This window comes from Schistocerca americana, chromosome 5 (assembly GCF_021461395.2).
Source record: "Schistocerca americana isolate TAMUIC-IGC-003095 chromosome 5, iqSchAmer2.1, whole genome shotgun sequence".
NCBI classification, from domain to species: Eukaryota; Metazoa; Arthropoda; class Insecta; order Orthoptera; family Acrididae; genus Schistocerca; species Schistocerca americana.
This window is the reverse complement of record NC_060123.1, coordinates 681,890,694-682,467,409: the sequence shown is the minus strand read 5'-3', so window position 1 is coordinate 682,467,409 and position 576,716 is coordinate 681,890,694. Positions and strand designations below refer to the sequence as shown.

Here is a 576,716-nt window from a genome sequence, read left to right as displayed (position 1 = left end):
AAAGTGAAGTACCATGATTGTTTGTTTATTGTTACTCTTTCGCCTGGCCGATTGTTAAAAGTGTAACCATTGGAAATATCGCTGAAACTGTGGTAATGGTAGTACTATATTTGTCGTAACAATACAGCAAGATGTTAAACTCAGTGTTTCAATCCTGCTACAAACGGGAAAAATTGCAATGTGAAGCCTCACTTCCGAAATAACAGTTATTGGCTTTATTCCGACCGTCAAGTGACTTACAATTTCAGAAGTTAACATTGCAGAGGTAACGTGTGTATGGTATACGTGTATCTATGGTCAAAGATCCAGTTCCTTCTTTGTACTCATCTATGGAAAAATGCAGTATGCTGTCCGCGTCTGATTGCTGTATTTCGGTGAGTACACGCTGACGTATTCGAAGTCAGTTTCTACGCTCTTACTGAATCGTTTATAACGTCACAAATATTGTAGTAATTTTGTAGCTCTCCAACCATCCATAAGACGTCTTTGGTTTATATGAAATTAGCTATAGTGCCCAGCGTTGCCCAAGATATTTAATATTTGCCACACTGACTGTCGCAGTGGCCTGTTGATACTCGTAGCGAATGCTAGCCGCTTGGGAAACTGGAATCGCTCTAAATGTAACATCTATTCTTCCAGTTCAGTTTCTACTGTTTCAAGTAGGGCTGTGTTTGAGCACGATTCGAACTGTTGGAACAGTTTACGTCACAGTTGAGATATCTCGGCTTCTGTTTGCTCTTTCGATCGACCCGTGAATTACTGCCTGGCTATGTGAATTTTAATAACAAAAATCACTGTGTGAAACACGGACTGAAATATCTTCATCCGTAACTACGACAACTAATCGTTAAATAAGTTCGATTCTCGGTCCGGCACACAGTTTTAATCTGCCAGGAAGTTTATTTTGATAAATGTTTGGAATCACGCTTCTGTCAAATCATCGAGCTTTCGCTCGCCTTGCGATCTATTGACGTCTGGTGGTACTATCTACAGAACGCGTATTGCCGCTGAATTTATTCTCCCGATAGGAAATACAGTCAGTTCACCACGATATATTTCTTTTGATAGGCATTTAATTTTTCATAAATTTTCTTCATGTTTTCATCTGAATATAGAAATTTGAAGTAAATCGGCTAAGAACTTTGAAGTAAATCGGTCAGTACATTTGGGAACAACGTTTCTCCTTTTCATATTTTATATATTAAGAAAACATAAAGCCTCTGTCAGACCAAATGTACATTAGGAGATCGTGTAGAAATTTGAGATCAGTCGGTCAAGAACTTTTAGAGAATTTTGGTTAACAACCTTTCTATTTTATACAGACATACATGCGTCAAGCCAGATTACGAAATGTTATGCAGACAGTCATCTTCCTCTTGTCTTAAAGGCAGTGTCCAAAACTTCAAGATCGGAATAAAATTGTAGGTTTGTATTACAAACAAACGAACTATTCTAAGAACGTATGAGCATTCCAAAAATTTATAGTACTGACCACATGGGAGCTATCCCATAAAATGTATTGACGTCGTTTTGTTTGTGAAATACTTGAGTCTTTCTTGCTGTCTACATCATATTATTAGTCAATGTCTCCAAAATACGGGATGGTGGAGGCTCTTCTCACACGTTACTCGCAAGTTTGCATTAATTTTTGAAGTTTCTTATCTGCTCTGCAATGCGTTTCATTGAACTTAAAATTTAATTGTACCCTGTAGGGCACCTACTATCTGTTTCGGACCGCTAATATTCTGAATTTCTGCGATGTTACGATTTGGCCCCGTGATATTGTGCTTTGCTGATTGAATCTCCTCCCAATGTGTGAGTACCCGTTCCTTCAACGTTTGAAAGTAATTCACCGAATTTGTAGAACTGTGGCGTTGTAGATTTCAAGAAAACTTTCTTCATTGCAAATATCAGTGTATTAATTTGTGGTAACTGTTGTCTGTCTCTGCCACTCACTGCAATGCTTGAACCTGGACATGTAACACGCAATAAGTTTGGCTACAATACATTAAGCAATTTCCCCGCTTTTAACATGTATGGAGTTGCATATGTGTACATCAGTAGGACCCTCACGTTTTTTAAGCTATGTGAACATAGCACCAGTCGATCATTAATGAATTTAGCAACCAAACCTTTTGTTGCCGCCAAAGATTTGCACTAAATTGATTTAGATCAACTTTGCACATAGAACCGTTGTGTGAAGATAGCCGTTGTTTATTCCTAATGTAAGAAGCATAATTATTGTTCAGTTCGAAATTTCATCGTACATCATTTACGTTTATTACAAGTTCGGCAGAGGATTATTATATCATCAGTGGTTAATAGCATTGTCAGTAGAAATCCATGTTTTCAGCTTTGATGACAACGAAGTGCAAACGGTGCAAAAGTTAACTTAAATGTAACTGACTGTTCCACTGTGTGAAAAGTTTGGGAACAAGAATGAGAAGCGTTTAAAACGAGTCATTGTTGTCGACGTCGAACTTACGCAATTTAGCTTTGAGTGTAATGGGATTGATCAAAGTATGAGAAACAGAATAATACAACTTATTTTTTCTCTTCCTTGGTATGTAAGGAAAATGTATGGGATTAACGAAAATGTATAATAATTCGGCAGTAGTATTAAAATATGTAAAATTATGTAGTTTAGTCTGAAATATGATTAATACTTCAAAATATGTAATTTAAAACTTTGAAATGAGGGTCTTTCAGTGTAATTAGTCGACGTTTTGATTTGTCTTATAAGTACATATAAACGAACAAAATATACAATTACATAAAATTCGGTCCTAGTTAGCAGGTTTTATTCCATAGAGAAGCAGATGTGCCCAGTGACTGTATTTATTTTAAATAGTAAAGGGTAGAGCAATCAGTTGCAAATAATGGTAACTGCGTATCCAGATTTCGGTTACTGTGCTGCCATCTTCAGCGCAGAAAATGTAAGCTACAGCATTAAACTGGCACGTAGTCCAAAAGGGGCTATTAATGTCAAAGGTTGAGTCCACGCTAAGTTGATGTGTATCGATAGGCCTTACTGACTGCTACTTCGATCTTTTTTGTGCAGTTGGAATCACAACAGTTATTAATTATTTACAAAATCTCTGTTAAAGGAACCTTCTGCTCGAACCAGCTCAGAGGGATAGGACAGACGTCAAATGACATGATCCGAACCGACGTAACCACCTTCACCATAATTACCCCGTTGCATACTTACCTAACATACATAAACTCAGACGGCTATAGCACGGAAACGGTACGTTTCCTGACATGGATTCCGGTTCAAAATATTATGTGTGTATTGTGTATTTTATATTACACAGGGGACCTAGAAACGATGGAGAGGTTTCGTCCCGCCGAAGCCCTCAGTGGTTCACAACCCCATAACAGGCCACAGCAGTCCACCCTCCTCACCGCCTCCCTACACCGCAGGGTTATTGTGCGGTTCGGCGCACAGTGGACCCCCCCACCCCCCACCCCCTCACCCCTCCCCAGGAACGTCTCATATCAGACAAGTGTAGCCCCAAATGTTTGCACGGTAGAGTAATTATGGTGTACGCGTAAGTGGAGACAGTGTGTGCGCAGCAATCGCCGACATAGTGCAACTGAGGCAGAATGAGGGGAACCAGTCCGCATTTGCCGAGGTAGTTGGAAAACCGCCTTAGAAGCCATTCCCAGGCTGGCTGGCCCACCTGACCTCGACACGAATCTGCCGGGTGGATTCGTGCCGGGGCCGGCACGCCTTCCCGCTCAGAAGCGTCGCGTTAGACTGCGCGGCTAGCCGGGCGGGCAAATATTACGTACTCATTCCCCTTTACAAGTACTAAAAGTTTGCAACGGGTATTTCCGAACACCCTGTGTGTATTACTAGCTTATTAATTCATGTACAGAGTGTACGACTACAGAAATTTGTTTCTTCGTTACGATACCCGTTTCGTTTTATTTTGTTAAAACGTAGATAAATGTATGATTTTCTCGTTTCTTTCTTTCTTTTAAAGTGGATCAGAAAAATACGTACCTTGATCAGGTGTGGCGATACCTTATTGTCGCGGGGCAAGTAAGTACACTTAACGGAGACTATTCTTTCTCAGGGGGCAGAGGTGTATATCAGCAGTTTGCAGCCCTTCTCCCAATTTTACTGGGTATTACCTGGACATTATTTAATAACAGTGAAATGAAACTGTTCTGGCCTCTTCAGGAGACCAAAGCAAGGAGCATAGCATACAGTGCGTACATAAAGTTCGGGAACACTTTCAATTATTTATTGCACAAGAACCAAACATTGTACAGAAATCATACATATGTCATTTTGAAGAGAAACCCTGAAAGTTCTTTTTTTTTTTATTTTTTTCATGTATACCGCCGCAGCGTAGTTTGGTAATTTGCCGGTAGTCACGGCTAGTCGCAAACATCGCGAGTTCAGATTCGGAGCGAGCCGTGCTACAGAAGAGGACAGCTGTTTCATGAAATGGCCTCCCCGATCGCCAGATCCCACTCCGTCTGACTTATTTCTGTGGGGACAAATTAAAGATCTGGTGTATGTACTGCCTCTATCACGTGATGTTGCAGAGCTCCGGGAGAGAATATGGGAAGCGGCTGCCACAGTTGACGATGCTATGCTGGGACGGGTATGGCGAGAATTCGATTACCGTATTGACGTCTGCCGTGTCACTTATGGTTCGCATATCGAATGTTTGCAAAAAAAAAATTACTTTCAGAGTTTCTCTTCAAAATGCAATATGCATGACATTTGTATAATGTTTAGTTTTCGTGCAATAAATGATTGAAAGTATTGGGTTGGGTTGGTTGTTTGTGGGAAGAGACCAAACAGCGAGGTTATCGGTCTCATCGGATAAGGGAAGGATGGGGAAGGAAGTCGGCCGTGCCCTTTCAAAGGAACCATCCCAGCATTTGCCTGGAGCGATTTAGGGAAATCACGGAAAACCTAAATCAGGATGGCCGGACGCGGGATTGAACCGTCGTCCTCCCGAATGCGAGTCCAGTGCGCTACCACTGCGCCACCTCGCTCGGTAATTGAAAGTGTTACCGGACTTTATGTGCACCCTGTACAGGTTGTTTGAAGAGGAATGTCACATACGTGCGTATGCTGCGGCTGCGATACGATTTAGCAGGTCATCAGTCACACCACACCAGACGTTCACTGAGAAACTAACAAGGAATCTTCGTTCCCTAGCGTCATGTGCGTTCTCCATCCATGAGAATTGCGGATGTTCATCACACCATCGAGTAAATCTAGTCTCGTCTATGAATATAATGTATTGCACAACGTCTCTGTGTACAGCCAACCATTCACAAATTTGTGGTCTGCCTACTGAGTCATAAATGTTGCGCGACCTGCACATGGAATGTAACGTACGACATACTTGCGTTTGTGGAATATCGAGCTGACGGCTAATGCACTGTGTATTGGTTGTAGGGCTCCATTGCAAAAACGTTTTCCATTTCCTGAACTGACTGGACGGCCTCACGTTTCGATGTTATATGTACACTGGTTAGTGTTCCAGATTCATGTAATGTTTGAAAAATCCTAGGATATACCATGGCACAAGGAGTTCGTTGATCAGGGAAATATCCACATCCGCAGGGGCACTGCCATTACGGTACCCGTACGCAATCAACATGTGTGCATATTCCGCACGGGTGAACGTATGCGGCATGTTGATATTCACGGACTCGATGGACTTGTTCAATTAGACAACACTCAATCACGACAAGCACACGGCCTCAAGACTGTTCACTGATCCAACCCACGATTGTGCGTGCACTGGATGCACTTGCAGCTGTTGCCTCGGTGGGATGTCATGGTGCTGCCATCTGTTGTAGAACCTCCACACCTCTTGCAGAATGGATCAGTCATGTGTCCCACCGTCATTCTGTCCACCACAGAACCTACACAGCATTTCGGTGTAGTACTATTCACATTTGCCTTCTTATTCATTCATGGATTTGTGTCGTTTTCAGCCTGCTCCAAAATCAAGTTACATTCCTCCCGAATCACCCTATATCTTGACACCTCTAGTTCCTTCCTAGTTGTTTGGTGAGAACATGGAACTGCTTTCATCCAGCTGCAGTATTGATCCGTGTGGGTTCTGTCTCTTGCTTCCTTAGGTGTGTTAATGATCAGTTCTCTATTGTATCTGGTACTAGTCTGTCACTTCTTGCCGAGAGGATTTCAAAGGCACGCCGTTTCAGAATACTGAATAATAAACTTGAGAATTCATACTGAAAACAGTTTGGATTTGTCTTTTTTGCAAAGGTCAACATTTACATACCCATTTAAGACGTTACGTTAATGCTCTTTTTAAATTTCCTGTTTGTTATTGTTAAAAAAATTGCAGCTCAGAAATTGTCGTAATAGTTTGGTTAAAATACAAGTTTCAAGAAACAATATTGCAAAAAAATGGAAATTTCAAGGTAAAATTCACGTTGGATGGTTTTTTACGGTTTGCGTTAAAACATGACCCAACACTTCGTCGTTTGCTCATTGTTTATCACGACAATATCAGCTATCGCACAGTATGTCACTTACCTCATTATTTGACGGGAAAAACATTCAAAATCTCCTTGCCCGATTTCGCCGGATTTATCGCCCAACGACTTCTTTTTGTTTTGTTATGTCAAGGAGAAAAATGCCTGGAAAAAGATTTTCGTATCTTCGAAAAAGGCTTGAATCTTTCCAAAGCCATGGTTTCGTTCTAACATCACAGTGGAATAAGTGTTTCCAGAATATGTTATTACACATGGAGAAGTATTTAAATTTTAAAACCGAATGTTTTGAAAAAGAATAATTTGAACTAAAAATATTTTCGTTTTAGTATTTCGCAACAAAATTAAAAGTTGCCTTTGCACAAGCAATCAGTTGAATGTCATTTCATTTCGACAACAATATAGTGAACTAACAAGACGAAGCTTCTGACAGGCACGAAACTGGCTCGAAGTCCCAGCAGTTACGTTACATTTTCATGTCCCTTCCTAAACTACACATTGCATTGTAACTTGCGCAAGGAAACACTGGTTTTAATGTAATTCCCTCTGCTAGATATAAACCATAATAGTACTTCAAAAATATCGTTGTCTACACGTCATCATGTATCAAGAAAAGAAGTATGGTCCAGTACAATATTTCCATTAAAATTTACTAAATTGGCAAAAGTTAAATCCTTTAATGTCTATTTTTTTAGCTCGTAATTTTTGATAGTTTCCAGATCCCTTATCCATTTTCTAATAATTTCGCTGCAGAACGTAATAACGTTGGAAACTCTGACATGAAGAAAATAAACGTACAACATTCAGCATTCCTAAATTTTTGAAACAGTGTATTGACGAGTCATGTTTTCATCCTGAGAATTACAAATAATAAATTTTCCTTTTTGTTTGGTAATGCAGATTGGTGGCATCTTCGCGAAACGAATCAGTTGCGTACATTCCTAAACGTTTGTTGCTGACAGTAAATGCTTGATTACCTATATATGAAGACTAGTGAATGTAGAGAATTCCGGTTGCATCCAAGTCAAGGGCAAGGGGTCTGTGTAAGAACTGATTATTGTCTCTACATCACGTATATTATTTTTGTAAACTGTTCAAGTATAGCTAACAGTCAAACACAGCATCTGTTTAGGATGTTTAGGAACATCCCTCCCCCCCCCCCCCCCCCCCGTACGTATACCAACTCAGGAGAATTGTTAATGCCAGAAGGAATTTATGTGACTGTTCAGTGGGCCATTTGTTACTGTAGCGTTAGAGCTGTCAGCTGTATAGGCATTCTAATGACTTCTCATGCACTAACGAGTAAGCGTTCGTGGGTCACGCCACTCATTTGTGGGTAGAGACCTTTAACCAAGTTGCTGCTTTTCGAAAAGACGCGCAGCGTTCACAACAGTTAACTAGAGTCGACGGGAGGGTAGATATCACGAAGATATCCCAAACGGTTGATAGGAACTCTTGTCTGTTGCAGCGGCCACATGATGTTTGTCCATACGTTAGTGTGACAAGCGAAATGTGTACTAATTCCAAAATGTAGCTTTGTGAGTGGGCAATCAGACTGCTAACATGGTCAATGTTTTCTCCTGCTACCCCAGGAAAAGTTTTGGATGTGAAGCACATCGCCATTAACAATTACACAATATCCGCTTTTAGTATGCTGATTAAAACTATCATATAACGAGAGAATTTTATGACTTTCTAAATCAAAATGGTTTAAATGGCTCTGAGCACTATGGGACTCAACATCTGAGGTCATCAGTCCCCTAGAACTTAGAACTACTTAAACCTAACTAACCTAAGGACATCACACACATCCATGCCCGAAGCAGGATTCGAACCTGCGACCGTAGCAGTAACGCGGTTCCGGACTGAAGTGCCTAGAACCGCACGGCCACCGCGGCCGGCTTATGACTTTCTGAGAGATTTCTTTGGCAAGTGCTAAGAAAGCGGTATATAAAATATCTCTGGTGACGGACATGTGCGCCTTGTGCTGTTGCAGCAGTAAACAGTTAAAAATTTCTGTATTCGGCATCTTACGCCAATATAGGTATATGACATATTTATTCGAGCTGTTGACTTTCCATAGCTGTTTTATGAACTATTGTATCTGAATGTTTGATTCCTAAAATAGTTGTCATGAACTGGTACTAAAAAGCGATTGCATTTGGTTTAGAACCATGTTTCAAAAAATACGTTATCTTTTGCACTTAATAGAATAAAACTATGTCTGTGCGTGTGTGAGGGAGGGAGGGAGAGATAGAGAGAGAGAGAGAGAGAGAGAAATGTTGAGCCAAGAATTGTAACCGAAGCCTTGGCTTGGTGGATCTATTCAGGCAAGGTTTTGACTTTTAGTTCCAAATTCTACAGAAATTCTTCTCAACGCTTCCCTGAACTATCACTACTAAGACAAACGGAAGAGAGTTGAAGTGCATTATCCATAACGTTACAGTTGTTTAGAATGCGAATCTTTCACTCTGAAAGATGGTTCTGCGCTCCTATTAAACATCCTGACAGGTTAGAAAAGTGTAAACTGATTCAGTGCATGAACCCAGGAGCTACTCCCCTTTCGTTAGCTTTCATTGGGCTGCGATTATTTACCGTTCTCGGTGACAGAGGCGTGTGCTACAATCGATTGCTTTCGCCCTCTAATTCCTTTCTACAGCTTCTTCTTCGCTTTTGGCAGTGTATTAGACCATCATCGATTCAAAATTTCATTTCTGTGCTCATCGATGCTGCACAACCACCAGTATAAATGTCCGTTCTACGTGTGATAGATTCACTCGGCATTATAGCCGCATATGCAGCTACTTTTGTCGTTATCAGCAAGTGCGCTCATTTAAGAAGCTATCACGGACTTTTTGTTTCGGTTGTGATCGCTGCCAGCAGCTTTATGGGTTTCCATTTATCTTTCCCTGCTCACTGATTTATTATATGAGAAAATTGATCCAAATTTATTTGTGCGGCTGCATGCCCGAAATTAAATGGACTATTCATAACGGCGCGAAAAGTTGAAAATGAACAATTACTTCAAAGTTGATGAACGTTGTACGAGAGCTGTCTTTTAGCTTTTTTACATAACACAGCCAGTGGTGCTCTTCAGATGCGGCGTTGCAATTTACTATTCGCTTTTGTTACAAAAAGAGCAACTTTGAAATTGGTTGAATAGTTTATTAGCATGCCTGTTAAAAGAAACACTTTTCCAATAAAATGGAAATTTGATGTGATCCTTTTCGTTAGAAACATTTTTAAGATATTTGTTGAGGCGTAACTCACGATAAATGGCACGCATCAGAAAGACTGTCTATAACTGTTTTGCATAGTTTAGTCTTGGTCCTGGTTTCGTCTGCAGCGTATTTCGTGAATGTCGATCAAGATCAGATACTGTTCCAAAAAACTTCAATGTTATCCTGTCATGATTGAAGGAGGTCGACAAGAGACTTACTGCGATGTAACAAACACTCTTTGGCATACTGAAGACTATGCTGCATTCGATCGCTCGTGGAAACGTGATCTTTTCCCGGTGGATTCCCCACAAAAGAAGCTCAAAAATAGGCTCAATGGCAAAAGAGTCAGATTGCGGAAATGCAAAATATGTGTTCAGCTTCGTAATGGAAGGCAAAAACTCTGTATGAATGTACGAGACGGGGCCAAGAAGCAATTCACAATACGTATGACAATACATATAGTACCGGATTTGTGTTCCTCATAGTTGCAACATTTTAACAAAATATATACGTCAGTATCACATACAGCTGCTGCTGTACAAACTGTCTCGAAATATCAGCCGTACTGCAGGTGAAAGACAGCTACATGGACACCAGTACGTGCTATTAAGGTATTTTCTTTGTTGACATGTTACGAATGAAATGACCACAATTAAAGTGCTATGTGCAGCATCAAGCATTTATTTGTCGCTAGACTGAAAAATTGAGCGAACCCATTGATGATAGAGAAACGACATTGAAACAAGTCCGTGAAAAAAGTCAGAAACTAAACAAAGACACAACAACCTGGAAGCGTGTTACTGTGTCCGATTTTATGGTGACAGATACGCCCGCTCTCCATTATTCATAGGAAAAACTGTAGCTTGGTATATGTGACATCGGAATAGCTTGTGTGTCCGCCGTTTCCCTGTTGGTCACAAGCTACTGGGTTATTTATAATATTGCTTCTTAAAAAGTAAGTATTGGCTTACGCATACGTGGATTCATTTCTGAGTTACGAACAAAATTCTGCGATCTTTTGTGTGCCTCTTTCTGTGCATCGTTCAAGGGCTGCATCTTCGGATATATGTTCAGTACTGCTTGGCGGTAATGTAGGGCTTTTGGTTTAAGTGTAAAGTCCTGTCCAGAATGGTGATGAATCTCAGCTGCATAATTTGTTTGAAACCATTGTTTCAGCAGCTGCATGAATTGAGGATTGTTACAAGAATCTGAGCGATGCCTTCCGTCGTTACGAACCTTAATCACAAGCACAACTAGAACTGATGTCTCAAAATATACTTCTACTGACATCGTTTTTTATCTTTGAAAGTGACAACAAATTTAATTAATAAATAAGAACAGAAATGAACTATAGCTGTTGCGAACTGTAAAACGTGAGATATGGAGGCAACAATGCTGCCTTTCCACCGCTAAAACCTTTGCGATATGTGAAATATGTGTGGAAACAGTAATTAGTGAAATTTTATATTTAATGAGGTAAAACATACATCGGTCTACACCGACGCAAATATTAAGACAAATGTATTTTATTACCTTACAGTCTAATTAAATAAATACTGTACAATAACAATCACTTAGATTATTTAACAGAATAAAAACACTGGAATCTAGGCTGTTCAACACTGAGAGCATCCATCTTCTACTTACGTGATATTTGTGGAGATTGTTACTAATGTGGACATGGACTATGGAGGAGAGCTGAGCGTACCTGGAGGAGGAGGCACCTTTGGTAGCATCGATTCCGTCTTTCCATCTCTGAATTCTCACTCAACTTTGTTCATCGTAATTCAGATTTACTCACGTTTGTGAAACAGTGATCCGTCAGTTATAGACCCCTGTCATCGACTAACAAAACAGACAGATTTGCTTTCGATTGGTGATGACGTATACTCGCCAACATTCACTGGAGAAAATGCTCAAGTAGCTTCAGTTGACAACCGTGCGTGTAGTCTGTAATTACTGTTGGGGTGGATATGATTTTACAGTTGATTTCCAAGGGAGAGTTGCAGAAAGTAAGAGAAGGATTACGAAGCAGAACGCTTGCAGCCGACTACAGTGGTAAAAACACGGGGCGATCTCGGACCACGGGTCATTATAAGGCGTTCTCTCGATACAGGAAGTGGTGCTTCGGTGGACATGTACGAACATAACAGATGTCAGAGTGCACCGTTCGCTACCAAATTTGAATCTATGTGGTGTCATAATGGTAAGGGCCAATGTTTGGCGGTTTGGTAAGTGCAGTGCTCAGCGATCTTAATTCTACTCCGACCTCTGGACTGACTTGCCCAGACCTACAGTTTACGACTCCAAATAACGGCCAAGTCGGAATTCTCAACATTAACAACCATTTACAGAGTGTAAACAACAATAAGTAACAGATAAAAATCTTACCACCGACCGTGGGTCGAATCCCGGGCCATTGGATGTGTAACGTGACACTTCACCACAGAGAAAACCAAAGAGCTACACTAGAACACTGAAACCTTAACTGCCTGTTGTCGAACGTCACGAATTGGCATCATACCAATGCGACGCTAATAACTGGAAGGTGAACTGTTGTTGTGCCACACTTTCAGTAGGTCCAGATTCTACACGAAGCTACCAACGCTTCCTACACGTACTGCCATCTCGTGCGTGTGATTTTGTTTTCCTCCTTGAAGAAATTAATTGAAGTATAAAGGGGTTTTGTTTTTCCTACGTGGAAAGTAGATGATAAACAAGTGGTTGAAATGAAACGGAATGGTTCAAATGGTTCAAATGGCTCTGAGGACTATGGTACTCAACATCTTAGGTCATAAGTCCCCTAGAACTTAGAACTACTTAAACCTAACTAACCTAAGGACATCACACACACCCATGCCTGAGGCAGGATTCGAACCTGCGACCGTAGCGGTCGCGCGGTTCCAGACTGTAGTGCCTAGAACCACTCGGCCACTACGGCCGGCAACAAGAGAAAGACAGACACTTACGTATCTGTTCATACATCAAAGTCCTGCTTTGTATCAGCTAGCGCTGGCAAGATCGGGAAATAACTTATTTCAACACTGAGGAAGAGCAGACGGATAAGGAAATGCGAGCCACACGTTTCCGATACTACAGTGCGTGCAGGCAGTTTCATGTCACGGGACGTTTCAGCTGTAAACACGAAGAGCCGCCCGCAGAGACGGCTACAGCGCGCGCAAGTAGTGCAGTCTTGCCGATGTTTCCTTCTAGCTTTCACAGGCACACGAAAACTTTCAAAAGCTCCCTTCACCTTTCTCCATGTCAAGAAATTCAACTACTTTGCCATTTTTTTGGCACAGTAACACGACAAAAACAATTTTGCCCTTAGAACTGTGTGTGTCCCTCTATGCGCCATATACTTTCCTGAGTAATCAGTCAACTTGTGTAGTGGAACGTGTCGGAAACTGCTCTATAATAGTTAGTGGTAAGCAACTACCTACCAATTCATTAATGGCAGTTTAAAGATATTCCCCAATGAAAAATGCTTCTCAGTCTCCAGAAGCCAAGGACTAAGAGATTCCTACTACGAGCTAGTATTCAGCCAGGTATACAAACAGGACGTCACAGGTCGGGCAGCACTTTGGGGGACGGTGTCGGCCCAGTGCGAGGTCACTCAGGTCGCTCTGAACCTCCTCTCGATCCGCGACCTCTTGCGCTTCCTCTGACTGTGCGTGCACAGGCAGTTTTTGAGGAGGATCCAGGTGAGCGTGGTGGTGAGGCAGAAGGTGCAGGCGATGAAGGCGAGCACGTCGAGCAGCAGGTACTGGTACCAGCTGAGCCGCAGCGAGGCGGGCCGCATGTGGAGCGCGCCGCGGTGCCGCAGCACGTACTCCGTCCAGTACACCGCCTCCTCCAGGGGCGTCCGCGGCCGGTCGCGGAACTGCCACGACAGCTCTTTGGCGCGCAGCCGGTACCTGGGCAGGAGGCGGAAGGCACAGTCAGCTACAGAGTCATCTCGTCGGTCAGAGTGCATTGCACTAAATGCGGAGACGTGAAAATTACTCTGCGAAGTATGCTGACAAAATGCTCCACTTCAATGTGACGAACAGTTTGTGACTAGTGACCAGCAAACGAACCGGACTTCTCTTTCCATTTTGCGGTCAGTCGATCGAACTATTAGCCTATCCTCGCCTGTTCCACTCTCAAACTCGCACTATCACCAGTGTCTCCTCCTATTACAATCGCAAACACGGGTGGTTCTCCACCCAGGGAGAGACCCATCCGAGGAACACATATTACGAGGTGCATTCAAATTCTAAGGCCTCCGATTTTTTTTCTAATTAACTACTCACCCGAAATCGATGAAACTGGCGTTACTTCTCCACGTAACCGCCCTGCAGACGTACACATTTTTCACAACGCTGACGACGTGATTCCATGGCAGCGGCGAAGGCTTCTTTAGGAGTCTGTTTTGACCACTGGAAAATCGCTGAGGCAATAGCAGCACGGCTGGTGAATGTGCGGCCACGGAGAGTGTATTTCATTGTTGGCTTGGTTCAAATGGCTCTGAGCACTATGGGACTCAACTGCTGAGGTCATTAGTCCCCTAGAACTTAGAACTAGTTAAACCTAACTAACCTAAGGACATCACAAACATCCATGCCCGAGGCAGGATTCGAACCTGCGACCGTAGCGGTCTTGCGGTTCCAGACTGCAGTGCCTTTAACCGCACGGCCACTTCGGCCGGCTTTCATTGTTGGAAAAAGCCAAAAGTCACTAGGAGACAGGTCAGGTGAGTAGGGAGCATGAGGAATCACTTCAAAGTTGTTATCACGAAGAAACTGTTGCGTAAAGTTAGCTCGATGTGAGTGTGCACTGTCTTGGTGAAACAGCACACGCGCAGCCCTTCCTGGACATTTTTGTTGCAGTGCAGGAAGGAATTTGTTCTTCAAAACATTTTCGTAGGATGCACCTGTTACCGTAGTGCCCTTTGGAACACAATGGGTAAGGATTACGCCCTCGCTGTCCTAGAACATGGACACCATCATTTTTTCAGCACTGGTGGTTACCCGAAATTTTTTTGGTGGCGGTGAATCTGTGCGCTTCCATTGAGCTGACTGGGGCTTTGTTTATGGATTGAAAAATGGCATCCACGTCTCATCCATTGTCACAACCGACGAAAAGAAAGTCCCATTCATTTTGTCGTTGCGCGTCAACATTGCTCGGCAACATGCCACATGGGCAGCTGTGTGGTCATCCGTCAGCATTCGTGGCACCCACCTGGACGACACTTTTCGCATTTTCAGGTCGTCATGCAGGATTGTGTGCACAGAATCCACAGAAATGCCAACTCTGGAGGCGATCTGTTCAACAGTCATTCGGCGATCCCCCAAAACAATTCTCTACACTTTCTCGATCGTGTCGTCAAACCGGCTTGTGCGAACCCGAGGTTGTTTAGGTTTGTTGTCACACGATGTTCTGCCTTCATTAAACTGTCGCACTCACGAACACACTTTCGACATATCCGTAACTCCATCACCACATGTCTCCTTCAACTGCCGATGAATTTCAGTTGGTTTCACACCACGCAAATTCAGAAAACGAATGATTGCACACTGTTCGAGTAAGGAAAACGTCACCATTTTAAGTATTTAAAACAGTTCTCATTGTCGCTGCTGGCGGTAAAATTCCATCTGCCGTACGGTGCTGCCATCTCTGGGACTTATTGACAATGAACGCGGACTCATTTTAGAACAATGCGCATGTTTCTATCTCTTTCCAGTCCGGAGAAAAAAAGTCAGAGGCCTTAGAACTTGAATGCACCTCGTATAGCTCTATTCTTTTACTTTCCAATGGCACCAAATTCAGTAAAACTGATTCATAAATAAAAAAGTTATATTGGTTACAAACTTACAAGGCACTTCGTTTCACAACGCCAGTTGGTAGCAGGGCCCCACATTTCAAAATGGTCTCCTAATTACAATTTTGGTCAAAAAATTTCAGAAAAAATATTTTATCCCTAACTCATTATGTACATTCTTACACCAAATTTTCAGAAAAATCTGTGACGTAAGGGCAACGGCCACTGGATGATTTCACACGAAATTACCCAGCTGGACAATAGTTCCGTAGCTATCTCTGGGTCACCACTTCGCTGGAACATATTCTTTTCTGCATCCTCTTGGCATACACTTTTTAGCTGTTGCTGTTACTACACCAATGAAGCGTTGATACTTCTTATGTGATGGAGGTATCCAGCGAGTGGTGTCATCCAGTTCCGTTGGAAACTTCGTCCAGTCAGCTTTCTGGAATTTTCATCGAGCATGCGGGGTTGCAAATCTGAGTGTACAGTACAAACAAAGCTAGAGTTTGACATTTCTGGCGAATAAGCACCTTGTATCATAAGGTGCTTTTCTGTTCCCTATAGGGTTGATTGTGCTGAGTCCCCAGATCATCAGAATAATTGATTATAGTGGCAGGCTTGAGCTCACGATCAGGGTGACTGATTTCGGTGTATGTTTCCATTCAACCGCCGTAACTCTCGACGCGGCTACCCACGGTGTATAAACCACAAGCATTATAATAACGTAAAATGTCCGTGAAGTGATAGTGATGGGCGCACCTGCTACGGATGCTCACCGATATGAAGCACCGCAATGGTGAGAGGCAACCGGATTCACCAATATCAAGCACGCTGACGGGAACAGAAAACTATAATTTCCACGTGCTTGTTCCTAAAGCACGCTAAACGTAGTTTCCAACCAGACATTGAAACTGCTAATCATATTGTACCATACAGTCAAATTTACAACACTATAGTAAATTTCGAACATAAATGTCAACAGCTAGAACGCAAAGGTTTACATTTACATCGCATATCAAATGTACAATCAGATGAGTCGGTTCTTGCTTGGGAAAACAGGCACACTTGAAATTTATCGATTCCAACAGCATCTGCCACGAATTAGACACACTGAGATGAGTAAATCGTTCATATTTTTTTGGCGTAGAATCAGGGCATGCAATAAAAATGGAGGGTTCCTGTTTGAAAACGCAAAACTTACCCCCGCCCACCCAGAAGGTGTGGTTATGAGATGGTTAGTTGTAACACAGACAGGTGTGCGCTTTACAAATAATAACTTTTCATCTAGAAAATCTTTTTCGTACGAGACCTCGTTTTCCAGGTGTTTCCTTATCTCAACAAACAAACTGTATAGTAAAGGCGATGAGGGAAGCAAATGATCAAACTGATGTTGGAGTTGTTTGTCACAGACAGAATACAAGCATGATACGGTTTGCTGATGATGTACCACTTGTTGCCAGAAGCGCCGAGGGACTGAGTTAGGTCGTTAGTGAAATGCAATGTGTGGTAGCTGTCGGCTGTAATATAACGTTTGTGACGTAAAACAGTAAAAGGTTGTGACTAGAGACTAGACTTGTAAAAAACTGTGTTCAAAAGAGTTTTTTCTTAAGTATCCCATCTGTTTTATTAATTCCGCACACGTAACCCATTCCTATCGCGTATAACATTTTTCTAATTTTGTATTTGCATTTAAGCAGATTACATTTTTAATACAAACTAAACTCTCGTTCACTTTAATTTGATTCGTATGTGTGTGAGTGTTATGGATGCCTTTAGTCTTTGCTTATACAGCTACTTTATTTTTTCACCTTTAAGTAGGTACATTTCATATACCATTACTCATGTCTGAGGCAATAATCCACATGACGGTCGGATTTGGTATTTGTATCACTAGATTCACGCGTTTGATGAGTGAGATTTACACACTTCTTACTAACATAAATACAGTTTGTTATAGCTCCAAATATCGAAATATAGCTGTTTATACCCTCTTTCCTAAATAATTTGTTGGTCATGCGCACGTAGTTACGCCGAAGAAAATCTTAGTGTTGGTCATATTTTTCATTTTCATGTACAATTCCTTCACCAGCAATAGAGCTGTCTAGTGTTTCGCTCCCTACTCTTGCATTTGACTGTCCGCCCCAGTTTTTCTTCTTCGTCTCCTGGACGTTCACTACACGCAGTTCTCTCTGTTTAATAATGTATGTGATAAAAGTTTGCTTAATCGACAGTCCTCCTCTGTTATTTCATGTGAGTGCATTCAAGACTTCATTAATTTGTGTTCCTCTACCTTTCCGTGGCTAGTTCCGTCAGAAATGCTGAGGTGACTTACTTCATCCAGATCTCCTATTCTACAATTGTTGACTCTTAGTTATCTGAGAGGCTGTCCTGGCAGAAAACACTAGCCAACTAGCTACAGCACTGAAGAACAGCATTACACAGAGACTACGACGAGTCTGTGCGAGTATCATTTGCTACGAGAGATGCCGAGAAACAGGGGCAAGATATTTCTCGAAGCTTAACGTTCTGTGCATCAGCAAAGTCTCACGAATCCGTAACAGGTTAACGTGCAAGAAAGGTAGGTGGAACGTAATTGGGAGCATAAGCAGACAACAGCAATTCAAAGAAAGAAGAGAAACAGATATTGCTGTCCCGGGCTATGGAGACTCCACTGTATTAGAGGAAAGTGATCTCACTTTGACCCCGGCGCGGTGATCCTGCGCAGCGCGTAGACGAGCAGGTCGGTGTTGACGTAGTCCAGCTCGAACTGCATGGCGACGCCGTGGCGCACCATGTTGGGCACGTTGAGCTTCTGGTCGGCGAACAGCGGGATCCCCAGCACCGGCACTCCGCAGTGCACCGCCTCCAGCGTCCCCATGAGGCCGCCGTGGGAGATGAACGCCCGCATCTTGGGGTGGCCTGAAACACGTGCACATGAAATGGACTTTGATCGTCCAGACGAACGAAAATCTAGAATGAGATTTTCACTCTGCAGCGGAGTGTGCGCTGATATGAAACTTCCTGGCAGATTAAAACTGTGTGTACAAGATTAAAACACAGTTTTAATCTACCAGGAAGTTTCATATCAGCGCACACTTCGCTGCAGAGTGAAAATCTCATTCTGGAAACATCCCCAAGGCTGTGGCTAAGCCATGTCTCCGCAATATCCTTTCTTTCAGGAGTGCTATTTCTGCATGGTTCGCAGGATGTGATGTGATGTGACGTCCGCAACGACCAAACAGAATGAAAAAAAAAAAAATGGTAGAGCACTTGCCCGCAAAAGGCAAGGTCCCGAGTTCGGGTCTCGGTCCGGCACACAGTTTTAATCTGCCACGAATTTACTGAATTACTATGGTTTGCTAAGGTATGGGCAATGAATAACTGCGGATTTTTATGGATATCATAACATTTTTTATCAATTTATTGCCTCTGAGGGATGTTCACTAAACGTTACCACAAGCACTACGAAAATAATAACACACAATTGAAATAAAGTACTACACACTCTCACATTATGTACGTCTTTGTACATCTATGTACGTCTACGTACATTCAAACTCATACTGAACTGTTATTTCATATTTTTTTGTTTCTCTACTTCTGTCTGTGCAATCTGTTCCATTGCATTCTCTCCAAAGGATGTTTGCTAAAATACACTCCTTCGTGTCAGGCCGCCCAAGACACTCTCTTTCCGCAAACGCTAGCCAATAAAAGGACAGGCAAAGCAAGGCTTCCATAGAATGGCGTGATCTGGACAGCCAATGACAGACAAGAAAACGTATTTCTCAGTCGTTTCAAGTGATCGACCAGGAGCCGCGTGGGATTAGCCGTGCGGTCTTAGGCGCTGCAGTCATGGACTGTACGGCTGGTCCCGGCGGAGGTTCGAGTCCTCCCTCAGGCATGGGTGTGTGTGATTCTCCTTAGAATAATTTAGGTTAAGTAGTGTGTAAGCCTAGGGTCTCATGGCCTTAGCAGTTAAGTCCCGTAAGATTTTACACACATCTTTTGATCGATCAGGATCCCAGTGTATAATCACAGTGCAATATATGTCGTCCGCTAGCCTTTATCGCATCAGCGCACACTCCGATACAGAGTGAAAATCTGATTTTGGAAACATCCCCCAGGCTGTGGATAAGCCATGTCTCCGCAATATCCTTTCTTTCAGGAGTGCTAGTTCTGCATAGTTCGCAGGAGAGCTTCTGTAAAGTTTGGAAGATAGGAGACGAGTTACTGGCAGAAGTAAAGCTGTGAGGACGGGGCGTGAGTCGTGCTTGGGTAGCTCAGTTGGTAGAGCACTTGCCCGCGAAAGGCAAAGGTCCCGAGTTCGACCCTAGGTCCGGCGCACAGTTTTAATCTGCCAGGAAGTTTCGAACGAAAATCTGTTTTGCAATGGTAAGATCGCCAACGTGAATACCATACAGGTAGTTCGTGTCTCGTGGTTGAGATGTCTGTGGAAGCTATATTGACCGTCGGCAAGCAGGATGGGCGTAACGCGTGGCGTCAACGCCTTTTATCGCCCGTAGCTTGTTTGTGCGCTAGAAATGGCACACTCCGTATCAGAGGTCGTGCAGGAACTGATCTCTGATCGTGTACCGTGAGTAGCTAAATCCGAGAAACCACGCAGCGCGGCAACAGCTTGTCGACGGCAGCAGTTGCCGCCAGGTATGGCAGACTGCACACACTGTCGCTGTCAGGCAAACCATTCGCCCACTCTACCAGTAGCAGTAACCTCTATCCCCAACCTCCGCCTTACCCCCGCACGCAGCCCAGATTCTCTACGGAATAGAACTCCCGGGTACAAAACAGTGTCCTCATTATCGAAAGCTGACTGAGCATAGCCTGAGTAATTCACGCTAGGTTTTCACATGACCCACTTCTTTGCGCGTCTAGGTTTTACGACGTAATATCTCCGGAGTTTTGTGTCGTATAGTGATATAATTTTACTGGTAGGTTCAGTGGTGTGTATGGCTATTGTCTGCAACATATGTTGTCAGCAGAGTTAGCTGCAAAGCAGTGATAAATTAAAACGTCATGCCCGATCTGAAGATTTACTGCATGCACGTTGAAAATGTAGTAAGCGATAAATCACTCTCCTTTCATTATTTTGTGGGGATACGGGGTCGTCAGGGAGAAAAAGTTTTTAAATTATGTATCTTGCTTGCTAGAAATGGCTAAGTGCTCTCATTCTGTAATACCTGATAAAGACGGGTATAGTCTGGGTAATTTGCACTCCAAGAGCTACGTTGTGTTCGTGTTAACTTGGAACAAGTAAAAATATCTCGGAAGATACTCATCACACGAAAAAAATTCCTCTTTTTAAAAAATGTTTTTCTTGTTATTGCCAGTCTGCGTGTGATGTCCTGTGTACTTCGGCCACAATCAGTTATTTGTTGCCCATGCACTTGCAGTGTCTCGTTTCCGTAGCAGCTTGACTCAGCGCCGAGATACGAGGGTTGTTTTTTAAGTATGGGCCGTTCGCGCGTATAGTCCCGTAGTTCGCGCGAACGCCGCAACAAGCTACCGCGCCACTTGCCGGCATCCTTCGCGTTCACACTGATGCAAGTTGCAGCTCTGTAGCTGAAGTGTACGCATCGCTGTGCTACTTTATAATGTTTACGATTATTGAATCGCCCGCCGCGTGTGAGATACGGTCAGTGATACGTTTTTTGACCGCGAGAAGCCTATCAGCTGCAGAAATTCATCGTCAGTTAACAGAAGTTTATGGCTTGAATGCAATGAGTGAAGGTAAAGTGGGTCAATGGGTTACCGAGCTTAAAAATGGCCATCAAAACGTCCATGACGAAGAACGCTCAGGCCAGCCCTCGGTGATCACTGATGATTTGGTGGCTGCAGTCGAAACAAAGATTCGTGAGGACAGAAGATTCACAATTTCCAGTCTTTCTTTGGAATTTCCACAAGTTTCAAGATCGGTTTTGTACAAAATTGTGTCTGAAAACCTAAACTTTAAGAAACTGTGTTCTCGGTGGGTACCCAGACTCCTCACAGAGGACCACAAAGGGAAGAGATTTGCCACTTCATTGGACTTTTTGATTCGTTACGAGGAAGAAGGGGATGACATGTTGAGTCAAATTGTCACTGGAGATGAAACATGGGTATCCCATATCACTCCCGAAAGCAAGCGACAATCGATGGAATGGCGACACACAACCTCACCCGTCAAGGTCAAAGCCAAACAGACGCTGTCAAAGCGCAAGATTATGGCAACTGTGTTCAGGGATCGGCGCAGTGTTTTGCTAGTGGACTTTATGCCACGAGGAACGACAATCAACTCAGATGCCTACTGTGCAACTCTAAAGAAGCTCCGCAGAGCAATTCAAAACAAAAGGCGCGGCATGCTGACAAAAGGAGTTTGGCTCCTGCACGATAACGCTAGGCCTCACACCTCTCAAAAGACTCGGGATTTGATTGATTCTTTTGGCTGGGAAGTTTTGGACCATGCACCATACAGCCCCGACCTTGCTCCTAGCGATTTTCACCTTTTCCGGTACCTGAAACACCATCTTGGCGGGCAGCGCTTCAATGACGACGATGAAGTGAAAGCGGCCGTGAACTCTTGGCTGTCGGAGCAGGCGGCCGAATTCTTTGAAGAGGGACTTAAAAACTTAGTTGTACGGTATGACAAGTGCTTAAATAAACAAGGCAACTATGTAGAAAAATAGGTAAAAGTGTGTAGAATCAGAAAATAAAAGTTTTTTTTTACAAAAGTGTTTGTATCTTTTTTAAAAATAAAAACGGCCCTTACTTAAAAAACAACCCTCGTATTTCGTTCGACAACATTATAGTCAGTGCGTTTGGCGTTTGCTGATGTTCCTCTTATAACCTTTTTCGAGACAGTACTCATTCCGTTCAGCCGCTCCTCTAAGCCCTTTGTTGTCTCTGAGAGGATTACAGTGACACCGGCAAGTATCTGATGTTGATGAAGGAAGTTTCTTCGAATGGAGAAAATATTTTTGCATGGGTCGAGTTTTGAAATCACACCTGAACCATGAATTAGCTAATACGCAATTATGAGGCTCCGGTGGTCAATAAATTTAGCAGGCAAAGTAAGTATAAGTGGCAGTGAAAATTTCGTCAAGCTCTGATTTGGTGCGTATGAGCGCGTGTAACGTAGCAAATTATTACGAGTTGTCACGTTGCAATGGAGCCTGGCAGAGAGGAGATATTGGCTACCGGGCCGGACGAGAGGAGCGCTTGCTTAATACCACATGCAGTACGTTACGCCTACTGTGTATGAATCTTAAGAAGTACTATTAAATATTAATCGATTTTTTTCATACCACTGTACCAAATTCTATGGATAACACAACCATATTGCTAAAATGTCAATTCAATAACTTCAGTACTTTAGGAGACATAGACCTAAAAACGTAATAACCGTGCTGGTATTGTGAAACCGAGTTACTTGCTGTAATGTATTCATGTGCAGTACCAACTGAAATTAAAACCAAGAGGATACACACTTTTTTTTACTTTACATGTGGCAAGGGCCTTATCGACCATACGCCTGCTCTGTGAGCCTCTTACACTTCTGCCTGTACGATGCGTTGTTTGTGCAGTTTCTGTTGCTGTTCATCCCAGTTGTATCCTCCCAGATGTTATCCCGCCATCTGATTCTGGGTCTCCCTCTTCCTCTCGTTCCGTCTATTGTAATGCTGAATGCCATTCTAGGTAGTCTATTCTCTGTCATTGATGTTGTATGGCCTGCCCAATTCAACCTTCTCCTCTTGAGCACTTCGACGACGTTACGTTGTCTGTACAGCCCTCTTAAGTCTTCATTTCTTCTTATTCTCCATTCCATGTTATTTTCGTCGTATACAGGTCCAAAAATTTTCCTTAGTACTTTTCTTTCGAATATTAACAGTTTTTCTTCATCTTTCTTTCCAAATATTAATGTTTCACATCTACAGGGCTATTACAAATGATTGAAGCGATTTCATAAATTCACTGTAGCTCCATTCATTGACATATGGTCACGACACACTACAGATACGTAGAAAAACTCTTAAACTTTTGTTCGGCTGAAGCCGAGAAAGCGTATGTCGTGCTTGAAATGCACTCACATCAGTCAGTCATAACAGTGCAACGGCACTTCAGGACGCAGTTCAACAAAGGTACACCAACTGCTAACTCCATTCGGCGATGGTATGCGCAGTTTAAAGCTTCTGGATGCCTCTGTAAGGGGAAATCAACGGGTCGGCCTGCAGTGAGCGGAGAAACGGTTGAACGCGTGCGGGCAAGTTTCACGCGTAGCCAGCGGAAGTCGACGAATAAAGCAAGCAGGGAGCTAAACGTACCACAGCCGACGGTTTGGAAATCTTACGGAAAAGGCTAAAGCAGAAGCCTTACCGTTTACAATTGCTACAAGCCCAAACACCCGATGACAAAGTCAAACGCTTTGAATTTTCGGCGCGGTTGCAACAGCTCATGGAAGAGGATCCGTTCAGTGCGAAACTTGTTTTCAGTGATGAAGCAACATTTTTTCTTAATGGTGAAGTGAACAGACACAATGTGCGAATCTGGGCGGTAGAGAATCCTCACGCATTCGTGCAGCAAATTCGCAATTCACCAAAAGTTATCGTGTTTTGTGCAATCTCACGGTTTAAAGTTTACGGCCCCTTTTTCATCTGCGAAAAAAAAAAACGTTACAGGACACGTGTATCTGGACATGCTGGAAAATTGGCTCATGCCACAACTGGAGACCGACAGCGCCGACTTCATCTTTCAACAGGATGGTGCTCCACCGCACTTCCATCATGATGTTCGGCATTTCTTAAACAGGAGATTGGAAAACCGATGGATCGGTCGTGGTGGATATCATGATCAGCAATTCATGTCATGGCCTCTACGCTCTCCCGACTTAACCCCATGCGATTTCTTTCTGTGGGGTTATGTGAAAGATTCAGTGTTTAAACCTCCTCTACCAAGAAACGTGCCAGAACTGCGAGCTCGCACCAGCGATGCTTACGAACTCATCGACGGGGACATGCTGCGCTGAGTGTGGGAGGAACTTGATTATCGGCTTGATGTCTGCCGAATCACTAAAGGGGCACATATCGAACATTTGTGAATGCCTAAAAAAACTTTTTGAGTTTTTGTATGTGTGTGCAAGGCATTGTGAAAATATCTCAAATAATAAAGCTATTGTAGAGCTGTGAAATCGCTTCAATCATTTGTAATTACCCTGTATATAACATCACAGGTATAATGGTCGATTGATATAAGCGGATTCTGAAGTTACTGCTAAGTGATCTTTTTCTTAGAATCTTGATGAAACTAAAAAGTGTCTTGTTTTCTTTTGATAAGCGGGCATCTATTTCTATATCTGTTCTGTTGTTATTACTAAAAAGACTTTCTAGGTAGTTGAAGTGGTCACCAGTCTTGAAACTGAATCCATCTACAGTCAGAGGTGCGTCTTTTCTTGTTTTCTTAAGAGGATAGGCTCATATAATCTACTTTACTGGAATTTTCTTCGGTTTCATTGCCACAGATTTCTGACGTAATTAACAGTACATTGAAACATTATTATTTGATTGCGTTTTGGTTGTGTGAGTGTTTTGGAGAGACTGAGTGAGTGAATGGGGGACATACGTAAAGTGAGAATGTGATATTTTATTGAAAACTGTGTAAATGCAAGCGTGAGAAAGTTGTTGTGTAATAGGGGAATTTGAGATATATGTCCGAGTCAGCTTAATTTTGAAAGGGCAGCCCGAGGGGACGTTGAGTATTAAATTTGTTAGTAATTTATTTCGTGGATACGACATGTATTTTCTTTTCATTAAATTTTATCTAGTTTCTGAATAACAGATTTCTCGTCTAAATTGCGTGTGATAATCTCATTTGCTTACATTAGAAATACCGCGAGTATAGAAGTAGTCGAAACGATTTGATTGGGTGCTTAAGATACTAGCCAATAGAAGTTCAGCATTTCTCGCACGTTTGAGTAGGTCTTGGTGCCTCAGATCTATGACTCTAGATATAGTCGCTCTGGAGACGTCTTCTGGTAAACACCTACGTTAAATCTCGCTGATCAAATTTGTACCAAAATGAAGAAATTTCCACGTTTGATCCGTTCGGGTGTCGCAGTCGAAGAGCGACTACAGTGTTAAGTATTTTGAGAATGTTTGAGCTTTGTGAGTGTTTTATTTTGGGAAATTTCGCGTCTGAACGTTTCAAGTCGTACGTCAACTCCGCCGTGGCAGTTTTCGCGCAGGTAACGAGACGTTATGGCGAGCTCTTCTGTGTAAGAAGACTACCGAACGACTGGTTGTGGTAACTCACAAGTAGTCCTGGGTCACTGTCTCTTTAGGACGTTTGAAATATCTTCTGACTGCTTTTGCTGGTGAACCTGGAACAGAGACAACCAGTAACATTTCATAACTGCTGTCGGGACTTGATAGCCGTTTCCCTTGTTTTAAAGACAGTAAATCAACCAGAAAGGGAATTTCTGACAGTTTTTTCAAAGGACTCTTGCGCAAATACCGAACGCTCAACAGTTTAACCAACTTTCAGCTACTGCGTCATGGACTGGAGTTATGTGGCCTTTGTGTGGTAGGTATCAAGTGGAATTTTCATCACCGCTACTTTTGTCGGCTAAACCAGTATCTACCATCGCTGAGTGAAGGGGCAGACGACCTGAAGCCTATCCAGGTAAGTGGAATGATTGTTTAAAGGACAGTGATAGAGCCACCCGTCGCACCGCACGTAATCTGTTACATTCAATACTATTCAAAATTGGTTTCTAGTGTGATATGAAAATACCAAAAGCGTTATTAAGTGTACACTTGTAAGTAGGCTGTTTAGGTTTTTATGTTGGCAACGCCATATAGCGCTCTGTATGAAACTCACTGACTGTGCTGTATGCAGTCTGTGGCTGGTTTGCATTGTTGGAATTTGCTATTGTAGTGTTGGGCAGTTGGCTGTTAACAGCGCGTAGCGTTGCGCAGTTGGAGGTGAGCCGCCAGCAGCGGTGGATGTGGGGAGAGAGATGGCGGAGTTTTGAGAGCGGATGATCAGGACGTGTGTCCATCAGAGACAGTAAATTTGTAAGACTGGATGTCATGAACTGATATATATATATATATATATATATTATGACTTTTGAACACTAATAAGGTAAATACATTGTTTGTTCTTTATCAAAATCTTTCATTTGCTAACTATGCCTATCAGTAGTTAGTACCTTCAGTAGTTAGAATCTTTTATTTAGCTGGCGGTAGTGGCGCTCGCTGTATTGCAGTAGTTCGAGTAACGAAGATTTTTGTGAGGTAAGTGATTCATGAAAGGTATAGGTTATTGTTAGTCAGGGCCATTCTTTTGTAGGGATTTTTGAAAGTTAGATTGCGTTGCGCTAAAAATATTGTGTGTCAGTTTAGTGTTACGTTTTTCACACGCCATTATTGTCACAATATTTCACACGATAACACAGAAAAGCACAATTTGAAGAGCAAAATAAGAAAACACATTAACATACCACTGAAAATAATATCTAGTTAATTGCAAGCGCAGCTGCGAAACACTTGGTGCAAATCTACATGCATGCCACAACTGTTTTACTGTACAACAATGAAAAACTACAACTGCAAAGGAAATTCTCTCTATAGTTACGCGCTAGCAATAAACAATAGCTACACTAATTACACAAACTACAAGAAGAAATCAGAAGATTCCAGTGAGGTATCCTCGGCTAAGTGTCGACATATGAAACGTCCCCTTAGAAAAATTATCGATGACTGTGCTTAAACTGACACACAATATTTTTAGCGCAACGCAATCTGACTTTCAAAAAATCCCTACAAAAGAATGGCCCTGACTAACATTAACCTATACCTTTCACAAATCACTTACCTCACAAAAATCTTCGTTACTCGCTCTACTGCAATACAGCGAGCGCCACTACTGCCAGGGCTAAATAAAAGATTCTAACTACTGAAGGGACTAACTACTGATAGGCATAGTTAGCAAATGAAAGATTTTGATAGAGAACAAACAATGTATTTACCTTAATAGTGTTCAAAAGTCATTATATATATATATATATATATATATATATATATATATATATATATATATATCAGTTCATGACATCCAGTCCTACAAATTTACTGTCTCTGATGGACACACGTCCAGATCATCCGCTCTCAAAACTCCGCCATCTCTCTCCCCACATCCACCACTGCTGGCGGCTCACCTCCAACTGCGCAACGCTACGCGCTGTTAACAGCCAGCTGCCCAACACTACAACAGCAAATTTCAACAATGCAAACCAGCCACAGACTGCGCACAGCATAGTCAGTGATTTTCATATAGAGCGCTACATGGCGTTACCAACATAAAAACCTAAACAGCCTACTTACAGTACACACTATACTGCAGTTCTCAGCATAGTGTGAAGACTAGACTGTGGTACTCACTGAGCACGTCGAACTGCGGCACCCAGTTGGCCGTGTAAACGTTGTCGGAGACGGTGAGTCCCAGTTCGGCGAGGGCAGTCGCGTCCACCTTCCATATGAAGCGCTGCGGGGCCAGCTGCCTGAACGCGGCTACGAAGGCCACCAGCTTCTGCAGCGGCATCGTCTCCGTCCGCACCAGCGAGCCGAACGTAAACAGCACGGCGCCCACGTCTTCCGGGGCCCCGTCCAGGAACCGCTTCATATCCTGCACAAAGAATGCCGTCTGTTACCCGGCCGCGTGTGGCAGCACCTTCATGTTAACGTCCGGAAAGCCAGCGGGGTGGGGGTGGGGAGGGAACTCCAGCACTCTTGCCTCACACAGTAGACGTCTGTACGGTCCACTAAGCAAAGTGCCTATTAGTAGCGAGAAGACGAAAAGGGTGTACAGTACGTTCCAAATTGTCTGCCCACGACGTTTCGCTGGCAGTATCTGCAAAACTGCCTTGGCCCTGTCATATCGCTGTGTTTGCAGATGTGTAAGTTCATTCCTCCTCTGCTACATCCGTCGCTGAAGGTAACTCCTTGCTCTTTGTTCCAATCTATACCGACTGCTTTCGTTACATTATCAATTTCTTTGTCTGTCACAGTACCTCCGGGTAGCCTTCACTCTGCTTCCTCGGGTAATATATATATATATATATATATATATATATATATATATATATATATATATATATATATATAATCAAATGTGTGTGAAATCCTATGGGACTTAACAGCTAAGGTCATCAGTCCCTAAGCTTACACACTACTTAACCTAAATTATCCTAAGGACAAACACACACACCCGTGCCCGAGGGAGGACTCGAACCTCCGCCGTGATCAGCCCTCGGGTAACTCGTGGCATCTGTTTTCCTAGTGACAGATGAGCAAACTGAGCGTGTGGGCTAGTGTTAAGCGATTTTTGCTTGTACCCTCAAGGTCCCAAGTTCAAATCCCAGCGAGCACTTCTCTGGTGGGAAAGCCTGGAAGAAAGTCCACTCAGCCTTGTGAGGCCGACTGAGCAGCTGGTTGAATATAAAAGTAGCAAAAGTGACGCGGCCAGTCTCCGAAGTAGCGTTTTATGTCGACAGGCTCGGTGCCACATGGCGTTTATCCGTTAGCAGCAAGAACGTCAGCCGTTATTTTTTCGGTTTATAGAGTGAGCTGCTTGACGTATTACGACTACGGATCTCATTCTTTGCAGGACTGTCGGCTTCTTGTATAAGTCAAGATGGTATGCCGGAAGTAGGAAGCGTTCCATTTTCTTACAAAAATTTCTTCAGGGCAATAAACATGAGAAGGTTTTTACTCCTTAATTAATGCGAAAAGTTCGTCCTTCATTGCCTCTTAGGTGTTTTTCATTTTTTCTCTTGATTTCTGCTTGATAGTCTGACGTTTTCTGCTATAGGTATAGAGCAAAAGTAAACGTGAAACGAAACGTTGCATTCACAAGAATGAACCGTTGACCGGCATTGTTTGATAATACTCTTCACACTGTGTTATTTTGCAACATTTGTTCACTGTGTATATGTAAGAATCTCTGGTTCGTCTGAGCTCTAAATGAATTACTGTCTGCTTTAATACCGATACATCATTCTTTCGAAAAAACTATAATGTAGTAAGCTCTTTTTATAGCTATGATTTTCGTTCGCACGTTATGACGCTTTCACTCAGGCACGTTGTAAAATCAAACTCCGTAGACGAAGCAGTTTCTTCTCACAGTTTCTTTGCTATCCTTGAATTCCAATTCTGTGAGACAAAAGCTGTGAAGTCATCGCAAAGATGGTACTTCGGATTACTGTTCATGATATCTCATAAATTGCTGCCTTGTAACACGTTTATTTACACCACCAATTTCTTGTATGCATTGCAGTTTCTCTACTCTGGGGGACATACTTGCATCCTGCTCCACTCGGCATCGCTCCCCAGATTCTGTAATTTGCACACCACTGATTTACCTGCACTCTTCAACATTTCTTTGCACCGTCCGCCTCCTTCTCTGTCGGCACTGGTGCACCTTTGTCGTTCTCACTCTTAGTAAAATTAATGAAGCTATTACATGTTCCCACGAAGTTTTTTTCCATGATCACATTCTGCGCTCAGACTACGTGGTAACGATGCGCTCTACTTCGAATTGCAATGTGAGCATATTTAGTCACGTGATCAAGCTAGCTCCGACGACGGATGGGCAACCATTTCGCCTATACATACTGTGCTCTGCTAAAATTTGTCGTATGCTAAGATGCACTGTTCGTTAGCTCTCCCTACACCCTTGTCAAAGAAATGACATAACCTCGCTTCTGAGCAGCCATAAGCAGCGACACTTGAGCCGTACCATCAGTGTCGTCTGGTCATGACTGAGCAAAGGTCAATAACAAACGTTGTTGCATTGACCCGGTGCTTTACATAAATCCATATACGTTGGGTTATTGCAACTGTCACTTGAAGCCACTCATTTAAAATTCGTTACAAGCTACATTTACTGCTCGAAAAACGTGTTGCTCCACTGCATGTTTACTAAGAACACATGCATACATAAGGGTACAGGGAATGAAGGAACAGGCGCTGTGGAATTAAGAAACTTACCTGATGGTGGATAATAGTGCCTAGTTGTTCCACCCCATTCGTTGTAACACGCTTGTATCCTCCTCGACAGCAGTCACCCTGAGCCCACACAGAGCGTGGGGAGGGTTGCTGCGACTACGCAGCATGCATGCTGAACCGCCGCGCGGGATTAGCCGAGCGGTCTAAGGCGCTGCAGTCATGGTCTGTGCGGCTGGTCCCGGCGAAGGTTCGAGTCCTCCCTCGGGCATGGGTGTGTGTGTTTGTCCTTAGGATAATTTAGGTTAAGTAGTGTGTTAGCTTAGGGACGACCTTAGCAGTTAAGTCCCATAAGATTTCACACAAAACAAAATAACATGCTGAACCGGGTTCATCACAGCAGATACAGCAGGCTATTTCACTCGGTTGATTTCTGCCTCCTGAAAGTGGACTTCGCGAAGTGGCAACCACTTCGCGAAGTCCACTTTCAGGAGGCAGGTCATCGTCTTGAAAGATGAGCTCATTGCCGAAATGTTGATTTCAGGACAGAAAAGTAGCTTAGAGGATACTGTGCCGATACAGCAGAACCTGAAATTATCCACCATAGCGTCGAGGACACCATACATGCTATGAGACCAAATTATATCTGTTCGTTCCCCTCTTTTCATACTAATCTCCCGAGATTGCGTGGCTCAGACGCGCTTTAGTACTTGAGGCTTCCATTCACTTCGACGACGGTCATCAGACACCAGACAAATCTTTCGTGAAGAGGACAGGTTCCATTCCAGGTCTGCTCTTTTCCTTGCCTCCAAAAACAGGCATCTGTCACGTATGTTGCACTCCTCTCGGATTATACATAATGGTACGGAAATGGGCACCTCAGGCTAATGCTTATTGCCCTCAGCATGTAATAAGTGCATTGTATGCAAAAACTTTGCTCGTACTGATGCAGTTTCTCTTTATTCCATTAAACTTAGATGAAGCACGGAGGTGTCTGAGGCGGAATAATTATTTATTTCACGGAGCTCATACTGTATTTTTTAGCTGTTGAGTTCTCCTCTGTCTTAATAACCAAATACAGTTCTACACACAAGCTCTTTGTTGAAATCGTCGAATTCCGTAGATTTTAATCCTCATCTGTATGCCTTTCTAGAAGAATCGAAACATATTTTGACATCTGGTGATTCTGCTGATGTTCCTGATCTGGAAATATGGCCTCTTGCAACCATAGGAGCAGCGCTGCTGCTCTGCCCAGCAGCACCGAAGAATGGTTGCGGCGCTATGGTTCAAACGGCTCTGAGTACTATGGGACTTAACATCTGAGGTCATCAGTCCCCTACAACTTAGAACTACTTAAACCTAACTAACCTAAGGACATCACACACACCCATGCCCGAAGCAGGATTCGAACCTGCGACCGTAGCGGTCGCGCGGTTCCGGACTGAAGCGCCTAGAACCGCTCGGCCACGCAGGCCGGCGGTTGCGGCGCTATGTACGCGCTGGTTGATTGATTGACGTCCCTGAGGAATGCGGCTATTCGGCTGGTAACTGCACGTGCTGACACTCCTCCTTACCGTAGAGCGACAGTAAGCACTCATTCGCAGTCTGAAATGATTACTGAAACAGAATGCTTAAAACACGCCCGGGTGACGAAAATAGGGCAACATCAACTGCGTCTCTAGCGGCCTGAAACGGATCTTCCCCGGTGCACAACGCGATAAAGAGCCAGGAGCTACAGTTGGTAGTGGTGGCTGGAAATCCTCATTTTCAGAGATTACTTCCAGAACTGCGGATATTGCAGTATAGGCGATCGAGAATGCACCATGTACTCCACTTCTCTTGATAGCCAGGAGCGTGACTTTCAGAATGTTCAGGGCAATGAACATTAGTCACAACTTGCGTTTTCCACTTTGACAGCCTGAACTGCCTACACAAGCCGGATGTCTCTTTCACTACTGGAGGCACACTGAACTAAACAGAGAAGAGAGATTTTGCTTGAAGGGTTCTCTGGAGTCCAACCCGATACGATCGTCGAATACTCAATATATTTCGGCGAATAACTGTTCAGCCATCATCAAGTGGTGCTAAAGCAATGGTCTGTCCACTCTCTGCGTTTCTTGTGGTGGGGAAGGAGGAGGCTGCGGTAGGTTGCGGAGGTGGTAGGGGGTGGGGTGGGATGGAGTCGCAGTACCTCTTCGGCGGCCGTGGCGGAATCATCACGTGTGCGCTTGGACCGTTGCTCCTTGACAGAGCTTAGTATTTGTTCCCAGGCCTTACTGAGTTGGTAACAAGTATCCTTGTTAGCGAGGTTGTCTGTTACGCGAATTTCTACGGCATCTATGAAGATGCAGTCCTAGTAGTTATTTCTGGAGGCCAGTACTTTTGTCTCGTCATAATTCGCCTGTGTCCAGTGTTTATGCAATGTTCTGCTCGGGCAAATTGTCTTAGTTGGCCTAGGCGGGTGCAGCGTTGGTGTTCTTTGCATCGATCTTCCACCGCACGAATTATTAGCCAAAATATCGTGGACATTCGAAGATCGTATCCGGCTGGACACCAGAGGCGCCTTCAAAAGGCGTAAACGCCAGGAAAAGCTCAGATCACATAAGAGAGATTTTGTTTTATCTCAGTTACGCAGGTGGTTGTCCGTAGTGATAGCTCGTGATCGAAAAAGTACTGAGCAGGAGTTTCCCGAACGAAAACACAAGTTATTCTGGTGATGAAGATAATGCAATTTTTTCGCAGCAGTTTTTGTTTCGATGTCCTCTTCGCTACCCATAATCTCAAAATTCTTCACCTTGCTGCCTGTCTTCTTTTTTTCTCTCTCTTTTGAGCTGTTGTTCTCGTGGGATCTGCTGAAGTTGTAAAACTGAGCGAGCTCTGTTCAGTTCGAACTGTCTTCTATTTATTCCTCATGCAAAAGTCTTCTTTGAATCAAATTAATAAGACTTTTAACTATATAGGACACAGATACAGAACTTTATTCTGTTGATCGCTCTCGTTCATTCTATAATGCTCTTCAGAGCATGTTAGCCTTAGTTTTCCACCTGATTAATTTTACTAGCACGGCTGCTTTCCTCCATCTCTTTGTTCATCTTCTCCTCCTGCCCCATGTCACTATCCATCTCCTATCCCCCCCCCCCTTCCCCCAGGAAATCAAGTCAGTTGCAATGAATGCGTAAATTGGTTGGGATCATTAACATAAGGGGCTACAGCAGAGACTTATCCAGCTGCTGGATCTGAATATAGCCTATGTCCGTTCAACGTTTATTAGAATATCATGTAAAAAATTAAAGTAAATGTATCACGAACTTTCCGAAACTTTGGTAACGACGTTAAACTACGACTTCCTTTATGTATATTAACGTGTAGTCTGTATCCGTCAGAACATTTATTAGAATATCGTGTAAAAATTTGGAGTGAACAGGTCACAAACGTTTCGAGGTTTTTGGTATCAACGTTGAACTACGACTGGTCTTCCTATAAAATACATTAAAAAAGTATAGTTTATGTTTGCGAACGTATATTAGAATGACGTGTAAGAAATTGAAGTAAGTTGGTAACGAACTTTTCGAGATTCTTGGTAACAAAGTTAAACTAGATCTTGGCTTTGTATGGCAGTATAGATTAGTCGGGCGCTGTTTTCATGACCGCTGTGATAACGACTGTTTTGGTGAAAACCGGCGTAGAGATTTATCTGTCTGTGTTTACTTTTTATTGTTTGTTTAAAAGCTCTATCTGCCCTAATTCCATATCAGTAATCTTGTCAGATCATCGGCCAAAGCGTGCGATTAGATCTTGGCGCAATTCTCAGTACCTCGAATATGTACGAGTATTTGGTTCAGTTATCTTTTCTTGCAAAAATGCATTCTCGCACTCACGGATTACCTTCTCTGACACACACAGTGTATTACTTCTTGCAGTATTACGCTCTTCAGCTACACGTATTCACGTTGATCTTGTATGTTTTTCACGTGATTCTACAGACGCCACACTAGAAGTTCGTGTCACGCTGCCACAATTCAAAACAGTGGTTGTTAAGTATTCTTGTCGGGTACACCGGTAGCTTACTTTTGAAAATCCCACTTAGTTTACCAAAAGCACTGAAGACCATTTTTTACTGTTCTGTTTTTTTTTTTTTTTTCTTTTTCGTCCATCCGCAAAACCACTTTCAACTCTTGTCTGTAGTAGCTCTAGCTTTCAAATGAGATCGTAGGTGACTACATATTGTTGCATAGGTGTCTCAAAGACAAATTAATTTAATCTTTGAAGTTTTTTCCTTAACTTAGAGGGAACAATCTCAGTAGCAGCATAAGTAAGAAAAAGGGATAGCATTATCTGACAACAGACCTTTGAGCACGTACTTACATCTGGCAGTTTCTTAGGCTTGCTGGGGATGTGCATTCCGCCGACTTCCACTACGTTGGGGACGAAGGGCCGCGGGTGGTTGATGCTGAAGTGACTGTTCACCAGCATCAGATTCGTGTTTGTCACCAAGTCCGCCGTCCTGGGAATCCCCTTGCCGAAATATCGCCTGGTAAACAGAATACGTCCCGTTCGGTAAGAGTTCGTATACTGGGGAACTGAATGTAAATATCCTGAAACATTTAATATTCACTTTCATATAAACATTTTTACAGATTTTCAGCAGAATTTTGCTCAAATACTACACACGTAATAATATCATTAATAGCAATAATTCTGTCCACAATTTTTACAGTGTTACCAAGTTAATAGCTTCTACATGTTACTTGTGTCACTGTTATATTTGTATTAGTGTGTTTTTTCCCTCTGAAAAAGTCTTAACAGGCAAAGGATGAAAAAATCTAGGATCGATACAATTAAACAAAATTATTATGCTTCAAGTAATTCTAATTTTATGATTTTAGAAGCGACTGTTTAAGAGTTTTTTTTTAACTTTAAATGTCACTAGTCAAAAAGATTACGGAACTGGTTTGGTGGATGACACGCACGTAGGTAGCAGCAACGTGAAGCTGACATCAAAGTTTAGTTCAAATCTGACAGATTTTGGCAAGTGGTACCTCAGACTGGAAACTATGTAAATGGCAAAAAATCATCTACCGAAAAATATACAGAAATTCAAATTAGGTTTAAACTTACCCTCTGAAATATACCCTATCCACAGTTTTTCTTTACTGCCTTCTTCTTTTTCTGCTTAGTTTGCCTTCTTCCTTTCCGTCTAATGGCCTCCGCTCATTTATATGCACGTGCTTTTATTCGCGTAACCAGGCCTTGTAACCAAAATTCCGTTTTCATACTCAGTGAAAAATATGATTGTCGGCATTGAAAACAGAGTTGTAGCCAACACAGCAATATACATGGTGATTTTGTTTTATGCGGACAAACTGCAGGTCTCTCAGAGGAAAGGAGCAGAAGAGATTACATGGTCATACGGCCGGAAATGCGTTCCAAGGGATGTACACCCACGTGAAGGTGGAGGTAAAAGGTATTTGAGTGTGCTGGTTTCAATGATTGAAAGCACACATAGAAAACACGAGGCAAGTGGGACTTTTCTACTTGTACGGTATTTTAACTTCACAATAAAGAGGGCAATGAGTTGGAGCACCGTCACACTGTAACCACGTCACCCTTTCTGCCTGCAAAGCAGTGGAATCAGGGCCAGCCGCAGCAAGTGCTAATGTGCTTCGCTTTTGAGACGTTGTGGAAAGGTGACTGGTGCCGCGATGTGGTTGCCGGTATTCCTCTCCCACGCACAGAGGATGAACCGGTGGTGATGCATCGCTGCCATACCGTGGGGGTTCTCCGTAGGCCACAGGTAGGCGTTGTGAAGGTTGACGATACCGACCCTCGTAAAGGCAGCCTCATCTGCGATTAGGACGGATGAACGAAATCCCACCAAAGTGATGGCCTCTCCAACGAACCAGCGACAAAACCGTCGCAGTAGCGGTGAGTAATAAGGCCAGTACGCTTTCTAAAGCAATACGCGCACTGGCATTGTCGTGGAGAATGTTCGACACGGTCGCCTGGCTTACAGCACGCAGGCTGTTCAAATGGCTCCAAGCACTATGGGACTTAGCATCTGAGGTCATCAGTCACCTAGGAACTACTATAAACCTAACTAACCTAACGACATCACATACATCCATGCCCGAGGCAGGATTCGAACCTGCGACCGTAGCAGCAGCGCGGTTCCAGGCTGAAGCGCTTAGAACCGCTCGGCCACAGCGGCCGGCCATGCAGGCGGGCCATCTGGTAGTCCTGATGTTTGGGTCACTGTGGAAGATCTTTATATCCACCTCCCCTGGGCCGCATTTCCGGTCGTATGATCACATGACCGTTTCCTCTCCTTGTTCTCGCAGGGACCGTTTACTGCACTTTCACCCCATTTACCAAAATCACGCTGTGCGCAGAATCTTTAGGAAAAATAGTAACTTTAGGGGAATTTCCGATGTAGGACATAACTGCATTCAAAATGATGCTGTATATGGAATGTAGATCAGGAAACGTTAAGAGTTGGAGACATGCAGTTTGAAAAAGTGAACACATTGAAGTATCTAGACGTAGACATCACTTCGAGAAATGAGATTTAATCCGAATTGAAGAAGAGATTACGGGCCGGAAATACGTGCTACTTCTCACTGAATAGATTACTTTCATCACGGATATTGTCTAGGAATTTAAAGATTAGGATATACAAAACTATTATTCTACAAGTTATGCTGTATGGGTGTGAGACTTGGTCTCTCCCTGTGCAAAATGAAAACCCGTTTCGAGTATTTGAAAACAAAATTTTGAGGAAAATTTTCGGAGCAAAAAGGGATGACATTGGCGGAGAGTGGCGAAAACTGCATAACGAAGAGGTTCACGAACTCTGTTCAAGCCCTGACAAAATCAGTCTTATTAAATCACGTAGGCTGCGATGGGCGGGTCACGTAGCTCGAATGGATGAGGGCAGGGCAGCGCGCAGAGTACTGGTAGGGCACTTAGAGGGAAAACGTCCTGTGGGGAGACCGAGGCTTAGATGGGAGGACAATGTGAAGGCTGATTTGACGAGCCTAGGTATTGAAGGTGAATGGAAGGAAATAGCCCAAGACAGGGACAGATGGCGAAAATACGTTGCTGTGATAATGGACTCTCGAATCCGGTATGACCAGTGTGTGTGTGTGTGTGTGTGTGTGTGTGTGTGTATGGAATCTTCAGATAAAATAGTGACTTTAGGTCGATTTCCCATACAGGGCCTGTGTGCTTTACTTGTATTCTCAGTTGAATGTAATTCACATGTAAATCCAGAAATACATGGGGAGAATCGAAAATGTGACATTTAATCACTGAATTGAACGTTATTCACTATATGAAACCAGAGTAGGATGTGTAGTATGTCGCTGAGAAACGGCTGCTCAAATGTGAAAATGCCACACGTCATAATTGAAAACCATTAAAAGTTATTTGCTTGAAATAATTTTTCCACAGAGCCTCTGCTTTCCATAAAACAGACAAAATTTTTTTTTTCACAACAACATGCAGATTCGCTCTACTTAAAGCTGTGTTGGAGAAGTCAACGATATGAAGAGTGCGTTGATAAAGGCGTGGGTTCAAATAAGAGGGAAGCCACAGTGGGCCTTACCTGCTCACGTTACGCAGGGTGTGCCGTGGAAGTTATTCTAGGCTTCAGAGAGCGGATATAAATTCAATTAACTGGTGCGATATGACTTTGTGAGAAGTTCGGCTGGTGCAGGGGTTTGCGTGGGATGCATGACGTACAAGAACTTCCAGGGAGCCACCTAGCTTATACTGTTAGCGCGATTGGTGAAGGCCAGTGGCACCGCTGCGACTCAAAAACCAATGACAGTGCAGGGCAGTGGCAGAAAACTCCACTACATGCAGTAGCGCTGGAGTCATCGCGGAGATAACCGTTTCCCTATGCAGGCAGGCTACTGCTCCGAGATTCGCAACACGTCGCAGCAGCGCCGCGCCACCGCGCGGGCCAGCTCGCAATGTTTACAGATGAGCAAAGAAGTCGACGCCCAGCGACACGAAACCCAAGTTTCTAATTACGTTCCGCTTCTCCCGATGAAATTTCAAAGTACGTACAAACATGTCCACAGCGCTGGCTGGTACCCCCCGCCAAGCACTCGATAGTGGATTGGGTATTACTGTATATACTCTTGTGTACGTGTAGTCGTGTATAGTGGCTCCCTGGTCACTCTCAGGAGACTTCACAGTTCTGATATCCGCCTATGTCTCTGTTTAAGTTTCCACAAACCATTTCAGTTGGATGACGTATGGTATAGTATCGCAAAACGTCCGTAGTATGCAGCTCGGCGACCTCATAGGTGACGATCGATCTGGCTTTAGGAAGGATAAAGATAACAGACAAGCAATCCTGAAGTTGCTCTTGATAACGGAAGCAGAAATTAAATAAAGACACCATCATCGGATCTCTCGACCTAGAAAAAGCGTTCGACAGTGTAAAATGAAGCAAGATGATCGAAATCCCCGGGAAAATAGATGTAACCTATATGCGAAAGACGGATAATTTCAATATGGACGAGAACCAAAAGGGAACTACGCAACTGAAAGACAAGAACGACGTGCTTGGAGTAAAAGAGGGCGTAACACAGAGATGCAGTTTTTGGGCCGACCGATGTGGCCGAGCGGTTCTAGGTGCTTCAGTCTGGAACCGCGTCACCGCTACGGTCGCAGGTTCGAATCCTGCCTCGGACATGGATGTGTGTGATGTCCTTAGCTTGGTTAGGTTTAAGTAGTTCTAAGTTCTAGGGGACTATGACCTCAGATGTTAAGTCCCATAGTGCTCAGAGCCATTTTAACCATTTTTGAACCTAAGGACAAACACATAAGCCCATGCCCGCGGGAGGACTCGAACCTCCGCTGGGACCAGCCGCACAGTCCATGGCAGAATGTGGAAAACACTGATAAGAAGGAGGGACGAGGTGATAGGACGTGTGTTAAGACATCAAAGAATGACTTCCATGACACTTGAGATGGCTGTAGGGAGGAAAAACTGCAAGGGAACATAGAGATTGGAAAACATCCAACAAGTAATCGAGGACGCAGCATGTAAGCGCTACTCTTAGACGAAGAGGTTGGCACAGAAGAGAAAGTCGTGGTGAAGCGCATGAAAGCAGACAGACGAACGATGAACTCCCAGCCGGCCGAAATGGCCGAGCGGTTCTAGGCGCTACAGTCTGGAACCGCGCGACCGCTACGGTCGCAGGTTCGAATCCTGCCTCGGACATGGATGTGTGTGATGTCCTTAGCTTGGTTAGGTTTAAGTAGTTCTAAGTTCTAGGGGACTGATGACCTTCGAAGTGAAGTCCCATAGTGCTCAGAGCCATTTTAACGTTTGATGAACTCCCAATCCCCTTGCCCTCTCTCCCTCTACGATCAAAGGAAAGGTGTGCACTGTCAGAGGGGAAGTACCCTAGCTCGAACGACTGAAACCGAATCGAAATGATCATAGAGGTTTTCACGGGCGGAATTCGCTTAATTTTTGTTATTTTGGACTAGGCTGCGATCCAAGACATGTTCCTGTGTTTAAAGTTTCGCGTCCTTATTCTGGGGATACCATCAGAGGTTGCAACGATTCACACGACAATTTAAGACGTAAACAAGGCGAATTGTTTAGACGTATCCACACATCAGATTGTGACGTTATGAGACCATTCCTGCGGGACTCACACATGAGTGAAGCGCCACAGCTGTCCTTCACCAGGTTATGCGGTCTGTCCACTTACTGCACGTGTTCGGGGAAACCGCAAACTGCGATGGTTGATCGCTGATCACTCGTAACTTCCAGGCCACCTGATGAATCGCGTACCACGTGTCGCATTGCGACTGCTTGCCTGCGACTCTTTTCTCTGTTTAATAACGCTGATCGTGTACGTTTCCTTACTCTATGTCCGTGTGAAGTGGACGTTATAATTTATAGCTATTCAGGGAGCAAAAATCTCTCAATAAAGTAAACTTGAAGTCGAAGTTCTTGTTACGGCGTGAAGTCAAGCGCCGCCACACCAGTCGGAAACGATAGCGCATAGAGGTCTGTGAAGAAGACGTCAGTCAATTGCACGCTGACCGAACCCTCTCCAGGAAGACAACGCGACGACAGAGGCCTCTATACGCAGAGGACATACGCGCCGCGCCGACTCGTCGCGGCCCACTTCTGTAGCAGCATCAAGATTAGGTACTTCAAGACCAAAGACTTAGGAATTGTACACTACTGGCCATTAAAATTTCTACACCAAGAGGAAATGCAGATGATAAACAGGGATTCCTTGGACAAATATATTATACTAGAACTCACATGTGATTACATTTTCACGCAATTTGGATGCGTCGATCCTGAGAAATCAGTACCCAAAACAACCACTTTTGGCCGTAATAACGACCTTGATACGCCTGGCCATTGATTCAAACAGAGCTTGGATGGCGTGTACAGGTACAGCTGCCCGTGGAGCTTCAACACGATACCACAGTTCATCAACAGTAGTGACTAGCGTATTGTGACGAGCCAGTTGCTCGGCCACCATTGAACAGACGTTTTCAATTGGTGAGAGATCTGAAGAATGTGCTGGCCAGGGCAGCAGTCGAACATTTTCTGTATCCAGAAAGGCCCGTACAGGACCTGCAACATGCGGTCGTGCATTATGTAGGGTTTCGCAGGGATCGAATGAAGGGTAGGGCCACGGGTCGTAACACATCTGAAATGTAACGTCCACTGTTCAAAGTGCCGTCAACGCGAACAAGAAGTGACCGAGACGTGCAACCAATGGCACCCCATACCATCACGCCGGGTGAGACGCCAGTATGGCGATGATGAATATACGCTTCCAATGTGCGTTCACCGCAGCATCATGATGCTGTAAACAGAACGTGGATTCATCCGAAAAAATTACGTTTTGCCATAGTATTACGTCTTGACATAGTAACGATTAGACTTCGATAAAACTACAGTATCAAAGACACGTATTTGGTAGCTTCATTTTCCCAATACATGATGAGTACACTTGACCACATGTGCAACATATTTTGAATATTCCTGCTCTGGCAAGAGACATGCGGAGGTCAGTTGAAGTGTTTAGATATTCATACTAATATCTTGTTAGGTTTTAACACTGTGTCAACGACTTGTCTTCCAAGCACCGTGCCGATGCGGTCTGTAACTGTTTTCACTAACATGAGGATAACTTTACCTTCAGATGCTTCTTTTTCACTAGATCATACCGCCCTATTTTGCTCTGTGTCAGAGTAGGGATTCCTTCTGAAAGTAATACTTAAATAATAGTGCTCTTCCTCCTAGTTCTGCAGCTCACAGATTCTTTCAGCCATGTCCACCAGTATGTCAATCACCTCTTTTTTCCTGCTTGGAATGCTATTTGGAATTTTTGTGAAGGTCAGTGTGAGTGGGGTTTCTGCCAACTTTGTCCACTTAACTTTTGCCATGTTTTCTAAATACCTGTGCATCCAAAAATGAAATCTGACCTCCTTTCCCCTTGTCCCATAGTGAACTTTATATACTGGCGTTAATATGATTCAGAATTTCTAAATTTTGTGTACAATAGATGTATGAAGGCTATCAAGAGAAGTACGAGTTGTTGCAGAAGCAGTTCAGTCCAACACAGAATTATGACCTGTAGACTGACAGAAGTGTTAATGAAGTAAGGTATTATTTCTCAAAAAAATTAACTTTGCGTGAAACAATGAATACTAAAGAATGCAACACTTACAGAGTTGAGATGTTGTTGCACGTTCTTCCCTTGTTTGTCATCGAATTGTAGATGCGGAGATTCAAGGAAGTGACCAAAACGCAGCAGATTGGAAGATTATGTACAATTCACAGTGTATTCGCACAGCCACTGTATGCATGTTATCTAGATCTCTGGCACACGCTGTTCTAAAAGTATTTTTATTCGGTTTTATCTGTTAGCACTGGGGTACTCACTTTGTTAGTTGTTTCTCCAAATATACGTCAAATTGTTTGTGTACAACATCACATTCAGACTACATTAACGGACCGATAAAGTCAGATTATGAAGAGACACTTCAGAATGGAGTGCAAACCCAAATAACATACAAAGATATCATCGAACAATGAATTTCCTTTCGCACGTTGGAAGATTTGAAGTTCTGTATAAAGGAAATAAACTTGAAGATATTATTATGAAATTGAAGAGGAGTTAGATGGAGATAAGATGAGAGGTGTGATACTACAAAAAGAATTTTTCAGGATGTTGGCAGACGTAAGTAAAAATAAGCCACACAGAAAGGAATTCCCCAGAATTATTAACCTCTTTTGGGAAGATACTATTACAAAATTGAACAGCTCGATGTATTAGGGCAGGCGAAATAAGCTCCGAATTCATGAAGTATGTAATCATCTCTATTCAAAAGAACACAGGGACGGCGTATGCGAATATTATCGAACCAACAGATTACTAAGTCGACGTTGCAAAGTACTAACACGAATTACGCAGAGAAGTTTGGGAGTGCACCAGTAATATCCCATAATCAGAAGTTAATAACACTGTTGAATGTACTGGTGGTGGTGGTTAGTGTTTAACGTCCCGTCGACAACGAGGTCATTAGAGACGGAGCGCAAGCTCGGGTTGGGGAAGGATTGGAAAGGAAAGCGGCCGTGCCCTTTCAAAGGAACCATCCCGGCATTTGCCTGAAACGATTTAGGGAAATCACGGAAAACCTAAATCAGGATGGCCGGAGACGGGATTGAACAGTCGTCCTCCCGAATGCGAGTCCAGTGTGCTAACCACTGCGCCACCTCGCTCGGTGAATGTACTGCAACGCATACTTATCAGAAACTAGAAAGATGAACGGGTGAAATCGGACGCTGCTTCAAGAAAGGAAAGTTACTGATTAGTGCGATCTGATTTAGTGAGGTATATTCATTCAAAGTGAAAAGGCCAAAACTTATGATTCAGTTGCTTTTTATTTTCGACGGTTTTAAGAATTCTGCTTTCAATAGAATTCTGCACACTTTAATAGTTTTAATTGTTGTATTAACTTCTGATGACATACTACTCGAACCCTCCTAAATTTGTAGCCACTGGATAGCATGAGTCTATCACTTATGGCAAGAGCTTAATTGTTCATTTTCGTTTTGTTCTTTACAGGTCCCTTTAAGCTACCAGCTTTTTATTTTCTGGTTTTTATCACCTATTCGTTTTGGTTCCTCGTTTTAATGTGTTATTAATCTTTTAAAATTTGCCTTATTTTACGCCTTTCGCGTTGTTTACGCTACTTTACTGAAAGTATTTGTATGGAGTGTAGCCATGTATGGAAGTGAAACGTGGACGATAACTAGTTTGGACAAGAAGAGAATAGAAGCTTTCGAAATGTGGTGCTACAGAAGAATGCTGAAGATTAGATGGGTAGATCACATAACTAATTAGGAGGTACTGAATAGAATTGGACAGAAGGGGAATTTGTGGCACAACTTGACTAGAAGAAGTGATCGGTTGGTAGGGCATATTCTGAGGCATCAAGGGATCACGAGCTTAGTATTGGATAGCAGCGTGGAGGGTAAAAATCGTAGAGGGAGACGAGGAGTTGAATACACTAAGCAGTTTCAGAAGGATGTAGGTTGCAGTAGGTACTGGGAGATAGCCGCAATTGGAGCGATGGAAAAAAAACTGTTTATACGCTTCTGTAGGAGCTCTGATTTCTTTTATCTTCGGAGTCCTGAAGTGAGATGCACGTTAATGGCAGTAGGATCGTTCTGCAGTCTGTCGCAAATGCAAGTTCTCTAAATTTTCTCACCAGTATTTTGCGAAAGAACATCGTCTTCCCTTCGGTCATTCCCATTTTAGTTCAGGAAGCATTTTCTCAATACTCGAGTGTAAATCTTGCACCCATCCTCTGAATTGCTTCGATGTCTTCTTTTAATGCGACCTGGTGCGGATCCGAAACGTTAGAGCAGTGCTCAAGAATAGTTCGCAAGAGCGTCCTATATGCGGTCTTCTTCACAGATGAACCACTCTTTCTTAAAATTCTCCCAATGAACCGAATTCGACAATTTGCCGTTCCTACCACAATGCTCACTTGCTGATTCCATTTCATATCTCTTTGCAACGTTACGCCCAGGTATTTAAGCGACCTGAGTGTCTCAAACCGGACACTTATAATGCTTTGTCCAAACATTACGCGTTTCTTTTCCCCACTCATCTACATTAGCTTACATTTTTCTACGTTCTGAGTAATCTGCCATTCACTACACCAGATACCAATTCTGTGCAGTTCATCCTGCGTCCCCCTACAGTCACTCAACTATGACGCTTTCCCGCGCACTACAGCGTCATCAGCGAAGTGTCACAGATAGCTGTTCACCTTGTACGACAGATCTCTTCTATATGTAGTAAACAAGACCAGTTCTACCACAATTCCCTGGAATAGCGCTCAATCCTTTTGCAAAAATTGGTTCAAATGGCCCTGAGCACTAAGGGACTTAACTTCTGAGGTCATCAGTCCCGTAGAACTTAAAACTACTTAAACCTAACTAACCTAAGAACATCACACACATCCATGCCCGCGGCAGGATTCGAACCTGGGACCGTAGCGGTCGCGCGGTTCCAGACTGTAGCGCCTAGAAGCGCTCGGCCACTCAAACCGGCTCCTTTTGCATGCGCTGCTATTTAATTTACTATTCTCGGTCTCTATGGAAGTTACACACGTAGGCGGTTAAGAACATCTGTAGATTCTGCAGTGTCATCGAGTATCGTGAGCGGGGCAAGACGTGTCGACCATCGCAAAGCAGTATGTCGAGGCGCCAATGAGATGGTGGGAAGACACCGGGCGTCCCGTATTTCCGAGGCGCCTCCCCCCTGAAATAGCGTCGCCAGAGGCCAGGAGGGCAGTTCTGATGGAGGTCGGATCTTCTCCACTTCCGGGAAGTACCTGCAGGAATAATGTCGTTGTCCTGCCTACTCACCGTGGCACAGCCCGTGTCAGCCACGGGAGAGTGAACAGATCTCCTGTGAACTATGCCTACGCGCCAACACTACCAGATCTGTCAAACTTGTTTTTTCTAGTGACTGTAATGAAGCCACATTTCGGCTGTTCTGAACTTGTATCTGTTCGCCACTCAGTGTTAGTGGCTCATATAGTGTGTTCTGGAGCGCAAGTTCACGTCTGCAGTTTCATAGCTGCAGCCGAGGTTGGCGAGCAAAGATGTGTTTATTGTGATTAATAAAGTATTACTTATTCAGAGTGTTTTAATTGACTGTATGATTACTACACTACTGGCCATTAAAATTGCTACACCAAGAAGCAATGCAGATGATAAACGGGCATTCGTTGGACAAATATATTATACTAAAACTGACATGTGATTACATTTTCACGCAATTTGGTTGCATAGATCCTCAGAAATCCGTACCCAGAACAACCACTTCTGGCCGTAATAACGGCCTTGATACGCCTAGGTATTGACTCAAACAGAGCTTGCATGGCGTGTACAGGTACAGCTGCCCATGCAGCTTCAACACGATACCACAGTTCATCAAGAGTGGTGACTGGCGTATTGTGACGAGCCAGTTGCTCGGCCACCATTTCCAGACGTTTTCAAGTGGTGAGAAATCTGGGGAATGTGCTGGCCAGGGCAGCAGTCGATCATTTTCTGTATCCAGAAAGGCCCGTACAGGACCTGAAACATGCGGTCGTGCGTTATCCTACTGAAATGTAGGGTTTCGCAGGGATCGAATGAAGGGTAGAGTCACGGGTCGTAACACAACTGAAATGTAACGTCCAGTGTTCAGAGTGCCGTCAATAAGAACAAAAGGTGACCGAGACGTGTAACCAATGGCACCCCATACCATCACGCCGGGTGATACGCCAGTATGGCGTTGACGAATACACGCTTCCGCCGGCCGTTGTGGCCGTACGGTTCTAGGCACTTCAGTCCGGAACCGCGCTGCTGCGACGGTCGCAGGTTCGAATCCTACCTCGGGCGTGAATGTGTGTGATGTCCTTAGGTTAGTTAGGATTAAGTAGTTGTAAGTCTAGGGGACTGATGACCTTAGATGTTAACTCCCATAGTGCATAGAGCCATTTGAACCAATACACGCTTCCAACGTGCGTTCACCGCGATGTTGTCAAACACGGATGTGACCATCGTGATGCTGTAAACAGAACCTGGATTCATCCGAAAAAATGACGTTTTGCCATTCGTGCACCCCGGCTCATCGTTGAGTACACCACCGCAGTCGCTCCCGCCTGTGATGCATCGTCAAGGGTAACAGCAGCCATGGTCTCCGAGCTGATAGTCCATGCTGCTGCAAACGTCGTCGAATTGTTCGTGCAGATGGTTGTTGCCTTGCACACGTCCCCATCTGTTGACTCAGGGATCGAGACGTGGCTGCACGATCCGTTACAGTCGTGTGGATAAGATGCCTGTCATCTCGACTGCTAGTGATACGAGGCCGTTGGGATCCAGCACGGCGTTCCGTATTACCCTCCTGAACCCACCGATTCCATATTCTGCTAAAAGGCATTGGATCTCGACCGACGCGAACAGCAACGTCGCGATACGATAAACCGCAATCGCGATAGGCTACAATCCGACCTTTACCAAAGTCAGAAACGTGATGGTACGCATTCCTCCTCCTTACACGAGGCATCACAACAACGTTTCACCAGGCAATGCCGGTCAAGTGCTGTTTGTGTATGAGAAATCGGTTGGAAACTTTCCTCACGTCAGCACGTTGTAGGTGTCGCCACCGGCGCCAACCTTGTGTGAATGCTCTGAAAAGCTAGTCATTTGCATAGCACAGCATCTTCTTCCTGTCGGTTAAATTTCGCGTCTGTAGCACGTCATCCTCGTGGTGTGGCAATTTTAATGGCCAGTAGTGTAGCTACCTCAATGTCCGAGAAGTCGGACACAACAGAGTCTACCACGGAAACCACTGCTTGGAATTTCCCAATCACGTTCTCGGATACTTGCGGCCTCTGTTCGAGCGTTTGCCGTCCGAGATTTCTCAGAACTGGTGCTGCGGCTACCTGTTGAGGCGGTCCACCAGGCTGGCGGAGTAGTAGTCGAAGCCGACGTTGGTGGCGACCGTGGCGATTGTGTTGACGAGCCGCTCGGTGAAGCTCATTCGCGGGCCGTACGGCAGGTAGTAGTTGGGGATGTAGGCCGGGTGGTCCGGGTTGGCCATGCGAGTGTTGCTCCAGGGCAGCATCACGCTCGTCGTCAGGCTCACCACGGGCGTGCCCCGGAAGCGGTGCAGGAAGCCGGCGAAGCAGTCAGCCCCGAACACCTGCCGGCATTCAGCTAGCTCGTCACGTAATTCACAGCTGCGCGAGCATGCGGGGTTTAAAGATAGCTTTCGATATGGCTACCAGAGCGCACTCTTCGTCTACCCTTTAAGGGGAGTAGGACGTCAAACTGGCCGACTTCGAGAAAGAGAGGCACCACAGGACATTTTAATTTGCACTGTCCATACTTTTGCAAATAAATTCATAAAACTTTGTCAGCATGACCAGGAAGGATTCAGGATTCACACTCATGGCAGTGGAAGTTCAAAAACAAGAAAAAACAATATTTTTTAAATGTGAAATTTCATGATTTTCTTCACTTACTGTTGGCTGCATTTGTTGCTATAGATACACTTTTCTTCATAAGTAAGAGAGATTCTTCTATGAATTTTGCACAGCTTACAAACCATACGTACAGGTGTATGAAACACTAGAATTTATTTAATCTATGGAAAAATGAATGGGCTGTTACGTTTTACACTTCGTGTTCAGAGAAAACTCGAATTTTATACACTCCTGGAAATGGAAAAAAGAACACATTGACACCGGTGTGTCAGACCCACCATACTTGCTCCGGACACTGCGAGAGGGCTGTACAAGCAATGATCACACGCACTGCACAGCGGACACACCAGGAACCGCGGTGTTGGCCGTCGAATGGCGCTAGCTGCGCAGCATTTGTGCACCGCCGCCGTCAGTGTCAGCCAGTTTGCCGTGGCATACGGAGCTCCATCGCAGTCTTTAACACTGGTAGCATGCCGCGACAGCGTGGACGTGAACTGTATGTGCAGTTGACGGACTTTGAGCGAGGGCGTATAGTGGGCATGCGGGAGGCCGGGTGGACGTACCGCCGAATTGCTCAACACGTGGGGCGTGAGGTCTCCACAGTACATCGATGTCGTGGCCAGTGGTCGGCGGAAGGTGCACGTGCCCGTCGACCTGGGACCGGACCGCAGCGACGCACGGATGCACGCCAAGACCGTAGGATCCTACGCAGTGCCGTAGGGGACCGCACCGCCACTTCCCAGCAAATTAGGGACACTGTTGCTCCTGGGGTATCGGCGAGGACCATTCGCAACCGTCTCCATGAAGCTGGGCTACGGTCCCGCACACCGTTAGGCCGTCTTCCGCTCACGCCCCAACATCGTGCAGCCCGCCTCCAGTGGTGTCGCGACAGGCGTGAATGGAGGGACGAATGGAGACGTGTCGTCTTCAGCGATGAGAGTCGCTTCTGCCTTGGTGCCAATGATGGTCGTATGCGTGTTTGGCGCCGTGCAGGTGAGCGCCACAATCAGGACTGCATACGACCGAGGCACACAGGGCCAACACCCGGCATCATGGTGTGGGGAACGATCTCCTACACTGGCCGTACACCACTGGTGATCGTCGAGGGGACACTGAATAGTGCACGGTACATCCAAACCGTCATCGAACCCATCGTTCTACCATTCCTAGACCGGCAAGGGAACTTGCTGTTCCAACAGGACAATGCACGTCCGCATGTATCCCGTGCCACCCAACGTGCTCTAGAAGGTGTAAGTCAACTACCCTGGCCAGCAAGATCTCCGGATCTGTCCCCCATTGAGCATGTTTGGGACTGGATGAAGCGTCGTCTCACGCGGTCTGCACGTCCAGCACGAACGCTGGTCCAACTGAGGCGCCAGGTGGAAATGGCATGGCAAGCCGTTCCACAGGACTACATCCAACATCTCTACGATCGTCTCCATGGGAGAATAGCAGCCTGCATTGCTGCGAAAGGTGGATATACACTGTACTAGTGCCGACATTGTGCATGCTCTGTTGCCTCTGTCTATGTGCCTGTGGTTCTGTCAGTGTGATCATGTGATGTATCTGACCCCAGGAATGTGTCAATAAAGTTTCCCCTTCCTGGGACAATGAATTCACGGTGTTCTTATTTCAATTTCCAGGAGTGTAGTTAATTACCTCAATTTTTACCACAGTTATTAACAGATTTGGGAAATTCTAGAGTTTCATACACCTGTAAGTATGGTTATTATGATGTGCAAAATTCATCGAAGAAAAGTGTATCTACAGCAACAAATGCAGCCAATACCAAGCGAAAAAATTATGAAATTTCCCATGTAAAAAAAAAATTGTTTTGTTATGTTTTTGAACTTCCTCTGCCATGAGTGTGAATCCTGAATCCTTCCTGGTCATGCTAACAAAGTTTTATGAATTTATTTGCAGAAGTATAGACAGTGCAAATTAAAATGTCCTATGGTGCCTCTCCTGCTCCAAGTCGGCCCGTTTCGCGTCCTACCCCCCTTTAAGGGAATGCTCACAACCAGAAGGCTCAGCGTGGCGCAAAACGTGTGAAGCAAGCTTGCAACCGTGCCACGGAGACCCACTCGGGATTCCTACAGCCAGCTTAGTCTGAAATGGGTCAGATTGTGGCCTCCCGTGTGGCGTGATGGTCCTTTCGAGAAGCTGCCTCTCCAAGTTGGATGTTCTCTGTCAGATTTGCAACGATGCTGGTGTCAGTGGTCACGTGAAAATTATCACAACCATAGACGAGGTTCTGGACGACCAAGCAGCACAGAGGCACACTAGGATCAATGCATTGTCAGTGCAGCAGCGACCGCACAGCTACCACAGTTCAGAAAAGAGGGCTCGTGAACCCAGACGTGTGAATACCATCTGTTGCAAACCGGTTATTAGCAGTGGGAATACAGGCACGCAAACCTCTAACCCGACTTTCACTCACGCCACAGCATCGAAGGCCCCACTCCAGGCATCAAGGTCTGGGGTGCGGTAATCTGTAACTCTCGTTCACCTTTGGTGTTTCTGGAGGGGACGCTAAGCAGCACTTAGTACGTGCTGAATGTTTTCAGACCCATCCTTTTGCCATTCTCTAAACAGGAAGGACATTTGTTTTTTTAACAGGATAATGCTTTGCCACACTCTGCCCATGAGACTCAACATGCTCCGCAAGACGTGCAGCAACCTCTCTGGCCAGCACGATCTCCGGATATGTCTCCAATGGAGCATATGTGGGATATGATGGGACGAGAAGTATCTCGTGCGACTTGTCAGCCAATACTGCTTTAAGAACTACACGAGCTGGTCGATCAAGCGCGGCATAACGTATTCTAAGGCAGTATTCGACATCTGTAGGATCGACTGGGTGCCATTGTCAGCATTGCGGCCCGTGGAGTTACACCTCGTACTAATATAGTGTTTCAGCGAGGTTCGATGGCTGGTACCTCAGAATCGCTTGTATTGATCTGTAAATGTAATGTAATGAACTCCACATGCACTGTTGCAGCAATAAATCTTGAGTGAATTGGAAACCTCTAAAAAGTTGTACTAGTTTTTTCCCTGGCAGAATATTTGTACAGAATATCGGCAGGTACTTGGAGGAGCAAATACACATTAAAAACTGGAATACTCATTACTGATGTTCCACAATAATATTTATTTTACAGTTCGTTGTGAACCAGCTTTCGGCTTATTAGGAAATCCTTAGACAGCTTAAGACTCTAGACAGCCCACATTATATGAACAAGAATTTATAGCTGCACTGAGATTGTAATTCCAAAGACATATGTCCTAACATGTCTATAGATCTACACGAAAAACACAACCATATTGAAATACACAAAGAAGATATGAACACCAAGCGCATTGTCACTCTTTAGCAAGGGTGAATAGTGGTGTTTACTGATAGACAGAATTTGAAGTAATGTTAGTTTTCTGCCTTTATTTGATCTATGAAGAACGCCACATTGAAAGTCGTAAGGATGAAATTCATTCAGAGCGTGATCGGCAAAGGTGGAATTTTCCTCTTCCAGTCTCCAACTCCTTTCATGTTCACTCAATCTAGGAGTTATAGTTGTACCGTTTAACATTTTAAAGAACATAGTTCTTATATAGGAAAACAGTGATCTGTAATTATTATAAATAAACTGAAAGCAGTCTTGATCGCTTAACTTTTTTAATGGTGACCGGTTTCGATCTTTTTATCAGATCATCTTCGGACCATGAATGTCTGCAGGAGGCGGTGGCGCATGGCTACCCTCTTGTTGGTCGCTGGTGGTGTACTGTACTGTACTTGGCAACTAGACCCCTTGCGTGTCTTGGTACAAATGAGATCAGTGACACTGCATCTGCGGTGACACAGAGGAGGTATGAAGGAGAGAAATATTTTTCAGGGGAGAGGTTGATCATACACAACTCTTCTCTTTTTTAACTTGCCAAAGCAGGATTATTCTGTTACCTTGATGGATGGATGCATTACCGAAGCTTGGAGCTGAGTCGCAGCCCAAACCATCAAGGACTGTTTCCATCGTGTGGGAATCACAATTGATGGAATAGGTGCCGCCGAAACTGAACAGACGGTCGATGACGATGATGATCTGCCACTGTCTGCATTGCTGCCAGAAATCAACTGTGATAGTCTCAGTCGGTACGACATTGAAACGTATGCAACAGTAGATGATGACCTTGTTACAACCGATTCGCAAACTGAAGAGGATATCGCGAATGAAATGAAGAATTGGGGTCACAGCGACGATGAAGTGAGCAAGGGGGATGACGAATGAGATTTTCACTCTGCAGCGGAGTGCGCGCTGATATAACTTCCTGGCAGATTAAAACTGTTTGCGGGTCCGAGACTCGAACTCGGGACATTTGCCTTTCGCAGGAGAGCTTCATTAAAGTTTGTAAGGTAGGAGACGAGGTACTGGCAGAAGTAAAGCTGTGAGAACGGGGCGTGAGTCGTGCTTGGGTAGCTCAGTTGGTAGAGCACTTGTCCGCGAAAGGCAAATGTCCCGAGTTCGAGTCTCGGTCCGGCACACAGTTTTAATCTGCCAGGAAGTTTCAAGGGAGATGAAGATGAACAAGAGCCGGCCGAAGTGGCCGTGCGGTTAAAGGCGCTGCAGTCTGGAACCGCAAGACCGCTACGGTCGCAGGTTCGAATCCTGCCTCGGGCATGGATGTTTGTGATGTTCTTAGGTTAGTTAGGTTTAACTAGTTCTAAGTTCTAGGGGACTAATGACCTCAGCAGTTGAGTCCCATAGTGCTCAGAACCATTTGAACCAAGATGAACAAGAAGAAGAAGAAGAAATTAGAAGAAGAAAGAAATAAAGTGCACATCCCTACTATGGGTGACGCTTTAGAAGTCATTGGGATTTTGAAATGTTCAATGAAGCTAGAGGAGGGAGCAGTGAAATTGGAAATGAAACAATGAACGTAGAACGTAGTTTAGAAAGTGTGTTTTGGGTAATTGGACAGCGGAAAAAATGTCTAATTACTTCACTCCTAATTAAAGCAGTCTGGTAAGTACCCGACGTACTGCTGTATATACTGTATTCATGTAAACATAAGAGTGAATAGTGTATGTAAAATAAAACGAGGCTGAATAAATATGTTCTTTTCCATTGCCACCACAATAGACTGACAATACGAATCTCGGTTACAACGACACTCGTTTACGACAACATAATTTTCAAGGTCCGTTGGATGTTGTTATAGCCAAGTTGCACTGGATTTACATTGTCTGCACACTAATTCATAATATATGAGAGGGTTGTAGCTGCATACCTGCGTCATTATGAGATCGTACTTCTCGTTCGTCGTCAAGATTTCAGTCAGTCCGGGATGTTCGAAGATGTTCTCGCAGTAGTCGTAGGTGTTCTGCCACATGAAGAACACCACATTGAGGCTGCGCACGAAGTCGACGGTGAGGTTGTTGACGATGGTCGGCACCGAGCCGCGGATGCTGACGTCGCGGTAGTTGGGCGGCGGGCTCTTCTGCGGGAAGTGCGACACGACGGTGAGGTTGTGCCCCCTGGCGGCGAGCTGCTGCAGCAGCGGCTCCACCATGGCCCAGTGGCTGCGGCCCTGGAAGTGGAACAGGCCCAGGATGCGCGCAGCCCGGCAGCCGGGCACCGCCGCAGCCAGCAGCGCCGCCGAACACAGCAGCAGGCCCAACAGCCGCATCTGCAACGCAGCCCAGCTATTTGTTGTCCCACTCCTGTACGTCTTCAACACTACACACAGTACACAAACGAAAACGGCGAGCAGCAGGCAAATAATCCTAGCAAAAATATGTCCGCACACAGATGGTTTCCCCGATATGATGCACACTGATTAGTTCCTTTCCGAAGGTGGCTTCCGTCAACTCCCCCTCCCGGATGATACCCTCTCTTCCTCCATACATCCCTCCTATCAACTCTGAACCTCACCCCCCTCTCCTATCCTTGTCCTTTTACCGGGCTCCCTCTTCCCCTCCCCTCCCCCCTCCATCCTGCTTTTTCCTGCCTACCCTCTCTCTGCCTTCCTCCTCTCCCCCGAGTCCTTTTGCGTTTTCCTTCCTCTGCCTTTTCCCATTCCCTCTCGCGTCTACCCTGATCCCCCCTTCTGAGTCCTCTCCCTTCGTCATTCCCCCCTCTCCACACCTTTCGTCTTTTCCTCTCTCCCCCCTATTTTCTTCCCTCTCCTCTGTCCAGGCCCCCCTCCCATCTGCCCTTGCCTATGGAGTGTCATCTTCATGCCGACCTTTTAGTGCAGTGTTCTTAGTGATTGCTAAGTGTTGTGCATCTTTCCGAAGTGTTGCGAACGGACATCATGCTATCGCAGGGTGTGATTTTTTTTTTATATATGTCTCTTGCGAACAGAATCCAGACTGTCACCGTGTTTTTTAATTGTCTGTCTACTTTTTCCCTGTCTGCTTCCTTTGTATTTTATTATCATCGCCCACCATCAGTTTTATGTTTTAACTTTCCACAATTTTCCGCCGATTTACATTTTACATCACCATTTTATAGCCTGTTTTTATTGTTTTCTTATCTTCTTATGTTCAAAAAATTCTGTAGACTGAAGAGCGGCGTACCAAGCTGTTGCCAGCCCGCCCCCTTCGGGGGGAATCGAAATCCAGTAAAGGAAAAAAAAACTGATTAGTCAGAGCATTACGGCCACTGGCCTGCTATCGATATAAAGCCGTCCAGGCGATAGCAGGGTCACCTGGGGAGGGTAACTGCTAGTCAGGCACACGCACTGTGGATGTAGTATCAATGAGCGTGCTGTCCGTGTGTAGAATAGGGGATGCGCTCCATCTATCTGAGTTTGACAGAGGGCATATTGTGATGACCCGGAGGCTGAGCACAAACATTTCGGAAACTGCACGACTTGTCGGTTGTTCGAGGAGTGCTGTGGTGAGCGACTTCAACACGTGGTGAAACCACATCTAGACGTCGAGGGGTTGCTCGGCCGCGCCTCATTTAAGATATCGTAATGTGGGACAACGGATAAAACAGGACAGGCAGCGATGCGTGGCAGAACTAACATCAGACTTTGATACTGGGCAGAGTACATGTGTGTCCCAACACTGGCTCTCCGCAAGCGGACTACCCATGCATGTGGCAATGTTAACACCAGGCATCGGCAACTACGAGTGAAACGGGTGAATGACTATCGGCACTGGACATTGGCGCTGTGGCAGAGCGTTGCGTGCTCTGATGAATCCCGATATCTTCTTCATCAGGCCGATGGGAGGGCCCGAATCCGTCGTCTTCCACGGGAGTAGCTGCTTGATACCTATACTGCAGGACGGAGACAAGCTGGTAGAAGCTCCATTATGCTGTGGGGAAGATTCACGTGGGAAACAATGGATCGAGCGGAGCTCGTGCAAGGCACCGTGACGGCTAAGGAGTACCGCACACTGGTTGCAGACCGCGTACTGCCCTCCATGGGAATCATGTTTTCTGCCGCCAGTGGCATTTTTCAGCAAGATAATGTGCCATGTCGCAAGGCCAGGAGTGTGATGGAGTGGTTCGAGGAACGCAGTTGATGTACTGGCCTCGCAACTCGCCAGATATGAACCCGATCGAACACATCTGGGATGTGACTGAACATGGCGTCATTGCTCATGGCCCCCCTTCCCGGAACTTACGGGAATTAGGGGACTTGTGTGTGTAGATGTGGAGCCAACATTCTCCAGCGACCTACCGATGTTTCATTGCTTCTCTGCCACAAAATGCCGCCGCTGTTATCCGTGCCAGTGGTGAACATTTCGGCTATTAGGCACGTGACCATACTGTTCTGACTGATCAGTGTCCTACGTCTCAGTACGTGAACATCTTATAACAGAGTCTTCGAGGATTTACACATATGGCTGGCCGTTGTAGCCGAGCGGTTCTAGGCGCTTCCGTCGGGAACCGCGTGACCGCTACGGTCGCAGGTTCTAATCCTGCCTCGGGCATGGATGTGTGTGATGTCCTTAGATTAGTTAGGTTTAAGTGGTTTTAAGTTCTAGGGGACTGATGACCTCCCATGTTAAGTCCCATAGTACTCATGTTCCACATGGACACCGTTCACGTAAAGGCAGGCACATCTCCTTATAGACGCATGTACACGTTGAAAAATGCCGGGCGTGTCACGAATTCATTGATTATCATCCACAATGTGTTCATCGACACTATCAACAGGGGTGAAATACAGTGAAGCTTTTAAACATCGCCACAGGGAAAAATCCACGGAGTTTATGTCGGTGTCCTGCGTGGTGAACCACGAGCGATTCATTTGTTATTGACGATTCGTACTGTGCATTGCTGAATGGTCACATGAAAGTGTGCCAGTGCACCACTATGCATGTGCCACAAACACATCATCACCGTAAGGGAGATACTGTAAATAGCAGATTGGCTTGTGTTCCAGAAAATTTCTCACGATCAGTAAGTCTGCTCGGCAGGAATAAACTCCATATCAGGGTACCGCTTGGTTTATGGGCCTATGTTTGCTAAGATTTTTTACTTGTTTAACCGTCCTCTATTCACTGCTTTTCTTTGTGCGAGTAATGGACAAATATCCTGTATAATTACTCATTAGAAATCATTATGACCACCACCCAACGAAAGATCGAGTCACACTTCATGGCGCTGCGGATATGGGATGCGGTAAAGAAAGTATAGAAGTGGACCGGAGACGAATGGGGAGATCATTCTCACCACAATGCAGATCGCAAATAAGAAAATCAGCTGACATCTGCGACTTTGACAAAGGGCAGTTGTTGGCGTCCGACGGCTGCAAAAGAGCAGAGAACGGAGAAGCTAGTCGGCTGTTCACGTGCGACGGCCATGAGCATCAACGGGAAGTGGTCGAAGGACGTTTAAGCCCAGGGGTAGGCGACAAGGTGTTGGACATAGACGCCTCACCGCCAAACGTGCAGGTCTGAGGATTGTTCGCTCTGGGGGAAAAAGAAAGAAGGGCTCCGATCTGAGGCAGATATGGCGACAGAGTACAGTGTTGGTGCAGTTGCGAGAGTTTCGTGGCACGCCGTTCAGTGCACGAGGTTCTGTATGGATCTCCGCAGTAGGCGACTCCTACCTGTCTCCGGACTCCTACCCGTTTCCCTGCTGACCCAGTGACGTTGTCTATTAAGACTGCAGTCGACAACAGGTCATCGAGACCGGTCCTTGGATCAGAGGAAACGTGTCGTGTAGACAAGCGAATCACGTTTCTTGATGCACCAGGTCGATGTTCGTTTCCGAATACGCCGTCATCCAGGAGAATGGCTACTCTAAACAAGAACTGGCCACGGATGCAGATCGGTGGGGCAGTATAAACTGCAGGAAATGTTCGACCAGGCTTCAATAAGACTTGTGATAGTACGAAGGGCGTTTAATATGTAATGAAACGCTTTTTTTCTGTGCGATTTCGTCGAATATTCCGGCTTCAGCCTTCTATGTTGATTGGGACAATGTTGATTGGAACACTCTCTTTCAAATTCTGAAGGTGGCAGGGGTAAAATACAGAGAGGGAAAGGCTATTTACAATTTGTACAGAAAGCAGATGGCAGTTATAAGCGTCGAGGGGTATGAAAGGGAAGCGGTGGTTGGGAAGGGAGTGAGACAGGGTTGTAGCCTATCCCCGATGTTATTCAGTGTGTATATTGAGCAAGCAATAAAGGAAAAAAAACAAAAGTTCGAAGTAGGTATTAAAATCCATGGAGAAGAAATAAAAACTTTGAGGTTCGCAGATGACATTGTAATTCTGTCAGAGACAGAAAAGCAGTTGAACGGAATGGACAGTGTCTTGAAAGGAGGATATAAGATGAACATCAACAAAAGCGAAACGAGGATAATGGAATGTTGTCGAATTAAGTCGGGTGATGCTGAAGGAATTAAATTAGGAAATGAGATACTTCAAGTAGTAAAGGAGTTTTGCTATTTGGGGAGCAAAATAAGTGATGATGGCCGAAGTGGAGATGATATAAAATGTAGACTGCCAATGGCAAGGAAAGCGTTTCTGAAGAAGAAAAATTTGTTAACATCGAGTATAGATTTAAATGTCAGCAAGTCGTTTCTGAAAGTATTTGTATGGAGTGTATCCATTTATGGAAGTGAAACGTGGACGATAAATAGGTTAGACAAGAAGGGAATAGAAGCTTTCGAAATGTGGTGTTACAGAAGAGTGCTGAAGATTAGATGGGTACATCACATAACTAATGAGGAGGTATTGAATAGAATTGGGGAGAAGAGGAGTTTGTAGCACGACTTGACTAGAAGAAGGAATCGATTGGTAGGACATGTTCTGGGGCATCGAGGGATCACCAATTTAGTATTGAAGGACAGTGTGGAGGGTAAAAATCGTAGAGGGAGACCAAGAGATGAATATAATAATCAGATTCAGAAGGATGTAGGCTACAGTAGGTACTGGGAGATAAAGAAGCTTGCAGAGGACAGAGTAGCATGGAGAGCTGCATCAAAACAGTCTCAGGACTGAAGACCACAACAACAACAACAAACTTCTATAGTTTCTTGAAGTTGCAATAGGTGGCGGTGGTGTAGCATTCGAAATGTCGTCTGTAACGGAGGTGCCTTTCGACAGAGAACTGTCATTGAGTTTCTTTTGGCGGAAAACCAAAGCGTCGCAGATATTAATAGACGCTTGCAGAGTGTCTACGGAGACCTGGCAGTGAACGTAAGGACGGTGAATGGTTGGGCGAGGCGTCGGTCACCATCGCTACGAGGTCGCACAAACCTGTCCTATCACCCGCGTGCCGGCCAGGCGCACGCAATTGTGACGCCTGCAGTATTGCAACGTGTGAATGACGGATCATAATCAAACACATCACTCCTCAGTTGCACGTCTCTGTTTGTAGTGCTGACACACTCGTCCACCAGTAGTGTCACTCAAAAGGTGTGTGCCCTCTGAGTTCCTTGCCGCCCAACAGGAGACCAAAAAGATCAACGAAGGATGATACACTACTGGACATTAAAATTGCTACACCAAGAAGAAACGCAGATGGTAAACGGGTATTCATTGGACAAATATATTATACTAGAACAGACATGTGAATACATTTTCACCCAATTTGGGTGCATAGATCAGGAGGAATCAGTACCAAGAACAACCACCTCTGGCCGTAATAACGGCCTTGATACGCCTGGACATTGAGTCAAACAGAGCTTGGATGGCGTGTACAGGTACAGCTGCCCATGCAGCTTCAACACGATACCACAGTTCATCAATAGTGGTGACTGGCGTATTGTGACGAGCCAGTTGCTCGGCCACCATTTACCAGACGTTTTCAAGTGGTGAGAGATCTGGAGAATGTGCTGGCCAGGGCAGCAGTCGAACATTTTCTGTATCCAGTAAGTCGTAAGTCCCGTACAGGACCTGCAACATGCGGTCGTCCATTATCCTGCTGAAAAGTATGGTTTCGCAGGGATAGAATGAAGGCTAGAGCCACGGGTCGTAACACATCTGAAATATAACGTCCATTGTCCAAAGTGCCGTCAATGCGAGCAAGAGATGACCGAGACGTGTAACCAATGGCACCCCACACCATCACGCCGCGTGATACGCCAGTATGGCGATGACGAATACACGCTTCCAATGTGCGTTCAACGCAATGTCGCCAAACACGTCTGCGACCATCATGATGGTGTAAACAGAACCTCGATTCATACGAAAAAATGACGTTTTGCCATTCGTGCACCCACATTCGTCGTTCATGTCTGTGATGCAGCGTCAAGGGTAACTGCAGCCATGATCTCCGAGATGATAGTCCATGCTGCTGAAAACGAACTGTTCGTGCAGATGGTTGTTGTCTTGCATCTGTTGACTCAGGGATCGCGACATGGCTGCACGATCCGTTACAGCCATGCGGATAAGATGCCTATCATCTCGAGTACTAGTGTTACGAAGCCGTTGCGATCCAGCACGGCGTTCCGTATTACCCTCCTGAACCCACCGATTCCATATTCTGCTAACAGTCATTGGATCTAGACCAACTCGAGCAGTAATGTCGCGATACGATAAACCGCTATCGCGATGGGCTACAATCCGACCTTTATCAAAGTCGGAAACGTGATGGTATGCATTTCTCCTCCTCTCACGAGGCATCACAACAACGTTTCACCAGGCAGCGCCGGTCAACTGCTGTTTGTCTAAGGGAAATCGCTTGGAAACTTTCCTCATGTTAGCACGTTGTAGGTGTCGCCACCGGCGCCAACCTTGTGTGAATGCTCTGAAAAGGTAATCATTTGCATATCACAGCATCTTCTTCCTGTCTGTTAAATTTCGGGTCTGTAGCACGTCACCTTCGTGGTGCAACAATTTTAATGGCCAGTTGTGTATGTGCTGAATTGCTTGCGCGTTGCGAGGCTGATCGTGGCAGTGTTTTGTTGAACTTAGTCAAAGACGGTGAAACATGTGTTCATCAGTTCGCACTGGAAACAAAACGGCGATCCATGGAGTGGCTCCACATCACCTCTCCTTCGATGAAAAAGTTCAAAACCGCTCCCTCAATCGATAAAGTCGTGGAGACGGTCTTTTGGCACTCTGAATGGGTGATTGTGTTTTATGTTCCCCCTCAGGGTGCAACAACAACTCTTACGTATACTGTGCTACCCTCAGGATACTGTAGAATCGACTTCTGATTGTTCGTCGCCACAAAAATGCAAACGTCTCATTCTCCACGACAATGCAACGCCTCGCACGAGGCTGCTCACCCTGAAAGAAGCTCACAAAACTTCCTAGGACTGTTCTTCCTCATCCACCCCACAGCCCAGATCTCGCATCTTCCGACTTCTACCTGTGTGGCCCAGTGAAGGATGCACTCCGCTGGAAGCAGTACGTGGATGAAGGGAAGGTCACTGATGCAACCAACGTTGGCTCCGAAGTCGATCAGCAGAGTGGTACCATGCAGGGCGTCCCAGTAAGATGGCGTAAGGCTGTCGCATTGAGCGGAAATTATTTTGAAAAATGGAGTTTTGTAGCCAAAAGAGCGATGTAGTGGAATGCTGAATAAGCTCAACCTGCTCTCATAAAAAAAGTGCTGTATTGCATATTGAACGCATCTCGTAAATGTGAGCACCAGAGGCGTCTATTAATAACGTGAACGTTATTCCGAGCAACGTGCTCCCCTTCAATCCTGCAGTCTTTCCCAGTGGCGGTGGCATCTTCCATCAGAAAAACTGTTTGTGGTAAGGGGCCAAAATCGTACTACAGTTGTTTAGGAAGTGAAATCATGTTGATGGATTGACTATTAAATTTGTATGAGCTGAATCCGATGGAAGACATCTGCGGCACTACCAGGTGTCTTCCGTGCGCCCACACACAAACAGCCCGTACTTCGTGGGAACTGCCTCACCTGTGCGTTGATATCTCGTGCCAATACATCCAGAAACTTACCAAGAACTTCCCATGTCACCCGTAATCGCCTCTGTACTTCGTTCAAAGTTCGATCAATATGCGATTACGCAGGCAGTTATAATGTTTTGGCTCATCAGTTTATACACGAAGGAAAAATATTTACAGTAAGACTGACGCAGGATTGACCATTGTTACGGTTTATATTGCTACATAGCCAGTTTAGTGTCATTTTGCACACTAAGTGCAGGAGGTTTTGCCAAAACACTTCCAGTTTTAAACTCTTGCGCGAACAGTTCCACAAACGTTTCACGCGAATTGTGCTTTGCATAACACTCGACAGTGAATGCACGATGTATTATCGTAAGCGCTATTTTGTGTTGCACGCAGATGGTCGCTAGACCCATCTTCTCGTCCTACTCACTCAACCATAATGACTCAATACGGGTTACTCGGGACGAGCGCAGACGAATGGCAACCGGCTGGAAACAGAAATCTCGGTTTCCAGCATTTCCCGTGTTGGCAGTTCTCCTTTCCATTAACAGGAGTCAATTCAGCTCCAGTGTTTTAAATATTTCGCGGGCCAGTTATATTTCGCTCACTTATATATCGTGAGACAGTATTACGAGAAGTGTCCTCTCCCCACACCCTCACCCCCTTCTACCATATTAACGCCTTCGGATTTCTTGCGCTTTCCGAAAACTGAACACTAACCAGCCAATGGTTTTATTCCTAATTATTATCCCTCCTTTCCTGTCACCTTTATACAAACAGTCCCCCCAAACCTCATACCTACACACTCTCCATATTGCATCTCAACAAACTTTTATCCAGATTCCCTTACCTGACCGCAATCTCGGTCCTATCATTCCACTTTTAACAGAATACTCATTTTACTCTGGTTCTAACTAATTCTCTTCTCCCTATTGCCTGCTGTCATTTCCATTCCAACCTACGATTTTCGTTTGCTGTATAGTCTTAGAGAATACGGAAACTATCTACATTCACATTAGTGAAATACGACTAAGTATGAATTTATACGCACCCATTTTGCTACGAGTAAAAAATAATACGGCTTTTGTTTTATACTTTTTCATTTATGCAGCACTTACGACGTAATGTAAGATTAAACGAATGTAATAAACCATTCTATCAACAGTAGTGAATAATAAATAAGTACGTTATAACACTTGAGACGTTATTAGTCCAACTGAGTTTCGGATTACAAATTTCGTTTCTGTGTACGAAAACTGTCAGTTCAATTACCTGTTCCTAAGTATTTTATTTCCCGTGATGCGTTTTCTTTTTTTTTCTTTTTTTTTGCGAACATGTTATAATTATTTTATGAACGTTTTAGTATGTTCACTACATATCGTTAGTCAAACTGTCTCGAATAGTTTCTCCATTACCAGCAGGTTTCCTGATGCCGGAGGAAAAACACTACGTCTCGAAAATCCTCATAACCTACTGCTGACTGCTTTCTCGAAATCAACAAATCACGTTTCTTGTCCAGTTCTTATAGTTCCAAATCGTGCACCTCCATCACTACTAACTCTACCAGACACCAGTGAACACATCAGTTTTACTTGTTATCAAGACAAATTGCTTTTATCTTTTAAGGAAAAGTCAGAGAAATTGGATGATATTGCAACTGAGAAGCTATACAGAATTTAGCACGATTTTTATCATTTTTGTATCATTGTTACATATTTTAAAATCTACCTGGCGGGAGCGTGGCTGTTAAGAGTTACCGCTGCCCACACTTTGCTCATACGGAATGCGGTCGAAGTAACAGCAACAAAAAAACAATAGCAGAAGTGAATTCTTTTTGGAATCAGTCACTCAATTTATTATAACGCCGCATAATTTGGTAGCTGAATGGATTTGTAACTTCCCAGTTTTTACGCAAACTTTATGGGCAATGTGCCGACATCGGAAAATGACCAATGTAATACCTGTTCACGTATCAGCGCCCGTGCAAGTTTTGTTCGGTCGGCTGAGGCGCACATTCACGAACTGTATACACACAGTGTATATCAGACGTCATTGTCTTTGGTACAGCATAGGAGGATCACGTACTACTGTAAATGCCCGTTTCTGAAAACAGGTGCTGATGAAAAGGTACGAACTACACAAAAGTGTTGGTGTTTGCCTTCACAAGGAAATGTTTCGAGGCGTTACTCTCGTAACACCTAGCATCTATCATACAGTGACACTAGACTCAAGGTAGAAGCGATATTCGACTCAGTACTTACAATCGCTTTCGGTGCTAACCCCCACCGGTGGCTGCAGCGAGCACAAGCCGCTCGCACTCTGCGTGTCTCGGGAGATCGTTTTCCGCTGGCGGTCTGCGGACAGCCACGGCCTTGTAGATAAGCAAATTGAAGAGCAACGGCGGCAGCCTTCGAACCGCAGCCGCCTGCTGAGTCAGGCGGCGTCGAAATACGTGATGATGCAGATTTACATCATCGAGAACCATTGAGTCTTGAACAACTATTTGTATAGAGCTTTACCTAGATGCCATACGTTTTAATAAACAACGTGATGGCTGCAAAAGATGTCTCTACTGAGACCTCGAGGGAAAGCAGTTGTTTAAATCTAAGTATGGATTAAGTAAACCAATCAGGGCACGTCCCAATTTCCACTGCAGACGCTCGTACCCTACAGGTGTTAGTACCGACAAAGTGACCAGTTTGACGGATCGATTCGTGAGTTTTCCACCAGTTCACACTCCGGACAGCGTGGTGAATCAGTGTGCTACCTGCTAGATTTGGTGTGCTACTTGAGACAAAGAATGATTGACGGCCAATGGACGATACTGAGTGGCGATCTGCGGACCCTGCAAACTCGTGGTTAGTAGGTGAACTGGTCTTGTTCGTCCCACGCTCTGAGACTGGGAAGGAATCCGGTCTGAGATGAGTATTCAGAGCTCTGCTAAGATTTAACACAACTCCGGCTTTTCCTCTTCACGCCCACTCCGTCTAGTATCTCATGGGTAGCATTGCCGTCGGCCGTACTGCCACGAGGATTCTCCTAGAACGTTGTTATTCCCATCCCGATTAAAGAATTTTGTCGGGACGATGGCTTGAGCCGCTTCGGTCACAGATTCAAATAATGTCTCGGGCATGGATGTGTGTGATGTCCTTAGGTTAGTTATTTTCAAGTTGTTCTAAGTTCTAGGGGACTGATGACCTCAGATGTTAAGTCCCATAGTGCTCAGATCCATTTTTGATGACTTGAGGCCATGGAGCACGCCCAGCTACAGTTTGGCTGTAAAAACAATAAGTGGGGCTTAGGAGCACAGACGCTTCTATTACTTTTCAGGTGAGATCAATAATGTTGAGGGGTATATGAAGTGTGGCAGAGAAACAAGTGGCCGAGCGGTTCTAGGCGCTTCAGACCGGTACCGCGCTGCCTCTACGGTCGCAGGTTCGAATCCTGCCTCGGGCATGGATGTGTGTGATATCCTTAGGTTAGTTAGGTTTAAGTAGTTCTAAGTTCTAGGGGACTGATGACCTCAGATGTTTAGTCCCATAGTGCTTAGAGTCATTTGAACCATTTTTGAAAGAAACGAAAACTTATATGGAATCAGAATTATCAGGGAGGAAATTTTCATATTGGATTTATTGTAATCTACGGAACTGGAAACTTTATTACAGATACTGAAAGCTCTAGGCCAGAATAGCAAGATTGCTTCCAAAAATAAGCGGACAATAATGTACGGAAGTCATGCTAGTCTATAGGCTAAAGTGCCCACACTCTAAAAAGGAGGAAGACTTTACAAAGAATTGCAAAAACCAATAAATGGCAGAAAATACTAGAATAAACTGGTAAGAAACGATTTCCGAATAAATGTAGTACAAGAATTTTAGGTATATTCTTCAGAGGGAACTGTCGTATATAATATTAGAAATGACGCAAGTTTTTTTTAAGACCTTCACATATTTTTCCAGAAAGGTAAAAATCTGAATAGACACACAACGGACTAAATGGAAACAATAATTAACCTGTCTGCTGTGTAACAAACAATACAAACAGTAAATGGGGTGAGTTCATCCAAAACTACTAACCAGTTGCAATGTGATCATCGACTCGTAAGATTCGAAGTAAAATTAGACACAAAAGATGAAATAAATAGTGTAGTTCGACAGAAAGTAAAAAAAATAGTAGATTATGAGAATTTATGTAAGAATAGGGAAGTCCGCCAAATTAAATTAGGCAAGATGTTTAGAGCGTCAAAGAAAGGCGTTCATAGAGGCACAGATGATAGAGGTACTAATTTAACACAGGCATTTGACGGAAACTACAAAATAGTGGCAGAGGTGGGGCAATATACTTGTGACGACGGCTTCTCAAACGCCCCTCCATCATCCAGAACTAGGTTTTCCTTGGTTTCCCTAAAATGCTCAAGGAAAATCACGGAATGGTTCTTTCGATAAGGACGCGACCGATTTTCTTCTCTTTACTTTCCCTGCAGGAACCTGAGTTCCGTCTCTGCTGACCTCTTCATCAAAGAGATGTTGGTCCCTGAAAACTGCAAAAGGTGCCGGGTACGGCGTTATGCAACTGGATTCCGTCGGTTCAGCAGGTTCAAGCCGGTTCAGCAGAAGTGCCGCTGTGACAGATGTATGATACCTCTTATCGCTGTGAGTGTAAAGATTCGGTACAGCACCTCGACGGCGATAAGATTTGGAGTGCCACGCACAACGAGCATGTTTTTTGCGCAACCATTCAAAAATTCTCCGCGGATGGAAAATTTTACTGCGGCCTCTCATGCGCGTACCTTCACACTTTGGACATTTGTCACTAATCGCGATATAATGACATGAAGATAAATTACGTACTGTCGAGCACAGATTCATTTTCCTTACATAGTGATACAGTGTATATTAGAATCCCTTCATGCAGTATGCAGCGTTTATTCAAACCCCGCAAAACTGGAATACATTTACAAATATTTTTAAAAAATGCGAAAGTGATAAAAACGAGTGACACAAGAAATTAGCTTGTAAATGACAGATCACTAATATTTCGCCACCATAGAGTAAACGTTTTGAGAAGCAGCCAACAGCGGAAATCAGATTTCGTTCATCACGTAGCGAAATGGACACGTCGAATGTCCACGTGATGTCTCATTTGCCGTCCAGTCTATTCCTTGTCCACTGTGTACTTGCATCAGTCCATGGATAGAATGTATAGATCAGATGCCGTATGAGAAAATTCTACAAACCTTTTGCCGACACAACCTGTAAGCCGACAAGCTGGCGAAGAATTAATGTCTGCTTTACCTCAGGGAGTAGAAAATGGCAGCGTTTGCTTAATAAAAGTAGGTTGTCGCGTTGCCTTTGAAATGTAGAGCCATACGTGAAGCAAGACAGTTGATTTTCTAGTTTCAATGCGGTGCCGACAGCTGATCGCAAAGGCTCCACATCGATGTAGTGTAGGGCGTCGTCATCAGGGTCTGTACGGGCCATCGGAGTGAGTGTCAAGCTCAGGATAGGCCAACAGCACAGTTTTAGTGCATTTGATCGCTGCTAGGTCGCGGTAGACGCCATTTCGGAGTCTGTAGAAGGTTTTGACCTTTTCAGTGTCCAGGGCGCGTCGTGAGTATCTCTATGTGCGGAAAGTGGCTGCCAACGGAGACTGCTACCCACATGACCACGGCTGACGGTAAACTGCGGAAAAACTGGTCACAGAGAGGGAAAACCCTCGCTAATTCAGTGTTGGAAAAAGAACCATTTGAGTAGTAGTATCAAGAAGAATCTCACCTGTCAGTTCAACACATGTGGGACGCAACTGAGCAAAATACGACTTCTACCTGGTTTCGTGCGATCTTCTTAATTGGTGCACGGCAGCCGACCGGTCAAAATTAAAAATGGCTCCCCAACGTTTGTGAAATGTCCTCCATGACTCCAAGTCATGACACTTTCATGTTTGATTAAAAATATAGTTGACACTAGGTAGGTGTTTGTACTTATACTGCAAATGCATCCTCTACTAGACGAGAACATCGGTTGTAACAAGGACAGGTTGAGAATTTGCAAGGTTGATAGTTGTATGAAATTCTGTGATTATTATCGAACCATCATTTCAGAAAGCTATGGTTGTTACATAAAAACACAGGTTATTTACAGAAGAATGAACAACTGGTAGAGGCAGACCTAGGAGCAGGGTTTTGGAGAAATCTGGGAACAAGCGTGTTGATACTGGCACTAGGACTTATCTTAAAAGATAAAGAACGGCAAACTAACGTTTAGAGAATTTGTAGGTTTAATGGAAGCTTTTGATTATGTTGACTGGAATATCATCTCTGAGATTATTGATTAATTATCGCAATCTAAATAGCAAACAGCAACAAAGTTCCAAGACGAGATGCAACAACAGCTAAACTACTTACGAAGAAGCAGATACGATTGCGAAACAATCACACAAGCTCGTGACCAGAATTAGAGTGAAGAAGGAATACCATCTGCGTGGAAATAAGCGGTCATAGCACCAACTCATAAAAAGGGCGATGTGCAAGGACGAAGGAATTATAAACGCATCTCAATAAATAGCACAGCCTACTGAGTGTTCTCTAAGATTGTCCAGAAAAGATTAGAACCATGTTTAAAAGAGATAATAGATGAGAATCAAGAGGGAATTATGAAGAGTCCATCCACTACTGATCAGGTACTTGTACCGAAAGAAGCCACATCAAAATACTGAGAATACAATAAAACAATGGCATTAATACGATATGCAATATTGCAGTGTCTGTGTTGTTAAGAGGTAGGATGCAATTTTCCATCAGACCTGTATGCATGCATGTCGCAGTGCCTGTTCTTTCGCACATGCGCTACAATGTTCGACTTATCCGCCGATACCTGGCAGAGACTTTCAGTTAAAATGTCCTGGCCCTGTACGGGAATTACATAATATGTACGAATGCAGGTTGTTACGCATGAATGACGACATACGGAAGTTAAAGTGTGGGCGTAAGTCGTCCACGGGCAGTGAACCCGGTTAAAGCGACTGCTTGCGTAAATTGGGAAATACAGATTCCAGTCCCGGCCTGGCACAAATCTTCGCTGTTGTAATTCCATTAAACACCTGATGGTTGTTCGTATTCGCAGTTGCGAATACATTTCATGTGTAATGACAATACTGTTTGTTGGTTTTAAGAAAGCCTACGAGAGCATAAGCAGAGAAAAGTTGTGGGAGAAAATGGAGAAGTTTGGTGTACCAAAAAAGTTACAAATCTTGAAAAAGTTACAGTAAATGGCTCAAAAGGGATAGTGAAAATAAATGAAGAGTGCTCCATGGCTTTTGACGCAAAAACGGAGATAGAATATTACCACTCTTGTCCATTGTAATAATATAGGAAGCACTAGATGCAACAAGTGAAGTGGAGAAAGGAATTAGCCTAAGAATAAAACTGAGTGTACTGGTCTTTGCGGATGATGTAATATTAATCACTGAAAATTTTGACGACCTGAAAATACTGCAAGAAAGCTATTTCAAAAAGCAAAGGGAGCTGGATTAGAGGTAAATGATGAGAAAACATAATTCATGAGGCTAGAAAGAAATGACAAGAAAAAAGGCGAGTAACGACCATGTGTTTGAAGAAGAATGGAGTCTAAATATCTAGCGCTTGGAGTAAGTAACAGAAATTATGAGTAACAATGAACAGCGGCGAGGCTAAAAGCGACATGCAGAGAATTGTATTCATTCAGCATACTACTATGATCCAAATTTTTGTCAAGAGGAACCAGAATAAGGATATATAAAACTATAATCAGACCAGTATTACTACATGGGGCAGAAATGTGGACACTAGGTAAGACTACGGAGAGAAGAATGAAGGTTTTCGAGAATAAAATCCTACGGAAGATATTTGGGCCAGTTTGACGGAAAGGAGAATGGTGAAGAAGAAAAAGCTAGGGGAAGTGTATAAGGGAGGTGTATAATAAACCAGATTCTGTTGTGGAAGCCAAGAAGAGGAGGCTGAGATGGGCCGGCACGTCTATACAAGGAGGGATCAAGATTGAGAGAAGTGTCAGAGAAGGAATGCGACCGGTGAAGACCTATACGCACACCGAAAATAAGATAGAGAGACCAGATAGCCATGGGTCTTCAGACACATGGAGCAAGGGAAGAAGATGTCGGGACAAAATGCTGTCGAGGAGGCTACTGCGCGAGGCCAAAAACAGACTGCATTTTGTGGGGCCAGTAGAGCAAAAGTAAGAATGACGACTGTAGTTGTAGTACTCAGTCTGATAACTAGTTTGGTGCAGGCTCCACGTAATCTGTCATGTTGAAGACTCTTCTTGTCTCCATAACTACTGCTTTGCGTAGTTAAGTCTAGCGCTCCCTCTAGAATTTATATCCAGATACCGTCTCCATTAGAAAGTGACAATTGTCCGCAGCTCGTGGTCGTGCGGTAGCGTTCTCGCTTCCCGCACCCGGGTTCCCGGGTTCGATTCCCGGCGAGGGTCAGGGATTTTCTCTGCCTCGTGACCACTGGGTGTTGTGTGATGTCCTTAGGTTAGTTAGGTTTAAGAAGTTCTAAGTTCTAGGGGACTGATGACCATAGATGTTAGGTCCCATAGTGCTTAGAGCCATTTTTGAACAAAGTGACGATTCATCGATGCAGCAGGATCTGTCAATTCAACAGACGTCTTGTTTTAGTCAAGTTAAGGTATAAACTTCTTTTCTCCCCATTTAGATACTGTACGTCTTCATTACGTATCCGATATACCCTTTTAATCTGCACCATTAATCACAACCAGCTTCTATTCTCTTCTTGTGTCTGGATACTAGAATGGCGCTACAAGGCAACTGTAGTGTTTAACTGGAATTTCGGTGTAATTTCAGATCATCATTCTTAGTCGAATGGAACTAATATAATTCTACAAAACGTTTTGGATACTCTACATTCATTTATTTATGTATTGAACCTGATCTGATTAGTACCATTAGGCACACTCCTACATCATACTAGGGTTTCGCGCATAGAGTACCGTGTTTACGTCATAGTTACCTAAGAAATAACAATTTTAGTATGACAAATAGTATTAAAATGATTAAAGTGTTTATAGTGATAATGTGAGAAAGTAATACTGACTATGAACTAATAAAATCAACACTGCCAGTACTTGTACTACTGCTGCTACTGTCGCTAATAATAATAATGATAATAATAATAATAATAAGTGCAATAATAGCAGTAATGATAGTGTCAAACATAAAAAGAATTTATAGGTGTACAAAAATGTTCAAATGTGTGTGACATCTTATGGGACTTCACCGCTAAGGTCATCAGTCCCTAAGCTTACACACTACTTAACCTAAATTATCCTAAGGACGAACACACACACCCATGCCCGAGGGAGGACTCGAACCTCCGCCGGGACCAGCCCCAAAGTCCATGACTGCAGCGCCTAAGACCGCTCGGCTAATCCCGAGCGGCTTTAGGTGTACAAATTAAATGCATTCTGATATAATGGGTTCTGACGGAAGGAAATTTAAAGATGCTGCATCGGCTAAGAACACAGGTTAATGAGGAAAACCGGGTTGGGAAGACGGATGTACAGGATAACGAATGCGTACGGGGACGACGTTAATCGTTACTGTCACTTTTGCGGATATGTCATTAACTGTGTTCTGAAGCTGGATATGTTATTCAGTTCTCTAACATGCTACAGGAGATAATTCCAGAGTCGGGTCCCTGTTACTGAGGTGGACTTCGAAAAAAGTGGTTGGACGGTGGAGTGGGAAAGAAACGATGTTGCTCTCATGGGAACGAGTGTTTCTGTAATGTGTTCCAGACAAGAGCGTTAAGATCGAGAAGGGATATGGGGGACAGTACACATTGATAAGACGGTAGAGAAGAAACCTCTGCGCTTGTCTACATGCTGGTAGGAGAGCATATGATGGTGAAATATGATCAAAGGCTAGAACATCACAGATCTAACGAACAAAAGCCTTAATAACCAGCTTCTAGCGCCATGAGCCTTCCTGAGAAATGCTTTGCAGGATAACATCGCTGTAATCAATGATTGCATTGTTAAATGTTTGTACAGGTCTCTTCTCCAGGTGAAGAGAGATAAGGTTTTTACGTTTTTGTAGAACATGGAGAGATGCTGATTCTTTCTTACACACTGCAGTTACCTGCTCAGTCCAGTACAGATTTTCATCTGTTTTACTGCTACACTCTATGCTGAAGAAGAGGAGTTCATATTTTCCCCAATAACGGTTAAAGGTGATAGGGATTCCCGATAATTCGGGCTAATGAGCCTAGAATGACCGACGGGTACCGGCCAGGTTTTGGATGGGTTGAGCTTTAAGCCTGTATCGTGCACCCATATTCATGGTGCACACATGTCGGTATTAAGGTGATCGATAGGTATTTCAGGTACAGTAGAGGTCATCAGCGTGCATGTGGTACTTGCAATAGGACAAAACTGATGACAAACCGTTTGTAAACAATGGTATGAATATAGGACCTACTACTGAGCCTTGTGGGACGGGTGATATTACTATACAAAGTAACAGAACTCCATAGAACCAATAAACATACGATAACTCATTTTGATATCCCTGTATCTCCTTAGAAATATATCGTAATGAAGAGGTGTAGTTTTCTAGTTGATTTTTGGTTTCAAATGCAATATATATTTGATTTCTTTTTCCTTTCGAGGGAAGTTGGAATAAATAAGTAAACAAGCAACGTCTGGTAATCAGATATTTGTAGATAAAAGCACATGTTTTCTTCAGTATAAGTATGATTAATTCATGTATTTAAACTTCTCTTAAAGGTAGAAATTTATAGAATGTACTTCCTTCTAACATTCTAAAGAAGAAGCACTGGAAATGTTTGCCGTCGGCGGTTTTTCGTAATTCCTTTTTCCTGCACCCCTTGTCTTCTCTGAGAAACGTAAGATATTGTGATTACAGAATATATCAATGTATTGTGACGTCTATAATGATGTAACCGCCTTTTAGCGTGCAGTTACCATGTGTACAATAAAGGTTATGTTTCGCGCTAGACCCTGACAAAACCGCTAGATTTTTAAGGAAAACACGTACGAAGACGCGGATTACTGAGATTAAACGGACTTTAGTGGTAATAAAGAGACTTGCATGTGAATCCTGAGTGTATTTGGCGAGTGTACCACAGCTCAGATAACAGTTGGGAATGTGGTGGGATTTTGGTTTTGTTGTTATAAATTCCGCTTTACGACCGGAGTTCTCATTGCGGCACTGCAGTCTATCGCAAACTACAGTAGCGGCGTGCTGCTAAGCATCATCTTAAAATCATGTGCTCAGATTATTAACACTGAAATGTTATTGTGTCGTTATCCTACCCTAATTTGTCTATGACTTACGTATAAAGGTAAATGAATTCTCCAATGAACTTAAAAATATTTGTCGCCGCATTACAAGTGTCGTGGTTGTTAAAAGAGCCCAGGGACTGCAGTGCATGCTCTGAATCGTGCTCCCATGCTGACCACACGGTTAGTGAGGGGCTCACGTGGTACAGCGTTCCATTACTCCACCAGCGCCCTTGACAACAGCTAGATTGCCATCGGTGCATATTTCCGTGTGGCTGTACGTCTCCCCAAAGCATACCACACGCGCTCGTTCGGATTCAGGTCGCGGGAAACGAGCAGGCCAGTCCACTCACCAAACATCCTCTCGTTCCAAGAGATGCTCTCCTGCGCTGTTCGGTGCGATGGCTCATCGTCATCCATAAAAATTGAGACCGGGTTGAATGCACCCCTGAAAATAGACAAGTGGGGAAGGAGAATATAATATCACAATCACACTGAGCGCTGAGTGAGCCGTGTTCAAAAGATTTGGAAGTCAGTGCAAAAATGCTTCAAATGGCTCTGATCACTACGGGACTTAACATCTTAGGTCATCAGTCCCCTAGAACTTAGAAGTACTTAAACCTAACTAACCTAAGAACAGCACACACATCCATGCCGGAAGCAGGATTCGAACCTGCGACCGTAGCGGTCGTGGTTCCAGACTGAAGCGCTTAGAACCGCTCGTCCACTCTGGCCGGCGGAAGTCAGTGCACCCATGTAACATCGTCCCTAGCCACGCCATAACACTTGGATCATCAAAACGATGATGCTCGACAATGTTGCTGAGTGCATTACGCGCTCTCAAATCTCGCCACGTAAGGACACGTCCAGTAGGAGAACCACATTGGCATCGTTTGTCGCCTACCTAAGCATCTCCAGTTAGCTGTCTTTCCTGCTTCTCCTCTGTAACTATTGCGTTCCTAGGAATGTCTGCCTCTTTTCCACATCGATGCAGGACGCCATACTCGCTCTTCGTGGGATATTCTCTTACCGTCCATATGTGACATTCGACCATACCAATGTGGTTGTGTCCTTTCTAACCATTCTACAAATGTTGAATCGATTTTCATTGTTCGTTTGTCCATTCTTCAACCTTTCTGTTATGGAGTCTTCAATGTACTGACTGAGCAGTACGGGCGAAGGATTATATTCCTGTCGTATACCCTTTCTAATTGGAGCAATCCGTTTTCGGTCTTCAGTCCTTATTTTTCCTTCACGGTTCTTTTACATATTGTACATTATCCGTCCTCCCATATTGCTTACAAATCTTTTTGTGAGAAGTTCGACCACCTTAAGCCCTAAAGAGGAGGCACGATGAGGAGCACTAATAGATACACTGATTAGCCAAAACATTATGACCACTGCCCACAGTGAGGCTGGGTGCAGACTGATGACGTTGTCGGCACGTGGAGCGTAATGCAAAGTGTGTAATCGCAACAGTGACGGATGGGGATCACCCAAGCGAAGGTATGGTCTGCAAATGGGGAAATCCACGGAGATAACCTACTTTGTCAAACGACTGATTATTATTGCAGAAAGCCTATGAACGAGTATCTCGTAAACGGCGAAGCTGGTCGAATGTCCACGTGCTACTGTCGTGAGCATCCATGGAAGAAGGAAGAAGGACACTGAAACTATTGCTATGTGCTAAATGCTAGGGCGTTCACGACTCTGCACTGAACGTGGGGTTCGGAGGCTTGTCTGCTCTGTGAAGTATGATAGATCTCTGTGGCACCTCTGCCAAAAGAGCACATTGCTGGAGCACCCACAGGTGTTTAGGAGCACACCGTTCATCGTACATTGTTGAACATGGAGCTCCGCAGCAGACCACCCTTACGCGTTTACAAATTGATTCAACGATATCGTCAATAACGACTGCAGGGGCCACGGGACCATCGGGATTCTTCTTTCGATCAAAGGAAATGTGTTGGCACTTCGGGTGAATAACATTTTTGCTACACTAGGATAATATTTTTGTAACACTAGGTCGATGGTCGTCTCCACCAAAGCCGCCATCGAAATGAATGGCTGCTCGAAACGTGGAGCCCGCCACGGACGCAGCCTGGTGGCTACAGTATTATGCTATTGGAAACATTCTCCTGCGCTTGCATGAGACATGTGGTATTAATCAAAGATAAGCTAACAGTTGCGAATCACCTATAAGATCCATTCATGCTTGATGTTTTCCCCGACGGCGTTGTCATCTTTCAACAGTGTAACTAAAAATGGTTCAAATGGCTCAGAGCACTATGGGACTTAATATCTGAGGTCATCAGTCCCCTAGAACTTAGAACTACTTAAACCTAACTAACCTAAGGACATCACACACATCAATGACCGAGGCAGGATTCGAACCTGAGACCGTAGCTGTCGTGCGGTTGCGGACTGAAGCGCCTAGAACCGCTCGGCCACAACGGCCGGCAAACAGAAGAAAGACTCAGGGAACGTGGACAAGCAGAAATACGATTAGCGATAAAGTTGACACGAAAGTTGGGGACCACGAATGGTTTCTGGTGCCTGGAAGCGAAACACCATGTGACGGACGAAGCAAGCAGCACTTAAAAAATTTCACTAGACTGGTAAACAAAGAATTCACTGGGAGTTGTTTAAACAAGAAATATCTGAGAATATACATGCGGTGTAAGTACTATTTGGGAGAGAATCGCGGATTGTGTGATAACTAGAAAAAAATAGAAACGAATCGTTTGAGATGTAGTGCTACGGAAGATTGTTTATAATTAAGGGAACTATTAACATAAGAAATGAGGAGGTTCTACGCAGAACCGGTGTGGAGGAGTACGTCAAGGGAACATTGTCATCGACAGGATGATAGCACTGTCTCAGGACGTCGAGGAACAACCCCATGGTGCCTGAGGGAACTGTAGAGGATGAAAACTGTAGGGTAAGACAGAGGCTGTAAGATACACCCAGTAAACAGTTGAGGACGTAGGTGCAAGTGCTGCTCTGAGGTGAAGAGGTAAGCACAGGACTGACGAAAATAGCAACATAGAAAAAATGAACCTCTGACAGTCACTGCTTACGTAACTCAAATGAAGCCTCAGGGCTCCCAATCGGCAAGTCCGTGTGTACGCATAACACCACGCTCCGTAACATTCTGCCACACAAAAGGAGATTGCCAACTTTTTTTATTTTGAATTGACAATGAAATGTAATTTCATAACTAATATTCGTGGCTTATGAACTCCACACTGATTAATCTGTGAATATTTACCTTTTTCATAATTTCCCTAATCAAATTAAGCCAAATGCCTGGATGGTTCCTTTCAAAGGTCCTCGTTGATTTCCTTCCGTATCTTTCACTAAGCCGAGCTTGTGTTCCGTCTCTGATGGCCTCCTTGTCGATGGTACGCTTAACTGTAATCTTCATTCTTTCTTTTACACATTTTCCTTCACGCAGGACTTCTTTATGAAATGGTACCTAACATACTTAACACGAAACACGCACACACGAAAGCGCGCGCGCGCGCGCGCGGCACACACACACACACACACACACACACACACACACACACACACTTACAGAGAGCGAGAGAACAAAAGAGGGAGGGAGAGAGAGAGAGAGAGAGAGAGAGAGAGAGAGAGAGAGAGAGAGAGAGTTTTAAAGTTTAGTCAGAGTTTCGCTTCAAATTCGAGATCGTTCGAACTTCTCTGTTGATACATGAAGAGCTCGCTTGAACAAACATTACCGAATTTCAAAGATCACTGGTAATCTAGAAACAAAATGTGAACATATTTCCTTTTAGCGAGTTAGAATGTGTTCACTGTTTCTGAGGAAAAATTTCTGTCTGTAGCGCCGTTTACATGACGGCACCTAGCTCCTAAATATCGTTTGCTTCTCGTACATTTTCGCTACTTTAAACACAATAAACTTCCACGTACGGTGTGTATGAGCTACGATGATGGAAGTGCTGGACAACATGTGAGCGATGTTGAAAAATCGCTTCTATGGAATAAGGGAACTGGACAGAAGCAGCTAAAGGCTGATCTGACAATCAAATATTCAAGAAGCTAAAAAACTGTGAACTTTTGGGCATTTTTTTCGATAATTGTATTGCTTAATTGTAGAAATAAAAAACTTAAAATATCATTTATCGCTATCTACTTGTATAGGACGAGTTTGTGCTCTGTACAGAAATATAAAATTATACACTTCACAAAACGAAAAAAAACCTTGTGTTGTATGACTACAGCAGCAGTTATTCGACTACAGCAGCAGTTATTCCAAATTAGAATTACATCGTCATACAGACTCTAAGTCCCTCTGCACTGCAGAATATGTCTGTTGATGTAGATGCGGACTTACTAAATAGACTCGTTGTGATCCTAGCATATGATTATCAAGAATGAAACTCGATATTAACTTGTTGGTGAGATGCGACATCCCTGTACCCGGTAATTTTTTTAAAGTGAAGTGGAATATCGAGGTTCGCACTAAATTCTTTAAATTTGTGTTTGTTAAAAAACAACGTAATAGATGAAAATTAATTCAGTACTTTTTTTTATAAATTTGCTAAGAGATTTCAGATTGCCCTAGAAGCTCTTAGTCCCATTTCTGCCTCCTGCATACGAAGCTTCACGATTTGTGATGTGTGACATCATTACACTAAAAAAAAAAAAATGTTGTTGTAGACTACGTGCGGCACCAAAAATATTTAAAGTTTTCTTTTTAAGTGGTTTGTTAATTTCAAAATTCAATTAACGGCGTCTGCCGGCCTAAAAACTGATGTCATGCAACATATTTACGTAACTTACTGGAAGGTAGTATTGTCTTGTAACCAACCTTAAAAACTAGTAATATGAAACAAACTCTGCCGAATAAGCAGTAAAAAATTAAGAACAAGAAGAAATACGCACTTGCTGTGAGGCTTGCGCAAAAGGTAACAACGGGTGTCACTGGCAGGCAGTGAGCTAATGACCTCCTTTGGTAATCCCTAAATCGAAACTCCGAGAAAGATAAGGTGAGAATATGTCATAGAATGTGTACAAAAACAAACTTCGCTCATTGCATTTGGTTCAAGGCAGTGGAAACCAAGTTGGTAGCAACTTTTCCGGGCGGGTTTCACCTTCCTTTCCTCTACAATTCCGAGGGCACTTCTTCCCACACCCCAATCCATATGAGTTAATGTTTCGCCTCTAATGATTTTGATAAAGGCGAGGCAACTGACATCGTCCTTTCTGTGTAGTTCCCATTGACTACCTACCAGCATGTAGGCCTATTTTGACTCCCTCCAGCACATGAAAGATCTAGAACGTGGGCTCTTGTCCGTTTTCACGTTTACTTCTGCTCTTACTTTATATAATTTATCGGACATTCCACTGACGTAAAGCTCGTTTTTAGCACGCAGCGAGTACGCTTGTCGGATGCACGATTATCGCTGCAGATAAAGCAGATACAGAAACTAAAACGCGTCCCAAATACGTTTCCTTGAGAGCTAGAAAAATCTGGATTAAAGCAATCGTGCTGTGTGAGATACATGATGATGTTGCAAATCTGAGCAAAGCCGCCGTCACTTTGAATATTCGTTGCTATGTGACACGTACATTGATTGCAACATAAAAAATTAGTTTCCTTGATGATACTGTCAGTCGCAAAACATCCATACATTTACACAGAACATCCTTTTATAATGATTTGTGTTAATACTATAGCAATACTCACCCGATTATGAGGTGGCTCTTGAAACGCAGAACAATAAATTAAGTACTTAATGAAATGCAAATTGCTTATTTAGTGATTGATATCGTTACTGCAAAACTGATGTTGCTTGCCAAATTAGACGTAAATATTTATTTATGGTGTTTATTCTGTATTCAGAGCCTTACTACACATTATAATTTCTCAGTTCTCTTAAAAGTACAAGTGACCATAAATTAGCGCTGAAATTTCTTAGATACACTTTGAAATCATGTACTATGATCTTGAGATACATTTGATTGGATTGTAACTAACAGAATGCGTAGCCGACCGATCATAATCAACGATACAACGCCCCCAGTTGAGGGGCGTAACTGGTTAACCATGACAAGCAGTTCAAGGAGGACAGTATTTACATTTGGAACCACAATTATCAGAAACAATTACGAAAAATCTCTTAATTAGTTTTTGTAACAGTGAGACAACAACAAGGCACAATGTAAATATACTAACCGCTATTGAATTTACTGCGTCCACAAAGACGGTTCGACGTAATCTTAACTCGCTGTATGTGTAAAATTACTCATCAGCGGGTTCCGGTTGCAAAATGTTGTCGCGGACATGGGCACGGTAGCGCGAAAGCTTACCGTTCTAGATATATGTATGTTGTGTGCCTCCATTGTGTAGTGTGTGTCGGAGGGTACTTTGTTCCAGTATTATCGATTTTCTGTCCTATCCGATTCGATCCTTGAACGAGGAAAAAATGTCTGCCTCTGTTCGCGGAGGGATCTCGCGTTTCTTCTTATAATAATACCTGCGCGGAATAAATGATGACAGCAGAATACAGCTTCTCTAGATTTATCTAACAGGATTTATCGAGAAAATGTCGCCATTGTTCTAAGAATCTCCATTTAAGATCTCCTAGCATTTCTATTAAACCTTCGTACGGATTATACTGACCTGTTACAGATCCTAGTAACGCATCTGTGAATAGTTTGATCTCTGCTATCTTTCCTACTTGAATAGTATTCCAAACACTGAAGCAGTACCCCAGAATTGGTCACAGTAGCGTCTTGTAAGCGATTCTCTCTACAGGAGTCCTGGAATCAAATCTGTCTTCCAATTTGCCTTCTCTAACACAGCTTTTGTTTCTCCACTAAGTACATCCACTTACAGCAGGGTATTCAATCCACGGTCTCCCACTACAGTTTTTGTTTCACACACTGCCCTCCATTATGAAACTGACTGTTCCAAGATGTGTCAGGAGTCTCCTATAACCTGTTCGCATCATTTAGCCAAATTACGAAGTGAAGATCTGTTCTCCCTAATTGAGTCCAGTACTCTTCAACGGTTGTCTGACATACCCATCTGATTCTCAAAGTTCTTTATGTAGCGCCAATTTGAAAAGGTTTTATTCAATTCTTCTCTGAGTTGTTTATCGCCCGCTTAATTCCAGAGAAATACTTAGAGAGAAAGACTTCTTAACACTTTAATTTACACTGACGGAAAAATTGCAATACCAAAAAATAATTCATGTGGCTTAAGGAAATTTCTGGAATACATATGTCTAAGTAACGTATTTAAGTCGATTAACATTGCAAGATCATAGAATAATGTAAGTGTGAGATAAATGATTGCAAATGTGAAATTCTGGTACATTAAAAAGCAGTGCAACCACGAGAATGTTGAATGCAAGCAAGCAAACGAGCATGCATGGTGTTGTACAGGTGCTGGATGGAGTTCCATGCCTTTTGCACTTGGTCGGCCAATAGAGGGACGGTTAACACTGGTTGCGGGTGACGATGCAGTTGACGTCCGAAGATGATGCACTTGTGCTCGATTGGAGACAGGTCTGGTGACCGAGCAGGCCAGGGCATGTTGACACTCTGTAGAGCATGTTGGGTTACAACAGCTGTCTGCGATCGAGCTTTATCTTGTTGGAAAACACTCCCTGGAATGCTTTTCATGAATGGCAAACAACACGCCGAATCACCAGACTGACGCACAAATTTGCAATCAGCCGCGTGGCGTAACCACGAGAGACTCTTGCTCTTATACGAGATCGCACCCAAGACCGTGACTCCCGGTGTTGGTTCCATGGGTCTAGGCCACAGACAAATTGGTTGCAGGCGCTCACCTGGATCCTTGTAACCAACGCACGGACATCACTGGCACCGAGTCAGAACCACATTTGATCAGAAAACGCAACAGGCATCCAACCTTCCTGCAATGAGCTCTCGGTTGACACCGCTAAAACCTCAAATGGCGGTGGCTTGGGTCAGTTGAATGCATGTTACATGGCGTCTGGCTCGGAGTTGCCCTTGATGTAACCGATGTACAAAAGTTCGTTGTTTCACTGTGATGTCAACTGCTGCTTAGATTGATGATGCAGATGCAGTACGATACGCCAGAGCCATACGCCAAACACGATGATCTTCCCTCTCGGTAGTGCCACGCGGCCGTCCGAAGACCAGTCTTCTTGCGACCGTACCTTCCTGTGACCACCGCTGGCAGCACTCAGGTACAATGTCTCCATTCTGCCACTTTTTTCTGCAGTACCGCGAAGGAACATACAGCTTCTCGTAGCCCTATTACAGGACCTTCTTCGAACTCAGTGAGGTGTTGATAATGGCGTATTTGTCGTTTTGAAGGCATTTGACTAACATCAACTCTCCATAGCGATAAATATAAGAGAATGACATACTAACATACTAACTCCTTGACGTTCCAATGCTCATTAAACGTTTGTATTAGGTAGTAGAGTAGAAGATAAATTGGAGCCACAGCGGGCGTAAACTATATTTGTTGTCTTTCTGGAAGGATAAACGTTCACGAATAGTACGTATATTTTGCGCTCACAAATTGCCGATAAACAGCACCTGTTCAATAGTCTGGTAATGTTACGGCTTTAGGAGTCACTCGTCTGCAATTCCTGTCCTACTAAAGCAAACCTATTGCCTTGCTTCTGCAAACGCTTTAGAATTTGCATGTGCCCGCACTTGCTTACTAACGTAATTTATGAAACGTCCCCTTAGAAAAATTAATGAATGACTGTGCTGATAAACCTCTTACGTTATTTCATTTTCAAACAGCTGAGCAGAACTGAACGTACTCAGACATTTCTCTCTTTACTTATTCTGATCAACAGTAAACTGACACACAATATTTTTAGCGCAACGCAATCTGACTTTCAATTATCCCTACAAAAGAATGGCCCTGACTAACAATAACCTATAACTTTCACGAATCACTTACCTCACAAAAATCTTCGATACTCGAACTACTGCAATAGAGCGAGCGTCAATACTGCCATCTAAATGAAAAGATTCTAACTGCTGAAGACACTAACTACTGATAGGTATAGTTAGCAAATGAAAGATTTTAATAGAGAACAAACAATGTATTTACCTTAATAATGTTCAAAAGTTAACATATACATTAGTTCATGATATAAAGTACAACAAATTTACTCTTTCTAATGGAAACACGTCCAGATCGTCCGCTCTCAAAATTCTGCCATCTCTCTCCCCACATCCACCACTGCTGGCGGCTCACCTCCAACTGCGCAACGCTACGCGCTCTTGACATCCAACTGCCCAACACTACAATAGCGAATATTCCAACAATGCAAACCAGCCCCAGACTTGACACAGCACAGTCAGTGAGTTTCATATAGAGCGCTACGTGGCGTTACCAACATAAAAACCTAAACAGTCTACTTACATTTATTATGCTACTGTCTGCAAAACCTATCCTATTCAAAGAACTGCGGATTTTCAGCATACTGTCAACAGTCCACTGGCAAAACTGAAATCCAGCACGGTAGTCTTGTGTCCTGAGAGTTCGTAAATACTGTAAATTACAGGAATTGAGTAAAACAGTGGGGCGCTAATGGGATGATGATGCAAATATACAGAGAGTCGACAAAAGTGATGGGACACTTACTAATAACATGTCGGGCCTCCTATTCCCCGGCGTAGGGCAGCAGATCGACGTGGCATGAACTCAGCAAGTCGTTGGAAGTCCCCTGTAGAAATACTGAGCCGTGTTGGCTCTATAGCCGTCCATAATTCCGAAAGTATTACCGGTACAGGATGCTGTACACGAACTGACATCTCGATTATGTCGCATAAATGTTCGAGGAATGCGCATTGACGATGTGGGTGGCCAAATCATTCGCTCGAATTGTCCAGAACGTTCTTCAAAGGAATCGCGAACAGTTGTGGCCCGGTGACATACGCCTTTGTTTGGGAACATGACATCTATGAATGGTGCAAATGGTCTTCAAGTAGCCGAACATACATCTTTTCCAGTCAAAGTTCGGTTAATTTGACCAGAGAAGCCAGTCAATTCCACCCAAACACGGCCTAAATCATTATGGAGGCACCACCAGCTTGCATATTGCCTTGTTGACAACGTGGGTTCGTGGGTTCTGCACCACACTCGAACTCTACCATCCGCTCTCACCACTTGGAAACGGAACTCATCTGACCACGCCAAGTTTTCCCAGTCGTCTAGGGTCCAACCGATGTGGTCACGAGCATAGAAGAGGCGCTGCAGTCGACTCGTGCTGTTAGCAAAGGCGTTTGCGCCTTTCGTCTGCTGCCGTAGCCTATCACTGTCAGACTTCGCGCACTGTCCTGACGGATGCGTCCGTCGTACGTCGAACATTGATTTCTGCGATTATTTGATGCAGCGTTGCTTGTCTCTTAGTACTAAAAACTCTACCCAAATGCCGCTGCTCATGGTCATTGCGTGAAGGCCTTTGGGCGCTGCGTTGTCTGTGGTGAGAGGCAATGCCTGAAGTCTGGTATTCTCGGAAAGTTTGGTATTCTCGGCACGCTCTTCAGACTGTGGATCTCGGAATACTGATTTCCCTAACGATTTCCGAAATAGTGTGTCCCATGTTTGCCGGCAGCGGTGGCCGATCGGTTATAGGTGCTTCATTCCGGAATCGCGCGACTGGTACGGTCGCAGGTTCGATTCCCGCCTCGGGCGTGCATGTGTGTGATGTCCTTAGGTTAGTTAGGTTTAAGTAGTTCTAAGTTCTGGGGGACTGATGACCTCAGCAGTTAAGTCCCATAGTGCTCAGAGCCATTTGAGCCATTTGTTAACCGAAGCCAGCCACGGTGGCCGAGCGGTTCTAGGCGCTTCAGTCCGGAACCACGCGACTGCTACGGTCGCAGGTTCGAATCCTGTCTCGGGCATGGATGTGTGTGATGTCCTTAGGTTAGTTAGGTTTAAGTAGTTCTAACGTAATGACCAGAGACATTCTTGAATACAGATCTAGACAATGTATCACACGAGCTATGAATTACGTGTGCACCCAAAGAATAGATATGACATCGTTAAATATGACACAGGACGAAAAAAGCCATCGCTCAGAAATAGACGTTATTGCTGCAAACGCTGGGAACATGACAGTGACCGTGCAGTGGGTACGCTGGTGCTTGAGACACAAAGGATCATAGTGTGTAGGGCTCCCGGTACAGAGTATGGTCTGAATGTAGCACGGACCATTGTTGAAAGAGAGCAAGTGTCAGTGGTTGTTGACGAGACTCGGCACCTCGCCTACAGCCCCTTATATCAATGCCGGCAGCTCAGACAGCTCAGACACAGACAACACTGAAGGCGGACGTGAATGCATGTGTTAACCGCTCGATTATTTCTTCTCCAAACTACATTCCACACGCCTGGACTGCGAAAGCGAACCTAAGATGAGCACGTGTGTATAAAATGTAATTCTGAACGGGGGCAAGGACCTGCTCAACAGGACACCATTCGCTCAATGCAAATGGCGCTTGACACACATACTTCCCCTTTTCACTCCACGACGTGTCAAGATATGCGCTAAAAGCGAGGAAATCCACTGAGATGAGCGACTTTGAGAAAGGGCAGATTATTATTACGCAGAGCCTGTGAACGAGTATCTCGAAACGTACTACTGTCGTGAACATCTTCGGTAAGTGATAGAAGGGCAGTAAAACTACCATTAGGCGCTGAGTGGTCGGACGTCCACGACTCTTCACACAACGTGGGGTATGGAGACTTGTCTGCTCTGTAAAGTAGGATAAATGGCTATCGGTGACACTTCTGGCACACACTGTTCAAAAAGTGGCTCCGCAGCAGACGGCCCAGTGTGTTCATATGTTGGCCCACCGACATCGTCAATTGTCGTTGTAGTAGGCTCGTGATCATTGAGACTGGAGTGTGTACCACTCTAAACGTATATGAAGATAGTAACTGTTCTCGAAAGAACAGATACCATTGATGACGGTGCAGCTTCTCTAGAATAAATGATAATTAATTGAAACCCTCAGCTGCCGAGAGGTGTTGTTGTTATACCTCGACGGGGACAGCTGAAAATGTGTGCCCCGACCGGGACTCGAACCCAGGACCTCCTGCTTGCATGGCAGAATGTGGGTCTCACGGGAAGCGTGCAAGGGATAAGTCCCAGCAGTTGCACTATTGATCTGTGTCTTCGGTGGCTCAGATGGATAGAGCGTCTGCCATGTAAGTAGGAGATCCCGGGTTCGAGTCCCGGTCGGGGCACACATTTTCAGCTGTCCCAATCGAGGTATATCAACGGCACCTGTCGGTAGCTGAGGGTTTCAATTAAATATCATTCACTCTAAACGTGCCGATTTGTCGGCTGAATCACAGATAAATGCCATTATCCAGGCTAACGTGTGCTCGAAACGTGCACCGCAGGCTGGTGGGAGCAGTCTTGTGCTATGACAGACATTCTCCTGCACATGCATAGGGCCTGTGGTAGTAACTGAAGGCACCTGGTCAGTTGCGGACCACCTGCATCCCTTCGTGCTTGATGTCTTCCCTGACGACGATGTCATCATTGAGCAGTATAATTGCCGGCGTCTCGAAGCTGGAATCGTGCTGCTGTGGTGCGAGTAGCATGATGGTGAGATCACGTTAATGTCATGGCCAAATTCGCCTAATGTGAATCCAATCTTGTCAACTGGGTCGCTATTCAGCGCCATCACTGCGTACACAAACCGGCGGCCAGTTATTTGTGGGAGTTATGCGACTTGTGCCTAGACCCCTGGTGCCACGCAGATCCACGAAACTTCCAACGAACTGTAGAATCGATGGTACACAGAATCGGTGATATATTGTGTTACAAAGATGGCCCAACTAGTTATTAAGTAGGTGGTCATACTGTCTGGCTCATCAGTTTATTTGTGTTTAAACAGTGACACATCTTGCGCTTCAAATAGTAGATGCACTATGGTAGGAAGGTGTTGTCCACGTAACACCAAGTACCGCAGTAATTCGTAATGGACAGTCGAAAATGATGTGGTAGAAGTCATCCTTCGCTCCACGATCACATAGAGGTGAATCAATCACGTGTAGCCGAAAGGGGTGCAGTCGGAACCGTCCGTAGTTAAAGCGGAGGTAATTTCCTACGGTACATACCAAGTGAGTACTACGGTACTACGGTCGTGCAAGGATACTTGGTAGTTTAGCTGCATAATATCTTTCCCTTTATTAGTAAGGTAGGCGCCACTTATTGCCCCCCAATGTTCTGATGGACAGCCCCCTGTTTCGCAGAGTATCTGCGTATGGATGATTTTCGTACGTCTTTGACTCGTGGCGGATAGAACTCATAGCGAGGCCGTAGACAATTTCGTTGGCTGACAGCACATGAAATGAGTGAGCGTCAGTGTGTACGCGCAGCAATGCTAAACCAAACAATGTAAGAAACAATGTACTGGATGAATTTGTTCAGCACCTTCTTTCGAAAGTATCGAATAAGTATTTGACCTGCGCAAATAATTCGCACTGTATCCTGATCAGTCGCCAATAGGTAATACGCTGTTGGATAAATAAGTAAATGCAAGTTTTTATTAATGAAATAATTGTATTTTGAACAGTAGAACAAATATTAGTATACCGTAAAAACTCGCCTTCATAATGTACAATATGGTTAAGTGCAAAACATAAAAAAGTAGATATTGTCTTTGTCAGATTAATCTTGTTTTTTAAACTTTTTTATTTCACGAAACTTCTTTGAAAAGAATGTTTGTAGTTATAATGTGATCGTCGTTTACTTTTTGGCTGTATATGTCTTCAGCACAAATATAAATATCACTGAATGAGCGTACTCATGAAAAAGCCGTGTAAAACTGCCCGTGTGTAAAAAAACAGGTTCTGTTAAAATACAGTCTTGCCCAATAAAGCGTTTGACCTTATCCTTTGTTAATGGTCGTAGCGAAGGCTATTTTTATTGAGAACTGTTGTCTCTCAAAGAGAGAGCTTAATACGTGGTATGAGCATCGTTTAATAGGTTTCAATGGATTTAGCAGAAATTCTCCAAAGTGAGTTACCACGAATGTTACAACATTAATTAATGCTAGATTAGCGTTAAGATATCAAATTGACAATAATAGCATTTTTTAAAAGCTACTGACGAGATGGATTTAAAGAGTTAAAAAGTCCTGCGAGGTGCAATTGAACGTTGTTTCTTTCTTAATGTTGGACAGAAACAGAACTGAGGTTAACCATTACCATTCAAGGCAAAAAAATGGAAATAACGTATTCATTAACTGTTGTAAAATCATCGTTTTTGACATAAAATTGGAGCCGAATAGAACTGCGAAACATTTTGTTCATTGATTGGTGTGGCATTGAATTTGATGGTATATAAAACCATCGTAATACTGTAAAGCAAGCACGTTATATAGAAAAATGTAGATTTATGGTTCTGAAGGTAACAGAAGTGCAACATAAAGTTGGAATCGTCATATGTAATGATGAATTAAAAGTTTAATATATTAAATTATAAAAGTAAATGGTATTTACCGTTGACGATCAACACAGATTTAATTCAGTTTGTTTGCACAGTACACAACACTTGCTTAAAGAAAGTAAACAGTTTCAATCATATTTTGTGCATAATAGTAAAATTAGATTGTCAGTAAATGGCGGCTTATAAACTCTTAGCATTGATGTTTATGACAGAAATCACAAGATAGACAATGCTTGTGTAAAGAAACTAAAAAACTGTACCAGCTGTATATGTTACTTAAACAGACTTTCAATAGGTGTCTCTTTGTTCATTGACTATTAAAAAATGTCCTCAAAAAAAGGTTTTTTAATGAAGGCAATAACTTTAAATTAATAGCGGTGAACAAACTCTACAAAATGATGACTGTTATTAATTTTATTTCAGAAAGATGGGAGATATGGCATACTGAAAAAATAATATATATTATAGTCCATATAATACATATTGTAATTCGAAATACCTATACTGCTGTATAAAGAAAAGTCAATTTTTAGAGGTGTTACAAAATTAGTTGAGCTATTTACTTCAAATTTTTCCATTATATTCTAATTATCATTTAGATGGACATAGGCTACTTTTTAAAATATATATATATGTATATAAATAAATCTTCAGACATATATAGGCTACATATTATTCACTATATATGGTACAGAAATATATATTTAAAATCAAGCTATTATATAAAGACAAATCAGCTTTAACATTGGTACCAAATATCTCGAAGAGCTCGTCACAGATTACTTCAAATTTTTATACCTTATTCTGATAACTGTTTGGACTGACATAGGTTACTTATTTTCGATATATAAGGTATATAAATATAAATACAAAGGAAATCTCGAAAAGTACATGACAGATTCACTTGCGATTTTAATAACAACATATTCTAATAAACATTCTGACTGACATCAGGAACATATTCCTTTATATACATGGATATATGACCAATTTTTCAAATTTTTACATATATCTATATAAACATGAGGCTGGAAATATTTTTAATGCACAGTTTCACAGAACAGCATTTTCTTTCTCATAGTCGGTTTTAACAGTAAACCTGTACATTGTGTTTTAAGAAATATATAGTTTACATCTGTCAGATTGTTTATTAGAGTATAATAGGGAAACGTTTTTAGCTAAAATCTCGAAAACTTTCTGACCAACATGCTACAAAATCTTATGACTGTGAAAAAGAAAATTCTGCGCTGTCAAAATGTGCAGTTTCTTTTTCTTTCTAACTGTCAGGTTTATACATGATAGCAAGGTCTTTAAATCATTAGACAATTTTTTTTCTTTCGTATATATCCGATATCCTCATATATAATTTTAAATATGTGTTGATAACTATGGAATGTTTTGCTTTCTTCCTCTCAGTCGGTTTCAATAGAAACCAGGAGAGTTATATTTACGGCTCATCGGCTTATGATTTGAATACTGCTTTGGCATCTGAATCGTGCACAACTTCGTATTTCTACCTGTTTGCAAAATACTGTCTTTGAAGCTACTGTCCTCACACATCCAGCAACAGGAGAGGTCTCTCTCGTACCCTGTGTGTAAATGTTCCCAACGGATTAACCTATTTCTTTTAAGCGACTTCAATTTCCAATCAAGGTTTCATTGGCTATATCAATACACGAGCGGAAGGGGAGAAAAGGACAGAGGGAGGGAGATATGGACATAGAGAGGGGAACCTGCAGAAGGACAGACAAAAGAGTTAGGAGGAGGTGGAAAGAGATAGGACGAGGAACAGATACTCATAGAGAAATGGGTAAGCTGATGGACAAAGAGAGGGGAGAGGAGGAGGATATAAGCAAAGACAGGGCAGAGGAGGAGATTGAAAGAGAGAGAGGGAAGAAGATCATCATGATGTATGTCCAATTCCCATGTAGAGGTAACAGTTGCGAAGAATTTCTCGTTTCGCTAGTTTCCTTATAAGTGTTGTGGTTTATACTTGAGTTTAGCACATGAAACCAGGATTCCTATCAGAATGGTACTAGAATGAATTACAATGTGGATATCTTAAATTATTTATTCTAAAAAATGCAAAGTGTAAAAATTCTATAAACGTGCAGTACACAATGCCGCATTCTGCACCACATGTAGTTTCGAGACTGGCAGAACACGTTTGACATTATTTAGACCGCACCCCCTGTTAATAGGCGAACACAAAGCTGGCTGACTTGCACCTTCGGAAAATGCAGGACAAGCGAACTGAACTCAACAAATTTTTTCTGAGTGTTTATTAATCCGCCGAACTGGAGTGCGCATGCCACGTGTTGAAGTATGGGAAGCAGTTGTATCGCGCCGATGATCTGCTCGGTGGGACGTTTGCCTCTGCGCAGATGACGTATACGATGTACCTGCAATTCTCTGCCTGTGCAGTGATCGCAATATTCGGTCCGCAAGCTCCTTTGGCTGAAAATACCTCAGTACAAGACAGAACACAGGTCATGATTTCTGTTTGCTCACTAGCCAGGAACAGACATTCGATTCCAGTATTCCCCTGTAAAGGAACACTTCAGTGTGAGGCAGACTCTGCAGAGAGATAAATAATCATCACCCGAATACACAAAATGATGAGCTTGTAATGGAGAAACTCCCTGTGTCGAAGCAACATTTCTCAAAATCTAACTGCTAGATTCTACACTGTGCTTCTCGGACAGTGAAGTCTCTAGCTCGGTCGCCAGAGGGAACTGTTTTCAGTCAGTCCGGACAGGGATCTGTTCTCAGTCCATCGCCGTAGGGGAGTGTTCTCGATCGGTCTCCGGAGGGAAGTCCTTGCTCACGTCATACTCTGCCCCTCCTGGACATGCAGCCTCTACTTTTACACTCAGGCAACGAATCACAGTTGCCGTTAGAAACTCATTATCTGCCACTACATAGGTCTTGAAAACGCCAGTTAATCAGCCGAAGCTCGTATACCTTTCACATGATTTTCTGCAATGTTCCATTTTCGCCTACATTACTTAGCACTCCGCTAATCAAAAACATGTCTTTGCTTTTTTGGTGGGACGTGTAGCCCAGCAATCCCTGAGAGAAGATTCATCAGAGGTTAGCTTGCGACCATTGTTAGTGACCCTGCAGATTCCTTCGCTAAGATGATGTCCTTTCACCTTCTGTTGCCCCAGACTCTACTTTTGTTCGTCCAACGGAGGAGCAACCTCGTGCAGTCGCAAATTTTTGTACGGTGATAGGGGTGTGTAGTGAATAGCACACCAAAAATCCTGTCCGTTGTGGCTGTGAGCGGTGGAGGGCCTCAAAAGATCACAGTATTCTGTCTTTCTTACATAATTCGAAACACATGTTGGTGGAAAGGCGTGGCTGGAGTGTGGAAGCATGAGGGGAGGTAGGTCGCCGGATTGTGGTCAAGCACTTCCCTCCTTCATAGGTACCGAGCGAGGTGGCGCAGTGGTTAGCATACTGGACTCGCATTCGGGAGGACGACGGTTCAATCCCGTCTCCGGCCATCCTGATTTAGGTTTTCCGTGATTTCCCTAAATCGTTTCAGGCAAATGCCGGGATGGTACCTTTGAAAGGGCACGGCCGATTTCCTTCCCAATCCTTCCCTAACCCGAGATTGCGCTCCGTCTCTAATGACCCCGTTGTCGACGAAACGTTAAACAGTAACAACCACCACCACCACCTCCGCTAAATGAAGAGCGATCAAGCATTCTGCCTACTGTGCTACACCATAAAAAACAACAGGGTGATTTGCAAAGTTATATCAATCCTTCTACAGTTTGCCTTATGAGTCACTGCAGTGTCCATACATGCCCGGGGGTGCTTATTTTTTACAGTGTGCATTAACAATATGTGTAATACAGTATATGATTTACTACTAACGGTAGAAGCGCGTATAGACAGAATGTATGTAAATCTGGACACATCGTTCTACAAATTGATTTTTAGTCATCCTGTACGGCGGTTACGGTGTTCTTCCGGGAAAGATGACTTCCCCATCACTAACGCTGGTCACTTTTCATGCTGCAGACAGACTATACCTCCACTACGTTTCCTCTCCAGCTCTCTTACGTCAGCATACAAAATAACTTCAGTGAACACGTTTGTATACTGGAGTTATTTTCAGTTTATTGGTTGAGTGCCGGTACTTACGTGCAGTTTTTAAGTGAGCTCTTATGTAAAGAATTTCAACGACTGGAACCGGCCGCTGTGACCGAGCGGTTCTAGGCACTTCAGTCCGGAACCGCGCTGCTGCTACTGTCGCAGGTTCGAATCCTGCCTCGGGCATGGATGTGTCTGATATCTTTAGGTTAGTTAGGTTTAAGTAGTTCTAAGTCTAGGGGACTGATGACCTCAGATGTTAAGTCCCATAGTGCTCAGAGCCTTTCAACGACGAGTTTTCAGCTGTCTACCACGCTGAATTCAGTACGTATTGACAGCCTGCTGGAATACTTTTTGTAGCTTCAGGATATCAAATGCATCATCCAAGCTTCAATTCTGCTGACATCCGAAGGGGCCCTGAGGCTTCAATTGACTCCCTTTGTATCAGAAGTAGGTCACCGAGGTGTTATAAAACTTCACCCATATCAAAACTATTCAAGAAATGTATTACAGGACACCACGGCTCTAGATTTAAACATGATCAGTCCTACTCTATCAAACATATTGACACCCAACTTGCCAGATGTATTGTGGATGTGTTGTAAATGGCCTGACTGAGTGCAGCCATCAATCACTCTAAGAGTGACAGCAATTCCTCAGTGGAAGAGATTTATCCTGTCTATAAGTTACTGTTCCAGAATTGAACATGATCAGACCTATTCCATCGGACATATTGACACCCACCTTGCAAGGTGATTGCATAAGTTTCACAATCAATGGTGAGACAGGCGCAGCACCTTTCTGGTCCTTGTAACAGGTAACAAGCCGACGCTTTCCATCGACACCGGACTTCGCATGATTGACGTGATAAGCAGTATTTGTTTGGGCCGATTCTAACTAGACGTTGCAAAACAAAATGGCAAATATCTGTCAAAAGACCAGAGAAAATTCGCCTGATGACTCTTAGGAGAAAAACTCTGTATAGTGGAGTTATTTTCATTTTATTAAGTGGGTATTTATTTGCATTAGCTGTTATGTAAAGAAGCTCAGCAGGTGAAGCTGTGAAGTAACTCCCACGCTGAAGAGCCTGTCCAATTGTAACATACTGCCCATATGTATTCTGAAATGTCGATTTCATTGTCTCCATTATCAGTGACTGTAACACTTTTTGCAGCTTGAGGAGTATCAAACATATCACACCAGCCTCAGTTCTCCCAACATCTGAAGAGACCCAGAGGCTTAAATTGCCTCTCTGTGAAAGAAGATTACTGTTCCAGAATTAAACATGACCAGACCTATTCCATCGGACATATTGACATCCACCTTGCAAGGTGGCTTTGGAAGTGTGGTGACTGGCTCCACTCAGTGCAACCCACTCTACAAGTGTCAGCAATGCCTGAGTGCAACAGATTTATGCAGTTCACCAGTAACACCATTAATGATAAGGGAAGTGCATTAACTTTCTGGTCATTTATTAATTCACCACTAAGTAACTACAACACAGTTATACCGCTTTACAATATGCTGTCAACGACAGACAGAAGTAAGATGCCACATTTATCAGTCCAGTTCCTTTCCCACCTACGCTACATAGATTACCAACATCACACTTACAAATTAAGGATTTCTCAGCCATTGTTTATGAGCGAAACTTTAACAAATCGTAAATTGTGCTCTGGAGAAGTACGTTCCGAGTAATGTGGCTTAAGGGGGGAAGAGGCACACCGTTGTTTAACACAGAAATTTGGAAAACGCTGACGAAACAAAAGCTGTTGCACTATGTGTTCGAAAGAGAACGCGCAAATAACGGCAGGAAAACGTTATTAGAGATTCTTGCATCCGTAAAAAGATGGATGCTCGAAGCATACAACAGTTACCACCGTCATACCTTAAAAAAACTCTGTTCGAGAACGCGAGAAAATTCCGGTGCTTTGTAAAATCGCTAAACTGGTATAAGGCTTCCATCCAGTCATTCGTTGACCAGTCCAGTGTGGCAGCGGAAGGTAGCAAACCGATAGCCGAAGGTTCAGATTTGCGTTTAAGAAATCGTCCGTGCAGGAGAGTCGTATAAATCTATACCGAGTCCCTTATGGACGACATAGTAATAAGTGTCCATAGCTTAGAGAAACAACTCAAGTAAAAAACAAATGTCTCCAGTTCGGTTTTACATATTGTACTCTACGGCATTGGCTTCTTACTTAGCTTGCATGTATTGCGATCCTTTCGCCCAGCGAAGTCCCAAGGGAATGGAAAGTAAAAGAACGGATCCGTAAAATTACAGACCGATATCCTTAACATCAGTTTCTTTCAGAATTCGTGGAGATATTCTGAATTTGAATATAGCAGATTTCCTTCAGTCGGAAGCTTATGTCGAGGAGTCAATATAGTTTTAGAAAGAATCGCCCGTGCGAAACTCATCCTTCTCTCACATGATATCCTGCGAACTGTCGATGAAAGTCAATGGGCAGAGCCCATATTTCTAGGTTTCTGAAAAGTATTTGACACAGTGCCCCACCGCAGAGTGTTAACGAAGGCATGAGCGTATGGAATAGCTTAGCAAATATGTGGCTCGAAGACTTGTTATGTAACAGAATCTAGTACGTTCTCCTCGACGGCGAGTGTTGTTCACAGACACGGTTATCGTGAGGAGTCCTCCAGACAAGTGTAACAGGACCGCTGTTATTTTCAACATACATAAATGATCTTGCGTACAGGATGAGCAGGAATCTGCAGTGTTTGCTGATGATACCATGGTGTGCGGGAAAGTGTTGTCGTTGACTGACTGTAGAAGGATACAAGATGACCTACACAAAGTTTCTAGCCGTGTGATGAATGCAGCTAACTCTAAATGTAGAAAAGTGGAAGTCAGTACACATGAATAAGGAAAACAATCCCGTGATGTACGAATACACTATTAGTAATGTGCTGCTTGAAACAGTCACGTCGATTAAATATATTGGCGTAACGTTGCAAAGCGATATGAAATGTAAGAGTATGTAAAGATTGTAATAGGGAAAGTGAATAGTCGACTTCTATTTATTGAGAGAATTTTAGGAAAGTGCGGTTCATATGTAGAGGAAACTGCATATAGGACGCTGGTGCGACCTGTTCGTGAGTGCTGATGGAGTGTTTGAGATCCTTACCAGGCCAGATTGCAGGAACACATCGAAACAATTCAGCGGCGGACTGCTAGGTTCGATTAACACGCAATTGTTACGGAAATGGTTCGTAACTCAAATGGAAGTCCATGGAGGGAAGACGACGTTCTTTTCGCGAAAAATTAATGAAAAAATTTAGACAATCAGCATTTGAAGCTGACTGCAGAACGACTGTATTGCCCCTTCGTAGCGGGAGGTAGAGGTGAAGTGATCTTGGGGGTGGGGAGGCAGAAAGATAGACAGACAGACAAATAAGGGGGAGCTTTTTTGTAAGGTGAAATCATTTTGTATAATATCTGGGCTCCAGAAATTTATCTACACGAACTTAGTAAAAACACACATTTTCTCACTTTTAGTAAAAGCTGCTATATACACAAAGCTCTAACACAAAATAAACAGTTGTTTAATGATACTGGAAACCTGATAGTACAGAGTCATTGTACACATGACCTAAAAAGGAGGAAAAAACTAAGAGACTAGTAGAAAACAAAACACAAACGAAACACGTAGACGTTCGTCGACCCAGCAGAACATACGTATACACCTACGGTGCAACTTTTTATCGTCTTTGACGTAAAGAAACCGTGTAGGAACTAAGCCAAACACTGGAAAATGTGCAGTAGACGTCACTTCCAGATGTGAGCGGAAATCAGACTATACTGCATTACGTCTATTTTTAGATCTAGAAGCGCTGAATCATCGTAAATATATTTAATTAGAGACCACTGGCAATGATTTAAATGAATTCAACGAAACGTGTCTGGTGAAATAAATACGCATTTTTAACAGTTGGAAAGTCCTATTTCTAATGCATTTAATACTTTTAACTGAAATAGGAGGAATATTGTTCCAGGAGATTCGGTCAAATTACTGCGTTTTGTGCGTTAGGTGCAGGAAGTCTAAATTGCCTTGCGAAACTCTCGTTGAATGCCTTATTACAGTAAAAAAATACGTAAAGGGAAAAAGTGAAACTAAGTAGCGTTGTAAGAAATTATATGAAATATTAACTTCGATACTGAATTATCTTTCCCCTAATAATTAAATTTACGACGTTCCTTAAGGAATTTAATTTCGGTTTTCTCTGGAAGTTATTTTTGGCTAAAACAAACTTTACCCAGCAAACAGATTTTATTTAGTGTCATCTCAAATACGTTCGTTTGACAGAGCTCGACATTGTGGAAACCAATCCAGCAAATTTGACTCAAGGCTTATGTTATCATGTTGACACAGAAATTTTGAAGGTCTAAAACTGAGGACTTCTGGTCAAAATTTAAACATATTTATTGCCAATTAGCCATCCTTGGAGCCCTTTTCCTTGCGATGCTATGCCACACAGTGTTTTTCATTTGATTTCTTTTTTCAGTACTCTTTTTGAGACTCTTCTTCATCATCATCAAGTACGGCCAACATCAAAATTTATTTTCAAGTTACCATTTTCTGCAGCCGATTTTATCTTAAGAAACGCCTTCTCCGTCTCTGGCGATGATCACTTCGTGTCATCGTCATCAGTAATTTTATGTATTACAGTCTGCTGCTAGACGCACCTGCGACCATCCTCATTGTTTTCTATTTTTTCTTGAAAATTCATTTAATCACATTGCTATGAATCTTTTATTATCTATTATAACTCAGTAATAGAAACATACATTCGTCTGACTACACGATAAAGAAAAATTCATGTAGCAGTTAATGTATAATGAAACGACACTAAAGTTGACACATACGAGTAGCAGCATAAACAGTTAAATTTTAATGAAATTCTATGTGAACGGCACTTGATGATGAGATGGTTCCCTGAAAGCGCGATGTGGAATCAAAATAGCCAAAGGAATAACACTAGATAATTTCCAGTCGTCGTCATTCAATAAATTATGAAACTTGACGAAAATTTTACAGTCACAGTTATGCGAATATTTAACCTTTACAAAGTTCACGGCGACTGCGGAAAACAGCCTGAATATCATCATGCACGTGTTCTTGCAGGAGAGCTGTTGATAATTTGCAGGCGGGGTGTAAAATTATACGAGAAATGTGATGTCGGACAAGTGCAGGCCCACATCGTTCTGCGACCTTAACAATTAGCAATTTCCTATGGATGCCGGGTAATTAATTGCGGAATAGAACGCTTCTCAGAAGAAGACTTACTTGTTTCAGCGATCGATTACGTGATGGAATAATTTTGTACTTAAGCAGTGGCTCTGAAAGAGTAATGCTGTTGACAGTTTCAATGATACACAACAAACTGAATCACACTGCACAATCTTCCAGTCACTCGTTAGACATAATATTAGCCAGCATATGTAAACTGCACAAATATCTTGGAAAGTAACATAGGTTTTTCTAAGAATGAAACTAGATGTCCGGTTTACTCATCTTCAGATTTTGAATTTAAGAAAGATTTGCGAGTTTTTAAAAAACTTAATGGACTCTGTGCGAAACATTTTTGTGTACCGTGATACTACGTATTCATTGAGAGTGATGTAAGTATTTCATGAAACTTTCTTGCAAATTTTATTGTCTCAGATCAATAGGTAGACATAGAGGTAATGCAAAGAAATTGTAACACTGTGGTATGACGTCAGCGCGAAAGAACGCATAACAAATGAAAATTACGGCTGCCAACACTCCTCACCACATTTCGCTAACAGATGGCTCAGTGCATGATAGTTAGTAGCTTCAAGGATGCAGATTGTTCGAATGTGAACTGGTGAGGACAGTTCCAAATGTGTAAATGCTATAGTACGAAACTTTTTATTAATCGCATGAAGACAACTGACGTTTGTTATAACAAGTGGAAACACCCATTGTGATTCGTACGTACAGAATGTTAGAAAACGGTTTATTTGGTTCAATATTTTGTATTTTACATTTTGACTAATGGTTAATGTAGGTACGAAATAAACAAATGCATTCGAAAGTAATCACCTTAACTCAAACGTGAACGTGACTAAGAAAGAAAATTTAAAAAAAAAATAGTAAAGTTTGTTTCCCATTACTACAACATCACGACACAACTCACTAAATGTTGTGTGTCTTCCGAAGTATTAAGTGTACAAATATGATAGATGCAAGAATATAACCATAAACGCATTTAGTTTGCATTGTGGCCGCCGGTTGGTGTTACGAGTGCAGTGTCTTGACAAAATGGCGGCAAAGCAAGAAAAGAGTTTTTGTGTGGTGGAACATGCGAGATGTTTATCCGCTACAACAGTGCAGTGCGCGTTCAGAAGAAGCTACGCCAGAGAACGGACATGTAAACGGAGCACTATGCGTTCGTATCAACTATTTAGGGACAGTCATTGTCTCAGTAAACAGAAAAGTACTGGTCGACCAAGTATGCCAGATACGTCCGTGAAGACCGTGACGGAACGTTTACTACGGAGTCAAAACAAAAAAAAAACTATATATATATATATATATATATATATATATATATATATATATATATATATATATATATATATATATATATATAGCCGGTCCCACCAAACCAGGACCTTGGAATACCGCGGCAAACTGTGGCAAAGATGTAGCGACGGCGGTTACATTTCAGGCCGTAGCGTCTGCAGCATTGCAACAATTAAAACCGGAAGATTACTGGCGGCGTCTAAAAATGCAGGAACCATTTGAGGATGATCATTTTGGTGCCAAGTTGATATTCATCGTCGAAGTAACTTTCCATTTGTCTGCAGAAACTTAATCACCACAAGGTGAGAGTATGGGGCACTTAAAATTCTCTTGTAAATTTGGCACATGAGTAACATTCGCCGAAGGTTAATGCCTTCTGAGCAGTGTTACAGACGAAGCTGTATGTATGTATTCTTCTGTGAGAAGCTTTTTGAGGGTTAGCTCTTACCTTGGTGTGGTGCAGCTGTGGTTGTTTCCAAAATCGACTGCTGATTCCGGGAATTTCTTCTATAAAAATTGGGCCCTCCCTCATTGGAGCACCGATGGTCGTCGCTAGCTAAACAACTGACAACCACATCGTTGGATTGGGCATAATGGTGTCGAAGATGTGGGTGTGTTCTCATCCTACCCCCCTCCCCAAGGTCATATAACGTAACGCCTTGTGACTCATTTCTTTGGGAATTCGTTAAGGACTGTGCCTACGTACTCCCTCTATCATTAACGCTGAATGAGATCAGAGATTGCATGAATGCTGCTGTGATGGCCATTGACATACTACATGCTACATAAAGCACTGAACGAAATTGAGTACAGCTTGGACGTTTATTGTTGACCAGAGGGGCACTCATAGAACTTTGTAGAGTGCTAAATGCAAATTTGGTGAGTTTACTGTCCTATTCCTGCAACTTTGGGAAATTTAGATGTCTGAAAACGAATGAATCGTTTATAGTACCCCTGTAATTTGATCGATGAGCTCTATGAAACTGGGAAGGCGCTAATGATGTCTCTGTACGTTCCGCCTGTTATCAACGTGAAATGTTGAGTGCCTAATGAGCTTCACGTATCTCATTATATGGTAACGCGAACTGGCTTGTTATCTTTGATGTTGTAAAGTAGTCGGAAAACGGCTTCGTAGGAAAGTGGCAGCTGCGAATGTTTACATATTATATAATAGATTGTACTAGAGGGACATGACTCCTTGTGTCCAGTGTCTTACATTTGACATTGACAAGTTCAGCCAGTTCTGGGATGTCGTCTGCTCTCGTTGTATGGCTTCCTTATTCCATTTTTGTATAGGTACTATGAACCACACGACCGTGCCAATATGATGCATGCATCTTTTTCTTTGACATTCGCAAATAATACTATAGTTACTACCTTCTGAAAGGCGCTAAGTGCCTCAAACCGGTTAAGGAAATAAAATTTCTTTTGTCGAGCTAATTGCTGATTATTTCAATTAATACAACTACAGTTGTTTTGTATACCTTTTTTTTTGTTTATTTTCGAGGATCGCACAGCAACGTTTGATTAAGCGATATCTGATCCTTTAACGTTTCAGAACTTGATAGGTCTTACCTGATATAAATGATTTAAGTTAATGTTGGGTACAATGGCGACTGTAGACCATTTTCGTCTGCTTCTCTCTCTCTCTCTCTCTCTCTCTAAAACTGAATATTCGTTCTCTTCCTCTGCGGAAGAAATAAAATGTAAGAAGTACATTCGGTGACTGATTTGTGACTTTGCGTTATGTGGAGGGCGGAAAACATGTGAGATACTACAGTGTGTTTCCAGTGGCAGGTCAGCTAGTCTAGCAAACACAGGCCGCAGCCCCTCTATATGCTGCTGCCCACATCGATATGTTTCAAGTTCGCATCGAGATATAACACCACCTCTTAGATAGCTAAACATACAAATTTTTCTAGTTGTTTCAGTTGCCCTTAGTAGTTTAGTAACGATTGTTACTCCAACAGCCTGAACGTAAGTGACACCAGTTTCAACGTGAACCTTTCGAAACAGTTGAAGGTAATGTCAGAAGCTTCGCCAGTCAGTGAGAAATGTGCGTCGAGTATATTTCTCTGTCTACTGTGAAGGTGAACTTTTCATTACATGTTCGATGATGGAGTGAGCTGCTTGTATAAGTTAACACACAGTGCATTACATTGCGTAACAGGGTTGTGAACCAGACATGCGTGGAATTCACGAGCCCATATAACAATCACTGATCCGAACCACCAGCTCATGGTTGGTAGGCTTTGCTTCATTAGCAGATCATTTCACGCGTGGAAATCGTAAAAGAAAATTGGAAGAATACTTACATAGATTATCCTCGACCAATAAATGGTTGGTTATCTAAGTCTACATCTGCATAGGTACTCTGCAAGCCACCTACGGTGCCTGGCGGAGGGTACCCTGTACAACTAGTAGTCATTTCCTTTCCTGTTACATTTGCAAATAGAGGGAGGGAAAAATGAATGTCTCTATGCCTCCATATGAGCCGTAATTTCTAGAATCTTATTTTGGTGGTCCTTACGCTCAATATATGTTGGCGACAGTAGAATCGGTCGCCAGTCAGCTCCAAATCTCGGTTCTCTGCATCTTTTCAACACTGTTTCTCGAAAGAACGTCGCTTTCCATCCAGGGATTCAGATTTCAGTTCCCAAAGCATCTCCGTCATACTTACATATTACTCGAGCCAAGAAGTAACAAATGTAGTATCCGGCCTCTGAACTGCTTCGATGTCTTCCTTCAATCCGACCTGGTACGGGTACCGAACACTCGAGCAGTACTCAAGAATAGGTCGCACCAGCGTCCTGTATGCAGTCTCTTCTGCAGGTGAACCACTCTTTCCTAAAATTCTCCCAATAAACCGAAGTCGACAATTCGCCTTCCCTACCACAATTCTCACATACTCGCTCCATTTCATATCGCTTTGCAATGCTACAGCCAGTTATTTAAACAACCTGACTGTGTCAGGCAGGACACCAGTAACACTGTATGCGAACATTACAGGTTTGATCTTCCTACTCATCCTCACTAACTTACATTTTTCCGTATTTAGAGCTAGCTGCCATTCATCACACCAACTGAAAATTTTGTCTAAGTCGTCTTGTATCCTCCTACAGTCACTCAACTGTGACAGCTTACCGTACACCACGGCATAATAAGCAAAAAAGCGCAGATTGCTGCCCACCTTACCTACCAAATGATTTATGTATATAGAGAACAATAGCGGTCCTGTCACACTTCCCTGGGGCACTCTTGACAATACCCTTGTGTCTGATGAACACTCGCTGTCGAGGACAACATGCTGCGTTCTATTACTTAAGAAGTCTTCGAACTTATACCATATGCTCGTACCTTCGTTAACAGCCTGCAATGGGGCGCCGTGTCGAGTGCTTTCCCGAAATCTACACTCCTGGAAATTGAAATAAGAACACCGTGAATTCGTTGTCCCAGGAAGGGGAAACTTTATTGACACATTCCTGGGGTCAGATACATCACATGATCACACTGACAGAACCACAGGCACATAGACACAGGCAACAGAGCATGCACAATGTCGGCACTAGTACAGTGTATATCCACCTTTCGCAGCAATGCAGGCTGCTATTCTCCCATGGAGACGATCGTAGAGATGCTGGATGTAGTCCTGTGGAACGGCTTGCCATGCCATTTCCACCTGGCGCCTCAGTTGGACCAGCGTTCGTGCTGGACGTGCAGACCGCGTGAGACGACGCTTCATCCAGTCCCAAACATGCTCAATGGGGGACAGATCCGGAGATCTTGCTGGCCAGGGTAGTTGACTTACACCTTCTAGAGCACGTTGGGTGGCACGGGATACATGCGGACGTGCATTGTCCTGTTGGAACAGCAAGTTCCCTTGCCGGTCTAGGAATGGTAGAACGATGGGTTCGATGACGGTTTGGATGTACCGTGCACTATTCAGTGTCCCCACGACGATCACCAGTGGTGTACGGCCAGTGTAGGAGATCGTTCCCCACACCATGATGCCGGGTGTTGGCCCTGTGTGCCTCGGTCGTATGCAGTCCTGATTGTGGCGCTCACCTGCACGGCGCCAAACACGCATAAGACCATCATTGGCACCAAGGCAGAAGCGACTCTCATCGCTGAAGACGACACGTCTCCATTCGTCCCTCCATTCACGCCTGTCGCGACACCACTGGAGGCGGGCTGCACGATGTTGGGGCGTGAGCGGAAGACGGCCTAACGGTGTGCGGGACCGTAGCCCAGCTTCATGGAGACGGTTGCGAATGGTCCTCGCCGATACCCCAGGAGCAACAGTGTCCCTAATTTGCTGGGAAGTGGCGGTGCGGTCCCCTACGGCACTGCGTAGGATCCTACGGTCTTGGCGTGCATCCGTGCGTCGCTGCGGTCCGGTCCCAGGTCGACGGGCACGTGCACCTTCCGCCGACCACTGGCGACAACATCGATGTACTGTGGAGACCTCACGCCCCACGTGTTGAGCAATTCGGCGGTACGTCCACTCGGCCTCCCGCATGCCCACTATACGCCCTCGCTCAAAGTCCGTCAACTGCACATACGGTTCACGTCCACGCTGTCGCGGCATGCTACCAGTGTTAAAGACTGCGATGGAGCTCCGTATGCCACGGCAAACTGGCTGACACTGACGGCGGCGGTGCACAAATGCTGCGCAGCTAGCGCCATTCGACGGCCAACACCGCGGTTCCTGGTGTGTCCGCTGTGCCGTGCGTGTGATCATTGCTTGTACAGCCCTCTCGCAGTGTCCGGAGCAAGTATGGTGGGTCTGACACACCGGTGTCAATGTGTTCTTTTTTCCATTTCCAGGAGTGTAGAAATACGGAATCCGCCTGTTGCCCTCAGTGTATCAAGTGCGAAAAGGGCAAGCTGAGCTCATGAGCGGTGCTTTCTCAAACCATGCTGATCCGCGGACATTAACTTATTAGCCTGAAGAATGTTTATTATATACAAATTGAGAATATGTTAAAGGGTTCTGCAGCAAACGGGGTTATTGGTCTGTAATTTTGCGGGTCCGTTCTTTTGCCCTTCTATATACTGGAGTAACCTGTGCTTTTTTTTCCAGTCGCTTGGGACTCTGTGCTGGGCGAGACATTCACGATAAACGCAAGCTAGCTTTGTTAGCTAAAGTACAAAATTTTGGAACACAACGTGTATCGTGGCAAATAAATCCATAGCATGTGCAATCATATCTTTCTGAAATGATACCGCCTTTGCTTTTTCTAAGGCTTGAGGAATTTCAGCGCACTATCATTTTGCTGCTGACGTGTAAGGAATTTTTTTTTAAATTAAAAATATAGCATGAGAAGGATTTCGTTGCCTTGTTGAAATGACAGGAGTGGCGAATTTTTAAATGCATAGTGAAGGTTTAAAGTCAAAACATTCACAACTTCGGATAAGATACAACAAGAAAGAGTTATGTATTTCTCATTGGAAAAAGATAATAGTTTTTTTCGGTTAGAAATCTAAAAAAAACTTCTGGGTTAATACACGTCAGTCCATTACTGAACTGGCACAGCTCATATAGCATTTAAAATTGAGTTAAATTCATTATAATCTTCGTTCTATTCCTCTCAGAAAATAAATATTTGTTGCTGGGCAAAAGTAGCCTTTATGACTGGAAGGACTAAGCCATACACTCCATTAATTTCTTATCTTTACTTGTGTCAGTATTGCATGTGATGTTTTCTGTAGTTTAGCTGGCGCCATGAAGAGCCAGGGAGTAAACGGAGCCGCACGTCAGTGACACAGAGTGCAGTTGAACTCACCTGAGGGTTTCGGCTCTCCTTTCAGAAGCGAAAGGAAGGGCACGTGGTTAGTCTCCACTCACAGCGGGTATTACACTACGGCCCCGGTACTGTGTAGCTCAGATACCTGTGAGTCGCCTTCCACCAGTTTTTCTCATTATGTGCCTCCATCCAAAGGACCCATATAACGTGTCGTGCCGGGCCCCAGGGCGTATGCAGAATCTTGGCATTTACAAGCTGAGGCCTCCAGTCAAAACACATTTCCAGAGAACATTGCTTTTACGATTCCGTGCCACAAAGTGAAAACGGAACCCTTATAACATCGCTTTGCTATCCGTCAGTCTACTTGTCTACCTTTCTGTATGACTGCTAACAACCATTTTTCTCATGAACGGGTGGAGGCATCAAGTTAAAATGTATCACACGCAATAAGGTCTATGGTCCCTTGGCGGCATAAGAATTTTATCCTTCAGTCTAAAAATACGGCCGTTTATGTCAGATATATTGAAACTCGAAAACTTGTTCATTAAAACTTGTAGCGTACTTTCCATTGACCCAGCGTCGGGAAATACGGCAAGAAGCAAGGATTCAAAGCAGAAGTACAGTAAAAAAATCTGAAACTTGTTAAACTATAATGAAATCAGACAAAACATGTTTTACCATTTGAATATACATTGCATTCATCATCGGTAAGAAGCATAATAAACGTACATTACTGCATGAAAACATAAAATGTAAGTTGTAGCCACGTTTTAGTAGCTTAATAAAAATGTTTTACTAAATCTTCTCGCTCTACGTGTATAAAATGAAGTTCCCTGCTCGCTTCTTTTTGTACGTCCCAATTAGTCTTGCGGTAGCGTTCTCGCTTCCCGCGCACGGCAACTCGGGATCGATTCCCGGCGTGATCAGGGATTTTCCGTGCCTCGAGATGACTGAGTGTTGTGTCGTCTTCATCATTATCATCATCATTCATCCCCATTACGGTCGGAGGAAGGCAATGACAAACCACCTCCACTAGGACCTTGCCTAGTCAGCGGTGCGGGTCTCCCGCATCGTCCCCTACTCTCCTCGGAGTATGGGACCTCATCGTCATCAGTTAGTCCGGGGGGACTGCTGTGCCGATTTTGATTCGGTTTTCACTAATACCGATTCACGAGGGAGATATGTATATATCAGCACATATGATATGTTAAAGTTCCTGTCGCATTTTCTGCCCGTATGTGAAGGCTAATTCTCAGGAGCTACTGGAGGAATTTTGATTGGATTTCCACAAACAGGCAGATTCGCTTGGAAGACTTCTGTATATCACTACAGGAAATAAACAAGTGTGGCTGTAGGTACTTAATGCTACCTGGGTGAAGCTGGGCATGTCCCCAGTTCAGTATAAAATTGTGTAATCGTATTGTATTATCGCCAGCTGCTGTGAACATTTATATTGTCAATACCAGTTTCTATTAGTGCAAATCCTTATCAAGCACAAGAAGTTTTTCAATTACATTATCGGTATGGATACATATATCGCTTTCCGTGCCACACTACATCACGTCATGAACACGTACAACAGAACTAAAAAAATAAGATTTAACCATTATCTGGGAGACCCAATATGTCAGTAATAGAATTTTCCTGTGTATGTCAATAACACAATTTCAGAAGCCTTGTAGACTATTTCGGGGTGCACTCAGCCTCGTGATGCCAATTGAGGAGCTACTCGACCGAATAGTAGCGGCTTCGGTCAAGAATGCCATCATAACGGCCGGGAGAGGGTTGTGCTGACCCCACACCCCTCCTATCTACATCCAACACTGAGGATGACACGGCGGTCGGATGGGCCCCGGTAGGCCACTCGTGGCCTGAAGACGGAGTGCTTGTAAACTATTTGAACCATATCACAACTGGACGTGTGAAATTTAAGTCACAGCGATAATTTGTAATTGTAGCCGTAATGGAAAGAAAAATTGATGTGGGAAACACATACGGCCACTAAATCTACGCTAGTAAGTTACCAAACAGATGAATGCCTTTTCCTTGAAATTACATGTACTTAAGTAGGTCAGAATTTCGGCGGGTAAGGATTTGACGTTTCTCTCATTACGATTACAGCTTTAAACTTAAAGCAAGCAGCATTGCGCCAAGGTGATTACTTACTGAGTCATGCTATGCCTGTATGACAGCTACTTTAAATCCTCATTCACACCGAACAAGTCCCAGGTTGCTGTTTAGCGTAGAAGAGATACACCACCGCCTCGAGCACAGAGAGTCACCGCAGTTTTGAAGAGCTGTTCGTGTGCGTACACCTCACATCTGTGTTTGACATTCAGTGTTAAGCCTGCATGTGAGTGTTATCAGATTGAAATGAGCGTCATTGTGGGTCTCCATTCTGTCGGCTGGTCGAAAGGTGCAGCATCCATCTTTGTGAGACAGTCGTGTGTAACAGCGGCACGATGTAGGACTGCATAGAAACGTGTGAGGTCAGGCATACTCTAGCAAGTTTCGGCCGGCGACGTCTGGATAACGGACGGGAGGATTAAGCCCCAGCACATCTTGACTCCTCCACATCTGCGCCTATCAGTTGAGAAATAACAAGTAATGGACTGCCTGCGACATTCTATGCCATAATGCTGCACTGATAGGGTATGAAATGGCGTAGGCTGCTGTTAACACCACAACGGCTGCCTCTGGAGCGCTGTCTTGAGATGAAAGCGTGTACTGCTGATGAATGGCGTCACACTGCGTTCATCGACGAATCAGTTTCTGCACTACACCGAGTGACCATCGTCGGCTAGCATAACGGCTATCAGGAGCGATGTCTCATTTTTCCAGTGTTTTGGAAACATACTACTCTTAATCGTGGCGGCATGATGTATGTAGCCATCGCGTACTACTTCTGGTCATTGCTGGTAATGATTCAGTGAACTCCGATGACACAACAGTACATCACAGGCATACTGCACCCTCATGTATTGCCGCTCAGACGATAGTATCGGTATTTTTCAGTAATACAACGCTCGTTTACACATGGCACCAGTTTCTGTGAACAGTCTACGTGATGGTGAGGTACTCATGTGGCCATTGAGGTCTTTTGATCTGTCCCTGGTAGGAGGTGTCCTAGCCCCAGAGCCAGTATGCAGAACACCAAGAGCTTGCTACAGAAGTTGCACATCAACTTGCCTCAGCAGAGGATGCAACGACTTTATAATACCCTTCCCATCGAGTTAGTGCATGTATTCAGGTCGGAGAGGGTGGAACGTCACGCACGATAGTGGGCTGATATTTCCAAGACATTAGTAAATTTGTAAGCACTGAAATAGCGATACATACCTTCTCAACCCATGAAGTCTTGCGAGTGCTTCTATTCTGTCAGCCAGTGTGTTTTAAGTATCTTCACTAACCACCTACAATACCACACTGAAGAACTTCCACATCTGTTTCGACTATATACTACATGGTGTATCAAAAAGAATCATCCGATTTGGCACGTCTGTATTTCTTAAACTAATAACCATACACAATGAGTTTTGTTTTTTGATTAACGGGAAACTCAAAAAGTTTTTTGTTCATACCTCTTCATAGGTGTTCAAATATGCGCCCCTTTAGATGCACGGGACATGTCAATGTGGTGTTTAAATTGTTCCCGCACTATAGCGAGCGTGTCTTGAGTTTCTGCTTCCACTGCTGCTGTTTTGCGATGTCTCTGTTCATGCATTGTCGTTGGTAACGGAGGCACATTAACAGAGTCTTATATAAACCCCCGCAAGAAACGATCATAAACACTCAGGGCCGGTGACCTTGGAGGCGAGCAATGTAAGGCTGAATCATTTGATCCAGTGCGAGCGATCCATCGTTCAGTAATACTTCGATTTAAAAATTCCCGCTCTTCCAGATGCCAGTGTGTAGTGTCCCATCCTGTCGGAAAATGAAGTCATTTGAATCAATCTCAACTGTGGGAATAGGAGGTTCTCAAGCATATCGAGATATGTGTTTCCTGTAACAGTGTTCTCAGCAAAGAAAAATGAACCATAGACTTTTTTCCAGTGAAACTGCACATAACACATTAAATTTTGGAAAGTCTCTCTCATGTACTACTTCATGTGGTTGTTCCGTAACCCATATTCTCAAATTATGACGGTTCACCTTTCCATTTAAATGGAATGTTGCCTTGTCACTAAATGCCAAGGGTGGAAAAAACTCTTGTCCTTCATCTTGTTAAAAACGAAATTACAGAACTCCACAAGTTGTTGCTTGTGACCCGCACGAAGAGCTTGCAGTAGCCAAATTTTTTATGGTTTCATGTGTAAACGTCGTTGCAACACCCGCCAGACGGACATCGGGGGCATGTTGAGCTGTCGAGCTGCACGGCGAACAGATTCCTGCGAGCTCCTTGTGAAAAAATGTCGGATGCGTTCAACGTCGGCGCCAACTCGGGGACGGCCCAGCGGTTTGCCTTTACACAGACAACCTGTTTCTCGGAATTGTTCACGCCATTGTCTAATGCTCTGGGCTGTAGGAGGATCCACACCATACCAGGTACTTAAGTCACGCTGAACAGTTATTACTTACCCGTACTGCACAAAACGTAGAACACAAAACGCCAAAAATGTACAGACGCCATTTTTATTAGAAATGAAGTGGGCGCACACCGCGGCTACCTAGCGGGTACTCGAGAGTATGCTCTTTCCAGCAGTATGTTGTTCACCCTAGTATCTCAAATAACATAACAATTATGATTTTTTAAAAATTGGATGACTGTTTTTGATACACCCTGTATGATCTACAGGTCCATAATTATGAACGAGGAATTTTATGATTTTGACGGAATGTGAACGGAGCTGACACAGTTGGTGGCGTGTTACATATTGTTGTGTACATAGTTCCGCGTAGTCAGCGCGTACACAACTTTCTCACTAGTGCGCGCCCCGCTAAGCACAACAGCGCAGGCGCAGCGCTCGTCCGACTCCGCACTACGAGATGGCGCTGTGTTAGAGACGGACCAAATTCTGCATCCGCCGAACCGCGTATTAATATGTAACGCAGCCAATGAGATTGCTGCTAATGTAGAACCTTTTCTCCTCGCAGCTCACACTCGCGCAGTGATAACTGAATGCGCGAGGTATTATAACGAGTGTACAGGCCTCCGATTAGTCAGTCTGCATTTGTCTGCACCAGTCTGTACCAGTCCGCATTAGTCGGTACCAGTCTATAGTCAAGCTTCAGTCTGCGCCTAATAAGATTATCATATTCCTGTACATAGCCATGAAGAGAAATGTATAGACCCTTTGTCAAGTATCAGAGATATGTGAGAATAAGATTAACGTACCAAGACCAAAGGAACTTCAGATTGTCAGTTGTAAACAGCATCCAGAATCAAGTTACGTAATTTCTACGCTTTTTATTATTTTAATAAATGTGTTTGAAAATTAATCAAGTTCTGTTTAAAGTTGGTCACCGTCAATCTGCTACTCTAAGCGTGCAAGTGGCATTTCTATCGTCTGACCTAACGGCAGAAGATAAACACGCCACGATAAGACCACGAGACATATTGCTGACACTCGCCTACTTCGTTAGAGCGACAAGTCAAATAATCTGATGGTGTGTGTACCGAGGGTCTTACAGTACGCACACCACACATATTTAACTCATAAAATTGTAGATTTAAGAATGGCTGAACGTTACAGATGGTGGTAGTTATTTCTTACGATTTTATTATATGAACAGCTAACAATAAGAGAATTAGCGTTCACGCAGCTTTTAACTTCTCCAGTTTTGATCCCACGTAGAGGTCCACTTTCCTGAAACTCACGTAGAGCAACGTGGCCGTCAAGACGGCAGCGAGTCCCACGACTGCTGCGACATCTAGCAGCAGGTACCGGTACCAGGAGAGGTCGAGCGCGGCAGACCTGAGGTGCGGCGCCCCCTGGTGTCTGAGAACGTACTCCACCCAGTACACCGCCTCCTCCAGCGGCGGCCGGGGACGGTCCCGGAACAGTGCAGACAGACGCCTGGCGCGGTCGCGGTACCTGCACATTGGGTTACAGCTGTCATTCATTTTGCAAACCTCTGTGGCGTTATCTCACTTCACAGGTGATTAATTAAGGGAAAGGCTACCACAACAGTCGTACACAATGTGTCTAAAACGTTTGCTGAATAGTTTCGAAAAAAAAGAAAGAAAAATAGAAGATACGAGCGAAGGAGCACAATATGGAACGTTGTATGGTTGGGGGATAAGCTTAACAATGGTTCACTTCATAAGTGGAAGGTAAGAAGCAGAATGTTGTCGCACATTGTCAACAAACAAGGAAGAGGTCTGAAACTGACCGTCCGTGTGCAGACCTCTGTTTGGGTCTGCTGTTTTTCTTGATTTATATCAGGAACGGGCCACTACATATGAGATATGAAACCATAAATTTTCGCTTTGAAGATGTACACATGTTACTGTCAAAAAGACGTCGAATGTACCGTGGAAGAACTGCTTTATGGAATACTTCACACAAACTTGTCTGTATGTGCTTTATCCTACATCTATTTCTACAAGCATACTCCGCAAGCCACCGTACGGTGCGTGGTGGAGGATACGTTGTCCCACTACCAGTCACTTCCCTTCTTGATCCACCCGCAAATAGATGGAGGGGAAAACGACTGTCGATAAACCTGCTCACGAATCCTAATTTTTCCTATTTGATGCTCGTTCTCCTAACGCGAACTGTATGTTGGCGCCAATAGGATCGTTCTGCAGTCAGCTTCAGAAGCGGATTCTCTAAATATTCTCAATAGAGTTTCGCGAAAAGAATGTCGTCTTCCCTCCATGGAATTTCCATTTGAGTTCACGAAACATTTCAGTAATATTCACATATGTAATCGAACCTACTGGTAACAAATGTAGCAGCTTGCCTGTGAAAGGCTTGGATGTCTTCTTTAATCTGATCTGACAGCGATACCAAACACTCGAGCAGTACTCCTGATTGGATCGCACAAGTGTTCTGTACGCGGTCTACCTCATAGATGAACTACACTTTCCTCAAATTCTCCAAATAAACCGAAGTAGACAATTCGCCCTCCCTGCTACAGCCTTTACGTGCTCGTTCCATTACGTGTCGCTTTGCAAAAAAAAATGTTCAGATGTGTGTGAAATCTTATGGGACTTAACTGCTAAGGTCATCAGTCCCTAAGCTTACACACTCCTTATTGTCCTAAGGACAAACACACTCACCATGCCCGAGGGAGGACTCGAACCTCCGCCGGGACCAGCCGCACAGTCCATGATTGCAGCGCCTGAGACCGCTCGGCCAATCCCGCGCGGCTCGCTTTGCAACGTTTGTTGTTGTTGCAGTCTTCAGTCCAAAGACTTGTTTGATGCAGCTCTCCGTGCTACTCTATCCTGTGCAAGCCTCTTCATCTCTGAGTAACTGCTGCAACCCACATCCTTCTGAATCTGCTTACTGTATTCCTCCCTTGGTCTCCAAGTACGATTTTTACCCTCCACGCTTCCCTCCAGTACTAAAATCGTGATCCCTTGATGCCTCAGAAGGTGTTCTACCAGTCGATCCCTTCTTCTGGCCAAGTTCTGCCACGAATTCCTCTTCTGTCCAATTCTATTCAGAATCTCTTCATTAGTTACGTGATCCAGCCATCTAATCTTGCATTCTTCTGTAGCACCACGTTTCAAAAGCTTCTCTTCTCTTCCTGTATAAACTGATTATCGTCCATTTTTCCCTTCCGTACATGGGTACACTCCATACAAATACTTTCAAAAAAGACTTTCTGACACTTACTCGATGTTAACAAAATTCACTTCTCCAGGAACGCTTTCCTTGCCACCACCAGTCTACATTTGATATCCTCTCTCCTTCGACCAACGTAAGTTGTTTTCCTGCCCAAACAGCAAAACTCATCTACTACATTAAGTGTCTCATTTCCTAATCTAACTCCCTCAGCACATCCTGATTTAATTCGATTATATTGCATTATCCTCGTTTTGCTTTTGTTGACGTTCATCTTATATTCTCTTTTAAAGACACTGTTCACACCGTTCAACTGCTTTTCTAAGTCCTTTGCTGTCTCTGACATAATTACAGTGTCATCGGCGAACGTCATGGTTTTTAATTCTTCTCCCTGGATTTTAATTCCTACTCCAAATTTGTCTTTTGTTTCCTTTACTGCATACTCAGTATACAGATTGAATAACATCGGGGACAGGCTACAACCCTGTCTCACTCCCTTCCCAACCATGCTTCCCTTTCATGTCCCTCGACTCTTATAACTGCCACCTGGTTTCTGTAAAGATTGTAAATAGTCTTCGCTCCCTGTATTTTACCCCTGTCACCTTTAGAATTTGATAGAGAGTATTCCACTCAGCATTGTCAAAAGCTTTCTCTAAGTCTACAAATGCTATTAACGTAGGTTTGCTTTTCCTTAACCTATCTTCTAGGTTGAGTCGTAGGAACAGTATTGCCTCGCGTGTTCCTACATTTCTACAGAATCCAAACTGAACTTCCCCGAAGGCGTCTTCTACCAGTTTTTCCGTTCTCCTGTAACGAATTCGTGTTAATATTTTGCAACCTTGACTTATTAATCTCATAGATCGGTAATTTTCACATCTGTAATCCTCTTGTTTCCTTGGAATTGGAATCATTATATTCTAAAAATCTGAGGGAATTTCGCCTATCCTGTACATCTTGCTCACCAGATGGAGCAGTTTTGTCATGACTGGCTCTTCCAAACCAATTAGTAGTTCCAACGGAATGTTGTCTGCTCCCGGGGCCTTGTTTCGACTTAGATCTTCCAGAGCTAAGTTACATTCCTATACTATCGTATCTCCTACCTCATCTACATATACGCCCTCTTACATTTCCATAGTATTGCCCTCAAGTATACTGCCCTTGTATAGACCCTCTATATACTCCTTCCACCCTTCTGCTTTCCCTTCTTTCCTCACGACTGGTTTTCCATCTGAGCTCTTAGAATGAGATTTTCACTCTGCAGCGGAGTGTGCGCTAATATGAAACTGTGTTTGATTTTGTGTTTATAACCGTATATTCACCTGACCAGAAGTCTTGTCCTCCTACCACCGAATTTAACTAACTCCCACAGTATCTCACTTAAACCTATCCATTTCCCTTTTTAAATTTGCTAATTTACTTGCCCGATTAAGGGATCTGACATTCCGCTTTCCGATCCGCAGAACGACAGTTTTGTCTCTCTTGATAACGACGTACTCCTGAGTAGTCCCCGCCCGGAGATCTGAATGGGAGACTATTTTACCTATGGAATATTTTACCCAAGAGGAGGCCGTCATCATTTAACAACACAGTAAAGCTGCATGCCCTCGGGAAAAATTACGGCTGTACCGCGCCCGTATAGGAGCACACGTCGAACAAATGCTTTCATGATCCGTTTCTTTACCTCCAGACTGATGTTCTTGGTGGTGAGTAAGTTCTTCATCAAATTAAATGCCATTTTAACCTGGTGTATTTTGGTTACTATTTATTTCTGGCTTCTCCCATCCCATATTAGCCTGCTTCCCAAATAGATATGTTCCTCGGTCTCTTTTAGTTCTTCTATTTCAATTCTTGTTCTTAATATTTGATGCTCTTTTTCCGATCTGGACACAATTATTTCAGTTTTTCTCTTGTTTTTTTCTCGTACAATACTGACTGCAGGAAAGCCTTTCCATTGCGCAGAGGACCTTCTCTTAATCTTGTTTCGTCTCCGTGATGACAGCAGTATCATTTGCGTAGAGTAGCATGTCTATCTTCTGCTTTTATCCCCACCTTATCAGTTCCATGAACACGACCTATAGCTTCTTGGATGCAAGAACTGAATATAAGGGGAGAAACAGCATATTCGTGTCTAATTTTTGCTTATTTTTCATGATGAAAATTCCAAATCACGGCCACTTCGGAAGCTGTGTATCACCAGCACGTCTTTGCTTCTTAGACCTGCTTTCTTCTGCACTCTGAACATCTCTTGTTGGATAACATTATGAGGTGCTTTTTCTAGCTTTAAGTTGTTTTATTTTTCTGTATTTGCTTTTCGATAAGAAGCCTCAATGCCAGTATCGTCACTTCTCTTCCTAAGCCCCTCCTGTATTCAAACGGATTCTCGCTCAACATTTACTCCACATTCTTTTAAATTTCCTTAGAATTTTCTTCTTGAGAATATTTTATGGATGTGATATTAGGCTTAAAGGTTAGTACTGTTTACATTTTGTAGCTGCCGCATTCTTCGGTATAGGGTTGGGTTGGGTTGTAGAATGAAGGCTTTCACGACCGTGTGACATGGCTGTTGATATACTTTCCGGGATGTTGATATACTTTCCGGGATGTGAGGTCGTGGTCCAATAACTTTTCTGCTCCTTATGTTTCGTCCAGGAGTCCGCTGAGTCTTGCCAACTCGGCAAGACTCAGCGGAGCAGCGCCTCTGAGGAAGTCCAGCGCAGTCCTGGACGAAACGTAAGGAGCAGAAAAGTTCTTGGACCACGACCTCACATCCCGCAAAGTATATTAACAGCCTTGGGTTGGGTTATTTGGGGAAGGAGACCAGACAGCGAGGTCAGCGGTCTCATCGCATTAGGGAAGGATGGGGAAGGAAGTCGGCCGTGCTCTTTCAAAGGAACCATCCCGGCATTTGCCTGGAGCGATTTAGAGAAATCACGGAAAACCTAAATCAGGATGGCCGGACGCGGGATTGAACCGTCGCCCTCCCGAATCCTTCGGTATAGGAACCATGATGCTTTCAGGAAGTCGGATGGTATTTCTCCTGTTCTTTCGATGGACATAATCGGTTTCATCAGCATCATTTTTCATGTTGTTACCAACATTCTTGGTTAGCTCTTAGAAGTGTAGATCATTAAGACCATTCTTAAACTTTTCTTGCCGAATGACGTTTCCTTTGTCATCTTCGTCTATATCTCCTTTTCCTATTACGTCCTGTGATAAAGATGTTTCCTCGCACAATTCACCAATGTATTCTTTCCATCTGTTCACCTAATTTTCATGCCGGCCTGTGTGGCCGTGCGGTTGAAGGCACTTCAGTCTGGAACCGCGTGACCGTTACGGTCGCAGGTTCGAATCCTGCCTCGGGCATGGATGTGTGTGATGTCCTTAGGTTAGTTAGGTTTAATTAGTTCTAAGTTCTAGGCGACTGATGACCTCAGAAGTTAAGTCGCATAGTGCTCAGAGCCATTTGAACCATTTGCACCTAATTTTCTACTGTACCGGAGTTTGTTATTTTGCGTTTCTTAAAAAATTTATTCGCTGTTCTGTAGGCTACATCAGTTCTTCCATTTCGCATATATTCTTCCACCTCTCTGCACATTTCTACGAGAAAGCTTCCTTTTTCTTTCGTAGCTTCTCTGTTGACAAAATTCCTTCATTCTCTGTGTTAAGATATTCCTTTTTCATCAGATGCATTTTTGTGTAGTCTTCTGCTCTAATCCACTTCCTCTTGTTTTTGGTTTAGTATTCCCAAATATCTTTTCTGCTGCTTTATGTATACCAGATTTAATTTGTTCCCAATTTTCTTTTACTCCTGCATGCTGGAAAGTTTTAGCTCGGTAGTCAGTCCCTCAGGGGACCAGGTTGTGGTCACTGTCCATATATACAGATAGGTAATTCCTACAATCTTTTACTTGGTTTGTAAAATGTGATTTCACTGAACTGTAATTGACCTGCCGGCTCCTAGGGCCAAGTCTCCTGGGGCCTTCGAGGTGTACCTTCTTCGCTTGTGATGTTGAAAAAGGGAATTTACAACGGAGCAGAACTCAGTTAGTCAGGCTTCTCTTTAATTTGTTCTTTCAAGTCCACAGTTCCCCACAATCACCTCTTCCGGTTCTCCACCCACTCTTGCATTCCAATCCCCAATGACACTAAGGTTTTCGTCTCCCTTAGCATGTCCTTTGTTACTTATGTCTTCCTAGATATTTCGTGAACTACCACGTCCCCTTCTTTGGACGTTGGCATGTAAACTTGAACTACCACAGTGTCCTATGGTGGGTTTCAGGTTTGACTAGCGTTGTTCTAGAACTGTATCGCACATACCCTTTGACACATGAGCCCTTACGGCTTTCATTTTCCTGCTCATCTGCATTAACTTACATTTTTCTGCATTTGGAGCTAGCTGACTTTCATCACACAAACTTGAAGTTTTGTCTTAGTCATCCTGTATGCTCCTACAGACACAACGACGACACCTTCCCGTACGCGCCGGCATCACCAACAAACATCTGCACATTGGTGGTCACTCTGTCCGTCAGATAATTTACGTACGTAGAGAAAAACAGAGGTCCTCTCACGCCTTGGTTCAAATGGTTCAAATGGCTCTGAGCACTATGGGACTTAACATCTGAGGTCATCAGTCCCCTAGAACTGAGAACTACTTAAACCTAACTAGCCTAAGGCCATCACACACATCGATGCCCGAGGCAGGATTCGAACCTGCGACCGTAGCACTCACGCGGTTCCGGACTGAGCACCTAGAACCGCTAGACTACCGCGGCCGGCCTCTCACGCCTTCCTGTGGCACTCTGCCACTAGAGGTTTTACTTAATAACTACTTTCGCAGTGCCTGCGTACAACAACAAAAATAAAACAATAAGGAATTCATGGAGTACAGTCAGTTAAAGAAGAGGTGATATTAAATATTACTTAAAAATTGCATATATTACTTCTGTATGATGCCATGTCATATACGCATGGCAATGTTGTTAATATAGCCCCGTCAAGAGTGCTGAACATCAAAAGAACATACAGGTACCTGTACTCAAGGTGTGATGTGTCAGATGTAAATGCACAGTTACAACTTACCACCAGCTGATTTTTTACAAGTCAAACAGTAAACTGAGATGTTACCTAGTCTTGTCTTTTTTATTACACTGTTATACAACTGATTGTAATTTTGTAGTGTATATTTGTCCAATCATTATGTATAGTGTCTACATCTACATATACATGACTACTCTACAAGTCACAATTAGATACTTAGTGAAGGGTTCATCGAACCACCTTGAGGCTGTTTTTCGACCGTTCCACTCTCGAACAGCGCATGGGAAAAATGAACATTTAAATCTTTCCGCAAGATCTTTGATTTATCCTATTTTGGTACAATGATAATTTCTTCGTATAAAGGCTAGCGTCAGTAAAATATTTTCGCATTCAGAAGAGAAAAACGGTGATTGAAATTTTGTGATAAGATCCCGCAGCAACTACAAACGCCTTTGCTTTAATGATTGACACCCCAAATCGCTTATCGTATCCGTGACACTCTCTCCCGTATTTCGTGACAATCCAAAACGAGCTACCCTTCTTTGGACTTTTTCGATGACCTCCATCAGTCCTCTGTGGTAAGGACGCCATACTCCGCAGCAGTACTCTAGCAGAAGATGGACGAACGTAGTAGTAGTGTAGGCAGCTTCTTTTCTAGATCTGCTGCATTTTATAGCCGAAATGTGGCGGGTTCCTATTAATACTCATGTGGAAGACGTCGCACTTTTCATTACATAGATTCAGTTGCCACTTTTTACGCCGTACAGATAAGCTACGTTGTCCAAATCATTTTTGAGCTGATTTTGATCTTCTGAGGACTTTACTTGATGGTCAATGACAACATCGTCTCCAAACAATCTAAGAGGGCTTGCACGGACTCGCCTCCTGAATCGCTTATAAAAATTAGGAAGAGCAGAGGGAGTGTAATACGTCGTAATGTACAGTCGTGGATCCCTCGCCTTTTCGTTATGCTGATCCGCACAGCTTTAAAGTCTGCTACACAGCATACAAGGCAAGGATACGAAGTGCTACCAACATACTACGCACAGGAGTGAAACTGAAAAACTGTCCGAACTTTCTCAGACAGTTTTCAGTCACGTGTAAGACTATATTAATGCTGGTTAGTGTGTTAAACAACACGTAAATATAAGGTATAAATGATAGAAGAAACGCTAATTAGTATGAACTGTACTAATAAAAATGAATTTTTTACACCACCAAGGGACCGTATAACGCAGGAAGTGCGTTACATTTCCGCTAATTAGGTCTACCTGTACTCGAGGTAAACGGGTTTTAAGATTTGGGTAGACAGGTAATATTATTGGTATTTCCGTCCTATGAAAGCTTTGAGTACCCTTTGAAAGACATTTGTTTTGTATAATTTACATAACTGTAAAGATGCGCATCTAGCGCGGACGCTAATACATCGGTTGCGCAGTCAAAGAAACATTTTAACAGAAGCTGAACTGTCGTTCCGCTTCGATCTAAATAAAAGATGACAGTAAAAAACGTTTGTAGATCTTCAGATTTTAATATGTGTTTCTGCTTGTTATGTGAAAACGTAAAGGAGGTCGACTTTAAGTTAAAAAAGTGAGCGGTCTTGCCAGCGTGTAGACAACATTATTAATTAATAAAATTAAAGTAATTTATGTTCGAAAGTGTAAATCAGCAAGTTATTGTTATCGGAGGTGTTGAACAGTGCAAGAATTGTCTTTAACTAAAGGAGAAAAGTAGTGACTATAATTTGTGAAAAAAAAAAAGTGAACCAAGGAGACAGCACAGGACAGGCTGAAATCAGATCGCACCATACTGTTAGAAAAGTAATTATGTAAGTTGTATTGTTTATAAATAAGCCCTAATTTTGCTAGTGAGAATTGTTTGAATATATTTAGTGTTTACCAGACTTCTTATTCTGTTCTTTTCCTTTATACATTTTTGTCCTCCGTGCCATATTATTTTTATAAATGTCAAACAGCCTTTACTACAGCAGAGAATACTGCGGCATCCTGGTCGTAGACAGAAGGCCGCCCCTTATCTTCTATACAACTCATAGCAGCCCCATTTATGAATGATTTCATTTGCAAATGCATTTATTTTTCACTGTTCATTGGTAAAGGTCCCTTAGGTAATTATAAAATTCATACTGATTACGTAAAGCAATCCGGGTTGTTGTTTTCCAAGTAATAGAGGTCTTTGCGTAATCAAAAACTAGCCTCCTTCTGACAACGATCAGGAGCCGACCAGAAGACGGACGTCTTCGACCGCTTTCGTGTCTCCTGTGGCAAAGCTGTGCCAAACTGGGAACAAGGCATTCTAGTATGAAATACAGATTTAAATTGATAGAATCGAAATATATTTAACGTAATAATAACAATAATTTTTTTTATCATACTAGAATTTCCGCTAATTAGGTCTACCTGTACTCGAGGTAAACGGGTTTTAAGATTTGGGTAGACAGACAGACTGTCAAGAAAGTGAGACTAGTAGGGCTCCATTTTTACCGATTTAGGTGACGAAATCCTAACGACGAAAATAGCTACAGCAGTTAATGAAGATGAGGGCCGCATAAATAATTCCCCCTACTATTCATTCGAAATGTTCTAGTTGCAGTCGATACATCAGCATATTAACAGTAGCTACGCTTTCGATCGAAATCACGTTTACAGAAATGCAAATAAAATCCATTTGATGTGGTAATTTAGATCCCAGTACTAATGCCACCGCGTTTCAGAGGTGCGAGCATTCCCATAGCTAGCTTAAGAAACACTTCGGGTAATGAACGTTTTCTGCCTGTGGCGAATCTAATGGAGAATTCGAAACATTGAAGAATACGTTTGGCAGCTATGTAGCCGTTTATTTCCTGGGGTGGTGCAGAATTATCCTACTAAATTTACTCGCTAATAACAGTATTTTGTTATTTCGACAAACAGCCCGAATGATTGTCACATAAGCGGTGACATAAAGGTAGAAAATTCATGTTTTTGAGTACAGAAAGCTATATGCAACAGAAGCTGCGGATCATTTTGCCATTTTCAGTGCGAAATTGCCTGCTTATTCATGTGTGGGGTAAGAATAGGGGGCTGCTTTCCTGGGTTGTCTGCTAGCGTAGTGAATGGTGTTTCCTACTGCAAGGGAGGTCTGGTTTGTTTTCGGTTCTAATCTCAATGGAGGCAGAGAGACTATCAGTAAAGCAATTGTAAGGAATTCTCGTCCCCATAATGCGTTTTATTGTTACCATTATTATGTACCGGCGCCCTGTGGATGTAAATATGGAAATCTTTTAGAATTTCAGAGTTGTTACTGCTTACTTTTTCCGCTTCTGTCAATAAATGACTTGACTTAAGTGTGGAACTGAATGATTTTTAACTGAATTTTTTCACTAAATCTGCACACTTTCATGGTAGGTCAGCAACGGTAATCCGGTATGACTGGTCTGAACTTTGACACAGACCGTTTTGCGGCTGAATGCGCATAATATTTTGCTAATTCGTAACCATCTGGGGTACTTTGTCTTACTAAAACAGTTGTGTTATCTCGATAAGCTGAAATTCACTTTTATTAGTACAGTTCATACTAATTAGCGTTTCTTCTTTCATTTATGTCTTTTATTTACCTGTTGTTTAACACAGTAACCAGCATTAATATAGTCTTACACGTGACTGAAAACTATCTGACAAAGTTCGGATAGTTTTTCAATTTCACTCCTGTGCATAGTATGTTGGTAGCACTTCGTCTCCTTGCCTTGTATGCTGTGTAGCAGACTTTAAAGCTGTGCGGATCAGCATAACGTAAAGGTGAGGGGTCTCGCTAGTTTAGTCCACGACTGTACATCGGTCGTTATAGCCTCTTTGATAAGTCTAAAATCACCTGATGATCAGTTACAATTGAGCTTTTACATCTGGCACATCATCTTTTACTACACATACCTTTATTGATGTACAGCTTTTTTGACGGGGCTTTATTAATGACATTGCCATAAATATTGATCAGTCAGGACATACCCATTGGCCGGTATGTTCACCTTTGACACGGATAACAGCGGTGACGCTTCGTGACGTGGAAGCAGTGAGGCCTCGGCAGATCGCTGTAGGGAGTTGGCACGACGTATGCACTCACAAGTCACCTAATTCCCGTAAATTCCGGGGAGGAGGGCGATGAGCTCAATCGCATACAAGATGCTTTCGATCGAGTTCAGGTCTGGCGAGCTAGACGGGCCAGCACATCATTGGAACTCGCCACTGTGTTCCTCGAACCACTCCGTGATACTCCTGGCACTATTACATGGCGCATTACCAAGATGAAAAATGCCACTGCCGCCGGGAAACAATACTCTTTGGTCGTCATGATGCCTTGATCGAGCTCTACTGGACCCATGGATTCCACGTCAATGCTCCCAGACTATAAAGGAGCTGCGGCCAGTTTGTCTCCGTCCAGAGGTACAGGGGTCCAGGAGCTGATCCCCTGGAAGAAGAAGGATTCGCGCCTTCCCCTCGGCATGATGATGAAGCTATCGTGATTCATCAGGCCATGCAAAGCTCTACCACTGCACCAATGTCCAGTGCTGAAGGTCAGGCGCGCATCTGAGTCGTAGATGCCGACATCGTGGTGTTAAAATTGGCAAATATTGCGTCGTCGCATGCGCAGGCCCATAGTTAGCAATGTTCGGTGCACTGTGTGTTCAGACACAGTTTTACTGTGCCCAGTATTAAAGCCTGATGTTAGTTCCTCCACAGTTTACCGTCCGTCCTGTTTTAGCAGTCTGCCGTGCCTACAACTTTCGACATCTGTAATGAGGGGTGGCCGCTCAACCTCACAACGTCTGGAGGTGGTTTCATCTTGGTTTCGTCACGTGTTGAAGACACTTACCACAGCATTCCTCGAACACCCGACAAGTCGCGTAGTTTCTGGTAAGCTTGTGCGGCGCCCCTGGGCCACCACAACCTGTCTTCGGCCAAACTCGGATATATCGTACGCCTTCTCCGTTCTGCATACGGACCTCACACTCACTGACACTAAATGCACCGTGCGTGTTTGTGACTAGCAGTCATTCCTCGCCAGGGGACCCTGGACGGGTTTGTATCGATAGTAGCCCGATGATCATAATTGGCTGATCAATGTAGTTATGGCATGGAATAATGTGTAAATAATACGTGAATTTTTGTAAGCATTGTGCTATGCCACATCTACAATGGACTGTGCCCTATACATTTCTGATTGTTTCATATTCTTTTACTGTATAAAGATACAGTGATGACTGTTTGTGACCGAAACCGACGGTGACATTAAGGACGTGTAGACAAGTGTGAGTCGTGCGTCTCATGAAATACGTAACAAATGTTTTGTAAAAAAATGTTTAATGTTCTGTACATGATCTATACAGTAGGATAATGAGTAGCGACAGAGCATAACTTTCAGAGAACAGATCAACGCTTAAGTGCAACAAAAAGCAATGCGATCAGATTCTGATGCAGAACTTCCAAAGTTTTAACGTCCGTAAGTGAACAAACAGTCAGTGGATCGACAATTTTAAATTCATAGGATTGAGGGGTGTTGAAAACCTTTCTTGTAAATATCGCTGTCTTGTTTGGAAACTGAATGCTCATATCTTCACTATAAGAATGATCTCCACCGTGTCTGGCACAGAACTGGCTATTTTCACCCTCTAATCCTCCAGAGAGTCATCTTTCGGATTAGCTTTGTGCAGATAAGAACAGGGGCGAGTCTAGAAGTCGGTCAAGGGCCGGAGCTAATGGGGGTGGGAGGGGGGGGGGGGGAGTTGGGGGAATGGAATATCGATTAACAAAAGGAGAGTTGGGGTGCTCCACCGACAAACTGGTAAAATTTGGTGTTGCTTAAAGTAAGTTTTGGAAACTGTTTTGGAGTTCAGGGTAATAACGTGTCTACAGAATGTGTGTGTCCGAGAAAATAATACGATTTGACCCAGATTTCCGGCGATTTCGAGGTTTTTGTCTGGGGTCAGCAGTTTGATTGTTGGTAGGTATACCTGGCATATTTAGCTTTCTTGATTGTTGTAAGTGGTACTCGTACATTAAATGTCACACACTGAGACATGCAGAGAGGAGTCGGCAGACGTTGACTGCGCCTCACCTGGTGCCGTTGACGAGGGAGCGCAGCGCCGCCCTAAGCGACTGCGCCGTCATGTGGAGGTAGTCCTGCTGGATGGCGACCCCCAGAGTCTGCATGCGGCTCATGGTGAGCCTCTGGTCGGCGAAGAGCGGGACGCCCAGCAGCGGCACCCCGTGGTGGGCGGCCTCCAGCACGCTGTGCATACCGCCGTGCGTGACGAAGGCGCGCACGCTGCGGTGCGCTGTCGCGTTACACAACCAGTTTTCTCAGTTAGACGCATCACCAGCAGGCAGCTCTGTCTACCAGTAGCATCACACACACGGACACTGACGAATCAAAACGTTATGACCACCTGCTCCACTGCGAGTTGGGCCACATTTGGAATGCAGTACAGCAGTGAATCTGCAACACACGGATTCGCCAAGTTTGTCGTAGGTTTCGGGAGGTATGTGACGCTAGATGCTTACGAAGACGTCTCGCAACTTGGCGAAAGTCACGAGTCGATGGTTTGTCGGCGTCGAGCTGGCAGCCAAAAGCCTTGGAGATCATGTCAAGATAATGTGGCGCCAAAATGTTCACTATAACACTACTGAAACTGCTGTAGCACAGTTCTGGCCTTGGGACATGGAGAGTTATCTTGGTGGAATATGCCATCGCCATAGGTGGGGAGGGGGGTGACATCCAGAATGAAGGAGCGTAGGTGGTCCACAATATTGTTCAAGTAAACTATAGCTGTCATTGTGTTGTCGAATACTATCACAAAGGGCATAGAGACCCAGGTGAATGTCCCCCACAGGCCTGCGGATGTGCCACGGTGAGTGTTTCGAGAGGCCGTTCGTCTGAATTACGGCGTATCCAGAGAAGAGCACAGACATGGTGTGAAAGAAACCTGTTTCATCCGACTGGGCGACACCTTTTCACTGATCCACATTTCAATGTCGGAAAATCTCGTCTGCAGTTCAACAGTAATTGACGATGGCGTTGGGTGTTCATTGGAACACGTAGGGAACCCCGTGGTCGACTGTGGACCTGCACTGTGTTGTCAGATGTGCCACATATCACCATCTCAGTGAACGGCAAGTTTCTTATTTCCGCTTATTTCCGTCCAGCATGTTGTCGCCTACTCGTTGCTTCGGTGTCCTTCATCCACTTCTCACAGATGCTCACGACAGTAGCAAGCGAACGGCAGACCAGCTTCGTCGTCTCCGAGACACCCGTTCCCATGCCCTTGGCAATGTGTCCTTTCTCACGGTCACTTATAGCAGCGGATATCCCCATTTTCGGGTTCTATCGTCGCTAAATGAATTTCCGTTCGTCTCTGCTCATTTGATATGTTTTTTCTGCTGCGGCACCAGGTTGTATACAATCTCGCAGTGCACAGTGGTCATAATGTTTTATATCATCAGTGTACGACGGTCATTCAATAATTAAAGAGACAAATTGGTCTAGGAAAAAACTGTTAGTAGGGCAATTTTGGAACCTTTATGGCTTTAAGTTGGCATCACTGGGACGAGCCCTGATCAGCTGAGGTATCAAAATTGTTTTGTTTATAACTTCAAAAATACATTTCAAGATGGCGAGTCCGCTTGAAACGTCCTCATTAGATGAACAACGCTCAGTTATTCGTTATTCGTTTTTTACTTGCTGAAAGGGAGAAACCAGTGAATATATACTGTAGAATGTCTAACGTTTATGGTGAAGGTTCTATGAAGTGCGCAAATTTTTACAAGTTGGTAGAGCAGCTGAGAAATGGTCTCGACTCAGTGACTGACGAACACCGTTCTGGCCGACCAGTTTCAAAGCCATCACTTGAAAACTGAATTGATGACATTATTCTAGCTGACCGCGGTGTGACTGTGGAAATGATAGTTGATAAGGTTCACATTAGTAGTGCTACAGTTCATAACATTACCCGTAACAAGCTGAAGTACCGTAAAACATGTGTAAGATGGGTCCCAAAGGAATTGACGCGGCTACGTAAGGAAACAAGGTTGAGTGTTTGCACTGAGCTAAAGGAACGTTATGAAAGAGAAGGCGAGCACTTCCTCAACAAAATTTTAACTTTTGATTAAACTTGGGATCACTGTTATGAATCAGAATCAAAAAGACAAAGCATGAAGTGGGAGCACACCATCCCACCTCCCAAGAAAAAATTCAAAACACAAGCATCAGTAGGAAAAGTCATATTGATGTTGACGGTGCTTTGGGATGCTGAAAGTCCAGTTTTTTGTGATTATCTCGAAAAGCAGCGTACAGTGAACAGCCAATACTTGTCGGATTTGCTTTTAAACAAGGTGAAGCCAGCCATGAGAGGGAGACGTAGTGGATCTCAGAGGAGATGTATGATTCTCCAGCAAGACAACGCACGTCGTCATATCGCTCAAGTAACCATTGGAATCATTGACAAAATGGGCTGGGACGTACTGTCTCATCCCCCTTACAGTTCTCATTTAGGACCTAGTGATTTAAATTTTTCTGGTGCATTGTAGGAAGCATTACGTGGACAGAGGTTCCAGGTCACCAAGGACGTGAAAAACTTTGTGGGAAATTGGTTCGATCATCAAAATAAAGAGTTCCTCGCAGTCGGAATAAATAAGCTTGTAGCCCGCTGGAACAAGTACATAAATGTTCAAGGGAGTTATGTTGAAAAGCAGAAAAAGTATTGTTCTGTAAAAATAAGCTCCTTTTGCTCCAGACCAGTTTGTTTCTTTAATTATTGAATGACCCTCGTACGTGCCCATAAATTGAGAGTTCGTGATTCATAAACAAAAGATTACGTAACATTCCATGGTCGAATTTAGTGTGATCGGACAACATGCACATAGCATGGCTGTACGGTACCTCCTCATGTTTCTGTAGTAGTCAGTGTGGAACAAGGACTGTACTTCTCAGAGTGATTTGTGCATTTGTTAAGCGCTATTCTAGCTTCAACGAACGCTGAAAGGAGTTAGTGGTTAGTGTACACTATGCATGGCCTGTTCGCCGGAGGACAGCAGCAGTTGAGTCACTACTTGACAGCTGTGGAGGATACTGACAGGGGGACGAGAGAGTCGTAATTGGGTTATCAACGGATCTCTTCTTCGAATCTCTTTAAACTCTTATTTTTCGATTCATTTTTTCTGTTCAGTTCGAATACCAACATCATTTAAATGTAAAATGTGGTAAATACATACCAATTAACACCAATATAATTATTTTTATTAAATAATGCATGTGTTCTTGTTCCTGATTACATATCACTTACAAACTGCAGTTTTTATTGCAAATATTATGTCTTAATTATCCATATTTTATAGAAAATAGTTAATAAATTTGTAATTTAAATGATCTCTGTTAACAATCTTTTATGAACTAGCGGTAATTAAGATTTGCACTTCATGTGTGATATAACTATAAACAAGAAGACATGCATTTTTCATAAGAAATGATTATTAGATATGTGTTACCTACTTACATTCAATGAATTTTGTATTTAAGTGATGCATATATTCGAACTGAAAGAAAAAATACCATAGCGAGATTCGAATCAACGATTCATTGACTACGCCGTACGAGCCACACAGCCCGTCGCGAAAAATTGCCTAAAGTAGCGAATTAAAGTTCCTCGGAAATATTTAAAGTCGATTTGTTCGGGAAATTTTGAGAGCTCCATCGTACTCTTTTGGGTGGGTGATACCTCAGTTTCGAACTTAACGTACCAAAAATATAAAAAAACTACAAAATCCCGATAGTCAGGTGGTCTCCTTGTGAGATGAATGTTGCAGCCTGAAACCAACACCACGCACTGCCGCTCCTACTGGTCATTCGACACACACTATGGTGGATAACGTTGTCACATGTCGCGCTGAATGGCCTGAAACACGCTGTGGTAAGCTGGTGTGTATCGTGTGATGTCAGCTGAGTGCATCACGCCGTGTATTGCTATTCTGTATGCCTCTGACATAGGGTAACGCCGCCCAGTACATGCCATGGACGTTTTGCCGAAATACTTTGCTCCAGTATCACTGTGCAGTCGGACAGCAAGATTCCGGAAAGGACCTGTGTTATTTCGTTTATCTTGAAGATACCTCAACTTGTTTTCGGATGGAATACTGTTGGCTGGGTAAGAGAGCTGACGGTGTTACAATCGTACTGCCCTGATGTACAACATTTTTTGTTCATAATGTTCAACTGTTACGACATACCTTAGAAATGATATTACGTAACACCATAAGGTACTGTTCATATATTTTTTTTAATGTTCGACGGGTTTGGATCAGAGACCACTTCCCACCTTCTGTTGTACAATCTGTATGAATCATCATCATCATCATTTATTGCATTAGCCGACCTTTAAGGCCTGTAACAGAAAATCAAAAGAAATAATCACAATACTGCATGAATAAACGAAAACGTCGCGACGTAAGAAATTATAAAACAAATTACAAAAAGTTCAATAAAAATATTGGTTAGTGAGTCACAACAGAGGGGATGTCTACACTGCCCGTCTCTGGCTTCCTCTTCCAAGACTGTCGTCTCCACTTGCTTAAGGACTATCAACACTCGGTTCTTCCATAGCGTCCTTGGACGTCCTCTTGGGCGTTTCCAGGAGGCTGAGAATGGAGGACTCGCTATGGGAGGAATCTGTGAGCTCGAAGGATGTGGCCAAACCACTGTAGCCATTTGTACTCTAGTATTCGGCCAGTGTATAACCATATAAAAAACCGTCTGTACAACTGTCATGTTCCTCCCTCGGGCATGGGTGTATGCGTTATTTTTAGCATAAGTTAGATTAAGTAGTGTTTAAGTGATCTCAGCAGTTTGGTCCCTTAGGTATTAACACACAGTTGAACATTTTTTACTGCCATGTACACCTGAATCTTTATGTACTGTGAAAGAACATGCTATTAGCGTTTATTCTTAGTTGATGATCCTTGTCGTTACTTCACTTTTATTAGTCAGTATGGATCCCGGGTACTCGAGTTCTTGAAATCGCTCAATGGTACGCTTGTCAGCAACAGTGGAAGGAAGGAGAGCTTGACGGCATGGTAAGAGGAGATATTTGATCTTTCACCACCAGTACAGATATCTTCGCTTCGTGGGGCAATCGTGAAGTATTGACACCTACTTCCTCCACGATGTCACCAAGAATCACAACATCGTCAGCAAACGCCAGGATTATGTCTGCCCCGCCATCTCTGATCCTCTGAATTGATCAGTGTCACGCCTTTCTTTTTATCCAAGACAGTGCCGAATAGTATTATATTAAAAATGGAACCGATATTTACAGCTTGAGATAGCAACAAGCGTTACATATTTACGAAAAAGGGAAAGTGTGAAAAATGTAATACTGGCGAATGGTGTTTTGCAATGCAGAGCTAGGTGGATGTAGTATTATTTGTAGATAACCATCCAAGTTATACAAAGCATTTAGCGGCAAAAAATCATGAACAGCTGTTAGCGTAAAACATTGTTAACCTATAAATGCCGTAGTCGTAGTTGAAAGCAAGCTAATGATTATCTGTACCTATACAGCATGTACTACATATTTTCGATTTATTTTCTAGTTTTTCAGATCGATTCGTTCAAGTAGGAGTCTGTTGTTTTTACTGTAATGCCAATAAATTAAAAGGTCTTTCGTGAGGTCCACTTATGTACAACACTAAAACAATTTTGCACTTCATGCTTCTCATCCCTCGAACGTGTAGCGAGGGTAGACGGATTGCTTTTGTTAGTGTTACAATGTTCTTTGCACCGTGTACATATTTTTCTACCTTTTTGTTCAGGGTAACACGAATGTCATAACAGTTGGTAGTGGGGTACTGGCTCATATTTGTACCCTATATTGGAGTCAACTGTGTTTTCAGTCCGAAAACCCATTTTAATCCAGTTTTACGAAATATGTAGCTAATTTATGAGGCATTTGCTTGATATATGGTAATGCGGAAAATAAATAAGAAAAATTGAGAGAATAATATAAGTAGGAGGAAAAGTACATTAATTAATAAAGAAGGGGGAAAAGAAAACAAAATATTCCATCTCATCACATATCACGCACGATCATCTGTAGCTAGACTCTGCAACAAAAATAAAGGATCACTTTTTCGAAACCCGTAATTGTGTCCAGTTCTGACACATAGGTTCAGAATTAGGCGTAAAGATGTCTACAACTTTCCTCTGTAATGGTGCAAAAGCGCGGCGTTTTGCAATGTTACCCTCGGGTTCGGCGGTGCTTCAAAGAGCAAGGTGTTTGAAACATCCGAAGTGAAGGCCACACCTCAGAAGTTAGTGTAAGCTGTACAGTGGGTTAATCATGTCGTATCCCCTCTTCCCCACTTTTCACCCCGTTTTATGACGCCTCCTGTTGCTCAGCAGACTGCGAAGTGTCGATTTCTACAGTAAAATGTGTGGGAATCAAAGCCGCAGGGGAAAAGGTCGCCCTTTGAACCCCCCGCCCCCTCCGCGAGGCGTCTCCATGTCTCTTCTGAGCGAAGGTGTGACTGAAATGTTTCCCACAGGCGCCCATCAGAACCGCGTGATTTCGTTGCTGGGTGTCGCGATTCTGTTCTCGATCGCAGAGGCGTTAAAAGAAGCGGTAAAATATGGGTAAGAGGGTGATGTGACCACCTTCCCACAGTATGACACGCCCGCAGTGGCGACAGGCAGAATTGTGGTGAAACGTGGTCCCAATGCGACATCACTAACCCACCTTGCAACTCACAGGAACGTCTGAGCTGCGGCCTTTTTATTGGGCTGTCTGAAGTGTCGCCGAGCGTGACGTGGCAGGGCGTCACGCTTTTGCATTACTCAGGAGGTTTGTAAGCACATTAGGTCTAATATCGAACGTTTTCATCTGCATGGGAGACAATTACGGCCCTTCGAAAAAGTGATTCTCTAATTTTGTGACGTAGTGTACCTCTGCGGCAAGACCAAACAGAACAGTGAAACATGTTAGTGCATAGAGCATTTCTCCAGTTTATGATTTGCAAGACACACCATGGTGTATGTAGAGTGTTTTTCTAGGGAATGGTCATGTCAGAATATACAAAACTCATCTGCTCCCTGATACTGCATCGAATTAGTCCGTGCCTGCAAATAGGCAACCCAATGAGCACATTTCCAGAGAGGGCTGATGCCGCGCCAGTATTACATAATGTTTTTTCTCAACTGCAACTGAATCGTTTACGAAATTATCGTAACCAGCAGAGCGCGTAGTGAGCGACTGACCCAGTATGTCGACCTGCGGCAGCCACTTGCTGGCCCACACGTTGCCAGGCAGCCGCACGCCGGCCGGCAGCTGGGAGACGTCGCAGCGCAGCAGGACGCCCTGCTCGAGGCTGGACAGCGCCTCCAGGACGGCGCGCATCTTGTCCAGCGGCAGCGTGTGGAACGGGATCAGGCTGCCGAACGACACGTACACCGCGCCCTCTCTAGACCCAGACAGGAACTGCTCCATGTCCTGGGAACAGACAACGGCTCATATGAGACTTCCTGGTAGATTAAAACTGTGTGCCGGGCCGAGACTAGAACTCGGGACCTTTGCCTTTCGTGGGTAAGTGCTCTACCATCTGAGTTACCCAAGCACGATTCACGCCCCGTACTCACGGCTGCAGAGTGAAAATCTCATTCTGGAAACATCCCCCAGGCTGTGGCTAAGCCATGTCTCCGCAATATACTTTCTTTCAGGAGTGCTAGTTCTGCAAGGTTCACAGGAGAGCTTCTGTAAAGTTTGGAAGGTAGGAGACGAGTTACTGGCAGAAGTAAAGCTGTGAGTACGGGGCTTGTGTCGTGCTTGGGTAGCTCAGTTGGTAGAGCACTTGCCCGCGAAAGGCTAAGATCCCGAGTTCGAATCTCGGTCCGGCACACAGTTTTAATCTGCCAGGAAGTTTCATATTAGCGCACACTCTGCTGCAGAGTGAAAATCTCATTCTAGACAACGGCTGTCCATACACACCCCACATTGCGGCCACACAGCTGACGATTTCAGACCCCGTGTCTAGACTCCTTCCTTTGCCTTACGAGCAGACGACGTGTGGAGCGAAGTAAAAGGCCCTGTCCGTTACATGCAGAATGTGTCAAAGATGTTGGGTCAAAATTATAGAAACAGTAGACAAGCAGACGAGTAGTTCTTCACTGGATCGCGGCGTATTTTATCTTCTCCTTACTTAGTCTCAGCCTGTTCCTCTCGAATAGTACAGAGGCGGTCTCCGAGTTTAACGTCCGATGGTCGGATCGCTATAAAATGTGTCACATGTCTTCAGTCATTGAGACACTAAGGAGAATTTTGGAACTCAATACAGTGTGTTGGTGCAAAGTCTGGTGATCAGGAACTTTACACCAAAATGTCGCCTCCAATCGCCCGGCAAATTCTAGTGATGAATATCTCTTACATCACCAGGATTCCAACGACGTACCTCGGAGCCAAGCGCCACAGCATAGTTGGGCATCAGCAATCTCATCTGCCGGGGAGGATTGCCGGATATACGTAAAGACCGCCGCGGCTGGATCAGCGACGGTATGTTTCCCTCTAACGCACGAATGCCACCGTAGCATGTGCATTTTGCTGTTCGCGGAACATGTGAATGCTGAAATAAAATGTTTCGTGTGATGGGGAGTAGCTCTTAGCGTTATACTCTATATTGATACTGTTAGGTACATATTATGTACCATATCTAAAACATGGCTAGTCCAATGCTTCTACACACGCTGTTGTCTCGCAGATTTCGTGACAATACTGCAAGGGAGCAGTTTAATACTTCTGTTCATTCCGTTCTCTCCCCCGTACAGCTTTTTTCTTTCAGTATTTATTATACAGTTGATTTCGGGATACTTAAATCACAACCGTAAGCACTTTGTAGGCTCTGCCAATAACCTGACTCGAAAGCAGAGTGCCTAATCTACATCTATATTTATACTCTGCAAACCATTATGGAGTTTATGGTAGTGAGTTCTTCCATAGCCTTCTCTACACAAGACGGAGCTTTCTACACGACAACACCGAGCAGCTATCAAATAAATAGCCAGCCTGGCAGTATGGACGCCTCGTTGTACATAAAATACAGAACTGTTTCATTCTCTATTATATGCAATTGCACGTTTAATACATGCACACGAGACAAATGTAATGTTAACAAGTGTCGAAAATTATGGTGCGCGAAAGTTAAACATTCTGTAGCTGTCAAGTATAGCGCAGAATGTATGGTATAAATAATTTTTTCACGGCAACAAAGACGATGTGAAATTGCTATCATGTATTAAATGTATGTCGCACAAAATCGTTTGTAAGGTTATTATACTATCGCTTAATTCAAGGGAATTTCATTATTTCCTCGCTCTAAACAGTAACATGTAATGTAAGGTGTCCTAAAACAAATGCAGTCAAAACTTTCCAAAAATTAATTACGTCCAGTCTTTTTATGAGAAAATCTTACATATCACCTATGTTTCAGCTATCAGTTATGCTGCCATTATTTGGAACAGTTAGCCACAAATTGTTTTTCCATTAGAAACTTTCTTCGGAGGTACAAAATAATTATGACAAACAGCACCTTCAAACTGAAAATAAATGTGCGCGCAGTACTAGAACATTTGCCACATTTAGCAAAATATTTACTACACGTACGAAATTTATGTTACGTACACAGGAAGTTGTGTTCTAGCTGCTGAGACAGTTGTTGTCGGAGATAAACATTGTGCTGTCAATATAATCCTCAAATGTGATGCGCTCCATTCCTAAAAGTGACACACCGTCGCCTGCGGCCAAGCCACCTGCCACACAGCGGAGTACTGCGGGTTGCCAGTCTCTGTAAGACAACAACACAACTGCAGGGGAACCCCTGTCCAGTAGTAAACTCATTGCTGGAGCAGCAAAAAAGAAGAAGTAGGCCAAAAGGCAGGATAGCCAGAAACGTATGGCTATAACAAAAAAGAAAGGAAACAGAGGAGATTGATTCTGATTCTGACATCTCAATGAAGAGTAATGACAGCATGGATACGTCGGACCCGCGTGTCGCCACTATCAGTGATTGCAGACCGAGCGCCGCCACACGGCAGGTCTAGAGAGACTTCCTAGCACTTGCCCCAGTTGCACAGCCGACTTTGTTAGCGATGGTTCACTGACAAATTACACTCATTTGGCGAGACGATAGTTAGCATATCCTTCAGCTACGTCATTTGCTACGACGTAGCAAGGCGCCCTTATCATTTGCTATTTATCTTGTGATGCATGTACCGTCAGACCGATGTTTACCAATTGTGGATTAAAGTTAAGTATTCCAGAAGCTACGTACTTTTTTTACTAGAAACTCCTTTATCTGTTCCAGACCTCACGCCAGCCTGCGTGGCCTTAAACGCGTGCCATTCGGCTATCTCATAGTGGCTTGGCTGTCTTGCCAAGTCACAACAAGAACGTCCTACGTATATGTCATTTGTGTTCAGACTCGTATGCGTGACTGATACGTGTCCTTGAAGTGTGATTTTCTGTTTGCGTTGTTATAGAATAAAAGGTAGATGGAGTCACTGGGAAAGGATGTAAGTCGGTTCCAGAGGTTAAAATAGAATAAAAATTATTTTATGATACGGAGCAGTGTCTGTTGTATCACTCTGCAGTGTTACGTCTCCGTAAATCCGTGCTTAAGTGCACAGTCGATGTCTGAAGGTTAAAGAATCGAAAAGACTACAGAAGGAGAAGTCGCCGAGGAACCAGTACTGTGCAAAAGATGGTAATTTTTTGCATAGCACAAACTCTGCGCTTAACGTCTTGCTGATTTTATATACTTGCAAAACGAGAAACAGCAGGTCGTGTTAGATCAGTTCAGCTTTTTGCTTGGTTCTTCCATCACCTCTACAACAATTCGTCTTGATGTGGAACGTATCATTAGAGTTATTAATTAAATACATTTTTTCTGCGAAAACATGACTAAATGCTCACAATTTTCAAAACTGCATTTGTTGTTATCATCTTAATCCATAACGAAATTTTTGGAACCATGGCTCTTGATATTCGGCTGCTGAAGTTCAGAGACACCAAAAATAATGTAATGTGTCAACATTTCACTTTTGTATACTGTTACATTGTGCTGTTTTTAATCATTTCATAGAATTATCTTGAAGAGGACTCCACTTTTCCAGTGAAAATGTTGTATCTGAGAAGTCACATTTAAAGAAAATGAGCTGAGTTTGGGCTTATACATATTCATGATTAAAAACAGCCTGATGCATACGTTTTTTCATCTGCCTCCAGTGTGTCCTCCAACTTTCTTTTCCAACATCTAGCTAACTGACTTGTATTTTTGCCATTACTGTCACAGATCTTTCAGCATCTTGCACTCTGCAGTTGTCACAATGGCGAAGACCTGAGACCATGTTCTCCCCAGAAATAATTCCTAATTTTTATAACACCTAACGCTTGGCAATATTTACACAGTTTTAAGTGGGAACAGCGTCATGGACATAACAATGATGAATCCTAGAGCTCCAAAGCTACAGGCCTAACCAAAAATCCATAAATCCTAAGCCCCCGTCAGAACGATTTTGCTATGAAATATCCAGGCTACGAAGTTGAGAGAAATGTACATTAAATTTTAAAAAAGTGATACAAAATTCATTACTCTTTTTTCAATGAATGGTTACCAACAAATACAAGGCATCAAAAAACTCCAGATTCCACTAAGTGCAAAGTTTATTTCCCTAGATATATTAAAGCTACACAGCACATACCCCATCAAAGAATCCATAGATATAAATCAATATAACGGAATAGTATTTCCATAGTACAACTACAGTATACAGAAGAAGACCCTCACCCGACTCTGCAGGTCAAGAAACAATTTCACATTCGATGGCAAAATGTTCAAACAGGACGTAGGCCTAGCAATCGTACTGTCACATCATATCGGGGCATGACAGGAAAACACGATTTAAAATAAAAGTCCTGAAATCAGTTTTTCAGGAAATGTTTTAAAGAGTATATGAACAAATGACAAACATTTAAATTTTCACAAAAAAAATTCCATTTTTTGAACCATTGCCTCACATAGGTCCCCTAAACTATTTCAAGCAAGTGTTCATCTTACTGTTAAATAAAATCCCATGTATGATTCTCGTGAATCTGCTGGCTATGATCGTCTATTGGACGGTACTGTTCTTCTAGCTAGTTGTCCTTCTGCAGTCTTAAAAGGTTCGTTAACCTTCGGACACCGATTGTAGACAAAAACAGATTTTAACACATGACGCTGATGGGATGCTGAGCAGACACTACATAGTTTGTAATCATTTTTATCCTGCTTCCACCGTCCGAACCTCCATTCATCTTACTCACTTCTAAAACCACCGACGATTCAAGATGCTGCAGTGGCTAACGCAAAATTTGTGAGTGAATGGTGACTCAATCACTGGCAGAATGGCAAGTAACGTCATGCTTAACACCAAGTTTGGAGACGACACGGTAGTGATAAAAAGTGAAAGATTTCCGATACTGCGGATGTGTGATTACACAGGACGGCTATCCGAAGGATAGTGTCATAAGTTGATTTGTACACACGAAGAAACGTTGATCACATGTATCAGATACTGACATGGATACCAGGAAGACGTTGGTGAGAGTGTAACTATGTAGCGTATGGGATTAAGATGAAAGAAATTTTTAGATAAGGAAAATCTCGTCTATAAAAATCAACATATATTCCTCAAAAATTGATCTTACGATACTCAGCTCACTTTGTTCCAAAGCGAGAACTAGGGTGCCGTATATAAAGGCACCCAGATTGATAGCGTGTTCCTCGCATTGCGGATGTTATTCGGTACAGTTCCGCGTAGTCGTTTACTGAAAAAAATACGAGCTTATCGAGTATCAGACACAATTTGTGACTGGATTCTGGACTTCTTAACTTAACACGTCGTTTATAAGGGAACAAAATCGAGAGACGTAAAGGTAATATCGAGAACACGACAAGGGAGTGTTACAGGACCGCTACTATTTACGATTTATTCTTAGTAATGATGTATTAGACAACGTTGGAGGCTCCGTCAGGCTATTCGTACGATCTTGTTGTCTGTGGAAAGATTACAACGCCAGAAGACTGTAGCGAAATTCTGCAAGGACCTGGAGAGGATCGATGATTCGTGCAGTGATTGTCAGTTGAAGGATAACGTAAAACAGTGTATTGTACATAAATAGGCGAATAGATACATTACTGTTCGTACATACCTGGAGACAAATCAGAGGAAGCAGAAACTGCCATGAGATACCTATTAATAACCGCACCGAACGACCTAAAGTGGAATGACCAAATAAACCAAATTCGAGGGAAAAACTCATATCAGGTGAGAGTATCTTAAATGTAAGACTCATTCGACTGATCCTTCTCATTCTTGAGTATTATTCACCGGTCTGAGACTTGTACCAGATAGGATTAATAGAAGAGACAAAGAAGATCCAACGAAGAGTGGCGTGTATGGTCGCGGGATTGTTACACAGATACTCAACAAAATATCTATGGACCGTATGTTCCAAGAAGACTTGTGTAACACTACTTCCTCCCACAAATGTGTTGCAAAATGACCTCAGTGTGAAAGTCAGATAAATTAGACCTCGCACGGAGTGTGCTCACCAGTGATTCTTCCATTGCGCCATTCGTGGATGGAACAGAAAGGGGGAAAACAGCGGTGCTAGAACTGTTCTCCATCACACATCGTAAGGAGGCAAAATGTGGATGTACAGGAGGGGCAGAGTAAAACAGGACCGAAAAAACATTTCGTGCACCTCAACATAGGCAGCCTGGGTGTAGTGACGTAAATTGTGTTGCTTATACCAGCCGCGCAACAAAATGAAAGGATCACTTTTCGAAGCCCCGTAACTGTCTGCCATTGCGACGCATAACTTTGAAATTTGACTCAATGACGTTTACAATCTTCCTCTGTAACGATGTAAAAGCGTGGCAATCTGCAACTTCAGCCTCCGGCTTGGCAATGCTTCAAACACCAATTCAGCCGTGCGGCTGCTCTAGCCCCCTTCAAGAAGTCAAACTTCAACTAACAGCGTCAAAGGGGTTGGCGAACCCTCAGGTGCTGCAGCAGCCTCGCGGCTCAATTGCTGCCGCAGTTTCTGACAGGTACATTTTTAACTTGCTCAAGAAAGTTGCCTGGGTCCTTAACCTGCTCAAGAAAAGTGCATGGGTCCCACCGGAGCTGCTGCCGAACTGAGTGTTCTTAGAAGAACACTTTTCCATTTCATTCACACATATGACACTGTCGAACCCCTTCGTGATCACGCAGCAGAAGGGCCCGAAAAAGGAGGCATGTAAAAGCATAAAAACACTTTATTGCTTCGGATCACGTTCGAATTTAAGTGAATTGTTCTGAAGTGCCTCCTGACGTTCCAGACTGTATCGTACAGCGAAGAATCCCGTACTCTCCAAAGGGGTGAGAACGCTGTTGATGGTGTTCCAGTCCTGCAACGTCCTTAGAGTAGGGTTAGAATGTCCAGGGCGTGGGAACAGTGGCTGAATTTTTAATCGCGAAATGTATGGAAATCAACGTGCCAAGGGAAGGAGTGCTTTCATTGATGCCTCTTATACCGCCCTCTGTGGCCTCTTCGTGTCAGTTCTTAGCGGCGGTGTATCTGATATATTTTCCTCGAGCACCCATAAGAAAACCGCGTGATTTCAACTCTGGGTGTCGTAGGCTTGTCCTCCACCGCAGAAGCGTCAAATAAACAAAGCGGGAATTATATCAAAATGTTAGAAGCATTCACAATCAAGCTACAGTAGCCCATTACAAACAGTATTGTAAGATGCTTGCAAATGTTATTAGCAAGGCAAAAAGTATGTGGTATGCAAATAGAATAGCTACTTCACAGGACAAAATTAAAGCCATATGGTCAGTTGTGAAGGAAGTGTCTGGTCAGCAGCAGAAGGTCGACGATATAAAGTCAGTTCGCAGTAATAATATTTCTGTTACTGATAAATCAGATATATGAACAGTATTTAACAATCATTTTCTGAGCATTGCTGGTGAATTAAATAAAAATTTAGTTTCTAGAGGAAATCATATAAATTTCTTAGCAAATGCCTTTCCGAGATTGACGTCTGAAATACTCCTCTGTGATACAGACAAAAGGGAAATCGAGTCAATAATTAAATCACTGAAGACTAAGGACTCTCATGGTTATGATGGAGTGTCTAGCAGAATATTAAAGTACTGTGCTGCACATGTTAGCCCTGTATTTAGCCATATTTGTAATTTTTCCTTTAGGAATGGTCAGTTTCCTGAGGGATTAAAGTACTAAGTAGTAAAGCCACTTTATAAAAAGGGAGAAAGGGATAATGTAGATAATTTTATACCTATTTCTATGCCATGAGGTTTTGCAAAAGTTATCAAAAAGGCTGTGTATGTAAGGTTAATTGATCATTTTATATCACACGATTTGCTATCAAATGTACAGTACGGCTTTGGAAGTCGTTTGACAACTGAAAATGCTATATTCTCTTTTCTCTGTGAGGTACTGGATGGGCTAAACAAAAAGTCTCGAATGCTTGGCGTATTTTTTTATTTAACAAAGTCATTTGATTGTGATGATCTCACAATATTGCTCCAGAAGTTGGACCATTACAGAATAAGGGGAGTAGCTCACAATTGGTTCACCTCTTACTTTAGCAACAGGCAGCAAAAGGTCATTATTCACAATGTTGATAACGGCTGTGATGTGGGATCTGAGTGGGGTACTGTCAAGTGGGGGGTGCCCCAGGGATCAGTGTTGGGGCCGCTCCTGTTCCTTATATATATAAATGGTATGCCCTCTAGCATTATGGGTAACTCTAAAATATTTCTGTTTGCTGATGACACTAGCTTGGTAGTAAAGGATGTTGAGTGCAACATTGACTCGGTTTCAAGTAGTGCAGTACATGACCTTAGTTCATGGCTTGTAGAAAATAAACTAACGTTAAATCACAGTAAGACTCAGTTTTTAGAGTTTCTAACACACAATTCAACAAAACCTGACGTTTTAATCTCACAGAATGGACATATGATTAGTGAAACTGAACAGCTCACATTTCTAGGTGGTCAGACAGATAGTAAGCTGTCGTGGAAAGCCCACGTTCAGGATCTTGTTCAAAGACAATACAGCCATTTTCACTATTCGAGCGGTATCAAAAGTGAGTGATACTTCGACACGTAAATTAGTCTACTTTGCTTATTTTCATTCACTTATGTCGTATGGTATTATGTTTTGGGGTAACTGTTCCCATTCTAGAAGGATATTTTTGGATCAGAAATGGGCGGTTCGGGCAATAAGTGGTGTGAGTTCACGAAACTTTTATCGACCTCTGTTCATGAGTCTAGGTACTTTGGCATTGGCCTCTCAATATGTATATTCCTTATTGTCGTTTCTTGTTACCGATATTAGTTTATTTCCAAGAATAAGCAGCTTTCACGCGGTTAATACTCGGCAGAAATGAAACCTCCATTTGGATCGGACGTCCTTAACTCGGGTGTGGAAAAAGGTGTGCAATATACTGCTGCATCCGTTTTCAATAAGCTGCCACTCGAATTCAAAAATGTTAGCAGTAATCCACGCGCTCTCAAATCGAAACTGAAGAGTTTCCTCATGGGTCACTCCTTCTATTCTGTCGAGGAGTTCCTTGAAAAATTAAGCGGATTCTTTTGTAATGCTGATAGCGTTTACTTAAACTTATGGACAGACTTTTTTTCAGGTTCATGAACATTTATTTTTATGTGTTATTACTTTTATGTTGTAAGTTCATGTACTGTCACGTTCCATAACCTTGGAGATTTGCTCCTCAATTTGGTCCTACGGAACTTGACGTGTAAATAAATAAATAAATAAAAAAGGGTTGAAATGTGCGTACGAGGGGATGGGACGACTCCCCTCGTGTGAAAATTCCAAGGCGGCGTTGGGCAGAATTTTGGTAAAATTTGATGTAAGTGTAGCATCAATTAATCCACCTTTCAGCTCGCTTGAACTTCTGAGCTATCGCCTTTTTTTCGGCATGCGTGGAAACCTTGCTGTCTGAAGCGTCGCCAAGCCTGGTGAGTCACAGTGTTCCCCTTTTGCACAATTGCAGAAGACGGTTGTAGGCACCCTTGAGACAAAATTCAAACTTATACGATACAATGGGAGACAATTACAGGGTTTCTTGCGCAGTGCATTTTTCGGAACAGCTTCGTTTTGCTCACCCTGTATATATAAAAACGTGGACCACCGGAAATGAAGAACACGAAGCGTTGAGTAGTGGTAATACTGATAAAAATGAACTGGAAACATTTGGTATGTATTGCTTTGACAGAATGTTAAAATTATATCGACAAATAAAGCGCAAAATTAAAAAATGCCGGAAATAACTGGTAAGTCTGTGGAGTACCTGCTATGGTATCCAGAAGTGGAGACTTGACGGTGGAAGTAGCTGTAGAAGGGGAAAGTAGAAAGAGCAGACCAAGACTACACCATAGAAAAAATATTATAGAAGATCTGCGGGTGATGTAATATGAAAGGCGTATCTTAAGAAGCAGAAAATACAGTCTAAGACATATAAAAAACAGAAGCACCCCGAATAAATCATCCAAACTGCACGGAAATTCGTAGATGTTCTGTACATCAACAGAGAAAAAAATGCTTGCAATTTCACAAAAACTGCATGCTTTATGCAAGAGAAAGAGCTTCACTAATGGAGCATGTCAGTAATGCGTTGAGCCGGTCGTAGTGGCCGATCGGTTCTAGGCGCTTCAGTCTGGTACCGCGCGACCGCTACGGTCGCAGGTTCGAATCCTGCTTCGGGCATGGGTGTGTGTGATGTCCTTAGGTTAGTTAGGTTTAAGTAGTTCTAAGTTCTAGGGGACTGATGACCTCAGATGTTAAGTCCCATAGTGCTCAGAGCCATTTTGAGCCAGTAATACGTTGATCCATCCCTAACCCCTATGTAAGCAGTTATTCTGCTTGGCATTGACTGATATAGTTCTTGGATGTCCTCCTGAGGATTTTCATGGCAAATTCTGTCCCAATGGTGCGTTATATCGTCAAATTCCAACACTAGTTGGAGAGACCAGCCCATAATGCTCCAACATTCCGAACTGGGGAGAGATCCGGAAAACGTGAGGGCCAAGTTAGGATTTGGTAAGCACGAAGACAAGCAAACACCGTTCAGTTCGAAACGAGACACATAACTGAAGACAATTCTACTCCAGTCGATGAGATTTCAGGCCGAAGACGTGTTTGGAGACGCAGTGGGATACCAGCCTTTCGGCCGATGTAATGGCCGACCCATTTGATTGTCATCTGCGGCATTCTTACAGTACAGCGGTACGTCGACGATATTCTCCTCCCAGTTTTGTTGCCCTTCATCTTAAGCCATCCAGGGCTTAAATATCAGCAAGATAGTGTCCGCCCCCACACGGAAAGAGTTTCTACTACGTCCTTGTCAAACCCTACCCTGCCGAGCAAAGTCGCCGGATCTCTCCCAAGTTGAGAACGTTTTGGGCATTACAGACAGAGCCCTCCTATAATCTCAAGACCTTGGCGATCTAACGAACCAGTTGGACAATATTTGGCACATTATCTCTCAGGAGGACCTTGTAATGGTTCTTTATTTGCGTGACCATTACGGCACTCCAACCGCCAGTTCTCGATACCAGTATTATCGAACTACTTTTCTGTGAAGTAACAGACATATTTTTGTGACAATATTCACATTTGGTTTTATTTAATGTATAGTTACTCCGATGTATCGATATATTACAGTCATATGGTTCTTGTGTGTATGCATTTCTGTGAGACTGTCATAATCTTTGACTTACTTGTAATCGTTTTGGCGTGAATGCGCTCAGAGCAGTCTTAGTTTGACTTTGCAGAAGTTATGTTGTTATTTCGCTTTGAAAAAGAACAGTCAAGTCTTGTGTTTAGTTAAAGTGGAAATTAAATATGTGAAGATTGATACAAAACTGTTTTTTTGATGATGTGACATTTAAGAAGAAGTATATGTGAATTTACAAGAAGTCTATTAAAAATGTGGATCGTGAACACCAAGTCAAAAATTATTTTTACCATGCCATTCTTCTGATCATTAAGAATTTCATGAAAAACGCATGTGTTAGGTCTTCAACTATTGCTAAAATGCAGATCCGAACCTTCTAGCAGCCAAAGTGGAATCACCCTAGAATCAACAAGATGAGCCATAACGACTTCGACGAAATCTACGTGGGAATACATTCAAGATAAGTGCCAAATTAATGACTTATTTACAGTGACCTCATTATTTCGATTCTGACGATACCACCCACAGTCAATAGTTTTGTTCTTGCCCGTTAAAACGAACATACGCTGCGTGAGCAATATTATTAATCTGCTTTCTAATCTACTTTGGAAGTGGTGGTATTGTTAGAACATCTAGGAACTATACAATCAATGCCAAGCTGAATAACTGGTTGCGTGAGGGCCAGAAGTTGACTAACGCACTATTGGCTTGCTCTATATGTGAAGCTCTTTCTCTTGAATAAATCACGCAGTTTTCTTAAAACGTAATCATTTGTTTATCAGTAGATGTGCAGCATATCTACGAATTTCCGTCCCATACGGATAATTACTTGCCGGCCGCGGTGGCCGTGTGGTTCTAGGCGCTATAGTCTGGAACCACGTGACCGCTACGGACGCAGGTTCGCATCCTGCCTCGGGCATGGATGTGTGTGATGTCCTTAGGTTAGTTAGGTTTAAGTAGTTCTAAGTTCTAGCGGACTGATGACCTTAGAAGTTAAGTCCCATAGAGCTCAGAGCCATTTGAACCTTTTTTTTGATAGTTTCTTCGTGGTGCGTCGTGTTCTTTTGTGTGTGTGTGTCTTTTTTGATCACAAAGATTGTTGTTGTTGTGGTCTTCAGTCCTGAGACTGGTTTGATGCAGCTCTCCATGCTACTCTACCCCGTGCAAGCTTCATCATCTCCCAGTACCTACTGCAACATACATCCTTCTGAATCTGTTTAGTGTATTCATCTCTTGGTCTCCCTCTACGATTTTTACCATCCACGCTGCCCTCCAATACTAAATTGGTGATCCCTTGATGCCTCAGAACATATCCTGCCAACCGATCCCTTCTTCTAGTTAAGTTGTGCCACAAACTTCTCCTCTCCCCAATCCTATTCAGTACCTCCTCATTAGTTATATGATCTACCCATCTAATCTTCAGCGTTCTTCTGTAGCACCACATTTCGAAAGATTCTATTCTCTTCTTGTCCAGACTAGTTATCGTCCATGTTTCACTTCCATAAATGGCTACGCTCCATACAAATACTTTCAGAAACGACTTCCTGACACTTAAATCAATACTCGATGTTAACAAATTTCTCTTCTACAGAAACGCTTACCTTGCCATTGCCAGTCTACACTTGATATCCTCTCTACTTCGACCATCATCAGTTATTTTGCTCCCCAAATAGCAAAACTCCTTTACTACTTTCAGTGTCTCATTTCCTAATCTAATTCCCTCAGCATCACCCGACTTAGTTAGACTACATTCCATTATCCTCGTTTTGCTTTTGTTGATGTTCATCTTATACCCTCCTTTCATGACACTGTCCATTCCGTTCAACTGCTCTTCCAAGTCCTTTGCTGTCTCTGACAGAATTACAATGTCATCGGCGAACCTCAAAGTTTTTATTTCTTCTCCATGGATTTTAATACCTACTCCGAATTTTTCTTTTGTTTCCTTCACTGCTTGCTCAATATACAGATTGAATAACATCGGGGATACGCTACAACCCTGTCTCACTCCCTTCCCAACCACTGCTTCCCTTTCGTGCCCCTCGACTCTTATAAATGCCATCTGATTTCTGTACAAATTGTAAATAGCCTTTCAAAAAAAATGGTTCAAATGGCTCTGAGCACTATAGGACTCAACTGCTGTGGTCATAAGTCCCCTAGGACTTAGAACCACTTAAACCTAACTAACCTAAGGACATCACACACATCCATGCCTGAGGCAGGATTCGAACCTGCGACCGTAGCAGTCGCACGGTTCCGGACTGCGCGCCTAGAACCGCGAGACCACCGCGGCCGGTGTAAATAGCCTTTCGCTCCCTGTATTTTAACCCTGCCACCTTCAGAATTTGAAAGAGAGTATTGCAGTCAACATTGTCAAAAGCTTTCTCTAAGTCTACAAATGCTAGAAACGTAGGTTTGCCTTTCCTTAATCTAGCTTCTAAGATAAGTCGTAGGGTCAGTATTGCCTCACGTGTTCCAGTATTTCTACGGAATCCAAACTGATCTTCCCCGAGGTCGGCTTCTACCAGTTTTTCCATTCGTCTGTAGAGAATACGCGTTAGTATTTTGCATCCGTGACTTATTAAGCTGATTGTTCGGTAATTTTCACATGTGTCAGCACCTGCTTTCTTTGGGATCGGAATTATTATATTCTTCTTGAAGTCTGAGTGTATTTCGCCTGTCTCATAAATCTTGCTCATCAGATGGTAGAGTTTTGTCAGGACTGGATTTCCCAAGGCCGTCAGTAGTTCTAATGGAATGTTGTCTACTCCCGGGGCCTTGTTTCGACTGAGGTCTTTCAGTGCTCTAACAAACTCTTCACGCAGTATCGTATCTCCCATTTCATCTTCATCTACATCCTCTTCCATTTCCATAATATTGTCCTCAAGTAGATTGCCCTTGTATAGGCCCTCTATATACTCCCTCCACCTTTCTGCTTTCCCTTCTTTGCTTGGAACTGTGTTTCCATCTGAGCTCTTGATATTCATACAAGTGGTTCTCTTTTCTCCAAAGGTCTCTTTAATTTTCCTGTAGGTAGTATCTATCTTACCGCTAGTGTGATAACCCTCTACATCCTTACATTTGTCCTGTAGCCATCCCTGCTTAGTCACACTAAGATTAGCGTGACCTAAAAAGATGGAGCGCAGTATCGAGTAACTTGATATGCAAATGAATTTTTGAAATAAGTACAGTGACGGTACCTGCGGCAGGGGCTGCGGCTGCTCGATGTGGAGTCCGCCGACCTCTACGACGTTGGGCAGCAGCGGCACTGCGCCGCCGATGGTCCAGTGCGTGTTGAGCAGCACGAGGCTCGTGGCCGACAGCGACTGCCACAGAGGCGGCAGCTGCGTGCCCAGGTGGCGGCTGTGTAGTTCCTCTGTGCCCGCGTAGAGGGCGCGGTGGCGCTCCTGCCAACGGTCGAGAGGTCTTGACGCGGCAGCAGAGACACACGCCCGACGACAGCTGCGCGCTCAGCAACACTGTGGTGGTGCCACCTCACAAATTAAGGCTAGCTCTGCGTACAGCAACACGATGGGCATATCCGCGTGTGGAGGGTCCGACGACAACGAAAGTTCCCAGATCCGTCGTCGTCATACGGACCATGGTATAGGATTCCACAGGGGCCACAACGTGATCACAACTGCTTCACGTAGCTGACAGTTTTAACAGCAGATGTTACATTACTGACCTGTCAAGGACGGTAGATGTGCCCTGTATTGAAGGTCTCTGTGACGTTATCTTTCAACAAGATGCAAGACTGCATCTGATAATGGGTTACTGACAAATGGGCAGTGTACCACTCGTCAGCCACTGCGGTTCATGAACTCCTTAATTGGGTTGAAGTAGGACTGAATGAAGCACATGGATGATCAAAGCTCGGTTTCATTTGATGCCCACACTGGTTGTTGTTGTCAGACTTGGCAGAACTTTGTACTAAATTACGTCCCTTCTGTAGACCACATCGCCTACATATTTAGTCACGTATTGTCGCTGTAGCGTATACATATATAGTATCTCCTGTGGTGTTCCAGTTTCAGTGGCCAGCAGCATATTCACAAGATGTTCAAAAATAGTGTAAGTTTTATTTATGGGCCTCCATGTTAAGGAGCTTTAGAAAGGCGAACATTATGAAGCGGACTAAAATGCAAAAGAAATCACAGCACAATTATGTTTAACAGTTAACAAAAAACTGTCATGGAAGAAAAGAAAGTACCAACTAATAACCGAGGGTGAATTACTTTACCGAAGCATATCAAGACGTTCAGTACAACATGTCTCTGAAGAGATATGTGACGGAGTACCTGTACTCTTTTGTAGGGCACTGCAGGGATACGTCGGGCAAACGTGGAGCCTGAGTCCAAAAAACACAGTTCTGTTATTGAAAGGTAGTGCCTACTCTCACTGTCCGTTAATATTATAGGGCTTTGATAAGAGAGAAAGGTGACAACCAGAACTAGAAAAATAACATGTTGTAGTACTTTATGCCAGTTCGTTTCCCGTTAGTTTCCTTTATACTTCGTTTGGAATAAACTTTAGAAAAAATGGTTCAAATGGCTCTGAACAGTATGGGACTTAATATATGTGGTCATCAGTCCCCTAGAACTTAGAACTACTTAAACCAAACTAACCTAAGGACATCACACACACCAATGCCCAGACAGGATTCGAACCTGCGACTGTAGCGGTCACGCGGTTCCAGACTGAAGCGCCTAGAACCACGCGGCCACACGGGCCGGCTAGAAAAAGAATAAGATTAAAATAATGTCACTGTCGGAATACCGCGCCATACGTTAGTTTCCAATGTCCCTTGATGCCACAGATTCAGTAACATCGCAAAAAACTCATAATTTTGTCGAATTGCGGGCAGAATCTTGAAATATTTGAGAAATATAATGACGAATCGAAATTTTAGTTAGTTTTAAATTATGCCAGATGGAACGAGGAACATTCAGCAATCTAAATACAGGAAGCAGCACAATGTTATGTATCAAAAATAGAAGTAAAAAAAATATTTTTGTAGATCAGAGATATTTAAAAAAATTATACATATTTGAGAGTGTCAAAGAACACTTTGATGACAGAATACGTAGCTCACGCACTGCTTTCGCCCACACACACAACGGTTGCACATTCCTGATGAAGAAATCTGTTATCTGTATGTCTGATATTTAGGGACTTAAACCCGCCCATTTTCGTTTGTTGTTATCCTGCCTACACTTTCCAGCTGCCACCGAAGTGGTGTGTGGTCGCCAACACGCATTGCTGTGAAGACTCTCGACGTGCTAATTGACGGTTCGATTACAAGTGGTAGAGATCTTAATCATGGTGACGACATTGTTAAATCACTAGACGCGCATTCAACTAGAGGAGAGCTACAAATTACCCACCGGCCATGCATATTTAAGTTTCACATAGTGTAACCCGAATTACTGTGTCTTTGAAAAATTTGATGAATAGTAGACCAACAGCATTTACACACGGGTTTTTGAAAGGACGTGACGCGCTATTGCAGAGGATAGTACTGATCCAATGTAGAAAAATGTGCCCTGAACATACTCCCAGAAAAAATACTTCTTGAGATATGAGCCTTTTCCTTGTGTCGAAAAAGGTCAGTACTCAATGATATGAGGTGTCTTTCTCTGACATTCATAACCCATTTCTTATTAGTTGTGTTTCCCTCTGTAGTTAGCCCAGTTTTGTGCACTCCTTAGAGATACCATACACAACCGTCTCCTACATCACCTATATAGTACGCATCGTTTTGAGTTTGTTGTGACATCAGATCAATATTTGTGATTTGGAGGAAAGTTCTCAGCGTGAACAGTGAAATAGAATGCTATTGTTCTACGCAGTAAATTGCAGACATGATGCTCTGATATGGTTTTGGTAACTGCGTTAGTTAACAGGCCTGTGTCACGTAGACTGAACAAAACCTTGAACGCTTCTTTTATCTGAAAAATAAATTTTCGCTGGTTGCTCCAGCCACATACAAAAAAGGATGATTTTTAACAAGGACAAGAGATGACGGCAGACCTCGCCGGATGTGGAGGAGCGCGTGATGCGACGAGTCGACTATGATCCTCATCACACAGTTATGGTCGAGCCGGGACGTTATTCTCGTCACATACATCGTGTACAGTACCTCAGGCGGCGAGACTACCCTGCCAGATTCCATTTCTGACAATTCGTTCTCAGACGGAGAGGTGGCAAACCGTAGTTCACAGCTTAGAGGTTACTTAGAGTTGAGGCAGGATTCATACAGAGTGGGATAATAAATTACCAGAACAAACACATGTGAGAATATGCAATATTATCTGGTGAACAGGGTAGGAATAATAGATGTCATACTTATAGGGCCGGACGCAATACCACGCAATGAACTGGATCTGTCTGTCACCGTTATCTTCATGGCAAATCTCTTTTGCTATTCGAGAGCTGCACTCTTCTAGAAACACAGCGGATGTTGTAATTGCTTGGGCTTCCGCAGCCAAAGCCAGTTGACATAAAAGTTTTCTCAGTACCGCACAGCGTCGTAATGTAAAAGCTATACTGGAGAAACCACCGTTTTGGCCACTGGTACAGGGGCCTTCTGAAGAACGCTGCTGTAACCGTCGCTGAAACGTCGGGTTATCCGGATGAGTTTTCACTTTATCACGCGGTACGATACTAAGAAAACTCTTATGTCAACAGCGGATGGGAATTATGTAGGGCGGGGCACCCTCGGTTTTCCACGGCTCGTAGGACCTTACGTAACACAAGATTTAATGAGCCGTGGATTGTCCGAGGATGTCCAGTAGCATGACATCCATGTTCACGTCAACTTAATGTCCTACATTTTGCGCTATGAGGATATTCAAACTCAAAGGTGTATGCCACACCCATCTAAAAGATGCACAAGCTACAGCCACAGGTGTGTTCCAATGTGCTTCATCATACACGAGGAAAGCCAAGTGTGTATGCCAACTGTGGCTGCGTGAACAGTGTATTCTCCAGGTGTATGTTTCCAAATCTCAGTCGAGTTCTTTCTTATCCTCTATTACGTCAGTAGCCGTACGCGTAGGTGTCCTAGCTATTATACTTATCTTGACACTGTAAAATAGTCTTAAATGATTGTTCAAACCACTTATATTGTCATTTTCGTTTATAAAGAGTAGTTCACCTGCCCCTGCCAATGTCGTTTTACGCAAAAAGCAATGTTATATCTGTTTTTCATAAATCACGCGAGACATTTACAATTTATGGCTTATGAAGACCAGATATAATTGTGGGTGTCATAAAACGACGTCGGTAAGTGCAGCTGAAACACAATGTATATGATTTATATATTCGTGTCATGCTGTCGGCAGAGAAAAAAATGGAGAAGAGTGATAACTTCACTGAGCGCCTCCCAGCTACGATAGGAGAGAATGGATTATATATCGACAAGTATTTGTTTCTGGACATACGTTTACAATTCTTTTCTCGTTATGACTTGTACTGTATCTTTTAGAATATGAGACTCCTGTGCAAATTTTGAACATCGTCATTTGCACATATGATTGTCAACAAAATGTATTTCTTTCAATTACAGTTTCGACCAAATGTCACTATCAAATTTTCAGGGTCATTCCAAAGTACCTCCAGTGTTGCAGAAAGCGGATGCGCGAATATGAGACGTATAACAAAATAACATCTCCGCGGACAGAGCGTATCTGCAAGTTTTTAAATAACATTACGCCGAATGTCTGTAATTGCGTGCAGTTAATTGTCGTCGTTGACAAACTGCATGGGTGGACGCAACAGCAGCCCAGTTTATAAATCTGTTCAATGGGTTGCCTATCCGCAGGTGCTAACGGATGCGATGCTTCAGTGTAAGTGTTTTAAGCTAAGATAAATTAGTCTCCTGTTAGTCGCCCCCCCCCCCCCCCCCCTTCACAGTTTGTCTGCGTACTGAGTAAATTCCTTGTGCAAATGTGAGAAAGTATGTTCTAACTGTTTGCGTGGCGTGTATCTGAGGCAGCTCGGTATTAACGTAGAGGCATGTGGGTAAATTTCCTAAAAACCACATGCAGACTGGCCAGCACACCGACCTGCCGGGTGGATTTGATGTGGGGTCGCCAGACACCCGGGTCCCAGAAGCGGTCGCGTTAACAGGCCCCGATGACCGGTCGGTGGTCTACATGTTCTGACATGCCTGGCTACTTAGTGTTGCAAACTGCTGCTATGTCACAACGCGTACTACGATGCTCTGCCCACTGATGTGTGACATTTTCCTCTGTGTTTCGTAATTTTCACGCAGACGTTTTCTTTAACAGTGGAGGGACTTAAGAGTGCAAAAGTCGGTGCAAACGAACGTACTGATGATATAAACAATATACACTACGTTTGATCAGTAAATACAATTAGTTGAAATTGCACGTGCAACAAATCATATTTGTCGATAGTCATTTTTTGGAGTCATCGATTTTCTGACGAGCTCGATGGGGCTCAACAAAAATTCTTCTCTTATTCCACCACCATCTCAGAGTAGCATCTGCACCCTACGTGCTCAATTATTAATGGGGTTTACACCACTCTCTACTTGCCCATACAATTTTTACACTGCAGAACTTCCTCTAGTGGAATACAAGTTATTCCATAAGATCTTAACAGAAGTCCTATCATTCTGACCCGTCTGTTCCACTCCTCACCGACTCTGCAGAGAACTTCCCCATTCCTTATCCTACCACTCTATCTAATTTTCAGCATCCTTCTGTAACACATCTCGAACACTTTGATTCTCTTCCAGTTTCCCCACACTCTTTTATTCATTAGCAAACTGTGCAGTGTTCCTAACGTTCTTCTTACTGAGCCTGATGTTTGATATTAGCAGACTTCTCTGGGCCAGGAATCCCGTCTTTGTCAGTGTTAGTGTTTATATTGTATTTCCCTTGCTTTGTCTTTTATTTGTCATTTTGCTTTCAAGGAAACAGAATTTCTTCACTTCTTCTAGTTCCAGTTTTGATGTTGCATTTATTGTTGATCTCATTTCTGTTACTCATCATTACATTCATCTTTATTTGAAAGCTTTTTGTTAGTTGTTTTAGATATGTTCTTTCAGATATGTGTAAATTGTTGAATTTATGGAACTCCGTCAGCTAACCCTGAGTTACAATTACTTCACTTTTAACGGCAACATATATAAACAACCAGGTGGCCTAGCAAAGGGATCATGTATATCTGGTACCATACCTGACATATACATAAATCGATTAGAACAAAAATTATTTAACAGCCAAGAACCTTGCCTAAAGAAAATTGAATTTTGTGGGAGATATGTAGGTGACACACTACTGTTAGTGAAAGGGAACACCAAAGACATTACAGACATTCTAAATTACATCAGTAATCTACATGATGAATTCCAATTTACAGTGGAAAACGAGCAAAATAAAAGCATCAATTCTCTGGGCCTAAATGCACAGTCAAAATTCATAGGAAAAACACAACGACTGACACCACAATCCCTGCAACCTCGTGTCACCCAAATATCCATAAACAGGCAGCATACAGGTCAATGTTACATAGGGCAACTAAAATACCATTGAACCAAGAAAACATGCAACAAGAAATAAACACAGTGAAAAAGATTGCAGTTGCCAATGGGTACAATGCTTCCATAGTTGACACAACCCTAGACACAGCGAAGAAAGTCCTAGGTACAAGCTGCAAATGTATATCTAATATCCCATACATTGACAATGTATCACAGAAGACTGCAAATAATTTCAAAAATCACAAAGTAAAAATTGGGTTTTCTACTCAAATAAACTACAACAAAAACTAATACACAATATAAAGTGTAAGCATGATCCATACTCAGACTCTGGAATATACGAGATCACACGCCAGAAATGCTCCATGTTTACCTAGGACAAACAGGCCGACATTTCAACACCAGGTACACAGAGCACATAAAAGCCTACACACACAACAGACACACTACATCAGCCATAACATGTACATAATACAGGACACCCATTTGGAAAAATAGAGCAATCTGTCAAAGTACTCCACGGACTAAATAAAGGTCATAAAATGTATTCGCTAGAAGAACTGGAGATATAATCACATTACAGAAAATATGAATGTAAAATATTACACTAAAAACTTGAAAGTGGATCAGTGAATTCCTTCAGACGTTTCGATAGTTTCTTAAATAAAAATAGTAACACATAGAAGTAGGCACAATTGTAAAATAGACATAAGTAAATTATGATACAAATTTTTAAGGTAAATATCCTTTGTACAAAAGCATATTATACTCTGTGGACAGCCAATAATGTCATCTCTGTTGACTACTTGTAGGAACATCAATGGAACTGTTTTTTAATGTAAAATGTTTTCGATGTTTAAAAGTGTGCAACAAGTTGTGTGTGATGTTTAGTGTGTGTCAGACTCTGCACAAATGGACCACAGGGAAACTGTAAGTACAAATTCTTCTAAATTTCGCCACTAACTTCACAAAAAGATCTTTAACCAACCAAAAATCGCGTGTTTTCTTAAATATTGTAGTAAAGTCAACGAAATGAAGCAGAACTGACACATCGACAACATCACATAGGAATGACATAACAAACACAAAAAACGCACTTGAAAATGGGAATCATTTCCCGAAACGCGTCGTGTAAAAAATAAAATAAAGTAAATCGTGACTGGTGGCAGATGAGTTATTCATAAACAAACCTATTGTTTTCACAGTCGCAGGCTTTCAGAACCATTTATAATGGATCAAATCAGATCAAGAGTGAAAAATATGAATTGGAGACTTAGAATGAAATGATCTGATTAGAAAATCCGGTCTGAGATGTAAAATTATTTTACTGTTATTTCAATTTCACATAAGTAAACTGCCCAAATTTTAGTCCCATAATGCTCAGAGCCATTTGAACCATTTCATGACAAATTGCTGGAAACAGTATATACCGTAAAATATATATACATATATAAGTATCTATTTAGAGGGGCCTTAAGCGGAATGGCCACTTATAGAAAATAGCACGAAAAGTTGTTCCCAGACTGAGATTTATCTTACGGAAATCTAACCCACTCACGAAAGAAGTGTCTTACGACGCACTTGTTCGACCGATTCTTGACTATTGTTCATTATCTGGGATCCCTACCAGGTAGGACTGACAGAAGAGAGAGAGAAGATCCAACGAAGAGCGACGCGTTTCGTCACGGGATTGCTTGGTCGGGGCGAGAGCGTTACAGAGGTGCTCGGCATGTTCCAGTGGCAGGCGCTACAACAGGCATCATGGAGAGGTTTACTATTGAAACTTCGAGAGAGTACTTCACGGGAAGAGCTGGACAACATATTACTTCCACCCACACATCTCGTAAAATGACCACGACATGATAATTCGAGAAATTGAACCTAATGCTGAGGCTTACCGACAGTCATTCATCCCACACGCCATTCGCGAGTGAAACAGTGAAGAGGGGATCAGATAGTGGTGCCAGAAGTACTCTCCGCCACATACCGTCATTGGCCTACGGCGTATTGATGTAGATGCAGATGTAAACAGTGATATCCAGAGATTGATGGATACAACGAAATGCTCTAGAAGAACATTAATTTCGTAATTTAAACCTGGGGTAAACGTCATTGTAACACACATGAAGACAAGGTAAACTCATGGAAACTGCTTGTCGAATGGATCTCAGGCGGATTATTCGATATACACCTATAATATTATAACTGAATATAATATTCCTCATGTGAGGTGGAACAGCCGTATATTCGTTGAGAGACATTGTAACGTTCCACTTCAGGTCTTCTGTACCCTTATTTATTTAATTGCTTACCATTTACCAGTTTCGTCCTTACAGCCATACTCAAGTGCCAACATATTGTAATATATCCAGTTATTTCACAGGGGACATCGCAGTTCTGAAAACTATACATATGCTGGTCAAAGATTATCATGATCCCAGAACCAAACTAATTGATCTTTCAGCCTGAAGATTAGGTGGACAAAAAGCTGCGACATAAATATAGCAACTTCAGAGTAACGTTCAGCCCTAGAAGTATCGATGCACATTGAAATCCCTCTCTCACTGTCCTCTGTTTCTATGGGCCCCTGGTCATTCCCAACTTAACATGCGGGCTTCGTCTCGTTGTTCGGTTTAACGAATTTTAGAAAAAAATGCAGGTGAACAATTCTTAATACCTCTTAACAACAATGAGAAACAACAAAAAATTAACCAAGTGAATCAGCCTTGCGGAAAATACTCTGTCACCTTGGAGCTGGAATGTGAATGCGGACCGGTTCCAGAAGTTCAGCGAGGAGGAACGATGCGACCAAAGAGAGGTAAAGTTTATACTGTCGTGACTCACACATCAAGGAAGGCAGTACACCCATGCAACCAAAGACGTATTAGCAACTTCGAGGGGAGAAAAGCGGATGAAGTATGAACAGATGAGATACAGTAAACATGTGCGAGTCAATGGCAGGAGTTAAAAGGTACTAGATACCGTTTAAAGTTTCTGTTCATGCAAATGGGTGGTAGTAACCTACGCTACGTACGAAACGTTGTATCACGGAAGGAGGGCACGCGACGTTTTTGATGCTGATCCGCCCACTATAAAAAGACGTTGAATTCTAGTGTCAGTTCGATGCTACTCGAAGGACTAAAGAAATTTAAGATTTTACATATAGTTGACAAAGATCTCATTAGGGATGTGTTGTGTACATAGTTCCGCGTAGTCAGCGCGTACACAACTTTCCCAATAGAGCGTGTCCCGCTAAGCACAACAGCGCAGGCGCAGCGCTCGTCCATCTCCGCACTACGAGATGGCGCTGTCTTAGAGACGGACCAAATTCTGCTTCCGCCGATCCGCGTATTAATATGTAACGCAGCCAATGACATTGATGTTAACGTAGAACCTTTTCTCCTCGCGGATCACATTCGCGCAGCGATACCTGAACGCGCGAGGTATTATAACGAGTGTACAGACCTCCGGTTAGTCAGTCTGCCTTAGTCTGCACTAGTGTGCATTTGTCTGTACCAGTCTATAGTCAAGTTTCAGTCTGCGCCTAATAAGATTACCATATTCCTGTACATAGCCATGAAGATAAATGAATAGACACTTTGTCAAGTATCAGAGATATGTGAGAATAAGATTAATGTACCAAGACCAAAGGAACTTCAGATTGTCAATTGTAAACAGCATCCAGAATCAAGTTACGTAATATCTATGCTTTTTATTATTTTAATAAATGTGTGTGAAAATTAATCAAGTTGGTCACCGTCAATCTGCTACTCTAAGCGTACAAGTGGCATTTCTATCGTCTGACCTAACGGCAGAAGATACTCGCCACGATAAGACCACGAGACATATTTCTGACACTCACCTACTTTGTTAGAGCGACAAGTCAAATAATCTGAAGGTCTTACAGTACGCACACCACAGGATGATATTGTAACTAACATTTTGCAATAATTGTAAATCAGTGCAGTCTTATTACATTAAAGTGTCTGATCATTCGCCTGAAGTGATTTAGGGAAGTATCAGAAAATTTACATCCTGTAGGAATACACTGTACAAAATTGGCACAGAAATGTGCAAGTTCTAACATGCCCATACTTACAAGTTTCATAAAAAGATGATAAAAGGTGTTGAGAAAGCGTTCGTAGAAACCCATGTTGCCAGTTTCGTAGGAGAGGAAGTAGGTGCCGACGTAGGCAGGATTGTGAGGGTTGGCAACCCTGTCGCTGCACCAAGGCGTCATCAAACTAGTTGACACAGCAACGAGTGGCACCCCACCGAGGAGGTGCGCAATAGGGTCGAAGCAGTTGACCAACAAAGCGTGCACTATCACCATGTCGAACTGCTTCTCGCCACACCTGTCGAAGATCAATTTCATTATACATAGACGAAGTTTGTAGTAAGACAATTATTTTGGTAAAGAACAGGGAGAGGTCGGAACTATAGGCTCATTGGTACCTGCGTCAAATGGTTACTCCTTGTGAACCAGAAATGGAATTTGAAACACAGTCCGATTCACGAACGATCTCGGTTCACACAGCTCGAGGCACAGGTGGGGGTTGCATTGTTGTCAGATCCAAGCGACGGTTGTGGTATCCCTATTAGAGGTGGCAAAAATGAAGTAACTGATAGAAATAACCGGCTATTGAGAAGTAGCAGTTACTGTGATAAACGCTCGTCTGGCACTAGCAGTTATTTCAATAACTGCCAACAGTGCCTCGCGCCATCTGTTTACCGAAGATCGCACTACGCTTCCGCATCAACTCATCTGAGATCTGCCTACGATGGAGAGGGATAGACTATTTGGAAGCTGTTCTATACTTCATGGAAATAGATGCGCGCCATCTGTTGATAGAACTGTGTACTATTTCGTGCGCTCTCACTACTCTCAGCACAAACAATTAAATAAAGTGAATAATGTCAGAGCGGTGTCTGATAGGAGAGACCTAAAAGGCAATGCACATGTACCGTCGTTCCCTTGAGTCACTGCTGTGTGTGTCAATTTAGTTTGGGCGGATAGCAGAAATAGTTACCATAAGGAATTCGAGCGACTATGGGAATAACTGACAGAGGTCGGCATATTTCTCTGGCATTTATTTTATTGACTCGCAGTTCTTGTTCTCTGGCAGTCTGAGGGCTACCACTACAGTTAACCTGGGAGTCAGCAACTGTGTCCCTGACTCCAGTTAAAGGTCGTAGAACTAGTCATATTTCCAAGGAGGATTGTTAGCGGAGTGAACAAAGTAGTCGTATTGCTACGGAGATAACCGCATAACATCTGGGATTCCAGAGAGATGACAAATAACGGGATTCCATTCTCTTCATTTCTTGTAGTTCTGGAACAGGTGTCACTTTCTTTCCGGCCTCTGGTTGCGTTATAGAGTACTGGTTTTCGTTTCTTGTTTTTCTCTGTGTTGTTGCCACTAGGCTAGTGGTACTAGCAATAGTCTTAAACATGGAAAGCTACGAAATTTTGTAAAGAGTATCCAACATGTTAATATTTTTTAGGATTTTACACTGAAATATTTGAATATTGTAGGCGACCTAAAATTGGAAAATAGTTGAGTATACTCTCAAAGTGTACCATATCCCTAATGCTTAATTACCCCATTATGATGAAAAAGTACCGGTGCTGTATCTAATCAATCTAATTAAAGTGTATCTTATCAACTTTAGTACAAAAAACTTGTGCAGTTTGGCGGAACATAGATTTGTGCTTTACTAAGAGGAAAATGAGTTTTCTCAATTTTTACACATCCATTACAAAAGAACTTTTATTAGTTTAATTTTTGGCCAATGACTTTGAAAGATTTTCTGCGTAATATTGAGTACATCAAATTCATGCAAGAAAATTTTAGAATTGAATATTTACTCTTCAGACACATGTATGGTAAATTAACCATTTGATGGAGGCATATTTGGAAATTTGTGGTGATTTCTATGGGACCAAATATCGGTCCCTATGCTTACACACTACTTAATCTAACTTAAACTAATTTACGCCAAGGACAACGCATACACCCATGCCCAAGGAAGGACTCGAACCTCCGACAGGGGCAACTGCGCGAACCGTGGCAAGGCGCCCTAGACCGCACGGCTACCCAGCGCGGCGGTCATATTCGGAATTAATACAGGTATGCTTACAACATTCAGGTCAGATACTTTGGCAGTGGTATTTAAATAAAAGTATAGATTTATTTATATTAGGCCTACTAGTACTTGTGTATACTGCGTTTTTGAATATGTATTTCTTTCGTTTTCAAAGAGCTCAGTTCATTTTCTTTTATGTGAAGCAACAATAAAACTCTGTGTCAGGTGCACTCATTGCTGTGTCGAACTTCCGTTTTATGCAAAACTTAGCCCTTCTTTTATAAGTGCTCACCTGTCTCCTTCATGAATTAGTCCTGTACATATTCAGACAGTTAACTATCACAATATTAAAATTAAAAAAAAATAAAAAAACAGAGCCAAATCAGGCAGTTGGCTTTGACAGATGACGTGTTTATTATTGCCTCATATGTATGACAGTAGGAATAAAAAACCAAAACATGGAATAGGCAGGAAAAGTATTCCTCAGGACAGGAAATTTTGTTATTGCGAAATTTCTGAAAGCTTAATGCAAATCTGTATTCCCAGCATCAATGTTATTAATTCAGACTCTTACAGTCTGAATACCCAAACCCGAATTAGATCAACACAGTAAAAAGGGTATCGTAATGGCGTCTGAGACGTTTAAATCTGTTACCCTTACGAGGTCAACGCTACCAATCATCCAGTGGAATTCTGCGTACAACGTAAGAGATACACAACAAACTGAAGGCTTGGACAAATGCAATTTAGTCATTCTCCCATGAAAAAATTAGGATCCTCACGGTGACTGAAGAAATCGAGCAGTTTTTCAAATCTCACATAAAACCTAAATTAGCGTACTCACACGTCACGTGACGTATATATTTGTGTTACAATACTATGCCGTACACTTGTTCTATTAAGTGAACAGCACAAGAAATTAAGCTTCGAATTTTACGAACAGTTTCAGCTTACGTGTTAGTTCATACTTAAAAAAGTACGTTTTTAACATTTCACCTAAACAGCGCTGTGATGAAGTTCCGTGTACTTTCTGCTGCAGCTGCGATGATAATAACAGCGACCGATAACCTACGTACACTACCTACAAACGCCAATAACCATCCAAACATCAACTCAAGTGTACTGGACGGTTAACTAGCTAAGATCATGGCACGATTCATGTGACATTCCTGACACTTTGCACAGCACGCAGTTATAACTATACTGATAGCTAAACTGATGGTTTCCGTACTTCATAATTTTACTGTAACACTGTCTGGAGCATTCGGTAGTCAATAATAACTGGCAGTTATTTACAACCGTTAAAAATAACGGTTATTAAAAAAACTGTAACCGTTATAACGGTTACTCCAAAATAACTATTTGGCCCACCTCTAACGCCCATTTTGGTGCTTCACTCCAATGATATGCAATTATATTGCCACAGAATAGCACCTCGACAGAAGTTATATCGATCGTGTAAATTGTGTCTCGCGCTTGCTGGTGTAGAATTTTTCGCTTTCCACCATTATCAGCGATGACAATTCCCAAAAAATGGAATAAAAATTAAGTAAATAACTAGCTACGATAGCGTTTAATGCCCGCTGTGGCTGCGACATTCACAGCAAAGATCTCAGAACAGTACTGAGGGCCAGTTGGGTTTGGAGCATGCGTGTCGTGGATGCGCAGAATTGACCTAAACTTGACCACCTTCGTTCTTGACTCCTACTAAGCGACGTCTTAAAGTGACTCTCCTCAAATCTTCAGTGATTTTAAATTGTGACAAATCAAAGCAATGTAATTTAAGTGTGAAATATAGCTATCGTCATTAGGCATCAGTTATCGCCTCTAAACGTACGGTTATGTGTCTGCAGTCATGGTAAACAATGAATCCCTCCCACCACTGTAACGTATCACGCTTTCGAAGAAATACGACGCGGGCATTGGCTAATTGGAAATACCGCGGGGCTTCCCATTTCCTGCGTTTGAGGAGGAGTTACTGCACAACAATGATCCATCAAAGGTCACAGTGGTTAGGTGGAGCAGCTTTTCAAGTGTGGTCAGAATTTCGAGAAACATCGAAAGATAAATATTAATATTCGATGTAACACTGTAAAGCGTACGTAACATCGATATCGATTATTAATCGAATGAAATATATCGAAATGTGGGTGAAAAAAATTTTGTTTTTAAATCCAAATCATTACGTATGTTTGCTGTGCTATTTTAAACTGTAAAGGAGTGGGCTATACAAATTATTGAAATTATGGAAAACCAAATTTCTTTGGGCATTATTTTACGTATAAAAAATCGCAAGAAAAAATTGACAAAGAAAGTAGATAATCAAAATCATCCAAAACATAGATAACATAAATGGAAAAATTATCATTTCCAATAATTATATTCTAAATAACTTAAAAACAATTAAATTGTTGACGTTTCTACCTTTAATTCACCTCTGTGAGTAGAAGTGATTTGGTGTGAAATGCTTCTTCACATCACTTTTGAGAACCATTTACTTCCTTTTTTGTTTTCAGACTGCAGAATCACTAATACAATCACACAACGGACAACGCGAACAGAAGAGGTTTCGAGAATTACAATTCAAACATTTCTACCATCCTCATTTTCAATTGTAAAAAGGTTACAAAAATATACAACTGACCGCAGTCAAAATTTCTCCAAAAACTACAAAGCAAAAAACCTGTAGGTACCGTTCTTACGTTGAAAATACGTCACTATTTCCCGATTATATTAAAAAATGGTGCAAATGGCTCTGAGCACTATGGGACTTAACGTCTATGGTCATCAGTCCCCTAAAACTTAGAACTACTTAAACATAACTAACCTAAGGACATCACACACATCCATGCCCGAGGCAGGATTCGAACCTGCGACCGTAGCAGTCGCGCGGCTCCGGACTGAGCGCCTAGAACCGCTAGACCACCGCGGCCGGCCCCGATTATATTAATAATAATAATAATAATAATACGGAATTATATTTCCACAAAATATCACCTCGATATAAATTATATAAATTAAAAATGTCTTGTAACAGATTTCGATATACTGATACATCGATCTGCTGCTATCCGGGCCGGCCGAAGTGGCCGTGCGGTTCTAGGCGCTTCAGTCTGGAACAGCGAGACCTGCCTCGGGAATGGATGTGTGTGATGTCCTTAGGTTTGTTAGGTTTAACTAGTTCTAAGTTCTAGGGGACTAATGACCTCAGAAGTTGAGTCCCATAGTGCTCAGAGCCATTTGAACCATATTTTTGCTATCTGGTATCCCGACCCTAGGTCAATAAGTTTGAATGATGAAGAAAGAAATGAATATAGTATCTCTCTTTAAGCAATCGGGAATCTCAAGAGAGATATAGGCCATGGTTCTCGAAGACCAGAGTATCACAATCGAGGCGATAGTGGAAATAATGAGAGGCAGTCATGGATCAGTTTTCAGCATGGGACACGGTCACACATGTTGCTCCTTTGGGTTATCCAATTTGCATCCCTCCCTCCCCATCTTATTGTTCTAGCGTGGCATTCAGTGACTAATTCCTTTTTCTCGGATCGATGACATGCAATTTCAGAACGACAACAAGGCGATTTTCGAGGTGGAACTTTCTTGAACATCTAAAATCGCTTAGAAAAATAAGTTGCATTAAGATATGAATCTGTAGAGCAGGCTGTTCCAACCGAGCTCCAGGACGCCGGAGCGCTCCGGAGCGCTCACTGCGGCAGCTCGGAGCCCGCGTGGAGGGGGAAAGCGAACTCACTGCCGCCTGGCCGCATGCAGCCGCAACTGACGCAATAATCCGTGCTCAATGACAGCTATGACTAGCCGCAGGAGCCCTGTACCTCTATTGGAGGATACCTTTCTATTCATTGAGAGGCATGGCCGACCGCAATGTCTTGTATGTCATAAAGTATTTAATTTTGCGAAAGGTACAGTATACAACGACATTATACACGTCTTCAAGTAGCGCATTACTATCAGGTAGAAGGCGTTGCACGCAGAGAACTGGTAGCCAGGCTTAAGAACGACATACCAGGAGACGTAAGTTCAAACACGATTTCGTAATACGGAGGGTATCAAAACATGCAACATAGTTCGTGTTCTGTAATGCGTTTATGGTTTTCAGGTGAATGAAAGCGGAGAAAACACTACTGAATCTGCAATTCGAGCAAGCTACAGGGTCGCTCACATCATTGCGACAAGTGGCAAGCCATTTTCGGTGGGACCACTCGTAAAATCGTGCATGGTAGCAGTAGCAGAATGTTTAATTCCAATGGAGGTGCAGGCAATTGAAGGGGTTTGCCTGTCGAAGCAAACAATGTCTCGTCGAATGCTGGACACGGCAGCGGATTTGGAGACACAGCTCAGGAAAAAAGCGGAGAGCTTCGTTGCATTTTCGCTAGCACTTGACGAAAGCACCGACATATCGGACTGTGCTCAACTTGCACTCTTTGTGCGAGGTGTCGACGTGGAGCTGCAAATAACTGAAGAACTCTTGGATGTGCTACCACCGCAACAGGACGTGACATTTTTGAAGCTGTTTGTGAATCAGTGGACAATATGAATTTGCCGTGCAATAAGCTCCATTCTGTAGCGACAGACGGTGCACCACAAATGATCGGGCGTCACCAAGGTTTTGCCTCTCGTATGAAACATAAACTCAGGGACGAATTCGGGAAAGACATTTTGACTCTTCATTATTTTATTCACCGAGAGGCACTGTGTGCTGAAACAGTAGAGCTAGGTAGCATAATGAAAGATGTCGTGAAGTGTGTGAATTTTGTGCGGCGTCACGGTATGTATCATCGCCAATTCAAAGGATTCCTGAAAGTTATGGAAGCGGAGTATGGGGATATACCTTGCCAAAGTACAGTTCGTTGGCTGAGTCGGGGAAAAGTTCTTGATGTTTTTTTTGCCATTCGTGAGGAAATATCCCTTTTTCTCGAAATGAAAGGGGAAGAAACGCGTTGTCTGAAAGACATAAAATGGATATCAGACCTGGCGTTCCTAGCTGATATAACTATGCATCTGATTAATTTTAATGTTTCACTGCAGGGCAAAGGGCAGCTAATCGTTGACAAGCACGACCAGATCAAAGCGTTCATGGAAAAGTTACTTTTATTTGAGAGGCAGATGAGTAATGGACATTTAACGTTCTTCAATCGTCTTGCTTCTTTAAAACTACCTGAAGGTACTACTTTCGGCGATTACCAAGCAAAGTTAAAGGAGCTCATCACGTCGTTTGAAACACGATTCCGAGACCTCACTGGTATGGAAATGGAACTTAAGGTGTTCAACACTCCTTTTGTCAGTTTCCCCCACTGACTTGTCACCATCACTTCAATTGGAGACAACGGATTTGCAAAATTCAACTTTGTTGAAAGAGAGGTACTACAACACACTGGATTTGTCACGATGGTATCGTTCATTACAGCAAAAAACATTTCCCAAGCTTCACAACAATGCCGTTCAGATCATGTGCATGTCTGGGTCTACGTATTGTTGTGAGCAGCTTTTCTCAGCAATGAAAAGAGTAAAAAGTAATGAACGATCGTTTCTTCAGCATGCAACAATGAAGGCCATCCTCCGCATTAACGCTGGGTACACTTTTACGCCTGATATTTCCGCTCTTCTAATGAAAAGAAAATGTCAAGCTACAGAGGCCCAATAAAATTAGTATGCAATTTCTTGTAAAAGAGTTGTTTCTTATTTATTTCCTGGTGTAGCATGTCACCACGCCTTAGCAGCTAAGAGTATGAGGTTGTCGATCTTGTAAGACGCAGCTGGCACATCAAAACGCTTGCCTTGCCGCCTGCCTCAGCCAGCCGTGCCACGTGCCGGCGTGCCGGCCCACTTGAATGTTCACAGCGAGCGACACGGCTCCCTGGAGCAGGGAGCGCTCCGCGGCTCACAGCGGAGCCGACGAGCTGGAACAACCTGCTGTAGAGGAAGGCTAACACAATCACCGAACATCAAGCTTACAATTTGCCTTTTTGTAGGCGATAATTAAAGCTTTCTGACTGCCGCTCATGCAATCATTTCTAGGGTTTTGAATCTGCATTTTTCATTCAGAAGACCTGGTATATGCGTATTACGTTAACTATGAATACCACAAAGTAAGCAATCAATTATTGATAGGTACCTTATGCTTCTAATAAGGTCTTTAACGGCGGGATGTTCATATACGGCGTCACAATTTTTAAGATATTTGCTGTATAAGGGTGAAACAAATTCTTTTATGACACCCACATCGAGTAGACCAATGTCTTTCTTGATTGAGGAGGAAAGCTGCTCGAAACTGAACATGTCTGTGTTAAGTGCAGCGGACCCCCTGATGTTGACGTTGGTGTAGTTGGTCAGCGCGACCTCCAGTGGGGTGTGGCTCACGACGGTCAGGTGGTGGCCCCTGGCGGCCAACTCTCGCACCAGCCGGCCCAGCGTGTTGAAGTGACTGCCGCCTGGGAAGTGGAACGGCGCCAGGATGCGGGCTGCGCGGCTGGTATCCACCGCCAAGCACGCCATGACTGCGACAAGCTGTACATGTACCTGCAACGAGGAGGATTCTGGATAGATGATAGCAGCTGAAGGTACTCTGGTACTCTACTGGCACCTGGGAGGGGAGGCCTCATATATCAGTACAGTATTTATCTTATTTGATAATCATTTACTATGTGACCCTAATAAAGTGATTGCTAGATATATTACACAGTTGCACAATTGCACTTTTGAGAAATTTGTTTGGATTTAAGTGTATGTTCTGTTGCACATAGCCAAATATTCTGTTATACAACAAAACTTTTTGCAGCAGTAGCCAAAAACAACAAAAGACTTCATAACACTTCTTACAATTCAGTAAATATTCATATTCTTTTACTCACATTCTTTTCAGTCATACAACATATAAATGGCTAGATAAAGCTGCTTTATAACTAAATAAATCGTAAATAAATACTTTTTTTACCCTATAGCTATGAAATAAACAGAAGTTTTTTCCCAGTTCTATGACGTTCATCTGAGGCTCTTCACACTCGCTATGATTCATGATATGCTCAGCCTGGAATCTTGAAACAACCACCTTGAGAAAAGGACAATAAATGCTCCTTAAGCATTTAAGATTTTCCTTTTCATTAAATAATACACTTCTTACTAGTAACTACAGTGCCTCTTCGTAATACAAACGCCTGATACATCACGACGTTTGCTGCTGACAAACTTCCCTCTCTCCACAGACAGTATCTAATATGATAACCTATGTAACATGTATTCATAACTTAAAATTTCCGTCATATACTCGATAATTCTCCTATGCTTACTACAGTTCTGTTGAAAATCAGTACATAATTTAATATCTCCACTAACAGTCAAACTTCCTTGACACCTATAGTGTTCAAAGCTCAAATCTTCATCTGAGTATTCATTATAGATTATATGTTTATGAAAGTTACGTTTACAATCATCATACATGCTTGTTGGCTCAGTACTTACTTACTATGTTGGCCACACAAACCATAGTCGGGTTTAATCTTCATCATTCAGACTCCTTCATCTTCTTTGGTCCATGTATTCTTCTTCAGCTTGTCCCATTGAGGTCATATACTCACTGGTCCTGTTAACCCATCTCAAATGCATCTCTGACTGCCACTCATGCAATCATTTCTAGGGTTTTGAGTATGCATTCTTCATTCAGAAGACCGTGGATATGTGTATTATGTTAACTATGAATACCACAAAGTAAGCAATCAATTATTGGTTTGTTGGCTCTGTTGTCTTCGTTGCCTTCAAACACCTGCCTGGTGTCTGCCTGCTTAGCTGGGTGGTAACGTGCTCGCATCCCATGCAAGTGTGCCCGGGTTCGATTCCCAGCCGGGTTGGAGATTTTCTTCGGTCGTGGACTGGATGTTGCGTTGTCCTCATCATCCTTTCATCCTCATCACTGGCCTGCAAGTCGTCCAATGTGGCGTCGAATGAAATAAGACTTGCACTTTGAGACCGAACTTCCCTGTGTAGGGGAATTTCAGCCGACGATGCCATACGCTCATTTCCATTTATTTACCTAACTGCTGATCTGGATTTCTCCATGCATTATGTGTCCATATTAATTCAGTCCAATATACTCACTAGGACTCAAATCTTAATTTTAAGTGATATTGGGAACTTATATAAGATTTCAAAATTATTTTTGTATTTAAAATCTCATTCAGCAGGTTGAACTCTTAGTAATAATTCTGATTTTCTTTACTTCAGTCCTCTGTGTAGGAAACCTTCCTTCAAATTACTTTAAAAAAGCAGCAATATGTCTTTCGCCCACTGTGTCATATGTAATCAACTTACGTAATGTTAAACCACTTTTTATCATCATATCTCTCTTACCCATAGGTTATTTTGTTTAAATACATTAGGTTCTAATTAACGTGACTCATCAGATATATGTTCCCCTTGTTCAATCAGTAAGACATTTATTTAATGAATTTATAGGTTGTAATGGATAATGACTTAGACAGTAACCTCATATACAGTGGACTGTCGTATAACAATTCCTTTTGACTTTAGCTAATCAATGTTCACTGAATTGACACTCTTTATAAGGTAGATGTATGGGTAAATGAAGAAGTTCACAAGGGGTCAGGTATGGGATCATGAAAATAGCAGGTGTAGATGTCTAAGATATTCTGTGTAGGATTTCTTAAGCAGTGATAGAATGGGGCACATCAAACACAAACCATATATGTTAGGAGCTCTGTTCATTTATAATACTGTTGGATCATGTGCTGTAAAGGACATGTGGATGGACATGGCCAAACTGATATACAATATTAATTTCCAGTATCAGAACTAAATAAAAACTGACTGTGCATTTGTATATTAGATAGACTCAAAAATTTGAGTTATATTCATTTAGCAACAGTATTGAGGCCTACATGCAGTTTGGAGGATATGTGCTGTGATCACAATATGTTGTTCAAACGCAGCCTCCATGCTGCCAACATTACCAAGAAGGCTGCCCCACTCCCCCCCCCTCCCCCCCAACCGCAGATATCCATGTAGATATGCGATACTGTCTTTGCTAGATGCGCCAACCATAACAACAGAAGTTGTAAGGGATGAGCTGAACCACACCACATCCCAGGCCAAGATGAATGGAGCAGCACCCACAGCTTCGCAAGTGCAAGTAGAGGTTGAAATCGCCACGCCTCCATTAACCCACAAACATTCTAAAGTCTCCCTAAAATCAGTCAACTGACAGTGAGGACCTGACAGGAAAGTCGCCAGTGTGGCACACTGCTGATCCTGAGTCCTTCTGACAACTATTGAAGTCTTTGGCTCTGGTGAGAATAGGGGCCTAGTGTTAAATACCTTAAAGGCACAATTGTCTACAAATGATATGAATCTGTTTTAATGTTCTTCCCAGTATGTGGCACCTAAATTTCTAAATGTCTAAGAGATTCTATCACTTCTAAAGCGTATATATTATGCACAGTTGATAATTATTTGTCCCACAACAAAGTAAAATTGGCACACTGTAAATTAAACTCCTTATTGTCATCAGCTGATTAGAAGCTGTGAGTGATGAGGAGGGTAAACGCTGTAACCTAGTGCCTATATATTCTTCCACCAAAACACACAATGCGTCATATTTTTCCCGCCCATCTTTAATCTTTTTTAATGACTTCAACTCACTCTTAACTGGAGGAAGAGTTTGGTCTGGAGCAATACAAATAATTTATTTCAGTCGATCAGGAATATGAGTGCATGACTGATGGTACTTAACGTAATTACATATTTTTTGCATGGTGTCATACAAAGTATCTTTCTAGATCACATTTTTACAGACATCAACACATAACAGATACCCCACTTGTAGCTTCAGCTGGTCGCTCAGCAGTATTCTTTTATGAACTTTCTTATCGTTAGTTATTTAAATGAGGAGTAATATTACGTACTAATGTTAGTCTTAGGTGAACCGTTACAACGTGCAAAATGGTTTACAGAATACCTTCTGAGGGCAATTCTCAACAAATATTAAACCCTGGAACTGTTGTTACGTCACAAGAAATCGGCTACGCAGGGCACTGAAATGATCCAAACTTATGAACATTCTGATGATATTCACAAAAAATAACAGCAACCATGCAGTAAAGATACTTCAGTTTAATTTAATCAAAGAAAACCATTTAATGTGCAGAAAAAAATACAAGAAACAAAATTGTCCATAGCGCTTTCAGTTGTCTTATTGGAGTTTACAAACTGAAAATTTTAATGCATCTCAAACGGAAAATTTTTTATGAGCGAGTCTTGCCTGTTTTGCCTTCCAGCAGTGATACACAGAAATTTTGGGGTTTAAACCCTTAAAAACTAATGGTTTTTAACAAAGCGGTGGTGATTTCCCGTTGAACTAGTAGAAGCATGAAAATAAATGTACAGATCACATACGAGATTGAAGGGCAGGATGACGTAGTTACTATAATGAGAAGGAAAATTTATGTCGGAGGACACGTCGCCAGGCGCAGTTGCTCAAGAATCTGTCTACTGACTAAAATCATACATCTTACTGGCTCTTTGTCTTTGAATGCCGCGATTCAAATCGTTTCTGTAGCTACGTTCGTGTTGTATTTCGTAGACAGGCCCTCTAAAATAAACATTGACTTCAACAGTGTATCTTCAACATCCTTTATACCGATATACACACATAAAAAAAGTTTTGCATGACCCCAGTTCCCAGAACTGAAGATAGACGTTGCCTGTGGATATTGTATCACAGACGCAGTACGTTTGACTATTCAGATATGTCACTAAACCCGCTCAGAGTTGCAAACAACCATGCATGAGCAGCGCCTATTAGACGGAGGGGGTTTGACAGTCAATCAGTTTCAGTCATTCCACCAGGAAGGATGTACACCGCTCGTATTGTAGGTAGTTCAACAATGCCTAGACGGCCAATACCGCGGCTCGATCGCGTCCGCATTGTTACTTTGTGCCAGGAAGGGCTCTCATCAAGAGAAGTATTCAGGTATTTGCGAGTGAACCAAAGCGATGTTTTTCGGACATAGAGGAGGTACAGAGAGACTGGAGCTGTCGATGACATGCATCACTCAAGCCATCCAAGGGCTACTGCAGTGGATAACAACTACCTACGGATTATGGCTCGGAGGAACCCTGACAACAACGCCACCATGTCGAATAATGCTCTTTTTGCAGCCACAGAACGTCGTGTTAGGACTCAGACTGTGCGCAATAGGTTGCATGATGCGCAGCTTCACTCCCGACGTCCATGGCGAGGTCTATCTTTGCAACCACGACACCATGAAGCGCGGTATAGATGGGCCCAACACATGCCGAATGGAGTGCTAAGGGTTGGCATCACGTTCTCTTCACCGATGAGTGTAGCATATGCCTTCCACGAGACAATTGTCGGAGACGTGTTTGGAGGCGACCCGACCAGGCTGAACACCTTATACAAACTGTCCAGCGATTGCAGCAAGGTGGATGTTCTCTGCTGTTTTAGGGTGGCATTATGTGGGGCCGACGTACGCCGCTAGTGGTCAGGGAAGGCGCCGTAACGGTTGTACGATACGTGAATGGCATCCTCTGACCGATAGTGCAACCATAACGGCAGCATATTGGCGAGGCATTCGTCTTCATGGACGACAATTCGCGCCCCCATCGTGCACAACTTGTGAATGACTTCCTTCAGGATAACGACATCACTCGACTAGAGTGGCCAGCACGTACTCCAGACATGAACCCTATCGAACATGTCTGTGATAGATTGAAAATGGCTGTTTATGAACGAGATGACCCACGAAGCACTCTGAGGGATCTACGATGAATCGAAGTTGAGGAGTGGGACATTCTGGACCAACAGTGCCTTGATGAACTTGTGGATAGTATGCCACGTCGAATACAGGCATGCATCAATGCAAGAGGACGTGCTACTTGGTATTAGAGGTACCAGTGTGTACAGCAATCTGGACCACCACCACCTCTGTAGTTCTCGATGTATGGTAGTACAAAATGCAATGTGTTGTTTTCATGAGCAATTAAAAGGGCGGAAATGATGCTTATGTTGATCTCTATTCAAATTTTCTGTACAGGTTCCGGTACTAGAGAGAGCCATGGAGGCCAAAGTCTGTATGGGGAGACACAAATTGGAATATATACAACAAATAAACGAGGACTATTGTGTACCAATATTACTTCTAGAGGAAGAGGTTGGCACAGGAGAAGAAGTCATCAAAACAGTCAGTAGACTGATGACCCAGAAACAAAAACATTGGGTTTCGAGTTTTTAAGGTTTCCTGATCGTTTTGTCAGGTTATTTGTTTCAAAACAGGTAGCACTTATATCTAGTTAAATGTCTGTTCGACTAAGAGTGTTCGTCCACGACTGTTTTGTAAGAAAATGCACGACTTGCAAGTTTCGATGTAAGTTGTAGGTAGAGGACCCCTGCCTCTCAGATATTTTGGAGATTCGTATCTAGGGTCCTGCAGAATACTTCCTTGAGTTACTGAGATACGAGGGTTGTCCAGAACGTGAGTCCCGATCGGTCGCGAAATGGAAACCACAGTGAAAACCAGAAACGTTTTATTTGCAACAGTTAGGTATACCTTCCACCTACTTCTCCACATAGTTGCCGCTTCAACTTCGAGTGTTGTCGTAGTGTTGTATCAACTTTCCAGTACCCTCGTCATAGAAAGCAGCCGCCTGTGCTTTCGGCCAGTTACCTGCACTTGTCTGCAGCTCGTTGTCTGTGGAAGAATTTTGTCTTCATAGCCAGCCGTTCTTGTGAGCAGAGATGTGACTCAGGGGTAGCCAATTACGGACTGTATTGTGGATGATCAAGCACTTCTCATCGGGAACGCTGCAAGAGCGTCTTCATTGCCCCTGCAGTGTGCGGCCGAGGATTGGCATGAAGAAGGAACTGCTCGACAGTTGTGTTATGTGGGCTGCATGACACAGGCGAAATCTCAAACCAGGCCCTCATACTTGGCGGGAGACGCTATTCCAAAAATGGTTCAAATGGCTCTGAGCACTATGGGACTTCACATCTATGGTCATCAGTCCCCTAGAACTTATAACTACTTAAACCTAACTAACCTAAGGACAGCACACAACACCCAGCCATCACGAGGCAGAGAAAATCCCTGACCCCGCCGGGAATCGAACCCGGGAACCCGGGCGTGGGAAGCGAGAACGCTACCGCACGACCACAAGATGCGGGCGACGCTATTCCCTGCGCTTCTTTACGTGCTCACTGTTGACTCAAAACTGAAAAGAGCGTCGCGAACCGATCGACGGGGATACTAGAGACACTGCCCAACACATCTGCGCAAAGCTTTAGCGAATTTTCCATTTCGCGACCGATCGAACCTTACTTTCCGGAAGTAATTTGTATCCGTCATCTGTCACCCTGTACACCTATCTATGTTGTCAGGACTTACCACAGCTAATGCTGAGAGAACTGTTCGTAAACTACCCCGTGTTCAATAAAAGTATGTTGCAAATGAATTACACCAGTCAAAACGTAAGTGTTCCTGAATTTCTGCAAACAAATTTAAAGAATTATCTCAGAGTCCGACAGCATCACTATATTGTCTATATTATGTGTTTTGTGATTTCTGATATATATGTGCGTTTTTGTGTGGCGAAACGACTAAATAAATACCTTAAAACTGGGAAATTGTGTGACATTTTTGGCAGTTTTTGCACTATAACCTTATAGAAATACATACCGTGACATTCAGTTTCCATATATATCGAATTTTATAACGTTTGTTATATAATTTTGATAGCAATAAAATTTCTGCGTGCAGTGGGGTATTCGGAATATAAGATGGTAATAGTCACGAAGCTATCTCCCCAGTTGGGAACAATGTTGTCTCATGAAATCTAATGCTGGGAAACTAGATTTAAATTTATCTCTCGCAAAGATGTAACTGACCTAGTGTTTCTTAATGACGCACAGCTGTACCATTTTACTGATTTACCCAGTTTTAGGAATTTTGTTTCACATGTACACAGAAGAACATCTGTCACAAAGTTTGTTCCGTGATTTTTTGTTTTCAAACTTTCTTAAAATACAAAGAACTGGGTTATTGTTCTTATTGAAGCAAAATAAGAATGAAAAAAAATTAAACTTCATTAAGCAATACAATTACACAAAACTGTCACACACTTATTTAAGTATCTCTTCAGTTGACTCAACTGACAGTGTAACACAATATGCTCTAAGTAAGATAATTAAATCAGATTATTAGATCTCTACTTAGAAGTTTAGAGGTACGTGAAAAAAAGAGTGGTGACATTCAATACTGTATTCTGAACAACTGGTTGTTATATGTAGAAACAAAGTTATAGGATGAAACAATACTTTCTCTTTCTTACAAAACGTTCCAAAAACCTACGAAATAAACTGATACTCTTCCCAGTGGCCGAAGAAGATTTTAGGAAAAGTTATCTCTTATACAGAATGATCTGAACGTATAACTTCATTCAGTCAGCTCTCAAGGTTACTGGAAGCAGAAGAAAATTTCTAAGAAATTCATCCAAAGTTTTCCACCTAAAAACAAAAGGGCTTTCTGGCTATCTCAAGTAACTTCCATCATTAATGGTGAAACTATGCAATAACGCACTGCAGCTGAGTTATCGGTTGCATGTTAACCCGAGTTACATAGTTTAAGAATCAAAAACCTGCAGCACACTGTTTTCACAAACTATAATACCTCAGTCACAAAGTTGACCAGCTGTACGACATATTAGAATAGTGCAATGATGGTCATGAATGATGTGTCTATTCCAGGGTACTTTATACAGAATAACATGCTTCAGACTTTCAGGAATGGCACTACGCATAAATAGTGCATTCGATTCGCCTGGAGACAACTGTAAGGAAAATCATGTAAATACCGAAGCGGAATATAAACATCACTGGGATTGATTTCAGTCTGCCACTATAACTGGTGAGATTTTAAATACTCATAGGCCAAAAGCAAATAAACTGTTTGTAAGAGTTACCTTCATGCTTGTAGCGCAGTATTTTCCGCCTGCTGAAGTTGAATGTGATGCGTCAGTCCATTACTGGCCACGAATGCGTTTGTGGACGAGTTTTTACTTAACAGGTTCTCTATCTCTCACAGTTTACCAACACTCCCGTGCCCATATCACTTGCTCGACTCAAGTAGGCTATATGTTTTTGCCTCTATAGTGCAAAACGTCCTTCGGGTGAAGACTGCTGTGGTGAAGGGGGCATCCATTCCCCTTTCCTGATAGTAAGCTTATTGGAACAGCACATGTGAGTGTTCCCACGTACCCGCCAAGTTGTCTAACCTCAAGCAATAACGTTATGCGCATCACTGAAACTTCAATTTTCCATGACTACGAAAGCCTGTTCTACTGTTCTTTGTCATTTTACTTGACTACAAGACACATCGTGCATTTAAGACCTTCCGCGGGTGTCCGCGATGTGAATGTGTGTCAAAAAGCACTTGTCAGAAAGTACTGCCTTCTAGCTATATCGAACGCTTTTTAAAAACCATTGTGTGCAACGTGTATTTTCAAATTCTATTCTCGGTGCTTTTTCATTACGTGTTGCATCTGTTATACGGCGACTAAACTTGAGCGGCATTTGTGGAATAAATTTTGCATTCATCAAAGAGAGCACGGGATTAGCCGAGCGGTTTAAGGCGCTGCGGTCATGGACTGTGAGGTTGGTCCCGTCGGAGGTTCGAGTTCACCCTCGGGCATGGGTGTGTGTGTTTGTCCTTAGGATAATTTAGCTGTAAGCCTAGGGACTGATGACCTTAACAGTTAAGTCCCATAAGATTTCACACACATTTGAACATTATTTTCATTAAAGAGATCTCCTACCTTCTTCTATTCGCGCTGCAATTTTACGAGGTGTATCATAATCAACAGCGAATCTACATCTATATATATATTCCACGAACCACCATACGGTACATGGCGGAGGGTATCTTGCACCAGTGCTATTCATTTCCTTAACCTGTTCCACTCGCAAGTGGAGCGACTGAAAAACGACCCTCTATATGCTTCCGTACGACCTCCGGTCTAAACTCTCTCAATAGCGTTTAGTAAAAAGAACGTTTTCTTCTTCTCTCTGAGGATTCCAGTTTGACTTCACGAAGCTTTTCCTTAACACTCGTGTTTATCGAACCCACCGGTAATCCGTCTAGCTTCTCACTCTTCCTTTAAACCAACCTGTAGGGGATTCCAAGAACTCCAGCACTACTCAAGGACGGGTCGCATATATGCTTTGTGCGCTGTCTCATTTGGATATGACCCACAAGTGACCTTCTTCAGGGTGTTTTTGTTTACTGACTGTGACAATGGCCGCGGAAACCTACGTTTATTGCGAACCATATCTTCAATAAACCGAAATCGACTGTTCGCCTTCCGTATGCGTTAGATCCATTTCGTCCCGGTTCGCAACGTTACGCCTAATATTTAATTGATGTACTGTACCAAGCAGCACACCCATGACACTGTAAACGAACTTCACAGGATTGGTTTTCTTTCTCGCCTGCATTTACTTACATTTTTATAATTTAGAACAAGCTGCCATTCATCACACCAAACAGAAATTCTGTGCAAGTTATCATGTATGCTCCGACAGCTACTTCAAGACCACCTTGTTCCGTACACCACAGCATCATCAGCAAACAGTCGCTTACTGCTGCTCGACCCGTCTGTCAGATCGTTTATGTGTGAAGGGAAGGAGAGTGGTCCTATCACACTTCACTGAGTCACTCTTGGGTTAGCTTTGTCTCCGATGAACACTCGGATTCCAGGACAATGTAATACATTCTGGTGCCTAAAAGTGTTCCAGATATACAGTATATGTGACAATCTATTCCGTACGCTCGGACTTTCCTTAAGTCTGCAGTTTGCCACTTCGTCAAACTTTTTGGGAAATCTAGGAATATGGAATCTGCTTGTTGCCCATAATATATGGTTCGGAGGACATCGTGCGAGTAAACAGCAAGCTGAGTTCTGCGTGAGCGGTGATTTCTACAGCCGATCCCATTTATAGACAGAAGCTTTTGTGTCTCAAGAAAATTTAATACATTCAAACCTAGAATATACACAAGAATTCTGCAGCAAGTCGATCTTAAAATTATTAGTTTGCAATTTGATGATTCTGTTGTGTTACTGCGAAAGTATACTTAATACTAGCGAACGCTTACCCGTGGATGTGGCCGCATTAACATGCTGTTTGCGAAACAGTTACAAAAGTATGGCTACAGGCCCGAGTGCCTTAAGTGTTAATTTTTGTCCTTCTTACTATAAACGTAATTGAACTGTAAACTTCTGAGTTAATCCATATCCAAGTGGACTCAGTTTAGGCGTAAACCTCAAGCTGCACATGAGTCATCGTGTCAACAAATTTCTCACTGAATGTTTCGTTAGAAGTAGAAGGTGATCGTCTTTTGGAACATATATTCTTACAATAAAACTTCACGGACGACCTTCGGTTTCTTGTAGCAGGATGTTCTGGTTACGGAGTGTTGGGGAATGCGGTAGCTGTGTGACAGGGCATCATCGGCGTATTCATCTACGACTTCAGTATGGTGTAAGACGCATAGGTCGAGCAGGGCCTGTATCTTGGCTTCCAAGGTCACCTGGACTCAACCTATTGGTTTCTTTTTTCTGGGATCATCTTGAAAGTGAAATGTACAGCAATACAGTTGATACAGTTCAAGAACTACAGAAGAGAATCGTGCAGTCTAGTCGAGGTTGACGAGAGTTGTTTGAAACAATTCGTAGGAAGGAAGGAAGGGAGCAAGGAAGATTCGATTTAACGTCCCGTCGATGTTGAGGTCATTAGAGACAGAGCACAATGTCGAATTGTGTCAAGGATGTGGAGGAAATCGGCCATGTCCTATCAAAGGAACTATCCCGGCATTTGACTTGAACGATTTAGGAAAATCACGAAAAACCGAAATCAGGATGGCCGGACGCGGGTTTGAACCGTCGCCCTCCAGATGCGAGTCCAGTGTCCTAACGACTGCGCAACGTCGCACAGTTCCTCTTACAAATGTGGAGCAAATCATAACGTGTAACGTCGTGGAATAATAGTGTATTTCTTGTTATGGGCATAATCGGAACTTGAACCCAGTGAGCTGGGACTTAATTGGAAAACATTTGTGTAAAGTGAGGTAGTATGTGATATGAAACTCAGCGGTCCGCCGTTACCCTGCAAACGGTTTGTATGCTGATGTTTGTCTACTAGAACACTTTCCTTCCATTATCGCGTACTTACACTTCTGTGAATTCCATTGTTAATTATGATACCCACCGTACAGCTGTACGTTATTGTTAGTACTCTCAGTCAGTATAACATTTTGCCCTTGTTCATGGTTTAATACCCAGTTATTTGCCTGCGTCATCCACCAAGCAGATACCGTTGCAGCCACAAAGTTAAGACGGCTGAAACGTACATCAGTGTCTGCAGGGCGTGTTGCTCAGGCATATCTTGATGCCTCACTCACGGTGTTTCTTATGTTTCTCTAATTTTGTGAACTTTCGAGATAGTGTCACACCTGACATCAACTGTCACCAAAGTAGTATCTGTGATTAGTACCTACACTGCTATACTGATGCATTTGTTGTCAAAATGTACTAAATGACAGAGAAATAACTTTTCCTTCTTCTACAAAGAACTTGGAGGTAATTCTGAACCATCCCTTGGAGTGGACCGAAAATGTAATACAGTCTGCAAGAAGGTGACAGCATCGCTTCAGTCACAACAAAAATATGACAAAACATTTCGCACTTAAAAAGAAGCTAGTAGAGACACTGTTACTCCCCATACTTGACTATGGCCTTGCTGTTCTCCAAGAACTTTCATATGACAGCTAACGGAGGCTGTAATATCCGATGAATGCTTCTGAACGATACATTTGCGACGTACTCTTTTACGACCGTATCTCTCCAGTCGAAGAACAACTGCCGTAACTATATGCGAATAAGCGTAGAGACTATCACATTCGCCGGCCGCGGTGGCCGAGCGGTTCTAGGCATTTCAGTCCGGAACCGCGCGACTGCTGCGGTCGCAGGTTCGAATCCTGCCTCGGGCATGGGTGTGTATGGTGTCCTTAGGTTAGTTAGGTATTTAAACTTAACTAACCTAAGGAGTGATGACCTCAGGTGTTAAGTCCCATAGTGCTCAGAGCCATTTGTACCATTTGAACTATCACATTCCATTTTTGCGCTATCGTCCTCACAATCATTATATTCCCTTATTTACCTTTAGTTCTTACACTACTATCTGAACAGCGGGAAAAATACTATTTCGGAACAAAGTAAAATACTCTCTCTACCATCACATATTCGCCAAATCACTGTCTGTGTCAGGAACTCGACAGTGAGACAATCTTCCTCAAAATATCAAAGAAATTAATTTTTTTCCAAATTTTAAGACACAGCTGTAGGTCCACCTTCTATCACAATAGGCATATCTCCTAAACCCCTTGCAGCTTATTTTCCCTACCCCTTGTCGCAGATTTCCCTATTTACATTATTTTCTAAAAGGTATTCTCACTGTCATTTCAATCTTCTCCACTTCCTTTATCTCTTCCGTTTCGGATAGTACTAAATATGGGTTGAAATGTGCTAATCTGATCTATTATTATTACTGTCAGTTAGTAGTATGCGCTGCCCTAGTCAGAGGGACTTAAAGTCCTGATCTGGTCAGGCATACGCGGCATTAGTGACAGTACGTGTGTCGTATGATAGGAATCTCTTTTCGACTCGCCTAATCTGCACGCCTGGTAACTGAGTCACTATTCACCACATTTACTTGCGACGGTAATGTATATTTACCACATGACTCATTTGTCATTGTATAGTATATCAACTGCCGAGACTCGAGAAAGAGAACAAATATTTCGATGACCAGACGTACAGTTCATAATGTTGCGAAAGAAGTAAGTAAATAAAAGGAATAGGCAGGATAGAGTGTCGAAGATGGCTCGCAATCCAATACCGTGACCACTTTAAAACAACGCCGTGGGTGTTATCTTTCGCTCGATTTTGCACTTGTTAAGCTTCGACCGTTCAAGGTTTTTATTTTACTCTTTTTCACAGTTCAGTAAACCTTCTTCCTTTTTTGATGCTTGATCTGCGTTCAGATTTTGACGGGTTATCCACTGGGCTATCTTACCAGCAAATCTGAGAGGGGTGCGATGGGGAGTTTCCCTTGTAAGTAGTCAGCCAGGCCTCCATCTTGGGGAACAGATGAAGGTCGCCATGTCCGGCCTATAAGGAGGAGGCAGAAAAATCTCTTTTTTTGGAGGCAAAATTCTGATGAAAATTCGTTCCGACTTTACTACTAGAAAACAACTCGTCGAGAACTACTACACTAACATACGTTAGAAACCACCTTCTAACATTGTCTCGACAGCATTTATTACTTTATATCATCCATGCGCTTGTACAGATTTAGTATTTATGTTCTTAACTGTTCTTCAGGAACATAGCAAGATATACAAAGTTAGATTATGAAAGAAGTACAGATATTAGGAAGGCACTGAAAATATTTCGTGTAAATTAAACGGTTGAAGAACTTAAGCAAGAATAGATATCCCTTGTGTTGCGAACGGAGGAATCACAATTACCACAACATTTTGGCAATACAGTCCGCAAGGTTAAAGGTGCACTGGAAGACCACTAAAAAGATGGGAGGACTAAATGTAGCTGCAGCAGTAGTACGAGTAGTAGTAGCAGCAGTAGTGAAGTAAAAGAAGAAGAAGCTCCTTAAGCGTCTGTTATCCATATGAACAAAAATTCCACGCTTGTGAATATAGATGGCATGTTCGTGCTGTTTTCACGTTTTGATACCATTTGAAAAATTGTCACCTCGTCGATAAAAAGGATTCAAGACTGAAACTGAGATGACACTTCTTAATGAACCTCAGACCTCACCACACACCGCAAGTATTTGTCATCATTTTCTGTCGTTATGTTGGACACCAGGTGATGTTGATATGCGCAATCGAAACTCGTAGGAACTGAAATAAGAACAGCTCGCTATCGACATTCCCACTGTTTGTTTCATCATTTTCGTTAAATACTTGAGTACCACCGCGATGCGTCAAGAAAATTACGGGAACTCATGAGCAGGATGAACTTACTACAAGTCTTAACGATTCACCGTGAAGAGATAATGGTACAGAGGTCGTCAGAAATATTTTATTATTGAAATAACATGCAAAACTCTGGCGTCAGTGCTTACTTACTCTACTAGCAATCAGCAGAGGAACTTCTCGACGGTTCTGATGTCTGTGCTGGTCACAGCACTTAGAAACTGTAGCTGCCAGCTTATTAAACCTACAGAAATTTAAATTTTACACTGTTGCTACATCGTTATAATCAATGTAAATAGCAAACAAGGGCTCTTGCTGATAAGGTATTCATTTTTGAAAAAAAAAAGTTGCATTCTATATGCTCATTTAAGGGAAACCAACAAGTTAAAGACTTGTTTCCGGATTGACAGAGAGTCTCAGTGTAGTGGACACCACTCATTCAACTCCGTTAGAAACTTTGAAACGTAGCCCAGCAAAGTCACTGCATCTCCTTTTCTATCTTCTTCGCGTGCTTTCATCTCGTTACAAACATCAGGACCCTCAGCACGCTGCACACCACCAAGTACTTTAAGACAATAACAGCCGAAGCAGCCGCTATCACGAAGGCAGCGACATCTATGAGCAGGTACTGGTACCAAGTGCGGCGCTCCCAGGTGCCTGATGACGTACTCCAGCGAGTAGACGTCCTCCTCCAGCGGCGGCCGGGGGCGGTCCCGGAAAAGCTGCGACAGGTGTTTGGAGCGCTCGCGGTACCTGTCAAGAAATTCTGCATTGTTGTTTTCAGGGATTATGGTGCTAGGAAGACTCCATAAATTTCACAAAGGACGTCTTTTTCCAAAGAGGCAATATTTCACCCACATTTAAAAATTCACCCACCCCCCTCCCCACCATCCCGAATTTTCATAATGTTTAGAAGCACTCCTATGATCCAGAGCTGGTGCAACTACGTGCTTACTCACACAAGTAGCAAAAATATTGTTGCACCACATTGCAATAGCTTTCACGAAACGTGAATTATCTTCATGCGCTTCTCTTCGCGTTATAATTGTTCCTTTTGTAGTCTACAGTGACAGTTTATTCTCACTGTATTGATACATACGTTTTAATTCACCTGACGCACAGACCATGAATTTCGCCATGTTAACATCCATCGAGATACTGATTCCTAATGAACCAGCAAGACATGCACATTTATCATAGTTACTGTACTACGACTTCCTGCATTATGTCTTCAAAATTCACTCTCTTTCAGAAAAAAAAACCCAACAGAACTAACATCAGGCAATGGAATATCGAAAGTTATGCTTGATGTCGTTTGACGATAAATGTATTCTCCAACGTAATTATAATTTAATCATTATTTAAGAACAATAGGCGTTTATTGTGTCTAAAGGTTCGCTTGCTCCTAGTCTATAACGTAATGCGTATGTAGGCTAGCGATTCAGCCACGTAGAACTGGTACAAGGTAAGGTGCATTCGTGACTCGGTTGAACACAGTGGGTCCAGGGCTCAGGACGCCCCGTGTCCAGCCTAGCTAGTGGACCGTTCCCCGCCAGCCAGGTGCAGGGGTAAGAAGACATCCTTTTCGCAAGACCATACCGAGAAAGACGATGTATTTCACCGGGAGCGGCTGCACGTACACTACTGGCCATTAAAATTGCTACACCAAGAAGAAATACAGATGATAAACGGGTATTTATTAGACAAATATATTATACTAGAACTGACATGTGGTTACATTTTCACGCAATTTGGGTGCATAGATCCTGAGAAATCAGTACCCAGAACAACCACCTGCGGCCGTAATAACGGCCTCGATACACCTGGGCATTGAGTCAAACAGAGCTTGGATGGCGTGTACAGGTACAGCTGCCCATGCAACTTCAGCACGATACCACAGTTCATCAAGAGTAGTGACTGGCGTATTGTTACGAGCCAGTTGCTCGGCCACCATTGACCAGACGTTTTCAATTGGTGAGAGATCTGGAGAATGTGATTGCCAGGGCAGCAGTCGAACATTTTCTGTGTCCAGAAAGGCCCGTACAGGACCTGCAACATGCGGTCGTGCATTATCCTGCTGCAATGTAGGTTTTCGCAGGGATCGAATGAAGGGTAGAGCCACAAGTCGTAACACATCTGAAAAGTAACGTCCACTGTTCAAAGTGCCGTCAATGCGAGCAAGAGGTGACCGAGACGTGTAACCAATGGCACCCCATACCATCACGCCGGTGATACGCCAGTATGGCGATGACGAATACACGCTTCCAATGTGCGTTCACCGCGATGTCTCCAAACACGGATGCGACCATCATGATGCTGTAAGCAGAACCTGGATTCATCCGAAGAAAAGACGTTTTGCCTTTCGTGCACCCAGGTTCGTCGTTGAGTACACCATCGCAGGCGCTCCAGTCTGTGATGCAGTGTCAAGGGTAACCGCAGCCATGGTCTCCGAGCTGATAGTCCATACTGCTGCAAACATCGTCGAAGTGTTCGTGTAGATGGTTGTTGTCTTGCAAACGTCCCCATCTGTTGACTCAGGGATCGAGACGTGGCTGCAGGATCCGTTACAGCCATGCTGATAAGATGGCTCTCATCTCGACTGCTAGTGATACAAGGCCGTTGGCATCCAGCACGGCTTTCCGTATTACCCTCCTGAACCCATCGATTCCATATTCTGCTAACTGTCATTGGATCTCGACCAACGCGAGCAGCAATGTCGCGGTACGATAAACCGCAATCGCAATAGGCAACGCCGGTCAACTGCTGTTTGTGTATGAGAAATCAGTTGGAAACTTTCCTCATGTCAGCATGTTGTATGTGTCGCCACTGGCGCCAACCTTGTGTGAATGCTCTGAAAAGCTAATCATATGCATGTCACAGCATCTTCTTCCTGTCGGTAAAATTTCGCGTCTGTAGCATGCCATGTTCGTGGTGTAGCAATTTTAATGGCCAGTAGTGTAAGTGTCCAAAGGGCACAATATTTCAGCAAACAACCATGTTGCTATTATAGCGTACGCTGATAAGCGAACCACTTGGAGGCTGGCGTGGCGCTTTTATTCCCCCTTCCCCCCCCCCTTCCCCCCCCCCCCCCGTCATTCCCCCCCCCCCTCCCCCCCGTCAGCCGTTCTACCCACCGTCTGCGCACCTCTTCTGTTCCTCTGCCTGCACGCGAAGTCATTTCGTTGTGGGATATCTCCCTGTTGTTACTGAGGACGGAGCTGTACGTCCTCGGGAGGTGCTGGGACGAGCTACTGGGAGCGGACGGCGGACAGAACGGCAGATGGGAGAGAGTCTACACGTAGTGAGTCCACCAGCGAACCTAATGATGGCTACGCGGTCGTTTCACGAAATATTGTGCCCGTCGGACGCTGACATCCGACTGTTCATCCGTGAACAGTTTCGTCATGAAACATGCTGGGCGAATCTGAAGAATCACACTGTTCAGAACTTTAGAGAATCGGCATTTGTGACAGACTGCGGAAAGTATCTTCAGCCACCAAAGGCTCGCGATGACACGATAAGAGGAATGAGGGATCTTACGGAGCTATAGACACAGACCCTTTTTCATCGCTCCATTTGTGACTGCAACAGGAAAGGGAATGACTAACAGTGGTAAGGTACCCTCCGCCACGCACCATACGGATGCTTACAGAGTATGTATGTAGTTGTAAACGAAGAGGTATTTTGATTAACACCTCTCTGGCTCTCTCACTCGGACTAAACTATTAACTGTCGCTGCCCTATCCAGACATATTACGCTGGACGTACAGATCCCCTGTGGGGTCACATTTTGCGGATCCTGTGTTGTCGTTCGAGAGCAGTAGATTCAGCACTGGTGTTTCAAATGTTGCCGGTCAAAGGAAACCGCGTACTTTAATGATAACACGAGAACCGTCTTTTCAGATATACCTGCCACATCTATCAGTGAAGTGCGAGTGCCACTTTCCGCACATAACGACCCCGCGACAGAATTTTTATTATTTTTAATTTTTAAATTATTTTTTGGTGGGTCAGGGGCATTGGTTTACAACAGCGCCATCAGAAGCCAAGACTCTATTCACTGACAGTAAGGGGAAATTAGCAAACGCTCCCACTGGATTTTTTTTTTCATGTACATGTGAGAGCTATGTATACTTAAACCATTAATATCACCAACAAACATCTGGTCGTGGATATCTACCTACATCTACATTTATACTCCGCAGGCCACCCAACGGTGTGTGGCGGAGGGCACTTTACGTGCCACTGTCATTACCTCCCTTTTCTGTTCCAGTCGCGTATGGTTCGCGGGAAGAACGACTGTCTGAAAGCCTCCGTGCGCGCTCTAATCTCTCTAATTTTACATTCGTGATCTCCTCGGGAGGTATAAGTAGGGGGAAGCAATATATTCGATACCTCATCCAGAAACGCACCCTCTCGAAACCTGGCGAGCAAGCTACACCGCGATGCAGAGCGCCTCTCTTGCAGAGTCTGCCACTTGAGTTTATTAAACATCTCCGTAACGCTATCACGGTTACCAAATAATCCTGTGACGAAACGCGCCGCTCTTCTTTGGATCTTCTCTATCTCCTCCGTCAAACCGATCTGGTACGGGTCCCACACTGATGAGCAATACTCAAGTATAGGTCGAACGAGTGTTTTGTAAGCCACCTCCTTTGTTGATGGGCTACATTTTCTAAGCACTCTCCCAATGAATCTCAACCTGGTACCCGCCTTACCAACAATTAATTTTATATGATCACTCCACTTCAAATCGTTCCGCACGCATACTCCCAGATATTTTACAGAAGTAACTGCTACCAGTGTTTGTTCCGCTATCATATAATCATACAATAAAGGATCCTTCTTTCTATGTATTCGCAACACATTACATTTGTCTATGTTAAGGGACAGTTGCCACTCCCTGCACCTAGTGCCTATCCGCTGCAGATCTTCCTGCATTTCGCTACAATTTTCTAATGCTGCAACTTCTCTGTATACTACAGCATCATCCGCGAAAAGCCGCATGGAACTTCCGACACTATCTACTAGGTCATTTATGTATATTGTGAAAAGCAATGGTCCCATAACACTCCCCTGTGGCACGCCAGAGGTTACTTTAACGTCTGTAGACATCTCTCCATTGATAACAACATGCTGTGTTCTGTTTGCTAAAAACCCTTCAATACAGCCACACAGCTGGTCTGATATTCCATAGGCTCTTAATTTGTTTATCAGGCGACAGTGCGGAACTGTATCGAACGCCTTCCGGAAGTCAAGAAAAATAGCATCTACCTCGGAGCCTGTATCTAATATTTTCTGGGTCTCATGAACAAATAAAGCGAGTTGGATCTCACACGATCGCTGTTTCCGGAATCCATGTTGATTCCTACATAGTAGATTCTGGGTTTCCAAAAACGACATGATACTCGAGCAAAAAACATGTTCTAAAATTCTACAACAGATCGACGTCAGAGATATAGGTCTATAGTTTTGCGCATCTGCTCGACGACCCTTCTTGAAGACTGGGACTACCTGTGCTCTTTTCCAATCATTTGGAACCGTCCGTTCCTCTAGAGACTTGCGGTACACGGCTGTTAGAAGGGGGGCAAGTTCTTTCGCGTACTCTGTGTAGAATCGAATTGGTATCCCGTCAGGTCCAGTGGACTTTCCTCTATTGAGTGATTCCAGTTACTTTTCTATTCTTTGGACACTTATTTCGATGTCAGCCATTTTTCCGTTTGTGCGAGGATTTAGAGAAGGAACTGCAGTGCGGTCTTCCTCTGTGAAACAGCTTTGGAAAAAGGTGTTTAGTATTTCAGCTTTACGCGTGTCATCCTCTGTTTCAATGCCATCATCATCCCGGTGTGTCTGGATATGCTGTTTCGAGCCACTTACTGATTTAACGTAAGACCAGAACTTCCTAGGATTTTCTGTCAAGTCGGTACATAGAATTTTACTTTCGACTTCACTGAACGCTTCACGCATAGCCCTCCTTACGCTAAATTTGACATCGTTTAGCTCCTGTTTGTCTGAGAGGTTGTGGCTGCGTTTAAACTTGGAGTGAAGCTCTCTTTGCTTTCGCAGTAGTTTCCTAACTTTGTTGTTGTACCACGGTGGGTTTTTCGCGTCCCTCACAGCTTTACTCGGCACGTACCTGTCTAAAACGCATTTTGCGATTGCCTTGAACTTTTTCCATAAACACTCAACATTGTCAGTGTCGGAACAGAAATTTTCGTTTTGATCTGTTAGGTAGTCTGAAATCTGCCTTCTATTACTCTTGCTAAGCAGATAAACCTTCCTCCCTTTTTTATATTCCTATTAACTTCCATATTCAGGGATGCTGCAACGGCCTTATAATCACTGATTCCCTGTTCTGCACTTAAAGAGTCGAAAAGTTCGGGTCTGTTTGTTATCAGTAGGTCCAAGATGTTATCTCCACGAGTCGGTTCTCTGTTTAATTGCTCGAGGTAATTTTCGGATAGTGCACTCAGTATAATGTCACTCGATGCTCTGTCCCTACCACCCGTCCTAAACATCTGAGTGTCCCAGTCTATATCTGGTAAATTGAAATCTCCACCTAAGACTATAACATGCTGAGAAAACTTATGTGAAATGTATTCCAAATTTTCTCTCAGTTGTTCTGCCACTAATGCTGCTGAGTCGGGAGGTCGGTGAAAGGAGCCAATTATTCACCTAGCTCGGTTATTGAGTGTAACCTCCACCCATAATAATTCTCAGGAACTATCCACTTCTACTTCACTACGGGATAAACTACTACTAACAGCGGCGAACACTCCACCACCGGTTGCATGCAATCTATCCTTTCTAAACACCGTCTGTACCTTTGTAAAAATTTCGGCAGAATTTATCTCTGGCTTAAGCCAGCTTTCTGTACCTATAACGATTTCAGCTTCGGTGCTTTCTATCAGCGCTTGAAGTTCTGGTACTTTACCAACGCAGCTTCGACAGTTGACAATTACAATACCGATTGCTGCTTGGTCCCCGCATGTCCTGACTTTGCCCCGCACCCGTTGAGGCTGTTGCCCTTTCTGTACTTGCCCAAGGCCATCTAACCTAAAAAACCGCCCAGCCCACGCCACACAACCCCTGCTACCCGCGTAGCCGCTTGTTGCGTGTAGTGGACTCCTGACCTATCCAGCGGAACCCGAAACCCCACCACCCTATGGCGCAAGTCGAGGAATCTGCAGCCCACACGGTCGCAGAACCGTCTCAGCCTCTGATTCAGACCCTCCACTCGGCTCTGTACCAAAGGTCCGCAGTCAGTCCTGTCGACGATGCTGCAGATGGTGAGCTCTGCTTTCATCCCGCTAGCGAGACTGGCAGTCTGCACCAAATCAGATAGCCGCCGGAAGCCAGAGAGGATTTCCTCCGATCCATAGCGACACACATCATTGGTGCCGACATGAGCGACCACCTGCAGATGGGTGCACCCTGTACCCTTCTTGGCATCCGGAAGGACCCTTTCCACATCTGGAATGACTCCCCCCGGTATGCACACGGAGTGCACATTGGTTTTCTTCCCCTCTCTTGCTGCCATTTCCCTAAGGGGCCCCATTACGCGCCTGACGTTGGAGCTCCCAACTACCAGTAAGCCCACCCTCTGCGACCGCCCGGATCTTGCAGACTGAAGGGCAACCTCTGGAACAGGACAAGCAGCCATGTCAGGCCGAAGATCAGTATCAGCCTGAGACAGAGCCTGAAACCGGTTCGTCAGACAAACTGGAGAGGCCTTCCGTTCAGCCCTCCGGAATGTCTTTACAGTGATGATTCTTACCAAAGGGGTTATTTTAAAGCCCACTTCAAAAAATGTTACCATTAGCAGATTACATGAGCTCCATGGGGCATGTAGCAGCTTCATCCCCACCGAATGCAACAGAAGGGGTCTGCCGTGGAACCAGTAGAGCACATGCCAAGATGTCAGTATGCAAAATCTCCAACAAGAAACGAGTAGCTCTGAGAACATTTGTGGGAGGGGGGGAGGGACGACGACAAAATAAACTCTAACTTTGCTAGCAGATAAGGGCAGTCGTACGATAAAATTGAGAGAAAGATGAGTCATCCTTGCTACACAACGTCATTAAAGGTCCTGTAACACAAGCAGCAGTGCCATCATGACGAATGGATTTGCTAAAGCACACAATAAAGACCCATGTGTAGTAATACTGACACACTTACATACCGTGGTGTGTACTGCTGTTTATAGTTCTGACACTCCAGTTAAATCAGTTCATTTCTCTCAGATCTCGATTAAAAAATATGTGCTAGGGTTGGAAATGGAGAAGCTTTAGGGCTGCCATAGTGTTATCGATTACTATCACACGTACCATAGCGACTCTGGTGAATATCCCCCATAGTATAATACTCCCGCAAAGGCCAGCATATGATCCACGGTGCGTGTTTTGAGGAGCCGTTAGTCTGTATTACGGCGTTTCCAGAGAGGACCATCGAGATGGTGTGGAGAGAAACGTATTTGATCCGACACCTTTTCATTGATCCACATTTCAGTCTCGAAAATCTCGTCCGCACTTCAACCGTAATTGACGATGGCGTTGGGTGTTCATTGGAACACGTAGGGAACCCCGTGGTCGACTGTGGACCTGCACTTGTTGTCAGATGTGCCACAAGTCACATCCTGAAAGAACGGCAAGTCTCCTATTTCCGCTTCCTGTGATGAGGCGTAAACGTCCAGCGTGTTTTCGCCTACTCGTGAATTCGGTGTCCTTCATCCTCGATCGTCGCTGGAATGATTCCTCATTCGTCTCTTCTCATTTCGTATGTTTTTCTTGCTGAGGCACCAGGTTGCATACAATCTCGCAGTACAAGGTAACGTTGACCACGTCACTGTATGGAGAGTGCTACGGGAGAACCAGTTGTTTCCGTACCATGTACAGCGTGTGCAGGCACTATCAGCAGCTGATTGGCCACCACGGGTACACTTCTGCGAATGGTTCATCCAACAATGTGTCAATCCTCATTTCAGTGCAAATGTTCTCTTTACGGATGAGGCTTCATTCCAACGTGATCAAATTGTAATTTTTCACACTCAACATGTGTGGGCTGACGAGCATCCGCACGCATTTGTGCAATCACATCATCAACACAGATTTTCTGTGAAGGGTTGGGCAGGCATTTTTGGTGATGTCTTGATTGGGCCCCATGTTCTTCCACCTACGCTCAATGGAGCACGTTATCATGATTTCATACGGGATACTCTACCTGTGCTGCTAGAACATGTACCTTTACAAGTACGACACAACAGATGGTTCACGCACGATGGAGCTCCTGCACATTTCAGTCGAAGTGTTCGTACGCTTCTCAACAACAGATTCGGTGGCCGATGGATTGGTAGAGGCGGACCAATTCCATGGCCTCCACGCTCTCCTGACCTCAACCCTCTTGTCTTTCATTTATGGGGACATTTGAAAGCTCTTGTCTACGCAACCCCGGTACCAAATGTAGAGACCCTTCGTGCTCGTATTGTGGACGGCTGTGATACAATACGCCATTCTCCAGGGCTGCATCAGCGCATCAGGGATTCCATGCGACGGAGGGTGGATGCATGTATCCTCGCTAACGGAGGACATTTTGAACATTTCCTGTAACAAGGTGTTTGAAGTCACGCTGGTACGTTCTGTTTCTATGTGTTTCCATTCCATGATTAATGTGATTTGAAGAGAAGTAATAAAATGAGCTCTAACTTGGAAAGTAAGCGTTTCCGGACACATATCCACATAACATATTTTCTTTCTTTGTGTGTGAGGAATGTTTCCTGTAAGTTTGGCCGTACCTTTTTGTAACACCCTGTATACAAGACATACAGAACAATGAAAGACATTTGTGTATAGAGAATTTGTCCCATTTTTTATTCGTAATACACATCATTCTGTAGTGAAGAGTGTTCCTCAAGGCGGTGGTAATGTTAGAATATATAAAACTCATCTGCTCCGTGTGTCTGCAGATGGGCAACCCAGTGGACAGATTCTCAGAGCGGGCTGCTCGCGCCAGTACCACATAACGTCTTTTCTAAACTGCAACTGAATTGTTTGTGAAATAATCGTAACCAGCAGAGCGCGTAGTGAGCGACTGACCCAGTATGGCGGTCTGCGGCAGCCACCTGCTGGCCCACACGTTGCCAGGCAGCCGCACGCCGGCCGGCAGCTGGGAGGCGTCGCAGCGCAGCAGAACTCACTGCTCCAGGCTGGACAGCGCCTCCAGGACGGCGCGCATCTTCTCCAGCGGCAGCGTGTGCAACGGAATCAGGCTGCCGAACGACACGTACACCGCGCCCTCTCTAGACCCAGACAGGAACTGCTCCATGTCCTGCGAACAAACAACGGCTCATATGAAACTTCCTGGTAGATTAAAACTGTATGCCGGACCGAGACTCGAACTCGGGACCTTTGCCTTTCGTGGGTAAGTGCTCTACGAACTGAGTTACCCAAGCACGATTCACGCCCCTTACTCACGGCTGCAGAGTGAAAATCTCATTCTGGAAACATCCCCCAGGCTGTGGCTAAGCCATGTCTCCGCAATATCCTTTCTTACAGGAGTGCTAGTTCTGCAAGGTTCACAGGAGAGCTTCTGTAAAGTTTGGAAGGTAGGAGACGAGTTACTGGCAGAAGTAAAGCTGTGAGTACGGGGCTTGAGTCGTGCTTGGGTAGCTCAGTTGGTAGAGCACTTGCCCGCGAAATGCTAAGATCCCGAGTTCGAATCTCGGTCCGGCACACAGTTTTAATCTGCCAGGAAATTTCATATTAGCGCACACTCTGCTGCAGAGTGAAAATCTCATTCTAGACAACGGCTGTCCATACACACCCCACACTGCGGCCACACAGCTAACGATTTCATACCCCGTGTCTAGACTCCTTCCTTTGCCTTACGAGAAGACGACGTGTGGAGCGAAGTAAAAGGCCCTGTCCGTTACATGCAGAATGTGTCAAAGATGTTGGGTCAAAATTATAGACACGGTGGTCAAGTAGACGAGTAATTCTTCGCACGATCGAGGCGTATTTTATCTTCTTCTCATTCGTCTCAGCCTATTCCTCTCGAATAGTACGGAGGCTGTCTCCGTGCTTAACGTACGATGGACGGATCGCCATAAAATGTCACATCTTCACTCACTGAGACACTAACAAGGGAACTTCCCCATCGCACCAGCCTCAGATTTGGTTATAAGTTGGCACAGTGGATAGACCTTGAAAAACTGAACACAGATCACTCAAGAAAACAGGAAGAAGTTGTGTGGAACTATGAAAAAACAAGCAAAATATACAAACTGAGTAGTCCATTCGCAAGATAGGCAATATCAAGGATTGTCTGGTGTCTAGAGCGCTCTGGTCTCGTGGTTAGCGTAAGCAGCTGCGGGGCGAGAGGTCCTTGGTTCAAGTCTTTTCTCGACCGAAAAGTTTAATTTTTTGTTTTCAGACAATTATTTTGCGAAGCTGCACAGGTACACAGAGCAGTTTTGTTTACGTGATCGTGTTCAATTATCAAAGTTCGGGCACTCACACATAATCAACTTCGCTCTCCAAAATTCAAGGACATGTTCAGATTTGCTTCGACATTTGCAGGATTTCACAGTCTACGCACGGAAATATTTGAAAACGTTAAAAACATATGTATTGACAGAGCACAGGGAAAACTGTGAGACTGTTGCATTCATTTGTTGCAGTTTATGTGACAAACTCTTATGTTTTCATCACTTTTTTGGGAGTGATTATCACATCAACAAGAAAGCGTAAATCTGGTAAGGTAGAAGAATCTTTTTACCCATTCGCCAAGTGCACAAGTTAGGTGGGTCGACAACATATTCCTGCCATGTGACGTATATGCCGTCACCAGTGTCGTATAGAATATATCAGACGTAATTTCCTGTGGAGGAATCGGTTGACCTATGACCTTGCGATCAAATGTTTTCGGTTCCCATTGGAGAGGCACGTCCTTTCGTCTACTAATCGCACGGTTTTGCGGTGCGGTCGCAAAACACAGACACTAAACTTATTACAGTGAACAGAGAAGTCAATGAACGAACGGACGGACTTTGCGAAAATAAAGAAAGTAAACTTTTCACTCGAGGGAAGACTTGAACCAAGGACGGCTCGTTCGATAGCTGCTCACGCTAACCACGGGACCACGTTGCTCGTGAGCTCACACTCTCCTTGATGTTGCCTATCCTGCGCATGGGCTACTCAGTTTGTATATTTTGCTTATTTTTTCGTAGTTCCATACAATATCTTCCCGTTTTCTCGATTGATTCTGTGTTCAGTTTTTCAAGGCCTATCCACTGTGGCAACTTATAACTAAATCTGAGGGGGGGTGCGATGGGAAAGTTCCCTTGGGAGAGGTTTGGAACTCGGTACAGTTTGTTGGTGCAAAGCATGGTGATCAGGAACTTTACACGAACATATCGCCTCACCTCGCCGGTTAAATTCCAGTGATGAATATCTCTTCCCCCACCAGGATTCCAACGGCGTACCTCCGAAACGAGTGCTACAGCACAGGCATGCATCAGACAAATGCCGGGATGGTGTCTTTGAAAGGGCACTGCCGATTTCCCATCGTTGACACAGCCCGAGGTTGTGCTCCGTCTCTAAAGACCTCGATGTCGACACGCGACCTCTTCCTTCCTTTTCGTAGAGATTTGAGACATCGTACTCTCTACCGCGGCTAGAGTAGTGATGCTGTGTTCCACCCAGACGCACCCATGCCACCATAGGCTTCGCATTTTGCTGTTCGCGGAACATCTGAGTGCTGAAATGTTTCGTCTGATCGGAACTGTAAGTGGTTTTAGCGGTACACTCAATATTGATACTGTTAGGTACATGTTATGTACCGTATGTAAAACATGATTAGTCAACTGCTTCTACACATGCGTTCTCTTGGAAATTCCCTGACAGAACTAAAAGGGAACAGCTTAGCTATAATACTTCTGTTTATTCAATTCCATAACTGTGGATCTGAATATTTATAATACAGTTGTTTTCGGGATACAACCTCAGACGCTGCCAGTAACCTGACTCGCAAGCAGAGTGCCTATCTACATCTACATTTACACTCTTCAAAGCATTATGAAGTGCATGACAATGGATACTTCCATAGTCTACACAGATGAAGCCTTCAGTTCGACAACACCACGCAGCTTTGGAATGGATCGCCAGACTGACCGTATGAACGTCTCGTTGTACACAAAACACAAAGCTGTTTTACTCTCTATTACATGCAGCTGCGCACTGATATCTTCGTGTTTAAATACAGACAAATGTAATTTTGGCAGGTGTCGAAAATTATGCTACACGAAAGCTAAAAATTATGCAAGTGTCAAGTATAGAACACATACATGTTAAAGAACAATTTTTTAGCAGCAGCAAATGTAAAAGATGATGTTGAATTGATATCATGTTTAAATATAAGATGCACAAAGTCTTTTGTAAGGTTATTATACTATGGCGTAAGTCGACGAAATTTCATTGTTTTGGAGTCCTAAAACTCATATAGCCCAAACTCAGTCTTCTTATCAGAAAACCATACCTGTCACCAATGTTCCAACTGTTAGTCGTGCTGCCATTGTTTGGAATAGTTAGTGATAATTTGTTTTTCCATTATAAACTTTACTTTGCAGGTATAAGAAAAGTTTTACAAACAGCAGTTTGAGGCTGCAAATAAATGTGCGCACAGTTCCAGAACACTTGCCACATTTACGCAAATATTGTATATACACGTACGAAATTTACGTTACATGCGCAGGAAATTGTGTTCTAGCCGCTAAATTATTTGTTAATGATACAGTTGTTACATGGAGATAAGTATTACGCTCTCAATATAATCCTTTAATGTGTTGCGCTCCATTCCTAAAACTCATCTGCGGCCCAGCCACCTGCCACACAGCGGAGTATTGCGGGTTGCGGCTCTTTCCGTATGACAGCAACACAACTGCTGGAGTCCATATGTACGGTAGTAAACTCATTGCTGGAAGAAAGGAGTAGGCCAAAAGCCAGAAATATATGCTTGTGACAAGTAACAAAAAAGAAAGGGAACCGAGAAATTGATTCTGATTGTGGCATCTCTTTGAAGAGTGATGACAGCATGGATGATGTCGATCTCTTTGGAGGAATCACACCAGATCCTGTTGTAATGACTAATCCAGCAGACGTAGGTGGAGGGAACTTTATCTTGGCTACATTTCGAGCAATTCATGTTGCTGCATGTATGTCAGCACCACACAGGAAGTACTGGAAAATGACTAGAATCTATGGCTACAGAATCTGTAGACAGCGGTAAAATAGTTTTAAAATTAAACTTAAAAGACATTGCTCTTATTAATTAGACTGATATGATAGAGGAATCCCCAATTCCTCATGTTGATGTTCACGAAAAAGAGAGAGAGAGGGATTCACAAAACAGAATCATTATCTTTCACCTTTCTATTAGTGTCAACATATTAAGTATAACTGTAAACAAGTTCTACTTGTTGCTGGTTGACCTTATACTGTTAAAATGCGAAAAAAAATGAAGAAATTTCTGTAGTTCACTCTGACATTCGTTTCATGCCTTAACTATCCTACAAATATCCCTCACAGAGAACTTCCAGTTACATATATGCATCTTTTGTGCGTTTTCCACCTCATTTTTTAGACCTCAGTATTCTGTCTTCAGCCCACATAGCAACATAACGTGTGCATCATATTCTGGGCGAACTGCATCAATCTAAGAATTTCTGTACAAAAGATAGTAAACTGTTTTTATTTTTGCTAGTCTAAAATTGTAACTTCAAAGAATTAAACAAAGTGTCATTGTAAAGCATCCTCTACTTTCTTAATATTTACACTTTTTTCCTAACAGTTACTCGTTTTCTTTAAAAACTACAGACAGATTTTGTGATTTTTGTGTCATATCTGTGTCATCTTATGCTAATGAGTTGTATTGTTTGATAAACAACATTCTGTTGATGTGCTATTTTGCTACATCAATTCCAGATGTTTGTACATGCAGAAACAGTTACTCAAAGATAAATCTAAAAAATTTTTGAAATCCGGAAAACTTGCGCTGTGAGAACACAATTTCTTTTTCCGTAACTTTTTTAAACTTTTTGTGGTAGGATAAGGTTGTAGGTGATGTTGTTTGAAGTTGGTACGTAATTTCCTTCATACTGTTTTAACGACGCACTTTCTTAATCAGAAAAAGAAACATGTAAAAATTAGAATCACTTATATGAGAATAAGGTATGAGATTGCTTGGATGTATGTTTACATGATTTGTTTTCAGCTGCGCTATGTAAGAAAGTACTAATTTTAAAATTGTCAGCCTTTACGGTACCTTGAATTTTTGAAATTACTTCCTGTGATAATATGTGGAAACATAATGAATCGTTTATTACACTGTGATACAACTTGTTACTTTATACAATCTTACGTACATTAAGACACGTGTCTGTAAAGCTGTTAATCACATTTTTAGCCACTCATTTCTCTAACGAATTTCTTGCTGTCTCTTCTGTATTCTTTCGTTACGTTCTTTTCCAGACCCAGACTTTGAGACAGACCTGCGATCTTTGAATGTCTAGGGAAAACATTTTACCAGACATTGGACATCTTAGAGAAACTTAAGTCAAAACGATCACAGTTCGTATTCCGCTGAATACAGTACTGCGTCGGTAGCTAGCCGTTTTCACATTGGTGCACTTATTATGTGTCCGGCTTGTGGTATTTTCCATTGTGCCACTTATTATGGGTTGTTCATTCTCCATTCTCGTACTAGGTGAGGGAAAAATGATTATTTAAACGCCCATGTGCGTGCTGTAGTTAGTCGACTCTTTGAACTCATGATCCCTACTGGAGCGATGCGTAGTGGGTGTAGTGTATTCCTAGAGTCATTACATAAAATTGGTTTTTGATACAAGAAGACGATCATGTGATAGTTAGCATCTACATTAAAGCTCTTCGCCTGCCTGTTTAGTTTTTCCAGCGTTTCTGCGACTCTCCCCCATGTGTCAAATAAACATGCTCCCCTTATACGTATACACCCAATGTCTCCCGTTGCTCCTATTTGGTTTGGGTCGCATGCACTTGAGCAGTACTCGAGGATGGGTCGTATGTGTTATTTGTAAGCAGTCTCCGTTGTATACTGACTGCATTTTCCTAGTATCCTACCAGCGAACAAAAGACAGCCTCATGGTTTACCTGCGACTGGGCATATCTTATCGTTCGGTTTCATATCGATAGAGTTGTTACACACAGGTATTTACATAAGTTCACTGATTCATTGAGAATGTAGGCATATAATACTATGTTGTTTAATTCTGGGTAGTGCTAAATATCACATTTATGAATATTTAAACCATACCGGCAGTCTTTGGACTGCTGTGAAATCTTGTCAAGATCTGGCTGCATGTTTGTGCAGCCAGGTTCAGACATCCCTCGGCTCAAGATTCCTCACAAACACTAGTCAACAAGCTGCCCAGCAAATGTCAGGACAGCTCTGATTTCATTAAGGGTCATTGGACTAAAATTATTTGTATACAGTACTGAAATGCCTTCAGTAATTGTAAAGCAATTGCGGACAATATGGCCACACAAATGAAGAATTTATTTATATTCAAGACGAGCAGTCAGAAAAAAAGAGTAAACATTGTCTCTTAAAAGTCATGTTCTACGGTCGACCGACATATATCAGAAAGTCCCACGTATGTTTGTCATTTGTGTTAACTCTCGCATGTATGACTGTGATACGTGTTCTTGCAGTGTGATTTACTGTTTGTCATGTTGTAGAATGAAAGGTAGATGAAGTCCCTGGGAAAGGAAGTAAGTCGGTTCCAATGGTTGAAATAGAATAAAAATGATTTTAAGATACGGAGCAGTGTCTGTTGTATCACTCTTCAGTATTATTTTTCCGTTAGATCCTGCATATGTGTACAGTTGATGTCTGAAGGTTAACGAATCTAAAACAGTATAGAATCAGAAGTCGCTGTAGAACCAGTACTGTGCAACAGATGGTCATTTTTTATACATACCGTAAACTCTATGCTTAACGTCTTGGTGATTTTGTCTGCTTGCAAACTGAGAATCAGCAGGTCAAATTAGTTCAGTTGAGTGCAGTTTTTCGCATGGTGCTTCAATTACATTTACAACAATTTGTCATGATGTAGAACCTGTCCTTAGAGTCATAAATAGTGTACATTTTTCTGTGAAAACATTACTAAATGCTGGTCATTTTCCAAACTGGTTTTTGTATTATTATCTTAATCTACAACAAAAGTTTTGGAACCATGACTCTTGATATTAGACTACTGAAGTACAGACACCAAAAATGATGTAGAGCGTGCTTCTTTCAATCATTTCACTTAAGCTCTACAGCTGAACTTTGATGACGAATAAAGGAAAAGCGAACAACACACCGTCTTCCGCTTTGAAAAATATACTCTACAAGTACCGTATATAAAGGTGATCAGTACCTGAAGCGTATTTCGTATTGTGTCCATGTTAATTTTACACCAAACGTTTGTCCTGTGTGAAAGGCTATTGAACATAGAGCAATCAAATATCCACCACAATTAAGTGCCCACTGAGATTTATCTGAACCTAAAACACGTTCTTTAAGCGCTATTTTCCACATTTTTTAGAAAATGAAAAATCCAAAATTTCGCACATTTTTCTTCATCTACATTTTTATTTCGAAGGAAATATCACAAACTTTCACATTACTTGAGGTTCCACTGTTGAAGATGGTTGTTATCTACATGAATACGCAATGTCATTTAATTATCTTGAATAGTACTTCAGAAAAAATTGCTTTTAGTAAAAGAAGTTGTGTCTGGGAAACCACCTTTGAAGGAAATGACATCAGTTTCTACATGTACATGTTCATGATCAAAAACAGTCTGATGGATATATTTTGTTTTCTTCTGTCTCTGGCGTGTCCTCCAGCTTCCTTTTGCAATATATAGCTAACCGTCTTGCATTTTTGCCATTACTGTCACAGGTCTTTCAGCATCTTGCACTCTACAGTTGTCACAATGGCAAAGACCTGAGACCATGTTCTCCCCAGAAATAATTCCTAATTTTTGTAACACCTAACTCTTGGCTATATTTACACAATTTTAAATGGAAACAGCATCATGGACATAACAATAATAAATCATAGAACTCCAAAGTTACAGGCCCAACCAAAAATCCATAAATCTTAAGGCCCTTTCAGGACGATTTTGCTATGAAGTATCCAGGCTACGAAGCTAAGAGAAATGTACATTAAATTTTAAAAAACCAATACAAAATTCATACCTCTTTTTTCAGTGAAACGTTACCAGCAAATACAAGGCATTAAAAAACTCCAGATTACACTCAGTGCAAAATTTTATTTCCCTAGACATAGTAAAGCTACACAGCACATACCCCGTCAAAGGATCCATAGATATAAATAAATATAACGGAATAGTATTTCCATCGTACAACTACAGTACACAGAAGTAGACTCTCACCCAACTCTGCAGGACAAGAAACAATTTCACATTCAATGACAAAATGTTCAAACAGGATGTAGGCCTAGCAATCGTACTTTCAATCATATCGGGGCATGACAGAAAAACACATGATTTTAAATAAAAGTTTTTCAGGAATATATTTTAAAGAGTATATGAACAAATGACAAACATTTAAATTTCCTCAAAAAATTCCATTTTTTGAACCATTGCCTCATATTGGTCACCTAAATTGTTTCAGGCAAATGTTCATCTTATTGTTAAATAACATCCCATATATCACTCTCGTGAATCTGCTGGCTATGATCGTCTGTTGCACGGTATTGTTCTTCCAGCTACTTGTCCTTCTGCAGTTTTAGAAGATTCGTTAACCTTCGGACACCGATTGTAGACAAAAACAGAATTTAACACATGACGTTCATGGGATGCTGAGCAGACACTACATAATTTTTAATCACTTACATCCCGCTTCCAACATACGAACCTCCATTCAGCTTACTCATTTCTAAAATTACCGACGATTCAAAATGCTGCAGTGGCTAACGCAAAATTTGTAATGAATGGTGACTGAATCAGTGGCAGAAAGGGGAGTAACGTCATGCTTAACATCAGGTTTGGAGACGACACGGTAGTGATAAAAGTGAAAGAATTCCGATACTGCTGATGTGTGATTACACAGGACGGCTATCCGAAGGATAGTGTCATAAGTTGATTTGTACACACGAAGAAACGTTGATCACATGTATCAGATACTGACATGGATACCAGGAAGACGTTGGTGAGAGTGTAACTATGTAGCGTATGGGATTAAGATGAAAGAAATTTTTAGATAAGGAAAATCTGGTCTATAAAAATCAACATATATTCCTCAAAAATTGATATTACGATACTCAGCTCACTTTGTTCCAAAGTGAGAACCAGGGCGCCGTATATAAAGGCACCCAGCTTGATAGCGTGTTCCTCGCATTGCGGAAGTTATTCGGTACAGTTACGCGTAGTCGTTTACTGAAAAAAATATGAGCTTATCGAGTATCAGACCCGATTTGAGACTGGATTCAGGACTTCTTAACGCAACACGTGGTTCATAACGAAACAAAATCGAGAGACGTAAAGGTAACATCGGGAACATGACAAGAGAGTGTTACAGGACCGCCATTATTTACAGTTCGTTCGTAGTAATGATGTATTAGACGACGTTGGAGGCTCCTTCAGGCTATTAGTACGACTCTGTTGTGTGTGGTAAGGTTACAACGCCAGAGGACTGTAGCGAAATTCTGCAAGGACCTGCAGAGGATCCATGATTAGTGCAGTGACTGTCAGTTGGCGGTGAACGTAAAAGAGTGTATCGTACATAAATAGACGAACAGATACAGTACTGTTCGATTACACAACTGGAGACAAATCAGGGGAAGCAGTAACTACCATGAGTTACCTATTAATAACCGTGACGAATGACCTGAAGTGGAATGACCAAATAAAACAAATTCGAGGAAAAGCAGTTGTGGCTCATATCAGGTGAGAGTATCTCAAATGTAATTCATTTACGAAAGTAGTGCCTCACATAAGACTCATTCGACTGATGCTTCCGATTCTTGAGTATTATTCATCGGTTTGAGACATGTACCAGGTAGGATTAATATAAGAGACAACGAAGAGCTGGGTGTATGGTCACGGGATCGTCACACAGATGCTCAAAAAAATATCTATAGAGCGTATGTTCCAAGAAGACTTGTTGGTTATGCGGGTACCAGGTTGAGATTCATTGGGAGAGTGCTTAGAAAATGTAGTCCATCAACAAAGGAGGTGGCTTACAAAACACTCGTTCGACCTATACTCGAGTATTGCTCATCAGTGTGGGATCCGTACCAGATCGGTCTGACGGAGGAGATAGAGAAGATCCAAAGAAGAGCGGCGCGTTTCGTCACAGGGTTATTTGGTAACCGTGATAGCGTTACGGAGATGTTTAATAAACTCAAGTGGCAGACTCTGCAAGAGAGGCGCTCTGCATCGCGGTGTAGCTTGCTCGCCAGGTTTCGAGAGGGTGCGTTTCTGGATGAGGTATCGAATATATTGCTTCCCCCTACTTATACCTCCCGAGGAGATCACGAATGTAAAATTAGAGAGATTAGAGCGCGCACGGAGGCTTTCAGACAGTCGTTCTTCCCGCGAACCATACGCGACTGGAACAGGAAAGGGAGGTAATGACAGTGGCACGTAAAGTGCCCTCCGCCACACACCGTTGGGTGGCTTGCGGAGTATAAATGTAGATGTAGATGTAGACATGTTACTTCCTCCCACAAATGTGTTGCAAAATGATCTGAGTGTGAAAATCAGATAAATTAAACCTCGCACGGCGTGTGATCACCAGTCATTCTCCCGCTACTCCATTCGTGGATGGAACAGGAAGGGGGGAAAATAGTGGTACCAGAACTGTACTCCATCACACATCGTAAGGAGGCAAAATGTGGATGTACAGGAGGGGCAGAGTAAAACAGGACCGAAAAGACATTTCGTGCACCTCAACATAGGCAGCCTGGGTGTAGTGATGTAAACCGTGTTGCCTATACCAAGTGAGAGGATCACTTTTTCGAAACCCCGTAACTGTCTGCCATTGCGACCCATAACTTTGAAATTTGGCTCAATGGCGTCTACAATCTTCCTCTGTGATGATACAGAATTTTGGCGATCTACAACTTGAGCCTCCGGCTTGGCGATGCTTGAAACACAAATTCAACCGTGCAGCTGCTGTAGCGCCTGCAAGTAGACAAACTTCAACTAACAGCGTCAAAGGGGTTTGGGAACCCTCAGGTGCTGCAGCAGCTTGGCGGCTGAATTGATGTCGGGGCGTGGGTCTCACCGAGGCTATTGTCAGACTGAGCGTTCTTAGAGGAATACTTTGCCATTTCATTCAGACACTGTCGAACCCTCTCGTGGTCACGCCACAGAAGTACATGAGGGATGATAAAACATAAAAACAGGTTACTGCTTCGGATGACGTTCGAATTGCATCGAATGGTTTTGAACGGTCCCTTCTGGTTCCAACCTGCGTGGTACAGCTAAAATGGTGTCACTCTGCACTCCAAAGGGGTGAGATCACGGTTAATTGGGCTGGACCCGGCAATGTCCTTACAGTAAGGTTAGAACGTCCAGGACGTGGCAGCAGAGAACAAATTTGTTGTGTTGCTCAGCGCACTGTGAACTGTCCTTTCCGCCCGCGAAATCTGTGGGAATAAGCGCTGAAGGGAAGGGTGGCTTCATTGACCCCCTTTATGACGCTCCCTGAGGCCTTTTCGTATCGATTCCAAGCGAAGCTGTATCTCAAATGTTTTTCTCGGCCAGCTGTAAGAAAACCGCGTGATTTCAACGATGGTTGCCGCAAGTTTGACTCGGCACGAATAATGGCATCCGCACGATTCAGCATGTCTGGGGCAGTGGCTGTGACAGGACTTCCAAGCATGGCTGATGACGGAGTTCTGTTTCTGCATTTCCCTACCCCCCCCCCCCCCCCCCCAACTGTACTCCTGTCAACTGCAGCTTCGCCATTCACTGCACACAAAAGTTTATGGATGTTCACAACGGTTTCTTTTTCTGCACACAGGAATTCAATAACAGCACGCTGCTTCTAACTTCAGTAGTATGAAGACGCCATTTTAACGCTGTACTTCGGCTCTGCCTTCTGCCAGTACGGTTCACCGGCGCGCAGAACAAACATCAAATGTGAAGCACCAGCAAGGGCGTTTGGCTGTATATATTAATGGCTTTTTTAACAAAATGTGGGACATTACTTATTGAATGACTCTCGTATATTGCCAAACAATATCACCTGGACAAAACCAATATCGATAAAAATGTCGTGTAGCAGATTTCTATATATCGATACTTCGATATATTTTGTCCAGTAACCAAACCATATGATGGAGAACGAAGTGGTTGTACTGTCTCTCTTTAAAAAACAGGGAATCTCAAGAGACATAGAGGTCATGGTTCTCGAAGATCAGCGCATCGCAATCAAGGCGAGAGTGAGAGCCAGTCATGGATCAGTCTTCAGCATGTCTTACAACGCTTTGAACTTGACAAACGCCGCTGCCCTCTAACTGTTCACACCCATTGAAAAAGACCGTCGAAAAGAGGTGGTAGCGGGAATACTGCAGCTGCGTGAGGCTGAACCTGGTGATTTGTTTAGCCGCCTAACCACCATGAACGAGTGCTGGGAGTCCGAGAGATGAAGCGGAAAACCAAGCAGCGGAAGCACGTCCATTCACCATCGTAGACAAAGGCGAAGACCCAACCATCACCAGGCAAGGAGATGTGGAGTGTTTTTTGGGACTCCCATGGTGCTGTGCAAACAGATTCTAATCGTCAAGGACGTACTACCGAGATATCGTGACGAGGCCGAGCTGTCTAGAGGAGGAGACGCTGGAAGCTACGCAAGGGAGTGTAATTTCTGCACGCCAGGAGGCCAGTGCATTCTGCACAGGACACAGTCTCACATGCTGCTCTTTTGAGCTATCCAATTTGCCTCCATCCCTCCGCATCGTATTGTTCTGGCGTGGCTTCAGCGACTAATTTCTCTTTTCTCGAATGGATGACACGCAATTTCAGAACGATGAAGGCGATTTTCGAGATGGAACATTTCTTGAACATCCATAATCGTTTGGAAAAGTATGTCCTATGAAGGGATGAATCTGTAGAGGAAGAATAACATAGTCACCAAATATCATGCTCACAAATTGCTGTTTTGGAGGCGCTAATTAAGGCTTTCTGACAACCATTTTTCATTCAAAACACCCTTGTATATGAGTGTTACGTTAACTATGAAGACCAAAAAATAAGCAAGCAATTGTCGGTAGGTACCTTATGCTTCTAGTGAGGTCTTGAATGGCTGGTTGTTCATATGCAACTTTACAATTTTTAAAATCTTTGCTATATAAGGATGAAGCAAATTCTTTTGTGATTCCCATATCGAGCAGACCAATGTCGTTCTTGATTGAAGAGGAAAGCTCCTTGAAACTGAACATGTCTTGACGAGCGCAGCGGACCCACTAATGCTGATGTCAGAGTAGTTGATCAGCGCGACTTCCAGTGGGGCATGGCTCACGACGGTCAGGTGGTGGCCTCTGGCGGACATCTCGCGCACCAATCGGCCCAGCGTGTTGAAGTTGCTGCCCCCAGGGAAGTGGAACGGTGCTAGGATGCGAGCTGATCAGCCAGCACCCACCGCCAAGCACGCTGTGAGTGCGACAAGTTGTACATGTACCTGTAACGAGTAGGATTCCGAAAATATAATAGCAACAATGAAATAAAAACTTTCTGATATTTACTTAGATCGTGACCAAAGGTACTCTGGTACTCTACTGGAAACTGGGAGTGGAGACCTCAGCAACAATGTTTTCACAATGTTTTGGCAGGCTTTATTGAAGGAGGGGGTGTGCAGATAGCAGAGGAAGAAAGATCAACCTACTAAAGCACAGCACATACTCATCTATATGGAGAGTGCTGATGTGAGGACGCTAAAAATGTTCTTACTTGTTTGGTATATCATGACACGAAAATCACTTTGTAGTAGCTGTGGTACTCAAACGACCTGTTTTGATAACTGCCAACATTGGCAGCAGCCAGACAGAAAATACTCGTTGCCTGAAGTCGACCAACTCACGCCGGCTTTAGCCGAATGATAATTAGGGATTCCTCTTTCAAGGCATTGTGAACAATCTTTAGATCTTACTGAGAAATAATGTAAGTCGAAGGGAATTATTGTGGGCATTGTCTACAGCAGGCAACTGTCAGTACTCTTAAAGCAACGATCAGTTTATGTATATGGAAATGACTTGACATGTAAGCTACCTACACTGTAGACAGCATGATGATACAAGTGGTGAAGAGTGGGGAAAGGTCTGTGCACTTCCTTCCCAGATAATAAACTTGTTAGAAAAGCATATGTGAGTGTTCCCACATACCCGCTACTTAAGCTGTGTATCGCCACGCAATGACATGTTAACCGCAGCTCTGAAACGCAAATTTTCCGTGATTGTGAAAGTCTGCCCTGCTGTTCTTTCTCGTTTTGCGTCTCTACAAGGCACATCACACACGTAAGACCTTCAGTGGGTATCCGCGATGTGAATGTGTATCGGAAAGCACTTGTCAGATAGTATTGCCCACATCTTTAGCCTTATAGCTCTATCGGACGCTTTTTCAAAATCATTCTGTGCAACATATTTTCAAATTCTATTCTCAACGCTTCTTCATGATGCGTTACATTCCTTATATAGCGACGATACTTGAGGGATTTTTGTGAAGTGAATTTTGCACTCATCGAAAAGATCTTCTACCTTTTTTTATTCGCGCTACAATTATACAGGGGGTGTCATAATAAAAAGCGAATCCACATCTACTTAGCTACTCCGCGAGCGACCATACGGTGCGTAACGGAGTGTATCTTCCACCACTGCTTTTCATTCGCTCACCTGTTCCACTCGCAAGTGGAGCGACTGAAAAACGATCCGTAAGAGCTCTGATCTAAACTTTCTCAATAGCGTTTCGCAAAAAGAATGTCTTCTTCTACCCTCCGGGTGTTCCCGTTTGAGTCCACGAAGCATTTCCTTAATACTCGTGCTTATCGAACCAACCGGTAACAAACGCAGCTTCCAAGCCTTCCTTTAAACCGACATGGTGGGGATTCCAAAAACTCCAGCCATACTCAAGACTGGGTCGCACACGTGTTCCGCTCGCTATTTCTTTTGGAGATGAACCACAATCTCAATAAACATAAATCGACCGTTCGCCTTCCCGACTACCGTCCTTATGCGCTCGATCCATTTCGTGCCGCCTTGCAATGTTATGCCTGAATATTTAATCAATGTGGCTGCACCAAGCACCGCGTCAGTAACGCTGTAATCGAACATGATACGTTTATTTTCCTTCCTCATCTGCATTAACTTGTATTTTTCTAATTTAGAGCAAGCTGCCGTTCATCACACCCAATTGAAGTTCTGTGCAAGTTATCGTACCACAGCTACTTCAAGACGACCCTGTTCCGTACACCACAGCGTCGCCGGATGACCTGTCAGTCAGATCGTTTTTGTGCGAAGGGAAAAACAGCGGTCCTCTCACGCTTCCCTGAGCCACTCCTCATATAGCTTTGCCTCCGATGAACTCTGGCTTTTCGTTACGATGTAATGCATTCTATTGGAGACACATATCTGACAATCTATGCCGTATGCTCGGACCTTCGTTAAGCCTGAAGTTTGGCACTGTGTCAAACATTTTTCGAAAATCTAGGAATATGAAATCTGCCTGTTTCCCTTCAGACACGATTCGCAGGATATCGTGCTAGAAAACAGAAAGCTGAGTTCCTCGCGAAGAGTGTTTTCTAAACCTGTTCCGTTTTATGTGTCTAAAGAAAATTTAACGTATTCGAACCTAGAATACACACAATAATTCTGCATCAAACTGATGTTAAGGATATTAGCTCACAGTGTGGTGGTTCTGTGTGTTACTAGGAAAATATATACTAATACTAGCGAACACGTTCTCCTGGATGTGAACCCGTTAACGTGCCGTTTGGTAAGAGGTGAAACGTGATCGCCTTTTTGGAACACATATTCTTCCAATAAAACCTGAGGGATTACCTTCGGTTTCCTCTAGAACTGATTAAGTCCTCGTTATGCAACTTTGGGGAATGTGGTACCTTTATGATTGGGCATCATCGGCGCATTCATCTGCGACTTTAGTATGGTTCAAGACGCATAGGCCGAGGAAGGCCTATGCCTCGGCTTCAAAGGTTACCTGACCTCAATCCACTAGATTTTTCTATCTGGGATCGTCTTGAAAGTGAAATGTACAGCACTATCATTGATACAGTTGAACAACAACAGAAGATAATTAATGTTAAGTCCTCGTCGCCAATAGTGGGGAACTGCCCACTCGTCTCGTATAGGATGCCCTAGGGATGCTGCGTTCTCGGAATGCTATGCAAGAATTCAAGCAAATAACGCTTGTAGTTTTATTTCAATACAGCATATTGGCAATACTTAACTTTCTACATCTACATCTACGTGGATACTCTGCAAACACATTTAAGTGCCTCGCAGAGGGTTCATCGAACCACCTTCATAATCCTCTATTATTCCAATCTCGTATAGCGCGCGGCAAGAATGAACACCTATATCTTACCGTACCAGTTCTGATTTCCCTTATTTTATCTTTTTGATCGTTCCTCCCTATGTAAGTCGGAGTCAACTAAATATTTTCGCATTCGGAGGATAAAGTTGGTGATTGAAATTTCGTGGGAAGATTCCGTGCCGACCAGAGTGGCCGTACGGTTCTAGACGCTTCAGTCTGGAACCGGGCGACCTCTATGGTCGCGGGCTCGAATCCTGCTTCGGGCATGGATGTGTTTGATGTCCTTAGGTTAATTAGTTCTAAGTTCTAGGCGACTGATGCCCTCAGAAGTTAAGTCGCATAGTTCTCAGAGCCATTTGAACCATTTGAAGATTTCGTCGCAACGAAAAACGCCTTTCTTTTAATGATGTCCATCCCAAATCCTGTATCATTTCTGTGACACTCTCTCCCATATTTCGCGATAATACAAAACGTGTTGCCTTGATTTGAACTTTTTCGATGTACTCAGTCCTAACTGGTAAGGATCCCACATCGCGCAGCAGTATTCTAAAAGAGGACGGACAAGCGTAGTGTAGGCAGTCTCCTTAGTAGGTCTGTTACACTTGGTAAGTGTCCGCCCAATAAATCGCAGTCTCTGGTTAGCCTTCCCCACAACATTTTCTATGTGTTCCTTCCAATTTAAATTATTCGTAATTGTAATTCCTAGGTATTTGGTTGAATTTACCGCTTTACAATTAGACTGATTTATCCTGTAACCGAAGTTTAACGCCTTCTTTTTAGCACTCATGTGGATGACCTCACACTTTTCGTTATTTAAGATCAACTGCCACTTTTCGCACCATTCCGATATTTCTTCTAAATCGTTTTGCAATTTGTTTTGATCTTCTGATGGCTTTATTAGTCGGTAAACGACAGCGTCATCTGCAAACAACCGAAGACGGCTTTTCAGATTGTCTCCCAAATCGTTTATATAGATAATGAACAGCAAAGGGCCTGTAACACTACCTTGGGGAACGCCAGAAATCACTTCTGTTTTGCTCGATGACTTTCCGTCAATTACAACGAACTGTGACCTCTCTGACAGGAAATCACAGATCAAGTCACATAACTGAGACGATATTCCATAAGCACGCAATTTCATTGCGAGCCGCTTGTCTGGTACAGTGTCAAAACACTTCCGGAAATCCAGAAATACGGAATCGATCTGAAATACCTTGTCAATAGCACTCAGCACTTCATGTGAATAAAGAGTTATTTGTGTTTCACAAGAACGATGTTTTCTAAACCAATGTAGACTGTGTGTCAATAGACCGTTTTCTTCGAGGTACTTCATTACGTTCGAACACAATAATCCTGCTGCATATCGACGTTAACGATATGGGCTTGTAATTTAGTAGATTACTCCTACTACATTTCTTGAATATTGGTGTGACCTGTGCAACGTTCCAGTCTTTGGGTACGGATCTTTCGTCGAGCGAACGGTTGTATATGATTGTTAACTATGGAGCTTCGTATTTAGAACACGTGTTGCAAGCGATGGGTGACAGGCAATATAAATCAGAGTGCTGAGATACATGCAATGGTAAGACAAGTCTGTCACACAGTTTGTGGATCCCTACTTACTGTTCTCGTAGCACTCTCTGCTAGGCGGTGCTAATGCTCCGCGAATACTTTCTAGTAATGTCCGGTCGAGGCTGGCAGGAGCGGCGCTTACATTCACTTTTTGCAGAGGTCGCTCCTGGCGGGACGCGGTCCTTGTCAGCTGGCTAATGCCTGATGTATCTTCACCGCCTTCTCTGTCTTGCGTTCTTCCTCTTCGTTCCGGCGCTGGTGGTTACGCCAGAACAGTAATTGTGCACTATAGTCGAGCTTTACGAAGTGATGCAGCGTTGCTTGAAATAATTCGAAGGGAGGAGGGAAGATTGGATGTAATGCCCCGCCGACGTCGAGGTCATTAGAGACGGAGCACGATCTTGGTTGGAGAGATTTAGGGAACTCACGGAATATCTAAATCAGGATGTCCGGACGCGGGTTTGAATCGTCATTCTCCTGAATGCGAGTCCAATGTGCTAACCACTGCGCCACCTCGCTCGGCTCAAATAATTCGAAGCTAGCTCCAGAGGTAAACTCCGTATTACATCCAAATCCGAGAACGGCACTTGGTACAGCTCCTTTGACAAGTGGCAACAAATCCTAACAAATAACGCTCTGGAATATTATTGTATTTCTTCTTATGGACATACTTGAAACTTGAGCCCAGTGAGCTGGAACTTAACTGAAAAACATTTTTGTCAGCTAGGACATTATATGATATGAAAGTTACTGGCGACTAGTAAGGGCACATACACCTGTAAGACGCCCGGGGGTTCGAATGGGTGGGGAGCCCTTCAACTGGTTGTCGTTTCGGGCTGTGCGCCCTGTCCACACCACGTACCTGATAATCACACGGCGGTCGTATTGTTCTGCTCCACACTGCTGCTGGCTTTCCTGAAATTATCCATCGAAATAGGCAAGCGGGTTTAGGGGAGCCACTCAACGTTAAAACACAACACTGTTCTACGTCTGGTGTGAACAATTATATCCTGAGACATAAAACAAAATCGCAAGTGGCACTGGTTTCCATTCTAATTCGTAAGTGTTTATCCCAATTAATGGATGATTACCAGTCCACAATATCATTCAGACGAGCGTACGCGTAACCGACACGACGCGAGTGATTGTTGATGATGCGAAAGCCGAATGATCGCACGAAAGTTCTTACGCTCGTCACGCATACACAGATATTTTGTACCAGTCCTCCTTGACACTAGTAATGACATTTTAACACTGTTCACAAAGTTAAATTTAGAGTTCACAGGTCTCAATTGTACTAGAGTGCGCGTAACCGTCGTGGCGCGGTTGATTGTTGATGATGCGGAACGCAATGACCGAACGCAGGTTCTCACGCTCGCTACAAGACACTGGCACTTAAATACTCACTTGTGTGGTAAATAGTATTACTGATTCACATTAGTTCATTCTGGGAGACCGAACATAGCGACAATGATAGATGAACGGCGCGACACGCAACGAGAGGATATACAAATACGTTATTGGCGGCACAGCTCACTTTCAATTACATCATTACGCACTTTCCTCTGAATCACTTCCATATTCCATCACGTTACTGTAATAGCACTTGCAGCAACACTTGAACTTCCATAATTATCAATGCTTTTTACATGCAGAGCTACCCACAACACAACATAACAGTTCCATGTCTCGTGCTCGACTCTGCAAACGCGCTGCCCGCATAGATACTCCGCAACCTAGCCAGCGATATGACGATACGCTTACACACCGTTGCCTCGGAAACGGTTTGTTTGCGCATGGAGGTCTACTAGAACACGTTCCTTCCATTATCGCGTACTTTCAGTTGTGTGAAATTCCGTTATTAGTTACGATACGCACCGTACGTCTGTACATTATGGTTAGTACTGTCACTCAGTCTAGCGTTTTGCCCTCGGTCAGGGGTAATACCCAGTTATTTGCCTGCGTCATCCACCAAGCAGTTAACGTTGCAGCCACACAGTTGAGATAGCTGGAAGGTACGTAACGTCCATAAAACATGTTTCTCAGGCTTATGTTGTTGCCTCGCTCACGCTGTGGTTTATCTTTACCTAATTTTGTGAGCTCTAGAGATAGTGTCATCAAATAAGAGTTCTTGTTTAGTATCTGCATTGCTATAATGATGTATTTGTTGTCAAAATGTACTAAATTCTGCAAAGAACTTGGAGATAATTCTGAACCATCCCTTCGAGTGGTCTGAAAATGTAACTACAGTCTGCAAGAACGCGTGAGCGTCGTATCACTCACAACAAAAATGCAAGAAAAAGTATTTCCTTTCGAACTTAAAAAGAAGCTGGTACAGACACTAATACTCGCCATACTTGACTATGGTGATGTTACTCTCCAAGGACTTCCATACCACAGCTGACGCAGGCTGGAACTCTCGATGAGCGCTTCTGAGCGATACGTTTGTGACGTACACTTTTACGGCCGTGTCTCTCCAAGCTACGAACTACCGTGGCTACGTGCCAATAAGCGTAGAGGCTCTCACATTCCATGTCTGCGCTACCGTCCTCACAATCACTGTACTCTCTCTTACACTACTACTGAACAGCAGCAAAAATACAATTTCTAAACAATTCATTGTCTGTATCAGGGACTCGACAATGGGACAATCTTCCTCAAAATATCAAATAAATTATATTATTCCCAAATATCAAGAGACAGCTGTAGGTCCACCTTCTACCACAATAGGCGTCTCTCTTGCACTCCGTGCAGCTTATTCTCGATAGTCCCTCTCCCCCACAACTTCTCCCTACCCCTTGTTGCAGATTTCTCTATTTATTTTATTTTCTAAAAGCCATTCTCACTGTCATTTCAATCTTCTCCACTTCCCTTATCTCTTCCGTTTCTGATAGTGCTAAATATGGGTTGAAATGTGCTAATCTGATCTATTATTATTATTATTATTATTATTATTGTCAGTTAGTAGTATGCGCTGACCTTAGTCAGAGGGAGTTAAAGTCCTGATCTGGTCAGGCTAAATAAACAGTAAATAAATATATATGCAAGGTTTATTCATGATTAACCTCCAACTGGGTATTAAAAAAGAGATTTTTTTAGGTCCATCCCGTACATTCTTTCTGACAATACTTCACAAAGATGCCACTCATTTTCAGACATTTGTCTTACGCTGACAATAGTATGTTCATCCTTTCGTCAAAGAGTGGTTCCATCGGGGGCTCGTCGTCGGTCAGTCGTGAACTGGTAACAAACAAAAGCTCCCATGCCCCCCACCGCCCCCTCAGATATTGTGGTAAGAGGGCGCAGTGGACAGCACGTCAAAAACTGAACACTGATGCACGAAAACAGGAAGAAGGTTCGTTGAACTGTGGAAAAAAGAAAAATACAAACAGTGAACGGTGTAAGCGCAAGACGTGCACACAACATAGAGCAGGCAGGGAGAGCAACAGCGTCGGTCAGAGTCTTTGTAATAAAAAACTGAATGAAGAGATCAACAACGAATTTCAACGGATGTCATGTGACGTCCACTACGAGGCAAACACAATGAATAATAACGAACAGAATGAAAAAAAGAAAGAAGTGATCACGGTGATGGACAGCCAAACAGGTGTTCAAAGCTCCCTCCTGCAAATTGTTTTTTTTTTTTTTTTTTTTTTTTTTTTTTTTTTTTTTTTTTTTTTCGTTGCATTCAAATTTGTGTCTGTTTAGTGGTGTAACGTCCGTTTGCAACTGCACAGAGTAAGGAAGGGACCTATAACGACAGTTGATTCTGCACAACTACTCTGCTAGTAGCCGATAGGAAGTGGCTTTCGAATAGGAACCGCAAATATTTGATGACAAGACGACAAGTCAACCGATTCCTTCACTGTAAAACACGTCTGTGTCATACACAGCATTAGTGGCAGTACGTGTGTCATATGATGGGAATCTCTTATCGACTCACCTATTTTGTACGCGTGGTAAGGGAGTGACTATTCACCACATTTACTTGCGACGGTAATGTATATTTACCATATGACTCATACGCCATTTTATAGTATATCAACTGCCGAGACTACAGAAAGAGAACAGACATTCTAATGACCGGACGAAGAGTTCATAAGTAAATAAAAATAATAGGCAGGGTAGAGTGTTAAACACGGCTCGTCTACTTCGCAATCCAGTGCCGGGACCACTTAAAAACGGCGCCGTGGTTGTTCTCTTTCGCTCGATTTTGCACATGTTGAGCTTCGACCGTTCATTGTTTTTATTTTGCTCTTTTTCACAGTTCAGTAAACCTTCTTGTTTATTTGATGCTTGATCTGCGTTCAGTTTTTGACTGGCTATCCACTGGGCTCTCTTACCAATAAATCGGTGATGAGTGCGATGGGGAGTTTCCGCTGTAAGTAGTCAGCCAGGACTTCATCTTGGGGAACAGATGAAGTTCGCCATGTCCGGGCTATAAGGAGGAGGCAGAGAAATCTCCTAGCCAAAAACTTTGAGTCTTATCTTCGTTCCATTTGCGGCACGGGATCTTTCATTGTAGTGAAAACAAAACATGATTCCTTAGGGAATCATTCCGCGCCTTTTGTTTTGGGTTGGCCTTCGGAGTTTTGTAAAAGTTCCGCAAAAAGCCTGTGTTGTCACAGAATTATCACCCGTTACTCTCGTGAATCTGTTGTCAAAATTCCATTGCAATACTAAAAAACTGTAACGATCATTTCATGGTGTGATATCGCCTGCTTGAATAATTTGGGATTACTGGCAGACTGCAAGATGCCACAACTGCAAATTGTAAACAGAGCCCCTGTGGTCTGTCTCGAATCAGCCCTCTACATATACAGATCACCTTCCGCCGCCTCTGATGCGAATTAGCAAACTGTGTTCAGTCGAACGATTTCGAAATTGATGGTCTATCAAATGAGTCGAAGGTGTAGTCCTGGCAACATCCATTGTTATAAATCAAAGAGAGGTCTACTATGAGTGTAGTTTTGTTGTTATAAAAATGCAAAAGGCTAAGGTGTAGTAAAACACGCAGCATTGACTATAGTGCGGGTGTCCGAGTCTATTCACAAGGAAACCATAGCTATCACAAATGTTCCTACTGTTAATTATGCTGTTGTTTTTCGTCACTTCGGACTAAGCAACAATTTTAACAAACATCATTTTCAGACTCTAAATAAGTGTGCACACAGTTATAGAACATTTGCCAAATTTACGCAGATATTGACTATATACCTACCAAATTTTTGTGACTACACAGAAAATTTGTGACATATTTATTAGCAGGAGATAATTATTAAGCAGTCAATATAGTCCTTGAATATGATACCCTACATTCCAGAATAGAAAGGACGTTTAAAAAATTTCCATTCGATGGCCGTAAAGTGAAGAATCGGTATGCAAGTGAGGAAATCATCTCAATGCCGCACCAGGTTGAAGATATCTCTTTGGCGATACACCGTGTCCTGCTGCATGAAAAAGTCCGTAAATGCCTGCTACACTTCCTCGTCGGCAACAATTGTCGACCATGAAGCCTGTTTTAAGGGACCGAATGCATGATAATCACCTGCGGAGAGGTCAACACTATAGTGCGGGTGTCAGAGTCTCTCCCACTTCAGTTAGCGTAACTTCTGCTAATTCCCAGGCCGCGCACACCGGACCACAGCTGTGGTTTTCGACAGACGTGCTGTCCCATACACATTCTTCATTCTCCGACGTACGTCGTCCAGTGTTTTATCATCGGTAGCCAAAAAAACAGTAACAATAAGTTGTTTTTGTTTGCACGCATTTGGTAATAGTTTACGTCTCCGCATTTACCACACGCTCGTCGTAAAGGTACGAGTGCCGCGCCAGTCCCTCGGCCACAAGTCGGTGCTTACGTGTTTGCATCACAGTCGCGCTGCGTTGCAAATGAGCTGCAGCAAGGTCCTCAAACGGAAACGTTATTGCCCAGCCATCGGCCATACCGCAATGTGCCGCGGTTTGCCACTCTACCCATTCGCCAGCAACAAAATTGTGAGAGACCACACCTCCAACAGTAACTAACAGCTGAAAAAGACAAGCCTGAAAACAAGAAAGGAGTACGCCAAAAGCAGGAGAAAAAGCTATGATGTAAAGAAAGCTGTGGCAAATACACGAGAAGAAAAAAAACGAAACTGAGGCGACTGTTTCCGATTCCGACATCTGCTGGAAGAGAGGCGACAGCATTTATAATGTCAATCACTTTAACAATCCACGTTTTATTTTGTGAATAATAGTAATCAGAAAATGAAATGACGAAATACCTCCAGCCTGACGTGTTTCAAAATGAGTGTGCAGCCTCTGTTTCGACTGGTCCGTATTTTCAGCCTTGACATACTGCACCCATGTCTCTTTTCCAGTCATGATGATTCCTCCCCCTCTTCATGGTAGTGCTGAAGGAATGTTAAGGCAAAAGCAAAACCGTTTTTTTTTTTCAGTTCTGTCAACATCGGTTACACACTTTGATTTGTACTGTGCACAAATCTTATGGTAACCAAATCTGTCTTTGAGAATGTTCAAAATGGTAGTCCTTTAAATGTGAGGCACATCTGCAGAAAGTTCGAAAACTGTGAGCTGGCATCTTGCAAGCTCTATTTCCTCAACGTGTTGCACAGTCGTTCACATCTAAATTGGCGACACTGCCAGTAAACTATCAGACCGGGATATCAAAAACAGCGATCGACACACAGAAATGATGACTGGGTGTTATGTGGTGTCCTTAGGTTAGTTAGGTTTAAGTAGTTCTAAGTTCTATGGGACTGATGACCATAGATGTTAAGTCCCATAGTGCTCAGAGCCATTTGAACCAACACACAGAAAACGAATCTATTTTCAATTCTTTAGTATTGCTCATAAGTCTGGGAGCCTTACGAAGTACGATTATTAGAGGGGATAGCGAAGACGGTCACTAGTTCGCTTAGTGAGACCGGATTACGGAAATTGTATCCAAACTCTAGCGTCAGGCACTGCAAGAGTGTCTCTGTGCATCGCACAGAGAATTCCGAGAGTTCTCGAACAAAAAGGGACACGTAACAGTTTACTTCCTCCTCCACACACCCTGCGAAATTGATGGCAGACATAGTAGAAATTGAAGCTTATACGGAGGCTTTCCGACAGCCTTTATTCCCAAGCAACATTCGCGATAGGAACACGATAGCAGTGCTCGTTAGCACCTTTCAGAGCGCAGCTTGTTGAGTGTAGCTGTAGATATAATCTACTAGTGTAGCTCTCGACCGCTAGTGTCCAGCACTAACGAAAAGTTCACATACCGAAGCAGTCGTCCCTCGGCGGTTTATCTCTCGGCACTGTGGCCGCCAGTTGTCACTGCGCTAAAACGCGGAGGAGAAGGTTAAGGCTTAGGGCACCACAGGCGCCGAAGTAATCTGAAGCTGCGAAAAAGTTCGGATGGTATGAGAATAACACATGAAGCTTGTGCAGACATTTTCTAATGAACCATCGAAATATTCGTTTAAGGGAACTAGCTATAAATTCAATACGGGTTGCGGCAATGTGTACTGAAGGTTCCTGAATACCAGTGCAATATCTTAGCCGCTCTATCACCCCGACCTATAGTTGGGAACGGAGAAAACTGTCCAAAATTAAAGCAACAAACGGAAATTTTGCAAGGTTGCGTTCATTATGCCGCAAAACAGATAAACAGGTAACAGTACAGTTAAAACAATATAAAGAATACAGAACGCAATAATCTCCAACGTGCACAACGGTAGACAAGAATGTTCTCCGTTTTTTTCCAATGTAACGGATTTGCACACACATTCTTTAATGAGCTCAGTATGCGGTGTGACCACCTCTGGCGCCAATACTCGCCTGACAACGACGAAACATGCTGTGAATGATGTCATCAGTCTCATGTTGAGGCCATAATGCCCATTCTTCCTGCATAGCTGTTCACAAACCTTGCAGAGTGGTTGGGCGATGCACCCGTCTCCCTAGTGCATCCCAGACATACTCTATGGGCTTCAAATCGGGAGAGCGATAAGGCAACGCTATGCGTGCAATATCTTACGTTTCCAGAGAAAACATCAACCACCCGTGATGTATGAGGTCGAGGATTATCGTCCATCAATACGAAGTCTGGGCCCACAGCACCTGGCAACAACCACGTATGATATCCAAGATCCCCTCACGATACCTGAAAACAGTTGAATCTTGTTGATTCTCCCGTACAATTTCATTAAGAGGTGTCCTCGATATCGGTCTCTATCCACAATGTCTGGGTCCTAAATCGTGCTCCACGTGCCCTCCGGATGCGAGTCCGTCTAGGATCAGTCCCCAGAGCAAATCTGGACTCATCTACTGTTGTGGTTGGCAGGGGAGCCAACACCGTTTTACTAAAGGAGGCCGAAAGGCACGCGTCTTAGCTCACGCAGGCTGGCGGGAGGTCTGGAACATGACAAGGAAATTAGAATTTAGAAAAACGGACGTAGCTGGTGGAATAATTAACTTTAATCCGTTAATGAAGAACGTCCGTCTGGACGGTACATGATTCACAATATCAATAGTAACTGATAATGGCGCCTTGCTAGGTCGTAGCAAATGACGTAGCTGAAGGCTATGTTAAACTATCGTCTCGGCAAATGAGAGCGTATTTTGTCAGTGAACCATCGCTAGCAAAGTCGGTTGTACAACTGGGCAAGTGCTAGGAAGTCTCTCTAGACCTGCCGTGTGGCGGCGTTCGGTCTGCAATCACTGATAGTGGCGACACGCGGGTCCGACGTATACTAACGGACCGCGGCCGATTTAAAGGCTACCACCTAGCAAGTGTGGTGTCTGGCGGTGACACCACATATGCGAAAAGAACATTGGCCTACCGTTCGATCGTCCAAATGGCATGTTGACGTCTCCACTCTAGACGCACCCCTCTGTGAAGACAAGCCTGAGATAAACAGACAACAGGTCTCCAACAATAAAGGCCACTCTGCTGAAGCCTTCTATACACCGTTTGCCTCGATATAACACGTCGAGGGGATGCTGCGAGGTCAGGTCAGATGCCAGTTAGTAAGGCTGTACCGTCGAGTCCTTCCAGCCAAATAACGGACCAATCTTTCTGATGTCTCTCGTGGTCGACCCTGTCCTCGTCTCCTGGATAATGTTTCCGTGTCTGTCTTAAGGTACATGAAATATTTCCTGGGCCACTTGTCTTTTGCCCGTCCTGTATACGGATGGGTCCAGTAAAACAGGAACTAACCTAGAAAATATACTTTTCTTTAATAGGGTTTTACGGCACGAAGAAGATGCTGTAGTTTTGAAAACCACTTCCATGGTCCATGCTGGGTATAATAATACTACGGAAATCATGAACTTTTTCACAGTGCGGCCAGACTGATAGTGATATGACATGGCCTTTTTCAGTCGTTTTATGAAGGAGCAACTGAATTATATTTCAAGATTTATTCGTTTTTTGGGGGACAAAATTCTGATGAAAATTTCTTCCGTCGTTAATATTACAAAACAATACGTCGGGAACTACTACACTAGCATACGTCAGAAACCACGACTGGCACTGTCTCGACACCAGTTTTAATTTTTATCATCCATGTGCTTGTACAGATTTAGCATTTACATTCCTTAACTTCCATTCTTCAGGAATATAGCAAGGTACACAAAGTTAGGTTATGAAAGAGATATAGACAATAGGAGCGCATTGAAAATAAATCATGTAAACTAAAAGACTGAAGAACGTAAGCAAATATGGACACCCCATCTGTTGCGAACGGAGGAATCAATGTTACCAGTACATTTTGGCAATAAAGTCCACAAGGTTAAAGATTACTGGAAGAGCAGCAAAAATATGTGAGGACTAAATATTGCCGCAAGAGAAGTAGTAGTAGCAGTAGTAGTAGTAGTAGTAGTAGTAAAAGAAGAAGAAAGAGAAGAAGAAGCTCCTTAAGCGTCTGTTAACCATATGAACATAAATTCCATGCATGTGAATACAGATGACATGTTTTTTGGTTTTTTCGCTATCTTTGACATCATTAGAAAAAATATCTCCTCGTCGAAATGTTTCTGCATATAGAATATTCGTAGTCCATGCTTCAGCTGCAGCACTGCGGAAAGAATATACAGAAGATAATGATAGAATTCAAGACTGAAACTGGAACGACATATCGTAATGAACCTCAGAACTCGTCACACAACACAAATATTTGGCGTCCTTTTCTGTCGTTATATTGGACACCAGGTCCTGTTGATATATGCAATTGAAACTCGTAGGAACTAAAATAAAAACAGCTCGTTATCCGTAACGCCCACTGTTTGTTCCATCAGTTTCGCTTAATACTCTCGTTTCGCTGCGATGCGTTTAACATCCACAAGATAAATTTTAGCTACAGAGAGACGAAAGGAAATTATGCCTATAACAGTTATAAACATTATCTCACCGACATACAGAAAAACAGTGAAATAAAACAAAACGATGATAAATATTAATTATTTATATAATATTTTATGAAGTAATTGGACATATCGATGTGTATCATACAAAGACAATGATAGTTGCAAATTCCTTTTATGATCTGCGTACATCTACCTTTGTTTTTATCTGTTTTTGGTTGGCTTTTGTAGGTTGCGAACGGAAGACGGATATCGAACTGAGGTCTGTTAAGAAATTTTAATTATTTGTTAATTATTACTTGAGAATAGAAAATGCCTCTGAGCACTATGGGACTTAACATCTGAGGTCATCAGTCCCCTAGAACGTAGGACAACTTAAACCTAACTGACCTAAGGACATCACTCACATCCATGCCCGAGGCAGGATTCGAACCTGCGACCGTAGCGGTCGCGCGGTTCCAAACTGAAGCGCGTAGAACCGCTCGGCCACAACGGCCGGCTTGCGAATAGAGTTCATTATTATTATAAATATGAGTGAATAATTATTTGTAACTTTAATTCCTCTCTCAATAAGCATTATCTGTGTTAATTATTTCTTTCCGCTGCAAGGAGCGCAGCCATTGGTGATAGCGATTTGTATCGCATTTTTATCTGTTTCTTACGAAAGTATCAAAGGCTTGCTTGATGAAAATTAATCTAAATATGCACAATATAAAGGTAAAGTTCAATGAGCATTAATTCAAATACTTATCCTGTTAAAAAGAAAATTTGCTCTAACAATAGAAAGTCTCTGTCAATTGTCTGCCGCCATCTTAACAAGTATCTCAGCGACAAATTCAAAATTACGCAACTCTGCAGACATAAATGCCGAAGGTAATAAAAATGTGTAAAAATAAATGTGCACTTGTGGTCCCGAACTCATTTTAATGAAAATAATTCGGATCAGATTGGTTCGTTAAAAACAGTGCAAATAGTACAATCCATATAACAAACTTTTCTTGCTGATGTCTGGAGCCGAAATTACTTACGCATGAGTTGCGAAGAATATTGTTTCAGGTAACATACGTCAGTGTTGTGTGCGGCTGATATTCTGCGGTTTTAATTATCATTTTGTTGAAGATAACTGTTTCCATCATAATCAATAGTTGTACAGAATATGTTGTATGAACTGTGATTTAGTGACACTTACACAACGTACAGACAACACTTCAACACAATGTAAACTTGGATTTCTTTAGCAAGTTGACCAAATCTTTAGCCGGGAGAAAAAATTATTTTGTAATAACTCACTATAATGAAATAACATTATCATTTTCATTTACAAATTAGTTAAATACCAAACCACTGAATAACACAGCGAGCGCCACATGCGTCAGGAAAATTGTGGGAACTCATGGGAACGATGGACTTAATGGAAGTCATATCGATACAGTGTGAAGAGATAATGGTATTGAGGTGGTCATAAACATTTTATTATTGAAATAAGATGCAAAACTCGGAAATAAGTGCTCTCGTACTCCACTAGTAAGCAGCAGAGGTACTTTTCGATGATCCACCTGTCCGTGCTGGCCACAGCACTTTGATACTGTAGCTGCCAGTTCATTAAACCTACAGAAATTGAATTGTTACAGTGTTGCATTCAATGTAAATAACAAACAAGGGCTCTTGTTGATACGGTATTCATTTTTGTAAAAATAAGTTACATTTTATAAGCTCATTTAAGGGAATCCAACAAGTTAAAGTCTTGTTTCTGTAATGACGGTCTCAGTGTAGTCCATATCACTTAGTCAACTCAGTTAGAAGCTTTGAAACGTAGCCCAGCGAACTCACTTCATCTTCTTTTCCATCTTCTTGGCGTGCTTTGAGCTCTTTTCGATTTTGAAGAGCCTCAGGATCCTGCACACCACCAAGTACGTTAAGACGGTAACGGCCGACGCAGCTGCTATCACGAAGGCAGCGACGTCTAGCAGCAGGTACTGGTACCAGGCCAGGTCCAGCGCGGCGGACCTCAGGTGTGGCGCCCCCTGGTGCCTGATGACGTACTCCACCCAGTACACCGCCTCCTCCAGCGGCGGCCGGGGGCGGTCCCGGAACAGCCGAGACAGCTGCTTGGCGCGCTCGCGGTACCTGTCAACAAATGCTGCATTGTTGCTAACACTCAGGAATGCTTGGTGCTAAGAAGACTGCATAAATTTCTTAAATGTCTTTTTCCAAAGAGGCAATATGACACCTGCATTTAAAAATCCGCCCCTCTCCCCACTATCCCGAATTTTTCTAGTATTTGGAAGCGTTCCTTTGACCAGAGCTGGTACAACTACACGTTTACTCATACAGGTAGCAAAAAGCTTGTCGAACCACATTCCGATAGTTTTCACGTAATGTGAATTACCAGCATGTGCTTCTCAAGATCTCTTTGCAACATAATTATTGCTTTTGTGGTGTACAGTGACAGTTCGCGGTCAGTGGATTGAAACAGACGTTTTAATGTATCTGACTACGTACTCTTTGACGCAGAGAGCATGAACTTTCGTCATTTTAACATACGTAGAGATACCGATTTCCGGTGTACCAACAAACTATGCACATTTATCGCAATTATTGTACTACGACTACTTGCACTACGTGTTCAAAATTCACTCTCTTTCAGAAAAAAACCAAGAGTACTAATATCAGGCAATGGAGAATCGAAAGTTATGCTTCATGTCACTTGACAATAAAGGTATTCTCCAACGTAATTCAGTGTTTTGCAGTGTTTTAAGGAATATAGCCGTTTACGCTGTCTAAAGGTTCGTTTGCTCCGAAGTCTATAACGTTATGCGTGTGTAAGCTAGCAATTTAGCCACGTTGAACTGGTGCAAGGTTAGGTAAATTCGTGTCACGGCTGAACACCATTGGGCTGGGTGCGCGCCGCGACCAGTGTGACGCTTCTGGCACGGACGAGCAGTGTGGCCGTAAATGCGGAACATCCCCGTACGGGGACGGCTGAAGCTCGCGTGGCGTATATGCAAGAGACGCTCCAACAAATGAAAGTGTGCCAGACAAGCTTAAAGACGGCTTCTTATAACTCGGTGAGAATCTATAGTACATTGAAAAGAAACTGGTGCACGTGCCTAATATCGTGTGGAGCCTCCGTGATCATGCAGAAGTGCCGAAACACAACGTGGCATGGACTCGACTAATGTCTGAAGTCGTGATGAAGGGAACTGACACCATGAATCCTGCAGAACTGCCCATAAATCCGTAACAGTACGAGGGGGGTGGAGATCTCTTCTGAATAGCACGTTGCAAGACATTCCAGATATGCTCAATAATATTCATGTCTGGGGAGTTTGGTGGTCAACGGAAGTGTTTAAACTCAGAATAGTGTTCCTGGAGCAACACTGTAGTAATTCTGGAAGTGTGGGGTGTCGCATTGTCCTGTTAGAATTGCCCAAGTCCGTCGTAATGCACAGTGGACATGAATGAATGCAGGTGACCAGACAGGATGCTTACGTACGTGCCACCTGTCAGAGTCGTATCTAGACGTACCACGGGTCCCATATCATTCCAACTGCACACCGCCTACACCACTGCAGTCTCCACCAGCTTGAACAGTCCCCTGCTGACAGGCAGGGTCTATGGATACATGTGGTTTTCTCCATACCCGTACACATCCATCCTCTCGAAACGATTTGAAACGCGACTTGTCCGACCAGGCAGCTTTTTACCAGTCATCAACAGTTCCAATTTCAGTGTTGACGCGCCCATGCGAGGCGTAAGGCTTTGTGTTGTGCAGCCACCAAGCGTACACGAGTGGGCCTTCTGTTCCGAAAGCCCATATCGATGATGATTCGTTGAATGGTTTTCAAGCTGACACTTGTGGATGGCCAAGTATTGAAATCTGCAGTAATTTGCAGAAGGGTTGATCTTCTGTCACGTTGAACGAGTCTATTCAGTCGTCGTTGGTTCCGTTCTTCCAGAATCTTATTCATGCCGCAGCGATGATGGAGACTGATGTTTTACCGGATACCTGATATCCACGGTACACTTGTGAAATAGTGATACGGGAAAATCCCGAGTTCATCGCTACCTCGGAGATTCTGTATCCCATCGCTGTTGCGCCGATTATAATACCATGTTCAAACTCAGTTAAATCTGGATAAACTGCCATTCTAGCAGCTGTAACGGATCTAACAACTGCGCCAGACACTTGTTGTCTTACATAGGCGTTGCCGACCGCAGCACCGTTTTCTGCTTGTTTACAAATCTCCGTATTTGAATACGCATGGCTATACCAGTGTTTTTGGCGCTTCAGTGTGATTCACAGTAAGTATTAAAGCAAATTTGAATACATTTGCGATCTCAGAAAAGAGAGGTGCACCCAGTGGCACATCAGTTTTTCAGTATCTTTAGAATTACAGAAGTTACTTTTTCACAGCGAATAAAGATTTTCACAATGAACCTTTGAATTAAGAATTTTTAAATGTTCCATGAGATTTCAACATACGATATCTCAGATGATAGCATTACACTACGGGTATGATCTCTGCAAGATACGTATCTTTAGCTGTTTTATTTTTTGATTTATTACGTTTTTATATCTTTTCATTATGCTAATGTCTCTCAGAACATCACATCCTCCTACACCTACATAGCAACTGAATACAGCATGAATACCTCAGGTTTTGTAATACCGTTGGTGTACATATTTAACGAAGAGTTTACTATTTTTCCAGTAACTTTATTTATATATTTATAACAAGTGATATACGAAATCATGGTAATTTAAGAAGTGGTCACTCGCATATATTAACTGACACCACCTTTGAAAAAGAGTCCCAAAAGGCGCTTCTGACAAGCAGGCCTAATAATTTTTCAACCAATTTTTAATGACAATCTTTTGTCATTTACTGGGAGTGCACTTGCGCCAGAATACTAGCCCATTTGCTTATAGGCAAACCTTTATTTATGTTTATTCTGAACTATCTGAGTGTGAACGGATGTTTATAAGATTTCTTCATTTAAATATAGTTGTAATACATTAGTTTAGTCTGGGGAGTTGCCGAGTCGAGTTAGATGAAATATGTAGAATTTATGAACGATGTATTTTCGGTTATACTGCCTTCAGCCAATGGAACAGCAGATGAAAGTCACATGGAAACTTCAACTTTTCGAATGAAGAGCTCAAGGTAGCAACTCTGGACACGATGTTCGGTCTGGAAGAGAGCAGACCTGCCTGTGGTATCGTGTGGTTTCTGATAGAGAGGCTGATAGACTGTTCGCAGTGAACGGCCCCTACCATACTTCAGTTTCACAAGGAATTTATATTTTGAGATATCTATATGTGTTCTAGACCAGGATTCATTTGTTTGGTTGTTTACAGAATTAATGATAGGGTGTAAGTTTCTACTCATCATCTCACATGTGTTAATTTGGTTAATCCTCATGTTGCACTCTGAACTGCTTAGAGCTGGTGAATATTTCGTACATTGTGACCACGAAATGAACTTGATTTCCGCGTATCTTTGATGACTGTTTAGTTTGGGAATTTCACTACCATTGTCGTAACGCTCTCAATGTAACTTTACTGCATTTGATAAGGGTCTTTTCTGTCTGTATTTTAACTGAATATCGTAGGATCACTTCCAGTTCATTTGAGATGTCCTTTCTCGAATAAACATTATTCACAGACTTTGAAATAGAGCCGTTGTTATTAAATTATTCATAAATTACTTTGTATTTCCGTGTATTTTATTAACTCGCAATTCTAGTCGATGCATAGACTATTTGGCTGCAGTATCACTACTACAGGTTATTCTTTACAGAGAATCAGCTGCGGGGCGTGAAAGCCAACGTGCGCGGCTTGACCCTTTGACTACATCGAGCTATTCTTTTTAAACAGAGCCGTGCATAGCCCAGGTACGTAAAGTAAGAGTAACCACAGGTAAAGAGGCAACCGGTTTGTTCGTTTGGGATGCTGTTTAGAAGAGCTACTCAGCTTACTGTTTGCTTCTGACAATACTGCAGCAGACAGAGAGGGCAAACACGGGAACAGTGATAGCATTGGGTCTGGTTTGGCGAATACTGAGAATTGTTGATCAGAAGAAGAACTCGTGAACATGGAGACAACTGTTAAGATCAAGGGACTGCTGGGCACAGCCGATACATCAGAATCAGTATTCCATGCTCTTAACAAAATTAAATCGACCGCGCAAAGATTTCATAAAATATTTAAAAAATTGACGTAATGAGGTAGTATTATGCTACTAAATGACGACAGATTACAAGCAAATTAAAAAGTTTTTTATTCTAGTTATACATAAATACAATATCGTTAAACCTTCGATCACTGCGAACACACCTCTCTGCTGACGGAATCTAACAACAATGGGGTTCATTATACTATGACAATGTCGAACGAAACCTCCGAAGCTCTGGTGAATTTCAGTGACCACTGTGTGTCTGAAAAGGAGAAAAGTAGGTGTGCCGTTCCGTATAATTGTGGTAAAACGATAAGCAACTAATTTTTCAGTCTAGGCTCTACAGTTTGAATTACGACATTGTTTCTGTAAAAATTGTGTACGTACTGTCTGACTTGTAGATAATGTCGCCCTTCAATAAACAACGATAAGCAGTAATTTACGATGTTAGTTTACGAAGTACTTCTTACAAGGAGATTGCTAGAAACGTAGACCTAGTGTAGAGGTTCGTAGAAGAAACAGGTTCGTAGAAGAAACAAGTTGTTGATAGGCAACAGAAGTGACTATATGCATGGGAAGTATAACGATCACAGTTTTGGTGATATACCACAAAACAATACTTATCATTATTTCGAATTACTAGTACCATAGTCACTCAGGATGCACAAGAAACAAACCAGTTTGAAAATTTCAGCATTTTTGTATGTAGAGGAAAATAAACGCAAAAATTAAACAACGTTCTACACGGCTCACGACGCTAACATATTACTTGTCGTAAACTGTTACTAGGCAGCTCTATGTTGATATCAACAGGTTTCTTATTGCTGTTTTGTCAAATAATGACAGCTTTGGAAACTCGTGGCTTTTTTATGGTACAGAAAGGTGATAGTACACACATAGTTATTCGTAAGTATCTCTGGGGTTGGTTTCAGAAGAAGGCTGCGTGGAAAGTACGAGACATGGAGAAAACAGACACATGTCAGTGCACAGAGCATGTCCCCAAGTTTTTGGTTCAAATGGTTCAAATGGCTCTGAGCACTATGGGACTCAACTGCTGAGGTCATTAGTCCCCTAGAACTTAGAACTAGTTAAACCTAACTAACCTAAGGACATCACAAACATCCATGCCCGAGGCAGGATTCGAACCTGCGACCGTAGCGGCCTTGCGGTTCCAGACTGCAGCGCCTTTAACCGCACGGCCACTTCGGCCGGCCCAAGTTTTTAACTCACGTTGCAGGTGCTTAACATGAACATTAGTTGTGTCGTGGCAGACGGCAGCATATGTGAGCAGTTAATTGAAGTTGCTGAAAGGATGCGTGGGAAGGCGTAACAAATCAAATGGCTCTGAGCACTATGGGACTTAACATCTGAGGTCATCAGTCCCCTAGAACTTAGAACTACTTAAACCTAACTAACCTAAGGACATCACACACATCCATGCCCGAGGCAGGATTCGAACCTGCGCCGTAGCGGTCGCGCGGTTCCAGACTGAAGCGCCTAGAACCGCTCGGCCACAACCGCCGGCGAAGGCGTAACAGCAGACTAGTTTGGATTTCTGCTCGTAGGGTTGCCTATCTGCAGGCAAGAAGCAATACGATTAGATTTTATTTAGCGGGTGTTTTCTCTACACGTTATGACGTTATTGCCCCTTGGTTATGCGCCCTGCAGCCATGGCAACGCGCGTGGTACAACTCAGTAATGCTATACGTCATTTTCTCCATATCCTGCAGTTTTCCGACCATCGTCTTTGCATCTCCGTAGGTGCTTATGAATACGCTGTGCTTTTTTGGCAGCGTGGTCAACAGACAATGTAAGTTTTCTGTTCGACAATAATTCTCCGCACTAACTGTCGTGATTGCGATTAAAATATCCTCTTATTTTGCAGTCCTCGCTACAGTACAGTCGTACATCGCCACACCGTGGCTTTTTTAAAATCTGTGACTAACCTATATTTTGACTGTAACCAAAAAGATACGTTCCATGGGTTGCAGCATACACCTGGAAATGGATACACAATCAAAACTATGCAGTAACGAAGGATATAATAGAAAACGTAATTTTAGTCGAAATATCCACAGCGAGATAATAGTTATTCACGAAACAATGCATTACCGCTTTAAAACACTCTGGACAATAGGTTGCAGCCTGCATCCTCCACCATTCCTGGGTGAGTTCCTCACCTCGGATCGTTGAGGAGGGCGTCCATGGCGCTGGTCAGCGACTGGTGCGTGATGTCCTTGTACTCGAGCTTGATGCCGGCTCCCAGAGACTCCAACTTGAGGGCGTTGAGGAACTGGTCGCCAAACATAGGCATGCACAGCATGGGCACGCCTGCCCACAGCGCCTCCTGGGTCCCCATCAGGCCAGAGTGCGTTATGAACAGCCGCACGTTTGGGTGATCTGCGCAGCAAAAACCGGTTGAGGACACTCACTTTACTTCCTGATCGAAATCCGTGAGCATATTGCCACGTCAGCCAGTGGGGGAATACGGGGTACGTGGAGTTTAAATGCAGATATTCGTAGTGGTAACTGAGTATGGTGTGCCGAACTACATTACGTCAGCATTTACGTCATTTACAGACTGATAATTATAGCTACAAGGCGTGTTTTTTAAGTAATTACCGTTTTGAAATTTAAAAAAATATCGTGCTAAGATATCTCAATAATTTTATTTTTACGTGGAAGCCTGTACCTTAATCTACTTTTCTACATAATTTCCGTCAATATTGAGGCACTTGTCATAACGGTGAACCGGTTTTTGAATACCCTCCTCATACATGTCTGCCGCTTGACTTGTTAACCACTGCATCACCACTGTTTTCACTTCGTCATCGTCTTGAAGACGCTGACCGCCCAGACGTTTCTTCAAGTGGAGGGACAGATGGTCACTGGGCGCAAGATCGGGTCTGTACGGAGGATGATCTAGAGTTTCCCATCAAAAAGATGTGATGAGATCTTTGGTCTGATTCGCCACATGCGGACGGGCATTGTCTTGCAGCAAAACGATGCCCTTGCACAAATTCCGTGGACTGTAGCTTTGATTCTGGTGTGACGTAGGTCACCCATATTTCATCGCCCGTAACAATTTGGCTTAAGAAATCACCACCGTCGTTGTGGTACCGCTCAAGGAAAGTCAATGCACTGTCGAAACGTTTGGTTTTGTGCACATCCGTCAACATTTTCGGTACCCAACGTGCGCACAATTTTCGGTAATTCAAGTGCTCAGTCACAGTGCCATGAAGAAAACTACGAGAAACATTAGGAAAGTCATCCCGCAAGGAGGAAATCGTAAAGCGTCTGTTTTCTCTCACCTTATTGTCCACTTTCTGCACCAAACTTTCATTAAAGACCGAAGGTCGCTAATCCGTTGTTCATCATGCACATTTGTGGGACCATCTGTAAATGCTCCCACCCATATTCTTACCATTCCATCACTCATAATGTTTTCTCCGTAAACTGCACAGATCTCACGATGAATATCGATCGCTTTTAGGCCTTTGGCACTAAGAAATCTTATAACAGCCCGTACTTCACAGTCGGTGGGACTCACGATTATCGGAGGCATCTTAAACACTCAGTACACAACGTAAAAAAGGAAGAATCAGACTGTAATGGCGTCAGTGCGTAGATCAAGTTACAGGCTTTCATGTAAAAATAAAATTATTGAGATATCTTAGCACGTCTTTTTTTTTAATTTCAAAAACACACCTCGTATTACAACTCGTAAGCGTTTTGGTTGGTCAGTACCTCCAATTACGCGTGGCAAGAGCAAGTCATTAAAGCTAATTTTTCTCTGGGCAGCAAGTCGGTTGTTGAAGTGCTAATGTGTGGACGAAGACGTTCAGTCTGTACTGACAGGCATAGTCGACTTAGAGGTGCAGTTAATGCCATGCAGAAAAAAAATTAGCTCCTAAAGATTGTGGCGTGTTTGTCGGAAGACTGTTCAAGGCACAGAAAAAACGACCAACACACCGATGCGTGTACCCATTAAGGTACCACATATAAAAATATCTGCAATTATACATGTTACACCATGTACAGGGGTTGGACAAAAATGCGGAAACAAAGCGAGAAATGCGTGCTTGAACATAAATACAGGTACTAGTCAAGCCTGCAGGTTGCGCTGTTGTGCACTACTGGCCATTAAAATTACTGCACCACGAAGATGGCGTGCTACAGATGCGAAATTTAACCGACAGGAAGAAGATGCTGTGATATGCAAATGATTAGCTTTTCAGAGCATTCACACAAGATTCGAGCCGGTGGCGACACCTACAACGTGCTGACATGAGGAAAGATTCCAACCGATTTCTCATACACAAAGAGCAGTTCACCGGCGTTGCCTGGTGAATTGTTGTTGTGATGCCTCGTGTGAGGAGGAGAAATGCGTACCATCACGTTTCCGCCTTTGATAAAGGTCGGATTGTAGCCTATCGCGATTTCGGTTTATCGTTTCGCGACATTGCTGCTCGCGTTGGTCGATATCCAATGACTGTTAGCAGAATATGGAATCAGTGGGTTCAGGAGGGTAATACGGAACGCCGTGCTGGATCCCAACGACCGCGTATCACTAGCAGTCGAGATGACAGGCACCTTATCCGCATGGCTGTAACGGATCCTGCAACCACGTCTCGATCCCTGAGTCAACAGATGGGGACGTTTGCAAGACAACAACCATCTGCACGAATAGTTGAACGACGTTTGCAGTAGCATGGACTGTCAGCTCGGAGACCATGGCTGCGGTTACCCTTGATGCTGCATCATAGACAGGAGCGCCTGCGATGGTGTACTCGACGACGAACCTGGGTGCACGAATGGCAAAACGTCATGTTTCGGATGAATCCAGGTTCTGTTTACAACAGCATGATGGTCGCATCCGTGTTTGGCAACATTGCGGTGAACTCACATTGGAAGCGCGTATTCGTTATCACCATACTGGCGTATCACCCGGCGTGATGGTATGGGGTGCCATTGGTTACACGTCTCGGTCACCTCTTGTCCGCATTGACGGCACTTTGAACAGTGGACGTTACATTTCAGATGTGTTACGACCCGTGGCTCTACCCTTCATTCGATCCCTGCAAAACCATACATTTCAGCAGGATAATGCACGACCGCATGTTGCAGGTCCTGTACGGGCCTTTCTGGATACAGAAAATGTTCGACTGCTTCCCTGCCCAGCACATTCTTCAAATCTCTCACCAATTGAAAAGGGGTGATCAATGGTGGCCGAGCAACTGGCTCGTCACAATACGCCAGTCACTACTCTTGATGATCTGTGGTATCGTGTTGAAGCTGCATGGGCAGCTGTACCTGTACACGCCATCCAAGCTCTGTTTGACTCAATGCCCAGGCGTATCAAGGTCGTTATTAGGGCCAGAGGTGGTTGTTCTGGGTACTGATTTCTCAGGATCTATGCACCCAAATTGCGTGAAAATGTAATCACATGTCAGTTCTAGTATAATAGATTTGTCCAATGAATACCGTTTATCATCAGAATTTCCTCTTGGTGTAGCAATTTTAATGGCCAGTAGTGTATTTCATCATAAATTGTACCTCTGCAATGTCCTCAATACGTTGCAAGGGTCAGTCGTGGTTGGAACAGTGCTCTCTGTATTTGTGAGAGCATCATGTCAGAGATAAGTGAATTCGAGTGTGGGCAACTTCTTGGTGCTCGTATGCTGGATGCTTCCGTAACCAAGGGATCCGAGTTGTTTGGTGTTTGAAGAGGCACCGAAGATTTATACCGCATACCGCATATAGGCAAGGCGGAAAACATAGGCTAAGTCTCAGTGCCAACGCTGATGAGAGTGTCTTTCAAGTAATCGCGATGGACGGTCATTGAAGAGGATTGTGACGAAAAATAAGAGGCAACAGCTGCTAACGTCTTTGCAGAAGTGAGTATCGCATTCACGAACACAACACCAAAACAACACGCAGGAAGCTCCATAATCCGGGAACTGGAGGACGAACTGGAATTCCAAAACCGCTCATCGGTGATGTAAATGCCCGTACGTCAAAGCGTAGTGCTGACGCCATAAAACCTGGTCTATGGAGCAATGGAACAAAGTTATTTTGTCGGGTGTGTCTTGTTTCACACTCTTTCTTACTTGTGGTCAGTTTAAGGCGTAAGTGTGAAACACAGCTGGGGTTTGATGATAATTTGGGCAGCCGGATTGTGGTGCTCCATGGGCCCCTTGGTTGCTCTGTAAAGTGGCACTACTACCACATGCTATATGACCATTTTGGCTCAGCATTTCCATCCCATAGTTCACCGTATGTTCCTCAGTGATGATACTGTATTACAAGGCTACAGGGCCCCTGTTCAGGACTGGTTTTGTGAGCACGAGGATGAATTATCGCGTCTCCCCTTGACACCACAGTCACCAGGTCTCAATATTACTGACCCTTCGTGGCGTGCTTAGGAGAGATGGGTATGTAACCACTATCCAACTCTGTCATCGTTAGCTGAACTTGCCACAATGTTGCAGGAAGAATGGTGTAAGATTGTCCACTCCTAGACGACTGGAAGCTGTTTTGAACTCCAACAGGTTTCCTACACCGTACTAGGCACGGTAATGTGTTGTATTCCTGTTGTTTCCATATTTCTCCACCACTTGTGTATTTGCGTTATTGCGGTGGGTCATTATATTGGACACGGTAATGTGTTACGCTTTTGGCGGTTCCATTTCTCTGTCCAACCACTGTAAGTCGGCCTTAGATTCCCAAGTGGTCAGTTCGTCAGCGCACCTGACGATAGTGACCAGTCTGACTCCGAAAAATTGTGCCCACTGAAATCTATGAACTGGCAATATATCCGTGGATCGTTCGATCAAGAAATCGGTCTGGAGAAACTGTAGAATGAGCTTTATTTCTTAACCCCTTACACTTTACCCTCCCACGTGGTCACCACAAACCCTTGTTGGACACATCACACAGTTACAGCTTATAACCGCCCCCCGCCCCCCCTCCCTTCCCCGGTGTACTTTTGCATATTAATGTTCACTCAAGTTTGCGGGACTTCGACGAGTAAAAGGGGTTTGGTACATCAGATATACCAAGATGGCTTTTGAACTGAAGTGTGAGCCTAAGCCAGCCTATACGTTGGACAGTATACTTATAAGGGAACTCATCAGTCACTTTCCGTCAAAAGTCATCCTACTTAGCCCAAAAAGTCATTTTCTTTCATCTAGTTCACATTAAGAACAACATTTCAGCGATTTAGTTACTTCCCAATATTGTTCGAAACTACTTCTGATATCCAACTTTTGCACGCTGTCGTCTAAGAAATTAGGTTCCCCATGTTCTTCTAAAGGCTGTCATGCTCATATCATTCCGCGATCTTCAAACAGTTCATAACTCATGATTCTTCACAATGGGCTTCACAAAATTATTTTCCTGTATTTTCATTTACTGTAACAACTCATATATTTGTTCTTATCTTTTTCAAACACTGAAATATTTAGAATTAAACTTTTTTCCTGCTCTACCGGGCACACTTGCCACAAGAGACCTACTGACACACTCAAACGACTCGAAAGAGTGCGGTGTACCTGGCGTTCTCCGATAGTTGGCTCAAAACTGTAACGTCCAGAACCTCCTGGGTCGTCACTGATGTCGGAGGCCCGGAAATTAGCTGCCGGTATCAATGTTTAGTAACTATCGACAGAGGTACCTCTAAAAGCTTTCTGAATTATGTCGGGCTATACTGGTATAAAATTTTCTTGATATTTTGCTCGCATGTATTTGTGTTAAAACTCGAAGATATTCATCATCTTCTTTGCTAGGAGGGGAATGACTTCCAGGGCGAATGTGTATCAGTTGTATGGACTAGTAAGCTACACTGAATACGTTCCTTAAAGCGTACAAGAACGCGCACACTCAAGCGACCGGGGGAATTCCCACGTGTTATGTGCTTAGACGCGGCACAAACGCGCGTATTTGGCCCTTCTAGCGATACACAGAGTAACCAGACACGGTATGGAGTGATATACGGAGATCAACAGTTCTCACTTTCCCTGTGTCCAATGCATTATATGCTGTGGCAATGGACAATACGCACATAAAACTTTAATTATGGTTGAAAAGTGGATGAGCGGACGGGAAGAGACAGGACTTTCGACATTTATTCGGAGATATATTCTTTCAGAAGACGAGTACACACTCATTCCGAAGTTAACTGTGGAAGAGCGAGGATAATTATAGGCTTCTACTGGATGGTGTGCAACAGAAGTTAGCAAAGGAGGATAACGTGATGAGAAAAAGAATTACTTTTTCGGAGAAGTTATCAACGACTATCAAGATTCTATATTATTGGGGAATCGAGATCTGTTAGTAGACTACACTTTCAGCACGTAAACAAAATTAGTTCAGCACCACACCTCTTCGAGGCCTGAACGACATGTCTTTCTCGGCAGTGATGTGAACGCAGAACTTATATTTCGTTTTTATTCCTCTCCTGTTCACTGCTGTCTACAGTCTTTTATTGTACCTCATATTTCACTTGATGCTGTATCACGTTTGCTCCTTACGTCAAAAAGGCACGGCTTCAGTTCATATTGTTAGTGAAATCACCACTGTGTTCTCTACACAAAAGTGCTATATTCTGCCTTATTTTTCCTCGAAATCACTTCGTTATAGCACTGTGAGAGCAGTGCAGTGCACGGCGGCAGACGTCTTCATCGCTGGACAAGTATGATTCAATGTTTCGACTTCTGTCAGCAGCGTAAAATGAGTTTATATAGCGGATATATTTCAAATCTGCTGCTTTACGGTACGGTCCGTAATGGTAGAGCTGCAAAGCGCGTGTGTCAAGAAATGTTTGGGATGGCTCAAATCCATCACATATTGGGTGCTTATAATTAACGTGCGACTACTCAGTGAGGTCCAGGGTTGGATGTAGCTATTACATGGCAGCGAAAGTTGATAAATGTGTTACTGCTTTAATGCGGAACCGATTTACGCTTGAATAAAATTTACTTCCAAGTGAGTGTAGGCCTGGCGGTGTACACAGTTTGTATGTCAGTATGAGAAATACAAGTCGCTGAGGAGTGAAATAATTACGAAGTGCAGGGAAGCTAAGACGAAATGGCTGCAGGAAAAATGTGAAGACATCGAAAAAAATATGTTTGTCGGAAGGACAGACTCAGCATACAGGAAAGTCAAAACAACCTTTGGTGACATTAAAAGCAACGGTGGTAACATTAAGAGTGCAACGGGAATTCCACTGTTAAATGCAGAGGAGAGAGCAGATAGGTGGAAAGAAAACATTGAAAGCCTCTATGAGGGTGAAGATTTGTCTGATGTGATAGAAGAAGAAACAGGAGTCCATTTAGAAGAGATAGGGGATCCAGTATTAGAATCGGAATTTAAAAGAGATTTGGAAGACTTACGGTCAAATAAGGCAGAAGGGATAGATAACATTCCATCAGAATTTCTAAAATCATTGGGGGAAGTGGCAACAAAACGACTATTCACGTTGGTGTGTAGAATATAGGAGTCTGGCGACATACCATCTGACTTTCGGAAAAGCATCACCCACACAAATCCGAAGACGGCAAGAGCTGACAAGTGCGAGAATTATCGCATAATCAGCTTAACAGCTCATGCATCGAAGCTGCTTACAAGAATAATATACAGAAGAATGGAAAAGAAAATTGAGAATGCGTTAGGTGACGATCAGTTTGGGTTTAGGAAAAGTAAAGGGACGAGAGAGGCAATTCTGACGTTACGGCTAATAATGGAAGCAAGGCTAAAGAAAAATCAAGACACTTTCATAGGATTTGTCACCTGGAAAAAGCGTTCGACAATATAAAATGGTGCAAGCTGTTCGAGATTCTGAAAAAAAGTAGGGGTAAGCTATAGGGAGAGACGGGTCATATACAATATATACAACAACCAAGAGGGAATAATAAGAGTGGACGATCAAGAATGAAGTGCTCTTATTAAGAAGGGTGTAAGACAAATCTGTACATCTGTACATCGAGGAAGCAATGATGGAAATAAAAGAAAGGTTCAGGAGTGGAATTAAAATACATGGTGAAAGGATATCAATGATACGATTCGCTGATGACATTGCTATCCTGAGTGAAAGTGAAGAAGAATTAAATGATCTGCTGAACGGAATGAAGAGTCTAATGAGTACACAGTATGGTTTGAGAGTAAATCGGAGAAAGTCGAAAGTAATGAGAAGTAGTAGAAATGAGAACAGCGAGAAACTTAACATCAGGATTGATGGTCACGAAGTCAATGAAGTTAAGGAATTCTGCTACCTAGGCAGTAAAATAACCAATGACGGACGGAGCAAGGAGGACATCAAAGGCAGACTCGCTATGGCAAAAAAGGCATTTATGGCCAAGAGAAGTCCACTAATATCAAATACCGGCCTTAATTTGACGAAGAAATTTCTGAGGATGTACGTCTGGAGTACAGCATTGTATGGTAGTGAAACATGGACTGTGGGAAAACCGGAACAGAAGAGAATCGAAACATTTGAGATGTGGTGCTATAGACGAATGTTGAAAATTAGGTGGACTGATTAGGTAAGGTATGAGGAGGTTCTATGCAGAATCGGAGAGGAAAGGAATATGTGGAAAACACTAATAAGGAGAAGGGACAGGATGATAGGACATCTGCTAAGACATGAGGGAATGACTTCCATGGTACTAGAGGCAGCTGTAGAGGGCAAAAACTGTAGAGGAAGACAGAGATTGGAATACGTCAAACAAATAATTGAGGACGCAGGTTGCAAGTGCTACTCTGAGATGAAGAGGTTAGCACAGGAAAGGAATTCGTGGCGGGCCGCATGAAACCAGTCAGTAGACTGATGACCAAAAAAAAAAAATTACATCCGCGCTGTCATTTGACATGCCATAAAGTGAGTAAAAAGTATGGCTATCGAAAAGGTAGACCTTGCACTGTAAGTGAAAATGTTCTGTGTGAACGGCAGCAATTACCCAGTGCTTCATTGAGAGAATACTCCGACAGAAACGGCTCAGGAAAGGCCCGATGTCATTAAATGTTAAAGAGGATGATAATGAAATTCGGAAACATGGGTTAGATTGATGTGTCACCTGGAAGAAGAAGGCGTCCTACCACCGTAGAAGTTACTAATGAGGTTGCTCTTGCTGTACCTGACCGTACAGCGCCTGCCCGGAGTAGTACCAGTGCTGGCCGGCCGTTGTGGCCGAGTGGTTCTAGGCGCTTCAGTCTGGAACCGAGCGACCGCTACGGTAGCAGGTCCGAATCCTGCCACGGGCATGGATGTGTGTGCTGTCCTTAGCTTAGTTAGGTTTAAGTAGTTTCAAGTCTAGGGGACTGATGACCTAAGATGTTAAGTCCCATAGTGGTCAGAGCCATCTGAGTACCGGTGCTCGTGGAGCGTCACCAGAATTGCCTATCCCACTACGGACGTTTTGCGGTCTATTTTACAATGCTACCCGTACAAGATCCAGATGGTACAGTAGCCGAAACCTAATGACCCGCAGCAACGTTCTGAATTTTCTTAACACGGATCTAAGTTGATGATGTGTGGCCGGCCAATATTGTATGGAAGGACGTGGCATTTTTACACTGCAGGATTCAGTCAATACACAAAACGGCTAATTTTGGGGTGCTATTAAACAGAATGTTGTCCACAAATAGCCACTGCACACGCCGTTTATGACTCTGTGTTGTGGGTTCACAAATAGCTTTACTCTCCGTCCGTTCTTCATTGAAGAGAATACACCCAGACGGCCAGTCAGGTGTATGGGATTCCTGCTTTGGAAGAGCGCAACTGTGTGGAAATCACAGTTTTCATTCAAGATAGGGGAGCACCTCATGTCGTTCACCCACTGAAAGATCTGTTTCATGCAGCCTTCCGTGAACGTACTATCCCCAGATGGCTTCCTGATACATGATCTGCAAGATCATTTGATCTGCAGCGACGGGACTTCTGGCTCTGTGGATGTCTAAAACAACGCGTTACCGGGGACGCGTTTAGTCTCTACCCGACCTGAGAGCCAGGAAGACGTTGCTCGGATTCTATCGGAACTGCGGCAAGCAGCTGTTGATCACGTCGTTTTACGGATGTAACATCTGGTCGACGTTTCCAGTGCTCATATTGAGCAAACTGTCCAAGCGGTGGTTAATAATAAAATCGACGCTTTCCTTTCTCTCTTATTGGGCCTTATCTGCCCACATCCGGTTCGTAATCTATTACATACAGAATCATCTCTATGCGTCTTCTTCACAAAATGGTTTAAATGGCTCTGAGCACTATGGGACTTAACTGCTATGGTCATCAGTCCCCTAGAAAGTAGAACTACTTAAACCTAACTAACCTAAGGACATGACACACACCCATGCCCGAGGCAGGATTCGAACCAGCGACCGTAGCGGTCGCGCGGTTCCAGACTGTAGCGCCTAGAACCGCTCGGCCATAACGGCCAGCTTCTATACGTCTTCCTCGCAGTCACAGCACCAGATTTGCACCTGGTGGTCAAAGTAAGAACTATTTTTTTCCAGCGTAAATCGGTTCCGCATTACCATATTAGCGTACCTACCACGTTTCGCTGCCGTACGATAATTACAACCCACACTTCGTGAATAGTTGCAATTAATTTTAACCACCCGCTACGTGATGGACTAAGGTGTTCCTGGAAACGTTTTCGAGAACTGCACTTTGTCGCTCTACCATTACCTACTGTATTATGAAATCGGACATTTGGAAACGATCCGATCTTCTGACTTATTTTACGTCCAGTCGGTGTACCAGAACTTTATTTACTACGTCCCCTCTACATCCCCTACACGCCTATAATAGGTAGGGTGAGACACCATGTTCACATCCACTTTTCATTCGTGCAGCGTTCAGAGATGGGCTGGGAATAGGGAGGTAAGCAGTCTCCGCAAGTCCGTTGACTCTTCTTGCGCGCCAAAAGCAACGTGTAAATTAGGCAGTGAAACACAACACTCGTACACCAAGTGGAACCACTGTACCCGTGGCAAGGGCTCCTTCCAGGTCCTCCCAGAGTACAGTGTTACTACTCACTGAGCACGTCGTTCTGCGGCATCCACTTGCGCGCGAGCACGTTGGCCGGGAGCGGCGGCAGCTTGGCCGGGTCGACCCTCCACAGCACGCGCTGCGGCAGCGCCGAGAACACGGCCAGCAGCGCGGCCATCTTGTCCGGCGAGAACGTGTCGCAGCGCACCATGGTGCCCAGGCTGAAGAACACCACCCCCTGCGGGCTGCCGTCCAGGAACCGCTGCAGCTCCTGCAGAGAAGCACCAGCCGCTGAGTTGCTAGGGGTTGTCTCGTGTTGCGTCAGGGGCAAGAAAACCTGTGTGATAGACTTTGACTTTGATTGAGCATGCAGGTTGCGGGTCCCATCTTTTTTCAGTGAGCCCTTTCCCAGAATTACTGTCTCTGACAAACTTCCTGTAGGCTTCTGTCTCAGGTTCTTCCGCCGACATTCGTCTGATGATTTTTCTGACGTTTCGCCAGCACGAGTCGCTGGCGTTCTCAAAGTTTCATCCTCCATTGCTGGTGATAGACTGGATCCGAGTTCGCGGCCGCAGACTATATGTACGAGAGTCACTCCAAAAGAAATACACACTATTTTTGTAAAAATACAGTTTTCATTCTGCATGTGTGAAAGTTTTACACTGTGTAGATACATCCTTCCCGCTTGTTTTCAAACTTAGTTCAGCCTGTTCCCGTGAGTGGCACCGTCACAGTATGTCTTCAAGATGGCTGCTACACTTGACGTTCGTCAGAAGCAACGTGCTGTCATAGAATTCCTGTGCTGTGAAACGAGACAGTGGGAAACTTCCAGAAGAGATTGAAAAAGGTGTATGGAATGCTGCTGTCGATCGCAGTACAGTTAGTCGGTGGGCAAGCAGGTTACGTGATGAAAGCTGGCACGGCAATCTTGAGGATTGTCCTCGCAGCGGCAGGCCTCGTGCTGCACACACTCCAGACACTGTGAAGAGAGTTTACAAATTGGTGACTGCTGAAAGATGCATCACAGTGAACGAATTGTCACGCTACGTTGGGATAGGGGAAGGAAGTGTTTGCAGAATACTGAAAGTGTTGGCGTTAAATAAGGGTTGTGACAGGTGGGTCCCAGGATGTTGACAGTGTCTCACAAAGAAACAAGAAAAACGGTATGCAGTGAACTTTTGGGACAGTACGAGAATGGTGGAGATTAATTTCTTGGAAGAATTGTGACAGGTGATGAAACATGGCTCCACCATTTTTCACCATAGACGAAGAGGCAATCAATGGAGTGTAATCATGCAAATTCACCCAATAAATAAAATAATTCAAAACCACACCTTCTGCTGGAAAAGTTATGGCTACGGTGTTTTTCGATTCCGAAGGACTCTTGCTTGTGGACATCATGCCAATTGGAACCACCATAAATTCTGATGCTCATGTGACGACAATGAAGAAACTTCAAGCTCGACTGAGTCGTGTTCGACCACATCGGCAAAAGCAGGGTGTTTTGCTGTTACACGACAATGCACGGCCACATGTCAGTCAATAAAACCATGGAAGCGATAGCAAAACTCGGATGAACAACACTAAAACATCCGCCTTACAGTCCTGACCTGGCTCCATGTGACTATCATCTCTTTGGGATACGGAAAGACTCTCTTCGTGGAACATGGTTTGAAGATGATGACTCCCTTGTGCACGCTGCCAAACAGTGGCTCCAACAGATTGGTCCAGAATTTTGCCGTGCGGGTATACAGGCGCTAGTTCCAAGATGGCGTAAGGCAGTTGAGAGGGATGGAAATTATGTGGAGAAGTGAAAATATTGTTCCTAAAGGTTGTATCTACACACTATAAAACTTTCAAACATGTAGAATAAAAGATGGATTTAAAAAAAATAGTATGCATTTCTTTTGGAGTGACTCTCGTACTTGGCACGCCAACGTCCGAGGGCTTTTCCGCGGTCATTTCCGGTGCGGTTCCCATGCTACCTCCGACGATTGTTGACTGCAGCTCGGGGAGCGAGGATCCGTTTACCTTGAGGCTTTCCTCTTTCTTGTTGAAGCTCTTCTCGTGTTTGTTTATTTCTACAGCTTCTCTGATCAAGCTGGTGTGACAGTTCTTCTCTACGGCCAGAACTTCCGTGTCGGCGAATTTTACTACGTGGTCGGTCTCACACAGCGAGTGCTCTTTTACAGCCGATTGCTACTGCCTGTCGATAAGGGAAATGCAACCATCGTATTGAAGATCGAAGATTATGAGTAGAAGATTTGGGGCCTATTAGATCCGTCGACGCACCTAAAACCGACACAGCGTATCACATGGAATACGAGTCGGTTAATCAAGACGTCTTCTCTGTCGACGGATTTACAGAGGAATCTGCGCGACACAGAAGTCCTACCACCTCGGCTGTATGGATTAAAATTTTTCAAATGTGTGTGAAATTTTATGGGACTTAACTGCTAAGGTCATCAGTCCCTAAGCTTACACACTAGTTAACATAAATTATCCTAAGGACAAACACACAGATCCATGCCCGAGGGAGGACTCGAACCTCCGCCGGGACCAGCCGCTGTATGGATTACCTAAGATCCATAAGAAAAACGTTCCACTAAGACCGATTGTCAGTGCTCCTGGCACACCTGGCCTGCTCCATCCGCACGTGGAGAAGATTGACGCATACATCAAGGACTCATGACATTTCTTTGAGAAGCTGAAGAAACTAAAACTTTCGCCAAACGACGTCCTGGTCAGCTTTGATGTTGTTTCTTTGTTTATAAAAGTGCCACCCAGTGACTTTTTGGAGCACATCGGTTCCATCTTCCTTCAAGACATCACAAAGCTCTTTCATGCACGTCTCACCACGAGCTCTTTCACGTGGAATGGCAATTTTACGAACAGCCGGGAGGCGTCGCCATGGGTAGTCCTCTTGGTCCAGTGGTGGCCAACTTCTTCATGGAACACTTCGAAGTACAGGCACTGGACTTGGCGACTTGCAGACCTACGGTGTGATACAGATACGTCGATGATACTTTCGTGGTGTGGAGCCATGGTGAAGAATAGCTCGTGACTCCCTAAGACACTTGATCAGTCTCCATGACGACATATAATTTACTATGGAAGTAGAGAAGGACAAAATACTACCATTTCTTGATCTGCTGCTCACGAGGGATGGTGAAAACCTGGAACACTGCGTGTATCGAAAACCTACACACGCGGACTGATACCTGCACAGACTATCAAATCACCACCCGAGCCAGCAAAGAGGCAGGATTAAGACGCTCGTAACCCGGGAAAGACGAATAAGTGAGCCACAGCACCTCAGATGCGGAATACAACGCGTCGAGAGTGTTCTGAGGAGTAACGGGTACTCCACAAGTGATATTAGAAGCATAACAGAGCCAAAGTCTCGGCGAAGTGAGAAATCAGAAAATGTAATGTCGGATACGGCCTTTCTGCCATACTTTCCCAGAGTGACGGATAGAATCGGCCGTATATTGCGCAAACACGGCGTAAAGGCTATTTACAAACCGACAAAGAAAATCAAGAAGTATTTCAGATCGACAAAGGAGAAAAGGGACCAACTTGCAATGCCAGGAATATACCGCATACCATGCACATGCGGAAAAGTTCACGTTGTAATGACTGTACGATCGATCAACACCAGGATTACAGAACACAAACGACATTTCAGGTTGGGGCAGGTGTGGAGAAATCGGTTGTGGCAGAACACTCGCTGTGAGAGACCGACCACGTAGTAAAATTTGCCGACACGGAAATTCTGGCTGTATAGAAGAGCTAGCACAGCCGCTTGTTCAGAAAAGCTGTAGAAATTCACAAACACGACAAAAGCTTGAATAAGAAAGAGAAAACCTCAAGGTAAACGGATCCTGGCTTCCTGTGCTGCAGCGAACAATCGTTGCAGGTAGGAAGATAAGCGCACCGGAAATGTCCGCGGAGAAGCCCTCGGACGTTGGCACGCCAGGTACATGTAGTTTGCGGCCGCGAAATCGGCTCCAGTCCACCACCAGCAATGGAGAGTGAAACCTTGGCCAGTGACTCGTGCTAGACAAAAGTCAGAAAAATCATCAGACGAACGTCGCCCGGAGAACCCGAGACAGAAGCCAACAGACAGTTCGTCAAGAAATGGCCACGAAAGCCTTGACAATTTTGTATTACTGTCTCTGTTGTGGTCTTCAGTCCGAAGACTGTTTTGAAGCAGCGTTCCACACTTTGTTCTAAAATGGTTCAAATTGCTCTAAGCACTATGGGACTTAACATCTGATGTCATCATTCCCCTAGACTAAGAACTTCTTAAACGTAGCTAAAGGACATCACAAACATCCATGTCTGAGGCAGGATTCGAGCCTGCGACCGTAGCAGCAGCAGCGCGGTTCTCGACTGAAGCGCCTAGAACCGCTCGGTCACAACGGCCCGAGCCCACACTTTTGTAGTCAGTCCTACGCATCCCTCTCCTTGTCTGCTAAATATTCCACTTGAACCAACTTAACAGTAGTTAAATAGTGCTCTCCTTTGGCAAAATTTACTCTCTATCCTTCTTCTAGAGTTTTAGTATCATGTTCATAACCGAGATTTATGTCGCAGAAACTACCAGGTACATAATAAGTGTGGAATCACCCTTTTAAAATAAAAACGGGTGTGTAAACAAAAATTTGAAGTGATATGAGATGGGAAGAAGGGGGGGAGGGGAGGGAGGGAGAGAGACACCTGTGAGATTGTGTTATCAACATGGCGGTCATTTTGGAAGCAGCCTTTTTGATAGAACTAGCAATTTTCAAGTGGAGAAATAGTAAATAGATAGCAAATTACAATGAGTGATGCTGTTCGTTTCAGAAAGTCATCCTCCAGGTATGACTGATGTTTCTTCCTTGCAGGTAACATCAAAGCTGGTGGCCTTAACACAAATGAGATCGTCCCGATATCAGGAGAGGGCAGCACCTGTGTTACGACACTACATTTCAACCTGATTAGTGCGGTGGAGAAAATTACCGCAGAACTCTGTGAAACTGAGCATCGCGGGCAAACCGAAAACTGGGCGATCAGAAACGGCTACGGATGATGCAACAGCAACCGCATTTCCGAAATCGCTCAGTGGAAATTCAGAGTGCAGTTTTCGCTGCATCTCGCTGCAAAATGGGTTCAATCGAATAGATTTCTGTTTGTCTGCGGCACATACACCTTCACGGAATTTCGTGTGAAGTTTCCTCATTGCACTCTAGGTAATGGGTGGTCTGCTAGTGTGGCGTTGGTTGGGAGCCTCTGCGTCGACACGAGTTCTCCTCTGTCCTGATGTCAGGACGATTTCAACGCATGCGGAGTGTGTTCACACTATCAGCTTTCGTGTCACCTGCAAGGTAGAAACATCAGTCGTAAACAGAGAGTGATTAAACATATGCTCAAAAATATAACCATCATTTTTTTCTAGAATAAATCGCTGTCTACTTAATATCTAGATTACCCCTTTCCAATGGAAAACTGTCAGTCACGTTAAAAATGGGGACCTTCAAAATGGCCATCATGCTGGTAACATACCCTACACGTTTCCCACCGCCCCTTTCCCATCTCATACTCAGGAGTGGACAGAAGAAAGTGGGTTGAAGAAAATTTCATGCACCTTAAGATAGGCAATTCGCGTAATCCGCTCCAAATGTGGAAGATGTATGTCAGGTTGCCTATCCAAAGGTCCATGCAATATTTTCGACAACAGTTCTATGTAGCCATCCTCGTTATTTGACTTTGCATGCAAGGCACAGCGTCGTTCTGCTACCGTAACACTGCAGTGGGGACTGGTCATCACGATGTCGTCATACTCACGATGCTTAATAAAGTTAATGAGTGAGTCAAGAAGGGTAGGACAGATTTTTTGCCAGAGAGGGCAATTAAGCAGTTGTTAGCATCCCACTTAAACAATGAATGAACGACATTTAATTTCAGTGTGATGGACGTAGAAGAATTGTGGGTAAAGCTTGATTGTAGCACAAAATTAGGAGAAAGCTAAGAAAATAGGGACTTGCATTCTCGGTTCAAAATAGAATTCCGATATGTCGACAGGCAAAACGCAATAGAAATTCGTGCGTTTCTAAAAGACTGATGCATGAAGCAGTTAGAAACTGCGGATATACGTTAGCGAAACATCTTGTCGAGAACAAGGGAACATTTTGATCGAACGTGAAATCGCTAAGCGCGTCGAAGGCTTCTTCTGTCCAGTCATCCGCAGACCATTCTTGTGCCTGTAATTTAAATTTCACGTTTAAAACAACATTTACATAAGAGGATTGCACAGATATACCATCGTTTGACAGTCTGAAAGACATGTAAACAGGCTTCTATGGCGTTGAAAAGCAGCTGTAATGGTAGAACATGGGTAAGTCGACAGGTCCAGAAGGAAACACAATTTTTTGGAAATTTGTGGTAAGTTCATATGGGACCAAACTGCTGAGATCATCGGTCCCTAAGCTTACTCACTATTTAATCTAACTTAACTAAAGACACTATTGTCCGCAGCTCGTGGTCATGCGGTAGCGTTCTCGCTTCCCGCGCCCGGGTTCCCGGTTTCGATTCCCGGCGTGGTCAGGTATTTTCTCTGCCTCGTGATAACTGGGTGTTGTGTTATGTCCTTAGGTTAGTTAGGTTTAAGTAGTTCTAAGTTCTAGGGGACTGATGACCACAGCTGTTAAGTCCCATAGTGCTCAGAGCCATTTGAACCATTTGAACTAAAGACGACACACAAACCCATTCCCGAGGGAGGACTCGAACCTCCAACGGGGGGAGCCCCACGAATCGTGGCAAGGCGACCCAAACCGCACGGCTACCCCGCGCGGGTATGGAAACCCAATTCGCTTTTACAAAGAGTAATCATCGGCATAAGCCGCGTAATTATCTTCTATTTGTATCGAATCTCTTGCTCCAAGAGAGTTCCCAAAAGCGCACGTGACTCCCGTCTGTATCAATATTACAAACCAGCATCCTGAACGTCCGTTTGCTGCACAGTTCTTCAGCTTGTTCCAAGTTTGAATATATTTCCTTGAAGGGGAATAGCTTAAATCCACCAATAAAAAGGGATGTAGCAAGTATGGCTCGTCCGAAACTTGGAGTTCGCCTTACCTCGCATCATGTCCGGGGAACCATAGATTAGGGTAATAGGCTGATTCCATATTTCTAGATTTCAGGAAATCTTTTGTTACATGTCACACTACAGACTGTTAACGAAGGTCTGAGCATATGAATTAGGTTCTCACATATGCGACTGTCTATCACAAACAAGGGTATTGTCAGTAGTGCCCCAGGGACTTTGATAGGACCTCTTTTGTTTTCCATGTACACAAAGGATCCAGATAGGGTAAGCAGCAATCTCGGACTGTCTGCTGATGAAGCTGTAGCGTACGGAAGGGTGTCCTCTATGAGTAACTGCAGGAGAATATTAGATGAATTAAACTGAATTTAGATTTGGTGTGACGAATGGCAGCTTGCTCTCTTACGCTGGCTAAACTATTAATTGCGTTGGCCTCCTGCGAACATTTGTCCAGAGACAGCATTCAAACCAGATCCCCTGTGGTGTTTAATTTTGCGGATCCTGTGTTGTCTTTCGAGAGCAGTAGAATCATAACTGGTGTTCCAAATGGTGCCGGTGGAACGACGCCGCACGCTTTAAGAATAAGAGGAGGACCGCTATCAGTGAAACGAGGGTGCCACTTTCTGCACATATCGTCCCGTCGACAGAAAAAGTCAGACACTATTCACTTACAGTAAATGGAAATTACCAAACGCCCCCACTAGATTTTTTTCTTGTAAATGTAAGAGCTATGTCTACTTAAACCACTAGCTGTTGTCGCTGGTACAAATACGGTGCATGTTTCATTTTATTGCCACGTCCCACCTACGCGTACAGGGAACGCTTTCACATTTTCAGCTGTTCGCGACCCTGTATCAGCAGACAGCGTGAAGTGGTGTAGAGCTGAGTTAATGTGGTTGTGCTGGGCAGCAGAACCGTTTACGCGTCTTCGTGGTTTAGACTCCCCGCCGATTGAGTGAGAGGAAACTTGGCCAAGACGCCTTTCCTTCCCTATCCTCTCCAGTGAGATCGCGTTCTCCATTTCTAACCATCTACAGTTCGGCTGGAAGCTAAACTAGTGGCTTCTTTTTTTTTTGTGAAATTATTTCAGTAACGAGACATTGCATCAGGCCGACATCAATAGCAATCAGTTATGAGAAAGTGGTGCACACAGACACCTGGGAGATATGTAAAAAAGCTTTTGTTATGGCCTCGTTTCAACCGATTAAACTATCGCAGAAGTGCACAGTAATTATCTCACTGTTAAAGGTGGAAGTGTGCTGTTAAAGTTCCCGCAGATACGCTAAGTAGTATTTATCGTCTTTAGTCGTGATATGTTTGCGGTAAAAACACCCTTTTGCATGTTCTGTCTTATTTTCCTTTTCGTCCTCGGCATCAATTCCGGGAAGAGATGTCGACTTCTGCCTGTACACAGTGGAGGGTTGGTACACGATGTTGTAAGTTATACAGATAGTAGAGGAGCCTAAAATGAGTATTATGAGATGGGTGTCTGACGGTATGAATAGTTAGGTTCTTTTTGCGTAAACAACATACGACGGACGCACTTAAAAATGTTACAGAATTAATGATTGAAAAAGTTTTTTTTGATATGTAAACTGTTGTATTTTTTCTCAAAGCGTTTGCCTTAAAAATTGGGTTCGGGCTAGTTGTTGAAAAATTTTGTTTACTCTGATATTCCCACCTCACGTAGGCACATTGTTTTAGAAGCATTCAGCAACTGCTTTTAGGTGGTGAAAGTCGCTATTCACAACTGTTTTCAGTCACATAAGGCAACAGAATAAGCCACCAGGCGGTAGATAGGGTGAATAGGGCAACGAGACGATAATTCCATTTCTTCCTTCGCCTCTTGGTGAACGACCTATTTCTGTTGTTTGCAGTTCATCTTCGAGCTACCAAATACACTCCTGGAAATGGAAAAAAGAACACATTGACACCGGTGTGTCAGACCCACCATACTTGCTCCGGACACTGCGAGAGGGCTGTACAAGCAATGATCACACGCACGGCACAGCGGACACACCTGGAACCGCGGTGTTGGCCGTCGAATGGCGCTAGCTGCGCAGCATTTGTGCACCGCCGCCGTCAGTGTCAGCCAGTTTGCCGTGGCATGCGGAGCTCCATCGCAGTCTTTAACACTGGTAGCATGCCGCGACAGCGTGGACGTGAACCGTATGTGCAGTTGACGGACTTTGAGCGAGGGCGTATAGTGGGCATGCGGGAGGCCGGATGGACGTACCGCCGAATTGCTCAACACGTGGGGCGTGAGGTCTCCACAGTACATCGATGTTGTCGCCAGTGGTCGGCGGAAGGTGCACGTGCCCGTCGACCTGGGACCGGACCGCAGCGACGCACGGATGCACTCCAAGACCGTAGGATCCTACGCAGTGCCGTAGGGGACCGCACCGCCACTTCCCAGCAAATTAGGGACACTGTTGCTCCTGGGGTATCGGCGAGGACCATTCGCAACCGTCTCCATGAAGCTGGGCTACGGTCCCGCACACCGTTAGGCCGTCTTCCGCTCACGCCCCAACATCGTGCAGCCCGCCACCAGTGGTGTCGCGACAGGCGTGAATGGAGGGACGAATGGAGACGTGTCGTCTTCAGCGATGAGAGTCGCTTCTGCCTTGGTGCCAATGATGGTCGTATGCGTGTTTGGCGCCGTGCAGGTGAGCGCCACAATCAGGACTGCATACGACCGAGGCCCACAGGGCCAACACCCGGCATCATGGTGTGGGGAGCGATCTCCTACACTGGCCGTACACCACTGGTGATCGTCGAGGGGACACTGAATAGTGCACGGTACATCCAAACCGTCATCGAACCCATCGTTCTACCATTCCTAGACCGGCAAGGGAACTTGCTGTTCCAACAGGACAATGCACGTCAGCATGTATCCCGTGCCACCCAACGTGCTCTAGAAGGTGTAAGTCAACTACCCTGGCCAGCAAGATCTCCGGATCTGTCCCCCATTGAGCATGTTTGGGACTGGAGGAAGCGTCGTCTCACGCGGTCTGCACGTCCAGCACGAACGCTGGTCCAACTGAGGCGCCAGGTGGAAATGGCATGGCAAGCCGTTCCACAGGACTACATCCAGCATCTCTACGATCGTCTCCATGGGAGAATAGCAGCCTGCATTGCTGCGAAAGGTGGATATACACTGTACTAGTGCCGACATTGTGCATGCTCTGTTGCCTGCGTCTATGTGCCTGTGGTTCTGTCAGTGTGATCATGTGATGTATCTGACCCCAGGAATGTGTCAATAAAGTTTCCCCTTCCTGGGACAATGAATTCACGGTGTTCTTATTTCAATTTCCAGGAGTGTAGTTGAGTACTTCTTAGTTTCCGGCTCTTCCGAATACACCCACATTCACTTACGATGTTGTTTTCGGATTTTGCATTATCTTGGTATAAGTTATGAGGATTTTCTTGTAGCAGTTGACATGAGCCTGTTTCTAACTTTGATGGAATATCCAGAGTCCAACGGGAACTGATTATTTTCCCAGTTAAATTACTGCAAAACCGATACTACCTATGGCAGTGTTCGATATGCCTAAGTATCCCTGCATGTCATAGTACGTCACCTGCCGACAATGTTCCGCTCAGCATAGATTGTATTTGAAACACCACCGGAATTTGGTCAGCTCTCACGGATTTCGTCGCTGACGGAAACGCTACCGCAACGAAAATCTACAAACCAACTGTAAAAAGTCTTTCCTGAAGGTGAATTATTACCAAAAGATGAAGGAGCGATTTGTGGCATTATTGTTGCGTTAGGCCTTCACGATTTTCATCCAACGAAAAATTTTACGCAAAATTTTGATTTCTTTCAAAACATTGTTTCTTTAAACTCTTGTTGTAAACAAGACAGTCGCCCAGTTTCTGAGGTGCCATTGTTTTAACAGTAGCAAATGACGTAATTTTGAACAACAGTGATGCAACATCTCATTAAGTCTAATGGCCGTTTATGCCAAATTAAAAGACAGGCCCCAAACACCGCATAGCAACGACTGAAACTCATGGCAATTGTTCAAAGTGCCAGGTCATCGTCACACGATGAATACATTCAGCGTCACATAAAAATCGCTCTTCCCGTAAGTGCACGTGTGTTTGGAGCTCTTCATTCATACAGAAAACATCATAGCATCAGTTAAAATTACATATCATGTGCAGTCTACATCAAACAGCTTTCAGCGACTACATTAGTAACATTAAATTTGTTGGAAAAGAGGACCTGGTCTCTCCTTGAATTGGTTTTAACTTGAAACTGTATTTTGTTAATTCTTCTTCTTAATTTGGTTTCACTTACAGATTTTTTGTATGCTAGGGTAAAAATGTAACACATAAACTCTTAAATACAGTATCGATAAGATTTTCTAGATTACAACACTTTTGAGTTTGAGTAGCATATTTGTTCCTAGGTACATGGCCACTTTGTGCCTTGGTTTTAGAGAAACCTTAATTTGTGAATTTTTTAGGTAAAGACTGCAGCACGCATGAGATGAATACTATCGTTTCCGAGCGGAATAATAGGAAATTGGTTTGGAAATTTGTGGTAAGATCTTATGGGACCAAACTGCTGCGGTCATCGGTCCCTAAGCTTACACACTGTTTAATCTAACTTTAACTTAGGCTAAGGACAACACTCACACCCATTCCCGAGGAAGGACTCGAACCTCCGACAGGGGGAGCCGCGCGAACCGTGACAAGGCGCCTGAGACCACGCGGGTGCCCTGCGCGGCAATTAGAAGAGATATTAATGTTCTATCAGAAGGCTGCCTGGAGGCAGAAGTCTGCCAAGTGTTCCAAGTTTCATCACTCTCCCATACCTCACATTAGGCCTTTGAATTCTAAGTGAATAATGTCGTCTTAAAGGAAAGTTTGTAATGAAGCATCGCAAAAACCGCTCGAATGGGAATGGAATATATTTTGTTTTCGGTTCGAATATTTCGCATTTATTGCTCGCGTTTTTCACTTCATTTTATACTCGAATTGAATCATGAAATCGTGTCATAATTTACATATTTCCCATTTGTGTTCTAAATAGTTTGATTTACAGAGTAGTTGAAAAATATATAATCAGTCCTGATCTTGACGAAATATCGATACATTTTCATGTAATGATGCGATTAAACGCGTTCAGCCGAGTTGTTTTTTCTATTTTATGTCCAATGTTTTCACGACCGACCCGGTCGTTTGTTCAGGTGCTCCGAGCTATGCTCGCTGTAGAGTCCAGGCAGCGAAAACAAGTAACCGCACAACTCGCTGCAGCTGAAGATGACGACAAGATCGACGGACGAAGTAGTGTGTGTAAAATGGAAACAACAACTCGGCTGAATACGCTGAGGCATGCTATCAATCAACCGCGCCGAGAAAACCTGAGAGTTCGCATCACTTCTCTCTACGGGGAGGCTATCTTCCACAACCTACGGATGTAGGCTAACTGCCGGCCGGAGTGGCCGTGCCGCTCTAGGCGCTACAGTCTGGAACCGAGCGACCGCTACGGTCGCAGGTTCGAATCCTGCCTCGGGCATGGATGTGTGTGATGTCCTTAGGTTAGTTAGGTTTCATTAGTTCTAAGTTCTAGGCGACTGATGACCTCAGAAGTTAAGTCGCATAGTGCTCAGAGCCATTTGAACCATTTTTGTAGGCTAACTTTCCTAACAAGATGTCGAGGTGAACAAGTTGCACCTTCGTTAGCCAAAATTGAACATACGACAGCACCGATCGGTATTATGCACCGTGCAATCCTGACAAATACTAAACTTTAAACGATGTTCCATTTTCACATGGCGGCTATACTGTCTGCGGATTCTTCGGTATGGGTTGACATACGGCAGAATGATTGCAGTTGTAAGCGACTGCACACCAGAAAGCAAAATTTGTTCATTTATACAATAAGGCAAGATAAGATGGAGGGAACTGTACACTAACCAATATCACTGACGAACATCTGGACGTGGATACAGTGATGATTCTTATCAATGGGCTTATTTTCAAGCCAACTCCAAAAAATGTTACCACTAGCAGGTTACATGAGCTCTATGGAGCTTGATGCAGCTTCACCCCCACAGGAAACAGCAAGAGAGGTCTGCCATGAAACCTGTAGAGCACATGCCAAGAACGAGTAGTACTGACAACTTTTGAGGAAGACATAGAAACTCTAATTCTGCTAGCAGACAAGGCCAATGCTACAATCCTAACGTGACGTGTGGACTATAGTAAGATGATTTTCGGTCTTTTGGTTGAAGGTGTCTACACTCAGATAGATTTCGATCGTACGATAACATTGACAGAAGAATGATGACCCGTCTCAGTGAGTCAGCCTTGGTACATAAAGTCGTTAAAGGTATTATAACACGAGCAGCTGTTCCACCGTGACCAATGGATTTGCTACTGTACACAAGAAAGACACGTGGGTAGTAATATTGACACACTTACATACCGTCGGTGCGCGCTGCTGCTTATAGATCGGACGCTCCAGTTAAATCAGTTCATTTCTGACAGGCCTCGATTAAAAAATATGTGCTAGGCTTGAAAATGCAGACGAATTATGGCTAGCATCAATAAAAATACGCAAATTTACCTTCCAAAATTGTGACCAGAAAAATCTATGACTATTAAATGATACAGCGTTCTAATTAGTCTGACTTATTACAATAAAAACGATTACTAAACAAGTGGCAACCTCTGGCAACATTATCATGATATAATCATACATAAATAAATGACAACATCTGGCAACATTAAATCCTTGGCATATGTGACATGTTACTAACAGTCGCGCAACAACATTACTGATAATCGCCAAATGCCTAATAATCATCGTAAGGTTAATGGAAATAAGCAATACTACAGGAGGGAATATGCCTCTCCTGTGAGCGAATTGAAAGCATACTGTTCATTGCTGAAAAAAAAAAGCCAGTCTTTAGAATGGAACTTGAAGTAATCGGATTAAGAATAGGTAACCCTAAATTCCTTACATCTCGTGTCGCGGCTGCTGCGCGATCTCACGATAATACTGCAGGTGGTGGCAGAAGTGGCTGTATTGGTGGAGCCAACGACCCTCGCCAGTGGCCAAGTCCTAACGTTTCCAAGTCTCCAGTACATCAGCTTAGGCGACTCCGCAGTGGCTCTCAGCGTCGATGCCTGGCGATGGAGACTTCGGATCTTGATCTCAATTTGACTTCCAATCGTAATGTCGATTACAAGTAAGCCTCATAGTACCATGTTTTTTGTTTCTCACTGAATTTTGATTTGCTCGATTCCAGATCTTGTGAGCACCGTCTGATCCAACTGATACTTGCAAAATACTTATCTCCTTTCCCTGACTGATTAACCAATGACTTGTGTCCTACCATCTACCATCGTGTGCCGAATTTGGCTCTTTCGCTAGGCAATGAGGAGTTGTCAATGTCTGGTGTCTCTTTCTAACTTAGAATTTATGTATATTGGCAGTAGCTGTCACTGGCCAGTGGCCAGTGACAGTCGAAACTCCTCCCTCCCACGGGCCTTTCAAGAATCTGGCGCTAAGGACGGCTCTCTCTTACGGCTTCTAGCATGCCCGTATCCATTTCAACCTCACAGGGTGCTTCTAACATTTTCCAAAAACTTCACTGCATGTTAATATGAATTAAGAGTAAGACAATAGAAAGGCTGCATTAGCTGCTTACCGACAATGGCTTGCAGTGTGACGCATTATTTTTATTGACGTGAATTAAGTATTCCGATCAAGTGGGGTTTTGATTACTGATTTGCACATTTTACGAGACTGTTTCCAGAAAAACTGTTCCGTAATAGTACCAGCTGGTAAAATACCCGAAAAGCATTCTCGGTGAATAGTGGGAAATTGTGAACACTACGTACGGAAATCCGCTCATTTTGTACACTACCCCAGTAGATTACGGCTATAAGATACGGACATTGTGGTAAGTTTCAAATGGTTCAAATGGCTCTGAGCATTATGGGACTTAGCACCTGAGGTCATCAGACCCCTAGACTTAGAAAAACTTAAAACTAACTAACCTAAGTACATCACAAATTCCCGAGACAGGATTCGAACCTGCGACAGTAGCAGCAGCGCGGTTCCAGACTGAAGCGCCTATAACCGATCGGCCTCAACGGCCGGCTGGTAAGTTTCGATACATTCTCCCTCCTTACAACAGTCCCATATTGTAAACCCTTCGAACTTACCGTAGGAAAGTTATACGAATGTTTGAGTGACATTTTAAGTCTGTTCCGATGTTGACTTTTTTCCTGTTTGATGAAAAATATTATGAATTATTCGATGGCATGTCGCCTGTTGTGGTTAACTTACATATGGGATAGTTTGAAGAAAAGGGACTACACTCCACGAAATTTAAACCAACTTGTTTCTATCTACACTCAGATGTATTATTGAGAGGAAAAACTGCAATAGTTCCAGGAACATCTAAACTATGTCCATTTTAATATATAATTCATGATGAACCTTGAGAAAGAGCACCAACTACCTTTTCCAGAAGTCTTACAAGAAAAAAAGAACGGAGGATTTCTGGGTTATAGTACATATAGGAAACCTACGCACGCTGACCTCTGTCTTTACGGCTCCAGCCATCACCTGTCACAAAAATTTCGTTGTTAAGGAGAGTGTTCTATGTAGCGCTAACAGTTTCAGACACGGAGAGCGTCGCTGAAGAATTGCAACACCTAAGAATAGTGTTCTGATGGAATGTGTACTCAAATAATAAAACTGGGGCGCGCAGGAGTCAAAACCAGTTTCGCCCGAGAAACACGCCTAGACTGGGACAGAGAAAGAGCACCCAGGTATCGCTTGACTACCTTTTACTGGCCCATTATCAGGAATGACATGTAGACTTCCAAGGAAACATTATTTCGTTTCCGTCTTCAAAGACAGGATTTTTTTTTTGTAATGTTAAAGACTATCTAGATCTCCGCAAGCAGAGTATGTACCACATACCGAGCGCCTATGGCAGGTCTTGCGAGGGGCAGGCTATTAAAACAATCGAGGAAAGATGCAAGGAACATCAGCGACACACCAGCTGAAACAAAGATGCAAATTTGCCGTTGTCGATCACTGCCTCGAATAAAGGCGTGAAACGAAACATAGTGAGGCCAGTATCGTGTTACGAACGGCAAGTTTCAGCGACAGTGTGAATAAGAAGTCTATCAAATAAAATTGGGAAACGTAATAAACAAGGGCGGAAGTAACAGTTTAAGCAAGTCTTGGGATCCGGCATTCAATTTATTTACATCTCACTGGCCATCACGTCCACCACGGATGGGACATGCTGACAGAATGTGCGTTTCAGGGAACATCAGTGCAGACCTTGAGGGGAAAAAAAGTCAAAGTGCGTAGCGAACCTCGGGAGTGCAACTCGGCCATAAACAGCGGCTGTACAGTTCACAGTTTGATTAAAGTCCCGGCTGCGAGGATACGTAACAGCAGTACTCGTAAGAGCTGAAGAGGATGGCTGTGTCGGCCATCGAAACGTACTACGGAAACAACAACACGGCTGAACATTCAGAAGAACACCGTTAATCAGTCAAGACCAGAAAATCTGAGACATTACAGTTTTAAATATTTTATTGTGGGGAATAAAAACTATGTATTTTCTTTCACTGCTTACTTTTATGTCTAACTAACTGCAATTGATACCGAAACAGAAATAACTTCATTCCCAGATGCTTAGGGTGGCACTCGATGCAAATTATGTACCCGCAAGTGTATCAGGTAACCATTAGGCAGCATCTGTATATTATCAGCAGGTATACATCACGGCAACATCGACTACCGCATTATGTCTGGGGATGAAATCGATTGTAACTAGAGACCTGACAAAACGTTAAATAAAAATATACCATCTTTCTGCTCCATAACAAGATATTTAATAGCCCACGTCCTCATCACCTCTTGTCCTATAGAAAACGTAACTCTGTGATCAGTTCGGGAACGGCAAATACTCATCGGCTACTGTGTCATCCTCTGTGTCATAATTTGGATCCTTTCGGAGGGACTCGGGGCCAGCACGTAGGGCATGGATGTGTTTGATGTCCTTAGGTTAGTTAGCTTTAAGTAGTTCTAAGTCTATGGGACTGACGACTGCTGATGTTAAGTCCCATAGTGCTTAGAGCCATTTAAACCATTTGAATCAGCACGTAGGTCTCGCAGCCATTGGTAGCTTGCAGTCGCTAGTTCTCATTGAAGAAGTTCCTCAGCTGGACTCATGACCCCGAGGGAAGTCCCAGGGAGAAGGTCCTCCGTTTGGCAGTCAGACGTTCTGACTGCTCAAGTACAGAGCTGGACTCAACGGTATCGGTGGTAGCAATGTTTTATGTCTTGGTATCAGTGAGAAATAACGTAACCAGTGTGGCATTGTAATAATGTTGAGTGAACTGTGTAGTGCGACATGTCGATACTCAGGTAAGGCGCCTTGGAGGAGACTGAATGTCGTTGGCTGCCCATCCTCTTTCCCTTTGTCAAATGGTTCAAATGGCTCTGAGCACTATGGGACTTAAATTCTGAGGTCATCAGTCCCCTAGACCTAGAACTACTTAAACCTAACTAACCTAAGGACATCACACACATCCATGCCCGAGGCAGGAATCGAACCTGCGACCGTAGCGGTCGCGCGGTTCCAGACTGAAGCGCCTAGAACCGCTTGGCCACTCCGGCCGGCCTTTCTCTGGGTACGGACCTAGTATATCTGTGGATATGGAGGCGTAATGTCTTTGGCTGTTCATCCTCCCCACCCCAACAATTTCTCTGCATAATAGAGTATTGTATGCCTGGATATGCAGCTGCAAAACACATTGACTGGTTTCGCCCCAACAGTTCCTACGGATGCGGAAGTAATATATCCAAACTGGACATGGAGCAGCGAATGTCTGGCTGTTCGTCTTCTCCACCCCATATACTTCCTCTGCATAGTGAGGTTATTTATGCGTGGATGCATCGGTGCAAAACTTACTACTGCTCATCATCTCCCCTTCTCCACTTCCTGTGGATATGAAGCTAGTGTATCTGTGGATATCGGGGGAGGCGCCAATCGCCTTATCTGTTCATCCTCTCTCGCACAACACTTCATCTATGCACTTAGGTAATATATCAGTGGATGGCCAGGCGCATTTTTTCCCTGGTGCTTCGGCAGATATTTCAAATCTAGTTTCTGCAGTGTGTAGCTGGAGTTGCCCAGGCGAGTACTGCTCACTAAGGCCGGTATTGCACTATCAAATATCTTTGTCAAAGATTTGACCAAATATGTGATCAAATATTCCGTCAAATATATTTGACAAAGATATTTGATGTAGCGCTAGAAGGGGTGTTACATGTCATCATATTTTTCGTCAAAGCTCAAGATGGCTGACAACAACAACTTGTTATTAACCGCAGCAGTTGCATGTACCACAATTGCACTGTGTGCACATGTGGAGGAGAATCAAGGGAAAAAAAGGAAACATACCTGGGTGAAGCCGTGGGTTTTACGACGGCACGATAAAAGCATTCAACAAAACTTGTTACGTGAGCTTATAGTGGCGGACGCCAAGTCGTACATCAATTACTTAAGAATGGATGGGTATACATTTCTGTACGTGCTCAATGAAATGTATCCTCATATCACAAAGCACAATATTCACTTAAGAACTGCTACATCTGCAGAAGACAGGCTCACTGTAACACTCCGATTCCTTGCTACAGGAGAGGGATAGGTTAGGTTAGGTCAGGTCAGGTCTCCAATCTTCTTAATCTATTTTTGTATCCAGCGTGCCTCACGTTGTAAAGCGTCTCATCAGCTTCAGACATCTCTATTAATTTTGTAGTTGTCGGCACACACCAAATGTATTTATCAGCAAAGTTTATAAAAACACTACACACGACAGAATACTGCAGCGATGCTAGCGCTCCACGTGGCAACACATCACATTGCAGTGAACAGAAGACAAGCGACTTCTTTGATCAAATCTACAGTGAGGCCGTAGATTTGATCAAATATTGGACGACATTTGACAAAGTTCCCTATTACACCATCAAATATCTTTGACAAAGTTATTGGCCAGGATATTTCACAAAGAAATTTGATAGTGTAATACCGGCCTAAGTCATGCAGGCGACGCCCAGCGTCATGGGAAAGCGTCGGTTTGTTTCGATTTGCAAATGAAATCATTTTTGAAGCTGAATTTTACGTGCTCATTCGGTAGAGCGGTCCCAAATGAGTTTACTGCGATATTTGTTTATCGCTATTAATTAACAGGGACAGTAAAACACCAAGAATAATCAGTACTCCAGTAGCAACTGAGCAGCGGCGTTGCTGCATGGCGATGGCAGTCATCGCGGGCCAGGGCGGGGCTGTCCGTGCTGGAGTACCTGTTATCCTTTGAGTTCTACTGCCCCAGTTCATTCATATATAGGAAGCAAATGTCTCATTAGACTAATGCAGCTTTAAAAATTTTATTTGTAACGGGAAACAAACCGACGCTTTCCGTCGACACTGTGCGTCGTATAAAAGACGTGATGAGCTGTTTCTTTTTGGTCTGATTCCAGCTGCACATTACGAAAACGAAATTGCAAATATCTTGGGAAATACGAGAGAAAATGCACCTGACGACTTTTAGAAGAGACACCTGTTATAAGTACAAAACTTCTTGGCTACTCGTCCTCTGCCGTCTTACAATACAACGGGTACGATGCTAACATATGTGTGAATGTGGGGGTGGCAGTATCTTTGGCTGTTCACCTTCTCCGCCGAACACTTTCGCCACTTAGTGACGTAATTTATCCGTGAATATAGGGGTGCAAAACTTACACTACTAGCCATTAAAATTGCTACACCACGAAGATGACGTGTTACAGACGCGAAATTTAACCGTCAGGAAGAAGATGCTGTGCTATACAAATGATTAGCTTTTCAGAGCATTTACACAAAGTTGGCGCCGGTGGTGACACCTACAACGATCCTACACGAGTTTCCAACCGAATTCTCATACACAAACACCAGTTGACCGGCGTTGCCTAGTGAAACGTTGTTGTGATGCCTCGTGTAAGAAGGAGAAATGCGTACCACGTTTCCGATTTTGATAAATGTTGGATTGTAGCCTATCGCGATTGCGGTTTATCGTATCGCGACATTGCTGCTCGCGTTGGTCGTGATCCAATGACTGTTAGCAGAATATGGAATCGGTGGGTTCAGGAGGGTAATACGAAAAGCCGAGCTGGATCCCAACGGCCTCGTATCACTACCAGTCGAGATCTACGTCTACACCCATACTCCGCAAGCCACCTGACAGTGTGTGGCGGAGGGTACCTTGAGTACCTCTATCGGTTCTCCCTTCTATTCCAGTCTCGTATTGTTCGAGAAAAGAAGGATTGTCGGTATGCCTCTGTGTGGGCTCTAATCTCCCTGATTATATCCTCATGGTCTCTTCGCGAGATATACGTAGGAGGGAGCAATATACTGCTTGACTCCTCGGTGAAGGTACGTTCTCGAAACTTCAACAAAAGCCCGTACCAAGCTACTGAGCGTCTCTCGTGCAGAGTCTTCCACTGGATTTTATCTCTCATCTCCGTAACGATTTCGCGATTACTAAATCATCCTGTAACGAAGCGCGCTGCTCTGCGTTGGATCTTCTCTATCTCTTCTATCAACCCTATCTGGTACGGATCCCACACTGGTGAGCAGTATTCAAGAAGGCATCTTATCCGCATGGCTGTAACGGGTCGTGCAGCCACATTTCGATCCCTGAGTCACCAGATGGGGACGTTTCCAAGACAATAACCATCTGCACGAACAGTTCGACGACGTTTGCAGCAGCATGGACTATCACCTCAGAGACTATGGCTGCGGTTACCCTTGACGCTGCATCACAGACAGGAGCGCCTGCGATGGTGTATTCAACGACGAACCTGAGTGCACGAATGGCAAAACGTCATTTTTTCGGATGAATGCAGGTTCTGTTTACAGCATCATGATGGTAGCATTCCGTGTTTGGCGACATCGCGGTGAACGCACATTGGAACCGTGTATTCGTCATGGCCATACTGGCGCATCACCCGGCGTGATGGTATGGGGTGCCATTGATTACACGTCTCGGTCACCTCTTGTTCGCATTGACGGCACTTTGAACAGTGGACGTTACATTCCAGATGTGTTACGACCCGTGGCTCTACCCTTCATTTCATCGCTGCGAAACCCTACATTTCAGCAGGCTAATGCACGACCGCATGTTGCAGGTCCTGTACGGGCCTTTGTGGATACAGAAAATGTTCGACTGCTGCCTTGGCCAGCATATTCTCCAGACCTCTCACCAATTGAAAACGTCTGGTCAATGGTGGGCGAGCAACTGGCTCGTCACAATACGCCAGTCACTATTCCTGATGAACTGTGGTGTCGTGTTGAAGCTGCATAGGCAGCTTACGCACCTCATCCTCTGCCCTCCTACACTTCCTATGCATACGAAGATAATGAAACAGTGAATACGAAGGTGCCCATCTCTTTCGCTGTTCATCCTCGCATGTTCTCCGTGAAGCTAACTGCTGTACCTTTGGATACGGTAGCGGCACGTACCTCCGGCAGAGGCTGCACCTCCTTGATGTGGAGGCCGCCCACCTCGACGATGGCGGGCACGGTGGGCCGCGGCTCGTTCACGCTGTGGTGGCTGTTGACCAGCACCAGGCTGGAGCTGCGCGCCACACTGCTGGCGGCCGGGGCGTCCGGCCCGAAGAAGTCGCGCGCCAGGGCGTCGATGGGCCGCTGCGAGAACCACCAGTCGCCGAGGCGCAGCGCCAAGTGCCACGCCGCGTTCTCCAGCCGCTCCAGGAACGAGAAGGGCGCCGTCATCGCCGCGTAGTAGCACTCGCTGTACGCCGGGTGGTCGGGGTTCCCCACCTGCTCTGCAGAAACCGCGGCACGTCTCAGCGCGGGCGCATAGTGAGCTTCACGCACTTACATCTTATTACAACTGCCTACCACTTAAACCACCATCCACTGACCTAAGGACATCACACATATCCATGCCCGAGGCAGGATTCGAACCTGCGACCGTAGCGGTCGAGCGGTTCCAGACTGTAACGCCTAGAACCGCTCGGCAACTCAGGCCGGCAGTCGTACTCAGACTGGCAGCTAGCACGTGGGCAGACAGAGTGAAACTGGAGATCAACAAAGCATCAGCCAGACGTGGGCAGAGAAGTGTCCTGCTTAGGATATCTGGAGCCTTAGCACCACCTCAGTGGTTGCACTGAGTGTGGTGCTCGGTATATGCCGCATAGATATCGCAATCAAATACAGATCAGCGGTGTACTGGTTAAAGACGGAAAGATTAGACAAGGTACACACAATAACTGGTGTACCGATAAGGACTATACAGCACCTTAAAAGATGGGGTTTGGATACAAGGTGAGTGGGATGTAAATGATAATGGACGTAGGCTGCACGATTTCCTTCCTGACATGCAGGGGCGGTTGACAATGAAATATATTGATCACAGTCGCTGTGTGGTACTTTTCTTAACCAGACACGGATCTTATCCCACGCACTTACACCGCGTGATTCCACGACAGACACTTAGTTGCACATGCAGTGAAGAAAGTTCCCCAGAAACCGATATCTTCTTCTGCGGACAATACGCGAACAACAGACATACACTAGACTTAGACGACACAGAAACAGACATACATGTATACACCGCAATGGAAATGGAAATGCCGTGTCGCTAGGGCCTCCTGTCGGGTAGACCGTTCGGCTGGTGAAAGTCTTTCGAGTTGAAGCCAGTTCGGCGACTTGCGTGTGGATGGGGATCAAATGACGACGATGAGCATAACACCCAGTCCCTGAGCGGAGGAAATCTCCAACCCAGCCGGGAATCGAACCCGGGCTGTTAGGCATGACATTCCGTCACGCTGACCATTCAGCTACCAGGGCCGGAATACACAACAGTAAGAGACAAGGAACAAAGTTCACAACCAAATTCGATGACAAACAGTATTTCAAAACAAGACATGAAGAGTATCTGCAGACACGACATGACAGATCTATCTACACGCAACGTAACATCAATCTCCAGAGGGTGGACAGCTGCACTCACAGTGACAGCGGAAAGACTGACACTGAAGACGATCAGGAGGAGAAAGACGAGATGTAACAGTAAATAAGTGTAAGGTGCCTTCAATCTAGCCACGAAAGCACCAAATGCTGTAACGGATGAGCACCTAAAGTTAATCCATAGCAGTAGCAATGTTGTTTCTCTTCTACTAACCAAAATTTTTTGTTGTGACTGGCGGTCAACAGCTCGAAGAAACCATTCCGAGGTATTCACCGTCAGTCACAATCGGTGACGGCACTAACAAATGTCTCCTCTATCCCATCATCTTTTTATATTCTTGTTGTTGTTGTTGTTGTTGTTGTGGTCTTCGCTCCTGAGACTGGTTTGAGGCAGCTCTCCATGCTACTCTATCCTGTGCAAGCTTCTTCATCTTCCAGTACCTGCTGCAACCTACATCCTGCTGCATCTGCTTAGTGTATTCATCTTTTGCTGTCCCTCTACGATTTTATCCTCCACGCTGCCCTCCAATACTAAATTGGTGATCCCTCTATGTCTCAGAACATGTCCTACCAACCGATCCCTTCTTCTAGTCAAGTTGTGCCACAAGCTCCTCTTCTCCCCATTTGTATTCAATACCTCCTCGTTAGTTATGTGATGTACCCATCTAATCTTCAGCATTCTTCTGTAGCACCGAAAGCTTCTATTCTCTTCTTGTCTAAACTATTTACCGTCCACGTTTCACTTCCATACATGGCTACACTCCATACAAATACTTTCAGAAACGACTTCCTGACCTTTAAATCTATACTCGATGTTAACAAATTTTTCTTCATCAGAAACGCTTTCCTTGCCATTTTATATCCTCTCTACTTCGACCATCATCAGTTATTTTGCTCTCCAAATAGCAAAACTCGTTTACTACTTTTAAGTGTCTCATTTCCTAATCTAATTGCCTCAGCATCACTCGCCTTAATTCGACTACATTCCATTATCCTCGTTTTGCTTTTGTTGATGTTCATCTTATATCCTCCTTTCAAGACACTGTCCATTCCGTTCAACTGCTCTTCCAAGTCCTTTGCTGTCTCTGGGAGAATTACAATGTCATCAGCGAACCGCAGAGTTTTTATTTCTTCTCCATGGATTTTAATACCTACTCCGAACTTTTCTTTTGTTTCCTTTACTGCTTGCTCAATATACAGATTGAATAACATTGGGGATAGGCTACAACCCTGTCTCACTCCCTTCTCAACCACTGCTTCCCTTTCATACCCCTCGACTCTTATAACTGCCATCTGGTTTCTGTACAAATTGTATTTAGCCTTTCGCTCCCTGTATTTTACCCCTGCCACCTTTAGAATTTGAAAGAGAATATTCCAATCAACATTGTCAAAATAATTACCGTCCTTGAATAAAAGGGTCATTTCTGTTGAGGATTCCTTTCAGTTACCTTCTGTATTATGCTCTTGACGTTCTTGCTATGTATGGTCCAATTTTCATCGCATTACGTTGCTTGGCAGTGACACATCATGCGAAAGCTACTTTCGTCCTTAAGTTCTGCACACCAGTGTATTTCAGCACACAGGGAGTGCAGTCTGCAGATGTCATCTGTAGCACTTAAGAGGCCCATCAGTCAAACAGATCAGTGCGTGCCTGAGCATTGTCCTGAAAAATGATGGTCAGGTCCAGCAGAAAGTGTCATCACTTCTGGTCGTAGGTTGTGTTTCAAAAATGAACAGCATAGGGAAATAAGTAATGACACTTTCTGCGGGACATGACCATCATTTTGCAGGACAATGCTCAAGCACGTACTGATTTGTTTGACTGATGGGGCTGCTAAGTGCTATACCATCTACTTTATTTATCGTATGGCAATACAGGCACATAAGAAAGAAACAGACAAATACCTAATATAACAAACGTTAATAATTGCAAACAAACATGACTAATATAACAAAGTTTAAGGATTACAAATAAACATCAAGTCTATTAATATAATCTATCGACTCTGGAGTTGCGAGCAGGAAGTCATCGGGGCTCCCATTATAGGCTCATCTGGAACACTCTTCAACAATGTGGCTGATGGTCATGCATTCTGGGTAACGCTAAATGAACTAGCACATACTGGCAGCCAGATAATCTGAGGATCTCCTGACTATAAGACACTTTCAGTAAGAGTTATGTCACCAGACAGACGACACGGCCCTTCTCAGGCCCCTCTGACCAGGAAACTCGGACCCGTGGTTCGAATTTGTCACATAAACATGCCATCTACTGCACTCCCCTTACTGAAGCCCTCGTAAGTTCAACTCGATTTCTAAACTGAGGGAAGCACTTCACGGCATTCGCTTCAGAGCTGCTGCGAATTCGTCGGGCAATAGGCCGCGCCGCTCGAACTGTGAACACAACTGTCACTGCTAAAAGTATCCTACGACTTCCACATTGATGGCAACACGTATCTATTTTGTACGAGCTGTAAGTAAATAGTTGCCTCGTATTTGCGATAAGTACCGGAAATAACAGCTAAACCTGAAATATGGAAGTTCGAAGAATTTCAGTTCATGTCCTTCACTACATGTGCCACAAAAACCATTATAGATTCATTTCTTGCATCGCTATTGCTATACTCCTCGCATGACGTGACTCACGAACATCTTCAGTCTTTGAATTTCTTTGGAACCTCTGTCAAAGTTTCGTCTGACTCGCACTATGTTAAGGAGCACTGAATCCTGCGCGCTGTCTCACAAGGGAACATCCACATCGCACCCCCCTCAGATTTAGTCATAACTTGGCACAGCGGATAGGCCTTGAAAAACTGAACACAGATCAATCGAGAAAACAGGAAGAAGTTGTGTGGAACTATGAAAAAAATAAGCAAAATATACAAACTGAGTAGTCCATACGCAAGATAGGCAATATCAAGGAGAGTGTGAGCTCAGGAGCGCCGTGGTCCTGTGGTTACGGTGAGCAGCTGGGGAACGAGAGGTCCTTGCTTCAAGTCTTCCCTCCAGTGAAAAGTTTACTTTCTTTATCTTCGCAAAATTATGGTCTGTCCGTTCGTTCATTGACGTCTCTGTTCACTGTAATCAGTTTAGTGCCTGTGTTCTGCGGCCGCACCGCAACACCGTGCGATTAGTAGACGAAAGGACGTGCTTCTCCAATGAGAACCGAAAACATTTGATCGCAAGGTCATAGGTCAACCGATTCCTCCATAGGAAAACACGTCTGATATATTCTATACGGCATGTGCGTCACATGGCAGGAATATGTTGTCGACCCACCTAACTTGTACACTTGGCGAATGGGTAAAAACATTCTTCTGCCTTGCCCGATTTAGGTTTTCTTGTGGATGTGATAATCACTCCCAAAAAAGTGATGAAAACATAAGAGTTTATCACATAAACTGCAACAAATGAATTGTCTGAAAATAAAAAATTAAACATTTCGCTCGAGGGAAGACTTGAACCAAAGACTACTCCTTCCACAGCTGCTCGTGCTAACCACGGGACCACAGCGCTCCTCCGCTCGCGCTCTCCTTGATGTAGCATATCTTGCACATGGACTACTCAGTTTGTATATTTTGCTTATTTTTTCATAGTTCCACACAAGTTCTTCCTGTTTTCTCGACTGATCTGTGTTCAGTTTTTCAAGGCCTATCCACTGTGCCAACTTATAACTAAATCTGAGGGGGGTGCGATGGGGGAGGTTCCCTTGTCAGAAGACTAACCTTATTTGGGAGATTGGCACGACAGCACTACACGCGGCGCGATTTGTTGGGTGAAGTGCTGGTAGGGGGAGGGGTGGGGGGGGTAGGGGGAAGCTACCTACCCCCGACATCCTGACAAGGAAAGCTCGTCGGTCGGTCGGTCAAAACTCCTAGACACGTCCAGTTTGTCGGTCGGTAGGTCGGTCGGTTGGTGCGTGTGTCTTGTGTAGGGCCTTTAAGATAGCTTCCCTGACACCAGGAAACGATGTAAACCGATGACGTGAATCCACACTCGGCAGTCAGCAGGCGACGCAGCGACTCACCCTGTCGTAGACCCAGGGGAAGGCGACGCTGGAGACGATGCCGACGAGCGGCGCGCGGAACACGTGGGCGAAGGGCACGAGGCAGTCGCCGTGGAAGATCTCGGCGATGACCAGGTCGTAGTGAGCGGGTGTGTCCCGCAGGGCGCGCAGCTGCGGCAGCGAAAGCACGCGCGAGCAGAAGTTGCTGTTCTCCTGCCAGTTGAGGACGGCCAGCGAGAGAGACTGGTACTCGCCCACCAGGTCCATCGTCACCTGCCGTAACGGGACGCACGCAAACAACTGTCACTTCTACCTGGCACACCGTCTACCAACGTTTGGTCGCGAAATTAAAGCTACCGTGAAAATGTGATGAAGTTTGGGGCAGATGTGTTGGGCAATATGTTTAGCATGCCCGTCGATTGTGTCACGTCACACTTTCCACTTCCGAGTACACTGTGAGCGCTTAAATATGCTTTGAGCAGTATTGTCGCCTGGCGACCGTGACATGCCTGCTGAGGGGTTTCGCCTGATTTCAGGCAGCCAACATAACGTAACTGTCACACATTTCCTCTTCTGTGACAGTGATCGGACGCTCAGTGCAGGGGCAACAACGAAGGTTCTGCAGCGTTTTCGATGGGAAGTGTTTGATCACCCACCACACGGCCCGGACTTTGCTCCCTCTGATTTTCATCTCTTGCTCACACAAGGTGCTGGCCATGACGGCATTTTGGCACAGCTCCAGATCAGCATAAGGATTTGGCAGAAACTGCAGGTGACTGCTCTCTATGATAAGCGAACAGGAAAGTTGGTACCAAGCTACAACAAATGTCTAAGTCGCAGTGGCAAATATGTAGATAAGTAGCTGGAAAGGGTAGCTAAATGCTGTAAATAAAACTTTTTTTATATTTTCTCTGTGGTTTCTATTTCACGACCGGTAAAATCGGCCTAGGACGTTTGTAGCAGGCAATTAGTCTCGCTGGGCTGCTGCAGACTGCACCACACATGACACGACAGGTGCATCAAGTTTTTCTTGGGAACTGACACCGGGCAGGCTGGCTCTGATCGCCGGTAATGCTGAGGCCCATTCCCCAGACTATGACATGGGGGCATCGGTTTTAGGTGAACCGAGGGCTGAGGAATCGACTTGGAAGGAAGTAAATATCTCTTTGCGATTCAGCACTTCATACTGGTGTGCCAGTAGCACCTGCTCATACAACTGTTCATCGTCCCAAAGCCTATCATAGAAAAACCTCGTAATAATGTCAGAGACACATTGGCATTGGTTGACCTTTCTTTGTCCTCCGCTAACTAAGCATCAGGTAATATAATATCACTTCTTCGTTGGTTTTTTATTGCACAAATGTAACGATTTTATACGATTAGCAAAGGCATCTTGAGAATCTCTCACATTAAAAGCCACAAATGACAAGTTACGAGGGCTGTTCAGGAAGTAATGTCCAATCGGTCGCGAATTGGAAATCACAGTGGAAATCAAAAGGTTTTATTTGTAAGATTTAGTTACACCTTCCAACTACTTTTCCACATAGTCACCGCTCTGACTGAGACATTTGTCGTAGCATTGTACCAACTTACCAAAAATTTCGTCAAAGAAGACAGCCTCTGCTCGCTACCAATTCTCTGCGTTGAACCGCAGCTTGTTTTCTTTGGCAAAATGTTGTCTCCATATCCATCGCTTCATGTGAGCTGAGAGGTACCTCCGAGGGAGCCAAGTCCTGGCTGTAAGGTGGGTGACGAAACACTTCCCATCAAAAACGCTGCAGGAGCCACCTCATTGCTCCTACAGTACGCGGACGAGGATTGTCATGAAGACGGAAACGCATGACAGCTACCTTGTGTGGGCTGCATGAATTCCGGTGAAATATCTCACAGGCACTCATACTTGGCGGTACATACCGTTTCCCAGGCTTCTTTAGGGGCTCACTGTGCGATCAGAATTGAAAAGAGCGACGTGATGCTACTGATGGCCACACTAGAGACACTGTCCAACACATCTACGAGAAGCTTCCTTGGATTTTTACTGTGGTTTCTATTTCGCGATCGATCGGGCCTTGCGTTCTGAATAGCCCTTGTGTCTTACATTTATCTTGTATTACTGTATCTTATGTTGAAGCTGTTTCACTACTATACTAGCTTATTACTACGTGTTATTGAGTTTATGGAGTTTATTTATTTTATAAACGATGACTGTATGGTCAGATCTATAACTTTTAGCTATTATTTCGAAAGATTATCTGCACTAACGCCAAGTAACGAATGCAGCTTCTTTTATTTGAAGCAGCGTGGGTCACAATTTCGTGCTTCTCTTTTATACTGGAATATATGACAAGATACAGTGCACTATGTCTTCTAAATATGAAATGTCTCACTTTTCTATACATGCATATATATGTCCTGTGAGATACTTCTCGTCTGTGTTTTTTTATCCGACAGATTTTCAAGATATCTTACACCCGAAAAGCGTTCAAATTGTTAAATTAATATAAAGGAAAACAAATCAAGTTACAGCATTACATTGTCTAGTGCAATTATGATAATTATTCTGCGTCATCCATTGATAAAATTGCTTGGGCGTTACCGTTAGTTGTTAGCTATCTCAAAAAAGACTGCATTCCATTGTTCACACACGTTTCAGGAAACGATCGGTGCAATAATTTGTGTTACACCAATTCCACACTCCTGTTTTCATCATATGCAGATGCAGAGGCTTTTGTTGTAAGTGGAGAAAGTTTTTAAAACTACACTTGATTGTTCTCTAGTTCATCTACCCCATTGTATCCACCACAAAAATAGGCATGTGCTGATAGTCTAGTGGTAAAGCCCGTGCCTGGAAATCTAAAGGCTGTGAGATCGAAACCCAGTCTTCCTTTAATCCAGCCTTAAACTCCCAATGATGTGACTATTCACCAGGAACGACATGTAGTTCGGTTTCCACCGTAAGCTGCCCCAGTAGGATTTCTGGGGTAGGTTAGAGACGCGCAAGTAGTCGAAGTGGAATCCAAGTGAAAGATTGGCAACAGCCAGCCTGTTACACTGACTTATTAATATTAATAGAAAAATAATAACATTTCAGGATGACTTTCTTTATCATGTATGGGGTGTCGGTTGCGCTGTTTAGTGTATCCCTACATGCTGTAGTTCCACTTCTGGTGAGCGAGAGAGAAGGCAAACAACCGATGTGCTCAAGCATATTAATTAATGGAAATGATAGTGCTGCCGCGAGGGGATTAGCCAAGCGGTCTAGGGCGCTGCAGTCATGGACTGTGAGGCTGGTCCCAGCGGAGGTTCGAGTCCTCCCTCGGGCATGGGTGTGTGTGTTTGTCCTTAGGATAATTTAGGTTAAGTAGTGTGTAAGCTTAGGGACTGATGACCTTAGCAGTTAAGTCCCATAAGATATCACACACATATGAACATAAATGATAGTGCTGCACAACGTAAACGTGTTACTGAATGACACTTAAAAGGAGTGGCACAGTCAATATGGTTACCACATCACGCACATGTATATATTAGTAAAAGGACGCCTCATCTAACACAAGCAAACTGTCGCTATTACAGTCAAGTTTATTATCAAAATGCAAAACACATGAGTTGTTAACCGAACATTTAATACTGGCAAAACACATGAGTTACCAACTACACATTTAATTCGTGGAGATATGTACCCTGTATGCATCTATGCAACTACTTGAAGGCAGATTGTTTATTGCCATACTCGTTTCGCTCCTTTTATTTGGGAATCATCATCAGTGGCGATTTCCATTGCTGTTAACTCATTCGTGAGGTCCTCGAGATGCATTCCTTAGTTTCCATACTCCAGCTGGCCGATTTAGGGCGTTTTTTTCACCCACATTTGCCACATCGAATATATAACTTGTACTTCTTGCAATGAACATATATGTTGACAAATGTGGTTGAAAGAACGCCAGAAATCGGCCAGCTGGAGTATGGAAACTAACGAATGCATCTCGAGGACCACACGGATGAGTTAACAGGGCTGGAAATCGCCACTGACGATGCTTCCCAAATAAAAGTAGCGAAACGCATATGGCAAAAACAAATTTCCTGCAGTTAGTTACATAGATGGTACATAACTCGACGACTATGAAGCAACTAAGGGAAAAACGGGAATCAGAAAACTGACGCGAACATTTAACACGTGCACAAGGGGTTCTAATGGTGAACTCTAACCTTGGTACAGGTGGGTGAGGACGATTAATGCAAAGCTACGCAAATAACACACGACGTGACTGTAAGCATGGTTAATAAATTACGGGCTGCACCCGCAAAAAATAGTTCTGAACATGAGTAAGGTTGCTAAAGTGCATATTGGAAGCAACTAACTGGGTGCGAAGCATTAAAGGTCAGCAACTGCAGTTTGAATACCGTGTCGCTACAGAATCGGTGACCGCAATGGTGATTCATCATACCAAACTCGTGGCATAAATTAGGAAAGCGGCGGCAGTTGCAGCTGGACATCCTGGGATCATTATTCAAATGGAGACATCTGTATGTACGAGAACAGGGCTCCCCATGTTAGTCGACCGATAACAAGTCTTCACACAGTTATCTCCCACCGGCAAGTGTTAATTTCAGGAACTCCTAGCAGCCAATGATTTCAGTGTAAGTGTCCTCAAACTTCACTTTTTCTGTCGGATCAGGGAACTCGCCGTCCAACAGAAGCAGACATTGCGAGTTCCGTCCAGTTAAACTTAAGCAAAAAATTAAATATCCTCATATTGTTTCGGATTTATGCTGTATCTCACCAACAGCGCTCTGGTGCTGGAAGGAAGGCAGAAAATCTGTGCCACTCCATGGTACAATTTCGAAACAGACCTATGACATGCTCGGCATCGGCGTATGGATGCAGATGAGGCAGTGAGATCCAATCAGATCGCTGGGTTCTGAAATTTCAAACAGAACATTGGTTTGTAGCATGGTTCATGAGGCAAGTGGCTTTTCACACCGTGGCTTCTGGAAAAGGGCACCTGGCTAGAAATTCCTTATCTACCTAAAACGCTCCTTTGATGCTGTGCTCTCCTCTGAGAGACGGCTGTCCCGTCCACCACCCGGATTGCGCAGTTGAGGGCGACAGAATGCTGTATCGGCTACTTGTGCTGAGATCCAGCGTTGGACTATGAACATTTTTGTGGTTTAGCCTGTTCCTTTTAAGAACACGCTTATCTTTTGCTAGGCAGCTCGCAGGGTCTCGATTCAGCAGACTCTTAACAGTATTAAAAAGAGAAGTGATAAGAAAGCAATGAATGTGACAGTTGCTGGATGTGATGAATCTGGCTTGCAATTATTATGCGGCGTCAGAGATCGACTACATTGATCAAGGGAATGAGAATAACACATTATGAAATATGTTGCGTGACATGCACGCAACAAATGCCAGCGCTGTTGGTGACGCAGTGCACTAGGGTTTCAGTTACGGTTTCTATGGAGCTGTGTGACCAGGCGCTACTGACACAGCTGTCTCAAAAGTTGACTGCGCGTATCAGTTCAGTCAGACCTCCTCCAAAGGCCACGTCTAGCACGGCTATGACCGTAACACAAACTGCCTGAGTCCGAGGGAAGTCCCAGACTGTATGTAACAGTCGAAACCTTCTACCCTCCACCGAAGGTAGGACTCGGGCTTCTGAAACACGCGAAACTCCCGATATTTCGTACAGTAAATAGGTTTGTTGTTATGCTTAACTTTATGGAACTAGTTTGTATCATGATGGATTTCTTATGTTATTAAGCATGAGAAACTACTTTACAATAAACATATTTATTAATCACGAACACTCGGTTTATGGTTGGCGGTTTCAAAGTACAGAATAAAGCTACAGGAAACAAAGTACATGATAATTGTTCAGATTTCCATAAAGCCGATCTGTTTTCGATTAGAGCTTAATTTATTACCTTTCATAAAGTTACGCTCAAAATAATTACCATCTTTGCATAAGAGTCCAAAGAATAGAATGCTATGGCCGTTATGTTAATTGAAGCGCCAAGGTCATTTTTGTGAGTGTTATTTACTAGATTGAAAGAAATATAAAAGTGACAGGCAGACATTTACCAGACTACTTTAGTGGTAGTGGTAAGTTCCTATGGGACAAAACTGCTGAGGTCATCGGTTGGCTTACACACTACTTAATCTGACTTGAACTAACTTATGCTAAGGACAACATACACATCCATTCCCGAGGAAGAACTCGAACCTCCGACGGGGACGAGCCGCGCGAACCCTTGCAAGGCACCAAGACAGCGCGGTTGCCCCGCGCGGCTTACTTTAGTGCATACAATTACCAGGCAAAGTATAACTGATGAGTGGCCATCACGAGACCCATGCAAACACGTGTTGGCATTATTTTTGAGGACAACGATTTGCTGTCATGTAGGTCGTGTGTGCTTTAGTGGCTGTGGAGTTTTGAATACGGGTGTGTATGGACAAATATAGAGATTTATTGGTGATAAATCTGTATGTATTATGAAGTACTGTGCCACAGTTTCTGTCTGTATGTATTGGCTAATTTCAGGAACTACTGTATGGATATTGATACGGTTTTAACTAATAGGATAGGCTGATTCACGAGGAAGGTTTCCTGTCTCTGCACAAATTATAAACGAGTAGTCCGGTCGTAGATACTTAGTGTGACGTATACAAAGCCAGGGCGAGTGGCTAGGAGTGTATGAAGAGGAGTGGAAGGAAGAAGTGCTACTATATTATTGAGAGGTATCGTTTACAGGTGTGCTGGCAGAGGGGTACGTGTTATCAATGTCGCTATGGAAAAAGCATTTGGTAGCGTAAAACGGCATACGATATAGCTATTGATTGAAAAAGAACTGGATTGGGAAAAAAATAAATAAAAATCGAGAAGAGCACTGGGTTTTATGTTTCAATGAATTATTCTGGTAAGGTGTCGGTTGCGGATATTATGGCTCAAATGGCTCTGAGCACTATGGGACTCAACTGCTGTGGTCATCAGTCCCCTATAACTTAGAACTACGTAAATCTAACTAACCTAAGGACATCACACACATCCATGCCCGAGGCAGGATTCGAACCTGCGACCGTAGCAAAAAAATGGTTCAAATGGCTCTGAGCACTATGGGACTTAACTTCTGAGGTCATCAGTCCCCTAGAACTTCGAACTACTTAAACCTAACTAACCTAAGGACATCACACACATCCATGCCCGAGGCAGGATTCGAACCTGCGACCGTAGCAGTCGCGCGGTTACGGACTGCGCGCCTAGAACCGCTAGACCACCGCGGACGGCTGCGGATATTAGTTTTCGCCTATTCTATTCAGCGTATACTCGGAGAGGCTCGGGTGGCCGAGTGGTTCTAGGCGCTTCAGTCTGGAACCGCGTGACCACTCCGGTTGCACGTTCGAATCCTGCCTCGGGCATGGATGTGTGTGATGTCCTTAGGTTAGTTAGGTTTAAGTAGTTCTAAGTTCTAGGGGACTGATGACCTCATATGTTAAGTCCCATAGTGCTCAGAACCATTGGAACCACTTATACTCGAAGAAGACTATGAAAATGAGACTTATTTGTTGGTGTGAAAAGATTACAACTATCGCATCATGTGTTGAAGTGAACGAAATAAGACTGCTACAAAACAACAACAATGACAGTTTGTCTGTGAAAAGCAGAATGTATATTCGACACCTACTCACCTCGTCTGCGAAGAAGGGAATACTTCCGAGGATGCTGATGTCGGTGTAGTTGGCGACGGGCGTCTTCTGCGGGAAGTGGCTGACGACGGTCACGTTGTGGCCCCGCGCCGCCAGAGCTTTGAACAGCCGCTCGAACATGACGAAGTGGCTGGGCGCCACGAAGTAGACCAGGCACAGGATGTTGGCCGCCTCGGACGCGCCGGCGGCGCTCAACAGGGCCACCAGCAGCAGCGGGCGAGTGCGCATCTTCCCAGGGACGGGCGAGGGCTGCTCGGACAGGCTCACCTGCTGCGAGAAAGCGGCCAGCTGTCATACATCACCGAGGTAAATAAAGGCAAGGCAACCACATCCTGCGCCTCCATTCAGGAAAGATGATTGTCTCCATCACTTGGCAGAGAAGAGACCATCGTAATGCATTGGTGGCAAGGGGATAACGACGAACTTGCCTGGGCGGTTGTTCAGGAGCCTAATCGAAAGGGTTTTCTTCTTCCGCTAACAATAACCACTTTGCGCTCAACGTATAACAGTAGCGTCTTACGTATAGGGTAACTGAACGTACAAACGCCGCACAGGTTTAACGCCATGCACAGCTTAGTGGCTATTTTGGAAATATTCCGATGATGGCACCAACATGTAAGAAACGCAGAAAAGTATATCTAAGCCCCCTCAAAATCGTGCAGAGGCTTCAAAGACAGTTAACATTCCATGAAGACTGCATTGAGGCAGTCATGGCGAACGTCGCAGACGCGAAAGGCGGAAAAGCCGTGTACCCAGCGTATTTATACCTACTTCAGTGGGTCGTGCGCACCACAGGTGTTTTCATTTACGTATTATGACACATACAGTGCCATTTATTGATCAATTTTCACACTTTTTTTTTCTTCTGCCATACGTTTTCCCCCTTCTCTGATAATATTCCGTTGCAATTTGACGTCATCCTGACCAGTGATGTTATTTCTACAGCGTTTTGGAAGTGTAACTTTAATTATAATTACCCTGTACTGATTGTACTTGACGGAAAAAACGAAAATGTTTCTTGGAACCCAATACATTTAGAATGGCTTATCGACTTACTGGTTGCACATGACAGTCAAATTCTTTCTAAAAGTTTCTGGAGTTCTTTTGAGTCTCGAGTTAAATAATACATTTTCATCTGAGAAAATAAGCTGTCAACATCTACAGAGGAAATTAGAGCAATGAACTATTTTAGGGTCCATTTCTACTGCTATAGGACTACCACCTTGTACAGTTTTTGAAATGATTCTAAGTTTCTCAACATCAGGACTTTTCTAAATCACCAGTTTATATTTTCCCCTAACTAATAAACCATATTTCCGTGGCACACTCTCCAATCTATCCACTGCATGGTCCATAATTTCTACTGACTCCGTCAAAGGCTACCCTGTTTCTTGAAGCTGAAAGATCACTTATGGCAAGAAACAGGCCATAACGTAAATTAAGTCATTTCTCACTTCCCAGAATTCTATGAATTTCTTTGTTGGTGTACTTGAAGATGATAGATACATCCTTCAGAGCGAAAACCACCTTAGGTGTTCTCTAGAAATTTGAGGCGCAGTAAACTGCTGCTGAAATCCACCATTTCGTTATGATAGGTTCAGGGGGCAGAGGTATGTCTGGTCTTCCAAGGTCTGAATTTTTGACGGGGCATTCTCAAAAATCTTATTTCTACTGGACAATGGTATTACACCATAAATAAAAACGTTACGTTAGTCGAATGTAAATTTTCATTTTAGAATCGACGATGCAGTTGCCTTTGGAAGCAAAGAAATATTCTTCCTAATAACCTTGGAAAGCGCGTTTTTGTGTTTAGGTTGTACTGATATGCTGCGAAGTCAAATATTTCTTTTCATATTTTCCAGACTGCTCGGATATATTGCACAGAAATATTTTAACATCAGAAAAAAATACGTCGCATCCGAAAGTATTTATGTAAGATAGAAATTTGCTGTGTATTTAGTAATACTACAAGCTACCTTGCGCGACAACGTCGTAATCCGAACTAACAATAAAAGAAATTTAGAACAACAGAGAACCACGTTTTAGCTCCGGAGCTCACAGTTGCTTTTGAAGGAGATATGGTCTGATAGAAAGCCAAGTTAAGCGATAGTTAGTAGCGTTAGCTCCTGTTACCTCTTTTTACAGCGAAATTTATTGTACTTTTTAATAATGAAGGAATAATAAACAAAAAGGCATCCAAAAGCATTCGTTTCGGTGTTTAAGCATCTATCTAAAAACGCAGAAAAAGGCAACATAAAATTGCGGCGTTTCAACCACAAAGAAGTAAATAGTACATATTCATGTTCCGGTAGAAGATATATTTAATACATTTAAAAAGGCTTTCCGCCAGATTTCCGGTGTTTGTTCGTAAAACTCCGCGCTACAATCCGTCGATCAGAAAGTGTTTTAATTGGAGCTATAGTTATCTCCAACCTCCGTCCAGCATTCATCGGCAGCTTGCCCATCACGAGGTGTCGAACAAAAGTTTGTAGAACGACGACACTCAGAGCAGTCGAACAACGTTACAGAATCCCTTTCTCCAAGCTTACACGTCACTTCCGCTTGCGCTTGGTGTCCAGCTTTTAACCTCTTCTAGCAATTGCCATATGCACCACAATAAAACTGTGTGTTTGTGTCGCGTACAAAAAAGTGAAATTTTCAGCCGTAATATACCGTCAAAATTTGTATTACAATTGGAAGATTTATGACGGGCTTATGAAGAATAATCATAGAACACAAGTTTATGGAGGGCTAAGAAGGAGTATACGGTGGAATTCTCTATGGCAAGCATTCAACAAAACGTGGAACGATCATTGGCGTTCACAAAATTTTTTGAAGGAAGGGATAAGATTAAAAAAACTGTCATTTTTTACGTAGCATATCGCGTGAGGTTGAAGATGTGTCGTGCCCTGAAGAATTAGGTTTTACAGGGCATACATATAATTAATTGTTTCTGAAAATAGGAGATGTGGCTGCTGTCAATAGCTTTTAAGGTAAAAAACTTTAATACGAAAATTGTAAGCACATTTCATTGGAGCGCTGCTACGCAAACTAAATCTTTTCGTGTTATTAATTAATTCTACAGGGGTATGAATAGTTAACGCAACTGCCTGGCGGGCAGTGTTTTGCCCCGTTGGCAGCCAGCCAGCGGGCTCGCTGGCCGAGGGTATTCAGTATTTCGACCTCGTGTTTGTTAGGTGACAGAGTACAGTGTATTGAGTGAAAGCATTTCAAGTGAAACTGAGAAATACAAGTATTCTCTTCGCCAAAGAGTGAGTATTTATGTATGATTCATACGTGCGTACAGAATACCGTAAGAGGAATTTTCTGGTGTTTGAGTTCCTAATTGGAGTATGATTGATTGAGTGATGAACAAATTTCATGAAACAGACGCCCACCTATAGTAGTGACAGGAGAAACTCTTGATAACATAGGCCATGCTGTGGAAAGGTCTCCCAGAAAATTAATCTGCAAATAGGAATTTCGTGTGGCTCAGTTCAAATAGCTACAAATATATCATAAAATAACTGCGGTGCAAGGATTTAGACCATGTGACCCTACAAAAAGGTTACAGTTTTCTGAAAGGATATTGAATAGGGCGCATGACCCTCACCTCACTTTCTTTTCAGACGAATAATATTTTGACCTGAGTGTATACGTTAATGCGCAGAAAAACATTACTGGAGTTCTGAAAAGCGTAAGCAATACACCAGGCACTCACCATGACCAAAAAATTGGCTTATAGTACGCTGTTAACGGTATGAGACTAATTAGCCCTATTTTTGCCAGGAAATAAATAAGAATGAGAATAAGAGGAACAGCAGGACTCGGCGTCAGCACATACAGCCAACTTCCCATTACGGGAGGTTCATAACGTGTTTCAAGATAATCACTGAGAACATACGGCGCTCTGTTCCCCCGACATAACCCCTGCGATTTTTATCTCTGTGGGACAATAAAAGATAAAGTGTACAAATCAGATCCACGCACTTTATGTGAACTTAAAACTAACAGTCATCAAGTAATTTCTGCCAGTTCTCAGAGGAAACTGCAGAGTGTAATGAGCAGTTTCCTAAGTAGGTGTCGGAAATGCTTGAACAATGAATGGAATGAGATCCAGCATCTCTTTGCTCAATACACGTGAGAAATTTATTTTTTTAAAGCGTTTCTGTTATGTGTGTTTGGAATAACTGACCCTACAAACCGTACTACAGTTACTGCGTACCTCCTGTCACCATCGCCGCGGGCAAAGCAGCCGCCCTTGCCAGATGGCCGCACGCTGAGGAAGTGGTTGCGTTAACGACTGATCACATTGTATTATGAACGACGCCTTTCTTGAGTTAATAATCCTATAGGATATCTTCATATGCATCCAGTTAGAAAAAAAAGCTTGAACTTGTCAAAGCAAGAAATTTTTATGGACTTTCCCATAATGTCGGGACAAAAATATAATTTAAGGAAATGAAGTACAACAAAATCGGAACAAATATAGAAATCTTGTTGCATATGGATTAAAACAACTAGCAATAAATAACGCGAAATAATCTTTGTAAAATACTTCACCAGCTTTTTCAACTTTGCTCACGAAGTTCCACAACTGATCAGTTTAATGAATTTATTTCGTTATTTTCATTTCTTCTGGTTTTTACATATCGATTGGTATGATAATGCTTTTTAAAATAATTTGCTTTAGAGGCTACATTTTGTAGTTTGTGTGCATCTAAATTCCCAACACTTGGTTAGATGAATGTGGTTCATCTCCCAAATCACCCGTTAATTTGCTCTGGAGAACCGACATTCAATACCCAAGGACTGAACAAAGACTGTCTTCGCCTTCCCCGTTTGACACATTATGTAACCATGTTAACTGGGTTATGAAATTGTGATTGCATGTTGCGGTATGTTGCTCGAGAAATCGAGAAGGTGTCGACTTGTGGGGAGGACGTCATTTCAACCTTGACATTTCATTCTTTTGTGTTTGTCAGTGCAGAAAATCAGATTTTTTTCGTTCCAACAGTAGGATTTCGGTCTACGAATGAAGCATAGATGATCAAACCTCGAGCATAACATGGCAATTTTCTGCAGGATGTACGAAAATCGTTGTGTCACGCAAAACTAAATATAGTCATTGCAAGCCATGACAAATTTTGCTCGTCCACGGACGAAAAGAAAACTGCTACTGTGATCCAGTGGCAGGGAAAGTGTGTGTCCTTGAGGAATCAGTGGTGGACGTCGGTCAGGTGCAGTAAGACGACCTCGAGTGTCTGTCAGTTCTGAGACAGGAGAAGCTGTCCTGACAACCAACTGGCTTCAGGCACAACGTTGGGTGTCGAACCGATTCTTTCCGGCAACTCGCTGTCGATTTCTTGGTATGATTCTATTAAATTTTCCGTTAGATTCCTAAATAAAAGTTCGATTATGAACCTTCAATCTATTCCCAATCGATTGCTTTAGAAGGGAGTTCTTTCGTACATACTTGTTGCTGTGGTCTTCAGTGAGAAGACTGGTTTGATGCAGCTCTGTGCTGTGCCAGCCTCTTCATCTTCGAGCAACTACTGCCCGTTACATCAATTTCAAGCTGCTTGCTGTACTCGAACCTTGGACTCCCTCTACAATTTGTACCCCCGCTTTCCTCCCCTAGAAAATTGATGATTTCTTGATGCCTTAATATGTGTCCAATTAACCGATTCCATTTTTTGGTCTATTTGCGCCATAAATTCTTTTTTTCATAATTTTGATTGATTACCTCATTTTTCTTTTTTGAAATGCCTTTCTTGCTGTTGCTATGGTGCATTTTCTCTCTCTAGTTCGGTCATCATCAGTTATTTTACTGTTCCTATAGCAAAATCGGTCTACTGCTTCCAGTGTCTCATTTCCTTAAAAAATGGTTCAAATGGCTCTGAGCACTATGGGACTTAACATCTGAGGTCATCAGTCCCCTACAACTTAGAACTACTTAAACCTAACTAACCTAAGGACATCACACACGTCCATGCTCGAGGCAGGATTCGAACCTGCGACCATAGCGGTCACGCAGTTCCAGACTGTAGCCCCTACAACCGCACGGCCACTCCGGCCGGCCTCATTTCCTAGTCGCCTGATTTAATTCACCTACATTCCATTTCCTTTGTTTACTTTTGTTTTCGTCTCATAACTTCTTTTCAAGGCACTAACCATTGCGTTGAGTTTCTCTGACAGAACTGTAATGTCATAGGCAAACCTCAAAGCTTTTATCTTCTCTCCCTGTATTTTAATCCTCTTTCCAAATTTCTCTTGGGTTTCCTTTACTACTTGCTCAGTGTACAGACTGAATAATATCTGGGGCAGGTACACCGTGCTCAACCATCTGCTTCCCATTCATGTCCTTCGACTCTTATAATTGCAGTCTGGTTTCTGTATAATTTGTGAATGATCTTTCGTTGGTTGTATTTTATAGCTTCTAACATCTTAATTTTAGTGACTGTATTCCAGTCTACATTAGCAGAAACTTTCTCTTACTGCACTGTCCGTCATAAGCTATATTTCCATGGAATAAGAGTTGGTTCTGGTCTTAACATGACGAACACTTTTAGCTACCGGACAAACTTACTTGAAATATTATGTCTTTCTCCACACTGATCTTTTGACTTTTATTTAGTTTATTTAGATTTCGTAATTATGTTAGGTCCTGTTTTAACAGTTACCTCAGAGTTACTAACACGTGTTAATTCACAGTGATGTGACAGGTGGGGGGCGACTTCCACAACCTATCCCACAAAGCCTGATGTGAGAGTGCTGGTCAACTTACTCCTCGACAGTTATTTGATTAGCATTGTAAAGTAGATGGAATACCACAGACGATGTGCAAAGTCAAAATACCTCCATAAACACTATTTGTTTCATCCAAACAACAGCGTTCTACTTAATATCAATTAATAATTAATTGGCATCGCCAAGTTATCAGATACTTTTACCTCGATTTGTAATCTATTATTAGAGTGCAGTCGTTTGAGATATATATGAATAAATTTTATTTCTTGAATGTTTCTAGCTCACTTATCCGTATCTGATATATTATAAACATGATTTGCAGGCAAACATAAATGATAGTTTATGAGTATCCCTGAACACTAATTTAGTCTACCAAATCATAGTGATAATTGGCCTTATCATTGGAAATTACAAGGAAATTCATTTGATTCATAAGACACTTTTTAATAATTCTAATGTGTGGCATGTTTGACATCAGAGGAATGATGTTACAATTGACCATAATAAAAGCAACGGCCTCAGTTGTGAAGGCGTTCAGTTGCAAAACTCTGTGCACATTTAATTTGTTTACCCTGACCTAGGAAGTAAATCGCAGCTGGAGACATCTTTAAGACGCAAGCTGAAATTATTATGCACAACGGAATGACTAATGCGAAGAATTTATGAGCCTGACTATGGATCCTAAAGCCAGTCGCTGACTGAGAACACGCATCCAGCCTATGGTGTGATTCCTTCTTGCACAAAAATCTCACCAAGAAAAAGCATCACATTAAAATGGCAACAACTTTCCGATTCACCGTTCTTTCTCTAAATAGTAACTGCTACCGCTCTGAAACTGCATCCGAGGCTACGCCTTGTTTTTAAGCAAGTCATTTCTATTTAGGAAACTGCAAAATTGTTGTCTACTGAAGACTTTCTTCTGATCACGGGGAAGCAGAAATTTAATGCCTTCAAAATGGTTTTAATACCTCCTCTCAGCCAAAAGATAATGTATAACAACTTCCTTCGATCACCAGCGAAATTCTAAACATAGAAATAATCACCGATTTAAGTTTTTCATGAGTCTGTAAATCTGTTAAAATAGGAGTTCTCATTTCAGTTACGTAGTTTAGAGTTTTATTTCCGTGTTCGAAGTAGTCTCTTTAAGCATAAAAGATAATGATGATACTTTCCGATTTTTTTTTTGGGTTGAGTCTGAGAGCTGGTAAACAAAATTCAAGAATTAGCAACGGAATACGAGAAACGTGTTCCACAACAACTAATATTCTCTGCATTGAGCGTTAGTTTATTGGACTAGAAACCCAACATTTGAATTGGAGCAAACCTTTATCAGCATAAAAAGTGCAAAAGTTTGGATGTTGTTATTTGTAGTCTCAGTTGCTGACCACCCGCACAATTCTCACGAGCACCTAGCCATTGGCATGACTGCAGTTAAGAACCAGTATTCTGACTTAAGCTTTTGCTAGACATTTGCCGCTGAGGTAAAGTGCGAAAATGTTTTTTCAAACCACTTTTAATACCACTGTCTCCTGCTGAAATCCAATAACGCAAAATTCTGTGACACATTCAGAATGGTGATGGCGTACTTTATTTTGATATCAGTTTTTTATCACTTATCGTCAGTGGCTTAGATAACGTCACTTTATCATTAGTAGCCTTTATCACCCACCGTGAGCGGGAATGCCAGACTGATATAAATAAAATGTGATACTGTGAACACATAGTATCAACAGAAAAATCCCCTTCAAATTCACATTTATTAATCCTCAGCTCGCATGATGCCCCCTGGCAAGACCATAATGAACGGTATTTAAAATTGCGTGCCTGCGTGGACTCAGATCTGAGACTACAAACATGCTTTCAGGTTCCGAATACGGTACTGATGGCTTCTTTTAGATATATGGGTATTTGTATGGAGTGTACCTGCTGTTGCGTATCCGTGGATCACTTATTAGTGTCGACATTAAAGAAGAAACTACAAGTGCAAGAAATGAACTGTGAGTCATTCATCATGCGTAACAGTTGTGCAAGTGTTAGAGCACAGTGCTGTGATTTATCAAGGCTGAGCGTATTTAAACAAAGTGCCCCATATTCTTATAGGGGATTTTGTTGGTCCAAAATTGAAACTGATTTTCCACTATTTCACTTGTAGTTATTAGTGGCTCATGGTGTATTATTTCCGGCCAACAGTGGCGTAATCATCCGAAAAATTGGTTGTAAAAATAGCAAATATCAATGAAGCAGTGGAGAAAATTGTGTTTTTTCGCAGTAACCATGTTTCACCACGTAACTACCCTTAAGTCAAGAGACAACTAACACTTTCGTAAACTCCACAGTGATAGCCTAAAATATAAAGTTCAGTTTCTGGTGACATTAAACTAGAAGAAATGAGACAAAGTTAGATATATATGACGCAACTTACACATCTACCAATTTATCTAAGTGTTCCTACGGTGCTTTGCATTGTAGAAATATTGATGCACGTTTTAAAAGAGCTACTGTGCGCTTCTCGCTCGGTGTTTTATGGGTACAGAGACTACTGATTCTCCAGTTTGTTGGTTCGTACACTTCCTGTAGCAACCGTATGAATTTCGTTAGTAAATTAAATTTATATTTTTAGCAAGTCATGACAAATTGTGCGCTTGCTGTTTGTTGTCTATTGTCAACAGACGCAAAGTAAACAAACATTTTTCCAGAAAAAATCATCATATATCTCGTGTTATCGACGTTTAATTGCCAGAGCTGCCACATGGTCACGCAAAACAAAATATCGAAATGAAGGCATCCGAAAATCTCGACGCGAACGTGTGTCAGATTTTCATAAGTGAAATGCAAATTCGTGTTTCAATATGTAACCACCAAAATTCCCATGACAGGAAAAAGTTATTAAAAGTCCACTGTGGAAGCCATTCATGTGAAAATCGTACGGTGTCTGGAAAATTAAATGTACTACCACAAACGGTTGTTTTTCCGACGTCCTAGTTCACTAACGTAACTGAAATGCTACGAATGCAGTATTTTGGCGAGATGGATTATTCGTCTATCGCAGCTTCGTTGCGTAGACCAGCCGTTGCGCGTTGACCACTGTGAGAAGAACGCGTAGCTGCGGAATAGTGCCCATCAACTTGTTATCAAGTTAAGGTCCATTCACACCTGTTCCAGTCGATTTCGTCAACTGCTGATAGCTGCGGATCTCATATCAACGACGTTGTCTGACTTGACATTTAATTTATCGTCTCGTGTTAGATAAGGGGGACAGCCAGCAAAACTTGCCACAACAGTAAACTAAATTTTGATATATTTTTGGTTTTGTGTGTGTGTGTTTCTCTCTCTCTCTCTCTCTCTCTCTCTGTGTGTGTGTGTGTGTGTGTGTGTGTGTGTGCGTGTGCGTGTGTGTGTGGGTGGGTGTGGGTGGGTTTGGGGACTCAACACCGACTTTATTATCTCCCAACACATTTAGTTTTGCAACAGAATAAAACGCCTTCCTTCATATGTTCGGTATGCAGGCACAATCGGTTTGTAATTCATATAAGGAACAAGTAAAGAAGACTGGTTTGCCAGACCCGTAGTCGATAAGGTCATCGGGTACAGAGCACAATCTCAGATTAAGTGTGTTGGGAAGGAAATCGACCGATTTATTTTGAAAGGAACCATACCAGCATATGAAGTGCTCGGTCAGGGAAGTCACGGTGAACGTGGAGGGCCAGATGAGGATATGTAGTCGGTCCTTCAGGACGCGCGGCCAAAGTGTTAGCCGCTGCACCATGACACTCTGCGAATGGATTACAGCGCAGCGACTGTGTTTATGGGAATGTAATTAAGTGCAGTAAACGCATCTCTTTCTACATACGACAAACTATAATCCCCAAAATTAGATACATCTCAATGCGCAAAAAGCACATCGAATAAATGTCTCACTCATTTAGAACGTGAATCATCGTCGAATTATCTTTCTTTGTCCTACGGAATGCTTGTATCATTGTTTTCATGACTTGAAGAAGCTATTTAAACATCCCAGAACATGTACTCTAGATACCACCATCAGAGAGGAAAACGCATTTCGAGAACCACATAGAGACCAGGTAAAAGAGGATGTAAAACTTTAAGGCGAATATTTTAAGAAATAAAAAAAAACAGTTTCCATCCAAAAAATTGGATTTTATCGTTTTTGTGGCAACGTCTGGCTGCCGCATAAATCTCTAAAAGGGCATATATAGGGGAAAGAGTTGTACCTAGAGGATAGTGTACTTAGGAACACACGATGCTTTTTGCTTCAGTCTAGCGATTGACTTCAGAATCACGTCAGTGAATGCGCGCTAGAGACCGCCACGAGCAGTTTCTTTCATTCCCTACAGTTATTGTTGTTATTGACCATAAGGTTGTTTTTCGCGTAGCATTTGTAAATATTTCGCATTGTACACAGTTACATGCTGTATAATATCGGACGCGATCGAACGACGGTATCGACCGTCTAGGCATGGTTGAACTACAGGAAACACGAACCGTGTGGCTCCTTCCTGGTGGAATGACTGGAGCGGATCGGCTGTCGGACCCCCAGTTTAACAGGTGCTGCTCATGCATGGTTGTTCACATCTTTGGGCGTGTTTAGTGACATCTCTGAACAGTCAGAGGAATTGTGTCTGTGATACAATAACCACAGTCAAAGTCTACCTTCAGGATGGGGTGATGCAAAATATTTTTGATGTGTATATATTACATGTGGACAGTTAGGTTGTCGTTAGTCGGTCGAGCGCCATCTTGTATCTTGCAACAACGTGGAACATGAGTTACTTGCAAATGAACTGAGATTCTTTAATGTTCTTTTACCTGTCTAAAAAATGGAAATATGTGATAGTTTTCATTAGCTTCTGTCTGAAAAGGCATATAACCTGTAACTGGTGATGACAATATTTCTTTTCACTTGCTGATTATTGGTGTGTAGCAGAGTAATCATGTACCAGACAAACTAATAAATACAGTACTGACAATATTTTCTCGACTGAAACGCTGTTAAATTTCAATACGATATTTGTTGCAATATATATTGTTGTGGACTGACAAGACAGCCAGTCCACAGTGACGGGTAACCGAAAGGCACGCGCTTAAACTCAGGCAGGCTGGCTTGAGGTCTGAAACAGGATACGTAATGAATGCTATAAAGAAAAGTACGTAGCTGCTGGAATACTTAACTTTAATCCACAATTGGTGTACATCGCTCGTGACGGTACAGGTTATACTCTTTAGATAAATGCAATATACTGTTAATGGCGCCTTCCTAGGTCGTAGCCATTGACTTAGCTGAAGGCTGTGCTAACTATCTTCTCGGCAAATGAGAGAGGCTTCGTCAGTGTAGTCGCTAGCAAAGTCGTCTGTACAACTGGGGCGAGTGCTAGTACGTATCTCGAGACCTGCCGTGTGGTGACGCTCGGTCTGCGACCACTGACAGTGGCGACACGCGGGTCCGACATGTACTAATGGACCGCGGCCGATTTAAAGCTACCACCTAGCAAGTGTGGTGTCTGGCGGTGACACCACATATATGATAATGTTGCACCTCAGAGAATGTTCTTACACTTGGAAAAAATCTTAATTTTCGGGGTTAATTTTAAGAAAAGACTGCAGCGCACAAAATGTGAATTTTGTCTTTTAAAAACAGAATAAGAAAATATATTAAACTTCTATACAGAGCTCGCTAGTGACGGCATTATGAAAACTGTTTCTAAGTACAACTCTCTCCCTTTATAGAGTATTAACGAAGATATGCAAATATCTCAGTATGTTATTCTATAAGTAAAACGAGAGAAAAAAGTTCATATAAACATAGGTCCGCAAATGTTTAGTTACGGAGTTATGACTAATAAAACATTTTGCCACTCAGGATTAGCCGAGCGGTCAATGGCGCTGCAGTCATGGACTGTGCGGCTGGTCCCGGCGGAGGTTCGAGTCCTCCCTCTTTTTTTTTTTTTTTTTCGTTGTATTTGGTCATTCCGGATGTCGCAAGACATCCTGTTCAAGTTCGGTGGTTGATCCTTCCACTCAGTTTTTTATTACAGAGGCCAACCGGCCCTCTGACCGAACACGCTGAGCTACCGTGCCGGCTATCCCTCGGGCATGGGGTGTGTGTGTGTTTGTCCGTAGGGACTGATGACCTTAGCAGTGAAGTCCCGTAAGATTTCACACAATAAAACATTTTGCCTGAAATTTAGCAACTTCCCTAATATGAAGACATCGAAAAACTGTATTAGGTTAAAGTAAAGCACGACTTGCATTTATTTTATTGTTATTGGCCTAATAAAACTTGTCCCAGACGTGCATCTGCAGTAAGTTTCCAGAACATCCATAGAAACAAATTTGTTTACTTTCTATTAAGAATGTAGAAACACTTATGTCATTGGTGGCAACCGTTAATGAGTTGTTTCAGTTGTTTCCTAATCTTGAAACCAGTTAGTCTTCTGTATTGTCGAGTTAAAAAACTTTTGTTTTTGTTTAACATGAATTCACGTGTGATGGCATTAATAAAAGCAGATTATCTGACAATTACATACAGTTTCAGTTAACGTTATTATCATCATTTCTCCTAGATTAAATTCTCTACCACTTCTGTTGAAAACGCTGTGCAGGTGTCTGGAATTTAAAAACAAATTGGGCCAAGTAGTTAATAAATTAAAAATTTAACGAAATTACTTCTTTGCGTTTCTGGATGTTCTGGAAAACTGCTGCAGCTACACGTCTGGGACATGTTTTATTAAGATTCACCAGACCAATAACAACAAAATAAATGGAAATTGTGCTTCACTTTAACCTCGTACAGTTTTGCGATAGCTTCATATTAGCGAAGTTGCTAAATTTCAGGCAAAATCTTTTTTAGCCCTAACTCCGCAACTTAACATTTGCGGACCTATGTTTATATGATTTTTATCTTTAGTTCTGCTTGTAGAATAAGATATTAAAATATTTGCGTAACTTCGTGAATCACCCTGTATAGAGCCGGGGCTTCAATAATTACTGAGAATGTTATATAGGTATAGGTCGATCCTGTGTTTGATGCTCGTTTTCTTCTGATGAGGAAACACGACTGTTTAGAAGCTACGTCGTCACTACACTGGACGTTATTCAGTTTGGACAGTACAAGTAGCGTTCCAGCCACTTCCTGTCACAGCAAGCTGGCTGCTCACTCAGTTGACCACACTGCCAGCTCATATACGCGTTACTTGACCAGCTCGATTTTGCCACGAGTTGTTGTGTTGTCAGTAACAGTGATGCCACCTTACAGGAATTCCTACGCCACATTAAAATTTCTTATCTGAACTGGACAGAGGCTCTCTTAACCGGCGAGTGAGTCACACTTTCCGAGTAGTGTGCTCCTTCTGGCTATGTCCGATACTACCGCAGCCGGAGACTAAGCAGCACGGAAACAGGCGGTAGCAGAGTGAGCAGACAGTCGTTTAACCGGAGCTGCGCTGTCCAGGGGGTGCGGAGGTACTCATTGGTGAGCGCCTCACCAGTGTATCCCGTACTGTCGTAGCGGGGGAAGACGAAACGAAGGAGTAACAACTGCGAGGTGACTGCGATTTTAAATGAAGTGTGTGCGTGATTTGCGACGCAGAAACAGTGGGGGCCCTCCACGATAGTTACTGACGTACGTACGACTGCTGAGTGAGACGCGATTCGCAATTACTTTGATTTATTCCGATAACATAATTCACAAAATTAACGACAAACAAGAGCAACGTTGACGTAATAAGAGCTTGCTCTGGTCATACATAAAGCACAGCAGTGGCAAGACGTAATCAATACCTTCACTGCGCGATAACAACGGTGAAGTCAGTGGTGACAGTGCCACTAAAGAAGAATTATTAAACATGATTTTCCGAAACTCCTTCACCAAAGAAGACGAAGTAAATATTCCTGAATTCCAATTAGGAACAACTGCCAAGACGAGGAACATAGAAGTAGATATCCTCGGTGTAGCAAAGCAGCTTAAATCACTTAATAAAGGCAAGACCTCCGGTCCAGACTGTATACTAGTTAGATTCCTTACAGAGTATGCTGATGCAGTAGCTCCATATTTAGCAATCATATGCAACCGCTCGCTCATAGAAAGATCCGTACCTAAAGACTGGAAAATTGCTCAAGTCACACCAATATCCAAAAAGGGAAACAGGAGTAATCCGCTGAATTACAGGTCCATATCACTAACGTCGATTTGCAGTAGGGTATTGGAACATATACTGTGTTCGAACGTTATAAATTACCTCGAAGAAAACGATTTATTGACACATATTCCGCACCGATTCAGGAAGTATCGTTCTTGCGAAACACAACTAGCTCTTTACACTCATGAAGTAATGACTGCTATCGACACGGGATGTCAAATTGATTGCATATTTATAGATTTCCAGAAGGCTCTCGACACCGTTTCTCACGAGCGCCTTTTTAACCAAACTGCATGCCTATGGAATATCGCCTCAGTTGTGCGACTGGATTCCTGATTTCCTGTCAAAAAGATCGTAGTAATAGACGTAAAGCCATGGAGTAAAACAGAAGTAATATCCGTCGTTATAGGCCCTCTATTGTTCCTGGTCTGTATTAACGACATAATCTGAGTAGCCCTCTTAGATTGTTTTCAGATGATGCTCTCATTTACCGTCTTGTAAAGTCATCAGTTGACCAAATGATTTAGATAAGATATCTGTATGGTGCTAAAAGTGACAATAGACCCTGAATATAGAAAAGTGTGAAGTTATTAACATGAATACTAAAATAGATCTGCTAAATTTCGATTACGCAATAAGTCTCATGAATCTGAAGGCTATCGATTCAACTAAATGCTTGAGGGTTACAATTGCAAATAACGTAAATTGGAACGATCACATAGATAATGTTGTGGGTACAGCAAACCAAAGACTGCGATTCATTGGCAGAACACTCAGAAGGTGCAACAGGTCTACTAAAGAGACTGCTTACACCACGCTTGTCCGACCTTTTCTGGAGTTTTACTGTGCCGTGTGGGACCAGCACCAGGTGTGACTCACGGATGACATCGAAAAAGTTCAAAGAAGTGCAACTCGTTTTGTATTGTCGCGAAATATGGTAGATAGCGCCGCAGACATGTTACGTGAATTGGAGTGGCAATCATTTAAACAAACACATTTTTCGTTGCGACGGGGTCTTCTCATGAAATTTCAATCACAAGTTTTCTCCTCCGATTTCAAAAACATTTTGTTGGCACCCACCTACACAGGGAGAAATGATCGTCACGATTAAATAAGAGAAATCAGGGCTCGCACAGAAAAAGTTAAGTGCTTGTTTATCCCGCGCGCCGTGCAAGAGTGGAACCGAAGAGAGACAGCTCAAAGGTGGTTCCTTGAAACCTCTGCTAGGCACTTTATAGTGAATAGCAGAGGAATCACGTAAATGTAGATGTATTTCTGAAATACGGATCGTGGGAAAGTTACTAATAATCGTGTATGTCATATACTGTAATCGTCAAGTGCCCAGTGCTTGTCGTGATGTTACTTGAAGACACGTAGCACTACAGGGGGTGGGGGCTGGGGGAGGGGAGTACATCAGACCTGTGGCTGGGGTTGAAAGCAGACTGGTCAATGCTGCGAAATACAAGTCTTCAAGGTTTTCCTACACCTTGTCTCGTGGTTGCGGCCCCACCTCACCAGAACGTTCTTGATAGAAGCTGAAGTCACTCGAAAATCAGCCACTGGTGGCACGAACGACTTCATAATCGGCCAAACAGAAATCTCTAAGTCTCTTGTTATATCAGCTCGGACTGCGGGACACCAGCGGTAGCACAATGTAACGATGTAGTTGAAGATCATGTTGGCGATGGATTCGAAGATGAAGTGATTTTTGCTCGAATGTTTACTACAGTGAAACCTCACAGTCCCGCATTTTGCGTTTCTTATTGAATTCAGAGTGACTGTGCTCTTGATCTTCCAAGTGCTGAAAGAAGAAACACTGCATAGAACACGCTAGTCCGCTACCCTGGTTGGTTCAAATGGCTCTGAGCACTATGCGACTTAACTTCTGAGGTCATCAGTCGCCTAGAACTTAGAACTAATTAAACCTAACTAACCTAAGGACATCACACACATCCATGCGCGAGGCAGGATTCGAACCTGCGACCGTAGCGGTCGCTCGGCTCCAGACTGTAGCGCTAGAACCGCACGGCCACTCCGGCCGGCCCGCTACCCCGGGCTCTAGTTTATTTGGTTAACGAATAATGTGCATGCTACAGTCTTACACAGCAAAAAGTCGCCTCACTCTCTCTTCGTCACCAATGAGGTGGTCTTTTTTGGCACAGCCCAACTTCTCTGTGAAAGCTGTAGTTTATTTATGTGAGCCAGTCACCGTGATTCTTATGTCATGTAAGCATTTGGGATTTTTTTTTCCAGAATTAGCACGTCCAGCAGTGTCTCATGTTTCGAAAGGCCCAAAGCTGCGGGTCCGTATTCCATTTTCGAGATGTTTATATCCAGCGTCCGGTGCTCTATGGAGAAAACACTGCTCTCTGGTTTTGTGCACAATTGTGCTTTCTCTAAAAACATTTCTCTCTTCTTAAGTTTTTAAATGTTGGCTGCGGCGGCTCGCGTCACAGAAGGTCCTATCCGTGTCTCCACACAGCTTTTGGCTTCCCGGGGTGGCGTCGCAAAGAACTGTTTGACTGTGGGCTATTGACCCTCGGCTCTCCATCAGGCGGCCTTCTGGGAAATAACCGTATGGTTGGCGGCCGTCCCAACACTGTCCAGACTTCTGTAAGGCAGGGAAATCCGAATCAGGAGTAAATGACGAATAAGTTACATTGGTCAATTACCAATAATCACTAGTAGTGCTCTTTATCACAGTCCTCAGCATCATTTAAATATACTGATCAAATGGGTATTTCACAATGAATCTCCGTACGCTACATGACTGTTTCCAGGAAACCATCCTGTAGCACAAGAGTGAACAGACTTAAACACTTTGTGATTTGGGGCACTTAAATGGCACAAGCATTTCTTCTCAAAGAAGTCTATTACATATGTAATTACGATGCACAGTATGTTTGGACAGATGTAGATTAGTTGGTTCTGTTCAGGTGCAGAGTGACAGGTGAAATAACACTTCGAATTGATTTTGTTACATTGTCAGCCTGCGAGATGCATTACAGAACAAAAGTACAGGGTTATTACAAATGATTGAAGCGATTTCACAGCTCTACAATAACTTTATTATTTGAGATATTTTCACAATGCTTTGCACACACATACAAAAACTCAAAACTTTTTTTAGGCATTCACAAATGTTCGATATGTGCCCCTTTAGTGATTCGGCAGACATCAAGCCAATAATCAAGTTCCTCCCACACTCGGCGCAGCATGTCCCCATCAATGAGTTGGAAAGCATCGTTGATGCGAGCTCGCAGTTCTGGCACGTTTCTTGGTAGAGGAGGTTTAAACACTGAATCTTTCACATAACCCCACAGAAAGAAATCGCATGGGGTTAAGTCGGGAGAGCGTGGAGGCCATGACATGAATTGCTGATCATGATCTCCACCGCGCCGAAAATTCAAAGCGTTTGGCTTTGTCATCGGGTGTCAGCGCTTGTAGCAATTGTAAACGGGAAGGCTTCTGCTTTAGCCTTTTCCGTAAGATTTTCCAAACCGTCGGCTGTGGTACGTTTAGCTCCCTGCTTGCTTTATTCGTCGACTTCCGCGGGCTACGCGTGAAACTTGCCCGCACGGGTTCAACCGTTTCTTCGCTCACTGCAGGCCGACCCGTTGATTTCCCCTTACAGAGGCATCCAGATGCTTTAAACTGCGCATACCATCGCCGAATGGAGTTAGCAGTTGGTGGATCTTTGTTGAACTTCGTCCTGAAGTGTCGTTGCACTGTTATGACTGACTGATGTGAGTGCATTTCAAGCACGACATACGCTTTCTCGGCTCCTGTTCCCATTTTGCCTCACTGCGCTCTCGAGCGCTCTGGCGGCAGAAACCTGAAGTGCGGCTTCAGCCGAACAAAACTTTATGAGTTTTTCTGCGTATCTGTAGTGTGTCGTGACCATATGTCAATGAATGGAGCTACAGTGAATTTATGAATTCGCTTCAATCATTTGTAATAGCCCTGTATTCATCAACATTTCACTGATACAGGGTGCTTACAGTGCGATGGTATGAACGTCCCAAGCGTATGCTGCTGCAGTCTGTCTGTCTTTCTGTGACCTGCATAAACTCGACGCTGACGCCACTACGGGTGGGTATGTAGTTGAGAGATATGGCTCTATGTGAATATTGCTCATTAAACGGTTTCCTAATAACTTCGGCTGCCCACATTATTTTGCAAGGGCTTATATGGACTTTGAACTAAGGTAGAGAAACTCATACCAATTTCGCGGAAGCCGAAGGGGTGTAGCAGCAAAATAATACTCGAAACCGTGGAAAACTTCATCAGTAACCAAATCTACTAATGCACGGTGGCGCACGAAAATCCGGCCCCCAGTACAGACAGCTCGCGAGTTACACACGAGTTGTTGCCCGCCACGAGCAGATACAACAACAAGTAGATAAACGTGTAATAATTAGATAATAAATAAATAACAAATAAGCTAATGCAAAGGTCTGGATTTACTGTATTTGGCAATTGGCGGGCGAAAATAAGCAGTCCAGCAGTCGGGGCAGGTTTCATGCGCCAGCCTGTGCCACCACAAACATCAGTTACCTACTAACTACAGTGTACATATAAAATTGTATAGCTAGTATGAGAGTTAAACATATTATTTTGCTGTCAGACGACTAACGTTCTGATAAATTCGAATAATTCCCATATTCACATTTTTTAGATTCTACAGTGATCCATGTTGCTAAATAGAATTTTAGCCTTCAGCAATATTTGTTAATTATGTAGAGTTTGTTTGACATATTCGAATGAGCTGTCTTTATTTGGGTTCATTAAATTTGCAATATGTTGTTGATTCCAGGATTCTCAGAATTAGCCATCAACATACATGCCACCTCAGTTATTATGGAATATAGCGAATAAATCAGATAACTAGCATATAAACAAACAGAGTCATGAAGCACGCAGATGGAAGCTACGGGTATACTGTAGCCTACATACGTATGCCTGTGTGTCGTAAACAATTTCTATTGGTTATGAGTATCTTAAGCTAGACGCACGTGATGTGCCCTTGTGCACTACTAGTTCCATGGATACGCTCGCTGTATTCGATTTTTGACAAATTGGACAGTCTTATGGATGTGTGGATATCGTGTTATGTAACTCAGAAACCGACGTACAAAGAGCAAAATTAAAGACATCAGATTGAAATATGCCACACATATTTTATAAAATGGTTTTACTAGTTTCTTACATTTACTGGTACCACAAGGAACAAACAGCGTCATCTGAAGGTACAAAATTGTTAAGGCTTTCTTGGCCACTCGTTGGCAAACTACCTGTTTGTTTCTGTCTCGGGTTCTTCGGCCAACGTTTGTCTGATGATTTTTCCGACTTTTTGCCAGTACGAGTGGCTGGCTTTATTAAAGCTTCACCCTCCACTACAGACCACCACCAGCAATGGGGGATGAAGCTTTGACAATGCCAGCCACTCGTGCTGGTGAAACGTTAGAAAAATTAGGAGACAAACGTCGGTCGAAGAACCCGAGACAGAAGCCAACAGGTAGTTTGTCAAGGTAGAATGCTAGTTTCAGACGCATCTAAAGTTTCAGCTGCAAGGAGAGTAGCAGCGACGGAGAAATAGTTCTTAGATTTCATGACTTAAGATGACATGTACACTTACAAGAAGGCAATATCCACTCCAAGTTCTGGCTTTATTCAAACTGATGCTGAATTCACACGTGTGTGCGCGCTGCGATTTGTGAAGATGATAATTTGTGGTGGAGGGGTGGGGGTAGGGGACTCCTTGGCTACGCCCCCGTTTTGCTGCGGCTTATAAACTAGAACACGACAACGTGGCCTAACACAGATTTACGGGACAACACGTTTATTTTTATGCGAACGAGGTGATGCGAGTACTCACAGACAATGGTCAGCTGCGTCGAGCACACCCAATACTTGGCGACGGCCGTACTGCTACGCTGGGTGTGTGTGTGTGTGTGCTTGCGCGCTGCGGATAGCGATCTCGGACGGCTGCGAGCGCTGATACGGACCTCTGTATTATCTAATAGCCGTGAAGGCCGTCGCCAAAGACGAGCCACCTCCGGCTACCTGCGCGGCTGGTTCACGACGCGATAATGAAACGCAGCAGGCTGGCGCATGGCAGAAGAGTGTGGCCGCAGTATCAGCCGTGACGTGAGGTGCTAAGCGCCGGCCGCCTTACGTGACTTGTGCCCGTCAAAACAATTAGGCCAGCAGGCAGCATCCCGCCAAACAGTCTGCAGAGCACGCTGCGTCGAGGATTTCATTTTTAAGCCAGCAGTCTTTCGCCTCGGGTGTTGGCGGCTATACTGAGCTAATCTTTTCATTTCTGTGTGGCTATTACCCCTACCATCTTCTATAATTGCCCCATTACTGTTCCATGAGGCACTATGTTGACAATTCCCTTATGCCGTAGCAAATAACTCTTCTTCTGTCAAGGTTCCACATCTACATACATTCGCCGCAAGTCACGGTACGGTGCGTGGCGGAGGGTAACCTGTACGAGAACTATCTGTTTGCTTTTCCGCTCCACTCGGAGATAGAGCAAGGAAAATCGACTATCTGTGTGCCTCCACTATCTACCAGGTGTACCGGTATGAAATGAGCGTTAAGATACAATTATGTCGATAGGGAACATTTGTTGTGAACGAGCGTTAATTTTTTTTTGTTTGGTTTGTATGAGATCTGTCAGAGATTTTAGTATACATCAAGTCATGGAGCAAACAACATCATATGTTTTCATCGTGTTAACAATGTCGAATTTTGTACCAGAAAGTGATGATTTGCAGAAAGCACTAACTTTTTGTTTTCATTTGAAAAAAAGTGATGCAGAGTTGCATCGAATGCTTGTCGAGGCATATGGTGATCATGCTCTATCAGAAGCAACATGCAAAAGGTGGTTTCAACGGTTCAGAAATAATGATTTTGATGTAAGAAAAGAAGAACGTGGGAGACCACCAAAAAAGTTCGAAGACGCCGAATTGCAAGCAATATTCGATGAAGATGATACTTTGAGTCAGAAGCAAATGGTAGCAATGCTAAATGTTGCACAACAAACAATTTCTGACCGTTTGAAAGCTATGGGAAAGATCCAAAAGTGTGGAAAATGGGTGCCACATGAATTGAATGAAAGACAGATGGAAAACCGAAAAACCATTTGTCAAATTTTGCTTCAAAGACATGAAAGAAAACCAATTTTGCATCGAATTGTTACTGGAGATGAAAAATGGATTTATTTTAAGAATCTTAAACGGGAAAAATCATGGTTTAATCCGGGACAACCATCAACATCGACTGCAAAACCAGATCGATTCGGCAAGAACACAATGCTCTGTGTTTGGTAGGATCAGAAAGGTGTGGTGTATCATGAGCTTCTAAAACCCGGTGAAACAGTGAATACTAATCGCTACAGACAACAACAAATGATCAATCTGGACTATGCATTGATCGAAAAAAGACCAGAATGGGCCAGAAGACATGGCAAAGTAATTTTTTTACATGACAATTCACCTGCACACAAAGCAAAAGTGGTTCAGGATTCAATCAAAACACTTGGCTGGGAGCTGCTACCCCACCCGCCGTGTTCACCAGACTTGGCCCCTTCCGACTACTATTTGTTTTCATCAATGGGACACGCATTGGCTGAGGAACACTTCGATTCCTACGAAGAAGTCGAAAATTGGGTGTCTGATTGGTTTGCTTCAAAAGACGAACACTTCTATTGGCGTGGTATCCACAAATTGCCATAAAGGTGGTCAAAATGTATAGAAAGCAATGTTCAGTACTTTGAATAAAATGTTTTTACTTTTCAATTCAAAATTAGGTTTCATTTTCACAAAAAAAACGCTCATTTCATACCGGTACACCTGGTATACGCCTCCGTATGAGCCCTATTATCCTCGTGGTCCTTACGCGCTATGTATGTTGACGGCAGTAGGATCGTTCTGCAGTCAGCTTCAAATGTCTGTTGTATAAAATATTCTCGGTATTCTTGCCACGTCAGTTCTGGATAAAATCTCGAGCTTTCGACGATTACCTCCATCGTCATCGTCAGGAGCTGACTGTCTCTACTGCTGCTATGGTAGCCTCTATATAGCCCGAAGACGGCTTCTGATTGGTCGGATTCTGATTGGTCGGCGATTACGTGCTGCTGTCTCAGACGGTGTCACTGTGTGCGCCGGTGGCGCCACCGCTTCCGTTTAAACGTAAACCTTGGAAGGAACGTCTCTGCTGCTTCTCTGCATCAAGCGCTCGTTTCCACGCACAGCTCAGATGGTATCCGCTATCGCGGTTAAAGTTCTTTTGGCTCATTCTGATTTCAACAGCCTCCTTAATAACAGAATCCCAGTACGTGGAGGCATGGGACAGAATTTTAGTTTCATCGAACAATATTTTGTGTTTGTTCGTGAGGCTGTGCTCCGCAATTGCCGATTTCTCAAGCTCTCTATTTTTAATGTGGCGTTGGTGTTCTGCACAGCGGTCGGAAACGGTACGAATAGTCTGACCTATATAATTGCTTCCACACTCACAGGGTATATTATAAACACCGGGGACCCTGAGGTCGAGATTATCCTTAACAGGGCGCATCATCTCCTTAATTTTCTTAGGAGGACGAAAAATCGGTCTAATACCACGTCTACGCAGGACTCTTCCTATTTTGCTGGAAATTGCGCCACAAAAAGGAAGAACCGCAATCGGTGTTTCATCCTGTGAGGTTGCAGCATTATCACGTTTCCTTCTTTTGGAGAACGCTGCCTTTATATCGCGTACCGAGAATATTTTATACATAAGTGCCGCCGCGAAAAACTTCGTTCTCAAATGTCTGTTCTCTAAACTTTCTCAGTAGTGTTCTTCGAAATGTATGTCTTCTTCCGTCAACAATTCCCAATTGAGGTCCCTAAGAATACCAGTAACACTTGCATGCTGATCGAACCTACCGCTAGCAAATATAGCTGCTCGCCTCCGAATTGCTTCGATGCCTTCCTTTCGTGATGACTGGGTGTTGTGTGCTGTCCTTAGGTTAGCTAGGTTTAAGTAGTTCTAAGTTCTCGGGGACTGATGACCATAGATGTTAAGTCCCATAGTGCTCAGAGCCATTTGAACCATTTTTGATGCCTTCCTTCAATCTGACCCGGTGTGGATCACTAACACTCTAGCAGTACTGAAGAATAGGTCGCACAAGCGTCCTACGAGCGGTATCCTTCAGAGATGAACAACACTTTCCTAAAATTCTCCCAGTGAACTGAAGTCGACCATTTGCCTTCCCTGCCACAATCCTCACATGTTCGTTCCATTTCATATCGCCCAGATATTTAAAAAACACGTTACTGAGTCAAGCAGGGCACTACTACTGCTGTATCCAGACATTACAGGTTTGTTCTTACTACCCATCTGTATTAACTTACAAATGGTTCAAATGGCTCTGAGCACTACGGGACTTAACTTCTGAGGTCATCAGTCCCCTAGAACTTAGAACTACTTAAACCTAAGTAACCTGAGGACATCACACACATCCATGCCCGAGGCAGGATTCGAGCCTGTGACCGTAGCGGTCGCGCGGTTCCAGACTGTAACGCCTAGAACAGCTCGGCCATCCCGGCCGGCTTATTAAATTACATTTTTCTACGTTAAGAGCCAGCTGCCATTCATCATACCAATCAGAAATTTTGTCTAGGTCATCTTGTATCACCTTCCTATACATCACAGCGTCGTCAGTGAACAACCGCAGATTGCTGCACACCGTGTCTGCCAGGTCATTTATGTGTATAGAAAATAGCAACAGTCCTATCACACTTCCCTGGAGCACTCCTGATGTTACCCCTGTCTCCGATGAACACTCGCCATCGAGGACAACATGCTGGGTTCTGTAAATTAAGGACTCTTCGAGCCATTCACATATCTGGGAGCCTAATCCGTATTCATGTACCTTCGTTATCAGTCCGCTGTTGGATACTGTGTCGAATGCTTTCCGGAAATCTACAAATATACACTCCTGGAAATGGAAAAAAGAACACATTGACACCTGTGTGTCAGACCCACCATACTTGCTCCGGACACTGCGAGAGGGCTGTACAAGCAATGATCACACGCACGGCACAGCGGACACACCAGGAACCGCGGTGTTGGCCGTCGAATGGCGCTAGCTGCGCAGCATTTGTGCACCGCCGCCGTCAGTGTTAGCCAGTTTGCCGTGGCATACGGAGCTCCATCGCAGTTTTTAACACTGGTAGCATGCCGCGACAGCGTGGACGTGAACCGTATGTGCAGTTGACGGACTTTGAGCGAGGGCGTATAGTGGGCATGCGGGAGGCCGGGTGGACGTACCACCGAATTGCTCAACACGTGGGGCGTGAGGTCTCCACAGTACATCGATGTTGTCGCCAGTGGTCGGCGGAAGGTGCACGTGCCCGTCGACCTGGGACCGGACCGCAGCGACGCACGGATGCACGCCAAGACCGTAGGATCCTACGCAGTGCCGTAGGGGACCGCACCGCCACTTCCCAGCAAATTAGGGACACTGTTGCTCCTGGGGTATCGGCGAGGACCATTCGCAACCGTCTCCATGAAGCTGGGCTACGGTCCCGCACACCGTTAGGCCGTCTTCCGCTCACGCCCCAACATCGTGCAGCCCGCCTCCAGTGGTGTCGCGACAGGCGTGAATGGAGGGACGAATGGAGACGTGTCGTCTTCAGCGATGAGAGTCGCTTCTGCCTTGGTGCCAATGATGGTCGTATGCGTGTTTGGCGCCGTGCAGGTGAGCGCCACAATCAGGACTGCATACGACCGAGGCACACAGGGCCAACACCCGGCATCATGGTGTGGGGAGCGATCTCCTACACTGGCCGTACACCACTGGTGATCGTCGAGGGGACACTGAATAGTGCACGGTACATCCAAACCGTCATCGAACCCATCGTTCTACCATTCCTAGACCGGCAAGGGAACTTGCTGTTCCAACAGGACAATGCACGTCCGCATGTATCCCGTGCCACCCAACGTGCTCTAGAAGGTGTAAGTCAACTACCCTGGCCAGCAAGATCTCCGGATCTGTCCCCCATTGAGCATGTTTGGGACTGGATGAAGCGTCGTCTCACGCGGTCTGCACGTCCAGCACGAACGCTGGTCCAACTGAGGCGCCAGGTGGAAATGGCATGGCAAGCCGTTCCACAGGACTACATCCAGCATCTCTACGATCGTCTCCATGGGAGAATAGCAGCCTGCATTGCTGCGAAAGGTGGATATACACCGTACTAGTGCCGACATTGTGCATGCTCTGTTGCCTGTGTCTATGTGCCTGTGGTTCTGTCAGTGTGATCATGTGATGTATCTGACCCCAGGAATGTGTCAATAAAGTTTCCCCTTCCTGGGACAATGAATTCACGGTGTTCTCATTTCAATTTCCAGAAGTGTAGATTTGCCTGTTGCCCTTCATCCATAGTTCGTAGTAGATCACATGAGAAAATTGCAGACTGGGTTTCTCACGAGCGATGCTTCCTAAAGCCGTGCTGATCTGTGGACATGAGCTTTTCGGCCTCTAGGAAATTTGTTGTATTCGAACTGGGAATATCCTCTAGAATTCTGCAGCAAACCGATGTTAATTACGTTGGTCAGTAATTTTGCGAGTCCGTTCTTTATCCTTCTTATACACTTGAGTCACCTGCGCTTTTTCCCAGTCGCTTGGCACTTTGCGCTGGTCGAGAGATTCCCCGTAAATGGAAACTAAGCAAGAGGCCAATGACGTAGAGTATTCTTTGCAAAACCAAACTGGGATTCCAGCTTGAACTGGCGACTTATTTGTTTTCATCTCTTTCAATTTTGTCTCTACGCAATGGATACTTAGTACTATGTCATCCGAACGGGACTCTGTGCAGTAGTCAAATGACGGTACGTCTGTACGATTCCTCTGTGTGAAAGATTTCTTAAACGTGGAATTTAAAATTTTGGCCTCCCTTTTGCTATCTTCCACTGCGAAACTAGACTCCTCAACGAGTGAGCCTTAGACCCGCTTAGAGATTTTATATAGGACCACACTCCGTTCCTCGTTTATTCTTTTCAATAGTTCTTCATTTGCTACTTCCGTACTTATCCATTTAATTTTCATCATCGTTCTTTAGCATCACATTTCAAACGATCTCATTTCATTCATCTCCTAATTCCACAAAGTCGACATTTCGGTTCTGCACAATGCATACCTCCAGATGAAAACTTTGATTAACTTCTTGACGGAACAACTTCACACTGACGAACGAAAAATTCAGACTGTGAATTTGTACAGTATTAATTTATACACTTATCGTTTTGGGCTTTCGAGACCATTTTAAGGCAATAACTGACTACTCTTATGAATGACAACTGGTGAAAATTTGAGAAAATAGTTAATACATAGTTCCTCGTAAAGAAAAGAGTAAACGTCATATTTTTACATATTTGAAAATTTATGAGCGAAACTGTAAATAAACGTCAAGGGAACATACGAGAAGATGTTAAAACTAAATACCAAAAGTATTTTCTGAGTGTGAGGATGAGACTTATTTGGATGATGGGTGGTTTCTATGGACCGGTGGAGCGGCGGGGTGGGGAGGATGGGGGCGGGAAGAGAACAATAAAAGCAAAACAGATGATATACTACACCACTGTTTCTTTTATCCATCGGTCTTCTGACTGGTTTGACGTGGCCGGAGACGAAATCCTCTCCTGTGCCAACCGCTTCATCTCAGAGTAGCACTTGCAACCTACGTCCTCGATTACTTGCTGGATGTATTCCAATCTCTGTCTTCCTCTACAGTTTTTACTGTCTACAGCTCTCTCTAGTGCCATGAAAGTTATTCCCTGATGTCTAAACAGATGTCGTATCATCGTGCCACTTCTCCTTATCAATGTTTTCCTTTCCTCTTCGATTCTGCGCAGAACTTCTTCATTCCACACCTTATCCGTCCACTTAATTTTCAACATCCGTCCATAGCACCACATCTTAAATACTTCCATTCTCTTCTGTTCCGGTTTTCCACAGTCCGTGTTTTACTACCATACAGTGCAATGCTCCGAACGTACATTGTCAGTAATTTCTTTCTCAAATTAAGAACTACACTCCTGGAAATTGAAATAAGAACACCGTGAATTCATTGTCCCAGGAAGGGGAAACTTTATTGACACATTCCTGTGGTCAGATGCATCACATGATCACACTGGCAGAACCACAGGCACATAGACACAGGCAACAGAGCATGCACAATGTCGGCACTAGTACAGTGTATATCCACCTTTCGCAGCAATGCAGGCTGCTATTCTCCCATGGAGACGATCGTAGAGATGCTGGATGTAGTCCTGTGGAACGGCTTGCCATGCCATTTCCACCTGGCGCCTCAGTTGGACCAGCGTTCATGCTGGACGTGCAGACCGCGTGAGACGACGCTTCATCCAGTCCCAAACATGCTCAATGGGGGACAGATCCGGAGATCTTGCTGGCCAGGGTAGTTGACTTACACCTTCTAGAGCACGTTGGGTGGCACGGGATACATGCGGACGTGCATTGTCCTGTTGGAACAGCAAGTTCCCTTGCCGGTCTAGGAATGGTAGAACGATGGGTTCGATGACGGTTTGGATGTACCGTGCACTATTCAGTGTCCCCTCGACGATCACCAGTGGTGTACGGCCAGTGTAGGAGATCGCTCCCCACACCATGATGCCGGGTGTTGGCCCTGTGTGCCTCGGTCGTATGCAGTCCTGATTGTGGCGCTCACCTGCACGGCGCCAAACACGCATACGACCATCATTGGCACCAAGGCAGAAGCGACTCTCATCGCTGAAGACGACACGTCTCCATTCGTCCCTCCATTCACGCCTGTCGCGACACCACTGGAGGCGGCCTGCACGATGTTGGGGCGTGAGCGGAAGACGGCCTAACGGTGTGCGGGACCGTAGCCCAGCTTCATGGAGACGGTTGCGAATGGTCCTCGCCGATACCCCAGGAGCAACAGTGTCCCTAATTTGCTGGGAAGTGGCGGTGCGGTCCCCTACGGCACTGCGTAGGATCCTACGGTCTTGGCGTGCATCCGTGCGTCGCTGCGGTCCGGTCCCAGGTCGACGGGTACGTGCACCTTCCGCCGACCACTGGCGACAACATCGATGTACTGTGGAGACCTCACGCCCCACGTGTTGAGCAATTCGGCGGTACGTCCACCCGGCCTCCCGCATGCCCACTATACGCCCTCGCTCAAAGTCCGTCAACTGCACATACGGTTCACGTCCACGCTGTCGCGGCATGCTACCAGTGTTAAAGACTGCGATGGAGCTCCGTATGCCACGGCAAACTGGCTGACACTGACGGCGGCGGTGCACAAATGCTGCGCAGCTAGCGCCATTCGACGGCCAACACCGCGGTTCCTGGTGTGTCCGCTGTGCCGTGCGTGTGATCATTGCTTGTACAGCCCTCTCGCAGTGTCCGGAGCAAGTATGGTGGGTCTGACACACCGGTGTCAATGTGTTCTTTTTTCCATTTCCAGGAGTGTATGTTTGATGCCAGTAGACTTCTCTCGGCCAGCAATGCCCTTTATGCCAGTGCTAGTCTGCTTTTGATGTCCTCCTTTTTCTGCCATAGTTAATATTAGCTGCACCATACGCTCATTCGCTAATTGTACAGATATAGACCGCAGTCTATATCTGCACAAGTATCGAAAAAATGTATGGTACAACTAATAATACCTACGACAGAAAAAGTGCTCCGTAAGAAAATTAAAATAAAGCCCTGCAACACCGTTACGAAACCAGAATAACTGTGTGCTACCGATTGTATGATATGAAATTATAAGTTTGAAAAGTTAGAAATATTAAAAAGGTGAATTACATGGAAAACATTAGGAAATTTAGAAGTAACGATGAAATTTACCAGAACATAGAACACATATCGGAAACGATTAGCAAGACCACGTTGCTATCTTTGTATAGATTTACAGAGAGTGTGACAGTAAATTCATGAAGCATATCTTGAAATGTCATTTGGAAAAGTAACTGAAAATCGATTGAATTCAAGAGGTAGGTAAAACTTTGAAAAGAATAACATAAGACAAGAAGAGTTCTGGAAAGAGAGAGTTATAGCGAAACGTAATTGCAAACAAAACCACCAACAACGACTAACTTGCCCTCCTAGATCTGTACAGAAATCAATGAAGTAACGATGCAAACTGATAAGGCGACAACCGGGGTGTAGTGGCCGGAAAGTAGGTGTGCGTCTGATGCTACCAGCTACAACAGGCGTGGTGTGGCTAAGATGTGTGTCAACATGCCTTTTGTGAACATTGCCGGCCGGAGTGGCCGAGCGGTTCTAGGCGCTGCAGTCTGGAGCCGCGCGACCACTACGGTCGCAGGTTCGAATCCTGCCTCGGGCATAGATGTGTGTGATGTCCTTAGGTTAGTTAGGTTTAAGTAGTTCTAAGTTCTAAGGGGCTGATGACCTCAGCAGTTAAGTCCCATAGTGCTCAGAGCCATTTGAACCATTTATTTGTGAACACTATTCGCCCAAGCTGCGCGGCAACATTCCGCAACAGAGTAAATAAATCCCAGAGATGAATTACGGAGTGCTGATACAGTTCATCCTCACAATGTGCGCCGGCCGTTGTGGCCGTGCGGTTCTAGGCGCTTCAGTCAGGAACCGCGTGACCGCTACGGTCGCAGGTTCGAATCCTGCCTCGGGCATGGATGTGTGTGATGTCCTAAGGTTAGTTAGGTTTAAGTAGTTCTAAGTTCTAGGGGACTGATGACCTCAGAGGTTAAGGTCCATAGTGCTCAGAGCCATTTGAGCCATTATTTCTAGGAACTTGTGCAGCATACTAACTAAAGGTATGTGCTGCTAATTTTCTGGCTTGTCATTTAGTTTATCTAGTTCAGGTAAGTCTATGACTTTTGCTCGTTTCCTTTCATGCAGTATGTTTCCTCTTTGCAGAATGTTTGTGATGAACTCAGGCAGAAACTTTTCACATGCTTGCCACAGTTCAAAAGGAATTCTACGTGAATGCCACCATCAGAATGATCAATAAGAACAAAATGCAAAACGAATAATCCTGAATTTGTGAACTGTAAACATCAAATAAGTGTGTTATAGTGTTAGAGGGCACTAAACCAATGGTTCAGAGCACTGTGCTGTGGTCGGGACACATATCAAAAACTGGGCGTGAAATCTGTATAACAGCTCTATCTGAATTTGTAAGAGTGTTGCCTCTTATTTCGAGCATACTGTATTAGTGAATATTGCGCACATCCGGGGGTGAATCTAGGTATGGTGGGGGTCAGTGAAGTGAAACAGAAACAAGACAAAGATTTCCAGTCAGACGACTACACGATAATACAGTACCAACAGTAGCATAATATGGTATAACGTAGGTAGGATTCGGTATGAATGAATAGGGTGAAGAATGAGTTACTGTGAACAGTTCGGTGATAGGGCTCATTAGAATCGACAGCAAACCAGCATCGACAGCAATAGCTCAGATATACAGGCCGACGTAGCAAGCAGAGGATGGAGAGACAGAGAAAGTATATGAATGCAAGAGGCCATTATTGGCGAGGCATAAGCAGAGTTGGTTCTGTGTCAGGTGGTGCTCTCCCAATAGGTTCCTTGTCAGTTTTTTTCGGAGGTATGGTAGTGGCGTGAAGACAGCGGTAGGTGCAGTGAAAGAAGATTCGTAATTAATTATTTCCATAAAAATTCAAGTAGCGTCTTGACTCGTGGTTGGCACCGTCTGTCAACGCCTTTCGTTCCAGCCGTCTGCTGCACCGGCGGTTTGCCGATTGCTATGGCTCAGGCACGTGCTGTACCGCGACGCCGTTGCAGTGAGCGACGGCGGCGCGTGTATCGTGAACTCACACACGCCGACTTGGGAGGCGCTCTGACCCTTCCCGCTCACAATCCTTCTTCGTCATCCGTCGAACTACGATGACAGTTGCAGTTTAGCCGTGAAGCTTGACGATACTGGCCTCCCGTCCAGGTAGGCCCTACTTAGTACGCTGCAATCTCAGGAACGCTTGTGTCCTGATCCTGGTGGGAAGGAAAGAGCTCCAGGTCCTCCCACCTGCGTCAGATGCAAACTGTGGTGTTGAACTCTGCAGCTAGTGATTATGGCGCAGTAACCACCACTCCCAGTAGCGGTGCTGCTGTCTGTAGCGTGCAGCAAATCTCCAACAGACTTATGCCAGACCTCACTTTGCTGCAATCAGGAATCGAGCGCGAACGTCATATACGCCACTGATCCTTCTGACCGCCTCCCTTGCGATCTAAACTGCTGCGTTATTTATGGAGTCGAGTAGTGGCTAATGTCTACCTGACATGAAACTTCCTGGCAGATTAAAACTGTGTGCTGGACCGAGACTCGAACTCGGGACCTTTGCCTTTCGCGGGCAAGTGCTCTACCAACTGAGCTACCCAAGCACGACTCACGCCCCGTCCTCACAGATTTACTTCTGCCAGTACCTCGTCTCCTACTTTCTAAACTTTACAGTAGCTCTCCTGCGAACCTTGCAGAACTAGCACTCCTGAAAGAAAGGATATTGCGGAGACAGTTTGGAAAGTAGGAGACGAGGTACTGGCAGAACTAAAGCTGTGAGGACGGGGCGTGAGTCGTGCTTGGGTAGCTCAGTTGGTAGAGCACTTACCCGCGAAAGGCAAAGGTCCCGAGTTCGAGTCTCGGTCCGGCACACAGTTTTAATCTGCCAGGAAGTTTCATATCAGCGCACACTCCGCTGCAGAGTGAAACTCTCTTTCTGTTTACCTGATATATTTGATTAGGACCGCATAGGGCTTGCTGTTACTAAAGCACCAGCGGTTTCCCTTCAGCCGTGCTTGCTTCACGACTTCGTCATCGTATAGAACTGGTTCGTAAAAGCTCTTGGTTCCGTTTGTTGCATTCACCTTAGACTTTCTTTCTTCGTTAGAAGGTGACGTGACCCTCTTTAGTTGGTCTGACCCCCTCGATTCTGCTGAGTTCTGCTGCCTATTCGCCTGAAACGCCGATGTTGTGTTTTGCCCTAGCCAAGTCTCGATGGCGAAATGTTTTCATTGCGGCCGCCTCGCGTCGACATTGCCCTAATGCAGCGAAAGTTTTACGTGTTTCACTGCCCTATGTAACGTTGGCGTGAAACATGAGGATACTAAGCGGATAATTCAGTACGTGAAGGGAGATAAGAATACTGGTGACGGGGAATTGGAACGCGAATGTGGGATACGGTTATGCGAAGGAATGAAGAGAGACGCTTGAAGTTCTCTAAGGCTATAGATACTGCTATAATGAAAAGCTCACTAGGTAATTCAGTTGAAGAGGAATAGACATCTCTATAAAGGGCAATCATAGAAGTTAGAAAGAAAAACGTAGGTAACTGCAAAGAAACCATGGGTAGCAGAAAAAAGTATCTCAGTTGTTCGAAAAACGGAAGTACAAAAATGTTCAGGGAAATTACCAATACAGAAATACGAGTCACTTCGGAACGAAATAAATAGAAAGTGTAGGTCGGCTGAGGTGAAATGACTGCATGAAAAATGCAAAGAAATTGAAATAGAGATCATTGTCAGAGAGACTGACTGAGCATACAGAAAAGTCAAACATTCTCATCCTTGGTCTGGCAGAGTAAGCTTTATGACAGGCGGTAATAGGTAAGCGCAAGGTTTCCAAGATTCAACTAAGGAATCAGACATCCTGCACTGGGTTGTGCGGTTGACTTGGGCTCTGCGTCGATGGATAACGGAGGCTCACGGCACAGCCGCTGGCCTACAGTCGGCACTCGCGTGTGTAGCTGCGGGCGCGGCGAACCACAGCTCTGCACCAGCGGTGGTGAGGTTGCAGTGCCATGCTGGAAATTGACGCAGTAATGTGGAGTAGTTTGGCTGGGTGTTCCAGTCGTGGCACATTGTGCGGATGAGCTGTATCAGCACTCTGTAATTCATCTCTTGGATTTATTTAGCCTGTTGCGGAATGTTGCCGCGCAGCCTGGGTGAATAGGGTCCACAAGTAGGCATGCAGACACACATCTCAGCCATTCCACGCCTGCTGTAGCTGGCAGCATCAGATGCACATCTACTTTTCGGATACTACTTCCCGGTTGTCGCCTTATCGGTTTGCGTCATTACTTCATGGATCTCTGTGCAAATCTAGAAGGACCAGTTAGTCGTTGTTGATGGTTCTGTTAGCAATTCCGTTTCCTTATAACTCTTTCTTTCCAGTAGTCTTCTTGTCTTACGTTATTCTTTTCAATTCAGGCGGTTTTCAGTGAGCTAAATTCACGGGTATTCAAGTATTTATACAGTGTGCAAAGTTTGGAGACTCAACAGGATTTTTTTTTCTCCATTTTCCGTCCTTCTTGGTAGCTGTTTCAGGTTATCACTCATGTTATTAACTGATATCGAACATAGCCGTGAAGTTTAATGACGCGAAATGCAGGAGTTTTTTTTCTGTTCCCAACCGTTTTCATAGCGGATTTGTCCTGTGCTATTGAAGTGAGTTTTCATTGGTAAATCAGTGACGGTTAGTGTAGCGTCATTCCTTCATTTTTCGAAGTTTCGATTATAATTTTACAGTGACTTCCGCTGGTAGCGACCATGTTTCATTTTATTATTACACTTTTATTATTTCATTTTACAGTGGATTCGTTAATTTTAATTGTGTTTTAACAGAATAAATTGTGAATTCTGCCAGATCCATGAATTTCATTTGGTAGTCAGGTTGGAAATTTTTGATATCGATTCTAACACGTTCTTCCACCATAAGCTGGTGCTTACAGCCAAGAGCCAAACTTATATCCAGTAGGCCAACTGGCGTTCCTTTACGTGCAACAGTTTCAGTTTCAAAGTAATTGCTTGTGTCACAGGAGCACTCTGTTGCGTTTGAACCAGGTATAAGCACAAGTTTACCATTTTCAGCCCAGGAATCACTCATAGAGTCGTTTTTTTGTTTTTACACAAGGCTCCCCTTGCACTGTTTACGTGAATGACGTAGCATTTAACATTGTCAAGCAGAATTAGTAGTTTTGGGAGTCGATACTGCTGTTACAATAAATTCCATTAAAGAGAAAACCCAAGAAATTATTATTGTTTTTAACAAAGTTCTTTGAAAATAGCCACTCCTTAATTATGAGGAAACACTTTATATTTAGGTCTGTTCAACAAAACGAGTCTTACCAAAAACTAATGTACTGCATGAACAAGAGTCAGTGAACAGTGTGAAATGCTCAACACTTTTGGGTCGACATATTGATGGAAACTTGTGTAAGAAGCGTATTATCGACCTGCTCGAACAATTACGTTCCAATTTGCTTTTCGTGTAATTGCTACTCTCGGAAACAAACAAATCAGTCTCCTAACAAATTTCGCGTACTTCCACTCATTAATGCCTTACGGAATAATTTTGTGGGGCAAGTGATCATATCGACATAAAAGCGAACTCTAAGAATAATATGTGATGTTCACCTGCAGCTATCTTCTACATATCTTTTCAGCGAACTATACATTTTACCTGCATGAGCTCCGAGCGAGCTAGCAAGCGAGAGAAAGAGAGAGAGAAGGAAAGAGAGAGAGACTATTCTAGTATTATGAAATACCTTTCACTTTTGTAGTTGTATCTCCGAACTGAACTCGTTCTTAGCTCTCAGAGACACTAAATCATAGACTTCCACTATTTGGCGATACGTATTAGTGTTTCTATTAATAAAGATAAAAAGACTTACCACCTAAACTTATTTGAAAAAACAGTTGCACTTGGAGGATGATGGAAGCTAGCCGAAAAATACGGAACACGGTTATTAAAATACAAATAATGATGTAAATTTGGAAATAACATTTTTTATGTACACAAAATACAATTCTGCAATTGCTGTTTAAACTGTTAAAAGAAGACAGAATACAGAAGAAAAACAATTTGATTCGACAGGAAATCTGTTAAGTTTATTAACTTCGAAAGAAAGAAGTGAAACAATTATTTGTTTATGTAGGAGAGGTGATTCGTTTTACATTCATCTGCATTCAAAAGTTACAAATAAATTATTCGTTGTTGCTCAACACACCATTATGCACTTCACAAGATACCAACAGAGCCAACTACATCCATAACCAAAAATCTAGAAACACTTAACGATCTACTATTCTTTTAATAAATTGCATATTTTAATCGTTAGTATACGTTTGCAATAAGTCACTGAATGTTTTTCAGAACTTACGTCTAAAAATGTTGTGAAAGTATGAAAACAATCTTTCTGCGTTGTGACTCACACGATCACTGGGTACGAACTGGATTGGATGCGGAGCATCACGGAAACATTTTGAAGGCGTTGATGCGTTGCCCGTTTAGTAGCATCACTCGACTGATGAGAAATCACAGTATTCCACATTTCCCGAATGTTCCATAACACCCAAATTCATATATATATATATATATATATATATATATATATATATATATATATTAATTAATAAATCGCAATTGTAGAATAATACTGATATCCATACTTACAACACTAGTAGAAAAAATTACCTTTGTTACGCATTGCTACAGTCGTCAGCGTGTCAGAAAGGAGTTCAGTATGCATCATCAAAAATTTGCCCAAAATATAAAACATCTGGCAGGTACCAAAGTAGGTTTTAATCTTAACCTAAAATTATTTCATCTGGCCAACTCTGTCTCTTCCATAGTCAAATTGAAATTAAAAATCGTGTAACCTGTAAGAAACTATTTTGAAGTGTAATTACTTGAGTAGGTTTGATGAATAATACGTTAATTAATATTAAAACTAGTTATGTGCACATAACCTGCAAGCTGTTTCCACATCATTGCTATAAAATGTCGTTCAATTGATCTATGGAATATGTATCTAACTAATATTAGAATACGGCATACAGGAAAGAGATAATGAAAGAGTCGTGTGGCATTGTGGGCTAGGATACGCTGATGCACACAGGTTGAGTCCCCTAACTGAAATGCCGGCCGCGGTGGTCTAGCGGTTCTGGGCGCTCAGTCCGGACCGCGCGACTGCTACGGCCGCAGGTTCGAATCCTGCCTCGGGCATGGATGTGTGTGATGTCCTTAGGTTAGTTAGGTTTAAGTAGTTCTAAGTTCTAGGGGACTGATGACCACAGATGTTAAGTCCCATAGTGCTCAGAGCCAATTGAACCCTAACTGAAATGGGTTTCCTTCCTCAGCGCTTACCGTGCTTTGCGTGAGAGTCTTAAATGCGTCTGTGATGCAGCTGTGATGGGAGAGTGTTTGATGTTGTGTGATGATGAGAGCAGGGAGACGGGAAGACCCGCTGCCGGCAAATAGCCCACTCCTCTCGAACAACATCAAGGGAAGTAAGGGAGCGACCGAACTTACCGTCGCCATGCTATGAATGGGTCGCTGTCGACGCTGTCACGTGATCTCACTCCACGAGACATTGATCAGAGGTTTTGCATCCAAGCCGGGCCACTGGCGCAACGTCTGCTGATGAGGAACTTCATGCTGCCTTCTCTACTCCCCTTGTCGGCCAAATATTGGCAGTGAAATTTTCTTCCACCTCCAGGATTCGATCCGGTTACCTCCCAATTCGGATATGACTTTACGGAATATTACTGGCAATGCAGACGAGACCAGACGTCGGTCCATCATGCCCCACAAACGCTTCTCCTCAACAGCGCTGTCGACTGTGCCAGAGCTTCTTTTAGGAAGCGTTTATTTCTGTCAGTATGGGAAAGGATGGCAGTATGTGGGAGCATCGAGTTGTCCTTATCTGTGAATAGGGCTGCAGTACAGCTTATGGAAGTTACTTTTGTGTGAGACAATTTATCCACAGTTTTTTGAATCTAGAGAGAGGACAGTATGACGTGTACTGCCTGTATAACATGTAAATAAACATTTATGTTGGGTATTAGCTCAGAATGTTCGTTTTGACGTTGCAGTAGTGTATACACACAGGACAACACTAAATATTCTGCATCTTTTCATTTTATTAGTATTATTTGTTACCAACAAAGACATTTCAGGCTTTGCTGTGGTCATTTTAATATGCGACTTTTCTGACTGGGAGACGTTGCGCGTTCTATGGAGGAAAAATTTATTTTCTTGAAGTCCACAGAATACTCAAGTCAAACCAATTCACATCAAAGTTGGAAGAGTATATTTCCGTCCTTACACCCACATTTGATACTTGCATAACATACGTAGACGACACACAGCTCACGCTCTATGAGGTTAGGAATTCTATAATAAATTATTTTCTTTAGCTTTCTAGAGCGAAGGGACCAGGGTGGGGGGAGGGGGGGGAGGGGGGGGGGAGCGGCGTGAGAGAGGGAAACATGTGAAGCACGATGCTGCAAAGAAAAATTTTGCCTAATATACTCGTATCTTACGATCTGGACTACCCAGTTTCGTTTAACCGTCGTGAAATTTACTGTCTGTATTACATGTTGTTACCCACCAAAGGTAGCTATCCGAAAGCATAAATTTTCTTCACGCATGCTGTTGAAAACGCCTCCCATCCGAGGGTTGCCCAGAAAATAATGTACCGCAATTTTTTTTTCTCATCCGAAAACAGTGTTACGACTGCGAAACGTTACGTGTGCATTAGCTGAAGTCTTCTGAGTGAGCGCGTCAAGTTTCCGTCATTTCCGACAGATAGCGTAGCCGCAGGACAGTTTCAGATGGTGTCTGTAGATGACGTACGTTAAAAGCAGCGTGCCATCATTGAATTTCTTACTGCAGAGAAAGAAACTATCAGGAATATTCATAAACGCTTGTGCAAAGTCTATGGCGCATCTGCTGTCGACAGAAGTACAGTTAGTCGCTGGGCACGGCGGATGAGTTCATCAGAAGGCGGTTTGGCGGACCTCCACAATTTGTAGCGATCGGGGAGACCATCCACGGCTGTCACACCTGACATACCTTGAAACGTCCCCTTAGAAAAATTAATGAATTACTGTGCTGATAAACCTCTTACATTATTTGATTTTCAAACAGCTGAGCAGAACTGAACGTACTCAGACATTTCCCATTTCGCTCTTTACCTATTCTGATCGACACTAAACTGACACACAATATTTTTAGGCAACGCAATCTGACTTTCAAAAATCCCTACAAAAGAATGGCCCTGACTAATAATAACCTATACCTTTCACAAATCACTTACCTCACAAAAATCTTCGTAACTCGAACTACTGCAATACAGCGAGCGCCAATACTGCCAGTAAATAAAAGATTCTAACTACTGAAGGTACTAACTACTGATAGGCATAGTTAGCAAATGAAAGATTTTGATAGAGAACAAACAATGTATTTACCTTAATAGTGTTCAAAAGTCATAATATATATAGCAGTTCATGACATCCAGTCTTACAAATTTACTGTCTCTGATGGACACACGTCCAGATCATCCGTTCTCAAAACTCCGCCATTTCTCTCCCCACATCCACCACTGCTGGCGGCTCACCTCCAACTGCGCAACGCTACGCGCTTTTAACATCCGACTGCCCACTACAATAGCGAATATTACAACAATGCTAACCAGCCACAGACTGCACACAGCACAGCCAGTGACTTTCATACAGAGCGCTACGTGGCGTTACCAATATAAAAACATAAACAGCCTACTTACAACCTGACATAGCCTCCTCGGACTTTCACTTGTTTAGGCTATTGAAGGATGACATTCCTGGAAGACATTTTGAGGACGATGAGGAGATGATTCACATAGTGAAGCACTGGCTGCACCACCAGGACAATGACTGGTACCGACAGGACATACACGTCCTTGTCTCGAGCTGGAGGAAGGTCATAGAATGGAATGGAGATTACGTGGAAAAACAGGGTGTATGGAAAAAAACCATTCCTTCATGTGTGTTGGTTGGCTCTGAGCACTATGGGACTTAACAACTGAGGTCATCAGTCCCCTAGAACTTAGAACTACTTAAACCTATGTAACCTAAGGACATCACACACATTCATGCCCGAGGCAGGATTCGAACCTGCGACCGTAGCGGTCGCTTGGTCCCAGACTGTAGCGCCTAGAACCGCTCGGCCACTCCGGCCGGCCCTTCATGTGTGTATTTCTCTGTATGTTCAATAAAGGACTGTTGAAGAAAAAAATGCGGTGCATTGCTTTCTGGCCAACCCTCATAAAAACAATGCAAAAAGCATAATTTCAGCACTGTACGGCAACACGTATAACCAGCAAGTAACATTCCACTCAAAGTGTACGGCTTCACCTGACATCTCTCACGATATTTTATCGGGCCGTGCACAAGCACTGCTGACTGTTGCTCAGTTACTCTTGATTTTCTTCCGCTGCGCTCGGTTGCCGGCTAAGAAAGGCCCGAGTATCCAGCGCAGACCGGCGTAGACGGACGCCAGTGCGAGCAGTACTGTCGTCAGAATGAGAGCGGCGACATCTATGAGCAGGTACTGGTACCAGGCCAGGTCCAGCGCGGCGGACCTCAGGTGCGGCGCCCCCTGGTGCCTGATGACGTACTCCACCCAGTACACCGCCTCCTCCAGCGGCGGCCGGGGGCGGTCCCGGAACAGTGCAGACAGCTGCTTCATGCGCTTCCTGTAGCTGAAACAATGGAGATGGCGGCAAAGTGGTCACTGTGTGCTCTGCGTAAGACCTGAGGAAAGCAACTAATGCGAATTGCGGCGTTGTACTGTCTCTTTATACAGGGTGTTACAGAAAAGTTACGGCTAAACTTTCAGGAAACATTCCTCACACACAAAGAAAGAAAATATGTTATGTGGGCATGTGTCCGGAAACGCTTACTTTCCATGTTAGAGCTCATTTTATTACTTCTCTTCAAATCACATTAATCATGGAATGGAAACACAGCAACAGAACGTACCAGCGTGACTTCATACACTTTGTTACAGAAAATGTTCAAAATGTCCTCCGTTAGCGAGGATACAAGCATCCACTCTCCGTCGCATGGAATCCCTGATGCCCCGATGCAGCCCTCGAGAATGGCGTATTGTATCACAGCCGTCCACAATACGAGCACGAAGAGTCTCTACATTTGGCACCGGGATTGGGTAGACAAGAGCTTTCAAACGCCACCATAAAGGAAAGTCAAGAGGGTTGAGGTCAGGAGAGCGTGGAGGCCATGGAATTGGTCCGCCTCTACCAATCCATCGGTCACCGAATCTGTTGTTGAGAAGCGTACGAACACTTCGACTGAAATGTGCAGGAGCTCCATCGTGCATGAACCACATGTTGTGTCGTACTTGTAAAGGCACATGTTCTAGCAGCACAGGTAGAGTATCCGGTATGAAATCAGGATAACGTGCTCCATTGAGCGTGGGTGGAAGAACATGGGGCCCAATCAAGACATCACCAACAATGCCTGCCAAAACGTTCACAGAAAATCTGTGTTGATGACGTGATTGCACAATTGCGTGCGGATTCTCGTCAGCCCACACATGTTGATTGTGAAAATTTACAATTTGATCACGTTGGAATGAAGCCTCATCCGTAAAGAGAACATTTGCACTGAAACAAGGATTGACACATTGTTGGATGAACCATTCGCACAAGTGTACCCGTGGAGGCCAATCAGCTGCTGATAGCTCCTCGCACACGTTGTACATGGTACGGAAACAACTGGTTCTCCCGTAGCACTCTCCATACAGTGACGTGGTCAACGTTACCTTGTACTGCAGCAACTTCTCTGACGCTGACATTAGGGTTATTGTCAACTGCACGAAGAATTGCCTCGTCCATTGCAGGTGTCCTCGTCGTTCTAGGTCTTCCCCAGTCGCGAGTCATAGGCTGGGATGTTCCGTGCTCCCTAAGACGCCGATCAATTGCTTCGAACATCTTCCTGTCGGGACACCTTCGTTCTGGAAATCTGTCTCGATACAAACGTACCGCGCCACGGCCATTGCCCCGTGCTAATCCATACATCAAATGGGCATCTGCCAACTGTGCATTTGTAAACATTTCACTGACTGCAAAACCAGGTTCGTGAAGAACACTAACCTGTTGATGCTACGTACTGATGTCTTGATGCTAGTACTGTAGAGCAATGAGTCGCATGTCAACACAAGCACCGAAGTGAGCATTACATTCCTTCAATTGGGCCAACTGGCGGTGAATCGAGGAAGTACAGTACATACGGACGAAACTAAAATGAGCTCTAACATGGAAATTAAGCGTTTCCGGACACATGTCCACATAACATCTTTTCTTTATTTGTGTGTGAGGAATGTTTCCTGAAAGTTTGGCCGTACCTTTTTGTAACACCCTGTATTCAGTTACCTACCGTTCTACACAAACTCGCAGTTTCTGCTAATACGATGGATCCCACAGTCTCTGAGAGTACGAAGGACTCCACGGAACTCGTAGTACGTTGACAAACAAAGTCTTCTTCTAATATGATGGAATCCACAATTTCTGTTAGTATGTTGTACCATACTGCTTCTTCAGGTACATTGGAAAGTGTAGTTTCTGCTAGTACGGTTTAACATGCCGATTTTTATGCTGGGACACTGGAATCCGCACTTTCTACTAATATGGTGGAATCTATAGTTTCTGCTAGTATGTTCAACCCCACAGCTTCAACTAGTACACTGTAAACTGCACATTCTGGTAGTACCGTGGGACGTAAATTTCTGTTGGGATATTGGAACCCATAGTTTCGACTAACATATTTGATCACGCCTTTTCTGCTAACATACTGGAATCCTCAGTTTCTCCTAGCGCAATGGAACCTGTACTTTCTGCCAGTGCATTATAAACTGCAACTTCTCTTAGAACAATGGACCCCACAACCTCCACTAGTATGATGCAACACGCAGGTTCTGCTAGTATTTTGGAATACGCAGTGTTGATAAGACTATGAAACCCATAGTTCGTGATAGTATACTGAAACCTGTAGATTCTGCCTGCGCGTTGGAAATTGTAGTTGCCACCAATAGAATGTAACTCGCGATTTCTGTTATTATCTTGGAAACCAAAGTCTCTGCTCGTATGTCGCAAACCACAGTTTCTGCTGGTGTGTTGGAACCCACATTTTAAGTTAGTGTGTTGGGATCCGCTGTTTTGGCAACAGTATGGATCCCATATTTTCTGCTGGTATGTCCAATCCTCCAGTTTCTGCTACTACATTGAAAACTGCAGTTTCTGCTAGGAGGATGGAACATGGCCTTTCCCTTTCTGCTCTTTTAGAATTTTGGAACCTACAGTTTCTAGACGTCGTACTGGCGGAAGTAAAGCTGTGAGGACGTGGCGTGAGCCGTGCTTGGGTAGCTCAGATGGATGCCGGCACGGTAGCTCAGCGTGTTCGGTCAGAGGGTTAGCTGCCCGCTGTAATAAAAAAACTGAGTTAATGGATCAGCGTCGAACTGAAACTGGTGTCTTGCCACGTCCGGCCCGAACAGATACAACGAACAAATAAAAAACGAAGAAAATGAGATTAAAAAAAAAAAATAAAAAAGATGATAGAGCACTTGCCCTCGAAAGGCAAAGGTCACGAGTTCGAGTCTCGGTCCGGCACACAGTTTTAATCTGCCAGGAAGTTTCACCTATAGTTTCTCTTAGTACATTGGACTCCACAGTTTTCCTAGTAAAATGAAATCCACAGCTTCTGCTGGCATGTTGAACCCTGCTGTTTTTGCTACTTATGTTGGAACCGCTGTTTTTGCTACTTCTATGGAACCTACAGGTTGTATTCTCCTAGTATGTTCAAATCCACGATTTGTATTGGTTTACTGGAACTCACGATTTTGTTAATACGATGACACCCATAGTTTCTGCTCGTGTGTTGAAACCTACAGTTTCTGATAATACGTTCGACATCGAGCGTTTAACACCGGAATGATGATATTTGTCCCATTGATACATACTAAAAATTCAATTTTCTCGATATCTTTATCCGTTTCCACGATACAGAGATTGAAAGTTACCCGACATGTACACGTAATATACAAGATTATAATGTGGCATGAGCTCAAAACGTAGTTTATAAACTAACTTAGAACGGAGAAAATATGCTATAAAGTGTATCCGTTATCATCACAACAGTTCTGGGAACCCCAAGCTGTTTGTGCGTTATTTTAGTTTCACGCAATTAGACTATCAAAATTTCACTGACCCATAAAGTGCTTTTCATATGACTGACATGCCCTGCTGTTGGAAGGAAATGAAGGGAACCAGCGGAAAGATTCTCCTATCGGAGCAAAAAACAAAGCGAATATGCTTCTGTTTAAAAGGATCTCTGAGTGAAGAGTGGGGTACCAGCTTCCTCATCCTACCTTTCTCAGCACTTTTAAAAATTTCACGAATATTTTGGCATGCGAACATATTAGTGCTTTTTTACGTTGGAGGAGAAGGAGAGAGTTGCTGTGGTGAAAAAAAGGGAAAAGTAATAAGCGGGCAGTGGTTGTGGTATGGAAGGAGCGAGGGAGACAAGGGCAGTGTGAAAGAAAGAGAGACCCAGTGGCAGTGACAGAACGGTGCTAGGAAAAGAGCGAAGGAGACAGCGCCAATGGGAGAGGAAAAAGAGAAGGAAGTGGGAGAGAGGCAGTGATAACGAGAGATGGCGTCTACGACAATGAGAACGAGGAAGAGGGAGATAGTGACAGCGAGAAGAGGCAGCAGTAGTGAGAAGGAAGGAATGAGATAGTAGCAGTACGAGCGACGAAGAGGGAGGGAGTGATAGCGAGAGGACAGTGCCAGAAAGAGAACAAGGGAAACCGTGGCTGTGAGGCAGGAGACAGTGAGAGTTTGAGAGACACAAAGAAATAATGACAATGAGTAGGGCTAGTTGATCGATTGAGAATGGGCAAGCACGTTTGGATGGGTTGAAAGACTTACAGCGATGGGCTAGCGTCTGTGAGTCAGCTGCAGGCTTTGAGAGAGAGAGAGGCGAGCTGCACGTTGAATATAGCGCGAACGTGTCCGCATTAAACAATTTTTAAAGGCGCTGACGAAGACAGAACTAGGCAGCAGGTACTCCCTTCGCATTTACAGTATTTTAATTAAATAGGAGCACACACGCCGTTTTTGTGCTCCGAAAGGGGCATATTTCCGCTGCTAGCAATATCAACTTGAGCAACTGCGCTATAAAAGTTATTTAAGAGAGATAGATAATGCATTGCTGTCTCCAGGATTCGAACGCGGACTCTGTAGGCCATCTCAACATCCTTTGGCTGCCTTACCATCGTTGCCGACAAAAATTCAGTTCAACACCACGAAAACGCACGAAAATTACATCGTCTGGGACTCGACTGCAGGACCTACAAGTTACACTGACGGAGATTACAACCTGATACCTTGGGTGCAAAATTACAGACATGAAGACACTTGATCTTTAGGGGAGGGAGAGCACATGGGGCTTGTTGCGTCCCAGTCCCAGGACGTTCAGGGAATAATTACAGATGTATGACCTTGAATTTCAACAGAAAAGGGGGTCGAGTCAGAGGTTGCTGCATCAACGTGACCCTATTTTAGTATTCCCATTCCCACACTACTCAGTTTCCGGTATCTCATAACATACCGTTTTGAGATGTTTCATCGTACAACCTGTATAGGTTTTCTTTTTATTCCTATTTAAACTGAAGCATTTATTTATTTTTTTTTAAAAAAAAAGAAACTTAGATACGCGCAGCATAGTCGTAACTTGCTGCCGCAATGATATGTTATCCGAATGGGCGGAAAAGACAAACTAACTTGAATTCCACCGATCATACGGGTATAGTTGGTGGCGACTTCAACCTTCCCTCGATATGTTGGCAAAAATACTTGTTCAAAACAGTTGGTAGGCAGAAAACATCTTCCGAGATTGTCCTAAATGCTTTCTCCGATAATTATTTCGAGCAGTTAGTCCACGAACCCACGCGAATTGTAAATGGTTGCGAAAACACACTTGACCTCTTAGCCACAAACAATCCAGAGCTAATAGAGAGCATCATGACTGATACAGGGATTAGTGATCACAAGGTCGTTATAGCTAGGCTCAATACCGTTTCTTCCAAATCCACCAGAAACAAACGCAAAATAATTTTATTTAAAAAAGCGGATAAAGTGTCACTAGAAGCCTTCCTAAGAGTCAATCTCCATTCCTTCCGAACTCACTATGCAAGTGTAGACGAGATGTGGCCCAAACTCAAAGATATAGTAGCAACAGCAATTGAGAGATTCATACCTCATACATTGGTAAGAGATGGAACTGATCCCCCATGGTACACAAAACAGGTCCCAACGCTGCTACAGAGGCAACGGAAGTTCAGAAGAACGCGAAATCCCGAAGATTGGCTAAAATTTACAGACGCCCGAAATTTGGCACGGACTTCAATGCGAGATGCCTTTAATAGGTTCCACAACGAAACATTGTCTCGAAATTTGGTAGAAAATCCGAAGAAATTCTGGTCGTATGTAAAGTACACAAGCGGCAAGACGTAGTCAATACCTTCGCTGCGCAGTGCCGATGGTACTGTTACCGACGACTGTGCCGCTAAAGCGGAGTTACTGAACGCAGTTTTCCGAAATTCCTTCACCTGGGAAGACGAATGGAATATTCCAGAATTTGAAACACGAGCAGCTGCTAGCATGAGTTTCTTAGAAGTAGGTACCTTGGGGGTTGCGAAGTAACTCAAATCGCTTGATACAGGCAAGTCTTCAGGTCCAGATTGTATACCGATTAGGTTCCTTTTAGATCACGCTCATAAAATAGCTCCCTACTTAGCAGTCATATACAACCGCTCGCTCACCGATAGATCTGTACCTACAGATTGGAAAATTGCTCAGGTCGCGCCAGTGTTTAAGAAGGGTAGTAGGAGTAATCCATCGAGCTACAGACCTATATCATCGACGTCGGTTTGCAATAGGGTTTTGGAGCATATACTGCATTCAAACATTATGAATCACCTTGAAGGGAACGATCTATTGATAATCTGATTTGATCCATTATAAATGGTTTTTGAAAGCCTGCGACAGTAGATACAATAGGTTTGTTTATAAATAAATAAATCTTCTGCTACCAGACACGATTTTTCTTTATTTTACTATTCGCACGACGCGTTTCGAGAAATAATTCCCTTTTTCAAGTGCGTTTTTTTGATGTGTGTTAAGCCATTTCTTTTGATGTGAGTCTGCTTCATTTTGTTGACTTTTACTGTAATATATAAGAAACGCGATTTTTAGTTGGGTATCAATTCTTTCTGTGAGGTTAGTGGCTAAAGTTTGAGAACAATTTGTACTTACAGTTTCGTAATGGTCCATTTGTGTAGAGTCTCACACACACTTAACATCACACACAACTTGTACATTTTACACATCGAAAATATCTTATATAAACAAAACAGTTACAAAGATCTTCTTACAGGTAGTTCACAGAGATAACATTATAGGTCTTCCACAGATTAAGATATGCTTTTGTACAGAGGTTATTTATCTTTACAATTTGGCTCATGAATTACTTATATTGATTTTACAATTGTGCTTATTTCTATGTTTTACTATTTTGATTTAAGTATATTATCGAAACATCTGAAGAAATTCACTGATTCACTTTCAAGTTTTTCATTTAATATTTTATCTTCATATTTTCTGTAATGTGAATATATCTCCAGTTCTTCAAGCAAATCCATTTTATGTCCTTTATTTAGTCGGTGGAGTACTTCGACATTTTGCTCTATTTTTCCAAATGGGTGTCCTGTATTATGTATGTGTGTTGCTATTGCTGATGTAGTGTGTTTGTTGTATGTGTATGCTCTAATGTGCTCTGTGTACCTGGTGTTGATATTTCGGCCTGTTTGTCCTACATAGAACTTGGCGCATTCCTGGCATGTTACTTTGTATATTCCAGAGTCTGAATATGGATCATCATTACACTTTATATTATGTATTGGTTTCTGGTGTAGTTGATTGGATGTAGAAAACCCAATTTTTACTCTGTGATTTTTGGAAATATTTGAAATCTTCTGTGATTCATTGCCTATGTATGGAATGCTAGATATATATTTGTTTTTCTCTTTTTCTTCTGTGGTGCAGTTTGTACCTGGGTTTCTCTTCACTTTGTCTAAGATTGTGTCAACCATGGAAGCATTGTAACCATTGGCAACTGCAATCTTCTTCACTGTGTTTATTTCTTGTTGCATATTTTCCTGGTTCAATGGTATTTTTGTTGCCCTATGCAGCATTGACCTGTATGCTGCCTGTTTATGGATATTTGGGTGACCTGAGGTTGCAGGGATTGTGGTGTCAGTCATTGTGCTTTTCCTATAAATTTTGAATGTGCATGTGTTGTTGTGTCTTGTAATATTTAGGTCCAGAAAGTTGATACTTTTATTTTGCTCATGTTCCACTGTAAATTTGATTTTCTCATTTAGATTATTGAATTATCAGTTGCAAAGCGATTTAGAAAAGATTGCTGTATGGTGTGGCAGGTGGCAGTTAACGCTAAATAACGAAAAGTGTGAGGTGATCCACATGAGTTCCAAATAAAATCCGTTGGAATTCGATTACTCGATAAATAGTACAATTCTCAAGGCTGTCAATTCAACTAAGCGCCTGGGTGTAAAAATTACGAATAACTTCGGTTGGAGAGACCACATAGATAATATTGTGGGGAAGGCGAGCCAAAGGTTGCGTTTCATTGGCAGGACACTTAGAAGATGCAACAAGTCCACTAAAGAGATAGCTTACACTACACTCGTTCGTCCTCTGTTAGAATATTGCTGCGCGGTGTGGGATCCTTACCAGGTGGGATTGACGGAGGACATCGAAAGGGTGCAGAAAAGGGCAGATCGTTTTGTATTATCACGTAATAGGAGAGAGAGTGTGACAGACATGATACGCGAGTTGGGATGGAAGTCATTAAAGCAATGACGTTTTTCGTCGCAGCGAGATCTATTTACGAAATTTCAGTCACCAACTTCCTCTTCCGAATGCGAAAATATTTTGTTGAGCCCAACCTACATAGGTAGGAATGATCATCAAAATAAAATAAGAGAAATCAGAGCTCGAACAGAAAGGCGTAGGTGTTCGTTTTTCCCGCGCGCTGTTCGGGAGTGGAATGGTAGGGAGATAGTATGATTTTGGTTCGATGAACCCTCTGCCAAGCGCTTAAATGTGAATTGCAGAGTAATCATGTAGATGTAGACCGTACCAAGTAGAAAATGTTGGCTTAGAAACTTGGTTACACTCAGGCTACAACATGCTAAGTGTGCATCTACATCTCACACGGACGCCATGGTGTGGCTGAGGGTACTTCTCTACTTTCCTCCCTCCTCTCTTCCGTTTCTGAGTGGTCCGTGGGAAGAACGACCTTCGATAAGGAACCGTGCGAGCTAGCTCTAATTTCCCTAGTTTTCTCGCTGTAGTTGCTGTGCAAGATGCATGTGCGAGGAAGTAGTAAGTTTCGGGAACCTTTGTGGAAGCATGTTTTCGGAATTTCAAGAGTTAACTTCTCTGTGATATGCAGTGCCTCTTGAGTAGCATCTGCCACTGGAGTATGTTGAACGTCTCCGTAACGCTCTTGTGCTTCGTCTACTAAATGAACCTCTGGATCTGCTCTATGTCTCCTATAATTCCAGAGTGGTGAGCGTCCGAGACCAATTACCAGCAGACAAGAATCGGTCGACCTAGTGCAGTAAGAGCCACTTATTTCCTGTATGAAATGCATTTCCTTACAATTATTTCCAGAAATGGCAGCGTGGCATGTGCTCTTCCTACAAATAGTTTTGTGTTTTCATTCCGTCATAGGCTACTCCAGTATTTTAGACATTTTACTATTGTTATTGTTTCCAGTGACTTATCGGTAGTAGTGTAATCGGACCGTAACAGATCTACTCGCCTATTTACGGTGAATTCATTACACTCATTTACGTTCAGTATCAACTGCCACTCCCAGTACCAGTCGAACGAAGACCGTCAGCAGTCTCCCTGCATTTCGCTACACTCTTCTAGCGTTGCATCCTGTATACGAGTACAACAGTATCTTCATGGGGCTTCTGGCGTTATTCACGAGATTATTTACGAAGGCATTTCAAAAGTTAATCTGCGTTTTGTTAACTTTTACTGAATGCCGTAGTACACCGCAAAGCATTGCAGTATTTATAAGGCAGTATTTTGAATTTTCAACATAGTCACCAGGGCACTGTAAAAAACGGCCAGAAACGTTCTAGTAATCTTTCAATTTCTCGACGATAGAAATGCAATCACTGGTCATTAGAGAACTGCTGTGTGAACGTCCTGATGGGTCGAAAATTTGCGATTGTTGCAGGCCAGTTCCGTGATTGCCTGAATATCGCCCACGGTCGATGTCAACAGCCTTCCTTCCCGATCAGCGTCACCCACGTCAGTGCAGCCTTCCTCACGTTGATGGCACTAGTTCACAACTGCTGGACACGACACACCATTTGGTCCATACGCCGCCAGGGTTTCACTATATAGATGTTTTGCACACAAGAATTATATTGTGTTGCGCTTATTGTCTGCAGCGCAGCAAGTCTGTGTCTGTTGGAAGCTCAGAGCATTTACTCTCTTCTGACAATGTTCTGCTCTTGTTGTGCAGTGGTCATGGCGTCACACGACATGTGTAACTCACGTTTTTAAGTTCGATTGTATACACACGGTGTTTCACAATTCATGTTACACACGTCTAAAGGTTGTAGAGGGGACTTAATAGATCAAGTTTTACAAGGGAACCCGTGTTCGGGAACGTCATCCAACAACGCTACAGTGTGTCAAAGTTATACTCGGCAGCGCCTGTGGATGTTCGTATACAGGGTTTTACAAAAAGGTACGGCCAAAGTTTCAGGAAACATTCCTCACTCACAAAAAAAGAAAAGATATTATGTGGACATGTGCCCGGAAACGCTTAATTTCCATGTTAGAGCTCATTTTAGTTTCTTCCACCTACGCTCAATGGAGCACGTTATCATGATTTCATACGGGATACTCTACCTGTGCTGCTAGAACATGTGCCTTTACAAGTACGACACAACATGTGGTTCATGCACGATGGGGCTCCTGCACATTTCAGTCGAAGTGTTCGTACGCTTCTCAACAACAGATTCGGTGACCGATGGATTGGTAGAGGCGGATCAGTTCCATGGCCTCCACGCTCTCCTGACCTCAACCCTCTTGACTTTCATTTATGGGGGCATTTGAAAGCTCTTGTCTACGCAACCCCGGTACCAAATGTAGAAACTCGTGTTGTGGACGGCTGTGATACAATACGCCATTCTCCAGGGCTGCATCAGCGCATCAGGGATTCCATACGACGGAGGGAGGATGCATGTATCCTCGCTAACGGAGAACATTTTGAACATTTCCTGTAACAAAGTGTTTGAAGTCACGCCGGTACGTTCTGTTGCCGTGTGTTTCCATTCCATGATTAATGTGATTCGAAGAGAAGTAATAAAATGAGCTCTGACATGTAAAGTAAGCGTTCCCGGACACATGTCCACAACATATTTTCTTTCTTTGTGTGTGAGGAATGTTTCCTGAAAGTTTGGCCGTACCTTATTGTAACACCCTGTATACAGAATGATTCCGTGATGGTGTTACAAACTTTCTAGGATGATGGAGAAGGATAAATACAACAATTTGAGATAAGGTTCCCTGTACCGGAAACGAACGAGTCTAAAGTTGTAATCGAAAACCGTTCTGATATCCATGACAGTGGAATACATGTTGTAGCGTAAATTTTAGGGTAGTCAACTTTCAGAGGTGCTAGTATGGACCAAAACGAGAAAAAATGTCCAGTTAACATCGGCTCTAAAATGCATTCCTGAAGAGATATGTGCACGTGTTCAATAAAGAAGTGTTTCACAGTAACGAAGATGAATAGGTGCTCATAGTTCCCCAAGTATGAATTTTAGAGTCAATGTTTACTGGACTTTTTACCTTGTTTTGGTGCCTACTACAACCTCTCGAAGTTGCCTATCAAACAATCTTACCAAGAACAGTACCAGTTTATGTAGTCCATTGTTGTCAGAGGTATCAGAAAGGTTTTCACTTATAACTATCGACTCTTTCGTTTCCTGTACAGCGACCATTACCTGAAACTGTTGCATTTATCCTTCTCCATCATCCTAGAAAGTTTGTAACGTCATCACGGAATCATCATGTGTACATACACTACTGGTCATTAATATTGCTACACCACGAAGACGACGTGCTCCAGACGCGAAATTTAACCGACAGGAAGAAGATGCTGTGATATGCAAATGATTAGCTTTTCAGAGCATTTACACAAGGTTGGCGCCGGTGGCGACACCTACAACGTGCTGACATGAGAAAAGTTTCCAACCGATTTCTCATACACAAACAGCAGTTGACCGGCGTTGCCTGGTGAAACGTTGTGATGCCTCGTGTAAGGAGGAGAAATGCGTACCATCACATTTCCGACTTTGATAAAGGTCGGATTGTAGTCTATCGCTATTGCTGTTTATCGTATCGCGACACAGTTGCTCGCGTTGGTCGAGATCCAATGACTGTTAGAAGAGTACGGAATCGGTGGGTTCAGGAGGGTAATACAGAACGCCGCGCTGGATCCCAATGGCCTCGTATCACTAGCAGTGGGGATGACAGGCTTCTTATCCGCATGGCTGTAACTGATCGTGCAGCCACGTCTCGATCCCTGAGTCAAAAGATGGGGACTTTTGCAAGACAACAACCATCTGCACGAACAATTCGAAGACGTTTGGAGCAGCATGGAGTATCAGCTCGAAGACCAGGGCTTCGGTTACCCTTGACGCTGCATCACAGACAGGGGCTCCTGCGATGGTGTACTCAATGACGAACCTGGGTGCACGAATGGCAAAACGTCATTTTTTCGGATGAATCCAGGTTTGGTTTACAGAATCATGATGGTCGCATCCGTGTTTGGCGACATCGTGGTGAACGCACATTGGAAGCGTGTATTCGTCGTCGCCATACTGGCGTATCACCAGGCGTGATGGTATGAGGTGCCATTGGTTACACGTCTCGCTCACCTCTTGTTCACATTGACGGCACTTTGAACAGTGGACGTTACATTTTAGATGTGTTACGATCCGTGGCTCTACCCTTCATTCGATCCCTGCGAAACCTACATTTCAGCAGGATAATGCACGACCGCATGTTGCAGGTTTTGTGCGGGCCTTTCTGGATACAGAAAATGTTCGACTGCTGCTCTGGCCAGCACATTCTCCAGATCTCTCACCAACTGAAAACGTCTGGTCAATGGTGGGCGAGCAACTGGCTCGTCACAAAACGCTAGTCACTACTCGTGATGAACTGTGGTATCGTGTTGAAGCTGCATGGGCAGCTGTACCTGTACACGCCATCCAAGCTCTGTTTGACTCAACGCCCAGGCGTATCAAGGCCGTTGTTACGGCCGGAGGTGGTTATTCTGGGTACTGATTTCTCAGGATCTATGCACCCAAATTGCGTGAAAATGTAATCACATGTCAGTTCTAGTATAATATATTTGTCCAATGAATATCTGTTCATCATCTGCATTTCTTCTTGGTGTAGCAATTTTAATGGCCAGTAGTGTACATACATTTACTGGCGCCGTCGCCTAAAACTTTGATTCTTTGTAACGTCGTTGGATGGCGGTTGAAGACATTGATTCCTCCTAGAAGTGTGTAACATGAATTGTGCTACCGCGTAAACTCAAGCGCCAGGACGCCAGTCGGGAGCGAAAGAGAAGAGAGTGTGTGAGAAGAAGCCAGCCAATCGCACGCTGACTGATCTCCCTGCCAGGACCACAACGCGAGAGCATCGGCTCCTATGCGAAGAAGATATAAGCGCCACGCCCGACTGGTGAAGCAGCTTCACGATTAGAGACTTGGATATCAGCGTCAACGTTAGGCACTTCGATAGCAGTTTAGGAAAGACATTTGTCTGTTAGAGATCAGTAGTCACTGCGAAGACTGGTTATTTCATATGTCGCCCTTTGCTTGCGGCACATCTTCGTAATTGCCGAAGTTAAGTATTGTATTTGGTCAGGTGTGATATAACTCATTAATACGAGTGGTTTGATTGTTAGTCCAGTGAACCGAGTAGGCAGGATTCCTGGACAGAATAAATTGTGGTTCAAATGGCTCTGAGCACTATGCAACTTAACTTCTGAGGTCATCAGTCGCCTAGAACTTAGAACTAATGAAACCTAACTAACCTAAGGACATCACACACATCCATGCCCGAGGCAGGATTCGAACCTGTGACCGTAGCGGGCGCTCGGCTCCAGACTGTAGCGCCTAGAACCGCACGGCCACTCCGGCCGGCAATAAATCGTGAAACACAACGTATACTATAATGAGTATTGTTCCCATTCCGAACATTAGGGTTGTCACGAAGTGTCTTTAACATTTGTCGATTTCATCCCCTTAAGAATCACACTTTGAATTATTATGAAACCCTGATTTCAGTCATAAATCTTGTGCGTACTCTTCTGTTGTGTACATAGTTCTGCATAGTTCTTTCCCACTAGAGCACGCCCTGCTAAGCACAACAGCGCAAGCGCAGCACTCGTCCGTTCCGCACTATGAGATGGCGCTGCCTTAGAGACGGACCAAATTCTGCTTCCGCCGATCCGCGTATTAATATATAACGCAGCCAATGAGATTGCTGCTAACGTAGGACCTTTTCTCCTCGCAGATCACACTCGCGCAGTGATACCTGAACGCTCGAGGTATTATAACGAGTGTACGGACCTCCGATTAGTCAGTCCGCATTAGTCTGCATTTGTCTGTACCAGTCTATAGTCAAGTTTCAGTCTGCGCCTAATAAGATTATCATATTCCTGTACATAGCCATGAAGAGAAATGAATAGACACTTTGTCAAGTATCACAGATATGTGAGAATAAGATTAACGTACCAAGACCAAAGGAACTTCAGATTGTCAGTTGTAAATAGGATCGAGAATCAAGTTAAGTAAGGTTTATGCTTGTTATTATTTTAATAAATGTGTGTGAAAATTAATCAAGTTCTGTTTAAAGTTGGTCAGCGTCAATCTGCTGCTCTAAGCGTGCAAGTGGCATTTCTATCGTCTGACCTAACGGCAGAAGATAAACACGCCACGATAAGACCACGAGACATATTGCTGACACTCGCCTACTTCGTTAGAGTGACAAGTCAAATAATCTGATGGTGTGTGTACCGAAGGTCTTACAGTACGCACACCACATCTTCATGTATCAAATTTCGTTCACAAACAAATGTCAAGGTGGCGCCACAGGTGCTCGTCGTGATTTCACTGTGTGTCATCGACGGGCATCTCAAGGGCATTGTGCGCATTTGAGCATGGTCAGCTGGAACACAGCGAGAGTCGGAGCTACACTACAGTTGCTTGTGGCGCATTCGCCTGGTCTCATTTGTGAGCCTGTCAAGGCATTCATGCACAATGTGCTCGCTATGGCGTTGCACGGTTAGGATCATGACAACATCATGGCTACTCATACTGTGCTAAATTGGTGTCACTAACAAGCTTGTCTGGAGTGTGACTATCACTCTGTTTGGTCTGCTGTTGCAACATTAGTGCAAGGCGACACTGCAACTGCTTGTGGCGTGCTCACCAGGTGTCATTGACGAGTCCTTCATGAGTGTCACATTCACTCTGCTAAGTCAGCTGTCACCAGGTCAGGGCAAGGCGATACCATGGCTGCCCATGGCAGTGCTCACCAGGTGTCAGTTACGAGCCCGTCAAGGGCGTCATGTTCATTCTGCTCAGTCAGCCGTCACACCGCAGGGCAAGGCGATGCCGCGACTGCTCTTGGCGTGCTCACCTGGTGTCGTTGACGAGCCTGTCCAGGGCGTCGCGCACGTTGTGCTCAGTCAGCTGACGCACCGTCAAAGTCAGGGCGGCGCCGCGGCTGCTCAGGGATGCGGCGTTGTGCAGCTGGTCGCCTAGGACGGGCACCACCAGCATGGGCACCCCTGCCGCAACCGCCTCCTGCAGGCCCAGCATCCCGCCGTGTGTGATGAACGCCACGGTCTTGGGGTGGTCTGCCACAAACACAACATCGCACTCCGTCAGCACTCACTCCTGACACAACGGTGTCGAATGCCTCTAATACGGACAGCAATGTTCCAACACCACATTCTAATCTATAGTAGGTACAGATACCTCTGTCGTAATGGACATAGCAAGTAGGAATAAAGACAGAGAGTAGTTCAGAGTTTGCGTCACGTACAATTATTTGTCCTTATGTTTTATCACGTGCTGTAATTTTAACACTGCTATTCTCAGCTCAAATTTTACGTTTTCTGTACCATTATACGAGGGCAGTTCAATAAGTAAGGCAACATATTTTTTTTCTGAAACAGGGGTTGTTTTATTCAGCATTGAAACTCACCAGGTTATTCCCCAATCTTTTAGCTACGCAACACTATTTTTCAACGTGATCTCCATTCAATGCTACGGCCTTACGCCACCTTGAAATGAGGGCCTGTATGCCTGCACAGTACCATTCCACTGGTCGATGTCGGAGCCAACTTCGTACTGCATCAATAGCTTCTTCATCATCCGCGTAGTGCCTCCCACGGATTGCGTCCTTCATTGGGCCAAACATATGGAAATCCGACGGTGCGAGATCGGGGCTGTAGGGTGCATGAGGAAGAACAGTCCACTGAAGTTTTGTGAGCTCCTCTCGGGTGTGAAGACTTGTGTGAGGTCTTGCGTTGTCATGAAGAAGGAGAAGTTCGTTCAGATTTTTGTGCCTACGAACACGCTGAAGTCGTTTCTTCAATTTCTGAAGAGTAGCACAATACACTTCAGAGTTAATCGTTTGACCATGGGGAAGGACATCGAACAGAATAACCCCTTCAGCGTCCCAGAAGACTGTAACCATGACTTTACCGGCTGAGGGTATGGCTTTAAACTTTTTCTTGGTAGGGGAGTGGGTGTGGCGCCACTCCATTGATTGCCGTTTTGTTTCAGGTTCGAAGTGATGAACCCATGTTTCATCGCCTGTAACAATCTTTGACAAGAAATTGTCACCCTCAGCCACATGACGAGCAAGCAATTCCGCACAGATGGTTCTCCTTTGCTCTTTATGGTGTTCGGTTAGACAACGAGGGACCCAGCGGGAACAAACCTTTGAATATCCCAACTGGTGAACAATTGTGACAGCACTACCAACAGAGATGTCAAGTTGAGCACTGTGTTGTTTGATGGTGATCCGTCGATCATCTCGAACAAGTGTGTTCGCACGCTCCGCCACTGCAGGAGTCACAGCTGTGCACGGCCGGCCCGCACGCGGGAGATCAGACAGTCTTGCTTGACCTTGCGGCGATGATGACACACGCTTTGCCCAACGACTCACCGTGCTTTTGTCCACTGCCAGATCACCGTAGACATTCTGCAAGCGCCTATGAATATCTGAGATGCCCTGGTTTTCCGCCAAAAGAAACTCGATCACTGCCCGTTGTTTGCAACGCACATCCGTTACAGACGCCATTTTAACAGCTCCGTACAGCGCTGCCACCTGTCGGAAGTCAATGAAACTATACGAGACGAAGCGGGAATGATTGAAAATATTCCACAAGAAATTTCCGGTTTTTTCAACCAAAATTGGCCGAGAAAAAAAATGTGTTGCATTACTTATTGAACTGCCCTCATATTAACAAAGACCGATCTTAAAATTATTATTAATTATCGAAACGAGGGCTCAAATAAAATATAAAAAATATTTGCGATCGAAGTATGATACAAATTATACAATTTTATGCATATGGGTTACTGTACGTGCTTGTGACCATGCCAGATTGCAAAAGGGCTTACGACAATATCACGAATATTTTTTAAAATATTTTACTCTTCTGCTCTCTTCATCAGCTGTAGTTTCAGGGTTTCTACTGCAATTTTGAGACAGATTTTGTTAGTATGGCTCAGAAGAAAATCAATGGCAAATTTTGGGTATTCTGTATTTTGGTTTCTTCAATACGCCTCGGAATTTTTTGTGTGAAATGTCTTAAACCTTTTTAAATAAAACGCATGCTATTGAAATTCTGCACCTTAATCTATCTTATACATGTCTACATACTTATTTCTCAACAGTGTCACCGTGGTGATGAACGCACTTCTCTCAACGAGCGACTACTCTGTTGATAACTTCATTGTAGAATGCTTGTCATTTCTGATGGAGCCACAACCTCACCTCTGCTTGCACCGCTTCCTCACTGTCAAACTGATGTCCTCGAAGATGTTATTTAAGTTTTGGAAACAGATGAAATTCGGATGGGGCCAAGTCAGGAATTCACGGAGGATAGTCAAAGATCGTGAACCTGAGGCGTCGAATTGTTGCATGTCATACCACTCGTGTGTGCTCTGGCATTCTCATGCTGAAGCAGAGGGTACTCCATGTGTAGAGGAATTCTTCGAATTCGAAACTCGATTACAGCTCACTGTTTCTCACACACCGACAAAATTACGTTACACACCGTCATGTTACACGCTACAATTTTGAGCCCGGTAGCGGCAGAGATTTGTAAATATGTAGACATGAAGAATAAATAAACAGAAATTAATAATGGTTGATTCATTTGAAAAGCATTAAGAATTTTTACGTAAAAAATTCGGGGGCGTTACTATTCAGCAAATCCTCACTCTTCGAAAGAGAAAAATACGATAGCACTGAAATTCTGTCATCTTTTCGACGTGGCTGATATCAGCATTACCACTGTAATAAGAGTCATACAAACATAAAGGCAGTACAATTGGTATGACGTGTCACACACGTTGCGTTTCTTCCTATCCCTCTCACACACTGCACACCTTTCTCTAAGCATCGTCTGATGTGTGCCTCTTCTTCTTCTTCTTGTTTCACTAAATCTGCCCTCAGGAAGGTATCAGTTGGACGCCCTGCATATCTCTCTGTCCTTAGCATCCTCCTTAATTTCGTTGCAACTTCTTCCTCTCTTTACATCTCTCAGCATTCCAAACTTTCTGCTTCGTCTCCCTCTTTTTCGTTTTCCTTTTCCCTCCATGATTCTCTGTAGCAGACAATTCCTATGTAACATGCGTCCCAGCCAATGTATTTTCCTCCTCTATATCATCAAAATGAAGCTCCGCTCCTTCCTTCGTTGATCGGTACCTCCTGATTTCTCATTCTATCCAACCATTTCACTTTCTCCATTCTTCTCCATAATCACATTTCAAAACTTTTGAAATACTTTTGTTCTTTTTGTCTGACTGTCTACGTTTCAGTATCGTAAGATACCACACTCCACACAAAACATTTGGTGAATCTCTTCCTCAGTATTATGGGAATGATTCTGTCTGTTAGCAAACCTATCGGGCCCCAAAAGCTCTCTTTCTCATAGAGATTCTGCGCCTCACTTCCTCTGTACAACTTCCACTGGACGTCATCAAGCTTCCTAAGAACTGGAACGACTGAATCTGTTATAATACCATTCAATCTAGTGAGATTTTAATTGTCATGCTTATTTTCAGTTTCATTCCAAACTGTTTACCCAAACTGAAAATATTCTCCACCATTAGCTGGAGATCGTCCTCCGTTTTTTCCAGTACAGTCACATCATCAGCGTACTTGATGGTTTTTATTCATTCTCCTCCAACAACAATTCCTTCTGATTTTTCTAAGGCCTTATTGACTAGCTTAACAGCACACATAAATTGAAAAGTGCTGTTGACATACAGAAACCCTGTCTCACTCACCTTCCAGTACTGACCTCTCCAGTTTCATCCTCTTCTGCTCGATGGCTCTGAGCACTATGGGACTCAACTGCTGAGGTCATTAGTCCCCTAGAACTTAGAACTAGTTAAACCTAACCAACCTAAGGACATCACAAACATCCATGCCCGAGGCAGGATTCGAACCTGCGACCGTAGCGCTCTTGCGGTTCCAGACTGCAGCGCCTTTAACCGCACGGCCACTTCGGCCGGCTCTTCTGCTCAAACCACTGCTTTCTGCCCCATATAGAGTTACTTTATTAACCTTCTATCCTTCTAGTCTATACAAGTATCTTTGAGAATCTTCAACAGCATATACCGGTAAATTCTGCCAAACGATTTTTCCCAGCTGACAAAAACAAACACATTTTCTCTGTTCACTTTCAAAATCCTTTCTCCCATCATCCTTATACACCAAATTGCATCTCTGGCCCCTCTTCGTTTTCTAAATCCTAACCCCTGTTCTCCGTTATTCTCCTCTAAATTCCTTTCTGTGCTCCTCAGCACTGTTCTGGTCACAGCCTTATTGACATGGCATATAAAACCAACTGTCTTATAATCTTTTCGTTGACTGGCATTGCGCTTCTTTGGTAAAGGAACCATTATGGTCTTAAGGAGATCTTCAGGCCAGATACCTGTGCCACATACACTGATCAGCTAAAACATTATGGCCAGTGCCCACCGCGACGTTGGATGCAGCCTGGTAGCGTATCGGGCACGTGAGGTGGTAACAAAAGTATGTACGCGGAGCAGACACTGACGGGAGATCACCCTAGCGAAGTTATTGGCTGGAAATGGGAAAATCCACTGAGATAAGCGACTTTGACAAAGGGCAGATTATTGTTACGCAGAGCCTGTGAACGAGTATCTCTAAAACGCCGAACCTGGTCGAATGTTCACGTGCTACTGTCGTGAGCATCTACGGGAAGAGGTAGAAGGGCAGTGAAGCTACCACTAGTTGCTAAATGGTTGGTTGGACGCCCACGAATCTTCACAGAACATGGGGCTCGCAGGCTTGTCTTCTCTGTAAAGTAGGACAGATGGTGATCTGTGGCATCTCTGCCTAAAGTGCACAATGCTGGTGCACGCACAAGTATGGACCAAACTGTTCACAGTACATTGTTGAACATGGTGCAGCAGACCACCCTTACGTTTGCATATATTGATGCAACGACATCGTCAATTACGATTGCAGTGGGCACGGGTTCATCGGGATTCAACCGTAGGTCAATGGAAACGTATCGCCTTTCGTGCGAATCACATTAATGCTACACTAAGTTAATGGTCGTCTCCACAAAGGCCGTCATCGAGGTGAACGGCGGCTCTAAGCCCGTAGCGCGGCACAGTCGCAGGCTGGTGGGACAATATTATGCTGTGGGAGATATCCTCCTGCGTTTGAATAGGACCTGCGGGAGCTGTGGAAGACACTCTAACAGCTGCGAACCACCTGCTTACCTTCATGCTTGATGTCTTCCCCGACGGCTGTGTCATCTTTCAGCAATATAATTGTCGGTGTCTCGGAGACGGAATCGTACTACAGTGGTTTGAACAGCATTATAGTGAGCTCACGTTGATGTCTCGGCGACCAAATTTGCCTGATGTAGACTATATCGAACTCATCTGCGTCGCTATCGGGCGCTATCATCACCTACGGAAATCAGTGGCCCGTAATTAACGCGAATTCCATGACCTGTTTGTTGACATCTAATGCCACATACCTCCACAAACCCACAAACGAACTGTCGGATCCCTGATAGGCAGAGTCAGCCATGTATTTCATTCCAAAAAACGGACTATTACCAAATGTGATATGATAATGATTACATGATCCGTAACCAGATTGCTAGTTAAGACGGTCGTAATTTAGACTGAAGGATGATTTTCTGTACAATTCAGTGAAGTGTAATGTAAATGGGCGTCCACCACAGACTGAAATTTATTTGGGCATGCAAATTAAGTATATAGATCATTCATCTGACTGAAATGACAGAACGATGGTGGCGTTTGGAAAATCAGTAAAATTTGACTTGAATGAGATGATACTGTTGATCCTACGCAACAATAGCATTCGATATATGGAATATGGTCTAGATTCAGATTATATCTCGGAAATTTCTAATTTAATTAATTCGAATTCTTTAAAGTGCTCTTTAACGTTTCCAAATCGCATGTTCTGCTCATTGGTGAGGGTCCACCAGAGAGATGTATCACTCCTGTAAGCGTGGCCACCACCGCCCGCTGCTTGGACATCGATTTTACGAATGATCTTCGTCGTTCGGCGAAAACAAACAGCAGACGTCTCCTCCATATGATCAGGGCTGGCTTAGACTCGTTGACATTGTACACCGTGGGTGATAACTGAATTTCAACCGCGCCCCTGTATCCCTCACGTAGCACAAGTATTTCCGGTCCCGAATACCCTCAATCGTCGTATGTTGATGGCAGTGGGTTCTTTTGCATGTACCAGGATGTTGTTAAGAGTTCAGCATGCCTCCCTTGCTCTCCCATGGGAGCGTGGTGGGGTTGGCTTATTGCACATGTCGGACAGAGTTACTGCACTTTTTGTTACATACCAACTGAAGGTCCGGCGTTGTTGCCCGACGAGACTCACTGGGCTGCTTTTCCATGAATATGTGCCAGTCTTCATGTCAGTCCCAGTCACGTTATCAGATATTCCACCCCTCATTTATCACTTTCCACTCCTTACCGCTTTCACGGATACTCTGGACAAAGACTGTGCACGACGCATTAAAAATGCATCGCCACCTCCCCCCACCCCACCCCCTTCCGACGCATCGAACACATTTTTCTCCCTATCATACGGCGTCGTGTGTGGAAAACGGTGCAGGTAATCTCGACAGCAGAGTCCATTTCGCCTGGTATATCACCGTCAATGATAACAAGGTCAACCAGTTTCGTTTGCACCTCATCTGCCTCGCTGAGAGACCCCTATGTGTTCACTGTGGAGTAGACGACACTTACCCCTTCCGACTCTCATGTGGTCCACTGTCTGACGCCTGGAGGCGCGCGCAGCGTCTCTTGGCTTTCCTTCCTCGAGAGACACCTGCTCAAATCGCTTTCCAGACGCTTTTATACTCGGACGTGATTCATTAGCCTGCAACGAAAACTAACAGCTGAGGCGGTGCAAACGATGGACGCTACTTTCGAGAAAGCCTAAACTGCTTTCCACACACGACGCCATATGATGGGGAAAATTTGTGTTCGATGGGACAGGGGGGCCGATGCATCGTGTACAGTGTCTATCCGGAATATCTGTGGAACTGCTAAGGAGTGGAGGATGTGACTTAATTCCAGAAAGAAATTCCGAAGGTGATAAAAGAGGGGTAGAATGTCTGATAACGTGACTGGGGCTGACATGGTGACTGGCGCGTATTCATGCAAAAGCAGTCCGGTCAGGCTCTTTGGGAAGCGACGCCCGACTTTCAGTTGGGGTGTCCACCACATGGACAAACCCAACCCCACCATGCTCCCGTGGGACAGCAAGGGAGCCATACTGAACTCTGAATATCATCCCTGTACAGGCAAAGGAACCCGTCGCCATCAACATACTACGATCGAAAGTAATCCGGACCGGAAACACTTTTGCCATGTGAAGGATACGAGAAGGGTGGTTGATATTCATGTATCGCGCACGCTGTACAGTGTCAAGGAGTCTAAACCAGTGGTCAACGAAGCCAGCCAGCCCTGATCGTTTGGAGAAGACGTTCAGTGGTCAACGAAGCCAGCCAGCCCTGATCGTTTGGAGGAGACGTCCGCTGTGAATTGGATACGCAGCCACAGGGTGCGCTACCGTTTTGGCCCCAACGAGAAACTGGAATTGGGTCATTGGACGTATCTTAATGATCGGCATTGTGCACTTGTTCGCAGGTTTTCAAATTTCTATGGAGCACCTTTCTTGACCCGCCTTCCAGATGGATCGTCCAAGACTCGTGATTCTGATGCTTATTGTGCTGAAATGATGCTCTCAACGAACTACAGATGTACATAAAAATTTCTAGAAGACACATTTGGATGTTCCACCAACGGAAGGTGGAGTTCTGGTACATAAAAAGAAACCCTACACAACTTCTTTCATTTTCATCACTCCCCTGTGTGTTCTCTTCCCCTACTTTCTTCCTTTCCTACCCACTTTTAGTTCAAAATGTTCAAATGTGTGTGAAATCTTACGGGACTTAATTGCTAAGGTCATCAGTCGCTAAGCTTGCACACTACCACTACGTGACCTAAATTATCCTAACGACCAAACGACCAACACACGCACCCAGGTTAGTTGTTTTAGGATAGGCATAGATAGGTGCTAACGCCTGAAGAGCTGCAATTCTGTTTTTTTCCATAGAACACAAGTGGCGGTGGCAAGTAGATTTTTTTTTTTTTTTTACTTTTCCTTTCCTGTCCAGGGAAGGTAAAAAATATACTCAAAATCTATTTGTATTACAATATGCTGGTTTCCGAAAATCTACACTTTTTATCAACGCACGATGTCCGAGGTATCAAGCGAGATTGTTTGATGTTCGAGTGGATCCAGGACTTTTTTTTCTACTTTTTTGTAGGGAGAGCACGGCATGTTATCTTGAGTGGAGAGTCATCGACAGATGTAGAACTATCTTCGAGTGTACACCAGGGAAGTACGTTGGGTCCCTTGCTATCCATGTTTAAAAATTAATGACCTTGTTGACAATTTTAGTAGTGACCTCGGACTTAATGTAGATGAAACAGCAATCTGCATTGAAGTACAGTCTGAAAGAAACTGGACGAATATTCAATAAAATATTGATAAGATTTCAAAGTGGTGCAAAGAAAGGAAATTGCTTTATATGTTCCGATAAGTAAAAGTAGTCACTTCACATAATGAGCAGCCGTTGTATTCTGTGACTATAATGTAAATAGATCGTCGCTGGAATCGGTCAACTCATACAAATACCTGGATGTAACACTTAGTAAGGTCATGAAAAGGATCGATCACATAGACGCAGTCGTGGCTAAAGCAGATAGCAGACTTCGGTTTATTGCCAGAATACTGGGGAAATGCAATCAGCCTACAAGGAAGATTGGTTATAAATCACTCGTGCAACGCATCTTAGAATACTGCTCAAGGATGTGGGACCTGTACTACATAGGATTAAGATGGGATATTGAACGTATACGAGTGGTTAGCACGGTGGACTAGCCTTAGAGAGGACACCAGTTGAAACTCTAGTCCGGCCATCCAGTCTTAGGTTCTCCATATGGTTGTCGGGACGATTCCTTTGAAAGGGCACGACGGATTTCCTTCCCCATTCTTGATACAATCCGAGCTTGTGCTCCGTCTGTAGTGAACTAGATTCCAACGGGACGTTAAACACATTCTTCCTTTTCCTAAATGTATACAGGGAGGGCAGTACAAATGGCCACATATTTGTTTGGCCTTTGGGAGAGTGTACAGAAATGCTGAAGAAACTGAACAGACGCTTGGAGACTGTCGTAAACTATCTCAAGAAAGTCTGCTAACTAAGTTTCACGAAACAGTTTTAAAAGATGACTCTAGGAATATACTTCAGTCCGTTACGTATGGCTTCCATTAGGATCGTGAGGACAAGATTAGATTACTTACAGCACGCACAGAGGCATTCAGCCACTCATTGTTTCCACGCTCTATACGTGAATGGAACGAGAAGATACCCTAAGAATTGGTGAAGTGGAATGTATCCTCTGCCATGCACTTCAGAGTGGTTTGCAGAGTATGGATACGTATCAAAGGCTTTCAAAGAACTACTATCTTGACATGAACATATTGCATCTTATATGCCTGTATTGCTTCGCTTTCTCCTCTTGGTCGAAGGTATGTGACACCAGCTGACTGGCATTACCCTGTTACTTATTTGCACGAATCTTCTGTTACACAAGAATAGTAATGATACCTGTCTATCTATAGTTAGTTTCTTCACATGATTTTAATATCATAAATATCCTTGACAATGACCATCATATTCTCTCTTGTTTAAAGTAGAACTGTGAATTGTTTTACTATGGAACTTCGTCTCGCCAAAACTTTGCAATTGTACATTAGTACATGTAAATAACATGAAAGAAAGGTAGTAGATCATACTGTAATATCATTCCTTTTTGCCTACTTTTAGCAGTTACCCCTTCACATCATTACCACAACTGCATAGGTGCTCGTGGTGAGTTACGACTAAAGCATTTTTTTGTTTTTTTTTTTCATATAGTAAGATCTAATTTTGGATGAAAATTTTCCACGTTCTTTTAGAGCAGTGCTCTACGTTTCACCTGTTACTATCATAACTAATGAGCCTATAAATCTAGGTAACTATGGGTTCCACATTTACGTGCATACTTCGCACGTCACTTACGGCGTTTGACAGACCACCACTGTCACAGTCACAAACGATGCGCGGTATGAAAACCTGTTAACAAAACTCGCTACGAGTTTTAATCTCTCAGATTTACCCTAAACGATTTTTCACGAGACATACATAGGAGGAAGCAATAAACTGCTAGGAATCTAGGCTCTCGAAATTTTAATAGTTAGCATCCCGTGACGCTCAATGCCACCCTTGAAGCGTCTGCCACAGAAGTTCCATGAGAATCTTCGAGGCGCTTTTGTGTTTACTGATATGAATCCGTTACGAATGCCGAACTGTTCTTCTTATCTTCTCTACTTCGTCTGTCAATTCCCAATTCCCTCCCCCCCCCCCCCCCCCCCCCCCCACTCTTACAGTGTCCCATACTTGAGACTAGTAATGTCACGCTAATACTATTTGTTTTCTATGAATTGTACATGTCACTTGGAAGAGCAGTTGAACGGAATGGATAGCGTCTTGAAAGGAGGATATAAGATGAACATCAACAAAAGCAAAACGAGGATAATGGAATGTAGTCGAATTAAGTCGGGTGATGCTGAGGGAATTAGATTAGGAAATGAGACACTTAAAGTAGTAAAGGAGTTTTGCTATTTGGGGAGCAAAATAACTGATGATGGTCGAAGTAGAGAGGATATAAAATGTAGACTGGCAATGGCGAGGAAAGCGTTTCTGAAGAAGAGAAATTTGTTAACATCGAGTATAGGTTTAAGTGTCAGAAGTCATTTCTGAAAGTATTTGTATGGAGTGTAGCCACGTATGGAAGTGAAACATGGACGGTAAATAGTTTAGACAATAAGAGAATAGAAGCTTTCGAAATGTGGTGCTACAGAAGAATGCTGAAGATTAGATGGGTAGATCACATAACTAATGAGGAAGTATTGAATAGGATTGGGGAGAAGAGAAGTGTGTGGCACAACTTGACTAGAAGAAGGGATCGGTTGGTAGGACATGTTCTGAGGCATCAAGGGATCACCAATTTAGTATTGGAGGGCAGAGTGGAGGGTAAAAATCGTAGAGGGAGACCAAGAGATGAATACACTAAACAGATTCAGAAGGATGTAGGTTGCAGTAAGTACTGGGAGATGAAGAAGCTTGCGCAGGATAGAGTAGCATGGAGAGCTGCATCAAACCAGTCTCAGGACTGAAGACCACAACAACAACAACAACAACATGTCACTTTCACCACACCTCTGAGAATGCTAGGCGTGTGTTACCCCAACATCACGTTTTTCAGTTTCTAAACCGTATACGCACCAAATACTCTTTTCTACATTTCCGCTGATGTTCTAGAGCTATGCCAGAAAACATAAGCACTGATCAACCAGAACATTATGGCCACTGACCTACAATCGACATAAACACATCCAGGCTATATCAGCGTGGCGAGGAATGACTGCTAGTCAGACACACTCACTGTGCATGTAGTATCAGTGAGCGCGCAATCCGTGTTCAGGATGGGGAAGACACTCCATCTATCTGAGTTTGACCGAGTTTGACCGAGGGCATATTGCGATCCGGACGCTCGGCACGAGCATTTCGGAAACTGCATGACCTGTCGGGAGTTCGAGGAGTGCTGTGGTGAGCGTTTTCAACACGTGCCGAAACCGAGATGAAGCCACGTCCAGACGTCGTGGTGTTGGGCGGTCAGCCTCATTACAAGAGTCGGACGTCATAGGATGGGCGGAACGGTAAAACAAAACAGGTGACGAGATGTGGCAGAACTAACATCAGGCTGTAATGGTGGGCAGAGCACAAGTGTGTCCGAACCCACAGTGAACCGAAGACTCGTAACGATGGTCCTGTATGGCTGACGACCCATGCATATGCCAATGTTAATACAACGACATCGGCAACTACGAGATGGGCATGTGACCATCGCTCTGGGAGTTGGTGCAGTGGAAGAGCGTTGCATGGCCTGATGTATCGCGATACCTTCTTCATTATGCCGATGGGAGGGGGCGAATTCGTCGTCTTCCAGGGGAACAGCTACTTGACATCCGTACTGCAGGACTGAGACAAGCTGGCAGCAGCTCCATTATGCTGTGGAGAGCGTTCAAGTGGGCATCCATTTGTATGAATGGTCTACTGAAGCTAGTGCAAGGCACCGTGGTGGGCAAGGAGTATCATATACTGGTTGCAGACCACGTTCACTTCTTCTACATCTACATCTACATCTACATTTATACTCCGCAAGCCACCCAACGGTGTGTGGGGGAGGGCACTTTACGTGCCACTGTCATTACCTCCCTTTCCTGTTCCAGTCGCGAATGGTTCGCGGGAAGAACGACTGTCTGAAAGCCTCCGTGCGCGCTCTAATCTCTCTAATTTTACATTCGCGATCTCCTCGGGAGGTATAAGTAGGGGGAAGCAATATATTCGATACCTCATCCAGAAACGCACCCTCTCGAAACCTGGCGAGCAAGCTACACCGCGATGCAGAGCGCCTCTCTTGCAGATCTGCCACTTGAGTTTGTTAAACATCTCCGTAACGCTATCACGGTTACCAGATAACCCTGTGACGAAACGCGTCGCCCTTCTTTGGATCTTCTCTATCTCCTCCGTCAACCCGATCTGGTACGGATCCCACACTGATGAGCAATACTCAAGTATAGGTCGAACGAGTGTTTTGTAAGCCACCACCTTTGTTGATGGACTACATTTTCTAAGAACTCTCCCAATGAATCTCAACCTGGTACCCGCCTTACGAACAATTAATTTTATATGATCATTCCACTTCAAATCGTTCCGTACGCATACTCCCAGATATTTTACAGAAGTAACTGCTACCAGTGTTTGTTCCACTATCATGTAATCATACAATAAAGGATCCTTCTTTCTATGTATTCGCAATACGTTACATTTGTCTATGTTAAGGGTCAGTTGCCACTCCCTGCACCAAGTGCCTATCCGCTGCAGATCTTCCTGCATTTCGCTACAATTTTCTAATGCTGCAACTTCTCTGTATACTACAGCACCATCCGCGAAAAGCCGCATGGAACTTCCGACACTATCTACTAGGTCATTTATATATATTGTGAAAAGCAATGGTCCCATAACACTCCCCTGTGGCACGCCAGAGGTTACTGTAACGTCTTCATGACGATCATGTTCTTGGCGGCAGTGGAATTTATCAACAAGGTAAAGCGCCATGTCACAGGGTCGGGAGTGTGATGGATTGGTTCAGGGAACACAGAGGCGAGTTCCAGTTGATGTGCTCGCCTCTCAACTCAGTAGATGTGAGCCTGATCGAACACATCTGGGATGTGATTAAGGTTGGCGTTAGAGCGCATCAACCCCCTCCCCGGAATTTACGGGAATTAGGTGACTTGCTCATGTGGTGGCAACTCCGTCCAGCAACCTACCAAGGCCTCATTGTTTCCATCCCACGACGCGCCGCTGCAGCTTTCATTGTCAATGGTGGACATGCCGGCTGTTAGGTAGGTGGTCATAATTTTCTGGCTGATTGGTGTACACATACATCCGTTTTATATACACCCTATAGACGAGTATGCTCCAGCTACAGTGCATGCTTACAGTTCCTAGACATCTTTGGGTATGGGAGAAGACGGTGGGCGAACGACAGATGTTCAGGTAGTCGGGCAGGCAGGCCGCTGCCTACGTGATAGTACAGCTCCGACCCATGCTAGTGGGCAGAAGTCGTCAGGTGGCTCGCGCATTTGCAGAAAGTGTGCAGTATGACTGCTTCGCGCGTAGCCTGTACTACCTGCATCTGCCTGGGTCCTGGTTGACGGGCGCGTGGAGACACCGGTGTGCCCCAGGTTAGCGTCTAACAGACTGTAGGCAGACCGTCAGTCTGAAAAGCGGTATAGCGGTGCCGACTCACTGAGGACGTCGTTTTGCGGCACCCAGTCGGAAGTGTGGACGTTGGGGGGCAGCGGCGGCAGCAGCGTGTGGTCGGCCTTCCAGAGCACCTTCTGCGGCAGCGACGCGAACGCCCGCAGTATTCCGCGCAGCTGCTCCTGGGGCAGGGCGTCGACGCGCAGCAGCGTGCCCATGCTGAAGTACACCACGCCCTGCTCGCTCGAGTCGAAAAACTCCTGCAGCTCCTGTCACCAGTACCAACAATAGTCTCAACACTGTGAGGAACTGTCCGCACTAATTAAATCATCACATAATGAGGATACAAGGATATTTCAGCAAGTAGTGTTTCTCTCAATAGTAATAATAATTAAAGGTAAAACTTTCAGTTTATCTGGGACTGAGGCGCCGAAAATTTCGGGAATCCGTTACGTGTCAGTGACACATTACACTGCAGACAGCCATTCTAAGAGTCAAGGGACAGATTCTGCTTAGGGAGTAAGACTGGAAGGCAGCCCATGTAATTGAATCTGTACCTTCAGCAAGCAGTAACGGAAAATTTGTAAATTTGGAAATGGAAAAGGAAAGAAATTGAAACCTCCAGTTTTCCGAATGATACTGTAATTTTGTCAGGGGTAGAAAAAGACTTGTAAGATCAGTGTAAGGGATGGATCGGGTCTTCAAAAATGTTGTATTACGTTATTAAATTAGTTGGTGCAGAGGAAATTAGATTAGGAAATGGGACACTGAAAGTAATAGTAGAGTTTTGGCATTTTGTTAGGTAGCTGACGATGGCAGAAGTAGAGAGATTATAAGAACTGATTTTCTGGAAACAACAGCTATGTTGTGAGTGAGGACGTGTGAGGAAGTGTTCTATGGAAGTATTTTTGTGGATTTTATCTTGCATGAAAGTGAAACGTGGACAGTAAACAGTGCAGACAAGAATACAGCAGAAGTTTCTCAAATTAACTGTCACACGTAATGCTAGATCGCATAAAGAATGAAGAAATACTGAATAGAAATGGGGAAAAAACGTATTTATGGCACAACGTCACTAAAAGTATGTACTGGGTGACAGGACACATCTAAAGATGTCGAGGAGTCGTCAGTTTGGTCGCGGAGGAGAGAACGAGACATAAAAATTAACAGCCAGACGAAGGGACGGATAAAGTAAGCGGGTCCAAACAGAGATAGGTTGCATTAGTTATGCATGTATAAAGAGGTTCGCACTCAACTGTATCAAATCACTTTTTGAATTGAAGATCACAGTAATATGCCACATTCTATTACAACACCCGTCGCCAAATGCAAAATTCTCATCCGAAGAAGTAGGAGAGTAGGTGTGATGTGTATATCAGGAATTGGTGCAAATTTGACAAACATAAAATATTAATGGTTAAAGCTAGATGACTTGATTCAGCGAGTTCTACATAAATACTTACTTTTAATGCAATAAAATATGAAAAATATGTAAAAAAAAAAAAATCAGCCAACGAGTTGCATAGGTTTTCTGTATACCTTGACGAGGTTTCGTCACCTCTAAGGGTGACTTCATCAGAAGGTAAGGTAATTACCTAAAATGAATATGTCAGATTAAATTCTTATCTAATAGAAGTTATATTAATATAAACGAGTGAAAAACAAATAGTACTTACATGAAGAACATATCGTCAAAGATGTACAATGATTAAAGAGCTGAGTTGCTCAAGTCAGACATTAAAATATAAAACATGATGTTCTTCAAAAGGTCAAACATTAAAACAGAAGTAGCACCGCTGTGGTGTGAGGAGACTGACTGTGTGGCAACTAGTCACGCTGCCAAGTAAACGCAATGTGGGGCGCGCCGCAAGCTGCCACTAGTAGCGTGAGCAAAACAATTTTGTATATTACACATTTCCTGAAGTAAATCACACGTATAGCCAATATAGCTTTGAACAAAATTAATTTTATAAATTGAGTAACATTTATAAATGAGCTTCAAACGGGATAAAATAGTACAAAGTTCGCTATGTTTTACGTAGCACAGGCAGAACCAGAGTTAAATACGACTGGAATTACATACGTAATGAAGAATAACAGTTCATTATATGACACAAAATTTGAAAAGAAAGCTTGCATAACTAGGGTACAGAGGTCATCTGGTAATGAGCGTAACTTAACAGAGGTAAAATAATGTTTCTGAAAAGGAAGAGAGAACCTAGACTATAAGTATCATACAACTGAGAGCACTGGTTTAAAAGCATTAAAGAAATTTCTATTTTTCAACTGTACTTGTTCATTCAACATGTCATCTTTATTTGGTGTGTGCCTGAAAATTTCAAGTTTTTCCAAAACATCAAGTTTTCTCCCTTTCTTTTCTCTATGCAGAATTGTCATTTCGTTTAATTATTTAGGGTTATGCCCTGTTATGAAAAGATGTTCTGCAAATGTTGAATTGTGCACATTAGTGCCTTTTTTGCCTAAAAGAATTTCTTTGTATCTTACGTTGAAAGCTCTGCCTGTCTGTCCAATATAAAATGCTGGACATGTATTACAGGAAATTTTTTATACCGCTGAGCCACGTAAAGGTTCGTTTGAAGCTTTTAGATTATGAATTAATTTTTTTGGAAATTATTGTGTGTGGAGAAAGCAACCTTTCAGCCGTATTTTGTAGTTAACAGACGCTGAATCCTATACGATATGTTACCTAAAAAGGGTATTGAGATGTACTTTTTATCATTATTATTACTTTGACCAGTACCTAAAGTGGTGACTCCTTCTTTAGTTTTTTCTTTAAGGATGTTTTCCACTACTGAGGGTTCATAGCCGTTATTAAATGCTGTTGTCTTAATTACATCAATTTCTTTCTGCAGTTTTTCTGGTGATAAGGGAGTAACCACGGCACGGTGAACTGCTGAATGAAAGAAAGCTTTCTTATGAGATTGAGGGTGTGTCGAGTCTGCAGGTACGGTATGATCAGTACTCGTGGGTTTTCTAAAAATGTCAAAAATTATTTTATTCTCTACTATCGCCAACTTCAGATCTAGGAAATTTAATTCGCGGCGTTCATTTTGAAACTCACACGTGGAACTAATTTTTTTATGGAGGTTATTGAACAAATTGAACAGTTGATCTACGCTTTCATTAATGCCATTGTATAGAATCAGAACGTCATCTACGTATCGCGAATAGGATAAAATACCGTATTCTGTGGAGTCGTACCTACTGAAGAATTTGTCTTGATGAAAATGTTAGCTAAAATTCCCGCTAGCGGATTACCCATTACTATGCCGTCAAGTTGTTTATACAGTTTGCCATTAAACTCGAAGTAGTTATATTTTACTACCAGTGACAACAAACGTATGAGATCAGTAATCTGTTCGTCTGTTATATCTTTTTTATAGGTACGAAGGTTATTCTCCACAATTTCAACTGTATACAGGACCGGTACATTAGCGTAAAGGTTAGTAATGTCGAACGATATTAACTTTGTCTCCTGATTACATTCCATTTTTTTATTTTATTAATCAGTGATTGCCTATTCGTTATTGAATAATTATTCTGAAATACGTATGATTTTTTAATCTTGTCGTGAAGGAACCTGGCTAAATCGTGATATCCGCTACTAATACTGTTTACTATTGGACGGATAGGGTGGTTTATTTTATGTACTTTGAATTGAGAGCGAAATTTGGGTGTCTGGGGGTTCATGTTTATCAGCTGTTTCTTTTGAAAGGGCTTTAGCAAATGTTTAGCCTCATTTACAGCACATCTAATTTCTTTTTTTAGGGTCCTCCTCTATTTCAGATACATTATTAGCCTCGAAAAATTCTAAGATTTTACAGATATATTCATTCTTACTAGAGACAATTATAGCACTGCCTTTGTCAGATTTAGTAACTAAGGCGTCATTGTGCTTTAACTTTACATTGATACTTTTCATTAATTTAACATCTGAATTTTTAGAGATCCGACAAGAAAAATTGTTTTTACTGATAATATTAAAAACATCGTGAGCTGCTCTGACTTGTTGAGCACTATCGATTTTTACACTATCTAGTCCAATCTTAAGATCTATAACTAGGTTATCAATTACATCTGGCTCTGAGACATTAGGCATTACATTATATTTAAGCCCTTCTCCAGGAGAGTACTTTCTTCTCTGGTAAATTGTATTTCCGTTTTGTTTATCAATCTAGTAAAAAATTTATGGTCGTATTACATTTTTACAATCGTTCAGCCATTCAGTCATAAAGATCCACAATTCATCTATTTGAAAATTAAATTGTAAACGGAACACTTTAGTTAGCTCTGAAAACAGATATTTTTCTTCATTTAAACTTTCTTTCTTTTTATGTAAAGCATTAATTCTGTCTGAAATGATTTTCTGCACTAAAGTTTTGAACATCTTGGGTTCCTTCGCACATTGCTTGATGTTGAGAAAGGATTTTATGTAGCTCGGTAGCAGTCCCATTTCCTCACACTTTTTATTAAACGATATGGCCATACCTGTGTTTAGGATCTTCTTTCTGATGTCTTTGTACTTTTTGAGACAGCCTTTGATACATATTTTTCAAACTCGTGTATACGGTTGCTGCGAACGTCAGCCATGTTAAAAGTTGTATGCAATAAAGTATGGGAAGGGCCCACCTTCGTTTAATGGCACTTGTCGGCGAATGTTACGGAAACTGAGATTGTTACACTCTATCTATCAAGGAGAATTGAAGGAAATTCAAAAATTAATATTAACGGCAGCTCTTGCATCAGTAAGAAAAGAAATGAACAGAGTCCGCAGACAGTTCCACAGTTATACCTTGTAACAAGTTCATGTTCTTTCGTCAGTCTTTCTGAATTCCAGTTCATCCATCCTGTTTTTTCAATTGTTTGCTAAATATGAATATTTCTATCATTTAGCTACGTCGCCCAAAAGTGTTCCAGAGTAATTGCGGTATTCAAGTTCTGTTCACGATCACCTAGTAAATTAGTTTATCCCCTGCTACTAGAAACTATCATACATGTATCGCTCCACAATCTTCAAACTGCTCAAAATTCAGGATCGTACAAACTTTTGCTTCACAAATTTACTTCCCATCAATTTCACGACCACGATTTTAATGCATCTCATTATCACTTACAAATTCATTACGCTTCATAATTAATCTTTTGTCGTCGCTACTGTAGCACACTCCAACTGTCACCCTCGACCTCCAGCCGCTGACCGCCTCGCTCCAACGCGTTAAAAGCATACACCGTCTACCCGGAACTCTCAGACCGTTGGCGCGAGGCTTTCAGAAACTTCTAGAGCATCAGCGATATAGCACCTACCACAAACCAGCTGCTAATATCTGCACTTCTTAAAGGTATCGATAATGAAACGCTTAAACATTGAAGCACTGGTGCTACAAAAAAAAAATAATCAATATTTCTCAAAGTGAGAAAGATAAAACACACTAACGGAATCCTTACTACATTTTAGATTCGTTTCTGACCTAACTCACATTTATTAGGAATATCTCAGATATCCAATAAAGCGGTATGACCGGAAAGGAGCACAGGTGATTTCCGCGTACAATAAGGTAAAACAACACTCGCACAGAAATACAGTTCAGTATTGAAAACAACATACTGTTGTAGAATTTTAGACTATATTCCAGGCTTGATTTTATTGTTTACCTGGAGGGAAAAATATTTCTCGCAGAGAATCATCGATGGATCGAGAAAAATCACTCTGCGGATAAGACTTGGCGTTTTTTTTTTCTTTTTAATATTCGTCCGCAGACGACTGCTTGGAAGCAGTATATGCAGGTGAACATGTAGATTCCGCCTTTCTAGTTTTCCGAAACGCGTTCAAAACTGCACAAATTCTTGAACTTTTCCAAAAAATACCACAATGTTGAGTATCTTTAAAGATGTGTGATTTGCTCAAAAGATTTACGATTGATACCAGGTAGTGCACTACGTTGGATGGTGGACGAAAAAAATGAAATGATCGTATGGCATTGTTGGCCGTGAGACTCCATGCGGGGTTGTTCGGGCGCCGTCCTTTTAAGCTGACGCCACTTCGGCCACTTGCGAATCAATGGTGATCGAATGATGATGAGAGACACACGACAGTCATCTCCAGGCAGAGAAAATCCCTGACCCTGCCGGGAATCGAACCCGGGACCTCGCGCGCGGGAAGCGAGAACGCTACCGCAAGACCGCGAGCTGCGGACTGGACGGTGAATGTTCATAAGAAACGAAAGAAAATTTATGTTTTCTACAAGGAAGAGTCTCAAAATCGCAGATGTTCTGAACATAAATAACTGATTTATCAGAGAGGACCGGCAGTCGTAACAGACCCTGGCAGTGCTGTCGTGGGCAGGAAATTATCACCATTGTATAGTTGTAACGAAGTGCAGAGCGACATTGACAGCATTCCCGCTTCTTCTGCTGAACGCCAGCTCCGTGTCCACAACAAAGAGAAAGATAAATGACTATAACCAGTACGAAGGATGGTACAGTTAGTTTTGTTGCAAAGTTTCTGCAAAGAGGCAGTGCATCTGTTAAAAGAACCACTTGCGAGACGCTAGTGGTGTAATTTGTGAGGAATGATTCAAAGTTTAGAGAATGTTCATCAAGTTAGCGTGATAGGAGACATCGAGTGAATTAAGAGAATCGTTGTTACTATCGTAACACGGCAGTGCAGATCGCAAAAAAATATAAAGCAGAGGAGCTCAGGAAACTTAAACTGTGGGAAGAAAGAAACAGTTGTTGTCGTGAACGGCGGTGAGACAGTTTAGTTGGGCGTGTACGCTGACGTGAACCTCCTGTTGTCGTGTGATCTTCAGTTCGAAGATTTATTCGATGTAGTTCTGATAAGATCACTGTACTGACGCCTTCGTCTCACCCTACAACTTTTATAACCCAGATTTCCTTTCATTACGAAATTGACGATTTCTTGATGGGCGAGAATATCAACGAAGTCCTTTTTTTAGTCAAACTTTGCCACAAATTACTTTTTTTCCAGTATAATTCAGTACCTTCTTATTCGCTCTTTCCTCTACCCGTCTAGTCTTCCACACTCATCTGTGGCATCACATTTCAAAAGCTTATGTCTGCTTTTCTTTCTTCGTGCACATTTCACTTCTGTATAGTGCTACAACATACCAATACCTGAAGAAAAGACTACCTAGCGTTTGAATTATTATACAATGTTATAAATTTCCCTTTTTCAGAAACCATGTTGTTAGTATTGATGCTGATGAAGCCCCATACTCCGTAACAGAGCGTAGGGAACGATGCAGGAGAACCGCACTGCCGTACTAGGCAAGGTCCTAGTGTAGGTAGTTTGCCATTGCCTTCCTCCGACCGTAATGGGGATGAATGATGATGAAGACGACACAACAACACCCAGTCATCTCGTGGCACCGAGCGAGGTGGCGCAGTGGTTAGCACACTGGACTCGCATTCGGGAGGACGACGGTTCAATCCCGTCTCCGGCCATCCTGATTTAGGTTTTCCGTGATTTCCCTAAATCGTTTCAGGCAAATGCCGGGATGGTTCCTTTGAAAGGGCACGGCCGATTTCCTTCCCAATCCTTCCCTAACCCGAGCTTGCGCTCCGTCTCTAATGACCTCGTTGTCGACGGGACGTTAAACACTAACCACCACCACCACCATCTCGTGGCAGGTGAAGATCCCTGACCACGCCGGGAATCGAACCCGAGACCCCGTCCTCGGGAAACAAGAACGCTACCGCGAGACCACGAGCTTCGGACTTTGTTAGTATTGGCAGTCTGTATTTCATATCCTCTGTACTTCGGCAATCGGGAATTTTTTGCTCCTGAAACGCCTATAACCATTGATTAGCTGTAGTGTCTCACTGTCCTATCTAATTCTATCAGCACATCTGATTTAATTCGATGACATCCCATTCCTCTCATTTTACTTTTGTTGGTGTTCATATTACAACCTCTTTTCAAGACGTTATTCAATCCACTGAACTGCTCTTCCAACTCCTCATACGGAATTACAGTGTGATCGACAAACCTCAAGGTTTTTACTTCTTATCCTGAAATTTCATTTTGATTTCCTTCACAGATTGTTCATTGTACAGACTGGATAAGACAGAAGATAGTCTGAAACCGTGTCTCACTGCCTTCTCAACTGCTGCTTGCCTTTCATATGCTTCGACTCTTATAACTGGAGACTCTTTTCTGTACAGGTTGAAGATGACGTTTCGCTGCCTGTAGTTTTTCCCTGTTTTCTTAAGAATTTCGAAGTGTGTTCCAGTTAGAAGTTTTCCGTAAATGTACGAATGTTACATATCTAGGACTGCCTTTTTTCACCTTATCTTCTACTGTAAGAGGCTGCTAAAACTGTAATGAGTTGGATAGTTGAAAGAAAGAACTGCAGCGCCAGACCTAGATATGAGTTCGGAAGTCATCATTTGATGGTAATGGATGTACCAGTTGTGCTGAAATAAAGATAATGATTGGGAAGCTATACCGAAAAATGTATCAAAACAATGTTGAGGCTCATGACTGGCACAACAGCCAGTTACTTTAGAGGTGGGGCAGCGGTACACACCTTTGGCAGAGGCTTGGGCTGTTGTATGTGGAGGCCCCCGACCTCGATCATAGCAGGCACGAGTGGTATGGGCTGGTTGAGGCTGAAGTGGCTGTTGAGGAGCATGAGGCTGGTGTTGTAGACCAGACGGCTGGTGGGGGGCCCGGCGCTGCCCAGCGCGGCCCGCTCCACCTCGTCGATCACTCGCTCCGAAAGCCACCAGTTGGCCAGTCTCATCAGCAGGTAGAATGCACTGTTGGCCGTCCTCTCCCAGAATCCCAGCGGCGCCACCATCGACAGGAAGAAGTTCTCCATGTAGGCCGGGTGGTCGGGGTTCCCCATCTGCAGAATTATGAAACAGTTACACAATGAAGCTAATCAGACGTTATGTTTGGAGTCATGAACGACGACGGTCGAGTTTAGACTCATACTAAGCAACTACGTCACGCATTCTCCGACCAACGAGGACCGTTCAGCACTGTACTCAGCTCTGTTCTGTGAACCTTGTAGTCCATGCGAGGATTATGCTCGATGGTAGCGAGTTACTTGGCGAATTTTAGTTCCATTTGTTGCTATTTGTCATGGATGATGTTTCTGGTAAGCGACAAATTCTATGTAAGCAAGCGTCAGATTTAATTTCAAACACACACTTTCTTCAAGTGGAAGACATGTTTATCGAACTGGAAACGCCGGCCGGTATGGCCGAGCGGTTCCAGGTGCTTCAGTCCGCTACAGTGCAGGTTCGAATCCTGCCTCGGGCATGGATGTGTGTGATGTCCTTAGGTTAGTTAGGTTTAAGTAGTTCTAAGTTCTAGGGGACTGATGACCTCAGATGTTAAGTCCCATAGTGCTCAGAGCCATTTTTGAACTGGAAACAGTGCAATCCCCATCGCTGACTCGACCGGCGTGGACCGCCATCATTCGTGTTTCGACCTATATAGTCAGCCGGCAAATATATTTCAATAACAATAATTTTAGTACAAGTAGGATAGGCGTTTCACATGTGAATATCAACTGAAAGCTACATATGATTCTATCCCTTAGAGGTACCCATGGATGTTGACTGCTGCATTCCATCCGCTGCTCCAAAGAGTACAAGACGTTTCCTGTGTGATTAAGATCAGCTGATGAAGTTGCCAGTAGGCGAGCGATGGGTTGCGTGAGTGTTAGTGAAAACAGGCTCATAAGAATGAACATGCTTTTGTCGTCCTGGAAGACGACAGTGTCCACAGCATTGGCAAAGTGAAAGTGAAGCAGGAAGGCCAACGCTTCACCACTGAAAGCACTGAAATAAGTGCATTGGTAACCTGAATAAGTGGGATCAGTCGTGGTGCGAAATATATTTGCAAAACATCTCGTAACTGATTCCAACCCTAGCTTCACTCTGGGTGAGACGCCTCATTCGGCTGTGGATATAGTCAGTGCCTTTCAACATTTGTATAGAGCCAAACTCGCGATTCGTCGAACCGCAGTACACGCCCCCAGGCAACTACTGCAGAGTAACTGTGTTGTTTTGCCCATTGCGGGCGTACACCTCGTGTGTTGCTGAGATACGCGACTCCAAATGTCCTTCATATTAATTTCGCTTTACAACGATCGCTCAGAGACTGGTTGAGATGGGACTCCCTTAGCTAGCAACAGCTGCAATTCTGTCTGGTATTGAAACCTAGTGTCTCCGGTCTCTGTCGGTTACCGTTTCATTACGACTATTGTTATTACGCCGTGTTTCTTCCTGCAAGTGGTACAACTCTCCTTAGAGACCCATTGCACAGCCCACGTTGTAACGTCAAAAGACTTGGGTAGCTTCATTCACTGTGTGGTCACTGACACGTACAAATACTACAGATCCTTCTTCCCATTCTGTCACGTCTGTGTATATCAACCCAACTTACTTGGCTATTTCATCCAACCGATTGGCACTCAGACACCACTCCACCGCTCTTCCTGACGTCAGCAGTGGGCGGTCAAATGACGGCCTTGTGCCAGTTTTACATCATCTACAGCGCCCCAAAGTGACCTGTGTCACCAATCTTCCGACTGGATAGCTCACTCCACCCCTCTCTTTCTCTAAAATGTTTTAATGTAAATAGGATTTGTAAAAGCAGCCAGTGAAGAGTAAACTGTATTTGTTTTGGTGCCCACCTGAACCTAAGGCTGAGGGTTTACCTAAAATGACTCTAGCCCAACTACTATGGTTACTATTTAAGATGTTCGCTCAATTGAATCTATAACTTTTAAATTCTTTATATTTATTGTGCAAGCTCACAGTTTTGTTGTTCAGAGTCAACTACCTCTTTTCGTACGATGCAAACCTTCTTTTTCTTGTACCTATGTCCCGCATCGGCGCAGGGACAGCGTGGTTATTTCACGGATTTGGAGTGGTTGGTATAAGGGGTGGCCGGATGCTATTGCCACCGCGCTGCTGCTACGGTCACAGGTTCGAATCCTGCCTCGGGCATGGATGTGTGTGATGTCCTTAAGTTAGTTAGGTTTAAGTAGTTCTAAGTCTAGGGGACTGATGACCTCAGAAGTCCCATAGTGCTTAGAGCCATTTGAACCATGCCTTTACTGCAAGGTAAACGACAGCATCATCTGCAAACAATGTAAGAGGATTGTTCAAGTAATTTCTTAAATCATTTGGATATACATTAAGAACAGCTGAGGACATTTAACGCATCCTTGGGAACCCCAGATAACCATAATCTTTCTTCCTTACTTTCGTAACTCGATGAAGCGAAATCCAGGAATGAAAGGCAACGGCCTAGTTCCTTTCTTTTCACAATGCTTTTTTCTATCTGAAATTATGTTCGTCAGACTCTGATTATGTAATCGCCGAGGGTTTCCTTCCTTTCTTTTAGGATGTAGTTTATGCTGCGACCAAAGTCATTACATAAGAATAAAATATTTAGCCTTCAGTGCAACCGTTGTACAATACATTTAATACTAAATAATGAGACCAGAGATTACACATTGTTAATATCCTCTTGTACAAAGACAGTACTGTACTGGCGGGAGTGATGGTCACCTTTAAAAGGGTAAAACAGATGTATGCAACAGGAACGATGCTCCTGCGGAAGGTGAGAAGGTTCAGTATACTAGACAGGTAGAGGAACGAATATATTAAACAAAGGCTGCACATATAGACCTCAGTGATAAAAATGCTGCAATGATGGAAAAATATTGAAATCTTCATATGAGCGAGTGGGGATGCATCGTCCTGACATGCAAGATGGAAGGCTCAGAAAAATCGCCTTGCAGAGGAACTAGACTATTTCTCGAACCCTTGTGTACTAACGGTTTGTTTTATTTCAGTTTACTGAGTGCATTTGCTATTTCCAAACAAACAAATGTCATCCAGACTCTATTCAGCGAGAATGTTAGTCAGGATTTGAGACAATAATTTTTGTCATATAGCTCACATCGGAACTAGATAAAGTCGAAAATCAATAAAAGTCTTGACGAAAATATTATAAGCACTTTCACGTTGTGTGGAATGCAAAAAAATGAGAAATTTGTTTCTGTCGGATAGCAGCAAAATGAAACTTTTCCAGGACAGGTTAATTACAAGTTAAACACGATCTGATTTAGGTATAAAACATTTGTCAGGTACGGTACGGGGAATGTATGTGTGTGTGTGTGTGTGTGTGTGTGTGTGTGTGTGTGTGTTTGTGTGCGTGTGTGTTTTGTTTGGGGGATGGAGGGGACGCGTAACTGCAAACTGCTCATCAACACCAAAACAGCTGGCGGTTACAACCTGAGTAATGCAATAATCACTGAGCTCAAAAACTGCACGGAGCGGAAATGAAGACGGTGTGCAGGAATCATTATGGGGAAAAATACAGCGCTAAAAATGAGTACGTGCTTCGGTGTAACCAACTGACAGAATTCTTAAAAAAAGTAGCTATAGCTGTTGAAATGCATTGTGAGGGCCGTGTGACGGGAACCAGCCGCGCGCTAACTATGTGAAGGTCGTTGCCATGAGGCATGGCTATGTACAGGCTAGTAACCGACAGGCACAAAACAAATAAAGTGTAACAGTTATAGTTATTCAGCGCATAACGTTGTGTGGGACAGCAGCCAACTCCATTGGCAGTGTTATCGGCTATATTTCTCAGCGCCAAGCGTGTTACACATGTGCATAAATTCACTTCGGCGTTTCTTTGGAGTCATCAGTTGCATCTAAGGCATTTTTCTTTTTAAAATACACGGGAATGCGCCACGACTCGTTAGTGTTTATTGTGGTGATCGTTACTTCTGACATTATAAAAATACTACTCCACGTTCACGGTGTCTACACTACTGGAAATTGAAATAAGAACACCGTGAATTCATTGTCCCAGGAAGGGGAAACTTTATTGACACATTCCTGGGGTCAGATACATCACATGATCACACTGACAGAACCACAGGCACATAGACACAGGCAACAGAGCATGCACAATGTCGGCACTAGTACAGTGTATATCCACCTTTCGCAGCAATGCAGGCTGCTATTCTCCCATGGAGACGATCGTAGAGATGCTGGATGTAGTCCTGTGGAACGGCTTGCCATGCCATTTCCACCTGGCGCCTCAGTTGGACCAGCGTTCGTGCTGGACGTGCAGACCGCGTGAGACGACGCTTCATCCAGTCCCAAACATGCTCAATGGGGGACAGATCCGGAGATCTTGCTGGCCAGGGTAGTTGACTTACACCTTCTAGAGCACGTTGGGTGGCACGGGATACATGCGGACGTGCATTGTCCTGTTGGAACAGCAAGTTCCCTTGCCGGTCTAGGAATGGTAGAACGATGGGTTCGATGACGGTTTGGATGTACCGTGCACTATACAGTGTCCCCTCGACGATCACCAGTGGTATACTGCCAGTGTAGGAGATCGCTCCCCACACCATGATGCCGGGTGTTGGCACTTTGTGCCTCGGTCGTATGCAGTCCTGATTGTGGCGCTCACCTGCACGGCGCCAAACACGCATACGACCATCATTGGCACCAAGGCAGAAGCGACTCTCATCGCTGAAGACGACACGTCTCCATTCGTCCCTCCATTCACGCCTGTCGCGACACCACTGGAGGCGGGCTGCACGATGTTGGGGCGTGAGCGGAAGACGGCCTAACGGTGTGCGGGACCGTAGCCCAGCTTCATGGAGACGGTTGCGAATGGTCCTCGCCGATACCCCAGGAGCAACAGTGTCCCTAATTTGCTGGGAAGTGGCGGTGCGGTCCCCTACGGCACTGCGTGGGATCCTACGGTCTTGGCGTGCATCCGTGCGTCGCTGCGGTCCGGTCCCAGGTCGACGGGCACGTGCACCTTCCGCCGACCATTGGCGACAACATCGATGTACTGTGGAGACCTCACGCCCCACGTGTTGAGCAATTCGGCGGTACGTCCACCCGGCCTCCCGCATGCCCACTATACGCCCTCGCTCAAAGTCCGTCAACTGCACATACGGTTCACGTCCACGCTGTCGCGGCATGCTACCAGTGTTAAAGACTGCGATGGAGCTCCGTATGCCACGGCAAACTGGCTGACACTGACGGCGGCGGTGCACAAATGCTGCGCAGCTAGCGCCATTCGACGGCCAACACCGCGGTTCCTGGTGTGTCCGCTGTGCCGTGCGTGTGATCATTGCTTGTACAGCCCTCTCGCAGTGTCCGGAGCAAGTATGGTGGGTCTGACACACCGGTGTCAATGTGTTCTTTTTTCCATTTCCAGGAGTGTATTAAGACGCAAATTTGCTCCCTTCTCCATGTGGCTGACGTGTTGTGCAGTCCATAGCAAACAGTTTACTGCTTTGCTAGCAAATCAGCCAGTGACATACACGTCAGTCTTGTAAATTGGAGGCCTATGTACGATGGGAAGTCCACAAATTTGAACGAACTCAGTCCGGAAAGGGGAGCGCGCTTGTTTATACTTCACAATGTATTTCTATTAAATTACTAAGAAAGCCGTAGAATATTATAGGAAACATGAAGTAGATTTAACTAAGGCGTTTAATTGTGCTGATCACGAAATATTGCTCCAAAAGTTGGACTATTACGGAATACGGGGAGCAGCTCACAATTGGTTCACTTCTTACTTTCACAACAGACAACAAAAGGTCGTTATTCACAGTGTTAAGAATGGTTGTGATGTGGGGTCTCAGTGGGGTACGGTCAGTTGGGGGGGGGGGGGGGGTGTCCCAGGGATCAGTGTTGGGGCCACTCCTGTTCCTTATTTATATAAATGAAATGTCCTTTAGTATTACGAGTAATTCTAAACTACTTCTGTTTGCTAATCACACTAGCTTGGTAGTAAAGGATTTTGTGTGCAACATCGGCTCGGTTTCAAATAGTGCAGTTCATGACATAAGTTCGTGCCTTGTAGAAAATAAACTAACGCTAAATCACAGTAAGACTCAGTTTTTACAGTTTCTAACACCCAATTCAACAAAACCCGACGTTCTAATTTCACAGAATGGGCATATGATTAGTGAAACTGAACAGTTCAAATTTCTAGGTCTTTAGATAGATAGTAAACCGTTGTGGAAATCCCACGCTCAGACTTAATGCTGCCATTTTTACTATTCGAACGGTATCTGAAGTAAATGATCGTTCGACGCGAAAATTTGTCTAGTTTGCTTATTTTCATTCGCTTCTGTCGTATGGTATTACATATTGGCGTAACTCTTCCCATTCTAAAAGGATATTTTTGGTTCAGAAACGGGCAGTTCGGGCAATAAGTGGTGTAAGATCGCGAGCCTCCTGTCGACCCCTCTTCACTAGTCTGGGTATTCTGAAATTGGCCTCTCAATACATATATTCCTTACTGTCGTTTCTTGTTAACAGTATCAGCTTATTCCCAACAATTAGCAGCTTTCACTCAGTTAATAGTCGACAGAAATCCAATCTGCATTTCGATCGCACTCCCCTAACTCTTGTGCACATAGGTGTACAGTATACTGCTGCATCCATTTTCAATAAACTACCACAAGAATTGAAAAATCGTAGCAGTAGACCGCGCGCTTTCAAATCGAAACTGAAGAGTTTCCTCATGGGTCACTCCTATTGGGCTGAAGAGTTCCTTGAAAAATTAAGCTGATTATTATGTTATATTGTTGATTGCGCTTACTTGAAATTATGGCTTGACTTTTTTCGGGTTCATGAGTATTTTATTTTTGTCTGTTATTACTTTTATTTGGTAATTTCATCTACTGACACGTTCCATGACCTTGGAGATTTCCTCCTCAATTTGGTCCTATGGAACTAGCTCTGTAAAGAAAAATAAAATAAATAAAAAAATATACACATAAAGCAATCTTTGCATTCAGAAGCCGCGTCTCCAAGCATTATACTACAGTTGACGAAACGATATTCCAGTCCATAACGTCATATTTACGATGATTGCAGCCTTTAACGTTATTGTCCTACATTTAATTATAACAAACTGAGCGTATAAAGGGCCTTTTTTAATAAATCTTCAATGATCTGGTACTCCGAAAGGTCGTATTTTCATAGGAAGCAAGCTGTAACACGAATACCAGGAAATTCGAAAATCCCTCGGCGACCAATATGTCGTTTTTCGTCATTTTAAGATCGCACCAAAAAGACGAGTTTTTGAGACAGTGTGCTAGTGCTTCGAAGTAGCGTGCAGGGGGTGATTCACAATTCCTGTTACAGTGGACTTCGTAAGAAAGTTTTGGTAAGAAACCCATTCCAGATATGAAACTTTTGGATATAAAATGAGTCGGAAGGTCGAATCACTTCCGAATATCCCTCTTCACGGAGGGTACACAAACTGAGAAGAGGGCGCCGTCGTCGGTTCCTCCTATGAATATGACGTCACATAGCACAACGAGCGCGAGAAACTGGTACGCCGCACTTTCGACTTTGAAGCGAGCGCCCTTCGCCGCGTGGAAGAGAACAGGACGACGAGTACTGGAAAAATCATTCGTGCCGTGGGCTCCTGTAGCCCTCGAACAGCTTGCCACCTAATATAAGGGGAACCATGTCAAACCCAACCCAGGGAAAACCCAAACCTGCGCCTTCCACCTAAAGAACAGACTATCTGCATTAAGACTACAACTTAACTGGGAAGGAGTGCCCCTGGAACATTGCGGAACACCAAAATACTTAGGCGTCACCTTGGATAGAGCACTCACCTATAAAAAGCACTGCATGAACACTCAACACAAGGCAGCCGCGAGAAACAACATTGCGCGCAAACTAACGGGACACCAGCCAGCCCGTCGTCGACTAAAATCTAAAAAAAGCTTCCTGCACACAGCAGAAAACATAGTCGGGCACCGCAGAAAGTGAGGCTGGCAATGTGGCGGGAAGAAAACGCGCACCTTGGGGAATGGTTAGTCCCAAACGAAGAACTCTCTCCCGGCCATATGGGAGGATGGACGACATGGAAATCTCTTAATAGGCTGCTCTCTGGTGTCACACGATCCAAAGAGAATATGCGCAAATGGGGCCTCTCAAATGAACCGGCGCTGTGTGACTGTGGACACACTCAAACCACCATCCACCTCACGCAGTGTGTGCTGTACCCAAGCACAGGATTTGACGAATGCCACCCCGGAAGCGCTGGACGTTGCCAGGTTCTGGTCAGAGACTTCATAAAATAAGAAGCTATTTGCCCTGCTTATACAGGGTGTTACAAAAAGGTACGGCCAAACTTTCAGGAAACATTCCTCACACACAAAGAAAGAAAATATGTTATTTGGACATGTGTCCGGAAACGCTTACTTTCCATGTTAGAGCTCATTATATTACTTCTCTTCAAATCACATTAATCATGGAATGGAAACACACAGAAACAGAACGTACCAGCGTGACTTCAAACACTTTGTTACAGGAAATGTTCAAAATGTCCTCCGTTAGCGAGGATACACGCATCCACCCTCCGTCGTATGGAATCCCTGATGCGCTGATGCAGCCCTCGAGAATGGCGTATTGTATCACAGCCGTCCACAATACGAGCACGAACAGTCTCTTCATTTGGTACCGGGGTTGCGTAGACAAGAGCTTTCAAATGCCCCCATAAATGAAAGTCAAGAGGGTTGAGGTCAGGAGAGCGTGGAGGCCATGGAATTGGTCCGTCTTTACCAATCCATCGGTCACCGAATCTGTTGTTGAGAAGCGTACGAACACTTTGACTGAAATGTGTAGGAGCTCCATCGTGCATAAACCAGATGTTGCGTCGTACTTGTAAAGGCACATGTTCTAGCAGCACAGGTAGAGTATCCCGTATGAAATCATGATAACGTGCTACATTGAGCGTAGGTGGAAGAACATGGAGCCCAATCAAGACATCACCAACAATGCCTGCCCAAACGTTCACAGAAAATCCTTGTTGATGACGTGATTGCACAATTGCGTGCTGATTCTCGTCAGCGCACACATGTTGGCTGTGAAAATTTACAATTTGATCGCGTTGGAATGAAGCCTCATCCGTAAAGAGAAGATCTGCTCTGAAATGAGGATTGCCACATTGTTGGATGAACCATTCGTAAAAGTGTACCCGTGGAGGCCAATCAGCTGCTGATAGTGCCTGCACACGCTGTACATGGAACGGAAACAACTGGTTCTCCCGTAGCACTCTCCATACAGTGACGTGGTCAACGTTACCTTGTACAGCAGAAACTTCTCTGACCCTGACATTAAGGTTATCGTCAACTGCACGAAGAATTGCCTCGTCCATTGCAGGTGTCCTCGTCGTCCTAGGTCTTCCCCAGTCGCGAGTCGTAGGCTGGAATGTTCCGTGCTCCCTAAGCCGCCGATCAATTGCTTCGAACGTCTTCCTGTTGGGACACCTTCCTTCTGGAAATCTGTCTCGATACAAACGTACCGCGCCATTGCTATTGTCCCGTGCTAATCCATACATCCAATGGGCATGTGCCAACTCCGCATTTGTTAACATTGCACTGACTGCAAAACCACGTTCGTGATGAACACTAACCTGTTGATGCTACGTGTCAACACAAGCACCGAAGTCAGCATTACATTCCTTCAATTCGGCCAACTGGCGGTGAATCGAGGAAGTATAGTACATACTGACGAAATTAAAATGAGCTCTAACATGGAAATTAAGCGTTTCCGGACGCATGTACACATAACATCTTTTCTTTATTCGTGTGTGAGGAATGTTTCCTGAAAGTCTGGCCGTACCTTTCTGTAACACCCTGTATATCTGTATACTTTTATACTCTTTTTGCATTTGTTATATACTTGATATGTATGTGTTAATCATTCTGATTTTACGTACGATGCTTCTGACACGATTAAATAAACTGCAACTGACGTAATCCAGTATGGCGTCTCGTAAGTTCGGTGCGCGGCGTAAAGCTTATTTAGCATGTCAGTGGCCACGCTCCTGGCACGCTGCAGGAAACCTGACACGACTGATTGTGTCTCTTGCACTCGGGAATGCAGTGCAACGCGGAGCCTCGCGTTCTGACGTCACGAACCTCGCCCGGCTCCGCGGCCGCGCTCGCTTTAGCGCCCCGCCGCCTCTACGCCGGCCCAGACTGCTACTGACCCGGTCGTGGACCCAGGGCAGCGCGACGCTGGAGACGACGCCGACCAGTGGGGCGTGGAAGCGGTGCGCCAGCCCGGCCATGCAGTCGCCGGCGAACGCCTCGGCCAGCACGAGGTCGAAGCGCGCGTCCGAGGCCAGCAGGCGGCGCACGGCGGGGGCCTCGTAGGCTTCCCGGCAGAAGGCGCCCGCCTTGGCGCACAGCTGAGCCCACTGCCACATCGCCCGCAGCAAGCTGCCCTCCTTCATCGGCAGCTGCGCACAAAACACTGTGCGTCACTGCGGTGCATTCGATGAACAGCACTCTCCTGAAAGACGTCAAAAGTCACACCAACATATAATTCTTATAATTAAACTCTCCTCGAGAAATTCCAGTCTCATCTTTATCTACGATAATGGTGGAAACTGAATAAATGAATTAAATTTTGTGACATAGACATCACTTGAACCCAGGTCTCGCTTTCGAGGCAACAGTGCTAACTACACTACTGGTCATTAAAATTGCTACACCAAGAAGAAATGCAGATGATAAACGGGTACTCACTGGACAAATATATAACACTAGAACTGACATGTGATTACATTTTCACGCAATTTGGGTGCACAGATCCTGAGAAATCAGTACCCAGAACAACCACCTCTGGCCGTAACAACGGCCTTGATACGCCTGGCCATTGAGTCAAACAGAGCTTGGATGGCGTGTACAGCTACAGCTGCCCCTGCAACTTCAACACGATACCACAGTTCATCAAGAGTAGTGACTGTCGTATTGTGACGAGCCAGTTGCTCGGCCACCATTGACCAGACGTTTCCAATTGGTGAGAGATCTGGAGCATGTGCTGGCCAGGGCAGCAGTCGAACATTTTCCGTATCCAGGACCTGCAACATGCGGTAGTGCATTATCCTGCTGAAATCTAGGGTTTCGCTGGGATCGAATGAAGGGTAGAGCCACAAGTTTTAACACATATGAAATGTAACGTCCTAAGTGCCGTCAGTGCGAATAAGAGGTGACCGAGACGTGTAACCAATGACACCACATACCATCACGCCGGGTGATACGCCAGTATGGCGATGACGAATACACGCTTCCAATGTGCGTTCATCGCGATGTCGCCAAACACGGATGCGCGTGTTATGATGCTGTAAACAGAACCTCGATTCATCCGAAAAATGACGTTTTGCTATTCGTGGACCCAGGTAAGTCGTTGAGCACACCATCGCACGCGCTCCTGTCTGTGATGCATCGTCAAGGGTAACCGCAGCCGTGGTATCCGAGCTGATAGTCCGTGCTGCTGCAAACGTCGTCGAACTGTTCGTGCAGATGGCTGTTGTCTTGCAAACGTCCCCATCTGTTGACTCAGGGATCGAGACGTGGCTGCACGATCCGTTACAGCCATGCGGATAAGATGCCTGTCATCTCGACTACTAGTGATACGAGGCTGTAGGGATCCAGCACGGCGTTCCGTATTACCCTCCTGAACCCACCGATTCCATATTCTGCTAACAGTCATTGGATCTAGACGAACGCGAGCAGCAATGTCGCGATACGATAACCCGCAATCGCGATAGGCTACAATCCGTCCTTTATCAAAGTTGGAAACGTGATGGTACGCATTTCTCCTCCTTACACGAGGCATCACAACAACGTTTCACCAGGCAACGCTGGTCAACTGCTGTTTGTGTATGAGAAATCGGTTGGAAACTTTCCTCATGTGAGTAGGTTGTAGGTGTCGCCACCGGCGCCAACCTAGTGTGAATGCTCTGAAAAGCTAATCATTTGCATATCACAGCATCTTCTTACTGTCAGTTAAATTTCGCGTCTGTAGCACGTCATGTTCATGGTGTAGCAATTTTAGTGGCCAATAGTGTATTACACCACCGCAGCACTTCAACTAACACTCCTGCACGGACTACGGAAGTCCAATGCCCTCAGCAACACAATCTCCCAATTCATATCGTCAGCTTAATTTCCCTTTAAATCGTCGCTATTGCCATTGCCATTGGACATTATGTCCAACGCTTAGGTACTATTTCAATGCTGGAGCGCCCTGGCAATAGTGACGATTTAGGGGGAAAATAAGCGGAAGATTTGAATCAAAGTTTGCGTTGCCGAGGGCACCTTAGGCAGTCTGTGCAGCTGTGCTGCTGCATTGGTGTAATTGTCAGCATTCCTTCCTTGAAAGCACGGAGACCAAGGTTCGAATATTAGCTGTGGCACAAATTTTAATTCAATTATTCAGTTTGTCAGCCGCTGTGGGCGAGTGGTTCTAGGCACTTCAGTCAGGAACTGCGCTGCTGCTACGGTCGTAGGTTCGAATCCCGCTTCGGGTATGGATGTGTGTGATGTCCTTAGGTTAGTTAGGTTTAAGTCTAGGGGACTAATGACCTCAGATGTTCAGTCCCATAGTGCTTAGAGCCAATTATTCAGTTTCCATCATTATCGAGACATAATTGTTTAACATTCTTCGCTCTTTTAGTAAATCAAATATCGAATGTGGCCATTCAGTCTGTTCCTAACACACTGTTTCAGAAGGAAAGCCCTTTGCCCGTCGCAACTTAGATTTTCCCCTGTAGTCGACGTTATCGATTTGAGAGATAGAGCAACTGTTTACATACTTAAGGTAAATATTTATTGTTCCGTGTCAGTTGCACATTTTCAATTAGATAACAGTCTCTATCATCATCAGAGCCAAGCAGTCTCGTCAGCCATCCGTCTTTTCTACTCGGAACCACTGCAGTTGCAAAACGCAGTGATCTGAAGTTATGTGGTTCCGAGTAAACAAGACGGGTTGCTGACGCAGTTACTCCTATCTGAGAATAATACAGAGTGATCGAAACATGCATCCTAACCAAAAATGTACATCTGAGACGGTAAAATAAATGAGAATTACCGTAAAAAAAATTTTTCCATTGTAAAATGCTTCTCATGCAACATAACACGTACTTTCAGTTATTACATAAAACTGCTTGAAGCTATCCGTATCTTTCCATATCAGTCTTTTCACTTGCACGGCGTGGGCAAGTTTCAAGTGCCCATAATACATGCACGTAAGACAGGCAATCCAACTTACACAGTCCACACCCAGGTTCGATGCAGTATTGCCTATGTCAAGGTGCATCAAATGTTTTCCAAGCGTGTTTTATTTTCCCCGGCCTGTATGCACTTTATCAGCGTTCATCGCGTGATACAAGTTTTTCTTTCAGGAATTATGCCTTACATCACAACCATGTATTGGAAGTCAGAACCACCTCTCATTCACATTGAAGATTAGCTTCCATTAAGTACTACTGCGAAGCCGATTCAGTTTACATTCCGGCAGTTCTTTTTAGGAAAGCAATATGAAGTAACTGAAGTGCACAAATCCATACCTATATCTACATACATATTCCACAAGGCGTGGTGGAGGGTACCCCGTACGACTATTATTCATTTCCTTTCTTGTTCCACTCGCGAACACAGTGAAGCAAAAAGTGCTGTCTCTGTGCCTCCGTACAAGCACTATTTCCTCTTATTCTATCCTCTTCATCCGTACCCGAAGTGTACGTTGATGGCTGTACGATCGTACTGCAGTCAGCTTCAAATGGCGGTTCACTAAATTTCCTCGATACTCTTCCTTTCATCCTTTTGAGTCCCAATCCAGTACAAGTTTTTCACTTGTCGCCACTGAATTTAATTCAGTGCTTCATTTCGGCTGAGATTTGTATTTCTCTTTAATTAAAATATGTCAGTACGATCAGTAACTTGATTTATACAGACGTTCCAAGTCAGTAGTATTGCGAAAGAAATAGATCCATAAGGGGAGGATAACTAAACCGAAACAAAATCTACCAATCACTGCCAGATGGAAATTTCATAAAACAAAAGAGAGGTAGAGGTTGTCACTATGATATGGAGATTGAAAAAGAAGAAAAATATGCCACATGAAAATTGTGTGCTAGTTCCCTGACACTATGTTCAGTAATATTACATAATAATTTAATTTTCTTCCCTATCTTCCACGTCTTTACGAAGTAGCGAATCCTTTGGACGGCTTTTTAGCTGTGTTTTTTCCCTATTTCTTTATTCTGTTTATATGATAGTTAGCAGTTGCTCCAGTCCTCACAAGCACAGTTTTTAACAACATTTTGGCTTTCTCATTTATCACTCTCAACCAAAATTTAATGGCTTGGCATATAATCACACGTGTATCATTATGAAGAAGTTCCTTAGGATCTAAAAACTAAGCTCTGCCTGAACAGGTCATGAAAGCCCAACGGTACCGACCGGCCGCCGTGTCATCCTCAGCTCACAGGCGTCACTGGATGAAAATATGGAGGGGCAAGTGGTCAGCACATGGCTCTCCCGGCTGTATGTCAGTTTACGAGACCGGAGCTGCTACTTCTCAATGAAGTAGCTCCTCAGTTTGCCTCATAGGGACTGAGTGGACCATGCTTGCCAACAGCGCGCGGCAGATCGGATGGTCACCCATCCTAGTGCTAGCCAAGCCTAACAGTGCTTCACGTCGGTGATCTGACGGGAACCGGTGTTACCACTGCAGCAAGGCCGTTGGCCCTATGATCTACACTGTCGAAAGATTATGATGCTGTGCTGTGTGGTAAAGAGAGAGCAACGAGAATCCTCGAAGTGTGTAGGTCGGCAGGTGGCAGTCACTGTAGGAGGGGCAACCTGGTGGACTCGGCCGGGATACATCGTAGGTAACGCGTTATCGTGCGCGAGCTCTGCGAATAAAATCAGTGTGGGCCTGTCCACTGTGTGCCTCCGTTAGAGAAAGCGTGTAGACAACTCACGTAAGGCGAGGGGGGGCCGCCCTGCGTGGCAGCGCTGTTGAGGCTGATGTCTGTGTAGTTGGGCGGCGGCGGCTGCTGGGGGAAGTGCGAGATGACGGTGAGGTGGTGGCCGCGGTCGGCGAGCGCGCGCAGCAGCGGCTGCAGCACGCGGAAGTGGCTGGCGGAGCGCAGGGGCACCGCCGCCAGGATGCGGGCGCCGGACGCGTGCACGGCCGCGGGACTCAGGAGGGGCGCCAGCGCCAGAGGCAGCCACAGCCACAGCCAGGGCAGGCGGGCCCGCGACATCTGCAACACCCACACCTGCTGTCTCTCCCACCTGCTGCTAGGAGCTCGCTCCTATACTACAAAACCCCTTTTCCTACCTCATCAAACCATTCCCGTCCATCCTTTTCTAACAGCTTTTTCACAGTCCTCCACCTTCTTCATCTCACATTCTTTTCCAAACTACTCCCCCACAACAATTTTCATCTTCTTTTCGCTTCCAATGACTTAGTGCTATGAAGTGTTTCGAGCGTTTGTGTAATATCTACTTCCAATTTTCGTCGTGCTTTTAAAACAACAATAATTTACCTAAAGTCTATACAACAAATGTCTGTTTAAGGGGGGTAGGACGTCAAACGGGCTGGCTTGGAGCAGGAGAGGCACCAGAGGACATTTTAATTTCCACTGCCTATACTTTTACAAGTAAATTCATAAAACTTTGTCAGCATGACCACAAATGATTCAGGATTCACACTTGTAGCAGCGGAAGTTCAAAAACATAACAAAATATTTTATTTTTTTTTACATGTGAAATTTCATCATTTTTTCACTTAGTATTGGCTGCATTTGTTGCTATAGGTACACTTTTCTTCAGAAATAAGAGAGACTGTTCGACGAATATTGCCCAGCATACAAACCATACTTACAGTTGTCTGAAACTCTGTTATCCATTTAATTTATGAAAAAATGAATGAGCTGTTACGTTTTAAACTTTATATTTTGAAAAAAATTAAAATTTGTAGTTAATTATCTCAATTTTTACCACAGTTTTTAATAGATTTGGAAAATTCTAGAGTTTCGTACACCTGTAAGTATGGTTTGTGTGCTGTGCAAAATTCATCAAAGAATCTCTCTTACTTGTGAAGAAAAATGTACCTATAGCAACAAATGCAGCCAACAGTAAGTGAAAAAATGGTGAAATTTCATATCTAAAAAAAAATTAATTTGTTATGTTTTTGTACTTCCACTGCTATGAGTGTGAATCCTGAATCCTTCCTGGTCATTCTGACAAAGTTTTATGAATTTATTTGTGAAAGTATAGACAGTGGAAATTAAAATGTCCTGTGGTACCTCTCCTGCACCAAGTCGGCCCGTTTGACGTCCTACCCCCCTTAAATAACTTTAGAAACATATTCTAAAATTTCATTTGAGTAAGCTATGCTTGTATGTTTTAAAAATGCAGAAGAGTGACAGCACACCACTGATGAATCAGGTTCATCCTCCTGGGTGAGGGAATTAACAATGATGAACGTAAACAGAACACATTTGCCACACAAAAATAGCTCTGACTAGCACTCAGTCATAAACTAACAATGGATGCCCATCTCCTAACCACACACGAGGAGCTCACTGGAGTGTACAACTAGTAATCAGTCTAGCATGGCGTTTGAATCCTTCCACGTTGCTCCACGTTCCACCAGTCAGGAGGCATGGCAGACGGGCCATGTGACAGCCTCCGGCGACTGCCCGCGGAAAGAATTACACTGTCTCGAGTTTTAGCTCTCCTACAGGGCAGGTGGCCCAGGCCATCTGCCGCACTCTACTAATTTTTAGGCCGTCAATCTCTGTCTTTGTTGTAACAAATGTCTGGCACTCTCTTTACCGTTCAGCTTCCGCACCTGTAATACCGCCGTTTCTTTAAAACCTTTTAACTTTCTGTCACCCAATCCCGTTGACTATGCAACTGGCGAATGTAATAAGTACATCCATCCAGAAGGGTGCGACTGTAGGCCACTCCTGCAATAAACGCAGAAATTTTCTGTCAATGTGTAGCATTTTATCGCCCCTGACATACCACATCTTCCATTCCATTTACATCCTAATCGTGCTATCCTATACAATACCATCACATGCCCTCAAGCCTAAACCTACACACTCATCACGCGCTGCCCCAACGAAACTGTAATCACGTTCCCCTACCAGAACATCAAGTCCGTCTATATCTCTACCTATTTTTATAGTTTTTCTTCAGTCGTCATTGGTCCCGTTCTTTCTAGATCTGTTTCGAGCCGCAGCGATGGGGGATATTTGTTGTTTTGCTGGATTCCTGATATTCATGCTACAGTCGTGAAATGGTCGTACGGGATAATCCCCACTTCATCGGTACCTCGGAGATGCAGTGTCCCATCGCTCGTGCGCCGACTGTAACACCACGTTCGAACTCACTCAAATCTTGATAACCTGCCATTGTAGCAGCAGTAACCGATCTAAGACCTGCGCCAGATGCTTGTTGTCTTATATAGGCGTTGGCCACTGCAGCGCCGTTTTCTGCCTGTTTTCTTACCTCTGTATTTCAGTACGCATGCCCATACCAGTTTCTGTGGCGCTACACTGTATTTCACCTATGCGCTCTTCCAAGCCATTTGCTAGCTACAACTGAAATTGGAATGTGATCAGCTTGCTTGTTTCATCCTGATATTTGATACCGTTTCTAAATTTATTCTTGGTTTACATTACTACTTGATCAGTGTACAGACTGAATAACATCACGGTTGGCCACAACCCTGTCTTGCCCGCTCATGAACGATGGTTGCATTTCATGTTCTTCATCTCTTACAACTGCAGTCTGGCGCCTGTAGAATCTGTGCCGGCCGGGGTGGCCGAGCGGTTCTAGGCGCTACAGTCCTCGTGGCATACTATCCACAATTTCATCAAGGCACTGTTGGTCCAGATTGTCCCACTCCTCAACGGCGATTCGGTGTAGATCCTTCAAAGTGGTTGGTTGGTCACGCCGTCCATAAACAGCCCTTTGCAATCCATCCCAGGCATGTTCGATAGGGTTCATGTCTGGAGAACAATCTGGCAACTCTAGCCGAGCGATGTCGTTATCCTGAAGGAGGTCATTCACTAGATGTGCACGATGGGGGCGCGAATTGTCATCCATCAAGACGAATGCCTCGCCATTATACTGCCGATATGTTTATAGTATCGGTCGGAGAACGGCATTCACATATCGTACAGCCGTTACGGCGCCTTCCATGACCACTAGCGGCCAACGTCAAATGGTTCAAATGGCTCTGAGCACTATGGGACTTAACTTCTATGGTCATCAGTCTCCTAGAACTTAGAGCTATGTAAACCTATCTAACCTAAGGACATCACTGCCCGAGGCAGGATTCGAACCTGCGACTGTAGCATTCGCGCGGTTCCGGACTGAGCGCCTAGAACCGCTCGCTGCGGCTGGATGCGGCCAACGTCGGCCCCACATAATGGCACCCCGATACAGCAGGGAACCTACACCTTGCTGCACTCGCTGTACAGTGTGTCTAAGGCGTTAAGCGTGACCGGGTTGCCTCCAACAATGTCTCCGATGATTGCCTGGTTGAAGGCATATGCGACACTCATCGGTGGGGAGAACGTGATGCCAGTCATATCCCCTATGTTTTCTCATGTATCTAGTTGGCGATACAAAGTTCACTTTATTCACGTGTAACCTTCTTCGTGGTGTAATTTTCACAGACATTAGTGTATAGGACTGATAGCAGTGTCACAGTGTATACTGTGTGACGTTCAATGATGTGGGAGTTCGTTTCTAGAGATGGCTACAAAGGTAAACCACCCTCTAATTCGCTAAAGAAGGACTGTCGTGTTCAAATATTCTTTCAGATGCGGAATACTGTACTTTATATTTCGTATACTGACTCGCATAGATGCTTATAAGGGAAATGAGATTAAATTCGTAATTTGTAAAGAATTTTGCATGATAACTAATATTCCACCAATCTCCACCATTGTCAATCCCACAAAATAAATATTCTAATTAGGTATTTTAACGTAAGATAGTTACGTTATTTATTTGTTTATTTCATCACAAAAATAGGGAAATTCTGAGCAGCGGAGGTAGGAGAAAGTGTCGTAGGTATGAAAACGTCGTACGTAATGACTGCATGTCTACTTGCTATCTCAAAACTGAGGTCACTTCGACGCGAAGTGATTGTTCATTATTATCGCACATGCCGGCCTGCAGTGATATATGTGACCGTAAATAGTAAGAGGGCTAAGTACGTTAACATCCTGAAAGGAGGACTTTGCATGCGCATGCGATACGGTCAGCGAGAGGATAACTTTGATAAAGCAAGCCATGTGTAACGATAGTTTCTCAGATAAATGCACAACAAAATTTTGTGCTGTCAATGGGAGTTTAAGGGGTAGAGCAGAACAAATATTTTTTATTTTTTTATTGCCTTAAAATGTGCCTTAGACAGTATATATTTAAGACCATTCGTATAAAGTGTGCCATAAATGCTAAAATACGTTAAAACCGCGATTTAATGCGTAGAGGTCTGGTGCACCAGTATGCTCGAATGCAACCGATGTATTACTATAATACACCGAAGCGCCAGAAAATCTGGTACAGGTATGCGTATTCAAATACAGAGATATGTAAACAGGCAGAATACGGCGCTGCGGCCGGTTCAAAATGGTTCAAATGGCTCTGAGCACTATGGGACTTAACATCTGAGGTCATCAATCCCCAAGACTTACAACTACTTAAACCTAACTAATCTAGGGACATCACACACATCCATGCTCCAGGCACGATTCGAACCTGCGACCGTAGCGGGCGCGCGGTTCCGGACTGAAGCGCCTAGAACTGCTCGGTCACACCGGCCGGCGCTGCGGCCGGTAACGCCTATATATATGAGTCGGGCTCAGTTGTTAGATCGGTTACTGCTGCTACTATGGTAGGTTATCAAGATTTAAGTGAGTATGAACGTAGTGTTATAGTCGGCGCACAAGCCATGGGACACAGCATCTCCGAGGTAGTGGTGAAGTTGGGGTTTTCCCATACGACCATTTCACGTGTGTACCATGAAAAATCAGGAATTCGGTAAAACATCAAATCTCCGACATCACTGCGGCCGGAAAAAGGTCCTACAAGAACGAGACCAATGACTGAAGGGAATCGTTCAACGTGACAGAAGTGCAACCCTTCCGCAAATTGCTGCAGATTTCAATGCTGGGCCATCAACAGATGTCATCGTGCGAACCGTTTAACGAAACATCGTTGATATGGGCCCTCTCGTGTACCCTTGATGACTGCGCGGTACAAAGCTTTACGCCTCGCCTACGCCCGTCAACACCGACATTGGACTGTTGCTGACTGGAAACATGTTGCCTGGTCGGACGAGTCTCGTTTCAAATTGTATCGAACGGATGGACGTGTACGGGTATGGAGACAGTCTCATGAATCCATGGACCCTGCACATCAGCAGGGAACTCTTCAAGCTAGTGAAGGCTCTATAATGATGTGGGGCGTGTGCAATTTGAGTGGTATGGAACCCCTGATACCTCTAGATGCGACTCGACAGGTGACACGTACGTAAGCATGCAGTCTATTCACCTGCATCCATTGTGCATTCCGACGGATTTGAACAACGCCAGTAGGACAGTGAGAAACCCCACACGTCCAGAATTGCTACAGAGTGGCTCCAGGAACACTGTCCTGAGTTTAAACACTTCCGCTGGCCACCAAACTCCCCAGACATGAACATTATTGAGCTTATCTGAGATGCCTTGCAACGTGCTGTTCAGAAGAGATCTGCACCCAGTCGTACTCTTACTAATTTATGGATAGCCCTCCAAGATTCATGGTGTCAGTTTCCTCCAGCACTACTTCAGACATTAGTCGATTCCATGCCTCTGCGTGCTCGCGGGGGCCCTACATGATATTAAGTGGCTATAACAGTTTTTTTGGCTCTTCAGTGTACAAGCCAATGCAGTAACTCGGCTTGTAAATTAAGCTATCATTTTTCCATTGTTCGCCGGCCGCGGTGGTCTAGCGGTTCTAGGCGCGCAGTCCGGAACCGCGCGACTGCTACGGTCGCAGGTTCGAATCCTGCCTTGGGCATGGATGTGTGTGATGTCCTTAGGTTAGTTAGGTTTAAATAGTTCTAAGTTCTAGGGGACTGATGACCACAGATGTTAAGTCCCATAGTGCTCAGTGGCATTTGAACCATTAACCATTATTTCCATTGTTCGCAGAGCCTGCGAGAATATACACTGCTAAAACAACATGAGCGTAGCCCACCACGCAGCTGAATTCCGTTCACGACGTTGCGAGCACGTGATGTGGTGATGAAAGTACGCAAGCGGAACAGAGGAGAGTGGCGAATCATTCTAGCGACATTACGAATCGGAAATGAGGGCGTCCGCAGACTTAGACGACCGGGACTAACGGTGTGTAATTACGGTCCCGTGCCTGGAATCGACACTTTCGACGAATTTGGTCGGTTGTTCGCGCTCTACTGTCGTGAGCATCTGTGAAAAGTGGCTGAAGAACGGTGAAACCACGAATAGGCGAAAAGATTTGTGTTCGTCCACGTCTCATGACAGAACGCGCTGTAAAGCAGGAGACGCGATTATGACGACATCGTTCAGAGCTGGTGCAGGTACAGATGTTTCTGGGCACACCGTCTCTGGCGTACATTGCCGAACATGGGGCTCCGTATTAGGCGACACAGGAGATGAGGCATAATCGCGAATTGACCGTCTCGTCAGATGAATCACGTTTCTAATAACACCAGGTCGACGATCGAGTCTCGGTACGCCACAGGTGAACGGCTGCCCCAAGTGTGCACCGCGCCGCGGACACAGGTCGCTGGGGGACATTCAGCTGGGTTTTCATGTAACCTGTGGTAGCAAACGAGGACACCGTGACAGCTGTGCACTATATATTATTGCGGACCACCTGCGTCCGGTCCTGCTTGAAGTCTTCCCCAACCACAAAGTAATCTTGCCACAAGGTAAATATTCATGTCAAAAGCTCAGAATCGTGCTAAAAGGTATTGAGGAGCATGGCAATGAACTCGCACCCACGTCTTGGTCACCTAATTCCTCTGATGGGAAGCCGACGGAACACACGAGGCACGCTGTCGGATCCCAGCTACGCGCCCGCAAATCACCGACCCCTGATCTCCGGGAACATCTGGTTCCACGTACCTCCTCAAACTTGCCTAGTGCTCGTCGAATCCACACCACGCGGGATAGGTGCTGTATTGCGTTCCAAAGGCCGACTAATACGCTATCAAGCACGCAGTCATAGTTTTTATGGCCGACAGTTATGTTTCAAACTGATTTCGGTATTGCTCAGGAAAAGTGAGATCTAGACCATGCGCTGGTAGATACCGTAAGTACACTATTTAACGCTGCTACCTATACGCTGCAACGCAATTACCGCTAGTAAAAAGACATTAACCGCGCATCTGAGCAATTCAGTGCGACTTCAAATGGACTGTGTGGAACAGTGTGAAAGTCTCTGTAGTCTGTAGCAGTCACATAACAGGTCCAACAATGACAGGAGGTGGAAGAGACTGGAAGCAGTACTTACCGTGCTGAGGCGATGTGTCGACAGTGGAAGCTACGTCGTGGGCGGCGAACGCCTAGCGAGTGAGGCGCTATCTGCTTAGAGCCTGCACTCGACAGCGACAGGACTGTTATCTAGACAATACAATGCTGTCCCAGCTAGACGGTGTAGGTGCTTGTTACGGCCGAAATGGATCACACCGCCTGCGCAATTACAGTAGTGATGGAGAGTGCGTGCACCCAAACGAGGAAAAGGTGGCGTATTCAGCCTGGTGTGCTTTCGTACATTTTAGGGAAGCATATGCCCGTAGCACATAACCGTCTGAGGTGAGTGCCAAATTCAACGGCTGAAGTTATCTGGAATAAAATAACTTATACAGAAAGCAGTCTTCTGTTTTTAAGAGTCGAAGAACATGAAAACAAAGCTTTAGTAGAGAAGGAAATCAGATATAGTTGCACAATATCCCCCCACGTTATTTAATCTGTACATAGAGCAAGTAGTAAAGAAAATAAGGAGAAATTTGGGACAGAAGAGTCCACGGTGCAGAAATATAAACTTCGAGATTTGCTGATGATACTGTAATTCTGTCAGAGACGGTAAAAAACTTGGAAGATCAGTTTAACAGAATGGACAGTGTTTTGAAAAGAGCGTCTAAGATGAACATCAACAAAAGTGTAATGAGTATCAGAATGTAGCCGAAATTAGATCAGGAAATGAAACACAGCAACGGGTGAATGTTTCCTTTTTGGTATTCGACAGCAAAGTAACTGACACTGGCTGAAAGAAAGAGGATGTAAAATACAGAGAGGTAGTATCAATAAATATTTAACTGACATACAGAAACTGTTAATTATTAATGTAAATTTGATACGAGGTCTTTTCTGCGAGAAATTGTCTGCATCGTTGTCCTGTTTGAAACTGAAAGGTAGACAACAAACAACTCAGACAAGTTGAGATTACAGTGTTATGAATTGTGGTTTTACGGAAGAAAGTTGAAGACTGGATGGGTAGATCGACTAACTAGCGTAAAGATACAAGTCGAATTGAAGGGAAGGTAGCTTATTGACTGAGTGCGACTAAAAGATGGAATAACCTGTATAGACGCATCATGAGGAATCAAGAAATAGATAATAATGGAGTGTTCTGTGGAGGGAGAGTGTGGGGCGGTAAATAATGTCAAAGTCATATTCGGCTTTCTTGGTTCTGGGCCTGTCTTCTCTGCATGTCTCAGAATTTAAATGTACACCATCGGTGCGCCAAATTCTCATTGAAACTACTCAGATTCCAGTCGCTCTACTCCAGCTTTCTGGTCTCAAAACAGAATTCTCTTGTTGTGTTCGCCGGCCGGAGTGGCCGTACGGTTCTAGGCGCTACAGTCTGGAACCGCGTGACCGCTACGGTCGCAGGTTTGAATCCTGCCTCGGGCATGGATGTGTGTGATGTCCTTAGGTTAGTTAGGTTTAAGTAGTTCTAAGTTCTAGGGGACTGATGACCACAGCAGTTGAGTCCCATAGTACTCAGAGTACTGACCTTGCAGTAAACTCGAAACCTTTCTGTTCAAATAACTTAACCGGGAATGAAGGCGGGTGACGTCGTCAAGAACCACCGATATTTCGACAGGTGACCCCCTGTAGAATTGCAGCAGGAAAGCGCTGTGCTAGTGGATTTAGAACCTCGGTTTGGAGAGAAATTCCGGAAAGATAACACACACACACACACACACACACACACACACACACACACACACACACCCTGTAAACAATAGCGCAACCACACAACCAAAAACAACCGACGCCAGAAGTTACTAAATTCTGCGTGGAATTCTGTTCTCTCTCTTGTGAAAAACCAGAGGGACAGGGTTAATGCTACCTGAGCCATTGTTTAGAAATTTTCTCTCACTTTTTTAGCGTCGGTTGAATTTGGCCGGAAAAATATCAGAAATCACTCCTCATTTTCATCTTTGTCTCTTCCAAGATAGCCGAGGAATTGGTTCTCGTAAGTTATGGTTATCACCTCTTACATGTTTATATCCCATATTTACATAAACACTTTAAGCAGCAGACTGATAGAGTGTCCCATATCAATTGTACGTTTCTAACATGAACTGCGAGGAATTCTGGAATACAAAGTAGGTTTCCAAGCCAGGGAAACCAGTGTAGTTGGTTGAAATGTTTGAAAATCCTTCTCTCCCCCATCTCTCTCCATTGAGCAGCAATTTCCCTTGATTGAAGGACAGTGCGAGCTTAACTCCTTGGCGGATATCGAAATCACATTTGCGCTTGGATGCTTGCTCATTTGAAGGAAGGAAGGAAGGAAGGAAAGATATACCTTAACGTAACGTCGATAACGAGGTCATTAGAGACGGAGTATAAACTCGGATTGGGGAAGAATGGGGTAGGAAATAAACAGTGCCCTTTAGAGGAACCACTCCAGCATTTGCCCGGAGCGATTTAGGGACATTACGGAAAACCTAAATCTGTCGATCTCCATAATGCGAGTTCAGTGTCCTGGCCTCTGTACTACAAGGGTGTGGGGTGAAAATCGGTCAATTGATTTAACAAACCCAACATGCATTATGGCTAATGGAAGAGAGAAACTGCATCAGGACGGTCGCTTGGAAATTTGAACCCATTTTTTCCTGTGGTGCACGTGTTTTAAACTATGAGCATCCTCATTCACTGCCACTCATTGAGACCTTGGTAATTACCCCTCTTGTAACGGACTAGTGGCACTCACAGAGAGCTAGATAGCGTGTCTCGAGTGGTATCATATCATCCGGACGCCCGCCAATCGTTTCTCTTGGGTAATCCATGAATACTCGTTTGCACGTGGAAATCATGCCATTGTCCGATGTTGCATGGAAGTCGGGAAGCCTTTTTTTATTTTAGAGTAGTTCTTGCAGGCACTCAAAAGGCACAGTATGTCTCCTGGTACAATTAAATGTTCAAAAAATTCTATAGTCAAGCATATTATTCTGTTCGTAAGGATGTTTCAGGTGTCAAAGCCAGCCTTCCTTGTTTCGATGATCCAGTGAAATCCTAGAGACGGTTCATGAAAATGAGAATCCCCTGACATAATCCATCCCTCCATTAATTACTTCATTCGGCAGATATTGTATACTGTCATTATGATGTATGCGATACAGGAGTTCTCACAGCATGCAGTGGTTATCTCATCTATATACAGGATAATGAGGTGAAACAATTTTTGCTACACAACTTTGCATCATCACGTATGTCCATAATTTGTTCTGAGTACGCCCGAGCTCGTTAAAACTTGAAGACGAAAAAGTGAACATGGTGTTAGGTTCATAGCACTAGGCAAGTGAATAGATTTATAGAACTGTTCATTATCTCTGAGTACTCAGTACGGTGTGAAGCCTTCCTACTATGTAAGAAGTGCCTCTAAACATCGTGGTACACAGTCAAAACGGAGCTCGACGTTATCGTACTAATTCAGTGAGATGCAAAGGTAAATGCAGAAAAAGAAAAATTGTAAGAAACTGTTATTACTGTTAACAGAAAACTAAGTATTCTTTTTGGCAATAGCTGTAATACTAAAAGATAATTTTTTATGACCTACTCTATATAATAACGTAAGAAGATCACGCCACTGAAGGTGATTTAGTAATTAAGACGAAAAAACTTATACCATTTCATTCTGTACTTTCTGTTATTTAATGCTGCGAAGATGCGTTCTATACTCTCGTTCATTGAAGCAATGAAAGCTTTTTTCCATTATCCTAATTTTGATTTATCCGTCGCAACTTATTTGAGTTCGACAGTTTAAGTAAGAACGTTAATAGAGAAAAAATATACCGTGAGTCCCAGAAATATTGCGACAAACGACAAAGGGTTGTAGAGCGTGTCTTGAGGAACAAATCAAGGATAGGAACGTCTGTCCGGAAACGTCATCCAACGAAGCTATCGAGCATTACTAGGCTACCCCTTCGGCAGCACTCGTGACTTCTTACGATGACGGATCGTAGGCGGAAAGTCTCGCAAAGTTGTTCGCTGTTCAGTGATCGCGACTGATTGCCACGATCACCAGTGGAGAAGGTGAAGCTAGCTACTGCGTAGAAAGGCCTTGTCCCCTATAAATGCGATTCTCTGTTACCTCAGTGAAGACGGTTTCGGACAAAGGTTTCCATGGAAGAGCTTCAATGTTTTTCGGTATACAATAGAAAAGTAAATGGAACCCAATGTCCACAACCGTCATCCTCCTAGGCAACGGACCATCGCTTTCATAGAAGACGAGGCGTGTGCACGCAGCAGCTAGAGCTCCACTGGCTATTTTTTCCAATCATTCGCGATCACTGAATAACAAACGACACTGCGAGACGTTCCCCCTAAGGTCCGCCAGCCTACGAAGTCACGTTCGCGGCCGAAGGGATTGCCTTGCGTCAGGCGCTGGTGCCTGTAACTTCAGTGATCTGTAGCGTCGTTGGATGACGTTTCCGGTTACGGGTTCCCATCCTCGATTTGTTCCTCAAGACACCCTCTACAATCCCTCGAAGTTCGTCGCTACATTTCTGGGTCATTCTATATACATGTTGATTTTTTACACAGTGTACAATCTCTAGGGGCTGATCGATGAGAGGCTACGGAACAAAAAGTGTCGAATAAAAGTATGTCTTGAAATGCATGGTTTCCTTGCAAGAAACCATTTATTCATTACACATTATTAGAGAGACTGCGGTCTAATGTGCGCTGTACCATGCAGCCATAGTTGCAATAAGTGTCGAAGGCAACATGAATGCACGGCTCCAGTGTCTCAACATCTGGAAAGGGCTCTGCATACACGATACTTTTGAGATAGCCCCATAACCACAAATCGCACCAGTTGAGATCCGGTGAACGTGTAGGCCATGCAACTGGACCCCCTCGTCAGTTCAATCGACCACGGAAGACACGACTGAGATGCGTCCGTATGTTAATGGCGAAGTGTGCTGGGGCACCATCATGTAGCAATCACATAACCCTTCGAGTCGTCAAACGCACTTCTTCCAGCAGGGGAGGCAAAGTCACCCGGAAGAAACGCTGATAGTTCCGGCCTGTAAGGTGACGTGGAAGGAAGCCTGGTCCCAAAATACGGTTGCCAGTTATTCCGGCCCACCCATTCCGGCTGCTCCGATGCTGGTGATTCGCTGTCATCATAATGTGCGGCGTCAGCCTACTATCACACACATGACTTTTATGAAATTTGAAGATACCACCCCCGACGTGGAAAGTCTATAGGTAGTAAGCCGTGCACACACTGAAAGTGATAAGGGTAGTAACAGTTGTCATGGAGAATGTTCCATACGATCGCTGGCTTACCCTGTACTTGCGGGCCACTGCTTGGTACTGACACAGTGGTCGCCTTCCAGAGTGTTAATCACATTTTCATACAAGTCTGGTGTCCGAAACATTCGTGTACGTCCTTCATGACGTCCTGCTTCCTGAAACGACAGTGTCTCAGACAAACACACCGTTGCAAACATTGAATGCTGTGGTTGTTGTCGGCCGGCGGGGATAGGTCTCCTGATGCAAAATGATTCAAATGGCTCTGAGCACTATGGGACTTAGCATCTGAGGTCACCAGTCCCCTAAAACATAGAATTACTTAAACGTAACTAACCTAAGGATATAAAACACATCCATGCCCGAGGCAGAATTTGAACCTGCGACCGTGGCAGTCGCGTGGTTCCGGAATGAAGCACTTGGAACCGCTCGGCCACCGCGGCCGGCTCTCCTGATATAAACTTACTGCCCGCCGCCCGTTGGCAATTGCCCTTCCATAAGTAAACACGGCAAACTCTCGATTCCAACACGGAATAATTGTGTGCAATGCTGTATCGCATCCACTACAAAGTGAGTCAGCAGGAGAAGTGAATCGGACGCAAGATTACCAATTACTGTGGCAGGAGAAGGCGCTAGGACATGTCGTATGAGGAACAGTACCGTCCTCTAGGAGGAAACCACGCATATTGTAACTGTGGCTGCGTGGTACAAAGCGTATTAGACCGCAGTCTCTGCACCAAAGTATTACTGAATAAATGGTCTCTAGCGTGGAAACCATGCATTTCCGGACATAAGTTCAGTAGATCTTTTTTGTTGTGTCCACTCATCAATCACTAGAGTTTGTACACGGTGGAAAAAATCATCCTATATGTTAATCGATAGAACAGTTGCCCATAAAAAACGAAATTACCAGATACGGCAGGTATTTTCGTTTTACAGGTAGTTTTAGGTAGCGATACTGCACTGTGATGAAAACAATTTTTTATTGTACACTAAATTTCATCAAATACAAAATACAGTACTTGCCATTAAAATTGCTATACCACGAAGATGACGTGCTACAGGCGCGAAATTTAACCGACAGGAAGAAGAAGGTGTGATATGCAAATGATTAGCTTTTCAAAGCATTCACACAAGGTTGGCTCCGGTGGCGACACCTACAACTTGCTGACATGAGGGAAGTTTCCAACCGATTTCTCATACACAAGCAGCAGTTGACCGGCGTTGCCTGGTGAAACGTTGTGTGATGCCTCGTGTAAGGAGGAGAAATTCGTACCATCACGTTTCCGACTTTGATAAAGGTCGGATTGTAGCCTGTCGCTAGTGCGATTTATCGTATCGCGGCATTGATGCTCGCGTTGGTCGAGGTCCAATGACTGTTAGCAGAATATGGAATCAGTGGGTTCAGGAGGGTAATACGGAACGCCGTGCTGGATCCCAACGGCCTCGTATCACTAGCAGTCGAGATGACAGCCATCTTATTCGCATGGCTGTAACGGATCGTGCAGCAACGTCTCGATTCCTGAGTCAACAGACGGGGACGTTTGCAAGACAACAACCATCTGCACGAACAGTTCGACGACGTTTGCAGCAGCATGGGCTATCAGCTCGGAGACCATGGCTGCTGTTACCCTCGACGCTGCATCACAGACAAGAGCGCCTGCGCTGGTGTACTCAACGACGAACCTGGTTGCAAGAAAGGCAAAACGTAATTTTTTAGGACGAATGCAGGTTCTGTTTACAGCATCATGATGGTCGCATCCGTGATTGGCGACATCGCGGTGAACGCTCATTGGAAGCGCGTATTCGTCACCATCATACTGGCGTATCGCCCAGCTTGATGGTATGGGGTGCCATTGGTTACACGTCTCGGTCACCTCGTTTTCGCATTGACGGCGCTTTGAACAGTGGACGTTACATTTCATATGTGTTACGACCCGTGGCTCTACGCTTCATTCGATCCCTGCGAAACCCTACATTTCAGCAGGATAATGCATGACCGCATGTTGCAGGTCCTGTACGGGACTTTCTGGATACAGAAAATGTTCGACTGCTGCCCTGGCCAGCACATTCTCCAGATCTCTCACCAACTGAAAACGTCTGATCAATAGTGGCCGAGCAATTGTCTCGTCACAACACGCCAGTCACTACTCTTGATGAACTGTGGTATCGTGTTGAAGCTGAATGGACAGCTGTACCTGTAAACAGCATCCAAGCTCTGTTTGACTCAATGCCCAGGCTTATCAAGGCTGTTATTACAGCCCGAGGTGATTGTTGTGGTTACTGATTTCTCAGGATCTATGCACCCAGATTGCTTGAAAATGTAATCACACGTTAGTTCTTGTACAATATATTTGTCCAATGTATACCCGTTTATCATCTGCAATTCTTCTTGGTGTACCAATTTTAATGGTTAGCAGTGTATTAAGTAATTGTGGACTTTCTCATAGCACAGATGTCCCATATGTCGACAATACTCTAGGAACACAAATCGTTAACTATACGTCGACTGAAATTAGTTTGTCATTGACAGGTAGCATTTTTCTGGGGTGCGACCAGACAGGCTAGACAAGGCACTGCGTTATCCTGTACAAACAGGAAACATAGCGTAGAGCATGTGGCGCCAGATACAACACGCCTCGCTGCAACGTAAAGTAATTTTAGTTTTTCAACATGTCGACGCCGCCCTCTCCACAATTAAGAAACAAAAATTACACAAATGACCTAAACTGGTGGAATACTCCCTACAGCCTAGGTCTGTCCCATTACATCACAGTTATCTGTAAAAGGGAGAGATCTCCACATCCAATAAGCTGAATGACACGACAGCATACAGACACAAAGGAAAGCAATGACGTGAGAAGATTTTTATACTATCTCATCAGATGGTTAGTAAAATTTAGGCAATAAATCGTTTAAAAGTTATTTCTCTTACTATCCATCTAATTACATTTGAATCAATTTCCTCTCAACACATAAGGGGAAAAATAGCAGATCTATTGAAAGCGTTAGACATTAGACAACAAAAATGCACAAATTTACTTGGTCCTTCATTCTAGATGTTAAATCAAGCAAAGAACGAAACGTTTTCATGTCACAGTGAACCACTTAACAATTTAAAGTTCTGTTATAATTTTGCACATCAGTACCTTTATTTGCAGCACGTCTTTTTTGTATATTTATTTCTCGTTTCATTTCATTACATGATTACTTACATAATGCTATTCATCAGCAAATATAAGTGGCTTACCTTACTGATTTTCGTGTGTAAATGGGCTACAAACTTAATAAATTCGGTAAATCGTCGTCTTTCACGATCTGTTTATCAATTCCTGGAAGTTGCATGCAGCTGTCTTTTACAAAATGATCGTTTCAAAAGACGCCATAATTCAATGGTGTCCAGTCTCCCTTGTGTGGAACGTGCACACCTTTCTCCAGAAATTCCGGATATAGAGCGTTCGTATCTTGAAGGCACTTCCAGGTTTGCATCGATTACTGCATCCACGTGCAATGCAATCTCGGCCTTTTTGGTTTGTAATATAAGAGAAAAAAATCTTTGGAAGTCGCAACCACACGCATTGCACACAGCTCTGATTGGCCGTCGTCAATATGGCGGCTACTCCAAACACTTCCGCGAGTCTGCACAAAACGACGCTCTGTCGAATTTAGTATTGAGCTTATTAGCGTACACTGCCTCGGCTGTATGCGAAAAAATTAAAATATTTTTGTGTTCAGAGTTATTTTGTATTGAAAACGTACAAACGTTGACGTGAAACTTGAGCTTGAATCTGCTGTGAAGTTATTGCTAATTGGCTTATACCTTCAGACAAGACAGATACTGACTGTCACATGTGCATGGTATCATAGAGTGTTTAGGCTAGTCCTGTGTCCCTCGGAACTCTTGCTGACAGCAGCAGCAGTCCCAGGTTGCAGGTTGGTGGGCGGCGGTCGCAGAGCAGACGTCGCTGGTCCAGTCCGTTGACAGGGCGGACGAGTGTGGCGCTCGACTACGGTAGCCGCGGTGTGGTACCTGTTGCAGGTGGCGTGGATCAAGGCCGACACCAAGGCCATCCTGGCCATCCACGAGCACGTCATCACCAACAACCAGCGGCTTTCCGTCACGCACAACGACTTCAACACGTGGACCCTCAACCTGCGTGGCGTGAAGCGCGAGGACCGCGGCCAGTACATGTGCCAGGTCAACACGGACCCCATGAAGAGCCAGGTAGGTCCTCCCGGCGGTACACGCACCAAGTCAGCAAAGACCCCGTGAAGAGCCAGGTAGGTCCTGCCAACGGCACATTAATCAAGTCAAGAGAGACCCCATGAAGAGCCAGGTAGGTCCTACCAACAGCAAATCTACCATGTAAACACTGACACTATTAAGAGCCAGGTAGATCCTTCCAACAGCACAAGTCATCACAGACCCCACGGAGAGTCCGATGCGTCCTCCGAGTAGTGCATGGAAAATCAAGTACGTCCTCCTAACAGCAAATATGCCAGGTCAACACTGACACATCCTCCCTACTCCCTCACTGGGGACTTCTTTATTCATTGTCGCACCGAGCGAGGTGGCGCAGTGGTTAGCACACTCGACTCGGATTCGGGAGGACGACGGTTCAATCCCGTCTCCGGCCATCCTGATTTAGGTTTTCCGTGATTTCCCTAAATCGTTTCAGGAGAATGCCGAGATGGTTCCTTTGAAAGGGCACGGCCGATTTCCTTCCCAATCCTTCCCTAACCCGAGCTTGCGCTCCGTCTCTAATGACCTCGTTGTCGACGGGACGTTAAACACTAACCACCACCACTACCACCATTCATTGTCGCACTACCTGATGCTTATGGGAAACACGGCCAAGAGGAGAACGTTCCCCAAGAGAGCGACGAGCATTATTCGCTGAATCGTGAGCGCAGAATTCTGAAACTAAATCAGTTTTTGGGTATGGGGCTCAGTTTTCTTGTGACATTCTGTCCTTTATCTCTCGAAATCCTTGAAATACTGCATATTGGTTGTTCCTCTGTATATAAACTTGAATATTCTGCAGATTTAAGCGTTGAAAAGTATTCGAAATATGTACAAGGAAACATAACCATAAGTTCGTAAAAAAATCTCCTTCTACGAAATGTACTTGGTTTGGCAGCACTTGTTGGAAGTGACTGCTCGTTGTTCTGAGTTCATGGAAATTTGAGGTTGGCTTTTTGTGTTCATTCAGAAGAACAAATTTCTCCTCCTTCGGCAAATAGCCGAAATTCTTTTTACTGTATATGCGCAGGGTTAATTCTGAAACCGCAAAACACGAGACTCTAACCCACCTGTAAAGAAGTGCTACAAACGCTATAAAGTCTGTAGACCACGATAGTACTTGAGCACCCCACATATGCTTCTTGCCTTGTGTTACACTCCTGAGGCTGGTTAAAAATACTGCGTTATGTGTTCATTGTTGTTCCCATGTTTAGCGTGAACCAATGCACAGCTATTTTTGTCTGATGAAAATATATGGGATCACTTCAAAAAAAGGACAGTGTGTAATACTCTACTTTGTCACCTGTTATAAGGCCTGTATGTCACACCGGAGAATTGCCCATATCAGTGTCTCCTTAGAATGTGACTTCCTTCCGGATAGCCCCTTGTCACGGAGAATCATTGATGCAAGATATTTCTCTACATTTTTCAAATGTAAAAGCGTTCTAAAGGCAAATAGCGTATCGAATTGTTGACCGACTACTGCTTAGGCTTACGAAGCGATGCTCTGGAGGCAAAATGTTCCAGTTTAATCGTTAAGGAAATAATTTAGATAAGATGCTTCACGTTTCTTTCGAATTATACTCATTTCTTTGATTCATGTGCGTACTGGCTCATCCTTTATGTGTATATATATATATGTATATATATATACACTCCTGGAAATGGAAAAAAGAACACATTGACACCGGTGTGTCAGACCCACCATACTAGCTCCGGACACTGCGAGAGGGCTGTACAAGCAATGATCACACGCACGGCACAGCGGACACACCAGGAACCGCGGTGTTGGCCGTCGAATGGCGCTAGCTGCGCAGCATTTGTGCACCGCCACCGTCAGTGTCAGCCAGTAGCATGCCGAGAGAGCGTGGACGTGAACCGTATGTGCAGTTGACGGACTTTGAGCGAGGGCGTATTGTGGGCATGCGGGAGGCCGAGTGGACGTACCGCCGAATTGCTCAACACGTGGGGCGTGAGGTCTCCACAGTACATCGATGTTGTCGCCAGTGGTCGGCGGAAGGTGCACGTGCCCGTCGACCTGGGACCGGACCGCAGCGACGCACGGATGCACGCCAAGACCGTAGGATCCTACGCAGTGCCGTAGGGGACCGCACCGCCACTTCCCAGCAAATTAGGGACACTGTTGCTCCTGGGGTATCTGCGAGGACCATTCGCAACCGTCTCCATGAAGCTGGGCTACGGTCCCGCACACTGTTAGGCCGTCTTCCGCTCACGCCCCAACATCGTGCAGCCCGCCTCCAGTGGTGTCGCGACAGGCGTGAATGGAGGGACGAATGGAGACGTGTCGTCTTCAGCGATGAGAGTCGCTTCTGCCTTGGTGCCAATGATGGTCGTATGCGTGTTTGGCGCCGTGCAGGTGAGCGCCACAATCAGGACTGCATACGACCGAGGCACACAGGGCCAACACCCGGCATCATGGTGTGGGGAGCGATCTCCTACACTGGCCGTACACCACTGGTGATCGTCGAGGGGACACTGAATAGTGCACGGTACATCCAAACCGTCATCGAACCCATCGTTCTACCATTCCTAGACCGGCAAGGGAACTTGCTGTTCCAACAGGACAATGCACGTCTGCATGTATCCCGTGCCACCCAACGTGCTCTAGAAGGTGTAAGTCAACTACCCTGGCCAGCAAGATCTCCGGATCTGTCCCCATTGAGCATGTTTGGGACTGGATGAAGCGTCGTCTCACGCAGTCTGCACGTCCAGCACGAACGCTGGTCCAACTAAGGCGCCAGGTGGAAATGGCATGGCAAGCCGTTCCACAGGACTACATCCAGCATCTCTACGATCGTCGCCATGGGAGAATAGCAGCCTGCATTGCTGCGAAAGGTGGATATACACTGTACTAGTGCCGACATTGTGCATGCTCTGTTGCCTGTGTCTATGTGCCTGTGGTTCTGTCAGTGTGATCATGTGATGTATCTGACCCCAGGAATGTGTCAATAAAGTTTCCCCTTCCTGGGACAATGAATTCACGGTGTTCTTATTTCAATTTCCAGGAGTATATATATATATATATATATATATATATATATATATATATATATATATATATATATATATATATATATATATATTGGAAGACTTGTTGCGAGAGTCACTTTGTGAGATGTATTTAATACATAGTTATCGTAAGAATTTACGAAAATCATTGTTACATGAAAACAGAGGCCGCTACAGAAATTTTGAAATTAAATCTGGATCAAATCAACAGCTGAATTATCTTCATTGTTTTCTGTTCTTTTAACTGACTTTTTCCTTATGTAATTAAGACACTTTGATAATGTTGACGGAAATTCTGAAGGATCAGTTGAATAGAACAGATAGAACAGCATCTGGAATAAAAGTTCTAAAATGACTATCAACAACAGTAAAACATGGGTACTCGTGTGTTGTCGGAATAAGCATAGTGATGCTGAGGGGATTGTTTTGAGTAATGCGACCCAAGAGGAAAAAGACAAGTTTGGTACTACTGCAGCAAAATAACTGGTAAAGGCAGAAGTAAAGCGGATTTAAAATGGAGAAGGTTTTCTGATTATTAATTGAAATCCTCTGTAAATTTATATGTTATGGAATATTTTCTGAAAGTATTTGTCTGGAGAGTGGCGTTATATGGAAGTGAAACCCTTGTGGAAGGAAAGAACGCTGAAGAATAATGGCTGGGGGAGGGGGTGGGGGCGGGGGAGTGTAGGGTGTTAAAATTGCAGAGGGAAAGCAAGGCTTGAACACAGCAAGCAGGTTCAATGCGGATGGGATGACGACACCCGCACAGATATCAATTTCTAGAGAGCTTCGTCAAACCAGGCTTCAGGCTGAAGACTGCAGCATTGTTTATTTACATTTGCCCAGGGATATGGGAGAAAAGGAGAGATGGTAGTAGCTAATTTATTTATTTTTATGTATCTAGACCATCTCAGTGTGGGTAGTAACTAGTACCATTGTTCAATTATCTGGCAAGAAACTGAAATAACGACATACTCGTACATCTTATGGTAGACAGTAGAGAAGACTTATTAGTACAGATTTTAGTTACAGTTAAAGAAATAAGAAAGTACGAACAATAGTAAAACCAAATTATTTTCTCGGTCTATGGTTAAGACAATTAAAATATGATGGTTGTTCCGAAACTAATATTTCCATTTTGTTTTTATTTTGTTTTTGTTGACTTTGAGCATCGGAAGCAGAGTATGTGTAGTACTAAATTTTGAATCTTCCCGTTAATGTGCTATTGATTTTATTGTAGTGTGACAGATAGCATTAGCAGAAGAGCTTTCCAATACGGCGTCTGACATCTTGGTGCCAGAACGGGCAAAATAAAACTGGCTCAAGAAAAACTTAAAGTAACTTAAGACAGGCAAATCATCATCCGCTCCAGGTAAGAGAGGTTGCCTGTCTTAAGGTACACGAGATGTGAGAGCTACTTTTTCTTTTAACCTCCGATCGCTCACAAATGGAAACTACAGTGAAAGTAAAAAAATGTTTTATTTCTGACTTTCTGTACGTGTGCAGGGGAGAGGAGAAGATTTTTGCATCCGGCTTACGACGACAATGTATAGGAGGTAGAGTGGTCAGAACTAATGAGTGGGCATCCCGGGCTGGAGTTACATGACAAAACAGAAAATTAGGTAAAATAAAGGGAATATATTTCAATGTACGGTATACAGGGGACACGGCTAGGGAGGAAGTTAGTCAGTTGAGGCTAGCCTAGGAGGCCGAACAACTAAACAAGTGGACAACGGAAGGGAAGGCGGTTCATGTTGTGTTGGAGGACGATCAACAGGGCGCAGAGCCAGAGACCCTGCCTCCCAAGAAAGACGCCTGTTCTGCTCAAAATCTGGATCACAAGAGAGAGAGACAACTGTGTTCTGTGCTGCAGAATCCTACAGCGTCCACACAGGTGACCTGTATCCCACGCACGCGATTGGCAGAAACCGATGGCGTGAATTCGCTACCGGGTTCAGCAGAGGGCTCAAGGCGTCTCTTGTCAGGAGCTTTAAACGGACTGAACTGTCTCGATTCTTCCAGGCAAGCAACTTGTGTCACATAGACGTAGCCGAAGTTGCTCTGGGAGAAAACTTGTAAAGATTTGACTGGGTCTCTGAAAGAAATTTTTTAAACCAATTCGCTAAAATATTCCTTGGCTCGCTGCCGCCCTGTACAATTTAGCTACACCTTTCAGCTACTTCTAAACACGGTCGCCACTCCGACTTAGATATATGTCATAGTGTGGTACCAAGTCTTCAATGCCCTCGTCATTTTCGCCTTGATTTCCGCCAATTCCCTACCGGTTTTCATATCGCCATTTGTGCCAAAATGCTGTCCTCATAGCCAGCTGTTCGTGTGAGCGAAGAGATGAAAATCAGAGGGAGCCAACTCCAGGCTCTATGGTGAGTAATCAAACACTTCCCACCGAAAACGCCGCAGTAGTGTCTGCAGTGTCCAGCCGAGAATTGTCGTGAAGAATGAAAAGCATGAGAAGTACGTTTTGCGGGGTTCCACGAAATCAGTTGAAACCCCTCATGAGCATTTCACGTTTGGCGGGAGACACTACTGTCTAGACTCCGTTGCGTGCTCATTGTGCACTGGAACTGAAAAGTGCAACGTGATGCGATGGTCGGCCATACTAGAGACACTGACCGACACACCTGCTTAGAGCTTAAACGAGTTTCAGTGTGGTTTTAATTTTACGACTGATCGGAGGTCGAAAAGAGAATAAGCCCTAGTATTTTCTGGGCCACTTTTATTTTTCCCATCCTGTGGACGTCCCAACTTCTGACGTTCTCACTTCTGAATTAACAGCACCAATTGAAATCTATCGATGCTTGCTAGGATTATATGGAGACGATAGAGTAGAAGTTAGTAATGTGAGACGATAGGTTCTGCGTTTCAGTAGAGGTGAAAAGAACGTGCATGACACACGCCCCAATCGATCATGGTCACGTGCCATCTCTCATAATGAACAACATCTCGATCAACCCATCCGTTCTGATCGGCGGATATCGACCGAAGAATTGTATTCACAGCTAATTGTCGCCTGTAGTGACTCAGACAAGACCAGTAACTCTCCCCTCCTGTCCGCCTTTCAACCCATGCATAAAGCAGCTTCCAGCGTTTGGTTACTTTACAAATCAGTTTACTGAATGTCACTAACTGCTCTCATTATCAAACACTGGATGACTGTAATCTGGGCAATTTGGACTCCGCATTTAGAAAAACTACATTATGAAGCATCTCAGTGTTAACGACCTCATGTGGTCTGAACTATGTCTCGTACAGTGGATATAATTTTGCAGGTACATTCAGTGTTATATGCAAAAATATGTCGTGAAATGAGTTGATAGTAAAGAAGTAATAAATTAAAACTTCATGTCTGATGCTGTAGTTTTACGTAACGAACAGGGAAAACGTGTTAGCCGAAACACTTTTTTTCTTTCTTTACCTTATTAAGGAGGCTGTCAAGGAGAAAAAGTTTCGAAAAGTTTTGAAATCATGGGTACAGTTGAAACGTCCCCCTAGAAAAATTAATGAATTACTGTGCTGGTAAACCCCTTACGTTATCTGATTTTCAAACAGCTGAGCAGAACTAAACGTACTCAGACATTTCGCTGTTTACTTATTCTGATCAACACTAAACTGACACACAATATTTTTAGCGCAACGCAATCTGACTTTCAATAATGGCCCTGACTAACAATAACCTATACCTTTCATGAATTACTTACCTCAAAAAAATCTTCGTTACTCGAACTACTGCAGTACAGCAAGCGCCAATGCTGCCAGCTAAATAAAAGATTCTAACTACTGAAGGCACTTAACTACTGATAGGCATAGTTAGCAAATGAAAGATTTTGATAGAGAACAAACAATGTATTTACCTTAATAATGTTCAAAAGGCATCATTATATATATATATCAGTTCATGATATCCAGCATTACAAATTTACTCTTTCTGATGGACACACGTCCCGATCGTCTGCTCTCAAAATTCTGCCATCTCTCTCCCCACATCCACCACTGCTGGCGGCTCACCTCCAACTGCGCAACGCTACGCGCTGTTCACATCCAACTGCCCAGCACTACAATAGCAAATATTCCAACAATGCAAACCAGCCACAGACTTCACACAGCACAGTCAGTGATTTTCATATAGAGCGCTACGTGGACCAACATAAAAACCTAAACAGCCTACTTACACAGTTTGTTGGAAATTGCTAAGCGCTTTTATTCTCAAGTGTTGAGTGAATATCGTCTGGGTAAACCGCGCGCCGCTAGCTACAATGCCTCAATATACGTAGAAAGTTTCTACAAGTCTTATACAAGACCAAAAACTTCATGGGAAAGAAGTTTGTAGGGACCTGCTGGACCAATAAGAGGTTGAAGGAGACTGTTCTTCTTAACACCATCATCACCAGAGATGAAACATGGCCTTACCACTACAAGCCGAAGTGACGACATGCGAATTCAACAGAGAAGTCCAACGCAACCATCAGCATGCAACGTGATGTGCTCCGTCTCCTCGTCTTCTGGGACAGACGAGGTATGATTGTTTTTAATGTCTTTGTGCTTAGAGCTACTGTCAATTTTGACAGTTACAAAACGACACTAGTTGGGGTGCATGCTCAAATTTCCAGATTTAGGATAGAGAAGAAGACAAAATTCTGCTTGCAACACAGTAAAACAACAGTTTGTGACCATAAAACTCCTTGCCAAAGATGGCTGGACTGTCCTGCAATAATCAGACTTTCATCTCTTTGGATCTATGAAAAATACACAACTCGTATGATGCCAACATTTTCCAGATTTAGATTCTGTCGACAAAGTTGGAAGAGAGTGGCCAGTTTGAGGTTATGGCCGAACCTTCGATATGCCCCTGTGGGTGTCAGAATGATCAGCATCGGTTGTCGTGGCCTATAGTTAGATCTCTCGCCATGGACTGACCTGCATTTAATGATAAAGTTTTCACAACATTGCTAGTTAATGAGACAGGAATGGCTCTAGAAAACATGAAGCCTGAGTGCCTTAATTCACACAAGACATCATGTAAGTACGACATGAAACATTGGCCTACATTTATTCCTGTTTATTAGAAGATTCTCTCCTGACGTATATGAGTATGAAATGATTACCATACCAGTTTACCAGTTCCGTCAGAAGCAAAGCAGAGAATGAGGAAACTGTTCACTGTCGACATGGGTCCTATAAATTTAACACGTGAATATCTCGGTAAAGACTGGGTAATTCAGGTGGATGGAACAAAACTTGGATATACACACGATTTATGTATAGTTAATTCCACGATGACTTCCTGGGCCCGCCAGAAAGAATTTCATATGAAACTCACATTTCAAACTGATTTGTCACCAACCTCCAGATGCTTCTGAAATTATTTGATTCTGAAATGTGCCTAGATCTAACACCGTGCAGATAACCGCGCGTACTCTCAACCACCTTGTTTGCCAATGCTGCAGTCTCCCACCAGAGCTTTCTGATGTGTGAAGCAAAGCATCCGCCGTGCTCTGCCGCATGCTGTGTGACACGTCAACTGAAGTACGAGAACCGAAGCGAAGTCTTTCGTCTATCGAGAACCAACAGTGTGGTCTCTCCCAAGCTACGCACTGGAGTCTGTCCTGTACCGAGAGCCGATGTGAAGTGTCCTTCCTGTCCCTATCGACATCTGAGTTCGTTCTCTTCTTCAAATCTGCTCAATTCTAGGACGCCAATGGCAATAGCTCTGAAAAAGTACTGGCCAATTGTGTTTTTGTTACCAAGTCAACAATCTGCCGTCCATGCTAAACTTTAATGACGTCAACCAATCGTTACACACCTGGGCTTGGGGATCCTGAATAATTCTGAATTTATCTCACACTCTCCAACTTGTTCGAGGTTTCAGCCAGTTTGGTTTTCTGTACGTATGCACACCTTAAAAACTGTCGTCTTAGTTTCTCTCACTCTACAAATTAGGAGGACTCGTACAACTTTGTAGTCCAGGTGTCATCCACTTCGCACAAGGTGGCGCCAGAGAGGCGTTCTAAGGAGACAAGAAATTCTGTCCACACGGCAGGCCAGTTATTTCTCACAGCATGGCTAGATGTTTGTCTGTCTCTGACTGCCCCATTCATAGCGCTTCTGGAAAGCGACTCCTCAACGAAAAACTTTTTTTTTTTTTAATTTGTCGTGCCCAGACACCACCGCTCTTAAAAATTGCGTCTTTATACCGAATGCAAGCGTTCGTCACGCCACGGGCAGCGTTACTATGACTGTAGATTTTGACCAAAGTCGCGGAGTGAGCAAACCATTATGCGAAATCGGCAGGAAGGTGCCTGGCCGTCAGCAGACCTAACAATAGCGAGATCGGGTGTTCGGTACCTGCTTCCTCGCGGTCGTGATGGCTTACACAGTCCTACAAACAGGCAACCCTTAGTCGTGATGGGGCAGTCTAAGATTAGGTCACTGACCTAGTCTGTCCAGCTTGGCTAATCACACACAACTGTACGGCAGAAAAATCATCTAAGGCCTACACCAGGAAAGGTGATAAATCTAGAGTTACATGGCTTTATGTATCGATCACTGACGTTATTCATTACAGCTGTTAATTTCACCCATCAAAAAGAGTTGAACATGTAATTGGTCCTCCTATCTTTTAGGTCTTATACTGTATGTTTTGATAATACATAATATTACGCATAAGAAAACTATGCTATATGTTCTCTTTGAACCGATTATGAAATGAAAAAGGAACATTATATTTTCAAAAAATCAAAGAAAGTTGCAATGTCCCACAACATCAAAAAACATTAAATAGACTGATCATTGCACTGCTCAGTGATATGTAGGTCCTCGAAAAACCCTCAGGCACTCTTGAATGCGACAGAGCATGCTCAGTATGCTCAGTACCAACTTATTGTCGGCCTCTTGAGACATATCGTCCTACTCCTCAATGGCAGCATTCGTGAGAGTTTCAATCGTTATTGGAGGATGTTGACGACTAGAAATCGCTCTTTTGAGCAAACTCCATGCATGCTGTATGCAGTTCATATCCAGTGAGGATGCTGGTAAATCCATTCCTCTGATCCCACGCCGTATCAAATGATACTGACACACACTGCGAGGAAGATGAGGTCGGGAGTTATCATCCCGTAGAGTGAAGGCTTCCCTTACAATCTCTACAGAACCACTGACTATGGGTCTACGTCTACATCTACATCTACATCCATACTCCGCAAGCCACCTGACGGTGTGTGGCGGACGGTACCTTGAGTACCTCTATCGGTTCTCACTTCAATTCCAGTCTCGTATTGTTCATAAAAAGAAAGATTGTCGGTATGCCTCTGTGTGGGCTCTAATCTCTCTGATTTTATCCTCATGGTCTCTACGTAGGAGGGAGCAATATACTGCTTGACTCCTCGGTGAAGGTATGTTCTCGAAACTTCAACAAAAGCCCGTACCGAGCTACTGAGCGTCTCTTGCAGAGTCTTCCACTGGAGATTATCTATCATCTCCGTAACGCTTTCGCGATTACTAAATGATCCCGTAACTAAGCGCGCTGCTCTCCGTTGGATCTTTTCTATCTCTTCTATGAACCCTATATGGTACGCATCCCAGTCCGGTAAGCAGTATTCAAGCAGTGGGCGAACAAGTGTACTGTAACCTATTTCCTTTGTTTTCGGACTGCATTTCCTTAGGATTCTTCCAATGAATCTCAGTCTGGCATCTGCTTTACCGATGATTAATTTTATATGGTCATTCCATTTTAAATCACTCCTAATGCCTAATCCCAGATAATTTATGGAATTAACTGCTTCCAGTTGCTGACCTGCTAATTGTAGCTAAATGATAAAGGATCTTTCTTTCTATGTATTCACAGCACATTACACTGGTCTACATTGAGATTCAGTTGCCATTCCCTGCATCATGCGTCAATTCGTCGCAGATGCTCCTGCATTTCAGTACAATTTTCCATTGTTACAACCTCTCGATATACTACAGCAACATGCGCAAAAAGCCTCAGTGAACTTCCGATATTATTCACAAGGTCATGTATATATATTGTGAATGGCAACGGTCCTACGACACTCCCCTGCGGCACACCTGAATCAGAGAATGTTGTTTTCACTACACGTTGACTTCAATTGGAACGAGTGGTGCTGCGCGGCTGCCATAGTCGATACCTGCCCAAAATACGATTCACCCATCGGATTGTTATTGACGTTCCATAGTCATCGAGGGATAAGTGCGTTCCCCTGATCGCCTCCATTGGTCTCGTGTCCAATGTTCATGTGCTCTAGCCCGTATTACACGAACACCCCCGTGATGTGGATGGGTGGTGGAGCCTTGAGAGGTCTTCGTCTGTACAACCTTCCATCATGAAGTCTGTTGCGCGCAGTTTGGGTACCTACATTAACCCCTGTGGCTTCTCGAAGTTTTGACACAGAGTAGACGCTAGTAGGGTGCTTCTGGTTAGATATCGTTACATACCGGTCCTGTCTTAGTGTAATTTTGCACGGACGGCGTTCACAATGTCGATCCGCTATTGAATATGTTTCCTCTAACTTTTCCAGTCAGGAGACTACACTTTGATTAACGTGATCAATATTCGCAACGTCAACTAGTCTCATGATTCCTCCCATCAATCAGGTGATTTTGATACGACCTGCCATGGAGAGCCTGTTCCGAGGCATTGTGATGGAGTACAAGGCATACGGCCAACTGTGCATTCACATGAAATCAGCTCTGGTGTGCTGCGTTTGTTTACAAGCCGTGATTGCACCGCTGCTCATGAGGCGCAGTAGCAACGACGGACGGGTTCACATTGTGTACGCGACCACATAAACACAAAAGGAACGTCCGTAGTCACAACTGGTAGGTAATTTGGAAATGTGATTAACTTTTTTTGATGAGTGTATTATTTTTATTAGAAGATGTGAGCTAAATTTAGGTAGTACTGATTGTCAATCTAATTGTGATTGGTATATGACATGCGAAAGTCTGGCAATAGACTGTCACGTATCTTCAGAAGTATCTCTGGGGGAAAGTTTGTGCAGATGTAGCTGCTGTGAGACTCCTCATAGTGTGACTACATCAGGAAAATTTTATCACTGGCATTTTCTACTTTCACTGAAAGGATTCGTTGGGATGATTCAAGAAAGGTTCAGTGCGCGGTAATCACCTTAATATTCACCACATCCACACGTTCTACATGCTCGCTCAAAAGGGTTGAAAGATTTATTTTCCGGGCAAACAGTGGGAGAACCCGGTCACAAATTTCATTCATCCTTTTTATGAAACTTTGCACTTGTTATTCTTTAGATATTGTCACGTTCGTACTTAGATATTCTTGCAAATGGGCATTGCTGCATGATACTGATTCATTAGTCCACCTCTTAAACGAGTGGTCAGCGCATCTGACTGCCATGCAGTGGGCCCAGTTTCGATTCCCCACTGGGTCTGAGTTTTTCTCTGACCGGGAACTCGATACTGTGTTGTCTTCATCGTCATTTCATTATCATCGATACGCTAGTCGCCCAGTTGCAACCCGGAAGACAAACCACCTCAGGTGGGGACTACCAGCCATCCCTTCCATACGATCAATCCATTCATTCTTTTCAGATTTATTCTCAGTCTTATCCAAATGATGGCTTACGTGGTCATCCAAATACACTCTTTATTAGAACAATTCTTAGCAAACTATATTCACTCCTTATTTGAATAGTTTGTAACATTAAAAAACAAGAACGGCGACAGTGAAATATTGTTATAATGTTCGCATTCCTAGACGATGGATTTAATAAAATGCCTTAGCTACCTTGCAGAAATGACAGGTTCTACCAACACTACAGTTTATAAGGGTGGGTTTTTTGACTTTATTAGCTTGTGTGACTTTGGTTTCTTTGCCTTACGGCTTCTGAAGTTGTCTCATAGCTCTTGTCCTAATAGGCTTCTTGTCCATATAGGCACAGGGTTCAACGAGCAAACAACAAACTGTGCAAAATTGAAGTGACAGTGTGGGAGAAAATACAATTATACATAATAAACGTATCAATATGTACGACGTCACTTGATTTTTATTCGTTAATTGAATTTTATTCAACAGTAATTAAGAAATGTAAGTACAAAACTGATTATTGCCGGTCATTAAACGAAATACCGTGAAAGCTAACTATGTTCAGGGCACTGCAACAAGACATAATCTAATGATTCACAGAATTACAAGACGTTCAGAACTACACACGACGTTCACCAAGTCACTGTTCAACAGGACGACTTTTTCGATAACTCGTCCAAAGCGCGTGTTGCACTTGTTCATACCTGTTACACACTGAAGAGCAAAAGAAACTAGTTCATCTGCCTAACATCGTGCAGGGCCCCTGCGAGCACGCAGAAGTGCGGCAGCATGACGGGCACGAACTCGACTAATATCTGAAGTAGTGCTGGAGGGAGTTGACACCATGAATCCTGCAGGGCTGTCCATAAACCCGTAAGAGTACGAGGGGGTGGAGATCTCTTCTGAACAGCACGTTGCAAGGCATCCCAGATATGCTCAATAAAGGCCATGTCTGGTGAGTCTGGTGGCCAGCGGAAGTGTTTAAACTCAGAAAAGTGTTCCTGGAGCCACTCTGTAGCTATTCTGGACGTGTGAGGTGTTGCTTTGTCCTGCTGGAATTGCTCAAGTCCGTCGGAATACACAACGGACATGAATGGATGCAGGTGATGAGAAAGGACACTTACGTACGTGTCACCTGTCAGAGTCGTTTCTAGACGCATCAGGGGTTCCATATCGTTCCAACTACACACGCTCCACACCATTACATAGCCTCCGCCGACTTGAACAGTCCCCTGCTGACATGGAGTGTCCATGGATTCATGAGGTTGTCTCCACATCCGTACACGTTCATCCGCTCTATACAAGTTGAAACGAGACTTGTCCGACCAGGCAACATGCTGACTTTGTGATCTTTCAGTGATGTTTAATTCCAACATACGTTTAATTTCTTTGTCTATTGCTTCCTGTTTTGTTAAAGGGCTAATATATGGTCTCAGTTTAAATGGACTATGCTATTTTACATCGAACTGGAAGACATAGTCCCCCCTTGGACAAGGACTATCTGAAAATAATTTGATATACTATTTCCTCCTCTCATCAAACCCTATATTTTGCACTTGTTCTACATTGTCAATAATTATGCCGTTCATAATTACTTGAGATGTTAAGTTTAACATCAGTCTCCAAGTATTTTGTCCAGTAATCTCATCTACATTATTTTGGAACAGCTCGCTCTTACTAAATGTGGTACAAGTCACTGACTCCCCATCTGCTTCATTTTTGCTTCCTACATCTTCTATTATTCTATTCCCGATTTCGTCAGGGTAATCATTAACTTTTCCGTCAGTACTTTAACATGATCCTCACTCTGTTTATCCCTCAGGATCATACATCCCGTAAATAACAGCTCATATTTCTCTTAACAACTCCTTGACGAATCTTTCACAGCAAAATTCTCTGTTAATAAATGCATCTCCAAAATTAATTTGACACACAGTCCGGATATGACGATTAAATTCACGTTAAACCTCATATCTTTAATCTCAGTTAACAACAGCACCCCCTTGGATCTTCGTTATGTTACTTTCAGCACCAATGGCTTCAATAATTCTCACCCCTTGTACTGGCAATTCTGGAATATAATTTCCCTTATTTAATTCAAATACATCTCATTTTTCACACAAACGTCACTCCCAGAATCTAGAATAGGTAATACTTCTGTATGATATAATTTTACCTCTAATGTGGGCTGATAATTTTTGTTGAATCCTTCTCCTTTGAATGTTAAATCTTCCTTAATGGCATCTATCTCCCCATATTCCAAATTAATCCCATTGGCTGGCCCTTGTTCAGAATCAATTGTTGACCAGACCTCATCAGAACTCCTAATTAGTTTTCCTTTCTTCACCTGTTTATTTCTCTTCTATCACTTGAATTTTCTAGCCTCATCTTTACTATCACATCAGCCACCCCTCTTTGATACTGTCCATTATTATTGTGGAAATTTCCACAGTTCCATCTACCTCTACCTCTAGCATGTGGTCCCCTATTATTTTTCCTATGATAGTCTCTTTGTCTACTACTGATTCTTCCATCTACATCCATTATCCCCCCATATTTCTCTGTGTTAACATATTCCAGACAATGCACCCAGCTGCCAACTAAATTTCTTACCATGAAAATGTCAATGTTTACAGTATTTTCTGCAGTGTGTGACGAATATTGTATAAAGAAAGCACTTATAAAGTCATCATATGTTCTACAGGAACCCATTCACGCTCCCCACGACAATGTTTCGCCTTCCAACTTGCTGAAAACACATCCAATTTTCAGTCATCCTGTGCTATAGGTAATGTAGTCTCAAATTGTTTTACAAATGCAACAGGATGAATTATACCACCAGCTGAAAAGTTCTGCAACTTACATACCCACAAAAAATGTGGTCAGTTGCATCACAGCGTCCTATTCCAATCGGATTTCTTTCTTGCAAATACCAACCCTATAACCTTTCTGTAAAGCCATTTTCAGGTTGAGCACCATATTGATTTAATTTCTGCTTATTAACATCAATATTTTTAGTTACGAATTTTTTTTAATTTTTCTGCCTTTCCAATAATTTCGCCTACTCTGTTATGACACTGACATTTGACATTACTTAATTCATGGGTGTTGTAATCTACTTTTATTTATTTTTTTGGGTAATTAGAGCATCGAAATACGTAATGCTGCTATGACAGTAGTGAGGAGTGCTATCTAATTTTTTCCTTATTAGCGCAACTCTAGATGTTAGTTCACGAATTTGGTCATCATTTTATTTCCATTGAAGCTAATGCTTTTGAAGAATTCCCATTCTGTTGTCTCCAACGAACTGTTGAGCTGAACAGTTCTGGTGTTTGTCTTTCGAGTTTCTGTGCTTTTCATTTCGGGTTTAAATTACGACATTTAAATCCTAAGGTTAATTTTTAATTCCTTACAAGATTTGGACACCTGATCAGCTCGTTCATAAAGACTGTTTGATACATCATATCTAATTTTCCCTAATGCATTATTAATTTGCTCAATTTTCCTACCCAAAATTTTATTAAACTCATCAAATTTAGTAATTTTCCTAGTCAACCTTATATTATTCCTATGACTTGCTTTTCACATCTGGCAGTGTGGGAGAATATCCAGCGCTATGAAATATAGTTCTCACAACGTAGAATGATAAATATTCATTAACCCGTTCAGAAACGTAGGTAAGGTCCTGAATACGGTCATTCATTAAATCAAATTCCGTGAAAGCCAACTATGTTCAGAGCGCCGTTACAACACATAATCTAAAAATTCACAGCGTCACTTGAATGTTCATGAATGCACTGTTGAACACGATAGACGGTTTTCGATAGCGCGTTGCACTATACCGTCCAACTTATTCATTACTGATATAAAATTTCTAATCAGTTGTTTCACACAACATTTGACGAGGAACTGTTAACTGCGACGAACAATTATCCGCGTAGTATTTCACTTGACCGCTCCGACGCGTATTGCCTCGCTCAAACCCGAGGTTCGTAGTGAGTTACGGTAGCAGTTTGGCATCTTCTTACTCAGTGCACGCATCTGATTAGTCCATCGTCTTCCATAAATAATGACTAAGTTAAAATGTCCTTCTCATTTACGTTCATATTTTAGTGGATAGCTTTATGTAATTATTATCAACCTTCTATCTGTGCAACTAACGCTGACGGTATGGCTGAACGAGCATTCTGGTCTTCAAGTAACAAATATTAACTAACTACTTCCTCGCTGTGCTCAATACGTGATTCCCAGCTGTTTGAAGGGTCAGTCACCGGTAGCAGGCGCATTCCCACTCTCTGAAACCATCTGCCGCACAAACCAATGCACGGTACTCTCTCCCTACCTTGCTGCTACTGAATGTTGTTGCCCAACTGATAGCAAGAAGCAGTAGAATAAAAATGTAACGTGAGAGAAAACTATGGGAGAAACACGATGAATTTTATAACTAAGTTTCACACAAATACCATAAATATCTGTTTAAACTCAAAACACTGAAATACATAGAAAAATATCATCAAAATCTGAGAAATCGTAACATTCAGAGTTAATTAAGTTTGCTCGCGAAGTATGTTCATGAAATCAAGCTACTGAGCTATGTGCTTGATGTTAAAAAAAAGTACATAGTTGTAAATTATTAACGTGAATGGAAGTGTGTAAGAATTAACGTAAAACATTAGAGACATGATTTCTGTTCTCTGCACAGTGAAACTAAGCGCTTCATAACACACAGAATAAAGAGATTTAGTATACTGACTGTTACCTACTGACTATTACCAATACATTTTCCTAAATAGCAAAACGGTTAGCTTTCAACACAAGACTATATAACTCCATTAAGAATCAATGTCTCAGAAACACAAACATGGCAATTTACATCTCCAATAGTCGAGTTATGTTGTCAGCTGTTTCTCAGTAACAATTCGTTAACCATCAATTCTGCGTGTGAGCAGTAAAATAAAATTCTCATTTATCGATACAGACCGCGAACATTGTGGCGCAAATTCCTTCAACTGCATTAACTCACTAACTAAAGTATTTACGAGGGCGTGCTCAAAAATAATGCCTCTGAATTTTTATGTGGAACCTCTTAAAGCTTTTCAAGTAAAACAAACTTCATTAACATTCTACATTTCATAGTCACTCTGCAAAGCACGCATTTCTCCCAAGAAGGGACCAGTTGTTTGATACCGTCACTGTAGAATGTTTTACATTGCTGACTGAACCACAGTTCCACCTCTGCTTGTACCGCTTCACCACTATCAAAGTGAAGTCCTCGGAGATTTTCTTTAATTTTTCGAAACAAATGAAAATCGTATGGGACGAATTCGAGATGTACGGAGGATGATCGATGACAGTGAAGCCAAGGCATCGAATTGGTGCAGATGTCGCTGCCGAAGAAGGGGTGTTCCGTGTGTGGACGAACTCTTCGAATTCGAAACTCGATTACAGCACGCTGTCTTCCATACACCGACATAGTTACACTCCCGGAAATTGAAATAAGAACACCATGAATTCATTGTCCCAGGAAGGGGAAACTTTATTGACACATTCCTGGGGTCAGATACATCACATGATCACACTGACAGAACCACAGACACATAGACACAGGCAACAGAGCATGCACAATGTCGTCACTAGTACAGTGTATATCCACCTTTCGCAGCAATGCAGGCTGCTATTCTCCCATGGAGACGATCGTAGAGATGCTGGATGTAGTCCTGTGGAACGGCTTGCCATGCCATTTCCACCTGGCGCCTCAGTTGGACCAGCGTTCGTGCTGGACGTGCAGACCGCGTGAGACGACGCTTCATCCAGTCCCAAACATGCTCAATGGGGGCCAGATCCGGAGATCTTGCTGGCCAGCGTAGTTGACTTACACCTTCTAGAGCACGTTGGGTGGCACGGGATACATGCGGACGTGCATTGTCCTGTTGGAACAGCAAGTTCCCTTGCCGGTCTAGGAATGGTAGAACGATGGGTTCGATGACGGTTTGGATGTACCGTGCACTATTCAGTGTCCCCTCGACGATCACCAGTGGTGTACGGCCAGTGTAGGAGATCGCTCCCCACACCATGATGCCGGGTGTTGGCCCTGTGTGCCTCGGTCGTATGCAGTCCTGATTGTGGCGCTCACCTGCACGGCGCCAAACACGCATACGACCATCATTGGCACCAAGGCAGAAGCGACTCTCATCGCTGAAGACGACACGTCTCCATTCGTCTCTCCATTCACGCCTGTCGCGACACCACTGGAGGCGGGCTGCACGATGCTGGGGCGTGAGCGGAAGACGGCCTAACGGTGTGCGGGACCGTAGCCCAGCTTCATGGAGACGGTTGCAAATGGTCCTCGCCGATACTCCAGGAGCAACAGTGTCCCTAATTTGCTGGGAAGTGGCGGTGCAGTCCCCTACGGCACTGCGTAGGATCCTACGGTCTTGGCGTGCATGCGTGCGTCGCTGCGGTCCGGTCCCAGGTCGACGGGCACGTGCACCTTCCGCCGACCACTGGCGACAACATCGATGTACTGTGGAGACCTCACGCCCCACGTGTTGAGCAATTCGGCGGTACGTCCACGCGGCCTCCCGCATGCCCACTATACGCCCTCGCTCAAAGTCCGTCAACTGCACATACGGTTCACGTCCACGCTGTCGCGGCATGCTACCAGTGTTAAAGACTGCGATGGAGCTCCGTATGCCACGGCAAACTGGCTGACACTGACGGCGGCGGTGCACAAATGCTGCGCAGCTAGCGCCATTCGACGGCCAACACCGCGGTTCCTGGTGTGTCCGCTGTGCCGTACGTGTGATCATTGCTTGTACAGCCCTCTCGCAGTGTCCGGAGGAAGTATGGTGGGTCTGACACACCGGTGTCAATGTGTTCTTTTTTCCATTTCCAGGAGTGTATGTTACACACATGCTACAATTCGGAGCCCTCTTGTGGCAGACGGATGCAAATACATAGACATGAAGAATAAAGATGTACTCAAAAAGTTTTAGTGGTTTTCATATAAAAAGTACTGAGGCACTGCGTTTCAGCACGGTCTCGTAGGTTTTAACATCAATGGGAATCCATGTAGGTTAGTTGGAAGGTGATGGTTGCAATTAGTACTGTCAGTCCTTCTCAACATCCTGTTAGTTGTGACGTACACTAGAGATCCACTGACACAGATAAGGACATCGCACTACTGCCTTTTAAAAATTCGCATGGCTCCCATCAACCGTCTCACCACGAAGTACTACACCAGTTATATTAGGTGAGTCCCGCGATACTGCAATACCAGCCTTCTGTCTTCCATTCTGTGGCTGCTTCTACTCACCGTCAACATCTTTTGAACATTTCTTCAAATCCTAACGTTCCTCTTAATGGCCCTCTCTTATTATTATATAGTCAACTTCTTCGTTCGTTATGGTACACCAGTTTCTCAGTAACATACCGGAAAACACAAAAACAATATCAGCAACAATGAACAACAGGTTACCCTACAAAAAAGTCTTTCATATGTGAAATTACCGTATTAAATAATTCATCCTTACCAATCACTTACTTTGTTTCCACAATTTGCTTCAAAGTAATGTCCTGGAGTTTATCTTTTGTTCGTCCGTGTATTTCTCATGTTGGCTTATATTATCACCATCGGCCATCGTTGTCATGCGTAAATATTTTGTATTTCACACAGCATTCTCATTTTGTTTGGTCCTGAATGAGGTTCCTCCAACATGTAGAAATTCTTTCCGTCAAAAGCGTGATTACGCAACACAACCAAAGACTCATAATTTCTCCACTGACTCATATACATTTTAGTTCTACCTCTGTGTTAGTACAACGTCATCAGTTCCTAATGCCACTGGTTCAGTGCGTTTCTCGCAACTGACTCCATTAAATCACGTAGTGCCCAAACAACATGAATAATCTTGATCCTATCTCATGTCCATAAAAAGATCCATTATTACGTGAGCATGTCATCAACGCCAGCGGTATTCTCCACCAGTGGCTCACATTTGTTGTTCTGGTATAGGCCGCATATTATTCACAAATTAACCTCACTATGATTTAAGTTACTCTCCATACGGAAATAATTATTTGAGTAAGCTCGCGACTACTATTAAAAGGATAGAACTACACACTTTTTGTACATATAGATTCACGCATAACTGTGGACAACGACACAGGTTGCTGTCTCAGAACTTTATAGCATTGGCACCATTTTTAATCCTGGAAGTTTATAATGGTTGTAATGTGTTGCTTCCTATTTGACTTACTTCATAGTGTCTATTACATAGTAAGGACTACGATATACACTGACAGAAAAAAATCGCAAAACGAAGAAATAAGTAACGTAGACTAATGGAATTTCCGCAGTATATGTTTATAGGTAACATACTTAAGATGTACATTGCAAGATCACTGCATAATGTAAGCGCCCGATAAGCCATTGCAAATATGAAACGCTCATAGGGCAGAGAGTCAGTTACTGAGAACAGTTCACTGATAGGATTTTTCTCATCAGAATCGGCAAAAATTCAACACCGATAACAACACGTTAGGTGTAGGCTACATGCCGACGTCGCAAGAAGATGAAGAGATTCAGAAAGTATATGAGTACACTGAGCAGGTAATTCAGTACGTAAATAGAGATGAAACTCTAATAGTCATGGGCGACTGGAATGCGATTGCAGGGGAAGGAGTAGAAGAAAGGATTACGGGAGACTATGGGCTTGGTACTAGAAATGAGAGAGGAGAAAGACTAATTGAGTTCTGCAATAAATTTCAGATGGTAATAGTGAATAATCTGTTCAAGAATCGCAAAAGGAGAAAGTATACTTTGAAAAGACGATTAGGCAGAGATTCTGAAATCAGATATTGGATTGTAAGGCATACCCAGGGGCATATACAGACTCAGATGGCAATTTAGTAATGATGAACAACAGGCTGATGTTTAAGAAAACAATGAAGGAGAATCAGTGTGCAAAGAAGTACTAAGGTGTGAAGAGATAAGCTTGAAATTCTTTAAGGCTATAGATACTGCCATAATGAATACCTCACCAGGCAGTTCAGCTGAATAGGAATTGACATCTGTAAAGAGGGAAGTAACAGATGATGGAGAGGAAAACGTGGACACCAGGGAGGTAAGTGGGAAGAAACGATGTTTAACGAAATAAATACTGCAACTAATCGACTTAAGAAGGGGAAATTCAGGAATACAGAAACACAAGTTACGTAGGAATGAAATAAATAGGGAGTGCACGGAAACTAGGATGAAATGGTGAAGAAATCTGAAAAATGGTTGTCGGACGAACTGACTCAGCATATAGAAAAGTCAAAACAATCTCCGGCGAAATTAAAAGCAAGGATGGTAACGTGTGCGGGTTAGAAAAATGTGTAAGATAGGGATGTAATCTTTCACACGTTCTGTTCAGTCTATACATCGAAGAAGCAATGACGAAAATCAAAGAAAGGTTCAAGATTGGGATTAAAATTCTAGGTTAAAGGATTTCAATGATAAGATTCGATGTTGACATTGCTATCCTCAGTGGAAGTGATGAACGATTAAAAGAAGTGTTGAATCGAACCAACAGTGTAATGAGTACAAAATAAGGACGGAGAGTAAATAGAAGGAAGACGGAAGTAATGAAAAGTTGCAGAAATGACAACAGCCAGAACCTTAACATCAGGACTGGGTATCACAAAGTAGACGAAGTTAAAAATTCTGCCAAATAGGCTGCAAAACAACCGACGACGGACGGAGCAAGGAGGTGACTGAAACCAGACTAGTAGAGGCAAAGAGGGCATTCCTGATCAAGAGAAGTCTACGAGTGTCAAATATAAGCTGAAATATGAGGTAAAATTCCTGAGAATGTGCATCTGGAAGACAAAACTGTACAGTAGTAGAACATGGACTGAGTGAAAACCGGAACAGAAGAGAACTGGAGCGTTTGAGATGGGCTGCTATAGAAAAATGTAGACAATTCGGTGAACTGATGAGATAAGGCATTAGGAGGTTCTCGGAAGAATGGACGAGGAAAGGAGTATATGGAAAACTCTGAAAAGAAGAAGGCACAGCCTTCAAACATCAGGAAATTACTAGAGGGAGCTGTAGAGGTTAAAAACTGTAGAGGAAGAGACAATCGAATTTATCCAGCAAATAACTGAAGACATAGGTTGTTAGTGCTACTCTAAGATGAAAAGTTTTCACAGAATAAGAGTTCTTTATGCTCCCCACAAAAAAAAAGGTATGCCACGTAGCACGACTCCGATGCCGGCATATAAACACAGACATGCAGGTGACGGAATAGTGTGCGATTTGTGCCTTTACAATGTGCGTTCGGTAAATGCCGAAACGTGGACTATGGCGACTTTATTACCAAATTCATTCAAACGGCACCAACATGATGTTACTGTTTTCTTGGCTGCCGAAGGACAAAGACCAGTAGTACGAAGTATGAAGAATTCGTCTGGGGAGCATATCTGCCGAAAACAACCGCTGTAGAAAGGTGCGGCAAGGTCTGTGCTGGTCGCAGTTCGGCACAAGACGCCGGTCGGTCTGCCATACCAGCAGAGGTTATGCCAACTCTAGTGGCAGCCGGACTATAGTCCGGGTCTCTCCCCATGCGAATATCACTCCTTCGGTTTCTTAAAAATGGCCTTGAAGCTGCGACTATGCCAAACTGGTATCTTCAACCGGATACAACGGTGAGATGATTGCCTCAATGCTGACGCCGATGTTAGTTGACTGGAATACTAGTTCTGGACTGTATGGCCTTCGAACGGCCCCCTTACACTTTATTTCCGTTCATCTCAGCACCTCCTGCCGTAATTTGTACGCCATAGACTTGCTCAGCTGTAAGATTTTGCTTACATACTGCGTCTCCTTTTCCGTCTGAACTGTCCCTGCTTCGCATCACAAATCAATTTAATTTCATTAGCAACCAGCTCCCTCGCCTCGGTAGCAAAGCGTCCAACTTTGACTATAGGATGATTGTGCTTAATCACTTCACCAGTTAGTTCCCTCTGTAGCCTGCTATAGGGCCTTGCCGAGTAGTAGTTCTCGTGAAACCCCGAGGATTAAGTTCACACATTAAGATAAGAGAGGCAAAGACGCATACAGAGGCATACGGAAAGTTACTTTCTGAATACCCAAGTGGAATACAAAAGAAAATCGGTAATTTTGACACTCGAATGATACAAGTACAATAAAGAGACAAACCACCGCGGGCTAATGACCCTGGTGGTCTTAATGGTTCGTGACGCACGAAGGAAAGTGCATAAGCAGAGCAGAGAGGGATAGGGAGCCATTATGAATGTCTCGTTCAGCCCGCCCAAGGGCTACTACTGCAGTGGATGACCGCTACCTACAGGTTATGTCTCGGAGGAATCCTTCCAGCAACACTATGTTGAATAATGCTTTTCGTGCAGCCACAGGACGTCGTGTTATGACTAAAACTGTGCGCAACAGGCTGCATGAAGCGTAGCTTCACTCCTGACGTCCATGCCGAAGTCCAACTTTGCAACCATGACACCACGCAGCGCGGTACAGGTGGGCCCAACAACATGCCGAATGGACCGCTCAGGATTGGCATCAGGTTCTCTTCACCGATGAGATTCGAATGTGCCTTCAACCAGACAATCGTCGGAGACGTCTTTGGAGGCAATCCAGTCAGTCTGAACGCCTTAGACACACTGTCCAGCGAGTGCAGCAAGGTGGAGGTTCCCTGCTGTTCTGGGATGGCATTATGTGGCGACGACTACGCTGCTGGTGGTCATGGAAGACGCCGTAAGGGCTATACGATACGTGAATGCCATCCTACGATCGATAGTGCAACCATATCGGCAGCATATTGGCGAGGCATTCGCCTTCATGGGCGACAATTCGCGGCCTCGTCGTGCACATCTGCTGAATGGCTGTTATGTCAATCTCCGCTTGAGAAACAATTTAATCAAGTTGCAGTCAGTAGCGCCTAATCAGTTCTCTTCGTCGAGGTTTTCCAGTGTTCTGAAATATGCCTGGTACAGTTCAGGATATTTAGAGGATCGCCCACTCTACTGTCACACTGAGACTTTGTTTAGTGTTCTAAGTTCAAATCACTTGACAAGTTATTGGTTTGCATTAATTAGAAATTAGCTATTCTGCCTCTGGTTAATTGAAGCTTAATAAATTCTTTGTGCAAATGTAAGGGAACTGATAACTAGAAACTATTAGTTCGCACAACTAAGACAGTCTTGTCCAAGTTTATTTCAGTGGAACGAATAGCGATGTGACCATAGTTTTAGTAGTGCAGAAAGGTTTGTAGAGTCGATGTTCTGCGTGCTGGAGAGTCTGGTGGAAGTCTCTCCGCTGAAGCGGCAGATCTCAACGACACTGATATCTTAAGTAGTCTTTATTCTTCTCGCATTTGATTCACTAGAGTCTGTCCTTATGCAACGACAGTATCTTAATAAGAAATAAATTTCCTTAATTCAAGACTTTTCCACCAAATCAATTCACATCAGTTCCGAAGCATCTAAGCGACGCCGTAATGCTGTTCAAGCGAAATCATGGATTCGTTGAAAATCTGTCAATAAACGTACCTTCTGTTTCTAGACAAACCTTTCATACTGCTGACGCTTACTAGTACTTAATTCAGTAGTCAATATTATCGCTTGAACTTTCCCAAGATAAGAATTTATGTAATGGCAGCCTTCAACAATGTACCGCGATACAAAGTTTCTCGCTATCAGTAGATTCGACTACGCGTACACTTATTCGGTTACGAGTGAATGCTGATTACCAGCTTAAGATTAACATAAGTAAAGGACAAAGAATAATTATGAATGTCGCAGATTGCTGGAGACGCTCGGAGGCGAATTTTCTGCTTGTTGCTTAAATACGAGTAAAATACATGGTTATATCCCTCAATGCCAAAACTACGGCTGTGTACTTCACCAAATGGCGTCCTGTCCTCCGTCACAACATCATTATTGTAGGCGTCCGGGTCCCATTGTACCCAGATACCAAACATCTAGGTGTCTGGATGGATAAAAAACTGCTCTTCCATCGACATGCGGAATAAGTCACCCAAAAGGCGCAAAACCTAATATAAGCATTTTACCCTCTTTTCAACAACAAGGAACTTAGACACCAAGCTCCAACTGTACCGGATAGTTGTCCACCCATCTCTCACCTATGACTCTTCTGAGTTTAAACATATCCGAGGGCCTCCAGACTCCTTAGACATGCCTTGCAATGTGCTGTTCAGAAGAGATTGTACTCTTTCGGATTTATGGACAGCCATACATCATTCATGGTGTCAGTTCCCTGCAGCACTACTTCATACATCAGTCGTGTCCACGCCACGTCGTGTTGCGGCACTTCTGCGTGTTCGCGGGGACCCAACACAATATTAGGCAGGTGTACCAGTTTCTTTGGCTCTTCCGTGTATAAGGCACTGCAAGTGAAAGTCTTTAAAATGTCAGCTTCTCATCAGGTTATGACATGACAGCGTCTCAGCAAGTTCTCTGTTGATTACCACTATCAATTCACGTTACTTCATGCAGAGTCGGTTAGGAAGTTCATGGTTAGTAATTTATTTACGCAGTTATTAGAACATTAAGGAATAAAATACATCAGAATCGCAAAGAATTCAGGTCAGTTTTCAATAGCTTCACACCAGTTGCCAGTTAGTTTAGAACCTAGAACTCATTCAGGCAAAAGAGCTTATTGTTTAATAACCATAAAGCCTAACCCACGTGTACCAGGTTGAGAGGTGTGCTGCTTGAGTAGGTTACTTGCATCATCAGAACTTAACCTAAATACACTACGAGAGATTTAATGTTGCCTGGTGGGGCTGCGGGGACGTGACTCTGTTAGGAACGAACATAAGCGGACCATAGATTAATGGGGAATCATTCTAGCGACCAAACGAGCCGCAAATTGGAAGCTGAAGTAACCCACGTTGATGAAGGGCAGAGTATTATGGCCTGGCGCCTAGAAATGAGTACTTCGGAAACGGCGGATTTCGGCGGCTGTTCGCGTGCTACTGAGGTGAGCATCTGTGGAAAGCAGCCACGAGTAAGCGGCAGCGTGTTGCGAGTTCACGGCTCGGCACAGAACGAGGGGTTCGGAGGCTTTCCCTCTCTGGAAAGCAGGGCAGGCGACGATCTGCGGCGGATTTGGTGCAGGCACGCCGTTCGACGCACGTCGTTCAACATGGGGCTCTGCAACAGCAACCGCATCGTACTCCCATGTTGTCCTGACAACATTGACAATCACGATTGCAGTGGGCAACCGAATCATTGAGTTTGAGTTGCGAAGCAATGAAATCCTGTGGCCTGGTCGGATGAGTCACGTTTCTTTTTACACTAGTTCGAGGGTCTTGTTCGGATAGGCCGTCATCCATGCTAATGGCTGCCGGAAACGTCCACTATGCCGGGGACGCAGGCCGGCGGGGGCATTTGCATGGACTTCCACGGGGCCTGGACAGTAACCGAAGGCACAGTTGTGGCATATGTAACATTACTGCCGATACGTACATCACTTCATTCTTTATGTCTTCTCCCAAGTGGACGACATCTTCCAGCAGGATAACTGCCTACGTAGCAAGGCTAGAATCATATCCCAGTGGTCTGAGGAACACGTTGATCTGTTGTGCACCAAACTTCCTTGGTCTGAACCTGACGCAATGCATATGGGACGCTATCGAACCCCACCTCCGCGGCCCCAAACCACCGGCCCGTAATTTATGTGAACTGCGTTACCTGTGTGTGGACACCTAACACCACATACCTCTGGAAAGGTACCGTGGACCTTTCGAGTCCATGCCACGCACAACCGCGGCGGTATTATGTTCCAGAGGTGAACGAACACAGTGTTAGGCAGACGGTCACAATGTTTTGGCACTTCAGTGAACGTATTTACACATGTCGAAACTGAAAAAAAAAAAGGTTCAGATGGCTCTGAGCACTATGGGACTTAACATCTGAGGTCATCAGCCCCTACACTTAGAACTACTTAAACCTTACTAACCTAAGGACAAGGATTCGAACCTGCGACTGTAGCAGCAGCGCGGTTCCGGACTGAAGCGCCTAGAACCGCTCGGTCACACCTGCCAGCACCTGTCAAAACTGAAAATTCCAGTTGGTTAGGAAACCATTGCTCTTATACTTCAGTTAATACTTAATTCAAGAAAATTCAAGATCATTCGTTATAAATTAATGAATTCGCCGAATAGTTTTGTATTATGAGAATCGGAAAAAATGGAAATAAGACTAAAACTTAGTAAAATTCCTTAACCTATTAGAACAGCACATACTGAAAACTGAAAGATCATCATTTGGCACGTATTATAAATAAAATCACGAAGTTCAGGAAGTATCCGTCTCCTGGATTAAACTGATTACTGCACATAAATATAAATGCACACAAAAGAATAACCTCTGGACACAGAAATAGCATACATAAACGAAGCAAAAAATAATCATGTTAATTCTTTCAAAAACCCCTAAATATTGCTTGAATTTACTCAACCACTACTCACAAATCTGTACATGTATATATGTTAGTACTCAGACTTTTCGCTGTGCACTGATCATCCAGAATATTATGACCAACTACTAACAGCCGGCCCTTTGGCACAGATAACAGCGGCGTCGCGCCGTGCCATGGAAGCAATGAGGCATTGGTAGGTCGCTGGAGGGAGCTGGCGCCACATCTGCACACACACAAGTCACCTAATTCCCGTAAATTCCGGGAAGGGGGTCCATGAGCCTCTGATGCCACGTTCTGTAGCATCCCAGATAGGTTCGATTGGCTCCAGATATGGCGAGCTTGGGGGGAGGGGGGCAGCACGTAAACTAAAACTCGCCAATGTGTTCCTCGAACCACTCCTTCACACTCCTGACCTTGTTACATGGAGTATTATCTTGTTGAAAAATACCACTGCTGTCGGGAAACATGATCGTTGTGATACTCCTTGGCCCTTATGGTGCCTTGCACGCGATCAACAGGACCCATGGATGCCCATTTGAATATTCCCAAGAGCGAATGCGAGCCTCCGCTAGCTTGTCTCCGTCCCACAGTAGAGTTGTCAAGGAGCTGTTCCCTGGAAGACGACGGATTGACACCATGAACATGATGAAGAAGGTATCGGTATTCATAGGCCATGCAACGCTCTACCACTGCGCCAACCTCCAGTGCTGGTGGTCACGTACCTGTTTCAGTCGTAATTGCCGAAATTGGCACTTGCATAGGTCGTCAGATGCAGAGGTCCCTCGTTAACAGTGTTCCGTCCACTGTATGTCAGATACACTTGTGCCCTGCCTAGCATTAAAGTCTCATGTTAGTTCCAGCACAGTTCGTCGCCTGTCCTGTTTTACCAGTCTGAGATGTGTAACGAGAGGTGGCCGCTCAACCCCACGACGTCTGGACGTGGTTTCACCTTGGTTTCGCACGTGTTGAAGACACTCAGCACAGCGTTCCTCGAACACCCGACAAGTCGTGCAGATTCCGAAATGATCGGAGGAGCCACTGGCCAGTCACAATTTGTTCTCGGTTAAAATCAGACAGATCGCGTTGCCTTCCCCAATTTACGCGCCGACAGCACGCTGTCGACATGACCACATGCCCCGTGCATGTGTCTGACTACACGTACATCCACATACATACTGTCCAAGCTAGCGTACAGTGTGTAGCGGAGGGTACCCTTTAGCAAAACTAGTCTTTTCTTTCCTGTTCCAATCGCAGATTGAGCAAAGGAAAAACCACTGTCTAAAATCTACTATTGTGAGTGTGTGGATACTGTTCTGTCATTCTGCGCAACGGATTAATCTGAGATGTACCCTTTACCCTCTGGCTCCTGCAAGATGCAATTTCCACCCTTACACTACTACGGAAGTCAGACAGACGCTCCTAACGTTCTAAAGAGAAATGCCTGAAAAACTTTCAGTAATAAATATTTTCTGGAGTCCTCTGCTCTATGGAAATCACACAAAAATTCACAAAATTTCATACGTAACTAGTGGGATACTTGGGTACTGGAGTAGTGCTATTTAGTGTAAGAAAAATATGAAACTAACAAAAATTATTTTTTTTGCAAAAATTCTGAGAAATCACAATGGCACTTTTAGTTATGAACCGAACAAGTTATTTCCGGGTTCTGTTCAGAATCTGAAGTTACCTCTTAAGGAGAGGATTCGCAAATGAAATTTCTATACAAAGTTTAAGATTGTCATTGACTTGGCAAAATGGCTGAGAGCCGTGCCTACTCAACTTGAATAATTATCCGTTAGAATGTTGCTAGGTATGGTCGAGGCTGTCGCATGTGAAATGCAGTGAAGTGTACTGTTGTGGTGGAAATATGCTGCTCGCAAGAGCTGTAGCGCACAATACCATAAGCTGCGATGACTGCTGTCTGTGCCGCTCGCTGCTGACAAATAAGATAACTCTCGTTCTATTTGGATTGTCCTTCGCCAATCAAACTCTCCCTACGCCTTGATGAAGTCAAGGACTTCTATTCGCCCCTAGTCTAACTATTGGCATGGTACACCTGTTAGATAACCAGTCCACTGTGATGCCACTCAAAAATTCGCTCGCAGGCGTTTAACTATGACTCTGTCAGTTCACACCGCACAATATGTGTGGTGGCCAACACAGTGAACAACGCTTAATCACAAGGACTCAATATAGAGTCGCAATCCAATTTGCTCTTGACAGAACTGCTCTCCCAGTGAAGTACTGAGAAGAGACTTGTTCCTCACTCTTTGAGTACATGTACGAGCGCACACGCTCTTGTTACGTGTTCTCGCTCCAAGAGCGACAACAGAATGGCCGCTCTCCATGCCAGACGTGAAGGTGTATACCCTTCGGTCTCTTCCACTACTCCTTCAGCTTAAGGCGTCATGAATATCGTCTGCCAATCAGCATTGCTCTTCTAAATCGGGAGGATGACGTTTCGTTTAAGGCGACCAATCCGGAAATCTGTAGCATTGGCGTTTTGCGTTTGCTGTCTCCCTGTGAAAACCTCTGAAACTGCGTGCTGTTTGTAAAGAATGAATAGGCTGGGCACTCTCACAAAATGTTGTGGAATTTGCTTTTCAGCCAAACACGGGGTCTTTCTCCCATTCACTCGAGCAAACACTGTCTGCTCTATGGGCAGTCGCCGGCCGACATAGATAGGTTGATTCGTCCTCTGAAGGGACCAGCCTCCCAGCGTGCGATTTGCCTCTCCCAAAATAAAAATCCCTGCGACCGCCGTGTCTTGAATGTGTGTGTGTGTGTGTGTGTGTGTACGCCAGGCTCGAGTATTTCAATCTCGGTGCGCACTTGTGATTTACTAGTTATTTGCATATCATTTACATCAATTCATACAACATTGAATTTATCTTATCGAGTTTGGGTCCGAATGAAGCGTCTTGATGTGCGGAATACGATTGTGAGGATGGAATATGTAAGCAATGAAGGTCAGGAGACCACGATGTCTTACATACCTCCCTCCTTCTAACAAAATTTTTGTCTGGGGTTTGTCAATGCCGATGCAAACATTGACAAAGTCAGGCAAAAACTGTTCTTTTAGATTTTGATTTTCCAATAAATTTTTCTCACCCATTCTTAACAGTTTTTTCTAATGATTTCTTTATAGCTATTGTTTCTATTTTTTAATTCTACAATTTATGTTTTGTTTTTAGGCAAATATAGACTTTACAAAGGTTGTTATTCTTTGTCGTTGGCAGTACGTATCTCTGTTTTTCTTTTTCATTTCCAAAAATAGTTTTTACAATATTAATTTTTCCAAACCTGTTAGTGTACAGTGTATCATGTTTTAGTGTGATTATATCTTTTCTTTAGTTGAGCTTCGCGTGTATTTTCGCAAAAACTCTGTTATGTGACTTTGTTTTATTTATATGGCATTAATTGTGTCACTGTTTTAAGAGTGAAGAAGTGTTTTTGCTTTATTGTTTCCTCTTTCAACCTATGATTAACCAAAACCTTTTTTATATAAAAAACTAACTTGGCTTTACAGGGATTTTTGAGATTATCTACTTATAGTAATTAATATTCTTTACATAATATTTTAAGGTCTCTATCACTTTATGGGCTTTACATATATGATGAAATAATTACTTTTACAATTTTGTATTTGTTTGACGATTCAAGGTTTATTTTTGGAGAGGTGGTTGTAGTAGTTGCCATGCCTCAAAGTTCATGGAAAGACGTTTGTAGCAATTTGCTTTGTGGGATAGGAGAGAAAGGTATCTTGCTGTCTTCCGCCCTTCTTCATCTTGCATCTTCTTCTCTTCTTTCTTGCATTCTTCTGTTCATCTTGGGCTAGGAATATTTGAATTTTAGTGTAGGGGTGATACAGGATTTGTAGGATCTGGCTGCCTTTCCAAATGTTACTTGATAAGTTTGTAGATCTTAGTAATTTTTTTGTGCCTTCATTTTCATCTCATCGTATTATGATTCTCCCCACGCTCTTCTGTTGTATAGCAGTGTCGTGACATATGAAATGTCCGTGCTGTGCGTTGTCCTCCTGAAGTCCAACCTGGTTGCAACCTGAATTTCCAGTGTGGTGTTGGTCTTCATGTTGTTGTTATTGCCCTAAGTGCTTTATCAACATGTCTGTACCCTCTCTGTCGCTATCTCGAAGCATCTGGTGTTAAGGGATCTGGTGATTGGTGTTGGTGGCGTTGTCTCTCTTTTCGTGTAGAGAAATTTTTCACTATGTTTTGTTTTATACAAACAACAAGAGATTTTGACTCTATACACTGCAATGTTTATAAAAATGAAGAAAATTATTATTTATTTCTCATATGATAATTTAATTAAATCATATCTCTATCATTTTTATAGCCTACCACTTCTTCATTCTTTTAATTGTTGTGTACCATTTATTGTTTGTGTGCATGTTGTAGTGTACTTGATACTACAAGAGATTGTTAGTGTGTATTGTGTCTCCTTTTCTTTTAATTACGTGTTATTTTGCTGATTCTTAATTTCTTTTTTGATTTAGTGGTTAGTGTAAGATAGGGTGGACGTTAGTTTGCCTAACCTCTTCCGCATTTTTCAATTCAATCTTTACGTTTTGCAGTATTCGGTGGCCTAACTTCTACATCTGGTTTCTCTTTAATGTGTTGTTCTTGTCTCTGTGGACCATAATTTCCTTGGTCACTATTCGCGCCCTGGTCTCCCCAGTTACTGTTTCTAACATCGTGACATCTTTCAAAGTACCCTTGACCGTTGGCATTTTGATTCCTAAACCCATATCCGCCACTGTATGAGTGTCCATTACCGTTCCTATTTCAGTACCAATTATTCTGGTTATAGTTTCTATGCCAGTTGTCTCCATTGTGCCAATGTCCTTGTCTGTTAAATTGCCTGAAAATATTGGTGTTAGGATTACGATTATTATTATTGGAATATTCGTTCCTAGTCCTCTCCTTTTGCTCTTCTTTTTCCTTTCTTTTTTGTTTCACCTCGTCTTCTTTACATATAAATTCAAGTTCCCTTAAAATATCTTTGAAGTCTTCTTTATTTTCATTTTTTCCTACTGTCGCCTGTTGATACTTTACCGCTAATTTTATTCTACATAGACGTATCAGCTCTCCGTTACTGTATGGTTTGTCTAGGCATTGATTCTTTTTGTCCATTGTATCAAAGAATTTTACCACAATTTTCTCTCCTGAGTTTTCGTATGGTGTCATTTAAAGTAACTCGTATTTAATTTTGTTTTGCGCATCCTTAGACCAATATCTTTCGAGAAGTGCTGTTCTGAACTGTAGTTAAGACGTACAGGTAGCCGCGATCTTTTGCATCACCTCTGCTACTGTCCCTGACATGTGTGCACAAATGAAGTCAAGTTTGTGAGCTACGCTCCAGTGGTATTGTAAGCCTACTTGAAACTGATCGATGAATGTGCGTGCATGCAAGCTACCGCCTTCTTCCTTGAAATGTTGAAATTTTCTAACTGTAAGGAAGTGGTCTGTATCATATCTGCTCATAAATCCGGTTTGTGGCTGATTCATGGACTCAAATAATCTGCCACTGCTTGTGTCGTCGCGTTTATTCTCTGGTAATCTATTGCCCGTCTGACTATTCTCAATTTCCTGACTCATATACACGTCATGTCGTATCATTGGTGAACAAAAGTGTTGTTCGTGTGTTTCTACTCTCGTCGTTCGCGGTATAGTACCTGTGCTGCTACTATGTTGTGTCATTGGATTTACTGGTTCAGTTGCCTGTCTTTCGATTGGTATCGGCTGAATATATGTGTTCCATTTTTCTAGATACTGTGCCTGGTCCTGTGGCATGTCACGTATTACTTTAATCGGGGTTTTCTGTTTCAATTTCTGCGCCAGTGTTACGTCTAGCCTTGGTTCTACTTGAACTTTCTTAGACGGCGCGTGTTCGTGTACTGAATTAATGCTTCACGTGTCAGTTGTTTTGTTACAGGTGTAATCGGTCTCGATCTTTTCTTCGATAGTTTGTATCAACTCTGATCGAAGCTTTTCGAACTGATCTTTGTTTTTAAGTTCTATTTTATTGATCCGCTGATCATATTTTTTTCAGTGCAACCTTTGTGACCTTGCTTTGAATTGCTTGTTCTTCCAAAGTTTGTATTGCTGTTCAAGTGGCTCTTTTTTCGTAAAACGTTCCACCTTTTGTCAACGTTTACCATGTCCAATTGGACCTTGTCCACGTCAGTGCGTAATTGCTGCTGACCTTGTGTTAGTACCTGAATTCTTTCTCTAGATCCTTTCGCGTCTTTGTTTATCTGAGTGATCTCACTATCAATTCTGGTGACCCCTTCTTCCATCTCGATTTTAACCTGTTGGATCTGTGTCTTAATAGCCTGATTATCCTGTTTCAATTCCTGACTATCCTGTTTCAATTCCTGTTACTGTTTTGTCATCTGTGTTTTCTGTTTAGTTATCTGTATATTACTATCCTGATTCTGTTTCTTAATCGCTACAGTCGCGGGTTCGAATCCTGCCTCGGGCATGGATGTGTGTGATGTCCTTATGTTAGTTAGGTTTAAGTAGTTCTAAGTTCTAGGGGACAGATGACCTCAGAAGTTAAGTCCCATAGCGCTCAGAGCCATTTTTTTCTGTTTCTTAATATGCTGATTCTGTTTCGTCATACTAGCGTTCATTTGTTGTATAACATCTCCATGATCACGTCCTGTCCTGTAACACTACCTTCGTACCTTCTGCTGAACTATGAATTCTCGATCTATTGTTTTCCACTCGGTCAGTTACGTCGTTTACTGGGCTATGCTGTGGCGTTTCTAGGTTTGATAACTGCAATAACCCGTGCTGCCTGTGTTGAGGACTAGTTGCGTTTATCATCGAACCATTACGTGACGCAAACAACTCCGCGTTCTGCCCTCTCTGTAGTGTATGTCTTATGTTTGCAGGTACAGTTGCGTCTGTTACGGAACCTTTTTGTGGCACTCGTAACTCCGCAAAATTCTGTGTCTGCTGTTGGGGCATATTTAGAATGTGTACGATAGGTTCGACGTATTCTAAATGTTCCCCCTCTTCCTCACTGTCTACTTCTCTCTGAACGTTAGCTAACTGCCGGTTCATTGACTGTATTGACGAGTATTCTGTCCCCGAATATGCGGCAAACAAACTCGTTTCCTGTGCTCGTTTCGCTTCAAATCTTTGCCATTTCCTACGTGGGCTGTCTATTTCTGGCTCAGAATATGCCCTACCTAGAATTTCATGTTCTGGAAATTCGATGTTCTCGTCCCTTCGATTCCCATCTGTCTGATCTGTCTCAATTTTATCCCAGTCTAACTGAGCCTGCCGATTCTTTAGCTCCCCAACTGCCCTATTCTCTGATTCACCTTCTGCTCTATTCTCAGTTTTACCTTCTGCCTTTTCTCAATAAGCTCGTTTACTTGCTATCCATCTGGTTGATTCTCCCCGATCTTGTCCACTTGCTGTCTCTCACATAACCTTTTGGCTTGTGCTCTCGTTAACATGGAAATTCTTTCAACACACCATAACCGTATCTACAAAACTGTACGATAACTTACCAGTTGGTTGAACCAGCAACACCAACAACGTCGTGACTTCTCAGCTAATGTTCTGTCTGCTCTGCTACAGTCTCCAATCTCCACCTGTGAGCTTGCAAAGGGAGAAAAATGATATTTCTTAATTGTGACTTATATGATGCTACGTCACACTGCGTCTCTGCGTCACTCTGCGTCTATGCCTATCACCTAAAAATCCTATGCCCAACAGCTACACAAAAATCGTAAATAAATGCAAAATTTCCATCACAGTAACATATGCCCTTTTCCCTACAATTCTGCTTTCTTCACTACCTGTATCTATTCTGATCCCAATCTTTGAAAATAGCTATTTAATACACGAAAGAAAGTTCTTCAAAGTGCTACTGCTGCGACCTGCCGTACCTAACTATCCTGTCACTTTCCTGTCCTGGTAGCTTCTCTATTTTACCTATCCTGGCAAGGTCGCCATTTTGTGTGAGATGTACCCTTTACCCTGTGGCTCCTGCAAGATGCTATTTCCACCCCCCCCCCCCCCCATACTAATACAGAAGTCAGACAGATGCTCCTAACGTTCTAAAAAGAAATGCCTGAAAAACTTTCAGTAATAAATATCTCCTGGAGTAAGGAAATGACACAAAATTTCATACGTAACTAGTGGGATACTTGGGTACTGGAGTAGTGCTAGTTAGTATAAGAAAAACCTGAAACTAACAAAAATTATTATTTTTCTGCAAAAATTCTGAGAAATCACAACGACACTTTTAGTTATGAACTGAAAAAGTTATTTCTGGGTTCTTTTCGGAATCTGAAGTTACCTCTTAAGGATAGGATTCGCAAATGAAATTTCTATACAAAGTTTAAGATTGTCATTGACTTGGCAGAATGGCTGAGAGCCGCGCCCACTCAACTTGAATAATTATCCGTTAGAATGTTGCTAGGTATGGTCGAGGCTGTCGCATGTGAAATGCAGTAAAATGTACTGTTGTGGAAGAAATATGCTGCTCGCAAGGGCTGTAGTGCACAATACCATAAGCTGCGATGACTGCAGTCTGTGCCGCTCGCTGCTGACAAATAAGATAACTCTCGTTCTATCTGGATCGACCTTCGCCAATCACACTCTCCCTATGCGTTGATGAAGCCAAGGACTCCTATTCGCTCCTAGCCTAACTATAGGCGTGGTACACTGGTCATATAACCTGTCCACCGCAATGCTACTCAAAAATTCGCTCGCAGGCATTTAACTATAACTCTGTCCGTTCACACCACAAAATAAGTGTGGCGGCCAACACAGTGAACATCGCTTAATCCCAAGGACTCAATATAGAGTCACACTCTGATTTGTTCTCGACAGAGGTGCTCTCCCAGTGAAGTACTGAGGAGAGACTTGTTCCTTGCTCTTTGAGCACATGTACGAGCGCGCACGCTCTCGTTACGTGTTCTCGCTCCAAGAGCGACAACGAAACGGCCCCTCTCCACGCCAGACGTGAAGGGGTATACCTTTCGGTCTCTTCCATTACTCCTTCAGCGCAAGGCGTCAGGAATATCGTCTGCCAATCAGCATTGCTCTTCTAAAACGGGAGAATGACGTTTCGTTTAAGGCGACCAATCCGGAAATCTGTAGCATCGGCGTTTGGCGTTTGCTGTCTCCCTGTGAAAACCTCTGAAACTGCGTGTTATGTTTGTAAAGAATGCGTAGGATGGGCGGTCCCACTCAATGTAGCGGAATTTGCTTTTAAGCCAATCACGGGGTCATTCTCCCTTGCACTCGGGCAAACGCTGTCTGCTCTACAGGCAGTCGCCTGCCAACATAGATAGGTTGACTCGTCCTGTGAAGGGACCAGCCCCTCGGCATGCGGTTGCCTTTCCTGAACTAAAAGCCCCTTGCGACCGTCGTGCCTTGAATGTGTGTGTGAGTGTACGCCAGCCTCGAGTATTTCAATCTCAGTGCGCACTTGCGATTTACTAGTTATTTGAATATCGTTTACATCAATTCATACAACATTGACTTTATCTTACCGAGCTTCGGTTCGAATGAAACGTCTTGATATGCGGAATTTGATTGTGAGGGCGGAATTTGTAAGCAATGAAGGTCAGGAGACCACGACATCTTACACTATCTGCCTCTGCATGAGCCCTAATCTTATCTGCATGGTTCCTATGCGAAATGTTATTGTTGGCGGCAGTAGGATCATTCTGCAGTCAGCTTTAAATACCGGTTCTTTAAACTTCCTCACTAGTGTTCTTCGAAATGAACTACTTCCCTCCACGGATTCCCACTTGATATCCCGAAGCATATCCGTAACACTTTTATCCTGATGGAATACCTCTAGTAGCTCGTCTCTGAATTGCTTCGATGTCTTCTTTCGATCCGACCTGGTGCGAATCGCAAAGTTAAGAATAAGACGCACTAGCGTCCTATATGCGGTCCCCTTTTCAAATGATCCACTTTTCTGTATATTCTCCCAATAAACTGAAGTAGGCCATTCGCCTTCCCTACCGCAATTCTCACAGGCTCGTTTCATTTCATATCGTTTCGAAACGTTACGCCCGGATATTTAAATGACATGACTCTCTCAAGCAGGACATTACTAATACTGTATTAGAAAATTAAGGGTTTATATTTACTACTGACTGGTATTGAGTTACATTTTTCTATATTAAGATCCAACTGCCATTCAGCCAGTCATTACACCAAATAGAAATGTTCTATAGGTCAGCTTGTATCAACCTACAGTCACTTATCACCAATCATTTCCTCTACACCACAGCATCGTTAGCCAACAACCATGGATTCCTGCCCACCCTGTCTGCCAGATCATTTACGTGTATAGAAAATAGCAGCGATCCAATCACACTTCCCTGGATCACTCCTGATGTTATCCTTGTGTACGACGAACACTCGCCATCGAGGGACACATCCTGGGTTCTACAACTACAGAAATTTACGAGCCAATCTAATGTCTGGGAGCCTATTCCGTATACACTTACCTTCGTTAACAGTCCGCTGTGGGGTACGGTGTCGAATGCTTTTCGCAAATGTAGAAACAAGGAATCAGCCTGTTGCCAGCATCCATAGTTCGCAGTGTATCATTTGAGCAAGGAGCATGCTTGGTTTCGCACGAGCGATGCTTTCTAAAGCCGTGCTGATTTGTGGACATGAGCTTTCCGGTCTCTGGGAAATTTGCTATGTTCGAACTCATAACATACTCTAGAATTCTGCAGCAAACCGACGTTAAGGATGTTGGTATGTAATTTTGCAGGTCCGTTCTTTTACCCTTCTTATATACAGGAATCCCGTGTGCTTTTTTCCAGTCATTTGGCACTTTGCGCTGGTCGAGAGATTCACGATAAATACGAACTAAGTAAGTGGCCAATGACGTTGAGTACTCTTTGTAAAACCGAACTGGGGTCGTTCCGGACCTGACGAAGTACTTGTTTTCAGCTCTTTCGGTTATTTCTCTCCGCTAGGAATGCTTGTTACTATGTCATCCATAAGAGACTCTGTGCGATGATCAAACGACGGCACGTTTGTATGATTTCTTAAACGTGGAATTTAAAAGTTCGACCTTACTTTTGCTATCTTCTACTGTCAAACCAGGCTGATGAACGAGTCACTAGTTGGAAGCCTTAGATCCGCTTTGAGAATTTACATAGGACCAGAATTTTTTCGGGTTCTCCGCCAGATCTTTAGCCAAGGTATGACGGTGGTAGGTTACCCGCTTCGTGCATAGATCTTTTCACGGACGCACTAAACTCTAATAACCTTCGTCGGCCGTCATTTGCGCGTCCGCTTTTGAATCGAGAATGCAACAGCCTTTGCTTCCCTTAGCATTTCGTTATTAAAGCACGGTGGATGTTTTCCGTCCTTAACGCATTTACTAGGCACATACTTGTCCAGAGAACGATTTATAATCTGTTTAAACTTTGCCCACAATACCTTTATGTGCATCATCCTGGAGCTAAATGACTGCAGTTCATTGACTATATGAAATTATAACAACTGCTTATTTGCTCTTTCTAGTAGAATCACTCTCCTAGACATCTTGACTGATTTATTAACTTTCGTAACCACACTCGCTATGATGACATAATGATCGCTAATTCCCGTCTCTGTACTGACGCCATCCATAAGGTTCGGCTTATTTGCAGCTAAAGGTCCAAGGTAACTCAATTGGGTGTAGGCTGCCGAACAACCTGCTCAAGACAGTTTTCGGAAAACATGTCCAAAAGTGCTTCACAAGAGTGTCTCTCTGCAGCCCCGGCAGTGAACCCATACACGTCCCAGTGTGTACTTGGTAGGCTAAAGTCACCACCAACTGGAATCGCATGATCTGGGTATTTATGCACAACTGACCATAGACAGCCGGCCGTTGTGCCCGAGCGGTTCTAGGCGCTTCAGTCTGGAACCGCGCTGCTGCTACGGTCGCAGGTTCGTATCCTGCCTCGGGCATGGATGTGTGTGATGTCCTTAGGTTAGTTAGGTTTAGTAGTTCTAGGGGACTGATGGCCTCAGATGTTAAGTCCCATAGTGCTCAGAGCCATTTGAACCATTTTTTTTTAACGACTCTAGAACTGTCGAATCAGAATTGGTCCGCACGGGGTAGCCGAGAGGTTTAAGGGGCCTTGTCCCGGATCGAGCGCCTCCCCTCGTCGGAGGTTCGAGTCCTACGTCAGGCATGGGTGTGTGTGATGTCCTTAGTGTAAGTTAAGTTAGATTAAGTAATGTTTAAGCTTATGGACCGATGACCTCAGCAATTTGGTCCCATAGGACTTATCACAAATTCCCAATTTTCAGAATCGGCTGGAGGGCAAAAACATGCAACAATTAACTTTGTTTCGCGTGTGCCTGTTATACCCAACCAGATAACTTCACTGTCACACTCAACATCGACCTCAGTAGAGAGAATAATTTTGTTAACTGCATTGAACACTCACTCTCCTATGGCCCTAATCTGTCTTTCCGATACACGTTCCACGACTCGTTATATATCTGAGAGCTTCGAGTTTTAGCCAGATCTCAGTCGCGACAATAATCTGAGGTTGAGAACTTCCCTGGAAGGCAGTGAATTCAGGAACTTCGTTACGAATGTGAGTGTATGCTTTCCCGGCGTATACAGCTGGCGAAGAGTTCTCGGGCTTCCAGCCGGGTGGCGGTGTCTTCAAACAGCGACGTTTCGACGAGTGACATACTCATCATCTTCTGGCGAAGTGCCGAGACTTTGCGGATGCCGGTCCCTTTATACCTGCGGTGTGCCCCCCACCACCTGGCCGCGGGAGGCTGGGTCCAGAGGAGCCGGCGGGCGAGGTGGAGGGGGAAGCGGGTGCGCCGTTCGTGTCTCCGTCAGAGCATTCTGATTGCGTCTCGTGAGCTGGACGGTTCTTGTTGCGTTCCTGGCGTATTGCGGCTAATGCTGGATTCCAGGCCGCGCTCAGTTGATAGCCTTCGTCCCTGTTCACAAGGTTCTCGTGGACCCGTATTTCTACTGATTCTTTAATGACGCTATCCCAATAGCTCCCGGCTCGACATAGCACCCTGGTGTTTTCGAAGTCAAAGGTGTGGTTTTCTTTGATGCTATGTTCAGCTATAGCAGATTTATCTATCTGTCCAAGTCGAACATGCCTGATGTGTTCCTCGCACCTTTTTGAGATGCAGCGCTGCGTTTGACCAATGTACTGCACACCACATTCGCAGGCAATGTTGTATATACCAGGTGTGTTTAGTTTGAGTGGGTCTTTAGCTGAGCCCAGCAGCTCTTTCGTCTTCGGCGGTGGTCGGAAGACGGTATTTATGTTAGATTTTCTTAATAGCCTCCCGATTTTGGCTGATGTGGGCCCCAAATATGGAAGAAAGGCGAGTCTCTTGTTAACTTCCTCTTCCTCTTCCTGAACTTTGTCAGCCTGTCTCCTCTTGAAGGCCCTGCCAATCTGTGTTTCACTGTACCCGTTTTTCCGAAATACCTCTCTTAGGTGGTGTAATTCGTCTGAGAGGCTTTCTTTGTCACAAATGACGTGCGCCCTATGCACCAAGGTGGTCAGTACTGACTGGCGTTGCGCCGGATGGTGGCAGCTGGTTGCATGGAGGTACAGGTCTGTGTGTGTCTTTTTTCTATATACTGAATGGCCCAGTGTGCCATCCGCTTTCTTCCTGATCAGTATGTCCAGGAATGGAATACAGCCATTCTCTTCTACTTCCATCGTGAAGGTTATATTCTCATGTATGCCGTTTAGGTGGTCCATAAACTCCTCCAGTGCCTGCCTGCCATGCTGCCAAATCACGAAAGTGTCGTCCACAAAGCGGAAGAAGTGCCTGGGTTTACGGTGAGCAGTTTGTAGTGCCACCTCCTCAAAGTGTTCCATATAAAGATTCGCGATCCCTGGAGCAAGGGGAGATCCCATGGCCACTCCATCCACTTGTTCATAATGCTCTCCATTGCACTTGAAGTAGGTGGTCGTAAGTGCATATTCAAAGAGCTTCACTGTTTCAGGCTCGAAGTGCCGATTAAGGAGCGCCAAGGCGTCTTGTAGCGGTACTTTTGTGAACAAGGAGGTGACGTCAAAGCTCACGAGTAGGTCATCACTCTGTATTCGGATGTCCTTCAGTATTCTAACGAAATGTGGTGTGCAGTACATTGGTCAAACGCAGCGCTGCATCTCAAAAAGGTGCGAGGAACACATCAGGCATGTTCGACTTGGACAGATAGATAAATCTGCTATAGCTGAACATAGCATCAAAGAAAACCACACCTTTGACTTCGAAAACACCAGGGTGCTATGTCGAGCCGGGAGCTATTGGGATAGCGTCATTAAAGAATCAGTAGAAATACGGGTCCACGAGAACCTTGTGAACAGGGACGAAGGCTATCAACTGAGCGCGGCCTGGAATTCGTTACGAATATTTCTACAATTTACTGATAAAAGTCTTACAGTCGAACTGTCTTTATTATGAGCGCTTCTGCTCAGTATATGCTTATCAACTAGCCTAAGGAACCCCCATGTCCAGTCCTCAAGTACTCAGCTACCCGAGTTGGTGGTTTCTTTGTGTAGTGCACCTCTGACCTATCAAGGGGAGTCCTACAAATCCCCACACGATAACGCAGGTCCAGAAATCCGCAGCCAAGACCGTCCGCTCTACTCCAAACCAAAGGACCCCGATCAACTCTGCAAACAATGCAGCAAAAATGCGAGGTCTGATTGCAACTCGCTTGTGCGGCCTGCAATCTTCGCCACCTACGTCAGTCGCCCGTATGAACTGAGAATGGTCTTAAAGTCCATGCGAGAGGCGTCGTTGGTGCTGATGTGAGCCACAGCATGCAGATGAGTGCATCGCAGATGAGGCCGGCCTGGCAGATATACCGAGTTCACATTGGCTTCCTTTCGAGTCCTGAACGCTATCTTCCTAAGGGGCTCCATAACGTGCCAAGTGTTGGAGCTCCCAATAACCAGCAAACCCCTGTCCACGTGTTCCTGCTCGGATCCAGCCTAAGGAACGGCTTCCTGTTCACTCACAGGGTGAATAGCGAGGCCGTATGGCGGGCGCCCACACTGGCCCTCCGTCTTGAGCGACGCGAACTCGTCATCACCCGCCACTCACCCTGTGGGTCCACAGCGTCTGGAACACTAGAAGGTGCCTCGGCAGTAAAGCTCCTGGGTGAAACAAGCGACACCTGGGGTGTCTCATACGACGCTCCAGAATCTGCGCTACCGGTCTAGCAGTTATTCCTCGCCAGGTGGCGCTGCTATCGGCTGGACGGGTTTATATCTATGGTCGATGGTCATAATGTTGTGGCTGACCAGTGTAGGTCATCTCTTATCTTTATCTCATTCTTCATGTCTTCCTTTTTGTGAATATTTCTTCAGGTCCTTGACAGAGGCAAAACCCTTTTACCCGATGAGTACCCCGATATCCTAAAACATAGTCCCGGGGGAGGGGGTCATCCTCAGGATCTCAAAGAGTGCCACATAGTGTAATGACCATTTTCCATTCTTGCTCATTAGTAATGACAAACGAGGGTGCGCTCTCAATAAGACATTTTTCCTACTCAGAAATGCTTAATCCTCACCCTTTTCCTTTCATAATTTATTTTCTTCCTCTTAGCACTTTCTGCGAGGATGAGCAGAGTGAATCTCATTCACTCCTCCCACACATTATCTTCTGTAAGTATTTTTGGAGTCCAACTTACCCACTCATTTCTTTCTGGCTGCTGATACATCAGTCCAGCTACGGGGTAAGTGATACATAATTTCTTCAAATTTAGGGAGTATTCGATCCATTTGGTTTGCTTATTATGGCAGTATTCCCTCATAAACCTGTTTAGTTCCCGGAAAACACGTACCACGGAATTCGCTTCTGGATGGTATCGGTCCGTTAGTATCTGTATGATGTTGGTTCTTGTTGAAGCATTGCTCAAATTAAAACAAGGAAAATTCGACATTTTGTAGGAAACAACGGTTCGAAGTTTGCCTACTCTAGGTGTCTAATCATGAAGCAAATGTTTAATAATCGATGGGCTAGTGGCTGTCTAGACGGGGTAAAGTTTGACGTACGTGGGAAAAACAGGAAGAAACCGCCACAATATATTTGCAACCATCTCTTGATTTCGTTAATGGGCCGCAGATGTCAACGGTTACGATGGCTAATGAATTGTTAGGTATTAATGAGTGAAGAAATTCCTTGCCACCCCTACTTTTTGGCTGAGTCTTCTGAAAAATACCACATGTCTGCAGCACCTACTGCAAATTCTGCCGAAGATTTGGGAAATAACAGTACACTCCTGTGTTACTGGCACAGTCGAAAACACGAAAAGTCCCCACGCGTAGTGTGTGTACCAAATTAATTTTTCTTCATATTCAGGTGGTATGCAGACACACCAGTTCTGAGTTAATGAATTTCTTCTGTGAAACGTGATTTACAGGTTTGTAACAGGTATGCAGCTTTCAATAATTTTGCTGCAATAAGCACTGTCATATTAAAGACGATCGTTGATCTAGCACTTGTAACTGAGACATAGATGTAAACAGCTGTAAGCACTGGGTTAGTGCATATTTAATGAACACAAGAGATACACACAATATATTCTCCAGCGCTATTTACGGGTGACCTTTCTGTCCCGTGACGGTGGAAACCACGTGGTTTTGAGGCAGAGAACTCGTCGTGTCATGTTCGGAGTCAATTTTTATGCGGAAAGGAAGCTCCTTGAAGATTGTTCAATAGAAAGCGGAAAATGTGAAAGTTCGACGGCGCAAGGTCAGGTGAATAAGGTGGACGCAGAATGACTTCCCAAACCAACTCCAGTATGTTTTTTGTCGGGCTAGCACAATGCAGGCCGGTGTTACCGTCGGATAGCATCACTTCACGCACTCTTCTTGATCGTTGTTCTTGGCTTGCGTCTTCAAGATGTCTGTTTACGAGCCAATCGATGACGAGCAAGAAGAGATGCACATATGGCCACTCACTGATTTTTGTGATTTTCGCTTGGAGCATGCAGTACTCATACACCCAATTTTGAACCTTCATCATTACACGCAAATATTGCACAATGTAGAATGATCGCAGTTCGTCACATTTGCCGTCCGCCCCCGGTGGCTGAGTGGTCAGCGCGACCGAATGTCAATCTTTAGGGCCAGGGATCGATTCCCGGCTGAGTCGGAGATTTTCTCCGTTCAGGGACTGTTGTTGTACTAATCATCATCATTTCATCCCCATCGACGCGCAAGTCGCCGAAGTGGCGTCACATAGAAAGACTTACACCTGGCGAACGGGCCACCCGAAGGGAGGCCCTAGCCACACGACATTTACATTTATCACTTTTGCCAGTTCTCGAGTACAGTGACATGGATAATTGAGGATTAACGCGTTTAGACGATCTTCATCAAACCCCGAAGGTCTTACTGAACGTGGAGAGTCAGTGATGTCAAACCCATTCCTCTTAAAACAAGAGAACCATTATCTTGCTGTGCTCTGTTCAGTGGCGTTATCCTCATACTCGGCGCAAATCTCTCTGACTGCCTCCGTTGCTGTCGCCTCTCTATTGAACTCAAACAAAAGAATATGTCGGAAACGTTTCGAATTTTATACTTGCCATTCCGCTTTCTAGTGCCCACTTCTCCTCTCCCTATCTCCAAATGACAAAATGATAATATATGAACTCAAATAGCAACAGTGAACAACAATTAAAAATGACAATTTAAAAAAAAGCCATAGCAACCGGGATAGCAACATGCAAAAGAAAAATGCAACGAAGTTATGCAAAAACCTAATATTATCTCCGATGAACTTGGTCTTTCATCAGCAGAACTGGAAACCCCTCGGACTGTTCTTCAGAAACTTACTCTTGATGTAAGCCCTCCGGAAAGCTGGACAAAGAACTTCCAGCGATATTCTCCTTACCACTAATGTATATAATTCCGAAGTCATGTACCTGCAATGTCAGAGCCCAACGAGCTAATCTTGCATGTAGTAATCTACAAGTTTGCAAGACGCTGATGACTTGATAGAACAAACATACGTTCTTGCATCTTACAATCAATAATTAAATTTTCGAGAAGCCCAAATCATCCCTCATGCTTGTAGCTGTGTGATACTATTGATTTCTCGCAACTGTAAAATGTCATGCTAGTGAACGTAGCTGGACAAGATGTTGCTTTACCGTCAATGATGCTTTTCTGGGAAAGACATGCTCCCGAACCGGCCGATGACAAATCAGTCATTAAACGAAACTCAAGTAACGCATCGTAGTGGCACGTTGTCTTTGCTTGAACAAGAGCACTCTTTATATCATTCAATACGATTTGGCAGTAATCCTTCCATCTTTGTAGCAGGTTTCCCGCAATAGTCTCAATAGCGCTTCCGACTGATCTTCAATAATTCATCGGAAAAATGAAGCTAATCCAGAATGGTTCAAATGGCTCTGAGCACTATGGGACTTACTATCTGAGGTCAGCAGTCCCCTAGAACTTAGAACCACTTAAACCTATCTAACCTAAGGACATCACACACATCCATGCCCGAGGCAGAAGTCGAACCTGCGACAGTAGCAGCCCCGCGGTTCCAGACTGAAGCGCCTAGAACCACTCGGCCACACCGGCCGGCGAGGCTAATCCCCAGAATCCTATCAGTTGCTTTTTATTCCTGCGAACAGGAAAATTTGTAATTCCTTTGAGCTTATAAGGCGATCAATGAACTTAAACTTTTCTAGAGGAAAATTTAGTTTTTGTAAGTTAGCTGTTACTGCAGCATCCTTAAACCTTTTGAGCAGACGTGAAAGGATGGTCAGGTGCTCCTCCCATGTGTCTGTCGCAATCGCTATGCCATCGGTGAATACAATGAGCTAACTCCCTATCTTGGACCCAAGTACAGTATCCAGTGCTGAAATAGACTCTCTTGAGGTAATATTGAGACCAAACGGAAGAACCTTGAAATGGGCGCTTCAATGAGCATCGATAAATGCTATATATTTCCTAGAAGATTTCCCGATCTTGTCCTTCCAGAATCCAGTTCGCATATCAGTGCTCCTAAAATAACTGAATGTGAAAATACTTTTTTAATTCGTCCATGTTTTCAGGGTGTGTACAGTCTGGTACTATAATGTCGTTTATCAACTGTGCACCTAAAATAATTCAGACCTTTATAGTTCTATTCGGTCCCATATAATCGTTCGTTGGATTTCCTCTTCCTGCTTCAGACTCCAAGTGACTGAACTGTGGAAATAAGTCTGGTGTGAAAAGACATCAATACTATAAATAAACACCTTTGTAAATCCAGGCTTCTTTTCAAACACAAGTTAATAACACTTTCAAAGGGATGATAATTGCTTCTTTTGTTCTGTAATGCTCTCCGGTTCGTGCAACTTTTACCGAAATTGGTCTGTTAATCCTAAACTATATTTCTCCAAAATCTTTACAAGAGGGATGCCCTCAGTCTTAACTCTATTTCCTGAAATAAGTACTGTCGCATTATCTTTACTGCAAGAATTGACATCCACACAAAGCTCTTCCCAAATATACACGGCGTCATTCAGTCTGAAAAGATTTACTTCCTGGGCATAGCCCCTATGCGATTCCTTGACAGTCTCTCCGGGGCGTAATACAGTTGATGTTAGTTTCCCGAACGTAGTTAATGGCGGCGACCCACATCGTCTGACACATCTGTAATACCTGATGGTAGCTCCTGCCATTTACTACAAGACAGTTGCTGTTCTTGTTGTTGATTACCTTCTGAGTTCCGTACTACCATTGCTGGTTGCTGTTATTAACACCGTGTCCGCAGCTCGTGGTCGTGCGGTAGCGTTCTCGCTTCTGACGCCCGGGTTCCCGGGTTCGATTCCCGGCGGGGTCAGGGATTTTCTCTGCCTCGTGATGACTGGGTGTTGTGTGATGTCCTTAGGTCAGTTAGGTTTAAGTAGTTCTAAGTTCTAGGGGACTGATGACCATAGATGTTAAGTCCCATAGTGCTCAGAGGCATTTTATTAGCACCATGGACTGGATTAAATCTCCTTTCTCATCTTCTTCTCTTATTATTATTTGGCTGGAAACCATTTCCATTGACATTATGCCAATAATTGTTATTAGGTACTGGATTAGGTCCTCGCCACGTGGAATAATTAGCACGTACATGATGCATATAGTTACCATGTGCACCACCACTGAATGAATTACAACATTAAAGTGGTTTTGTCCCGACTGCCATTTGATATCCTCTTGTATCAAGTCTATTGAGTGTAAAACCGACATAAAGTCTTCGAGTTTTTTCCTCAGATGTTTGTAGCAGTTTATCTCTGATTTTAATGGGCAACTTAGCTTTCAAAATTCTTAAGATGCCCGTGTGAGTTATGAGCTGATCTCAATACTTCTCTTTATTAATACTCTCTTCAAAGTACTTTCTTAGGCTACCATTCTTGAATGAAAGGGCTCTGGGCAAAACCCTTGCTTCCAAAATCTTTCCTGATCTCCTTTGGACCAATACTTCGCTATAAATGCTTTTTCAAATTCATCAAATGTCAAACAGAAATGCACCGTCTCGGTGGCGCGAACTGATCCAGCTCCTGGAGTGTATCCTGAGACATATGTTATCTTTTGTACGTTTGTCCAGGCCAACGGCAAAATTCCACGAAAACCTCTTATAAATACCTCTGGATTAATTGAATCCTTATCAGGCGAAAACGGTTGAAACTGACTGTGTATATGCAGTTCCTCCTCCATTAACAACGTTTTCCTAAGTCGCTGTGTAACAAGACACTATGAGTCCGGATTGCCTTCACAAAATCCATCGGGTGCTTCTATATTGCCGTAGGTTAATCCGGTGCTCGAGGTCTGTAGTATCTCTCTTCCGCGTGCTGCAGCCCAGGAATCTTTTATCACCCCTCCGGACTTACGCCACGCAAAAAATTCTCATTGGATTGTGCCATCTTCGTTTACCACTGAGAGAAATCAGCACCCGTTTATTTTGGCAACTTCTCGCTGGACTTTTACAGTAGGGGGTAGTTTATCACACGATAAAGTCCCTGTAGCTTCTTTTATTCCTTTATCTTCGCGATGAATGACGTGGTGTTCCTTCTTTATCGCCCAGTCTTCTCCCTTCCTAGAAAACTGTATTTCATGTTCATCAAACTTTTTTACTATTTCCTGCCAGAAAGATCACAGTTCGTAGTAACTGAACGAAGTCATCGAGTAAAACGGAAGAGATTTCTAGCGCTCCCCAACGTAGTATTATAGGCCGTCAGTTGTTCCTTATCTGTTTAAACGATTTAGAAGACAATATGAGCAGATTTATTGCTTGCAGATGACTCGGTAGTTTATCATCTAGTGATGTCATCAGAAGGTGAAAACTAATTGCTAAACGATTTAGGTAAGATATCTGTGTGGTGCGAAAATTGGCAGTTATTTGTTATTTATTTATCATATGGCAATACAGACATATAAGAAAGAACCAGACAAATCACTAATATAACAAACATTAACAATTGCAAATAAACATTACTAATACAACAAAGTTTAAGGATTACAAACAAACATCAAGTCTATCAATATAATCTATCGACTCTGGAGTTGCGAGCAGGAAGTCGTCGGGGCTCCCATTATAGGCTCTTCTGGAACACTCTTTAACAATGTGGCTGATGGTCTTATTTTCTCCGCAGTCACACTGAGGGGATGGTATTTTACCCAATTTGTACAGGGAGTAAGCACATCTGCCATGACGAGTTCAATCTTATTTAGAGTGGCCACGTTTTGTGTGGTAGGTCAAAACCAGGCGGTTTTTGTGTGATGCAAGGCATGTTATTATTTTGCCATGCATTTTACAGACCATTCGTTTGTGATACTGAAACCTTCTTGTACACAGTTCCTTGCGGTCCTTGTTGGCGGGTTCCCAGATCGAAGCCTATTAGTGTTTACAGCCTCAATGTCTTGGTGGATTGGCAGGCTTCGATTTACCACGATGTTTTTGTATTCACATACAAGGGCGTCAGTACGTCGCAGGTGTGGCGGCGGGATGTGGCTTAATATTAGGAGCCATTGCGTTGGAGTGGGTATAATTACTCCAGAAATCATCCTTAGAGTGTTATGCAACTGCACATCCACCTTTTTTACATGTGGGCTGTTTAGCCAAATCGGACACAGTATTCGGCAGCCGAGAATACAATTGCTAAAGCAGAGGTGAGGAGAGCAGAGGCCGTTGCTCCCCAGGTAGTACCACAGAGCTTTTGAATAATGTTGTTTCTTGTCTTTAATTTTTCGGCAGTCTTTGTTAGGTGCTGTTTAAAAGATTGTGTTCTGTCCAGCGTCATGCCTAAGTACTTCGGAGTTTTATTATGCCTAAAACGGTGTTTTCAAATCGAATGTTGAGTTCCTTTCCAGCGAGTTTGTTGTTGAGATGGAAGCAACTAACCTCTGTTTTGGAAGCATTTGGTTGAAGTGTCCACTTACGGATATATTCACCCATTATCTTCAGGTCTTTCGTTAGGATATCCTCAGATGCTTCAATTGTGCTACATCTTGTAGCGAGGGCCCAATCGTCAGCATACCCGAACTTCCTTGATTGTGTTTCCGGCAGGGCTGCAATATAGAGGCTAAACAGCAGTGGTGCGAGCACTGATCCTTGTGGTAAGCCATTCTTTAGTTTTTTGGTGGAGCTGTAGTCGGTGTCCATGCTTATTTGGAACACCCTATCATTGAGCATGCTGTCTACTAAGCGTGCTATAGATTTGCAAGGAATTACTCGAAGAATTTTGTACATGATGCCTTCTCTCCACACAGTGTCGTAAGCTGCTGAGAGGTCAATAAAGGCGACTGATGTTTTCAATTTTCTCTGGAATCCCGCCTCAATGTAAGTTGTGAGTGACAACACCTGGTCAGTACAACTCCCTCGTCGAAAGCCTGCCTGTTCAACTGGGATCGCCCTGAACAATACTGGGCTAATTCTGTTATATATAAGCCTCTCTAGTAATTTGTAAATTACAGACAGCAGGGCAATTGGTTGTCAGCTGGCTTCCCAGGCTTTAGAATAGCTATTACCTTAGAGCGTTCGAGTTGTTGTGGCATATTGCCAGTTTGCATGATGTTTGTGAAAAATTGAGCCAGCCATACTTTTGTATACTGGCCACAGTTTATTATGAATTCAGGGTGAACGTTGTCGAAACCTGGTGCCTTTGTTGGTTTGACATCTTTCATAGCATTTTCTATCTCTTCGCTAGAGAAAGGGCGAGAGTGTTCAGTTTCAGTGGCTTCATTTTTTAAGATTTTGAGTTCTCGCTTCACTTGGATTGTATGTGTTTTATCCTTTGGTGTCCTAGACGTGTTAACTAGATGTGCAGCTATGGCATTTGGTCCTACAGCTGCTTTTTGTCGTTGAGCTGGTGGGCTGCTACCTAGTTTTCTCAGCAGTGACCATGCTTGCCTGCTAGATGTTTGGAAATTCAGGCTTTCTACAGTTTCCGTCCACTTTTGTCTTCTGGCAGCATCCAAGCTGTAAAACAGTTCATTCGCTATTTGCTGATCTCCGGATTCAAGGAAGCTTTGGTATAGTTCTTCACTGGTTTGGGACCATCCAGGGATGTATTCTTTGCGGTACCCTCTTGGTATGTGCTTCTTGGCCGTGCTTATCATGTCACCAACAAATCTTTGGTAATTTTCGCTAGTAGGTGGTATCCAACCCAAACATTTGTCCAGATCTGTGGAGAAACCAGTCCAATTGGCTTTTTTAAAATTCCATCGTGGGCGAGGAATAGAGGTAATTATGGGAATTTGAGTTCCTACTTCTATTATGATTGGACGGTGTTGACTGTGCGGAAATTCGGGCAGAGCTCTACGCGAGGCCATGAGAGGTTGGTCTCTGTTGTTGGACGAGACGAAACACAGGTCAGGGCTGTATTCCTGTCTCGAGGCAGCTGATCTAAACGTAAATCGATCCTTAGCATCGATACATGGTATAAGTATTCGTCTTATGCCCATTTTGCTGGCCAAGGTGTAGCAGGTGGCTTATAAATATTGGAGACGGTAACGCTTCCGATTTTTGTGACAATGTTATGAATGTCTTCGTTGGTGGATGTAGAAATTAGGAAAGCGTTTTCAGTGTCTTGTTTGACATATGTGGCTACTCCATCAGACCTATGATAGGAAGCTTGATAGGAAGCTCCCACCAGCGCATAGCATGGTATTTTGCCCCTTTTATTTAGTTGTTGCACTGTATTACAATGGGTTTCCTGTATAGCAACCAAGTCAATGTTGTCATTTTTTAATAGTTTTGATAGAAACTGGCACTTTGCATAGCTTATGCCTCCTATGTTTTTGTGACAAATTCGAACCACGGGTCCGAGTTTCCTGGTCAGAGGGACCTGAGAAGGGCCGTTTGGTCTGTCTGGTGACATAACTCTTACTGAAAATGTCTTATAGTCGGGAGATCCTCAGATTATCTGACTGCCAGTATGTTCTAGTTCATTTAGCGTTACCCAGGGTGCACGTGTAGTGTTATACTACGGACGGGAACTAGCTTTACACCCCAATTGGCAGTTGACCCTAAACAACGAAAAGTATGTGGTCATCCACGTAAGTGCTGAAAGGAATCCGTTAGACTTCGGGTGCACGGTAAATCACGCAAATCTAAAGATCGTAAATTCAAACAAATACCTGGGAATTAAAATTATGAACAACTTAAATTTTATGGGGAAGGCGAACCAGAGACTGCATTTTAGTGGCGGAACGCTTAGAATATACGCAACATATCTACTTTGAGACTGTAGACACTATTCCCGTCCGCCCTCTTGGAGAGTACTGCTACGAGGTGTAGGATCCTTACCAGATGCATTTAACTGTATTCGCAGTTGCGAATATGGACAACCATCAGCCGTAGAATGGAATGACGATAACGAAAATTTATGTCAGACCGGGACTCGAACCCGGATTTCCTGCTTATCACGAGTGGTCGCCTTATCATTTAGCTATCAGTGTACGATTTACGGATACCCCAAAACTTCCATATGTCGACAATCATGCGTCTACGTGCATGCATGTCTGAAGGAATTCGCATCGTAGTTCAGGTAACACAGGCACTGCAGTATCGTCCTTACCGGATAGGATTAACGGAGTACATCGAGAAATTTCAAAGGAGGGAAACGCGTTTTGTGTTGTTGAGAATTAGGGGAGGGAGCGTCATGGACGTGATACGGGATTTCGGTTGGACATCATTAAAGGAAAAGCATTTCTCGTTTCGGCGGGATCTTCTCACGATATTTCAATCACCTACTTTCTCCTTCGAATGCGGAAATATTTTATTGACGCCGATGTACATAGAGAGAAACGATCCTCACAATAAAATAAGCCGGCCGGAGTGGTCGAGCGGTTCTAGGCGCTTCAGCCTGGAACCGCGCAACTACCACGGTCGCAGGTTCGAATCCCGCCTCGCGCATGGATGTGTGTGATGTCCTTAGGTTAGTTAGGTTTCAGTAGTTCTACGTTCTAGGGGACTGATGACCTCAGAAGTTAAGTCCCATAGTGCTCAGAGCCAACAAAATAAGGGGAATCAGAGCTCGCACGAAAGATACAGGTGTTCGTTTTTTCCGCACTGCTGGAAAATGAAATAACAGGGAATTATTGCGAATGTGGTCCGATGATGTCTCTGCCAGGCACTTACGTGTGGTCTCGAAAGCAGGCATGTAGATGAAGACGTAGATTATCAAGTCTTCGCAACCTGGCAAAAAATTAGAAACTACTTCGCTGCACTAGTTCACGACAGTCTCTTGAATATCTAGCCCTATCTGCTGTAATTGAGAGGTAAACAGCTCCTCTGATTCCTGGAGTTACGTAATTTTCTCAGAGATATCTAACTGTTCTGCAGAGACTACAAAGACTTTAGTTGGTAATTCACACCGACCTTTCAACATTCAGGCTATTGAGATGCGACAGTCTCAGGCCGGGAGGCAATATTTCTTGCGTTAGTAGTCATATTCCTACTTTAGTACGCATTGTAGACTGATGAGATGCTAAAAACCTTAATTGTTTCAAAGTTTCGGACATGGAATCAACTACACCTTGGGTTAAAATCTTTTCCTCCTCCATTTCAGCCAACTCACTGATAGGCTGAACGTTTGACTGACCTTCTGTCGGTATACTGTATTGTGCTCCGATCTTGACCACAACATAGAAAAATCTCAGAATTAGTTAACAATGTCCTCAACTGTGACAAAACTCTTAATATGGACACACTATAATCACTTCATTTTCTACAAGTGTAATTCCTGGGTAAGAGAACAGCTGAATAACAGTAGTGTCTGTAATCTACAACTGAAGATACTATTGGAAGAAATGAAATAGTTTAACTAATATTCGTGTGTCAGGAGTAAATTACCAAGTGGCACAGGTGCATAAAGACAGAGATGTGCTGGCGCGCGCAAAGCTCTGGAGCAATAGCTTCACGTACGATGTACTGGTACTCTACAACTGCAGATGCACAGCCTTGGCCATATCATGAAACAAATTTTCAAACGCTGATTAGTACAATATATTAAAAGGGCCTGTCAGTTAGGTTCTCAGTTTTATGCTATCACAAAGAGAATCTTTTCAGTGTTTAGAATTAAGTTCAAACGTTTTGAAAAGTTACTGGTTTGAGCCACTGGTGTGAGTTAACTACAAATTAACTATTCTGTCTCTGATTAATTAAAGATCAATGAATGCCGAGCACAAGTATAACGAAACTAATAACTTGAAACTATTAGTTCGCACAATTAAGGACGTAGTGTCAAGAATTACTTCAGTGGAAGTGAAAGTAGAATAACGACGTGACTGTGGTTTCAGCAGTGCAGAAAGGATTGTAGAGTCGATGTTCCGCGTGCTGGAGAATGTAGTTGACGTCTCTCCCTTGAAGCGGGACATCTCTAACTCACCTTTATTCTTCTCACGTTAGATCCATCGGAGCCTGTCCTTGTGCAACGGCAATATCTTAATAAGAAATGATTGGTAATGCTATAAATTTCCGTAATTCAAGACAGTAGAATAACTGGAATCTAGCAATAGTCACAGCTAAGAGCAGATTCGTTCACGAAATCAATTCACGTCATTGCCGAAGGGTCTAAGCGACGCCGTAATGCTGGTCAGGCGAAATCAAGGAGTCATTGTAAATCGCTGTTTCAGAATCTTCTGCTACAGACTTTTACAAATTAATTCTCTATTCAGTATTTTGACTTGAAGTTTCCCAAGGTAAGAATTTTTGTAATGACGGCCTTAAAGAACATACTGCGATACAAAGACTCTCCCCGTCGAAAACTCGACTTTCTCGTACGCTGGTTCGATTACAAGTCAGTGCTGATTACCAGATCAAGGTTAACATAGATAAAAAAAAACAATGAATAATTATAAATGTCTCAGAGCACTGAAGACGCTGTGTGTTGTTTATAAAAAATTTACGATTTTAGTATTATTTTCGTGAAGATCTGACTGAGCGCGAATGATTTTCTACACCGCCACAATTTGAGAATCCTGATGAATTTTGTATTATATTGTGATGCTCGTCGTGTGTATTAGGCGAAGAACTTTCGTTCATTTTATGTGCACGATATAAAAAAAGTTATGTTTTATGCATTTGTTTCCAGAAAATCATTATCGTAGTCATTTGGTATCATAACAATGAGTTACTTATTATTTTAACTAAAAATACACGTATGTGAAACGGTAGATTAAATGATCATAAACAAAAAGACATGAATTTGAGACGTAAAATAACATTGAAAACATAAAACAAAAATGAGTAAAACAAGGAATTGGAAAAACAATGAATGTATTGGGTCTTTTAATTAGGTATGTTGAAAATACTCCGACAGTACGTGGTGTACAGTTTATTTTCCATAAACCTTATTTCTGTACACAAGTTTTATAACATGTGGATGGATGTGGTGTGAAAGATTCTTTAATTTATGTGGTAACAAAAGTTTTCATTTTTCAAAATGAATTAATGGTGGGGGTATTTGGCTAAGTTCTAGGTTATTACAAAAGTAGATTGTACAGTTTTTAACAAAGTTAATTAGATATTAAATTTTTTTGAACACATTTTCATACGTCATGATTTCGAAGATATCCCCTTTTTTTACCCCTTCAAACTGAAAACGGAAAAAACAAAATATTACGTATTGCATTAGTTTCAGCCTTCTACATATCCGCCAGTTTTAATCGAGATCATTTATTTTGACCTGAGGATCTTCCTGTGTAAGATTCAGGCTCCATGGCAAAAAATTCGGCCTTGCTTCCATACAAGCTGGCAACAAAAGCTAGCTACATGGGAGCTGGTAGCTACTCAAGTGAAGTTCGATAAACAATGTAGAGAGAAAAAATTTAAGAAAACATGAGAGGAAAAAGATTTCCATAGTGCGAACTCCAAAAGTAGCGGGAGGAATATTTATAGCCACGTAAAGATCTGTCTAGCGGCTACATGTACCGAAAGTGGGGCAATCCACCGACGCATGTGACGTTGGCGAAACGCGCCTGCAAGGAGCATCTCGGAAATGGAAAAGTTGGTCGCCTGTTTGAGTGCTGCTTACGCGAGCATCTATGGCAAGTGAGTCAAGGGCGATGAAACCGGGAGTAGAGGACATGGTGCTACACGTGCACGGCTCATCACAACGTAGCGGTAGAAGGCTCGCCCGCTCTGTAAAGCAGGTGAACGCATTTAGCTGACATTGTTGAATGTGGGAATCTTCAGAATACGACTCGCACGTGTTCCTGTGTTGACCAAACGACTTCGTCAGCTATGATAGCAGTGGAAGAGGATGACTGAGACGGGATCCTGGGCGAATGGAAACGTTAAGCCGAATTAACTGAAACACGTTCCCTTTTAGACCAGATGCGTGGTCGTTCCTGATACATCTTTATCCAGACGAACACCTCTTCAGACATGCTTAGTGCCACAAACTGAGACCAGTGGGGGCAGTTTTATGCTTCAGATAGCATTCAGCTCAGCTTCTGTCGGACCTGTGGTAGTGGTAGGTGGTACCAGGACAGCTGTGGAGTTTGTGAAAGTTGTTGCAGACTACCAGCAGTCCTTCATGCTTGATAGCTTCCCCGACAGTGATTGCATTTTCAAACGGGGCAACTGTTCAGCTCACAAGACCAGAATTTCCGTTCAGTATTTTAAGGAGCATGATGGTTAGCTCGCGTTAATTCATCAACCAACAGGTTGGCCTGACCGGAAGCGGACGGAACACATCTGGACACTATCAGGCTATATTTCCTCACCCATAAACTGCTGGGCAATAATTTATGTGAATTGCCTGGTCTGTGCGTAGACATTTGGTGCCACACACCTGCAGAAAATCAGGATTGGCGAATCCATGCAAAGCAGTCTCGCAGTTGTATTCGGTACGAGAAGTGGACGAACACGCTATTGAGCAGGTGATCGTAATGTTTTGTTTCAATAGCATACGTTATGTATTTATATGTGTATGATACGTAGATATGGCGTGGCACTGTGAGAATAATTCTGTTTTCCGACGCGTGTTGACACAGTACGAGAACGCGAGGTGTAGCTGGACAGTTGCTCGCATACGCGTACGTTGAGTAGCCGGCTCACTTTTTCTTCGATCTTTTTGTTATGCCACTTACCTAGTGCAGAGATATATGCTACCGAAATCTTTCTTCGTGAGGCATCAGGCACTTCTCACCTGATGATATTTGACTTTGGCGAAAGCAACTCATGGTGACAACTAAAGCATCTCCTTAACAGGAGCTCATGCAGCACTTCACATCTAACGTTTAACGGGTATATGGTCAGATATTTATATTGATGACTGTGGACGTGGTACGGAACGACAATACATCACCGTTTACATCACCTGCAGACTAACAGCCTATTTCAGGTTTTGTGTATTTACACTGATAAGCCAAAACATTATGACCACTGCAGCCTGCGACGTCGAAAGCCGCCTGGTGGCGTTGGGGGAACGTGACGCGGAACCAGAAATATACTTCTGGCCATTAAGACTGCTACACCACGAAGATGACGTTCTACAGACACGAAATTTAACCGACAGGAAGAAGATCTTGTGATATGCAAATGATTAGCTTTTCAGAGCATTCACACAAGGTTGCCACCGGTGACGACACCGACAACGTGCTAACATGAGGAAAGTTACCAACCGATTTCTCACGCACAAACAGCAGTTAACCGGCGTTCCCTCGTGAAACGTTGTTGTGATGCCTCGTGTAAGGAGGAGAAATGCGCACCAGCACGTTTACGACTTTGATAAAGGTCGGATTGTAGCCAATCGCGATTGCGGTTTATCGTATCGCGACATTGCTGCTCGCGTTGGTCGAGATCCAATGACTGTCAGCACAATACGGAATTGGTGGGTTCAGGAGTGTAATACGGAACGCCGTGCTGGACCACAACGGCCTCGTATCACTAGCAGTCGAGATGACAGGCATCTTATCCGCATGGCTGTAACGGGTCGTGCAGGCACGTCTCGATCACTGAGTCAACAGATGGGGCCGTTTGCAAGACAACAACTATCTGCACGAACAGTTCGACGACATTTGCAGCAGCATGGACTATCAGCTTGGAGACCACGGCTGCGGTTACCCTTGACGCTGCAACACAAACAGGAGCGCCTGCGATGGTGTACTCAACGACGAACCTGGGTGCGCGAATGGCAAAACGTTATTTTTTCGGATGAATCCAGGTTCTGTTCACAGCATCATGATGGTCTCATCTGTGTTTGGCGACATCGCTGTGAACGCACACTGGAAGCGTGTATTCATCATCGCCATACTGGCGTATCACCCGGCGTGATGCTATGGGGCGCCATTTGTTACACTTCTCGGTCACCTCGTGTTCGCATTGATGGCACTTTGAACAGTGGACGTTACATTTGAGATGTGTTACGACCCGTGGCTCTATCCTTCATTCGACCCCTGCGAAACCCTATATTTCAGCAGGATAATGTACGACCGCATATCCTGTACGGGCCTTTCTGGATACAGAAAATGTTCGACTGCTGCCCTGGCCACCACATTCTCCAGATCTCTCACCAACTGAAAACGTCTGGTGAATGGTGGCCGAGCAACTGGCTCGTCACAATACGCCAGTCACTACTCTTTATGAATAGTGGTATCGTGTTGAAACTGCATGGGCAGCTGTACCTGTACACGCCATCCAAGCTCTGTTTGATTCAATGCCCAGGCGTATCAAGGCCGTTATTACGGCCAGAGGTGTTCTGGGTACTGATTTCTACGCACCCAAATTACATGAAAATGTAATCACATGTCCGTTCTAGTATAATATATTTGTCCAATGAATACCCGTTTATCATCTGCATTCCTTCTTGGTCTAGCAATTTTAATGGCCAGTAGTGTGTATAAGCGGAGCAGAAAGGGGCAGTGGATCACCCTGGCAAATATTAGGCTGCAAATTGGGAAATCCTTTGACATAAGCGGCTTTCGCAAACGACAGAGCCCGTGAACGAGTATCTCGGAAACAGTGAAGCTGGTCCAAAATGCTTCAAATGGCTCTGAGCACTATGAGACTTGACATCTGAGGTCATCAGTCCCCTAGAACGTAGAACCCCTTAAACCTAACTAACGTAAGGACATCTCACACATCCATGCTCGAGGCAGGATTCGTACCACCCCTGCCGGCGCCGAAGCTGGTCGAATGTTTACGTGCTACTGTCTTGAGTATCTGCATAAAGAGGTAGAAGTCCAGTGAAACTATCGCTAATGGTTGGATGTTCGCGATTCTTCACTGAACGTGGTATTCGGAGATGGTTATCTGTGGCGTCTGTGCCGAAAGAGCACTATGCTGGTATGTTTCGGAGCACACCGTGCATCGTACACAGTTGAACACGAAGCTCCGCAGCAGACCACCCTTACATGTTCACATGTTGACCCAATGACAACTGGAGTTAACTCGTGGCCATTAGGATTCAATGGTGACGTGTCAGCTCTTCGAGCGGATCACATTTTTGCTATTCTAGGACGCTGGTCGTCTCTAGAAACGCCGTCATCTGGGAGAACGGCAGCTCGAAACGTGCCGCTCGCCACGGGCGCATGCTGGTGGGAGCAGTATTATGCTGTGGGAGACATTCTCCTACGCTTGCATGGGACCTGTGGTAGAAATCGAAGGCGCAGTGACAGCTGCGAATCACATACATCCCTCCCCGACGGCGATTTCATCTTTCAGCAGTATAATTTTGTCCGTATCTTGAAGCCAGAACCATGCTACAGTGGTTTTAGGATAATAGCAAACTCACGTTCATCTCCTGTCGACCAAATTCGCCTAACGTAAATGACATGTAACGCATCTGGGTCGCTATCGGACGCCATCACCGCGTACGCAAATCAGCGGCCTGTTATTTTTGCGAATTACTTGACCTATGCGTAGACATTTAATGTTACATACCTCCACAAACCTGCCACGAAACTGTTGGATTCCATTGCGCAGAATAACTGAAGTTTTTCGTTTTGAAGACGGAGATACAAGCTGTTAATCAGGTGGTCATAATGTTTTTGGCTCATCAGTTGGTTGGCTGGTATCTCGAAGTATGTGTGACACGAGCAAGCGATTAATGCTTATTATCTCCTGGGCAGCACGTCAGCAAATGTGTGGGGCAAAATGGTGGGTCTATACTGACAGGCGTAGTCCACTTAGTGGAACAGTTACGACCATGCCAAAAACATCAGGTCGTAAAGTTTGTGACGTGTTTGTTGGAAGATGTTCAATACAGAGAAAAAACAACCAACAGACTGATGTGTGCACATATTAAGGTTGGAATATGTAAAAATATGTGAACTTAACGCTAGTTACATATTGCATACTGTTAACTGTAATGTGCACTGAAGAGCCAAAGAAACTGGTATAGGCATGCGTATTCAAATACAGAGATAGGTAAGCAGGCAGAATACGGCGCTACGGTCGTCAAGGTCTATATACAAGACAACAAATGACTGGCGCTGTTGTTAGATCGGTTACTGCTGCTACAATGGCAGGTTACCAAGATTTAAGCGAATTTGAACGTGGTGTTACAGTCGGTGCGCGAGCGATGGGACACAGCATCTCCGAGGTAGCGATGAACTGGGGATTTTCCCGTACGCTCATTTCACGAGTGTACCGTGAATATCAGGAATCCGGCAAAATATCAAATCTCCGACATCGCTGCGGTCGGAAAAGGATCCTACAAGAATGGGACCAACGACCGATGCAGAGAATCCATATGGGCTTTCGGAGCCGTAGGCCCACTTGTGTACCGTCGATAACTGCATGACACAAAGCTTTACGCCTCGCTTGGGCCAGTCAACACCGACATTGGACTGTTGATGACAGGAAACATATTGCATGGTCGGACGATACTCGCTTCAAATTGTACCGAGCAGATGGGCGTGTAGGCGTATGCAGACAACGTCATGAATCCATGTACCTTGCATGTCAGGAGTGTTCAAACAGGTGGAGGCTTTGTAATGGTGTGGGGCGTGTGCAGTTGGAGTGATTTCGGATCCCTGATACGTCTAGATACGACTCTGACAGGTGACACGTACATACGCATCCTGTCTGATCACCTGCATCCATTGATGTGCATTGTGCATTCCGACGGACTTGGGCAATTGCAGCAGGACAATGCGACACCCCACACATCCAGAATTGCTGCAGACTGGCTCCAGGAACACTGTTCTGAGCTTAAACACTTCTTATTGATTGGCGACTCCATGGAGTGCTGTGTGCACAACGACCATATACGTTAAATTAAAAGGGAGGTCAGCGTTGGCCGTAATATTGATGTTTTATTGATGGCAAAAATCGACTTTCAATCACATAGTGATCATTTTCAGTGCTGTGGTGTACAAATTAAACTCATAGGCACTGATATCAAGTTACTATCAGTAACCAAAACTGAGAAACGATTTGTAATCGTTTCTCAGTTTTGGTTACTGATAATAACTTGATACCAGTGCCTATGAGTTTAATTTGATCATCACTATATGATTGAAAATCGATTTTGCTATCAATAAACCATCAATATTACGGCCAACACTGACCTTCCTTTTAATTTAAACACTTCTACTGGCCACCAAACTCCCCAGATATGAACATTATTGGGCATATCTGGAATACCTTGTAATGTGCTGTACAGAAGGCATCTCTACTCCCTCGTATTCTTACGGGTTTATGAACAACCGTGCAGGATTCAATGTGTCATTTCCCTCCAGCAGTACTTCAGACATTAGTCGAGTCCATGCCACGTTGTGTTCTCACGGAGACCATACACGATATTAGGCAGGTGTACCAGTTTCTTTGGCTCTTCAGTGTATTTCTCCCTTGACATTAGTTGTATGCACTTAATGGAATGATCTCTCCATTAAAAGACTGTAGAGGCGAGAAAGTCTCAGGGCGTTTCGAAGGCGGTGGGGAATCGTCCTGCAAAATATGTGTGCTGGAGTCTGCGAACGCCTCAGTAGCCTGGAGTTGGCGCGCGCGTGGGCAGAAGGGACCCAGCGTTGGCGCGTGGGTCGGGTTTGGATAAGGGGGTGGGCGAGTGTTTGCCGACGAGCGAACGACCGGCCGGCGGCGGCCCCGGGATTTGTTTGCCGCCGGCGGGTCCACATCAAACGCAGGCGCGATGATGCCGCGCGCAGGCGAGATGGACCGTGTACAGGCGGCGGCCAGTCGGTAAATACGGCGCCCGCAGCGCGCGAAGCCCGCCCTGCCCAGATAACTGGCGCTTGGCTGCAGCTGGCGCCGTGTGAGGTCCGCAACCAGACGCAGAGCGGGGCTTCGAGCAACTCGGCACCGTCTCGCGCGCGGATACCAGGACGTGGGAAAGGCTTCCGCAATAGCTCACCTGCCTGACCGGTGTAGAGAGTGAGAGAGCGCGGCGGCGCGTTCCACAGGGGTCCGTCGTCGGTCCACTGCTTCTAGTGCTAAGTCTGTATACCAAGACTGGGTCAATAACACAAAATCACACTAACACCTGTATAGTTTCCTTAATGGACACTGTACGCGTGCTGCGTGTCAGAAGCAGCGGACTGCCAACAAATGTGGTTACTTCAAGAATTATCGTTTATAAAATGTCAGATATGTATTTGGATGCCGCACCGAAAACTGATGGCAGTGAAGCGATAGTAATAATAAAAAACGCGTAGAATTAAGTAGAGGAAGCCGCTAGTCCTCATTCTCAGATGGCCTTGTGGAACTCAATGCATCTTGTTCTAGCCCCCCCCCCCCCCACCCCCTCTTGTGGAAAAGAAACCCCTGGGTGTACCAGCAGTCGAATCCAAGTCCTTCACCTGGTAGTCAGATACGTTGACCGTTCGTCAGCTATGGAAGCAGATAAGTATAGGAAACTGAATATTAATTCTAGTAGGTGTCCGAGGTGACTGGTTGGTTGGTTAGTTTTGGGGTAAGGAGACCAGACAGCGAGGTCATCGGTCTCATCGGATTAGGGAAGGACGGGGAAGGAAGTCAACCGTGCCCTTTGAAAGGAACCATCCCGGCATTTGCCTGCGACTGGTAGATATCGAGAACACAGTGATATTCTCAGTGATAAAGGTATTGCAAGCTGCCTACTCCCTCGCCAGTATGATCCTATCTTCGCCTGAACTGTCAAGGACAAACTGCCTACTCCCCCTGTGTCAATGAAAAATTCGTACTACGTATCGTTAAGTGTGTTCATGCACTATACCGCTTTGCTTGTGTGAATGAAGTCTATGTAGGCTTGACAAGGAAACTATAACATGGACTATTAGCACTTATTGTGACTCAGTAAAGGCAGGGAATAACTCATGTATGTAAATGTAATCTTACCCAAGCCTACTGTGCGTGTACGGCTGGGCGATCAGAACTAATCATGAAAAACACTGATAGAAAATAACACAGCGGGACGCTCCCAGAGATGCATGGGCATGATGTGGCTCATATGAAGAAGGAACTTCCTGAACTGTCATACTGAGTTGAATAAACTTCATCTATATATTTCGGGGTGCAAAATATGCAGCAAGCGGAAAAATGTGAGGTGATATGGAATATTCGTAAATCATTCAATACATAAGCGTACACTGACACCAAAATGAAGTTACAGTTCTTTACTTCTAAAATTATCATCTATCCAACACAAATTACAAGGAAAAACGAGGGTGATGAACTTAAGGAAAGATACAAGAGAAAGGGGGAACTATGTAAAGGGAGTATAATCCTGCTTTAATTTCTTGACAAACCCTAATCTAACTCTGCAACAGTAAGAAGCAGTGGGCAAGCTAGAGAGACCTCAGAAACTTTCCACTAGAAGTGGTAAATTCCACAATGTTCAAACCAGTGACGAGATGTACGAACTGGATTTCGTTCTCCACAGAATCTGCTATTGTACACAACGGTGCACAGTGTACTTGCAACATAATTACTTCATTGACACGTTGTGGGGAGGCCAAACAAAGAATCGTGTCTCAAGACATGGAAAGTAATTTTCAGAATTCCGCGATATGATGTACGTTTTTGCACTGCAAAAGTATTGCTGAAGGCAATAAGCAGCTGCGAACTACGATTCTCTGCACGCGGTCCGATGGTGGAAAGATTTCAGTCTAGTTAAATCACAGGAAATGAGCTCTGTCAAAGGGTAACATCCGTAAAATTAATGGATAAATTATTCTCATACAAAACGATATAGGTAATTAATCAAATAGAGCCAACTGCTGATGGCACATGGTCGCTCTCAGCATGAACAAAGCGTGCAAGAACCCTCCACTCGCACTAAACGTCCAGAAATGTCTCAGTTTGGCAGGTGAGTTTGTAGGTGGTACAAATAGTATGTAAGTAGTATAAATAGTAATTGATAGAAATTAATAGTATAACTGGCTACGCTTTCCTACCCGAGTATTGCGATAACTAAGCCAGTCCGCCCTTGAACTAACTTTATGAGCCATCGCGTAGAAATTCTTCTTCCTGTTATGTGGAGACGCTCTCGTAGTTTTATGTCCCCTTGCAGAGCCGTAGCAGCGCCGGCGGATTCTGAAAGTGCGATACTGTTGTCTATGTCTTACGTAATGAAACGGGAAGAAGTTTTCTCCGTCCAAGTAATTTTTACCCGGTATGCCATTACGGTGCGGTTATTTAAGAAACACCATAAAACGAGGCTGTTCACACTCATTATAACTATTAACGGTACGAGAGCATGGTCTACCACATGACTAGATCGAAAGCCATCGTACCGACAAGTGCCGACTTGAGCATACAATCGGTATAGTTCGTATACACTCCTAAATCTTCGATTATGCCAAAGTTATTCATTTATTTCTTAGTATCAATGTTTCCTGGCATTGTAAACTTACTGAAATATAGTATTAATGACCAGTAGACTCCTCCTAATGTTGAGTGGCAAAAGGCAACTTTTGTCAGCAAATATTTACTAATAACAATTACTTGATTCGCGCCAGAATATATGTACCTTCCCCATGTATCTCTTTGCCGATGTGACGAGCGATTTCTGCTACGGCACCTCATTCCACTTGCTCTGCGAGTGCCAGATGGACAACCTCTTCTACCAGCCAGCGTGGGAACCTACAGCTCGCTCCTTGCCCCGTACGTACTGCAGCGTTGATACATTCAAATCACGTAATGCGAAATAGCAAAAGTGGGAATAAAGTAAAATGCGCTATTATGTGCAAATAAGGGGCACCTTGCAAGCTGGAGTAGAATGAAAAGTAATTGAAAATCTCAATGAAACGAAATGAGAATCACTGTAGAATATTCTGCGAAGTAAAATAAATGATTTTGTCGTAATCAACAAAAAGTCCCAACTAACTGGGACAAAATCATACCACGGAATGTCTCAAGGAACATTAATTCTTACCTACTCTGCAGTGGGATACCAAGTGCCGCTTCAACAAAGTCAGTGGAGGCAGTCGACACCGGAGACCATTTTTTTAACACAGTCGGGGATGTACATGTCCTAATCCTCAGCCTAAAAAAACGGAAAGCGCTGTTATTCGCAAGGAAACAGGTTTCAAAAAATGGTTCAAATGGCTCTGAGCACTATGGGACTCAACTGCTGTGGTCGTAAGTCCCCTAGAACTTAGAACTACTTAAACCTAACTAACCTAAGGTCATCACACACATCCATGCCCAAGGCGGGATTCGAACCTGCGACCGTAGCAGTCGCGCGGTTCCAGACTGGAGCGCCTTTAACCGCTCGGCCACTCCGGCCGGCCGAGGAAACAGGTTTGCTAGACGTCTCAGAGAAGAGCTGTCAAATCGATACTACAAATCCCAGAACACACAACGACGTCTCTGCTTCCCTACCATCAGATTCAACCATACATATTCCCATTCTGGTGAGATTATCTGGAGAAATAAAAAGGATTGGGGGAGGATGCTGATTGACACACAAAATTAATATATCCTCATCCTGCACATCTCTTACCAAGAGAGCAAACGAAGAAAAACCATCTCTTTAACTGATAGAGAATACTTTTTCTATATGATTTTTCTGACATTTCGCCAGCACGAGTGGCTGACATGATTAAAGCTTCACACTCCATTGCTGGTGGTGCATTGGAGAGAGCTCGCGGCCGTATCCGGCATGCCGACCTCCAAGGGCTTTCCGGTACATGGAAGGGCTTGATGCATGTCTCACCAGGAGCTATTTCATAAGGAATGGCGACTTCTACGAACAGCTGGATAGCGTCGCCATGGGTAGCCTACTTAGTCCAATAGTTATCAATTTCTTCGTTTCAAAGCATAGGCGTTGGACTTGATGAGTTGTATATCTAAGGTGTAATACAGATAAGTCGACGATATCTTCGTCGTGTGGAGCCGTAGAGAGAAACAGCTCGGTGACTTTCTAAGACTTCTGAACGGACTCCATGCCGACGCTGGTCACGTTGGATGGTGAAAATCTGGGACACAGCGTGTATCAAAAATCGACGCACGCGCAGCAATACCTGCACAAACTCTCAAATCACCAATCTATCATGATTAACACGCTTGTAGTGCGAGCAAGACGAATATGTGAGAGGCAGCACCTTAGAGGCGACATGCGTCACCTAGAAAGGGTTTTGAGGAGCAAAAGGTACTTCAACATCTACATAAGAATTCTCACAGAATCAAACACTCGTGGAGTGACGCAATGGAAAAAGAAATGTCGGCTACGGCGTTTCTGCCAGACATTCCCAGAATGATGGACGGAATCGGTCGTACATTATGCAATCATGCAATCATGGCGTAAAGACTACTTATAGGCTAAACCGACGAAGAAGATCAAAAAGTGTCTGAGATCGGCAAAGGAAAAAAGGGACCCACTTGCAATTTCTGGAATATACTGCATACCGTGTACATGTGGAAAAGCTTATGTTGTTATCACTGGACGATCAGTCTACACCAGAATCACCGAACATAAGTGGCATTGTAGGTTGGGTCAGCTGGAGGAATCGTCTGTGGTTGGGCACGTGCTGTGTGAGACCCCAGCCCCCACATAGTGAAATTCGCCGGCACGGAACTTCTTGCTGTAGAGAAGAGCTATCAGACCAGCTTGTTCAGGGAAGCAGTGGAAATACACAAACGTGACAATAGCTCAGTTAGCAAGGGGAAAGCCACAAGGAGAACGGATCCTGCATTCCGTGTTGCAGCGAACAACTGTAGCAGGTAGCATGGGGAGCACCGCAGTGGTACTGACAACAGAAAAGCCCTTGGACGTTGGCGCACCAGTTGAAACTTTGACAATGTCAGCCACTCGTGTTGGCGAAACCTCAGAACAATCATCAAAGAAACGTCGGTCGAAGAACCGAGACAGAAGCCAACAGGCAGTTTGTCAGCAAGTGGCCACGAAATCCGTAACGATTTTGTAAGTTTATGGCAAAGAGGGCGATTTCCGTCAAAACAGAGCATTCATGTGGTAGAACCCGCCCTTAGGCACGGGTGTATTCCCATAGGGTGAGAATTGTGATAAAACATCGCCAGAGCCTGGAAACCAAATATCACGCCATGATCCGCTTATATCGCCCGTACTCTTGCAATATGGAGTGTGACTGGCGTCTATAGGTCTACTGTCTGTACGGCAGGTGCCTCCAATCGTGGCGGCCGCATTTCCTGCGGTCGTTATAACCACATCACTAGTGGATGACCGGAGACATCCTGCAGCAAATAAAAACGTGACCCAGCAGCTGTAGTGGTAGACCTTACTCAATTGTTGAAACATCGGTATCTCACTTCCAGAGTACAACTGTTACCTCTGTAATATACCCTTCCGAATATAATTTAAATTTGCTGAAAACGAAAGCCTATCTCAAAATATGAACTCATCATTAATTTTGCTCTTAACAGTTAGCATATACATTTTAGTATACCAAATACACTTTTGCTACACTACCATATTCGCCAGTATAGAAATGCTGTCATAGAAATATTGTGTGTTAATGTGATGGTTTTTTTTTTGGGAGAGGGGGGGGGGGGGGTGGAGACCAGACAACGAGGTCATCGGTGTCATCAGATTAGGGAAAGACGGGGAAGGAAGTCGGCCGCGCCCTTTCAAAGGAACCATCCCGGCATTTGCCTGGAGCGATTTACGAAAATCACAGAAAACCTAAATCAGGATGGCCGGACGCGTGATTGGACCGTCGTCCTCCCGAATGCGAGTCCAGTGTGCTAGCCACTGCACCATCTCACTCGGTTGTGTATTAATGATCCAAATATTACTTATCTCCCACTTTCATGGCTTTATCATCTGAATTGAGCTCATATGTGACCCAGCTTAAACGGCTATTGCACGTTTATATACATTTAATGATATTCGAAAATTACACAGCGCTGGCACAAAAACGCCAGGAAAAACTGTAAGACAATGATAGATTGCATATTGACTGTACTCTGTAACTGCTCAGCATTGAATCAAGTAGATTCTGTGCGCAGCGCCTGTTTATGTGTAGGACAGTTTCGGCAAAATTATGAATTACACAGATATTTCATTTTATTTTGCATACTAACATGTAGTTGTCGTTGTGGTCTTCAGTTCAGACACTCGTTTGATGCAGCTCTCCATGTTACTCTATCCTGTGCAATTTTTACTCCATGCCGCCCTCCAATACTAAATTGATGATCTCTTGATGCCTCACAACGTGTCCTATCAACTGAGCCCTTTTTCTAGTAAAGAGGTGCCACAAATTCTTCTCTCAGAAAAGGCTTCCTGACACTTATCTCTGTAATCGATGTTAAGAAATTTATCTTCTTCAAAAACGCTTTCCTTACCATTGCCAGTCTGCATTTTACATCCTCTCTACTTCGACCATCATCAGTTATTTGGTGCCCAAATAACAAAACTCAGATACTACTTTAAGTGTCTCATTTCCTAATCAAATTCCTTTAGCATCACCTGATTTAATTCGACTACATTCCATTATTCTCGTTTTGCTTTTGTCGATAACATAAATGACAGGAAAAGTAGAGAATACTTGTACAGATAGGCAGAAATGTTATTGCGACTGACTATTACGTCATGTCAAAAAACGGTAGAAGTTATGGATGTGGCACAAGAAACAGCGGTAATGGACTGTGACTGGGAGTTGTGTGAGCATAAATCGTTAGGAAGCTTTAAATACATTTAATTTATCTATACATATTACAAAAATTGATGAATGTGTGTGTATGTTCCACAGCACCAATTTCAAGCAAACATGGTACACGTATCCGTTACTGTCGGGCAACAATTTCTGTGGGGGTTAAGAACCACATTCGTATCGTAGTTTTGGAGATACGAAGTCATAAACAATGAGATGCGCACATTGCATTGCATTGAAATTTAATACTTCTGTGCTATTAATTCTACCACATTCGTATCGTAGTTTTGGAGATACGAAGTCATAAACAATGAGATGCGCACATTGCATTGCATTGAAATTTAATACTTCTGTGCTATTAATTCTGTTCGCGATAAATTTCGTGGACAGTGTATTTTATACGGAGCTTCTCTACCACTGTACTACATTCCTTTTAACTCTCTACGCACAGTTACTACAGTAGCTGAATGACTGGTAGAACTTTGGAACTGACGAATGTTTCCTTCCGCTGATTTCATGGTGTTTTTACAGCTACCCTCGACAGTTCTCGACGGTCGTTGTCGGTCAGTACATGAGTTATGGATGGTGTTGATCAGACTGTGGTAGTTCCCTCACGTTTCCCCTTCACACCCATCACATCACCAACACTGAAGGGTTGAAATATCCGTGGCTGATTTGTTTGGTGACATCCAATCCATGTTCGATGTCGTTGACCGGTCCATTCTGCTGTGTCTCCTTCTGTGCTGGAAACCACAATACTCCTCGTCCCCTGTTATACTGGCGGGTCCGCATCTCCTGTTCATCCGGTGGTCAATTCCGTATCACATAATAGCCTAATAAGATAGCGTACTCTAATACCCCCGTAACGTAATCTATATCCCTATCCTCCTTAAAAGTGATGTTTATATGTTCCAAAGTCTGATGTTCATTTACAAATTTGCTTCATACTGGTCACTTCCCATGGAATGCCAATCTTTAGTTTTATTTACTGCTACCTTAAAATTATAATCCTTGCAAAGATGGATTGATTTTTGTAGTTCGCCATAAAAATTTACCGTTAATATAATGTCGTCTACATATAATAGTATGGTAATGTGTTTATTCTTGTTTATAAGCTATAAGAGTAGAGGGACACGAAAGGGAAGCAGTGGTTGAGAAGGGAGTGAGACAGGATTGTAGCCTATTCCCAATGTTATTCAATCTGTACACTGAACAAGCAGGAAAGGAAACAAAAGAAAAGTTTGGAGTAGGAATTAAAATCCAGGGAGAAGAAATAAAAAACCTGATGACATTGCAATTATGTCAGAAACACCAAAGGACCTGGAAGAGCTGTTGAACTTAATGGACAGTGTCTTGAAAGGAGGATATAAGATGAACATCAAAAAAATCAAAAAGAGAATAATGGGATGTAGTCGAATTACATCAGGTGCTGCTGAGGGAATTAGACTAGGAAATGAGACACTGGAAGTAGTTAATGGGTTTTGCTACTTGGGCAGCAAAATAACCGATGATGTTCGAAGTAGAGAGGACCAATGGAAAGGAAAGCATTTCTGAAGAAGAGAAGTTTGTTAACATCCAGTACAGATTTAAGTGTCGGAAAGTCTTTTCTGAAAGTATTTGTATGGAGTGTATCCTTGCATGGAAGTGAAACGTGGACGATAAATAGTTTAGACAAGAAGAGAATAGAAGCTTTCGAAATGTGGTGCTACAGAAGAATGCTGAAGATTAGATGGTTAGATCACATAACTAATGAGGAGATATTGAATACTATTGGGGAGAAGAGGAGTTTGTGGCACAACTTGACTAGAAGAAGGGATCGGTTGGTAGGACATATTCTGAGGCATCAAGGGATCACCAGTTTAGTACTGGAGGGCAGCGTGGAGGGTAAAAATCGTAGAGAGAGACCAAGAGATGAATACACTAAGCAGATTCAGAAGGATGTAGGCTGCAGTAGGTACTGGGAGATGAAGAAGCTTGCACAGAATAGAGTAGCATGGAGAGCTGCATCAAACCAGTCACTGGACTGAAGACCGCAGGCAAACATGGATCCCTTGTGGCACTCTTTTCGAATGTTCTGGTAGCATCGCTTATATAATGTTAAAATGTGTAGACGATAAAGTACGCCCTTGTCTGACACCTTCATTTATTAAAATTTTTCCTCATTGTAATTGTCGGCGTAATTTCCGTAATACGGACTCTTGTTAGATCTGCTTAATTTTATACTTCACATTATGAATTGCTGTTTCTAAAGATATACACTATTAACGTATGGTTCTAAGTTTTCAAGCTAGTGCCCAAAATGGGACATTATTTCTGTTTTTCCCTTTATTATAATTACATGTAAAATTTGTCACATAATTAATGAATATTTGCGAGTTAGTAGAAAACAGGCCACTAGACGGTGCGTTAAATTTAGCTGCTGAAAAACCTCTGCTTTGTGCAGAGACTGGGTTTCGACAGTGCATTCATGAAAATCTGCGTATGTAGTCCGTAAGCCAATATACGGTGTGTGAGGACGGGAACTTCTGATGACGCTACAATGTCTCCATCACCCTTTTACATCCACAAATGCTGCGCTGGAAGTATGACCTTTGGTGAACTCTTATTTCCTCGTCGTGGACATTTCGTGGGACGCGCCAGAACGTGGAATTTCAGTACTTATCTCCTCCGTGCTACACAATCCCCACTTGCAGCGTCTACCACTGAGGTTTGCTGAGGATCTTCGTACGGGTCTCACAATTAACTAAACGAAACCGTGACGAAACGTGCTGCTCTTCTTTGCATCTTCTCTATTGCTTCAGGTAATCCGTCCTGGTTAGGGTGCCAGATTGTTGCATCAAAAAATAAGTTGCTCAGTTTTGAATTCCGAGAGTAAAGCAGTTTTTTTTTTATTTTTGCGGTAACCCATACTGTATTCTTCTTTTAACCCAGTTATAAAAAACAATTGTCAATTGAAGTTCCATTTTACAAGAACATTCTCCAAGGATATCATTTAGAATTGTAATGTATTTACACGCGATGAATTTGGTTTTCATCTAGCACTGAAGTAATTCAAACGTCCTTAGACTCATAAATAGTGACGTAGATAAGCTGTTTTGAAACAGAATCGCTGGACATAAGTGGGTTAATCGTTGTTGAGCTCTCGTAGAAAGCAGGGCTGTGTTTGCTTTTGATATCTGTTAAATACGTATCTATTTTTAAAAATTTTAGATTGATAATATGCTCACTACACTGCTTCGTTAGCAAGTGGAAAGTCTAGTCCCTTTCCTACAAAAAAAAGTGTAATAAGCTGAAATGTTCCTTTGAGTTAAATTTTTGTCAGCCAAAAGATTAAGAATTTTCATAGTGAGACCGTGGAGTTAACTTCTGGACTAGGTATTCAAGCAGGAAGATAAGAATTTACAACTGTTGTGATATACGCTCGTAGACGTTGCCAATGGCCAGAAACTTCACAATGCAAAGTGATTTTAAGCTAGGTCTACTAAAAATGTCGTAATGACCACGTATATAAATGACACATCCTCCAGCAACCAGGAAATGAATTCTTGTGTATACAATATACAGGGTGGTCCATTGATCGTGACCAGGCCAAATATCTCATGAAATAAGCGTCAAACGAAGAAACTGCAAAGAACGAAACTCGTCCAGCTTGAAGGGGCAAGCCAGATGGCGCTATGGTTGGCCCGCTAGATGGCACTGCCATAGGTCAAACGGATATCAACTGCGTTTCTTAAAATAGGAACCCGCATTTTTATTACATATTCGTGTAGTACGTAAAGATATATGAATATTTTAGTTGGGCCACTTTTTTCGCTTTGTGACAGATGATGCTGTAATAGTCACAAACATATGGCTCACAATTTTAGACGAACAGTTGGTAGTAGGTAGGTTTTTTAAATTAAAATACAGAAGGTAGGTACGTTGGAACATTTTATTTTGGTTCTCCAATGTGATACATGTACCTTCGTGAACTTATCATTTCTGAGAACGCATGGCGTTACAGCGTGATTCCCTGTAAATACCACATTAATGCAATAAATGCTGAAAATGATGTCCGTCAACCCTAATGCATTTGGCAATACGTGTAATGACATTCCTCTCAACATCGAGTAGTTCGCCTTCCGTAACGTTCGCACATGCATTGACAATGCACTGACGCATGATGTCAGGCGTTGTCGGTGGATCACGATAGCAAATATCTTTTCCCCACAGAAAGAAATCCGGGGACGTCAGATCCGGTGAACGTGCGGGCCATGGTATGGTGCTTCGACGACCAATCCACCTGTCATGAAATATGCTATTCAATACCGCTGCAACCGCACGCGAGCTATGTGCCGGACATCCATCATGTTGGAAGTACATCGCCATTCTGTCATGCAGTGAAACATCTTGTTGTAACATCGGTAGAACATTACGTAGGAAATCAGCATACATTGCACCATTTAGATTGCCATCGATAAAAATGAGGACCAATTATCCTTCCTCCCATAATGCCGCACCATACATTAACCCGCCAAGGTCGCTGATGTTCCACTTGTCGCAGCCGTCGTGGATTTTTCATTGCCCAATGGTGCATATTATGCCGGTTTAAGTTACCGCTGTTGGTGAATGACGCTTCGTCGCTAAATAGAACCCGTGCAGAAAATCTGTCATCGTCCCCTAATTTCTCTTGTGCACAGTGACAGAACTGTATACGATGTTCAGAGTCGTCGCCATGCAATTCCTGGTGCATAGAAATATGGAACGGTTGCAATCGATGTTGATGCAGCATTCTCAACAACGACGTTTTTGAGATTCCAGATTCTCGGGCAATTTGTCTGCTACTGATGTGCGGATTAGCCGCGACAGCAACTAAAACACCTACTTGGGCACCTCCATTTGTTGCAGGTCGTGGTTGGCGTTTCACATGTGGCTGAACACTTCATGTTTCCTTAAATAACGTATCTATCCGGCGAACGGTCCAGACAGTTGGATGATGTCGTCTGGGATACCGAGCAGCATACATAGCACACGCCCGTTGAGCATTTTGATCGCAATAGCCATATATCAACATGATATCGACCTTTTCCGCAATTGGTAAACGGTCCATTTTAAAACGGGTAATCTATCACGAAGGAAATACCGTCCGCACTGGCGGAATGTTACGTGATACCACGTATTTATACGTTTGTGACTATTACAGCGCCATCTATCACAAAGCGAAAAAAGTGGTCCAATTGCTTCATATTTCCTTACGTACTACACGAATATGTAATAAAAAATGGGGTTTGTATTTAAAAAACGCATTTGATATCCGTTTGACCTATGGAAGCGCCATCTAGCGGGCCAACCATAGCGCCATCTGGTTTCCCCCTTCAAGCTAGTTTTCGTTTGATGCTTATTTCGTCAGATATTTGGCCCGGTCACTATCAATGGACCACCCCGTATAAAACTAATCAACACTGCCGGAAAGAAAAATTATTACACATGGGAAGACTGCGTCGATTTAGATCCGATGAAGGTATATAGCACCTGGGGGATAGTAGATGTACTGATAAATGTTTCAACATCGTCAGCCAACACGCAGAGTGTGGCGTAGCTGGCAGAACGACATCTGTGTCCACACTTTAATAGGGAATGGTCACTGCTGAGGGCTCAGTGTGGTGCAAGCGTGTGAAATAAGCAGGCAGTCATGCCACAGACACGCACTCGCGCTTCCTACAGCCAAACGAGCAGGTTTGAAAGGGGTCAAATTGTGCACTTCTCTGTGGTAGAATGCTCCTTTTGGAGAATTCCCACGCAAGTTGAACGTGCTGCAGGAGTTCTGCAACGATGCTGGTATCAGACACCACGTGAACATTGTCACACCTGTAGAGGAGATTTTGGATGACCACGTAGCACAGAGGCCACCAACATCATCTTCCAGTAAATTCAGCAGTGACAGATCGGACAGGTGTCACAACACGAACGGTAGCGAACCGATTATTAGCAGTTGGACTATGGACACGCACACCTCTAGCCCGACTTTCACTCACGCCACAACATCGACGTACACGGTTCGTCTGGTGCCGTCAAAGGATCACTTGTAAGATGGAACGACGGGCCACCATCTTCAGAGATGAAATCAGATTCTGTCTGCACGCAAGTGATGGTCGCTTGCATGTACGACGTAGATCTGGCGAGCGCTGTCTCGTAGAGTTTATTCATTTAAAACGCACTGGCCCCACGCCAGACCTGATGATCTGGTGTTTCTGGAGGGGACGGTAAGAAGCGCTCGGTACGTGCAGAGTGTTGTTACACTCATCCTTTTGCCGTTCTTCCTACAGGAGGGTGATGTGTTATTCCAACAGGATCATGCTCTACCACACACTGCCCGTGAAACTCAACGTGCTCTGCAAGACGTGCAGAAGATTCCCCGCCTAGCACTATCTCCAGACTTGTCTTCATTCGTGCATGTGTGGGATATGATGGAACTAGAAGTGGCTACTGAAACTCGTGTACCAACAACACTTACAGAACTACGTTAACAGTTTGAGAAGGCGCGGCACATCATATCCCAGGACGGTATTCACCACCTGCATGAGCGGCTGGATGCCACAATCAGCGTTTGCATTTGCGCCCGTAAATGTTACACCAAGCACTAATCTGGATGTTTCTGCATGGATCGGTACTTGGTACCTCAGAAACGCCCGTCCTATTGATCTATAGATACAATCATTTCATGTACCTCACATGCACTGTTGAAACAATAAATCTTGAGTAAATTCAAAACCTTTAAAAGGGTGTACTGATTTTTTTTCTGACAGTGTATTTAGAGTCTTCAACTCAAAATACATGCGAAGTACGGAATTTTAACGTCGTTAAAGCACATACTTTGCGGACAGGATATTAAAGCCTTATAAGGAGTTTCGTGTGGCTGTTACTTGTGTCTCTGCGGAGCTGGACTGTGGAATTCATGTGTGTCAAGAACCAGAGGGTGGGGTTATCTGAACGAGAATTAGATTGCCTTGTGAACGGGAAGACGTAATGACGGTTACAACTTAAAGGACAACTTGTTTCGTAAAATAAAATGACAATATCCTACCAGCCCTCCATCTAGAACAGACCGTAATAGGGTAACTTACCACTCCGTTAGGCGAAAGTTATATACTGATACGAAAGCAAAAGAGTGGTTCTGTTCTTGATCTCCCAACATAAGAAATAAATATCCGTCATATTACAATCTGCTCGGGCGGGCGTTCTGTCAAATATGCTTTTCCTTTTGTCTGCAACGTGAGTTTCTATGTTGTTTTGTGCTGCCCTTTGGTCTTAAACAAACATACATTCCTTAAAGCACGATGTTTACAGGAAAAATCTTGCGCCGGCTAGTACGTGTGGCGAAAGGCACCAGTGAAAGTGGCATGGCGCAGTTCCTAAACTGCCCACGTTTTCACCGTTATTGTCCTGGTGCATGACATCGCGAAAATATATTCAAGGTTCGCATGTAGTAACTATCAAGGTCAGCTGAGGTGCCAGTTGGACTGTTAGAATAACTGTACGGCCTCTTTCCACGCCTGAAAGAAACGGCACCGAAGTAATATAGGAACGACATACGCTTTTGAATGCATGCAGTCCGGCAGTTAATACACGCTACATGGATATCGAAACATTAATCGCAATTTTGGACTGACCTCGTCACAGGTTATCGCTCTGCCAGCCGTTCGTTCGTTCCGTACGTCAAGGCAGCCTTAGGCATGCCCCAAGAACGATACTGTCCAAGACATGGGTAGATCACTTGGTCAGTAATCTTGTCTCGTGATTTTTGTTGCTGGGGCTCTGGATTCCTATTCTGCATGAAAGCAATCGATCTTCGGTGCGAATTTTTAGCTCCAGTCTTGTTGACGTGGAATGCTTCGTAGCTGGAAATATCCGGACAGGTGGTACTGAAACTAAAACACCTAGAAAGATTCGTTAAAGAAGTATATTTATATTTCTCGTTATAAATGACGATAGCTTTAGATACAGCGCTAGGTATGCTAAGGGACAGCCCACAGCCTATCCACAGCGTTAACGTATACCTCAGCGCGAGAACAGTCAGTTACGTCTGAGCTCTAACGTGATATAGTGACATGAACAAGCCGTACATTAGTCAAAGTCCCTTAATCTTTGTAACTAAACCCCTTCCAATTACAAGTTTCCTATCTGACGGCTTTAAAGGGGAACAAAAATCTGATTTTCAGTATTTCGTGTAATTAGGCCAATTAATCGAATTTACAAACTTTAGAATCTTATCACAACCTGCTCAGTGATAGGTATACAGGTTTAACAGAATAATACAAGTATTTACGTTGGAAACTGTGTACACGTCTTGAGAGAGCGCAACTCATGGCACGCAAATTACGCGGACTATATTCATGCGGTGTTAGAGGAAGAGAGCACTTAACGCCATCTTACAAATTTTACACGTAATTTCAAACCCGTACCAACTTTTTGTCGTTGACAGCAGCCGCGAAATAATGAAAGGAAAAAGTTTATGGCTTACTATATTTTTCCAATTCACGCAGTGAAACTTCAGGATCAGGTACGACGTCATTTGCTACTAACTCCATTCGCAACACATTTTGCAGACGGTGCTCATAGATACCACTGAATGAACCTGCGAAATTATATCTCCCGCCCGGATAACTGTGCACGTTAACGGGCCGCATCCGGGATTAGAGAGGCGACAATCGATGTGTCCGCCAAGAAGCGGTTTCCCACATCGAGCTGAGTGAGTACCTGGGTGCTACTCCCGTCGCGCCTCCGATACAGGTTTCTCATACATTTAGGAAACTGTCTCCCCCTAAACAGTGGTTTACTGTAGTCTCAGACAGATGGAGCACACAAAACCGGGGGTAGAGGGAGAGGGGGCAGGGGCGTGGTGCCACTAGGAATCGAATCCGATCATTGATTAACTAACATGGTCAAACCCCAAACAATCATGGTGACTCCGTAGAGAAACCGACAGAGGCAACGCAAGGAAGAAAAAGAAGAAGTACGTGCAAATTATATTGTGACGTGATAAATATTGAGATACATGAAAAATTTGAATTTCTTAAAATGGAGAGTCTTCAACTACGAAGGTTTTACGTTTTAATGTCAGTTTTTTAACACATTAACTCCTTCGTGAAGTAATCAAACCTTTGAAGCTGCTTCATACACCGCAATTCGATTGTCTAAAGTATCGAGGTTGGGGATTACTGGTTTGTTCTTAAAAAAGCTGAGAGGTATTGTTGCAAACGTCAATGGAAAAATATTATGGTAGCGGAAGGACGCTCCATCCCTTGTCTCTGGCCAATACGCAGTAAGTGGAAGTTATTAATAATAGCAAGTAGCCTCTTGGGGAAGTTTCTGTCGGAAGCTCGATCGAGCTCTCTTGCGCTAAGTGAAGTCGGAACGTCAGAAAAATGTGATCAACTTCAGAAAGTATTACAAAGGACCGATATATGGTCCGATCACTGGCAGGTAACTCAAAACAAACACAATTGTATTAACCCTTAACTACACTCGCTATTTCTATTGACGTTTTTCTAAACTACTGTTAAATAATCAGCAAAAGAAACGCATCTATTTATGAAAAATCAACCTTTATTAAGAAGGAGAACATGATCTGACCAGCAATTAACATTTTTCCATTAACATTGGCCTCTTAAAAAAAGTTTTAGGAATTAACTTAAAAATCAAAGAAAATCTACTTCAACAATGTTCAGAAATATGTTTTGAGATTAAATAATAATGATCAGTTAAATAAACTATTAAATAAGACATAAAAATGACTTTCAATACAAATGACGGTAGGTACGTGAACGATTCAGATGAAGCGGCGAAAACTGTCCTATTCTAAATTATGGTATTTGATGAATTCATCACAGTCGGAACATATTTTTTTCAGTGGAATGCATTCTGCGCACTCATTTTTTTCAATTTCATAACCAGACATTTCTCGTTTCATAGTCGCTACACTCGGCTGCATGTTGTGCGCCCTATGAACCAGAGTTTTCACTAACATACAATAACTCCAAAATTTGATCATCGTTCAAATGTTGCTTCATTCCGTCTAAAACAGTTCAAAAGAACTTACGATCACAAATAAGAAAGGCAATGTTTGTGACTTCGAGGAATATATTGCGAGCCGAAATGGTACATGCCTACGGAAATAGTGGTCGTTGCTTAGCACGCGCACGCACAGTGAAAAAGCGCAGCCGGTACTAGGAGTCCATAGAAGCGGAATAGCAATGTTTGCAACAGGAACGGCGCTGTAGGTGAAAGAGTTATTCTTGGGGTAACAAATTACCAAACTAATGTAATCAAGGGCTCTCATAATTTAGGGGAAGACCCGGTACCGATAAGTTACATGCAAAGACAATCAGTTGGCGATCAATCATGGGGATAAGCCACACAGAGGAGGAGTTTAGTGTTTAACGTCCCGTCGACAACGAGGTCATTAGAGACGGAGCACAAGCTCGGATTAGGAAAGGGTTGGGAACGAAAGCGGTCATGCCCTTTCAGAGGAACTATCCCGGCATTTGTCTGAAACGATTTAGGAAAATCACGGAAAATCTAAATCAGAATGGCCGAAGACAGGTTTGAACCGTCGTTCTCCAGAATGCAAGTCCAGTGTGCTAACCACTGCGCCACCCTGCTCGGTTAGCCGTGAGAGTTATCAGTTCCAACCGTCAGCGGTTTAGGAATCACTTGGACGCTAAGTTATCAGTTACTTGAAAAATATATTCCACTCGCTGTCTTCCCCTACAGTTTTTCCCTTTACAGCTCCCTCTAATATCATGTATGTTATTCCTTGATGTTTAAGACATGTCCTATCATCCTGTCCCTTCTTCTTGTCAGTTTTCTCCGTAAGCTCCTACCATCGCCAGTTCTGCGGAGCATTTCCTTATTTTTTATGCTACCACTTTACCTAGTTCTCAGGTTTCTTCTACAGGATGTTACGAAAAGGTACGGCCAAACTTTCAAGAAACATTCCTCACACACAAATAAAGAAAAGATGTTATGTGGACATGTGTCCGGAAACGCTTAATTTCCATGTTAGAGATCATTTTAGTTTCGACAGTATGTACTGTACTTCCTCGATTCACCGCCATGATTTCATACGGGTTACTCTACCTGTGCTGCTAGAACATGTGCCTTTAAAAGTACGACACAACATGTGGTTCATGCACGATGGAGCTCGTGCACATTTCAGTCAAAGTGTTCGTACGCTTCTCAACAACAGATTCGGCGACCGATTGATTGGTAGAGTCGGACCAATTCCATGGCCTCCACGCTCTCCTGACCTCGACCCTCTTGACTTTCATTTATGGGGGCATTTAAAAGCTCTTGTCTACGCAAACCCGGTACCAAATGTAGAGACTCTTCGTGCTTTTATTGTGGACGGCTGTGATACAATACGCCATGCTCCAGGGCTGCATCAGCGCATCAGGGATTCCATGCGACGGAGGGTGGATGCATGTATCCTCGCTAACGGAGGACATTTGGAGCTTTTCCTGTAACAAAGTGTTTGAAGTCACGCTGGTACGTTCTGTTGCTGTGTGTTTCCATTCCATGATTAATGTGATTTGAAGAGAAGTAATAAAATGAGCTCTAACATGGAAAGTAAGCGTTTCCGGACACATGTCCACATAACATATTTTCTTTCTTTTTGTGTGAGGAATGTTTGCTGAAAGTTTGGCCGTACTTTCTTGTAACACCCTGTGTATCACCACTTCTCAAACGCATTGTTTCCCTAGTTTTCCGGTTTTCCCGTAAACAATAATTAACTGTGCGTAAACCTACAGAAATTTCTTCCTCAAATTAAGGCCCATGTTTGACACTAGTAGACTTCTTTCGTTCACGAATGCTCTCTTAGCCTGTTCTAGTCTGCTTTTTACCTCCTCCTTGCTTTGTCCATTGATGTATTATTTTGCCCCCTAGGGAAGAAACGTCCTTCATCTGCTTCTTGATAATTAATTACGAACGTAAGTTTTTCCTACACTCATATCTGCTTCTCCCCATCACTTCCGTCTTTCTTCGGTTTATCCTCAGTCCGTATTGAGTACTCATAGGGCTGTTAGTTCCATTTAACCGGTCCGGTAATCCTTCTTTGTTTCTATATGTCTACGTCGACACTTACGACAGGTGGCGGAGGGTATCCTGTACGACTACCAGTCATTTCCTTTCCTCTTCTGCACGCAAATAGGGCGAGGGAAAAACGACTATCAGTATACCTCCGTATGAGCCCTAATTTCTCTGATTGAAGGCAACAGAATCGTTCTGCAGTCAACTTCAAATGCCGGTTCTCTAAATTTTCTCTATAATATTCCTCGGAAAGAACGTTGCCTTCCCTCCATGGAATCCCATTTGAGTTCACGAAGCATGTCCGTAATATTTGCGTTTTGTACCGACATACCAGTAACGTATCCAGCAGCCTGCCTCTGAATTGCTTTGATGTCCTTTAATCCGACCTGGTACCTCTAGCAGTATTCAAGAGTAGGTCGTACCAGCGTCTTATAAGCGGTCTCCTTTACAGATTTCCAAGAATCCTCCCAGTAAACCGAGGTCAATCATTCGTCTTTCTTACCACAATCCTCACATGCTCCTTCCATTCCATATCACTTTGCAGCGTTGCCCAGATATTTAAACGATGTGACTGTGCAAAACAAGGCACTATTAACGCTGTATCCGAACATTAAGGGTTTGTTTTTCCTACCATTTCGCATGAACTTTTTTTTTACATTTAGGGCTATCTGCCATTCACCACACCAACAAGAAATTTTGTCGAAGTCATCTTGTATCCTCCTACAGTCACTCAACTTCGACACCGTACCATACTCCACAGAATCATCAGCCAACAGCAAACAACTTCAAACTGGCGCCCACCACGTCCGCCAAATCATTTATGTATATAGAGAACACAAGCGGTCCTATCACCCTCCCATGAGGCACTCCCGACGATGCCCTTGTCCCTGGTAAATATTTGTCATCGAGGACAATATTCTGGGTTCTGTTGCGTAAGAGAGACTTGGAGCCACTCATGTAACTGGAAACCTGTTCCATATGCTCGTACCTTCCTTTAACAGTCCGCAGCGGGACAGCGTGTCAACCGTTTTCTGGAACTCTATAAATATAGAATCTGTCTGTCGCCCTTCATCAGTGGACCGCGATAAACCATGTGATAAAAGAGCAAGCTCAGTTACGCTCGAGCAATGCTTTCTAAAACCGTGCTGACCCGTGGACATAAGCATCTTAGCCTCAAGAAAGTTTATTATACGCGAACTGAGAATATGTTCAAGGATTTGCCAGCAAACAGAAGTTAGGAGTATTGATCTGTAATTTTGCAGGTCCGTTCTGTTGCCCTTCTTGTAAGCAGGAGTAACTTGCGCTTTTTTCCAATCGCTTGGGACTTTGTGCTGGGAGAGGGATTCGCGATACATGTAAGCTAAGTAAGGAGCCGATACCGTAGATTACTATTTGAAAAACCGAATTAACATTCCATCAGCAGTCGGTGACTTCGTTTACAACTCCTTCAGTTCTTTCTCTACGCCAGGGATGTTTCTTACTATCTCGTCCATAAAGGAGTCTGTTCGGTGGTCGAACGACTGTATGTTCGTACGGTTCTTGTACGATTTCTTGAATTTGAAATTTAAAACTTCGCCTTTCCTTTTCCTATCTTCTACTGCCGCACCAGACTGCTGACTGGATGGAAGCCTTAAACCCACTTAGTGATATTACATAGACCAGAATTTTCTCGCGTTCTCTGCAATATCTTTTGCTTAGGTGTGACGGTGGTAGTTGTATGCTTCGCCCATAGATCTTTTCACAGCCGCACGAATCTCTACTAACTTGTGCTTGTCGTCATGTGGGGATTGTCTTTTGGTCCAGTGTCAGGTTACCCACCTGCCCTGGTGGGTAACCCCCCCCCCCCCCTCCACTCCACGTTTCCTGGAGAACCACCAAGAATTGATCAAGGTCACCCAGGGGAAGTACAACCATTCCCTTCCTCTCTTCCAATCACTTTTTCTCCCAAATGGACCGATGAGGCTGGAGCACCATATCCCCATCATCTTTTACAAATACGATAATTCAGTGAGTGAGGTTCAATCTGGAGCTGAGCAGCTTAGGGGAAGGTTGAAGCTGTGTCTAATGTTAAAAACAAATTAATGTTATTACGTAAAGTCATTTCACTTGTGTTCTGGGCTATGGCAGTTTATTAATAACAATTTATTATCAGGTGATTTTCGTCTGTCGAGGCGCCAGCAGAGGCGAGACTCACACAAATACGTAAGTTGTCTCATTCTTCAAAATTTTTACCCAGTCTCCATATTTTTCCACAGTCTTACATATTCTTCCAAAATTCTCAATATTTTTTCCATATTTTCCACAATTCTGTGTATTTTTCCAAATTTTTTCGTGTTTATCTAAAACTCTGTTTTATCCGATTACGTGAGTTCTCTCTTTATGTTCTATCAACGTCACATGTCCGCCCCTATAACTGAGTGCCAGCGTGTTGGATTGCCGTCCTAAGGGCACGGATTCTATTCCTGGCTGGGTCGGGGGTTTTCTCCGCTCAGGAACTGGGTGTTGTGTTGTCTTCATCATCATTTCAACCCCATCCGGCGCCCGAGTGCAGGTCGCCCATGTGGCGTAGAATGCACCAAGGCGGCCGGACCCGCCCTGTAAGGGGCCTTCCGGCCAATGACGCCAAACGCTCATTTTCATTTTTTTTCAACGTCACATCACGCCGATGCCATGATGCTGTCAGCCAATCACAGTGGAGCATGCAGCCTAATTATTTATCATTGATAAGGCACCACTTCAATATGTGCGTTTACGTGTGTGTGTGTGTGTGTGTGTGTGTGTGTGTGTAAGAATTAGCACAGTGCCTCAAAATACGCACCTAGAGCTGACCACCCGACCGAAAAGTAAGTCTCTTGTGGGGGTAGCCGGCCCCTCCAATGCTAACGTATGGTATATAGCTGTGAACACTGCTGCAACTCAGTAGTGGCCGAGAAATTTGCATTATTATAGGTGTAAACGCTATCCAACCTGGTTGCTGGTATAACAGGCGCTACTTCTACTTCATTTCTGGTCATGTGACCTCCTGCCCATGGTAATAAACGCAACACAGATCAAAACAAATCGGTGGAAATATTAAAAATGAAAGCATGCCACAAATCCACACCTAGACCATAAGAATCACCGGATAACGCAGGTCCAACGTGCATAGTGACATTCCAGTAGCGTATTAAATTCTTCAAGTGGCAGTGACTAATATATATATATATATATATATATATATATATATATATATATATATATATATATATATATATACCTACTGTTGATATAGCCTGTCCAGGTGATAGCAACTTCACCTGGCGAGGAATGATTGTTAGGGAGAAACACACATGGTACACGTACTATTATCTAGTGTGTAGAATGGGGAAGGTTCATGATCTGTCTGAGTTTGACTGAGGGCAGATTGTGATGGCTTGGAGGCTCAGCTCGAGCATTTTTGAAATTGCACGACTTGTCGGGTGTTCGAGGAGTGATGTGGTCAATTTTTTCAGAACGTGGTGAAACCGTGTCCAACCATCGTTGGATTGGGTGGCCACTACTCGTTACAGATGTCGGATGTCGTAGGCCTGGCTGAGTGGTAAAACAGAATAGGCAGCGAAATGCGGCGGAACTAACCTCAAACTGGACAGAGTAAAAAAGTATCTGAATACACAGTGCACCAAACACTCCCAATAATGGGTGTCGACAACCAACGACCCATTCATGTGCCAATGTTAACACCACAACATTGGCAATTACGACTGAAACGGGCAAATGACCCTTGGCACTGACTGCTGATGCAGTGGCAGAATGCTGTATTACTTGGTAATCCCTATGCCTTCTTCTTCGTCATGCCAATGGGACGGCCTGAGTCCGTTGGCTTCTGGGGAAACAGCTCCTTGACGCCTGTACTGCGTGATGGAGACAAACTAGCGGCGGCTCTATTACGCTCTGGGGAACATTCATGTGGGCATCCATTGGTCCAGTGCAGCTCGAGCGCCATAATGGCCAAGGATTATTGTACACTGGTTCCAGACCATGTGCACCCCATCATGATGATGATGTTCCCTGGCGCCAGTGGCGGTTTCCAACAAGACAATGCACCGTGTCACAAAGCCGCGAGTGTGACAGAGTTGTTCAAATAACACACTGGCGAGTTCTGATTGATATGCTCGCCCCACAACTCCCCAGGTCTGAAAACAATCGAACACATCTGGGATGTGATTGAACGTGGCGTCAGAGCTCATCGCCCCTCTCCCCAGAATTTACGAAATTAGGCGACTTGTGTGTGCAGATGCCTCCAGCAACCTACCAAATCCTGATTTCTTCCTTGCCACAACGTGTCACTGTTGTTATCCATACCAAAGTGAATGTAGTGGCTATTAGCGAGGTGGTCACAATGTCGTGGCTAATATGTATATACTCGTCAGAAAAAAGACCGAGAAATCAGTGGTCATTGCGTTGCAAAAAGTTAACCATTTACACTTACCTACATAGGGACACACAGAGGTCACGACACCTCTATTGCTGTACGATAAAATGCAGTCATAGAGAGCTGCAGATTTCACGTACCGCCTTTCGATAAATCTCCAAATAAATATCGGACATAGTGCTGTGTGTCTCTGTACAGGAATTGCCGCAGCAGTGGTCCCTGGGGGAGCAGGTGCAGCCAGCCAGGGAGTACTGGCCAGTTGCGACCACCGAACACCCATCCTAACACCTCTCCGTGTTAGCGACCGCTGGCCCAGGGGACTACCACGATGTCACTGGATAAAAGTAACTATGGGAAATCATCCTCCATATCATAGTATCCCCGCACTGTGTGTCCGTCGCGTTAACTGTCAAGAAATTCCTTGAATGACTATCAAGATGTGCGGGTGCTTTCTCCAGATAATTCTCCCATTTTAAGGTGGCCGCGCGTAAAGGAGACCAAGCACTTAGACATACATGCTTGTGGGCTTCCTGAATGCTGTACGAAGAAGACACAGCAAACCGTTCTAACATCATTTTTACTACACAGCTCATATAAATCACTGAACATGACGTTTGAGCTGCTGGATTCGGTAATATAGTTCTATTAACCAAAGTGTATCATTTAGTAGTAATAACACCACTATATTACTCGCTACAATAATATCTTCAGATGCAAAGCGTTGGGCGTTAAGATTTTACCGCGAGTCCATCTCTCACCTGTTTCTTAGAATACCGTGTTTACTCGTCCTTTATGATGAAGAATAAGTTTGCTAATACTGGAGTCACGTTCAGAACCTGATGCTACCAAAAGGAGAAGGCCGTAGGTAGGAATCACGAAATCTTTTACTATTTTTTTAATTTCTTTTTTACCTTCGCTGTCTTGGACTGCGGTAAATGAGACAACTACAGCCCAATTAAAATTCCTTGATAGCTCACTTCTGTCACCTGCTGCTACAGTGTTGCCACATCGATTCCTAGCTGCTGCTCAGTTCTAGTTGAAACACACGTACGGCGGGTCACTTTACAAGTGGCGTTAATGTATAACACGGAGCGTTATTTTATGCGGCCGCTGCGAGGTATGTCGCAAATGCGAGATGCTTTGTCAACAACGGATTTTAAGTGACCAACGACTGAACTGTGGCAGACGATGCTTTGTGTAGCCTTGAGTTTCAACCCATGTCCTACGCTAACCACAACCAAGCAATGTGCAATGTTTACCCGATAAACCGGCACTCAATAAGCTGCTGTAGAACTACAACCACGGTCTCTTTGAAAGTTCCTGGCAGATTGTATGCCGGACCGAAACTCGAACTCGGGACCTTTACTTTTCGCGGGCAAGTGCTCTACCATCTGAGCTACCCAAGCACGACTCACGGCCCGTCCTCACAGCTTTACTTCTGCCAGTACCTCGTCTCCTACCTTCCAAACTTTACAGAAGCTCTCCTGCGAACCTTGCAGAACTAGCACTCCTGAAAGAAAGGATATTGCGGAGACATGGCTTAGCCACAGCTTCTGTGAAGTTTGGAAGGTAGGAGACGAGGTACTGTCAGAAGTAAAACTGTGAGGACGGGGCGTGAGTCGTGCATGGGTAGCTCAGATGGTAGAGCACTTGCCCGCGAAAGGCAAAGGTCCCGAGTTCGAGTCTCGGTCCGGCACACAGTTTTTATCTCCCAGGAAGTTTCTTATCAGCGCACACTCCGCTGCAGAGTGAAAATCTCATTCTGGATACGGTCTCTTTGTTCACAGCTCTTAAAGTTAACCTCTACGAGCAAACCCAAGACAGAAAAAGTTCAGTTTCAGCGCTAAAAGCAAACTCTAATTTCTCGCTGTCATTGGTTACCTGAAACTGTCTCCACACTGGCTATACAGGTTAGCGCTTTACCAGCAGGTGAGTAGTCCTCGTTGGCACTTGTTTGCAGATTATGGGTGACACTGACAGATTCCAAACGAAAAAACAATTATTGGGAGGAAAATAAAGCAAATAAAGGAAATAGGGTAGTGAAAGTTATGCGACAAAGAATCGGATAAAATAACTTGAAACGATTTGATTGAATAAAAAGAATACTGAAACTCTTTTGATTCTGTTTAGAAACAAAAAAAAACTTCGCTACTTTTGAAGACGTTCGCACACATGTGAAGCTGATATGGTAACCATTGCACTACCCCACAACACTATAATGGGAAGTTATATCTGGTGTTCCAGTCGCAATGCTGAATTGCAGCCTTCCAAAGTTCGACTCCACGCAGTGTCGCGGAATCTTATCTAATACAAATTGATCTCTGCGATTAAGATAACAGTATACGTGACGCTGTATCGCATCGTGTGTGGAAGCATTAAGTAGTGTTTGGTTGGTGCCGTGTATGAAACGTGGATTTCACTAGCATCGTAATGTGCGTGTGTGTGTGTGTGTGTGTGTGTGTGTGTGTGTGTGTTTGTTGTTGTTGGTATGGTTATCATGTTGTGATGAAATATGAAATACAAGTGCCAGCCCCATGAATCGAAATCGAAACACATAAAGAAAGAATGCTGGACACGGAGTTGGAAGTGAACTGACCAAATGTTGTCGGCGTTTAACAATGGATAACACTTCGGGGTGATGTTGATCGCTCTTATAGTTGGAAACCAGCTGGAGTTTCAGTGGGGCTATAGGTTGGAAATAGCCCATAATCCTTGCGAGTGATGTTTGCCTCTTGTAGGATTTACAGCTGGGTGATATGTTTAGCGACCATACGTTTAAGATAGGGTAAACGTATGCCGCGTCTGTTAATCCAACTTGGTGCGGGTCTCAGACAGACGAACGAATCACGTAATGTGATTTTATAAGTTTACAGGCCACACTTTATGGCAGTGGATCTTTCCTTGCTTGCGAATATGCTATATACACTTTCCACTAAGCAGAAGACTTCTCTCACAATCATTAAACAAATTCTGTAATAATTACAGGACCATCTATTACTACAACCTGTTAAGTGTCTCTGACTGACGAGCAAATCCTTTATATTTGTCGTAACACACCACGAAAATCCTATATATGTTATGCACGTGATAAATAAGAATAGATCGATGGGTAATTATAGGTATTTCTTTGCAACACCATACTGAAATTAGCGGTACATGGTGGAACCATAACACACCTGAGAAGGCTATGCTTCAGCGACCTGTATGTGCAGCTGTATAACAGAACATATTTTCCAGTCTTCGTTCCACAGGAAGTAACGGTGCGTACGAATTAACATCAGTCTCCTGGGAGAGCATTTTCGAGTTATGCCATTAGATCGTCTACAAAACGGCTGCCAGTTACCACTGTTCTGTGTAATCGACCTCTAAGTTAAAAATTATAGGCATACTCTGCATAGATCTATAAACCATTTTGGGCCCTGATTACCTGTTTTCTTAACGGTATAGTATCGAAGGGTGGTATGCATTACCGTTTAATCCAGTAATACTACAGTCCACCATTTCAATGTATAATACTCATGTATTCGAATTTTAGAGTCATAACCAGAAAAGAAGTCGTAATCAGCTCATTAAAACACATAATCTAATGTAACATCCCAGTAGACAAAGTTGGAGAACGATCATAGACTGCATATACGAAAACTTTAATAGGTAATGGTCTAAGTCTGCCGGACACTCATTGCCTCTTTATGTATGTGAAAGTTGTAATTTGTTTAATATCTCTGCCAGCAAGGTAGTCACGTCCTCTAGAGATGTATAGTTCTATGAATTCTTGTATTTACTGTCACCAGCATTTTCCATATTCTTAACATTAGAGAAAAATTTCGAGAAGGCATTGTATCCCAAGCCGATTTGCTTACTGTGAATAGGCTGTCGTATACTATAAGGTAGTTCACAGGAGAACTGTCAGCATTATTGTTTGGTTGATCATGTAATCGATTTACTGGTTAAATAATTAAAGTTGCAGACGTAAGAAGCATAGCATTGTAACCAGTTATTGGTTCTGATTATCTGAAGTGCATTTAGATCCACAAAAGTGAACAGTACTTGCTCTCATCCTCCTGAAGATGCTAGTTTAGGCCCCACGTCAATGAGTCTTGGTAACTGTAAGTATATGGGACGAATACGCCAATGCATCTTAGGATAACAGCATTACCAATAATAGTTTTTTTTCTGATGATGGTCATTTATACTAGCAGCAAAAACATTCAGCTAAAGGTCATGGTGACAACACTTCCAGTCACACAGGGTTATGGTCATACCTTCTAAATATGATTGGACTTGCAATCCAGTTACGCTGCTTGTGTGTGTGCTGTGACGGGAGTACCTCAGGGCCATGTGTTAAGGGGCTTGTGGTCCAGCAACGATAAGCAACATGCGTAGTGCTCCTCAGCACACCAAAAACGCATGCTTAGAGGTGTATATTTACTATAGTTTCAGCTCTGATATCTTTAAAAAAACGCGAGATGCCGCTCCCCAGCGCGATAACTATATGGGAAAATTTGGTAATGCTACCTTAGCATGGAAGGTCGTCATAATGAATGGGTTTTTCATATTATTTTAAGTAGAGGTAAGTTTTGTATTTTGATAAAATAATACATATAATCTAGACTTAGATCGTCTACCCTGAGTGTATGCACCCTCTGTACTAGTAGTAAAGATCTCAGAATACAATATTTTATTCGAAAATGAGTTTGCGTAACCGATTGCCAGGTTATGGAATTAACAATATAAACATATAGACAGTTTTATAACCAATTATCCGTTCTGATTACGTGGAATGTATGTACATCCACATACGTCGACATTTACTTTAATTCCCCAACGTGCTGGTTCAGATTCTACATCAGTCCGTCTGAGTAACCGTAAATTTATAGGACAAACACTGGAATGCGTCTTAGCATGGCAATACGAACGGAACGACCTCGATCAGCAAACTTTTTTTTTTTTTTAACTGAAGATGATTATTCACCTTAACACCATAACCTTGGGTAAAGATCGGATGGCAGCACTACAAGTTACGTGACCTTCTGGTCATACATTTAGAATGCGATTGCCCCTGTTAGTCCAGTTACACTAATTTGTATGTGTGCTGCCAGGTGGATACCCCAGCCCCAAGTGCTCGAGATCGCAGCTCTTTTAGTCATACGCTCTAAGTGTGGATGTAATTACACTCTTTTTTGTATATTCTGCGACAAGGAAACTCCAAAGCCAGTGGTAGAGAGGAAGTGATTGTTTTCTGTATCCATGGTGTCACCCAAATGCACACAAATTTAGAAAGTTCATTTTAAAGGTATTCAGGTCACTTCATACCCGGAGGATAAATGCTTATTTAAATAATATTCGTAATGTGTGACCGTAAAATATTAAACACAGGATGGCAACAGAAGGTCACGGGATGGCAGGCAGGTAGATCTACGGCGACCCTTGGGCGATTCAGCTGCGTGAGAGAGACATAACCTACCCCGGCGAGGCTAGCGATGAGGTATGAAACAGTATGTGCGCTGACTATAGATTCGACTGTCTCTCTCCCGCATGTGTACAGTGTGTTCCAAAACATTCAGCTGTCCATGTGTCGAAAAAAGTGAAATTCCCAAAACTGAAAGAGCGAGAGGGAATGTAGCATAAATAGATTTTAAAAATTAGGCAAACGACGTCTTTTGATGTCACCATTTTCTCTCTCTCTGTCAACATCATTTCACTATCAAAGCACAGGTGGTGCCATACCCTCTCTCATATCTCCTGTTTTCAAAACCATCTCTACTGATTGTCCTGTCTGTAAATGGTTTTCATTTCTAAGTATATGCGGATGCCAGTTATTTAAAAATAACAAAATCGCAAAATATTTTCCAAGGGTATCTGCAAGCTGTCTCTCTCCTTTAGCGCAAATCTAACACTCAATTAGGAGTAGATAGTGCTGTGAATCTAATACAAACATAAAAAAAAGTTTTGCGTCACATCGGTTCCAAGAGTTCCGGAACCTGGACATAAAATTGGAATAGAGGGCAACATAAACATCATTTCCCCCCTTTTTATTGCTCACGAGAGGCACAAATTACAAGTTGTACCACCATACAACGAGACCTTCAGATTGCTGTACACACCGGTATATCTAATACCCAGTAGCGCGTCCTCTTGCATTGATGCATGCCTGTATTCGTCGTGGCATACTATCCACAAGGGACTGTTGGTCCAGATTGCCCCACTCTTCAACGGCGATTCGCCGTAGATCCCACAGAGTGTTTGGTGGGTTACGTTGTCCGTTAATAGCCGTTTTCAGTCTATCCCAGCCATGTTAGATTGGGTTCATGTCTGAAGAACATGCAGGCCGCTCGAGTCGAGCGATGTCGTTATCCTGAAGGAAGTCATTCACAAGATGTACACGATGGGGGGCGCGAATTGTCCTCCATGAAGACGAATGCCTCGCCAATATGCTGCCGATATAGTTGCACTATCGGTCGGATGATGGCATTCACGTATCGCACAGCCGTTACGGCGCCTTCCATGACCACTAGCGTCGTACGTCGGCCCCACACAATGCCACCCCAAAACAGCAGGGAACCTCCACCTCGCTGCACTCGCTGGACTGTGTGTCTGAGGCGTTCAACCTGACCGGGTTGCCACCAAATACGACTCCGACGATTGTCTCGTTGAAGGCATATGCGACATTCATCGGTAAAGAGAACGTGATGCCAATCCTGAGCGGTCGATTCGGCTTGTTGTTGAGCCCATCTGTAGCAAGCAACGTAGTGTCGTCGTTGTAAAGATGGATTTCGCCATGGACGTCGGGAGTACGGTTGCGCATCATATAGCCTATTGCGCACAGTTTGAGTCGTAACAAGACGTCCTGTGGCTGCACGAAAAGCATTATTCAGCATGGTGGCGTTGCTGTCATCGTTCGTCCGAGCCATAATCCGTAGGTAGCGGTCATCCACTGCAGTAGTAGCTCTTGGGCAGCCTGAGCGAGGCATGTCATCGACAGTTCCTGTCTCTCTGTATCTCCTCTGTGTCCGAACAGCATCGCTTTGGTTCAATCCGAGAAGCCTAGACACTTCCCTTGTTGCGAGCGCTCCGTGGCCCAAAGTAAAAATGCGGGCACGATCCAACAGCGGTATTGACCGTCTAGGCATGGTTTAACTACAGAGAACACGGGCCGTGTACCTCCTTCCTCGTGGAATAACTGAAACTGATCGGCTGTCAGACCCCCTCCGTCTCATAGGTGCTGCTCATGCATGGTTGTTTATATCTTTGGGCAAGTTTGGTGACATCTGAACAGTGAAAGAGAGTGCGTCTATGATGCAAAACTTTTTTTGATGTGTGTAGTTCTCTCTTCCTTTCTAGAGAAGCATCCAAGAGGTCTCCAGGCAGTTTGATGCAGTGCTTATGGAATAAAACAATTTGGATACTTTTTGTATATAAGTATAGATACTTTGTATGACGATGTCGTATCTGCATTTTACCAAATGTTTTACATTTTGCGACATTTTTCTTTTTTCGATATTTTACCTTTCTTTTCATATTTTTCCATATGACGTATGTAAATACAGGTGGATATATTATATCTTCGGATGTGGCATGCTGTTTTTATTTAGAACCGAACTGTGGTACGGAGTTCTAACCCAGCCAGGGTTCTACAAACTATGCTTCTTCCTCCAAATATTAACACTAAGTGCCAACGCCAAGATTAAAATACACATATATATATATATATGTACATGGATGCTCTGGGGGTTAGAGTGCTACTCGATTGTAAATACACACACACAGAGACACACAGCGCAGTTGCACTGTGTCTTGTGTCAGATTTACGCAGGGCCTCCCCACTCCCTCCCCGCAAGTGAAGCTGGAGGCAGCATCGCAGACAGGGTGTGGAAAGCTAGAGGAGGCAGGTAGAAGGCGGCAGCAGCGCCAGATATTCCGTGGGTTGATCCATTTCTGTAAACTATCCTCAATCACACATGGATGAATCCACATCAAACATTTTTCAGGTATTATTGTGTAGGTGGAACCACCTCGAATGATATTCCCAGAATCGCATGTTGTAGTATCCACCACCACAAACAGTATCCCTTATCTAACCCAGGTGGATCCACCTTTCAGATGTTACCCCGAATCGTACAGAGTGGATCCATTTCGAACATTATCCAGAAATTATTGCACAGGTCGCTCCACCCCAAACATTATCCTTCTGGTTGCACGGGTGGATCGACCCGGAACAGTATCCCCAAATGTAGCACATGGTAGATACACACCTACGCAGGCTGCACTGCGAATCTAATATTAACGGTATGTCGCACCGAACACAGTCGGATCCACCTCTCGGCTGCCACTCTGAGCACTGCTTAGTCCAGCATAGTCGTCAATCTTCTTGTATCTAAGAAGCTTGAATATTCCGTTCGCTAGACAAACAGCGAAAACTAAGGAACTAAACTACTAAAAGAACAATTACAATACTTTGGCAGTTATACAGATGTTCAAATGGCTCTGAGCACTATGGGACTTAACTTCTGAAGTCATCAGAACTTAGAAATACAGGGTTATTACAAATGATTGAAGCGATTTCACAGCTCTACAATAACTTTATTATTTGAGATATTTTCACAATGCTTTGCACACACATACAAAAACTCAAAAAGTTTTTTTAGGCATTCACAAATGTTCGATATGTGCCCCTTTAGTGATTCGGCAGACATCAAGCCGATAATCAAGTTCCTCCCACACTCGGCGCAGCATGTCCCCATCAATGAGTTCGAAAGCATCGTTGATGCGAGCTCGCAGTTCTGGCATGTTTCTTGGTATAGGAGGTTTAAACACTGAATCTTTCACATAACCCCACAGAAAGAAATCGCATGGGGTTAAGTCAGGAGAGCGTGGAGGCCATGACATGAATTGCTGATCATGATCTCCACCACGACCGATCCATCGATTTTCCAATCTCCTGTTTAAGAAATGCCGAACATCATGATGGAAGTGCGGTGGAGCACCATCCTGTTGAAAGATGAAGTCGGCGCTGTCGGTCTCCAGTTGTGGCATGAGCCAATTTTCCAGCATGTCCAGATACACGTGTCCTGTAAAGTTTTTTTTCACAGAAGAAAAAGGGGCCGTAAACTTTAAACCGTGAGATTGCACAAAACATGTTAACTTTTGGTGAATTGCGAATTTGCTGCACGAATGCTTGAGGATTCTCTACCGCCCAGATTCGCACATTGTGTCTGTTCACTTCACCATTAAGAAAAATGTTGCTTCATCACTGAAAACAAGTTTTGCACTGAACGCATCCTCTTCCATGAGCTGTTGCAACCGCGCCGAAAATTCAAAGCGTTTGACTTTGTCATCGGGTGTCAGGGCTTGTAGCAATTGTAAACGGTAACGCTTCTGCTTTAGCCTTTTCCGTAAGATTTTCCAAACCGTCGGCTGTGGTACGTTTAGCTCCCTGCTTGCTTTATTCGTCGACTTCCGCAGGCTACGCGTGAAACTTGCCCGCATGCGTTCAACTGTTTCTTCGCTCACTGCAGGCCGACCCGTTGATTTCCCCTTACAGAGGCATCCAGAAGCTTTAAACTGCGCTTACCATCGCCGAATGGAGTTAGCAGTTGGCGGATCTTTGTTGAACTTCGTCCTGAAATGTCGTTCCACTGTTATGGCTGACTGATGTGAGTGCATTTCAAGCACGACATACGCTTTCTCGGCTCCTGTCGCCATTTTGTCTCACTGCGCTCTCGAGCGCTCTGGCGGCAGAAGCCTGAAGTGCGGCTTCAGCCGAACAAAACTTTATGAGTTTTTCTGCGTATCTGTAGTGTGTCGTGACCAAATGTCAATGAATGGAGCTACAGTGAATTTATGAAATCGCGTCAATCATTTGCAATAGCCCTGTATATAGCATGTAAGTGACATAATATAAATTTAAAATATAAAAAAACTGTGGCATTCATTGGCCAGTAAATATTGAATATTACAAAACATTTTTCCTCATTCAAGTGACATATGACATATTTAAAAATGTAACACTCGGTAACTATTATTGAAAGTCTGTGATTAGAAAACATCATTCAGTATTACCCATAACTCTTTTAAACTAGTAGCAATATTTGGGACTGGTAATACTTTTTTTGGTGCTAGTAATGCATTGCGTTGGGATCGATAATTAATTGCTGGGGCATAACAATATTTGCATTTGACTTATTGCTGCAAATGAAGATGTGTAACGTCATTCGTCATGAGTCAGCTGTAGCAAGGTTATGAAACAAATAGAGTATATGTGATCACATTCATGAATGACACAGGTTTAATGACCAACTGCTTATAGCACATTAATTTCATGAATAATTTCTCCTGCAAAAAATACAAAATGGATTATTAAACTGAAAGAAGAAACGCATATTATGCCGAAAAGTAGTGAACTTCGAATTAACAGGTAGTGAAATGTGTATTAAATATATATGTTCTCTAGCTGTCCTTTCCAAAACCCTAAGTCATCATACCATGCGACATAAGACATACTGTCAAAACGAACTGCAACAAATACCTAAATAACTACATAGCAATTCTTAACTAACAGTAAATATATAAACTTCATCATTATTTTCATCTGCAAAGAAAAACTTCATTATCATTACTATCATCACCTGCAAAGAAAAACTTCATTATCTATATCACCATAATTCCATTATTATCATCACCTGTAAAGAAAAACTTCATTATCCATATTAGCATATTCTGCATCACTATTCATCTGCAAAATAGTCACTTCATTATACAACTATTCATAGTATAGAGTTCCTTATTTCTAGCACATTTCATCACAAAAACTAAGATGTGTAGTTCTGTCTGACAGCCTGCATCAATCGCCTCGTACTCTGAAAGAAAAAATTAGTTAAGACTGCTATCATACGATGTGTATAGTATATTCTTGTTAATTCTGATCCATTTACTCTTCGTGACGAGGTATTGCATCTTCTTTCGTTCATTCCGAAGGTGAAATTCCCATTTCTGTTTAATTTATTTCTTTTACACGTTATTTCTTTCTGAAAATGATGAACAATGATTAATGTCTTGCATTTAAATCATATACCCATTAAATGAAAGCTGGTTTCTAGTGATATAATTGAACATACAGCATAGCATGACACAAAACGTAATATGTCAAAAAACATAGACAGTGTTCAGGTGCAAAAATGTACACAGAGTATCACAATGTAGCAGCAAGAAATGTAAAATAGTCACGATGTTGAGATATCATAAGGCAAAATGTCAAAGTCAACTAATGTTTGTTATATCTTAAATATTTCATAGTGCATACAAACAAAACAGTAAAACAATCATACATACATGAAAAATGGAAAATGTGCACGGTCTGATGTGTAACAACAAGAAATGCCTCTCTTTGTTCAGCTTGTATGTTGTGTAGTTGATAGAGGCGCGAGTTGAAGACTTTAATGGAGAAAGAATTTGATAAAATTAATATGTCACTAGATAAAATCGCATAATTGGTCACAAAATATGTAAGTTTATCTGGAAAAATGTGCACAGTCTGATGTGTAACGACAAGAAAAGCGACCTTGCCGGGAACTTGCCAAGAAAAAATACGATAATCATAAGTAAGTGTTCATGTGAATATAATTGCATAAGTGGTCATAAAAAAAATCAGGAAATGGCATTACAGTGTGATAAATCATAAAGTATGTTCATTCAATAAAGGGTTTGATGTTGGACGTATGGTGATTCCCTTTGGTTTTTCTGTTTCTCAAAGTTTCGACGTGTACTACATTGGGGTGAGGAATGCTGCGAATTCGATATGGACCTGCATATAGAAGCTCAAATTTACTACATCTCCTTTTTCCTCTATTAGATAAATAATGTGTGCGTACTAATATCTTCTGTCCAATGTGAAAGTCACGGCGTGTACAAACCTGTTTTTGCTGTCTTCTCCAGCGCTCTGCGGCACGTTTGATGTTGTTCAGCGCAATGTCAATTATTTCATGGTGTCGTAGTCGACGAGATGTGGGAAAGGTTACTAATTCTTTAATTTTGTTAGGTGGTTCAACATTTTTCAGTATAACAGTCGGAGATAGCATAGTAGATTCATTTGGTATGGAATTAATTACATCCTGGAATGAGAGTATGTGTGTGTCCCAATCAATATGTTTTTTATGGCAGTATATTCTACACAGTTTATCAATTTCTTTCATTAATCGTTCGCAAGGGTTCGAAGAAGCATGGTACCTGGATATATAGATCGGGGAAATGTTTCTAGCTCGTAACATACGTCTCCATATAGCAGATCGAAACTGTGATCCATTGTCGGAAATTACTTTCAATACGTGCCCTACATGAAATAGAAAATGTTTTACAAATGCTTTCGAAACAGTTTTAGCAGTAGCTTTGCGTAACGGAGTGAAGGTAACAAATTTTGAAGTGAGTTCAACAGCGACAAAGATGTAGCAAAAACCTCTATTAGTTCTGGGAATCGGACCAAAAACATCGACAGCAGCCATGTGTCTCAATTAAACAGGTACAATGGGATGTAATGTAGGAATATGTGAAGTCGTATCTGACTTAGCTTTCTGGCAGATTTTACATGACGCTAAAACTCGTCGAATACGTTTCTCCATGTTGGTAAAATAACAGTTCTGTCTCAGTATAAGAAAATATTTTCTGGCTCCATAATGTGCGTAACTTAAATGAGTGTACCAGATTAATTTGTTAACCAGTTCATCAGGAATGCATAATAACCAATTGTTGCTGTCAGGGTGAGAGCGGCGAAACAGAATGTTATTGCGTACAGTGTAATGGTTTCTAATGGTAACATTATTCCTATCTTGCCAAAGGTGTTTAATTTCTTTCCACACGTTGTCTTTACTCTGCTCTTGTGCTATGTCTTGTAATGACGACGAAATGAAATTTTCAAATGCAACTTGTTGAATGTACATGACGCTGAAATTTGCTTTGCAGAAGTTGGTTGCGATGTCTTGTTGATTGTTGCTGAGAGAACGGGATAGTGCGTCTGCTACAATATTTTGTGTACAGGGAATGTGAACAATTGTAAAATTAAATTCTTGTAAATAAAGTTTCCATCTACTTAATCTGTCGTGTGTAAATTTAGCGGAAAGTAAAAACTGAATCGCTCTATGATCTGTGTAAACGGTGGTATGTCTTCCATAAAGAAAATGCCGAAATCTCGTAAATGCCCATACAACACATAATGTTTCAAGTTCTGTAACAGAATAATTGCGTTCAGCAGGTGACAGAATGCGACTCGCAAAGGCTATGTTCTTAATTTCTGTAGTGCCATCTTCTTCAATTTCCTGAAAAATGTGTACGCCTAAAGCGGTGTTAGAACTGTCGGTGGCAATGGAAAAATTTCTAGTAAGATCTGGAAGTGATAAAAGAGGTGCATTCAACAAGGCATGTTTCAAATAACATTTTCGTAAACAAGATTCTGTGTATCTGAAGTATTGCTTGCGTTGCTGGAAGATGCAACCTGTACTGTATCTAGTCAAATTCTATCTGACGTGCTATTATTTGCGGGAGGATGCTGTGGCATTTCGACTATTTGAACTGTTCTGTTATTTCTTCCTGACGTATTACGTTCGGAATGATACCTACTGTCTGGTTCATTCAAGATAATCTGTTGTTGTGGATGATTCTGCTGCTGATAAGACCGACTGTTATTAAACGTACTCTGAAAATTGTGCTCATTACTTTTTCGTCTGTCATGATAGTCATTTCTATACGGCGCATTGCGATAGGAATTGAAATAGTGTGTTTTCTGTACGTACTGATTCCCTTGTTGCTGTGCGTTACTATTTGTTGGGGCCGACGCTATACGTGCAGGCGGCGAAACATTAAAGCTTGGTTGACCTTGTACATTACATTGTTGGTTAGGTATGCTAACCGGTTGGTTTTGTTGCTATTGCGGTGAAAAACCTCTATTGTTACCAAAATGCGTTCGCTGTTGCTGATAATTTTACACATACTGACGATTAAATTTTTGTCAGGTATTAAAGTTCTCGTGGTTGCCATTTCTGGAGCATCTAATGAAAAATTGTCACTTTCGGTAAAAAGTTGTCGTATCAGGTTTTCTTTACACGTTTCTTAATCCTAGATAGATCGATAGTTGAAGAGCTGTTTTAATAGATATAAAGGATAGTAGAAGAGGAGGCAGCAGTGCAGAAAATTAAAGATGAAACAGCACTACTACGGCTCGAGGCCCTGTGCACGCTACGGCACATATTCATTAAAGCGTAGTGAATCCCCTGAGGTTAATTACGCGCTACAAATAAATTTTAGTTTCTGCATTACAGGCAATGGCGGTAAATATTCAAAAGTAAATTGTTGTATCCAGGCCAGTTCTAGTTTCTGCATTACAGGCAATGCTGATGAAAGTACAAAAATAAATTGTCGTATACGGTTCAAAGCGTGTACCTGTGCTCTGTCACTTTTAAATACCTTAGATTTTTCTACGGATAAAAATTGCTCGTAATCAACGTTATCGTCTCTGAATGTGTGAACAGGTTCAGGATTGTATGAGAATCTATTTGTCTGTGATTGTTCGGAATCTAAGTCACGTACTCTCTGTAAATTACGTAAATTATACTGGCTGTATGACTGTGACAAATGTTCGGAATGTGCCGTATGCTGTGACGTGTTATTGACTGAAATATTTTTTATCTCTGTCACCTCTTGCTGTAAAGTCGACAATCTATCTCACTGATCGTCTGCTGTAAATTTTGGAATTCAGGTGTTTGATTAAACGAAATCGGTGAATTATCGTCAGATTTGGTGTCATTATTACTTTCAATAACATCAATACGACTGGCCAATTCATCATATTTTTCAGTCAGTATTTTTACCTGATCATCGTTTTTAGTGTCACAAGCATTAATTTGTTTTTGTATTTTACGTGTGGTTTCGTTCAATTTTTTAATGTCTGCTTTGATGACATCGGAATCCTGTATTAGTTCTAATTGTTCAAGTCTGTCGGTCACTGTCTGAAAGTCTACTGTGTGTGTATCTGTTTTTTGATTTAAGATCTGAAATTTCATCACGCAATTCTGTGTTCAACTGTTTGATAGCATTAATTTCGTCTGATACTGTAGCAATATTGTTGTCTACGTATGTTTTTGCTTTCGTAAACAATTTACGTTTGTCTTCCTGTCTCTGTGCGGTAATTGTTTCCATGACTTGTCGCTTTATTTTATTCTGGTCCAGTATAAATTTACGGTAACGCGTTTCACTGTTTTGTAGGTGGTGATTAAAACGTTCGTCAATTTGACTGATCTGTTGCTCGAATTTCGCGTCTACTTTTGCATCCAGTGTGCGCGAAAGTTCTGCTGACATTAATTTAAACTCGTCGCGTAAATGTGTTGCGTTTTCAGAGCATTGTTTACCGACTGCACTAATTTCGTCACTAAGTGATTCTGTTGTAGCTGCTTGCGTATTCCTTAATTCTTGAGCAACAGATCTAATTTCTTCACTACTTTTCCTAGCACAGGCCTTAATTTCCTCACGTAAGTGTTCTTTAGTATCATGACATTGCGTGACAACGGCTGTAATCTGTTCACTAAGCTGTCTGGAATTGTTGTCTAATTTTTATTTCAACTGTTTGGAATTGTTGTCTAGTTTTTCTTTAAGGTTTTCATGTTTTTCATTAAGTTGTTTGAAATTTTCACTAAGTTGTTTGTGATTGTTGTCTTGCTTATCATTCGACTGTTTGGAATTGCTGTCTATTTTTTCATTCATTTGTCGTAATAATGCAATAACTTGATCCCAGCCAAAATTATCGGCTCTATTCTCTGTGCTATTTGATGGCGTACCTGCAATTGTCACGTTTTGTGTAACCATTTGGTCATTCTGTGACTCTTTGCCAATCGGATGTGCACTGTTAGTCACTACCTCGGAATCAAATAAATCTGACGTATTCTGATTACACTGTTCATTTTCGTTAGAAACATTTATCTGTTCATTACGTAAATTTTGCAAACCGGGTGTATCAAGCTGCACAGCGTTCATTGTAATGGAACGTGCCACGTCATCAATTGTCGTTAAATTAACAGAGGACACAATTGAATTTGTTTGTTCATCACTAGGATCAAAATCATTTCTAGTGGTCGGTCCGCACTGATTGTCTACAATTAGGGGATTATCATCATTACACTGAGTGTCGCAAGTATTATCGGTCAAATTATTAGTCGGCTATTTCACTCATTACCCATCGTGATGTACTGTTAACAGTTTTTCGCGGCATTTTTACTAATCAAAATTAAGCACAAAAATGAAACAAGGACAATGCAAAAATGCAACAAACACAATTACAACAAAGAGCAACAAATTGCTGATGATCTGTGAAAGAAAGAGTGACAAATTAGTAAATGCGTTGCGCCAGATGCAAACTACATTTAAGTAAATAAGAGCAGACATATCTGATATATTTATCAGAAGATTCACAAAGAAATACGATCCTGGCAGGGTCGCCAAGTGTAACCTCCCCACAAAAATCATAATAATAAAAATTAAAATGAACCATGAACCAGTGTAACCTCCCCTAGGAAATAAGAATTAAATGAATTTTAAATATTGTAACCTCGGAACAAAATTGGTTCCCATTTATAGTCTCCGTGCAAAAATGCATTCACATTTAATGTAACCACAAAATGCAATTCCTACACCCGGAAATAATAAAAAAATTCAGTACCCTGGTAAATTTTATGATGACAGCAGCGCTGTGCCACGACCCTGTACTCTGAATAAAAAAGCAAAAATTCTTACCTCAATAAAAACTGCGAATATATATGCTCTTACCTAAAAAATTTTCGGCTCAGCTCCATGCAATACTGGGCTATGCTTTGTGATTCATGAAACGAAAGATAATCCATTGAATAAAATCTTTAAATTGAAATGAATGCCTTTTTTTTAAATTACTTCATATTATAAAAATTATTATTGGGGCATTTTTTGAAAGAAATTGGATGACAGTTAACATACATTACTAGATATGCGCAATGCTGCTTCTTTACCTTCTACAATAACACTCATCTTCCAGAGTCCCGACCAGAGCAGACTGCTGACAGGCGCCGACACGCGCCGACTACTGTCGACTACTGCCGGCTAATGCCGACTAGGGACAAGCAACAACTAACTACATACTGCTCTCTGGTCAGAGACTCTCCTAAGTCTTGCCTGTTGCAGGCAGCGCATGCGTCGCATACCTCTTACAGCATCACCAGACACTAGGGAAAGACAACCCTGAAGAAAAAATCAACGTATTCTGCTGCTTTTTACGATTAATCGTGCGAGAGCACCAGAGACTAGGAGATGCCAGAACTGAAAAGCAAAGTCTGGTGAGACACGGTTGGCTCCTAAGAAATGGTGAAGGTAGCCAGCTTAGGAATGGAAAGTCTTGGAAACAAACCCACCGACAACTAGGCAAGCAACCTACTGGCGGTGTGATTTCACTGCTGGGAGTACCAGCACTACCTCGGAAAGGACTGACTAGAAATTTAATGACCAAGACCAGGAACAGATCTAAGGCACGGAAAAATAAAAATATTCCGAGAACTGGAACGTGGAACGTAATATCCTTTAACAACAAAGATCAAGACTTTATAGAAGAACTGAAACAAGGTGAAATCTCAGTATGTAGTATCCAAGAGACAAAAAAGAAAGGTAAAGGGCAGAATGAAAATGACTGCACCTACTCATCTGTAGTGGAACTGAGAAGGAAAAAAAGAGCTCAAGCAGGAGTAGGGACACTTATGCACAAGAAATACAAGGATCTTATTCAGAAGAGTCGGTACATCTCCGAGAGAACAGATTTACTAAAACTGAAATTGGCTCATCACAAATTGAACATTATCTCCCTTTACAGCCTTGTGAATTATAAACCTAGAATGCCTTCTACGAACAGTTACAAGAAGTCATTCATCTGATAGCTTCAAATAAATTTTCAGTAATAATTGGGGATTCTATTGTTCATATCGGAAATAGTATCATCTCTAGAGTTCAACAATGATTTAATGAAGACTTTCTAAATGATAATGGTGAGGATATTGTCCATTTTTACTCAAGAAACGAACTGAGAATAAATAATACCTTCTATGGCCACAAAGAGCTATATAAATACACTTTTCAGAACAAAAGAGGTCATAAATAAACAATAGATAACTTTGTTACAAGCAGAAACATCCAACCTCAGTCAGTGCTTGGTGTCAGGACTTGAAATTCTGTCAACATAGGAAGTGATCACAACCTGCTCATGGCAAAAATGAGATTTCATGTACGAAGGAACTCGTTGCTAAACAACCAACCTTAAAGGAAGAAAAATTTACTGTCGAATCATTATGGAATGAATCTACAAAAACATTGTATCATAAGCGATTATCAGAGAAAATAAAAGAGATACCAACTAATGCAAAGCATAATGGATATCAAGCTTGAGACAAGATCCAAGAAAGTATTGAAGAGGTGTGCCTATCTGCAATATAAAACACTCAAAACACAAGAGAAAACATATGAGCTGTGTGAAAATTTGTAGCCGGCCGTCGTGACCGAGCGGTTCTAGGCGCTACAGTCTGGAACCGCGCGACCGTTACGGTCGCAGATTCGAATCCTGCCTCGGACATGGATGTGTGTGATATCTTTAGGTTAGTTAGGTTTAAGTAGTTCTGAGTTCTAGGGGACTGATGACCTCAGAAGTTAAGTCCGATAGTGCTCAGAGCCATATGAACCATTTTTTTGGAAATTTGTAAAGAATTCATATTGAGACAAAATCACTAGTGAATCGTTTTAAATCTTCTTAAAAATTTGGAAGATGAATTTTGTGGGTCGCAGAAAAAAATTTAGAGGATTGTACGTTAGCGGAGGAAACAAATGAAATTTAGAAGGTGAACAAGGTAATGAGGATCATGATTTAAATATTTCACACAGTTGTACAAAGGTAAGAAGAGGTAGACGAGGGTGTAAGTCTATTAAAAATAGGAAGGCTCCAAGGAAAGATAGGATTTCCACCGCATTACTCAAGTATGGACATCCACCAAGTGAATAATTAACCAAGTTCGTCCGCCCCTGGTAGCTGAGTGGTCAGCGCAACGGAATGTCATACCCAACGGCCCGGGTATCGATTCCCGGCTGGATCGGAGATCGCTCAGGGACTGGGAGTTGTGTTTCATCCCCATCGACACGCAAATCGCCAAAGTGGCGTCAACTCTGAAGACTTGCACCAGGCGAACGGTCTACCCGACGGGAGGCCCTAGTCACATGGCATTTCCATTCCAAGTTGGTTAACAATGTTATAACTGGTAATAAAATTCCAAATGAAGGAGAACCACTATTACAATTCCTACACACAAAAAAGCAGATAAGAAAGATTCCTCCAACAAAAGAGGGAAAAATCTACTCAGATCAGTTCTTAAACTCAGAACAGAAATAATAGGAAAAAAAGCGTTAGAATACTTACAGAGAAGCAGTATGGCTTTAAATCCGGAAGGTCATGCATAGGTGCAGTATCTACTCTTAAACAGGCTGTAAAGAAGTCTGTTCAATACAACACATTTGCTTATCTTTGCTTTTTTGATTCACAGGAGGCTTTCTATAGGATTCAGTTAACAGTTGTTTCATATCTACTCCACAGTAGGGGGATTCCTTCCAAGTTAATAAAAATAACTGAAAACATTTATTCCAACAACTACATACAGGTGAAAACTGGTTCCAGGTTAACTAGTTGCATAGCAGTTTACAGTGGCATTAGAGAAGATGACTCTGAGTCCATTTCTTTTTAACACCATCATGGAGAAGATGATAAAGAAAGTATTGGCTGGTAATGGTTATAGAATGGAAGATGAAGAAATAAAAATCATTTGTAATGCTGACGACGCAATTACGCTGGCAAACAGTGAAGATAACCTGCAGAAAGGTTTACATATATTTAAAGTGGTAACCAAAAAACTAAATACCCACTCAAAAAACCAAATATATGCCTACATCTCTGGAGCCAACTGGATGCAAACAGAAAGTGATCGGAAAAGGTTTTCAACAGGTAGCGACATTTAAATATCATGGCATTGAACTATCAATCAGTGGAAATGTCAAGAAGGACGTCAGAGAACTGGTAGCAAAAACAAACGAAGTGGCAGTCTGTTTAAATGGTGCTATTTGGAAAAATAACGATATAGGAAAAGATGCAAAGGCAAGAATATACAAAACAATGGTGAGACCAATTACGACATACACAGGTGGTAAAAGAAATATTCGCCATTAAAGGAAAAGACCGAGTGACACCTCAGTGTAGGCTGCGGGGTACTGAAGAAAACAGGCTTTTAGCCTAGGAACAAAGAAAGAAGAATAAGAAGAAGAAGTAGAAAACAGTATATACAATTGGTTGGTTCAAATGGCTCTGAGCACTATGGGACTTAACTTCTGAGGTCATAAGTCCCCTAGAACTTAGAACTACTTAAACCTAACTAACCAAAGGACATCACACACATCCATGCCCGAGGCAGGATTCGAACCTGCAACCGTAGCGGTCGCGCGGCTCCAGACTGTAGTGCCTAGAACCGCTCGGGCACTCAGGCCGTCTATGCAGTTGCTGGTCACATTACTATGTTAAGATGCATTCTGATGTATGTCCTATACATTTACCATTTGCTAACTTAAACTGATGTAAGGCCTACACGAACTTCTTCCGGAGAATTAAAGTAAATACTGTTGGCTACTGTGGATTCCAGGTAATCAAGACTGAAAACGTCTGTGATTTTAATTATTTAACCTGGAAATCGATTACAAGAGCTACCAATCTGCGCTGCTGATACTTCTACTGTGGACTATATCTGGGTGGATGACTGTCTATTCACTGCAAGCAAATCAGTGTGGGATACAATACCTTCTTGATTTTGTTTTCAGTCTTGAGGATATGGAAAATGTTAGTGATAGTAAATATGAGAATGCAAAGAACAACTGCACGTCTCTAGAGGGCCTGACTACCTTACTGGCATAGACATACAAAAAATTACACCTTCCATATAAATAAAGAGGCAATGAGTGTCCAGAAGATTCAGACCGCTACCTGCTAAAGTTTTGTGATATATGGTCTACGATCGTTTTGCAATTTTGTCTACTGAGATGTTATATTATGTCTCGATCAGGTGATTGCAACTTCTTTTCTGGGGCTGTATCGTAATTTTTGAATACATAAGTATTATACTTTTTAGTGGATGTGTGTAAATGTAGTGGAAGACTAGTTTTAATGCATTACGTGGTAATTGTAGGACGCAACAGCATAAGAAAGAAATCAGGATATGTAATGGCTTGTAAAGCTATGCACAGTATGCCTATAATTTGAAAGTGAAAATCTTTATATAAAACAGCGACACTTTCACCTATGAGAACGAAGTCTTTAACGATGGCATTGATATATAAAACATTCCATGTTTTCTTATCGCGTCAACTCGGGATAGAATCGCGAGCTTTCGACGATAGACTCCTTCGCCATCGTCAGGAGCTCCTGGCGATGACGATGGAGGCTATCGTCGAAAGCTCGAGATTTTATCCCGAATTGATGCGGCAAGGAAACTGAGAATTTTTTACATAACTGGCAACTGTTTTGTAAGGGGTCTAATAATGGAGTTCAAAGTTGCTCTGCAAGATGACTGAAATCAGTTCATATGCCTCGTTACTTCCTATAGAACCAAGACTGGAAAGCGTGCTTAATTAGGCACGTACAGCTATGGCTGGCAGAAACATAGCGTTCCCAGATATATCACAGTTCCACCACGCAGCGCTAATTTCAGTATTGCAAATAAATACCTACTATGACCCATTGATCTATAATCACTTCGTTCGCAACAAGTTTATCACTTTTGCGGTGTGTTACGACAAAATAAAAGATCTACTCTTCAGTCAGAGACACTTATCAGATTGGATCAATAGATGTGAGCTATAATTGTAACGAGTACTATATTTTAGTCTCTTTTAGAGTCAATCCCGTTTTCATATATGTATATTTGCGAGCAAATTTTAGATACTGGGTTGTGCACCAATTCATAGTGTTTTGTAATGATTGCCAAAACTCTAGTCGTTTATGAGAGGATAATGCTATCACAAAGTCTCTTCTCAGTTTTTACATCTCTCTCTCTCTCTCTCTCTCTCTCTCTCTCTCTCTCCCTCACACACACACACACACACACACACACACACACACACATTCCATATGGTACCATGGGATACTCACAAAAACGGATCTAGAGAGGAAAGCATCTATCTGCACGAGTTCTAATTTCTCTCATCTAAGGTGGACTGAGAACGTTGGTTCTCAACAGCTTTTTCACGAAGAAAGTGTATCTTAAACCTACCGGTATCGAATTCAGCATTATGTTACTGGTTTTGAGAGAAGTCTTCCACCTAGTAAAGGGTACGTTATGGCATATCTGACAGCAACGCAAGTTTCACTGCTACAAAGTGCGGCCAGCAAGCTTATAAAACCACATTACGGGATTTGTTTGCCAGTCTGAGAGGCACACCACGTCGGAGTGATAGATGTGGAATATAATTATCACCCACTGTCTTAAACATATGGCCCCTAAGTAAATTTCCCAGGAGAGTGCTGTAAGAGGAGATGGCAAGAATTACAGGCAATTTCCAAACTATTTGTCGCATTTCTTACCTTGCAAGATAAGAAAAAAGAAGAATAGATTTTGTGATGTAATGTCTACAGCCTTCTCCTCTAGGCAGCATCAGAACTAGACTCCGGTACTAGGAGATCAATTCTTCATCGTCAATGAGCAGTAGACAGGGTATTGTCGGAGCTCAAATGATGTGTAAGAGCCAGTTGAGAGGTGGATTCTTGGTAAAATCTTATCGTCCAACACTTTAGACCTGATGATGTTATTGTAGCGAATACCTGTAATAGACTTTTTGTTAATAAAACCGTGTGGGCAAATCCAGCAGCTGACAGACATGTCCAGTGACTTACATGAGCTGTGGAATAACAATGATTTTAGAACGTTTTCGAAAGTCGTCTTCATACAGCGTTCAGGGAGTCCTCAAGGGTCTCTATCAATGCAGACCGTCTCCTTTATGCGGCGTCCACCTTAAAATGTGGCGAGAGTTATCTGACGAAGGAGACGCATTTGTTGCTCGTTGTTGATAGGAATATCTTGACCGTTAACGAGACGAACACAGAGGGTGCGGATTCTCTGACACAAAGGATGATTTCGGACAGTTATTTGCAACCAATGACATGGCGGTAGTCCCCTGGCCTAGCAGTCGCATTTAGGGAGACGTGTTCGGTGGTCGCAGGTGGCCAATATGCACAGGTTGGCTGCGCCTGCTCCCCCAGGGTCCACAGCTCCTGTAGAGAGACACAAAGCACCTTACGCCAATTTTTTTCGGAGGCTTATCGACAGACGGCACGTGAAATCTCCAGCTCCCTACTACTTGTGTTTATTCGGATAGCAGTAGATGAATCGTTAATCACTGTGCGTCGGCGCATTGGTAAGTGGAAACTGTTTATTTCTGCATTGTGACCACTGTTCGCTCTCTTTTGAGTGGCGTGAACGTGAACACGTACACACACAATATATATATATCGCCCACCACAAGCATGCTTGCAGGATTGTAACCCGATAGGGTTAACGTGTAGGGGTGGGGAATGCAGCAGTTCCACTAGTCCTGCCCACATTTGAAGGAACCTCCAGACTATCCTTAACAAAGTGATGTTCACAGAAGGACTGGTAGATCTACTATTCTAATTTTGTATGTGTCTTATAACAATATCGCACACTCAGTGTCAATCAATAAAAACACTGCCTAATTTGGGTGTCGACTGCCAACTTGACTCAAAAAATTGTACAGAGTTCTAGCTGATATGTAGTCTCGTGTGCGGGATAACCCAAACAAGTAATTCCTTTCTTCAAAAACTATATTCTGAAACAGATTCTTTCTCATTCAATTAACAAAACGCTAAAGCTCTTTGAACAATCGCTTCGTAATTAAATCTGCCTCAAGTGGCATTAAAGCAATATTACAAATTAATCAAACTCTTGAGACAGACTGAAATACTTCTCAATTAAATACATAGTGAAACGATTCCCTGACAATTACAAAAGAAATCAATGACAAAAATCAATACTTAATCTATTCGCCTAACAATGGTTTCCCTTAAGAATTCAACTCCTATCATTATCAAAATTACCGTCTGCTGCTACGCACATACACAAACCCTTTTCTTTAAATTAATAAGCGCACTGCAAATTATAAAAAATATCAACTCAGTACCAAATCCTGTGTCGCTGCTGGCGGACACGGCAGTACGGCGACGACCCCTCGCCCAACACACGTGCGCACAACAGCAGGCGGGCTCCTACACTGGCTTCCAAACTGCCACGAGTTAACCCGTGCGCTGTGAGGCGCGACAACAATATCTTAGATTCCAGAGCTTGTGTATGCGCGCTGAAGCCAACCCTTAAATGCTAAGAGAGTATTGCCAACTCTCAATATAGCGAACAACAGCGGTCTCATCACACTTCCCTGGGGCGCTCCTGGCGATGCCCTTGTCTCTGACGAACACTCGCCGCCGAGTGCAACACACTGGCCCCATTATTTAAGAAGTCTTCGAGCCACTCACATAACTGCGAACTTATTCCATATGCTCATATCTTCGTTAATAGCCTACAATGGGGCACCGTGTCAAATGCTTCCCGGAAATCTAGAAATATGGAGTCTGCCTGTTGCCCATGATTCACAGTACATCGTGCGAGAAAAGGGCAAGCTGAGTTTCGCACGAGCAATACTTTCTAAAACCATGGTGATTCGTGCACATAAGTTTCTCAGTCTCAAGAAAGTTTATTATATTCGAACTAAGAATACGTTCCAGAATTCTGCAGCGAACAGAAGTTAGGGATAACGACATGTAATTTTGCGGGTCCGTTGTTTTACCTTCCTTATATACTGGAGTAACCTCCGCTTTTTTGCAGTCTCTTGCGCTGGGCGAGAGATTCAGGATAAGTACAAGTTAGATAAGGTACCAATGCCGTAGAGTACTCTTTGTAAAATCTAACTAGGGTTCCATCCGAACCTGGTGATTTACTTGCTTTCAAATCCTTCAGTTGTTTCTCTGAGCCACGGATAGTTATGACTATTTGTCCGTACGGGAGTCTATCCGACAGTCAAATGACGGTATGTTGGTACGATTCTCCTGTATAAACGATTTCTTTAACGTGAAATTTCTAGCTTCGGCTTTCGTTTTGCTGTCTGTCACACCAGACTGGTCAACAAGGGACTGAATGGAAGCCTTAGACCCGCTTAGCTATTTTACATCGAACCAGAATTTTCTCGGGTTGTCTGCCAGATCTTTTGCTAAGGCGTGACAGTGGTAGTTGTATGCGTCGGGCATAGATCTTTTCACAGACGCACGAATCTCTACTAACCTTCGCTTGTCGCCATTTGTGCGTTCTCTTTTGAACCGGGAGTGTAACAGCCTCTGCTTGCTCAGGGTCTCCCGAATTTCGTTATTAAACCATGGTGGGTCTTTTCCCATCTTTATCCACTTACTAGGCCCATAAATCTCCAGAGCACGATGTACAATCTGCTTTAACTTTGCCCATAATTCCTCTACATTCATCTTACTGGAACAAAGTGATGCCAATTCACTGTTTAAGTGACATTGTGTTAGCTGGTTATCTGCTCAGTCCAGCAGCAACACTCTCGTAGCCTTCTTAACTGATCTGTTAACTTTCGTAAGCATACTTGCTATAAAGACATTATCGTCGCTAATCCCCTATACTAACATTGCCGATAAGGTCCGACCTATTTTAGCTACAAGGTCTGTGCTTGCAACTAACTGTTGGAGCAGCCAGAAACATGTGACTTAACGCGACTTACGCCAATTCTCTCCGCTACTGGCAACAACTGCACTGAGACTATTCTTATTGCGGAGAAACCGTGCCTGTGACTACCTCGTGCACGTCAGAATTGCATCCGTCTTCCCTAGGACAAGCAATTAGTGGGTACCAAACGTCCCCGCCATCCCCCGGAAAGCTACTACGCAGTTAACGTGAGATCGAAGCACGGTGTTAAGCCTATCGCAGCTCGTAATCGACTAAAAGCATTGCACCTCCATTCACAGCATGGGCATCGTACCAGTCACGATATGAGGCGTGTTGTTTATCTGCGCTCGCGACAAACTCGGAGTGATATTTTTCCTTTTTAATTTGCCTCTAAGAAACAGCTTGGGAAAGTAATTTTACTGCAGCACGTGCATAAATATACGATTAACAAACCACGCCTGTTGCTGAGCAATCGGATTGTCGTTACGGTGCGAAGAAAATTAAAAAAACCATTATATGTATTTCCAGTGCAGTCGGCAACACAATAAACCTGCAGAAACGTGTGGGTCATGAAGGGACCAAGTACCTGTTGCTTAGAAACTGTGTGTATTATACGTGGGACTCAAATCTGGAAGCCAGCACTTAGCAGGCAAAGTTGTTGCCGACTAAGCTATCCAGTCGTGAATGATTCCCCGTTCTCACTGCATCACGCACCGAATTTTCAAAACAGAATGTTTCTGTGCCACAGTTCTCCATTCTTGCCACTTTCCACCTAACCCCTACATTTCAACAAATTCGATCAGTACATGGCTGTCCCATTAATCTATTAATGTTAGTAAGTGTCCGGATACTTCTGATCACTAAAATGGGAAAAAATTCTTGTATTTGCATTATTAAGCTTAGTGTTAGCGTTCGCGGTCTCTCCATCAGCAGCGAACGGTTCGTTATGTCACTGCGTTACACAACGGTCCTCTATCCGTACGGCTGCTGCAGGCTTGTGCGTTCGGGAAGGTGGGGAGGGCTGGTATTTCTTATGTTATTTCATGCGAGGCCGTCCTTGGTCCTGGACCTTCCACAGGCGTGGCTGAAGTTTAAGTAACACGTTTTGGATGTACACTTTCGCGCGCCATGGGGACATAACACTGTGCGGCGTTCAGTTATTCCCGTATTATCCCGGCAGTTTTTGTTCCCAGAACACAGAGCAGTAGGGGTGGTGGTGGTTTGGGAGGGGGGGGGGGGAGTTGCGATGCAAGTGACTTTGTACATTAGGCGCCTTCAAAGTCGTGCAGAAGCAAGACGCGCATCGGGCCAAGTCTGGGATTCGCAAATGCGTGATATTAGCGTTGCGTATACCTTTAGCTGTCATTTTTCACAAGTCCAGTATAATCATGTAGTGTTAGGGGACCTGAGAGTTACGTCACACACTAACAGTGCGGAGGATAATTCAACTAAGCGAAACGAAGAGCTAGTGAATTATCATGATATTATGAGTATTTGATCCGGATTTTTTTATGTGTGTATCTTCCAGAAAAAACTTGTCTATTTGTGGACTACTGGAAAAAAATCAATAAAATAGTACATAGAAATAGTGTACTTACTGAAGGAGTTTACTTATTGGTAATTAATTCGTTGTTGGAATTTTTAATCATTCACAGTCCGGTATTTACGTGCCTCTTCTCGAAAAACCGGTAAAATTGCCCCAAAGCCATATTTACATGTGTAATCTTAAAAATTCGGAAAAATAGCAGTGTAGCACATATTCACGTGTGTCATCGTAGGAAATATCCGACCCCGGTAGCTGAGTGGTCAGCACGACAGACTGTCGATCCTAAGGGCCCGGGCTCGATTCCCGGCTGGGTCGGAGATTTTCTCCGCTCGGGGACTGGGTGTTGTGTTGTCCTAATCATCATTTCATCCCCATCGACGCACAAGTCGCCGAAGTGGCGTCAAATCGAAAGACTTGCACCCGGCGAACGGTCTACCCAACGGAAGGCCCTAGTCAGACGACATCATCATCATCGTAGGAAATCGGTAAAATAGCAGCAAAACCGGTATTTACATGTTGTCATTTAAAATAGGTGCGAAAACCTTATTTACAGGTCTCTGGTAATCCATCAAGTACTTGAATAATGATAATTAAAACCAACAGCTGTATTGGATTCCAACGTCGTTGATTCAACACACGCCAAAAGCGTCATCTTCAGGCCACGAGCGTAACTGCCGTCCACAGCCGCAGTGACAAAGACCAACGGAGTCTTCAAATGGATACTGTAATTAAGCGTGTACGCCACCGCGTGCAACGAGCAAAGTAATCTGACCATACTGGGCCTCTTACTGCTACTGAGATTTGGAAACCAGTTCATTTTCGCCCCGCTGGATACGGTTTCGTTCGTTGCATGTATAGGCATACATGCCTAATTACTGTTTCCAATTGAAAACTCCGTCGGTCTTCGTCATTGCGGTTGTGGATGGCTGGTTACGCTTGAGGCCTGTAGATGACGCTCCCGCGTCGAAACAGGTAGCATGTGTTGAGTAAACGACGTTGGATTCCAGTACAGCTGTTGCTTTGAACTATCATTATTCGAGTGCATATTTCCATATGTCACCTTAAAAAAAGTCAGTAAAGTAGCAACGAAACCGATATTTACGTGCGTCATAGGTAAAATAGCAATGAAACCCGTGCAAACAAGAGTTTTTTCAAAAAATGAATAAATTACCCAAAACCGTAAATTTGTGGCAGAAAATAGCGTGGAAATTTGTCGGAAATTTGCGAAAATGAAGCCAATACCGTACTCCGCTGGAAATCTGCGTATATCAGTTGAAATTGGTGCTGCTGTTGCTCAACCGAGATACAGACGAAGAATTTCAAGTTGCCTCTAGTATGGCGGGAACGCAAAGGAACGTGGTGGTGTGGTTGGATCAGTAGGAGCACACTGCATCAGTAGGGGAGGGGAGACGCCGTTTTAAGGCATACGTTACCATCTTTATGATGAAAGTTATCGGACACCTCGGTAAAAGCGAACGAATGCGCACTACTCGGCCGGCATCTTGGTAATTATAATCAAAGTTATAGACCACTTATTCCAATTATAATGAGAGTTATTCCCCCAAAATTACTTCCTAAATAAACGAAACAAGGTCCCACGCGAGCGGTTTGTTTACATAAGGGGAGCTAGGGCAACTAGCGGGTTTGTTTGCACCCTATTGAGGTTGTTTATACCCTATTGAGGCTTAACCGGCCCAGTCCCACTACTGTTGTTCTCGTTGTGCCACCCAGGTTATTTCCCGGGAGTTGTTCGTGTTCCTCTCCCGCTACGGGCGGGTGTTCACTTCCTTGGTACATGGTGATCCCGATGGCTGGAGCGTGTAGCCTTTAACCTCTATTGAAGGGGCGCTCATTCTTCGGTGTTTCAACTGCTTCACGAACTTTTCTTCTATGAATATTATTTTCTCTGGGTAGCAATCGTATGTTCTTAAAATTCATAATGTGGTCACCTGCACTACCACTGATTTTACATTTTTTTCCCTTAAACATTTATGACGTTTGTTCTCTTTAATGCGTTCTTTCACTGTATATAATTTGCCACAACCGCACGTCACTTCATATACTCCCAGCGTCTAGAGGTGGTCACGCACGCCCCCGTTGCAAGCAGCAAGAAGTCGTTTATCCCTTGCTGACTTAAAACTGTAGTTCTTTTTAACATTCTCCTCAAGCATTCTGCCTATGAGGTCGGGTATTCTAGTCACAAACGGTAGTCTAAGTGAGTGAGAGAAGGGTTCCTCGTTCTTCACGTCTTCGTTGTTGTCATCACCGGTTTGCTTTAAGACCATGTTTGCAGGAAGGTCATCGTAGCCGTTGACAACCAATATTTCTCTCAGGTAAACTACCTTTGAGCCCAAGCTCGTACTATTGCTGATGTAAAATGCAAGCGAAGACAGACTGATCTGAGCAGTTTGCTCCTGGGATCGGTCGTGATATGAAGCAGCGTCTAAATACCTGCTCGTTGAAGAAGTCTGACGAGAGATAAGGTATGGCCTGAAACTCAGATGGTTTTACCATCACTGACAACGGCCAGGGTTCAAATGGCTCTGAGCACTATGGGACTTAACTTCTGAGGTCATCAGTCCCCTAGAACTTAGAAGTACTTAAACCTAACTAACCTACGGACATCACACACATCCATGCCCGAGGCAGGATTCGAACCTGCGACCGTAGCGGTCGCGTGGTTCCATACTGTAGCGCCTAGAACCGCTCGGCCACTCCGGCCGGCACAACGGCCAGGGAATGCTGCAGAGTTGAATAAGAGTTGAAACCGTTGGCCGTCTAATTTGGACGTGACGACCGCCTAAAAACGAAAATAGAGGGCTGTGTCAACCACGACTGAAATGCGTTCATCAAATTATAGAAGATGTCGGTAGTAGCTCCCACACAGACGTGAGGAAGAAGGCAGAAAGACGTGAAGGCTGGAGGTGTGTCGCAACCAGTCTGGTGCCAGTTCATCCCCGGAAAATCAGGTGAAGCTTCCCAGGCACTTTAAGCATCTTTTCGATCTAATTCGACTCCCCGCGCCCTTTGTGTCCTTTCATGAGCAGTTGTTGTCATGTACCGGTGTCTTTGTCAACCGCATAACACTAGTTCGTGTTTCTTGGCTTCCTGCAGTGAGATGATCGGCGAGATCGTAATAAAATGAAACCACTTTTAACTTACACCATGCGATCAAAAGTATCCGGACACACCAAAAAACATACGTTTTTCATATTAGGAGCATTGTACTGCCACCTACTGCCAGGTACTCCAGCGACCTGAGTAGTCATTAGACTCGTGATACAGCAAAATGCTGCGCTCCACCGAACTCATGGACTTCAAATGTGGCCATGTGACTGGGTGCCACTTGCGTCATACGTCTGTATGCGAGATTTCCACACTCCTAATCATCCCTAGGTCCACTGTTTCCGATGTGACAGCGAAGTGGAAACGTGAAGGGACACGTACAGCACAAAAGCGTACAGGCCGACCTCGTCTGTTGACTGACAGAGCACGCCGACAGTTGATGAGGCTCGTAATGTGTAATAGGCAGTTATCTATCCAGACCATCACACAGGAATTCCAAACTGCATCAGGATCCACTGCAAGTACTATGACAGGTAGGCGAGAGGTGAGAAAACTTTGATTTCATGGTAGCGGCTGCTCATAAGCCACACATCACGCCGGTAAATGCCAAACGACGCAGAACACATTGAACGATTGAACAGCGGAAAAACGTTGTGTGGAGTGACCAATCACGGTACACAATGTGGCGATCCGATAGCAGGTTGTGGGTATGGCGAATGCCCGGTGAACGTCATCTGGCAGCATTTATAGTGCCAACAGTAAAATTCGGAGGCGGTGGTGTTATGGTGTGGTCGTGTTTTTCATGTAGAGGTCTTTCGTGGCACTATCACAGCACAGGCCTACATTGATGTTTTAAGCACCTTCTTACTTCCCACTTTGAAGAGCAATTCGGGGATGGCGATTGCATCTTTCAGCACGATTGAGCACCTGTTCATAATGCACAGCCTGTGGCGGAGTGGTTACACGTAACATCCCTGTAATGGACTGGCCTGCACAGAGTCCTGGCCTGAATCCCATCGAACGCTTTTGGGATGTTTTGGAATGCCGACTTCGTGCCAGGCCTCACCGACAGACATAGATAACTTTCCTCGGTGCAGCACTCCGTGAAGAATGGGCTGCCATTCCCCAAGAAACCTTCCAGGATATGACTGATCGTATGCCTGAGAGAGTGGAAGACGACACCACGGCTAAGGGTGGGCCAGTATTAGCGATAGATGGTACACAAAGTAGGGATTACTGTTCAACAGCTTACAGGGTTTCCACAATGAGCAGAACAGCGGCTGGAAAAGAGAACTCGGGCATCCGTAAAAATAACGCAACGCTCTTGACTGCAAAGCAATGCTTCCAGAAATGTCTTGTAGTTACTTGATGTTATCGGTAATTGCGCTAAACGAGTGGCAGACTGCCGCATAACGCTCGCCCGTTCTGGTTGTACTGCAGGCAGCGATTACACGTTAGGCAACTTCTCGCAGTACCTGTAGAAGGCGATAATGTCAGTCGCGAAATACTCCACTCGACATGGAATCGTTGTCTCAACCAGAAACTAGAAAAAAAACATCTGTCACTGACGTCGTGAAAACCAAAGAAGTAACAAAGTAAGAATAATTAAGTTGAAAGACAAATAAATTGATGTTGATCGAATTGCAAGGTCACAGACGCTTGGTACAAAGCAGGAGTAATCTCTTTTTTCAAAGAAGGGAAACGTAATGACTGTAGAAACTATCTTGGCATAACTCTTCTAAACACTGGCTAAAAACAATACTCAGCTATCAAGAATAACAATATCACAGAAGCTATTATTTCTGAAGAACAAAGTGGATTTAGATCAGGTCATTCATCTACAGACAATGTGTTTGTAACTAAAAACATCGTAGAAAAACACAGAGAATTTACTAACACAGAAACTCGTACGGCCTTTATCGACCTCGATAGGGTCTTTCCCCGTGTGAGTCGTGATAGCCTATGGAAGATTATGTCTGAATGTGGATATTCTTATCACGTAATAGATACAGTGAAAAGTCTACACGCATTGAAATAAATACAGGTAGGAATCGATCAGAGGAAATAATTACTAACTAAGACGTTAGACAAGGATGTGGATTATCACCTATCCTTTTTAGTATCTACATTGACTTCATTCTTAGCAACTAGAAATGTAAAGTGAACAAAGGAATTAAGATAACAAATGAGGAATAACTGAATGTTCATTAGTTTGGTGATGACATCGTTATTATTCAATGAAGATGAGCTCCAAAGATCGGTATACCAGCTGACGAAATTTACGAGAAGTACAACTTTACAATTTCTAATAACAAAGAAAAATAATGGCATTCCGAGGAAAGTATCCAGTCAGATCAAAAATTGTTTTGGATAATTCAGTTTTAGAACAAGTGTCTGAAACCTCTTATTTCGGCTGTGTTATAAGTTTTGATTTGGGCCCTGACATTGAAAATAAAATACACAAATTCCATGCATTCTGTGATAGCATTAGCCATAAAGTGCAAAAAGGAACCATTACGATATTCTATAATGGCGGTTCCGGTGTTATCCTACGGAAGCGAAAGCTGGGTTACCACAAAAAGACAAGAAAAGAAATTTCAAACAGTAGACATGAGGTAACTACGAAAGACGAAGGGCTGCACAAAAAGAGATATGGTTAGAAACGAAGATATTAGAACAGAATTAAATATTGTCGCCGGCCATTGTGGCCGAGCGGTCCTAGGCTCTACAGTCTGGAACCGCGTGACCGATACGGTCGCATGTTCGAATCCTGCCTCGGGCATAGATGTGTGTGATGTCCTTAGGTTAGTTAGGTTTAAGTAGTTCTAAGTCTAGGGGACTGATGACCTCAGAAGTTAAGTCCCACAGTGCTCAGAGCCATTTAAATATTATCAGCATGAAAGAAAAACGTGAAAAATGTCGCGAAGATTGGAAACAATACCTGATAAGAATGCCGGTTCATATAACTCCTCAGAAATTCCTGAACTACAAGCCGAATGGGAAAAAGCGATGTTGAGAGATCTCAAAAAAGACGGGAATGATTCTGTTTGTGAGCTCGGAACAGGCAAAAACCTAATCCTTGAAAGGAAGTTGATGATGATGATGATTATTGTAGGAAGTTTCATGTTAAATGGGAGTTAAGGAAAGGTAGCTCTCATTGTAGCCCTTTCTCTTTCACTTATAATTAGTAGTTATAGAGGAATAAATGTAAATTGTTCTTCACTATACATCTTGATAAAAATGTGCAGTTTCTGTTACAAACAAAGAGGCATAGGTTTTGTTCAATCTTAATTTTTGGGAGGTTTACACAACTTTTGGTTTATTTACTGTGAGGCTACATTTAATTTGATGTGTGCAATATTTTATATCGGTGTCGCTCATATATCTAATACTTTTTCAGTAATGATTCTTTTTTAATGAACCTGCTAAGAGCTTGTATAATCGTCTTTACGTAGAGAAAGTAGTAGAAATGTAGTTTTGAGGGGAAAACGCGAGAAGAGGTTCAAAAATGGCTCTGAGCACTATGGGACTTAACTTCTGAGATCATCAGTCCCCTAGAACTTAGAACTACTTACACCTAACTAACCTAAGGACATCACACACATCCATGCCCGAGACAGGATTTGAACATGCGTCCGTAGCGCGAGAAGAGGTGTTTTGGTAGTTCTGCCGAGGGGGCGCAAGATCACCTCGATACGGCTCTGATCGGAGCTGGTCGTTTAGTGCTGAGGATGTATCGCAAGTTATTTCGCACAGTGCCCAATAAGCACAGAACACTTCGATACAAGTCAAAAAATGACTCTGAGCACTACTTAAACCTAACTAACCTAAGGACATCACACTCATCCATGCCCGAGGCAGGATTCGAACCTGCGACCGTAGCAGTCGCGCGGTTCCAGACTGAAGCTCCTAGAACCGCTCGGCCACTGCGGCCGGCCGATACAAGTCAGAACACTTACTACGCGTAGACCGAAACCCAAGTACCCAGCCTAAAGCGAAAACCAGCCAGAGCGCATCCCACAGGCAAAGCCAGACTGTTGCGAACCTCAGTCGTAAGGTAGGCCAGTAATGGAAACCTGGCTACGTTGCGTGCACACACACACACACACACACACACACACACACACACACACACACACACCTTTGGAATGCTGTCATTGCTGTGATGCCTCGTTCCCTTATCCCGGCCAGAGAACGCGGGATGCCTCCGTCACAACGTGGACGTTCCTGTTTCCGTCACTTTCTGTTACAGGCTCTTGTGCTGGGTTACATCACCTTCGGCGCACCCGAGCAGCACATAGGACGATTCGCACATGCTGCGGTGTTGCTATAGACAACAGGCATACCGACAATGCAATAGCAGTAGCAGCACGTTTGGACGAACGTTAAGAGAAGGACACGGTGGTCACGATAGTCAAGTCGCTGTAGCCGCCTCACATTAAAAGCAGTTCACAGTTCAGAAACCACGACTAAGCGAAAGTCTCGCTGTTAATAAGAAGACGACACAGTTCTACTCCCAGAAGTTTATGAATACATACAAAGAGTAATAAAATTATAAACAGCCGACCAGTTGCAATGCATAAAGAAATTCCTTACCTAGGTTTCGACAAATATAAATTTGTCTTCTTCAGAAGGTAACAATTTTACATTAGTAAGGACAAATGTACCATCGCTGTTTTTACAACTGTCGGAATAGATCCAAGCTGTTTCACAGAGGAAGACTGCACTGCAGTTCCTTCTCTAAATCCTCGCACAAACGAAAAAATGGCTGACATCGAAATAAGTGTCCAAGGAATAGAAAAGCAACGGGAATCACTCAACAGAGGAAAGTCCACTGGACCTGACGGGATACCAATTCGATTCTACACAGAGTACGCGAAAGAACTTGCCCCCCTTCTAACAGCCGTGTACCGCAAGTCTCTAGAGGAACGGAGGGTTCCAAATGATTGGAAAAGAGCACAGATAGTCCCAGTCTTCAAGAAGGGTCGTCGAGCAGATGCGCAAAACTATAGACCTATATCTCTGACGTCGATCTGTTGTAGAATTTTAGAACATGTTTTTTGCTCGAGTATCATGTCGTTTTTGGAAACCCAGAATCTACTATGTAGGAATCAACATGGATTACGGAAACAGCGTTCGTGTGAGACCCAACTCGCTTTATTTGTTCATTAGACCCAGAAAATATTAGATACAGGTTCCCAGGTAGATGCTATTTTTCTTGACTTCCGGAAGGCGTTCGATACAGTTCCGCACTGTCGCCTGATAAACAAAGTAAGAGCCTACGGAATATCAGACCAGCTGTGTGGGTGGATTGAAGAGTTTTTAGCAAACAGAACACAGCATGTTGTTATCAATGGAGAGACGTCTACAGACGTTAAAGTAACCTCTGGCGTGCCACAGGGGAGTGTTATGGGACCATTGCTTTTCACAATATATATAAATGACCTAGTAGATAGTGTCGGAAGTTCCATGCGGCTTTTCGCGGATGATGCTGTAGTATACAGAGAAGTTGCAGCATTAGAAAATTGTAGCGAAATGCAGGAAGATCTGCAGCCGATAGGCACTTGGTGCAGGGAGTGGCAACTGACCCTTAACATAGACAAATGTAATGTATTGCGAATACATAGAAAGAAGGATCCTTTATTGTATGACTATATGATAGCGGAACAAACACTGGTAGCAGTTATTTCTGTAAAATATCTGGGAGTATGCGTGCGGAACGATTTGAAGTGGAATGATCATATAAAATTAATTGTTGGTAAGGCGGATACCAGATTGAGATTCATTGGGAGAGTGCTTAGAAAATGTAGTCCATCAACAAAGGAGGTGGCTTACAAAACACTCGTTCGACCTATACTTGAGTATTGCTCATCAGTGTGGGATCCGTACCAGATCGGTCTGACGGAGGAGATAGAGAAGATCCAAAGAAGAGCGGCGCGTTTCGTCACAGGGTTATTTGATAAGCGTGATAGCGTTACGGAGATGTTTAGCAAACTCAAGTGGCAGACTCTGCAAGAGAGGCGCTCTGCATAGCGGTGTAGCTTGCTGTCCAGGTTTCGAGAGGGTGCGTTTCTGGATGAGGTATCGAATATATTGCTTCCCCCTCCTTACACCTCCCGAGGACATCACGAATGTAAAATTAGAGAGATTAGAGCGCGCACGGAGGCTTTCAGACAGTCGTTCTTCCCGCGAACCATACGCGACTGGAACAGGAAGGGGAAGTAATGACAGTGGCACGTAAAGTGCCCTCCGCCACACACCGTTGGGTGGCTTGCGGAGTATAAATGTAGATGTAGATGTAGATGTCAAAAATAAAATATAGCCCTAGAATTACGGTTTGTCACGTTAATATAAAATAGCTCATGGATCTTGCGGAGCTCACAACCGACTCTGGAGTAACCTAGGTAAAGAATTTCTTTATACATTGCAACTGGTCGGCTGTTTATAATTTTATTACGTGAAACCGCTGCTATTGTGCAGCTATGAAAATACAAAGAGTAGTTAAAAGTTATAACGGTACCGATCCTGGAGCTGGGGCTTCCACGTGTAGTGGGCGTTGCAGAGTCTAAGGGCGGCCTACCTCGGAGTCGGGTGCTATTGAACTGAATTGCTCAACATAAAACGGTTCCCTCTATAACACGAGCGAGATTAAGTCATGCGGAGAGTCTCGGATGAAATATTAGAGGCGCAACTATGATGATTCTGTATATTTTGTGATTTATCTTTGATACTGATTTGCTATCAGGACGAATACAGAGTAAGTCTAAAAAACTAACTTACATTTCGTACAGCAGCATACCCGCTTATCAACCGAAGTAATTCATATAGTCGATCTGAAACGGCAACACGTTACATAACTATGAAACAGATGTCGCGCAGTAAGTGACAAGAGCAGTACAATGATGCGCACTCAGCTCAGCACATCGAAGGGTACGTGGAGTACGTAATAATATAGCTTACTTTACTGTTCCAACTATCGGCCGGTGTAGAACAAGGAAATTACTGAAACTTCCTGGCAGATGAAAACTGTGTGCCGGACCGAGACTCGAACTCGGGACCGGCACGCAGTTTAAATCTGCCAGGAAGTTTCATATCAGTGCACACTCCGCTGCACAGTGAAAATCTCATTCTGGAAGGAAATTACTGTCACTGACGGACAGTGGCTCAAGGAATAATAGACGCAACGTGTAACGTTTGTACATGTCAGCAACTTCAGATATGAGATCTACTGTAAGGGTACAACTAAGGGGGCACCTTAAATATGGCTCGCTTTAAAGGACTGGGTAAGTACCAGGCAACGTTATAAAGCCATTCGACCATACTATGCAGTGTGGCATGGTGGCTTCTTGCAGTGCCGTTCCTGTGGAAAGCTTGCCGCGCTGAAAGCAGCCACATCTCCTCTCTCTCACTGGCGTCCGTTAACTTGTCGGCTAGAACAGGCAAGATTACCAGAGTTCATAGGCAAGAGCACGAAAACAAGTGTATCTGGTAAGTAGTTATCCAGCATTCCATACAGCAACTGGATCATAAGCTGAATAGTGTCGTCCACCTGATATTATTACTCCACTACAAGTAGGTTATGGTAAATTCTCGGAATCCGATTCAAGTATGCCCATTCTGATGCATTGCACACACGCATAGCTTTAAAAAGTTAAAAAAAAAAGACAGAAATACTGTAGTGCTGTTTGGTCTAATGACAGTCTGTGTGATGCAATCTTATCACGCAGAAAATTTTTTCTATTTGTGTACTCTGTTGGAATCAAAATAAAGATTTTTGTATTGTAGAAATAACTTACAGAAGTGATGTGAGTAGCATCTTCGACTGCCACCGATATTTCGACTGGGGCACACTCCGTCACGTTCAAGGCACAGTCACAACGGGAGATGGCTGTGCATGGCAGTTTGAGCACACAGTTACCAGGACTGCGCCTGACAGAAACCAAAACACGGCGAAAGAAAACACATAAACACATGCCTTGAACGACTAGCACCACTACAGAACCAAACATTACCAACATTAGACATTACGGACAGTGAGACATTAAACCAAGTACAGGTGAGAAAGTACACTATATGATAAAAAGTACTGTAGTTTGATCCCATAATACCTTACCACAAATTTCCAAATTTTTGTGGGGCCGCCCTTAGCCTTGATGACAGCTTCCACTCTCACAAGCATACATTCAGTCAGGTGCTGGAAGGTTTCTTGGGGAATGGCAGCCCATTCTTCACGGATTGCTGCACTGAGAAGAGATATCGATATCAGTCGGTGAGATGAAATCGCCATCCCCGAATTGCTCGTCAACAGTGGGAAGCAAGAAGGTGCTTAAAACATCAGTGTAGGTCTGTCTGTGTTAGTGCCGGGCAAAACAACAGGGGGTGCAAGCCCCTTCCATAAAAAACACGACCACATCATAACACCAGCGCCTCCGAATTTTATTGTTTGCACACACTGGCAGATGATGTTCACCAGGCATTCATCATACCCGCACCCTGCCATCAGGTCGCCACATTGTGTGAGCGTGCGAGTTGCTATTCTGTCATTCTGCGCAACGGATTAATCTGAGATGTACCCTTTACCCTGTGGCCCCTGCAAGATGCAATTTCCACCCCGACACTACTACAGAAGTCAGACAGACGCTCCTAACGTTCTAAAGAGAAATGCCTGAAAAACTTTCAGCAATAAATATCTTCTGGAGTCGTCTGTTGTAAGGAAATGACACAAAAATTCACAAAATTTCTTACGCAACTAGTGGGATACTTGGGTATTGGAGTAGTGCTAGTTAGTGTAAGAAAAACATGAAACTAACGAAAATTATTATTTATTTTGCTAAAATTCTGAGAAATCACAGTGGCACCTATAGTTATGAACTGAACAAGTTATTTCCGGGTTCTTTTCGGAATGTGAAGTTACCTCTCAAGGATAGGATTCGCTAATGAAATTTCTATACAAAGTTTACGATTGTTATTGACTTGGCATAATGGCTGAGAGCCACGGCTACTCAACTTGAATAATTATCCATTAGAATGTTGTTACGTATGGTCAACGCTGTCGCATGTGAAATGCAGTGAAGTGTTCTGTTGTGGAGGAAATATGGGGTTCGCAAGAGCTATAGCACACAACACCTTAGCTGCGATGACTGCTGTCTGCGCCGCTCACTGCTGACAAATAAGATAACTCTCGTTCTATCTGGATTGACCTTCGCCAATCAAACTCTCCCTATGCCTTGATGAAGTCAAGGACTCCTATTCGCCCCTAGTCTAACTATTGGCATGGTACACCGGTCAGATATCAGTCCACTGCGATGCCACTCAAAAATTCGCTCACAGGCGTTTAACTATAACTCTCTCCGTTCACACCGCGCAACAAGTGTGGCGACCAACACAGTGAACAATGCCTAATCGCAAGGACTCAATATAGAGTCACACTCTGATTTGTTCTCGACAGAGGTGCTCTCCCAGTGAATTACTGAGGAGAGACTTGTTCCTCGCTCTTTGAGTACACGTACGAGTGCGCACGCTCCAAGAGCGACAACGGAACGGCCCCTCTCCATGCCAGATGTGAAGGGGTATATCTTTCGGTCTCTTCCATTACTCCTTCAGCTCAAGGCGTCAGAAATATCGTCTGCCAATCAGCATTGCTCTTGTAAAACAGGAGATTGACGTTTCGTTTAAGGCGACCAATCCAGAAATATGTAGCATTGGCGTTTGGCGTTTGCTGTCTCCCTGTGAAAACCTCTGAAACTGCGTGCTATATTTGTAAAGAATGCGTAGGCTGGGCACTCCCACACAGCGCAGCGGAATTTGCTTTTAAGCCAATCACGGGGTCATTCTTCCTTGCACTCGGGCAAATGCTGTCTGCTCTGTGGGCGGTCACCGGCCGACATAGATAGGTTGAGTCGTACTCTGATGGGACCAGCCCCCCGGCGTGCAGTTTGCGACTCCCGAACTAAAAGCCCCTTGCGACCGTCGTGTCTTGAATGTGTGTGTGTGTACGCCAGCCTCTAGTATTTCAATTTTGGAGCGCATTTGCGATTTACTAGTTATTTGCATATCGTTTACTTGAATTCATACAACATTGACTTTATCTTATCGAGTTTGGGTTCGAATGAAGCGTCTTGATGTGCGGAATATGATTGTGAGGGCGGAATATGTAACCAATGAAGGTCAGGAGACCACGACGTCTTACAATCGTTTACTGTGATTCGACACTCCACACAACGTTTTTACACTGTTCAATTGTTCAATGTTTACGCTCCTTACATCAAGCGAGGCGTCGTTTGGCATTTGCCAGCGTGATGTGTCTCTTCTGAGCAGCTGCTTCACAGTGAAATCCAAGTTTTCTCAACTTCCGCCTAACTGTCATAGTACTTGCAATGGATCTTGATGCAGTTTGGAATTCCTGTGTGATGGTCTGGATAGTCAACTGTCGGCGGTCTCTGTCAGTCAACAGACGAGGTCGGCCTGTACGCTTTTGCACTGTACATGTCCCTTCACGTTTCCATTTCACTATCACACCGGAAACAATGGACCTAGGGATGCTTAGGAGTGTGGAAATCTCGCGTACAGACGTATGACACAAGTGACACCCAATCACATGGCCACATTTGAAGTCCATGAGTTCGGTGGAGCGCAGCCTGTGAGTTCCGCAGAGCGCCCCATTCTGCTCTCTTACGATGACTACTGAGGTCGGTGATAGGGAGTACCTGGCAGTAGGTGGCATCACAATGCACCTAATATGAGTATGTGACTGGATACTTTTGATCACATAGTGTAGTTGTATCTCTGTCTCTGTGTTGTTTAACCAGGAAAAGAACATAATTCCAAGAAAAATTCGGGAAAAATCCTCTGCAGTGTCTGACAGAAACGCTGAAACACCCAGAAGGGAAGGAGGAGCGGAAATAAAGTATAACATGTTAAGAGAATATTTGATGTTAATGCAGTGGTTACAAAATCGATTGAAGTTTAGAAAGAATTTAACGGAATCAGCCCACTTACCACGATGACGTTGCGCCCGCCCCCACTGGCTTGGATGCAAGCACTGATTCGATTGGGAACAGCGTCAAAATGTCTACATCTACATGTTTACTCTGCAATTCACATTTAAGTGCTTGGCAGAGGGTTCATCGAACCACAATCATTCTATCTCCCTACCATTCCACTCCCGAACAGCGCGCGGGAAAAACGAACACCTAAACCATTCTGTTAGAGCTCTGATTTCTCTTATTTTATTTTGATGATCATTCCTACCTATGTAGGTTGGCCTCAACAAAATATTTATGCATTCGGAAGAGGATGTTGGTGACTGAAATTTCGTGAATAGATCTCGCCGCGACGAAAAACGTCTTTGCTTTAATGACTTCCATCCCAACTCGCGTACCATATCTGCCACACTCTCTCCCCTATTACGTGATAATACAAAACGAGCTGCCCTTTTTTTGCACCCTTTCGATGTCCTCCGTCAATCCCACCTGGTAAGGATCGCACACCGCGCAGCAATATTCTAACAGAGGACGAACGAGTGTAGTGTAAGCTGTCTCTTTAGAGGACTTGTTGCATCTACTAAGTGTCCTGCCAATGAAACGCAACCTTTGGCTCACCTTCCCCACAATATTATCTATGTGGTCTTTCCAACTGGAGTTGTTCGTAATTTTTACACCCAAGAACTTAGTTGAATTGACAGCCTTGAGAATTGTACTATTTATCGAGTAATCGAATTCCAATGGATTTCTTTTGGAACTCGCGTGGATCACCTCGCACTTTTCGTTATTTAGCGTCAACTGCCACCTGCCACGCCATACAGCAATCTTTTCTAAATCGCTTTGCAACTGATACTGGGTTTCGGATGACCTTAGTAGACGGTAAATTACAGCATAATCTGCGAACAACCTAAGAGAACTGCTCAGATTGTCAACCAGGTAATGTATATAGATCAGGAACAGCAGAGGTCCCAGGACGCTTCCCTGGGGAACACCTGATATCACTTCAGTTTTACTCGATGATTTGCCGTCTATTACTACGAACTGCGACCTTCCTGACAGGAAATGACGAATCCAGTCGCACAACTGAGACGATACCCCATAGGCCCGCAGCTTGATTAGAAGTCGCTTGTGAGGAGTGGTGTCAAAAGTTTTCCAGGAAATCTAGAAATACGGAATCAACTTGAGATCCCGTGTCGATAGCGGCCATTACTTCGTGCGAATAAAGAGCTAGCTGCGTTGCACAAGAACGATGTTTTCTGAAACCATGCTGATTACATATCAACAGATCGTTCCGTTCGAGGTGATTCATAATGTTTGAATACAGTATATGCTCCAAAACCCTACTGCAAACCGACGTCAATGATATAGGTCTGTAGTTCGATGGATTACTCCTGCTAGCCTTCTTAAACACTGGTGCGACCTGCGCAATTTTCCAATCTGCAGGTACAGATCTATCGGTGAGCGAGCGGTTGTATATGATTGCTAAGTAGGGAGCTATTGCATCAGCGTAACCTGAAAGGCACCTAATCGGTATACAATCTGGACCTGAAGACTTGCCCGTATCAAGCGATTTGAGTTGCTTCGCAACCCCTAAGGTATCTTCTTCTAAGAAACTCATGCTAGCAGCTGTTCGTGTTTCATATTCTGGAATATTCCATTCGTCTTCCCTGGTGAAGGAATTTCGGAAAACTGCGTTCAATAACTCCTCTTTAGCGGCACAGTCATCGGTAGCAGTACCATCGTCACTGCGCAGCGAAGGTATTGACTGCGTATTGCCGCTTGTGTACTTTACATACGACCAGAATTTCTTCGGATTTTCTACCAAATTTCGAGACAATGTTTCGTTGTGGAACCCATTAAAGGCATCTCGCATTGAAGTCCGTGCCAAATTTCGCGCGTCTGTAAATTTTAGCCAATCTTCGGGATTTCGCGTTCTTCTGAACTTCGCATGCTTTTTCCGTTGCCTCTGCAACAGCGTTGGGACCTGTTCTGTGTACCATGGGGGATCAGTTCCATCTCTTACCAATTTATGAGGTATGAATCTCTCAGTTGCTGTTGCTAATATATCTTTGCATAGTCAGTTCGGAACGAATGGAGATTGTCTATTAGGAAGGCTTCTAGAGACACTTTATCCGCTTTTTTAAATAAAATTATTTTGCGTTTGTTTCTGATGGATTTGGAAGAAGCGGTATTGATCCTAGCTACAACGACCTTATGATCACTAATCCCTGTATCAGTCATGATGCTCTCTATTAGCTCTGGATTGTTTGTGGCTAAGAGGTCAAGCATGTTTTCGCAACCATTTACAATTCGCATGGGTTCGTGGACTAACTGCTCGAAATAATTTTCGGAGAAAGCATTTAGGACAATCTCGGAAGATGTTTTCTGCCTACCACCGGTTTTGAGCAAGTATTTTTGCCAACATATCGAGGGAAGGTTGAAGTCCCCACCAACTATAACCGTATGAGTGGAGTATTTATTTGTTACGAGACTCAAATTTTCTCTGAGTTGTTCAGCAACTATATCATCGGAGTCTGGGGGTCGGTAGAAGGAGCCAATTATTAACTTAGTTCGGCTGTTAAGTATAACCTCCACCCATACCAATTCGCATGGAGTATCTACGTCGACTTCACTACGAGATAAACCACTACTGACAGACACAAACACTGCACCACCAATTCTGCCTAATCTATCTTTCCTGAACACCGTCTGAGAGTTCGTAAAAATTTCTGCAGAACTCATTTCAGGCTTTAGCCAGCTTTCTGAACCTATAACGATTTCAGCTTCTGTGCTTTCTATTAGCGCTTGAAGCTCAGGGACTTTCCCAGCACAACTACAACAATTTACAACTACAATTCCGACTGTTCCTTGATCCAAGCACGTCCTGTATTTGCCATGCACCCTTTGAGATTGCAGCCCACCCCGTACTGTCCCGAGGTCTTCTAACCTAAAAAACTGCCCAGTCCACGCCACACAGCCTCCGCTACCCATGTAGCCGCCAGCTGAGTGTAGTGAACTCCTGACCTATTCAGCGGAACCCGAAACCATACCACCCCATGGCGCAAGTCAAGGAATCTGCAGCCAACACGGTCGCCAAACCGTCTGAGCCTCTGATTCAGACCCTCCACCCGGCTCTGCACCAAAGGTCCGCAGTCGGTTCTGTCAACGATGCTGCAGATGGTGAGCTCTGCCTTCATCTCGCAAGCAAGACCGGCAGCCTTCACCAAATCAGATAACCGATGGAATCTAGAGAGAATTTCCTCAGATCCAAAGTGACACACGTCATTAGTGCCGACATGTGCCACCACCTGCAGCTGGCTGCACCCTGTGCTCTTCATGGCATCCGGAAGGACCCTTTCCACATCAGGAATGACTCCACCCAGAATGCACACGGAGTGCACACTGGATTTCTTCCCCTCCGTAGCCGCCATATCCCTAAGGGGCCCCATTACACGTCTAACATTGGAGCTCCCAACTACCAATAAGCCCACCCTCTGCGATTGCCCAGCCCTTGAAGGCTGAGAATCATCCTCTGAAACATGGCAGACAGCTGCATCTGGCTCAGCTGGAGACAGTACCTGAAACCTGTTTGTCAGACGCACTGGGGAGGCTTTCTGAGCCTCCGGGGATGTCTTTCGCTGCCTGCCACGCCTTGGAACGACATCCCAATCAACCACAGGCGAGGGCTCAGCCCCACTGCGGGCAGCAACGAGGGCAACCACAGCGCCAGACCGATCTGGGGACAGATGGGACGAGGTTGACGTCCCCGTGATACCCAAGTCCGGCTCCCCATAGTGGTCGCCATTGGCAACAGCTTCAAGCTGCGCAATCGAAGTCAGCACCGCCTGCAGCTGTGAACGAAGGGATGCCAACTCAGTCCTCATCCGAACACAGCAATCACAGTCCATGTTCATTCTAATCAATGTTGAACAACAGTTACTCAAACACGAGTCCGTGCCTAGATAACGCAAGGGAAACACGCAAAGAATTTATTAACTAACTTGTACAAATGCCTAACGACTGCGCTACAATCTGCCTGAATTTACGATTACAGTAACTAAAACTCGAAATTACACCTCCTACACGAAACTATGTAACAAATAAGTGAGCTAGGAGTATACGACTTGCTGCTGGCAGCTGCTTATTCAACGGCGGCGGAGGCAAGCTGCTGTGTAACTTTGCAACTGGTCCTTGATATGCTTCATACTGGGACGGATTTGATGTTTGAGCTGGTCCCACACATTTTCTATCAGGGACAGATCTGGGGATACTGCGCACCATGCAAGTACCTCATCATAACGCTGTCCCACTTGTGGAGGAGCGATGTCCTGTCGAAGAATGGGACCATGATTCTGTAACATTGGAGGTAACACGACAAGAATCAGGATGACCTTGACCTAACGTTGAGCTTTCAGGAAACAGCCGTTCGTGTTGTGGAGTCAGCGGCAACCTACGCATGGGACGGTAATTCGCCTGTCCAGCTGCTGTTAGTCACCAACCAATGGTGCAGGATGAGACAGAATGTTGCAGAGAGTAATTTCCTGGTCTTAAGTGGAGACATATATGTGATGGACTATGTTCTTGGTGCACAATAAGCCGATCCTCCCTTGTTATGGTCAGTCGATAGAGACACATGCCATTGTACTCCTGAAAAATGACATCACTATGCTGTCCCATGAGATGTAGCACTCCAGGATGCAGGAAGTTCGTGAAGTACCTTCCTGTCGTCACAGTCCCATCAATCATTCTCAGCCGTGAACTGAAGTCGCACCTGGTGGGTTTCCACATCACGACGCCAGAAATATTGAAAAAATGCGGTTTCTACCCAGGTTACCACCGCACTCACTTAGATGGGATCCGGGGCACAGTCCTTGCTTTCCGGCATGATATCTCCCCAAACGCGGCCGTTTGTGTTCTGGCGTGCACATGGAATGGTGTCTCTATGTTGACTGCTGGTTATCTCCAACCAATGGTGCGCAATGACACAGAATATTGCACATAGGCCAGTATTTGTTCTTCCTTCCTTCTAGTGGACAGATGTGGTCGTCTGGAACCATGACTACGAGTAAACTTGCCGTCAAGTCTCCAAGAAATTCAACATCGGCTCATTATTTTTTTTTAATATCTCACAAATCTGGAAATTATAAGATTCGATCAACTGCCCAAGTGGAAACCCACAATGAGACCATTTCAAATTTCAGTCAGATGACGATAACGCTGTCTCTCACGAGAAAACGGCATCTCCGTGTCCCTCGCAGTAATCACTCAACTTCTGACGCTGCTAACGCCCCTTGCATGCTTCACAAGTCCTTGTAACAGCGCTGAACACAAAAGTCGTTAACTCACTCTGGTGGCCTTTCCTACCTGTCATAGAAAATTGCATTTCGGATCTTTTGGATACCCGTCGATGGTATGTATGTGTACGTGTTACATGGATACTCGATCTTCTTTTCTGGTGCTTCACTTGTTTTGTTAGGCAGTCTATGAGGCCACATGCTAGTTCACTCTGAACAGCCTCCTCAATAGCACTATCCCAATAACTGTAAGTAATCATCGGAATATATACGTTGTTGTACTCCATTGGATGATCAGTAAATATCAAGGCATTGTTCTAGAATAGCAGATTTGCCTGGCTGTTGTAAGCTTGTGTGGCTCTGCAACACAAAGATCCTCTCAAGGTCGCCACGTTCGAGGCCGCGTAAATGAGCGCCGCCACCACATCTCTAACAAACAATTAATAATTCATAAGTCATCAGTCTAATTACCTACCCACGACTGATTTCGTATTAGTACTGTTATTATTTTTTTCAAACTTCTTTAAATTTCAGTTCGAAGTGAACCCGTTAGTAAAGATCCCAGGGGCAAGGGGAATGTAGTAAACAGATTCATAAACTACTCAAGAACTGAAACCTGGAATTAAATTTATTGAAATTTTGCAAAATTTCAGACGGAATCTCCTTCCTCGTGGAAGACCAGGAACAGAGTGATATTTCAGACGGAATCTCCTTCCTCGTGGAAGACCAGGAACAGAGTGATAAACTGTGACAAAATCCGAAACTTCTGTCGACATAACACTCGGTCTGTTCCCATTGTCACAGCTCCCCCGTGCTAGTTGCCATCGGCCCTATTTTTTGCGGATCTGACGTTCACTTGCGAGCTGTGTCTCCGATGGCAAAAAATTCCGGAGCACAGTGCTCCAGCACATACTGGTTTGCTTGCAGGACGCACTTTGCTCGTGCCACTTGCTGCCTTGCAACTAGTTACAGCCGGCCGCGGTGGCCCAGCGGTTCTAGGCGCTTCAGTCAGGAACCGCGCTGCTGCTATGGTCGCAGGTTCGAATCCTGCCTCGGGCATCGATGTGTGTGATGTCCTTAGGTTAGTTAGGTTTAAGTAGTTCTAGGGGACTGATGACCTTAATGTTAAGTCCCATAGTGCTCAGAGCCATTTGAACCATTTTTTGAAATAGTTACAGTTTGCCTGCTGATTACCTTGAGAGTAATTACCCCACTCGCGTGCAGATTTCTCTGTTTTCATCAAGTATGTGCGATTACTTTGCACCTTAGCAAACGCTAACAGCCTCATGTGATGAGAAATACCACAATCGTTTAATCAGTGATTAAAGCTTCAATAAATGAACCTTGTGTTTCTGTGTATTATGAAAAAATCACTGAACGCTACTCGCGGCTCATGTTTGTGGATTTGTATTATCTTCTTCTTCGTATTATTATTATCATTATTCTTCTTCTTGAGTCACAGCCTCTTTAGGATCACAGGTAGCCCCTTCACGGATTGTACTTTGTTCCCCTCTCTGGACCCCATCATCATTGTCCTCTCCATTGCCGTTCTTCCGAAATCTTCGGTATCCTCTTTTCTTGTCTACTCCACTGTTGACTCTCTCCTCTACCTGTATACTTCTCTTTCGTCGAACGCTGGCGTATTGGTCAGTGTGTACTTGCTTCTCCAATTTTCCTGCCCTTCCATCCAGATCTCCATTTCCGTCCAATCATTCCATTGGCCAACAACCCTCTTGGTCCGTGTCTTTCGTCTTGACACACCTGTTGTTTTCCATACTCTTATCGTCATTCTATCAATGTTCGTCCTGATCACAGGTGCAGCAAACACTGTCCTTTTCAGTCTGATTTCTCCTGACACAGTCCATTACATTTCTCTCGTAGTATTTTACTTATAAGGGAAGCTCCCCATCGTACCCCCCTCAGATTTAGTTATAAGTTGGCACAGTGGATAGGCCTTGAAAAACTGAACACAGATCAATTGAGAAAACAGGAAGAAGTTGTGTGGAACTGTGAAAAAATAAGCAAAATATACAAACTGAGTTGTTCATGGGCAGATAAGCAACATCAAGGACAATCGGAACGCAGGAGCGCCGTGGTCTCGTGGTAACGTGAGCAGCTGCGGAACGAAAGGTTCAAATCTTCCATCGAGTGAAAAGTTTGATTTTTTATTTTCAGTTTTTGTGACAAACTCTTATGTTTTCATCACTTTTTTGGGAGTGATTATCACATCCACAAGGATACCTAAATCGGGCAAGGTAGAAGAATATTTTTACCCATTCGCCAAGTGTACAAGTTAGGTGGGTCCACAACATATTCCTGTCATGTGACGCACATGCCGTCACCAGTGTCGTATAGAATATATCAGATGTGTTTTCCTGTGGAGGAATCGGTTGACCTATGACCTTGCGATCAAACGTTTTCGGTTCCCATTGGAGAGGCACGTCCTTTCGTCTACTAATCGCACGGTTTTGTGATGCGGTTGCAAGACACAGACACTAAACTTATTACAGTGAACAGAGACGTCAATGAACGAACGGACAGATAATAACTATGCAAAAATAAAGATAGTAAAATTTTCACCCAGGGAAGACTCGAACCAAGGACCTCTCGGTTTGCAGCTGCTCACGCTACCACGGGACCACGGCGCTCCTGAGTTCAGGTTGTCCATGATGTTGCCTATGCGGCCCATGGACTACTCAGTTTGTATACTTTGCTTATTTTTTTCACAGTTCCACACAACTTCTTCCTGTTTTCTCAATTGATCTGTGTTCAGTTTATCAAGGCCTATCCACTGTGCCAACTTATAACTAAATCTGAGGGGGGTGCGATGGGGAGGTTCCCTTGTTAGAGTTTTCGTCTCTACTTTCTCTAGATATTCTGCATAATTTCTTCCCAATGTTATCACCTCAGCTGCATATATATCGGATTCGTTTCCATTGCCTTTTGGTCTGTAATCTTTAGGTCTGTACATACACTCTTTCTTGTACAAGTCCTTCGTCATACAGAAGTCTAGCCTAGTCTTCTACATCCGCCCTATTTGTCCCTCTTTACTTCTGTTTCTTTCTGTTACATATTCTCGCAGTTACCTAAGTTTTTCCACGTTACGTACGTTACCATCCCCTGTGATATTAAATGTCTTTGTCTTGTTGCAGGCGACCCTCAGTGCCTGTGGGTATCATGCATAGGTCGTCGGATTGTGTCTTTGCGTTTTCTTGCGACTCACGGTCGCCACATCGTCTGCAAAGACTAGTTAGTGCACTTGGACCCTATTGGTTTTTTTGTTTACCACGTGCGTCTTCGGTATTCCTATTTTCTCTTTTATTGCTCTTCACTGCCTGAACACCTACTCCGCTGTGTTGAACAAAATGGGTAACAATCAGTCTCCCTGTTGACATCACTCATGGTTTCAAACTTTTCCCATATCATTCCACGGAGGCTGAGCCTTACAACCGTCAGAATTTCCTTTGTTACTTCCGGTATACTTCCCTGTTCTTTAGAGTCCTTAAAAGTGTCTATCTATCCATCATCAGAGTATATTTAATCGTAAATGTTTAACTTGTTCTTCAGTTCGAGTCTTAACCCCTATCCACCTGCATCAGTCTCTTAATTAATGTGTGACCCAGCCGTAAACATATGCCATGATACTTTCTCGATTTGGGACTGAGCAGAAAGTCAACGTAAACCTCATAGACTGGGTCGAACTCTTCACAGACTGCCGCCTTTGGCTGACCGTTTACTGCAGAAGATACAACGCTATTGCTCTATGCAGTGGTTCTTCTCGGTCCTGATGGTCTAACTCATTTACGACATTCCACAATTGGAGGGTATTTGACAGTCACCTCCCTCACGCAAACCAAGATCGCTCTTGGCAGACACGAAAATGGCCCTCATCTAGACAGTGGTAGAAAAATATACTTCAAACGTTTTTTCTTCTGAATATGACCAATACTGTTGGAAATGTTCTGCCTGTGGCAAAAAATGCTCGAGACTCACGTGCCACCTCATTATTCTCATCAGTTGCCCAATTCACAGTTGAACGGTAGTGCAACATTGATCTGCGTCTCACTGTGACCTTTCTGGTGAAATATAACATGAACGTAGGCTAAGTCAGCTGACAGACTTTCCGGCTCTAAGATGATATGGACCCTAGGCATCTACATACAAAGTACTCCGGCAAATTGAGCTGAATGTTGAAAATTATCAGCCTGTATATAAAAATCAGTGCCAGTTTGGTTTCTACACTCAGCAACACAATTAAAGAATTACGTTTTCGATACCCTGTAACTGACACCCATTGCGACGTATAAGTTTGAAAGTGGATTCGAAGGTGCCTACAACCTTCCTCTGTAATAGTGCAAAAGCGTCGCGATCCACGTTGGACTCGGATATGATTCAGACAGCAAGATGTCGACAAATGTGAAAAAAAGACCACAACTCAGAAGTCCATGAGACATGTAAGGCCACGTTGGCTCCAAATTTCTGCCCAGCCCCTCCGTGGGCGCGTCATTCGACGAGAAGGTCGTCACAGTCCCTCTTACCCACATTCCACCCCTTCTTTTGACTCCTCTGCGATAGTGGTCTGAACGGCGACACCCAGTGCTGCAGTCAAGCAATTTTCTTATGTGTGACCGAGTGAAACATGTCAGGAGGCAGCGTAAAGGGCATCAATGAAACCAGCTGTTTCCCCGGAGCGTTGCTTCCCACACATTTAGGGGTAGAAACCTTTGAGGCTGCAGACAACCTCGGATGTTTAAACCCCTGTCTAAGGACATTGTGGAGCTGAATACCCATTGAACGTGAACGGAGCTCCTTGGAGAACAGCGTGACTGGAACATTTGCTGTGATATACAGGGTGGAACCACTAGGGGCCGCTGAAAACCATTTGACGAAATTTGAAAGTGATGCGAAGCAGCAAAAGGAGCTTATACATTTTGAGCCCTCCTGTTCACGCCCTCCATTAGCGTGATCATGGAGGATGAGGCATTGAGTCATGTGTAAATACTACCGCAAACGGTCCTCCTAAGACCTCTAGTTTTGCAGCACCCTCTGCGGCACCTACCCCCATTTATCGAGAATTTTTTTAAAAAAGAAATGCCTTTACATAGACAACCTTCGAAGTAATCCTTAAACTCTGCAGGCAGGCAACCATGTGACACACCTCCGATGTCAGCTGCTTGCCTGCAGGCTTTCAGGTATACTTCAAAGATAGTCTCTGAACAAGCACATTTTTTTTTTAAATTCCCAATAAAAGTGGACAGGTGTCACAGAGGGTGTTACCAAGCTGAGAGTCTCAGAGGGACCTTTCGTCGTAGGACTCACACATGTGTCAATGCAGCACCCCTCCGTGATCACATGAGAGGAGGGCGCGAAAATGAAGGGCTCAAAAATCATGAGGACATTTTGATGCTTCGGATCACGATCAAATTTCGTCGAATGATTTTGGACGGTCCGGAGTGGTTCCAAACTGTACACAAGAAAAAAAGCGATCACGTTCAATTGCGATGCAGCCCCACACTGATCTTAGAGACGCCATGTAACGTCCGCGGTTGTCAGCAGCGTAAAAGGTTGTCAAGAACGTCATTCTCTTGCTGATCGCACTGGATACTGTTGTTTTCGACCAACAGGAAGCAAAGTCCCGAGCAAAAGGCTGGTTTCATTGACGCTCTTTACGCTGCCACCTCAGGCCTTCTCATATCGATTCAGTGCGGCGGTGTGTCTGAAATTTTACCCTCGGTCACCCACAAGAAATTCGCGTGATTTCAGCGTTGAGTGTCGCAGTTCTGACGACCGTCGAAGAGGAGTCAAAAGAAGGGCTAGGATGTGGGTAAGTGGGAACGTGACGACCTTGGTTTCGTGTGACAGGTCCACCGTGGCGTTGGTCAGAATTGTGGTGAAATTTGGAGCCAGTGTGACACCATTAACGTATCGTACACGTAACATGAACTTTCTTTTAGCGTGTGTCGATACGTTTCTACATCTACATCTACATCCATACTCCGCAAGCCACCTGACGGTGTGTGGCGGAGGGTACTTTGAGTACCTCTATCGATTCTACCTTCTATTCCAGTCTTGTATTGTTCGTGGAAAGAAAGATTGTTGGTATGCGTCTGTGTGGGCTTGAATCTCTCTGATTTTATCCTCATGGTCTCTTCGCGAGATATATGTAGGAGGCAGCAATATACCGCTTGACTCCTTGGTGAAGGTATGTTCTCGATACTTCAACAAAAGCCCGTACCGAGCTACTGAGCGTCTCTCCTGCAGAGTCTTCCACTGGAGTTTATATATCATCTCCGTAAAGCTCTCGCGATTACCAAATGATCCTGTAACGAAGCGCGCTGCTCTCCGTTGGATTTTCTCTATCTCTTCTATCAACTCTATCGCCGGCCGTTGTGGCCGTGTGGTTCTAAGCGCGTCAGTTTGGAACCGCGTGACCGCTACGGTCGCAGGTTCAAATCCTGCCTCGGGTATGGATGTGTGTGATGTCCTTAGGTTAGTTAGGTTTAAGTAGTTCTAAGTTCTAGGGGACTGATGACCTCAGTAGTTAAGACCCATAGTGCTCAGAGCCATTTATCAACTCTATCTGGTACGGATCCCACACTGGTGAGCAATATTCATGCAGTGGGCGAACAAGTGTACTTTAACCTACTTCCTTTGTTTTCGGATTGCATTTCCTTAGGATTCTTCCTATGAATCTCAGTCTGGCATCCGCTTTGCCGACGATCAACTTTATATGATCATTCCATTTTAAATCACTTCTAATACCTACTCCCAGATAATTCACGGAATCAACTTCAAATGGTTCAAATGGCTCTGAGCACTATGGGACTTAACAGCTGTGGTCATCAGTCCCCTAGAACTCAGAACTACTTAAACCTAACTAACCTAAGGACATCACACACATCCATTCCCGAGGCAGGATTCGAACCTGCGACCGTAGCAGTCGCGCGGTTCCGGACTGCGCGCCTAGAACCGCGAGACCACCGCGGCCGTCACGGAATTAACTGCTTCCAGTTGTTGACCTGCTATATTGTAGCTAAATGATAAATGATCTTTCTTTCTATATATTCGCAACACATTACACTTCTCTACATTGAGATTCAATTGCCATTACCTGCACCAAGCGTCAATTCGTTGCAGATCCTCTTGCATTTCCGTACAATTTTCCATTGTTACAACCTCTCGATATACCACAGCATCATCCGCATAAAGCCTCAGTGAACTTCCGATGTTATCCACAAGGTCATTTGTGTGTATTGTGAATATCAACGGTCCTACGACACTCCCCTGCGGCACACCTGAAATCACTCTCGCTTCGGAACACTTCTCTCCATTGAGAATGACATGTTGCGTTCTGTTATCTAGGAACTCTTCAATCCAATCACACAATTGGTCTGCTAATCCATATGCTCTTACTTTGTCCATTAAACGACTGTGGGGAACTGTATCGAACGGTTTGCGGAAGTCAAGAAACACGGTATCTACGTGGGAACCCGTGTCTATGGCCCTCTGAGTCTCGTGAACAAATAGCGCGAGCTGGGTTTCACACGATCGTCTTTTTCGAAACCCATGCTGATTCCTACAGAGTAGATTTCTAGTCTCCAGAAAAGTCATTATACTCGAACATAATACGTATTCCAAAATTCTACAACTGATCGACGTTAGAGATATAGGTCTATAGTTCTGCACGTCTGTTAGACGTCCCTTCTTGAAAACGGGGATGACCTGTACCCTTTTCCAATCTTTTAGAACGCTACGCTCTTCTAGAGACCTACGGTACACCGCTGCAAGAAGGGGGGCAAGTTCCTTCGCGTACTCTGTGTAAAATCGAACTGGTATCCCATCAGGTCTAGCGGCCTTTCCTCTTTTGAACAATTTCAATCGTGTCTCTATCCCTCTGTCGTCTATTTCGATATCTACCATTCTGTCATCTGTGCGACAATCTAGAGAAGGAACTACAGTGCAGTCTTCCTCTGTGAAACAGCTTTGGAAAAAAGACATTTAGTATTTCGGCCTTTAGTCTGTCATCCTCTGCTTCAGTACCATTTTGGTCACAGAATTGTTTTGATCCCCCTACCGCTTTCACATAAGACCAAAATTACGTTGCTGTTTGAAGTGTCGCAGAACCCGAGGGTGAAGTCACAGGACACCATGCTTTTGCATCTGTACATAGGAAGCCTGTAGGGACCTTTGACCCTACTTTCCAACTTATATTTCGCAATGGGAGACAATTACGGGGTTTCTAAAACGTCGTCTTTTAATTATATGGCGCTCTCTATAAACGGCACGTTCCAACGGAGCTTCAGTATTCCTCTTGTCGAACGTCTCAGGTAACGAAAGCATTCGCCATCATTGTTGTGTTGTGGTGCCAGTGTGTGTTATCTGTCTTCATGCTTCGTCTTCTGATTTCCGCATCGAGGGTTTAAATTACCACCAACAGAGATTCCTCGCTGAATGTGTGCCTTGAAAACGACAGAGCGTTTATCTACCGTAATATCGGCGTTTGTAAAACTCATTTGAACTGTCGATACGCAGATAAAAGCGCAAGTTAAAAAATTATAAAATGCAATGAAATATAGGAAGTATCTACTGAAATGGCCTAAGGCAGCTGACATACACTTTATGGTTCTTTATTTTTTGAATATAAATTTAATAATTTGGATTTTCACCTAGCGAATGTGTTTCGTTGTTGTGCCTGGCAGACGGCGTTCCTGGAGGTGGTGATCCCACCGGACATCATCTACGAGGAGACGTCCGGAGACCTGATGGTGCCCGAAGGAGGCTCGGCGAAGCTGGTGTGCAAGGCGCGCGGCTACCCCAAGCCCAAGGTGGTCTGGAGGCGGGAGGACGGTGGCGACATCGTGCTGCGCGGGGGCCAGAGCTCGAAGACCAGGGGTAAGCACAGGCCCCACCAGCACTGCTCCGCTAGAGCTGAGGCTGTCACCGGGCTGGAACCCAACCCATAAGCCACAGTGAGGGGCACGACGCAATTATTCTCACGATTCCCTTCAAACAAGATTTAGCAACAAGCCCACATTAGAAGCTTGTGAAGTTACATTATTTACACCACACCTGCCCAAAAATTCTTCACGTCATCATTGTCCAATGATTTCAGCGGCTTCCTACGGAACGATTAAATGAAAGTTTTCCATACAGTCTCAGAAAGAGTGACGTATGATATTGTCTCCCGAGAATGAACCCCACTTGGTTCACTTTAGTCTCTTTCTGTAACAGAGTGCATCACGATCCTCAGTTCACTACTTATCATTAAGGCACCAGCTGTTCTTATTCAGGGTGGGACTACCTTCCAAACTATCAGTACCTACAAAAAGACGAAACCTATTCCCTGCTGAAAAATACATAACTTATTAACACAGTTTCGATTTCAGTGCTGAGGTTAGACTGGACAAATATGAAGGCTGTATGCCTCACTGGTTGCTGTGTAGCTACTGTCGTCTGAAGATGTTTAGTACATTAATTTAAATGGTCTCATTGATATTGTTGCAGTTGTTGAGATCTTCATTCAGAAGATAACTATGCTACATCCCTCCAAGCTAGTGTACCTTGAGCAAGGGTCTTCATCAATACGTAACTACTTTAAGCTTGATCTATGTGAAGTTTATTGTAGTACTCAACCCTTCATCTCCATCTTCAATTTTTACCACCCACACTTGTCTCTGTTACCACCTTCACCAATCATTGATAACCCAGAATGTGTCATATCAACTGATCCTTCTTTTAGTCACATCTGCATCTACATCTACATTTATACTCTCCAAGCCACCCAACGGTGTGTGGCGGAGGGCACTGTACGTGCCACTGTCATTACCTCCCTTTCCTGTTCCAGTCGCGTATGGTTCGCGGGAAGAACGTCTTCCGGAAAGCCTCCGTCCGCGCTCGAATCTATCTAATTTTACATTCGTGATGTCCTCGGGAGGTATAAGGAGGGGGAAGCAATATATTCGATACCTCATCCAGAAACGCACCCTCTCGAAACCTGGCGAGCAAGCTACACCGTGATGCAGAGCGCCTCTCTTGCAGAGTCTGCCACTTGAGTTTGCTAAACATCTCCGTAACGCTATCACGCTTATCAAATAACCCTGTGACGAAACGCGCGCTCTTCTTTGGATCTTCTCTATCTCCTCTGTCAACTCCTGGTACGGATCCCACACTGATGAGCAATACTCAAGTATAAGTAGAACGGGTGTTTTGTAAGCCACCTCCTTTGTTGATAGACTACATTTTCTATGGACTCTCCCAATGAATCTCAACCTGATACCGGCCTTACCAACAATTAATTTTATAAGATCATTCCACTTCAAATCGTTCCGCACGCATACTCCCAGATATTTTACAGAAGTAGCTGCTACCAGCGTTTGTTCCGCTATCATATAATCATGCAATAAAGGATCCTTCTTTCTATGTATTCGCAATACATTACATTTCTCTATGTTAAGGGTCAGTTTCTACTCAGTGCACCAAGTGCCTATCCGCTGCAGATCTTCCTGCATTTCGCTGCAATTTTCTAATGCTGAAACGTCTCTGTATACTACAGCATCATCAGAGAAAAGCCGCATGGAACTTCCGACACTATCTACAAGGTCATTTATATATATTGTGAAAAGCAATGTTCCCACAACACTCCCCTGTGGCACACCAGAGGTTACTTTAACGTCTGCAGACGTCTCTTCAGTGCGAACAACATGCTGTGTTCTGTTTGCTAAGAACTCTTCAATCCAGCCACACAGCTGGTCTGATATTCCGTAGGCTCTAACTTTTGTTTATCAGGCGACAGTGCGGAACTGTATCGAACGCCTTCCGGAAGTCAGGGAAAAATGGCATCTACCTGGGAGCCTGTATCTAATATTTTTTGGGTCTCATGAACAAATAAAGCGAGTTGGGTCTCATACGATCGCTGTTTCCGGAATCCATGTTGATTCCTACAGAGTAGATTCTGGGTTTCCAGAAATGACATGATACGCGAGCAAAAAACATGTTCCAAAATTCTACAACAGATCGATGTCAGATATATAGGTCTATAGTTTTGCGCATCTGCTCCACGACCCTTCTTGAAGACTGGGACTACCTGTGCTTTTTCCCCAATTATTTGGAACCTTCCGTTCCCCTAGAGAATTGCGGTACACGGCTGTTAGAAGGGGGGCAAGTTCTTTCGCGTACTCTGTGTAGAATCGAATTGGTATCCCGTCAGGTCCAATGGACTTTCCTCTGTTGAGTGATTTCAGTTGCTTTTCTATTCCTTGGACACTTATTTCGATGTCAGCCATTTTTTCGTTTGTGCGAGGATTTAGAGAAGGAACTGCAGTGCGGTCTTCCTCTGTGAAACAGCTTTGGAAAAAGCTGTTTAGTATTTCAGCTTTACGCGTGTCATCTTGTGTTTCAATGCCATCATCACCTCTTACATAGTCGTTGTGCTATAATTTTTTTCTCATTGCTATTCAGTATCTCTTCATCTTAATTCTGCCTATCCATGTGACTGTCAGTATTTTTAAAATTTTTATGTTTCAGAAAATATTTTTGCTATTGCCATTCCATATATTATATCGTCATTAAACTTCAGCCACTGTCAGTTACATATTTCAAAATTCAGCTGTAGACTTCTCCACATGACATTGTGTCAAATCTTTACTGTGCACTAATCTTGCTATCAGATGTTATCATGTTCGTTCCCTGATTTGTACCTCTTCATCAAACTTCCATCAGCAGTTGTGGGTGGTTACATAGGAGTTCACAGCGTAAGTGGAAATGTGTGCGTGTTTGAGGCCCCAGATGGATTGCATTATCTTTCCTGGTTTTCAGGTTTCTGTGCTTCTGTCCTTTCTTATACTATCATTAATTGATTTATAAATGCACTGCAGCTATAAATCTCTTAATTTAGAATGAAATAAATGTAAACTATATATCTAGGAATTGAGTGATAAATTTCGTGCAGTTGGGGATGTTTACTGCGAAAATTTTTTATTACAATATGTGTCTGGCATGTAAATGTTTTGATTGTTTTCTTATACATAATAAATGTAGTTTAGTTCTTTGACTGTATGCATTCACTGTGCTGAAGAGTACGGGCATTGTAAGTTGTAAATTCTCACTCAGTCATTCTTGTGCTGTGGCCACAGGCAAAAAGAAAGTAAATCTCAGGCAACAAATCTAGTCCTGTGTCACAGTATTTTTTCTGTCACTTTTTGGTTGTTTCCCTTTTCTCACTGATTTACAAATGTGAAGTATGCAATCAGTCTTCATGATTCCACAGTGTACAACTTTTGGTCCATAAAACAGCAGAAATTCAGCCAAATTTAGCCTTCTGCTGTTACAACTGATGAATGACAACTTGCACCACAGTTCCTAATCAACAGTCAACTTGGTGTACCACTGTAAATAAATGTGTAAGTTAGTTATGAGGTCAGAGGATTGCAAGTGCATGACACACCTAATACCACAGTGACTAGTGAAGCACTGTGGTGTCCAAAGCAGTCTTCAGTTTAATGAGTGATGTACCTTTCCCTGTTCCAGCAAAGAGCAAATGTAGGTGACACGTACACATACAAAGATGTGTAGTTGCCTAGACTTGTAGAAACTGTTGCAGACTTGTACACTAAGTAACTAATAGTGTGGTGACTGTAGTAGCAAGTTAGGGATAAAGGGCAGTACGAACACAGTTCAAGGTCACCCCAGAGATGGTGATGTGAGGTGCGGTGGGGTGGGGTGGGGTGGGGTGGAGTGGAGTGGAGTGGAAGGGTGTGGCTGGCCTTGAACTGTCCTCGTACCGTCCTCTGTCTCCTGCTGCAGCAGTGCTGTGTCTGCTGACTCTGCCACTCTGCCGTGTGCCAGCAGTGCAGTCGGTGGAGGGGGAGGTGCTGACGCTGACCAAGGTCACCCGCTCCGAGATGGGCGCCTACCTCTGCATCGCCGCCAACGGCGTCCCGCCCTCCGTCAGCAAGAGGATGATGGTGCACGTGCACTGTGAGTCACCCAGCACCTCAAATATGTCTGCTGCTGCCAAACGCTGCTGTTTGTGCTCGTAACAGCCTGTCTTCATTCTAACTGAAACAGTTGTGAGCCAACCACCTGACATAATATGTAAGCACGATTGCTACCCAGGCAATCACATTTACACACTAATGTGAAGTAACACATCATGACACTATTTTCTAGCATTTGATGAAATGCTCATTTTCACATTAACTTGTTTACGAACTGTTAATCTTTTTCAATAATTGCACACTGTGGGAGAGTACAAACTGTACTGTAGTTATTCAGTGCAACGGGGCAGGGTCGGGGAGGGGGCAGGCGATAGGCAGAGACAAAGAAAGCAGCGACATTTCAAAAAACAATAACTCTGATAGCGTCTTCACATTTCAAATTTGTGTGAATTTCTAAGGGACCAAACTGCTGAGGTCATCGGTCACTAGACTTACACAGTACTTAAACTAACTTAAAGTAAATAATAGATTTCAGCTATCAGTCGTCCTTTTTAAATTTTATTAGCAGATTTAGATTTCAGCTAGAAACTAGCCATTCTCAATGCACTATCATTTTTGATCAATGCATTGAATACTCAATGAGTATTCAATGAACTGTGGATGGAGCCCGACCAACAGGCATTACATGCATTGATCAAAAATGATAGTGCATTGAGAATGACTAGTTTCTAGCTGAAATCTAGATCTGCCAATAAAATTTCAAAAGGACGACTGATATCAGAAATCTACGCTACTGTCCATTAAAATTGCTGCACCAAGATGACGTGCTACAGACGCGAAATTTAACCGACAGGAAGAAGATGATGTGATATGCAAATGATTAGCTTTTCAGAGCATTCACACAAGGTGAGGAAAGTTTGCAACTGATTTCTCATACACAAACAGTAGTTGACCGCCGTTGCCTGATGAAACGTTGTAGTGATGCCTCGTGTAAGGAGGAGAAATGCGTACCATCACGTTTCCGACTTTGATAAAGGTCGGATTGTAGCCTATCACGATTGCGGTTTATCGTATCGCGACATTGCTGCTCGCGTTGGTCGATATCCAATGACTGTTAGCAGAATATGAAATCGGTGGGTTCAGGAGGGTAATAGGGAACGCCGTGCTGGATCCCAACGGCCTCGTATCACTAGCAGTCGAGATGACAGGCATCTTATCGGCATGGCTGTAACGGATCTTGCAGCCACGTCTCGATCCCTGATTCAACAGATGGGGACGTTTGCAAGACAGCAACCATCTTCACGAACAGTTCGACGACGTTTGCAGCAGCATGGACTATCAGCTCGGAGACCATGGCTGCGGGTACCCTTGACGCTGCATCACAGACAGGAGCGCCTGCGATGGAGTATTCAACGACGAACCTGGGTGCATGAATGGCGAAACGTCATTTTTTCGGATGAATCCAGGTTCTGTTAACAGCATCATGACGGTCGCATCCGTGTTTGGCGACATCGCGATGAACGGACATTGGAAACATGTATTCCTCATCGCCATACTGGCATATCATCCGGCCTGATGGTATGGGGTGCCATTGGTTACACGTCTCGGTCACCTCTTGTTCGCACCGACGGCACTTTGAACAGTGGACGTTACATTTCAGATGCGTTACGACCCGTGGCTCCACCCTTCATTCGATCCCTGCGAAACCCTACATTTCAGCAGGATATTGCATGGGCGCATGTTGCAGTTCCTGTACGGGCCTTTCTGGATACAGAAAATGTTCCACGGCTGCTCTGGCCAGCACATATCTCCAGATCTCTCACCAATTGAAAACATCTGGTCAATAGTGGCCGAGCCACTGGCTCGTCACAATACGCCAGTCACTACTCTTGATGAACTGTGGTATCGTGCTGAGGCTGCATGGGCAGCTGTACCTGTACACGCCATCCAAGCTCTGTTTCACTTAATGCCCAGGCGCATCAAGGCCGTCATTACGGCCAGAGGTGGTTGTTCTGGGTACTGATTTCTCAGGATCTATGCACCCAAATTGCGTGAAAATGTAATCACATGTCAGTTCTAGTATAATATATTTGTCCAATGAATACCCGTTTATCATCTGCATTTCTTCTTGGTGTAGCAATTTTAATGACCATTAGTGTATTATTTACAAGTCAATATAACAGTCGCTGCGTGCAACAGTCTCTTAATGGAGGGTAACCTGATGACTAAAAGTAACTTATGCTAAGAACAACACATACATCCAAGCCCAAGGGAGGACTCGAACCTCCTACGGGAGGGGGGCGCGCAAACCATTACACGGCGCCTCAAACTGCGCGATCACTCAGCGCGGCGTTAGCGTCTTCCACGCAGACTAGATAAAGGTCTAAGGGATCCATTCCAAGGATTCTTCCTACTCTGCACTTCAGCGATTGTACTAGGACAGAGGAAGCAGTCAAAAGGTGCTGATAAGAGTCATGATTCAATGGGGCATGGAGCTTTATAAATATCACCAACTATACAATAGAAACTTCCTGGCAGATTAAAACTGCGTGCCGGATTGGGAATTGAACTTGGAAACTTTGGGTTTCCTGTGCAAATGCTCTACTGACTGAACTATCCAAACATTACTCACGAACTATTCTTACAGTTTTACTGCCGCCAGTTTTCCTATCTTCTAAAGTTGACAGTATACCCCGCAGTACAGGCACCTGTGGGAGAATGACTAGCAGCAGCCACTAGTACTGGTGAAACTTTAGAAAAATCGTTGAGCAAACATCGGCCTAATTTCTGAAGACAAAATATCAGTGGGCAATATGACAAAAGTCATCAAGGAAACCTCAACAATTTTACATCTGGTTTGTGTTGTTCGAGTGCCGTTTCGAAAGTCCTGCACCATGCACATGCGCTACCGTTACGGTGGCTTAATCACGTTAAAATTCATGTCAGTTATGAAAAATGGTTCAAATGGCTCTGAGCACTATGGAACTTAACATCTGTGGTCATCAGTCCCCTAGAACTTAGAGCTACTTAAACCTAACTAACCTAAGGACATCACACACATCCATGCCCGAGGCAGGATTCGAACCTGCGACCGGAGCGGTCACGCGGTTCCAGACTGAAGCGCCTTTAACCGCACGGCCACACCGGCCGGCCCGTGTCAGTTATGAGCAAGACTTTAGGAGTGGTGATCGTATTTGTGTTTGCCGTATCGCGTGGCTGTGTCGTGAGTAATGCAGTTTCAAAATGGGAGCTGAAACCAACACAGGCCAGATTACACGCGTAGACCAGCGTTCCTACATGAAATCGAATCTCTACGTGGAAACACCACAACGGAAATTTACGACGCTTCGAAAGATGAGTGCGGATATAGTGTAGTGGATCGCAGCGCAGTATCACGTTGGTCTGCTCGATTCCGTGAAGGTCAGATGAAAACTGAGGGAAAGCCAGAGCTGCAACGCCATCAACGGCAACAGACTACACCTCTCAGGTTGTTATTAATAACAATTTCAGAGAGGATTGAAGGAAAAAAATGAGACGAAGTGTATATGAGACCAGAATGTCTCTCACTTGCGTTTACAGAATCGTAGTTGAAAGGTTAGAGGTGAGAAAAATTGCTGCCTGACGGGTTCCGCATGAGCTGAGTGAAGAGTAGGAAGCAGGCTGCAGAAGAATTGCTTCAACATTATCGCACACAAGGCGAACAGTATATGAAAAAGATTGTCGTACTTGACGAAACCTGGAATCGAGACATTGAGCCAGAATTGAAGTTTCAGTCGTCACAATGAAAAAGTTTCGACTCTCCACGCCCGAAAAAATACCTCCGCGAACAATGAAAGGTGTAACTGATGACGAGCTTTGCGTGTGGCATGGATGGAGTCATAACTACGAGCAGAGGGCCCCAGGGGACGTATGTAATAGGCACATACTACAAACTGTTTCTGCAAAATGTTTTGCACCAGAAAATTCAGCAAAGAAGGTTTGAAATGCTTGCAGCTCATTTTGCACGATAATGCAAGACCGCATATTTCCCTACCAGTGACAGAAACGGTCGACAAATATGGATGGGAAATACCTCCCCACCTACCATACAGTCCTGATATGGGGTTATATTGAAGGCTCAAAAAGGGATTTTGTAAAACAAAATCGCCGGCCGAAGTGGCCGTGCGGTTAAAGGCGCTGCAGCCTGGAACCGCAAGACCGCTACGGTCGCAGGTTCGAATCCTGCCTCGGGCATGGATGTTTGTGATGTCCTTAGGTTAGTTAGGTTTAACTAGTTCTAAGTTCTAGGGGACTAATGACCTCAGCAGTTGAGTCCCATAGTGCTCAGAGCCATTTTTTTTAAAACAAATTATTTTCTTCAATTCTGTCTTACAGCGAGCAGAACTTTTGAAATGACTCTCGTATGATTTCAACTGAGTGTGGTAGCATAACTGACCATGGTTTGGTCGCTTATTAGCAGATATGAGGAGTTATTTCCGTTTTATTTTTAGCAGACTCCATAGAATTTATAGTCCTGCAATTTTCTATTCTTTTGCGGTTAAAGTGCATAATTTCTACGTATTCAAAGTTGTCATCTGTTATTCTACACCACTGTCATGATTTTGAATTAATTAATGCTATAAAATTGTTTCTGTTATGTTATATGTGGCCTAATACAAAAATCCGATTGAAAAAGTTCTGATGGACCCCCATGGTACTGTTTCAGATACTAGAGCATCAAGATGCCTAGAAACTATGTCCAGAAAACAGAAGAATTAAGCACCTAATATTACCAGTCTTACAAGGGGATCGCGCCTACATCACCGATTTCGTACCATTTTATTGTGTATGCAGGGTTGAAAGTGATGGAAGTGATGGCTCAAGATGGTCAAGCGTTTTGAGAAAGAAAACAGCGCTTTTGGCTCGGGTAGGGCGAGACAGAGGAATAGAGTACAGAGTGGCAATGCGAGGGTCGTGGGTTCGAATCACTATGTGGAAAATCTTTCCTTCTTATTTTCAGTTTTTACGTTACTGCTCTAGAATAAACAGAGATGACGCTCAAAGTATTGTATTTGATGTGATGAAACCCTATGTGCAGGTAAACAAATTTCTTGTGTTAACTAAGTCGTCTGCAGGATAGCCATAGTTATACGACGACATTTTTCAAGATGGAGGAGGGTTACCATTGTGCGGTATTAAAGTGATTTCTCCCTAAACGCACTCCGCTAGTTCAACCCTGCAAATGTCCAATTTTGCTCATCAGCTGAAGATATTGATCAAAAAGCTTAAAGACTTCTTATCTCTTCGAGAGAGGAAAAGAAATGTCATGCCGAGAAGACTGCATCAAAATTCATTTCGCTGTATATCAACAGCCATCCCTGCCAATATTTGGCGAAACGACGCGCTATGCGTGGTTTGCTGCCAGATTGTGCGGTGATACAGAAATTTTTGTGAATGTAAACCATGTTTGTTTTTGTTACAGATACTTTAAAACAAATACGTAAGTGTAAAAATGCGGCGTTTACAACGTGTACAACATGGCGAGAAAATTACTGGTTAATAAAGCTTATAATTTTATATACAAAGGTCTCACGTATGCAGTGCATTACATTTCTGAAAATATATTTGCAGTCCGAGGTTTTGCTCTGCCTTTACTTCTATTAAAATATTAATAATTACAATAGATTAAGCATTATTTTGGTTACTGTAAGTAACGTAAAAACTGAAAATAAAGAAAGAAATGTTTCCACGAAGTGACTTGAACTCAGGACCCTTGAATTACCGTGCTGTGCTTTTTCCAGTGCAGTATCCGCTGACTGCTTCAACATAAATGGCTCATGTCGCGCCCAGCCAGCGTCAAAAAACCTATTTTATTTTCCAAACGCTTGGCCCACTTCTGTCAGTTTCATTTCCGGCCAAAACCATGTATATAACATAAATGTAGACGAAATCGGTACTGACGAGAAGGCGCGGCCCACCCTTGTTAGAAAGCCTACCTCGATGGCTAGTGGACTAACTGTTAATAAGGTCAACGAAGACAAAATTTTAAATTCTCAAAATAGTGCAAATAAATCAGTTTCATCCTGATCATCACATGTATGTGGATGCAACCGTTGACTGTTCAACGCAGGATCACGAAGTCAATGGCGTTAATTCAGATGAAATAGAATTACTGGCTAGTTTCGGAGTGTCTATGTCGACAATGGTTGCTTTATGCCGCTAGATTGGGAAAAATACGGAAGGCTTCAGAAGAATGCATATAGGTTCTACTTGTTATCTATGTTTTACGTGTAAATACTTTTTGTGATAGCTAATGTCGATTAAAAATATGTAAGCGACAAGCTTCTATCAACAACCGTGGTTTGGTGAAAATTCTGTTTCCGTTTCAGTGGCCACTTTAGTGCTCCTTCCCCTACGACTTCGCGTTGTTTCATATCAAACATCACATACTGAACAGAACTTATAAAAGCCCTGAATTCAACAGGCAGAGGATTTGCATATCTGCCTAACAAATTCTCTCATCCTTTAGTTCGAAAGATAATGGAAGAGCCGGCCGAAGTGGCCGTGCGGTTAAAGGCGCTGCAGTCTGGAACCGCAAGACCGCTACGGTCGCAGGTTCGAATCCTGCCTCGGGCATGGATGTTTGTGATGTCCTTAGGTTAGTTAGGTTTAACTAGTTCTAAGTTCTAGGGGACTAATGACCTCAGCAGTTGAGTCCCATAGTGCTCAGAACCATTTGAACCATTTTTGATAATGGAAGCCTTACTTTACAGAAACTTATAGTGGCCTGTCGGATGAACGTATTGAGAGATTCAGACAAGGACATTTTTCAGATAGAAAGACGGTATGAAAGAAAATGTGTATTCGTACATTAGGGGATGATAAGAAACAGACAAGAAAGACACCGAAGGAGAGGAGAAAAGTATGATGTATTCCCTCTGTCTGGAGACCCATTTCTCCACACAATGCAGGCGTTTGGGGAAGGTAGTTGCATGCTTTTTGATTTTCTTATGCGCATTATGCTTTGCTCTGAGGCGTGTTTCCCTGCCAAACGTTCCGACTCATAATTCCTGAAATATCGTCAGAGGCTACCTAAACTCAGCAAGCCGAACTGTTTTAAGTTTGAAAGTGCTGTCAGATTCTTTGTAGTCTCTGATGATGCCTCCGACATTATGAGACGATATATTATGCAGACCAGTATGCCGTGGACCACGGCCTAATGCCCATCAAACAAAAACCACCGGGGCTCACAAAAATTTTCATTTAGAATAAGCGTTACAGAGCGAATGCGATGAAAAATTGTGCCATATTTTAGTTTTAGGCCTTTTTTTAAGTCAGCTTAGTAACATCATAAAAAAATTGATCATCATCATCATTTAAGACTGATTATGCGATTCAGCGTTCAGTCTGGAGCATAGTCCCCCTTATAAAATTCCTCCATGATCCACTATTCAGTGCTAACATTGGTGCCTTTTCTGATGTTAAGCCTATTACTTCAAAATAATTCTTAACGGAATCCAGATACGTTCTCCTTGGTCTACCCCGACTCCTCCTACCCTTTACTGCTGAACCCATGAGTCTCTTGGGTAGCCTTGCTTCTCCCATGCGTGTAACATGATCCCACCATCTATGCCTGTTCGCCCTGAATGCTACATCTATAGAGTTCATACCCAGTTTTTCTTTGATTTCCTCATTGTGGACACCCTCCTGCCATTGTTCCCATCTACTAGTACCTGCAATCATCCTAGCTACTTTCATATCCGTAACTTCAACCTTGTTGATAAGGTAACCTGAATCCACCCAACTTTCGCTCCCGAACAACAAAGTTGGTCGAAAGATTGAACGGTGCACAGATAACTTAGTCCTGGTACTGACTTCCTTCTTGTAGAAGAGAGTAGATCGTAGCTGAGCGCTCACTGCGTTAGCTTTGCTACACCTCGCTTCCAGTTCTTTCACTATGTTGCCATCCTGTGAGAATATGCATCCTAAGTACTTGAAACCGTCCACCTGTTCTAACTTTGTTCCTCCTATTTGGCACTCAATCCGTTTATATCTCTTACCCACTGACATTACTTTAGTTTTGGAGATGCTAACCTTCATAACATAGTCCTTACATTTATGATCTAGCTCTGAAATATTACTTTGCAACTTTCAATCGAATCTGCCATCATAACTAAGTCATCCGCATATGCGAGACTGCTTATTTTGTGTTCACATATCTTAATCTCTCCCAGCCAGTCTATTGTTTTCAACATATGATCCATAAATAATATGAACAACAGTGGAGACAGGTCGCAGCCTTGTCTTACCCCTGAAACTACTCTGAACCATGAGCTCAACTTACCGTCAACTCTAACTGCTGCCTGACTATCTATGTAAAGACCTTTAATTGCTTGCAAAAGTTTGCCTCCTATTCCATAATCTCGTATAACAGTCAAGAACTTCCTCTTAGGAACCCGGTCATATGCCTTTTCTAGATCTATAAAGCATAGATACAATTTCCTGTTCCACACCAAAAAATTGATCTAGTTTTCGAAATCCACTATATAATGCGTATATAAAAAAAAAACAACGATATTGTGATTCCTGCTACAGTGTATTGACATAAAAATACTCTAAACAGGTTAGAATTCAGCAGTCAGCTTGTTTTATGATGATGTTTGGTTTGTTGGGCGCTCAACTACACGATCATCAGCGCCAGGTTTGTATTATAGATGCTTGTTTCATAGTTGTGTGCAGTCAACTATTATACATAAACATTAAGAGTCAAGTTTCTAGACCGGAATTCAGCTGCACCGTTTCGCACATGCTGTTGTCCACAAAAATCTGTCGCCTACAGTGTACTCTCTCATGTAGGCACGCTGCCACTCCAGACAGCCGTAACAGCGTAGTTTGCGCGCACCTCATTACGCCAACGCGAGTCGTTCTCCTGGCCACGCCACGGTCAGATAAGGGAACCACTATCGCCTAAGTTGCGTAAATTACCGTTCCTTTACTTTTTTCCCCGCTTGTGAACACAGCTATGTATCACTGAGGTCACTGTTCACTTTTATCACGCTCTTTGTTGCTTCCTCTTATCTTGAGCACGTAACCTAGAACCTCTTGCGAGCAGTTTCTAAGAAAACAGTACAGTCGTTTGAGTTCAGTCTGTTGCGCAGTCCAGAACAAACAATAGACCCTGCATAAGTAACATTTTCGTAGGATTTTACTTTGCGTTAGCAAATGGGTCAGCAGTGACGGAACTTAAATTAATTTTTAACTCTAGTGTGAGTTTCATGCAACACCTTGTCTAGTTGATCGTGCTGTAATTTTAACGTCCACTTTTTCATACCAGAAAATATATTTTTATACCGTAATTTCAAGGTTCCTTATTTCCTGTGAGTCTGAATGTTTCTCCTTCAGAGCGTAATGGATCTAAAATTAAGCTTATTACTTTCTGTCGTCCTTTTTGTATCTTCCACCGCCCCCCTCCCCCGCCCCGTTTAAAATTAGTGATTCAGTGTAGTTGCTGTAGTGCCTCATTTTTATATATTTTGAGATGAATTTCCTTTTTGTTAGAAGTGTGTTTCGTATATCCGAAGGCTGTTTTCATTTTTTGACGACGAATTTCACAGCCAAACCTTCCACGGTCAGTCTCCTGCATGCTTTCGCATTAATATTTGAAACGAACAACTGTCAATTCCTCCGTATTTGGTTTCCAGTATTGTGGGTGACAGATTCTTCCTACAATGCCTGGTGCTTAGCAGCTTAAAATAGTTATTAAAAGACATTTAAACACCGTGAGCCCAATTGAAAAGGTTGTCTGCCAAACCGGTATCCGTATCCATAACCCATCGTCAGTGGCATCTGATACAGAAGAACAAATGGATGAGCATCAATTTCTACGACATAGTGGTTAAAAGATGCCCTTTCATAGATTCTTCCTAGACTTGTACTGCCTGCATTTCACGACATGATGCTTGCAGACCCTATCTGTTTCTTTATTTTATCATTCTCACCATATAGCCGCAACATATTACATATTTTTAGCACAAGTATATTACAACAGTTTGTTACAACAATTTCTTCTCAAAGCTAAAGTTCTTTTTTTTAATAAATGAGATAGTAACACAAAAATAGTATTTTATACCCTCTCGTATAGTTCCTGGATAACAAATAGGAGACAACAGTTCGCAGCTGTTGCTCAGAGGAAATGCTAGTGAAAGGGTCAGTAAATTTCATAGCTGATAGTCGTACCGCGTCCAGTAAGAAAACACACGTAGTTCAAATCATCAACAGGTAATACGGGGTCTCAGTAACCCTTATTAGGTGCCGATGACTAGGGAATGAACTGTGGTTGAACGTCATTCTTCCTTTAAATGAAGCCGGCTGGAGTGACCGAGCGGCTCTAGGCGCTACAGTCTGGAACCGCGCGACCGCTACGGTCGCAGGTTCTAATCCTGCCTCGGGCATGGATGTATGTGATGTCTTTAGGTTTGTTAGGTTGAAGGAGTTCTAAGTTCTAGGGAACTGATGACCTCAGAAGATAAGTCTCATAGTGCTCAAGGCCATTTGGACCATTTGAACTTTAAATGAAGTAAAACGAGGAGTTCGGAGAACACAAAATGGTTAAGGCTTTCGTGGCCACTTGTTGACAAACTGCCTATTGGCTTCTGTCTCAGTTCTTCGGCCGACGTTCGTCTGACGTTTTTACTGACGCTTCGCCAGCACGAGTGGCTGGCATTGTCAAAGCTTCACCCTCCATTGTTGGTGGTGGACTGTAGCTGAGCTCGCGGCCGCAGACTATAACTGGTGCGCCAACGTCCGATGGCTTCTCCGCGGTCATTTCCTTTGCGGTTCTCCTCTTGCTACCTGCGACGGTCGTTCGCTGCAGCACGGGAAACCAGAATCTGTTTACCTTAAGGCCTGCTCCTTTCTTGTTGAACTATTCACTTGTTTTTGTATTTCTATAGTTTCTCTGAACAAGCGGGTGAGATAGTACTCTATAGCCAGAACTTCCGTGTCGGCGGATTTTATTACGTGGTCGGTCTCACTCAGCGCGTGCTCTGCCACGGCCTATTTGTCCACCTGTGCCGACCTGCAATGTCGCATATTTTCTATGATCCTGGTGTTGATTGATCGTCCAGTCATTCCGACATAAGCCTTTCCGCATGTTCATGGTATTGCAGGTGGGTCCCTTTTTTCCCCTACCGATCTGAGACACTCTTTGATCTTCTTTATCGGTTTGAAAATCGTCTTAACACCGTGTTTGTGCAATATACGGCCGATTCTGTCCATCACTCTGGGAATGTATGTCAGGAAGGCAGTACCCGACATTTCTTTTTCTGATTTGTCACTTCGCTGAGTGTTTGGCTCTGTTACACTTCTAATATAACTTGTGGGGTACCCCTTGCTCCTTAGGAAACTTTCCAGGTGTTCGCTTCTGGGGTTTTCGGCTCAGATATTCGTTCTGCTAGCGTTACGAGCATCTTAATCATGCCTGTTTTCTGGCTCGGGTGGTGGTTTGATAGTTTGTGCAGGTAACGGTCCGTGTGTGTCGGTTTTCGCTATCCCTTGTGACCAGCAACCTAGAAATGGTAGTTTTTTTGTCCTTTTCTACTTCCACTGTAAATTTTATGTCGGCATGGAGGCTGTTCAAGTGTCTTAGGAAGTCACCGAGCTGTTCTTCACCATGGCTCTACACAACGAAAGCATCATTGACATGCCTGTACCACACCTTAGGTCTGCAAGTCACCAAGTTCAGTGCCCTGTGCTTCGAAACGTTCCATGAAGAAGTTGGCCACCACTGGACTAAAAGGACTACCCATGGCGACGCCTTCCAGCTGTTCGTAGAAATTGCCATTCCACATGAAATAGCTCGTGGTGAGACATTTCATGAAAGAGCTTTGTGATGTCTTGCGGGAAAATGGAACCTATGTGCTCCAGAGAGTCTCAGTGTGGCACTTTTGTAAACAAAGAAACAACATCAAAACTGACCAGGATGTCCTTTGGTGCAAGTTTTGGTTTCTTCAGCTTCTCAATGAAATGTCCTGAGTCTTTAATGTATGTGTCAGTCTTCCACAAATGAGGCTGGAGCAGAGAGGTCAACTGTTTTACCAATTGATACGTCGGTGAGCCAGGAGCGCTAACAATCGGTCTTAGTGGAACGTTGTTCTTCTGGATCTTAGGTAATCCATACAGCCGAGGTGGTAGGGCTTCTGTTTTGCGCAGGTTCCTCTGCAAGTCCGCCGGCAGAGAAGACGCCTTGATTAACCGATTCGTATACCGTGTGATACGCTGCGTCGGATCTGCGCTTGGTTTTCGGTACGTCGTCGGATCTAATACGTCATGGATCTTCTGCTCTTAGGCTTCGGTCTTCATTACGACGGTCGCATTTCACTTATCGGCAAGCAGTACCAATATACTCTTGTCGGCAGTAAAATCATCAGACGAACGTCGGCCGAAGAACTCGAGACAGAAGCTAATAGGTGGTTTGTCATTTCGGGGAATTTCTTCCATATTTTTGCCCAACATTTCCTTTTACAAATTAGGATGACAGCTTCGTTATTTAAAGATACTATTATTTAAATTCGTCATCATCATCATCATCATCTTGGACAGTTTACAGCCACTGGCTGGGTCTGTCGGGAACACAAGCCTCTCCATCGTGTTCTGTCTTTCCACCATTCCCCCTCTTCCACCTTCGTCCAGTTCTCTCCTCTTCTCGTCACACATTCCTTCACTCCCTTCACCCATCTATCTCTTGGTCTTCCCCTGGGCCTCTTCCCCTCCAGTTGCAGATCAAACATCCTCTTTGGAATTCTTCCCTCATCCATTCTCTTCATGTGTCCATACCACTGCAGTCTTGATTTTTCTATCCTGTCCTGTACTGGTTCCTCCTTTAGTCGTTCCCTCACATACACATTTCGCAATCTGTCTCGTCTTGTTACACTCAACCTGCTCCTCTGGAACTTCATTTCACTAGCTTGTATTCTACTTTTGTCGCTTTTGTGCATTACCCATGTCTCACTTCCGTATGCCAATATGGGGACAAAGTAGGTTCGGTATATAATTCCATTGGATTTCTGTGGCACCTCCTTGCTCCAAGTAAGCCCCCTAATGCATTTGAAGAACTGCCCTGCTTTTCTGCACCTTTCATTTATTTCCATTGCGTTTCCCCCCTTACTTTCAATCATGCTCCCCAGGTACTTGAAGTTCTCTACCACTTGTAGTTTTTCCCCTCCACAAGTTATATCCACATTTGGCCTATTCTTCTTCCTTGTTGTGACAATTATTTCACTTTTCTTTGCAGAGAAATGCATTCGATATTGTGCTGCCGTTGCCTCCCATACATCTAACTGCTCTTGCACCTCCTTCTCGCAATTTCCCCATAACATCAGGTCATCGGCAAAAAGCACTGCTTTCATTTTATGATCTCCAATTGCATCTGATACTTGCTGTAGGATTTCATCCATAACAATAATAAAAAATAAAGGCGAAAGTGCACTTCCCTGTCGCAGCCCATTTTCCAGCTTGAACCATGCAGTACGTTCCCTCCCCACTTTCACACAACTCTCACTTCCCTCATACATTTTTCTGACTTTTCGTGTTATCTCTTCATCTATCCCTTTTGCGTTCAGCACATCCCAGAGCTTGTCCCTATAGATACTGTCATACGCCTTCTCAATATCTAAAAAGGCCATGATTAAGTCCTTCCCGTATTCATAGTGCCTTTCCTGCAGTTGCCTTACCGCAAATATGAGGTCCGTTGTTGATCTTCCCGGTCTGAAACCATACTGCTCCTCTTGCAGTCTGCTTTCAATACTGCTTATTCTCTTCTCCAGGATCTTTTCATAGATTTTTCCACAGTGGCATAGCAGGGTGATTCCTCTGTAGTTCTCACATCTCCTTTTATCCCCTTTCTTGAAGATCGGGACTATAATTCCTTTCTTCCAATCCTCAGGAATTCTGTTCTCCTTCCACACCACCCTCAGCACTCTGTATAGCCACTGGGTTCCTACTTCTCCTGGTGCTCGTATCATATCCACTGTTACTTCGTCCCAACCTGGTGCCTTGCCCCCTTTCATCCTCTTAATGGCTTCTTCCACTTCATTCCAAGTTAGATCATCAATTTCCCCACTACTATAATCGTCTGCTGCCTTAGGCTCTCCATCGCTGTTAGTTACCCGCTTGACGGCATTCAACAGATCTTCAAAGTACTCCTTCCAAATCTTTTTGAGCTCATGCATTTCCTCCACAACTCTTCCATTATTATCCATGATCCTCAGGCACTCGCTTCTGTCGTTCCTCTTATTTCTTACCATGGTGTAAAGTACTTTTTTGTTCCCTTCACTATCCTCTTCTAACATTCTTGTCCATTTTTCCATCCACTTCTTCTTCTCCGCCCTTACTATGGTCTGTGCCGCTTTCTTGCTTTCCTTATATTTTACCCTAGCTTCCTCTGTTCGGGTCTGGAACCATTCTCTGAAGGCTTTGTTCTTTCGAAGTATTGCCTCTTTACATATGTTGTTCCACCATGGGGTTTCCTTACTTCTCCTCTTTGTGCTAGTTCTTCCGCACACAGTCTCAGCTGCCTCAACTAGAGCCCTCTTAAAATCTCCCCATTCTTCTTCCACAGTTCTCTGATCTTCCTTTGGCAGCTTCTTCCTGATCAGTATCTGGTACTGGGTCCTCCGTTCATCCTCTTTCAGCATCCATGTCTTCAACCTTTTCTCCTGTATGTCTGTTGCCCTCCTATCTTTTTTCTCTCTCAGGGTGGCTACCAACAGCCGATGGTCACTGTCTAAGTGCCTCAGATGGAATGACCTTAACATCTGTGAGGCTGCTCATCATCTGCCTATCCACTAGTACATAGTCTACTACTGAAGTTTGGGACCAGTCTCCACTGTACCAAGTTATTTTGTGGCTACTTCTCTTCTTGTACCAGGAATTTGCGATCGCCAGCCCATTCCTCTTGCAGAATTCCAGCAACAATTTTCCTTCTCTATTTCGGTTCCCCCAGCCCTCTGGTCCCATTATCTCCTCGAATCCTTTCCTGTGTGCCAACATGTGGATTGAGGTCCCCTATTATAATCTGATTACCTCCATTTAGCTGCTTTTGCATGTCATCTTCAAATTCCTCCTTTTTTGTACACCCCACCTGTGGGGCATATGCTTGGATGATTTCAATGCTTTTTCCTTTCACTCGTACTCTGGCTTTTATCATTCGATGATTGATACCTTCCACCTCCTCCTGCAGACCCTCTCTGACCACTATTGCCACTCCATTTCTTCCCCTCTCATTCCCTATCCAGTACAGTTTACATCCTTTACTTAGTGGTTTTTCACCAACTCCTCTCCACCTAGTCTCAGCAAGTCCCAAGATGTCCAATTTCCTCCTTTCCATCATTTCCACAATTTCTTCTAACTTCCCAGTTATGTTTAAGGTGCCCAGTCGTAAACCATCTCGTAATCCTTTTCCATTGCTTGGTCGGTTTCCTTTAAATCCGTTCCGTGATCCGAGGCATGTTCCCTTTTTGAAAGCAGTGATAGTTAGAAATAGGTGTTTGTGGGTATACTTGTTGACTTTTTCTAGGTCTATCCAGGTGCTCATAGAATCTTACGCATATGTCGTTCCCCACTCGCACTGATTGTGCTTGTCTGCCACCTTAGTTGTTTTTCCACTTCTTGCATGATATCCACAAATGTTTGTAGGGTTCCTTCATCATACTGAACCACTACATATATTGAAGTATGCTCTTTCTATCTGATATGATAAGGAGGAAGAGCCGTGCGTGGCTCGTGTTCCCACCATCATGTATTTTACACCCTGTTTTTAACGTACTTCCACCTCACTACGTTAATTTAAATTACTACTCTCACTGAGTTGCTGCGCTGCCTGACCGTGAGCGGCGCTAGCAGCGCTTATTGATATATTCCCTCTTGTTGTATCTTTGCTCGATTGCTATTACTTCCCGTTCGTTGTCCGTCGTAAGGGAATTCGGGTCGCGAGTTCGGGCTACCAGTCAGTTGGACCGTGTCTGGAGCGCAGTCCGGACCTGCCAGTCGGGGAGTTGCAATGCGGCACTAGTGCAGTCGGGTTTGAGCAGCAGTGAGCTCTGCGTCGACATGGCTCGCCCGACCATTGCCGCCACGCGTCACTTGAGCTGGGCCACGGTCTTGGTGGATGGTCGGTCGGTCGTCCTACCGGACGACGCGTTTGGGCTCGCCGATCGTTCACGAGTCGGCTGTGTGTGTGTGCATCGACTCCCGATTTGCCTTCGTGTGTGCTTAGCTACTGTTGGGTATCGTTCAGGTCTTCGTGCAAGTGTTTGTCAGGTTGTGTGTGTAGTTCGCGCTATTTTCACTGACGACTATTTTAGATGTTGTCGGAATTCTGAGAGGAGTCGGTCGGTTGCTGCGGACTAGGGAAGTTATCTCCACGCGGTGTGCAGTCGGCTGGCTCCGCTGGCGATCCCTGCGCAGTGTCGGAGCGTGTGTGGAGATGTCCGATCGCTACGAGTTTCGTGGTTCGCCGACCCAGGACGTCAAAGTTGAGTGGTGTGTTAAGTACCCAAGCCCCGTCCATTCATGTTGTGGTGGTCCGTTTCGGTGGTTCACTGTTGGGGAGTTTTTCGTGTGAGCAACACCGAGTGCTTGTGGTGCTGAAATTTAGCCGCCATGCGGTGCAATTAACTATATTGGTTGATTACAGTTCAAGTGCACCAGCGGAATTTTCTGCCTTGTGGCCGTTAGTGTTTCGTTTACTTGCCCTAGCCACTGATGTAAATTCAGGCAGTGTTCCTTTTGGGTGAAGTTAACTATATTACCGTATTTCAAATTTAAGTGTACCAGCGGAATTTCGTGCCTTGTGGCAGTTATTGTTTTGGGTTACCTGTCCTGGCCACTAACGTAATTTTAGGCAGCGTCCTTTCCTCACCTGATGTCGCTGTTCAACATGGTGTGTAATTTTGATAGCTAATACATACTCCATTGTGGATTATCACGTTTGTAACCTTTTCTGTTTGAGTTCTCATGTACTGATTGATGGGAAGCAAATCGTTGTGTCGGGCGGTCCGTGGTTGTTCCCTGTTTGGGTTCCGACGGATCAAGTGTAGTTGGACTCACCACCTGTCTCACCTAAGGGACCGAGGGCAGTCCGACCTCCCTGGAGGCTTCTGAGTACCGTTTTCTTTATCGTCTTCTCACCGGTGTTTAATTGTCTGTTAATAATCTATCATAGCCAATGATTTTAAAAATTCCTATTTTTACTGGACTTTCTGTATTTTGAATTTTGAAAAATCAACTGTGGGCCTTAAGCCGCTTAAAACATTCTTGAAATTAACCTTTAAGCAAAAACATTGCGGCCTTCTACCTTAAAAGATTATGGTAATATATTTTAAAATTTTCAAATTTAATTTTGGCCCTCAGCCGCTTGTATTACACCTTGCATATGTTTGTTCTATCTACTTTTGCCTTGAGGCTTTCGAGCCTAGTTGTGATACCATACATATTTTAATTATTTTATTTGCTATTTTAACTGCATTTTCATTTTGTTGACTTTTATGATTTCTTGTTTGGAGGCCCTCAGCCGTGAAATAATTGCCTTTTCGAAACTTGTAGTTGTAATGGTTCGGCTGTGTGCCGTTTTGGTTTAGAGTTATTATTAAATTATAATAAATTACGATTTTGAGTGAACATAGCCGGCACCTTATTTGACCCTTTCCACAATCCTAATCACCTGTTCTGCCCTGTGGGTTTCGCGAGCGTCTCAGAGGGGCTTAGGAGAGACTTTTCTAACATACAAGTATATCACTGCATTTCGAATGATATACGTGGTCCGCCTTTGAAACCGTGTCACTACCTCTCAATACATTCGCCTTCACAGTTTACACATTCTTGTCTGCATTCAGACCAATTCTGTAAATGTCTTATTTTTCTCTTTGCTGTTGTTTCTACAAAAACATCCTGTTGGAAAGATTAAATAGTATTTTTGTAGTGCTCTGGTCACGCATATTTTATTCGACGTAAGGAATGAAGTAGATCTCTATATCGTATAAATCAGGTGAATGGAGACTTTTTCTCCGTCAAATAACTTTAACTTGCTATGTGGCATCTGGCATTGTCGTGATGGATGTTGCGACGTTTCTGATTGGTTCTGACAAAGTCACTGATTGCTTGTGACAAGCAAGTTGTTGTATATCATTCAGCATTCAGAGCTCTTCGATCATCTGAGGCAATGGTTGTAAAATGTCGAGAGTAAGCAAAGAAAAAGTCGATAATATTCTTCAAAGTGCTTCGCGAACGAGCATTTTTTATTGGCATCGGATCTTCTCGAAACACCCGCACATTTATCGCTGCTTAGTTTGCGGTTGGTGTGTGTCTATTCACGTTTAGTCTCTCGTTACGATGTTGAACACAGATTTAGCACTTCCTCGGTCGCACTTCTTGAGCAATCTCTTATTCCAGTTGGTTCGGCTCTGTATTTGAGATTCGTTCAAATTTTGCGGAATCCGTGAGAAAGAGGTATTTTTTAGCAGCTAATTGTTCATGCAAAATCGAATTTGCTGCAGTCTTTAATATACCTTCTTTAGCTAATACTGTTAGTTTCATGTTATATGTATCATATGTAACATTAATCGTATTCCTTTGTAATGAGTCATTTTACATTCACGTTACACATTCATACGCAAGTATGACTACAAACTGATCATTTAGAAGTTTATTTTAAAAAATACCGATGTGAGTTAGTTACACCTACTAATCACTTTTTACGGATTACAAAACCTGAAATTCTTCTGCAGGATAGATGGAGTTATCAATGAGAAACTTTTTCACTTTGTTTTCTGATTATTACTTTGCTCTGTGTCAGACATTTTATATCACCGGGCGACTAGCCAACAATTTTGGTGGAAGCATTGTGCACCCCTTTCAGTGCTGAATATAACCTTAATGTGGGGTAATAAATGTAATTTTTTCTTCTGTTATTGTACTTATGTACATCATTGTTCATATGGAGCTGTAGTGGATTATTACAACAATCTTAATAAGGGAATAAATATACTGTGAATCAGTAGTCAAAAATGCCTAACGCATTAAACAGATGTACTGTATCTTACGGACTATAAGACTCTGCAGACTGTAGGACGTACCTTAATTTTCAAGCAAGATAAAAAAAATTATCATTTTCATTATTAGATTGCAAACCAACACTAAAAAAAATTCTAAACTTATAAAACCGAACTGACCTTTAAAATCAATGAAAATCGACATCTGAACTTTCTTCTTCTTCTTCCTTTTCGTCGTCATCTTGATATACAAGATGATCTTCACTGCCATCGAGAGGATTAATTATGCCGCACTTGTTGAAAGATTTAACAATAGCGTCTGCTCTCTCTCTACACCAGTATTGTTTTATCTACTGACACACGCGTTTTATTGCAGGTCGTTTTAAAGCTCCCTTCGATGTGAATTCATGCTGTGTTCCGTCCATCGTCCATTTGTTCCATTCCTCTGTCATATAGACTTTATATCGTTTATTTATCGAGACATCAAGAGATTGCAATTGTGAAGTAAATCCTCCCGGGGTAGCAGCAAGCTCTGTATTTCCTTGTCTCAGTTTCTCTTTCACAGAATTATTCAAACGACCACTAAACTGATGTAGCGCAAGAAGAGAACTCTTCTTCAGAAAAGCGCCTTTCCTTCTCTCCCACACTGCGGTAAGCTGTAATTTCGATACTACGCGAGGCTATGGCATTGTTTTGCGCTTGAAAATGACTACTGGGTGAAGTTTAATACGGTCAGCACAACACGAAAGGAAAAGAGTGTAGTGCGTTTTTCTGATGACCATTTGTTTTTATAGCTAGTCTTACCACCTTTCATGACAACAGCTCTGTTATTCGGCAAATCAAAATTCAGAGGAGTTTCGTCCATATTCGCTGTTTGGATTAGTACCACCCGGGTTTTCTGTAGATGTTGAATAATAAAGCGATGGAAAGATGACATTTTCTCTTCATACTTTTGTGGCATTTTCGAAGATATTTTGATTTTGGTTCAAATGATAAGCCCATGGCACTTCCTAATCGTGTAGCACGAACCAACTCCACCCTTGGAGTCTGTTAAATTCCCCAGTAGTATTAACTCTAATGGCATTTTGACGATGTCCTTGAATCCATTTCAATACCTCATCTTCTAATTTTGGCCATTTTGAATTCAGTCCTGTGTTTGCACATTCAGTCTTACTCATTTCTTTTAGTTTTTCTTTACTAGACCGCCAGTCACGAATGGATTTTTTCTGTCGGTGAACGACAGAAACGCCATTCAGTTGCTCTGTTTCCATGTTGTTCTGCATATGTTACTACTTTCAATTTATAGCCCGCATCATATGGGTACCTGTAGTTTTTATTTATTTTTTTTTCATTACAAAACAAGTTACTAACAAAAATATTTTACTGTTACCAGCAACACTAATCACTTTCAGTTCAAGTTCACTGTTATCGTAGACTGAAATGACGCATCATAAGCTAGACAGTGTACTGGGTTTGTGACGCTGGGGCTGGAGGGAGACAGTGTTAGCAAGCTTGTGAATCCCTACAATCCATGTTCGTCACATCGGTACACTGCTGCTCCCAGTTGAATCCACTGTTGCCAGATAGGTACCGTAGGTTTCCCGCGGCATCGAATATATGGCCACTTTTAAGACTTGCAGGACTTAAAAAAATCAAACACTCGTCATTTTTATATTAATATCGAACATCAGACAAACTTGAATTCTGGGGGATTTTTTTGAAGAAAAAAATGCGCCTTATAGTCCGTAAAGTTATGTATACAACGTGGTCGTGGGTGGGCACTGCATATTCTTCTTAACTCGTGTTTTCGAGCAATGAAGACTTTCTTTCTGAACGGCGAGTTATCGCAGAACATTATTCCACGTGACATTACTGAATGAAAATACGCATCATTTGCCAAATTATTGATTTGTCTCTTCCCCAGATTCGCTATAATTTAAAATACAAATGTGGATGGGCAACTTTGTTCGCGTAGTACCAGTAGAAGTGAAGAATTTTAATATGTTATGTCATTCTGAAATGGGAGTGAAAAGGCCATGCGCAGAAAATCACATTTAAGAACATTGTTTACCATTTCTTCTATTGTTGTTCGGATGTTCGGATTCATTACAATACTGGTGTGACCCACAAAAGGAACTAAATCTGCTTCTTACATATCAGACGGAAATCGGTTACATACTTGTGAAACAATAGCTTATCTAAGATTGAACCTTATGGGGTCTCATACGTAATATCCCCGCAATCGGAAGAATTCACCTCTTACAATGGTTGAACTATTTGTAAGGCTACTGTATATTTTTAAAATACACGAGATACCTACAGATATGCTCTACTATCATCCCCAGGGACGAAGACGACCTGCATATCCACTAAAACAACTTATGGATTTTGTTTAACTGGAACCTAAACGTGTCACAGTGGTTTTTCGTGACTGAAATAATAATAATAATAATAATATTATGACGACTTTTACCGTCGATATTCATGTAAGGAAACTGCATTGCAAAGGTAAAAGGAGCCATTTTTATTTATATAAAGCTAGTACAAAGTAGGTAAAAGAAAGAGCACATTCGCATTTAAAACAATTTAACATTTCTTATAAATCATTCATGCATAGAACAAACTTCATGCAGGCATTCATGTTGGCTTATTTACATATTTTGCACTGGCGTGAATATTTTCACAAATCTTTCGGAGACCCAACGGTCTGTCATACATTTCCATGCATGGGAAAGCGAAATTAGATTTTAGTATTAAAGAATTTGCCATCGTAGATTCCAAAATATCGGTGTTTACACATGACCAGTACTTATTCATTTTTCAAAAATACTTTCTATGGGTGCATTTGAGCTAGGAAGGCAAAGGATAAACACTATGACTTAGGGAGGATTGTTATTTTAATGTTTTTCTCCTTGATTAGTTTGAAAATTTTCACCCATCTATCCTGTATCGCTACACTGTTAGCATTCCATTTACATAATTTTTCTACTATAATCGTTTTAGCCATACAAAACTCACCAAACAAGATTGAACAGTCAAGGATAACATTAACTGTGCCTTCTTTTGTTGACATCCTGGCTTCAACATCTGACTATTTTGTTTTGATTTCACACCAACAGAAATCGGTGTCATATGTAAATTTCAGAATCCATGAAAGCAAATAGTCATATGCTACACAGTAGAACATATTTACAGATGAATAAAATCTATCTAGAGCTGGTCACTCACATTCACACTCAAGGATTTAGCTTGGAGTTTCAAAAAATTATTATCTCTCCTATTTTTTACCTTTGTTTTTAGTAGCTCTTCACAGCCTAATGCTTCTGCAACACAAATATTCTGCCTTTCAATTTCTAGAATTCTGGTTTTAAAGATAGGTAGCTGACTGTGCACAAACTGTAACCATTAATCTGACTCCTCGTTATCGAAAAATGAATGCAAAGCAGCAGGGCACACTGTTTCTGACAAGAAAAATGATTTTAAAGCAGGATACAATTTCATGGTCCTTTCAAGTGAAGGCAGTAATGCTAACCTCCTTGTGCTGCTGTGACCTAGTACTTGCTGGTATGCATATTCACAAACTGGCAGAATTCCTTTAGTCGTTCCACCCTATATATAGAAATACTTATAAGTTTTACACACAGTGTTTTCTACGTCGATTGGTAACTTGCCTACCACTGTTTATACGTTGCTATGAATTACATGTGCCATGCAACCAATCCATACAAGAGACTTTTTCAGACTTACTTCTTATTTGCTTAAAACGTTTTCTTTACCTCCTTTCTTAACCCCAGCAGACTTACTATTCGCATTGCCATCTGAGACACACACAGATTTTGACTCCAAACAGTGGGCCTGTAGAACATGCTGTACACGCTGTAATAAGACAGCTGATGTTCCTTTTTCGAGAGAACAGAAAGAAATCTAACAACTTTACATGTAGCTCAATTTCAGGTTTGAAATATCTGACAATGAGAGGAAATAATTTAGTAGATTAATGATTGTCGGTATCGATAGAAATAGTTACAAAATTCGCTTCATTAAGGTATTAAGTAAGAAGCTCTTTGCACCATGGAGCCAATACATTGTTAACAATACATTTGGTGTTTTTTCCTTGCACAACTAAAGTTGATATCATACAGTTTCTTAATCATTTTCGAGTCCGTGGAACTACAGCAAATTACTTAATTTGTTCACAACAGGTTTCGAAGCTTAAAGCTTCATCTTCAGGTGCCACCAAATAATTATAGGAACATAAATGTGAGGCGGTCGGGCCAGTCAGTCATGTGGGGATCACACCCGGTACGACACGGAAGCATGTTGTAAATACATGGGTGGGATAAAAAGTAGTGCTGACACGGCTATAGTTCATACAAGACGACACTGAAAGGCGTTCACCGTTTTACATGCGCTCATTAAATCGCCACACATCACTATCAACTTTCACCGCAGAGATGGAAGGTGTCGTACACTGTCAATGCATCCATCTCTGACGGTATCTTGGAAGGCCCACACTGTGGCACGAACGGTGTCTTCTCGTGTTGTAGCGCGTGCCACGAAGAGGTCGTAATTGCATCGGGTGAATACGGTGAATGTTTCGGCATCTCCCAACCCCATGTGAGCAGGAGCGCCTGCACGGGATTCGCCGCGAAGCATTGTACACTGTCATGAAGAATGTGTGGGATGCAGTGCCAGAAGGAGACACTGTTGAGCCCTTTCACCTTGTGTACTTCACTGTTGATACACGCACGTTCTTCGTGTTTCTTAAGCATTTAGGTCGCTCGAACTGGCATTCCGCGCTGTCAGACAGTACGCCCTGCAACAGACGTCGCCGTTCATCGCACTACTTCAGCTGACCTGCTGTCAGATACACACAGCGGACGTGCCAAGTGACGCACATCCAACACATTATGGTGGTGTTGCCACTGTTCTTTATCCAACCTACGTATTTATGACACCAGATTATGGTTTGTGGACTGAAACTGATTGTATAGTACGGAAATTTTTATCAGGAGCTGTTGGTGGTGAATCACGACTTTTTGAAATAGCACGAGCTTTGGAACAGCACCCTCTTAAAATATATTGTTTCATTACTTGGAATAAAACTGTCTGGGGAATTATTTACTTTTACAAAGACCCTCGTAGATGGAGATGAGTGTTGAGAAGTGTTACTGGTACACAGCAACAGCAAATCGCGGGCTGTAAGCGGGCCTTAAGAGGCCCAGAGGGTACTGAAGGGAAGGAAAGGGATGGAAAGCCAGGGAAGGGAATGGAAGGCAAGTGTCGCCGCTTGACAGGACTGGTGGTGGGGGTTGGGGGGTGAGGGTAGGTAGGCGTGGCGAGAGGACGCCATGTGTCTTGTCCGGGCAGGAATTCCAATAAACGGCGCTGCGTGACCCGGGGCGCCTGTCGTCGCGTCCGCTGAGCGCCTCGCGTTTAAAAACTGTGAAGCGGGGGCGGGGGGTTGGGGGCGGGGGCTGGGGGCGGGTGCGGGTGCGGGGGCGAGCCGAGCCAGTACCCGACCGCCTTGCAGGGGCGGCTGAAACTGTTTCTGCCGGCACCTGGCCGCTACAATGTCAGTAGCATCAGGCAGGAAAACAACTTAGGCGTTTGCTGATCCATATCTTCCTTACTTCATCCTGTGATTAGTTCACTTTGCTGTGGTACCTCTCGCCTGCCCTCCACTTCCGCTAAAAAATGGAACCCTAAGGCTGTCTACACACCACCGTGTACGTGGCCTCATGGTGGCTTTCGCATGTACGCAGCACGGGCTGGGGCCGTCCGAAAGCCACACGGAAACTGTGGCGTTAACACGGTCACGTGTGGGCAGTGAAGGCTTCTGTCTAGTTTACATGCACGCACTCGGTTGCAAAACGTGTTCGTCGAAACGAGCGTTGCAAAGTTACTCTGGAGCGCAGAGTTAACGATGAAGATAACTTTTGCACGATGTTTGTCTGCGATGTAACTTAGCTCGTTGAAACTTGGACCACACATAAAAGAATTGGCACAGTATACTACAGATGGTAACTGAAAGAAATACGCAATGAGACGAACACAAATGACAGTTTTATCGCAAGAATGTGATTCACTGAAGTCACCGCGAGTCACGAAGGTTCCTCAGGCCATTACAAAATGGGAAACGTGGTTCTTAATAGGGTGTCTGATCATCGCGCACGGCAATGCATACACTGCAATGTGCACCCATGCTGGTCGCAAGGTTGGTAAAGAGTTTTGGAGACACAGCGCGCCATTCCTACACCAGCGCTATTGATAATTGCTGGCGCTGCAGTCATGGACTGTGCGGCTGGTCCCGGCGGAGGTCCGAGTCCTCACTCGAGCATGGGTGTGTGTGTTTGTCCTTAGGATAATTTAGGTTAAGTAGTGTGTACGCTCAGGGACTGATGACCTTAGCAGTTAAGTCCCATAAGATTTCACCCACATTTGAACATCTGATAACTGCTGGATGCTCGTTGTCGCATGAAGACGTACTGTAATACGTCCTCCCAAACCGTCCCTTGAAGTCAGGGGAGCGGGAAGGCCAGTTTATTCGCAATACATCCTCAGTTTCCACCAACTCCTCCACCTGCGCATTGTCGAACATGATCATTTTGTTGACACGTGTTACTGTATGTAGAGACATAATGTTGCGTTGGCATAGCGACCTCAAAATTTTTCAAAGCGTATACTCAACAACCAGCATTATTGTGGCACTGTACTAATTTCGCTTTTGCCACTTGTCAGGGTGCATTCGTCTATGACTTTGTACACTACTGGCCATTAAAATTGCTACACCACGAAGATGACGTGCTACAGACGCGAAATTTAACCGACAGGAAGAAGGTGCTGTGATACGCAAATGATTAGCTTTTCAGAGCATTCACACAAGGTTGGCGCCAGTGGCGACACCCACAACGTGCTGACATGAGGAAAGATTTCAACCGATTTCTCATACACAAACAGCAGTTTACCGCCGTTGCCTGGGGAAACGTTGTTGTGATGCCTCGTGTAAGGAGGAGAAATGCGTACCATCACGTTTCCGACTTTGATAAAGGTCGGATTGTAGCCTATCGCGATTGCGGTTTATCGTATCGCGACATTGCTGCTCTCGTTGGTCGATTTCCAATGACTGTTAGCAGAATATGGTATCGGTGGATCCCAACGGCCTCGTATCACTAGCAGTCGAGATGACAGGCGTTTTATCCGCATGGCTGTAACGGATCGTGCAGCCACGTCTCGATCCCTGTGCCAACTATGGGGACGTTTGCAAGACAACAACCATCTGCACGAACAGTTCGACGACGTTTGCAGCAGCATGGACTATCAGCTCGGAGACCACGGCTGCGGTTCCCCTTGACTCTGCATCACAGACAGGAGCGCCTGTGATGGTGTACTCAACGACTAACCTGGGTGCACGAATGGCAAAACGCCATTTTTTCGGATGAATCCAGGTTCTGTTTACAGCATCATGATGGCCGAATCCATGTTTGGCGACATGGCGGTGAACGCACATTGGAAGCGTGTATTCGTCATCGCTATACTGGCGTATCAACAGGCGTGACAGTATGGGGTGCCATTGGTTACACGTCTCGGTCACCTCTTGTTCGCATTGATGGCACTTTGAACAGTGGACGTTACATTTCAGATGTGTTACGACCCGTGGCTCTACCCTTTATTCGATCCCTGCGAAGCCCTACATTTCATCACGATAATGCACGACCGCATGTTGCAGGTCGTGTACGGGTATTTCTGGATACAGAAAATGTTCGACTGCTGCCCTGACCAGCACATTCTCCAGATGTCTCACCAATTGAAAACGTCTAGTCAATAGTGGCCGAGCAACTGGCTCGTCACAATACGCCAGTCACTACTCTCGATGAACTGTAGTATCGCGTTGAGGCTGCGTGGGCAGCTGTACCTGTACACGCCATCCAAGCTCTGTTTGACTCAATGCCTAGGTGTATCAAGGGCGTTATTACGGGCAGAAGTGGTTGTTCTGGGTACTGATTTTTCAGGATTTATGCGCCCGAATGCGTGAAAATGTAATCACATGTCCGTTCTAGTATATTTGTCCAATGAATATCCGTTTATCATTTGCATTTCTTCTTGATGTAGCAATTTTAATGGTCAGTAGTGTACTTGTGGATGACAATTCGCCTATCCAATTTTCCCGACTGACATCCCTTCGAGGAAATGTGGATTGCCTTCGGAAGAGATATCGCAGCATGTCCACACGCACCAACGACCATCCAGCAGTTTTCAATTGCACTGGCGGAGAAATGGAACGCCCTGCCATAAGAATTCTTTTCCAGTGTTATGACCAGCATGGGACCACGTTGTTGAGCCCGTGGTGATCACACAATCTATTAACAACCATGTCCCGTTCTTTATAATGTCCAGCGGACCGTCACGAATCGCGGTAACTTCAGTACATTCATTGCCTTTTACTGAAATTGTCATTTGTGTTCGTCTCAATGTGCATTTCTTTCAGTTACCGTCTGTACTGTACTGGAGTGTCCTTTACGGTAGTGTAGACGCATCGTCCAAGTTTCATCAAGCTATTCTACTTGACAGTTACACATTCTGCGAAAGTTACTTTCGTCCTCACGTTCTGCACACCAGGAAGTGGTTTTACTGTATTGTGACGTGAGGGTACGCTACAGTTCCGGTGTATTATGAGTACCACGAGTACCGAAACTGCACCTTCGTCACAGTAATGAGTGTTGTCACCAGATGAAACTGTTTTGGTCTGGACATAGCTGTGGGTTCTTTGGATTCTCTGGAAGAAGTCTCATCAAACAAAGCACATGAAATATTAGTTAACGTTACTGCATAAATGAATAAGAGATTTGCCTAACTTTGACACACTCCTTCGCCACGGGAGTAATGGGTAATTTACGCTGTCATGGACTGAGTTAGCGTCACTTGATGCACTAAGTAACAAACTGTTCTCTTAAGGTATAATCTCAGACATTTACAACAGTACAAGTTCGTCTAAAATTTTGACTGCCACAATGACGCTGACTGCTGTCGCTGAGCTGAGCTGAGGAGCTGGGCTGAGCTCACGTATCCTCCGCGCTATATTGGTCTCAGTGTGAGGGCGCTGATGTTGCTGGGGTGGAGGTGTGGTCGAGTGCCTATCACTGGCTGTTGGGGTTTGCAGCCATCCCTCCCTAATGCCTGTGTTTCAATTCGCGTTGCTGACTTTGGTGTGGCTCCACAATCCCTGGACAATACCAACCTGCTGTTGAGCTTCAGGCTCGTCTGCTCAAAATCGGTACAAATGAGGTAAAGGAGACATGTTTGAATTTCGTGATTCGATAAAGAAAATTTGTCAGCTCGGTGCTTAGCTACGAAATTTTTGTAGATTACTCCAGAAGGTGTTTCAACCTTTTAAGAATGACATTAGGACAATTCCATGGTTCTTAACAGGGATCAAGATGCTTTAAGGAAATAAGATACACTGTTGCGTGAAGTATTATCATTGGAATTGAGACTGGAGAACACACTGCGTTTCTCTGGCGAGCATACATTTTTCGCAAACCATTTCTAATGGATCAAATCAGATTTTGATTCATTGTCTCAATAATATCCACATCGTGTTCCTAAGTCCACCACTGCCAAATATGATCAAGACTTTTTTAGCGCTACCTAACTGGGTAATTCTTTCGGATACCCAAGTTTTGACTTCATCCATATCGAATAGGTCAACATTGTATTCTTTGGTTAGCTTCCGCATTTACGCAACTGTGATTCTGCTGAGGTGACTCTTCAGGACACATGCACCATCGACAGAAGTTTCCAAACACAGAAAGTAATCTCCATTAATCTTACGTTCATAATTACTTCTTACAGAACGTATGTTAGTCAGTTAGTCAGACATCATCAAACCTTCGACTCTCAACTCAAGAAGAACTGTGTCGAGTACAGCAGTCCTTCGCACATTGTTCTTGTAATGATTTCCATACTGTCCCACAAGCGCCTACGCATAGCTTAACTGCCCCAATACCATTAATTTTCCCCGTTCCATGTCGCATTCGTTGAAATTCCAGCTAACCTAAAAATATAAGCAAGTGATAGTTTCACGTCGTGAAAGTTGGAACGCTCTAAAGCTGAATTGTTTCACCAGTGAGTTTTGTTTAATATTCCGATGACAATTTCCGTGTACCTTCAACTTCTAGAAAGATATAATTGAAAGTTCTCCTTGCATCTATCAAGATACTCTCTCCATATAGCCGAAGAAGGCATCTTTGCAGTCGAAACGCAACATCCCCATCGAAAGATAATTTGTGTCATACATCAGTAGCCCATGTAATTCATCGAATATACTGGAAGAATTACTCAGTAACATTCCAGAGCTGTTGAAATAGGGTGTGAAAGTACCCGCATCCGTTCCTGTTAAATTTATGGAATCAATCCACTGTATCCTGTTTTTCCCTTTTAAATGACTATTAACTAAAACCCGTGCTATCGTTTATACCCGTTCCATTTCGCTGACGCTACAATGAGATACTGGGGAGGAATGAAACAAAGCGAGGTATCACGCCCTGCGGCAGCCGTGTAAGCATCAGATCACTGCTGTGGCGTGCCGTGTGTACGCCACCGTCTAGACGTCTACTACGTAAGTGTGGAGTAGACTCCAGAGAAGGTCACTGGGGAACGGATTTTTATGCGCTAAAAGGCTTCGAAACATTTTATTTCTGTTACGTAGGAAAAATATAAAAAATATGCATAAAAATAAAAAAATATTTTATTTCAGTATTACAAAACTGTAAATACTTATCTTGAAAATAACTCACCAATCAGTGGTGGACTGAAATTACTGCTTTCTCCAAGTTTCCATGATAATGTTAATTGTCTCGAAACAATGCACGATGCCGGGAGGAGGACCGATCAACATCGCGTGATGGCAGTCTTAGATATTTCATCTAAGGAATACCACTGATACATTTTCAATTTCACCAACGTCTATTTTCTCTTCCAAAATCGTGCCAGTGTTACACATAGTACGAAATCTACAATTTTTTTCGAACACACTTTTCAAATTTCTGTTTAATTTCTTCTACTTTAGGACGTTTGAATGAATTAATCTTTTTTTCAGTATCTACACCTACACCTACATGGATACTCTGCAAATCACATTTAAGTGTCTGACAGAGGGTTCATCGAACCACCTTCGCCGGCCGCGGTGGTCTCGCGGTTCTAGGCGCGCAGTCCGGAACCGTGCGACTGCTACGGTCGCAGGTTCGAATCCTGCCTCGGGCATGGATGTGTGTGATGTCCTTAGGTTAGTTAGGTTTAAGTAGTTCTAAGTTCTAGGGGACTGATGACCACAGCAGTTGAGTCCCATAGTGCTCAGAGCCATTTGAACCATTTTTTGAACCACCTTCACAGTTCTCTATTATTCCAAACTCGTATAGCGTACGAGCTCTTATTTCCCTTATTTTATCGCGGTGATCGTTTCTCCCTATGTAGATCGGCGTCAACAAAATATTTTCGTATTCAGAGGAGACATTTGGTGATGTGTTATGTTAGCCTTCCCCACAACATTTTATAAATGTCCTTTCCAGTTTAAGTTGTTCGTAATTGTAATTCCTAGTGTTTAGTTGAATTTACGGCCTTTAGGTTTGACTGATTTATCGTGTAACTGAAGTTTAAAGAATTCGTTTTAGGATTCATGTGCATAATCTCACACTTCGCGTTATTTAAAGAAAATTCCCAATTTTTGCACCATACAGATACGTTTTCTAAATCGTTTTGCAATTTGTTTTGATCTTCTGAGGACTTTACTAGTCGATAAGCGACAGGTCATCTGACGACAACCTAAGATGGCTGGTCAGATTGCCTTCCAAACCGTTTATATAGATATAAGGAACAGCAGAGGGCCTATAACACTACCTTGGGGAACGCCAGAGATCACTTCTCTTTTATTCGCTGACTTGTCGTCAATTACTACAAACTGTGACCTCTCTGCCAGGAAATCACGAATCCAATCACATAACTGAGACGATATCCCATAAGCACGCAATTTCACTACAAGCAGCTTGCGTGGTACAGTGTCAAAAGGCCTTCCGGAAATCCAGAAACACGGAATCAATCTGAAATCCTTTGTCAATAACATCCAACACTTCGTGCGAATAAAGAGCTAGTTGCGTTTCACAAGAACGATGTTTTATAAATCCCTGTTGACTGTGTGCCAATAGACCGTTTTGGCTCAAATGACTCTTAGCACTATGGGACTTAACTACTGTGGTTATCAGTCCCCTAGAACTTAGAACTACTTAAACCTAACTAACCTAAGGACATCACACACATCCATGCCCGAGGCAGGATTCGAACCTATAGACCGTTTTCTTCGAGGTAATTCATAATGGTCGAACGCAAAAAAATGTTCCAGAATCCTGCTCCATATCGACGTGAATGATACGGGCCTGTAATTTAGTGTATTGCTCCTACTAAGTTTCTTGAATACTGGTGTGACCTGTGCAACTTTACAGTCTTTGGGTACGTATCTTTCGTAGAGTGAACGGTTCTATACGATTTTTAAGCATGGAACTAATCCATCAGCATACTTCGAGAGGGACCTAATTGGTATACAATCTGGACTAGAAGACTCAATTTTATTAAGTTATTTAAGTTGTTTTATTAAGTGATGTAAGTTGCTTCACTACTCCGAGGCTATCCCTTCCGTTACTCATGTTGGCAGCAGTTCTTGATTCTAATTCTGGAATATTTACTTCGTCTTCTTTTGTGAAGGCATTTCGGAAGGCTGTATTTTATAACTCTGGTTTGGTAGCACTGTCTTCGATAGTATTTCCATTGCTATCGCGGACAAAAGGCATTGACTGTATTTTGCCGCTAGCATACTTCACATACGACCAGAATCTCTTTGGATTTTCTGCCAGGTTTCTTTGTGGAAACTATTATAAGCATCTCGCATTGAAGTCAGCGTTAAATTTCGAGCTTCTGTAAACCAACGCCAATCCTAGAGATTTTGCGTCTGTTTAAATTCGCCATGTTTTTTTCGTTGTTTCTGTAACAGTGTTCTGATCCGTTTTGTGTACCAAGGACTATCAGCTACGTCGTTTGAAAATTGATTTGGTATAGATCTTGGGAAAGATAAAAAAGGGCTCCAGTCTCAAAGATTACAAGGCAAGGAAACGACGAGAATCGACCAAGCAACAGTCGGTATTGTAATTGTAAATCGTAAACTACGAGAATCGACCAAGCAACAGCCGGTATTGTAGTTGTAAATTGTAGCTGTGTTGGAAAAGTACCAGAGCTTCAAGCGCTGATAGAAAGCACTAAAGCAGAAATCGTTATAGGAACAGAAAACTGGCTAAAGCCGCAGATAAATTCAGACGAAATTTTTACAGAGGCGCAAACCGTGTTCAGGAAGGATAGATTAAATAAAGTAGATGGTGGTGTGTGTGTGTGTCTTTTGGTAGTAGTTTAACTTTTAGTGAAGTTGAAATAGTTCCTGTGAATTACTATGGGTAGAGGTTATACTCAACACCAAAGTAGTAATTGACTTCTTCTACCGACCCCCGACTCAGATGATATAGTAGCTGAACGGTTCAAACAAAACTTGAATCTCATTACAAATAAGTACCCCACTCATACAGTTATAATTACTGGAGACTTCAATCTGCACTCGATTTGTTGGCGAAAATACGAGGGCAGTTCAATAAGTAATGCAACACTTTTTTTTCTGAAACAGGGGTTGTTTTATTCAGCATTGAAATACACGAGGTTATTCCCCAATCTTTTAGCTACACAACACTATTTTTCAACGTAATCTCCATTCAATGCTACGGCCTTACGCCACCTTGAAATGAGGGCCTCTATGCCTGCACGGTACCATTCCACTGGTCGATGTCGGAGCCAACGTCGTACTGCATCAATAACTTCTTCATCATTCGCGTAGTGCCTCCCACGGATTGCGTCCTTTATTGGGCCAAACATATGGAAATCCGACGGTGTGAGATCGGGGCTGTAGGGTGCATGAGGAAGAACAGTCCACTGAAGTTTTGTGAGCTCCTCTCGGGTGCGAAGACTTGTGTGAGGTCTTGCGTTGTCATGAAGAGGGAGAAGTTCGTTCAGATTTTTGTGCCTACGATCACCCTGAAGTCGTTTCTTCAATTTCTGAAGAGTAGCACAATACACTTCAGAGTTGATCGTTTGACCATGGGGAAGGACATCGAACAGAATAGCCCCTTCAGCGTCCCAGAAGACTGTAACCATGACTTTACCGGCTGAGGGTATGGCTTTAAACTTTTTCTTGGTAGGGGAGTGGGTGTGGCGCCACTCCGTTGATTGCCGTTTTGTTTCAGGTTCGAAGTGATGAACCCATGTTTCATCGCCTGTAACAATCTTTGACAAGAAATTGTCACCCTCAGCCACATGACGAGCAAGCAATTGCGCACAGATGGTTCTCCTTTGCTCTTTATGGTCTTCGGTTAGACAACGAGGGACCCAGCGGGAACAAACCTTTGAATATCCCAACTGGTGAACAATTGTGACAGCACTACCAACAGAGATGTCAAGTTGAGCACTGAGTTGTTTGATGGTGATCCGTCGATCATCTCGAACGAGTGTGTTCGCACGCTCCGCCATTGCAGGAGTCACAGCTGTGCACGGCCGGCCCGCACGCGGGAGATCAGACAGTCTTGCTTGACCTTGCGGCGATGATGACACACGCTTTGCCCAACGACTCACCGTGCTTTTGTCCACTGCCAGATCACCGTAGACATTCTGCAAGCGCCTATGAATATCTGAGATGCCCTGGTTTTCCGCCAAAAGAAACTCGATCACTGCCCGTTGTTTGCAACGCACATCCGTTACAGACGCCATTTTAACAGCTCCGTGCAGCGCTGCCACCTGTCGGAAGTCAATGAAACTATACGAGACGGAGCGGGTTTGTTGAATAATATTCCACAAGAAATCCGGTTTTTTCAACCAAAATTGGCCGAGAAAAAAAATGTGTTGCATTACTTATTGAAATGCCCTCGTATATGTTCAAAGCAAGTGGTAGACAGAAAACATCTTCCGAAATTGTACTAAACATTTTTTCTGAGAATTTCTTTGAATAATTAGTTCAAAGATAAGCCGCCCCCCCCCCCCCCCCCCCCATGAACCATGGACCTTGCCGTTGGCGGGGAGGCTTGCGTGCCTCAGCGATACAGATGGCCGTACCGGGGTTGCAACCACAACGGAGGGGTATCTGTTGAGAGGCAAGACAGACGTATTGTTCCTGAAGAGGGGCAGCAGCCTTTTCAGTAGTTCCAGGGGCAACAGTCTGGATGATTGACTGATCTGGCCTTGTAACAATAACCAAAACGGCCTTGCTGTGCTGGTACTCCGAACAGCCGTAATTTTTCCCGAGGGCATGCAGCTTTACTGTATGGTTAAATGATGATAGCGTTCTCTTGGGTAAAATATTCCGGAGGTAAAATAGTCCCCCATTCGGATCTCCGGGCGGGGACTACTCAAGAGGACGTCTTTATCAGGAGAAAGAAAACTGGCGTTCTACGTATCGGAGCGTGGAATGTCAGATCCCTTAATCGAGCAGGTAGGTTAGAAAACTTAAAAAGGGAAATGGATAGCTTAAAGTTAGATATAGTGGGAATTAGTGAAGTTCGGTGGCAGGAAGAACAAGACTTTTGGTCAGGTGAATACAGGGTTATAAATACAAAATCAAATAGAGGTAATGCTGGAGTAGGTTTAATAACGAATAAAAAAAATAGGCGTGCGGGTAAGCTACTACAAACAGCATAGTGAACGCATTATTGTGGCCAAGATAGACACGTAGCCCACGCCTACTACAGTAGTACAAGTTTATATGCCAACTAGCTCTGCAGATGAAGAAATTGATGAAATGTATGATGAGATAAAAGAAATTATTCAGATATTTAAGGGAGACGAAAATTTAATAGTCATGGGTGACTGGAATTCGAGTGTAGGAAAAAGGAGAGAAGGAAACATAGTAGATGAATATGGATTGGGGCTAAGAAATGAAAGAGGAAGCCGCCTGGTAGAATTTTGCACAGAGCATAACTTAATCATAGCTAACACGGTTCAGGAATCATAAAAGAAGGTTGTATACATGGAAGAATCCCGGAGATACTAAAAGGTATCAGATAGATTATATAATGGTAAGACAGATTTAGGAACCAGGTTTTAAATTGTAAGACATTTCCAGGGGCAGATGTGGACTCTGACCACAATCTATTGGTTATGACCTGTAGATTAAAATTGAAGAAACTGCAAAAAGGTGGGAATTTAAGGAGATGGGACCTGGATAAACTGAAAGAACCAGAGGTTCTACAGAGTTTCAGGGAGAGCATAAGGGAACAATTGACGGGAATGTGGGAAAGAAATACAGTAGAAGAAGAATGGGTAGCTTTGAGGGATGAAATAGTGAAGGCAGCAGAGGATCAAGTAGGTGAAAAGACGAGGGCTAGTAGAAATCCTTGGTTAACAGAAGAAATATTGAATTTAATTGATGAAAGGAGAAAATATAAAAATAGAGTAAATCATGCAGGCAAAAAGGAATACAAACGTCTCAAAAATGAGATCGACAGGAAGTGCAAAATGGCTAAGCAGGGATGGCTAGAGGACAAATGTAAGGATGTAGAGGCCTATCTCACTAGGGGTAGGATAGATACTGCCTACAGGAAAATTAAAGAGACCTTTGGAGATAAGAGAACGACTTGTATGAATATCAAGAGCTCAGATGGAAACCCAGTTCTAAGCAAAGAAAGGAAAGCAGAAAGGTGGAAGGAGTATATAGAGGGTCTATACAAGGGCGATGTACTTGAGGACAATATTATGGAAATGGAAGCGGATGTAGATGAAGATGAAACGGGGGATATGATACTGCGTGAAGAGTTTGACAGAGCACTGAAAGACCTGAGTCGAAACAAGGCCCCGCGAGTAAATAACATTCCATTAGAACTACTGACGGCCTTGGGAGAGCCAGTCATGACAAAACTCTACCATGTGGTGAGGAAGATACATGAGACAGGCGAAGTATCCTCCAAGAAGAATATAATAATTCCAATCCCAAAGAAAGCACGTGTTGACAGATGTGAAAATTACCGAACTATCAGTTTAATAAGTCACGGCTGCAAAATACTAACGCGAATTCTGTACAGACGAATGGAAAAACTGGTAGAAGCGGACCTCGGGGAAGATCAGTTTGGATTCCGTAGAAATGTTGGAACACGTGAGGCAATACTGACCCTGCGACTTATCTTAGAAGAAAGATTACGGAAAGGCAAACCTACGTTTCTAGCATTTGTAGACTTAGAGAAAGCTTTTGACAATGTTGATTGGAATACACTCTTCCAAATTCTAAAGGTGGTAGGGGTAAAATACAGGGAGCGAAAGGCTGTTTACAATTTGTACAGAAACCAGATGGCAGTTATAAGAGTCGAGGGACATGAAAGGGAAGCAGTGGTTGGGAAGGGAGTGAGACAGGGTTGTAGCCTCTCCCCAATGTTATTCAATCTGTATATTGAGCAAGCAGTAAAGGAGACAAAAGAAAAATTCGGAGTAGGTATTAAAATCCATGGAGAAGAAATAAAAACTTTGACGTTCGCCGATGACATTGTAATTCTGTCAGAGACAGCAAAGGACTTTGAAGAGCAGTTGAACGGAATGGACATTGTCTTGAAAGGAGGATATAAGATGAACATCAACAAAAGCAAAACGACGATAATGGAATGTGGTCGAATTAAGTCGGGCGATGCTGAGGGAATTAGATTAGGAAATGAGACACTTAAAGTAGTAAAGGAGTTTTGCTATTTGGGAGCAAAATAGCTGATGGTGGTCGAAGTAGAGAGGATATAAAATGTAGACTGGCAATGGGAAGGAAAACGTTCTGAAGAAGAGAAACTTGTTAACATCGAGTATAGATTTGTCAGGGAGTTGTTTCTGTAAATATTTGTATGGAGTGTAGAAATGTATGGAAGTGAAACATGGACGATAAATAATTTGGACAGGAAGAGAATAGAAGCTTTCGAAATGTGGTGCTACAGAAGAATGCTGAAGATTAGGTGGGTAGATCACATAACTAATGAGGAGGTATTGAATAGAATTGGGGAGAATAGGAGTTTGTGGCACAACTTGACGAGAAGAAGGGATCGGTTGGTAGGACATGTTCTGAGACATCGAGGGATCACAAATTTTGCATTGGAGGGCAGCGTGGAGGGTAAAAATCGTAGAGGGAGACCAAGAGATGAATACACTAAGCAGATTCAGAAGGTACTGAGAGATGAAGAAACTTGCACAGGATAGGGTAGCATGGAGAGTTGCATCAAACCAGTCTCAGGGCTGAAGACCACAACAACAATTAGTTCATGAGCCTACACTGATTTTAAATGTTTGCGAATACACAATTGACTTCTTTGCCACAAATAATCCTGATCTAATAGAGACCGTCGTGACGGATACAGGGATTAGTGAACGCCAGGTCATTGTAGCGAGGTTCAAAACTATATCAACTAAAACCACTAAAAATAAACGCAAAATATATCTATTTAAAACAGCAGATAAAAATTCGCTTCATGCCTTTCTAAGAGAGTCTCCATTCCATCCAAGCTAATTATATAAGTGTAGACCAGATACGGCTCCTATTCAAAGATACAGTATTGACAGCAATAGATAGATTCATATCGCATGAGTTAATAAGAGACGGGACTGGTCCACCACGTACACGAAACAAGTCAGAACACTGTTGCAGAAGCAACGAAAAAAGGATGTCAAATTCAGAAGAACGCAAAATCCACAAGACTGTAAGTTTCACGGAAGCTCGAAATTTAGTGCGGACGTCAATGCGGGATGCCTTTAATAGTTTCCACAATGAAATATTGTCTCAATATATGGTAGAAAACCCAAAGAGATTCTGGTCGAATGTAAAGTACACTAGTGGCAAAAAAAAAAAAAAAAAAACAGCCAATACCGTCACTGGCGATAGCGATGGGAATGTTACCGATGATGGTGCCACTAAAGCGGAGTTACTAAATACAGTTTTCCGTAATTTCTTCACGAAAGAAGACGAAGTAAATATTACAGAATTCTAAACTAGAACAGGTGCTTGCATGAGTGAAATGAAAGTAGATATCTTAGGTGTTGCGAAACAACTCAAATCAGTTAAGAAAGGCAAGTTTTCCGGTCCAGATAGTATACGCATCAGGTTCCTCTCAGAGTATGCAGACACAATAGCGCCTTTCTTAGCAATCATATACAACCGCTCACTTGACGAAAGGTCTGTTCCTAAAGACTGGAAAGTAGCACAGGTCACACCAGTATTCAAGAAGGGAAATAGGAGTAACCCACTGAATTACCGACCCATATCACTGACCTCAACTTGCAGTAGGATTTTGGAGCATATACTGTACTCTAACATTATAAATCAACTTGAAGAAAATGACCTATTAATACATAACCAATACGGATTCAGAAAATATGGTTCGTGTGCAACACAGCTAGCTCTTAAAATCCCATGAAGTAAATAGCGCTGTCGACATGGGATCTCAGATCGATTCCATATTCCTAGATTTCCAGAAGGTTTTTGATACTGTTCCTCACAAGCGACTATTAATCAAATTGCGTGCACATGGAGTATCGTCTCAGTTGTGTGACTGCATTCGTGATTTCCTCTCAAAGAGGTCACACTACGTAGTGATGGACGGTAAATCAACAGAAGTGATATGTGGCGTCCCGCAAGGTAGTGTCATAGGCCCTCTGCTGTTCCTGATTTATATAAGTGATCTAGGTGATAATCTGAGCAGCCCCATTAGATTGTTTGCAGATGACGCTGTAATTTACCGTCTAGTAAAATCGGCAGACAATCAGTTCCAATTACAGAATGATAGAGAATTTCTTTATGGTGTGAAAAGTGGCAATTAGCACTAAACAAAGAAAAGTGCGAGGTCATCCACTTGGGTACTAAAAGATATCCGATAAATTTTGGGTATACGATAAATCGCACAAATCTAAGGGCTGTCAATTCGACTAAATACCTAGGAATTACAATTACAAGCAACTTAAATTGGAGAGACCACATAGATAATATTGTAGGAAAGGCGAAACAAAGTCTGCGCTTTCTTGGCAGAACACTTAGAAGATGCGACAAACCCGCTAAAGAGACAGTCCACATTACACTTGTCCGTCCTCTGCTGGAATATTGCTGCGTGGTATAGGAGGATCCTTACCGGGTAGAATTGACGGAGGACATCGAAAATTTGCAGATAAGGGCAGCTCGTTTCGTATTATCGCGCAATAGGGGTGAGAGTGTCACTGATATGATACGCGAGTTGGGGCGGTAGTTACTGAAACAAAGGCGGTTTTCTTTGCGGCGAGATCTATTTACGAAATTTCAGTCAGCAACTTCCTCCTCCGAATGCGTAAATATTTTGTTGACACCCACCTACGTAGGGAGAAATGATCATCATAGTAAGAGATCAGAGCTCGAACGGAAAGATTTAGGAGTTCCTTTTCCCCACGCGCCATTCGAGAGTAGAATGGTTGAGTAGTAGTATGAAAATGGCTCGATGAACCCTCTGTCACGCACTTAAGTGTCAATTGCAGAGTAACCATGTAGATGTAGATGCAGATATAAGTTATGTGTATCATGTCTGGGAAGCTTACTTAAAGGCCTTTGGCTGCTTTCTTCACACATGGAGCACCATCCGTTAGCAAAACACCATCAAATTTCACTCCGTTCGGCCAGAAACACTGCAGATAAAAAAAGCAACGTGGAAGCTATTTCATCATTTATTAGCACACCTACCTCAATATTTCCCGCTTACCTACCGCTAGCGTCTGGCGATTTGTCAATGCTTACGCGTATTTTTCATTATTTTCACGTTCTTTTCTGGTTTTTCTTAGCATTTCTTCGCAACAGGCTGACTCATACAATTTTCTTAATGTTGATTTATTCTTCTGGTGTTTCAAAATTTGTGTATTTCGTAACAAAATTTCTGAGCGCTGGGCTTCTCAGTTCATATAAAGTCTTATCACACGAAAGAAAAGTGGTGCATAAATCTGCATAATAGTCTAGGTATGAAACTAGGGTATGTGACGAAGAAGCTGCTTCACCAAAAAGAACTTGTCTAGAAGTTGTCCGCGAAGCGGCTGTTCTGTGTTTTCTACCTGCTAAATGCTGCAAGGCTTGAGATCACTGGTGTCTATTTATTGATTTCCCACATTTTTGATAGTATAGAATTTTTCCGTCACCTGTCAAGATGCCACTAAATTCAGCATGTAATTGCAAACAAGAGCGAGCATTTGACTTTACTATTGATGTGGTGCAATTACAATTTCCTTGAGACGTACGAAATTTAACTATACCTTCCATAATGATAGAAGCTAAAGAAATGAATTAAGATTTTTGTCGTAGCCGTGACTTGAAGCAGAATCTCCTCTTTACTACGCAGATATGCTAACTATTACATCACCATAGCAGTATGGCTAAGAGATCTTCCTCCAACGCCGCCCTACCGCCAATTCACGCCTTCAGCATTTGACTGGGATACTCAGTGCAGGTGTGTTAGCCATTCTGCTATGGCGGTGTAATTGTTAACACATCTGCCTAGAAAACAGGAGACCTGCGTTCAAGTTCTGGCCATGGCACAAATTTTAATTCATTTCTTGAGCTTCTGTAATTGCGGAAGATGAAGTTGATACTTATATATCTCAGAGGAAATTGTAATTCCATTAGCTTAGTTGATCGCCTATGCCTGAGGTATAGACAGGATTTGCCCGTTACGTACAAAGCTGGGGTGCTGTTCCAATACCGGTGAGCCTCGGCAGTAGTGACGATTTAAAGAAGAGGAAAATGGGCTGGAAGTGTGAACTGAAGTCTGTGTTAGGGAGCGAACTGGACTAGGGTAGTCCATGCAGCTGTGTTATCCATAGTGATATGGTGGTGTAATTGTTAACACATCTGGCTAGTAAGCGAGTGAATGAGTCCCGACGTTGCTGCAATTTTTAATTCGGTTCTTCAGCTTCTGTCGTTATCGAAGTTTACGTTCTGCATTATATCACCAGTCACTTCACTTAAGATAACTTACAGTACAAACAGCCCACTTTAAACAAGATGAATGCAATGACTGAAGACTGCTGTGTACAGAGCCCCAGCCATCCACGTCATAAATAATGGATTCCCATTTCAGACAGCGAGGTGGCTCATGTAGTGATGATCACTCTCTATGCAGTATGTCTATGAATGCGTTCTCATAATATGACAGTGCACGAGATTTTCTGTTACATTTAAATATCATAACAAAGAAAGACGATAAATTATGTTTTTTAGCAAAATTATTTAAAACATTTATTTACATAAAATATTACAAACATTCGTATTTTTATGTGTAACAGAGTTTTGTGTATGCCTGAAGTGTGCTCTGTTCTAAGAATTTCAGTCTTAGTTACAGTTTTTTTATCAATAAGCAAACAAAAATATTTATTTACATAAAAGTCCGTTCCCTACAAGTCTGTAAGTGTCCTCGTTCTCAAATACTGGATTAACAAAATCTGGGAAATCGTGCATCGTGGGCTGCATTTCTTCTTCACTCCTTTGATGTGCATGGAGTTTTTCTCCAACCCTAATTCTTCGCAAGCCCATGCGATGTGTGTGCCAAGTGTGGTTGAAACTGATCCAGTGGTTTCGGAGAAGATGTGGAACGTGCATACATTATGCATCCATACATACATACATATATACATTTCTTTAATTTATACCGATGTCTTTTTCTTCGTAAATAGGTTTTGTTGAAATAGAAGCTATACGGTGCCCCAAGCTGTGCTCAGATTACTTGCGAAATGCGCATAAAAATGTATCTAATAATTTTGGAGAAGACAGACAACCAGTAAAACACGACAATTTTACAAAATTATCATTAGTACATACGGATCAAGTTTCAATAGTGATCTAGTAACAATTAAAGAAAAAGTTACAAAAGGAGATAAAGGAAGCCATTATGGGAAGGACAGAGTATTAACTAGCTGTGAGGAGCAACAGCGGATCGTGTTGGTGTCAGTGTTAACCTAGCTTTAGCCCGTAGGCGGTACCATCTGGCTGTGGTTTGGACACGGCAGCCGGCGGTGCTCTTACGATCAAGTGAATCGCGTAGATAACCCACGTTTCACCAATAGTAAACGTCGTACTAGAGTTTCTAACGGTGTCACCACTCCTACACACACCGAAAACAGTTTTGCATCACCTTGGCTCCGAGAGTTTCGGAAGCTGTACAGAAAATTGGAAGAGAGATCAACATAAATATCATTTACGCCCTTTATATTGCTTATGAAAACCACACATTGCTTGTTGTACCACCATACAGCGTGACCTTCAGACGTGGTGGTCCAGATTGCCGTACACACTGGTACCTCTAATGCCCAGTAGCACGTCCTCTCGCACTGATGTATGTCTGTATTCGTCGTGGCATACTATCAACAAGTTCATCAAGGCCCTAATGGTTCAGGTTGTCCCACTCATCAACGGCGATTCGGTGTAGATCCCTCAGATTGGTGGGTCACGTCGTCCATAAACAGCCATTTTCAGTCTATCCCAGGCATGTGCGATAAGGTTCATGTCTGACCAATCTAGTTGAGCGATGTCTGCTGGTGCTAGAATTAGCCCTGGGGGTTGGGCTGGAGTCAGCTTTAAAATTTCAAATGGGAACCCCCATTTTGTACTGCAGAATCAGATTCTACATAAAAAACTACGTACGTTTTGTCTTAAACATTTGTTTTGATTCTTGGTAGTTGGCGCTGTAATTCAAAAAAATCCATGTTCTCATTTTTTCGTGGAAAATGGTTAAGGATAAATGAAAAGTAGGATGTTCGGTTAGTTATTTAGCTAGTCATATGATTTGTTTCGTGGGTTCACGACCACGAAAGAAATAAAACTAATCCGAATCTGCGGAAAAAATAAGTACAGTATTTAGGTCAACATTTGTAAAACTCTGATTTCTCTCTCACCCCCCAACCTATGGGGAGAGAGGGAGAGTTGTAGTTTTACGAATCAAAATTTACGAAGTAAACATTTTTTATTTATCCGTAACCATTTTCTACACCAAAATGAGAACATAGATTTTCTTGAATTACAGCGTCAACTACCAAGAATCAAAACAAATGTTTAAGACAAAATGTACGTAGTTTTTTATGTAGATTCCGATTCTGCAATAAAAAATGGGAGTTCCCATTTGAAATTTTAAAGTTTACTCCCGTCCCACCCGCAGGGGGCTAGGTTGGCGGATTAGCACCAGCAGATTTCCTCCTCGAAAATAATCAACTTTGGATTCTACACATTTTTTCGTGTGAAGCTTATTTTTCGAGTTATTCTGGTTTGTCCACTTAAAATTTACATCCCGTGTAACACAAAGTGGCAGTAATGTATCTCTGTCATGGATTAAAATGCATAGTCATCGACTAAAACTTTGGGATATGCGTGCTTGAAAAGGACAAGCACAATGCTGTACTTATCTGAAAATGCTTGGAATAAGCACGGGCAGGAATACGCGTTCGGCACAGAACAGCAAGCAGCGCTATACAGCTCTGACCGGGCACGATGCTCAGTGAAGCATATTAGTGTACAGATAAACAAATATAACACTTCACAGGTGGCGTCAAATGCCTGTATTGCTTCGACATAAACCATTCAACTCAAATAAGAGTTACCTTAAGCCGCATAAGCCGTTACATAGCTGTATGGCCAAAACGGTTGCCTGACACACAGGAGACCCGTTCGTTTCCCGGTACAGCCAGTGATTTTTCCTTGGATGGAGGACTGGAATGGAGTGCGCTCGGCCTCGCGATGCCAATTGAGGAGCTACTTGATCGAGAGGTAACGGCTCCAGGTCACGAAAACGAACAGAGGCCGGCTCTGTGCTGACCGGATCCACCGACGCCGTGGCCAGAGGATATAATGCAGCGATCGGTCGGTACCGATGCGCTCACCAGGGCATGTGGACGAACTTCGTGTTAACGCTCAGGGATTCCTTCGATTCTTTATGTTGCCCTGGTCATTCCCGTTTAACATGTCCAATGAGGCGACAAAAGTGGCGGGATAGCGATACGCACATATAAACAAGGCGATAGTATCGCATACACAAGGTATAAAAGGACAGTACATTCGCAGAGCTGTCATTCGTACTCAGGTGGTACACATGAAAAGGTTTCCGATGTGATTATGGCCGCACGACGGGAGTTAACAGACTTTGAACGCGGAATGGTAGCTGTAGTTAGACGCATGGAACATATCACTTCGGAAATCGTTAGGGAATTCAATATTCCGAGATCCACAGTATGAAGACTATGTCGAGAACACCAGATTTTAGGAATTACCAGTCACCAAGGGCAGCGCGGCATTTGCTTAGAGTTCTCAGTACTAATAGACAAGCGTGAAATGGCCGCAGAGACGAACGTGGGACGTGCGAAGAACACTTGCATTAGGTCACTGTGGCGAAACTTTGCGTTGGTGGGCTGTGGCAGCAGACGACCGAGGCGAGTGCCTTTGCTAACAGCACGACATCGCCTGCAGCGCCTCCCCTGGGCTCGCGAACCATATACGGTTGGACCATATACGACTGGACAACCATGATCTGGTCACATGAGTCCAGATTTTAGTTGTTAAGAGCTGATGGTAGGGTTAGAGTGTAGCGCAGACCCCACTAAGCCATGGATCAAAGATGTCAACAAGGCACTGTGGAAGCTGGTGGTGGCTATGTTACATGGAATGGACTGTCCCCTCTGGTCCAACTGAACCCATCATTGTCTGCAAATGGTTATCTTCGGCTACCGGGAGACCATTTGCAGCCATTCATGGACTTAATGTTCCCAAACAAACATGGAATTTTTATGGATTACAATGTGCCACGTCACCGGGTCACAACCGTTTGCGAGTGGTTTGAAGAACATTCTGGACAGTTCGAGCAAATGATTTGGTCACTCTGATCGCTCGACATGAATGCAATCGTACATTTATGGGACATAATCGAGGGGTCGGTTCGTACACAAAATCCTGCACCGGCAACTCTTTCGCAATTATGGACGGCTGTAGAGGGAGCATATCTCAATATTTCTGAAGGGAATTTCCAAAGGCTTGTGGAGTCCATGCCACGTCGAGTTGCTGCACTACGCCGGGCAAAAGGAGGCCCGACACGATATTAGGAGGGATCTCATGACTTTTGTCACCTCAGTCTATGTAGAACCCAGAGCGATCCAACGAATTTCAAGGGGGAATTATCACTGAGGAGACAAGAGTGCGTTTTGTGAGCAATGTGAAATACAAAACTCAACTAAGTAAGTTTTGGATCAGATATTTCCAGCTCCATTCCTTTCTGTCTACCCGTATGTCGGCGATGTGAAATCAGCCGTATATCATAAGACGAAAGACAAATCACGCTACTTGTCCTTCCTGACGCGGCCAGAAAATTAGGATAGTATGACAACAAATTAGAAAATACCTTTCTGCTGGGCAGCTTAAAAATGTTCAAATGTGTGTGAAATCTTATTGGACTTAGCTGCTAAGGTCATCAGTCCCTAAGGTTACACACTACTTAACCTAAATTATCCTAAGGACAAAAAAAACACACACACACACACACACGCCCGAGGGAGGACTGGAACCTCCGCCGGGACCAGCCGCACAGTTCGTGAATGTAGCGCCTAAGACCGCTCGGCTAATCCCGCGCGGCAGCTGGGCAGCTTAAAATTGTATACATACAGTCAGTATAGTGATAGTAGTAGGTGGCTTTCTACTTCGTTACGTAGTTCATTGCCTGTCATGCTTATGAAATACTTGCACGTACTGTGAAGATTCAAATAGTGATTCTCTTCCCTCAGTGACCAAATACACAATATTATAAGATAGTAACTCAATATACACAGTATAAAAGAAAAAGTGGAGCAAGGATGCATGAAATGAAAATATAGAATGGGGGAAGACAGATTATTAGTTACCACGCAGCTGCTACGGTCGCAGGTTCGTATCCTGCCTTGGGCATGGATGTGTATGTTGTCCTTAGGTTAGTTATTTTATTTTAATTATTTTAACTAATGGGATAGTACGGAAGAGTGATTTTTTGCATGAATTTTGCTAAATGTTTCAAAGAGGTACTGAAGCTAACAACAAAGAGAGCGTCAAAATTTAATAAACTGGAGCTCTAATAATAAAGTACACAAAATTATGTTCCCACCTCTGGCTGTAATGTGTGAGGCATTCAATGTGTGACAACTTTATCTACATGACTGAGAAGAGCGCGCGCGCGCTTTTTTTGTGTGTGTGTGTGTGTGTGTGTGTGTGTGTGTGTATTTTTTTTGCAACTATGTAGGCTTATCCTAAAAAATCACCTGTGTTGCTGCCTACTTGACTTCAGTTACATGTACTCCACGCTTCGAGTTACAGGCAAAGCATAGGAAAAACCTAGGGTCACACATCCGTACGCATAACCCTCCATAGCAAAGTATTACTTGCGACTATCTGTACAAACTGGTTAAGAGTTCAATTTCTGTCCTCGGAAAGGACAAGTTTATGCTTGGGTTATCTCAGTTTCTCACAAATTCTTCCACGGGTGACCTATGATCTACACTCCTGGAAATTGAAATAAGAACACTGTGAATTCATTGTCCCAGGAAGGGGAAACTTTATTGACACATTCCTGGGGTCAGATACATCACATGATCACACTGACAGAACCACAGGCACATAGACACAGGCAACAGAGCATGCACAATGTCGGCACTAGTACAGTGTATATCCACCTTTCGCAGCAATGCAGGCTGCTATTCTCCCATGGAGACGATCGTAGAGACGCTGGATGTAGTCCTGTGGAACGGCTTGCCATGCCATTTCCACCTGGCGCCTCAGTTGGACCAGCGTTCGTGCTGGACGTGCAGACCGCGTGAGACGACGCTTCATCCAGTCCCAAACATGCTCAATGGGGGACAGATCCGGAGATCTTGCTGGCCAGGGTAGTTGACTTACACCTTCTAGAGCACGTTGGGCGGCACGGGATACATGCGGACGTGCATTGTCCTGTTGGAACAGCAAGTTCCCTTGCCGGTCTAGGAATGGTAGAACGATGGGTTCGATGACGGTTTGGATGTACCGTGCACTATTCAGTGTCCCCTCGACGATCACCAGTGGTGTACGGCCAGTGTAGGAGATCGCTCCCCACACCATGATGCCGGGTGTTGGCCCTGTGTGCCTCGGTCGTATGCAGTCCTGATTGTGGCGCTCACCTGCACGGTGCAAAACACGCATACGACCATCACTGGCACCAAGGCAGAGGCGATTCTCATCGCTGAAGACGACACGTCTCTATTCGTCCCTCCATTCACGCCTGTCGCGACACCACTGGAGGCGGGCTGCACGATGTTGGGGCGTGAGCGGAAGAAGGCCTAACGGTGTGCGGGACCGTAGCCCGGCTTCATGGAGACGGTTGCGAATGGTCCTCGCCGATACCCCAGGAGCAACAGTGTCCCTAATTTGCTGGGAAGTGGCGGTGCGGTCCCCTACGGCACTGCGTAGGATCCTACGGTCTTGGCGTGCATCCGTGCGTCGCTGCGGTCCGGTCCCAGGTCGACGGGCACGTACACCTTCCGCCGACCACTGGCGACAACATCGATGTACTGTGGAGACCTCACGCCCCACGTGTTGAGCAATTCGGCGGTACGTCCACCCGGCCTCCCGCATGCCCACTATACGCCCTCGCTCACAGTCCGTCAACTGCACATACGGTTCACGTCCACGCTGTCGCGGCATGCTACCAGTGTTAAAGACTGCGATGGAGCTCCGTATGCCACGGCAAACTGGCTGACACTGACGGCGGCGGTGCACAAATGCTGCGCAGCTAGCGCCATTCGACGGCCAACACCGTGGTTCCTGGTGTGTCCGCTGTGCCGTGCGTGTGATCATTGCTTGTACAGCCCTCTCGCAGTGTCCGGAGCAAGTATGGTGGGTCTGACACACCTGTGTCAATGTGTTCTTTTTTCCATTTCCAGGAGTGTATGTTAAATTACCACTTTATTTTATGTTCACCTTAGCCGTTCCGCTTCCTGTCCTACGGTGCCACATCATTTATACTTGTGCTTGTTGTCCCTCACTTAATGACAACCTACCTGGGTGGGTCTCATTTCAACATGAAACCAATCTTTACTAGTATTTCAATGTAATAAATAATCAACATCGGTTCCATACATAAAAACTGACTGTCGTGGACCGATGAGGCTTCCCCTTTTATGAGCTATGGACAGCTTTACCCCGGACGAAGATGACGGAGGTAGTTGTTGAAAGCTTGGGATTTTATCCAAATTTGACGCGGCAAGTAAACCGAGAACTTTTTATTGCAAGGACTCCATCGCGAAAGACTTCGTAGTCAAAATTGGTTCCAGAAGGTATGGTTATAGCCTTGTTATGATATTACATTATCATATGCAAGATGATATTATGATTATCCCACACTTCCCCCGGTGTAAACTCCTACTCTGACCTTTTAAATAATCGTACTCTTCTGTTTCCAATGTCTGTGACTTTTGGCACAAGAATGATGGTATTTCTAGGTAAGGCCTTTAGTTGCCCTTCTACAGGTACCCATTGTAGAAAAAATAAGCTACAATACAAGCTTTCACTGTGCTGAGTCCTTTATTCTTAGAAGTAATTGTGATCTTGTAGACTCCAACCTTAAAGCAGCAGCCATGTTGCTGCCTGCACAACATAAATCACACGTACGACAGACCTGAACTTGACAGCAAAGTCTGTTGAAACCGGTTGTCTTAGATAAAGAAATATTTTACGCAACCTTGGCTGTTGACTGTTCTTTTTTTTTTTTACATTATATATTAAACAGTAACATGGGCGACATTCAGCTGAATAGGCGGCTTAAATGATTCACTTTGGTAACAATGTTTCTGTTTCTCCTATTACTCGCATTCACGAATTTGCTGCAACACAAGATTCTTTTGTTGTTGAAAGATCATAGCAAATGACAGTTGCAGACACCACCGCAGCACCAACATACACTCCTGGAAATTGAAATAAGAACACCGTGAATTCATTGTCCCAGGAAGGGGAAACTTTATTGACACATTCCTGGGGTCAGATACATCACATGATCACACTGACAGAACCACAGGCACATAGACACAGGCATCAGAGCATGCACAATGTCGGCACTAGTACAGTGTATATCCACCTTTCGCAGCAATGCAGGCTGCTATTCTCCCATGGAGACGATCGTAGAGACGCTGGATGTAGTCCTGTGGAACGGCTTGCCATGCCATTTCCACCTGGCGCCTCAGTTGGACCAGCGTTCGTGCTGGACGTGCAGACCGCGTGAGACGACGCTTCATCCAGTCCCAAACATGCTCAATGGGGGACAGATCCGGAGATCTTGCTGGCCAGGGTAGTTGACTTACACCTTCTAGAGCACGTTGGGCGGCACGGGATACATGCGGACGTGCATTGTCCTGTTGGAACAGCAAGTTCCCTTGCCGGTCTAGGAATGGTAGAACGATGGGTTCGATGACGGTTTGGATGTACCGTGCACTATTCAGTGTGCCCTCGACGATCACCAGTGATGTACTGTCAGTGTAGGAGATCGCTCCCCACACCATGATGCCGGGTGTTGGCCCTGTGTGCCTCGGTCGTATGCAGTCCTGACTGTGGCGCTCACCTGCACGGCGCCAAACACGCATACGACTATCATTGGCACCAAGGCAGAAGCGACTCTCATCGCTGAAGACGACACGTCTCCATTCGTCCCTCCATTCACGCCTGTCGCGACACCACTGGAGGCGGGCTGCACGATGTTGGGGCGTGAGCGGAAGACGGCCTAACGGTGTGCGGGACCGTAGCCCAGCTTCATGGAGACGGTTGCGAATG

At 43.6% G+C, this 576,716-nt stretch overlaps 5 protein-coding genes and 1 pseudogene across 5 annotated transcripts; 1 reads left to right on the top strand and 5 right to left on the bottom strand.

Annotated features, from left to right (window-relative positions):
• Positions 1-12,553: 12,553 nt before the first annotated feature.
• On the bottom strand, positions 12,554-63,701 carry LOC124615685 (UDP-glucosyltransferase 2-like). Its single transcript, XM_047143715.1, has 7 exons — positions 63,656-63,701; positions 53,346-53,744; positions 47,526-47,785; positions 34,887-35,052; positions 27,960-28,203; positions 18,225-18,447; positions 12,554-13,639 (listed from the first exon to the last, which is right to left on the bottom strand). Exons 2-7 carry the CDS (start codon positions 53,742-53,744, stop codon positions 13,339-13,341), a joined length of 1,593 nt encoding a protein of 530 aa, XP_046999671.1. The 5' UTR covers positions 63,656-63,701; the 3' UTR covers positions 12,554-13,338.
• A 45,648-nt stretch (positions 63,702-109,349) lies between these two features.
• On the bottom strand, positions 109,350-171,861 carry LOC124616632 (UDP-glucosyltransferase 2-like). The gene is made up of 7 exons (XM_047144958.1): positions 171,808-171,861; positions 162,938-163,341; positions 154,814-155,069; positions 144,401-144,607; positions 129,664-129,895; positions 122,479-122,698; positions 109,350-109,629 (listed from the first exon to the last, which is right to left on the bottom strand). The coding sequence occupies exons 1-7, from the start codon at positions 171,811-171,813 to the stop codon at positions 109,350-109,352; spliced, it is 1,605 nt and encodes a 534-aa protein (XP_047000914.1). The 5' UTR covers positions 171,814-171,861.
• A 46,033-nt stretch (positions 171,862-217,894) lies between these two features.
• LOC124616162 (UDP-glucosyltransferase 2-like) lies at positions 217,895-270,655 on the bottom strand. The gene is made up of 6 exons (XM_047144442.1): positions 270,396-270,655; positions 262,727-262,978; positions 257,227-257,547; positions 235,630-235,852; positions 224,777-224,996; positions 217,895-218,544 (listed from the first exon to the last, which is right to left on the bottom strand). The coding sequence occupies exons 1-6, from the start codon at positions 270,639-270,641 to the stop codon at positions 218,244-218,246; spliced, it is 1,563 nt and encodes a 520-aa protein (XP_047000398.1). The 5' UTR covers positions 270,642-270,655; the 3' UTR covers positions 217,895-218,243.
• A 39,648-nt stretch (positions 270,656-310,303) lies between these two features.
• On the bottom strand, positions 310,304-371,596 carry LOC124615504 (UDP-glucosyltransferase 2-like). Its single transcript, XM_047143459.1, has 7 exons — positions 371,561-371,596; positions 363,970-364,254; positions 359,185-359,436; positions 348,686-349,006; positions 340,162-340,384; positions 326,027-326,246; positions 310,304-310,870 (listed from the first exon to the last, which is right to left on the bottom strand). The coding sequence occupies exons 2-7, from the start codon at positions 364,252-364,254 to the stop codon at positions 310,579-310,581; spliced, it is 1,593 nt and encodes a 530-aa protein (XP_046999415.1). The 5' UTR covers positions 371,561-371,596; the 3' UTR covers positions 310,304-310,578.
• On the bottom strand, positions 363,615-363,732 carry LOC124617119 (annotated as a pseudogene).
• On the top strand, positions 367,769-526,901 carry LOC124616631 (lachesin-like). Its single transcript, XM_047144957.1, has 4 exons — positions 367,769-367,780; positions 380,858-381,043; positions 522,564-522,756; positions 526,711-526,901. Exons 1-4 carry the CDS (start codon positions 367,769-367,771, stop codon positions 526,899-526,901), a joined length of 582 nt encoding a protein of 193 aa, XP_047000913.1.
• The last annotated feature ends 49,815 nt before the right edge of the window (positions 526,902-576,716 follow it).

Bases quoted from the DNA above. Each gene is read 5' to 3' on its own strand.
- LOC124615685 (XM_047143715.1), bottom strand. From the start codon at position 53,744: ATGCGGCTGTTGGGCCTGCTGCTGTGTTCGGCGGCGCTGCTGGCTGCG. The intron at 28,204-34,886 runs GTAAGTACGTGC...TTCTTTGTGCAG, and splicing joins AGCCTAAGAAACTGCCAGAT to GATATGAAGCGGTTCCTGGA. The intron at 13,640-18,224 runs GTGAGATCACTT...CCTCCTGCCCAG, and splicing joins ATCACCGCGCCGGGGTCAAA to GTACCGGCTGCGCGCCAAAG.
- LOC124616632 (XM_047144958.1), bottom strand. The intron at 122,699-129,663 runs GTCAGTCGCTCA...GTAACGCGACAG, and splicing joins GCCGCAGGTCGACATACTGG to CGCACCGCAGCGTGCGCGCC. The intron at 109,630-122,478 runs GTGAGGCGCAGT...CCCAATGTGCAG, and splicing joins TCCCTCGTCAACGGCACCAG to GTACCGCGACCGCGCCAGGC.
- LOC124616162 (XM_047144442.1), bottom strand. From the start codon at position 270,641: ATGCGCACTCGCCCGCTGCTGCTGGTGGCCCTGTTGAGCGCCGCCGGC. The intron at 262,979-270,395 runs GTGAGTAGGTGT...CCGTTACGGCAG, and splicing joins TTCCCTTCTTCGCAGACGAG to GTGACGATGGACCTGGTGGG. The intron at 235,853-257,226 runs GTACGTGCCGCT...GCTTCTCTGCAG, and splicing joins AGGTGCAGCCTCTGCCGGAG to GAGCTGCAGCGGTTCCTGGA.
- LOC124615504 (XM_047143459.1), bottom strand. From the start codon at position 364,254: ATGTCGCGGGCCCGCCTGCCCTGGCTGTGGCTGTGGCTGCCTCTGGCG. The intron at 349,007-359,184 runs GTCAGTAGCAGT...ATAATTCTGCAG, and splicing joins TGCCCTGGGTCCACGACCGG to ATGGGGAACCCCGACCACCC. The intron at 310,871-326,026 runs GTGAGCACGCCA...CCATTGTTTCAG, and splicing joins AGGCTCGTCAACGACACCAG to CTACAGGAAGCGCATGAAGC.
- LOC124616631 (XM_047144957.1), top strand. The intron at 381,044-522,563 runs GTAGGTCCTCCC...TGTGCCTGGCAG, and splicing joins CGGACCCCATGAAGAGCCAG to ACGGCGTTCCTGGAGGTGGT. The intron at 522,757-526,710 runs GTAAGCACAGGC...GTGTGCCAGCAG, and splicing joins CCAGAGCTCGAAGACCAGGG to TGCAGTCGGTGGAGGGGGAG.